This window comes from Phyllostomus discolor, chromosome 7 (genome assembly GCF_004126475.2).
Source record: "Phyllostomus discolor isolate MPI-MPIP mPhyDis1 chromosome 7, mPhyDis1.pri.v3, whole genome shotgun sequence".
Lineage (NCBI taxonomy): Eukaryota > Metazoa > Chordata > Mammalia > Chiroptera > Phyllostomidae > Phyllostomus > Phyllostomus discolor.
Genome location: NC_040909.2, coordinates 122,496,291 through 123,073,006, shown reverse-complemented (window position 1 = coordinate 123,073,006; position 576,716 = coordinate 122,496,291). Strand labels below are relative to the sequence as shown.

The following is a 576,716-nucleotide window of genomic DNA, read 5'->3' as shown; positions in this document are numbered from 1 at the left end:
ATGAAATTAAACTTTATTGTATACTTCCTACCCTCTTTCAACTCCAAAATCAATGGAGATTGTTTTTGGAATTTTGCATATTATTATGTACTTAAATTTTTTTTCTACCCCCAGATACAATGAATATATTTTTGGAACACTTTATCTGAAAAATAAATTTAGCTAATAAATCCTGGACCCCTGTTAGATTTTAGTGGGTATGAAATGTCTCAATCAATAGTTCTAAAGAGTATTACTACCCTCTTTTGAAAACTGATCATTTCTTAGAGATGATTGCTCCCTCGGAGAGGTTGTGAACCACTGATATGGCGAAAATCTGGTTTCTTGGCTCCTCTGGCAAGGGCATTGCCCAGACCCGGCTGGGCTGGCATTTCCTGATGCCCAGTATTAGATTGTCTACGCACCCCCAGGCTGCACAAACGTAGGGGTAGTGAAGAAAGTCTAGTTTACACTTAATTACATTAAAACAAATATGTATGCATCTAGTTGATATTTAAATTTTGTTTTCAAAAACTAAGGGAAAAATGAGTTACGGCCTCAAAAAAAAAAAAAAAAAAAAAAAAAAAAAAAAAAACAGGCTCCTTTGGCAGTGACTTTGGTGCTCTTTTTCAAACCGTGCTGGGGCGAGGGGAATGACGTCCGTGCGGATGATAGAGTGGAGGGGAACATCTGTCCCCCTCCTGCCACCAGAGCTGGTTAATGGATTGTAGGTTTGTTCCAGAATCCCCTTCTCTGCCTGGTGTTGGGAGAGAATGGGCTCAAGGGGGAGCTTGTGTGAGATTTGGGAGGTGGAAAGAAAGCAGTCGCCATTGCTCAAGGTTGAGCCTCAGACCTGGTGATGGGCAGCCGCCGGGGTGCCCCACAGGCGCTGGCCGCTGCACCTCCGCTCTCAGCCTAGCTCGTTTCCCTGACTGATGATGCCGCTGACAAATGGTGGCCTCTGCCGAGGGCATCAGGTAATTGGTTTCAGACCCCCGAAGGCCGCAGTTGCACAGCAGGAACTGCTGCCCCAGAGGCTGCCGTTTCCGGAGACATCTCCATCTTCCTCTTGCGCTGGCCCCGCGTCAGGGGCCAGATGTGTTTGGTTTCTTGGATTTCCCTGCAAGCTCCAAAGAGCGGTTCAGGTAGAATGGTTGATGACCACTTCTCTGGCTCTCCGACACCTCCTTCCAGGCCTTGGTGGAGGCTTTGGGTTCCTGACGGAATTCCAGCTGGTAGAGGGTTTAAAGTCAAAACAGAGAATATAAACATAAAGTGGGTAAGATTAATAACCTGCAGAAGTGACCCACTGCGAGAGATGATTTGTTAACGCGCTGCTCAGTGAGTTCGCCGTCTAGCTCTGTGTCCAGATTGTTTCTTGAGCTAAGAACAAAAAGGACATCTACTTATTTTGTGAATATTTATTATAACTCAGACACTGTATACTCACTCTTTCTAACCATTTTAGTAGTAACCTCTCAGTAAAGTGATCAACAAGTCTAGAGATAAAAGCTGACATTGCACATGATTAAGGAACTTGCTTAAGGTCGAAACAGCTGGTAGGTGCTGAGAGTCAGGTCTGTCTGATTTCCTCCTGCTTTCCAGTTGCTCTGCAACACTGGTGTTGCAGTGATGATTCATACAGAGCGCTGGCAACTCTGAGAGAGGCAAGCCAGGGTTAATGAAATTAAACAAAAAAACAAAAATCTGGGTTCTTTCTGATTATTTGGAGCTGCCGATAGTATTTCACCTTAAACGTTCCTCCGTAAAGCCTTCTGGTTATCTGTATTATGTTACTATTGTTTAAGGTTTAGTATTTTGAATTAAGGTTGCTGATATTTGCAACCGAAAGCACCTGAACCAACATGTTGAATAAGAGATTCTCAATCCGAAGGATGTTGTGATTAATTAATATTCTCCACCGAGATAATTTACTGGCCTTTCACGTTGCCTGAGTTACAAATGTCCATGCCCGCTCCATTGCCTTTAATTTGATCACCAAGCAAATTTCTCTTCGAGAATTTATTTTCTCAGATACTTTGGGACCGGAGGCAATTGCATTTTATAATGTTGGAGACAGGGAAACTTTCTCTTTACCCACTTAGTTCTCCTGGCTGGTGGAATAATTCAAATGATATGCAACAGATCAACAGGAGAAAATCAAGTTTTGACGAAGGCATCAGGGGAATACATATAATCATACAAACTGGAAAGACAGTGAGGCAAAATAAGGTATGTATGTCATTCTGGACTAAGGCAGGGAAGATGGGCAATTCGCAGGCGGGGGAGAAAGAGCAAACCATGTAGTAAACAAATTCTTCTTTCAGGGCCACCCAGGAACACTGGGACACGGAGGGGAGGCTAACCGCAGACTTCTGCTTGGATCCTGTCCGACACACTCATTCATATACGTTAAGGTAAATGCCGAGGTGACTGCTAAGCTTCCTTTGGGAAGCAGGTTTTTCTATCAGAATTCTTTAGACATGTGAGGGGGAGGTTAGAAGCTCTTTTAGAGTTTGTAGGGCTTTGTTTTCACCTCAAAATAATCTGCATATCAGGGTGGCACACTCTGGGGACATTTGCCCTGGGCCCCATAAAAATATCCTTGTTATGTAATCACTCATTAATAGAAAAAATCCAAGCTACTAAAATAAACCATGATTCACAAATCCATAGTGACTTGAAGTGTTTTTTTCCTTTTAGACATGAATCGTGTATCTGTATGTGTGTGCGTGGGTGGGGCAGTGAAAATAATGCGGAAAAAATCGTTATGCAAATGGGACATCCATTAAGGGAAACAGAAAATTACTCCATTGTACTTCTAGGTTACCAGTGAATTTAATAATTAACTCGAACTTTAATTTCCAGAAAGAACGAGGTGAAGGAGAACAAAAGAAATGAGTTAGACTCAGATCAGTCGAGTCACAGGTCAGGAGCAGATGAACGGGCTGCCCCTGGCTGAAGCCAGCCTGCAGCCCTAGGTGGCGGGGGGAGGATAGACTCCTCTGGTTCTCAATCACATTCTAAACTCTGTCCCCAAAGATAAATCCTTAATGATATCCACTCACTCCCGTCTCTACCTGAAACCCAGCAATCTTCAATGCCAGCAATCTGTTTGAAAGACAAAAGGTATGAGGATGATTTTCTCATTGTTTTTAATTTAGTTTTTTTTTAATGCATGTAGGCCCATTTAACCACACCAGTAAACTCATGTATGACATTTAAGTAGAAAACACCAAAGAAACTTCTAGTTCCCGAAACGGAGGGGCAGCAGGGTGAGGAGGGAAAAAGAAAAATGCATTTTTGTTGATCACATCAAACTTTGGTTTTCTTGAAGTTTATTTAAGATAAATTTCTCAGTAATGAAATTTTAAATATATATATAAAATGCATATATATTTGTGTATAAATATATATACACTTTAAAAAGTATTTATCACATTTCTTCTCCAAGGCTCACCTACTCTCATGGATCCTCACTGACCTACCTTCCCATGTAAGCACAACATACATGAGAACTTACTGGTATAAGGAAACATCAGGGGGATGAAAAAGGGAAGATTCCCTAAAAGTGTCTCCAGGGCATACTTTTGAACAGAAATCTACATTGAAATACTAGTTGAAAATGAATATTGTAAATCTCGTCTCGGCTAGACAACAACTGTGTGGAATGCAAGCCGGCCTCCAGAACCCTCTCTCCTTCTCCTGAAAGCCCTTCCTGCTCAGTGGAGATTGTGCCACCAGGTTCCCGCCTCTTCTTTGCTTCCTTCCCTCCCAGTGCTGATGAGGACTCTGGGATCTGCAGAAGCTATTCCTCCCCAAGTCACTTACTTCATACTGAGGGGCCCTGAAAGGTTAAAGCAAGTTAATGATTCAAAAGGGAGTTACTCACTGTCAGTGTGATTTTAGGCATTATCATGTGTAACGGAGGAGATATTTTTAGCAATAATTTTGAAAATGTTGTGCTTCATTAACCACACTTACTACTCATTGCATAAGCACAGAACCAGGAAATAATACGATTTACTGAACAAAAAGTGCAATGTAGGGGCACAAAAAAATAACTTTCCTCTCACCTTCTCAGTTCTTCCTCTGGTTGGGTTAATAATCAAATCAACATGAGACAAATTGTTAGGAGAAAATGCCCACAATGTGCTAGGGATATACATTCAAGGGAACCATAAGTACGAGACCCAAAGATGCATTGGACAGTTGAAGTTTATATGCCATTTTGAACAAAGGAAAAGGGGGCAGGGGTCCTTTTCAGAGGGAAAGGAGGCAATTCACAGGTGGATGGCAAAGAGCACACATGTGATAAACAGTCTTGCAGGGCCACCCAGCAGCAGTGGGACGCAGAGGGAAGTCTACAAACAGGCTGTGCTAGGTTTCCCCCGGTCTGCCACATTTAGTGTATATTACCACGATGAGGTCATGTCACTTTTCTTTAAGCAGGTTATTTTATTCTGAATTTCTTTAGGCAGGTAAGGGGTAGGGTCAAATCTTCCTTCTGAGTCTTTTGTTTCTTAATTACCAGCTTTAACCTCAATACCCCCAAAGGCACATGTTGGTATGGACAAACAAGGGTCCTCCTCAGCACCATCAGTGGCCACACAGAGACTCCTAAATGTACAAATCCCTCAGAGTGGGTATTTTTATCTATTTTGTGTTCTGAGGTATTGGGATAACCTAGAACAGTTCTTGGAACGTAGCACGCCCTTAGTAAATGTTTGTTAAAAGACTGAATAAATAGATGAATTTATTCTGTTTTCTTTATTTCTTGTGTATGAAAACGTAGACCAAGGAAAGGATCCCTTTACACTTCAAAACATTCTCTTTGTTCAGGATTTATGAAGCAAAGGGCATTATGTGGAGATGTCTCAGGGATGACACCGTGGAAACGGGCACTGACATTGCTGCTTTGCCCGGGGATGGGTCGGTGAGAAGGGCCACAGTCACAGCACCCCGTACCCCACCTTTGCATTCTCTCTTTAGCCCTGACACCCAAGGTCCGTGCCTCTTCCCACATGACCCTCGATAATGCTAACAGATTGGAAGGTTTCCAGCAGTGACTGGCTAATGTAATTCAGCTAATTTAGATGGGTTGAACTATATTTATGAAGTCATAATCCTTTAACCAATCTAAACATTTAGACAAGCTATTGACAGGTGCAAATTCTGGACCTGCTCTGAATATCATACATAGAGGCTGGACAGTTTGCACATGGGCTACATTTAACATCAAATGATGGACACAGAAGTAAAAGAATGAATACCATGGTGTGCTCATCACCGAAGAAACCACAGATCAGTATAAACTCTCATGCTTAGGGAATAAATACAAATAAATTTTTATTTTTCAGAAAGAAAGGGAGGAAGAAAAGAGGAAAAAACGTAATTATGGGATAAAGATATATTTATATACTTGTGTTTTCAAGACCAGTGTTACTATTCAGAAGAATTCTACTTATAACATGAACTTTATGTTTTTCATATATCAGGGGCATCCATTCACTATTTCTAGGCCAAATGTCTTCATCTTTCAGGTTGTCAGCATCTGCATTTTCACGCAACTCTTGACCTACTGCGTCTGTGCATTTCTCCTGAATATGAAATGAGATGCTCATTTATTCACTCTGGTAGATTATCCTAAACCTTAATCCAATAAGCCTGCTAAATATACAGGCAAGAACACCATGGCTCCCTAACAAATGGTGAAATGAATTCAGCCATACCGGACCTGGCAGCCAGTCAGAATCAGTGACCTGCAGACACAAATCAGTTGCTGCAAGACAGGGGAAGAGAGTTGTTAAGAAGGACAGGCCAAGAAGACTCTGTAAGGACACTGCTGAGGCCAGGGAGGATTTGGCAGTCCACGGCAAATCAAACTCAATATTTGGAAATGACCACAGCCTTAAGCACACTAGTTCATCACCCTGATCAACTTTCTTCCTTACTCTTGCACTGATAAATGTGCAGGAGACAAACAGAGCAACCTGAAGCAGTTGTGTCTATCCAAAGGATAGGTATGCTTTGTAGTTGGAGACCCAGTGGAGAGCCTGCAACCACTGTAGCCCCTTTGTATGCATTGGTCCCTACCCACAGGAATAAGTCACTGTATGTATAAAAGGTATTAGGAAGGTGGAGGAGAAAATTGGGAAGGAAAAGCAAAAGCTGTTGGCAGAAAGAACAATAACTATATTACTTGAAAATATTCAATAATGGAAATCCACCTTCTCCAAACAAGTATTCATTCATTCAACAAGTGTTTGAGCTCGGAGTGTATGCCAAACACAGAGGCTATTGCTGATGAAAATGATGAACAGGGCAGTGCCTTTCCTTAAGGGACATACAATCTAGGGCAGATTTATGATGAAATGGCATTAGGTTTTTATTTGTGGCGGCTTAATGATACAATATATATATTCATATATATATATATATATATATTCATGTAAATAGTCTGCTTGCCTTAAGTTAAGGGAATGGAGAATATTTTAAGGATAATTTTCCACAGATAATGTTAGTGTTGGTGTTTAGCTAGATATTGAGAAGGGTGACGGAGGGGACTTAGTCACTGAGATTAATAAAATGGGAAGCACGAGTCCGTTTGCTTCCGCAGGAAGTTATGGCTTTCCCTTCTCCGGGGCAGCATAGCATTCTGCTCCACCAAGGGGACTAACATACTTCCCTCCCCCCTCCAGTTTCGGATTGTTGGGGGTGCAGGGGGATGTGCTAGACCATAGAGAACAAGGGCATATAAAGCCATCTAAGGCCCATGAAAGCTTGGGAAGTGGATTTGTCATTTATCAAAAAGTACCTGTTCTGCCCTGGCTGGTGTGGCTCAGTGAATTGAGTGCCAGCCTCCGAACCAAAGGGTCACTGGTTCAATCCCCAGTCAGGACACATGCCTGGGCTGTGGGTCAGGTCCCCTGGAGGACGCATGTGAGAGGCAGCCACACACTGATGTTTCTTTCTCTCTCTTTCTCCCTTCCTTCCCCTCTCTCTAAAAATAAATAAATAAATATGTCTTTAAAAAAAAAAGAGTTAAAAAAGCACCTATTCTGTCCCAAGCCCAAGCAAATATAATCCCAGGGGAGCAAAGAGGCTGTCTCTTTCCTACCTGGTGATGTACTCACCCATTCATCTGTGTGTTTCTCTCACCCGAGGGGAGCACACAGCCATGCCTCTCTAGCAGCTATGGGGCCACAGCGGATAGTGTGGGCTCTGAAAGAACTAAGCTCTGTCTCTCGTCCACCCGGTAACACACTTCCCCCGTGCACCCCTGCATTCTCTCTCCGCGGTCACGTGGCCATAGCAGCCACTCAGCTGACAGCCGTGTGGACTCTGCCACTGGAACAGCTGGGAACCAGCTAAGCTACCTGGATGAAAACAGAGACCACTTAGCAGCTGACTATGGGCTCCAGAAAACTAAGCTTTAATAGGAAGCAAAAACTCTGGACACTGGCTTTTGCCTTGACCTGCTGAAGCCACAGTTGGACTCTGTCCCATGGTGGGACAGAGGCAGATGGGGCATTGGAAGGCCAGGGGGCAGCTTCTGTTTCCACGTGACTGAACCACACGGCACCCCTGTCTCCCATGTGTGCGCCCTTGGCATGCTTTCCTTGTGACCCCGTGGAAGAGCCTACTTCCCACTGACAACAACAGCAGAACACGTTACTCCAGTAACAGCTCTGGGGCTTGGATGTGTCATGGGGCAGCTTCCATTGGAATATTGGGTCCTTTTTAAAGACTGTCATATTTTATGAAATATAGTTCATAAACTTCAAATTCTCCTCTACTTCTTTGGTATCCCAGAGTCTTGAGAATGTACTATTCTGGTATATGATTTCAGGCAGCTTGCAGATACTTTGTTAATATCTTCTGTGTAGACTAATCAGTTGTTATATGTCTATAAAAATGCACCCACCCCCTTGCTTTAGGACAGCAGTCTACATTACTAAGCAGAATACTTTACAATCCAGCCTAAAAGATTTGAGTTTATATCTTGGGATCAAAGTCTGGCGTTACCCCCAAGGACCATAAGAAGTTTTTAGTCAATGTACTTAGAAGTGATTCCTCCAAAAATATTCTGTGTCCCAAAGAACTTTCTCCTTTTACCCCTAAACACCACAAACAAATTTATTCCATTAATTTCAGAATAGCCCTACTGGCCCCCAACCAATCATTGATGATTTATAAACATTGAGATCCCTTCTCAAAGGATCTTAATTTATAAACAAGACAAATAAAAAATATCGAAATAGAGTTCTCAGTTTTTCTTTTTGATAGAAATGTAAAATACCAGAGCATCTGCTTCAAAAAAAAAAAAAAATGGGTATCTGGCAACTCTGCACTAACTTAGAATAACAAATAAGTCTCTTCTCACCTGACAACTGGCTGTGTCAGCCCTGGCCGCCTGGAGGCGGTGCTCAGGTTGTTACGTGCAGGTAAAAGGGCTGGATTCCTGATAAGGGAAGTGGTCGGGGCCCAGCAGTCGCAGCTACAGTTCTGCTAGTATTGAATATTTACTGACCCAGAGCCCCACTCTGCCGTTTACTGGCTGAGTAAACTTTGGCAACACAGTCTCTGGAAATCTATTTTCTCATCTCTAGGGTGAGGAGATAACTAAATCCATGGTTTCCTAATCCTGTCCCAGGGCTAGAGGAGGCCGGATTCTCCCAGGGACAGGGGCTGAAATCCAGGTTCCCTGGGCTTGCCCAGCATTTTCCTAATCAGAATCCCTTCAGGGCCTGAAAACTTTCTTTTTTTTTTTTTAAGATTTTATTTATTTATTTTTAGAGAGGGAAGGGAGAGGGAGGGAGAGAGAGAGAGAAACATCAATGTGCGGTTGCTGGGGGTTATGGCCTGCAACCCAGGCATGTACCCTGGCTGGGAATCGAACCTGGGGCACTTTGGTTCCCAGCCTGCACTCAATCCACTGAGCTACACCAGCCAGGGCTTGAAAACTTTCTTTTTTAACACACACATCAATGTGCCACCAGGTCTGATGACCACTAGGTGAGATGAGCTGTGAAGTGTTTTCAGCTCTAAAATTATTTCCCAGTTAGAGTCTAGAAAAAATAGCCAAAGCATGATTGCATCTAGTAGGTGGTCATACGAAATATCCCTGGTGGGGGAGTTTCTATAAAACTGCAAAGAACCCAGCAAGACGTGAATAAGAGTGAAGACCGAGTCGACTGTCCCTGCCTCATCCTTGGTGATGGTGGAAGAATGGTTTCCAGCCCGACTTCCCAACAGCCCCTGCCTGTCCTGTGTCACCTCTTCCGCGGGCCTCCCCCATCCACCCATGGGGTCAGAATATGCCTCTGGTGTGTTGGTGGCCACTCAGCACACCCCTTCCTTTATGCTGGAAGCCAAAAGAGGGGAAAGACCTGAAAGTCATTGTCTTTCTACCCAGAAGGAATAACAGTAGAAGGGAACATCAGGTAGATGTCAAGGTAAGAGATTCACCTTGCTTACCTCACTTTAAGATTTAGCAATTGAACAAAACATTTTTTTAAAAAAATATTTTTTTGGTAAGATGTAGTGGTGGAGACTAAAGAGGGTACGGAAAATGCTGAGGGGAGCAGTCCTGTCCCATTTAATAAAGGCAGTAGGGATTCTGACAGAGTCTCCATTAGCAATGCCTCTTTAAGATAACTTAATTTCCTGATTAAACATGCATTTCTAAATCATATTGACATTTTAAGAGAGAAACAAATAATGGTGCCAATTCTCTCGGGCACAGGGGAAAACAATTATTTTTCTCTCTGCCACTACCACCTGGCTTATTTCACTTGTCCCCATCTCAGTGCCAGAAAGGACTACCTAGCTCAGAAGCTGCGTGAATCTAGACACAGCACCCCGACTAGCTTGTAACCTCGAGGTGAAAACCGACCTTCGTCAGTGAGAGGATTTCCTGGGTTGACTTGGGCAGCACACACCTGTGTGAGGTCGAGTGCATTGCGTGTGTCCTGACTAAGGTGGTTAGGTGGATGCTGGGATACTGAGGTGCTGAGGGGCAACAGAGCACGGGAGGACCACGTTTTCTTGGACTAAACCAGGACCTGGCACACTGTGACCCAAATATGTCCCACTGTCTGTTTTTGTACATTTGTATTGGAGCACAGCCATGCTCCTTCATTTCCATGGTGTCTATGGCTGTTCTCATGCCACAGTGACAGACGGAAATGGTAGCGACAGACACTGGGTGGCCCACAATGCCAAAATATTTACCAGCTACTCCTTTACAGAAAACGTTTGCCCACCACTGGAAGACAGATTCCCTAATCTGGTCAATACCTCGGGCAGAAAAGGAGAACGTGGCGAATGCAGCAGCCTGCAGACTGATGAACGCTCTGCAAACAGGGGGGACAAAAGACTCCCCAGGTAACGCAGGACAGGGTCATGGGCACAGGTGGGCTCCCCAAAGCTCCACCTCCACTCAGAGCCCCGAAGATCTGAAAAGCTCCTTCTCTGCTCGTAATAGCAGGAAACAAGCAGGTCTTCTGCTTTAAACAAAAAAACTTTAATTTATTTATAACTCAGTGGAAGTTTGGTTCCCTCCCTCCCCACTGGGTTTGCTTTATAAGAAGGGATTATATAGGAGAATCTTGGGCCATCAGCAAGTCAGAACTTTGTTTTCCATTTCCCAAGTCATCTCCTTTTAGACACAATGTCATTGGAAAAAAAGCATCTGGGGTAGACTCAGTGAGAAATTAAGAAAATTCACTTTATAGGAGGATTTGATATCAAAAACTTATTTATTTTAAAAATTGATTTTAGCCCCTAATTTTTCCACAGCTTCAATTAGTACCGCCTTCCTTCATTAAAAATGAATTTTGAAATGTGCTTGTATATATTAGAAAATTGAATATAGAGAATGAATTTATTGTTCTCATTCAAACACAAAAACTAAAGGCTTATACTATTCTAAGGGGGTAGAACTGTGCTTTCAAAGTCCAGCCATGTGGCTTCTTATGGAAATATAATGAGTTAAAGATGAAATTCCACTTGTAGTTTGCATACATCTTGTAAAGATTCTGCCCAGTAAAATGGTAATTGGAGACTTTTTTACAATAAATATTACAATTTTTAATCCTAATATTGTAAACTATGAAATGTCTTCCATTTCCCTAACATATGTTTTTCGTCCTGTTTCTCGGTCCAAGAGACAGAAAATAAAATAAACACCTTAACGAACGCAATACCAATTCTCTTGAGACTGAGCCTATCTTGTGGACATAACATGGACCAGAGATTTTGAAGCCTCTCCCTAGAGAGCAAAAAGCCTGCCTCACTTCTCCACCCAATGTGGTCTGCAGAAGTATTCAGTCTGGTTTGCTGCGAAATTGCTACAGGCCCCCAATAAGTTGCAACGTGCAATTATGAGTGTATTTGTGTGAGTGTGAGTTAATTGTCCCCTTCAGAGCTGACGGTAAAAGACGCCAAGATGGCAGTGAAGTTAGGGTGGGGTTGTTTTAGACACTGGGAGGCTGATCATGAAAAGATGGCTCTCCGTTGGTCTTTTTTGTTAATTGCAAAAACATGAGGAGCAACTCCTGTTAAAGCCTCATACTGGAAAGAAAATATTTTGAGTATTTCTCCCTAGTGATTACAGACATATTAGGAGGAGAAAGGAGACCTGGGTGGGGGAAGGCTTTCAGGCATTGGGTGTTTAAGTGGTTACTTGTCTCCAACTTGTCTGGTCAGTGTATGGATTTATCCAATGGCCATTTATTTTTGTCCATGCAAACATCCTGGCTGTCATACTTTCCGATGAGGGGGCTTCTGCAGAGATCTGGATAAACTCATCCCAGCTGCTCTACCATCTGACAACCTGATGGTCATGGGGGACCTCAATGCACGTGTTGGCCGCGGTGCCAAAATGTGGAAGACAATGATCGAACCACAGAGGATTAGTCTCTTCCTGCATGGTAAGCAGGCCAAGCAGAAACTTGAATCACAGACAACAGCTTCAATTATAGAAGTTAGGAGAAAAAAATCCTGGTGAGGCCACAAGTCAAAAGTAGTGGTGTCTCACCCATTCTGCCCTGGTCTCACCACAGCATGACAAGGAGTTAACGATCTGAATAGGTGTAAGACCGTGACTCAATATGCTTCACATCATACTAGCATGAGCGTGGGTGTTGTGTAGTACCCATGATACCGATATTTGAGTAAACTGAACTCATAGATAATAGTGATACCTAAAAGGAATTTTTAAGAATAACTGAGCAACCATCATAGAATAGAAGACTCCTTTTGATGAACTCAGCATATCATTTTATGCCATTTTTGCTTATACTGAACTTTAAACTGTACTGTGGTATTTTCTATTCTACAACATTGCTTTGAATGGTTTCCCAAGTCTGAATTATTGTAATTCTGGTCATCCTGGGAAATCCCCTTCTCTTTACCCATGATATATATATATATATATATATATATATATATATATATATGCTGAAATCTTGATGACTTTAAAAGCTCAGCTCAAGTATCACTCTTTAAAACTTGCCCTTTCCATAATCACTTGAAATTATCTTTTTCCTCAGAAGCCTGTAGCATATTTTTATAGATGCCAGGGACTTAAAATACTTATTTTTATTATAGATAACTGTGTGTAGGTTCTAATTGGCCTTAAAGACATTTGCCTTGTTTACCACAGAGAATTTAAGATGTTCGTTTTTGTCTCCAACAGCAAAGGTCTTTGATATAGTAAGTTCTCAATGAACAGTTGTTGAATCAAAGATCTATTAGCTTGGTTCTGAAACTGACCTAGTCATTGTGATATGCTTTCCAGATTTCCCAAGGACTACCTTTTCTGACCTAAATTTGATTTCATAGTTTTTAGATATTTTGAGGACAAGTGGCCAGAGTATCAGTATAGCATAAATCAAGGATTTTTAGTTTTGATTTGTCAAGGAAAATAGTGGCTGAAAGTTGGTGGTAAATTCACTTTATGTCACTTTGCAAACATTGGCTTTCTAGAATACAATGAATAAACTCATAATTTCTGTAAGGAAACAAATCTTTTTACGATGTGAAATGACCATTTAACGATACCCTTTTCCTAATTTGCTAGTTCTCAGGAAAGATCATGTCTACCAATTAAAACTCAAGTGTTCAATACTCTGAAGTGATAACGTAGTCAAGTATGGTAGGAAATTGCATCATAACAGAGGAAAAATCAGAGCCTGAAATAAGTTTCTGACAAAGCAATGGTAGTAAATGTAAGAAAAAATGGTACTATGTGAAATGAAATAAGGAGTTCTAGCCCGAGTGAGAGGTTAATAAACCCTTCTCCAAGTTTCTTCCTCACCAATAATAAATCCCTCCATGGAAGTTTCTGTATGAATTCATTTATAAAAGGCCATGAAAAGTGTTTAGCTCAAACTGGATATATGTTTTATGTGAAAATGATGCAGACTCACAAAAATATGTTGGAACTAAGCTATCTTTGGGGCAGGTCAAAGTCAGAGAGTTAAAAAACTGGAACTTAATTTTCAAATCATTCACTCCACTTGCTTTTTCTTTTGTGCATGGCTGGGATAAAAAGAGAAGACTTATGTGTTTTCTAAAGTTTTATATGAGCTTCTTTTTTTCCAAGGTGGACACAGCTTGGAGAGTTGCTAAAATAAGCAACGCACACTATGTGACGAGGTGGTGGCATGCTTTTTTTTCTAGGTGCCACCAGTTCAAAGCATCACTTCACTTTCACTCCTGAATACTCTGGGATCTTGATTCCATTAAACTCCGAATATTGAATTTTGCTCCGTGAGGCCAATAATCAGGCTAGGAAAAACATGACATGGTTACCTTTGGAAAAATTCAGTGCTACAAGACAAATTTTTCACTGGACTATTAAATTTTTTTTTTCTTCTTAAGTGAAAAATGCAAAGGGCTGGGGAAGCACGGGTTATTCTCCAGGGAGGGGAGCAGCCATCCCCGTAGAGGCCTCATCCTCAAACACAGCACCCCACACCACATCTTGCTCCCATTACGGCTTTCTTCAATGTATGCTGACAGCTCAAGTTCAGGGGTCGCTTTGTTTCCCTTGTAGTTGATGTTAGTTCAACGTTAGACTCTAAAGGTGGAGCAAATGCAGAAATTAGTGCTCAGGAATCGGAGAAGGACTTTGGCAGCCAAAAATAACATGTGTTTTACACTTGGGGCGAGTATATAAATTAAAAATGGAAAAAGTGGGCAAAAGTGAGATAATTGGCTAATATAAATATCTGTCAAACCTGACTTTCTCACAGAGATTCCGAGCTGAGAAACAAATAAAATTGCTCACCGCCACAATTCTCCAACTCTGTGTCTGTCCGAAAACCTCAGGCTCCTTTTATGAATTTTGGCTCCAGGAATCTGGCATGTGAGTGGGAAGGAGTTAAGGACTAAGGTTTTCTTAACTATTTTACTCCAAAAATTTGTGTCTAAGAAGGGTGAAGAAAACAGAATCTTCGCTTATTTGGAAATAATTGAAGGCAGTTGATGAGAGCCTAGAAATCATGAGAATGTTATCTTTCCATATTTTGAGGACTCACAATTGAATCCGCTACTTGGATTTAATGAATACTGTCTACAACAGTAAATAATGATAAGTTTGTGATAAGTTGAAGAGTTTAAGTTCACTCTAAGGGAGACCGAGATAATTGCATGTGGCAAGCAGAGGTGAGATAAATCACAGCATACTTCTCTATTCAGGCGCTGAAACAGGTCAAAAGACTATGTCAGATCACCTGATCTCCATCAGCGTGCTTGGAAAGCTTTCATGCTGACTTCTAAGGTGTTGCAGGGCAGCCTGTTTGAACTGTACTTCACTGAGATTGCATAATATAATGTTCACAGGATTAAAGGCTAAACTTCCTTTCTAATTAGTCATAGAGCATGTGCATTGGGTTCAGGAAAAGTATTTCCTCCTCAGAATGATAAGATGCTTTTTATTTTCTTAAAGGAGATGTTTCTTTTAGATGATGTGAGTGAGACTTGAGAACCTTCCTGGACTCCTGAACGACAAAGAGATGACCAAACCGCCATACATAAAAAGGGAGTAGAAATTTGATGACAAAGGCTACCATTTTGAGAGGGAAAGATTGTTGAATGGAGAAGAGGCCAACGGATATGGTAGTGAGTGGGCTCCGTAAAAAAGAAATTCCCGAGAGCGCTGGCCAAGGCCCAATTAACAGGGCTAATGGAACATTTTAACTCTTCGTAGCAACTGGGTTGCAGCATGCTCCTGAAGGAAATCCTGTGTGAGTGCAGAGCTGATTGAAGAGGCCGGCAGGGAGACTTATGATAAGTCTGAGTTAGAGAGCTCAGCAGGTGCAGGCAATAGGCACTCTGGGTCACATTAGTCCCCAAGATCTCTTTCAAATCCTGGGAGCAGTATTATTTTTCATATTGCATATGGGATAGTAGTTTTAAGCAGATTTTACATAAAGCTAAGAAACCAGGGTGACCTCAGTTGACACCTGAGTTATTTGAAGTGGGTTTACTTCGAGTCTTCTTTCATAAATGTCATAGGACCACCCATGATGGATACAGAGCACATGACACTTGACCACTGTGGAATTCATGCTCAAGTAGCATAAGAGCTCATCAAAATAAGTGAGGCCAGTACCATCATCAGAGAACCCACCCAAATCATCTTCACAAAATTGGCAATTAACCACAGTTTTGGCACTAAGCTAGTACATTAAATTCTGTATAGATTCTATGTATTTCACCTTATTCCCAAGAAAATGCTTCCCTAAATGTTTTTTAATGATAAATGGCAAACAACCTTTTTTTAAAAGATTTTATTTATTTATTTTTAGAGAGGGAAGGGAGGGAGATAGAGAGAGAGAGAGAGAAACATCAATGTGCAGTTGCTGGGGGTTATGGCCTGCAACCCAGGCATGTACCCTGGCGGGGAATTGAACCTTCAACACTTTGGTTTGCAGCCCGCGCTCGATCCACTGAGCTATGCCAGCCAGGGCTTCCCTAAATGTTTTCATATTACTTTAAAATTATTGAAATGTCCTAAAAACCTTGGTTCTATAAGAAAATCAGTAAATAAAGTAAAATCACACAGCAAAATGTGTGCGCCGTTTCAGGAAACCCTCAGGTACGTCTTTGCCTCCCTGGGAGAGGAGAGATTCCCACAACAGTGTGCCCGTGTATCCGCCACGGAGCCTCGTGAGAACATTTCCCAGTTGACAGGATCCAGAACGACCTATCGTCCTTCAAGTTCCCTCTGTGAAAAGACTTTTCAAGGAGTTCTAGGAAATATCTAATCCTGACAATGCCATCGTTCATGAGTTTACAGACTATTAGGGTGTTCCCTTATGAGAAATTTGGCAAAAATTTAGGCCGATTTAAACCAGCCAAAGAGCAGTATAAAACAGTCAGAAAGTGATCACATCAGGGACTTAAAAGTATAAGAGACACTTCCTGAAATTAATTCCTAATTTGTTTTTAATCTATTCATCCTCCGTTCATATCCAATAGCCACCAATAAGGCAAAGAATATCTTTACCCTAATAAAAACGAGCATATTTTACATCTCTCAGAATATCATGGTTAGCAGGTGAAATTATTATTTTTTTACAGCGTGCGTGCTAATTGAACTTCAGCTTGAATGGAAGCACTGCACTGAGTACTCTACTTGAGAGCAGAATTTGTTTAAGAAATTATGACTGACAGCTACAGAGACTAAAATTCTTCTGCGGGTGAAAGCCCTGAAAATGATTCCGTCTTTCAACCCCAGGATGGACAGGTTTTTGGCACATTTCAACTGTTTGAAATCCTTACTAGTAGATGTGGGTCTACTTTTTAGGGACTCTTATTGAGAATGTGGCTGATTTAAAATATAACCATAACTCTGTTATTTTTTAATTTAGACATATGGCTTAGTATTCACTTTAGCCACGAGTTATGTGTAACAATGCATTTTTAAAATCCCCCAAATATTTGTGTAACTAAGAAAGTCAGAAAACATCTACAGGTAAAAAGCTCCTTGATATTTTGTCTTAATTAGGATATAATGATGAATTAATCTGATTTAATTCACTTTAAATCATACATTTTTAAAAATATTTTATTTATTTTTAGAGAGAGGGGAAGGGAGGGAGAAAGAGAGGGAAACATCAATATGTGGTTGCCTCTCGCTCAACACCCCCACTGGGACCTGGCCCCCAACCCAGGCATGTGTCCTGACTGGGAACCAAACCAGTGACCTTTTGGTCTGCAGGCAGGTGCTCAATCCACTGAGCAACACCAGCCAGGACTACATCATACATTTTTTAATTATACATATCTACCACGTTCTAGCATATGTTTTAAAATCTCTATTATCTTCTTTTACTTTGGAGGCAAAATATATTTTAATAGATACATAATCATTACAAACAGTGTATGTTCTTCATGAACGTGTTAAATTCTGAAAAGTTTCAAGGTTAACACTGCACTTGATATAGAAGTTACAGAATTGCTAAAGCCATTTTTATCTTAATACATTGAATATTACACCACAACAGCAAAAAAATAAAGGCTTTGCATGAAGAAACGGCATTGCTTTTGTACCTGAATAGTATTGTGACACTTTGTAGCATACTTTACCATTTTATTTAGTAATTACTTTTAAGTTTATTACACGCTTAAGTTGCTGTGATCAATTGTTTACTAAAAAGGTTGCAATGAAAACTCAATCCACGATAACAGTTTTTGATGATTGTAGTAACAAGAAATAATTTAAAAATTAAAAGTACATCAATAAAATACTTCAGGAATTAGATTAAACTTTTCTCTAAGGATATTGGAATGGGAATAGGAGTTCAAAAAAAAAAACAATGTAATATATCTGACTGTTAAAAAACAGCTCTGTACTGTGACATTTGAAAAAGCATTATCAGTAGATATCAAAGGACCATGGTATTTAGATTTTATTGGGTATCTGTTAAGATGTGATGTAGCCGTGTTATTTAAGGATGTTAATCTTATAATATAGTGGAAACTGCAACTTTTATAACTATTTCAACAGAAGATGAACACTTTTAGATGACAATTTTAAACTGTGCAAGAAGAGCTCTGTTTAATACATAGAATTATTCTCTTGTCTAGTAGGCGGAGCTGAATTCCCCTTGCCCCCACTGAGGGTGGGCTAGACTTAGTCTTGCTTCAAAAGAATAAAGTATAGAAAGGGAACCATACATTTACCTTGGAGAAGCCTGGCCAGCACTGTCTTAACCATGTGACGAACATGGCTAGTGATGTCACACAGATACCAGGTACCTACGATTGGATATGATGAGAAGGGCATCTCATGCTGCGAGAGTCTCTCCAAAACCCATACGTGGAGACTAATCATGAGAAAATATTAAAAATCAGAGTTTTCCAGGATACCTGGACAATACTTCTTAATACTATCAAGGCCATGAAAAAAAGCAAAGACTGAGAGTCCGTCACAGATCAGAGGAGTCCGAGGAGAAAGGGTCGTTAAATGTAAAGTGGAAGCCCGGATGGGCTTCTTGCGTGCGCACACAGAGACATTAGTGGAAAAACAGGTGAAATTGGAATAAAGTCTGGGGTTTAGTTATTTAAAATGTGTAAGAAAGTCAAAGGAATTAAAAATTCTTTGGAGGGCACAAAGTAAAAAAAATAAAGACAATTGAATCATAAAAAATTGTACAGGTATGCAAGTGGATATGAGGTGTTTTGTTTTTTTATTCAAATGCTTTTACTACCCTTGATCTTAGCCAAAAGGCCGAGAAGCGATCCCATGTTGTTTTTAATAGATACACCTTAGAAATAGGTTATCCTGAGTAACTGTAGTTTTTAATAATTAAAGAAAGAAAGTAAATGGATGGGAGTAGAAGTGAGCCATCAAAATAGGAGTCTAATAGAAAGTCACTGACCCAAAGTGCCCAGGAAAAAGTAGCGCTTACAAGTCCAAGTGATGGGCTGGAATGACCAAACAAATCATTGCTCAGACACCTGGCCATCAGCAGCGTGTAGATGAGGAGTAGAACTCCAGTTTTGTGGGTCGTGACAATGGACCATGTGAGAAAAGATTGCCGTCCAAGAGCCACCGGAGTGCTAGAGGCTCATACATCAGGACACAAAGCCAAAATCCAGCTGATTGAACTGAGGTTCAAGGTTCGGACCAAGACAACAGAAAGGAAATAAAGTGAGTCTCATTGGATTTGGCTAAGGAAGCGCTTGGGTGGTGTTTTCCGAAGCGGATGTTATTGTGAATAGTATTGCTTCAGTCAAGTTGCTCACCCTTATAGTGTCCTGGTTCTGCCATTTATGAACTGGAGATAAAAATAATCCCTACTCCACAGAGTGGCTGTGCGTGTTCAGCGAATCATTATCTGTAGAACAATGCCTGGTACCTAGTGAAGTGTGATGGAAGTGTTTGTAACAGAAAAATAGATATCGCCACGTCTGAAGAAGTGCCTTCCTTTCACAGTGTTGATGCATTCCACTCAAATAAATTAATTGTCTCATTTGGCAGGAACAACATAATCACATGCCAAAGCTTGAGTTGACCTACATGGCTTTTTCTTTAAAAACTCCAGAATATATCTCATTTGTGTGAGTTGACAAGCATTAAAAAGTGAAAAGGTTTTCTTTTTCTTGTCTTGCATGGCAACACTCCTTGACCTACATGCCCCGGGTAAGCACAGTGTAAATAAAGATTGCCACAGAGAATGGGAAGTTTCCAGAAGAGGGAGGTGTGAGTCATTTGCAGTTTATCAAGATACGAGCACCTAGGGTTTTACATAAAGACGAAACCACTGATTAACATAATAGAGTAGCTTGGTTTTTCATTTATTTATTTTTTTCACCATGGCACAATTCACAATGACTTCCATCTGTAAAAATATATTGAATACTATGCGACACTGTGCAAAATACAAATGCTATTTTCTTCTGAAACTCAGTAGGGTCCCTTCATTTGTTTTATTTCCCAAAATTGCATTAAAACAATTATTTCTCTTCTCTATGTCAAATGGAAATCTGTATCAGCTCAGAAAACATTACAGTTTATTAAGTGATCTGTTGTTCCATAGTTGAAGGCTTAGAGAGATTTCATATATTAAAATGCCTCTAGCCTTTACTGTGCATTGCGTGTTGAAACATGTAAAACCTATCTCCTGAGCTATTCATAGAACATTCGGACAGTTTCAAATGCTGTTGAATGGTGGGGGAGAGCTTGAATTTACTAATGTCATTGGAGGAAACCTCATGAAATAAAGCATTATTCCAAACATATTATTTTTTGCCTCTTTTTTTATTACAGTATCATGTAATGTGGATGCATATACCACTACTTGTTAGAATATTCACATCTGCACAAACCCATAGCTATAAACATTGGGGACTGAGGATGTTTTTGCCAAGTTGCCCTAAGAAAGCCTACCTTGGACAGGAATAAAAAGGATACATCATAGGAGCTGCCGAAGAGAAATATGTCTAAACTTCAGGGAAGCACTTGTTTTGCTTGCTAGAGTACATGGAGTTATTTTTCAATTATTGCAATAATAAAGTTCTGAGCCTTAGATTAAATGATTAAATGATGGCTCTCATTTTGCTGTTAGGGGAGTGAAAAAGAGAAAGGAAACTTTGATGCAAAGTTGTATTTGGATTGTTTGTTATGATCAAATAGCACTAGTGCTTATTCAGTAAATTGTTCTATTACTCATCACTTAATTTGTAATAATTACTGAATTGATTACTGAGTGACTCATCATAAAATCAACAGTTTAATATAATTAGCTTTTTCTTTTCACCAAAAATGCTGCCATGAATTTAAAGAATACAACATCACAACACATGAAACATGTAACAAAATTCCTGTATACCCAGCCAGATGGTAAATATGTACCAGGCTGGGCCCTATGAAACTGCCTTATTTGCAGGTCAGAACTGGTCGAGTACCAACACCTACAGTTGCTTCAATCTGCTCTTTACAGGTTTTAAACAGCAATGATCAGCTTTGCTTTCCAAATGATTTAAAATATGTAGTTATATACTCGAAAGGAAAACCTTAAATTTTCATGAATAAAATAGAATGATTTATCAATAGAATAAAATAAAGATACAATCTGACATGACTTATCTAAAACAAGCCCATTACCCACATGAAAGGGTGGTTATACTGTACACTGAAACACTAGATTGTTCTCTCCTTTTTATTATAATGGACCTATCCTCAACTAAAAAATTCTGGTCAGTATATGGTTCTGCAAAGAGGAAAAGAAGATATAAAAGATCCAAAAAAGCAAGAAATATACAAAATCAAGAATATACAAAATAGAACTGATAAGGTTTTTTTTTTTTTTTTTTTTTTGCTCTATGGTAACATATCTTATTTTGGTCATGGAAACCTATTTCCTTGTAAAACTTATGTACTTCGGCTAAGGTTATAGAGTATATGCCTTAAGAGTAAAACCTCTCCTGCAAGGAAGGTATGGGAGTAAAGGCGAGGCTGTATAAAGTGTCTGGAGCATTAAGCATTGGTCACTGGCGTGGGGAGGAAGGACATTGAATCCTGCAATGAACTGTGGACAACGATGCTGAGAAAATGGCTGGGTGGGGATCATAGATGATCTTGACCTACTTTAAGATTTTTCTCAGGCCAGCCCTGGTTATGCATCTGACAGGCTCTTGCTTGAAAAACATGCATAGTCTGAGCTGTGGCTGAGGCGTGCTCCATGGGGAAGTAAGAAGTAGACAGAAAAGCCTGAGGTGTAGTTATGAGGAATGAGCTGATTATTCTTAACCAAAGGCTGTGAAATCTGTTTCTACAGTTTCTCTGCCCTAGGGATTGAACGGGCCATGATGTATCCTTTCATTACCTAGCTGAGTTGCATTTCAAACATGTAGCAGTGGTAGGGCTGAAGTGGTTGATTCATTGACCACGTCTTAGAGTTATTTGATATGGGATGTAAAAAAGAAACTTTAGGTGTTGTAAAAGCAACAGGAATTATACAGGGTGGGGCAAATGTAGGTTTACAGTTGTTTGTATGAAAACAATGCAATATTGATAAATAATAATACAAGAGTAAACTCTGTTTCATACTCCCAACTGGAAACCTACATTTGCTCCACCCTGTAAAAGAAAGCTAAGCATGGCTACCATGTCTAAACAGACATGCTGCAAAACAGTTTTTCAAAACTATGTTTTAAAATTAAACTCTGACTCTTACTAATAAGGAGGCCAATGTTGTAGTGATCGTCCTGTGTGTTTGGTGATTTAAAATTTGATGTGGGAGCCGGGCTGCCTTACCCTCAAGACTCAGATCTTTCCCTTTATGTCTTGGGCAAGTTAGTCACCCTCTCTGAACCTGTTTTCTTGTCTTAAAAATAAGGCTAGTGATACTGACATCCTAGGGTTGTAGTGAAAATTGGTTGAATATAAAGTGCTTGAAACCTGGACAGGGCTCAGCACATTGTGGCTGTGACTTTTACTACAGAATTAGAGAAACATGAAGGGAATATATGATGTAAGCTCTTGCCTTAATACAATTTTATGTATAATATACAATGTAGGAGGTTGTTTCAACATCTTTGGAGATCAGGAGTCCATGACCAGGAGTTAGAATCCAATTTCTCTGAGGTCAGTAAAGTCTTTCATGTGTCAACTAATGTGCTTACTAAAACCTAAACATTCTGCCTTGGCTGGTGTGGCTCAGTGGATTGAGTGCCAGCCTGCGAACCAATGGGTCACTGGTTCGATTCCCAGTCAGGGCACAAGCCTGGGATGTGGGCCAGGTCTCTACTGGTGAGAGGGTGAGAGGCAACTGCACATTGATGTTCCTCTCCACCTCTTTCTTCCTCTCTTCCTTTCTCCCTAAAAGTAAGTAAAAGGGATTAAAAAAAAAACACACCTAAACATTCCTTCATGTTTTGTCTTTGCTGGGGTGGGGGTTGGGAGCAAGAAACTGATTATCTTCAATCTAATATATTTAAGCATTGTTATCATTTTTCTCCTTTCTCTTAAAGTAAGTTATCTTGATTTTATAAATGTTCATATAGCTCCCATTTCTTTTTGTTTTGTCAGTAGTTTTACAAAGCCTGTGCTTATGAACCAAATTGTAATAATGTTCTTCTGTCAAGCAAAAGCCTATAGGTTTTGCCCACCACTCCCTGAAGTTTACTAAAGTTGACGGAATATATTCCAGTGGCACTTATAATAACGTTCTGCTTTCAATACAATGCAAATAGTAAACATGTATACTTATTCCATTTCTCCTGTTCAGAAGAAGGAACCTTCACAAAACCATAAACTGATAAATCAAGCTTCTATCAGGGATAAAATATTTTTGTTGGCAGGAAGAATTGTGAAAATAATGAAGCAGAGAGTACAAGAGCAGAACAAAAAAAAATGGAAACCAAAATCAGAATTAATGAAAATCTTTAAGATTTATCTCATTGAACCACAATGCTATAATCCTCCATCAGAAACTGAGCTAAGTAAACCCTTCAGACTACCGACTCCTGATTCAGCAACACTGAAACATTTATCGATGGCTCTTCTTGGCTTTGCTTCTCCTGTCCCTGCCACAGGGATCCCATTAATGGAAATTGCGCATCAGTTTTCTTGACTTTGTTGCTACAGATTTATTCCTATGTCAGCAGGTAAGGATGGCAAATTCTCTGGAATCCAAAACAGCATTAAGAAAATATCATTTCCTGTTCCACACAATCTAATAGAATTAGTACATTGTGTTTGGAAATTCAATGCCGAAGAAATAAGGGAGTAACATCTCTTCGGTCAAATGAGAGGAATCCTGATTGAGCTGGTATGTCTGCTGCTTTGGGCTCACCTGAGGGAGGCAAGTGTGCCCGGAGAGAAAATTTTCTTGTAAAATGTGGAGAAATAGTACCTGATTCTTCTCCTTGCCCTTCCGATGGCATTAGGCAACACATTGAGCTGAAGGATAGGCAGAAGAGGGTATTATTTTCAACTTTGGCACAACATACTTTTCACTCATCACTACCACTGTTTCCCCATTCCAGAACCCTGTGAGGACAGAGTAAGTCTTCAGTTGTCAACCCTAGGATATCCTCCTTCCTCCATTCTTAGGTCTAACCTCTTCAGTTCTTAAGCTCTTGCTGGGCAAGGCAACATTCATGACAATAGAATGAAACAGTCAGAGAGGAAGTACCTTGAACCTGACCCAAATATAGAAGTGTCGTTCTAGAATAAAGTAAACTTTGGAAAAAAGAACATGGGACATGAAGGAAAAACACATTACACTATTAAATACTTAAATACAAATAAGATTTTAGATTTATTTATAACACAGTTTTTAAAGAGTAATACACTGAGCCCTGGCTGGCGTAGCTCAGTGGATTAAGCACGGGCTGCAAACCAAAGTGTTGCAGGTTCGATTCCCAGTCAGGGCACATGCCTGGGTTGCAGGCCACGGCCCCCAGCAACCGCACATTCATGTTTCTCTCTCTCTCTCTATCTCCCTCCCTTCCCTCTCTAAAAATAAATAAATAAATCTTAAAAAAAAAGATGATTTCAGGAAGAGCCATTCCTTTAAAAAAAAGTAATACACTGCTACTATTTATTGACTATATATCAAATAACATATCTGCTTTGCCTATATTCACTAATTTAATCACAATACTTTATGAAACAGACACAATTATTATTGCCCTTAATTTTTTTTTTTTTTTTTGCTACCTACACTGAGTCAAAGAGAGGAAACTAATTCGCCCAAGTTCCCTGCTAGGAAATGGTGAGCTAGAAGCCGGGGGAGTCTGAATCCCGAGCCTGGACTCTTACCCACGGACACCTGTGCAGTAAGGCGTGCGATGTTCAGAGGTGGGGAGGGATATTCAGACGTGCGTGGGTTTGCCGCTCTAGTCAGGCAGGTGGTAGGTGTTGGTAAATGATACAAAAGACGACAGGCCCGCAGTCGCTGTGTTATTGAAGAGCATCATGTTAGTGTCAGAAATGTGAAGAGAAGTTCTAGTCTTAGAGAGCTCGGAGTATCGGAATGGCTACTACATGTGAGTCTCAGATGCAGACAACACACAGGTCTGATGACCCGAACTGGATGATGACATGGAGGCAGGGATTCAGAACTAAAGGGGGGGGCTTCGTTCTAAGTTAAGATCAAGGCTAGACTTCCAGTGAGAGTGACCTGAGGCTAAGTTCGATGCAGCTAGAATGGGGGTGTTTTTAACCCCACCCCGTGCCGCATAAACATTGGCCCAGCGACGGGCAGAGGGAAGGGTCCGTTTAAGCCTTCAGACGGGGGTTGAACAGCCCGATCTGTGGGCTGAGCCTGGCGGGGTTCGCAGTGCTGGCCTCGTCATCTCAGGATGGGCAAGTTATCACAGCCAGGGCCAGAACCTAAGCCCGGATTAGAGGAAAGCCAAAACTAGATCCCAGGCTGCTTTGAGGTTTATTATCTTGTTTTCCCCACAAGCAAAGTCTCACTGGCATGGCCCGGACCTGCATGTGAATCACTGAGATAGAATGACTCAGGATCCTCTGTTTGACATTGATGGCTGGTTCAAACAACACGCCCACACGTGGGAGCCGGGATGTTTCAGCTCTTCCACTTGATGCGGAGGCACCTGTCATGTTGGAGCTGTGCTTGATTTCCTAGACTTTATTGGCTTTTTTCTGATGGATTCTTTACGTCTCTATCGCGCCCATTCAATCCTTTGCCCTTTTAAAGCTCAGGTCACCACAATCAGTGGCGGGTTTTAGCTCTTGGGAGCTGACAAACATCCCTCGAACGCTCAGGGATGCCTTTGCTGTCAGTCACAGCATGGCTTCCATTTTTTCCCAAGCGACACAGAGTTGGAAAAATGCTTCATGACTTGCTGCATTTCTTCTTGCATATGCGTTTGCAGGGAACAGATGTATTAGAAATAGCGTGTCAGAGTGAGCGTCTAAGAAAACATTTGGTGCCATAAAAAATGATTCTACTTATCTGGAGATCGTGGGTTCAGTGGTAAGGCAAATAAAATTTCCTCATCCCTAACCGATACCCTGGTATAAAATCATAAAAGCACTTTGTGCTGAAACCAGTTCAGCATCGAGCACATTACCGAAGCAGAAGAGATAACACTAAAATTCTGCAGGGTTGTGGAAAATGGTATTTGGCATAGTAAAAAGATAATAAAACCTATTATTATTATTATTATTACAACAACTACTGACCATTGGGGGGAAGTCACGGTGGTTACTAGAAGTCTAAAGAGAGCGGTGTGCATTATGTACATCGAAGTTTCAGTGTTACCTTTCTGACCGTGAAGGGTGGTATATGGACATTTCCATGAATTGTCATAGGAAGTTTTGACAATTTTTTTTCCCTGTGGTATCACAATGAGAGTAGTCACTCAGGGGCAAGGGATGGCAGAAGTCACGCCTGCCCTGATAGGGTTATATGGTGGATAAGAGAAAACTGGCACCGGTCAGACCAGCACTGCAGTCTCCTCTCTGGTCTTTGGAATCTGATGACCTCTTATCTTCTCCAGACTTTCTGTGGGGAAAAAATAGCTGATTGAGGACTATCCCTTTATCTGAAAAACAAACACAATGAAAAGCGATAACAGGAATGCCTAAAGTTAAGAACCACAGGTGAAAACTTCCCAGTGGAATCTCTGACACAGTGCATACACCCAACAAGTGGTTCTCGGATGACTTTACCTGTGTGGGCGGCAGTTCTGTGCAGTATTCAAGAGCAGGAGGCTTGGAACCAAGCAGGCAGGTGTCGATTCTATTTTTTGCTCCACCCCTTGCTGTGTGCCTCTGGGCAGGTTACACAATTGCTTTAAGCCTAAATCACCACACACTAAAAGTGGAGTTAGTAATACCTATCTGAGCTGTGAGAGAATAAAAATGAGGACATTTCTGGAAAGCGCTTAGCATACCACCTAGGCTATGACAGGCACTCATTAAACGGTACCTACTTTATTGTTTTTCTCATTTAAGAAGGATTCTTTTTTGTAGCATTGTACAGCAGTCCTGATGTATCACCGTGAGAGAACACTTGTGGGGACATGTCCTAGGTTGGACACCACCAGAAATTCGTAGCGGTAGATAATGCAGGGTTTTTGTGTGCTTTTCAAAGCCACATACATGTTGTGAGCACAAGTCATGCCCTGGTTTCCAAAACTAGTTCCATAGAATTCCCGCTGGGTGATTCTGGACATCTCTGTCAATCGTTACGTGCCTTTGATTCTTCATATGTGAAATGGGGTAACACGGGTAACCCTCCAGATTAACGGAAAGCATCACACGAGATTAACTTTGAAAATTGCTTAGTGCAGGGCCTGACACACAGCTGTGTGAGTTGCTATAATTATTGACCGACATGACTTCATTCTTGGAAGCTGCTTTCTTGGAGAAGCTTTCAAAAGGTGTAATTGTTAGAGTTTTTAAAAAGATGGCTAAAAATAGAGTGTATTTTTTCCCAAACTGCTACTCTCATAAAGTATGTTACATGTTTTTTTAGATCATCGCATTTTAAACTTACATCTCTTTATCCTTTCTTCTGTGGCATGCCATTTTGCTTTTAACTCTCAGCAGCCTTAAACTGAAACTCAGTCTATGTGAAGTTTACCCTCTAATCAAAATGCCAGTTCTCTTAAAAAATTCTTTGTATTTGAGGTTTAGAATCACAAAAGACGGGAACCCTTTCTTCCTTTAGATAGTAAAGGAGCATGCTACAGAAATATATTTTAAAGGCAATATTGAGTTTTAAATTATTAACAATTCAAAGATTTTTTTTTTCAAAAGCCGAAACCACCAAAGCCTCAGGCCAATGTAGACACGGTAAAATGCAGCCAGCCAAGCTGGCCAGTGGTATTCCTGTGGATGAGTTAGAGGAGGAATCTCCCCCAAGCGATGGTAGCTCTCAGAAGGGGGCCTGCCCTTCACAATTGAAGCTCTTTGAAGCTGCATTTCCTTCAAGCAATGAGAAGTCTTTGTGGTGATGGGAAACATACATTTATAATTATAGAAGAACATAGTGTACACTAGGCATGGTAGAAAAGAATGCAAGGGTTTGAAGGGAAGTCTTGAAATACTCACAGCCTCACTCACGCAGTGTCTTTCCTGAAACGCTGGTTATTTCAACTTGTACCTGATTGAAACGGCCGGGAGGCAGTGTTCCTGCCTGACCTCTTCCCTTCCCAGCACACTGGCTCTGACTCAGCCGTGCGAAGATGGCACTATCGTGTTCTTTGGGGAAATAAAATTCCCAGAATAAGATGTGTAAAATCATGAAATGATTTCAAAATGACATATATTCACTCGTGCAGCGTCTGAGAAAATGAGCAAAATGGAATTATGCCTGTAATAGTAATTCCTTTAAGCAAAGTTTAAGCTGATTAGCCTGTCCTAACCTAAATCATTACTTTTTACTATAAACGTGGAAATCAACCCCAATATCCCCAATTTATTCATTCAAATATTCTAGGATATGGATTAAGAGATTCTCATGTTTGACTGATGGGAGGAAAACAAGGCAAAATGAGCAGAAGTATCAGAAGAAATGATACTAGTAAATCTATTAATGCATCATATATTGTATTACCATATATTGTAATACTATATATTGTATTTTGTAGTCTCAGCAGAGAACATACAAAAAAGATAAACTAAACAACCAGTAAAGTCCACAATGAACTTGAAACATAAAAGGCATTAAAAAAAAAAAGAATCCCACAACTCACCCCACAGTGGGAAGATAAAAATAAGAAAATAAATAGCCCCAGAAAATCCTCAAAGAATTTTCTATTAGATAGTATGTTGTAGGTAAACCTCTGGAGACTTAAGATATTTCTAGCATTTGTCTCTAAGCTAATAGTCAACCCCAATCTAATCAACAATGATGACAACAAAACCCTACAATTTCATCCTAATAGTTGGTCATAGCTACACAATATGGTCTAATAAAAGCATGGGCTTTGGAGTCAATTAGACCTGAGGTGTGCATTCTGGGTTATTACTCATTAGCTGCATGAATTTTAGCAACTAACCTTTCTGAGCTTTGTTGAACTCTTTTGTACATAACGAACATAAGAGCTACCACAAAGTATGTAAGTTAAAATATAACGATCCAGATAACAAGCCTAGCTCAAGTACTGGAATAGAGTTGATACTTCGATGTTAGTTTTTTCTTTCTCTCTTGAGCAATATTTTTCTTGAAATTTGAATATGCTCTGAAGATAAAAGAGATTTCTTTTAGTATGAGAGCCAGCCTAGGTCATTTGAAAGGCCGTTTTATTAACCATCTGCCTCTTTATCTCTTCCTTCTTGTGGGCATGTGCATTCATGTGTGTGTAAATGTGTGTGCACGTGTGTGTGTCTGGGTCCAGCCACCTGTCTCTGTATGTCTTCTTGCTGGCCATCAGCAAGCTAAGTTGGGGCAAAGCAGAGTCTGTTTTATGCATAAATTGTTCTAAAGTCAGTAGGTGACATTATTTAATTCTGGCTTAATAGCCTATATAAGCTATGAAAGGTAAAACTCAAAGATAATGAAGAAAGTGATTCATTGAATTGACATTATTATAATCATATACTTCAATTTCATTATGAGGAAGTAGATGGCACATTTGACTAGAAATCTTGACTAGATTCTCTTCTTGACAACACTGCTGATTTATCATATGACTCTAACAGGGGTGTGTCAATTGCTTATCTTCAAAATGGAAATCACAGAATAGTTGCTCTCTCCCCCACAGCATTTCCATGCATAAATTATAATTATATTAAAAGTAAGTTGGGCATCCCTGATACCAATTCACAATAACATTTTGAGCATCTCAAATGTACTATTAAAATTAGAAGACAAAAATTAGTGTTGATATAAAGCCAGAAGTTGTATGTTGGTGAGGGGGAATGTATAAAATCAACATTTGGGGAGAATGCTATGCTTTGATTTAATCACTCCTAAGCTTGGTGCCAGGGACCAATTAAAATAAGTAGCAATGTCACATGGTGTTTAAAATAGTTGACAGCAAAAGTAGACATCAAAATATATCATAAAGGTAGCAGATTATTTTCCAGGTTATTACCAAGACTGGTACAAACAACACAGAGCAGGAATGGCTCACATTAGAAATGATGATTTCTCAGCTGGATTCCACCTGTGGCGATACAAGGATAGCCAGTACCTGATTACCTATATATGACACACACAGGATTAGTTATCCTTTGGGGAGAGTTAATCATAAGATAGTTATAGGGATCATGGATGGGAACTCTCTAGGGATGAGTATCAGTCCTAAAGAAGGTCCAAGAGAACAGATTTGACTGGAAACTCTATGAGGGAGAAAGATAGTAATTCTTCTTTACATCTTAGTGCCCAGCATAATGCCTGACTTATCATAGGATATCAGTGAATTCTTGTTGAATGAATAAACAGCATTAAACAGAAGGTAACTTTGAGATGCTTAGTATGAAGAGCTTGGTGTTCCTACATAAATTACAATACACACAAATCAGAGGATATTAATTACTAAGGCTTCTCTCTAACATAGTTACCCCAATTCCTATAACCAGACGAGATGACACATCGAAGTATGATTAACCAACTTTAAACACCACCTCCCTCTCTCTCTGTTCCACGTTTCTCAACACCATCCTATTGCAGTCTAACATTACTTGACTTGAGTTGTATGTAGCACTCGTCCTGAAGGACTTGGTTTAACTGGCAGCTACTCCTCCCCTCAGCCAGAGGGAGAACACACAGGCTTAAACTATACCTGGATATTGCATCACTGAAGAAAGTGAAACTGACTTGGAGCATGCTCTTCTATAGCTTTCTCAGAAAGGTTAGTCAGTGACAATGTCTGTCACTGGTTTGGCATCTACTGTATGCCCCATGATCTCCTGAGAGCTGCCTGTAAGTGTCATGTTCAACCCTAAAATAACTCTACAAGTTGGGTAATATTTTTGAGGTTAGGTAATGTGCCTATAGTCGGTCAGTTCCTAAAAGGCAGGAATGGAGCCCAACCAAAGTCTTTCTGACACTCGATCGAGTCAATATTTGAAATCACCTGTTTTTCCTTTGACAATCTGTCACAGGCAGGCCTCTTGGGACAATTAAATCCTGTTTGCCCCAACACATCACAGCTTTTCTCTTACACCTAGCACCCTCTTGAACTATCTGTTCCCTAATTTTTATTTTGCTCAGGACACCTTCATTATAATAAGAGCAATCCTATTGAACTAATTCAACAGAAATAAGAATTACACTGAAAGTGTGTAAACTCTGCTCTGTCACTGCTTGAAGTACTGCTCACTCTCCCACCCATATTTCACACACTCAGTAGTCAAGTGTGGTGTGGTCAGGGCTACTACTGTCGGCCTCAGGGACCATCAGGAACAAGAGCACACACAGCACCAGGACTCTTTCCTCCACTCTCAGCTCCCCTCTTCTGTGGATAGCTGACTTCATTTTCAGACTGGCTTCCTCCACACTGCACAGAGCATGGCCCTGGACGAGGCCTGCCTTTCTTCCATTAGGTTCGGTTGAAAGCATGGCATAACCCTAGCCATCTCTGCTTGAACCTGCGTCTGGGGCTATCGCTGTGGCCTAGGTAGCAATGCTCATCAAACTACGTGGAGTTTGGGGAGAGAAACAGTTTCTTAAGAGAAAGAGGGGGCTAGGCAGGCAAATAATAGATCTCATTATAGTCTCATCAGGAAGTCTGTTTGTGTGATAAAAAAAAATGTATAGATACTTCCAATGAAAGGAAAAGGAAATGGATAAGAAATATTTCATTCTAAGGTCAAATTAGAAAGATCCAAGATGGATCTTTGTTATTACCTTCTGTGGGTGCTTCATTAAGAGGAAACAGCTGGAATATACTTCCTGGGGTATTCCCCTAACTTTCTTAGCAGAGTACTATGTGTTCTGCTCCTACTTAAACCAGGAAGAAGAGAAAAAAGAGGAAAGGAAAGGGAAGGAAAGGGAAGGAAAGGAAAGGAAAGGAAAGGAAGGGAAGGGAAGGGAAGGGAAGGGAAGGGAAGGGAAGGGAAGGGAAGAGAGAAGAGAAGAGAAGAGAAGAGAAGAGAAGAGAAGAGAAGAGAAGAGAAGAGAAGAGAAGAGAAAACTTAGAGAGGGTTATAGAAGGAAAAAACGACAAAGATGGTTAAAAAGACAATTCCATTGTCTTATAAATCCACTGAAATTTGGCAGAAAGTAAAAAAAAGAAAGAAAGATATGAATGTATACAGATGGGGGATTTTAATCTACACCTGCTCTGTTGATTAGATATTATGTAATATTTTATGTTTTTAAGATTGAATTCCATGTTATTTGATAGCATTATGGGTTTTTCCAGGGAGTCAGTAAAAAGTGTTAAATTGGATTACTTACGTACATCCCTTGCATCCTCTTTGTTCTAGCTCATCAGTTGGCAAGCAGTTGCAAAAGCCCAGCCAGGAACCCGAGTTCTGAACAGGAGTTGTCCTTACAGTCTATATTTACTGTGCTTATTCTTAAGGATACAAATTAAGAAGTGTCACTTTGAGAAAAATGATGTTTTCCAAAACTCCAAAGTTATCTGAACCTATATGAACCTAAAAAAGTCTTGGGTTGGGCTTATGGTTTGAGGTTTGAATTAAAGCTTAGGTTATTCTTATTTTATCTGCGCTAGTTTTCCATCAGTAATTATACTGTTTCTATATCTCTGTCTTTCAAAGGAGGATATTATCATGGGTTTGGATACAGTAAGAATAAACTAACCAAGTTTTCTGCCCATATGTCAAAATGAACCTGGGCTAAACATGTCTGCAGGTTCAAAACCCTTTAACTATGTGTATATTTGGCTTACTTTCACTGGTTTCCACTTCTTAGTTTTAGCAGGCCGTATTTATATACCAGAAATATAACAGTAAGTAAGATACCGGGATCCCTCAAACCTCAATATTACACAAATAGGTAATCATAGGATAAGGTCACTGAAGCATACATTTCAAAAAAAATATCTTCTGGGTTCTTTCTTGATGAATGAACCCAACATGTCCATTAAGATCTGTTATACTCACAGTGCTCTCTAATCCCTGTGTGAGATTTTCAGTAAAGGAAGAAATTTATAAGACTACGTTTTGGATTAATTACTGCATTCTCACCTCTACCTTTCTCCCACATTCACTAGCTCAAGACTCAATAACTAACCCTAAGACAGCCAATCAATCTATAGGCTAGCTATATGTCTAGGAAGTGTACCACTGTGGAATAAGATAGTCACTGGGTCCTTCTGGGAACTTAAGTGGGACAACGTGGAAATAATAAAGAAGTTAGCATGGAAGCCAAAGCTTCCAGTAATGCTCTGAGTCACATCAAGACCATGGTAGTCCTTTGATAGATTAATAAAATAATGGTCAACATTACTGACCATTTCCAACAGAGCAGCTATTTTTCTAGCATTACCTCCTTTCATTAAATTTAAATTTAAGTTAGTTATAAATATTTTTATTTTATCCTTCACTTCATGAAACTGAAAATGTAATGAGATGAAATATATCACCCAGGTCTGAGCAGTCAGGTTTCACAGGGCTTGCATTCAAATCTAGACCTACATCTCTTCATAACCCATGAACTTCATCATCATGCTGTATGGTAAGCTGAAACAATGAAGAAGCAGAAGTTAAGAAATAACATTCAGTGAAGGAAAAAATGTGTACTAGTTGGTACTGAGGGGAAAATGAAGCTACAGGGTGGAAAGTTTTGTCAACTTAATAGTGGGGTTTTCTCATTATTGATGTATTTATGTTTATCTCTATTCCACATGAATGGAAAACTGAATGATTGATAAGGTAACACCCATAAACTTCTAGAGTCATTTTCATCAAAAAGACAGAGATAATCTTACCACAGAATTTCACTGGCAGAATAGAGAAATAGTGCAAATCAGCACAACAAAATAAATATATCAACGAGATTAAAATCCACTTAAAAATGACAACTGCTGAACCATGGCAAGTAGAAGCCACTAAACATTTTGATACATGTTTCTACCAAGTTCTAGCCAAACCACGGAATTGTCCTATAAAGTTACAGGCATCAAACAGGAGCTGAGGGGAGGAGGGACTGGTCCTGGAATGCAGGAGAGAATCGAAACAGGTGTAGGTTTCAAAAGGAGCCCAGTAAGCATTGTGGTTCCTTCGCACTGTAAAAGGATCATTTTCCACCTGCTTTAAGAGCTATTGGGTTTTATTTCCTTTCAGGTAGCCTACTTTTGCTTTGCTCCCTGGCCATTCTGGTTTTCTTACCATTTTTGAGCAGCATTCTCCGCCATGCCTTCCTTTCCTTTGTCCTGAAGTTGCAGACCATACTTCCTATAACAGACAGAATGAAGGAAATGCCTGATCTTAGTATAATGATCCTCACAACATTATCTTTTTTGAGAAACAGGGAACTGTATGGAATAATTCAACATGGCACTGCAAAGGCTAACACGTATAGTCTTGGAAGTAGTTGCTTAGCACAAATAAAGTTCAAGTCTGACTTTATTTGTAATACAAGTCAGTAAGTTAGATAGAACACAATCTGAAATTGAGAAAATTCAATCAGGGTAAAATTTCTCTCCTATTATCCTTAAAGGAAGAGAATTCTGTGCAAATGACAGTAAATCTGGATAAGAAGAAGAGAGTCATAGTAATAATGTTTAATTGTTAGAGAGAATTATGTAAAGGACTAAGATTGTACACAAGTAAACATCAAAGATGATTACTTTCTCTTTCAAGCAAATGATAAAGATATTTCTTTTTTATTTATGGTAACTTTATATTAGTAAGTTGAATTTTATTTAATTATTCTCTAATTTAGATGTTACTGAATTCAGTTAACATTTACCTTTCTTAGTCCAAAATAATAAAGATTTACCACACAAAAGCATTTAATTATCAAAAAAATAATGGAATCATTCTTTTATTGCTTACAAAATATACTATGATTACTTAGAGAACTTTATTTATTTTGGTTTTATACCTGAGAGAGACAAAATCTCAAAATCAGTATCTTAAGGGAATCTATAATCCTATGTTTGTGATAGCATTATTCACAATAGCCAAAATATGGAAACAACCTAAGTGTCTGTCAAAAAAAACCCCCAAATAGATAAAAATGTGGGATATATATATAGGAGCTGGCAAAGTAGGTTTACAGTTGTGAGTATGTAGATGTTTATTTTATTGTTATTATTATTTTATTTTTCTTATAGTATTTATTGCATTTTCCATATGAACAACTATAAACCTACTTTTGCCCATTGCTGTGTGTGGGTACACACACACATGCTAGAATACTGTTCAGCCATAAAAAAGGAGAGCTTGCTGTTTGTGACAATATAGGATGAACTTGAAGGGCATTATGCTAAGTGGAATAAGCCAGACAGAGAAGACAAATATTGTGTGATATCATTTATATGTGAAACCTCAAATAAAGTTGAACTCAGACAAAGAGTAGAATGGTAGTTTTCAGGGATTGGAGGTGAGGGGACCTGGGGAAATATTGGTCAAAGAATACATTTATTTATAAGATGAGTAAGTTCTGAGGATCTATTGTACAACACAGTGACTGTAGTTAATAATGCCATATTGTACACTTAAAATTTGTTGAAGGAGAAGATATTGTTTTAATCAAAACAAACAGACAAATAAAAAAGTAAGTTTGTGAGGCAATCGATGTGATAGGATCTGCATTTCCAAGGTCCATTAGTGGGACCGTGTGCATGGGAGTAGAGACATGCGTGTGTCCCACTTTAAGTGGGTGAGTCCTGCCCACTCTCTGCTCTGCCTCGGGCCTACCGTGGGCGATTGTGAAGACCTCGGAGGCCTCCTGTGGGGGAAGATGCGGGAGCCACAGCACTTGGAGGCGAGCCACCTGCTGATGAGCAAGAGGCATTTGGACTTCACGTGAACAATGCATTAGCTTCAATAGTACTGGTTTTGTTGGAAGAGTAGCTAGCTCTACCCTAATCAATATCTGAAACATCTTTTACTTGACATCAGAGTTGGCCTGATTCAGGATTGAAAGTGAACATTCACAATAAATTTCCCCTCAAGTCAGCGAACACCCTGCCAGCAGAATTCCTGCAACAGTGGCGTTTCTTGACACTGTGGTCCCCATCTCCCACTTCTCCGAAGTTAGCAACCACACAGCATGTCCTACATGTTCCACACAACACAAAAGGTAAAATGTTGTGCTGTTAAAATGTCAAAGAAAAACCTGTTTACATTTTCTCTCTTTACTAATAGCAGGTCATCATGTGTAGAAGAATCTGAAATTCATGGGACCTTGTTAACATATTTTCTTTACCTTTGATTCTTTAACTTTTTGTTTTCCATAACTTTACTTTGATCCTCTTACTCTAGTAAACTTATAGTGAAATTGAGAAAAAAATAGATTTACTACTGATACGAAGAACACGTCAAATTATCAGTCCATTAATGACGTCAAAGCGTATAATTAGGAAGACAGTTATCTGAATTGTACTTTCTCTCCACATGTTATTTCCACAAAGACGATAATGAGAAAATTCTGATTCTTGACTGGAAGGTACATACATCCTGTGAAATGAGTACCCTTGAATAGCCTACAATGGGAAGAGAAACTTCTGGATTAGATGACATATATTAGAAATGTCATACATTTGTAGCTTCTGCCAATTCACTCTTGAATGCAGCATCAACATAGGTGAAATCCATTTGATTAGACAAAGCTCATTCCCTCGTCTCCTGTCAAAAGATAAACTGAGGCATATACAATATATGAGTACGTTTGAGCAAAACTCTGTTCGAATTTGACAGGATCCAAGCTAGAAGATAGAAAGGAGCTGCATGGAGCGTACAAAATTCAACTATTTTAACTATAAGGCAGTGGGAACAAGGACATTACACTGGGCAAAGAAGCAGGTTATCGTGAAGTACCTTTCCTGTAGGGGTGGCAGGGATTCGGGACAGCCTACCTCACTAGTGCTGAGCAGGCAACTCCTGGCTGACTGGCTTACGATCCCATTTGTGGAAGAGTCAAATCTATAATTAAGTCTCAGTTTGGTGACATGGGACTTAGCATAAGCGACAGCCTTTTTGGGGGGGCCCAGTGTCCTGTTTTTCACACTTCCTTTTTCCTTTTCTTCCTGGCCACCCATGTTCTTTTCTTTATTCTCAGTGAAATCCCTTCCTTACTGCTCGCTTCTGATGAACCAAAGCCCTAAGACAACGATTGCCCAAGGCTGCTACCCCCTGGCCCATGTTCAAAACCAATCACCTCACTTTTCTTCCCCTTTCCAAATGGTTCTTCCCATAAAAACTTGCATTATCACAGAGCCGAAGAGTAAGAGGAGGAAAACTATTTGATATGGGAGAAAGTTAAAACAGTGTAATGGTTCAGAGTCTAGATTTCCTCTTAGTAGCTGGATGACATTTAGGTCAGTCTGGGGCCCCCATAAAATTTAGTCATCTATAAAATACAGATAAATCACAGGGAAAACACTTACTTTAGTGACAATACATGGTAACTCTCAATAAATGGTAGCTGTTGTTATCATTTCCAGGAAGCTTTGCTATACAGAAGGCCCTTCTCAAAGCCCAAGTGGAACCGTTCTTGGTTAATTATGCATGCCTGCAGTGGCATGGAGATGTGGTATGATACGGTGAAATAAGGAGTCTTACTAATTACAACTGGAAAAATTTTACTAGGCAAGAAAATGGGAAGAAGGGGATTGGTCATAGAAGTGATAACTTAAATCATGTTTCAAACCTCCTCTTCTGTTAGTGGACAAAGAACTTTGTGAGGATTGTGTTTATATTATTGCCTCTCAAATGTATTTACAATGTGATTAGGAGAACTGGTCAATCTTCCTGGGATACGCCCTGCTTCTTCCTCAAGCAGGTTAACATTTAGCTTAAAGTCACTTCCTTTACAGGCCTCCTGTGACCTCTTAAAGCCAGGTTAGCTGCCCCTCCCATCTCCTGCCACGGAGTCCTCCACTCTATGAAGTTCTAGTGCAAAGTACACATTATTATAATTGTTCTTAGCTTCACACTCTGGACTGTAAGGTCCTTGAGAACAGGTGTTTTGTTCAAAAATTGTATTCTTCATGCCTAGTGCAGTTCTTAAGCCATAGGAGACACTGAAAATATTATTGAATAAATGTACAAATAAATTAAAATCCACAGTGTGAGAGATTGAGAAAGACAGGCCACTGGGAGAGAAATGTACAGGAGAAAATAAAAAGTAAAAGTAAACTTAAAGTATATTGTCCCCGGGACTGGATGACAAGGGAACATCATCCTTGCCATTGAATGTCAGAAGGCTGCCAGCTCATTGCCTTGTACTTAGTAAATTATCAAATGGTAGCTGACTGCTTCTGATAGGGTTTGAGGACATAAGGGAAGAGAAACAAAGTTCCTGACCTCACAGAGCTAAAACACAGTGGCTGCATGATGCAGAGGAATGTAGGGGCTCACAGAACTGAAGTGTTTGGTGGAGACTTCAGGAGTGGTTAGGTCAAGAAGTTCAAATATTGTCTTCAGACAACTTTCTCTCCTCCTCCTCTTCTTCTTCTTCTTCTTCTTCTTCTTCTTCTTCTTCTTCTTCTTCTTCTTCTTCTTCTTCTTCTTCTTCTTCTTCTTCTTCTTCTTCCCTCTCTCTCTCTCTCTCTCTCTCCCCCCGCCCCCGCTTTGCTTTTTATTTTGTTGACCTTCTATTTCTAGATTTTTACTCATGGAAATATGACAACCACCAGTAGCTGCACATCCTCCTTCAGATTATCGTCTCACATATCCTGGGAGAATAAGAAAGCCCTGCATTCTTAATAGTACCAATAAAGCCACAGAATCAAGTTGCATTCATCTGGCTCATAAATGACCATTCCTTAACAAGTCATTGTGGCCGGAGAGACAAACCGCTCTGCTGGGTATCTTGAGTCATTTGTCCACCTCTGGAATCTAGGGCAAGGCCGAAGCTATCAGTGCACATGGCCTAAAAATGGGGGGTTGTGTCAACGACAAAATGAGGGAGGAATTAATGCTAGAACACGGCAGACATCAGACAGGTAAAACCACATATTCATTACACACACACACACAGAAGATGTGAGTGGATCTTACTTAGACAATATCTCTTCCACAGGTCTATCTCCCATAACAAACTTATTATTAATACTTTGGTATTATTCCTGTGCACATGTCCTTATATTATAACATGCATTCATGTCCATGAACATAAACACGTGGCAACACACACATTTTCAGACATTAGAATGTAACAATGAAACCAAAAACATAAAAATAACCACATAAAGAGATACTGGTTTGATGCCATGAATATCATTATCCTTTTTGGTAGAATCTATACTAGCCGAAGTGCTTTAAACTGTGATTGTTCACTAATTGCATTATCATCGCTTATTAAATGGCCTGCAGCTCTCACCATCAAGGGGGTTATGGGCATGGCTGTCCTCTGCACGGCTGTGAGCATCCACTTCACCAGGACACTGCATTTCTTGTTAACTCTAAAAGGCCTTAAAGACCATATGGTTTATCCTCTTATTCCATAAATAGGGAATTAATTCCGAAGGCTCAGTACCATGCAGAAGTTAAAGATTCAACAAGCCAGTTTCCTTACATAAGAGTCCAAATGGCGTTTCTCAAATAGAAAGGAAATTCTGCATCAAACCATGTCCCTCCTTATTTTATGCATGTGAACAGTGAGAGTGAAGGAGAAAAGAAAGAACCAGGTGGCCCCTTTTTGGCTAATTCGAAAGTCCCCTATTATAAAGAACTTAAAATGCTATAGCCCACACACATGCACACACACAAATTATATTTTAATTGTCTTAAAGTGTGAGATGGCTTTATTTCCTAGTTTCATTATGAGTTAGAAAAGACTGTAGTCGTTCTAGGATTTTACCGAGTAGCAGTTTATGGAGAAGATTGACCACATTGGGAAGCAAGAGCCAATAACTGATTTTGCCCTTGCAAACTCTTGAAGAAATGTGACCTGATTTTCTTATGTTCCTACCTCTGCTTTAAATACCAAAAGAAACGAATGAAAAGTTAAAATGCAGCATTTGGTTTATTTGTTTCAAGCCCTAATCAGAATATTTTATGTGACTAATTCAAGTAAGGCTCTACACAGAGCTATCATTGTCCCTGTGTTCTTAGCCGTGTGAGGGGAGACGTGGTGGTAATTTACATTCATTTGCATTTATTCCAACCAAAATGGGAAAATATAGGGAAAAGGTAAACATCATTGCCATACTGCATCGCTGAAAACAATAATAGAAGAAGTGCCAGTAAAATACATTAAAAAAAACAGATATATATTTTATTGCATTATTAATTTATACATATGAAAGTTTTGCTATTTAACAAAGCTATTGCCTTACCAGTAATATTTTGCTGCTCAAAGTTTTAGTAATACATTTTCTTTTTCTCCTGAACTAACTTTTGAGCCTAAGGAACTTTCAGCAAAAATATCAGACAGATATCTCCTAAGGAAAATAACTCTAAAAATAGAATTAAATCTTAGATCTGTTTTATTTCTTGTGAATGCCTCTAATTCTTGAATCCCTGGATTACACTCCATCCCACTTATATTCCTTCCTATTTCTGGAAGTTGTTTTACATTCATAATTGACATAGAGGACAAGTGGAAATTGATATGATAGATATTTTTATTTGGGGGTTACTTTGCCCTTGCTCAGGGATGAGCCCTTTTGCTTTGTGATGTAGTTTTAAGAGATCTTTGTTCTTCAGTCATTTTTCTTTGACTTTGCCCAGAATATCAAAAGAAAAAAATCCCTGTGGGCATGTTATATTTCACTCTAATTACAGAATTCTTCAGCAGTAGCCAGTGCTCTAAAACTTTTAGCTTACTGGGATGGATGCTTTGGGGCTAGTGACAGCTGTAACGCTGGGTAGGACTTTGAAGTGTTTCAAAATTCCTCCCCACAAGATAAGCCTGGAGCAGAATTTCAGCCAAGAGTCTGTAATTGCCTGAAAGTGTGATGTTTTCCATTTGTTTCTTCAAAGTTTCTTCTCTTTTATCCACAGAGGCAGTACTTTCTATTTCCAAAACTCACCACAATGTTTTCCTACCATAAAGAGATATTCAAGAGTCTACCTCAGAGAAGGTTAATATGTTATGACCGGAGATAAGCCAGCCAATCACTAGCTGATTACTTATCAGGTGTATTTATAGTGCTTTCAGAGAAATATGATTGCCACATGTTAGCCATCCCTAGACAAGACAAACCCAACAAAATAATTAGGAAACGATACAAGTTCAATGTGTTCTTAAAAGGCAAATCAGAAGACACAAAACTAAAGGATATAATTATAGTTATGTTGAAAACATCAGCTAAGCCCTGACCAGTGTGGCTCAGTTGGTTGGGCATCATCACACAAATCAAAAGTTTGCTGGTTTGAGTCCTGGTCAGGGCACATGCCTGAGTTGCAGGTTCGGTCCCGGTCAGGGCTGAGACACGCAGGCACAGAAACAGATAGATATTTTTCTCACATTGATGTTTCTTTCCCTCTTTTTATCTCTCCTTCCCTACCTCTATAATTTCTATAAAGTTTTTTTTTAAAAGAAGAAAAAGTCAGCTGAAAGTCAGCTGACCATAATAATGACTTTTAAAAAGAGTTCTACGGAGGTATATTTTTCATGTCATCACCATCAAGTTTAGAACATTTTTATCCCCTCAAGAAGATTCCTCATGACCACTCACAGTTAATTCCCATTCCCACCTCCAGGCAGCCAGCCACTAATCTTTCTGTGTCTAGTAACTTGCTTTTTCCAGACATGTCGTATAAATGGAATCATACAATATGTGGTTCCTCGTGTCTGGCTTCTTTCACTTAATCATGCTTTTGAGATTCACTCACAAAACAGCATCTCCCATTATTTGTTCCTTTTATTGATAAACAGTATTCCATTGTATGGAGTGATTTTTAATGGCAATGATTTTACAACTATGTTTTTCAGTGCTTTAAAATCTACAACGGTTGGTGGATAAATTAATCCTTGTTTCCCCTACAATCAGCTAACACAAGCGATCCTCTGACTAAAAAGGGCTTGAGAACCATTGACCATAGGAGATGCTACACAGTTCATTCATGAACTAATTCAACAAATATTTGTTGAACTCCTGTTATGCAACAGATACTGTGCTTTGCAATGAGAAGATGGTAGGGAATAAGGGAGATGTAGTCTCTGTGCTTATGACTGTCCATTATGGTCTTTTAGAGGAGATGGACTTTAAAGAAATAACTAAGCAAATATGTTTTGGTTAAAATTGAGATAAGTGCTATTATACAAAAGTACAGGCTGCTGTAAGAATGAGGAATGAAAGCATTTAGCCTTGTCGGAGACTCAGGAAAGATTTCCCTGTAGAAGCTCTATGTAAATTGAGATCTGGAGGACAAAATATTTGGAAAGGTTTACTGAAAATAAGAGAGGTTTCTGCTCAAAGAACAGATTCAGGGAGGATGACGCGTTCAGGGAGCTGAAAGGACGCCAAGGTGGCGGAAGTGTGGCACTGGAGGTCACAGGGTGAGCAGGATGCAGGAGGGGGCTCAGGAAGCACCCGAGGCCACCTGGACGGAGCTGCACAGCCACCGTAAGGATTTTATTGGGAGGGCAAAGGATGCCATTGAACTGTTTGAGGCATGAGAATAAATCTGATTGCATTTGTGTTTCCCCAAATTGTGACTCTGCCTGTCATAAAAAGAACAGATATTTGGGCAACCACAATATTGTAACAGTTTGGTAGAATGAGCTCACTACCAAGGGGTTTTGCCTGTAATTTGTTCCTTTATAATTAATGTAACCCTAGAACTGTGCTGCCATATAATAGGAGGGCTTCTAGGTATTTTTCCAAAAGCCTTGAAATCAGGATCTTAAAGGGACACCTGCATGTCAATGTTCATTGTGGCACTGTTCACAATAGCCAAGGTTTGAAAACAATCCCACTGCTCATCAGCGTATGAATACATTAAAAAATGTGTCATATGTGTACGATGAAATATTATTCAACCTTCAAAAAGGAAATCCTGCCCTATGTGAATCTGAAGGACATTACTCCAAGTGGATGAATCTGGAGGACATTATCCCAACTGAAATAAGCCAATCACAAAAGGATAAATATTGCACAATCCCACTCATGTGAGACAGCTGCAACAGTCCCACTCACAGAAGCAGAACATATAATGGAGGTTTCCAAGGACAGGGAGAGGGGGAGATGGGAAATTGTTGTTCATGGCTATAAAATTTCAGTCGTATAAGCTAGAGTAGACCTAGAGATCTGCTGTACAACATTGTGATTATATCAATACATCATGATGCTGTGTTGTACACGTAAAGTTTTGTTCAGAGGGTAGATCTAATGCTAAATGCTCTTACCACAATAAAAAAGGGATTGTTGAACAAATGATCATAGGCAGCATTTCTTAATTCAGGGACGACAGCCTTACTTGTTATAAATTAGGAGGGATTCTTGATTACGTCACTAATAAAGTTATTTTCAATCATATGCTTGCTAAAAGGTTTTACTGAGTCAGGTAGAAGTGAAGGCTACAATGCCAAAAACAGTGAATAACCCCGAGACTGGGCAGAGAATACGTCTTTCTTCTGTACTGAGTCACAGCGAGAGGAATGGCGAGGATTCTAAGGTGAATTCATGGGAGAGCTACCTCACACAGAACAATACTAACACTTCAGTGAGATAATGCTTCAATCCCAAGTGCAAAGCCATTCGAAACACAAAGGAAAATAAACCGACAAAACAGACCGTTGCTACTTGAGGAGGGATACACAGAGAATCCAATAGAGGTTCCTTATGTCAGAATGATTCTGGGCTCCTGACGGTTGCTGCTGGTGAAACTGTGTGGAGGCATGTTATTACATCGTGGCTGCTCAACACCTGCTGAGTGATGTCTTCCCTCATCAACGCTGAAATTGGTTCTTTCATCTCCAGACTCTGCAAAATGTAAAAACATTTCCCTCTGCTCTGGCCTATCTGGTTGCTAGGAAGAGATTCCAAACCCCACCGCTGACATGTTTACCAGGAACACCAGTAGGCTGTCCTCTCAAAACGGAGAACTAACATCTTGAGATGGCAAATCTGTGATGACCTTTGTTACTAGTGCCAGTTTTCTTTTTCTTTTTTTTTTTTTATTTTAGTCATGGAGAAGTCTCTACTTTTTAAATGTCCATGAACTATTTTAGAATTTGTTATATGAAAAATTCTTGGCTACCTACTTGTCTCCATTCATCAAAAACTTGGAATGAGTTTATACTAAGCATGAAATGTCTCTTTGGAATTTTACTAATGGATTAATGATGCTAATAAACATTGGGGCAAACCAAGAAAAAAATGGTGGGATATTTATTAGACTCCCTCCTAAGAACCTGTTAAAAATAAATGGAATCGTTTCATGATTGAATGTGCTTGTTTACATTTCAAACCTGATTAACTTAAATTTAATCTTTGTTTTCTTTCATTAGCTGCCGTGTAAGCCCTCTGTCATTACTTTAATTGGATGCATTAATAAGATTTTAAGACACTTCTGCACAGAACTATATGCAAATTCAGGTGAATGAACCCAAATCTGGTTAGGTAGAAGCCCCATTTCTAATGTATTAACCGAAAGCCAGTGACATTGTTTTTTAGTCTTTTACACATATTTTTAATGTGTGTATGTGAGTATGACCAGAATCGATAAGAAATCTTAATTTATTTGAGTTCCCCTTTGAATCTCTCGAATGTACAGAACTTCCCAGAAGAGACTAGAGATCCTTATCTGCATTTCGATGAAATAAAACACTATGGGGCCGAGAATAAAGACAAAAAATTAAGCATGGCTTTGCTCCTATAGGAAAGAAAGAGGCTGCAGACAGGGCCATAACATAAATTCTTTTTTAAGTAGATATGCTTTTCTTATTTATTGAATATAAAAGAGAACTGGAAATTCATTTTGGAATTGGCTGTCTCGATAGAACTGGATGAGTACTTAGAAGGTCTTGAATTGTAAACCATGGTTAGCCCATTGAGATCTGGAGGAGCAATGAATCCTTTGGCTCAGAACTTAAGATAGGCACGGAAACTTTGCACAGCTAAATCTGCTGTGCGAGTTACACGATATCTGACCAGTTGCTTTACTGACCAGAATTCTTTACAAGAATTCTAAAAATACATAGAAATATTAGAGGTGGACAGCATTTCAGTATTCAGTGTTTTGAGGTTTTTCTTGAGCCTTAATGTTTCTAACTTTTATTTCATTCGTGATAATGTTATATGCATCAATGTAATTTTCTTTCATTTGGGAATTACACATTTTTCTTATGCATTTGGGTAACCGAACTTGAACACATAAACTAAGATTGATAAATATGAAATTGGTAGCATATATCAGCATGAATTACAAGGTTCTTTCTTAAGAAATATTGTATAATAAATGACACCTATTAAAATGGTCTAATTAGCTTTAGGTATTTAACCAGCATTAACATAGAGAGTCAAAACTTAGCCTACCTATACTGCATATTAGCTTAATGACTTGGGAGTAATCCCCTTTCCCAGATGGCTTCACAAGGAAGAGAAGAAACCAAGCAGTTTTAGAACCAGGTAACTAACTGGTTCAAATTATTTGTAAACAGCCTCTCTCCTTTGAACAAAAGGGATACGCTTGGCCGAACTGAACTGAAGCTCTCATCGCCAAGCCCACAATAGAACCATTTTCTTAGAAGAATAATCCTATATTGTGGAGGGAGTGATGAGTAAGGCAACAAGCTGGATAGCGATCAAAACCAAACTGATATTTGCTCTAGCTAATTTGAATGGCTGGGCTTTGGGGCAGCTGGGATGGAGTGTTCTGTTTGTTTGTTTGATTGTTTGTTTTAAGAACACAGACCTTTGTGTGAATTTTTAAGCACGGTGCTAGATTGTGAACAAATGCGTTCTTCTGCACACCCTTTCTGATGAGGACAGCTTTTCAAGGAGGTCTTTGCTTCTGTTATTCCTTCCTGTTTGAAGGGTTCCTGGAATCCACAATGCATGCAATCGGAGAAATTGTCTGAAAATTGAGTGCCACATTTCATGTCTTCCTTGGCAATAGACAGTGTTTCCAAGTTATTACTGGAGTAAAATCAGAGCCCTGTTTTCTTTGAAACTAATTGTATGTTCTGTAAGTTCATTTTGTTTCTCATTATCATTACATTAATTGCAAATTCTATAGTAGTCAGTAGTGGCTATTGTATGTCAAGTATTTAACTCACACTTGAACTTGGCTCTCACCTATCACGATACCCTTGTGAAGCATATATTATTACCCACATTTTAGAGATAAGAAAACTCAAACTTGTAGAAGTTAAGAACTTTTCCAAGTTAAACAGCTAGTAAGTGAGGAGGCAGGAACTGACTCACGTTTGCCTGACTGCTATGTTCCATGCTCTTAATTATTACGCTACAGAAGAAAAAAGCATTTTCACGATCCTCAGTTTTATGAATGAAAAGTTGGTTGCTACAAATGATGAGGATTCTGGATGCAGTGAGGGCCAGTGATGTGATGGCTGAATGCAGAAGGCCACACTATGGGGCTGAAGCTGTTCTCCCTCCAATGCATCCACAGGCTGCATTGTAACCAACAATCACGTTTATCTTCCTCAGAATGGAACATCAAGATATGATGTATCTCAAACATCATAAAAGCCAGAAAAAATAACAAAATATATTGCTAAATAATTGCTTGACATGCATCTATGATCATTTTTTTTTCTATACTGGCTGCACTTTTTGATTGCTTCTTTATTGGACAAAGATTTTATGTTTCTAGTGAATCAAAGTGCATTTTTTCTTTCTTTTAGTTTAGAAGATTTTGTTTCAGCTTCACTGCTTGATATCGCTAATGTCAAATACCTTTTGGAACATATGTTACATTTTTGAAATAACTATCATTTTTTCACATATAAGCCATCATATTTGTAATAATTTTCCACCGACTACCTTCTGGCTCTAGTGAATTATTTTCATTTGGAACGATTTATCCTGTGTTATCAAATATTCGAACAGAGCCCTAAAATGCATATTTTACATGGAATTTTCTGACTGCTAAATCTTAGCAATGAATTCAGGTTTTTAAGAAACACTCTGTGCATAAATAAAATTTGTCTGTTGGTCTACAAAAGGAAAATGAAGACGTCATATTTTTATTTAGTTTTCATTTTAATTTTTAATTTGGCATTTATAGTTCTATTGCTTTTTGTGTTTGATACTAACAATTTTTAAAAGAAAAATTTATATTACTTTGTGTCAGTATATAATTCACAAGGCTCACATTGCCATTTTATACATTTATACTGTTCTCATTTTGATACCAACGTGTAAACATAGACAGAATATGGAGGGGCAAAATATTGTTGTTTAAGTTGGTGTATGGTCAGTGTAGTTACCCACAGGCTAGGGCGCAGCGACAGGAGACCAAAGTGACACCCTGTAAAGTGTGGGGGCGAGAGTGGGGGTCCTATTTGCCAGTGTCTAAGGACAGTATTAGTTTGCCAGACCTACTTAAAAAATAATATTCTTAACAAACCAAAGAAAACATTGAAAGCTTCTCCCTGATATTAGGAAGTGGGTAAGCATATTTTTTATCATCTTTTCTATTCAGCATTGGACGGTGGACATTCAAGTGGGCAGCCCCCTCGATTCCATTTCCCCATTGTTTTCCAGGTCCTTCTCCATGTTTTTCCAAGGCTCCTAATGGGACATATTGACTATGTCTTTGTCTAACCATCCTACAAAAGCTTGCATTAGAAGAAAGACATTCTCAACTCAAACACAAAAATTAAAATATAAATATCTTCAAAATTACTCATCTGATTGCCATTATTGTAATGTATGCCTTTTCCATGGGGACTAAATTCTTCGGTTGTTTTTATTTATTTTTATCTGAATCATCTCCTCTTTTTCTATGTTCCTGTTAAATTTTAGTGATCAAATGCCCCACTAAGTCCCCAAATAATTCCATAGACAAAACAAATTTAAGGATTATATTTTCTATTTTAAAATTGCCTTTAAGGTAATAATGTTTAATTATTATTATTCTATGTGGTCCAGCCACTGAAGTTTCTTTCCATCTCTCTCTTCTTGGCTTTAATAAAGGATGAAGAATACATCCATGATAAATGAAATAGCTTCATTTCCTGCAGTACTAATTATTTGCCACTGCATAACAAATTGCCCAAATGTGTAGTAGCTAAACACTACAAACATTTTTTTTTTAACTACAACCATACATTAGCTCATAGTGTCTGTGGGTCAGCAATACAGAAGCAGCTTTGCTGGGTGGGTTTCATGAGATTTCAGTCCGGGTGTCGGCCTGAGTTGCTATCACTTATAGACGTCACTAGAACTAAAGGATCTGCTGCCAGGACCACTCACACGACAGTTGGCAGGAGGCCTCTGTTCCTCACAGCTGCTGTTTGGAGGCCTCTCTTCAACACGTGGTAGCTGGGGTGCCCCAAAGCAACTCAGACCAGAAATAGAGCAGAATGGAAAGCGAGCAGAAAAAGCAGTGCCTTTTATGACCCAGCCTTCAACGTTGATGTGTCATCACTGCTGCTGTGTTCTATTGGTCACACAGGTGTAGAGCGGGGTGACACAAGAAGGTAAATAGCAGGCTGGCTACGGCATCTGATCAAGGGAACTCCTTTCGTTTTCCATGTTAAGTGCTCATTTTGTCTTGGACACAGTTGGTGAAATCCAAAATAGATGACTCCAAAATGTATGTTATAATTTGCATCATAGTCAGCCATTTTCATGAATTTTTAACAGTGATTTTCCAATTGGCAAAATAGGACAATACTTACACTTAAATGTGTCCAAGTGTATCTAGACAATTAAAAATTTTTTTGACATGAAAGGGTTCAATACTAGATTCCACATAATTTTTTCACACTAACATGAAAAAATAAATGAATGAATGTTTTACCTACTTTTGGAATACATGAAATCTGTAGTGGATGGTATACAAAATTTTGTCACTTTGCAGTGCAAATGAAACAGAAAATCCAGACTTGTATTTCTTTTCATTTAAAAACTTTTTGTTGTTTATTTTTAGATGGACTTTTTACGTTTTTTATTGTTGTTCGATTATAATTGTCCCCATTTCCCCACATTATTGTCCCCTTCTGTACCCACCCTGCACGTCATACAGTCAATCCTTCCTCCATTGTCTTTCCACAGGTCCTATATACATGTTACTTGGTTTGACCCTTCTCCTTCTTTTCCCTGTTACCCCCCTCCTCCCGCCTCTGGTCACTGTCAGTTTGTTCTTTATTTCAATGTCTCGGGTTCTATTTTGCTCACTTGTTTGTTTTGTTGATCAGGTTCCTCTTATAGGCGAGATCATATGGAGTTTGTATTTCACAGCCTGGCTTATTTCACTTAGCATAATGCTCTCCAGTTCTGTCCACGCTGTTGTGAAGGATAGGGGCTTCTTCTTACTTTCTGTTGTGTAATATTCCATCGTGTAAATGTACCACAGTTTTTTGATCCACTCATTTACTGATGGGCACTTGGCTATTGTAAATAATGCTGCTATGAGCATTGGGGTGCACAGGTTCTTTTGAATTGGTGTTTCAGGACTTTTAGACTGGTTTTGAGTGAGTTAATTCAACTTGAACCTATACCCCAGGTACTGATTCAGCCATAATTAAGTGCTGATCACATGGGTGTGCTGTTTTGTGAGGCAGTAAACCGGTTTCCTGAGTGGATAAACAGGAGGTTGAAAGTCTGTGAGATTAACCTATCAAGGAACTGCAGTTTTCTTGTAGAAGAAAAGCAGACCTACCTGTTTTTGCTATTAGAACAATAGTGACAATTCCTAAAAAGTGAATGAAAAGGTCCTTTTCAAAATTGGCTATGGGGGCACAGGGCATTGCTAAATGTAGAAAAGTATGTCATATGTCCATAGCCACTATGTTAAGTACCTTCTGTAAAATTCAACAACAAATATATTTGTCTATTTATCAAATACTTTCTACCTGTAAAGCATCTTTGTACAGGCACTTGAACTCATAAGGGTTAGAGCTGTAATGAGCTACAAATTTCCTGTGGTCTACCACCCGTTCCCCTCCCACTCATACTAAGGATTTTATAGATGAGCAAAACAGGACTCCAAGAGGTTAAATACTTGTCCAAAGCTGCATATCTACTAAAGGAGAATGATTAAAATTCAGATGCTATTGGCTTAGAATTGACTGTGAGAGATTTAAACCCTGAATAGTTCAATTTATTCATCAGTAAACCTAGAAAACAATCCCTACTACATTCATAAACTCTATAGATATGAGGCCGGTAGTGGGGGATACACTGTCCTCAAAGAGTTTTTTGTCTTTGGAGGAGATAAAGTCAAGTGCTCTGGGAGCACAGATCTCAAATCCAGGTTTCATAGGCAGTCATGAACGAGCCTTGTATAACAACGAGATGGAGAAGAGGAGGGCGGTGGTCTAGGTGCAGAGGTCTGGAGACTACAGGGAGCTTGGCAGGACGAGGAAGGGCAACATGCAATGAGACTGGAATGCGGGTGGCAAGCTGGGGAGCTGTAAGGAATAAGGCCTAGCCTATGACAAATAAGCTTCCTAAATGATAAATGCTATCACTAATTTTAATATTGTTATTAAATGTTAAAACTACCATTGGAAATGCAAATTCCCAGCTGGAAAAGTGTTCTGAAGAGAATAGGGCTGGAGCAATAAGTAGAAAGGGTTGTGACAGAGTGGTAAGAGAAAGAGAACACAGCAAGTAAATATTTATTTAGAGTAAGGAATAGAATAATTCAGAGAAAGAGAGAAGGGAAAAATTATACACAACTATCTAGTTATTGACAGTGTGCTAAATATACTTTTATAGTTTAAATTGCCATTTGTTTCTGGGCTTTTTATAAATATCACTGGTTAAAAGAGAATAAGGTACATGTAGAAGCAATATGTATATAATTGATCATCACATGTAACATATCTGAGAAAGATTCTTTTTGGTTCCACAAGTCATGTAAGAGATACACATAGTTAGAGATTTTAACAAAATTTAAATTTGGAAAACGTTTTAAAAAATTTACCAATTAAGATTATTTGTAATAGTCTTCTTTTTTTCTTTTGTCTGTAACTAATTAAATAGTTTTGGTAACCCCCATGCAACTTTCAATAAGTCTAGGAGGTGTTAGTCCTCATGCTGGATGGAAAGGCCGTTACCAGCAGTATTTTTAACATAGCACATATGGAGGGGGATACATGAAAGGGGAAAATAAAGGAAGGTCAAGAAAAAGACAATGAACATCTCAGCACACATCAGTCTTCATTAGTGGAAACGAATGAATAAACAAGAAACACGCACATGCCCAAGAGACCACGTGTAGGTAATATGTGATATCTAGGATGGAACATTACTGCTATCTTCAGAAACACTTGGGGTGTTTTTGTTTGTTCACTTATTTTCCCCCATTATTGTATATTAATGTTCTGTATATAGAGAAAGTTCCTTAATTTAATCTATACTTTAGCCCTGAGTATAAATTAAATTAGGGAAGTTATTACTATCAGCGCCCTCATTTTTCAGACAAAGCACTTGAGGCCTGGAGACTCATGTGAGAGGTAGTACGACTCCTGATGAAATTTCTTAGGGTTCCTCTAGCTCCTAAATCCTTCTTTCTCTTTTACCTCCTTGAATTATATTAGTGAGGAAAGACCTGTTTTGTAGTTGAGAAACTGAAGTTTGGAGTAATGAGGTGAGCTGTTCAAGATCCCCCAAGGCATTTGGTAAGGCAAGAGCTAGGAAGGGGGTCATCTAATCTTAGTCCAGTTTATGCCATAGTATTTGGATGTTGAGTGTTAAAATCCAATGAGTTCCTGTAGTACTTTCTTTTTAAAAAATTTTATTGTTGTTCATGTACAGTTGTCAGACAGCTGTACTACTTCCAACAGGGTAGCATAATATATCAATGATTCATTTCTCTCAGAAGTCTCAGTAAATTAAGAAAAACATTTTCATACAAATCAAAGGAAGAGAAATAATGTTCAATACCACAGCCGAGATACTGAAGGAGTTCTTATAGGCTATTTTCCATTATTATGTATTCATGTACTTATGTGGTGTTTTCCATTACAGTGTATTAACCATTTATGTATGCTCTGTAGCTTGAAGCATGAGTGGAAGATTTATAGAAAATTTAGCTTTACCACATATAGCTTTTATAATTAGTAATCTAGAGAGAGTGCTTATAATCTTTTGGTGATTAAACACAAGAACTTTGGAGTCTGAACAGTCTAAGGTTAAATCCTGGTCTGTCTCCTAGGAGTTTCCAACCCTGTAGCTGTATCTCAGTTTGCTCGTTTACAAAATGGGTATATAATGATATTTATGTCAAGACTGCATTGAATACTAAATAAGGTTGACTAGTAAGTACTCACTAGGTATTAGCCAATACCATTTACAAAGTGTTCCAACAAAAGTGTGGTTGGACTACCTGGTTTTCAGTGGGTTTTGATGATGAAAGTTCTTTTCTGGACATATCTTGACAACTTATTTCAGGATCTTCCCTTCTATGTATTCTCTTCTGCAAGCCAGAGGGGGTAGGATCGAGGGTGGGAGGTGGGAGTGCTGGGGTAGGGGGAGAGTGGTGGAGGGAAAATGGAGACAACTGTACCTAAGCAACAACAAAGAATGTGAGAAAAACAACAACAAATGCAGGAGAACATGAGGACACACCCAGGGAGCCAGCACAGGAGTTCAAAAGAAAGGAAGGATCTCCGGTTGTCAGAGGGATGTTGGAGTGAACTGAAATGTCTAATGGAAAAAAAAATAATAAAAGTATTACTTAAAAATTGAAACAATCTATATACAAATATCCCTTTCTCCCTTTAGAACCACAGGTATTTTTGGATTTACAAAGATACTTAAAAGATTTACAGAGAAACTTAAAGAATACACACCGTTATTCTTCTATTCACAAACAAGCAGCCTGTGATGTTCAGAGTGTAAGGACTTGCCTGCAGTCACATAGCGAGTGGCAGAGCTGGGACAAGACCTGGTGGTTCTTGGCTCCTTGTTCTTTGTTCCTGCTCACCCATCCCATGTTGTCCCTGTGTAACAAGTCCAGCTTATTGATTTCTCCAGTTTATCTTTTGTTTTCAACAAAATGCAATAGAGCAGGACCAACCCTTTTTCTTTCTGTGGTGGATAGAGTTAAAAAGTAACAACGTTTAGGATTATCATTTTTTTAAAATTTTGTCTAGCTAGCCATTCCCAGGTTACCTTTAAAGATGTCAGAAAGCTAACGTATATATCGATAGTATATCAATATACTTGCCTAGGGGACATTGGGCTATTTAGTTCATTCTAATTATAGCCAAATTTATTTCTACTAAATTTATTTCCAGCCAAATTTATTTCACTTTATTTCTGCCAAACAGGCTTTTGATATGGAGAGACTTATTGCTCATCTTCTTCTGTTTTTCATCTAGAAGATAAATACACTCTGAGATTAGAAGAGACTTCTTACACATGAAAAAGGTTTCTAAGTTGATGGGTTTTTACTTGTCTTAACGTGCACAGGGCTTTAGCCCTGACCCATTTAGTGTGTTCCAACTATATTTTATTTAACTTTATTTTTACATCTTTCTTTGGACAACTGTCCTGTGTCTCCATTTGTTTCTCTACTAATTTGTGTTAATGGCATATTGTTTAACCAGAAGATTAAGTGGCAGTGTGTATTGCTCAATAAATTTGCCAGAAACTGGATAGGCCCACTTGCCTCCCTGTTCACGGAAAGCATGAGTGTTTTACAGTTTATTCTGGGAAAACCTACGAACCCATACAAAGGAACCACTGCTGCCTTGGACTTGGGGCACCACAAAGGATTATTTAATTAGAGCTTTCATTCAGTTGTAACTGAAAACACTTTTGGGTAAGCATACGCACACTTGCAAATGAATAGTTGGGTGGTAGTCTCTTAATAATCCCTTTTTGATCAGTTCTGTGTGTGCCTCATTTTTTAATTTCTGTCTTTAACATTTTGTTTTATTAATAAAGTCTAATTATAACTCAGCCCCACGCTAACAGAGATCTTTCAGAGAATCCCTTTTCTCCCCAAGGGTCTCGACCCACTGTGTTTCTGCTGTCTTCTGTACTCATTTCCTGTTTAATGTACGTCCGTAGCTGCTTCTTCATATCTCTCCACCTTTCCTTCAATGATGTGGACTACAGGTAATTAAGTATTACCTCTGCCTCTCCAATATTCAGTTATAACTAACGTGAACTCATGTGAAGACAATCACAGCCACAGACACCCACTTCTATCTCTACCCCTATACCCCTACCCAGTATAAATTAGCATGAGGGCCTGCCTAAAAGTATTATTCACCTCCTCCACAAACCAAGCATTTGTTTTGTATATAGAACCATGAATGCAAAGATAAACATACTATGGTCCATCTAGCATAGGAGATACGTAGCTTACCAAGGATGGAGATAAAGACAGAGGAATCTAGAAGACCAGAGACATTCATGTCACCCGTTGCAAATGTAGTTGATTTGCATGCGTCACCTATGTCTTTGCTAAATGTCATTCCTACTCAATGCTAAGACTCCAGTGGGTGAAATGTGAAGAGTTATTCCTGTTGTAATCTCTGGCCAAAATGCTAACACATACTAGATTGCTAAACATTTCTACATTTGTTCTGGAGAAATCATATTATTAGAAATGCCAGTAGATTTGCCAAGAATTTTGCAAATGATACTTACTCTTTGTTGCATAAAGTGATCTCTGATCAATATGAAAGAAGGGAAATATTTTAATAACTATTAAAACAACTGTCCACACAGCTTCCCATTTGGTAAGACAGGGAATTACAGTAATAATAAGAGTGATGCATTGTCTCATTTTCTTATTTAACTTTTGTTTATTTTCTTAGCAAATAGGAGTTTGTATGTTCCAGGGAAGGTAATCTAAGGTAGGGGCTTTTCAAACTGTTTCTGAAGGCTGAGTAGAACAAAAAAGTTAAACAATAAATAAGTAAAGTCAACTAAGTATAAGGTGTTTCGTGAAATTGATCATTGCTTTTTACATTTTAAGTTTTCCATGAGAATTTGAATTATTGTTTCTGAATCCAGTTCCTTTTTTCTCTTTATTTGAAGTATTTTTATTATCTTAACCAGTAAGAATGCATTTTCCCAAGAGACATTGACAATCATGCCAGGAACTGAAGGGTTGTAACTATTAGGCATAAATCGAACTAAATCTAATCTTACAATGACCAGGAGCATTTTGAAAAAGAGGACAATGCTGCTACAATTCTTCACATGTTCATTCACTGCCCCTTTTTCCCCACTAGTATATAATTTATTTTAAGAACTACATTTACTGTAATTCTTAGATCCGAAATCCCAATTCCAGACCATTTTAGCAGGTTTAGACTAACCAAAGACTAAGGTATTTAAGGATGTATTTTTTAGAAAGGAGTCTTCCTAACAAAGTTTTTTCTTTCCCTTCATTTCCTCCAATTTACTTCTTGCCAAAGCAAGGCGACCATCTTTTAGAAATATGGAGCTTGGGAGATCAGGCAATAGACTCTTATAATTTCTGTTAGCCCTTCCCTTTCATATGCATGGCCTAACCAGACTTCTTGTCAAGGATCCAATGACCACAAAAAGATTTTTTATATCACATCTTATTGCAAGATTATTTACATCTTATATTTTTCAACATCTTTCAGCACAGTGAGTTTTAAAAGATGTCATAGTTTACTGGAAGTGATGAGAAACAAAAAAAATGAAATATGGATTCAATCTTCTCAGTTGCTCTGAGTCATTTTCATACTGAAAGAGAAATTAGCAAATGGCTTCTGAATTGCTTCTAATTCTTCAAACATTGATGAGCATTTGTGATTAATCTTGTACATTTTATCTAGCATGAACAGGAATTTGAAAATAAATTTGAGTTTTGCTTATTAAATGACTGCAAAAAAAAATCCTTTTTGAATGTGCTAGTAATCAGGACATTTATTGATGACTTAGTAGCCAATGTTAACCCAACTTGATCCAGTTTAGGCATAAGGATACATCGGCTCATCTGATCAAAATGCAGGCAGGGCCTATTTAGGTCCAACAGACAATCAGATCCACAGACAAAGACTCCTCCCAATTTCAGACGATGTTTTTAAGTAGGGCAGGAAATGTTTGATATCGTGATTATGGTGTTAATTTTCCAGGTGAATACATATTTCAAAACAGATCAAAGTATACAGTTTAAATATATGCAGCTCAATACACTTTACCTGTATCTCCATGATTTGTAAAAAATAAAAAGGAAGGATGAAAGGGAGGAGGGAGGGAGGGAGGAAGGAAGGGGGAAGGAAGGAAGGAAGAAGGAAGGAAGGAAGGAAGGAAGGGAGGGAGGGAGGGAGGGAGGGAGGGAGGGAGGAGGAAGGGGACATTCCAAACTTATATTCCCCAATTCTGTACTCCGAAGGGACTGAGACTTGCATCCTTTGGCCAAAATTCCAAGTGCTCTACCTGAGGCAGCTTCAGTAGGGAGGTGACACCTTTGAGAATGTGGCTTTTCCAACCCCATCTACACAGGTAGAAAAACTGCCCCCCCACAAAAAAGAACTGTTTTTATAACCAGAAAAAATAATATATGTGCCCTATGTTTCAATCTGTGATTTTTATAGGCAAAATATCCTAGTGAATGTCAAGTGAGCAGCGTTAAACAAAAGTTTTGCTTAGAGGAAGTTGAGCAAAAGTTATAGCCTTACTTTTTAAACATCAAAGCATTCAAAACCTAAGGTCAGGATTTTTTAAATATTAGGGAGGTTGTTCAGAGAAAAGCTGTCATTTTTTTCCGGGCAAGTTGTAGGAAGGGACATGGTTGGAGAGGAGGGAAAGACCATTAATTATGAAAATATTTTCTTCTCTAGATTCAGATTTAAAGATTACTTAACTGTTACTTCTTAAGGGTCACAATAACCTAAGTAAATATTGCTACTTACACAATAGACAAGCTTTGCAAAGTAGCAGAATGCATAGATAAATAATGTTCCCATCTTTCCCTGATTTGATAAATAATAGTAAAATACAGTGAACATTAATTTGGTGGGGAGTAAGCATTTAATTAGTGCAATAGCCTTTGGTTTCTTTCCATTGTCTTTTCCTTGAGAGAGCTCTGAGTCATTAGCTGGTAAAGGCAAAGGAAGAAAGAGAAAAATAAGAACTAGTGTTTTTTGATCTATTATGAGACAGACACAATAAGAGTTTATATGTCATCTTCTCTAATACTGACAACAGTCTTTTTATCCCCACTTATAAACAGAAACTGAGGCTCAGAGAAATCAGTCCATTTACCCATATTTAATCAACACAGTAAATGCTAAATCTTTCCAACTTTAAAGCCCATGTTCTTTATCTTAGACCAAAGTGCTTACCACTCACAATCAGGCTGAATAAGGAAAAGAAAGAAGCATTTAGGATCCTTCTTTAATTCTACAGTTGGGTGTGAGAAAACCAGCCCAGGAAGTCCTACTTTTCTGTACTAACTGTGTTGTTTGTCCCCGCCCTCTCCCTTTCCCTTTTTCTTTGGCTTCTCCAGTTACCCTGAGATTCAGTAGGTAGCCATCAAGTTATGGGAGGTGAAACTCTTTCACATTCCTTCTCGCTGAACTCCAGGATCACTGATTGTGAACATTTTTGGGGACAAGGATAAAACCATCTACTAAAATTCCAATACTGTAACATGAAGGGAATGAATATTTTAAGTGAGTTTCTTCTAGCTCTACTACTATCATTGAGCCTTTTATGGTTATTATTACATGCCCTCTCCAGAACCCTTGAGATATAACTATCATTATTCCAATTTCATGTAAAAAACACAAGGCCTGGAGAACTGATATGCACATGAGTGGGTGGATTCAAATCCATATCCAACACCAACGCTCAGGCTTGTTCCATCTCCTAAAGAGAGAGCACGCGTTCTACATACGAAAGACTGTGTTGTCCGGGATTTGGATGTGTCACCTACTCCAGAAGACTCAATTGAGCACATCCACAGTGAGGTCCTCCTTTAAGCTAGTCACTGGGCTAGGTCCTTGGATTAGAAAAGATAAAGGCATTCCTTACTGTTCAGGAGCTCATCATCTTTTGCAGGAGACATATTGAGAATAATCTGAAAATACCAAGCAGCAACATAGTCTTCCAATAAGACAGGGATAAAGAAATTCACAGCCAGTGTCTAATTTTGACAAACAAGAATGCCTATGTATACATCAACTTGCTACTTCTGCTTCGATTTTTAAACCCCTAGTAAATAAACCTGCTTTCTAATGATGAGGGCCCACGTTTCGTAAAAATCTTTGTACTCTTCATTTCAAAGTAAACAATTCCCTGTAAATTTCTTATAAGGTATTTTGAGACTTTCTATGATTTAAATCTTTTTCTAACTGTTTCATCACTTTAGAGAATCCTCTGGTTCTAAAACACTAAGTTTCTCTAGTATTATATTAACTTACATATTTTCCTATAATTTTGAACAAAAGCTAAGTCTTAAATGAAAACATAAAAATATATGGATCTCAAACAAACAATTTAACCAGAAATGTCTGCTGTTAGACTTGTGAGAAATCTGGTTAGGACCTTATAAGAATTGAATACTTAGTTTCAGCATGGAAACAATTTTTCATTAATGTCAACTAGCAAAAATATTTTTTATCTTCCAGTCTCAATATGAAAATCAGCTACAGTCTTGCATCACTTAACGATGGGGATACATTCTGAGAACTTCATCATTAGGTAATTTTGTCATTGTGCAAACATCATAGAGTGCACTTGAACCTAGATGGCATAGCCTATTACACACCTGGGATGGACGTATAGCTTATGGCTCCTGTGCTACAAGCCTGCGTAGCATGTTACTGTACAAAACAGCAGGAGATTATTAAATCAAGCACATGAGAAAATGATTCCAGCAAGAGACAGAGTAAACAAGAGATGTGTGAGTCGGCTGCCAGCATTACTCGGCATTCTGCTTTGCAACAAACTTTTTCTCATAAGCAGAAAAAGTGCACTCTAAAACAATGATTAGAAGTATAGTGCAGTAAATACATAAGTCAGTCACCATCATTTATTATCAAATATTACTGTATTTCACCATGTATAATGCACACTTTTTGGCCAAAATTTTTTGAGGGAAAAATAAGGATGTGCATTCTACATAGGTATAATGATTACATGCCATGGGTGTAATAATCCCATGTATAATGTGCACAAACACATGGATGTGCATTACACACTGGAGCACGTTATGCATGGCAAAATATGGTAGGTACTCTCCATAATTGTACGTGCTACACTTTGATATGTCTCACAGTGCAGTCAGTAGGTCTGTCTATACCAGCATCACCACAAACAAGTAAAGAGTGTGTTGTGCTACAACATTAGGAGAGCTGTGATGTGACTAGGCAATGAGTTTTCAGCTTCCTTATAATCTTATGGGACCACTGTCATATACAGTGTTGTCCTTGACCTAACCATCATCATTATGCGGCACATGACTGAACAGGCAAAGCTAAGATGGCTTTAGATGATCCCCACGTAGTATAGAAGATGTCCTTGACACTCAAAATACCTCCTTGGCAGTTTAATTTCACAATGAGAGAGTTACTCTTAAAGCTCAAAGTTTCCTAGCCCCTATTAACATGAAGATATACCAGCGAAAAATAGTATTTTGAACTTTACCAGTTTGGTGTTTGCTGTGAATACATGTCTACCTTTTGCTGCTACAGTCGCTGCGGTAGGCGTGCAGTGAGCAGGAATACCCGCGTGGGCTCACAGAACTAAAATGTTCTGACAGCACTGTTCGTAATGACACCAAGGGAAGACTGTTCAAATAATTACTAGCAGAATAGTATAGTGATTTTCAGCCTCTTTCATCACATGGCGCACACAAACTAATTACTAAAATTCTGTGGCACACCAACAACTATATTATACTTTTTGCTGACCTGACAGAAAAATAGGTGTAACTTTGATTTATTCATACTGGGCAGGTATTGTTGTGTTGGCTGTTGGCATTTTTTTTTTATTTGACAATCTAAGGGAAAAGAGGTCAGTGCCTCTGATGGAATAGTAAGGTTTTGCGTGTTTAAAACATTTTTTTCGGGAGTGAGGGGAGGGAATTTCAGGGGAGAATGGGAAGGGTTTACAGGAACAAATATAAAGGATACATGGACAAAAACTAGGGGGGTGGGTGGAAATGGGAGGGAGGTGGGGAGGGGTGGGTGGTGGGCTGGAATGGGATTAAAGTGCAGAAAACTGTACTTGAACAATGATTAAAATAAAAATAAATAAATAAAATAAAATAAATTTGTTTGGCTTTAAGCCACTCAAAAAAAGTTGCGGGGGGTGGGGGGTGGTGGGGGCAGGCACACCAGTTGAAAATCGCTGGAATAGTGGATAGAAAATTGTGGTTTATTCCACAATGGAAATTACATGAACTGTAATTATGACAACCATATGGATGAATCTTATGAATCTAATGAAAGAAGCTAGACAAAAAAAAGAGGATATATAGCAATTTCTTGGTATCAGCAGGGGGTTGATTCAAAGACCTGGAGATACCAAAATCCACAGCTGCTCAAGCCTCTTAGAAAAAATGGCATAGTATTTGTATGTAACCTATACACATCCTCCTGTATATTTTGAATTATCTCTAGATCACTTTTATCTCCTAATACAATGCAAATGCTATGTAAATAGTGGTTATAGGGTACTGTTTAGGGAATAATGAGAAGGAAAAATAGTCTGTACACATTCAGATACAATCTCCATAAGCCTAACTATATAGTACATGTCAGCAACAACAAAATTTTTTCAAACATCTTCAATCTGAGGTTGGTTGAATCTACAGATATAGAGCCTGCAGATAGTTAGGGTTTCATATACATAAAGTTCAGAGTTCAAAGCAATCTTTGAGGTTAGAAGTCAGGAGAGTGGTTACTCGTTGTGCAGGTGGCATAATGAACGGAAGGGAATCTAGTTGCTTGTTCACTTAATATAATTTTTTATATGTCACTAAAGAGCCTCACAAGTATTTTTAATGAATAAATTTTATTCCAACTTCCAAGTTTGCTTTACTTCATTTAGCTAACCTCTGCTGTTGGGTATTGAAATTATGCTCAATACAAAAATCGACACAGGTATGTTTTGTACACCTGTGGGTAAATTTTCAGAAGTAGAATTACTGACCAAGAGTTGTGTGCATCTTAAGGTATTGGATTTGTACCATTAAATCAATCAGGATCATTTTTATTATTCTTCAGGTTTTCCAGAGGGATTCATTTTGCTTTAAAAGAATACCATCCATCATAAGTAAAATTGCAAGTGCTTCTCTATGATAAATGGAAATAAGTTAACAAAAACATTTTTAAAGATATATACCATGGCATCGAAACATATTATAAAGCAAGAGTCCTTAAACAGAAAATAGACAATAGTTCTCCTGGGCGAATTCATAAACGATTAAACCACTGCATTCAGCGTGTGAACCTTAACACCAGTTGGTACCAACTAATACACAGTCTATAGCATCACGTTTCAGGAGGCTGTGCTCAGTTCTGTCTTGTCAACAGTTTTATTAATGATTTTGTGAGGAGCATTGGCATGTGTGTTTGCATTTGTTCACGTGTTTGGTTGACATAGTTTTGGAAGAAACACCTAAAATTTTGGAAGATCAAATTCTAAAGAGACTCAATAGCTGAAAATGATGGATAAAACCTAACATCACAGTCAACTGTAATAAATTTGCAAATTATGAAGAATCAAAATATGTTAGCCTATATAAAAATTGATAAGTGGTTTTATTTAACAAAAAGGTGCATAAGAGGTCATTATGATATAAACTTATTATGGTTTGAGATTTTATTACTAGATGTATATTTTCTGGAATGAAGGAGGTGATATAGCAAATCTACTCTATGCACCTAATGCCAAGGACATTGGAAGACCAGAATTTATTCAGAGACAAGTGATTGTCTTAGCATGAATCCCTAGAGACATGTCAGTGTGAGGGAAAAAGAGAAGTGAGATAGGGGAACAGGGGAAGCTTACCGTACTGTCCAGGGCCTCTTAAGAAGCATAGTTGTTCAGTCATATGAGATTTCTTTAGAGAGATACATAGAATAATCAGTAGGGGAGGAAGAGGTGAATTTATCTGTGGGATCCTCCCCTATTTTTCACCTGTTCTGGGTTAAAAGTAGTCTACAAAACCATCAAGTGTCTTGCATTTCCAGCTGGAATTTAGCAAGCCCTGTGGATAGCCATTGAGGAAGCCAGTGACCCTATAGATCTGGTTATTTTGACCTTGGACTCTGAAGCCTCTGGGATCCTGCAGCAATGGAAGATACAATGAGACCCTGGTTGAAGCCCAGGCCTTGGGAGAGAAGGGGACTGGAAAGCTTAGACAGTAAGACAATGGGAATAATGATGGGGTTCTCCATACAGCACATGTCTAAGACCCCAGAAACTGGCGATTCTATGTAAAAATGTGAAAGCACATAAACAGTTTCAGTAGTATTCATTCCTGGTTATAATTTACTGGTTGAGCCACTCAGAGGCACTTTCACCACATTATTATATCCCTATCCCACATAAGAACTAGATGCTCTCACTCCGTGCTGAGAGGGAAGCTGCAAGAACATTCTAAAGGAAGATAGTGACTAATGTCAAGCTCCTAAAAAGACGAGAAAGATTAGAGCCCCTAACCACAGCCCCTCACTGCTGTCGCTGGACCTGAGACTCTAGTATCTATTGTCACCCTCTATTATTTCACTTCCCAAATGTCCTCACATTTACCCACTATTTTGGTTGCTCTAAATACCTTTCATGTGGAGTGGCACACGCCTTCACCTTTCAGGGGCTTCCAATGGCCCATTCACAGTTATCATTGGGCATGTGACAAGAGTTCCTCTAGCGAATATTCTGGGTTCCAGACACACATTTTTTCTGCCCTCATTGTCTAGCAGCAAACCTATTTCTTCATGATGATCATAACTGATTATCCTAGTCAATACAGAATCTCCCCTCTTTGTCTACTGGTTCATTGGTATGAGGTGTAAAAAGACACCAGGTAATAATTTCAACTTCCACAGCACTGTGTCCCCTCGTGAAAGTATCCACCACGGGAACTGGACTCATATACACCAATTATACATGTGGCCACCGAGAGTGATGGTGATAGGGGTTAATTAGCTCCTATTTTCACCACTTGGTTACTAGACCCATATACTTTGTTTTTTGGGACATCGCACCACAAAAAACTGTGATCAGTTGCTAGTTGTTCATGACATCCCGAGGCCAAGATAGACAGGGATCAGCTTCTTCCCAGCTCCTGCCTGTCATTGGTCAAATTGGATCATAAAATATTCATTTCTCGCACTTTGAGGCCCCTCTGGGAATTATGGAGAGACCCAAGTCTCCATGGGTCCAGCAGGATTGGTTCTGAGATATGTAATGAAGATAACAGCAGATAACAGCAGAAGAAAACAGCAGAATTAGTATATGCTGCATGAGGGACTTGGGAGGTACTAAGATTACTAAACTACTAAAACTCAAAGGACAGACTATTTCACATATTTAAGGTGTTGAATCAGAAGTTTGACAGGTATTTGCTGAAGAATTTTAGAGAAGAATTTCAAAAGGACCTTGAAACTTCTGAGGCTGATGCTAAGGACAGTAAAATTCTATTTATTAGGTAACTTTTCAATGGTTTCAAACAACCCAGAAGACCTAAACGATGCACGGAATATCTGGACTAAGTCCACAACCAGTTAAATTTGTTCCTGTTAAATGAGATTGGACATCTGATTTTTTTTTCCTCCTGGGATGTAGAATAAATCAGAATTTGAATGGGACCATAGGTTGAAAAGTGACAAATGAGGACAGGTAACCACAGTACTAGTACCCGAAATGTACTAGGGACACTCTGTTTGGAAGTAACCAGCTCCTGTAACCTTCATGACATAACCCTAAAGCACCACTGGAAAATAAATTTATGTTTGGTTTGCTTTGCTTCTATGTGATAATAAATACTGCAATATGTATTTTTAAAAAACCTCTTTTTACCACATTTACTTAAAATGAAATGATTTTTTGGAAAAAACTAATTCAACTTAGCAATAACATATTTATTTATAGAGCACTTACTTTGAATGAGACCCTGTTGTCATTTGTAGAGAAAAAGATAGAAAGACACTTCAGGTGTACAATAAATATTTGTTAATTGATTGTGTGTTTACTTATGGCAAGGTCTACCCAAATGTAATATCCTTTTTTAAATAAAGAGTAACTTACAAAGCAAAAAAAGAGTATTTTCTGTCTTTATATGGTCTTAAAAGTGCTCTAAAGTGGTAAGATCTAAAACCAAAGGTATTTACCATAGTTTTGTATCTAATTCTATATAATTCATCACACCAGAACTTAGTGGCTTAACAGAGCAAACGTCATCTTATCTCTTGGTTTCTGTGGCTCAGGATTAGGGCAAGTTTCTCAACTGGGCAGTTCTTGCTGGAAGTTTCTTATGTGGTTACAGTAAGACATTGGCTGGAGCTAGAACAGCAGGGGGTGGGGTGGAGTATCTAGGAATTGTCTGGGCATCTCTCTTCTTTCATATAATTTCAGGGCTTTTCTACATAGACTCTGCGTGTGCTAGTCTCGGCTTCCTTACAGTGTGGAGGCCTGAGGTTAGTTCCATTGCTTACTTTGCTGTTGACGCCTTCTGTGATGACTTAGTTTTAGGAATCACAGAGTGTCATCAGCCATAATCTGTTGGCCAATAGTCACAAAAGCCCACTCAGTTTCAAGAACAGAGGGTTGATTCTACCTCCTGATGGGAGGAGTGTCAAAGTCACATTGTAAGAAAGGAGCATGGCTTGGGAGATACTGTTACAGCCATCTTTGAAAAAATGCAGCCTAATATAACCATGTGCAAAATATGAAAACTGAAAATTGTCTGCTAAATCATAGGGGTAATAATGTATCCATGAAAGGATGTTTACATATTGCACTTCATAGAAAAACACTAATACCCCTTTAAAGATTGCAATGGTGCTTTTAAAATGTGACAATACCCCTGCATATTCGCTATGCTTATATAATTCTAGATGTTAGGGGTTAAAATATTAAGGAATAACTAAAACCTGGTACTATTTTCCTTCTCCTTTCTAACTAGAGTTCCTCCTGGAGAAAATGGAATTTAATCCTATGTGTTGTCCATGGCCAGTGAATCTGAAAAGCAAAGATGAACGCTTAGCAACCTTTCATATTATGCAGTCAGAGAAATGACGAGTGCCTCCAAAATAGTGTCCTAGTATACACAAAAAATAAATTATTTGTGAACAAAGAGTCTTCATGGTCCTGCATCAGAAGGCTTTCAGGATTCCTCATGGCTGCTGCATTATGAATGCACCAAAGCAATCTCAGAGATTCCCCTGGGGATAATTATTTATTTTTAAAAAGGTAGAAGGGGGGAAGAGGAGGATGAGGAAGAGGAAGAACTGTTCAAAACTGAACGTTGTTTGGGAAGGAGGACGTCAGCAAATATGCTTGGGTCTACCTGGGCGGATTCAATTAATGGATAGCATCAGTATCTTGGTTTTAATGTGTCTTCTTTCTTTGTACCATGTCCAGCACTCAAAAAGCGCTCTCTTTCAGTTTCCCCAATTTGCCTGCCACGTTGGTCTTTTAGCTGTTGTGGACTTTTACGTACACAAAAGAAAAAAAAAAGGGATTTCCATTTCATTACATGAAATTGCTTTTGTGTTCACATAATAACAGGTTTTTGGTGATGGGAAGTTTTGTCTTCTTTTTCATCTGTGGCCCAAGGGCAGAGTCTGCAGTTGGAGATCTTATCAGTTTTTCCCTTAGGATCAAAATACATAAACAAACATATTACTTTATAAGATGTAAACGAGCCACAAAAAATTTGGACAACTTGACAGACTCATTTTAGACTGCCTATTTCTGTGAGAAGGACAGTGTTGCTATGTGCTAATTAATATTTTCTGAAGAATATTTTTTAAAGCGTAAGTTGTTATTTGGGGGCCATTTCTACCTATCGTGTGGTGAGAATCTTTAGTGCATCCTTATTTCAAAATTCGACTTTTGTTTCACTTCAGTAGAGTAAATCTCAGCCTTGGTATAGACCAGCAAGTAAAAAACTAGTTCTGAATGTGGATTTCTAAAATAAGCCACTGAGAATCCCAAATGTCAGACTGGTAGAATTATGGCCCTGTAATATAGCCATAGTGTTGAGGAACCATTCGTAAGGCATTTTCAATCTGCATACCTCTTTAAAAAATTAGTAGGAAAAATGACCCCGCTTTTAATGCATTTTCCCGATACTGATGTATTTGACTTAACAGTGTCTGGATCGAAATTAAGATTAGTCTCTAAAGATCCTTTTGATGAAGGAAAACCATAATGATTTTATTAGTTTCTTACAGGAACCAGGAAAGGGAATTTTACAAGCATGAAGAGATTCTTAATGAGAGCAGGTAATGGAGGAAAAAAAGAAAGAATGAAAGGAAGAGGTAAAATCAAGATCCTTTCCCATTGCATTGTTTAGCTTCCCTCACCCCAGAAAGAAGCCGGGCTGTTTGCTCACTTGGTTAATCTCATTTTTCCATTATCAATCCGCAGGGTGCGTTTTCCATTGGTTTTCCACTGGAGGTGCAAAATGGGCTCTAGAGTAATGTGAGTGAGACCACACAAAAGGGACTATTCTCTCACCACAGCCTGTGTGTCACTCCCATTAATGCCAGCAGGGATTATGTGCGTGCATGTAGGAAAATGTCTATTTATGACTGGAGTGGATGCATTACTCTCCACTCCCACCATTTCATTTCTTGAAACTGGAATGAGTTTGTACAGAGTGTATTTGTGTTGTTTGTATTTGTTTCAAAAAGGCATTCTTTTAGAATGGGTTACTAATGTTGTACACCTAATTATGTTGTCACTTTTTCCCTCCATACTAAAGTAATACAGCTAGCTTTCGGTATTTATTCTTCCTTTGCAATGCCCTATCACCTAAACTCAAAAAAAAAAAAAAGAAAGAAAAAACAAAACAAGCAAAGCAACTGTTCAACGCCTAGTTAATTTACATTATTTTTTTAAAGCAAGCAATATTGTTGGGTGATGTTAAGCTCAGCAGATTGTAAATGGAACCCAAAGTACCTTGTTAAGAGAAGAGGTAAGAAGGGGGTAATGGTGATAGAAAGAGACTTGACCGGGGTGGTGAGCACATAATACAATATGCAGATGATGTGTTTTAGAATTGTACACCTGAAAGCTCTACAAATTTATTAACCAATGTCACCCAAGTAAATTCAATTATAAATACATACATACATACATACATACGTATGTGCATACATATTCATACTTCACTTAAACACTTCTTGTCACTGGTAGTTTTTCCAACATTATCTGGGTATAAGTGATATGGCCAGTGCACTTGTGCCTCGGAAATTGCTGTGACCTATATTGTTGGGCTTCTAATTAATGCTTGTTCTTAGGGTGAATAACAATTCTGTCTCATTCTTCCAAAGCCCAGTTTCTCTTGGCATAAGACACGGCAAGTTTTCTGCTCACACAGAAGCTGCAGGTTTGTAAGCCTGCTGCGAAGATCTCTAATTTTCCTTTGAGCAAAGAGGGGTGGTGTGATGAACATAATGCTAAACCTGTCGGACCCCTTGTGTGCTTTAGTTTCTATTACTGCACCAGTCGATAAGGCTAAAACTTTGCAGACAAGGGTCGTTTATTTTAAAGCTGCTTGCAAAACATCAGGAGACTTTTCACAGTGTTAGCCACCATTTTAAGAGAAAATGAGTGGCAGAGGGTCAGGGGGAAATATTTACTTTGAAAGGTCAATGGAATATTTGAAGAGAGTAACAGGTTTGGCTTCTAGGGTCATACTAATGTGCCCAGTTGTCTATTTGATCCTAAGTAAGCTGCAGAAACAGGAGATCACAGAGTTGTTGTAGGTTCGGTCCCCAGGAGGGACTATGCCTCAACATGGCTTGAACAAAAGAAGGGTTGTGTCTTCTGTGTAAATTATGGTGTGTTGCTAAGGCAGGTCGTAGCTTGCTGTTCTGGATCCTCAGTCTGGGCAGCTGTAGCAGAGAGCAGGGCCATCAGATTCTCCCCTGTAATTCCATATAGGCGAAATTGGTCCCGGGATCTGTCGTTTACCTGTTACTGCCATAAATAATACTGATTCAACCGATGTGACAGCTTCAGGGAAATGTAGAACCTGGTGGCTGTTGGGAGCTATCACCAGTCTTTGAGTCACGCACACATCTCAACATGCTCAGTGTTCTTAAAATTGAAGTACAACCCCTAAATATTTAGTTAATGACAGTCACGGCTCTTGAATGACATCATGGTAAATGAACATTGGCATCTATCAAATTCACTTTTTTAATAGAAGAATCTATTTCCTTGAAAGTGATTGTGTTTTTGCAAGAACATTTATGTCATAAAAATAAGAGGGTGGGAAGTGGGAAAGCGTTGTGCTTTTCCAGTGGAAATTTTACTCTGCTTATAGCAGGCATAATTCTCACAGATGGATGGCTTAGTTTTTCCTTTTACACATCACACATAATGAATTGAGTGGTCACAAACTTAATAAAGATGAAAATAAACAATATGTTGTATTTTCTATTTTAATATTAATTTAGTTATGTGTTTAATTGTACCAGATCCAAAATCCTTTTTTTTCTTGCATTATGCAATTTAAAAGTCAACTATTTAATTGGGAGCTAAATAATTTTTCAGCCTTTATCCTATGAATAAAGTAAGCTAAAACCAAAAGATGATTTATTTCACAGATTTCGTTTTTAATATTAAAACTATATTTTCTTGGAGGAATTTTCATTGCTATTTCTATGTTTGGTACTGACTGATTCTTTTGGAAAGCTCAGGAAGAAATTTAAGATTGTTTTCAGATACAAATCTTGCTTGTGCTTACCATGACTCTTGAAAGAAAAAAAATTCTTTGCAAACTGGTATTTCTGCCCAAATTTTATATATTATAGAGCTTCAAAAATAAGGGCAGAATTGATTTACCAGATTAATTTCCCTTTTTTTGGTTAGTAAAATCAAACTTTGCCAAGTCAAATTTGCATTAATTAGCATAATTAATTATGGTTAGTTTGGAGTATTTGGTTTTATATAAAACAAAAAAACTTCACTGACCTCAAGCTAATTCAGGTGAACAAAGGTAATTATGCAGGGTTGAATGGAGTGATTAAAATGTTTCATTTTCACTTCCTATGGATAACTCTTAAAGGTGTTTTAAGATGATAATGTTTTAGGTATCGTACTCCTCAAATGCATTTTAGGTTTTGTAATAACAGTTATTGTCATCCTATAACAGAAAACATCATCAGCTAGCCTGGCTCTGGTATAATCATAATGTAAAGTATATTTGACATTTAATAAAGGTAAATTGTGTCTAATGCTAAAGCAACCTATAATTAATAGTAACTTGGCTTGAGATAACCAGAACACATCAAAGCCTTGTGTTTCTTATTGACTAATGTATGTGCTCTGGGCAATCCCTTCTTCCCCCACTCCCATCAGTTGGTATCTTTTAAGTTTAATAATGTAAGATGGCCATGGAAAGGTTAATTTTTTAAGTAAAATGTCAGCTTGTTATTAAACTTGATTATTCTTATGGCTTTTTTAACATGTGAGAGAAGAGAGGGAACTGTGTGTGTGTGACAGTTTCGCACGCTGCACTTGCAAGATCAACCAGGGCACAGATGCCTTTATTATCAGAGATGAATGAAACACACATTTCTGCTTGAAGAAAAATTTTGCATTGGAAAATGAAAATTATCTCCATGCTGCATGTGACATTCCTCATGCCAAACAGAAGAAAAAAAAATAGATACAGTTAAGATATTAAGAAAAAATATATTATTACTCCTGAACATTCTTTCCTGTTAAATTGCAAGGATTGAGTGATTCATTAGCCTGAATTGTCAGTGTTTGTTTTTAAAACACTTTAGAATGGTTTGCATTAAGACAGGTATTGAAAGCTTCAAAAAGTAGAAGAAAATTATATCCCCCTCATAGGAAACCATAAAATTTTTTTTTAATCATTTGCCTGCTTTGAAATGCTTTATAAAGGAAAGTGGAGAACCAGGCAAGAATTTATTACAGCAGTCTCTTTAAAAATGGAAGTCAAGCTGAAACTGCTCATTTTATTGTTATTCTGGTTGTAGTTGCTGTCGTTGCTTTGGGAGTGTGCCGCCTTACTGTAACTTGGTCCATCCTAGAATTGCATTTGCTGAAAGTCCTTGTTACCTTTCAGAGCAATTATTTGAGGAGTTATGCTGCAAGCGGGTTTTGGGAGGAGTTTCTTCGCTGGTATACGTTTCCATTTTTAGAAACTGTGTGTGTAAGGGTTTGCTTAATTAAAGTTGCACAAGAAGTGCACACAGACCCCCAGTCCTTCCGTGCCGCCCTAAAAATCTTTTGCTTCAATTCTGTTAAGTAATTCATCTATTAAATGTTCTTACTAGGACACAAAAATCTTTTCCTTAATTTCTTCATGTTCCATCTCTTACTTTTAATTTTTTATTTTGTATGATATCTTTTTAAGCTTTATTTTGTTTTTAATAACACTCCTGGTAGACAAAACAAATATAATATGCCATGCATGTTAAAATCATCTAGATAATCTCTATTGGAGTCATCACATTTGATCACAGACCTATTTCATGCTTTTTCTCAAATGCTATTTTCTTCCAGATGATAATCCCCACGCATGTCTTAATAACACCTCACTACTTACTAAGAACTTCAAAAAGCATTGAGAGCAAGGCTTCATTTTCTGTGCATCATCACAGGGCAAGGGATTATTGTAATCTCCACTTTATAGACAAACCATTTGAGGTTTAAGTCACTTGGCCAATGCCCGGGAGTAAGTTAGACATAAAGCCAGGGTGAAAGGCACAGTTTTTGATTTTGATCTGAGATGAACTTCTCTTGTCTTTCAACACATGGGTTTCTTTTCCAGTTTTCTATCATGAAAGAACTAGGATGTTTGTTGCAACTTCTATCAGTAAAAAGCAGAACTGAACTCACAGTGTTGTATCATTTCCTGACCCACTTTTAATTCTCCTGTAGCCACTGATTTAATTAAAATCTCCTCTTCCAGCTTGTACTTCAGTTTTCTTATTAATCAAAAAAAAAAAAAAAAAAAAAGAAGAAGAAGAAGAAAAAGAAGACGCAGCTTAAGTTAGACTTTTGCAAGGGCCAAATATACCACTGCCAACAATTCTATCAGGGAAAGAAGTGCTGAGTATATCTTTTCTTCTTGTTTAATTAAATGTATGGATAATAATGCCTGCATTACCATCTTCCCTAAAATGTACCCATGTGTAGTTTAGAATGTGCTTAAGATTTTTCTCTGAGTTATGGCTTTAAGATTTCTAGACTAATAACGTTAAGCACACCTTCAAGATCTCAGGATCACTATCTGAAATCCAACTCTACTATACTAGCAACACTTACTTGTATTTTTGAGATGTTTTGTATTGTTGATCAAGTGCGGTTGTCTCCATTGTCCTTTCAGCACTGCCCCGACCCCTGTCATCCACACCTCTCGGCCTTGATCCTACCCCACTTCGGCCGTGTCCTTGTGTCCTTCGAAATATTTACTTTTAAATCCTAACTTTGCCATATTAAAGTAATGGAATGTATAAACCTATGATGTAAAATGGGATTTTTTTTTATAATGGGGAAAAATTCATGTAATCGAAAAAACTGAAGAGGTAGTTTAAGCTTTTCACTAAAAAAAATATAATAGCTCTGAAACTTTATAGGAAAATAGTCTGGGATTTCTCATGTCAGTTACAATAGTTTCCAAATCATGAAATGGTTTCTTAGATGACAAGTTAATAAAAAATGGTAAAGTTAAGCTATTTCTGAAAAAAAATACAAGTGCTTTGTTTTTAATACAACTTGAAAATTAAGATTAGAATTTTAAAACCATAAATACTAGCTTTTTCTACATGAGACTGAGGATGGTACACAGTTGACCTAAAGATTCCCATTTGTAATTCTAATTGCTTGCAACCTTCTGAATAATTTTCCTTTCAGTCTAAAACTTTCCATCGTTAATCTCGGGCCAGTAAGAACTTTTTGTAGCTTAAAAAATATTTAAGGAAGAAATTAATAGAACTATTTTGGTGATCTTTAAAGGGGAATTGACATATCCTCTTACATGTAAAATATTATCTGAATAATTTAAAAATACATCCTCAAAATGTCAAACTTCCCTGAAGTCTTTTATTCAACACAGAATTATTGCTCTTTGAAACTTGAAACATGTAACAAGTTCATCTAGGTGCTAGAAACATTTTTAATGCGTAAGTTAGGTAGTATTTCTATGAATCTCTAATCTGTTTATTTTAGAAACAGACACTTAAACGCTGTACATTTCGTAATTCCATAGAACCATAACAGAGGATGTTACAAATCTCGGAGACTGCATTGTGCAAAGGTAACGTGGCTGGAGAAAACTGTAATTGTATTTCACCAATTTGATTTTCTCTGATTAAAAAGAAAAAATTTAAGTGGAAACAGTAAACATTAAAGGCAATTTTACATTGCCAGCTTTATGCAAATAATATGAAAATCAGAATTGAAAGATAATCTTTAGTAATTCAGGCACATATTGTATTTTCCTTAATATTATTGTAGGACAGCTAAATGAGAGACAGAAGGTAATAGTTACTGATATATTTGGGATTCAAATAAATCACCTAGTTGCCATATTCATATTCACATTTTATGCAAAACTAGTTTGAAACAATGCATATCCTATTTAAATAAGGTTCAATCAAGCACCTTGATCGCTACATAGAAATAAAGCAGAAAAAATAATCAGTAATTAATCTGCAAGTTCCAAGAGGGAATACCTTTCAGAAGAAAACCACAGACGCACCTGATTCTAAAAATGTCAGGCAATTTTCATAAGTGCGAGTGCCATTTGTTAGCAGGTGGAGGTACAGATTTCTACCCGCACCTGCCTGTCAATAGCTTCATTATGAAACTGATAATTTAATTAAATATTTAAAACAAAACTATTAGAATAATTGCTCACTTATGCTTGTAACCACCATTTTAATCACTACAAAATATAGCATACTTTAGTGATTTTTGTTCTCTCAGTTCTTCGGCATTTTAAAAAATTAGTGACTTTTCTAATATGTTTCAGGGAACTGCTAAAACTAATGGTCAAATGGAAGTCACATATACTTCTTTAAGTAGAAAAAGACACTTCACACAAATGTGTGTTACAGAGCCATGTAACAGTATTCATCACCATGGGATTATAAAAAAATAGTTCAATTTTTATAAAGTGTTTTCCCCGTCTATTTAGTATACATGACAACAATTTAAGATCTCCACCTGAAGATGTACAAAGGCAGAAAAAAAGACTGCCTTCATTATTATTGTAGAACTATTAAAAACATTAAGTGAGGTATCTACTTTCTGATTTATTTAGTACACATTTATTTGAAATGTTTTCTGAACAGGAGGGTATTTTAAAATATACTCTTTCCTCCCTAAAAGTTCCTTTTGTATTTAATCTTTCAACTCTAATGCCCTTTTTTTTTTTGAAATCTCTCATCCATGTTCACCCTAACCCCAAAACACACCTTGACAGCTTTGCTCGCTCACTTCAACATTCCCCTGGGTTGTTCTAGCAGAGTCTACCTTTACCTCATCTGAGTAACCTCCCCAGAGTTTTCACCTATCTCTTATGTGAAATACTTCCCCTCATCATCCTTTTGTGTTGCTTCTAGTTCTTCTCAATTTAGTGTTTTGGAAACTTTTATAAAGGCTCTGTAAGTACTAAATATAGTTAGTAGCTGCCTATTGCTCATGGAGGCCAAGGGTAAACTTTTCACTTCAAATCTTTATAGAGCATTTATTATAAGGATTTCAATGTATAAACCTCTTTGCCCTGGCCAGTGTGGCTCAGTTGGTTGGAGCATCATCCTGTAACCAAAGGGTTGCAGGTTCAATTCCTGGTCAGGGCATACACCTAGGTTGCAGTTCCGTCCCTGGTCCCGGGGCACACAGAAGGAAACCAATCAATGCTTCTTTCTGGCATTGATGTTTCTCTTTCTTTCTCCCTCTGTCTCTAAAAAACAATTGAAAAATAAAATGATAAAAAATAAGGGTATAAACCTCTTTGCAATTTACATCCATGCTCCTGATCACAAACCTATTATATGCGTAGAACCCTCGCCATGCCTGTTGGATGAAGAAATGAAGATGCACATGCTGAGTGTTGTGTGAGAACTATAGTTCTGTAGCCCTTGCACTTCCTAAGCATTGCGTTTGATACTCTTCATGCAGAATCACTTGCATTCCTCACAATAACCAGACTTTGCAGTTTTTCTTGAGCCTTCTCTTTCTTTCCCCTCTCACATCTGATTCCTTGGCAACTGCTGTCCATTCTACTTTCAAAACATATCCAGAATATGACTGTTTCTTACCACTTCCAGTGCCACCACTTGGTTCAAGCCACTGTACTCACACCTGCACTATTGCAGTCACTCTCTAAGGGATCTCCCTGCTTATTTATAGTTCCTCCGCTGCAGCCCATGCTAACACAGCCGCACGGTCTTGTCAAAACACAGGTCCGATCATATCTCTCCTTTTCTCACTGCCCTCCATTGGCTGTAATTTCACTCAAAAACCACAATTATTTCTCTGACTCAGTAGATGTGACCTCGTCATCCATTTACTTCACTGGCCTTGTCCAGTGCTCCATCTGTCTCCTCACTGTCCCTGCTTCTCATCTTCTCTCTTTCTTAGAGATCTTCCCTCAGATGCCAACTCATCAGTCATGCCTGATCTGGGCTCCCCACCTAAAATGCAGCCATTCCCCCGCCTTGCCCCCCCAGATTCCTCTTGTCAACTCTTAATGTTTTAGTTTTTTTTCCACCACAGCACTTAACACTACCTAACATACTATATATTTTGCTATACATTTTAACATATATTAATCATGTTCAAGATCTGCCTATGCTAATAGAATATAAACGACATAAGGGCAAGGCTCAAACTAATGTTTCTCTTTATAGACAAGAATAGTGTGTGGCACATGCAAAACATTCAATACATATTTGTTGAATGAAGGAATAAACACTTGCATAAAATTAACATTATTATCTACATTTTAGTAATAAGTAAGGATGCTGTCTAGAGTGATCAAAAAATCTGTCTGAGGCCACACAAACAGGCTTTTCTTACTTCAGAGTGGTGTTCTTCACCGCTATGCTAGTCAGCCCGTCAAACTAGAATGCCAGTTCCTGGGACTGGTGCTTCTCCTCCCCTACCCCATGCCATCTCCTACGTGACATGTCCCTGTAAGACATAAGGCCAGGCAACTGGAAAAGAGGAAGGCAGTATTCTGGTGTGCTGAACAGAATGTCTTGCCGAGAGCAAGCATGTAATGCGTATTTGCAGGCATGAGATAACCTGACGGATTAAGAATTATTCTACGGGTATTTGCAACTTATTTGAAATGAAAGAGGTATGGTGTTTATCAGCAAATGACTCTGTTTCTTATGAGGCGGGTGACGTAGGGGAAGTTTCCCTGTGCCTCGCGTTCCCATTTCTGAGGTGCAGCGGTAGGGAGTAGGGGAGGTTTGGTGTGGTGCTTGAAGCCGTGTCTAGCACATCCGAAGCCCTCAGTGAGGTCCTTTCTGCTGCTAGCATGATTGTGGTTGTTGCTCTTATTTTAGGTGGAATGACATACGGACTCCCTTCTGTGGGCTCAGCATCTCTGGGTGACCTCACTTCTGCCCAACTGTCAAGTTCATTGTTTTCTCCTCTCTCCCTGCATGCCTAGCTCCAGCCACCAGGCTTTCTTGCTCTTTCCTGAACAGGTCATTTCGGCTCAAGGCCCATCACCTGGCTGTTCCTCCAGGAGAAAAAGATACCCTTACCACCTTTTCTTCCTTGGAGTCTCAGCCACTCTCACCTGCTTTGTGCAGGTTCTATGAATGACCCACACTAACAAAGGTCACATCTCCCCTACCAGTCACGCCCTATCATTTTCCTTTCCTGATTTTTCTTTCCATATTTGGAGCTACTTAATCCTCTTTTTTTGTTGTTGTTTTTGCCTGTCTGACCACAGGGATAGTAACACAAGAGGACAATAACTTTATTTCTCTTCTTTACCACATCCCCTTCGTACCTAAAGCAGTGCCTAGAACAGGTATGGTAGGTGCTCGGTAAGTATCTGTGGAATAAATACATGAGTGACTAAGTAAATAAGTAAGCAAATAGATAACCAAACAAATAAACAGGATGCCTGGTTCAGATTAGGACTCTCAAATGTAGTGCTGCATAAAAACGCTTCTCACAAAGGATAGTCTAAGCAGCAGCAGGGAGGGCCTTAAAGGAAGAGACGACCTTTGGACAAAGACAGGCTGACCTGACTTCAGGGACACATACTTTATCAGACTCTTTAGATGCAGCCCTACTATTTCCTTGGAGCATTAACGTGTGGTATTCAAAAACGGCCCGCCTGCCGCACATTTTAAGGTTTGGTTTCCATCTGTCTTGAAGGGTATTATTTTGGTACATGGACCCCTTTCATAGGGCTCTTTTCTCTAATATAGCCAGCATATCATTTGACCCCCTAATTACTGAAGAGAATCTGAATCCCCAGGCTTTTGAAGTACCTACAGGTAATGTGAATTATTAGAAGCATATGTCATAAAAACTGAAGACATTTTTCAAATCACTTAAATTATAATAATTAATTTAATATGCTTCATATGTCTAAACTATATTTAGTTTCAAGCCATATGCTTTCTTACATGAAACGGAGTTCCAGATTTTTCGATTGCTTTTAAAATACGGTACCCAAACGGGAATCTGTCCAGCACATTAAGAGTTAACATTCTTACACTAGAGAAACGTGCCTTAGTGTCTGTAATAAGTATTAAGAAAATTTTTTGAAACTTTTTTTTTAAAGAGCAACTTTGAATAACATCGTATTCAAAGACAAGAATAACACAAGAATAGCACCTTCAGTACAAGGTGGGGCAAAAGTAGCCTCACAGTTGTGAGTACACGAAACAGAGTTTATTCTTGTGTCGATGGATATTTTACTGCACCCAGCAGTCTGCGCTTGCCGTTCACAGCCTGAGCAGCCAACTCCGCTGAGAATATTGATGTCACCGCCTAAGATATATGTCGCTGTCACAGGCTCTTAGCTCTATGCTGCAACATCATTTATTTCTTCCCAAACATTGTTTTTCAAAATATTTTGAATTTAAGGTTTTTGGTCCTCAAATCTTTCTAGTTTCTCTTCATTCTTCAGAGGCGGGTTCGATGTTTTCCAGTTTATCATTGCCTCTGTTTCACATTTCGCTTGGTTTACTTTTCGACTGTTACCATCACAAGGCCACGTGAACAGTTAAATCATGCCACTGTGGCTTCAGTGATGAATCAAATACAAGGGAAGGTTTGCTGAGAATTTACACAGTGGCAAATACAAGATTTTATGACATAAATACAACTCGAAGTGGAAATATTCATCAACCAGCACTGATTTCTCTTCTTAGACTTGAAATGCTTTTTTCTTGTAAGAGACTGTTTAACTTGTGGCTTATCTGGCAAATGTTAAGAAGTAGATTCGTTTTAATTTGCTCTCCCTCCTTCTTTCAACAATTATTGGGTAACTGAGCTGCTGGTGGGGTGAAATGAAGAAAGACGGCTACCTTGTGCAATGGCGAGTCATGATTACAGGTTTCAGTAATTGTTGAAATCCCCATGTAAGTTCTTTGCCTTTCATAGGCTTCTATGAACAGAAACAATGGCATCATTTTAGGAAACAATTTTTGATAAAAATGGGTTTTTTTCTACCCTGATTCAGGGTTTTCAGTGATTCTCCAGTTTACTTAGAGATAAGGCCTCTTTGTTTCAATTTGCATACTTTGGATTACTTCACTGATGTAACAACCTGTTCCACTGTCTATTGTCACAGAGTTGTGTGAAGAATCACCGGCTATTAATCCAGGGAGACTCTGGCAACCAGAACATATTGCCACCTACATAGCTAAATCTTGGAAGGTTCTCATTCCAAATACACGTGAACAATTATTAGTTTTTATATGTATACAAACAAGTAGTCTTGCTCCATGTGTAAATCCCAGGGAATCTAGTTGACAACATATGATATTCCCTATTCGATGTTTGTAAACTCAAATGAGCTGCAGGAAGAGTGAGTTCCAGGCCAGTGCGTAACGTTGGTAACCAGCTGCCTGGGCTGGGCTGGCTATCCGCTTCTGGACTTGTTGTAGCTAATGTCCACAGGAACATGAGAAGAAACACAAATAATTTTTCTTTTTGCAAAGACAACTTCATTACAGGCCAGCTGTAACTTTAATGATCAACAGCTGTAAGTATGTCTTGGCCAAAAGCTGAGAATTAAAGCAAAATGGAGATTTAGGAAATAGATGAATTGACAGGGGTTGGAAAGATGAATTATTGCTTCAAGCAATAGATGATTTAAAGTAGGATGTTCTGGTAAAATGTTTGCAGGAAGAAGTTCCTAGTATTTAAAAAACTACCAGGAACCAGTACTTCAGCATTAAGAGTTGACCCTTGGTCCTTAATGTTTTATTCACATTTCTAAGTCTTATGTGGTACCTTTTTACAATGCTATGCTAAGCTAGTTAGAAACTAACAATGTGTGAGCATAGATTTTTATTGTTATGTATCTTCATTTTGGGGGAAAAGTACACTACTTATTATCTTTAATTATTAAATTATTCTCTGAAAAATAATTTCTGGTTCACTTTATTCTGAAAGTTTTATTTACTAATTAATTACCCATTTTTTTCTGCCCAGAAAACCTAGTTAGAACTATAGCTTTGAAAGCTCTGATTATTTTCAAATAAAAGCCAAATGAATAATTTTATGGTACCCCTTAGGATAGTGAAGAAACATGCTTCAGCAAATTTTGAATATTACTAAATACTTTTATGACAGATTTAAATTTTTGTTGGTCATTTTTTCCACTGTACTAATGACTTAATTAAAGAAATTGGGTGCAGAATATTAAGTGATTAGAGCATTGTTTCCAAGAATTAATTTCAACTCTCAAATGACTCTATTTTGGATTTTAAAAATGGGATCTACTTGCAGGGTCTAAAATTCGTTGGATTTTTAAAAAGTTAACTGTCTATATGAACTTCCAATATGAAAATTTGTACAGTCTAAATTGTTGCTAGTCAATAAATATTGACGAGCTATTTTATGTATAACTTATTTAGGTTTGTACAATAAACAGATTATGTGGCATAATTTCAAATAGCTCTTTGGAAACAATTCTTTAAATAATAGCTTTAGGTATAGAGCGCTAATGTTTGGGGGGAGTCAGAAGTAAGATGAAGGATAGCAAGGAAGAAGTCTTTGCCGATCAACTCACTGTCCATCTTTATTCTCAGAACAGCCACGTGATACTTTATATGTATATTTTTCTTGTAAAACCGCAATTCATTCCTTTCCCTGAGACTTGCAGCTCTGGAAACTGAAGTTACATGAAAGCTGCAGCATCTGCTTGAACTTCTATCGTTTCTCTGCCGGTCTTCTGGCCTTTCTGCCGACTGCGGAAATGCCACGCTGCCTGCTGGCACTGCGGTGGTACCTTTCCACGGCACAGAGCAAACCCAGAATCCACTGGACTTCCAGCGCAGTACTGGGAGCAGACGGCAGGACTTAGTACATTGATAGTGCCAATTACAGCCTTCTACAGAGCCACTGCCTCCCCAAAATATCCTTCTCCTCTTCTTCATCAAAAATCGCTTTCTTTTATTGAAAACTTTGTTCTCATCCCTTATTTTTGCTAACAGAATTTTACAGTAAAATACGTGAAAGGAGGTACATTGGACCTACATGACCCTACGTTAAAAGCATACCCATTTACCTCCCCCCACTCTTTCTTGCCTCTGTAACGAGGCACATAATGTCTCCCTTGTTCTTGCTATTTAACAAAAAAGTTTAGAAACATGTAGCAAAATATCCTGGTAAAGCTTCTGGCAAATGCACACAGTCAATCAGCCCGGCCCTCGCTGAAGTTTTAATTTGCATGCTGGGTCTCCGGGAACATTCGCGAATCTTCTAAGAAAGCATTCCAGTGCCTGCCTGTGTAAGAGTCCATATGGCAAATGCCTCTGAGATCACAGGACTTTTCCTCTTTAAGGCCAAACATATCCCCTTCGTGTTTGGAGTTCTCAGTAGGAGCCTCACAGAGATTCTGGATGGTGTGGGGAGAATAAAGGCAAAGTGGAGTCGAGCGAATGAAGGGAAGTATGTTGGGAGACAAAACCTCTCCGCGCTCATTAAGCGGCGCTCACATAATGCACGACTTGGAACGAGGCACGCTTCTCGCTTGCTCTTTGCTCCAGGAAATGAGAACGGAGACGGCATATATCAGATGATGGAGTTGATTAGGTTAGCAGTTCAATTAAAATTTTTAAGTGATCTCTCTGATACATACTGATTTTACATTTATTTTACTCAGGGGACACCTGCCATGAATGTTATTTAAAATGAAAGAGCTAGAGGTTTTAAGAGCATTTGATTTTTTTTTTTCCAAATGGGGTACTTCTAAATGCGGTGAGTGTGCAAACAAAACGTTTAAGTGTGTGCTCACCCAGCCGATCCCTGAATGTAAAAGGCAGTCAGTCATGCCTCTGGAAAAAAATCAGTCACCACTGTCACTTGGGCCTCTGAAATGCAAAATTACAGCGTTGAAATCCCATTTAGGACCTTGTGCTAACGATGAAGGAATGTAAAGGGAATAAATGAAAGGGAAGACATTTTTAAGTGAATCTTTTCCCCTGGAGACTTTGGTGGTATCCATTCATTCCACAAACCTTCACCCACTGCTTTCTCTGAGCTCGGCACTCGCTGGTTGGGTGCTGGGGTGGGGGGGAGAGAATTACACCATGATTCATCCCTTTAAGAAACCCACAGTCTAGTGCAGGAAACTGGCATGACATAGATGATTGTAAAACCATGAGAGAAGTGCATGTCACATGGCTATGGGTTAAATTCCACTCCCCCACCACCACCACTAACCTGATGGGGCCAAGGGTCTTAGAAAATATAATCACCAAACTGAGTTTTAAGCCCTGGAGTTAGCCAAATAAAATGGTCTGAGGTTGGGATGGCCAAGAAGAGAGAGCATGAGCAGTTTGAAGCTAGGTAAGAAAGCCTGGAATCTCTTAATTGCTAAGGTGTGAGGAGTGGAACCGTGAAGGGTGAGGTTTAAGAGGTGAGCAGGCACTAAGCAAGGATGTAGGCTCTTGAAAGCCTATTAACAAGCTTGGATTATTTTTTGTAGGTCTGGGTATCCCAGACTTCATCATTTTTGTCATGGCTCTGTATCTCCTTAAGTACATTAAATTTACCCTTTACCCTATGTTTACATCAATAGATTTATTTTTTTAAACCTTTATGTATGTTGATCTCAGAATTGTGGGTATCAAGGGGAGTGACTTGGATGTGCATTAGATGACAGCAGTGATGAAGACTGGAGGTTGGGCAGAACTGGGTGACACCAGCATCGGAGAGAGGTGAACCAGCTCTCACCGTGGTGACTGGGACCCAGGACAGTGCTGAACCACACATCTGACCTGCGTCTGGCAGAAAGAGGAACCTCTCCACAAGCCACAGGGACCATTATTTTCAGGGTGAAACTAGGTTCCAGTAAGGTCAAAGGAAAAAGAGTCCTCTGCCAGCATTTGGGATGATACCATAGAAACTGTTGAAAATAAACTAAGGGTTTCAGAAGCAAAGAAGCCAGGGAGGGTGGCCTACAGTGATGGGTTCCAGGTGAAGTATATTTTTGACAAGGGCAGCATGAGGGGGCTAGAGAGGATGGGAGTCTTCTCGGGGAGGTGGGGTTGGTGGTTTCCATGGGAGCCCTGAAAAGTCTCTGAACTCAAGTGGTTGAGTTTTTGTGCAGTTGTTTCCAGGCCAGAACTGATTGGGCCATTGGAAGCGCAGGCTGGAATCAGAGTAGATAGATACATGATGGCAGCTTTGGGTTGCCCTTCATCAACCCTTTCCTACAAGGCCACCTAATTCTGTTAGCAAGTCTGCCATACTGACTTGGCTTCTTCCTTGTTGTGTGATGATGTGCCTCCGTTTTCTGAGTAGGAAAAAGGGTGTGTTCATGTTGCCTTCACAGAATTGAGGCAATTGTCCGACGAGTAAATGCACATGCCATACTTCTCAGAGTAAGTGCCCCCCATTTTAGCTAGTGGTGTTTTGAACCTGAATCCCCTAGAATGGAAGGTTTCCTTTCATTCTCACTATTGCTTAAAAAGGTTTAATGGAGTAGCTTTATAGAGAAATCCTTAGGACATATATTATTCTTGGGTCATATACAAAATGCTTCAAACATTCCAGTAACACTCTATTTTTTTTAAACGCAGGCACATAATTTGATCGTTGAAAGATCAAAAGGGATAGGATAAGCCATCTTCATGACATGTAATTCAGTCTGAGACACCAGATAGGGTGTTTTACAGCTGATTCACACACACACACCTGCTTGGTGAGAGCTCCTATGTGGTATGTCAGCCCCTTTTACTGCTGCACCATGGCTACCATTGCAGCCCTAGAGAAATAATCATGTTTTTGGCTTGCATGGCTTCCTATGCAAAGTCCCACCCAATATCTGCTCTCATATTACCTATATATATGAAAGGAATGTTTTCCACCACTCAGAAATACAGTAAATCCCTCAAATATTTTTCCATTATTCAACTCCTAAGGACTTTGTAATGGGAACAAACTCTTGAAAAGGGAATGGATATTGCAGATGGGCAGACAAAACAAAAATGCGCGATGGCTGATCCAAAGGTTAATGTTAGCGGGGTTATGAAACCAAAAATAGAAGGATGGATTCTCCAAGTTTCTCTGCCCTCACACCCTATGCTTCCTTACCTCTCTCAAGTTTCTCTGATGTCCTTATTCCCGTTATAAAATCACCAGGGCAAATGCTAGAGGGCATTTTTTGAGAACCTCAGGAACCAATGCTATCAGCTCCCTCAGTGATCACCATGCTCTTACAGCCCCAACGATCAAGTCCAAAGAGAGACACAGGCACTGGCGGACCTAGTTTGCTGAACTCATTTGCGTTTCAGAAGATGTCACAGAATGACCTGGGTTTTCAGAAGTTATTGCTTCTTTGCAAATTCTTACTATTCTCTGAGCTGGTTTCTGAAAAAAATAGTACAACCAACTGTCTTTGTTTTTATCCCTTTCTTTTCAAATTTCCAATAGCAAATGCTTTTCTGCCAGGACAAAAGGTGACCAGATCAATTAATTAATATTGAAATAACTGTGACTGAATAGTTTATTTACCCTGGGGTATGTATACAGTGTTGTTTAAAACAAAAGAATGAATCATTAATAATACCCTTTAGAGAAATTTGATTGAGAGGCAAATTTCACCCATTTTTACTTTTCATTTTTTCCTGTCTATCCATGACATCTATTCAATTGCCAAGAGTTTGTTACCACATGGTTTGTCGCCCGAATAATCCTAAAGACAGTATTAGGTCTATGTTTTCCTTCTCATGTACTACTTGATTTATGCGAAAGTCATGTTAATATTTATTGACAGTGTGCCCTGGCTGGCATAGCTCAGTGGATTGAGCGCGGGTTGTGAACCAAAGCATCGCAGGTTCGATTCCCAGCCAGGGTACATGCCTAGGTTGCAGACCATGACCCCCAGTAACCTCACATTGATGTTTCTCTCTCTTTCCCCCTCCCTTCCCTCTCTAAAAATAAATAAATAAAATCTTTAAAAAAGTATTTATTGACAGTAACTTTAGTTGAGTTCTGACAACCCACTACCATTGGACCAGCCTGAAAGTTATATTAATATTTAAAAGCATTATTTTTTCTCACAATTATCCTCTTTCCCAAACATCATCACCTCTTTCTGCATGATTGCAATGGTCTCCTAACTGTGTTCTTAGCCTCCTTGACTTAATTTTCAAAACAGTGGCCAGAGTGACCCCAGCATAACACAAATCCTAATCAAGCCATCCCTGCACTCAACACATTCCAAAGGCCGCCATCTTGCTCAGAGTAATATCTTCAAGTCCATGCAGGACTTGTGAGAAGTCCTCATGCCCTGGCCCCTCGTTAGGTCTCTGGCTCCGTCTTCTGTTTCCCTCCCACCTTGTGCTCAGCAACAGCCACACTGGCCTCCTTGCTGTTTTTCCTGCAGCTCCCCACTTCCGAGCCATTGTATTGGCTGTTTCTTCTGTGGGGAGCAGCGCTGTCCACCAGAACTGCCTGCAGTGGCAGAAATGCCCCATGTCTGCGTGGTGTGTATTTGGGGAACACAGGTTTAGAGCCCTTGTCCCTTAGAGAGCTGTGCTATTTTCCTCTGTTGGGGTCTTCAGTGTCACCACACCTAAAAGGCCAGCAGCCCCATTTTCAACATTTTCTATTCCTGTCCTGATTTATTGTTTCTCCTTAGCATTTATCACTACCTGTTATACTCTCTGTATTGATTATCTGTTTAGTGCCTGTTTGCCTCACAAAGGCAGGGGATTCTTTTTATTGTTCATTTTGTTGTTTTCCTCATTCACTATTGATTGAATTCCTAGGATCTAGAGTGGTATCTGGCACAGGGTATACTGCCCAAAATATTTACTAAATAAACAAATGACTATTAATTAATATTTTATAAAACAGCCCCTGTGACATTTGTGTTGATAGCGGTACTTGGTGAGGGGTGTTGAAGGAAATGGTAGAATAATTAAATTCTAATAATAATCCTAAAATTCCCTACTCTTCTTAGTTTTGAAATACTTGAGCTCAAGGAGGAACTATTGCTATTCCAAGCACGAGACATTCCTCATGCTGTAAGTGACCATGCAGGTCTGCACCATGCTAGTCGGTAAATTTTGTTCTAGCTTGAAATGCCCTCTTTCCCCATTTTTTTTTTATTTGTCCAGTAAAACAAAATGAAACAAAAACAAAAAAACAACTGTCAGGTTAGGGCAAAACAAATTTTATTAGTAAGCACAAAGAAATATTCAGACACAAGACATTATTCCATGGCCACTTACTGTCTTAAAATATCACTCCTTTGGCTGCTGCCCCCTGGGAGTTCGTCACCCAGCAATGCTATGTACCCTTATGCTGGACAGTGCAAGGAGACAAAAGTCTAATAGACGAAAGCATCATTCTCTTACAAAAATGCATAGGATTTTACTCTATTCAATAAAGCTCTGAATAGCTTCTAAAAAGCCTGAAATAATATATAAGTAAATTATTCAAAATAAATATTTTGGCCATCACAGTCTCAGCCCTCGGGTGGTGGTGCTAAGAGGAATGGACAAGTACCAGCAACAAACTACAAATTTCACCCGAGGCTACAAGTCATCCTACCAAAGTAACATTAGGGGGCGCAGCTTAAATTTAATTTTGTTTACCTGAATACAGTATGCATTTACCTGGATATTGGGTACAGTACCTTTTTTTGGTCGGCCTTGGGAGGAGGTGCTCACAAGTGTACTGAATGTGCCCATGATTCTAATAGGATGCGAGGGCAACCGTATGTCTGCACTTGAGCCACTCCCATCCCGCCCCGCCCCCACCCAGGCAAAAATAAAGAGTCTGACTCACATCATCAAGCTATTTCATCATGATTACCTGCAGGTTAAACACTACCCTCCGAGACAGATGGTCAATTGCCAGTCTAATAGAAGGAATTGTTAGCCTTCCTCTCATCCACTGAATATGCTTTTCATACTCCCCGTGCCCGCAAATTGCTACAGGTTCAAATAGTGCTCTGTGCATCACGGGGAAACTGAATAATTGAGGCTGTCAGACGGCCTCTTTTTTCCCATCCTCCTTCTTTGTTTAGGAAAATTGTTCTACTTTCATATCATTAACATTCAGGAACACAGCACCTGGGAATAACATGATGGAATCTTACAACTTCATCAAATTTAAAAGCATAGCGATGTGTAAGGTAAAGAATCAGCAATAAATGTAGAGTTCTCAAGGTGAATAATGTCTAGTTTTACCACTGGACATACTCTGGCACGGACCAGAATTCTTTTTTGTTAGTCAACGACAACACCAAAAACTCCCCTTTGACTTCTTGTTTGTTTAAACTGGGCATTGTCCACCACAGTTCTATCTCAGGGTTCTTCTGTGTTGTAACTTACCTTCAGGAAGTTTGTACTTATAAAGAATGGAGGATGCTTGTACATACAGTGTCATTTATTTCCCATATTGAAGCTTAACTATTCTCAAATTAGATGGGCAGGTGTGAGGATGTGGAATGAGCATAGAAAAAGAAAACTAAGTTCAAGTTCAGCTAGGCCACTTACTGACTACGTCCTCTTTCGAAGGTTTGATTTTGCTTCTTCATCTTCCTCCCTAAGGTAGTTAATTTACGAATTAAATATAAGGCAGATCATCTACATGATGCACTATGGATGTTAATAACTTATTAATAGCATTCTTATCATCATTATCATTATTAAATTGTGCAAGCAAATGTAGTGGTCTGAAACATGTCTTCCCAAATGGGGCACCCTGGCGTGCACTTTATTTTGACCTGAAAACAATGAAAACCCAACAAACTCAGGAAGAGTTCTGTTTTGTTGTTGTTATTGTTATTGTTTTTACCTTCCTCTTTACTTGCCAAAAGGAATTTATATAGGGAAACCTGCTTCAGGTAGGGAACCTTAGAAAATCACGTTAGCATATTTGAACTAAGGGTGGCCAGGGAAGGATCCAAGGAAGTCTCTTCGTTAGATTCCCCCTCTGTGGTCTAATGCTTCAGGGTGGCCCTGCAAAAATTTGTTGATCCTGTGTTTTCTCTTTCTCATCTACCTGGGAAGGGTCTACTTTCCCTTGGAAATCCTCTACCTCTGCTTCCCTTTGTGTGCTCCAGAATGGCATGTAGGTCTCAACTGGCCAGTATGTGCTTGGGTCTCCTGTTCTTACGGGAGCCTATATAATATACACACACATATTATATCATACACACCTATGTATGTAATAAATTTGGTCATTTTCTCCTGTTACTCTGTCTCAGGTTAATTGATTAGTTAAGCTAGAAAAATTTAGAAGAGTAGAAAGAAAATTATTATTTTCTTCACCCACCAGTATAATTACAACTACAAAAGTTTAGAAGAATGAATTCATGGTGAGGAAAAAGAAGATCCACATCAAAGTGTAAATAGTGTTTATGTTAATGTGATGGAGCAGAGGTTTTTTTTAGTATCCCATATCTTTCCGAATTTTAAAAATAAATTTAATTTTACTTTTAATGCAAACAGTTATTTTGGTTTCATGCTAAAAATCCCTTCTATTCTTATAAATATGCTCTACTAGGGAAAGATAATCTAAACCATATATTGATTTATATAAAATATGAAAGCACTTTTTAAACATTTCATATTACAGAAACATGCACCTTAATTTGCAGATAATGCCCCCCTTAGTGCTTTTTTAAGACCCTTGTGAATCTGAAAGAAAACTCTTTTCAACTTATTGATTAACATTTTATAAGAATTATTTGATAACAATATGTTCTGAAATTTTTACAAACTTTTCTTACACTGAAATGGCAAGTTTGTTTTTACCAATACTGAAGAAATCTCTATCTTGAAAACCACGAGATTCGAATGTAGACTCTGGGCAAATTATTCTTCCCATTCTAGTTTCTGCTTCATAGCAACAACTCCCTTTGTATCGAAACTGTGTGGAATCACACACCTGAACAAACTTCAGCCAGGGTTTAAAATCACATCATGTTTCTCTGTTTAGGAATCAGGAGTAATCATTTTTTTTTAAGTGGGAAACTGTCTACAGTGCATATTTGTATTCGTAAATGCATGCTATCTCATGAAAACTTTCTCCTAGATTTATTTTGGCTTTTTTTTTTTTTTTGTCATTTTCTCCTACTCACTTCTCCACCCAAATGATTTTCTCTATTTAACCTGTTTTATTTTGTTTGTTGGATTGTTTCCCTTGTGTAAAGATGTTACAGAGTGTCTTTCAGTTTGAAAGAAAAAGACAAAGAAGGAAATGGCAGAAGAGAGAAAGGCAGGAAAGGGAGAAAGAGAATAAAAAGAAGGAAGCGGTCTTGGACACTCTTCCTAGTTCTTTCTGTTTGTGCTCACCTCAGCCTTCAGTGCTGGCCAGCACACAGTCACACGCACACACTAGAAAGCCTGAGTGCAAAGATTCAGGGAAAATTTGCCAGGAGGTTAGAAAACATGACTACCTTCTTTTAGCCACACACAAAAAAACACAAACAGCCCTTCTTCAAAGGTACATCTTCCCCATTCCACCGTGAACATGAGGTAGCAGTCACCTCTTAAAAGATCCCTCCCCCTTGAAGCATCATTCCTTTCTCTGTGGCTTTCAGCAAAGGACGGCTTGTTTTGCCAGTTTTTCAACCTTTGCAACAGGCTAAGACACTACATAGACCATTCCCCAGAAAGTGGCAGGTTTCTCATTAAACACGCAGAAGGGGTTGTAGTTTTTGTTCATCACTCCATTTATCATATTCTTCCTTGGGAGAGAAATCCAAATGTCCCTAGTCACACTGAGTCTTCTACGAAGTGGAAAGAGCGTTGCTAATATCCTCCCCAAAACACTCTGAGTTCATTCGCAACATGACAGAAGAGCCCAGAGTTACACTTTATCTGTCATTAATCCTACCACAACATGTAGCAGTGATGAAGGTGGTTACTTACCAGCGCTCTCACTGACGGATACACAGAAAGGAGCAGGAAGGAATGTTGGCAGCGTCCGTGACAAACGACCACTGCCACTGGGAATAAAGACCCAGCTATTCTGCCTATGGGGGAACCTCTGGCCCCGGGTCAGCCCACAGCCCACGGGGCAGAGGGAATTTTCCTGGTTTATGATCTACGGTACTTGGCATCTGTCCTGGCGCTGGAGACTGCATCTATTTTGGGGATCAGTTGTGTGTTCCCAGATTGCCATTTCCCTCTGCCTTTCACTCTGTTAAATATTCTACAGTATATTATCACTTCATTTTACTTCAGTTATTTCCTCTGACAGTGGTGCGGGGCAGTCTGGACTGAGAGTCACTTCCTCTCTCAAACTCAATCTGTCTAAATGTCAAAAAGGAAAAAAAAAAAAGTAGAACTTCTTAAAATCCCAGCAATCTGTCTGGCATTTCTGAAGAAATATTTGATAGGTGTGGTGTTTCTGAGGCTCTGTTTGCTGGAGGCAGGGGCAAGGCAGAGGGTACTTAGGGTTGAAAATACTGTTACATTCATGTTTAGCTTTTTCTGAGAAGTGATATTTAGTTCTTAAAAGCTCCAGTATAAAGAACTCCTACTACTAAATATAAAACAACAACAACAACAACAATTTAATTTAAAAAGTGGGCAGAGGACCTGAATAGACATTTCTCTAAAGAGGACATACAGATGGCCAACAGACATATGAAAATATGCTCCAGATTACTAATTGTCAGAGGAATGCAAATTAAAACTGACATGAGGTATCACCTCACACCCATCAGAATGGTTATCATCAATACATCCGCAAATGACAAGTGTTGGCGAAATGTGGATACAAGTGAACCCTTGTGCACTGTTGGTGAGAATGCAGATTAGTGCAGCCAGTGTGGAAAACAAGGGTGGTGGTTCATCAAAACTAAAAATGGACCTGCCTTATGACCTAGTGATTCTACTTCTGGGATTTATGTGAAGAAACCCAGTGCAGTAATTTGAAAGAATATATGCATTCCTATGTTCATCACAGTGTTATTTACAATGGTGAAGACATAGAAGCAATCCAAGTGTCCATCAATAGACAACTGGCTAAAGAAGCGGTACCTATAGAGAATGGAATATTACTTGACCATCAAAACAGAATAAAATCTTACTATTTGTGACAGTATGAATAGACCTAGAGAGTATTATGCTCAGTGAAATAAGTCAACCAGAGAAAGGCACATGCCATATGATTTCACTGATATGTGAAATCTAAAGAGGAAAATAGATGAACAGGCAAAATTGAAACAGACTCATAGACACAGAGAGTGAACTGGTAGCCGCCGTAGGGGAGGGTAGTTGGAGGACTAGTGAAAGACACAAAGGGATTAAGCAATACAATTCGGTAGCTATAGAAGGGTTCCCAGCACATGAGTAAAGCCTAGGGAATATAGCTAATAACATTGTGATAACTGTGGATGGTGCCAGGGGGGTACTGGAAATATTGAGAATACTATGTAAAGTATATGATTTTTCTAACCACTAAGCCATACGCCTGAAACAAATACAAAATAAAATTGAAGAAAGCAAGCCCCAGTCACAAAAGTAGAGGCTGTGTTGACATAAAGATTTATTTGTGTGTGTGTGTGTGTGTGTGTGTGTGTGTTATGGTGGGGGAATAGAACTTCCCCAAGTTTTAATCATAGATCTGAGATATCTGGTGATGAATTTGGGCCAATGACTTCATCAACAATTTGATAATTCTTACAAAGCTGAGATTTTTAAATTATTTCTCCTCCCTCCCACCTCCTCTCTCGGTTTCTTTCTTCCCCTCCCCTGCCCTTTTCCCTCTATTTCCAGGCTGAAGGGTGTCAACTCTAGCAACATAAAAGGACACATCTCAGAAAAAAAACCTTATTAAGGGTTTTTCTACTGGCCTTTGGGGCAAATGTTGGCATTGACTACTTTCAGGCTATTTTAGACCCTTCTAATTAAAGGCTATCGGGGATTAAATCAGAGATGACTTCACTGGGCCAACAGAATCCAGTGATAACACAGGACTGTGGTGGCCTATCTGGGATTTACCAAAAAGGGCTTCTGTTGAGTAACCTTCGGGAATGCTGCCGGACTGGGAGGCAGCAGCGGATCTCCTGGTAACGCTGAATAACTCCTGCCACACAGAAACAGGATGTGTCTGTTGCACCACAGATTTCATAATTTTTAGAAGTCAGGGTAGCCTTTCATTCCTTTAGTTGTTTTAGAAAAAAAGGGGGAGGTAAGTCAGTGTACTCTGAAAGGAAGTACAGTGTGAAGGGGAGAAGCGGGGGAGAGAAATAATGTTGGTTGGCAGCCCAAGAAAAGTGTCAGGCACAAAGCGAGGTGTTTCATGTACAACAAACTCATTTATTTTCGGGTCATCTATGGGAGATTTTTTTCCCCTCCATTTTGAAAATGGAGAAATTGGGGTTCAGCCAAAAACAACAATTTGCCTAATATTACAACACTAATAAACAGCAGAGCCAGGGTGTTTTTCTCTTTGATACCAAAGACCTAGTATTTTCCATAATTCTAAAGTGGGACCTCAAGTTTGTCTTGACCAGGCTTTTTTTCTTTTCTTTCTCTCTCTCTGCCCTCCCCTACCCCCCTCCCCTCCATTCTCCTCCTTTTCCTTCTTCTTCTTCTTCTTCTTTTTCTTCTTCTTCTTCTTCTTCTTCTTCTTCTTCTTCTTCTTCTTCTTCTTCTCCTTCTTCTCTTCCTCCTCCTCCTCCTCCTGCTCCTTCAGACTTGCCTGCTTTCTAACACTTGTAGCAGATTGTCAGCCTTCAAAGTAACTGACCTCTTATCAGGCTAGTGTGCGCATAAGACAAAAGGAAATTTTACGCTGGGTTACGAATATCATCACTAATTTCATTTTCTATATTCTAAGGACAAAGGCATGTTGTCAAAACATATTGGCACTCTAATAAATATTTTCAATTCATTTGTAATTTGAAAAAAATATTGTGAAATATTTAAAAATGTTAAGCTACTTTTCATTGAAGGACACGACCCTCACTGTAGTTGTTTATTTCTAAGCATTAAAGAAGGAAGATGCTGTATGAAATTCTCAGCCAAAGTGATATATTATGTTTCAGAAGATCGCAACTCTAGTTCTGAAACATCAGCTTCTTTCTTCCATATTTGCTTTTAATCTGTGGCCATAAAAATACTCAGGATCACCCGAGTTCAATTCATGGCAAGTGGGAACCTGATTTTTAATGCTATTCAAATGTCTTTTAAAAATTAATGAAATCTCCCCGCAGATAGGATTTCATATTTTTCAAGTTAGCAGAGTTTTGATGAAGAACCTAGGGTCTCTTCCCATCCAAAGTGGGGTTATTTTCCAGAGGAACTGCCAGTAATTCAGTTATCTTCTTGGAAGAAACAGGGCTGTCTGAGACACTGATCCCCCCGCTTCCTTATGAGTTATTCCCTGACTAGACAGGAACAAGTCTTTTCCATTAGACTCACATGGCAGAGGCTGGATCTTTGAGCTGGATCTTTGGCTCTTCCATTGTGCGTTTCCTCTGTTGGCATGTCTATACTCTGGATGGGTCTTTTTCCAGGAGCATTCTCTGTCTACATGTCCACGAGTCCATATCTTACATTAGCAACTGCAGAGGCAATGATCAAGGGGAGATCTCACCCTCGTATACCATACACTGTCTGACAAAACAAACAAACAAAAAAACTAACTTTTGCCCTGGCTGGCGTAGCTCAGTGGATTGAGCACAGGCTGCGAACCAAAGTGTCACAGGTTCGATTCCCAGTCAGGGCACAGGCCTGGGTTGCAGGCCACGGCCCCCAGCAACCACACATTGATGTTTCTCTCTCTCTCTCTCCTTCTCCTTCCCTTCCCTCTCTAAAAATAAATAAATAAAATCTTAAAAAAATAACTTTTATATCAGAGATATGAGAGACACTAATATCAGAGGTTTTAATATCAGAGATATGTTGGCTATAACATAAAGGATGAAGTAAGAGCAACAGCAATTTTACCCCATATTACTTTTTTTTTTCCCATTTTGATTAAAAGTGGTCTGTTTGATAACTCTTGAGAGCTAACTTTTTTTTAATCCTCACTAGAGGACAATTTTTTATTGCTCTGAGAGAGGAAGGGAAGCAGAGCGGGAGACCAATGTGAGAGAAAAACGTTGTTCGGTTCCCTTCTCATGCATGCCCCTACCGGGGATTGAACCCACAGCCTGGATATGTGCCCGGACCAGCAATCAGGCTTGTGATGTTCTGGTGTATGGGGCACTTTAACTAATTGAGCCACACTGGCCAGGGCTGAAGGATAACTTCAGATTCGAACTAAATTCATTGCACGCCTAAACATTTTTGTTTTATTATTGTTCAGGTACAGTTGTATCTATTTTCCTGCAACCACTTTCTCCCACCCCAACCACCCCCAACCTGCCATTCTCAGTCCTACCCCTCCTGTGGCTTTGTCCATGGGTCCTTTATACATGGTCCTTGATGACCCTTCCCCTTCTTTTCCCTGTTATGCCCCCACATCTGGTTACTGTCAGTTTGTTCTTAATTTCAATGTCTCTGGCTATATTTTGCTTGCTTGTTTGTTTTGTTGATTAGGTTCCAGTTAAAGGTGAGATCATATGGTATTTGTCTTTCACCTCCTGGCTTATTTCCCTTAGCATAATGCTGTCCAGTTCTGTCCATGCTGGCGCAAAGGGAGGAGCTCCTTCTTTCTTTCTGCTGCATAGCATTTCATTGTGTAAATGTACCATAGTTTATTGATCCATTCATTTACTGATGGGCACCTAGGTTGCTTCCAGCACTTGCCTATTGTAAATTGTGCTGCTGTGAGCACTGGGGTGCAAAGGTTCTTTTGAATTGGTGTTTCAGGATTCTTAGGGTATAATCCCAGCAGTGTATTTTTATTAAGAGAAAAAAGTACATTAAGGAACATACAGCCCTAGGACTTCTGACAAAATACTTTCAGAAAGCAAATGATAGCTATAGACTATAATCACTGTCATACAGTAAGATTCTACCAACAGAAAAAGAAAAGTGACTATAGAATGTGGAATTCTCCCTGGCAACATGATGTGATATATTTTGGATAATCTTGGAAGCAGGCCTGAGTTATAGTCATGGAAACTCATTGCATATACACACACTCATATGCTTTCAGCTACCACAGACACATACATAATGACCATATAGGTATGCATGTATTTTATCAACACAATGTACTATTGTTAAAGCAAATCTATTTAGGAACCAAATAATGAGTTTATTTATGAAATACACATTCTCTAAAGACACATGGCTGTGTGTCAGATGTTAAGTTGGAATGATGTTCTCCTAAAGTCACTAGGAGGGACAATAAAGCTGTTTTATCAAACCGTCATCAAAGAGGCTTTCTTCTTCACCTATGTGCCACTCAGCCACACAGTAGTAAAGAATTCCTGGCTTTCAATTGTGTCTTAGGAGTCTGAACACAAACCAGAGGTATAGGAGCATACCAGCATACCCATTTTAAACCTTTGTTTTTTCAATTTGCATGTTGAAGTGAGAGGAATGCATGAAAAGAAATTTATTATGTTGCTAATAATAATAAATTTCTAATAAATCTGAGAGATATCATTCCAGTGGTATTTATATCTTAATTCCACCAATTCCTCAAAATTCTCTAGAAAAGCCACGCCACATTTATTAAATAGCCTCTAGAAAGAAAAAGAAAAATATCAAGATTTTCTCCCAGAATCATAGAAGAGGGTGTTTTTTCTTCTTCTTTTTTTTTTTCCAGAGAAGAACCTTGAAGTATCTGCCAAGAATGTGAAATCCCTGTTATATCTGGAGTTCAAGTGTCTTGATGAGTCTTGTGTAGGAGAAGAATTTGAAGCAGAGAGTGAAGGATTTTTTTAAAAATAGAGTATGTATTCCAAAGGAGCTAGACCAAGAAACTGAACAGTCACCGTGATCTTCAGAAAACTTAGTGTTCCACCTAGAGATTGTAATTCACCTCAGATGTCCCTGAAACCTGGATTAAACCATTCATAATTGAAATCAAACTGAGTTCCACTCACCTCGTCTATTTGCCAGTATCTACTAGCTGCCGCAAACTGTGATGTGTGCTATGGATATGGGAACACAGTCTCTTCCTAAAAAGTTCATACCCCAAGGGAAAGGATACCAATGAAACAAAACATCATGATTGGGAGAGATGCTGGGAAATTGCAAAGTGGGGTTTGAAGGACAAGGTCAAGGAACACTTCCTGACTAGCATGACATAGCCGTTGAGTGTTCTAGAATGAATGTAGAAGGGAAAGGTGTCCAAACCCAACCAGATGGGAAGATCATACAGCTTCAAGCTATTTTTGCACACTAAGGTGTGGGCTACCTGCTGGGGGAAAAGCAAAAGTTGACCCTGTGCAATAGAGATCCAATCTGTTCCTTCCCTACTCCAGTCATTGGGTTTTACCCTCAAAGCTCCCAGGGTCTATGGAAGAATTTTAAATAAGAGAGTGGCACAGTGAGATCTCCTTTCTTCCTCGTGATTAGAGACAGGATGCTGTGTGTACTGGGGGTAAGACTTTGTAAGATGGCAGTAATTCTTCATAAGGGGAGCATACTTATCTTCATGTCCAGAAGGCCTTCACCGAAGAGGTGGAGACTCACACATGGTTATTGTGTTGAGAGCATTTATTCTCAGGCAGAAAAAAATATTTTTGCTCCGGAATTATTCATAATGGCTGTGGAGGGATCACATTTATAATGTTTCAGCATAGACTGTGGTTCAGCCTGATCCATCATTTACCTTTGACTTTTTTTTGGCAACAAAGATCAGTTCTGGTTCCTTGAGTCTTGTGTGACTCAGAACAAACATTTCACATCTCACGATACCTGAGTAAATTCAACAGTCGAAATGATTTTTCAGGAAAAATAAACTTTTAATTTAAGTTTCTTCTGTAATTGCGTTTATCATTTCTTTAGCAGAGCGAACATGACTGATCTTTATCTATTTCTTTTCCTGTTTTGGGAAGTAAAGGTGGGACATCTCATGCTCCAAACAGTTTCAGGCAAAGGTGTTTCCACTTTTGGCTGTCTGCCTGCTGTGCCTTTAAGAGAGCGTTTCTTTCTTTCTCAACCGCCGGTCCAAGCAGCATTAGTTGCTAATATAAATTAATACTCTAAAACGTTCCCATATATACTTATTTTCTGAACCTGAAACGTGGGCTGTGCTGGTTCTTAGAATGGCAGCCTCAATATAATTATTTGTCAAAATAAACCAAGGTGTGTTTAATGCACCAGCAAACTCAATATCATCTTAAATTTGTAAATTCATTCACAAGGTTAGAATGAACCACTAACCTTTCCAAGTGCCCCATTAATAAGAATATCAGTTCTGGCTGGTGTGGCTCAGTGGACCAAGTGCTGGCCGGCAAACCAAAGAGTCGCCAGATCAATTCCCAGTCAGGGCACATGCCTGGGTTGTGAGCCAGGGGGTGCGTGAGAGGCAACCACACTTGTTGTTTCTCTCTCTCTCTTTCTCTGCCCCTTCCCCTCTGTCTAAAAATAAACGGATAAAATCTTAAAAAAATAAGAATATCACTTTTTTAGTTACATTTCAGTCCCAGAAAATATATTTTCTTAATTTTTAAGAAAACCTCATAAGGACTTTCCGGACCAAGTCAGAACTCTTTGAAAGAACATTTAAAAAAGTAATCGAGGAGATGTGATTAAGTTTAAAGGTAGAAGGTACCTTCCAGAAGTGAGATATTTTCAGCAATCATACTTTTTAATTAGTTTTACCAGTCATCTTAATTTGCATCAGAATATAAAACATTGATATATTTGCTTAATGCACCAAATGTATTTCTGATTCCTGTTATTTTTTCCCTGTGACTCTCTTGTATGTCTGTGCTACAGCCCTCATGCTGCTCCAGGCTGCCCTCGCTTCCATAGTTATTGTCTCTTCTCTTTTTCAACCAGTAAGTAGTGCCCAGATAGTATTACAAATACCTAGAATTTATAAGACTCTACTCTGGAAATTTGGCACATATTACACAAGGTCTGTACAGAAAGTATCCAGCTACATAATATGAAAAATAGAGACATTTGTTAAAGAAGATACAAAATACAAAAACATTGTACATAGGAAAATGAGGCCTCAGTCCCCTTCAAAGGAGGCACCTTGGGACCTCACACAGTTCTGCCAGTCTCTAACAGTCTCCAACAGCTGCCTTGTTGTAGTTTCCTGAATCTCATCAATGGTCTGAAATCTCTTCCCTTTCAAAGGTGATTTTAGTTTTGAGAAAAGCCAGAAGTCACAGGGCACCAAATCTGGGCTATGCAGGGGTTGCCTCACCTGGGTAATTTGATGTTTCACCGAAAAACTCTGCATAAGATGTGTTGCATGACTGGGCATGTTGTGATGAAGCTGCCAATCACCACTTGCCCATAGCTGCGGCCTTCTGAATCACTGGAGTAGTTTCCTGGGAAGAATGTTCAAGCTTAATGTAAAATTTAATGCAGATTCATTGATCTACTTGCTCAGTCATTTTTAATGTGAGAGCCACACAGTACACATGCTCACTCACTGGCATCTACCACCCCCACTGATGAGTACAGTGAAGTCATCATTGTTCACTCATGTGCATTCCTGTCCATTCTCCTTGGCTGCCACATTATACTGGTATCACACAAACCATTCTCATATTAACAATGGTTGGACTTTTTCTGGACAGACCTCCTATCAATCCTCAGATTGACCCTACAAGATGGTTGCTTCATCTCCCTTTTTTACAAAGAAAATAAAATTCAGAAAATTTTAACAACTTTTCCACATAAAACAGACAGGCTCACCTGATTCCAAATTTGATGCACTGTTGGCTCCATCCCTCAATCTCCCAAAGCATGATTTGTTATACTACATCATTTTGGTGATTGAGGTATCTTCTTAATTTATCACATCATATCTGAACTCCTCTGCTTAATTTTGTAAAACCTTTCCTACTTTATTTCAGTAAGTCAGGGTACACTATTTGCCAAACACCATTCAGGGTACTAAGGATGAAAAGAAGTAAAATGTGTCTAGCTACACATGCAAGTTTATTTGCTATCAGCCCATAACCTCTTCCCATCTGTTTTAGTCAAATTAGTATCCTTGTTCTTTGCTCATGTCATGTTCTCTTTCACTCTCACATATTTATTTTCCATACCCTATAGTGAATTTCTTTTTGTTATTTTTTAAGATTTTATTTGTTTATTTTTAGAAAGAGGGGACAGGAGGGAGAAACAGAGAGAGAGAAACATCACTGTGTGGTTGCCTCTGGCACGCCTCCTACTGGGGGCCTGGCCCACAACCCAGGCATGTGCCCTGACTGGGAATCAAACCGGCGACCCTTTGGTTCACAGCCCATGCTCAGCCAGGTTGATTTCTTTTTGTATATCCAAATTATATTCTACTTTAAATCTCACTTCTTTGATGAATCCTGCCCAATTCTCAGTAAAATAGATAGGACCTCCAGGTTTTAGCTCTTAGTATCTTGTTTTCTATCTGCTCTTTTGATTCTATTAGCAAGAACTGTAAGATATGGTGAAACATAGGAACCAGGGCACTCCTTTTTCTGAAGTTCTCAAATAACACCGAGTCTGCAGTAATTGCTGAGTTAATCATGCTGTCTACAAATTAGCAGTAGGGAGAGAAGGCAAAAAGAAGTTGTTGGAATCTGACTCACCGCTAGAATTACAGGAACTTTCTCTCCACATTGCTGAGTAGAGAGTCTTGTCCAGTATCATGAATCACAGAATATCACCAAATTAATTATTCCTCAATATGAGAAAATAAAACTTTTAAAATATTAAAATGTATTATAAATCATAAGATTAGGCATCATGAAATATGGGCCATGTTCCTAGCTGTGACATTTCCAGATTTTTGTACAAGCCAGTAAACACTGTCTTTGCCTAAGAATAAAAATAATTATGTAGAGCTATTGAAGCTGATACATGTAGGGCCAAGAATTAAATTTCTTCAGATTTAAGTTACTTTTCTTAAAAAAAAAGAAAGAACAGCAAAAAAAGACAACTCTTGGATTCTTGGAACCCTCACTATAATACTGTTTGGTGTTTTTTTTAAGATTTTATTCATATTTAGAGAGAGGAGAACGGCAGGAGAAAGAGGGGAGAAAAATCAATATGTGGTTGCCTCTTGTGCGCCCCCTACTGGGGACCTGACCCACAACCCAGGCATGTGCCCTGACTGGGAATCGAACCAGCGACTCTTTGATTTGTAGTCCGGCACTCAATCCACTGGGCCGTAATACTGTTTTGAATCTGGCAAATTTCTCTGTGAAGTCCACTAAGAAGATGGCTTCCGAAAAGAAGCATGTTGCAATAGGCTTCAAGTTAAATAAGCAATAAGTGAGTGCCCACCATGGCAAAGCCACATGCCAAGCTTGAGGGCATAAACTTGAATAAGAGCCTCACTAAAACAGTCCTCTAAGAGTTATAGTCTCAGAGTCTCCTGTTGACAGTAGATATTTTGTGATGAGTTGGGCAGGGTTAGAAAGTGTTGGTGGTATTTGGACAAATGCCTGAAGGGAAGAGTCACCACAATTATTTCCCCAAACAAGGTCTGATGCAGAGGATTTGAAAAGGTTTAGGAATATTAAAATTTTGTGAAACAACTAATAGTAAAATTGTAAGACAAGCAAGGTACGCTATAGATAGGATTAATTTCCTATTCTCTTTCTTAAAACATGTTGAAATTCTGATGCTTTTAAAGTGAAAGTTTACTCCTTCATGTACACTGCCATGGGCAAAAAAAAAAAAAAAAAAAAAACAAGTTTCCAGATAGGTCAGGAGCACGGTTTTCAGATTTTCGGATAATGTTATCAACTGAAATCTCAGTTCTAAGTACAGAATCAAAAATCATTCCAATATCCTGCCTGGGTTATCTTTCATGGAATAAGAGAGACAGCAATCGCATAATTAAGCCTCGGGTCAGAGTTACGTCATATTCACCACCAGGAATTTCTTGGTAGGGTATGAGAAGACTGACAAGATAGGCCCGTCCTCTTCTGGCAGAAGAGTTCTTGATGTACCCATGAGGTTTCCCATGGTAAAGGCTGGTACTTTTCATTGCCAGTAAAGTCACACAAGCCCTGGCTGTGTACCTCACATGGCTAGAGAGTCATTCTGATAGGCAGGCCAAGGTTGCGGGTTTGATCCCTGGTCAGGGCACATACAAGAAGCAACCAACCAATGAATGTGTAAGTGGAACAACAAACCAATCTCTCTCTCTCTTTCTCTCAATGGCATTAAATCAATCGATCAATCACACAAGATGTCCATCCCTTGTTTCTTATACACAGTCCATTAAACACAGGAGGTTTTCTTCTGGTTCTATATTGTAAGGAGAAATGATTCTAGATGGTCAGGAGAAATGAATAGAATTGCCTCTAAAGGGGACCAGAAATAAGGCTTTCTGTGATTGTTTCACCATTTTTTTTTCTGGAAGGAGAGATTATACCTTTTCATGTGGCTGCAAAGCAGGTATTATGCTTGAGAAGAAGTTTCAGCCCTTTCAACACATACCCTTTCTCTCCCAGGGACTCTTCTTCTCTCTCCTGTTAATGCTGAAATACGGAAGTTAACAGGCTCAGAGATTCCACTGTTTTCCTGTTTCTATTTCCAGTCATAGCTCTCAGGGCTACTTTGTCACCAAGGCCCACAGAATTGAATGTGATTGCCACAGAAGGTACCGTGAGTAGCAGATGAATTCCTTATGCTGAAAACAGAAAAATGTGTGGGTGCTTTAGGAATGAGACAGTAGACAATGGTGGACTTTTCAACAACATATTACAAAGGGATGGCTAAGCTGATGGATAATCGAACGATTGACATAATGTTTGAAAATAATAAAGCTGCATTTTTCAACTTATTATGGCTTTCATGCATTTTCCTTTTAGACCGCTGCTTATAATGCTTACAAAAAAATTTATACATACAATCTATTTTGACGTGTTTTGTCAGCAAAAATCTGTAAAGCAATATAAACTCAGATAGTCTATTTACCTTGTAGTTTTCTTCCAGAAAATAAAAGCCTTTGGGTCAAGGCTTAATGGATGATTCTTACAAACAAAAGGAGCCCTCCAACACACGGCAACTCAGTCCAAAGTGAAACGGAGATGTCATTTGAGATTTGGATGTTCTGTGAGATAATGAGTTGAGAAAAAATTGGGGGGAATTTGGACAATTACCTATCATAGTGCACCCTGTATTGTATTCCACAGCATATAGCTGGGGTACTTTGTTTCACCTCCCTGCCATAACCAATATTTTTAAAACTTGAAGAGCATATTCAGTGGGGTTGTTTTCTTGTGCAGTGGTTAGGTTAGAGATGCAGCTTGTAAAATCAATAATTACATATAGAAAACTTACCAGGTAAAAGTTCTTAATTTACCCATGAAGTATAATAAAGTGTGTATCATTTATAAACAACCTTGTACAATATATGTACATATGTGACATGTATAGTGAAGCACAGTATTTCATAATGGATGCATTTTTTATATTTTGGCAGTATACACATAAAATTTGCCCTTTGATCCATTTTTAAATGTAGAGTTCAGAGACGTTAGTACATTCACATTGTTGTGCAACCATCATCTTCATCCATCGCCAGGATTTTTTTCATCTTCCCAAACTGAAACTACGAGGGTGGACCCTCCCAAAAAGGAATTATCTTCAGGAGGTGGGCCCCTTGTTGTACAGGCTTCCCCCACTGGGTGAATGTTCTAAAGACCCATTTATATTCGTGCACTGGCTGGTGTTATTCTGAAAGGCTGCATTCTGTTTCAGTAATTTTTTTGAAGACTCTTTCATTGTGTTTGCCCATTTCATGATGGGTGATTTACGAGCTCACCTGCCCACACCATGCTGAGCGTTTGGCCGTTTTTGACCAAAAACGGCATGATGCGGGTACCCCACCCTCCCTATTCACCTCATCTCACCCCCAGCAACATTTTTTCATCCCTCACAGTTGAAAAAAGCTCTCAAAGGGAAGCGTTTTGTCGATGTGGAAGAGGTGAAACAAAAAACAGCAGAAGCACTAAAAGATGTCAAAACTGACTAGTTCAAAAACTGTTCTGAGCAGTGGGAAAATGTTTCAATAGGTGTATTGTGTTAAGTGGAGAGTACTTTGAAGGTGACTGAAGTTTAAACATATGAGAAAAAATACACATTTTTTGATAAATAAATTCCATTTGGGGGGGTTCCCCCATCACATGTTTGTACTCTTCTCACAAGAATTCTCCCCCACAACTCCTGGCAACCGCTGTTCTCCTTTCTTTCTCTGTGAATTCAGTTAGTTCAGGTGCCTCTTCTAAATGGAATCATATAGTGCATCTGTGACTAGCTTATTCTACTCAGCATAATATGTTTGAGACTCAACCACATTATAGTATATGTCAGAATTTCCTTCCTTTTTAGGGCTGAATAATATTCCATCGTCTGTACAGACCTTATTCTGTTTATCCATTTTTTCTGTCAGTAGATCCTTGGGTTTCTTCTATCTTTTAGCTAGTGTTAATCACTCTGTTATGAACCTGGTTTTACAAATATCTCTTTGAATCCCTGTTTCCAATTCTCTTGGGTATATACCCAGAAGTGAAATTGCTGGATCATGTGGTCATTCTATTTTTAGCTAGTGAGAAACCACCCTTCTGTCTACCATAGCAGCTGCACCATTTTCCCCACCAGCATTGCATAAGACTCCCAATTTCTCCACATCTTCATCCACATGTGCTATTTTCTGTTTTTTAAAAAATATGTAATATCTATCCTAATGGGTGTGAATTGATATCTCATTGTGGTGTGGATGGTTAGTGATACTGAGAATGTTTTCATGTGCTAATGGACCACTTGTATTTCTTCTTTGGAAAAATAGCTATTTCAGTCTTTTGCCCATTGTTTTAATCAAGTTGTTTGTTTCTGTGTCATTGAATTTTAATAAAATGGATGCATTTTTAAATTGCATTATATACTTTTTAATCAGTCGAATGAATAATGTGATTCCATTATAATGTTTTCTGAGGAAATTTGATTTAGGACAACTTGAAAGGTAATGATTTAGTGTAAAACAGCCAATGCTTTGACAATATACTGGATCTTGTCAGTAATGAAGAATATACAGTGGAGAAAAAGATATTTAAATAGAAGAGGACACAAGCAGAAACCAGTGGGTTGTTTATTTAGGTAGATTTTGCCACAATCACTGTGGTAGTTTTGGTAAGTTACAGATTTAGGAAACACGTGACTCATTTTTCCATTCCTGATGGTTGCATTACAAAAGGTATTGCGTGCACCGCCTACCAGCAGTGAGCACCCAAACATAACAGGTCAGCGTGGTGACAGTGCTTCAAAGTCGTCAGGCAGGGCTGACTTCTCGGTTGCTAGGCTGTGCAGAAACAGTCTCAGGCTGTCTTTACAAAGCAGGTCACTGTGACCTCCAGTGTTCTGGCTCCGCCCCCGAAATCCTTCCTCTGGCTATGGAAGTTCCGCCAAACCCTCTTCACAGTAAAACCTACAACAGATTAGTCTGCCGCCAGTGCTGGGGCCCCCGGTGCTGCTGTGGTTTCCTAGCTGTGTCCTACTCACCTGTGTCAGGTCCCAGCTTGTCTGTTCACATTTTCTCCTGCCCACCCTGCCTCTGCTCTCCCTGTTTCAGCACCCCCTAGAGCAGTGCTTGCGAACCCTGCCATCATCCATCCTGAGCACGTGTCGCAAGTCACGGGGACCTGTTGCAGCAGGCACTGTGGGAACTGGGCTTTCTTCCAGAAACTGGTTGTAAGGGCTCTTCTTATTGTTTAAGATTAAACGAAGCCAGGACGGTGCTGGTAAGATTGTTTAGAAAGCTGGATGTGGTGCCTCTGCAGCAGGTCTAGGTTCTGCCATCATTAGAAGGATTGGAGGGACTCGCCTTTCAAGTCTGGGCGGATGTGCCTTAGCAGGAATGCCCCGGGGATTTCTACTTTAAACACATGCAGGGCAAATCCCATTTTGAAAACTCCAAGAGGTTGTTTGTTTTGCCAACACTAGGACGGTTCTTCTCTGATGCACAGACAGATATTTTTAACCACAGGGAAGTCATACAAGTTGTTTTATACTTCTCTCTATCTTAGAGTTGAAACACTCTTCATCATGTATTCCTTTCTTTATTCAACCAGCAGTTCTTGAGCACTCAGTATGTACCTGACATTGAGGTGGGAATTGGAAGCAAGGCATCACGGTGGAGTAGATTTTACACTTTGGAGAGATTCATGCTTACACAACACCCCAGTTCTGTCACTCACTAATGGAACCCAGGGCGAGTGTCCTAAACCCATTTGTCCTCATTTTCCTCTTTTGTAAAATGTTAAAACTGATAGTACTTTATAATACAGCAGCATAACACAGGAAGGATTACCTGATGTAGATGTTTATAATCTGCTGAGCACAATACCTAGTACAGAGTAGACATTCAACGAATGTTTGAAATTATATTATTGCTATTACTCTTGAATTGAGAATTAGGATATAAGGTTTCCACCCTCCACTAGTGCATGAGCTACTATGGAGATAAGCACGTAATCAATTAAAAGGCAGTATACATACAATATAAGGAAGATAATGAGATGCAAGCTCTAAAGGAAAAAGGGTGCTAATTAATCTGCCCAGAAGCAGAGAGTATCTTGTGGATAGCATCTAAAGAAGATTTTATTTGGAATAAAATTTGACAAACAAAAAAGATTTTGCTAAATCATTTAATGTTGTACATTTGTTTTGTATTTAGTGTTTTTTTTTAATTTGTCCCTTCAGTGTGTAATATTCTTTCTCCCTTCCAGTCCAAAGTACAAATTTTATCTGTCCTCCAATCCTTTAAGGCCCTGCTCAAATGTCAAATCTTCCCCGATTCCTTTCCTGGTGAGTGAATAAATTAAATATTACTTGAAAGTATACTTGTATGCTGGGGCCTGAGAATAATTTTTTATATAGAAATTTATTTTGGCAAGGGAATTGCTGTAATGGAATAGAACCTGTATTAACATGACTGCCATCAATCATTCTCTGAGATGAGTATGATAAACATTTCCATTTTTGATCCAATTAAAGCTAGTGGAGCTAGAAAAAAACCATATGGGCTCCCTTTCTTTTCGTAAGTGGTATAAATTTTCATGGCATAACTACCCAGCTGATTCAAAGACAATAATACGCTGGTACAGTTTGGATACAATCTGCTGATGTAACATAAGGGTCTTAGAACAATAAACAATACACATAATAAAGGGAACTTATGGCATCGGGGTAGTAAGATCCATCAGTACATTTAATAAAATGAAAGAAAACTACATCCCAGCAAACTAGGGGCCTATTGTCGGGGTTTTTTGCTAAATAGCTCCAGCTAGATAATAGTCAGTGACAATGAAAATACTCAGTAAACTTTATTGTGTACGTAATAATTACCTATTATAGGCAAGGCAAGTTATACCGACAGGAATTCCAGAAAAGTAAAATCCAGGAGGCAGCACACACCATACGCTCACATTTCTCTCTCCCACGAAGTGTCTGCCCAAGACCTAGTACTGAGAATCCAAATGTCAGCTAAAACAGGGACAGGATCATCATTCCGAGAAGCAATGATGAACGTGCACCATAAGGCTGCGAGCAAGAAGTCCTGAGATCTGGTGTATCTCATGTTCAACAGCAAAGAAGAATGGACAGTGGGCCATTGGGATTAAAGTAAGCATAAAATGCAGGATTGATATTTTTGCATTAAAGTTAACAATAAATGGATGATAAGTTGGATTTTATAGAAGTCACAGACTATTTGACATATAAATGGGGCCCATTGTCTTTTGTTTGGCCCATCTAATGTTTAAAATAATGTGTCATGAAAAGATTTCACCTGGAAATCTAGATTATTTTTCTATTGGAACCGAGAGGTACTCCACATGTAGATATTTATATGACCTTGTCCTTGCCTCCTTTGTCTTCCCTCCACAAGTCTTCAGGTTACTGGTCACCTTATTTGTACTCTTCTCCTGACCATCCATTCAAAAACTGCACCCTGCAAGCTCCCTATCCCCTTCTCTGTTTTGTTTTCTATACGGCGCTTTTGAGCTTTAGTATGGAATCTAATTTACTTATTTATGAAAGCCAATTGGGAGGATATGGATTTTCTTAGTTTTGTTCATTGTCTAAAATGTGAATATATTATCTACTCAATAGATATATATTATATAAATTTGGCAACACTGGGCCTATATTTCTGTGTTTGATAACTGGCCCAGTCTAAACAGATCCCTTCATTGGATGAGTCCCACATTCTCCAACTCACTGTCAGTCCCCAATCCTCACACCTTAGCCCTCTCTTTCTCAGCACTTAGTTGAAAAACCGCAGTCTCATTGTAACCACACAGAAATCTTACAAGAATAAATGAACATAAAAATAAATTTTAAAATACAATATATAACACCCTGTGTTTTATACTTTTATATACATCAATGCTTATTTTAGAAAAGGAAAATTTGAGGTTCTGGTAGGTAAAGTCAGTTGCCTGAAAAAGGAGGCTTGACATTTACACCATGATTAATCTGATCTCAGTGCTGTGTCCCAAACACCTGTGGGGTGTTTAGGCTGGGTCATAGAATTTACTAAGACCTAGCATGTGTACTTTTATCTGTCAGAGGTTTTAGATTGAAACCTCTTTATAAAATGAAGGTTTTATTCACCCTAGATCTAAAACCAAAGCGAAAACCAAAAGCAAAACCAAAACCCAAAAATACCTGCTCTAAGAAAGAAAAAAATTCCAGAGATTACTCAGATATCCCTTAGCAAAACCATATATAAAGTTCAAGGTGAAGGGGGAACAAAGAAACCAGCTTTGTCCAATGGGGGCATGTGCAGTCAACGGGGACACCTGCGGATTCTTCTGCTGGCACACTACAACTCCTCCGAGCAGCCCCAGCTCGACGCGGCGCAGTGGCAGAGGTACTTATCTTGTCTCGCCTTGGAAAGAGACTACAGGTGGGTGAGTTGACTGCCAGCCATGATCTACCTGATACACAGAGAAGATGTCAAATGTTGTATCTTTGTTAACTCTTCATACGTTATGAGACTCTGGGCACATTGCCTGTTTGTTTGCTGGTTGACATACGGTTGGCTGTCGGAAGGTAGCAGTTTCTCTATGGGGCTCATGGGCTGTGAGGAAAGAGGGGACATAACACACTTCCTGTGGCCCCTGACAATAAATTCAGAGTCCATCCTCCTCATCCCCACAGCTCCACAGTGGTGCTTTCACTTACGGCTCACGCTTGCTTTTCAAAATCCAACTCCAGGTCGCACAGGCCTGATCTTCCAGAGGAGAGCACTGAGCCATCTCTCCTTCATTCAAGTATGGCCTTGGGAATCATGAACCAAAAACCAAACAAGGACTATGCACACCCCCAACATTATTTTGTGGTGGCGTGACTGTCATTAAAAAGCTCAGCTTAAGTACAGGCAAATATAATAAGTTGATATTCAGATAAAACGGCCACCCCTCAGAGATGCCCAGTGTTCTTCCTCTTCATTTTCTTCCTCAAAATGGCCTGGGGTCAGAACTGTTCTTCCCCATCATCTTATTGCTTGACGTTGGACGTCACAATCTCATCCCACTTGCTCCTTCAACTCTTATAGGAGAGAAATAGTCAGATCTCTGCATCCCTTTTTGTGGGGATGATGTTTCCATGAAACAAAATAAAGCAATCGCTTGGCTGGTAACTCATAACGACCTTTTTTTGATTGTTGTTTTTTGTTTGGTGGTTTGATTTGGTGGTTGGGAAGGAGTCGTTTCATTTTTTAAACTCTTTTTTTATCACATTATTTTCTAATGTCTCTTCAGTTCCGTGGTAGGCTATATGTTTCTGGCTTAAAGACTTAACCCACGTCTGGTAAGGGAGACAGAATTTGGAGGAAGCCCCTTTGTTATTAAGCAGTTCAGGTCCTGGCATGAAATACCCCCGGCCTAAGCCAGAGGAAGCCTGGCATGACGGAGCCTGCGCTGCCTGCTGGCGCTAGGAAGGGTGTCCACGCTCTGGCGTTGTGTGCGAACAGGAGGCACACTTCAGATGTTACTAAGATGTGAAGACACTATAAAATGGAGCTTTAGAAAACTCGCACTTCTTTCCGAGGCTATTCAAGTCTGTACAGGACCTGTATAATCCCAACTCTCCTGATTTTACTGTGAAAAATAATAAGGGGGGGGTGGTGGGCAGGTAGTTTACTGTGATAATCAAATGATTAACTACTTGGTTGGACGGCATAAAAAACTGTAAAGTTGAGATCAAATGTAAAAAGCCCTGATCTCCTGCGAGTATTAAACTGTGACACAAGCAATTCAGAGGCCAAGTGACAAAGAAGCAAGTTAGCATCCACAGAACATAAGACACATTTCAAGGCGATTTCCATGGTTCATGGTACAGAATGTTCATTAAGTTCATTAATTGCTGAAGGAGTGAATTGGTTTCGATATACCCCTTTTTTCTCCTGGTGAAGCGAAAATGATGGCTTTCCAACAGAAATATTTTTATATGCAGTCTAAGTAGGTTTCCTCATGAAAATTCTAAGTTCTGTAGCGTCTGTGCCCACACTGTGTTTGAAGAGTGCCGCCGCGTTTGGAACTGGTGTTTCGCCCCTCTCTCAGCTGCCCTGCGTCCTGAGATCATGAGGCTCACCGCTCTTCGGAAAGGAAAAGTAAATATTGGGTTGCTCTAACTGAGGTCATAGTTTCTCCATGTCTAGACACCATGAGAAACCGGTGCCTTCTGGACCTGCTGAGCTTTCCATGGATTTATAAATGTATGAATTGCTTTGTATTTGGTTGCATGAAACGTACTGCACTTCCAGACAAGTTCCAAAACGGAATTTTAGATCTTTCCAATTAAGTCTCTGCTCAAGCTATTTTTCTACCCAGAGCAAATGATTCTACCTAACGAATGAGTAGACGATATGATAGCCATTTTTTGTATTTTCAAACTCACCAGACAACTGGATTTTACTGTGTAAACTAGCTATATTTTTAGTTCACTGGTGCTGTATCATTCTTCAATCACTTTGAGGAGTTTAAATGAAAAGGGGAGAGAAGAGGAAAAATCTACTAAAAACAATTGCTCATTGCAGGAAAAAATGAATAAAATTATTTTTTCTTTAAAAATATATTTTCTCCTTATAATAGACCATTTTACTTTGGTTTTCTTATTACTTTTTACAATGTCACAATATATAAGAAAAATGAAGTATGAGAAAAGACACTCATACACATGTGTTTTTAAAGATAGTCCAGGGAAATAAATCTTTATGAATAGGCCTGGGCAATTCTACAAACTGTATGATTTTCAAATTCTATATAATTACTTACTTTCTTAAATTCACCCAATAATCATGAATGCAGATCCGTACATATACTTCTGCACACAAAAAATAATTTATCGCTTGTTATGCCACATCCAGATAAAATGTAGGCTCTGCCTGTATGCCTGATGGAGAAAAATATGCCTTCTGAAAAATATCCTGTGGGCCTTTGTGAATATTTCAGGACACAATATGTTATTTTTTCACCCTTTTTCCTTTTCTGAGCACAGACCGTGCCACAATATCTAAGTCTTTAATTGATTCACATTATGCTATTTAGAGAAACACCAATAATATATTCTTTGCATTGTAATTCCTGGTCATATTTTAGTTATTTATGTTTTTAAATTGAAAATAAGATATTAGGAGCCCATAGTAAAACAACAAAACATCTACACCTTATAGTTGCTATCCAACATTTTTTAAGTTACATTGATTTGTCTAGAGCTAGTTCTCTGTAGGAATATGTTGCCAATGATTGATTCTGCTTTGTTGGTTTTGCTTCGAGGGAGGAGCAAAAACTAACTCCATGCCATCAGCATCATCATCAGAATAGTAGTCATATCAAATTTTGGTATTGTTATTAATCCAACAGAAATACAGTAGAGTATTATGCTTGCCTAATAGTTTCGGGTGAGCCAAGTGCTAATAGTGAAAATATTTTAAGTTTGCTTTCTTCTTGATGTGTGTGGCAATTTTTGCTTTCTTGAAAGAACGAGGGAGTGTGTTAAGAGTCCATGTGCTGTTTGACTCAGTCTTTTCACATTTATTCTTTTCTGTCTCAAAGTCGATTCCACTTTCTCTTCTTGTCCCTCTTCTACTTGCCCTGTAGTTGTCACCTTATAAAGTCTTCCTCATTCCTCAATTTCTGTAAATAACCTGAGGGTGTCCTGTAACACTTTATACAAATTCTATTACAGTAGTGGCCATGTTTTATTATAGTGAGTTATTTCTGTATCTTTTTCCTTCCCTGTGTGTTTTCTAAAAGCAGAAATCTTAAGTGCCTTGCCTAGCTGGTCAATAAATTTGAATTAACTAACCAATGAGTATCTATTTAATAAATGTCTTTAACTAGTTAGTGTTTTAAAAGATAATTAGTTTGACTCCATAAGTTATACAAAAATAAATTACAGTTGGAAAAAAGAGTTGAATTGAAAATAAAACAACAATGTAATGAAATATCAGTAAAAGGATCAGGGAAAAATGTGTTTTTCATAGCAGTTGAATTTGCTCCTAAGAAATTAGCATTTTTTGTTGATTAGCTGCATGAGGTAAGAAGTAAAATGCTAAAAGCAATATTGAGCAATAGCACTTACTTACTGAGTTTTAAGAAATCAAGTTCATGGGAATGGAGGGAGCATACCTCAACATAATAAAAGCCATATACGTGAAACCTACAGCCAACATTATACTCAACAAACAAAACCAAAAACTTTCCCCCTTAAGATAAGGAACAAAATAAGGGTGTCTGCTCTCTCCACTCTTATTCAACATAGTACTGGAAGTTCCAGCCACAGAGATCAGACAAGAAAATATGTAGTTCCAAGACGGGTCTAGGACAAGATGTATATATGTGTATACCCATATATACATATATATGGATTACATCGTATCTGTGTTCACACTGGTCAGTCTAAGAAACATGTTTAGTGGTTCTGTGGAATATGGTAATGCTTTAAAATATTGAAGCATAAGATAAATACCAATAATATTAACAGATTAAATTGTAAGACATTTAAAATTTTATATCATAGAAAAAACATATAAAATAAGAATAAATCAAGAAAATGTTTGAAAGACAGGGTTAATTCATCTGTAATAGCTCATAAAAATAAAAAAGATCAAGATACTAAAATGGTAAAAATGATGAAGACAGAGTTGATAATTAGTAAACAAACATATGGGAAAATGCTCAGACTCACTGGTTATTATAAGAATGTAAATTGAAAAAAAATAACAAGTTACCCTTTTATTTATTAAATTAATAAAAATTTAAAGCGACATTGTAACCTCATGCGATTATGTTTGCAAGTAATATCCATTCATTCTCAGCTATCTGCAGTTTAAATTGAGAGACTCAAGGAAAAGCACTAGTATATGTTTCAAAAAACATAAATACACTTATATTTTTTAAGATAGTATTTATGGAATTTAGTCCAAGGAAATAATCTAAAGGCAATATGTGTCATATAGATAAAGTTGTACAAAACAGAGGAAATTAAAATGTTAACTTTAATGGCAATAATATTTTAAATGCTTTTAAAATGTTTTGTTTATGTTATTCTAATTTTGCATTTGAATTTAAAAAAGAATCAGCTCTTCTTAAAACAAGATTTTTTAAACAAGATTTTTATTTTCTTCTGTCAAAAATAATCAAGATCATGATTTGTTTATATCATGCAAATTTTGCTAAAAATACACTGAACAAATACTATATCAATTAAAATGTAGCTTTTAATAATGCTTTGGCTTTAGAATCGTCATGGTGTTGAAAAGACATGAATTGCAATTTTCTCAATTTAATTCACATGTACTTTCTTTTAAATGAAACAAGATTGGTTTTACACTATAGTACTCAGATATTTTAGATTTTCAATAATATTAAAGTTGGACAAGCTTTTTATAATCTTTTTTTAGAATCAAAGACTAACACATAGTCACTGTAGTAAATTTAGAAAAGAGAAATGCATGAAGAAAAATATAAAAATCCTTAGGCTCTCACCACTTAAAGATAACCATTATTAATATTTGACCTATATTAATTGTATATCCATAAATAGAAATGGAATCTTAACATGCAAAAATGATTTATAAATCTTTTCTGCCTTTATACATGATGAATTTGTGCATTTCAGTCAATATTTTACAGCATCACAATTTTTAATCCCTGTGTTTCATCTAATCCTGCCTTATTTAATTCAATATTAAGTGGTATATTATATCTGTTCTTCTAAAAGAAGGACCAAAAGGGAAAAAGTCATACAAACACCTCATAAAGAAAGAGAAATAATAATACTTAAAATGTTTTAATAAAGAATATTTCCGTCCACCTGATTCCCTATAAGTCTGCTTTATGAAGCAGATGTGAAATGTTTTTTTTAATAGTGATTTTTACCATAGCTCAAAAGTCAATATTCTGCCATCAGACGTGAGCTTACAAATGAAGAATAGGAAAGGAACTTAACTAGGAAGCATTGGGATCAGGGAATTGAATTTGCATCTAATTCACTAAGCATACATGTTTACATGACCTTTAGAAAAAGGAATTAAACCAGTTTTTCACTAGCATTGGGCAATCTGTATTAAAGAGGAGATGAAATCAAGAATCTAAAATACTGCTACAAGACAACCACACTAACAGAAAATTACTCTGATTAAAATATATTTCACTACTAAATTCATAGTGATAGTGATATGGCATGTTGATCCTAGTAAGAAACTAGAGGTGCGAGTTTTAGTAATAGTTGAGATGTTAAATGAACCACAGCTTATTTAAGCACCAAACAATCTTACCTCTCTTCCCAAATTTAAATGCAGTATTTTGAAATCTCATTTCAAAGCACCAACATTTCTTTAGGCAATTCCCAAATCAGTTCCACATCTATGATTAATAATAATGTCCGGTACAAAATTGATATAAAATCAGGAAACATGGGTTAGGGGCCACCTCCATCATTGAATGTCTATATGATCATAAGCTAGTTATGTAATTAAGATTTCTAGGACTTACTTTTATCACCTGTAAATAAAAACATTGGATTATATAAGGGTTATATAATCTTTAAGATTCTATCTAGCTCTAATGATATTATTTTTTAGTTCATATACCCATCCTTTTTGGAACAATATCAAAATGGCATTTCTATATTGCAAGGGACCTGCTGCATACTGCAGCTTCAAGGCTGGAATAAAATAGCTAAATCTCATCCCATCCGCAGGCTTCCATACCAACCCCAAAGAACATATGATTAAGTATTTACTGAATGAAGGATGAATGTATGAGTAAACTACTATAAATACATATGTAGGGCAAGAAGAGAATTGGATTAGCATCACAATACAGTATTATCTATTGCCAGGGTTGTGTAAAGCTGGAATACAGTTCTCTTTTCTTTACTATACATTTAACCTCCAGCTTGTGTATGCACAACATTCTAACTTTTAAGGAAAGACAGCAAGAAGAGGAAGTATTGGAGTCCAAACATATGAAATTGGAATAAATATTTCAGGTTTAAAAAATTATCCTTGTAGTTGTCTTTTTAAAAATATCATTTGAATGTCCTTCAGCCATACATATAACTAAATATTTATTTTCTTTGACAATAGGAAGAAGAGCTAAGAGCTATAGTGAGTGCAGAGAGAGATCTCCCTAATTTGGGGGAGGTTTCAGAAAAGAAAACAACGTAAAAGCCTTGGAGAATTAATAAGAAACAATGAAAAGAATTATGTAGAGCCTGACTGAGCAGAGATAGAGGAGAAGAGCAGTATTCACCCAGCACTACCTGCAGGTTTTATGATGTTTTTGCTACACGGGAGTTAGTTCAGCGCACTGAAGTAAGAGTCAATATTAGGCAAGGCTTAGCTAAGGAAGTGGAATACCTTATGGAACACAAACCAAATATAAACATATTTTTTATAATTAAGGGTTCATGTACATACTCATGAAAAGAGTAGACTGAGAAAGAGTAGACTCTTTTTTGGATCCAAGGAAATATTTCAGTGAAGGCAGGAAGTTCAGTAGAATTTTCCTTTAGTATTTTTTTAAAGTAAGCAAGAGAAGCCAATTTTGACTAGATTTTCAACAAACATTTTAACAATTATTTATTAACTACCAAGTATGTGCAGGTACTACTCCAGGCCTTTGGGATACCCTGAGTCCTGCTCTCATGATGCTCCCATCCTAAGACGGAGTAAGGAAGAGAGATGCAATAAACAGATAAGTAGTACCACAGGTTGGATGACAGAAAGTATGCAGAGAAAATTAAAGCAGGATGAGGAAGAGAGTGACTGGGGTAGGCATTATTTTATATACAAATTGAGGAAAATCATTTCTGATAAGGGGGCATTTGAACAGAGACCTGAATGAAATGAGAGAGGAAAAAAATACGAATCTCCTGGGGAAGAGTGTTTAAAAAAAGAGTAATAAAAATAAGTGCAAAGACCCTGGGGCAGGAACACTTGGAACATTCAAGGATGAGCAAGGAGATCACTGTGGAGTAGGTAAAATGTACCAACGGGGTCAATTAAAAAGATAAGTTCAGAAAGAGCAGCGAGCGGATGGCATTGAGCATGTAAGTCAAGCAAAGAATTTAAATTTTGCTTGGAGTGAGATAAAAAAAAAAGGTATTATAGGACTTTGACTAGCAAAGTACTATTTGTAGCTTCTATTTCAAAGAATGTATCTGATTGCTGTAGCAAGATGACACTGTAAAGGGACAAGAGGCTAATTGGTTCACCTGGGAAATAGCGTGAACTACAGTGACGAGACTGAAATTGAAAGCAGTGGTTGGAATACTCATGCTGTTTGAAGGGGAAAACCAGGATTTGCTGATGGGTTTGGATGTATGACATGGGGGAAAAGAAAAAGGCCAATATTAAACCTATGATTACTTCTAATGTAAGCAAGTGATGCAGAGGGAAAGATCTTCAACTCTTTTGGTCCCTGAAGTGTTTCAAACACATAGAACAGGGTATGAAAAATAGTGTGTGCTACAGAAATGTGTGTCATTGAATAATGTGTGGCCAAAGATAGCTGGAAAAATGGATTTGCCATTTAATGCGATGGAGAACACCACGGTGGGAGCAAGTGGGTACTAGAATCAAGGACTTTGATTTTTGTACATGTTAAGTAGAGATCTCAATAAAACATCCAAGTTAAACATAGAAGAATTAGTTGGACACACTAGTGAGATGTTCAGAGGATGAATAGAGCTATGGAAATTAATCTGAGAGTTCTTGTAACTTGAGTCTATATTACTGGATGACATCACTTAGTGGCTCATTGTAGATATAGGAGAAAATACCCCAATGAGTTAAACACTGAGATACTCCAACATTTAGTGGTTGAAAATATAAGAAAAATTCAGCAAAGAAGCCCAGATGGAGTGCCCATGAGACAAAGGTCAATAAAGTTGAAAACGCTGGAATTCAAGTGAAGAAAATATTTCAAGATGGAAGCACCAATTAACTGTGTCAACCATTGCTGAGAGATTAATTAGGGTGAAGACTGAGAAACTGTGAAGTTATTATCATTAGTGACCCTGTGAAAAACTATTTAAGTTAGGACAAAAGTTTTATGGGGTAAATTTAATAAAACGTGATGGGAAAGGAAGAGAAGTGACAGTGAGTTTAGAGAATTCTTTCAAGGAGTTTTACTTTGAGAAAACAGAACCCTACAGAGAAATGAAGAACTAGGGGAGCATTTTTACAGGACACTTACTATATCATTTTTATATATGTGTTGTAGCAAAGAAGGAAAAGGCAATGAGGCATTAGATGTAGGATAATTTCGGAAACAAAATCCTTATCATAGTGGATGAGGTTCAAGGCAAAAGAAGAAGAACTGGCCATAGAAGCACAGGGAATTGAGAAGGGAAACAAATATATGGAATGGATAGATATATTAGATTTTTTTCCCCTTGGACAATTAAGTGGACTCTTGAAATAATTCTTGATGAAAGAAGAATTCATCAGGTAATAATAAAAAGTAGGGAGACGTTACAGGGAATTTGAAGAGAGAGGAGGCATGAAATAGCCATGTGAATGGAAGAGTGATTCGGTTAGAGAAATGGATTACTGGGGTCGCAGGTAACACTCGGAAGCTCTTAAACAACGTGGTAAAGCTCAATAATTCTACAACCTATAGTCATACGTTTAAAGTGAGAATAATCAGTATAATTGCGTTTCCCCAGCCATGTTCTGCAGCTTGGTGCAAGAACTGAGTAAGAGCACAGTTAAGTTTCATCATGTTTGAGGTTTTCTCCCAAATGTTTTGACAGAATAAGAGAAAGTCAAGGAGTTGAGGATATAACAAGAAAGTCATTGTAATATTAGACCAGGAGATTTGGTCCCTATAAGAAGAAATGTGAGGTCATAGGAAAGGAATGAATAACCTTAAAAAAAATCATAGAATCAGTGGATCAGAAAGTTCATGTAAGGTTGTTAGAATCAAGGTACCATAGATTGAACTAAAATTTCAAAAGGGTGTTGGTCAGAGAGCCATGTACTTGAAATGGAGGTGATGGGGTTCAGCTTCATAATTACCGTGCAAATTGACCTGGAATGAAGAATAAGAACATTAAAGGCTCTGAAAAGTCTGGTAGTGAAAACATAACCAGATTGACACTGAAATAATAATGACACAAGTCAAAGTGTACAGACATTAGGATGGGTGGTGAAATAAACAAGTAAAAAGGTACAAAAAGTGATTTAATGGCAGGACACTGATAGGGCTTACTCACTGAAGGAAGAACTAGATAGCCAAGACGTGAGAAGGGCAAGGTTTGGACAACAGGCATCCGTGGACCTTCTGCCTGAGATGTTGCCATCAGATGTCTCAGCTTCCACCACCTTCCATTTCTGGTTATCTCTGTGAAATATGAAAATACTAGAGACTGACCAGTTTGGTTAAGGAGTCTGAACCTTAGATCAATAACAATGTACTCAGCCTTCTCCTTGGTCAAAGATGTGAGCATCTGGTATCAAAAGAGACATAGGCATAGATGTTAGGGCAACATATGAAATAGCCACTCAAAAGGATATCAGCCATTCAAAGACTAACTACACTTTTAACTTTACAAAAACAAACAAATATGCAGCCCTGGCTGGTGTGGCTCAGTGGATTGAGTGCTGGCCAGCAAAGCAAAGGGTCCCCGGTTCAATTCCCAGTCAGGGCACATGTCTGGGTTGTGGTTCAGGTCCCTAGTAGGAGGATATACAAGAGGCAACCACACATTGATGTTTCTCTCCCTCTCTTTCTCCTTCCCTTCCCCTCTCTCACAAAATAAACAAATACGATCTTAAAAAAAGACAAACACTGATTGAGCACTCATTGTATTTTTGGTCCTAGCAGCAAATGAAGTGGGAAGATGTGGAACTGGCCTCTCACTCCACAAGTAATCTTGGAGGGAAGAGAATACCAATGGCAACAATTGCTGGCATAGGCGATATAGACATGGATAGATAAGAGACAGAGATCTGTTACCATCACTTGTTGCTCTTGGTTATTTTTTAATAATTTTAATATATACTTATTATAAAAATTATAGATATTTATGGATTAATAAGTGAAAAATCATTATCTACCACCTCCAGTTCTTCAACATCAAACTCACCTTATCACTTCACCCTGCCAATTCCTTCATCATTATTATTTTATAGAACTAAAAATGTTTACCTATTCAAATGTATCTCTCTCTTGTTATGTAGCTTTTGTTGACAATTAACATGGTCTTTAATACTTCGATATCGTACAAATATTCTCTAATGTACTTTCAATCTTTCAGCTTTATTTTGCCATTGTTGTCATTATTGGTGTACTGTTTAAATACTTAATGTATTTTTTGTGTGTGCTATAGGGTAGGGACTAACCTTTTTTTGTAAAAACATCCTGTTGCCCCAACAAAGTTGTAGCTCATCTTTTCACCATTAACTTGAATATATCTGTATCACTGTGTTGGACAGCAGCTCTTTTTACCTGGCTAACATCATGTCCAACCATCTTCTAGCAATATCTCCCCCTTTTGGGGGAAGTACTGTCAATCCTTTCTTCCATGGCGTTCTCATGCAGCTGGTGATAATATTTAATCTGCTGAAGCAAGAGGGATGGCCACATCACCTACTCCAGGCCAGTCTGTTTGTGTCTGTGGAACTTTAATCACAAGAGCCGACACACGTGACAGAGGATAGCCAGTGGAACCAATGATCTGTATTTTGCCAAAGTCCATAACCATTCTTTTCCTTTTCTCACCTGATCTCTCAGTGGCATGTGACATAGTTGACCATTCTCTCCTTAAATCCTTTTCTGTTGTCTTTCCCATCACTGCAACTGTCTAAATTGCCACCTGTCTCAGTGGCAACTGTTTCTCAGTCTCCTATGCTCGTTTCCCAGCCTAGGTCATCCCTCTATGTTTTACCCAGGGCTCTGAACTTAGCAATTATCCCTAATCTATCTCCTCTTTCTGAAATTATTTTACTAATGCAATTTTTCAGGGATTTATTGTTTGCTCTCATTAGACAATAACATCTCAAAAGGCAAGATTTTGTCTGTCTTGTCCAGTGCTCTATCCACATTACCCAATATAGCGTTCAGCACATGGCACTTGATCAATAAATGATTGTTGAATACCTGGAAAACAATATTGATTGCTTAAAAACTATATTTTAAAGTATACATTTTTCTACATAAATTTTTTGCATGTCTTCTGAGTGCCAGCTATTGTGTTAGACAGTGGGACTCTAAAATCACTTGGGATAACATCTCTATTCTTGAAGAACTTATGGTCTAGTCAGTGGTTACTAAAGAGAAAAGGAGAGAGAGAGAGAAAGAGAGAGAGAGAGAGAGACAGAGAGAGAGAGAGAGAGAGGTCTTGGATATTTTGGACATTATGGAAAAACCTCAGAATAAGATGGGAAAAAGATAGGTGAGAAACTTTTCAGTTAAATATGTACAAGTTAGCCCCTGAGATTAATGAAAAAAGCAATAAACCTTAAGTCTTTTTTACGCCAAGGAAAAAGGTAACATCTGAGAGAAAGGCATCATCTGGAAACATAGCCGTAGGTAGAAGCCTCCATTGCCGAGTTCAATGACTGTAATCTCACATGACCCCATTTTGGCAGCCATTAGCTAGAACGCTCCAAATGATCTAACTGGGAGGGAGAAAAACCATTTCCAAAAACACCCAAATCACGTAACACTTCATTACTCAAAGATAACATCTTCAGTCATATTCTGAGTAGTAAATCAATGAAGTTATAGCAACGGGCTTGCAATATATTCAGGAACTACAGTAGAATCTGTCTTAAGTTTCGTTACGGACTTCAACATTTAATATATGACAATATTTATATATAGAAGTTTGGACTCCCGGTCCTAATAAGTCATTTTAGGGGTGGTGAGGAGAGAATGCAAACTATTCAGCACACAGATGCTGGCAAAGAGCTTGACTAGGTCCTTCTACCACTCAGCTTTAGGTCTCTTTTTCAGGTCCAGGCCGGTTCCTCTTTTCATTCTTACCTTCTCTTCAATCCAAGTGTCTCCAGCAACTCAGCCAACTTCCCTTTAATTTCTAAAACAGTTCTCATTGTATGCCAAGTCGTATGCCAATGGAGTATTATTTCAGAATGTGAAAATTTAAAGTTATCTGGAAGACTGTGCAAAAAGAGCCAAAGATAATTTTGGAAGATTTTTTTTAAGAAGAAAGAAGGGAAATTTGCTTCCTAGAAAACAAAAACTTACTAAATATTATAATACAAATTGTGTAAAATTGGCTTTTGGAGTAGATAAATGGAACCAAAGAATAGACTGGAAAACACAAAATATAACCCATAGATGTAAGAATTTGCATATGATTTTATGTTAGACTTCCCTGCTTGCTAGCAACAGCCACGAACAATAATTAGTTCAGAGATTTTTGTGAGCGCGTCACAGAATAGAGGGTATTTTAAATGAAGAGGTCCTAAGGAACACAGGCATAAGGGAAGAAGCTCCAAAAGTTTCAGTATTAAAACAAAGCAAAACCAACAACAAACACCTAGTGGGTTATGTCTAGGTGGTGCCAATATAGGTCACTGGTGACCACAATAAGGTCAGCAAAGTGGTGAAAAAAAAATACCAGGTTGGTATTTGTTAAAGAGAAAATGGAAGGGGAGAAAAAGAGAGAGAATTAATGTAGATAACTATCTGGAAGACTTCTGCCTGTGAAGAGTTACAGAAAGTTAGATGGTAGCCAAAAAAGACATTCGATTAAGGCAGTTTATTATTTTTGTTTTAAGATATATAATATTAAGAGGTAGTGAGCCAAATCATAAAGAGAAATTGGTAATTGTGGAAAGAAAGTGTACCATTGTTGGAACAAATTCTTCCAGGAGGCAAGATGGAAGTCAAGATTTTTAATGATACAAAGGATATCTATTTTATAAGAAGAATGTAGAATTTGATGCAAAAGGATGGTGAAACCAATAGTGGAAATATATGTTGTTCTATTTTCTCCTGTGAAATATGCAATGAAGTCATCACCTAAAAAAAACATCAAGGATGGAAGATTAGAGATTTTAAAAGAAAAGGGGAGGACAAAATGGTCATCACAGATGGGAAACGTGAAACCAAGGAAAATAAGTGCAATATGATCTCTGGACAGTGTAGTAGTGTGTAAGGTAGTGTTGCTTTAACTGAATCTTGGTTGTGCATGGAAAATACCCTGTTCGCTACCTCCCTGTTAAGTAGAGCTTGATCATTATTTTGTATCTTATAATCTTCAAGTCCTCATGTGCCCACTCAGTATAGATAGGTGATTCCCCTGCACACAATATTTAACTTCTCTGGCACAGAAATAAGAACATCGGCAGTTAGATTTTGTCCCCAAATAGTTAGGTTTGGATGTTTTCCAGACAAGATGAGAGCAGAGTATTTAAAGGGAATCAAGGTTGTTTGTGATGAGATGCTATATGCTGAGTCACAGAATTTAGACTTAGTGAAGTGGAAAACGAGGACACGAGGAGAATGGCACCAAGTAAAAAGTAGTACAGGCCACTGATTGGAGGCATCAGTCAGGTTCAAGACTTGCTGTAGGAGGAAGCAAGGTTCAAAGCATAATAATGAAAGCCAAAGGGTAGGATGTCTGACCCAGAGATTCTGGATGTGCTACAAGTTTTGGTGTTGTTAGGAAAAGGGCAGGGCAACTTGAGTGGGTGGCTGAGGTCATTGAAACCAAAAGGTCACTAATTAAAGAGGACAGAGAGATGGGTGTGTCAGGAACTATGAGCGTTCAAATCACCAATTATAGTAATAGTGGCAGTAGTGCTGAGGGAATCAGTGAGTGAGATCTAATGAAACTAATCAATGAAGGAGGATGACACAAGAGGGCTAAATGGTGACACACCTCAAAACGTTTCCAAGGAAGGAGAATTGGGGAATGAAATGGAGGAAAGAGGACACTAATGCATGCAAGGTCTTGAGGGATGGAAGATATGGGACAATAATCAAGCTCCACTTAACAGGGAAGCGGAGAAAAGAGCATTTTCAATGCACAACTAAGTGCCAGTTAATGCAACAGGGTGAAGAGGGTATTCATAAAATAAGTAGATTTAAGTGGTTTGTTGTTGATGGACCATGAGTTCCAGAGAGTCAGGTGGAAGAGCTCTGGACAGAAAGAGAGAGAGAGAGTCCAGTCACTGGCCTTCAGAGAAGGATGAGGATGAGTCGTTCACACCTGGGCATGGTTTAGAGGATGAGATGAATAGCATCGGACTAAAGCACTGCACAGTGATCATCTCAGGGTAGCCTTCCACCCTAGAGATGGAGAATTGAAGGAGAGTGGAGCATGTTGAGACATTTTTCTTTCATTCTTCACTAGAAATTTAATTTTGGAGCTTTAGATTCATGTTGAATGAATTCGCTGTCAACAGCCCTTACTAATCAGTTTAAAATTATTTGTATTGTAAAAATATTCATGGTTGTGGTTAAAGAGTTCAGATAGTGTGGAAGATTGCAAGTTGAAATGTAAATGCCACCCTTTCATTCTAATACCTATAGGTATATTCCCTTAAAGCAACTATTCTTAACAATTTCTTATGTGTAATTGCAGAAATATTAAATCCAGTAGCACAAATACAATAATAGTATGCATATTACCCTATACTTATTTTTTCTCCTTTAATTTAATAAGATTGGAGACAATATTCTCTAAGACTCTGCATACATCTACATACCTTATTTATTTAAAAGGCTGCATAGTACTCCACTACGAGATATATCCTGCATAAGGATACATTTAGTATTACCGTATGGGTCACCATTATTCCTGAAGAATTAGAAGTATCAAGACTGATCCTGATTAAGAATGCTAATCAAGTATCTTAGCAAAAGTCAATAAGGAATCAACTCAGAGCCAAAAAATGAGTGATGAGACCTTCAGTAGGCATCTGACCTGGGTCAGTGGTTTGTCACTGCCACATATGAAACCAGCAGTGGGTCAAAGCCTTGACTGGGACAGTGGTGCTGCCACTCTGAAGTGTTAACAGCTCTTGTGCTGATGTTCACAAAACCAGTTTTTATTGAATTAACTGAGAATGGGAATATGATGCTTTTGTGAACTGTGATTATTCATTGATCTCCTAATGCCCTAGGAAACAGTATACTATTATCCTCTCCCTGTGAATAATTCCATTCTTCTTATTCAGCTAAATGTATTTATTTTGTTTACATATTCATTGCACTGAAAAACACCAACAAAAATAGTTATTTCACATTGAAAGGCTCAGCATCTGACACATTTAAGAACCAACGCTTCTACAAACTACTGTTTACAGAGATAACTCCTCAGTGTATAGAATATGTGCACTCCTGATCATTTTACTTTAAAAGTGAAATTTGTTTTCCCGTCGAATTGGTCACAAAATGGAAAATATGTTGCCTCACAAAATCCATAAAGTCACTGAACTTTTAAAAGGCATTTTTGAGAGAAGTTTTAAGTTCACAACAAAATTACAAGGAAGGTACAGCAATTTTCCATGAGCCCCCTGACCCACTCCTCCCATAGCCTCCTCCATTACCGACATCTGTTACAGTTGATGGACCCACATTGACACATCATAGTCACCCAAAGCCCATAGTTTTCATTAGGGTTCACTCTTTATGTTTTATGGGTTGGAACAAGTATATAATGACATTCATCCATCCTTATACTGTCATACAGAGTATTTATTTTCATTGCCATAAAAATATTTTGTGCTCCATCTATTCTTCCCTTCCCCCCTCAACCCCAGGCAATACTGATTTTTCTTTTTTACTGCCTCCGTAGTTTTGTCTTTTCTGGAGTGTCATATATTTGGAATTATAAGTATGTAGCCTTTTCAAATTGGCTTCTTCCACTTGAGAATATACATTTAAGCTTCCTCCATATGTTTTTATGGCTTAATAGCTCATTTCTTTGTAGGGATAAATAGTATTCTATTGTCTGGATGTACCATAGTTTGTTTATCCACTGACCTAGTGGAGAATATCTTGGTTGCTTCCAAGTTTTGTCAGTTAGGAATAAACCTGCTATAAACATACATGTGCAGGTTTATTTGTGGCTAAAAGTTTCAACTCTGAAAAAATACCAAGGCACATGACTGCTGGATCATTTGGTAAGCGTATGTTTAGTTACGTAGGAAACTGCCAAACTGTCTTCCAAAGCCACTATACTATTTTGCGTTCCCCACCAGCAATGAATGAGAGTTCCTGCTGCTCCACGTCCTCACCAACTTTGATGAATTTTTATAAAAGTATTAACAGCAATTAATTTTTCATAGTGGTAGAAACTATTTTGCTTAGTCTCATAGCAGAGCAGCTATTTCCCAGCTGTAAGATATCCCACCATTTTCCCTTTGTGTTTTCTTGGATCTTTTTATCATTTCATAAGAATTATTTTTAGTTAGAAATCTTCAGAGTCCTTATTTAGTTTCTATGGCTTAGCTTCTCTCCTTCTTATAATAGGATATACTTTCTTGATTTTGACTTATTGATATTTAATCTTTAAGATTTTTTAATGTCTCCATTGAAGTCTACCCACATTCTCTCCATGAAAATGAAAATGTTCCATCTATGGGCAATTCTCAATGTGAAGGATGAAATTCCGTCCTAGCCAATCAGCACTTTGAGGCCCCCTAGCAATATTGAATGGGATGGGGATAGTTATCCAGTTGGTTCAATAACGAGCTCATCTTAGACCTTTTGTGACATCTCCTGAGAAGGCACCTTTTTTTCTTTTCTTTTGATTTAGGGCAGTGAAGATGTTGGCTTGAAATTGCAGGTGCCATTTTGCCACCACAAGAAAACTGATGTGGGTGCCAATGTGGATTAAGAGAAATCTAGGAGATAGAGGGAAAGAGACCAGGTTATGATGATGTCATTTCATTCTTTGAACTGCATCTGCCTTCATCCATTTGGGCAGCTATAAAAAATTACCACAGATTGGGAAGCTTATAAATGATAAATTTAATATTGCATGCTCTGGGGGCTGGAAGTCTAAGATCAGGGGGCCAGCAGGGCCTGGAGAGGGCCCTCTTCCGGCTGGCAGGGCCTGGTGGGGTCTCTTTTCTAAGAGCACTAATGTCATTCATGAGGACTATACCCTCATGACTCAAGTACCTCCCAAAGGTCCTGCCTCCTAGTATTACATGGGGCATTAGGATTTTGGCATACGAATTTGGGGAAGATGGAACATTGAATCCTTCAGAACTCTTCCTGAGTATAAATTCCTTTTTTATCATCACCACCGCCACCACCATTATTTGTCTTAATCCACTCTGAGAAGGGCTTTCTGTCCCTTGTGACTTAGGCATTCATAACTGATGAAAAGAACAGGTGGGAAAATTCAGTCTTCCTCAGCACATACCTGTACTGGTGTTTGGAAAGTCTTCATGGTGAGGCTAGGTTTCCAGGCTTCCCTGGCCACACGATGTGTTCGGGGCTCTGTTATTGGTACAACAGGAATTTGCTGAAGAGTGAAGAACTGGGAAGTGAGGCAGAAACGTGTGTGCCTACAGGGAGACCAGGCTCTGTGTAATCCGTGTGATGGATGACAAAGGCTTGAACGAAGTGTTCACAGCAGAGATGGGGGAAGCGTATGGACTTGAAATATTTTGCAGAAAAAGGTATAGGCCATAAATCCTAGGCTTCTTCAGCTCCAACATGCTACCATTTATTTGACCAAGAGGCACAATTGCTACTTTAATCCCGTAGGCTTCTTTGATATTTTGAAGGTTTTTTTTTTTTCCCAATTCAGTTTTTACCAGCTCTGGACATAGCACTGTAATATCATGAATCACTTGCTTTTCCTTCCCATTACCATCCCCTGCTCCTTCCTCACCCTTCCTTACTCCGAGGGAACAAGATGTAGAAAACAGTAGTCAATGAGATTTGCATTCATTCTCCTATTGATCAACAATATTATTTCATTGCTGCCATAGATTTTTTATTCAACAATGTTTTTTAAAAGATAAGTTAATCCAGCCCTGGCTGGAGTAGCTCAGTGGATTGAGCTCAGGCTGCGAACCAAAGCATCACAGGTTCGATTCCCAGTCAGGGCACATGCCTGGGTTGCAGGCCATGGCTCCCAGCAACCTCACATTGATGTTTCTCTCTCTCTCTCTCCCTTCCCTCTCTAAAAATAAATAAATAAAATCTTTAAAAAAAAGATAAGTTAATCCAGCTGCCTGGATACATGAAGAGAGACATAAAAGTTATTGCTTTGGGTGCTCCTTCGGGCAACCCTCTTTCCTTTTTTTTTACTGCCTCCCTATCTGTCAGGAAGGGGAGAACTATCTTTGCTGTTCACTGATCTCTTGCACTGTCATACACAACTGACCAAGAAATAATATTTTTCTAGGTAATGTGCTTTCATGTTTGATTTGATGGAATTTCATGGAGTCCTGACATGGTTCTGAAGTTGTCTTTGAAGACCTTGTGGCTTTTGTATTTACAGAACTTTGCCTTACAAATATGCATTCTTTCACCCCACCCCCTGCCTCAAAATCGGCGATAGCATTTGTCACTTTACTCCTCCTAAACCTAAATGGGCCAACAGAGTGAAAGTGAGTGTGGGAATATGCTCGACAGATTTGCCTCACTTTACAAAAGATGTGTTCCTAAAAGTTCATTGGTTTTAAAATACATCCCATTCTATTTTTGAAACTCTGGGAAGTAGACTATTTAAGGGATATATTCAAGGGACCTCAGCAGCTAATCTTTCTTTGTGGGTGAATCTGTATTCTTTTGTAATGCACATACTCATGACTGAATTGATCTACTTTATTATCTAAAAGATTAGTATTTGACTCTCACAAATGGCCTGTGTATGTCATTACTTTTGAATGACCAATTATTAGAATGACAAGATTCTCTTTCTCAATCAGGCAACCAAACTTAGTACCAAGATATAATAATTAATTCCCAAGAAAGGACCACTTCATCTATATTTATGTTCTTTCTAAAAGAATATCTCCACACCAAATTATCGATGGTGGAGAAAATGTCAATAATATTAACATTGATCACAAGAATAAATAAATAATTAGTGTATTTTTATATGAATATTGTCCAGTGAAACTACTTGTTTTTTACTCTTGTGGTTCTCTTTATTCAAGCCCTTACTAACCCCCTCAACAAACAAAAATATTTTTAATTTTTTAAAATTCCATGTGTTCTCTATGTGAGAGCAGGAATCCAGAGTCCTGACAACATGTCCGTGTACATACACCCCAATCAAGGCATCCCGTCACTATTTAGCTAACAAATATCTTGAATGGAAAGAAAACAGGCATGTAGAAAAATGGTACAGGAATATGTTTGTCTTATCAAAGTCTGTGGGGTACCCCATAGTGAGCAGGTACCAGGGAAGGGCTGCCTGTGGTCCACAGCAGAGAACTTCTTCTTGACCATGACCACAAGACCCCCTCAAAGTAAAGGGTGAAGAGTGGTCTCCACGAACCAGGGGAATTGTGTGAGTGAGGGAGCATGGTGTGAGGTGATAATTTTGGAATTACTTAGGTACAGAAGAACGTGTTAAATAACATGGGTCTCCCCAGAAAAGTAAATGAAGAGCTAGAGAAGCACCTACGTGAGTGTGCTGCTACCAAAACAAAAATCCCCAAGGCCTCCGAGGCAGGAGAGTGGCAGCGAGGGTCCTGAAGGCCTCAGATAAAACTGCAGAACACTGAAGGGTTGATAATTTAAAAGAACTTTTCTGAATAACATTTTCCTTCAAGACTCAAATTTCAGGGTCTTGGAGTACAATTCACATAACAAAGACAAATTGAAGGGATAACAAAATCATTGCAGTGATGCATATTTAATAGTCTACTAATAATGAATCTTATACTTATAAAATCGTAACTGAGCCCCGTGTGGCTCAGGCGGTTAGAACATCGTCCCATAAACTAAAAGTTCACGGTTTAGGTTCCAGAGGAGGCAACTGATTGACATTTCTTTATTTCTCTCTCACTTCCTCTCTCTCTGAAATCAATAAATACATAGTCAGGTGAGGGTTTGAACAGTCATCATGTGTTCCTAATACAGATAGTGTGGATTATCTTTCTACTGAGAAGGCACTGACGAGGTTTCCAGTGTCCTCACGCAGTGGCCCCTCTACCGTCCGAGGTGTCACCAGCTTCCTCCCTGGTGCCCCAGCAGCCCAGGGAACATGTCCTTCCCCTGCACTGAGCCTTTCCTGCCCCCCCCCCCCAGTTCCAAGTTGACCTCATCACACTACAAGTCTTATGGAAATTTCACACTTCATAAATTGAAATTTCAAACAGAAACAAGCATATGTTTTTTAAAAAGTTGTTTTAGACTATGTACAATGTCCCATCCCTGCTAAGATAAGGAATGCAATCCAACAATGCCAGATATGTATAAAGTGCTTCTGTTAACCTTTGAGTAAAATATTTTACTCCACATAAGGCAGTGCAGTTGTGAAAACTTTGTTTTCTCGTATTCTTTGACAATATTTTTTAAGACCTTAAATAGTCATTAAATATATATTTATTAGCAGGCACTGTTAATACAGTCAATGGACACTAAAGTGCAAAGATTAGTAGAACATCATTTTTGCTTCAAGGAGCTCTGGTCTAGTAGGAAAATAAGAAAGCAAGACAAGCGAAGATCAACAACATAGACAATACAATGGAATAAATGTTATGATGGCTTTTAGCAGAGGGCATAGACGGTCCTCAAAAGGAGCTGCTCCTAGCCCTTTTTTGTGGAAATTACTTTTAGGCTTAGAAAAACTATAATGTATATCATTGCACATTGAACAGCAACAATGTTCAACTATCAATTTATTTCAAGTTGAGGCCAAAAAAAGTAAAACAGAAAAGAAAGTGGAGGGGTCAATTTAACAGGTGAATCTATTAGAAAATTTTCCCTCGGTATTCTTATTCTTGCCAGTCCCTTCAATACTCAGGTGGGATAATTTGTAGAGATTGTGACACTCCGTGACTTGTAAGGTGGACTAAGCAGTATCTGCAGTTGTTTCTAAAGGATCACATTGAGATAAGAAGTTAGTGAATGATGAACTTGGGCAGGAATAAAGGTCTTACCTTCATGTTTAATGGAGGAGAAAAGTTATAACATGGGGCAAAATAGAGACTAGATATTATCATCGGCACATTCATGCTTTTAGTTTTGCACTGTGCCTCATTGAACAGCTGCCGAAAATGACTTGTAATTTCACGCACAGAATGAAGCATCTTGCCAATGGGATGAAAATGGTGTGGTTTGGGATTAGATGTATTTAAATGGATCCAATGTTTGAAAATGCCGGGGAAATAACAGATTATGGGATAATGATAGACATGGAGTGAATCACCTTTACTTTGCAAATATAGTAATATGAGAATATTGGTTTAGTTGGTTTATACACACACAACAAACAAAGGAAGATGATTTTCACATATTGGTCTTCATAACCTAAACATTCAGTAAATTAAATCCAATTAAATATAGAATATGTATGAAATATTCACCCTGGAATGGGGACAAAAGTCTCTTAGTTGCTGACCAGTAGTATAAACTTGAGTGATATTCAGAACTTTCCTATTAGGAAAACTCTAGGGAAACTGTTTTTAGCCATCCTAGAAAAACAGCATGCTTGTAAACCAAGTTGTTGTTCTTCACTCTTCCATTCATTCCATCACAGGGCAGGACGTGATGTAATACATTTTGTAATTGATTTTTTCCCTTTTATCTTCATCTTTACTACTTACAGTATCTGAATACTTAATTATTCTTCTCTAGTGTAAACTACCTTTCATGGCAGCAGAATGAGCCCGTGATAGCAGCTTTGCACATGGTTTGACTTGTTCTAGAATAACCCACTTGATTTGTCAGAGCTGGGTTACTCTGATCCTTGCAGAATCAACCCTCGGATTTACAGGCTGAATAAAAGAGATGCTGTTCCCTCAGTGGGAAGGCTCCCCTGACGGATATCTGCAGCTTGGCACCCCTCCCCGAGGAATGCTGTAATGTTAACTCACACTTCCCTCAGAGGGAAAGCAATTCAAAGGTAAACAATCAGCTACCTCTCCCAGACATCTGACACATTATGTACAAAGTACCCTCAGTCCTGCGGGCTATTTTGTCAACCTGGATCTTTAAAGCGTATAGCACAACGATTTAAAAGAGCCACCCCGACAAGGGCATGGACATGCCTGAGCCTTCTCTTGGCTACATTTCAAAGAAACCGCACTGGCCATCTGAGCAGCTCTGCTTTACATTCGACAGAAAAGACACATCTTCTGAACAAGGAGGGGGAAATCTACCAGACTAGAAAACATGGCCAGCATGGTTGTGTAGCATCGCACATGCAAGCAGTAATGAGCCTCATCCCCATGATGTGCGAGGGTGGTGTGTTTTCTGGGTTTGTTTTTCCTTAACCTGGTTTTTGATTCTGTAGGAACACAGTCTGGTTGTAATCTATTTGGAAGCATATGGTGATATGACATCAAGCAATTTATCCTTTGGATGATTTGATAAAGATCTGTTCTCAATAGGGTGATAAATCTATTTTCTTTCTTTCTAAAATGTCTTATTGTTGTTCAGTTACAGTTGTCCCCATATTCCCCTCATCACTCTCCCCTGCCCTACCCACCCCCTCCTCCCACAGTCAGTCCTCCCCCCTCCGCTGTTGTCCTTGTCCCTGGGTCCTTTATGCATGTTCCTTGATGACCCTTCCTCTTCTTTCCTCATTATCCCCTCCCTCTGCCCCTCTGGTCACTGCCAGTTTGCTCTTTATTTCCATGTCTCTGGTTCTATTTTGCTTGCTTGTTTTGTTGATTAGGTTCCACTTATACCTATTTTCTTACATTGAAACAGTTTTGTATTTTAAGATTGTCCTTAGTTGTGACAAATGCATCGAGAGGTCTTTTTTTTTAACTGGTTTGTGCCGATTTACACAACTCACAAGAAACTGGTTAAAGGTCTAGAAGATGGCCTCTTCGATATTTTAAAAAATTTGCAGTGAATTTCACCATGTAATTGTGAAAAAATACTGTATTTTCAATTTAAGTCTATTTTTTTCCACATGGGCATAAATGATCTCTCATAGGTTTTAACCTATGAAAAAAAATTTTGGAGTAAATTTTGCTTGCATAAAAAGAGGCCCATGAACTGCACAACTTTCTGAAATTCGTCTCTAGCTCTTCAACAAAGGAGGTCCCAACAGCCTTCAGCAAATGCCACAGAGCATGGGATGACCTCCGTTCAGGTCCTCTTGTATGTGTCCTACTTAGACCTCATTCCGTGCTGTTGGCCTGTGTTACAGCAACTTCTCCTTACTCCAGGGCCTTCAGTATCCATGTTGGTTGTAACACATGCACTTGCTTTATGAAAAAAAGCCTTCAGTAGTTAATATCCATGGAAATCTTAGACACCGGCAGCGTTCTGCAAAGCATTTCGAAAATAAGCCATTTGGTGAGTGCTTGCTTGTCTTTCTCCCTGTGAGACCACAGATCCTTTCCCCCGCTGTTGGATGGTGATCTCTGAAGCAGAGGCCATGGAATAGATGCACCACACAACTCTGGCCCCCAAAATTACTTTTTATTTAATGGCTACATTAAAACAAGCCCTTCCATAGGCCCAGTCTCCCCGCTTCAAGCCCACAATACTAGCAGAAAGACCAACATTAAAACTCATAATAACACTACTCCATCGATTCAGAGAAGTACATTGGAAAACATGTAGATTTTTAAGGTCCAAATTGCGGTTCCTTGCTTACTGTCTATGGTGTCTTGGACAAAGCATGCTTCAGATTTCTGAGCTCCTACTTAATGGGGATTGTGATAGTGCAGGCCAGAGTCCCTGGCACATTAGGCGATTTTGAAATTCACAGCATTTGTGGTAGTGACTTGAGAAGCAGAAAACAGGTAGTAAGGTTAACATAAACTCTAACTACCCAGGAGTAAAAAAGGACATGGAAACCCTGCCTAGGTTTGCTGCATAGCTAGGGGGCCTCCCATGAAAGCACACATTCTAGATAAGTACCGTCACCTGGGGTGTTGGTGCTCAAATTCCTAAGGTTGGGTTGGAAGTAGCTGTAATTCCTGACATGCATGACTGCCTTCAGCCACTGCAGTTCAGACAGCACATCTCATCTGTTCCACTTCCCTCTGCAGCTGGGTGGGCTCTGCTACGCTATGTCTAGAAAAGAACTAGAGAAGTGGGTCCAGTTCATCTTTTCTACACCTTCATACAAGCATCCCTTGGCGTGCCTCTCTACCTTTTTCATACCCCCCTCTTTAGCATTTCCTCTTCAAATACTGTTTGGTTTTGTGAGTCTTCGTTTATAGATTAAAAATATGTTAGTTGCAACAGGAGGATTATTAACTACATTTCATTAGTTCTTCACCTCATTGCCAACTTCTCCACTATTTCCTATGATGGTTCTTTCTTCACAACTTCTTTCTCCACTTTTAATTTCCACATTTAAACTTCTGTTGAATCGCTTTCTGTGTCAGTTGCTAAGGCATACAGAACAAAATCAGAGCGGTTCCCTGCTCTCAAGGAGTTTGCTTTAAATATAACATCATATGGTTGAACTCTATTTATTGTTATAATGTATATGTTTATTCAATAACATATTGATTTACTGCCAGAAGTCAGTCTCTCACTTTACCACTGGTAAAAGAAATTATTGTTTTCTAGCGTGGATTTACAATAGAGTATGGGCAGGGTGGGAGGGGGTGAAAAATTATGATACAAATAAATATATAATTGTAAATTTTGATGAACTGGTATAAAGAAGGAACAAAAAGCTAGTTTTAATATGTTAAAAAATAAATTTTAACCGAGAATTTTATATCCAGAAAAACTGTCTTTCAAAAAAGACATATCTGAAATAGACGTTTTCAGATAAAGTAAATTGAGACCATTTGTTCCTAGCCGACCCACCTAACAAGAAAGACTGAAGGAAGTTCATGCTGAAAGCAAGGGACCACAAACAGCAACTGAAATACATACACACATACCCATACACACGCACACACACTCAGAAAGAATGGCAAATGGAACTACGTAATTATAAAGACAAGATAAATATTTCTCCATTCTTTTATTAACTGATCGTAATATTGTAAAATTATATCTTAACTGTAATGTGGTTCTATAACATATAGAAATATGATACGCAGGACAGTAATAGCACAGAAGCAGGGCTGTATTGAAGAAGATCATTAGCAACGGAGGATAATTCAACTCCACAGGACCAAATTAGGAGAACCACAAATCATAAATAAGAGGATACTATAAAAATTCTACAAATTTGTCTTTGTCTTCCTTCCTTCTCTGAGCTTTTAAAAAAGACATAAAAGTGTACAAAGTAATCATTACAATCATGTATCACTAGATTTGTCATATGTATGATAGTAATAGAAAATGGAGTGAGAGAAAACTAGAATAAGAGTTCTCTGTCTTACTGGAATTAAGTTAGTGTAAGTCTGAAGTAGATTCTGATAAGTTGTACATTGTAAAGCCTACAACAGCTACTATGGAAATACGTTTTAAAAATAGTAAAGAATTGTTAAAGGAATTTAAATAGCGAAGTGTAAAATAATCAGATTTATTACAACCCACCTGGTAATAGTCACCATTTTATGTAATCTCAGAATCATAGCATTATACTTACCTTGCCCCTCCCCATTTGTGTTACTGTTGTAGATTATAATTCCCAGCTGTGAACCCCACAATTCATTCATATTATTTTTCTTTAAATAATTACTTTTAATAATTAGAAATTAAATGAGAACAAATATTTTTGCCATCTTTACTATTCCATTTTCCGTTCCCTTTTATACTTACATGTTTTCATCTAATATTTTTTCCTTCTTTTAGAATTTCCTTTACCACTTTTGTAGTTCAGACACATCAGCATTAAATTATTGTAGGTTTTAAACCTAAAAGAAAGTATTTCCACTTTATTTTGGTATGTGTACTTGTATTATCATTCAGTCTGAAGTACTTTGTAAAATCAATGTCTCTTTTAACACATGGGTCTTTTGGAACTGTGTTATTTAATTTCCAAATAGTGGAGATTTTTCTTAGATATTTTCATAAATATTTTATTGATTTTGATTTCAATAATATTTTGCCATGTAAAATATGCACTTTTTGGCCCAATTTTTTGAGGGAAAAATAAGGATGCATGTTATACATGGGTATAAATTATCACACACCATGGGTATAATAATTCTGTGTATAAAATGTGGGTGGACATTATACACGGCAACTGTGGTAATTTCATTCCCTTGTGATCAGAGAACATTCTTTGTATGATATTTTTCTCTTCCAATTTATTGAGAATTTTTTATTACCCGTCATATGATTTATCTTGATGACCATATGCTGTATCCTTAATATAATTTGTTTTCTGAAGCTGTTATGGGTTAGTGTAGTATAAATATTAATTAGATCAAGATGGCTGGTGCTGTTTATATCATCCATGAACTTTTCATTTAGATGGTCACTTGGTAAGAGGGGCAAGTTAAAATTTGTTACTCTGATCTGGGGACTAATTCTTTATTTAAGTTTTTCAATTTTTGTTTTTGTGTTTAAACTTTGTATTTAAACATATTCATATTTTCTTTATTTCTTTAACAATGCTTTTTCTTAAAATATATATTTCTAAATATTAAAATAGCTCCACTAGCATTCTAATGCTTAATGATTTTTTCCACCCATATACTATCAAGTTATCTGTTTTGTTTTATTTAACTACATCCCAAGTAGTTAATTCTGCTTTCTAAGTCTACTTTGATTATCTTTGCCTTAAAAAGTAACAAGTATTACAGGAACAAGTATAAAGGACACATGGACAAAAACTAGGGGTGGATGAAATAAGAGGGAGGTGGGGAGGGCTGGGTGGGTGGGCTGGGATGGGAGTAAAACATAGAAAATTGTACTTGAACAATGATTAAAATAAAATTTAAAAAACTAACAATTATACTGCATTAACATGGAGTAAAATTATTGACTTAGTTAGGTTTTCAGCCAACTTTCATTACTAGTGTTCTGTTGCTCCTCTGTGTTCCATTACTGTTTCTCCTTTATGCCTCATTCGAGATGATTTCAGTATGTTTTGAAACTTTCAAATTGATGAACAGGAAGTTTATCAATTTCCTGTTTAGCTCTATCACTGCTTCTTTTTAGTGGTTTCTCCAGGGATAATAATATAGATCCTTTTTAAATTTTTTGATTACTGTGGAAATTTCATATTAGTTTATATTAATTATAGGTGTACAGCATAATGACTGGACTTTTATATGATGACAAAGTGATAAGTCTAGTACCTCCTTGGCACCATACTTAGATATTATAATATTATTGGCTATTTACCCTCAGCTGTACTTACGTCCCTGGGACTATTCTGTAGCTACCAATTTGTATTGGGTTGGCCAAAAGGTTTTTTTGGTTTTATCCATAAGATGGCTCTAGTAGCATTTAGTTGTATTTAACCTCCTTCGAAATAACTTTGTTAGATTATATTGAGATAGCTGTCATATCAGCGTGCATTTAAAAAAAGCTTATCAAAATTGGTGAACTTTTTGTGGCCAGTGTAATATTGAAGATGGAAAAATATGCAACATTTTGGCACATTATGCTTTATTATTTCAAGAGAGGTAAAAATACAACTCAAAGGTAACAAAGCTTTGTGCAGTGTATGGAAGAGGTGCTGTGAATAATTGAACATGGCAAAAGTGGTTTGCAGTTTCTTGCTACTATTAACATTTTGGCCAAATAATTCTTTGCTGTGGGGCTGTCTTATACATTAGAAGGTGTTTAACAGCACCCCTGGCCTCTACCCACTATGAGCCAATAGCAGGAGATAGCCAACATACTCAAAATATCCAAATCAATAAACCTATTGGCAAAAATGAAAAATGTGTCTTTTCTTTTCATAATAAAAATAAACATATTTTTTAGCCAATGCAATAGTTCTTAACCCCATTCATTCCCCCTTTTACCCAGTCTCCTGACCCCACTCCCATCTGACAACCATTACCACTGTCAGTTTATTCTCGTCATCTATATATCTGTTTCTGTTTTGTTGGTTCGTTTGTTGTTTAGATTCCACATATAAATGGAATGTGCCCATTGATAGACGATTGGGTAAAGAAGATGTGGTGCGTGTATAGAACGGAATATTACTCAGCAATAAAAATAATGGATTCTTACCATTTGCAACAACATGGAAGTACCTGGAGGCTATTATGCTGAATGAAATAAGTCAGCGAGAGCCAAATACATATTCTTTTTCTTTTTCTTTTTATTGTATTCTTTCCATTACTATTTATCCCCCTTATATCCTCTTCTACCTTCTCCCACCCCTCCCCCACAAAATCACCACACTGTGGTCCCTGTCCACAAGTTCTTTTTCTGTTTTTCTAGATCACTCCACAAACTTTTCATAGTCCAGCTACAATAAATATTGTACCACCCCACGCAAAATATAAGAAATTTATTCCCTCCACTTTAAAATTTTTATTCTATGGTTGTCATGTGTAATTACTTTAATATATTACCCCAACATATAAATTTTGCTTTATATAATTGCATTAAATTTAAATAAATTGAGGGTGAACATGTTCTTTTATATTTACACAGATATTTGCCGCAACCAAAGATCTTGTTCTTCTCTGAAGATCAAGTGTTTTCTTTTATTAAATTTTTCTTCAGGCTAAAGATCTTTTATCATCTCTTCTGTCAATCTGCTATAGAAAACTTACTTTGTTTTCTATCATTTCAAAACGTGTTTATTTGTGCCTTTGCCTTTGCCTTAACTATTGAGGAATATTTTTCAAAGCTATAAATTTCTGGGTTGATGGATTTATTTTTTCTTTCAACACTTTACGAATGCTCCTCCTCCCTCCCCACCCAACCTCTTTGTTTTCTGACTTACATAGTTTCAGATGAGAAGTCTTTTGCCATTTGAATCATTTTCTCTCTGAATATATTTGGATCTCGCCTGGATGCTTTCAAAAATTTCTTTTTCCTTAGTTTTCATCAAGTTGAGCAAGATGTGCCTAAGGAGGCGTCTTCTTAATAATCTTGGTCGGGATATGCCACATTTCTTGATATATTTGCGTATTTATGTCTACCACCAACTTCTGATACTGTTTCACTTGGCTCTTGAGGTTCTGTTTAATTGTTTTTTAATTTTTTCTCCATTTATTTTAAGTTACATAACTTCTCTCAGCCTTCATCAAGTTCACTGATTCTTTCCTCTGCCATTTCCATTCTCTTATTAAGTCCATCCTATGACTTTTTAATTTAAGATGGAGTATATTTTGTGTCTAAAATTTTAATTTGGCTCTTTTTCATATTTTTTTATTTCTTTACACAGAGTTCCTCACATTTCATTCATTATAAACATTTTCATCATATGATTGATATTTTGGTTAGACACTTCAAAATCCTACATGATAATTCCAACATCTGATTTATCTCGTTCATGGCCTCTGCTGCTTGCCTCTTGGCTTTCAACGTGCTTCGTATATTCTTGGTTCAGCAATTTTGGATTGTTTCCCAGGCAATGCGAATGTCATGTTGCTAGACTCAGAATTTGTGTCTTGTCCTATTGCTCTGAAGAGGGTTGACATTTCTGTTTTAGCAGACACTTCCCTTGCTTACGCTTAAAATGCAAACTTTCACTCTTCCACTGATGCAGCTCATACCTGTTACTTCTGTTGTCCTAATTTGAGGTGTTTGAAGAGTCTGCCTTACACAGGTATGTCTCCAGGTATAGCCAGACTTGGGCAACATTGGAAAACACTAACTGGGCCAACTTTCTGGTGATCTCTCCTTCCCAGAATTCCATCTTTACATTTCTGGTGCTATGACAAAACTGGGATTTTTCCAGTTTCCCAGACTAGTAATACAGACAGACTTTTCTCTCGGATCTGAAAGCCACACTTCACACACCGAGGCTGCACTACACCTGCAGGCCAAAGAAACGGTACATTGAATTCCCCCGTACCAGTCCCTTCTTCCGAATTTGTACTCCTCTCTACAATATGTAATGTATTTTCCCCTTGATGTCTTATAAAATTTTCTCTTATCACTGGGTTTCAGAAATTTAATTATGGTATTTCAGCATGATTTTGTTTATATTTATCTTGGTTGAGATCACTGAGTTTCTTGAATCTATAGATTTACATTTTAATCAAATCTTGAAAAATTCCAGCCATTTATTTTTTTAATTTTTTTTCTGCCTGTCCTATTTATGGAGTCTAAGAATACCTGTTAGATGACTGTATGTCATCTCACAGAGAACTGATACTCAGTTCCTTTTCTCAAATGTTTTCGTTTCTGTGTTTCATTTTGGATAGTTTCCATTCTTCTATCAAATTATAAATCATTTTTTTCTACAGGGTGTAATCTGATATTAATCCTACCCAATAAATTACTAGTTTGAACTGTTGTAATTTTATTCTTTGACATTCCATTTGCTTCTTTGTATGTCCTCCATTCCTCTATTTACTGTTTTTCCTTTAATTACTATTGTACAATAAGATTACAATAGCTATTTAGTATTTTGTCTACTAATTCTTTGCTATTATTTTTATGTTTCTAATGACTGCTTTTTTGTTACTTAATTATGGGCTATATTTTCCTGTTTCTTTGAATGGCTGGTAATGTTTTGTGGGTTACTGAGAACTGTGAATTTTTAATGTTATCTTTTTAATGTTATCTTTAATGTTGCCTTTCTTTAACAGTTGTTGGCTTTGTTCTGGTAGACAATTAAATAGTCACAGATTAAGGTTATCTTTGGAAGCTAATTTTTAAACTTTGTCTGTGTGGGTCTTAAGTAACCTTTACTCTTGGGACAGTTTAGTATCATAACAAGATCCAGCCCTTCTATAGTTCCTATTACATTTTCCAGCTGGCCATTGAGAAATGCCCGTTCTGATTGGTGGGAAACTAACTGACTGATTCTCCATCCTGCGTGAGCTCTCAGGACAATTCAACTCACGATACACTAGTCATTTCGTTGCACAATCTCATAGATTTCTGCCATACATTTATGCATGTTTGTGTTCAAGAGTCTTACAGAAATTGTTTTCATCACTCCCTCCTCTCCAGAACTGTGACACACTACTTGCTTCCCACCAACTTAGATTTGCTGATTTCTCAATTTCCAGACTTCTCAATTCAGCAAGACTTTTACTTTCTACCTAGGATCCTGCCTTCCTGCTCCACAGCCCTTTTCTCTCAGGGCTCAAACATCCAGTTTTGAAACAAAACTGCCTGTGTGTTTTAAAGTCTAAACATAGCTGTTTTATATATTTTGTCCAAATTTCCAGTTTTACAAAATGGGAGGTTACATATGAAATATGGGAGGATACTCCATTATCCCTACAGAGATTTATTTTTATTTTTAATTTTATTTTAATCATTGTTCAAGTATATTTTTCTGTCCTTTACTCCCATTCCAACCCACCCACCCATCCCTCCCCACCTCCCTCCCATTTCCACCCCCCCTAGTTTTTGTCCATGTGTCCTTTATATTTGTTCCTGTAAATGCTTCTCATTCTCCCCTATAGAGATTTTTAAGTAATGTTTACTACAGATGACAAGAGGTAAAACATGATGACCTGAAGAGAGAAATGAAGTTTGTTATGACTCTACTATGTGCCAAAACTCATATTTATCACATCTCATTCAATTAATATTACATCTCATTCAAATTACAAAGCCAGAAGATGATTGCTCTAATATATTTACTGATTGATTTACTTGTATCTTCTATTTATAAGATCATTATCAAAGAGGACAAACTTTAGGGATCTTCATGTTGGGCTAGGAAGTACATTTTACATCCATATGGTGCTAGAAGAAGAAACTTTAGGATTTCAATCACCATACATAATAAATAAGATAAGTGACCTCAATAAATATCATTGATTACCTGGTAATGACTGAAATAAATAAATAATTAATTTTATTTCCCCTTAGTAGCTTATTGTAGCTCCAGATGCTGGGCATAATTTGATCAAGAAAAATCTAATTCTGTGTGTGTGTGTGTGTGTGTGTGTGTGTGTTTTATTTGTTCCATTGCCATTTAGCCCCCTTATGCCCACTCCCCCAAGCAATCACTACACTTTTGTCCATATCCATGAGTCCTTTTTCTTTTTTGCTCAGTCCTTCCAATCCCCTATCCTTCCCCCCGACCCCCACCAGCTGTCATCCTGCTCTCCATCTATGGAGAATCTAAGCTACTGTTTATTCTTTCCAGTGTATTATTTATTTCAGATATTGCATTCTTTATTTGTGACTGGTCCTTTTTATGGTTTCTCTGTTTTTTTTTCATGCTATTGAGTAGGTTAATAATCATTACTGTAAACTCTCTATTTAATAAATTGCCTGCTTCCATTTCATCTAGTTCTTCTTCTGGAGATCTCTTGTTCTCTCATTTGGGATCTGTTTCTTGTCTTCCCTTTTGGGCTGCTTCTTTGTATGTTCTGCCTTATCTCTTAAAATAAACAATAGTTAAACTGATCCGTTGTTGAATAATCGAGCTGTAATCAGCAGCCAGGCTTAAGCGTCACAGGATGGGGCAGAGTAATTCCTTTGGGCAGGGCCATTGCCTCCCCTCCGGCTGATGCCACTTGGAGAGGAGTCCTCTGCTTGAGAAAGATGGCTCCTGCGATATGGGGAATGACTCAGCACAGGGATCCTGGCAGCTGTTCCTTCAGTTCTCTCCCCAGAGCCACCAATCCCAGAGTCCTCTCATGCATCTCTAGTCCACTGTGCTCTCACTCTGCCAGGGTAAGTGGCTGCAAATGAAATTTTGTGTTTGGCCCTTTAAGAGGCCCTCTGAATCTCCTGCTCTCTCTCCCTAGAAGACAGAAACTCCACTGCTTTTCACAGCCTTTTTTTTTTTTTGGTTCCTTTCCCAGCTCTTGTGCTGTAGGTTGGGGAACCCAGCTTGGGGTTTAGTCCCCACACTTCTCAGACACCTGGCCACAGAAATATCTCTCCTTCAGCTGCTGCCTGTGGGAGCTCAGCCAGCCCTCCCATGCCTCCTCCACACTCCCTGCCAGCCCCGTTGTGGTGAATGGCTTCTTCCATCTGCCCATGGCTATAAGGCTTGTCTCCAGCTAGTGTTCAGTTGATTACTCAGGATGATTTCTCTACCATTCTGTTGTAATTCCACATTGGTCCTGGGTAGAAGTTAGTGTAGCTTCCACTTACTCCTCTGCCATCTTGGGTCTGCCGAACCAATCTGCCCTGAAAAGGACTTATTTAGCATTAATATTGATGCATGCAGTAAAATGAACATACACCACTGTGGGGCTCAGCAAGATCAAAAATCAAATTGCTATCTCATATCCAAATAGAGAACCCAGCTCCAACATGTACCACCCCCCACCAAAAAACAAACAAACAAACAAACAAAACCCAACACACAAACACTTTTATTACAGGACTTTAAGAGCCTTAACAAGTTTTGTAAAATACGTGTGAACAAATGTAAACAGTGTCAATCACACCTACAAATACAAGGCTGCAGAAAGTAGGTTTACAGTTGTGAGTACACAAAACACAGAGTTTAGTCTTGTATTATTATTTATTAACTATGGTATCATTTTCCATATTAACAACTGTAAACCCACTTTTGCCCCACCCTGTATAAAGGTAATACTAAATAACATACTATAGTGCTTTTATTTCTTTAAAAGGATCATATTGTAAATTTATTATATAATCATATGCCTACATTGAATTAAAAGCGTGACTTTAGAGTGTTACTAAAATATTTTGTTTGATCTTTATATTTCACATGAACTTTGAAATTATTACCAGACACTTTTATTTTTTTAAGATCAGCTCATGTCAGGGATTGGCAAACAAGGGCTCATAGGCTAAATATGTGTCGCTTCCTATCTTTGTAGATAAAATCTTAGTGGACCGTTGCCATTCCCGTTTATTTATGTATGTTTGGATGCTTTCTTGCTACAGCAGCAGAGAATGGTCGTAGCAGAAGCTGTGTGGCCTAAAAGCCTGAAATATTTATTGTGTGTCCTTTAATAGGAAAAAATGATCAAGCCAAGCCTTATATGTTTGTGGAGGTAGAAGAAAGAAATTAGGGAATGGGGAGGAAATGGTGGGGAATGAGAAGTCCAAATTGTTGTTTTGGTCCCCATTCAAAGAGATGGAACAGGAGTATGAAGAGAATTACGTCCACATGGTTACTATACATTTTACTCTTTGATCCTGTGCCTCACTTAAAAGTATAAATTTAAAGATAATTTTTAACATCTGGGAGAGAACCTAGAGATCATTTAGACTTTTAATAAACCCCCCGTCCTGCTGAATTCTACTTTACTCATGTGAAATAAGAGTACATTAATTTTTTAATAGCTTAATATAAGGCCAAGATGAAATGTATATTGTTTATGAAAATGCTTCTTGAACTCCAGTGCCTACCACTGTTGGGTACTCAATATGTGTTTGCTGCATGCATTCTAGTTGTCCAAACCTCCTCGCTGTAGTGAAAAGGAAACTAAGGCAGAGAGAAAATAGAGGGATTGGGCAAGATCTCACTAATTATTCTGTGGTGTTTGCGTAAATCAGTTCACACTTTGTATTTCCTGTTTTAACACAATTTCACTCCATTCCTTAGATCTGTTTTTTTCTAGTTCCCTCTCCCCATTGCCAAACCTTGGGATGAAAAAAAAAACAGTGTGCTCAACCCTCTTTAGCCTCCCATCCAGCTCACAGGAATAAAGGTATCCTCATAAATATCTGGCTTGAAACACTGTCATTGTAAATTTTGGTTTGGTTTTTAATTTTTCCCCTTTTATATATCTTTTCATCATATTTGAATTTTATGTTATATTTACTTTTTTGCTGACATGTTCTATAAAGCCCATATCTGATATAATAACACAATTAAGATTTGAAGCTTCCACAAAGTTACAGTGGGTTTTAGCTGAAAAAAAATATATAGATAGATACACACACATACATACACATATATATTCATATATATAATCTTCTAGGTCTGTAAATGTAAAGGTGTATATTGAAGATAGATGCTTACGTACTATTGGATTGGCCAAAAAGTTCGTTGTTTTTTTTGAAAGACAGCTCTAGTTGTGTTTAGTTGTTTTTAACTTCACTCAAAACAATTTTGTTGGATTGTATCATGATACCTGTCCTATCAGCGTACATTTAAAAAATTCTCATCAAAATTGGTGAACTTTTGTGTAGCCATTTTAACATTGAAGTTGGAAGTAAAAACACCACATTTTTGGCGTATTATGCTTCATTATTTCAAGAAAGGTAAAAATGCAACTGAAATGCAGAAGAAGATTTGTGAAGTGTATGGAGAAGGTGCTGTGATTGCTCGAACATGTCAAAAATGGTTTGCCAAGTTTCATGCTGGGGATTTCTTGGACGATGCTCCATGGTCAGGTAGACCAGTTGAAGTTGATAGTGGTAAAATATAGACATTAATTTAGAATAATCAACATTCTACCACACAGGACATAACAGACATAGTCAAAATATCCAAATCAATGAAGTTATTGGCGAAAATGAAAAATATTTCTTTTATTTTATGGAAAAAACCTAAATGGACTTTTTGGCCAACCCAATACTTTGCCATTCTTGAAGTGCCTGTAGATTGGTCCCACCCAAAAGTCAGCATCAAATCTAAGTATGACTTTCCTTAACATATGAAAGGCATAAGATTACTTTGTGTTAAACTATGAAATGTATTTCCAGGTACACTTTTAATCATCAGAAGCCAACAATTAGAACCAAATAAATGTGATTAAAACACAAGCTAAGCCCTTTACCACCCACACCAAGGGCACATAAAACACTCCCCCTGGTGAAAATGATGTTTTAGTGTTGTATCCTCAGTACCTATGCTGCCTATTATGCCTGGGTCTCATGGTAGACACTCAACTGCTTAGCAATAAATATTTTTCTTCCTTGAATGATTCCCTCATTTCAGTCCCCTATGGGGGAAAATATTATTAGTGAACAAAGGACTTGAAAAATTACATCTTTCAAGCAAACCCTTTAAAATCTTTATGAAGTTCCAAAACATTTTAAAGCATTTTAATTTGTTTTGTTCTTTCTGTACTTGATGCCAAAGGCGTGATGTTGCCTGCCTCTGCTTGCTTCCAGGTGGAGGCAACCTGCCTCTGTCTAGTGGAGGGTGTCAGGGGGGCTGAGGCACAGCACAAGAGGGAGGTGTCACTTCCGAACCAGGCTCTGCTCTCACTTGTCACCAACCTCTTGGCACGGCATCTGTCTTTGCTGTGGTGGCAATAATGAGAGAGAGGGATGACCTGCTAGTCTGTGGGAGGGTGGAGCCTTCTAGACCCGAAGAAGCTGCCGTGTTCTCCACGTCAGCCCAGTTCTGTCTGCATCACTGTTTTTCAGAACCTTCTCTCTTTCTATTGGTGTCACATATCAACACTCATCAAACAATGGAGGCCTGATGGTCACTCACATATCACTGAAATTTCTATTCTTGGCCTTAGTTTATAAATATTTACCTATGTAAAATAGTCAGCAGTGAACTATGTGCCAACTAGGGGTCTGCGTATGTAGAATAATAATGAAAAGAAAATGTGTGATAAAGAGGAAGTACCAGTATTTGGCAGGGCATGTGTAGTTTTATTTTTTTATAGTTTTTATCTTCTGAAATTTAGGGTAAAAATAAAGGTCACAAATAGAATATAGCATGTGGCCATGGTTAAGGAAATTTTAAAATGTAAGTAGGGGCAAATGCTAATACAGCATCCATAAAATGAGATTTGTAAGCAAGATTTACTCTTTCTAAAGAAAAGTAAGTTGATGTACTTTTCTTAATTTAGAAGTATTTACTACAAAAATCTTCATTATAATGAATTTATTTTTGAATGAATAGTATATATTTTTAATTTTTTTAAAAAAGGAAATATGACAAATATTGGGATTTTGGAAAAATGTCAGCCATTGGGCAAAGTCTACCAGCCAAATTTTAGTTTTGCATATCATTTTATAGTCCATGTGAACCAGTGTGCATCTGCTGGTCAGTAACAAGTATAAAATGCACACATATCATATACTTCTTTCATAAGTACTTCAATGTGAATTTAAATCTGAACCATTTTGATGAGAAGAAACTTTTTTATATGGCACTCCTCAGGGTACTGAAATGTCGGCTATATTTTTCAAAATTCTATTGACGATGGATATTCCCTACCTTTCTCTACTGACACCCAAATGTCTCTACACTGTCCTCATTTATTTTGCTTTGTCAAATACCAGGGGAGGAAAGTAAATGAGTGTGCTTGTTAAGGCCATCTCGCAGGTGTGGTTGGCATTCCCCGGCACGGATTGTCTAGGAGATGGCGTGCCCAGGTCCTAAGGCTCAAAGTAATTATACCCAATGTAAGTTGGGTATTCTTTGCCAGTTTTTAAAACTGTCTTTCCAAAGAAGGATTTGAATCTACATACATATAAACTATTTCAAGGGCAGAAGTACAAGTGAAATCATTTCTTCAACTTTCATACACAAAGGGCAAGTCAGGAAATATTGCACAAAAGAGAAAAATATGTTAGAGTTAATAATAGTGTTTCTGGGTAAGACGATGTACTTTGTTTACACCAAAAAGAGGGTGGGCAGCAGAGTAATTACTGAACATTTGTGTTTTTCTTGTATTGTGTTATCCCTTTCATTATAGCCTAAGGAAAAATGTCACTGTATTGAAACTGTGCATTCAACTACGTCTTTTGTATGAAAATTAATTAATTTCGCTAGGTGATAATGTTTCTTAGTGTTGAATAAAACATTTCTCAAACTCAGCCCTGGCTGGCGTAGCTCAGTGGATTGAGCACGGGCTGCGAACCAAAGTGTCGCAGGTTCCATTCCCAGTCAGGGCACATGCCTGGGTTGCAGGCCATGGCCCCCAGCAACCGCACATTGATGTTTCTCTCTCTCTCTTTCTCCCTCCCTTCCCTCTCTAAAAATAAATAAATAAAATTAAAAAAAAACATTTCTCAAACTCCAGTTGTAAGGTTGAAACACAAAACATTATGAGTAGCACAGCAATAATATGTCTTCAATTAAAGTATATGAAGTTGGACAGTACAGAAACATGTTACTGTACACAGTAAGGCATGGAAACGGATTTATTTGAAATTAGTATTACTTCGATAGCACTAAATTTCTTGCAAAGGACATGGTGACCTCAAGAGTTTCAGTTTAGCCCAACGAAGACTTAATGAAAATTCTTTGAACTTTCCTTTGTATTCAGCTGTTTTCCAAGTATTTAATTTTAGATATATGGGGGATATTCCTGAAGTCAATGAAGAACAGTGGCAGTGCAGCTTCGAAAGTGCAATAACCGAGGGGTGTTCCCTTCTCTAGGTCCCTACGGTGTGTGTTTGTTACATTTATTATGCCATTAATATGACCAAATTATCGCTCTAATTAGATGCAGATGTGACTAACAATTATGGATATAGTTTCTCTTCCTTTTAGATCTCGTTTTAACATGTTCCCAAATAAAACACCCTCCCACCCTCTGCTAAAAAAGGCTGTATCTTTCTTCCTTAGGAAATTCCTACCTAAATGTTATAACACTGTTAAGATTCCCAGTGCCAATAGGAGTAAAAGGAAAGACACCCCTGGAATCATGAATCTGAATCTTCTCTTTAAGGCCACAAAACACTCCCCGCTTTCTTTGCTCAAACCCTTGAAAGATTTACGGGCAGTTATCATGCTCCCAGATAGTTGTTGCTCAGCCAGGCTGTACAGGCCCTTTTCATCTTTTTTCATGCACTAAGTCAAACCCTTCTTTCCAATGTTCTCTGAACTCTTCACAATACCTCTATATATTTTAAAATACTTCTACATATGCTCGTGTTGACAGTATATCAATTGTTTCTTTATTTTAAAAGAGTTTTTTATGGAGCCAGAGCAACACACTGGAGTTTTAAAATAGAGTTTATTTCAGAGAGGACATGGAAATAATAGCATGATTATTACGAATCATCACTTGCCCACGTGACAAGGGGTATTTAGGAAGTCTCGATTTCACTTGCTTTTCTACCTGTGTGGGCTATAGAAATAAATAATTGAATGTTGCATTTATTTTTAATATTCTTTTCTCCCCCTCCAAATGGGAGGGTGGGTTCTATGATATTTAATAATACCTTCCAAATGTCCTCTGGGCACGTGTATTTTTCACCCAATTTTACAGATAAAAGTCTAATTCCTAAATGATACTTTTACATCCACTTATCTTTGCCTCTTCACATTGTATGCAAATTTGATAATGTCATGGTTTTGCAAAGGAATGGAATCAGCACCACACTGTGCCTTGATCCGTCAAGATAATTTGAAATTCTGTATCTTGCTTTGCCCAGGGAAGGGGAATTTTTATTTCACTCTACCTTATATTTTATGAAATGGAATAAGGCAAGTGTCTCCCTACTTTCTGGCTCTTCTTTCCCAATGAATTTCAAGGGTTTTTTTTTCCAAGTAGTTTGTAGGTAACAAACCATCTCCAGTACCATTTCAAAATACAGAGTACAGAGCTGTTGGTCCAGTTTCCATGGCTGTTTGTTAATCATCCCGGTAATTTGGTGCGGAGAGAGATGAGCGAGGATAACAAGGAGACAGGAGAGGAATCTCTCACATGCACACAATGTCAGTGAGTGGGAGGCTGGGACTTTCCTATTTCTCTAAGGACTCATTTTGTGGGTATAAAAGCCAGTGGCTCCACAAGCCCTATGCCTGAAGATATGTAATTATTATTATCATCATTACCTCTCTCTGTTTCCCCAGAAAGAAGGCTGAACCAAAGAGCTTCAACAGCTTGACAAAAATCCCTGTTGATGAAAAACAGTTGCCGCAAATCTCTGTAATAGGCACAAACGTGTCAGAGACCTCATCTTACTAACTCACTATTATTCAAAGTAGTTTCATAGTATCAGAATTGGATGAGGGCCGCATTGTTAACAAAAGGAGTTAAAATCAAAGAAAAAAGCTCAGTGGGCAAAATGGGACTGAACGGTCGGAGGAAAGTAAACGGTCTGAAAGGAGCCAATCAGAAACGCCAAGGAGGGAGATGTGGCTGCTGCGTGTGCGCGTCCCTTCGTGGGTGGTGTTGGGAGGAGTTACATGAGGACAGTGCCCATCAAACTCCTACGTGCGGGTTTTGGTGCAGTAATATAGGACATTCGATTGACTGTATAAAATTTGCAGTTTTTATTGAAATGTTTTGGTTATAAAACATAGTCAAAATTTTATTTTTCCATGGCTAATATTTTTAAAAGGCTCTAAAATAGTTTATGGAGTAAAATTCCACTCTTCATTGAGTTGCGCAAACGAACAAAAGTTAGTTGAGTGTCAGGCTAATTACCTAGATGATCCTCTCGGTAGTCAGCTTTACGTTTTCATATAAACGCACAGAAATTTAATTATGGAGCTGTATTTCCTCTGACTTGATAGTATTTTTGTTGTGGCGATTGTTTTTGATAAGCAGGAAACAGCCCACACATGTATTTCAGGACAGGATATTTGATGTAATTCTTTTCTTTCTCTCTTCTTAACCTTGGTTTCCCCTCCCTCCCTTCCTCCTTTCCTCCCTTCCTTTCTTCTTCCCTCCCTTCTTCCTCCTCCCCTCCCTCTCTCCTTCTTAGGGTAGAAAAGCATTATTTCCTAAACCACTACAAACTTTTAAAAATATTTGCTGCACAATGTACCAAAACATGAAATGGACACACATGAAAGTTCCAAATGTGGGTTTAAAGTGGAGAAGGGGAGTCTTACCCAAATTGTCTCTTATCCTATGTTTGGTTTTTCCCCGTAAAAATAATAGATCACTATACATGGGAAATCACAATCTATTTTGTAATTTTAACTGCACATTAAGGAACAAATAAGAGCATGTAGGGGTTAACTTTCAAACTAAACAAAAATATATAAGGCAATATGGAAACTCCGATAGCAGAGTATAACTTTTTCAACACTACATGGCTGAATGTGTAATCTATGACTTTGCTAGAGTTGAAAAAATTAAATTGTTCTGAAAAGAACATGGATCCAATAAACCTTCTTTCCTTACAATTTTTCCATGGCTAATATTAAATTAATTCTTTTATTTATTTATTTTTAATTGTTATTCTATTACAGTTATCCCAGCCTTTTCCCTTTTGCCCTCTTCCACCCAGGCCCCCAGGCTCCAGGCAGTCCGCACACCATTGTCCATGTCCGTGGGTCATTTATACATGCTCTTTGACTCGTCCCTTCCTCTTGTTTCCACCTATACTCCCTTCTTTCTTCTCCTCTGGCCACTGTCTTTCTGTCCTATGTTTCTATCTCTGATCCTATTTTGCTCATTAATTTTGTTCATTAGATTCCTCTTCTAAGTAAGGTCATATAGCACTTGTCTCTCACCGATCGGCTTATTTCACTCAGCACAATATTCTCCAGTTCCATGCATGCTGACATAAAATGTGGGAGTTCCTTCTTTCTTTCTGCTTCATAGTATTCCACTGTATAAATGTACCACAATATTTTTTATCAATTCATCTACTGATGGGTACTTGGCCTGTTTCTAGGACTTGGCTATTGTAAATAAAGCTGCTATGAACATAGGGATGCACAAGTCCTTTTGAACTGGTGATTCAGGATGTTTAGGGTATAATCCCAGCAGTGGAATGCTGGGTCAAAATGTAGTTTCACTTTTAATTTTTTGAGGAAATTCTATACTGTTTCCCACAGTGGCTGTACCACTCTGCATTCCTACCAACAGTGCACTGGAGTTCCCTTTTTCCTATATCCTCACAAGCTCTTGTTGTTTGTTGATATATTAATGATGGCCATTCTGACAGGTGTGAGGTGGTATTTCACTGTGGTTTGTTTTAATTTGTTTCTTTCTGATGGCTAGTAATGTTGAACATCTTTTCATATGTCTATAGGTCATCTGTATGACCTCCTTGGAGAAGTGTTTATTTGCAGATGGCATGATAGTGCATGTAGAAAACCCTATAGTCTCCATCAAAAAACTACTCAACCTAACAAGTGAATTTGGCAAACTAGCAGGATACAAGTCAATATTCAGAAATTGATGGCATTTTTGTTCACCAACAATGAACTATCTAAAAGAGAACCTAGGGAAAAAATGTCATTTACTATAACAACAAGAACAATAAAGTACCTGGGAATAAATTTAACCAAAGAGGTAAAAGACCTATACTCAGAAAACTATAGAACACTAAAGAATGAAATTGAGGAGGATACAAATAAATGGAAGCATGTACCCTGTTCATGGATTGGAAGAATTAACATCATTAATATGTCCATACTAACCAAAACAATCTATAGATTCAATGCAATTCCTATTAAAATACCAAAGGTATATTTCACAGATCTAGAACAAATACTCCAAAAATTTATAGGGTACCAAAAAAGACCCCAAATAGCCTCAGCAATATTAAGAAAGAAAAAGTTGAAGGGATCACAATACCTGATATAAAACTATACTACAAAGCCACTGTAATCAAAACAGCATGGTACTGGCATAAGAACGAACACATAGATTAATGGAACAGAATAGAGAGCCCAGAAATAAACCCACATCTCTATGGTCAATTAATATTTGACAAAGGGGGCATGAGCATACCATGGAGTAAGAGTAGCCTCTTCAACAATGGTGTTGGGAGAACTAGACTGGTAAATGCAAAAAAAAAAAAAATGAAACTAGACTACCAAATTATATCATAAGCCAGAATAAACTCTAAATGGATAAAAGACTTAAATAAATAAAGACTAAATGGATAAATGACTTAATTCTTAATTCTACATGTTCTTCTCCCTGAAAATAGACTCTTTAGTGTCCCTGTCTTCCCAAAGCCAAAGCACTGAAATGGAAATTGCTACTGAAATGGAAATAAACACCAACCATCTTTCTGAATTGGGGAAAGATTTGCACCTTGTGGGTGGGCAAATATTCAGTGGCTTTGATTTCCTGCTTGGTCGCTATTGCAGAGTGAGCTTCTCTCTCCAAGTCTTTTCTTCTGTACCCAGGGCCATGGCTGAAGGTCAGTGTGGGTCTTGCTGAGCCATGGACCAGAGAAGTATTCTCCTCTATTCTCCCAGCCTCTCTCAAGTCCCCTAGGCCATGCCTCTAAGAACTCCTCATTGCCCTTTCCACTGGGGTTGTAGGAACTCTTCTCCGTGCTCTCGAGGTGACAGGGAAGAATTCCAACAACACTTCAGAGAAGCTGGGCAGCTGAGCGATGGGCCTTCCGGTTTTCTTCTCAGCCTTTCTCTCTAACAGTCACAGTAATCAGAGGGGCTAGCCTTCTCTGAGCATGTAGAGGCCGGACACTTGGCAACACATCAGTGCTAATTAGAACCGATTCGAATACGACAGGAGTTGGGAGAACTCTTATCCTTAAACTTTCCATCCTTGGGATTTGGTCTCCCACACTCACAGGGACAAATTGGATCCGATACCCTTCCACATTGAAAGGTAATAGGTATATGCGTGAGGAAGAAACTTCGCTCTACACACTCAAAGTCCTTACGACGAGTCTAATAATCAAATAGACGTGAAACCAATTAGCAAGAGAAAATAACTGAATATAATACATACATGCGTGTATGGGAACATTGTCCCATGAGACGGACAGAGACCCCACATGCATGAGAGGTTCGGAGACAGAAAAGGACAGTGAGGTCTCTAGGATATTCTGAGCTAGGGAGGAGGTAAGGCGCCTTGGGGCTTTGATAGGTAATTGCAGGACAGCACATGCGCAGTAATTAGTACTTTGGCTTGCCATATAGACAGGTAAAAAGTCATTTCTGGTGATAACTCCTATTGTCATCTGAAACCCTAATTTAAATTCTTCTAGATAGTTAAAGGGGGGAGCAGAAGTTTCTCTGGAACCCACAGGGTCCCAGTTGCCTTTACCTTAAAATAATCCACATACCACAGAGCACATCCTGGGGAGGCTTGTCCTGAACCCCTACAGGTCATAATATGATAACGCTGTCAAATACAGTAAGCATCAATTTTACTTGTAAGATTCCCTCTTTACTAAGGTTTATAAGAAACCAGGGTATGTAAATCCCTCTCAAAAAATAGTGTATCCATTATCCAAGGAATCAAGTTCTATTTACATTCAATGTGACTCTGCAGCTACCTGATAATAGATGAAAATGGTTTTAAAAGAATATCAGTAAAAAAAATAGTTGAGTTTTTAGCTCATCTTAATTCTACATGCAGTACCTAAGCTCTAAATCTCTAATGAAAATGTTGCTTTCATTTTGTTTTTCCTCCTTCACAAGAAAATAATTTTTTTAGGAAAATAATTTTAACACTTCCCCCCCCGCCAAAGATTCCCAAATGCAAGCCATATCTTCAAGTGTGCATCTGCACACAACTCACAATCAAATAGTATACAAGTAAAAACCAAAAACAGAGAAGGGGATTGTCCTGATTTTTATGGGTGTGTCGTGGTGTGTATGTTCTTAACTGTAGGGGTTTCTCTTGGCGAGCTGTTTTTTGGTCTCAGAAAAGTCAATTTCATAAAATCAGGCTGGCAAAACATCCTTTAATTCCTGTGTGTCTCTCGAAAAGATACCTCATAAATCCTTAACAATTGGCACTCCCTTTCTTAGGAATACAATTCATAAGTCTCTAATCAGCAAGTTTTATTAAAAGGCTTACCTAAAGAAAGCAGTCATAAAAATTCCAGTCTATTCTCATTTAGCTGTTTTGAATGGAAATACTAAGGTTGCTTAGCTTTGTTCTGTGCGGGTCGGGAGCAAGCCTCCCCTGGGTGTGCCACCCTGGCATGCAGATTATTTCAAGCTGAAAGCAATTACAGCCCAACAACCTGGAGAAGAGCTTTTTATTACCCCCTTCCCTGCCTAAAGAGATTCAGATAGGAAAACCTGCTTCAGAAAGGGAACCTTAGCATTTCACCTTAGCATAGTTGAATCAAGTGTGGCAGCAAGCAAAACTCTTGTTGTTAGCTTCCCCTCTGTGTCCCAGCGTTTCAGGGTGGCCCTGCACAGCTTTATTTACCACGTTTGCTTTTTCTCCTCCACCTGTGAGTTGCCCACTTTCCCCTTCAAATCTCAGACCCCCCGCCTCCCTCTGCTCAGTCCAGAACGACACATACCCCTCATTTTGGCTCATTCTCTTTGGAATTGTGATGCTATGCGAATTCCCCTGTGCATGCATTAAGACGATTTTCTCCTGTTGATCTGTTGTATCTCATTTGAGTCATTCTCCCAGCCGGAAGAACTAAGGGAGAGGGGGGAAGTTTCCCTGCCTGTCAGAGTGCCTTGCAAGTATCTGAGTATTATTAAATGTCAACTACCAGCGGTCTCTAGGTTACCTGCCCAACATTCTTTTTGGCTCAATTTGCTGTTTGAACTTAGTCCAGAAAGCACTGAAACATCCTTATAGTATAAGATCGAATTTGAGAAAAATACATCATAAAATTAATTATTTGGGGTAGATATTAGACTGTTGCCGAGTTTATAGGATTTACTTATTCATATATGAAGTATTTATTAGGTACCAGGCACTTTGCAAGGCTTTAGGTATAAAAAATCATAAGACAGTTGTATGGAAGATAATTACAACAGAATCTGATTGATACTATAACAGAAGTTTATCTAATGAGCTATGAGGATGTAAGGAGAGACCTCAGTCCAGGACAGTGAGAAATATTTTCACACATGTGTCACACTGAGGTGGAAGAGGGTATGCAGGAATAAACAGTAATGGAAAAAATACAATACGATAAAATAAAATTTTTAAAAGATTTTATTTATTTATTTTTAGGGAGGGGAGGGGGAGAGAGAGAGAGAGACAGACAGACAGACAGACAGATCAATGTGCAGTTGCTGGGGTTTATGGCCTGCAACCCAGGAATGTACCCTGGCTGGGAATCGAACCTGGGACACTTTGGTTCCCAGCCCGTGCTCAATCCACTGAGCTACGCCAGACAGGGCTGATAAAATAAATTTAAAAAAATAAATCAAATGGAACCTTTCCACAAAAAGTGAGCCTCAAATGGAAAGGTACAGCGTTCTGAAACAGAACAGTTAATGGGAAATCATTCCATTCGGCTAAAACACAGGGCAGGTGTGTAGGAGTTTGGGGAGTTGGGACCAAAAGGTTACAATAAAGCCTCGAGTTCAGGATTCAAATTGTCAGCATGTGTTACTAAGCCTTAATGCTAAAATACAAACCATTTTAAATACTAAATGTTACTTCCGATGGCAGCTCCAAACTGGACCTCTCTTTGGTTTATGCTCACGCACCTCTGGGGACATGACAAAGACAAGCAGAGGGACTAAGGGGACCTCCGAGGCCAGAGTGAGTGAGCAAAGGGGCATCTTTACTTTCCCAGGCTCACTGCAGATTTTCAGTGCCGGAGTCTCACTTGCTACCTTCTCAGTATTTCTTTTCACCGCAAGCACACATTCTTTCTCCATCCTGAGAGATTCTTTGTTGTTTTGAAATTCATGTGCAGGGGACAATATTTACCATGTTAAATGTCCTCAGATTGGCACTGCATTTGATTTTATGACTAACCTTCTCTTCTGTCACCTGCCATTTGCCAATGAATTTCTGCTCATGAGTAAAGCCCGAGACAAAGACTTGGCAGCTCCTCCCCGCAGCAGCACCCTGTCCTAAATAAAACAAGTGATGGTTCCCCATATGTTTTATGAAGCAGCACGCAAGCTGTCTAATTACAGGATGTCTTAGTAGAAGAATCTGAAACTTAAGATTCAGAGAAAATGCCTTCCTTTTCTGAAATAAAGCAATTATCTAGAAATCGCGTGGTCTTCCCACACTCACAGCTTCCTTGTCCATCACAGGTAGGTAAAGGAAAGGAGGGAAGCCGGTATGTGAGAAATCAGTTCACAGCCAGTGGGCAAGGCAGCATGTCAACTCTTGGGCATTTCAAGTAAGTTTGAGTTCAGCCCAACATTTTCCTCCTCAATTTTCACTCCAAGGGCAAGCTGTAAACTGAGTGTCAGTACCTTAATTCTGGATAATGCTGTAAGCATTTTATCCATAGGTTGTAGACAAAGCTATATTAGTGTTTGATCACTTGGTGGAGTTGACATGGTCATAAGGGCATTCAAGTCAGCGATAGTTTAAAATATTAGCTTTGGGGATAGCAGAGCTGGAAGACCCAAGTTCTCCGTGACAAGGCACAGAGGAGTATAAGTGGTGGGCAAGCCAGAGACAGTTTGCTCTGTTCTACAGGTCGGTCCTTTCATATTTCCCATGGTCCTTCAGCCTGGAAACGGGAAGCCTGACTATCAGGGGAATAAACTTGCAAATTAAAATAGAAGGTACCTCACCAGCTATTTTGCTACACAGAGATTATTTTTTGAATTAGTCTTTAAAGACTTTTAATTAGATAAACAGCAAAACTAAGAGAGTTTGGTTGGATTTTACCCGTGTTGTGGTACAAAAGCACTCATGCAGAATTGCTAATTTCCTTGACAGTAGTACAGAGGAAAATTGTAATAGTACTCTTTTTTATGCTTTCTGCCCAATTATTCAATACTGAGATCATTTAAAGATTTGTGATGACTCATGCCATTTAGCTCGCTCTTTCTTTAAAGCATATATATTTATACCACATAATTATCCATTTATTTCACAAATATGTACTTAGTATATGTTATACTGTGTACCATGCATACAGTAGATATTGGGGAATATAAAGGTAAATCCACATAGACATTGTCCCCACCCTTCTATAGCTTATAAACAAGTGGTTAATTATTTTACCTAATCAAATACTTTCTCCTTGGGTCTACAAAGAAGGGCTTCAGGGTGAAAAGAGTGTATGTAGGGAAGGGGAGAAAATAGGAATAAAAGTCCCAGTATAATGGTGTATTTATAAAATTATTAAACATTAAATAATGATAAAATAGACCTATAGAATAATAATAGTGATTAAAAACTAAGTATTAAACTGTTAGTAAAACAATGATGTTAATTCTTCCTATCCGTGAATGTGGTATGCACTTCCACTTATTTGTGTCTTTTTCAATTTCTTTAGTGTCTTACAATTTTTCAAGCACAGATCTTGTACATCCTTGGTTAGATTCATCCCTAGGTGTTTTGTTGTTTTTGAAGTGTGAATGGGATTATTTTCTTAATTTCTCTTTCTGATAGTTCATTATTGACATATAAAAATGCAACTGATTTCTGGATATTAATTTTGCATCTTGCTACTTTACTGAATTAACATAAATTAAAATGTTCATATTACCCAAAGCAATCTATAGATTCAATGTAAATCCTATCAAGCTACCAATGATGTGTTTCACAGAACTAGAAAAAATATTTCAAAAATGTATGTGGAACCACAAAAGGCCCCACAGAGCAACTGCTATCTTGAGAAAGAAGGACAAAGTTGGAGGAGTCGCTCTACCTAATATCAAAGTATACTATAAAATCATAGTAATCAAAACAGCATGGTACTGGCATAAAAACAGACACATAGATCAACGGAACAGAATTGGCAGCCCAGAAATAAACCCACACCTTTATATTCAATTAATATTCAACAGAGGAAGCAAGCACATACAATGGGCTAATGATAGTTTTTTCAATAAATGGTGTTAGGAAAACTGGACAGATACATGTAGAAAAATTAAACTATACCACTTTCTTATGCCACACACAAGAATAAATTCAAAATGGATTAAATGATGAAATGTTAGACCCAGACCTATAAACATCTTAGAAGAAAACATAGGCAGTAAAATCTCAGATGTTGCTCATAGCAATACTTTATGTGATGTATCTCCTCAGGCAAGGAAACAAAAGAAAAATAAACAAATGGGATTACATCAAACTGAAAAGGTTTTGCACAGCAAAGGAAACCATCAACAAAATAAAAAGACAACCCATTGACTGGGAGAACATATTTGTTGACATACCTGATAAAGGATTAATACCCAAAATTTATAAAAAACTTATAAAATTTAACACTAAACATGAAAACAATCCAATCAAAAAATGGGCAAAGGACCTGAATTGGCACTTCTCCAAAGAGGACATACAAATGGCAAATAGCCATATGAAAAGATGCTCAGTGTCACTAACCATCAGAGAAATGCAAATTAAAACTACATTGAGATATTACCTTACACTGGTCAGAATAGCTATCATCAATAAATCAATAAACAACAAGTGTTGTTGAGGATGTGGAGAAAAGGGAAAGCTTTTGCACTTTTGGTGGGAATGTAGATTGGTACAGCCACTGTGGAAAGCAATAAGAAGATACACTGAAAAATTAAGAATGGAACTGCCTTATGACCCAGCAATTCTACTTTTGGGAATATATCCGAAGAAACCTGAAACACTAAGTTGAAAGAACAAGTGCCCCTATGTTCATTGAAGTATTATTTACAATCTCCAAGATATGGAAGCAGCCCAAGTGTCCATCAGTAGATGAGTGTATAAAACAACAATAGGACACATACACAGTGGAATGCTACTTGGCAATAAAAAAGAAAATTTTACTCTTTGCAACAGCATGGATAGACCTGGAGAACATTATGCTAAGTGAAAAAAGCAGTCAGAAGAAGACAAATACCATATCATTTCACTCATGTGTGGAATCTAATGAACAATAAGCAAAATAGAGAGCAGGCTGACAGTTCTGGGGGCGGGGTTAGGGAGTGGAAGGATTGAACAAAAAGGAAAAAGGACTCATGGACATGGACAACAGTGTGGTGATTGCAGGGGGTGGGGAGTATAAAGGGGGGTGAATGGTAATAGAAACAATACAATGAAAAAATAAATTTAAAAAACTATGAGTAAAACCAAAAAAAAATGTCCAAAAGACATAAACACAATTCCTACATGACTATGAAACTACTGAGGTTTATATGGTAATGAGCATCTAAACACTGATTGCTAATTTAATTAAAATGTTATTATAAGTATAATAAGAAGAATGGGAAGAAAGATGAGGTCTGGTATAAGTGATCTAAATCCTCCACTATCAAAAAGGAAGTTAAAAATATCAAAATTTATAAATCAAGAAATAATAAGTATATTACTTTAAAATATGTACCTAAATTGCAGAACAGAACATCTGAAGAGTTAAATGCTTTATTGTGTCTTTGGGACAGAACTGTATAAAGAGAAGGCAGGGGATATTACTTTCATGCATAAATCTTTGGAAACAAATTGATTTTTTAAACATGCTTAATATTGCTTTGATTAAACTTAAATTATATTAAAATTATTCAGTTTTCCAGAGCCCTGTCTCATGTACTTTTTCTTTAAAGCATAATTGAGTCTGTAAACTTATTAGTGTCGAGCAGATGTGTAGAATAGAGTTTACGGACTCTTCGCGCAATATTTCAAGTGTTGCTTCCCATCGTCTATGTCCCGTGCTTATCATTCAGTCATTTACGGTAAAACTGGGAGCAAGGCCATAAGAATTCAACGGCGTCGTATTTGTCAGGTGGTCGACAATTGTAAATCAGTGTTTAAGAAGGCAAGTTGACAAGCAGAAGATCATAAATATTGGAGGTAACCTAACTATGTGTGTGCCCTAATACTAGAGGAGAGACATGGTATGGAAAATGGAGCAGTCACTATTTCTCCGTCTCTTTTTGTGTAAATTGCAAATCACCTCGCATTTGCTAGGGAAATATTTTTGGTACATAAGCAGCAGCTTCACTGTCTCTCATTATAACTTTGGTGATAACTGATGGTAATGAATAAATATTCACAATTCTAGAAAAATGCATATATGTATATATATATATATATATATATATAAAAGCAGATTTGAATGCTATCCTACATTCAAATTCGTTTCCTATTTAATCAAACCCATAAGATTGCTTCCTACTTCAAGAGCTGTTCAGATGATGCTATAGGAAACAAAAGAAACTTGGGTATAGAAAAAAAAGTTATACCCAGGTACAGATATTTACCTGTATCATTTATTGAATAAAATATTAAACAAAAGATGAAGCAGTTTAATTTCATAATGAAGGCTTGTTGCTCAGGCTTTGAAACCCAACAGATCTAAATTCAAGTCCTGATTCCACTTGGAGCAATTAATTTATTTAGCCTCAGTTTCCATATCTGAAAATGGGAATAAAATCATAACATTACAGTTTTGTGAGAATTACATAAAGGGATACCTATAAATCATGTCAACCAAATAATACCCCATCTATAAATATTGGGTTTTCCCATAATTATTAATGCTACATCACACTATTGCATAGTGCAGTTTTCATAATAATGGTAACTGCCACTCTGAGCATCCATTTGTGCTCAGTGTTTTACATGAAGTTACTAATCCTCAGGAAACCCTACAGGATTTTCACCCTTTTGACCGAGAGAGAACAGAGTTCCACAGAGGAAAGAATGAACTTGCTCCGGATTATGCAATGTGTGGCAAAGGTAGAATATAAATCCAGAAATGTTTGACTCCAAATCCCAGGTACTCTGCATTACTATATTACCCCAGATGTCTCATTTTTATCAGGACATCAGGATTATTAACTAAGAGTACTGCATTCAGAACAGGTAGAAGTCCCGTGGAAATGAGAACAAGCTTCTAACTATGTTTAATATCAGTAACATTAAAGCAACAGTGCTTTCTTACAGGAGCAATTTAAAATCTCTGCCCATTCAAATTAATTAAAGCAGCACCTGTCTACTTAAAAAAGAAAAATCAGAGCCAGTAACAATGAACTATATAGGAATTACTTACTTGAGCATTAAGATAAAATTTAAAGTCTATTAATATGAGTTTTTAGTAGTGTAATATATTACACAGGTATGCAGGGCTTCTGACAGCAAAGTAATTTACATATATTATTTTAATAATCCTCATAATTTTCCTGCTGGGAAAGTAAGTAGCAATTATTGCTGAGATTTTTCAGATAGTGAAACAAAAGCAAAGGGAAGAAAAATCTTTTCTATGTATCTCTCAATAGATCTCAAATTTTATTTTTAACTTTGGGAGCATTTGCTGTATTTAAGTGTGATTATTATAAAATATGTCTTTATCTTAAGTGGAAAAATAGTAATAACTAATTTTAGAGAAGGACTCTGAGTTATAATAAAAGTTGAGAAGAAGTAAATCAATTTGTGTGTGTTTTTCTGCAATTACAGAAGATATCCAGTGGTACTCTAGCAAGTATTTGAATGAAAGTGAAAACTACTCTTACCAAATAAGTCATTTTTTTTGGCATCAACATTTTAATTGACTTGACATGCAAGTGATAGAGAACCACTACATAAAAAAACAATTATCAAAAAAAAAAACCAATTAGCCGTCAGATTCCTCATCTGCCTCATATATAAGATGCAAGAATATTTCCTCAGGGTGTTTGATTGTGACTCCCAGATCACAGCTCTGAAATAAAAACACAAACTATAGGGGGCAAAAAGTCAGCATGGAACTACCGCTTGTTTTATTCAAAAACTCATCATATGGTTTTTATGAGTTTTCAAACAAACCGGGGAGAGGAAAACAAAATGGAAGCAAGAATATCTGATATCCCTCGTGAGTCAGTTTCTGTTTGCCGGATTGTGCCAAGTCGTGTTTTATTGCATCTGTGATTAACAAATGGCAGTTGAAGAGCACTAATTGGTTGCAGAAGTCTCCTATCAATAGTTTATTTAACAATAAGATTTAAATTAGTTGTCTCCGAAGAGTGAATGTTGTTTCAATTTGAAAGAACAGTTGCACTTTCTGTTAATTTTGCTTTTGGTGAGGTATGTAAAATTTTAATTTGATGGGAGAAAGGCTGTAATTACTTACTGGTGCATTGCATATAACAGAAAATATAAGAAGTAGTGAAACTTTGCACAAAAGACAAATACACAAGTATGCCCAATTTGTTCACACAAATGTTTGATGTGCACCCACTATGCATCAGGCACTTTATTGAACAGTGCCTGACAAACTGAATGCTAGGCAAAGACAGACTTAGTTCCAACATGCATTACAATCTAGAGGAGGAAACAGATATGCATCAAATAGTTACACAAATAAATGTAAAATTAGAAATGAGGTAAATGCGATAAAGACGTGTTACATGATTATATAACAGATGATGTGAGAATTTAGGGAAGTTGGAACCACTTAAAAATGATAACTATATTTTCATCTGAAAGATAAGTAGGAATTGGCAGGCAATAGGAGGAAAAGCATTTTGAGAAAAGAGAGGACTATGGACGAGGGCCCTTCGGGAGTACCTCAGTATATATAAGACACTGAATGAAGTTCAATGTGCCCAAAGACAAGGCAGGAGGGAAAGGTTGTATGGTACAATTGTGTTACATATAATTCATGTCGAAAACTATAGTGGAAAATTCTCTTTCCAGCCACAATGGAGTAACAGGGACTAGATTTACCTCGTGCCTTAAACAATGATAAAAGGAATGAAAACATATCAAACAGTGATTTTTCAGACTTTGGTTGATAGGCAAGGTGTGTAGGGATCATGACAGGCAGAGAAACAAACTAGGCCTGTTCTCAGCTCCTGGGTGCACTGCCCGGAGCTTTCTCAGCCGCAATCCAGGGCGGGAGCCTGCAGGGTCTCTGAGGCCCAGAGATGGAGTGAGGAAGCTGGAGAGGGCACGGTATCGAAGAAGAATACAGAGAGCTAACTTGTGAGTCTACAGAAATCCGAAGAAACTACTGAAGGCCTGGAAAGAACTAGCAGAGGGGACCAGGCTGAGCCGTAACGAAAGATCACATGGAACCAGGAATATCATTTACATCATGAAAGGACAATGAAGCACTTACATATAAATTTAAAGGAATATATATTCAAAATCTCTATGTTTGTAAACTACAAGAAAAATAAACAATGATGCATGAAATGTTCTAAAGATCTGCCTGAGTGGAGAGAGATATCTGTTTTGTGGATCAGAAGACTCAATAGCATTAAGATGCCAACTTAATCTATTTTTTTCAACACCATCCCAATGAAAATACCAGAAGAGTTTTATATATTTTTTAAAAAAATTATTGACAAGATGATTTGAAAATTTATATTAAAAGATAAGGAATTACAATAGCCCTAAAAATTCTAAAAAGTAAGGTACATTTGAAGAACTTACACTCTTTGATTACAAGACTTACTCTAAGTCTACCACAAGGCAGTGTGATATAGGTGAAATGATAAGGGACTGGAACAGAACAGAGGGCCCAGAAATTGACCCAGAAAAATATAGTCCAAATGAAAATTTATGAAAGTTCAAAGGCAATTATGCAAAAAAGATAGTCTTTTAAAAAATGTATGAGCCAAAGGGGGGGTGGTAATTGAGGGTGGGAAGTGGGTGTGGGTAGGGCGGGGGAAAGGGGTGGTGGGAAAATGGAGACAACTGTGTTAGAACATCACTAAAAAAGTTAAAAACATAGTTCTGGAGTCACTGGACATCCATTTTTAGGAAAAATAACCATATGTTTTATACACTATACAAATATTAACTAAAATGTATCATAAACATAAATCTAAAACATAAAACTTTTTAGATACAATACCAGAAATACATCTATAAAAGAAAGCATGACCCACGGATCAAAGAAAAAATCAAAGAGGAAATGAGAAAGCATTTTGGACTTAGTAAAATGAAAAAGAAAATATGACATTAAAATTCATAGAATGGTGTACTTGAGTAGAAATTTACAGCACTAAATGTCTATAATAGAAAAGAAAAAATGTTTCTTATCAGTGACCTAATATTCTACCTTAGGAAACTATGTAAATAAGTAAATAAGAAAAAATTAAAATGAACAGAAATGGGAAAGTAAGCACTAAAGCAAAAGAAAGTAAGACCAGAAAACTTAGAAACAGAAAACATAAAATGATTTTTAAAATCATTGAAACCAAAAGCTATTCTTTGGGAAGATTAATAAAATGGATAAGCTTCTAGCCAGACTGATAAAACCAAGAGAATATACAATTACCTACATCAGGAAGGAGATGTTATTATAACTATTAGATACGTAAAAAGGAAAATAAAAGAATGTAATGAATAGTGTTATGCCAATAAATTAGACATCTTAGATGAAATGAACAAAGTGCTCAGAAGACCCAGTCTCTGAACACGAAATAAGTTGAATTTCTTGTCCAAAACCTTTTCACCAAGAAAACTCCTGGTCCAGATGGCTTGCTAGATAAAATCTACCAACTATTTAAGGAATAAACAATGCCAATTCTACACAAATTCTTGCCAACTTTGAAGAATAAGGAATAGGGAATATTTCCAAATGCATTCTGGGAGTCAGCATTATGCTATCAAAACCAAAAATATGAAAAGAAAAGAAAACCACAGACCAATATTCCTCATGAACATAGATGCAAAAATAGTAAGAATAATATATCAGTGGTTATTTTTCCCCTCAAGAATGCAAAGTTGGTTTAACATTCAAAAATTCGTATTATGCCATATTAACAGACTAAAAAGAGAAAAACTTACATGACTATTTCAGTAAATGCAGAAGAAAACATTTGACAAAATTTAGCTCCCATCCATAATAAACATCATAAGCAAATTAGGAATAAAAGGGAATTCCTCGACCTGAGAAAGATTGTCATCAGAAATCCGACAGCTAACTTCATACTAAACTGTGGAAGACTACATGCTTTCCCCAAAGATCAGGAACACCAGAGGATACCCAGTCTTACTTCTGTTCAACATTGTATCAGAAATATTACCCAGCGAGCTGAGACATGTAGAAAAAAGTAAAATTATCTTTATTCTAAGAGGACACAATTAATTATCTGTGTAGAAAATCCTAAGGAATATCACAGACACACACAAAGCTGCTAGAACTAGTAAGTTTAGCTACTTTGCAAGACACAAGATTGATATCCAAGATCAAGTGTATCGCTAGTCTTCTTACCAGTAAAACAGTTGCTGTAAGTAGCAATTAAATCAGAATATTAGAATTCATCTCATTTCAGGCCATGTTTCACATATACTATGTCTCATATACCATGTTTCATATACCCATTGTGTATCATTGTTAGGTTAGATGATTTTATTTTACACTCCCATGCTTTCCTTATTTTATAACTGGAAGCTTGTAGATTCTTAAGGTGATTTGAATACTGCCCTTAGACCTGGATAAGAGAGACTTCTGCCCAGGACCCCACCTCCAGTTGTACCTCTTGCACCAGTGCAGGGCAAAGAGGACACACCCTCCAGGAGCCCTTGCTCCTGCTTCTACACCACACTCTGGGTCCTCACCATCTCAGAACTCCCTGCCCCAGATGGTCAGTGAGTGAGCTTCTTCCCTGGGTCTACTTTTCTAAGGGTGGACCATGACTTGGTATCAATACCCCAAGGCCAATGGGTTAGTCCCGGACTGCGGTTTGCTCTGGGCTGTTCAGATGCTGGATGTATAGTCTGGAGTGTTCCACAGGCACAGAAAGCACAGGGCCTATCAGGGTGTGAGAGGAGGCCAAGGGTGAGGAGAGTGGATGAGAAGAAAGCCGGTGACCCTAATACTTTAGGGTTGGGGTCCAGCTGTTCATGTTGGGCTGTGGATCTCCAAGGCTTTCAAGATTCTACATTCAAACCTGGGCTTCTGTATACTGAGGAGTGTATTTGTCAAGGAATGTGAACAGAATGTATATTGTTTTAACCATTTCTAAACGTAAAACTTTTAAATGTTTATATTCATGGCAAGTGGACCACCATTTATAGTCTTGTCCTAGACTCTGCAAATATCTAAAGCAGCCTGTATTTAAACAGTAGAGCTTTAATTGAGTAACTACTATGTGCCCAACACTCCACTAGTTCTTAGTGAGCTCTACTCTTCTGACTTTTCTGGACTAATACTTTAGATTTCTCACCTGCACCATAATCTCAGTTTAAATAATTCATTGCATCATAGTCAAGCAGTTCATTCTTTATCTCTTTTCATCAATGACTACTGTTTTTCTAGTTCATCTTTCTAAATTTGTGTATCATTACAGTTATTGATAGAACATACACTTATTTATTCTTCTGTACATAGTTTTCCATTTGGTTTCTCAACAGGTGCCATTCTTCACAGGACAGTTGTATTTTTTCTCATTTCCATTCTGCCTTTAAACAAGCAGTTTCCTTAAGATTAAAAGAATATAGATTTTATTATAAGGAATGAAGTATACTTCAGAATTTTAAAATAAGTACAGGCTGATCACATTCTCTAAAATATTTACACCTGTTGTGCTGATTAATTGTCGGACTTCCGGAAAATCAATTGTAATTTATTTTGTTTATTAAAAATGGCTTCACCAGGAATAAAAACATTTTAACACATTGAATTCATAATGAGCCTGTTCTGTCACACAGTATAGGTGTTAACTTCTCAGAAAAGCACTTACTAATAACTCCTCAGGGGTTCACTTCAAATGTCATTTTTTCCTTTGTTATTCTTTGTCTCGTACGTGATACTTTTGCCTCACTTTGGATTTCTCTGGCATTGACAGCTGAAGAAAACCACCCCAATTAAAAGTTTGGCTTTTGAGGTGGAGTATCCTATCTCTGGTAATTCACTGAGGCTTTTCATTGAAAAATATAAATATTTTGAAATGAGGCACTTTGTTTCTGTGTTTTCTGGGGTTTGCTTTAATTTGTGTTTGTATATATCATGGTAAGAGCAAATAATCTGGCTTTATGAGTTTGTATTAATGTCTTCATATACGCCAAAATGCCGCTGCAGCCCTCATATCATTTGATCTTCTGAAATTCCGCTAGTATGTAGGGTGTGTATGGCAGGTAGAGTGGCAGAGACCAAATCGTGCTGATTTTCCTTACAAGCCGAGACTTGAATGTGGCACAGGGCTTCTTAGTGATTTCAAATTTGCCATTTAGGTTCAATTATTTCTTCATTTATGTTTACTTTGTGGCTGAAGAGTGTGGGGGAAAAAAAACAAACCAAAACAAAACACATACTTTTAAGAATTTTGTGCCATCAAGTGCAGAAAGAACACTGTTGTCTTAGACAATATCATCCTCCTGATCATCATTAGCATATTCAGTTCATAAATTATTTGTAAAAGAAAGCTATTTCCTAGAAAAGAATCAGATAGGGATCAATATCATAGGGGAGGAATGGGAAGGAAGAAAAAAATCAGTCAACCTGAGGTCTGTAGGATCTACAGTTTGCAACACATTCAGCCACCAGTTTTTTGGGAGCAAGGAGCAGTCTAGTTTTAAGGATCAGAAAGCCAGAAGATTGTTGTTTTTTTTTTTACCCGTGAAAATCTGTATTGTTCCACCTGGTGAGGGTCTATTTTTACTTCAACAGGCCAGCGTTTACTTGCAGGAGGGAAAGAGCAGCTTCATGCTTCCATATGTGCTGGGCTGTGCCCGGGCACAGCCCAGTTGACTGGCAAAGGAGAACGTGTCCACCACCCCAGCCCCACTGTGCACCCGCTGGCAGCACTCAAGACCCTTTGCCAAAGCCCTGGCAGTTTTAAGACTATTTCCTGGCAGCCATTGGCTTTGAGAGGCCATATGACTCTGCTTCTGTCCGTCTGGATTTTGTTCGGAGTTCCTTCAGGGCTTGCTTCTGAGCAGCAGCAGGAGCCCTCGCATTCAGTGAGGCCATGTTAGCCAGGAACTTTGGATCCCCGAGCTGCCCCAGGCTCCTGCCAGCAGCTCGCTTCTGGGCTTCAAAGAGGGGCTCGGCTGGAGTACCCAGGATGCTTTGCAGCGGCTGCCACAGCCCCTCTTGTGAAGCACCATGGTAGCCAACAGAGAGGATTCTGTGTTACGTACAGTATGACCCTGGAGGTGCCAGCCAGCTGCTGTGACTCAGCTAAAAAACAGGGAACTCGCTGTAAGAGAGAGGGCGAAAAGGGAAGAGATTAGTGAGGGGGAGGGAAGAGAGGAAAAGCAGCAGGAGTTTATGATGCCCAGAGTGTGTCAAAGGGCTCAAAACATATTTCTGAAAGAGCTTTCTTGATGGGCCAAAGGAAGCCCATCTCTGTGAGCCTGAAATCGGCTTGGGCTACATCATGTTTAATGGCCTTCCTCGCTAATGAAAACAAGCAGCCGAAGGATTAGGGAAAACCAGAAAAGAAAGGTCTCTCCTCTTACTGACTCCCAGGTGCCCTGAGGAAATATGTACTAATTGGCCTTCCAGAATTTTGTTTGCGATCAAACATGTTGATGTAAAGAAACAGAATCACTTAGTGTGTGATTTGTTGTTTTTTTTTTCTTTTGGCTTTTTCCTGTGATATCTGTCTAACAGGAGGGGTTTTTGTCTGAATACATGTGGGACTGACAATCTCAGGAGCGACTCCCAATCCACATTGTCAAGAAAGTAACCCAAGGTGGGGGAATTTATTTATGAAATACTCTATTATGCCGTTCTCCTTGGCTGTGGACAGTTTTTGAAGGGAAAAAAAATCAATACTCAGCTAAAAGTAGATCATAAACAAGCAATCACAATCTTACTTTGCGAAGCCTTTGCTAGGATATATTGCTCTGTTCAAAGATAGAAATTTATAGACAAATATGAAAACAATGAAAAAAGCACGCTGGCTCGTAACAAAGATGGGCTTGGAAAGAGAGTAACGAGAAGATTTGGTTAAATCAATATTTTAAAAATAGACACCAAGGTTCTCTCCCCTTAACATCCCATGTAAAAACGGTGTCTCTGAGATGAGGCCATGGTGTGTCTGCTGAGACAGAGAAGAAAATCCAGTGCATGGCTTTTATCCACCAGACCTGAAGGAGTGAGTGAGAAAGAAGCTTATGGTTAAGATCACTAGAATGATCAAGTTTGCTCAAGCAAACCTGAGCAAAGGAGAGCACAGCCCATGGGCTCAGACCTGGGTGTGTCCGATGCTGGCAGCGGTTCTAAGGTGATAAAACCTTGAGCAAGTGGCGACAGCGATCCTCTGGGAAATAAATAAATAAATAAATAAGCGCAGTCTCCAGAATTTCCCCAATGATTTTTTTTTCTGGTTGTTTTAACTGCCACGAAAACATGTCAAGCCGATCAGCACAGGGAAGAAAAGCTCAGCCTCAGAAGCTCAAACCAGGGCTAAGGCTTGGCTTTGCTATTTTGCTTTTTGTTTTGCCTGTCAGGGCTGCTGGAAAAATAAGCAGAGAGGTTTCATTAAAAGAAGAGTCCGCTTCCTCTGAGATCCAATTCGCACATAAGCTTACTCACACTGGACCCTCAAAAGAAACTAAATGGGATTTCTCAGACACGTTATTTTTTTTTTACTGTGGAGTACATATTTTTGATAAGGGGCAAATGCACAGAGAAGGGAAAGAGAAGTGCATGTTTTTTTTTTTTTCTCACAGGGACTCTCTTTGGAAATTCTGCTTCCACTTTAGAAGGAACTAGCATCTTAATAGGCATTCTGGTGCGTGCTTAAAACAAACAGAATAAGAGAGGCCAAGTTAGAGGTAAGGAGGGAGGCCTCATGGTCTGCTTAATCCTAAAAAGTTGTGAATAGCTTCAACAGGAAAAAAAAGATATGAAAAGGATGATAGGATCAGAATATGGAAAAGATAATATTGGAATATCAGGAGCACAGGCAGTAGAATTAGGAATTCCTCTTCCGCAAAGAGTACAAGAAAGCCTCAGGAGACATCCGCTCAAATGCCAACCATCTTGCCACTGAAATAAGAAAGCTGAGAGAAGAAACAAAAATGAGGATGAGAGCTGAATGATTTAGCTCAAAAACTGGATTCATTGCAGCCCAAATTAGACGGGCAGGATTAATTGGCTGGATTTCACTACTCAGTCCTATGGTTTGTGTGACTCATTAGTTCCAAGGCCCATTTGACCTGGTTCTGGATATCCTGTGTGTGGTTTCCTAAGCAACTGCCACTCATAGTAGTTCGCTTGGAAATTTTTGGACCTTGCACTGGGTTGAATGGTGGTCCCTCAAAAGATACCTCCGTCTACCTACCACCCGTGAACATGACCTTTGCAGATGTAACTGTGAAAGACAGTGAGAAGTGATCATCCTGGGTTCAGATGGGCCCTATATCTAATGGCCAGTGCCCCTATGAGAGAGGGAAAGGGGAGCAGACACGCAGAGGGGAAGGCCATAGAAAGACCGGAGCAGAAATTAGACTTAGGCAACTGTAGGCCGAGGGATGCCAAGGACTGCCAGCAGCTCTCCAAAGCCAGGAGAGAGGTAGAAACGGATTCTCCTCAGAGCCTGCAGAAGGAACCGAGCCTGCCTACACCAGGATGTGAGACTTCTGGCCACCCGAGCTGTGAGAGAATCCATTTCTCTCATTTCAAGGCACCCAGTTTGTGGTGAATTGTCGTGGCAGCCCTAAGAAACGAAGGCAGACTCTCGTCAAAGTCAGCATGGCAGTACTGACGGTGCTGAAGTTCAGAAAGAGCAAACAAGCAAAGTTGATTTACTTTAGCTGAACTATAGTGCATACATATGTGAATTTCTCCAGAAATTGTAAGGAGATTGGACAATAAACTCAAGTCATGCGTCCATTGAGACTTACTGAGTGCCAAGCACCACGCCAGGAGGTCAGTCCACACAGCAGCCCCCCTGTCTCAGGAAGGTGACATAGTCCAGCTGCACACACCACTTTTTCCGAGGTCCACAAAGTTTCCTGGGGGGTGGAAATGCAGCCTTGGGTGATAGTAGCAAGTTGGGTATTACAAGTTCTGTTTTTCAATATCCACAACCCAAGGGTAGGTGTCTTTTCCTTGTGCTTCTATCCTGAGAACCCTGCATGGTGCCTAGAGTATTGTGGGGAGTACTTTCATTGGATAAGCAAGTGAATGGGTGCATTTGTTGCCCAGAAGGCAAGCTCTCAGGTACAATATCAACAGTGGATAGTGAACCGCAGGTGGGATTTGTCAGCACCACAAAAGGCAGAGGAGGTTTTGCGGTGTCTTGATTGCTGCACTCAGCGCTGGTTTTGAGTTTGGGGCTTCCCAATTGCTCTGCTAACACTTGACCCTCACTCAGTGAGTTGCGTCCTATTGACAAACGAACACCTGCTCCAAGGTGCCACGCCGTTTCCAGTGCTCAGTTTGGAAAAGACCCGCGAGCAGGATGCGGGAGGTGCCGCTAGAGGCTCTGTGTCTGGGAAGTCTGTTCTTTTCACAGCCAGCACTGCTGTGGGTTTTGCCTGCTGGCTTCCATGAATTGGCTGTAACATTTCTTAATTTAGACACCAGCAGTATGGAGGCTTATTATATATATATCTATATTTTCTGTCTGCGGAGAGCAGTGTTTTCCATTGCACAGATACCGACTGCCAGCAACTAGTATGCACACAGAGCAACACACAGCCCACACAAGCATCACTCTGTGGCATGGAGTTGGGTGCTGGGAGCTCAAGATCTTTCCCGTGATCAATACCGTTCCTTTGTTTGTTCTTTGTTTATTAATATGATTTGGAACCAGGGTGTTTAAGGAATAAGAACTACTCTCATTCCACAGTAGGGGAGGTAAACTTCTTCTGGGTGTTTCCAGTGTGTGAGGAGCCATCCTTCAGCAGAATCTCCAGTCTGTTGATAGTATAGCAAATAAGGTAGCTGGTTGTATAGATATGCTGTGTGCCAGGCATTGTGCTAAGGACTGTGTGAACACTGAATAGCTATAGTAAAATGGTAAAATCAGCAACAGGATCAATCTCATCTTCACAGATGGGAGACCAGAAACAGAAAGAGGCTAAGTTATCATCATTTTAGCTTATCTGCAGTTTCAGTTACCTGAGGTCAACTGCGGTCCAAAAATAGTAAGTGAAAAAGTCTAGAAATAAACAATTTATAAGTTTCAAATCGTGCACTGTTCCAAACAGCATGATGAAATCTCAAGCCGGCCTGCTTCATCCCACTTGGGATATGAATCATCCCTTTGTCCAGTGTATTCGTGCTGTCTGCTGTCCCCACCCATTAGTCACTTAGTACCATCTGCGTTATCAGGTCGCTGTTGCGGTATCACAGTGCTTATGTTCAAGAAAGTCTCATTTTAGTTAATAATGATCCCAAAGTGCAGGAGCAGTGATGCTGCCGTAAAGTGCTTCATTACAGTGAAAAGTGGATGAATGTATAAGAAAAAACATAGTGTGTATACACACACACACACACACACACACACACATATATATATAGTATATAATAATCCCTGGTTACAGTCATCCACTGGGGACCTTTAAGCATATCCCCTGCAGACAAGGGGGGACTACTGTACTTCCTAAATTCATCAGATGGCTCAGGTCAGTCGCCCTGGGAGCAGATCCAGAAGTAGTCACTCATTTGGGGGAAGACTGGAGCCTCCGCTAAAGCCCACCTTACTCTGATCCCACAGGGAGACGGAAGCACAACGTACACCACAGGTTTGCTCCCCACTTGAAGCAAAAGGAGGGAGGTCTTTTGTCCCAGACTCACAGTCAGTCTTTAGTTTCTGGAAAGATCTTTGCATTTTTCCAAGGGCAATTCTCTGAAGCATGGGACAGTTGTGACCTCGGTTAACAGCCAATACCCATAGCAGGTGAAGTTAAGTGCAAAGGCACTTGGCAGGGCGGTCACAGCCTCCACTCCCAGTGAACACTCGGAGGAACTTGGCTTCAAGTCCTGCCTGACTCTAAAGCCCAAGCTCTTAATACTGTGCTCTATTGTAAACACACAATTTCTTAACATGGTTAAAAGTGTCACGTTTTTACCAGTCTCTAGATTCCAAGGAGTATACGATCCTTTGTTGTCACTCCCAGAGAAGGAGTCGACAAAATCTCAAACACATTCCCTCACAGTTCAAATAAGTTGGTCTCAGAGCTCCTCCAGGGGCTGCAGAATCCAGTGCCCACTCCTGGCCCTGATACCGCTTGCCTCCGCTCCAGTTTACTCACAGCTTGTGCCTCCCACTTGCCTTTGGCCTCCAAGTTCATGATGAAGAACAGAGCCTGGGCAATGGCTGCATTTGGACATGTGTATCCTTGTTCCTCGCAACCAGCAATAAACAAGAAAGAGTAAGAAGAGAGAAAAACTTGTTAACACCATGCTGTATCTAAACAAGCAATCCCAGATGGCATCCTCTATGCCTTCTGCCTCTGATAAGAAAAGATTGAGCAGGGAAAATAAGCAGCAGCTGACAAGCCATACCCCGCATGAAGACCAACAGGAAGAACAGACACCAGCTCCGTGTTCTGCCCTCAGTCATGGCTCAGCACCCAGCCCAGGGGCCTGCCTGCCTGCAGACACCTTTGGCTGTGCACTCTCTTATGGACGCGGCAAATCATGGAGCGTTACAGACCAAAGGGTTTCTCTTTCCAGTTCAATACTTAGTTTTCTGATGAAGACCAAGGCATGAAGCGGTAAGGTGATTTACTGAAGGACATTTTGCTCTTAAAAAGACAGAAGAAATGAAAATCACGAGCTCCTGATGCTTGCTCACTGTTGTTCCCAGAGCCCAATTTTAAACATGTGAATGTGCATTATTCTAATATATCATATGCATATATTGTTATATTAGAATATCCATATTTTAATGGACATGTTCTTCTATGGTTCTGAGACCATGAGAACAAATTCGATCTGAGTCTCTGGTATTAGACTACCTACAGCTGAGTCCTGGCTCAATCACTTCATAGCCGCATGTCCTTGTTCAAAGACACACACATCTGTGAAGCTGTGTTCCCTACACTTCAGTTTTCTCGCCGTCAAACTGAAGACCATAACTGTATCATGGAGGCTCAGGAAGCATTAAACAAGAAAGTCCCTTCTCAGAGCCTAACACGATACCTAACGCACAACAGACATTCCAGGAAGTCCACACACGCTAGCATTTGTCTGTCGACTTGGATAAAAATAACTAAGTACCTTTTCTGTGCCAGGTACTGTGATAACTCTGGATAATCAATGGCTCTGGAGATACAAATATCAATGCAATATGGCATCCTTCCTTAAAAATCTCAGTTCAGCCCTGGCTGGCATAGCTCAGTGGATTGAGGGCGGGCTGCGAACCCAAGTGTCACAGGTTTGATTTCCAGTCAGGGCACATGCCTGGGTTGTGGGCCAGGGCCCCCAGCAACCGCACATTGTTGTTAAAAAAAGAGAAAGAAAAAAAAATCTCAGTTCAGTTGTTTTAAAATGCCATCTTGGAATTATGCATATCTTAAATATTAATATGGACATTGTTGATGTCAAGTGCAATAGGGTATGAGTTTTAACACACCACTTTCTAAACCCACGTCAGCAACAGTGTTCACTAGTGAGATGACGGTGGGGTGAGTCAGTGGATGTGTTATAAAATGATGTGGGAGGAGTACCCCAAAGGTGCCACTGGGCAACCTATTTGTTATATCCAGTCTGATCAGGCATCTAGGCTAGCTCCTATTTTCACGATTTCATCAATGTAAAGTGCTCAGAGACAATGCTGAAAGGATGAAAGAATTCTAATGAAAACCCTAGGACCAAAGGTCAAAGGCAGTAGTGTGGCTTTTCATGTGAATGAGAAACCCAACTAGATTCGACTTTTTCCCCTTCCCTACAGTTTCAGACGATGGTTAAATGTTCCATCTCAACTAAGAGGCATTGAGATTAGACAAAGGAAGGATTTCTGATAGAAATTCCAGAAAGCAAAGGTTAAGAACTCATAGATGACACAAATGTGTCCTTTGAAAAGGTAAAAATGTGCAACTCTTTAAAAAGAGCTTAGGATAATGGCATGGAAATGAGTCAGAATGTATGCAAATGAAATTCACTTGAAATATATGTCTTTACAAATTAAGTGATAAATTGCTTTGTCAAATGCTTTTTGTGTGTGATTTACCACCCATACACCCCCCTATTGAAATTCCAGTTTAAGATGCTTTTCTTAACCTTGAATGAATTTTCAGGAGTTCCTGGGAAGGTGAGAGGTGAGGCATTCTTCCAAACGTGAGAAGGGGTGACAGAATTGTTAGATCGTATGAAGGGAAAAGGGATAACGAGGGTGGTACAGTGCACGCAGAGGTAAAGCAATATAATATCATGAGAATCTTAGTAAATCAGACTGAGAAAAATGAAGCACTTATATGCTGTAATGAGCTTAATGATATGAGATGCTTCCTAAGATCAGGGATCTCTCCCTACCCTATCCTTAGTAATTAACATAGCATTTAGAACATTGTCCATTCACAGAATGCTTACTGAATGAATAAGTGCACATTTTCGTGAAATCCAAATGCACACCTTTATTGTAAGTCGTGTTTAGATAAGAGCCTTAACTCTTTCAAGTACTAAAGGATGACGGTGCATTTTGTTTGAGATGCTGTTTGCTTAAAACCTTTAAAGTAAAACTTACATCACCTGATCTTTTCTAGAAAGAGCTACAGGGCCTAGAACAGCAGTGGATTAGAGAAACAAGGATGCAGCCAAAGTGGCGAGAACTAAGGGTAGTTAAGACAGCTCCTGCGGAGAAATAAATCAGGGAAGTCAGAGTTGAAAGTTGAGCTGCCTGGGTAGAGCAGGAGGTAGAAGAGGGGAAAGGAGAGATAAGTGGTGATGGGAGGAGCCTGGACTTCCAGGGGCACACAATACAATATACAGATGATGTGTTATAGAATTGTACACCTGAAACCTGTATAATTTTATTAATCAGTGTCACCCCAATAAAAAGCATCTTGTAAAAAAAAAGTTAAGCTGCCCAAGTCTGGGAAAACACAAGATCCCCAGGCTGAAAGGGAGCAGAGAATGAAAAAAGCAGACCCCAGAGTCAAAGAGAGATGTGGCACCAAAATCACATTAAATTGTATACATTAAATATGTGCAGCCTTTTGTATGTGAGTTATACCTCAGTCAAGCTATTTTAAAAAGCGAATGGGCTATACAGTGAATGAAAGCCAGGTACCCAGTCAAGAAAATGGGTGAGGACTTGTAGCTCCCAAAATAGAACAACCGTGAACCCAGCAGAAACCTGACTCAGACAGGAAGCCGTTTCTGATATTCCTGCTGCAGCAGGTATGAATGGTGACGAAAGGAGGGAACAATACAGGGCCCAAGGCCTCCAAGTCTGCTGAAACAAGGCAACTCCCTTCTCTGGGTTGCTTCTGACCCAGCACACGGAAAGTTATTGTGGAACCACAGTCAGCAGAGCCTACCCTGCTCCTTGTAAATTGGCACACATTTTCTTAAACTACCTGTAAATTCCCAGAACATTGATCACGCCTCGCCACTCACCTGAAATGAGAGTGATGAAGGCAGAGCTTCCCAGTGCCTCTCCTCTCCCTCCCCATTTACCTCTTTCTCTGTACAAGGAACTTTGGAATAAATGAAATGTATTTTCTTCTGCATAATCTCTCTCTGTTTGCTTAATCAGTGATCATACATCTTTGATATTGGTCACCAAACTTCCAGAGGTCTCAGCGTACTATGAGTTCATAATGTCAGTCACAAGAACTACTTACTAACATGTTTTCTCACCTCTGTTGAGCCAGTTGGCTAAAATAATTTCCAAAACAGCGGGAGGAGGGTCGTATACAAAGTGCTCAGCAGATATTTCCGAGACTGTGAAGCAAGAAGACACTCTCCAGACGGCCAAACCAATTGCTTGTCCCATGTAAGGGCTCACGTCCTTTTACAAAATGGCATTATCGCAATTCAGAGGGGCTCACAAAGAGTTTCCCCTCGAATTTCTCTGGAAAAATGGCAATTCGTTTTACCTTATTCCATATGGTGGTAGGAAGGGCTTGTGACCCCAGGAAATTTGACTTCTTGGAGCTTATCATCGTTGACACCCTTTGTAAGAACATGTTTCTGTATGCAAATCTGTAACATACTGGGAGACCTTGTCCCAGACAAACACAGATCTCCCACTCTGAATCACGTCTTCTCTGTGTTATTAAACGCAAATTTGCATGTGTCATTTTCATGTCACTCATTATTCCAGATACTCCCTTTGAGTAGATTTCATTTGTCAGCAGTCTTCTGAAAATGTGCCACCCAGAAATAGGCTCCACCAGGCCTGCCCTGCTCCACACAGGGAATGTCATGCATGTTCCTTCTGTCATTGATGCAACAAGTGGTTGCACTCATTACTCTGGCTGTGTGGTACACTCCTAACTCACTGAGTTGCTGATTAAGCCAAATCTTGAGGTATTTTTTAAAGATGTATGCTTCTGGGCAGCTGCATCTGCTCTAGTTCATTGACTTAAAGAAATATTCAATGCATAAATACCCCAAAAAGGTAATATATTGAATTGCTAGTAGCTTAGCTATTAGATGACATTGAAGCAGGAATAAAATAGAGGAAAATTATTTTTACAGTTAAAGCAAATTGTTGGAAAATATAAGTCTATACTAATATTTAGTTTCAAGTTCATTAAAGAAATTACCTGGTTCACAGGTCTTAATTGTTACATCTGTAGGGACCCTGACTTTTAATTTATATTTGACCTCATTTAGATAATTATTTTTAAAAAAATCACTACTTTTAGCCCTGGCTGGTGTGGCTCAGTTGATTGAGTGCAGGCCTGCAAACCAAAGGGTCACTGGTTCAATTCCCAGTCAGGGCACATGCCTGGGTTTCAGGCCAGGTCCCCAGGAGGGGGCACACAAGAGACAATGACACATTGATGTTTATCTCCCTCTTTTTCTCCCTCCCCTCCCCTCTCTCTAAAAATAAATGAATAAAAACTTCTTAAAAATCACTATTTTTAACTAGTAATGTAATATCCTTCAGACCACAAAATATCTTTACCAGTTATATTAGCATTTGCTGAATGGTTTCAATAGTTTTTAAGCACCACTGAGAATATAAGTCATTAGAAATTTGGTTGTTAGCCTTGAGGGCCATATAAAGTTTGAGTCAAATTAGTATAAGGCGAGTGGTTTAAACAAGATTTGGAATTTTCTAATATGCTTTGCTTAAAATCAGATTGCTTGCTTTGCTTTAAAAAATAAATTTTCTTATCTTGAACTTAGAAGCACATTTCTTGACAGAGGATGACCAGGAAAGCAATACCTTGGACTGTTATTTTATCCAATATTACTTTTCCTATTTTAGCTCGAAAAAACAGTTGAGGAATCAAGATGTGGTCTACTTTAATATTCATAGGTTAGATGAAATGTATTGTGAAATAAAGCTTGAGTAAAAATAACAAGTTCTTAGCGCTGCAATTCGTTGAGAGAAAACTACAGAGCCACCCTGAACACGTGGAGGAGGGTTGGTATTTCCCCTTCCCACATCTCACAGGTGAGTATGTGGGTCCAGAGGATTAGAAAAGAGACACACGGAGAAGAGAGCACAGGACAAATTCTCACAATGGAACATGACAACCCTCTATGTATGTTTCTTAATACCTCCACAGTGAGGGTTGTTTGCAAAAGAATTCCTTGGGTTAAGCGGGCTAGCAGAGATTTGGAAAACCCAGATGTCTCTCTGTCTACTGGCAATAGCGTGATACTATTCACCTCCATTCCCTGAAGGGGAATATCTGTACGTTTCAGCTAGAAGCCATCAGTCCCTTTAAACGCTGTCTGTGAGTCAGGTGTAGAGGGCCAAGGGGATGGACCCTCAGGTGAGCACTCCTACAGTGGCTATGAGAAATATTTTAGAGTGAAATCATGGTGGAGGCACGTGTTAATAAATACATTTGCATCCTCGTGTGTGTGTGAGCCAGTACACTCATATCTACGCATGCAGATAATTATACATCTCTAGGTTTGATTTGACAAAATGGGTCCATTGTGTGAGGACAAGCCGAAGGAAGTCTGCCTGACAGTTACAAGTATCAGGGAAGGCCTCCTGCTACATAATGAATCACTGTTGTTGAACGAAATAGCACAAAACAGCTATTATTTCCTAGATGAAGGTGAGGTTCTTCTGGCTCTTTCAGTGATTGTAAATAAACCTTTTGCAATGGCCTGGAACCTGATCAGCCAACAGGAGAAAGAACAGTTGTGAAGCGGTTTGACCACAGCCCGAGCTGAGGTGGGAAAATATTCTCCCTGAAAGTCATCTTCGTCACACCTTCCGCATTGACAGGTCTTGGAACCAAAGTGTCACGCCGCCCCTCTTCCCTTCTTTTCTTCTTATAAATGGAACAGAAGTGTTGTCCTCTTACGGGGAAAAGTTCTCTGAAGTGTTCAAGTTTTCCTTTCATTCGATTGCAAGTAACAGTTTCATCTGGTGCCAGCCGGCAGAAGCAGTGCGATCCCAGGCTCCAACAGGAAAAGGTGGAGGGCCAGGAGGTACGGAGCCTCGGGGACAGAGGAGTGCTGCAATCAATGTGGAAACAGCCGCCCTGGATGCACAGGCAAGGTATGTGCAGAACGCAGCTGAGCCCAGCCACACAGCCACGCTTGCTCGGGCGGAGTCCTTTGTAGGAAAAGACAGAGATGCTGGCTGTCCCTGGCTCGGGATTTGCATGGAAGAGTTTAAATGTCCACATAAACCTCCTTTTATTTGTGGATCAAAATATCTGGAATATATGGGGAGAAAGCAGGCAGGAACAGAATGCCCAGGCTGGTCTCTGCCATTTAAAAAAAAAAAAAGGCAATGTAGGCCAACATTGGCTAGAAAAATAACCCTATCCTCTAAAATGTTAAAATTTTAATGTCTTTTCAACTCCAAAGTCTACTTCTGAATGCTGCAGGTCACTGCAAGGCTCAGAACCCCACAAAAACATGCACATTCTGCTGACACCCCTCCGGCCGGCATGCACTGTCTTCTAGACCTGCACTGTCTTGTACTGTAGCCGACAGCCACCTGTAGCTCTTTAAACTCATTCAGAGTAAACACGTTAAAAATTCAGTTCCTCCGCCACCACGACCACATTCAAGTGCTCCATAACTACATGTGTCTCTCACATTGGAAAACCCAGGACGTTTCCATCAAGGCAGAAAATTCTATCAGAGAACACTGCCCTGGAGTATTCGCAAGATTCGTGAATTTGTCACCCGTTTCTTGGGTAGGTATAAAAGGAGCAACCTCAGCATGCAACCACCGGAAATGGTGTTCTATTATTATTATTAGGTGGGAAACTTCGTGCCCCGTGAAATGAAAACTCATTTAAAAAAAATACTCCATTCTCTATCCCCCTCTGAGAACACAGTGATGCCCGTGAAAGGTTCTGAGAAGCCCCATAATAAAACACCTTGCCTGTCAATGCCTGACCCAACTACTTCCAAAATAACTTGACCACTTAACCTCTACTTATGAGACATCCATTAACTTTCCACCGAATTCCAGTTCCATCAAGGAATTTTACCAGAGATGGAGCTCAGTCCAAGCCTCTATATCACTTGTCCACCTATAATCACAGTAGACAGTTAGGAGAGTTTCACACTAGAGTAAATGAACCAGGGTCTGCCCGGTCAGAATTTATGCTTCATCATTTTAGGGATGTCGAGTTGGCAGGTATAAATAAGGAAGCTCAGCAGTGAGCATGAAGTATGGTATTTCTTACGTGTCTTTCCTAACAACACTGAACAGATACACAGTGTTCTTTTTAAAATGATTGCCGATTATCTGCCCAAAATCAAGACTATCAAATAATCTATCCTGGCTTTAGCTCCTATAATCCTATGACATGGAGTTTGCTTATTTCATAAAATTTGCTGAGCCACACTTGTCAAGTGGGATTCATGCCTGGAGTTCTCTGCATACAGGAGCGCCAGTATTCTTAATCTACTCAGCTGACAGAGACTTAAAATTTCTTAAGAAAGAGAGAAATATAGTTTCTAAGCAAGCCACGTGTTCTCAGATTACTGACCCAGCACCGGTGGGCTTGGGGGGCAAAAACGGTGTTGCTGAAGAGACACTGGGAGTTCCTGCCGCAGAAACCCCTGGCTTTGTTTGCTCCAGGGAGCCGAACCAGAACCTTTCTTCCTCCCCGAGTTTCTTTCTTTTTCTTCCAACTTCTCTTCTTCTCTCCTTGCTTCCTTTCTTTTCTTCTTCCGTTGAGTTAGGCTGTTGTTATTCATGGCAGCCTCCGTGAAGAGTATGTCCATGAAAATGTACAGCTGTCCAGTATCTCCTCTCTGAAAAACACCAGCCAGCTCCCCTTAGAATCTCACACCTTGGAATGTATGCTGTGCAATCTGAATAGAGAATTATAAAGTGAAAAGAACTCTACAGAGATTTCTGTTGTTGTTGTTGTTGGTCTTTCTCATCCCTCTGTGGTGTCTCCTCACCTGAGAGATTTGTTCTTCTGAAGGATGATCGGCTATGATGAGTGTTAGTGCTAACGAGATGAAAAGAGAGGAAAGAAAAAAGTCTTCACTGATTATGCTAATACCACCAACATGAGGATTCTCATTTAGAATGGTGCTCTTCAAGCCTCAGACTAAAGGCTTACTCGAGATGTCAGCAGTATTCCGACTAATAATATATTTGAGCACTTTAACTTCAAGATATAACATGGATTATGACTTCAAAAGTAACTGGTATGTTATATGTGGAAGGCACAGAACAAAATAAACGAACAAGCAAAACTGAAACAGACCATAGACACAGAGAACAGACTGATGGTTGCCGGAGGGGAGGGAGTTAGGGGGCTGGGTGAAAAAGGTGAAGGGATTAAGAAGTACAAATTGGTAGTTACAGAATAGACACAGGGATGTAAAGTAAAGCATAGGGAGTATAGTCCATGATATTGTAATAACTATGTATGGTGCCGGTGGGTACTGGAAATATCAGGGAGAATACTTTGTAAAGTATGTGATTGTCTGAACACTGTGCTGTACACCTGAAACTAATGTGGAATACTAGTGAATACAAAGTGTAATTGAAAAGTAAAATTAAAAAAAAAGAAAAGTAAGTAGTACACAATAAAAAAAAACTAAATGAGAAGGTTTATGCTCATTGGCAAAATATGTCCAGTATTTATCTTTGCAATAAAAGTTGTGAGATTAAAAGGGTAATAAATTGTCTATAAGAAATTTTTATAATACAGATTACTCGTACATTACCTATTGCTGTCAATCAGCCACAGCCTAAGAAATGTTTGAAAATATCCAGTATCTCCCAGTGAAAAGGAATCGGTTTATAAATAAAATCTCAGCAAAAATATTGTTCTAGACAATATTGTGATAAGGTCATTTCCTATGTGTTTTAAAAAAATACTGGACACATCTAAGTATTACTGACAATATATTTCTTCCAGTCATGTTAGTGCCTTAATCTGTGGCACTAATTCAATAGAGATCCCCTTCCGTGATTTGCGCATTTTGTATTTTGGCAATATAAATTGTGCTGCAGAATAACTGACTCACAAATCTCGCTCATCCTTGAAGACATGACCTGGATAGCTCTGTAATAAAAGTAAGCATAACAAAACGGTTTTGCTGAGAAAAAACCCCATGAGCCAGCACACATAAAAGAAAGCTAAAAAAGTGAATATGGTGTTGGTGGTAATACACAATTATATGAGTGTCCTCTTGATGGATTTTTTCCTAGGTTCTCACACATGAAGGGGAGTTGAAGCATTGTCTTTTGTTCTCTTAGTAACTAGAGGCAGAATGAGTTTGCTGATTTCCTTAATTAACTAATTCCAAGATTGCCTCGAATTACCCCATCTCATTGCTCCCGCCGATTGCACCAGCTTTTGTTGGTTTTGGTGACTCTAGGCATAGTTTTTCACAATGCGAATCCCTGGAGGAGCGCTCTTGTGAAAGCAGGTTTCCTACCATCCTGATGTACCTAGATTTGTAGGCTTTATTGCCCCACTCTCATCCCTGCTGTCCATGAATCCTACCTTTCCCTGCCTTGCTCTGTGTTTTCTCAAGCCAAAAGCACACTTTACTGAACAGAGGTTTCAGTATTTCTCCTACACGCATCCCTGTTTCTGTCCATTCCTTGGGAATCACAGATCCCCACTTCAGTGATCCATCCCGTCAAAGCTTTGTTCAGATCACCGAGCCTCCCCTCACCCTTTCACAGTCATCACTCCACCTCCACCTCTCACTTGCTTCCCGGGGTACATGTGAGAAAAACTCGAATGTGTCCACCTGCAGCTAATGATTAGTGGAATGCAGCATGTCTGTGTGCCTGCGATATTAGCCAAAATGGAATAAAAGTAAAAGAAAACACGTATCTTCTAGGTCTTGCTCATTTCTCACCTATGGGCCGTTTCCACCGGCAAGACTCTCAGGACAATATTCCTCTGTCAATTCCAGATTAGGATTTAACATTTAGGACAGCTAATTCCTAAGACATCCCTGATGATTTACTGCTTCCAAAGAAGTTATTTTTATTGTCCACCGGCTAGGTGTTTTTGTTTTATGTCATGGACATGATTACATTTGCTTTCTTCATGTATTATTGTGGTGGTTTGTCTTTCCCCAGATAGATTAGAAAGGTATCATCTTTGTCTCCAGCTTCTGGAGAAGTACCTGGTACGTAGTAGACTCTTCTGTTAAACAAATATTAGTTTTCATTTAGTTTTTCTGAGTAGAGGTGTGTGCGGATGGGTGTGCTCATGTGAAAGGATGATACGGAATTCAGGTGTACAATCACTTATTTTGAGCACATCCACGTGCACACACACACGCGTCTCCTTTATATCCATTTTTAACCAGAATGTAGGAAAATATGGCAAAAACAATGGGATGTTTCAACATTATGTGTGTATGGAAATCAGACTGATTTCAAGCTACCGGAAGTCCCTAAGACACAGCATACTTTGTCTCCATTAAATTTTCCTCTATCATGATATTTATTTTGTACCTTATCTGCTTAGAAATCATCATTGACTCCTCATGGCCCACATACACAGATATAGATACTTTAGCCTCCTTTTAGGCTTCTGGGGTATCCAACATTTTGATGTCTCTGGGCCACTCTGGAAGAAGAAGAGTTGTCTTGGGCCACACATTAAACACACAAACACTAATGAAAGCTGATGAGGGAAAAAAAAGGTTTTAAGTAAATTTACAATTTTGTGTTGGACCACATTCATAGCCATCCTGGGCCTCATGTGGCCCTCGGACCACAGGTGGTACCTTTCCTCTTGATTCCCCATTATTCTGTCACTCACTGATGAGTTTCCTGACTTTGTTTACTCACAGTTCCAACTCTGCCCCTAGGCTCCTGGAGTAGCACCACCTGGAATAATTTTTTCCATCTTTGTATGTCCAAATGCTACCTATTCTGCATGGATTAGATCAAATGCCCTCACTGCCTTCTGGAAGATTTCTTGACCACCCAATTTAAAATTAGCTACTCTTCTCTCAACGTCTAGATCACCTGCATGTTCTCCAAATCCCCATAGTATGTGTGTTTCTGGCTTGTTGGCCTTACGGAACTGGCCTTTATTGCATATCTACAATAACCAAGCACAGTCGAGGTGTCAAGGGCATGCTTGTCTAGTCAACTCTGTCAGGGCGGTTTAAGAGAGAAGTGGCAAGTGTTGGTTGGATATACTCTAAAAGGATGTTTTTAACTTAAGGTTCTATGTGACCAAGAGAACAATTGAGGAGAAAGTAAACCATATTACTAGACTCTGTGCAGGGTTACCATTGATCCAATTTATAAGTAACATGAATCTCTGTTTACCATCTGTTAACATTCCTGTAGACACATACAAAATGCTCAGTAAATTGTGAATAATATGCGAGTTCAATGTAATTATAATATAACTCCTGGTGAAGTGTTTATTCAGAAGTCACTGGGAGAGGATTACCTCTCCAATTCTTCCATCACCCTGACTTTTTATTACCAACTTCAAATACCTACGTGTGTACCTCGTAGGGTTGGGCACTGTCCCAGACATTTCTTTGCTTCGGGGGCAACACCAGATTTTCCAAAATGCCCACTCTAATATTCTCCATCTCTTTCTCAATTTTTGAACTTGGAGTGTTTCCATTCTGCTAACTACTCCAATTTCCTTAAGCAATTGCTGTAGGAGTAAGAGGTGGGAAGCTAGTCAATTACGTCTGAATCTCAAGGCCTTTTGGCTTCCTGGCACTCCCAGCCCTGGTCTTACCGACTGTCCCCACACCAGATTAACATGTTGAAATAACCGAGTTCCCCAGCATACAGGTTTCCAATGTTTCTATGAAAGGGGAGCTGCGTTAGCTTTTCAGAGAGTGCCCGCATCCCAGCTCTAGTTCGGGATCCCTGTGTTCCGTGTGACGCCCTTGGATACTGTCCTGGTCCTCAGCCCAGGCTCCAGAGTCCAGCAAGTGTTGACAGGAAAGTGACAGGGGTTTGAAAGGATCGCAGGCAAGCCTCACCAGGGGGAAACAGGAGACAGTCGCACTAAAGGCCATCGGTGTGAAGCAGGGCGAGCTGAACAAACAACCTCACACTCTTGATTTCCACACCAGAGGAAGGAAAGCTGACCAGGAATAATGAGAGAGGGGAAACCATCAACCTCTGGTAACTTCTAAAGTGAGGGAAGGCAGAAAAGGATGAGATGAAAACAAAAAACACACATTCACCTAGTGCTTGTTTAACACTAGGATACCATGTTTAATGCCTGGATAAATGCTCACGCATCCAAGCATTTATCCCCAAACCCACAGGAAGTTTTTGTTTCCCCATAAGCCTAACAAAGTACCCTGTTGTGGACAGTGCTAACGCCTGGTACCCTACAGCAAAACCGGTGCTCCAGAAACACTTGCCGCGAACTGCCTCTTCCGCCTTACGTCTTTATTGTGCCTACTGAAGGATGACGTTTAATGAGTGACCTTTGCCCAGTTTGTTCAGTTCTGGGAGGACTGTTCATTCTAGCTCACATTTCAATTGTTGTATATTAACTAGTCTCATGTGAAGGGTGACTTCATACATTATTCATCCAGCCGTATTGTAGGAAACTGGAAGCGCATCTCTGCGGTCTTCCTATCCCCTCATCACTGACCCTTAAGGAATAGGAATTAAATGGACAGTTGTTGGTTACAATTATAACCAGAGCCTAATTCCTTAGAATTCTCCCTATTCTGGAGTGTTTTACACTTGGCTGTTTTATTTTGGGCTGGTCCGTGTGCTCCGCGCGCCAGCAGCACAAAAGATGCCATACTGACACAGTGTTTCTTTGAACAGCTCTTTCATCCACCCTCTTTGTGGTCACCTCATGGCAACTCATCAGACTGAATGGTTATTTATGAATCTTAAGGCTGCTTTCAACTTGGTCCAACCAGTAGAGCTGTATTAAGATGAAACTTGTTTTAGTGCCAGTGGATTAGTTTTATCCTATATCTTAATGAATGATCTTTTATCATTTATGTCTTGGAAGTGTGCTGAAAGGGAGGGAGGGAAGAAAAGAGGGAGAAGGGTAGGAAAAGGAAAAAAAGAGAGAAGGAAAGAAAGAGAAGGGTGGGAAGAAGGAAGAAAGAGCAAGAGAGAAACTTTGCGATAAAATAGTCCCAACATATTTCATAATCAAATCTGATCAGAATATGCAAGAAGGCTTATGTGAAGAAATAAGGGGAAACTTAAAGTTCTTTGAAACTCAGTCAGTTAATTCTTTAGACTGTTTGACCAACTTAGCTCAAGTATGTTTACCCTTTAGAGTAACCAGTTTGGTCATTGGTATTCAATCTACTGGTGCATGACTGGATCATTGTAAAAGATTTCTCTGGATTTTGTTATTGATGTCAACCTGGAAATTAATAGTTAACAGAATTATGTCACGATTGCTATGAATTAACTTGTATCCTGTAGGACCTGAATAACGAAGTTCTGTCTCTGGAAGGAAAAAACCATTCTCATCCTTGCGTATTTAACTATTTTTAGCATTTGGTGTTTAAAGAGTTTTCTTTGGCATCTCATAGTACCTTTTAAAATAATGACTCTACCAAATATTTTCAAGCACAATACAGGTTGTAGAAAACAACTGTAAGACCTGTCTTTTTTTTTGTATGTTTCACACTCTAAATAGCCAGTGTATAGAAGTTTCCCTAATCACTTTCTAAGAACTTTGTTTCCCTTCTTTCTTGGGATTATTTGACTTTTTATTCTCCTCTTCCTACATCATTGAAGGGAAACATAACATAATTTTCAGAATGGTTAAGGATGGAAGTTAAATTCCTCTGTCTCTTAATGTTTCAGCAAACGTGAGAGGGTCTGGAATAAAGAGTTAGACAAATATTAACCATTCGTATTGCATGAATAATTCTTAGCACAATTATTAAAATGATATTCAAATTATCCTTTTTTACTTAAGGTTTAAATCAAAGGCCACTTCTTCCATGAAGCCTTCCTAACTTACTGGTTGCTTCCTATGTTTTTTTTTATTCCACCATCATGACATCCCATAGTACTTTTTGTTAAAGGCCATATATGCCAGCCCTTAACTTTTGTCTGATGTATATTTTCCCTGATTTCGTTTTTATGTCTAAGACTTCCTCCTCAGTGACAGTGAAAGAGTCTCTAGGGAAACACCTATAGATGATATTTGACTGTAAAGCTGTAGAAATGATTTCTTTCATAAAGATACCTCAAGTTTGACATCCCAGTGACAGCCCTCACCTCCGAAGCAGCCACTGGGCTGTGGTATCTTTGCACTGGGAAGAAGTTGCCAAGGCTGCGAAATATGTAGGCACCTGCCCTGAGAATCTTCAGCCCAATGGATTCTTTGGAATATTCCCTAAGATGACAAATCTTTGACTTTTGAAGACGGATTTGAGTTTTGGAAATGGCCAGGAGTCATTTGGAGCCTGGACTTAAGAATTGTTCCATGATTAAGAAGGGCATTCGCTTCTAGTGAGGAACAGAGTGAGACTCTAAAATATGGGCACTGATTTTTGTGTGTATTATTTATAAACCAGCTGTGATGGCAACAGTGGGGGGGGGCATTAGTGACACATGTTTTAAATAGCGACACTTCATTATTCTAAGGGTATTTCTTCCAAAGGTGACTAATTTATAGGAGATGGTTCTAGTTTTGAATATAATAACTGGGCATTTTATTCTTAAAAATTGGCCTTACTGTTTCATACACATACATCCCATTCTTCTGTATTTGTATCGAGCTCAGGGCTAGGTCATAGGTTGTAAACAAAAATGCTATACACTCTGGAGCCAGATTGCTTGGGCTTGACATGTGACTTCGCTGCTTTTCTGCTGAGTGACCTTGGGTGGGTACCCTAACTTGTCTGTGTCTCCATTTTCTTTCCTCTAAGATGGGATGGGTTTCTCTGAAGATTAAAAAATTGAACATATGTGATATGCTTAGAGGTGTTCCTGGTATATGGTATTCACTATAGTATTAGTTACTCAACTAGAATTAACTAATTAGTATTAGCTCTTTTTATATTTATTGCTTGTTTGAAATTATACTCATCATTTTAACTCAAAATTGAAATCGTATGTTTAAGGGCCACATGCTACATACATGATCTTTTTTAACTTAAGTCCTGGAAGTCATTCAAATAATGCTGCCCCCGTGATGCTGTTACTTACTACCTGTGCCACTGAGTCTGTCCTAGCATTCTAAAGCAGGTCACCAGCAGTGTGAAGACACCATGAGTCAGATAGGCATCACATCGCACTGGGTGATGTCTGGTCTTGGCATAAAGTAGCACACTGTGCAGAGCAGTAGCCAGAAGGGAACTCAGAAAGAGGCAAGATAAAATATCTGGATTCTGGATAAAAGTGTCATACATGTCAAACAGCTTTAAAATGTCCGGCTGCCTCTTTAATATTCCTCCCAGCATTCTGCTGTTTAAGGCCGCAGCCATTAGTTACCCTGCAAAGTGGACATACTCATCTACCCTTTAGCTTGTCCCAAGAATCACAAGAAAATTAGAAGCTGAGAGAGAGAGAGAGAGAGACAGAGAGAGAGAGACAGAGAGAGACAGAGAGAGAGAGAGAGGATCTCAGCTCTCTGGTGCTGAGGAAAAAGTTCTTGTCCTCATGGATTATGAAGCACCAAGGACAAGCTAACCCACTTTCTCATTTTAATGGCCTCGGATATCTGACCATGTGAGTAGGAAGACCCTCTGACTCTCCAGAGATGGGGCAGCTGCCCTTACTTCCCGCCATCTGGAAGTGGGTGGCCTTGAACTGACGGCCCATTAGTGTTGCAAACATGTATTGTGTTGAGTCCATCATCCTGTTTAACTTGGCATCACCTACAACCACTCCAACATTTTGTGAATGACATTACTGCCAAAGAGGTATGTTTCTGACTCAGTTACACTTCACCCGTATTCTCCCTAAGCGCCCTCCTGATGGTCGGACCGATGACACACCCTGCCACCAATCTTTTTATTTTTTTTTTAAAGACTGTCTAAGTTTTCTTTCTGTCGAGGAGATTGAAAGCCATGAGACTCTATACAAAAACTTTTTAGGATCTGCAGTGGCATTTTCAGTGGGAAATTGGCAAGGGCTTATGTGTGAAAGAAGACAAAGAAAGCCAGTGAGCAGCCGAAGCCCCACGACTGAGCGTCTGTTTGTCCACATGTCGGAGAGGAAATGTGCAAATCTTCCTTCAACTCCTAATAGAGTACGTCTGCATGAAACTCATGAGTTCTGGTGCCTTTCAAGGATTTAAACAGGGGGATGAGAAAATGAAAACACCTAAAGCATCAAGGCAAGCGCGCCTGGAAACATTATTCCTTTATCGACAGTGCAGAGTCGCACGCTTCCTCTACTGCCTGCAGCAGAACATGGAAGAAATGACATAGGTTTTGTCCACACGGTGCCAAGCATCTGGGTTAAATTCAGTCTTGATGTTTTGATCTCATAGAGACAGAAAGTTTTTTTTAACACCATCTTCAAAGCTGACATAATCTATGTCAGCGAGGATAGTGCACTCACCAGCTCGCAGAGATTTTACCAGATCATAAAATTTTCACCGGCATTTCTCAAATTGGCTACTGTTTTATCAACATTTTAAAAGCAAAGTTAATTAATCGCTTCCTTGGAAATGAAGCTGTTAAGTGGTTCTTGTAGGGATGTCTATTTTATACGCAAGATCTCTAATAATCTTGATTAGAAGAATCCATCTTTGACAAGGGTTAAATAACCAGACAGTAATTCTGGAGTGATTAGTTTAGCCTAGTTTTCAGTTTTCGGCTCTGCTTTGGATTTCTTGACATGCCACAAAAAATACCAAGAGACTCAAAGAGGTAAGGACATATGGTAGAAAGAATAAGACTTTGGATTCTGATAAACCTGTATCTGAATCTTAGCTCTGCCATGTGACATTGCACAAGTTATTGCATTCTCTGAGCCATAGTTTTTCCATCTGCCAAAGAGGGTTATCATGAGACTACACGACAAGTCACCATTGTTATATGACTATTAGATCATGTGATAGATGCTCAAGAACACAGAGTAGTCATTATTCTTTTATTATTATTGTTATTAAAATGCCAGTATCATGAGTAAAAAGAAGAAAAATGCAAATATTCTTTTCAAGAAGATTTTATTTATTAAAATTTTTAAATATTTCCTATTTATTTGATTTTTAGACAGTGGGGAAGGGAGGGAGAAAGAGAGGGAGAGAAACATCAATGTGTGTTTGCCTCTTGTGCCTCCCCACCCCCCAATGGGGACCTGGCCTGAAACCCAGGCATGTGCTCAGATTTGGGAATCAAACATTTGGTTTGCAGGCTGGCGCTCAATTCACTGAGCCACACCAGCCAGGGCTATTTATTTATTTTTAGAGAGAAGAGAAGAAAAGGAGAAAGAGAGGGAGAGAAACATCAATGTGTAGTTGCCTCTCACATGCCCCCTACTGGGGACCTGGCCCACAACCCAGGCATGTGCCCTGACTGGGAATCGAACTGGCGATCATTTGGCTTACAGTCTGGTGTTCAATCTATTGAGCCACACCAGCCAGGACAAATGTAAATATTCTTAAATCCTTTGATCTAGTGGTAAAGATTGGCTCAAGAGATGTAGAAAGATATAGAGGAAAGAGCACTGGACTAAGGACAAATTTTTTGTCAATTCTTTCAGAAACTGACAAGTCAGTTTCCTTATTTGGGCTCCATGGTATTTATCTTTAATTATGAATAAGTCAGATCTTTTGCCTAAGATTCCTTTAAGCTCGGTTATTGATGTTTCAATGGTTTCAATATAGCTAGAACTGAAACAGATATGTGAATATAATTCCTCTTACATCCCATTTTTGGAATTTGATTGTGCTTAATTAATACTAATTACTGAAACAGAAGTAAAGATGAATTGTGTAAGTCTTTTTTGATATGAATCACCACTACGCCTATATTTTACAATGTATTATGCTGGTATTTCCATTCAGATACTTTTGTACTGGTGGCATTACTTTAAAATTCTTTACTATGACTTCCTGTCTTCACAGTGGCTTTTACAGCCTGATTTTAGTTCACAGTGTCACTCGTATCATGTATGGAAAAGTCAGCACCTCCAGTCTTCTCCAGATCTGACTTGGTCGTTTGAAAAGATTGAAGAATGAGGCCCTGGCCAGGAGGCTTAGTTGGTTGGAGCATCATTCTGTACACCAGAAGGTTGTGGGTTCAATTCCTGGTCAGGGACATACTTAAGTTGTGGGTTCAATCCCCGTTTGAGGCAACTGATTGATATTTCTCTCCCCATCTCTCCCTGCCTCTCTCTCTCCCATCCACTTACCCCCATTCTCTTCCTGTCTCTCTAAAATCAATAAACATATCCTCAAATGAGGATTTAAAAAAAAAAAAGAATGAGGAACAAGGTCACAACACCTTCTGAAGTTTATGCAGATGTGTCTGCTCCATGGAATTTGATTCTTTTTCTCCACGTGCATGTGTGTTTCTAATGCTTTGCCTCATGTGTGTTCGCAGAGGGCAGACATGGTTCGCTCTCATCATTTTTCAGCAGGGGAGGGCACGTCCGGTGGGCATCTGCTCTGTTACTAACGGCAGGTGATTCATTCCGTCTGAGTGGCAGCGCTTAGTGCCAGTTGCGTGTATTTCCTCTCAACTCCTTCCATGGCGTCTGTCGCCAGGTCATTGATTCTTGTGTTTTGGTGCCTGTATGTTGGGATTTCTCTAACCCTCCAGTGAATTAGGGGTGTTTTCATTCTATGTTTAGAAATGTTCAAACATGTTTTTTCTGACTGATACTGTAATGATGCCCAGAAGACAGATAACACTTTTGACTTTTTTATTCCAACACTTTGTTTTCACCTATCACTGAAGATACCACATTTCTTCCTTAGCTTCATCATTTTAAAACACATGTAAGATACCAGGTTGAGTGACATGAAACATGCCACAGAAATATGTCTAATGTTAACTGACCCTATTTTTATGGGTTGGTTTTATATGAGTGAATAAAAGTGAATTTTCTGGGTGCTGATTCAGCATCAGCCATTTCTATGGATCAAGGAGAGAAGCTGTGCTGATGAAACCAAAGACACAGTAACAATGACATATAATGAAGATGAAATTGCATGTGAAGTTGAGAGGACTCCCTTCAAGAGTATCAGAAATGATTCTTGAATATCCTTACATAAAGAATATCAGTCTATGTCATCAATCCCTGAATAAGACATTTTAACAAGCGATTATTGAAAAGTGGAAGGAACATAAAGAATAATACCAGACACAATTTAGAAGAATTCTGTAGCTGGGAAGAGAAGGCAGTCTCTGACCCTAAGGGAAGCCATGCGAGAAGGAGGGTCCTCTCAGTGGACCAGAACCAGAGATGCTCAGCACACTGCAGAGTGACAAATGGGTAAGAGCTAGAAAAATGTGTGGTTTCCACATTTCCCTTCCAAATGTTACTGTCACTTTTTTCCCATCATTAGGAGTCTTTAAGTTATTATAACCATTCGACTCCTGTCTACGTGAGTCAGAAGAGTACATCTAGAATATGGCATCATTTCACTGTATATTTTAATTCAGATTCTTTATCATTAGTTGTCTTTTTCTCCTGCCTAAAGTAGATAAAAGCATCTAATACTTTCATGTGCTTTATAACAAATATTCTACTTTCTAATACCATATCTTTTCCCTATGCTTTTATGTTGGTTTTCTCTGGGCTAACAACATAAACTATAAGTATTAGAGTAGGCTAAGCTACTGAGACCCTTAAGCCTCCAAGAATCAGTAAAGCAACAGAGTGGAAATTTGCTTTTTTTATCTTGTGAAACGGGCCTGGCAGTGGTTTTAAGTCATGGGCGTCTCTGCTCCATGCAGTCATTCAGGGCAACAGGCTAAGCTAAGACTAATGCTGCCATTTTCAAAGTGTGACTTCCATGAAAGACTTGTTCTTCTCCTTGACAGTTTTCAGGAGGCAGAGAAGCAGCATGTTTTTCCAATGCTTTGTCCTATCACTTCTGCTCACATCCCATTAGAAGACCTCATCCATCTGGTCACTTCTGCCTTGAAGGAAGGCTGAGAAATATGGTCCCGTTCTGTGCCCAAGAAGAAGGGGAAGGCATATTTTAGTTCTCTAACTATCAGCACTTACTGATATCGGTATTTACAGCATGTTATTCTCACTCCGCACTTCTCTTTTGTAGCATGAATAACTATTATTCTCAGTCTTTCTTCACTTTTACATAAATTCTATTATTTTCCATTGTGGTCTATCCTAGCTACTCAGATGTCATTCAATTTGTATGGATAAGAACTGAGGAAAATTCAACACAGAAAAGAATAGGATGCTAACCTTGAGGTGGTTCTCTGGTTTAATTGAATATTTTGTTTGCCATAAATAAATGGAATTAAAATAACAACATCTGAATTGAATTTTAGCCATAAAATTTATGTGAGAAAAAGTTTAATATGGTTCCAATAATAATAATTACTAAATCTTTAAAAAATATTTTCATTGTTGTTCAATTACAGTTGTCCCCATTTTTCCCCTATTAACCCCCCTGTCCCTGCCCTACCCACCCCCCACATTCAGTCCTCCCCTCAACCCCATTGTCTTTGTCCAGGGGTCCTTTATAATTGTTCCTTGACTTGACCCTTCCCCTTCTTTCTCCCATTGTCTTCCTCCCCCCTCCCCTCTAATCACTGTCAGTTTGTTCTTTATTTCCATGTCTCTGAGAAATATAGGGGTTATCCAATGGTGTTTAAATTTTAACTTTAATTCTGTAAATACATTTCAAATTCAGTAACACGATTACATAAACGTCTTATATTTAATCTATTTGTTATGCTGTTGTCACAGCCTCTCACGTTACGTAAGGGTCTTGATGATGACACGCAGAAAATGCGATCCAGAGTCAAGCACATGGAACCTGCCCAGTGTGTACTGAGTGCTCACTGAACCTTGGCCATTTTTACTATTTCATAATCAGGCAGTTCTTTTCTTATTTGTGTATCCTAATATTTGTCACCTTTATAAATGCTCACCAAATATCTTAATCGAAAGTGCTGTAGCAGGAGGGAAGTGAGGTTTAAATCAAGAAGTAAGTACCTGCCTTTTTTTGGGGGGAACAGACATCTCAGAGATTTACTTATCTCACATTTTAAATAAAAAAGAATGCCTTTTGCACGTGTCTGTCATGGATCCTTTGAAACCAGATGGGATTTTGCTTGTGAAGGATTCTAAAACCCCAAACCTAGTAACTCTTTGACTTAAATAAAATTAGTTATTTGACACTGACCCTTGAGGTCCTTAGAATAAATACAGGGTCAGGCAAAGTTAGGTTTAGAGTTGTGCATACACAAAACACAGAGCGTATACTTGTATTATTATTTATTAATGATTGTATTATCTTCCATACGGACAGCTGTAAACCTACGTTTGCCACAACCTGTATATTTCTAATTTTGTTTGAACACAAATTTGAATCGCATGTTTCCTAAGTAAAAAAGAAAACTGCTGTTTTAAAAAGCATGTTCAGCTATGGCAAGCATGATGTACCTATACCACATTAGCTAGTAAGTATTTTTTTGGGGGGGGAGACAGGGTGTAACAAGACTAAAGACGAGAGGAGAAAGGGATTAACCCAGTGTGCCTCTCTTGCATTCCAGGTGCAATTACACTGATATTCTTGCTCAGGGATGGTGAGGAGGAGCCTCCAGGGGCACTGAAAGCCCTGGGTCCTGAGTAGGCACTGTCGCCTGTGGTTGGCAGGTTAGGACGATGAGTCAGTCAGTCGGAAGGGCCAGGAGGGCTGAAGGAAAGGGAGAGAAGCCCTAGTCAAGGCATCAGGTGGCTGGTTGTCACCTGCAGAAACTCTCACTAACCCTGAAGGAATTACCCAGAATAATCAGTTACTTACTGCCTACTGCTGTTTGTAAATTATAGCTATAGAGGTACCTTTAGATTTAGGGGTTCAGTTTCCTCTAAAGAAATCTCTTGCAAATCTAAAGGGCCATGTGGTCATCCTGAAGCTTTAAATGTGTTCATACTTCCCAAATTTAGAGAAAATTTTACAAATAATATAGAAGAAGCCATATGCCTATTAAGATACAAACTTTCATGTCATTTGTCATAGGTGAGTTTTGCAATATCACATGCATGTTCTTAACTTCTCCACCGTATCTGACAGAGCATGGTCTGTTGAATCAAACCTCAGTTCCGCAGCTGGAATGATAGCTGGCTACTCAAAAAGGTAAGATTGGACACTCACCAATGATGCTGCAAAGACACTGAGAGGATCATCTGGCATCGCCAATTTCTTCTTTAGTAATAGGTGCATGCCAATCAGAGCTAGTTGGCAGAGAGGGCTTTGTCACTGTGGCATTTACTGTACACACATTGGGGAGAAAAGAAAACTTAAAATAAATGTATAATAGCATGTAATAGGTTAATTAAACACTTACCAGGTAAATTGATTGCTCTCTTTTATAATTTTGATTCTCAGGTCTGTTTCATTTCTACATTAGCACAATAATTAAGTTTATGTCACTAGCGATTTGTTGCGAAAAGCTGGATTTCCAATGAGTCTACCTAAATTCATGGTGTAATTGCAGCGCTGTTCCTCAAGCATTGGTAAATGACTTTACTTTCATATATTCTACTTTGCTTCAAGTTAGTCACTTAGTTTAGAAGAACTTCAGGGTTGCCAAAATTCAGGTCCCCATATTCTGCTCTTGAAAACTATTTACTCATGATTAGTAGCCCTAAAGTCAAAATATAATATACAGAGCTTCTTGCTTATGAGATAGCTACACATCTCGTTGAAATCGTTCTACTACTGACTCCACTGGCCCACAAAGATATGAGAGCAGCTGGTAAGAATGGAAATGGCTGGAAGGAATTGTACCAAGCACAGAGAGAGAAAAAAATTCGTAGCAAAAGGACACTTACAAGAACTTACCACCTTCATGCTCGAGTTGTTTTTTCCAACTCAGTGAGATCTCCGAAAAAGTCGTGATGTACTTTGACCACGTCCTGCCTGTTCCAGTGCTTTGCCTGTCACTCCACACGCTTCTCCCTGCATTCAAACTACACCATCTCTTGCCTCGTCACCTTCCTGGTTTCTCCAGGTGAATTATCTTTGGACATGGCATTCCTTTTCTTAAAAGGCCTTGTTCTTCGGACTTCCTGGTCACTTCATTTAGGTCTTTATTCTGATGTCTCACCTTGAAAGGTCCTGCCTTTCAAGGACCTCTGTCTAAATAACCCCCTCTAGTCCCTATCACTCCCTTCTTTATTTTTCTTGACACTCCTTACCTTTATCTGATGTTAACTTTTATTTTTATTTATTTGTTTATCATTTAATTCTCCACTAAATCTTAGCTCCATACAGGGAAGGGATTTGTCACATTTTTCACTCTCTTCATTATCCAGAGAAGTTCCTAGAATATAGGAGATGCTCAGTACGTATTGAATTAATGAATGAACTAAGGAATGAATGGCACTTTGAAGCCATGAAGTTCAAGCCCTGGATCACCTTATTTATTTTCTGATCTTTAAGAGAGGACAAAACCTTTTCTGCTTCTAAAATAAGGGGAGAATTAAGTGAACTTCTGTTTGTAGAAAGACTAATAAGCCATAAAGCTCATTAACTTTATTACCCACATACAAATTAGTGAATTTCACTGCTCAGACACTGTTGTATGATGCAAAATTAGCTGAACCTGAGTTCAAGGTCAGACTTCTAATGGGGGCTTTGCCATTTAGGATAGTGTGTGCCTTTGCACAACTGTACAATGCCTTGTGCCTCGTTTTCCTTTTCTGCTGTGTAATAATGAGGTGACATAATGTATATGCATATACTTCATAATCTATAATGTGATACAGAAATATACCAGAGCATCACTTCTCTGTATAGAACAGAACCCCTCCCCTCATTGCTCTTATCCCTGGTCTCCCGTGCTCATATGTACACACAGGGACAAAGGCAAGTAGCTTATTCTGTTGCTCTATTGATGCTTTCCTAGAGGTAGAAAGGAAACCGTTACATGGATGAAAATATGTAACCCACGAATAAGTTAAATAATCAGTTAAGTAATGTGCCACTGAGGTTGTAGCAATTGTCAATACAATGCCAAATCTTTGCTTCTACATTTGTTCTCAGCTAAGTTCTCAGGCTAACCAGTTCCCTGGAATGCTTCAGCTGCACAGAGTTTGTGAAGATCCTCGGCCACTTTGGTTTAAGTGAAGCCGTGCACGAATGTAACCTACTTCAGATGGTTTGCTCGTGTTCGAAGCACTGCACCGGTCAGAGGAGGAGGCTTCAGCCTTGGGCCTGTTCTCAGAGACTCTGCTGCATTGCGTTACCTTTGATGAAAAGCTCAGAAGACTGGAAAGGGAAAATCTGCTTTGATTTCAGCATTTACTTTGAATAGTTCTTTCTTCTTAGGAACAATGTTGTTTTGCCTAAAATGGCTGATAAATGCTAATGTTTATTGAGCATCAGTTCTGTGCCAGGAACACCAATGCTCCGAAGGAGATTTTATTATCCCATTCTACAGAAGAAGAAACTGAGACAGGGACTCAGGAAGTGAGGAAAGTTCTTCCATGGACAGCTGGTGAACGGAGCAAAGCTGGGGGCAAAGGGGACCATGCCTATTTGGCTCCCAGACTTACACTCCTAAACACTGAGCTGGAATCAGGAGATGCCAAAGCCTGAGAGGAGTTTGGAAACAAATAAGGGAATCATTTCACGTGTCCTATAACAATTTTTGAGAGCGCTTAAATTGCAGCCTATCAACTGCATCCATTGACACTGAAAAAACAACTCCTTCTTTTTCCATTCAGTTTCTTTGTACATCGTTACTTACTCTACTCTCTGAAATTTGTTTACCCAAATGCCATTGACTTTATATAATGAAAATATGTCCCCTTGGAATAATTGAATCAGACAGGGATCATTTTGAAGTATCAACAGAGTGCCTAGCATTGGCCTGGGTTTGGGGCGATATATTTCCTAATAGTTAATTAGAATTATCTGTACTTGAAATTAGCATTGTGGTTCAAATATGAGCTTTGGAATCAAACTTGCCCATCCCCAAGCCCTTGATCTCTGATTCTGAGCAGCTGTAGAAAGTCTGTGATACTCAGTTCCTTCTTTGGTTAAATGAGGACAAGGGTCTCGAGACTATCATGCTTAGGCAAAATAAATCAAGCAGACAAAAATCAATAACGATATGATTTCACTTGTATGTGGGATATAAAACTGAAAGCAACAAATGGACAATCAAAACGAAAAATATAAAAACTCACAGACACAAACAACAAAGAGCGGCAGGGGAGGTAGAAAACGGTAAATGGGGTCAAATATATGGTGAGAAAAGACTCGTACACTTAAAACCCACATAATTTTATTAACCAATGTTACCCCACACATTTAATAAAGTGTAAGAAATCAAATTAGATTACTGTCTCCTAAATATATCACATATAATTTTTAAATGACTTAAAAATAATAAAAATTAAATTAAAATTATAAAACAAAATGAACATGATGCTGCTCCTATATCACAGGTTTGTTTTGAGAGGTAAATAAGATAATTCATCTTGGATGTGAAGATTGGTTGAAATAAAGTATGTAAATATACTACGAACTATGTATATATAATTCAAAACCTTGGAAATAGCAGTCACTTGGTAAATGTCAACTACATTAATGTTTTATGAAATTGAAATGTCTTTTGAAGAATCAGGACTATTAGAAATATTTTCAAGTATAAATCAGTATATATGGTCTGTCCAGTTAGTATCCAGCCATGCAATATTAAAAAACAGAGATATTTATTGAAGAAGATACAAGATACAAGAAGCAGTATACATAACGACAATGATGCCTCAGTCACCTATAAAGTAGGCACCATGGGACCTCACACAGTTCTCCCAGTTGCAATCAGCTGCCCTGTTGTATTTTTCTGAATCTCGTCAATGGTCTGAAATCTCTTCCCTTTCAATCAAAGTTGATTTTACTTCTGGAAAAAAACAGAAGTCGTAGGGCACCAATATGGGCTGCAGAGGGGCTGAGTCACCTGGGTAGCTTGATGTTTGGCCAGAAAACTCTGCACAAGATGTGATGCATGAGCTGGCCCGTTGTCATGGTGAAGTTGCCAATCACCAGCTGCCTGTAGCTGTGGCCTTCTGAATCATTGGAATAGCTTTGTCATCTGAATATGTCCCACAGAGGAAAGTTCAAACTTAACACAAACTCTGATGCAGATTTGTTGCTCTACTTCCTCAGTCATTTTGAATGTGACGGCCACACAGTACACAAGCTCACTAATGGCCTCTACTGCCCTCACTGACTAGTGCAGTGACGTCATTGCTGTTTACGCATGCTCATTCCAGTCCACGCTCCTTGGCTTCTAGGTTACAATGATGTCCCACAAACCATTCTTGTTATATTAAAGTGGCTGGACTTTTTCCAGACAGACCTTGTATGTTCAAATACATACTATTCTATCTTGAACTCACTTCATCCTTCTTGCCACCCTAGGTAGTAAATCATGAGAAGTAGTTCAGTTTGCTTATTGGAAACCTCTTTAACTCCTCCTCATGACAGATTAGAACAGGTTACACAGGTATTTTATAGAAGTATTCAAATGATAAAGACAAATACCGATCCGTTTCCCTGCCAAAACCATACTGCAGCTTCATGTAGGGACTGGGGGAAGGTGTGCTAGTCAGGAGATGGGGCAGCTCTGCGGGGGTGACTCAGAAGGCCTGCATCACCGTGTACATACAGGTTGCGTTTCAGAAGCAAATCTTCCCTTTGATGATCATTTATTTGTGTAGCGCGTTTCCTTTCATAGGCTTTCAAGGAGGAGTTTCTGAAACAGGGATGGCGTGATTTGCCTCTGGTGGAAATGGGTGCCGGCTCTGTGTCAGGAGCCACTGCCTTCAGTGTCTGTCACTGCCCGACTGGAAGGTCTCAGCTGAGTCACAGAAGTGGAGAATTGCACGGGTATTGGCTTGGCCAAAAAAGTTCATTTAGTTTTGGGGTTTTTTTTTTTTGTATGATGGCTCTTGTAGTGCTAATTTGTCTTTAACTTCATTCAAAACAATCTTGTTAGTTTGTAATGTGACAGCTGTCATATCTGAGCCTTTAAAAGAAGCTTTTCAGAATTGGTGGATTTTTGTGCAGCCATTTTCATATTGAAGATAGAAGAAAATATGCAACATTTTGGTGTATTATGCTATATTATTTCAAGACAAGTAAAAATGTAACTAGATTGCAAAAATATTTGTGCAGTGAATAGAAAAGGTGCTGTGACTTATCGAATGTGTCAAAAAGTAGTTTGCAAAAAAGTTTCTTGGTACTATTGACATTTTGGCCAAATAATTCTTTGCCATGGGGCTGTCTTATACCTGTAAGATGTTAAGCAGCACCTCGGGCCTCTACAGACCAGAAGGCGATAGCAGGAGATAGCTGACATTCCCTCATGTTTTCAAACACTATTTGAGGTTGCTAGGTCAATATTTTATTCAGTGGCCGGCCTCTAAGGAGATTACTGCCTTTTCATATTCAGGAAGGAAAATTAATCTCTGTAGCCTGTAATCAACCAACAACTCCTTCTGGCATTTTTCCATTACTCTCAAAAACAAAATTGCTGCTCCAGATTAACTGACCTCCATCTCGCAGACATATCAACATGTTATACTGCTGTTCTCACACTCAAGGTGCCATCTCCCTCTATTTATTTTTCAAACATTGAGCCACCTGCTTCAAATCTCTCTTTTTCCATTCTCCGAACTCAACCAATCCTAACTGGCCCTAGTACTCAACTGGAATTTGTCGTTTTTCACCTGGTTTTATCAGATTTTTATATGTTTTTATGTATCTTTTCTCACCTGCTAACAGTAAGCAAACTTTCCTACAACTTCTTCATACCATTTACGTTGCCGAATTTCAGTCTTATAAGTATTTATTAATTATGAAACGTTCATGTAAAATAGTTGAGAAGCAGTAAATGAGTAAGGAAGGAATTCCCCTTTTCATGGCCACTTGTGCTAATACCCAGGCACTTGATTAACATCTCCACTCCAGCATTCCATCTTTTGAAAAGTGAAATTGTACTTAGCTAGGTTTTTTGTTAGTAAGTTTATGCAAATAACTTTATCATCATCTTTTAGTTTTTTATTGATTTAATATTTTGTAATATCAGCAATTAACTTAATTTACCAAATCAGACAATCTTAGGTTGTTACACAGACAGGGTAACAAGAAGATCAAAAGCTGATGGGACCCATTGAGTTAATACTGTATTTAAATTCATCGTTCATGGATTGATAATTTTGTAACCAAAGCAAAAATGTATGCTTACTCTATTCAGCTAGCATATCACTTCGTCCCAGACTGACTATGTTCTCATAAAGAAAAAAACCAGTATTAGAATCTTGATAAACCTGTTTTTACACATCCACAGCAGATTCATGAAAAACCTTCAACCAATGGCCATCTTATCAAGCTTTGAACTGCCAGGAACCACTTTAATTATGTTGAGGTTTTCAAAAGTGACCATTCGATTTTAATATTCTGGGTTGGTTTGGTAAATGCTAAGAACCCTGTTTACAGTTTGGTCATGGTGCTTGCAGATCACTTCATAGAACAGATCATTGAAAGATGGGTTACATTTACACACGTGAGTCTACCCTTACTCTTACCTTTATAGTGGGAAATGTAGTCTTTGGGGGATTTCCTGAGATCAAATATTTTGATGTGTTCAAGCCAAGCATTTTAATGACATGAGAGGTTTTGACACACTCTCAGTCAGTGAACAATGGTTGAGTCTAGACAGATCTTGAGGAAACTGTAGGAGAGCCAGCATATTTCAGTCATTGGAAGGGTTGTTGACATAGCTCCAACCCTCTACAAAGACACAAAAACTTTTTCAAGGACCCCCTTATGCAAACCACTATTACCTGGATCCAAAACCTTGAACTGCCACCCACAGAACCAAAGAAGTTTGGGAAAAAAGTCAGATATTTTTAGTATGCCTCCACACTTCTGAAAATCCCCCTTGAATAGCATTCATTGCAATTTGTGTTATTACTTATTGTATTGTCCGTCCTTCATGCTAGGCTGCAAGCTCTGTGAAGAAATAGTTGTGTTTATTTTGCTCTTTATGCTACCCCTTGCATCTCCGAGGCATCTGGCACAGGACAAGTCCTTAGTAAATATTTGTAGAAGACAGGACGTAGGAAGGGTGAGAAGAACATAGTGATGTGTTGAGTTAGCTAGGCCTGTTTTAGGCAAAGGTGGTGATGTCTGGTTCAGTGGTTGGACCCACTGTCCCACTGTTTGCCCCTTTTCCAGACTTCTTCTCCCATCTCTCAGTGCTGCCCTCCCATGCCCCCTTGGGACTGCAGATAATGGGACCTGCCCCGTCCTTACAAACAGAGTAGGTCATTTTATTGACTAAGGTTTTTCAGTAGTCTTTATTTTTAATCCTTAACCCAGAAGCTTTACTTGTTAACGAAGGTGTGGAACAGAGAAAGCAAAGCACAGGTTTCCCTGCACCAGATAATAATCCATTTTCTTACTATGAACCCAGCTATACCATGTAGGCAAAACTTCTAAATTTATTCACTCAATCAGTGTGTCATTTGTTTAAGCAATATTTATTTAGCCAGTATCTATTGAACATCTGTTATGTGCTAGGCTTAGGGCTAATCAATGTAATTATAACTTAAGGAAGAAAATAACCAACTTATCAGGAAGTGACTGACTTTGGGGGGAATCCTCTTTTGTCTTTCTGAAACAGCTTTCAACAGGTGAGAGTATAAAGGAGATCAATATTCGTCCCCAGTCACTGACTGAAAAGATATGAGCAAATTACAGGCCATTTAAAACCTTCAGGGAAATAAAGAATTGCTTAAGAAAGGGAGCCAGTTTTCTTGCCAGCTTTTGGAAATCGCTGTGTCTTTTCACTGAATCATCCGGTGGAGCTCACTGAGCACCGCGGGACACTGCTGGGCCCCGGGACATGCAGATGAAATACCGTCTCCTCCCTGAAGAAGGTCACAGTCTAGAGACAGACAAGAACAGGCAAATTAACACTTATAATACGTGACATAAGTACAGGGGAGAAGTCAGCAGATGGTACTATGGCAACCCAAAGGAGCGGCACACAACTAAGCCTGAGGCGGCAGGTAAGACTCCCAGAGAAGATGACAGTGGGTGAATGGGAACAAGCCAGAGGAGAGGGTGTGGAGCGGATGGGCTTTTGAAACAAAGGAAACAGCAAATGCAAAGGCTCAGAGGTGAAAGGGAAGAAAACTCTTGTGGGAATCAGTGCAGTCAGGGCTTATACTGTGGGAAGGAAAGCAGCCAAAATGATATTATCTCCAGCAGCAGATAATGAAGGACCTATGTGGGGAGCCACCAGAGGTATGAGAAAGTTTATGATATAATGAAAGCGGCCTTTTAGGAAGTTGCTTCTGGTAAGGTGGATTTGAAAAAAAGAAAATTGTGGTGTGTAAGGAGGAGATTATTTTTATTTATTTATTTGTGTGCTTTTATGATGTATACCCCACGTTGCTCTTTAAAAGATGTTAGACTCTTAAAAAGGCATACAGAACAAACGGCATAACAAATTATGAAGCAGTGCTAGGTGTAAGGCAAAGGAAAAATAAAGGCAGGGGCACAAAACGGAACCTAAAATAAGACTGAACACAAAAAAGTATTTCTAATGCACTTATAATCAACATCTAAGGTAGGCAAACTTGGCTCTGAGCTTCCTGTGAGCCAAGGATTTGTTGTATCTATAAGGTAAACAAGTTGATCAAGATTGTCCTGGTACAAAGATTTGAATGAATATCTTCTACAGAGTCTTATAAAAAGGAGGTCAGAAACGATGTGAAAAGGAGGTCAGGAGCAATCTTACCCTTTGTTAGAACATGAAGTCCATGAGTGTAGGGACTTCTTCACTGCCCTATCTTCAATGACTTGAAGAATGACAAACATATGGGAAGGGCTCAATACCTTATTTCCTGAATAAAGTGATGCATGGATGGATAGAGATAGGTAAGCGGTTATAAACTAGAGGATTCTTCCTCCAAAAGTAGAATAAAAACTGTATAAAAATAGGCCAGCAGAGAAGAGGCTCATGATACCCCCAATCATTTAGTCTATAAGAAAGATCAAAGTCTTAACCACAATCATTTCCTGAAAAGAAAACAGTAAAGCCAAACTTTCTGATTATTCTGAAGCTTATCAAATTCTGCCACCTTGAGAAGAAAGGGGAGAGAATCTAAATAACTCGCAGGCTACTTTAATGAGCAGCATTTTCATGAGCATCCTTAAAATGAACCAAGTAAGGATGTTTATGGCGGCACTTCTAATAATGCTCTAAATTTAGGACAAAAATATTATATCAAAAAGCAACTTAATATGTATGAATGATAGGCTATGTGCTCAGCCTTCTATCAGTCTGACATAATCTAAGAATAGCTCTTAGGAGATCTCCATGGGTTTCTTTTTTTAAAACTTCATGACTTTCTCTAGAAATGTTATTTCTCCCAGAAATATTATTTCTCCCAACTCACTGCTGTCCAGCTTTTGACAAGTATTGGGTAGCAGTGAATTTAGAATTATGCCCTCTGACAAGTACCTGCAAGACAGGCACTTGGGTTGTCCAGCTCAGGTTCAAGCCCTAAGCTAGACTGTGGGCAAGGTTGATAACCTCTGAGAATATTGTAAAGCTTACCTAGGACAGTCAGTTGGATATCAGGAAACTCCTTTTCTATCCAGAAATAAGTGAAAGGACTAATATCAGATGAAGTCAATATATGGCTGAGAATATACTCACATATGTGTTCCAACACAAAAATCTATAATACATCGTATGACATGACCAGAACCATTCATCTTAAATTTTTAGAAGATGGTGTGTTCAATCACTCTCGTAGGCTCTCAAAATATATTACCAAAGGACTCCTGTAACTTCCCTGTTTACCTTTGACACTGAGGTAGCTCTATGAGATGACTTGCTCAATGAATCTATTAGTAACAGAAAGTTAAAAGTTTAAAAATATTGCTAAAAATGATCGCTTTTATTTTAAAATATTGACCGATAATCTCTGTTTAGGTCAAATGTTATTCAACAGAAGCAGCTTTGTGTTAAAGCCAACTTAGGTCATGATAATGAAACTATATCATATGCTTAAAAAAGAACGCTCACCTTTCATTGCTATAGAAAATGTATCAATATTTTGTATTTGATGAGAATTGAATACAAAATTGAAATAGAAGAAATGCATGCGAGGATGGGAGTCTAGAGGTTTGGGTCTCATTACCTTCATGGAAAGTCTGCCTCTCATAGAGGGTCCATTCACAGAGAGAGAGGATATAGAATGAGAAGATTCTGAGGGTCAGTGATAAGTTTTAGAGATGTCGAGTTCTGGGAGTCATCAAAATGGAAATGTCTAGTAACAAATTGGATATATAAATTTTGCCTTTTAAAGAGAAGCCTGAGTTGGAAATGGAAAATTTAGGAGTTATTTAGATTTAAATCTATATCAATGAACTTAGAGGGAAATCTAGTTGTTAAATATGGAAGACAGTTTTGCTATGTAAAAGAGTAACAGGACTTCTTTTCAACTACTTTGTAGTTCAGCTCTAAAGTGATACCACCAACAGTAGCAATTATTCAAGGGCACTTTGAAGATCATTGCACAACCACCCTCAACTCTTGATACTGCGACAGGCAAAATTTAAGGTAACATTCTCAAACTCTGGTTGCGTTATCTATAATAATAAAGTAGAACAAATCAAAGGAGGGAAATACATTTATGAGGATGAGTAATCAGTGAAATAAAATTTATTGGTTAAAGGAAGCCTTGGTCATGTGAAGACTGAGTTAACAACAGGTTTAAGCAATAGATTGATACATCATGGCATGTTTCTTTTATTCTTCATATTTTGGAAAGGCTGATAATCTACTCAGTATAAATTGATTTGGGAATTTTGACAGTCAGAGTTAAACCCAGAGAAACCACGAAGTTACTGGAGTTTGGTTTTCACATCCCCTTCACCAGCCCTTGCAGCTTTCCCTCACCCAAGTACTCAGTGATCTTGTTGCTGGTCTGTATGTCTCCAGTTCCAAAACAAAATCATCCAATAACCTCATTCATATCAGTGGATTCATGTATACATTTATATATTCACCAAATAGTTATTGAGTATTTGCTGTCTCTATGCTAGGCATTATCCTGTGTCTCAGAAAATGGTAGTCAACAGATAGATGAATAAATATGTACATATAAATAGATTGATCTAAGATGGAAAGGTAGGTAGGTAAGTATGTATGTAGATAGGTAAAAAAGAAAGAGAGAGAAAGAGAAAGAAAAAGAGAACAAGAGAGAAAGAAAAAAAGAAGAAAGAAGAAATGTGATATATTAAACAGGGATTTTTAGAAGCTGAGTATGAGGATACTGTTTTAAATAGATACAATGTTCATAAGTGGGGATGTTTGAAACTATGAAATGATAGAAATGACATGAAGAAGCCACACACACACACACACACACACACACACACACACACACACCAGAAAGAAATATCTGGACAGAGAAAACAGCGAGTGTGTGGCAGACTGTATTTTCTGATGGCCAGAAAGATGGCCAAGGCAATAAACCCATCCAAAATGTTCTGCTTACAATGTGCCATTGACACTCCTTCCTTGAAACTGCACCAAAGTTTGTGACAGTCTCAACCAGAAAAGTCTGGGGGAAGTGATGCCAAGTGACTTTCAGGACCAGGTCATGAAATTGCTATGCAATTCCTTCCTGTACTCTTGGGATGCTTGCTTTTATTACCCAGTTTCCATGCTGTGAGCAAGCCCAGGCCAAATGGATAAAAGCAGGCATTCTACCCAAGAGCCACAAATGAGTCCCCAGCCAATAGCCAGCATCAGCCACCAGACATGTACACAGCGATGCCTCCGAGTGATACCAGAGTCACCCCCCACCTTTGGGTCTTTCCAGCTGAAAATCCAGATAAAGTGGAGCATATACAAGCAGTCTCTACTTTACCCTCTACAAATCTGATCTGCAGAGCCCATGAGCATAATAAAATGGTTGTCTTGAACCATTTATTCATTCACCAAATGTTTATTGAATATTTGCTCTCTGTCTGCTAGGCATTGTCCTGTGTCTCAGAATATGGTAGTTGACAGATAGATGAATAAATATGTAGATATAAATAGATTGATCTAAGATAGAAAGTAGTAGTTTATAATGCAGCAGTAGGTAACTTGATCTAAGTGCTAAAGCCATTAGGTGGAAATGAGCATTGAATATTCAATGAACACTTGACTGAGTTCCCATGACTGAGTGTGGGGATGGGGACAGAGAACATGGAAGGACAGATTACATAGGGCCTTTCAAGCCACAAGGAGTTTAAACCTTTTTTAAGTGGGGCCCCATCATCCTATATGAAAATGACCTAAAGGTCTAGAGTAGAAAGCACTTTGACCTTGGGGCAAAATGATGTGGGTTCAAGTGAGCCTTTCATCATTTATTACACCTGTTTCCTTGGAAAACATCTGATCATCTCTTGAAGCCTAAGTCTCCTCTTCAGGAATGAAAATGACATCTACAACTGCTACACAGGTTTGTTGCAAGGCTCAAAGGATCTAGTATGTGTGCAAAATCACTCAGGAAAGTAAAAACAAAGCATTTCAGACTTTCAAAATTTTGAAATAATATTATAATAAGATTTTGAAATAATATTCAAATTTTAGGCAGAGAAATTAAGTGCATCAAATTTTCTTTTCAAAAATGCACTGTCCACAAACTGACTATACCACGCCTACATGGGACTATTAGCCAACCTGAAACACAGAGTCCATACTTGGCTTCAGGCTGGTTATCAAATAAATGTGGCGGCATATGTGGTAGATGAACGGAAGACAACACCTGCACATTCTGTCAGGAAAGGCGGTGGTGGTTATTTACATAGAGAGAAGGAAGACAACTCGCGAGTATTTGGAACACTTTTCCTTTGAAAGATACCCCAAGGTGTATGAAAGCCAGCAAATACTTCATTACGGGGCTAGAGTTTCTACCCAAAGCCCTCATGTGGAATTTCGGTGGTCTGGGTTGGATGATTAGAATTCCTTTTGTTTGGACAGAGAAGCTGATGCAGACTGGAACTGAACACAGCTGAACAGCACTCTGTCCCCAAAACCAGCACCCAGGAAGTTTGAGTAGCCATGCAGGCCGTGATGGACTGAGAAACAGATGCATGTGTAGTTGGATTCCTGCCAGAGGGAGCAGCACTGAGCCTAGACCACCTCTCCGGTGTCAAGGCAAATGCTATCAAAGAGAAATTGCAGTGTTCAGAGACCACCTCATAGGCGAGCAGCTTAGGATTCCTTACCACTCTCCCTAGGTTTAGCAATAACAGAGCTGTACTGGAGTGTCCAACCTTTTGGTGTTTCTGCACCACACTGGAAGGAGAATGTATTTAACATTGGGCCGCATGTTAAATACATTGTGACATGCAATCACAAAAAAAATCTCATAGTGTCTTAAGTAAACTTATGATTTTGTGTTGGGCCACATTCACAGCCATCCTGAGCTGCGTGCAACCCGTGGGCAGCAGGTTGGACACCCCTGCATCAGTAATAATGATTTTAGTAATAATAACATCTATTCCATGCTCATTGCTTTACATGCATTCACACATTTAATGTTCACAATGATCCACAGGTATTTTAATAATCACTGATAATATTATTATCAGCATTTTACAGGTGAGGAAAAATGAGGCTTAAAGTGGTTAAGTATTATCCAAGCCAGTTCAGCTAGTGTGTATTGAAGTTGAGATTTGAACTCTGGGTTTGTTCTGACACCAGACTCGTGGTTTAATAGCTAGGATATACTTTGTTCCTCATCTCCAAAGGGAAACCACACTCACTACACTCTGGGCACAGAAAAAGCTCCTCCCCTTCGGGACTGTGGGTCGGTCCAACTGGCCACCTCTTCCATGGGCTTGGGGTAAAAATGACTGAAACGTGACCTCTCCCTGTTGGGAACCAAGGGAGGAGAGAAGGTGGACAATGAGAAGCAACCTTTACCGATGTTTTTCAAAGACTAGTAAGTTCAAGTTATTAAATTTATCCCCATGAAACTACGTTCCATCATCACTGGTATAATTGACACAATCTTTGAAATTTGAAAGGCATAATCTACTTTTGGAGAAAAATAAGTTATATCAGCATTCTTTTATCTCTATATTTATTCAAGCCAGAAACACTACAGGCAGTTTTCTATGAGACATGATTTCATACCTTACTTTAAAATATCCTTCCCTATTCTGCACCCAGTGCCTGAAATCCTATCATTAGCTGCTCATTCCTTGGGGTTGAGCATTGTCCACATAATGTCAGACATTCAGATGATGGAAATTTTTATTTTTCTTCTGGAAGTCTCACTTTGAAGACACAGGCTTTATGAGTCACCTAATTCATTATTTGTGATAATAATGGACATTCTGACGAGAGCGTGTTCCAACGCGGAGCCGGGTGCAGAGATCAGATAAAAGGCAAGCAGACAGACTGGCACAAAAGAGCTTTCAAACCCCATTTAATGATCAGTTTCTAAATATTTTACAGCTTTAGGCAATGCCAGGTTGGACAGAAAAGAAGTCATTCCCAAGACGCTCTAGTGGAGATCTCTGTCCTTTAGCTGTGTATGTGTTCATATGAATGAGCTCTTGTTTGCCCTCAAATAATACCAACTGATTATATTTTAAGTAGGAGTCAATTTATCTTCTTTCCTTTCTTCCCTACTTCCTCCTTCCTCTCTTTGTAACGGTTGAGCAATTGCTCTGTGGAACACTTTATTCTTTGGGGACTTATGACATGATAAATAAACTCCCGATGTTCCCTAGTCACTTTCCTTTGTCAACTTCCTCTCTATCTGGTGTCCCGCAGGCCACAGCCCTAGGTCCTCTTCATTCCCACTCTCCACTTACTCTGTAGCTGCTTCCATCCACTTCCACGTCTTTATTTACCACCTATAAGGCAGAAACTCCACATTTATATTTCCAGCCTGCTCTGCTCTTTGGAACTTCAGACCTGTATAAATGACAGCCTCCTTGAAATATCTACTTGCATATTTCAAACATAACATGTTTAAAACCAACTTCTTGATCTTCAACATTCCTTTCCCCCAAAGGCTCTTCCTTGAATGTCAACCTTCTCAATAAATGACATCTCCTTTCCCCAAGATATTCGTGCCAGAGGTCTGCCCTAAAGCTTCCTTTTTCTGGGCCCTTACAATCCTCAGTTCCTTTTGTTTCTACACATGAAATATATTTGTAATTCACCTGCTTAAATCCATCTTTATAGGCTGTCTCTCCTAGTCCCAATACATCATCTGTTTCCTGGATTATAGATTCCTAATCGGTCTACCCAATTCAGTGACCAGTTCCTTATAATCAATTCCCTAATACGGGGGTGTCAAACTCATTTTCACCGGGGTCCACATCAGCCACAAGATTGCCTTCAAAGGTCCGAATGTAATTTTAAGACTGTATAAATATAACTACTCCTTAATAGTTAAGCAAGAGCTTGGCGCTGCCGCTGGGTAGAAACAAGGTGCCCAGCCAGATAAAACAGGGTGGAGGGCTGGATTCTGTCCGAGGGCCTTGTGTTCGCCACCTGTGCCCTAATGCAACCCTTTTCATTAGATTTAAAAGGAAATGAATGAAAAGTCTATAGAAAAAATTAAAGTATAGAAGGTAACACATGACCTGCCAGGGGTCTTCTCAGTGGAGTTTCCTCACCTTGAAGAGACAAAGGGAAGGTTTTCTTTCTGGGCTTTTCTGAGTCGGGATGTGGCACGTGGACCTATGGGCAGCCCTTTAGCACATGTGAAGGAAGCAGACGTGACTAAAAACTCCGACAGACTTGAGAAATCAAAAGGCTTTGGATCCATGACAAACACAGTGAGCCCTGATGAAGCCCAGAGCTTGATACTCTGATGAAACTCCTTCTATCTCTAGAATTTTATGTGACATGATACATACATACCCTATTGTTTAAACCAGTTTGAGAGAGGGGTTTTGATGCCCTAGCTGAAAGCATCTTACATGATAGGTAGAAATTAGAACAAGAAATCAGTTTAGACCTGTTGGATTAATCTAAATGAGAGACCACAGGAGAGAGAAAAAATGGATTCTGTGTTTAAGAGATTAACTCAATGGGACCAAGACACAGAGGAAGAAACTAGCATGGGGAAAACACGAACAGGAGTCAGTGAGAGGGAAAACGTGATAACAATCACAGCCTAGGTATACATGAAACACTATAGGAACTCAAAGGAGAGAGTTCATTTCTCAAAAGTAAGTATTGGGAAATGCTTTTCTCAAAAGTAGGTATTGGGAAATGTTTTATGAAATAGAGACATATGAGATAGAAATGAACAGAAAAATAGTGTTGACAGGCACCAAGGTAAAGTAATAATTACAAGCATAAAAATTTACAAAGCTAACATTCTAAGTCAGAGACAGTAAAGAAGAAATATAATGCATTTATAGGAATAAAGGATGTTTGGAAAAGTACCCTGAAGTATGAGTTTGGAAGTTCAATGCACCATCCATTGTGAAAGAGAGCCCCAAAATTTTAGTGTAATGTGGGGGCAATTATATCTACTAAGGGTATATTACTTTTGCTCTGAAAAAATGTTTTTAATACTTTTCCAAAAAAACATTCTCTTATAAAGCTGCTACTTCTGGATTTTATTCCAAATTTGATGGTCTGTTGAAGCAGAATTAATTAAGAGTAAACTAATTTTTTAAGTTAGTTTTAATTTTTTAATTTTTAAGTTATTTTAGTAATTTCTTAATAAAGCCTCATTCTTTTCTTGATAGATAAGACACATTTAAAATAATATTTTAATAATCTCCAAGTGCAAGATGACAATAAATACTATTAATTTCCCCTTACTATTGTTAATTTTGTGAAAAATTATAATGCAGAAAGTTAAGATCTCACATAAAAAAAGATTGATAGGCCGAAATCATGAAAATTCTTGTGACACCACTCTAAATCTTTAAATTATTTAAACTCAAATAATGAAGGTCGCATATTAGAGATATCAATGAAATTTTACACTTACAAGGTTAATAGCAGTGTGTGCGATGCACATTGCACCACGTGAGATTGTATTTGTTTATGTTTGACCCACAAATTGGACATTTCATATAGTTTAACCCGATAGACTATGGATTAGATCCTTGTTTTTTAACAAGTATATTGCAGTCTTAAGATATATTTGTGAATTTATTCTGGTTTGCAGTAAATAATTTTCCTTTTAAGAGACTTACCAGTTCTGGTGGTTAAGCTTGACTTCTACCCAAGGGGAGGCTGCCGTATAACTGGATAATTTGGAATGTGCCAGACTATAGTGTTTCAGTCCTTTATGCATTGTATTAGCTTTCCATTGATGTGTAACAGCTTACCATAAACTTAGTGCCTCAAAACAATGCCCATTAATTAGCTCACATTTTTGTAGGTCAGAAATATGGCATTGTGTAGCTGGATCCTCTGCTCAGAGTATCACAGGACTGCTATCAGGTAGCCATCAAGCTGAGTTCTTTTCTGTGGGCTTGGGGGGGAAACATGCTTCCACGCTCATTTTTGTTGGCAGAATTTAGTTCCCTGAGGGTGTAGGACTGAGATTCCTGCCTCCTTACTGGCTGTCAGGGAGACCACTCTCAGCTTTTACAGAACTTCCACCAGGAGCAGTTGAGCAGGTGTACTTGAAAGCATAGCATATATTTCTCTGTCTCTGTCTCTGCCTGGCTCTGCCTTTGTTGGTACTGAGAGTCCTGATGATTGAGTAGGATTTCTCAGCTTCTGCATTATTCGCATTTTGAGCCATATAATTTTTGTTGTGTGTATGGCGGCAGGGGGCGGGGACAGGGACTGTCCTATGCAATGTGGGTTACTGAGCAGCACGTCAGACCTCTTCCCACCAGATGCCCCCTTATTCAGTTGCGACAACTGAAACTCTCTCCTACCACTGTCACATGTTCCTGAGAGACATACTGTCCTCACCGAGAGCCACAGCCTCAGGGCAAGCCAGTATCCCTACGGGTGCTAAACAAAGAGAGTTATGTGAACTTAAAAAAGTTTCTCTCAGCTGAGGCAGCTTTAAGTTTTTCACCAGAAACTACAGGGTTAGCCTTGGCAAGGAAACAACAATCCTCTAGTTACCTTCACCAGAATAGTTCTCTTCCCCGGACAAGGTCTGCTGATGCTTTTTGCCTTTCTGATCACAGTGTCTATCTCCCAATCCATCTCATTGATTACATTTCTGCTTACTAAATTAAAATTTCTCTTCCCTCTCTGGGATTACTTCATGATCACCTTGAGTGAAGCATTAAATGTCTCCTACTTGGCTAATGACACCCTAAGAGACCCCTACTTGGTTTACTTTGGTCGGCTTCCACTGAGCACAATCAGTCCTTGTACATGGATCTCGTTTAATTCAAAGGTCAAACACTTTCAACTTCTTATAACACAAGGACAGGACAGATATCTCGTATCTCATATTTAGCATCCATTTTTTTCTGTCTCTTTTCTATGACTTCTAACTATAATTTAATGCATTTTTCTGTTTTCCCTGTTAAACAGAGAGCTCTCTGGAAGCAAGTAGTTTGCATATTTTATTCCATCCTGAATGTGTGTAGACCTACATAGTGCCTGCCTTGTAGTAGTAGTGCTCAACAAATATTTATGGAATGAAAAAAATGTGTGTATGTAACCATTCACATATACAGGTATACATCCACACACATAAAGTACTCTAGAGTCTCTAAATCTATGTTGTCACAAAATATTCCAGTGTCACCTTTAAACAAAGTAAGACGCCTGAAAGTGTACACTTAGTATGTGTTGCTGTTGTTTGTCTTCCCTGAGGCAAAGGACATCTAATGGCGGCTTTTATAGTTAGCAGCATGGGTGATGGACGATGCACTAGTGATTCTAATGCCTGGATTCACAGCAATGGGTTATTCTGAAGACTGCGTGAAATCAGGGAGCGCAGCAATGTCTTAGTATTTCTCTCCCATATCTAGCAAGGAATGATCTTTTACTTTCCTAATGAAAATATAATAACATTTAGAAGTACATGTTTTTATTAAGTAACACAAATAGTTGGAGTGCCTCATTTGTAAAAGCCATTTAAGTGTAATTGCTATCGCAGCTGAAGTGTTACAACAAACTCGGTTATTGTGATTCACAAGTACTGTAAGTGAAAGTCAGAGCATAAGCCTATAGAATTGAAGTCCAAACTCTCAGGGTATCTCTACTCCCCTTTCAAAAGTCAAACAATTCTTCCTCCAAAAGGCAGCACATGCGGTGCCACCTGTGATCTTAAGTCAAGATTCTTCTCTCTACACCTCGGGAACCCACCTATAAAATAATGGTCGCATTATCTACTGAACAAGACTGCTGTGCCTCGCACCCTGCAAGTGATGAACAACTCAGCTTTTGCTCTCTGTAGGCAATCACCTCTAGTAAGAAACACCCCTTTTAATGTGCCATAAAGAAAGTAAAAAAGAGGGATTGCCACTTAGATGATGAGCCAATGCTATCTCATTATATAAACTGTAAGGTACATCCTGGTTTCTGAAATGTTAAAGTATGAGAAAAGTGTGTTTTATAATGAAAGATCTATGATATGATTTAGGAAAGAGATGACTCATGCAATCATTTTTCAGCAAACTTTTCCTGAGCACTTACTGCCAATGGCCATGATAGAAGTTAGATTTACCTTCTTTTAGACTGCACAGTTTAACAAAACATTGAAATAAAAGCAAGAAGTTTAATATGTTACTAAGTCTTAGTGTCGCAGGTTCGATTCCCAGTCAGGGCACAGGCCTGGGTTGCAGGCCACGGCCCCCCAGCAACCACACATTGATGTTTCTCTCTCTTTCTCTTTCTGCCTCCCTTCCCTCTCTACAAATAAATAAATAAAATCTTTTAAAAAAAGATACTGACTTGAGTAAACTTTAAAAAAATATGTTACTAAGTCTTAATGAAATATTTTTTGAAGATTTCACTTATTTTCACTTTCTGTGAACAAATATCTGATCTAGGCTTTGGCTTGGACGCTCAGGACAGAAAGACGGTAAAGACGGCGGCCTGGTGCTGAAGGCATCTGCAGTCTGGGGGGAAGGTGGACCAGAGAGCCAATCATTGTGACACAATGGCCTCAGCGCCCTGGCAGGGTAACGCGGGGGAAGGAGCCAGTACCATCACGTCCGGATATATGGTGACCAAACTGGAAGGCCATCCCCCCATTTCACAAGGGGAAGATAAAAAAGGAAAAACAAAAAATACAAAGCAATGGTTTTTGACCAACTAGAATTAATAAAATGTTGGGATGATGATCAATTAGTTAGGAATCATTCCCAGTATTTAATTTATCAACCACATTATGAAAGCTATGTGTAATACTATATAAGTGTAGCTATACTGTTTTTATAACACTCATATCCACGCATTAATTTTTTTCCCCGTACCCCTCCTAGCATGCTGACTTCATCCGTGTCTTCATCCTCACTAGCGCTGCTTGACTTGTCAAGCTATTTTTTGGAGCATGCTGTCGTCATTCTGTCTCAATTGTTAGAGGAATGGTACTTGTTTAATGTAGGTATTGTCACTGAAAATTTTATCCAAAGGTTCAAGTGCCAATGTAAATCAACACGATAATTGTGTTTTTTTTTTTAATTTATCCTCTACAAATACATTGGTGATCATAGTATAGCCATTTTCTGTGGTTATAATTTGAAGTGATTGTTAAAAGCCTTATATTCAATAATGGCTTTTCAGATATGATATCATACTGAAAAAACATAATTTTTTATAGACTATGTAAATGTACTTGCTAGCTTCTATTAACCATATTCATCAGGGACATCTTAGAGTATCAATAGCAGTCATTTCTGTATAATATGACTTTTCCCAAACAAATTGTTATTCAAAAGACAAGTGAAATAAATTCCCATAATACAAGAGAATTAAGGTACCACTTCTTTTTTCAAAGATGTTTTCGAGAGGGAAGCTCATTTTACACTCAGTCATGTATAATTATGCTGAGAGAGTTAAGGAAAGTTCTATCTCTGTAGAAAATAAGACCAAGTCAGAGCTTGAAGGATTAGTCAGATGTTCCCAAGGACAGAATAGAAGAGAGGAAGAAACAAGACTATGTGATGCAGAGGAAGAATGCAGACTCAAAAACATAGTATTTTCAGGAAAGAATAGTTTCGTTCAGCCGGAGCACAAAGTCAGGTGTGGATGTGAAATGTAAAAGGAGAGAAGCGTGTTGGGGTCAGATCACACAGAGTTAATGAATTTGGATTTTATCTTGCAGGCAGTAGAAAACCATCCAAGGTTTTGAAATAGACAAATGATAATATTAGGGGTTTTTTAAAGCTCCATAAAATAGCTAAACACCAGGGACCTGCATTAAAAGAAATATAATATAATAGGTGTAATGCAAGCTAGCCCTATGCAAAATGAGTTTTTTGACCCACATTTGTTATCTGCACCTATCACTTTTGTTTCTGTATCCATTCCCCTGTCTATAGTATATTTATTTCATTCCATACTACCTACCCCGTATCCTCATGCACTCCTCCTAATCCTCTTTTATCATAAACTTCTTTGGGAGAAAAACAGGAAAATTGTTATGGACATTCTTATTTAATTAACCCAGCAGCAACCATAAATTAGGTCATATTATTAGCATTTTTACAGACACCAGAAGTTTGCCTACAGTGGTGCGGTAGGTTTTAGAGCTAGAATTTCAGAAGCAGGTCTATGGGAGCACACACCCCTGCTCTTAAACCTGACATAGTATACGGGTCTAAAAACTGTGCTGAGTTTGGCGTGCAGTATCAAGGAGTTTCCAGTCCAACCGGCGAGGACAGACTAACAGATAGGGAACACAGAGGGGAAACATCAGGGGTGTGAATAATTTAGTGGTGGGGCTGTTTAGAAAATAAAGATCTTTTTGGAAGACCAGAGTCATGAAAGAAGGACCCGAAAGCTGCCTAGAAAAGAGATAGTCGATGAGCAGGGAGACGGCAAGCCTGGTCATGGGAAGTGCAAGAACAGACACAGGGAGGTAGAGTGTTCAGGATCATAAAGGATGACTAAACCAGGGAGAGGTTCCAGCTTTAGGAAGCGAGATCGGATATAGGTAAAGGTTTTGTATATGAAAGACTCTGATGTCAAGTAGAGATTACGCAGGAGGGTTAGTCCTTGTAACTTAGGATAAGCTGCAGGTTTTGATATGATGAAAAAGATAAATATCACAAGACCCATCTGGCAGCCATACACAGGATGGATTATGTTTGCAAAGGGACAGGAGAGAAGCCGACTAACAGGCTTTTGCGGTAATCCAGGTGTGGAATGACAGTGGCCTCGATTTCTTTTCCCCCTTGTGTGACACTCATGGCATTGCCATGTCCAGGAAGCCTGTTGGAAAGTGATGGAAAAACATGGTCTGGCCAACTTGGAGATGACCAGTTTAACTGGACAGAGGCCACGGGCCAGTGAGTCATCGGAGACATTTTAAACAATGCATTGAGACAGTCTTGCTTTGTTTTCAGCTACAGTGTACCTGGAAGGTAGGGTAAAGTGATCATCAAAAACTGTGCTGAATAATTCTATGATGCCATAGACTGGCCATCCAGCCCATAAAACTACAGTCTGTGACCCACCCAGCAAATGGAATTATATGTTGAGAAAAAAGTCATCTACTGTTGCATATTAACGTCAGTAGGTTTTACTAATTCAAAAACGGGAGAATTTATCAAGATTTAGAGAAAACAACAGTTTCTGTGGTCCCTCTAAATTATAGCGAAAACTCCCTCAATTTACTGTCATGGGGCATGTCTTTAATTTAGGAAAATGGAAGGAAAGAGTTTCATGTCATCAAGCACCGCAAATGTGTTGGGATTCACATTGTTTCTCTATTTGCTCTGTGAGAATGTGTCTGCCTGCGTGCTCTGTGTACTGATGCGGACAGTGTAGTAAAGGCTTCCGCCAGAGAGCTACGGCTTCCTATTTGTATTCCACAGGACAGACAAACTCTACTTCAGGAGCCTTCCTGGACAAGCACCTGAATTTATTTAGATGCTCCTGGCATTTCAGTGAAGCCAGTGCCTCTCTCTGCTTTATCCCTTTAGATCTTGTAGGAGGGGCAGAGTTTACACTCGCCTAAAATAATTCACTGAGGAGCAAGATGAGTCCTAGGCCATGGTGTAGTGAGGGGTGCCTCCTGGACCGTCATCTCACCAGACAGGAAATGTGCACTCTGCTCTTAGGGGCTGTGCATTCTCCGAGAAACGAGGCTAAGCTGTGTGTCATCTCTGAGGGTAGCGATGGGGAGACCTGGGGCAGGAAGTGGGGACTTTGAGTCCTGTAACCATTAATTCCATTAGGCAGGCGCCGTCCACCAGAAACATAGTGGGAGCTGAAACGTGAGCTGCATATATAATATAATATATAATATAATTATACATTTTCTCATACCCACATTTAAGAAGTACACATAAACAGGCAGAAAACATCTTAATGACATCGTTAATAAAATCTAATATATTCAAATTACCATTTCAACAAGTAATTGATAAGGATGTGATTTATGTACATTTTGTGTTCTATTTTGTAAGAAATCTGGTATCTCTTTTACATCTCCACCAGATTTTAATTGGGAGTAGCCACAGTTGAATCGCATAATAACTACAGGTGACTAGGGGCTACCTTAGTACACTCTCACTTTTCATAACCTGCCTAAACCAGAAACAGTATTTTCATTCAGAAATAAGGATTAGCTTGTCACTGAGATAAGCTCATCAAGTTGAATAAGGACGAGAGAAAGGGGCGAAGAAAACTCAATTTTACAATCTCTTTAACCTAGTACTTAAGTTTATTCTGATAATTCTAATAAGCTTTTTTTAAGGCACACTGATATGACAGCTGTCACATTACAATCTAACAAAATTGTTTTGAATGAAGTTAAAGACAAATTAGCACTACCAGAGCCTTCGTACAAAAAAAACCCCCAAAACTAAATGAACTTTTTGGCCAAGCCAATACCCGTGCAGTTCTCCACTTCTGTGACTCAGCTGAGACCTTCCAGTAGGGCAGTGACAGACACTGAAGGCAGTGGCTCCTGACACAGAGCCGGCACCCATTTCCACCAGAGGCAAATCACGCCATCCCTGTTTCAGAAACTCCTCCTTGAAAGCCTATGAAAGGAAACGCGCTACACAAATAAATGATCATCAAAGGGAAGATTTGCTTCTGAAACACAACCTGTATGTACACGGTGATGCAGGCCTTCTGAGTCATGCCCACAGAGCTGCCCCATCTCCTGACTAGCACACCTTCCCCCAGTCCCTACGTGAAGCTGCAGTATGGTTTTGGCAGGGAAACGGATCAGTATTTGTCTTTATCATTTGAATACTTCTATAAAATACCTGTGTAACCTGTTCTAATCTGTCATGAGGAGGAGTTAAAGAGGTTTCCAATAAGCAAACTGAACTACTTCTCATGATTTACTACCTAGGGTGGCGAGGAAGATGAAGTGAGTTCAAGATAGAATAGTATGTATTTGAACATACAAGGTCTGTCTGGAAAAAGTCCAGCCACTATTAATATCACAAGAATGGTTTGTGGGACATCATTGTAACCTAGAAGCCAAGGAGCGTGGACTGGAATGAGCATGCGTGAACAGCGATGACGTCACTGCACTAGTCAGTGAGGGCAGTAGAGGCCATTAGTGAGCTCGTGTACTGTGTGGCCGTCACATTCAAAATGACTGAGCAAGTAGAGCAACAAATCTGCATCAGAGGTTGTGTTAAGCTTGAACTTTCCTGTGTGGGAAATATTCAGATGATAAAGCTATTCCAGTGATTCAGAAGGCCACAGCTACAGGCAACTGGTGATTGGCAACTTCATCATGACAGCGGGCCAGCTCATGCATCACATCTCGTGCAGAGTTTTCCGGCCAAACATCAAGTTACCCAGGTGACTCAGCCCCTCTGCAGCCCATATTGGTGCCCTACGACTTCTGTTTTTTTCCAGAAGTAAAATCAACTTTGACTGAAAGGGAAGAGATTTCAGACCATTGACGAGATTCAGAAAAATACAACAGGGCAGCTGATTGCAACTGGGAGAACTGTGTGAGGTCCCATGGTGCCTACTTTATAGGTGACTGAGGCATCGTTGTCCTGTGTACAATGTTTTTCTATCTTATATCTTCTTCAATAAATATCTCTATTTTTTCATATTACATGGCTGGATACCTTCTGGACAGACCTCATATATCAACAGAATAAAAAAATAAACTCAAACCAGTGGACCAGTAGTATTGGTACTTCACTCAAGTTCATGAATTAGATATTAAGTCTCTGTAGAAATTTGTATGACTGTAAGCCTTGCAATCTGCTACCTTGCATTTGCTAGCATTTTGTAGTACGACAAAGTATCAGTCTTTCATGCCAACGCTTTAGAAATATCTTTTATTATTGTCTTGAAAATTTACTAGTGCCCAATTTTCACAAGCAGAATTGGCTTTATAGTGTATGAGTGTTGTGAATACACTGCTTTTTGTTAAAAATGTATGTGTGGCTGTATGATTTATAATTCCAGTTTCTTTCAAGGCATAACCTACTCTTCATCTCAGAAACACAACAAAAACAAAACCAATTGTTTCTAAATATAATCAAGGGCCATGCCCCCAAATTCTAAGTGCTTCAAACTTCTGTGCAAGATATATAAATGGAAAATACAACATGAAAAGTGAGATATTTTTTCCATAAAACTCCCTAAACTCCAACCTTCCTATTTTGGTGTTTACCTATGTTAGAGCACACTTGCAAATATAGACCATTAGCGACCAAAGAGATACATTTAGCTTGATTTATGTTTACCTCATTTAAATTTAGATCTGAAATGAGTCAGGTTCAACAATTTTTAAATAAAAAGTGTCCATGATTTCAGAAAGTGTGAAAGTTCTGTATAATACTTGAGAAATGCTATTTACTTTAAAAAAGGGCTGATCACATTACCTCTGTTCTCTTTTCATAGGAAAAATAAATGAGGTAGCCTACTCTTCCTTCAGAATAAGAATTTTGTTACTTTAGAGTCACATGTGTGCTTATTATCAGAGAAAAAGAGCTAAATTCTAACCATTTAAAATAAAGATGAAGAAATACATAGACAAATCAATTCATATCATGTCACTGTTCTCCACCACACTAAATTTTTATTTTATAATTGTAATAGATTATATTTATGCATACATGGGCATATACTATAGAAAATACACTATTTCTGAAACACTAATATTTGATACTTCAGCAAAGCAAGGAAGAAAATCAGATTATTGGGGGGGCATGTTCTTAAAGCAATTTCTCTTAATATATTTAGGTTAGAACTAAGTGTATCTTTCCCAAGAGACTTTTTAGATCTGAACAGACGATTTCTTTCATCTGCACAGTTGAAAATAGCTAAGACATTTTTGCAATAATAAATTTCTTCTTTGTAGGTGTCCACCAGTAATGAACAAGTAAGACTATCTTAGCATTTGTTTAAAAATTCCACTTTCTCTTAAGCATATCAGTTGTGTTATTGAATCTGGAATGAAGGTTACTAAAATCGTCACATTAAATCCTTTGTGGAAACAAGAATAAAGATAAAACACAAGTGACCATGTCCTTGGCTCTTCTAAACTATATTGATAACTCCCTTAAAAACTGAGTTTAATACATGATGGGAAGTACAACTGTTCATCTAATCAACATTTCTTGAGGGCTTCTGTTCACACCTGTGTACCTTCATTCATCCTACAACTGTATGGTGAGTACCTGCTGTGTAGGAGGTATCAGTCACCGTGTTGGACATGTAGAATACATCAGTCAAGAAGCCTTGGATGACCTCTGCCTTCAGGGAGCTTACAGTCTAATGTGGGGAGAGTCACATCAATTAGATAAATGTCCCTTTGATGAATGTTACAAAAGATAATGGCAAAGATTGTGAAAGATAAGGAAACATTGCAACAAGGGTTAATAACAGGTCTGCCTGATCTGAAAGGCAAAGACAAAAGATTCTTATGAGGAAGTGACATGTAAGCTAAAAAGAAAAGAATGGGTAAGAGTTAATGTTAGAATCTTACCTTTTGCAACACCAAGAATGGACCTGGAGATTATTATGCTAAGTGAATAAGCCAGTCAGAGAAAGACAAATACCATATGATCTCATTTATATGTGGAATCTAATGAACAAAATAAACTGATGAACAAAATAGTAACAGAGGCATGGGTACATGGAACAGACTGGCACCTGTGAGAGGGGAAAGGGGTTGGGGACTAGATGAAAGATGGTGAAGAGATTAACCAAGGAACATTTACATAAACGTATAACCCACAGACACAGACGAATAGTGTGATGATGACCAGAGGGAAGTAGGATTTGGGGCAGGTGGGGGTGGACAAGGGGGGCGGGGAAATGGCGACAAAAAGAGACTTTGCTTAGGGCAGTGGGCACACGATGCAGTGTGCAGATGAGGTTTTATTGAGTTGTACATTTGAAAACCACTGTCACCCAATTAAAAAAAAGGAGAAGAGAAAAAGAGGGAAGAGTTACAGCCTTTTAGACAAGAACCAGTAATGGGCTGACAGTTCTGAATTCTGAGATTGTTGGAGCATTAGAAGAACAGAAAGAGCAGAGTGAGAGACGTCATAAGATGAGGTCTTTAAGAGCTAGTCAGAAGGTTCGTAGTAAAGGGTTTTAGGGGTCATGACATGAACATTGTATTTCATCCCAAGTACAATGGAAAGTGAAACAGACTTCTTGAAGAGGAGTTTCTGACAAAATCAACCTCCGGATGGAGAGTGGAGAACAGTTTAAAAGGAGGGAAGAGTAGAAAGAGATTATTATGAGGTTGGGGTGGTAGTGAAAGCAATAGCTTAGACTAGAGACAAGGCTATGAAGGTTGAAAGATGTGGTCCTGACCAGTGGGCTCAGTGGGATGGGCACTGTACTGCAAAGCGTAAGGTCACCAGTTCAATCCCAGGTCACTGCACATGCCTGGTTTGCAGGCCAGGTCCCCACTTGGGGGTGTGCAAGAAGCAAGCAGTCGATGTTTCTCAGGCATGTTGATGTTTCTCTCCCTCTCTCCTTCCCTCCCTCTCCTCTCTCTCTAAAAATAAATAAATACAATCTTTTTTAAAAAGATTGAAAGTTGTGGATAGATTCTAGATAAGTAGAATGTAGGCTTAGTAGAATCTGGCTATAAGTTTACACATGAAGATAGACATAGACTCCTAGATTTCTGGCTTAGGCAATGGGATGGATGGTGGATTTTTGAGGAAGCTGGAAGAGGAAGACAAATTCGGGGAAAGCCTGATGAACTCACTTGAGCGTGTTGCTTGTAAGGTGCCTGTGAGAGACTCAATTGTTGATGACAAGTAAGCATTTGAAAACATGATCTGGGGCTCAGAAAAGAGGTCTGAGCTGGAGATATAAATTTCAGATTTGCTCCCACGGATGATAATTGAAGCCACGTGAGTATATGAGATTGCCCAAGGAGAATGTGTATAAAGGGAGCCGAAAAGGTTCCAGGACAGAGCTCTGAGACACTCGACTGCCTAAGGGTCAGAAGATGGAGAGATGCAAGAAGAGACTGAGGAAGAGTAGGCTGAGTCACAGAGAGAAAACCAGGACAGGACCCCACAGGAAACAGAGCTTGGAGGAGAAAATTGATCCACAGTGTTGAATTCTGCTGAAAGGTCAATTCAGGTAGGTGCTGTATACAAGAAATTGTGCTGAGTGCTCTGAGGACCACAAAGATGACACGGCATGGACCATACCCTCAAAGAACTAATAAACCAGTAGGGGAAATGGGCATAAACAGAATAGAATAAATAAGCACTTGTTAGGTTAAATGTAGACACTTGGAGAATAAGGAAAAAATTATGTTACTGTCTAAGTGATTTTCTGAAACTAGCTCTAAAAAGTTTAGACAAAATTCATCTTTGAAACATTTTCAAGGTGTTGACTTTATCGATGGCATTAAGAAAAAGGCCATCCTACTTTATGCATGTGTTGTTTGGCTGGTACAGAGCAACCACGTATGACAAGGAAGAAGTGAATACTTTTTTGTTCAGGAATCTGAGAGTTTTTTTACCCTGGCCCAAAAACTCAGCTACATATTAGCTTATTCAGGGAAGAGTTTCAGGATCTGTTTCTTTTGGAGCTGGCTTTGTCCCATGGCTGGCCACTTCAGAGAGATCCAGGAATTTGGCCTTAACGAAGATTGAACCTTAAGGCAAAGGAAGATATTGTTCTTTCCTCTTCGGGGTGACAAAATGTCCCATCTGTTGAAATGCTCAGTAATAGCTGGGACAAATGTCATAGACACTTAGTGTTTCAGAACTGAAGATGACTTAGACACACAATAATTCAGCTATTACTTCAATTATAATTAATTATTTTAAAGTTGTTTCCAAATGTTTGTACATTTGATATGTATATTTCTTATGTCACTATTTGAACATGTCTTACAGTTCAAAAATGTAAGTTTTCCGAGGAAACAAATGAAAAAGTTCTTTTGAGTAGAGTATACGTTAATGATTTCACATAAATGATCTCTCTCATGGATGTAACTTTTTTTGTTTTCACATTTGTTTCAGCAAAATGTCTGGTAATTAAACATCTTTTTTGTTTATTTGTTTTTGATGTTTTAGGAATACCTTTACTGTGTGAATGAGATGTTTTTGTCATTTTCTTTTAAATACATTTTAATATCACACTAGATAATGCCTTATGCTTAAAGGCAATAATTACACTTCATTAAAATGATTTAGTTGAGAATAGTCACTAATGAACCAGAATTTCCCTTTATTTTAATGATAAATTGATGGAGCTTTATAGACGCAATTAAAATTCCCAAATTAATTCAAATACCTTGAGAGAAGCTTTGTCTTAGACAAACTTTAAATTTACCTTAAAATGGAGGTAGTAGGCAAAAGAGCTGTGGACAACCGTGCTGGTAATAAGATTTTCTTCTTGTCCACAGTCTGTCTTCCTTTTCACCCAATTATTATTGTTATTATTGGAAAATATTTAAAGTTTTGAAGGAAACATAAAAATACTGGTTTTCTTGGTCATGGTGAATTACTTTACATAAACTGTACACATTTCAACCAAATTGGACAAGCCTTTATATTTATAGATATATGTTCCTGAGTCAAGTTGTAGTTTTGTATATTTTGATGAGAGTTCTCATGTTCGGTGACTTTTAATTAAGGCTCTTTGACATGAATAAACCAGGAGTTACAGTTTATTTTCTTCCTAATATATTCTAGGAGAGTATCATTTTTGTTTCTCTGGGAAATTTCTTATTGACACTTCAGAGTATATGCCTTGAGAGTTTATATTTATCAGCTTGCTCAGTGCTTTTAAATGTAATCCCAAGCAATTCTGTCATCAGAAATAAGCCGTATTCTTAACAACTCACTTTGGGTTAAATTCACGTGTCAGAGATTCAACACTTGTGGCTTCCTTTTGGCTCCACTGGTTTTGACTCAATGGACATAAGCGCTGAAGGAGCAAGGTGCCAGAGGCTTACCAAAGGATGCTAGAGTTGGGGGGATGGGGGAGGGGAAGGGGAGCAACCCAAAAGAGCACGTGTGGGATGAGCCAATTGTTTTGAGGTCTTTAACTGTGTGTGAGAAGAGAAGTGAGATTTGGGGTGATTTTTTTCAAACTTTTCTATATTTTACATGGTGCTTGAATCGTCTTCCCCAAAACATAATCAGTTAAAAATGTTATTTTCATTTTGGTGAAAAATGATGTCTTTGGTTGTTGGGAGGAGAGAGGAATTCCATTCTATAACAAACTTAAAGATTTCATTGTAAAAGACGCATTTGAGCAAGAAGCAGCATGTACTATTTTGTTCTTAGGCTTTTAAACTTTAAAAATGACCAATGTGCCCTGGCTGGCATAGCTCAGTGGACTGAGTGCGGGCTGTGAACCAAAGTGTCGCAGGTTCGATTCCCAGCCAGGGTACATGCCATAACCCCCAGCAACCACACATTGATGTTCTCTCTCTCTCTCTCTATCTTCCTCCCTTCCCTCTCTAAAAATAAATAAATAAAATCTTTAAAAAAAATGACCAATGTAAACCTGAGTTCTACTGCATGTGTGAGTCTTTAAATAAGACTGTATATTCATTTTACAGATTTTATTTTTCAGGTTTTTCATTTGAGAATGCTTACTGTCCTCTAAAAATTGGAATAAACTTTTGCAACATTCATTGGTATGTGCAGAGTATCATCTTCAAAACTGAACTTTTTCTCCCACACAGAACATCTTAGAACATTTTTAAATCACAATATTTCTAATTAATGAAATTAATTCCCGTCACTCTTGTAAAACTACTCCTGTATTTTTTCCCATCCTTGTTGCCTTTCTCTCCTCAGTGTTAATGTTAAGCACTGGTAGGGAAACACTTGGACGGAATGGGAAGAAATTCAGGTTAGACAACTTGGACTTAAGTCATGTCTCTGCCATTTACCAAGTGAATGACCTTGAGTATCAATTAACCTTTTATGTAATTGTCTCAGCTTCCTGATCTACAAAGCAGGAATAATAGTACTTGCCTTTAATGTTTCATTGCGTGGTTGTGAGGATCAAATTATAGGATATATGTACACTATAAAATAGTGTTCAAAACAAGGTGTTACTCTGATGATTAACATCAGTGTTAGTAGGTACAGGAAGGCTGCTCACAAAGATCGTGTGTTATCCTTTGGCTGTCTTTATCTCAAACCACACAAGATAAGGCATTGGGAGTTTTGGAAACTAAGGTTTTTTAGGAAGGGGTAGGCAGTCACAATTGTCTAGACAACAAGGCAACAGGAAGGTTGGAGAGAAATATGAAATATGTAAATGCACGCGCATGCGCATGTAGGTATGAGAAATGGAATTGCACACCAAACAACTCTGTGTATATTCCCTGTTCGCTGTGGAGATCGCAGAGGCAAGTTTTCTTTAGTTTATCCCCAAAGTCCCATGTGACATATTTTGTTTCTTTCTCTGTGTCTTAATTTATAAAACAGAGCTAATGTCTAACTACAGGATATCATGTGGGCATTGCTCTGTGGTATTAAAAGACTTAGTCTTGTAACTATTTCAACAGAGTCAACCCCACAAAGATCAGTTGACTAATCACTGTGTGTAAGACATTGAACTTGGCAGATACAGAAACCACTGATCAAATAAGATGTAATCCCTGGAAAAACATACATTCTGAAAAGTAGATGGTATAGATATACAAATAAATATAACTTAAAGAAAGGCAAGTGTATAATGGAGGTAAAAATATAGTGCCATAGGATTCCAAGAAGGGAAGGGGAATCAAATTTGAGTGAGTCAAAGTCAAAAAGCTTCATAGCAACGATTTCAATACTTTTCATCTCATGACACATATAAACAAATGACTAAAATTCTACAGCACACCAAAAAATTATGCTTTTTGCTGATCTGACCAAAAAAGGTATAATTTTGATTCATTCACATCAGACAGCTATTGCTGTGTTGGCTGTTGTCATTATTTTTATTTGATAATCTAAGGGGAAAGAGGTCAGGGCCCCTGACTAAATAGGTATTGCGGGTTTCAACAATTCTTGCGGCACACCCGTTGAAAGGCACTGCTGTCTAGGAAAGCAGTCAGAACATGAGACATTGATGCGAGTGGTTTGTTTTGGATGCCAGATAGGGTTATGATGGTGGCACTTGACATGGTCCTCAGAGGGTTCTGACAGGAGAAATAAAGGAAGAGTTCATCTGTATACTTGATTGCAATTCATGGTAAGCATGTCATTGGTGGAGTATTGTGCAAGGAGCTGAGATTATGATGGTGAACTAATCACACTTGAGCCATCGCTGGGGAGTAAGACCAGAGGGAGGCTAATACAAGGCGCCCATTCAGTTAGATGGGAGTTGCATGGAGAGAGAGGGTGTGCTCAGGTGTCCTAATAATCACATGCTGAAGACGACACAAAATGACCAGTTGAGAATGAAAAGGCATTTTGAACCTAGGGACAAAGTTTTCAGAAACAGGTGTTGAAAGTTTAACCTGACAATGGAGTTCAGAATGAATGGAGGTGATTTTAAATGCTCAGGCACATATTGAGGACTTTTTATGAATGTAAAACAGTTTATTGTATATCCTTTTCTTTAGTCCTCATAATAGCACTTAGATTTAGGTGTTATAATTCCAATCTCAAATATGAGAAAACTGAAGCTCAGAAAAGCTACTGAGTTAATAACCAGCAGGGCTAGGGTTTCAATGCTGGTCTTGACTCCAAAGTCAGTGATCTTGAACCCTGTCCTACGCCCAGAGAGAAAGAAGTGAGCAGAGAGAAGCAAATCATCGTCCTTGACCATCAGCACTGACCAGGGAGTATCATTCCATCCTGTTCACTCATTTTCACAGTGCAGACTTGGTGAGAAACTGGGCAATTCTGTTCATACATTATTCATTGACACTCCTTCCATAAATCTTGATTTGTTAAGCACAGTGCTAGGTGTTTAGACAGGAGATGAATAATACAGCATCTTTGTGTTCAAAGAGCTTAAAATTTAGATGAAGAGACATTCAAGTAAATAGGCTAGTTTATGGCTCTGAGGTTAATGCCATAGTAGCGGTGAAGGAGGGGATCTATAAGAATACATGGGAACAGCCCATCATCTGCCCTGGGGAGGGTCAGGGAAGGCACGCTGAAGGAGCAGCCTCCAGTAGGAAACGGGAGAAATAAGGAGGTGCTAGGGAAAAAGGAATGAAGGCGAATGAGACAGCTGTGGAGGCCAAGAAGTTCTGGGATATTGTCAGTCCTGTGAGTAGTTTGGTACAGCTTCCTCAAAGGGTTATCCTACTGGTGAGAGAGGTGAGCTCTAGGGAGATAATCAGGAGCAAGCTATGAAGAGCTGCTCACCTTTTTAGAAAAATGACACCTATGCATTATGAATGGGAGTGTCAATTTAGCCAAGCCTTTAAACACTATACCACAAATGCTTTAAAATATTCCTACCTTCAATTTCATATCTGTGCCACCTTTGTGAAATTCCATTAGAGGAAACACTTTGAAAAATATAGGGATAGATTTTTGCACAAGGTTACCTATTGAAGTTTTATTTATGATGCCAAATTTCATAAACAAACCAAATGCTTACTATGAGAAGGACAAGTCAGCCAATTACGGTGCTTCAATATGAATGTGAGATATACGTGTGATGGTGATATGGAATTGCTATATTCTTGAGAGTCAAAACCAAAACCAAGACCATGGCACTTTCCAGTCACCCTCAGACACGCAGAGGGCAGCAAAGTTTCGAGTCACCAGAGACGCACACTCTCAGAGGTCATGAGAGGTTGTGTTCCACCTTCTCGTTTCATCTCTCGTGCAGTGAATGAGTGTCCTTTATACTTAACACCACATTTTCACACGCCAGTGCTTTTTGATGATGATTTTTGCTGTTGAAAATGGCCCCCAAGAGTAGGGCTGAGGTGCTGTCTACCCTTAGTGCCAGAGGCTGTGGGATGCCTCATAGGGAAAATGCCTGGGTTCGATGAGATTTGTTCAGGCATGAATTAAGTGCTGTGGACTGTGAGTTCAATGGTAATGAGTAAACAACATGTATTAAACAAGGAATCTTTAAGCGGAAGCACTCATAAAACAAGGTCGCATATTGATAGGTTGATGAAAATGTTGTGCCCAGAGGTTCATAGGAATCTAACCCTGTATTTCCCCTAAGAACAATGCTTCAGTATTTGCTAATTCAATGTCAACAGCAATCGTATAGAACAGAGGTAGCTCAAATAATGACTGTATAGATACACATGTATTCACGTATGTGTATGTGTGTCTACACAGATACATATTACCCAAATATTAACTAGTTACATATATATATTTCATTATAAGACCATAATCTCCTAATCATTTTCATAATGTTCTGCATGCCATATATCCCAATTCAGAGCAAAACAAGATTGAAAACACTTAAATAGGGGATCCTCTTTGTTTTAATGGCATTAATTTTATAATGAAAACATAATGCAACTAAATAGTAGTTCATTTAGATTTTAGTTCACTTGAGCAAGGACAGATAAACGCTGTGTTTGCCTCTCTGCTTGGAGGAAGCCTGGGGCGAGAGTCAATACTCCCTTAACTTGCCCCGAGAAGAAGGCTGAGACACAGGTCACCTTGTAAGTCATCCTTTTTTATCCTCACGCTCTTCTGTAAATTATCTCAGCCTTTACTGACGTCACAAGGCTGAGCTGATGAATATCTCAACTACCTAATTGCTTGCATCTCTTGGACCAAGGCCACGCTGGAAGGGTGAATTATGGAAGGGATAATTTGGAATATTTTAAGATAACCCAGAGAAAAACCACGTTTGCTTCAGTGCACGCATACTGAAGGTGTCAGAGAGCTAGGCTAGAAAATGACATCAGCTGATGGGCATGCGGTCAGAAAAACACACGCACAGGTGGAGTTTCTGCTGGCTGCCCACAGAACCCGAGGTACTCCCCGTGGTAGCAGGGTTCATCAAAAGGGTCCTTCAAGGTTCTACGACATGAGCACAGGAAGTGGCAGGAGATTTCAATGAGTTCTTCTAACTATCTAGTTTGTACTCTTTGTTCCAATTTATCTGTACCGCAAACGTAACGATGGCGGTTATTTGTACGGTGAGGCCCAGGATGGTCTGCTTTGGATTAACAATGGGGAACCTTGACGATAAAACCACACAATTTCCGAGGAGCCTTCCCAGGAGTTTGTGCGCGGTCTAACTCAGAGGAATACAATAAACGGACTTCCCTTCTGTGGGAGAGCACCAGTCTGGGGAGGGAACTGGGGGCAGCCTGCTCCTGGGAGCAAGTTTCTAAGAGGGGATTCCCTCTGTCATTCCCACTCAAAGTATTAACATAATTCCTCAAGCACAGGCTCTCTAAGATACCTTGAGTTATTTATTAATATTTAAAGAGGTTATTTGGCATGAAGCATGGAGCATAATTCTTAAAAGGAGCTGACAGCAGAATACATTTGTTAACTAGAAAGACATGTCTAAACTTTGCCAAAAGAAATACTGTGTGCAACAAGCACTCTTGGAGGGGAGGGTTGTTTTTTCTCTGGACGTGTGTGTGTGTGTGTGTGTGTGTGTGTGTGTAAGAGACAGGAGGGAGGGGGGAGGAAGGCAAAAAGAGAGTGAAGAGAGAGAGAGGGAGAGAGAGATTTCTTGTTTCTCCTCAGTTTCCACTTACACACTCCACCCCTGTGTCTCGGACCCATTCCTGAACGAAATGCTAACGATGAAGACAAGAAAGGCTTGCAATAGCTGGGCAGATGTGTGCCCTCTCTGCTCCTGGAGCAATCTTTTCTTCTAGCTTAGCATTTAATAGAAGACCACCCCTGCTGTCCTCCCTCTAACTTGTTTATATTTTGTTCATTTTCTTCGTTTTAACGAGGTGATGAATAAATGCGATTTACAAGGAAAAGGGGACTGTCAAGGTTAGAGACTGGAGTCCTCTGTTCATTCATCCACTAGGCAACGTCCAAACAGGCAAAATGCAAATCCGTCTGTCAGTAGTCACAGAGCTGGCCTGGGGGAGAACCCAGTTAAGTGAAGGTAGTTAATTTTTCCTCCCTGCTGCTTCGTTTCTGGGCCTCTTCAGGAGGGGGGTTAGAGTGCTAGTTACTGATTTGTTTCTTTCCCCAAACCACTAATACACTAGACCGTGTTTCTCCTACAAGGTTAACACCATGGTTTTCAGCATTGCAGTGTGCACTTGAAAGGGTAGCCATAGCTAATCAATACAAATCAATATCGTATATTTTTGTTTCTCCGAAGAGGCTCTGAAAGCTATCAGAGCTATGAAACGTAAATGCAGTTTAAAGGGTAGCGTCTAAAGACTCACGCGTGGGTGACGAAACCATAAAAAAGGAAATGGTTACTAGAAAAATCCGGTTGGTGGTCCCATCTGCAGGGAAGCAATGTCTGGGATCAGGCTTTCGGGTGGCCAGCCCCGCTCCCTGTCTTGGCCTGGGTGGTGAGCATAAAGTGGGTGCTCACTCTTCCATAATTCACTAAGTTCTGTGACAAAGTGAAGTAAAATTCAGGGCAGTTGCTGTCATTGGCGGGGAGGAGGGACTAGCGTGAGAGGTACTTGTCGGGTGCGGGGACCGCTCTGCTTCTTGCCCAGAGTACTGGGTGCGTGACTTTGTTCAGCTACTGAAGCTTCTCCCAGTTGATCACTTAATGCACTTAGTCTATGTGGAAATTACATTCTAGTCACAGTGTAAAAATTCAGAATCAAACTTCTCAAAAGACTTTAAAACATTTAGGAAAGTTTCACCCCCAACTCTGTTTTTACCTCCAGTAAATCTTAGTGATTAAAAAAAAATATCCTTCCAAGTTTCTTGAACTTTTCAGTGGAAAAATCTCACCCACTACTGCAGTACAAACTTTGCTCCGGTGTGGGGGAGAGTAGTGGGGGCAGACTTAAAAGGTGAATTTAGAGAAAAACAGTTTATCTAGGGAATGTCATAAGACTTCCCAAGGCTACGACTTTCTATAAATAAAAAACAACATTAACAACCCAAGGCAGCAGGTCAAAATAAATATATAGTAGCTTCTCAAACTTTGACCTTATACGTGTTAGGATAACCAAACAGCACTCAATGAAAGTATTTGGATTTGTTTTTCAGTTTGCTGATAGAATTTTTCTTTCTGCTAGGCTGTAAAGCCCTGTTAGAACTGAAGCCAACAGAGACATTTTGGTAGCTGAATTAATTTTTTTTTCATCTATTAAGGATGCTTCTCACTGAAAGTCAGAGTCCATTTGGGATGTAATCTAATCTTTTTAATAGCTGATAAACGGAAATGAATAGCTTCTTGGATGCAACAGAGGTGGAGCAGGTCTGAACAGCTGGCACTCTCTTTTTTTACATGTCCGTGCAAAGAGAACCAGCTCTCTAAAACACGGTATTGCGAGAGACTCCAGCAAGCAGATTAGAAACCACATTCTGGTTTGTTTTTCTCCCCCAAGCATTGTGCATGACGTTTTTTTGAAGATAGCTCTTTAGAAACATAGGAACGGCTTGGAAACCCCTAGCAAAAATAAAAAGAGACAGCATTAGAAGAATACTAAAGGTGAAGTTCACAGATGCAAAGACTGTCCAAATGATAACAATAAAGGGTGTGGGAAGACTTTCCCCGGCGTCACGAAAATGAATGTGGGCAGATTGCCTTTAATCATCACCTAAACTGGCAAAAACAAAAAAGAAAGGGCAAGGATTTCTGAGTGACAAGAAGAAGGTACTCTTTTTTTTTTTTTTTTTTTTTTTGAACCAGGATTACCATGTAGTTCCTCAAGAGAAGCCCGGGTGAAGGTAAAGGAAGTACAGTTTAGTGTAACATCCCTTAATTATTTGCAGATGCTCATGAAATCCCTAGTTGTCTCATCTGTTCAGCAGGGGGAAAAACTTAAATGGAAAAGCAAGGATTCTATCCCTCTGTCTGCTATCAATTAAATCATCAAAACAAAATTATCATTCAAATTACAATGTATCATTTCACTTTTAGAATGTATGGGGGACAGCCATCGATGAAACAGAAATCTGCAAACCATCACGGCAACAAAGCAACATTAAAGTTCAATGAGCAGTTTGTTCATGCATGTTTTAATCTAGTTAAAAAATGGAAACCATGCTCACGTGGTCAAAATAACACTTGCGTCAAAGGAGTCTTTGAGGTTCAATCCAATGAGACAGGCAAACAATTTTTGTGAAACCCCAAAATATTTTCAAGAAGATAAAGGGCTCCCTAGGGATCTGAATACGGTGGCATTAGAGGAATTTTAATGTGGAAAAGTATCTAGCAATAAGGCCAGCTTGTTAGAGGGAGAAAATATCCAGTATTCAACTTCTAAATGTGTTCTCTTCAAAGATTATGTAATTGAGAACTGTTTTTTATTTTCTATTAATACTTACATTCTATTGTTTCCTATCATGCATATGCTAAGCTTGCTTTGTATTAAGTTCCGTGTTATTGTGTCTTGCCATGTTAAAGTAATTATCTGTCTCTACAAAAGAGATTTATTACCTTCATGAATTTGACCATACACACATCTTAAATACATTAATGAACTGACAAACAAAGAGTACCCCATCATTCTAAGTAGCTGACAACATTTAAAAAGCAGTCGAGTTGCAGTGGCAAACGTTTTGAAGAGATGGGCTCTCCTGCAAAAGGGAAGGAGATTATTCTGTGAGCAGTCATTTCAGCAGGCATCCTCACTGATTCTGAGAGTTAATCAGAGATCAATGCTGATTGACATTGATTGACATGAGGACATTTTCCCAAAGTACTGTGTGGGTAGCGTACCTTCAGGTATTTTCTGCCAAAAGCCTGGTGATGCCAAGAAACAGTTCTCTGGGTTGGCTTAGTAATTTTATCCAAAACATACTGATTTAGTAATTTGAGACCAGGTGTGTGGATTTTATTAAAGATGAAAATAATTATTCATTTAAGCAAGTGTGGAAAGGATTGGCAAAGACAATAAATACTAGAGACCTTTAAGCAACAGGAATATTCTCTAAATAAAAACTAAAAAAAAACTGCATTTCTTTCAAAAAGTCAGTGTTGTCATATTTCTTTTCATCTGAAACATAAGAGTCAGCTAATACTTAGGGTGGCCAAGTCATCTTTCACTCCCCAAAAAGAGTGAAATAGGGTCCACTTCTCCTTGTTTATCTATATTGTTCTTCTGAATTTTTAGAACTAATTGCAAGGGGAAAATAAAGCTGAGAATTTGGGACTGAAGAATTATTTTGAGCTGATTTTACCATAAGTGAAATATAGGCAGATGTCCAGAGATTACATAGTTTATGACTATCTTAACGTTTTCTTCACAGAGCTAGTAAGAGCTATTATTCTTTTATGAAATTTTAGGCCAGCATAACAGATAGATATCTGGCATGTCACAGACTCAGGGGTGTCTTATTTCTGAGTTTGAGAATCATCATAGGAAGGAAGAACAGCATTCACTGCTAGGCCTCATGGATTACAAGTATTGAACAATTATTGAGATACGTGTGTTCTGCTAGGTTTTATAGCTGAGCAAGTCCCAAACATTCATTTTTACAGCTTGACTTTTTTTGCCTCATAAACAACACTCCTAAGGAAAAAGATTTGGGGACCTGATTCCAGAAAGCTTCTTAAGAATAATGTCACTAAAAGCAGTCATTACTCTAGCACACAAATGTCTTCACAGTTGGGTTTCCTGAGGATGGTCCAAGTGTCTTTAACCTGCCAGGTTATGTCTGAGAATTTTAAAAAATGTATTTTGTCTAAGTGGCAATATATCAGACCCACGTTTTGGAGATAAACTTTCCAGTAAACAAAATTGCTTGAGTCTCCCTATAGTATTCATCACACTTTTCCCTTGAGCCTCTTTACCCAATTTTAAAGTTTTCACTCCAATAAATTGTCCAGGCATTTCTGATGACCTATTAATGGGTTTATGTTGTTTGCTTTCCTTAAAATTTAAAACAAGATACTGAACCTTTAACTTGAAAAAAAAACATTTTCTGAATATTTAATTTAAAAGCATTATTTACCAAATGATATTGAAAATATTCCTTCGTCTTTTGATTAGTCCCTGACACGAGATGTTGGAAGGTAAATTTTTAGTGTGTTCTATGCATTAAAGTGTAAGTAAGTGCTGTTCGCAATTAAGCTACACTACAGTAGTTACTACATGCTCCATGTATGTTTGCTTTTGCCATTATCACATCATCAGCGTGACCACTGTGGTCATGACTAAAATGCTCCAATACTTGTTGCGTGCGATGCCCTGTGTTAAGCGCTTTGCGTGCATCATTTCATTTCTCTCTTTGCTGTTATTTCCAAGAAAATGTCTGAAGATCGGCACCTGATCAGAAATGACTTAATGTGAAGGTGGCTCTTGGTGGGAGGGTTTCGCCTACCGACGGTTGTCAACATGTTTAATGTGGCTATTTGAGTCAGTGGAGAAAAATCTTAATGGTTGTGTCTCTTTGTTCTTTCTAATGTCCAGTAGAAAAAGAAATGTTAGTGAATATTAGTGGGAGGAGGGATGAGAAGGCAGGAGAGTGAGGCAAGCTCATTTGGAGAAGGCAGAAGAATGGTTTCTATTTGGAATGGAGAGAATAGCATTATTTTCAAATAGGATATTTATTGTCATTAAAACTTTCTTCTTACATGCACAAGAATAAAATTTAGTGTAGATATTGTTTTAAAGGAATATTTAATAATTGTACTGTTCACAAGTATTTAACCGTACACAAAACTGAGTACTCTGTGGTCTGTTTTGGAATTGCCATATATTTTTCTTCCTAACTAAGAGTTATTTTTTTGGAAAGTAAATACATTGATGTCAGCAATAATTTCTTTAAAGTGTGCGCCTTTCAACTTTGATTCTATATTGTGTAACTTTCAAAGTAAGGCAGCACTTGATAAACGTTCAAATTTCATTTTATCTTTTATGTGATTTGATACTATTCCCTACTTCTAGGAATTCATTTTTGTTTTTGTTTTTTTATGTTCTTTCACAGATGAAATAATTTTTAGTTGAGTGAGCCTAATTTTATCCTTCTGCAAAATATAGAGCTTTTTCATCCCCCATTAAACTTTTTAAAACTGTTGATTTAATATTTCTTAGACAAGTCATTGACAAGTGGTAAGTTATAGATAAAATTTTATTACTGAGGATAGCTTTTCTGTTACTAAAATTTCCCGATATAAATCTCAGTACAAACAATTTTCTAAGAATCCCCTTTTCCTTCTTCCGTGTTTCATTCCTATTGACTGTCTGGTCTAATAATGATACTGCACAAAAATTCTGGAATAAAAAGTGCCATGTAAATTCAAATATGGTTTAATTAAACTCCCCCCCCCGCAAGGCGGGGAGGGCCGTTAATTACCCCCCTGTGGTGGAAGAGGGCCATGTCTAGAAGTCAGTTGTTTGTGGTCTGAGTGCAGGCGATCACTCTGGTCTCTCTCAGGCATTCGCCATGTCAACACTCCACGAAGAATGCTTTCCAAAAAGTCCAGCTTTGCCGGGGGCCTTTCAATATATAACTATTTTAATGCCCTTTGGAGAGAAAGTAGTATTGTTTACAACTTTCAAAGAACTCAGGGTAAATATAAACACTCTGTGAAGTGTCCTTGTCATGCACTAAACTCCACCTGAACAACTTAATGAGTGTGTCATTAAGATGTTTTTCCTTTGTAAATGTTAAAAGTGGGCCAGTCGTGCTTACTGGAATTCTGCAAAGCAGTTAGAATCTTTCAAAGAAAACATGCTGTCTACAGAGGAAAAAGAAAAGGAAAATAAAAGCTGTTTCTTTAAGATACAGAAGATCTTTGGGGGACAGTCCTTATCCTTTCCAAAAGAATGTGAGATTTACTGGCTATTTCACCTGAAAAATTAGAGGAACTAAGTCCTTACATTATAGGAGCAAAATTATATAATGTCTGTTTATAATGCAGGGGAAAAAACTACAGGCGAGTCAGAAAATAATGTAAACTCCTATTTAATAGAGGCTGGTTTGTTTATGTTTGTGACACACTTAATCATGCTGCTAAGAGCATCACCTATTTGTTAAAACAACTCAAAAAGCCCAGAAGTGCATTAATTTAGAGGGAAAATTGAACTTCACAGTTACTTAATAAGGGTCATTTTCCACATACCAAGCTATTTACCTTTAAGGTTTCTCACGGAGAGAATTTTTTAAACCAGCTGAATTTGCCTACATGCAAACAGCTTTGAGAACAACCTAGTTATTTTTACAACAGGGAAATTCGGCTTGGTTGTAGAGAAACAAGTGTAGCGTATTTCTTTCCTTCTTCTAAGCTTTCCACAGGTCATCCATCATGCGTTTTCCCTGGTATTTTGCCGAAGCGGGGAGTGAAATGTGCAGCTGTGGGTGTACCGATGGGAGGGCTTCTGTACCTGCACATTTTAATAAGCCATCTAAGCACAGCCAGCAGGAAATCCAAACTTTGTGTTTTTACCTCATCTGTGATTGTAGCTGACATCAGAGGGTTTGGGCTGAATGCATCATGTATTCCAAATAGGGCTCCTGCGTGTTAAAAATGAGACGACTGAGTTTAAATTAATACCATTGATACATTAATACATGAACACAGTTCATCTGTATTCTGGAAAGTGCCCTCAGTTGTAGTTTTCACGCTTTCTGTTTTACATCTCAGTCCCATTGAAGTAACTCTGTGGCTTTAACTCGTGTGCTTCCCATGTGCTTCTACAGCTTCTTCTCTTTCCCGACTATTTGGCATTTGTAATTATAAATCAGCGCACCGAGGCAGTCTCACTGGCAGAGAATGTCACAGGCATTTCCATATTTTCAGATGATAAGGAATTAGGATATTTATCTAAAGCTCATGCGCAAAACGTGCTCCCACGAAAACAAGACTTAAAAGCAACCAGTTTCTAATTAATTTCTTGACTCATTCTCTGCCACTGTTTCTGAAAGCGGTCCAATGCTTCAAGCTTATGCTGTAGTTTTCCACTAAAAATCTGATGACATATTTATATTTTGCCTGGAAGAGGCTGACGCACTTTTGAGAGTGCAGAGAGGATATTTTAAATGTGTTTAGTTTCAGTGAGGAGACAATCACGGAGCATCTGCTATACACAAGCACTGTCCTGGACCCAGTAGATCACAGGAGTGGCCAAGCCATGGTCCTTCACCTTAAAGAGCTTGCAATAGATAAACAGGAAGTGAACACAGGGAAAGAAACATCCAGAAACATTTGGGGAATACCAGAATACAGAGTGAAGATGCCACAGATCTGAGAAGGCTTTCTGGGAGAAAAGGCCCCTAAGATAAGTCTTGAAGTATCTGTGTATTTATTTAAGTCTGTGAGATGGGTCTGGCGGACCTACTCTACCCTATTAAGAAGCATGGGGTTTCTCCAGGGCTTGAGAGAGACATGCTTTCAGCAGCAGACATGGTTCGTTTCTCAGTGCATTCTAGAGTCAGTGCGAAGGGAGGCTGCCAGAAGAGGACAGATATGGAGGCAACAAGACGAGGGAGGAGATGGTTCCAAAGTGCAGTCTGCAGTTGAGAGCAAGGGCAGAATCTCAGGCTCCGCCTACAGTCTGCTGTATCTGAATCTGTTTTATCAAGATTGCTCGTTATTCAAGGGCCCACTGAAGTTCAAGAAGCACCGATGTAGACTGAATGGGACTAGGCCATGGGTTAGATTTGGAGAAGTATTGAGAAGGAGGAGCCTAGGCCTGAAGAGGTGAGAGGCATCACTGGGGGTCTTGTAGGTCTTCCATTAGAGGCTAACACACTAGTGAACCATAAGCATGAATGGAATCGATACCATTCGTATTCAAAGACTGCTCAAATGCATTGCTATAAAGCAAAAACAGAGTCAAGAACACGTGGCAAAGAAAAATACAGGCAATGCTATTTTTAAATTTTAGCAAGGCAGAAATGTAAGATAACTGGACAATTGAAAGAGACGTGTCCAATAACAACTCCACAATAGAGAAAAACCTCCTTCTTTCTCATTTGACATATCAATATGTCTGTAGAGCTGAGAAAAGGTCAGGCTGGAGATAAAGATGTGGAAGTCATCAATCTATTTTTGGTTGTTAAAATCATGATAGGAGCACATGGGGAGAATATGTTAACTTTGGAGAACAAAGGGATGCAGCATTCCTGAGAACAAGACTGGCTGAGAGAAAGAAACCAAGAAAGAGCAGTCAGAGACATGGGAGGGCATCCAGGAGCTGAGGGAAGGGAGTGTTTCGGGGGAGCGTGTTCAACAAATTCCAGTGCAGCGGGGTTCCAGAAGATTTATGTCCACTGGATTTGGCAACTGTTTTAGTTCGAAAGCTGGAATATTAATTTCTTAAGGAGACTCAAATTCACAGTCTTCTTCTAGCTAGCTCATGTTACTTTTATAAGTGAAATAGAAATCATTACTGAGTCGGAGTCAAAAATGCCGTCTCTATTGGTGGTTTCATCCATTATTTAATTTTCTCTCTGGCACTGCACATGATATCAGGATTCAGTGGGATCCCCTTAGATGAGCCCCTGAGGGATCCAGGTGCAATGCAGCACGGTAGCCCTAAAATCTCCTGGGGAGTAAGTTACACCCTAAAGGTTAACATCCTGGCAGATGAGCTGGCAGTACAGCATTTGTTGTAGGCAGTGTGGTCCGGAGTATGGAACTTACAATCAGGCAAATCCGTTGTCAAATCTGGTTTGTGTCTATTACAGACTGTGCTATTTTTTCTCTCTCATTTTACTCATCTGTAAAATGGAACTACAGATGCCTGTGGAGTCATTGGATTATTTAAACGAAATCATATATAGAGAGAGTGTATATGATATATATATGGGGGGAGGTCCTGCAATATGGCAGAGTCAATAATGCACACCTTTCCACTCCTGTGGGGTCACACTTACCTCGTACTATTACTGAAAGGTAAGTATAATTTTAAAAGCTATTTATCTCACCTTGAATATTTAGACAATTATAGTGTGGGTGATTATCAGGGAGGCAAGATAGCACTACAGAAAAATGACCAGTATTAAGAGTTTAGAAACCTGGATGGAAACCTATTTCATAATGAGTTAAGTAAACGACAGTCACTGGTCTCACATCTATGTCGTGCACCCACCATAGGTCAAGTTCTTCAGTAGGAAGGCAAAATGCAAATTACATGGGGGAAGGGACGTTGCTGGTTTAGTTTACTGCTATGCCTTCGCATATAGTTAGAACGCTCAAATATCTATATTTACCCAGGTCGTGAAAAAGGTGTTACTTTTTGTTGTAGATACAAATGATTATAGATCTCAATTTTCTTCATCTATAAAAAGACATCTAGGGTCCTTTTCTTCTCTAAGACTGTTATTTTACAGTCATGAAAAAAATAAAAGGGATAGAAAACTGTGTATATAAATCAGAGTAGGACAATTAAATTGTCCATGTGGTTCATATGAGTTTTTATGAGGCTGGTGGGACTGGGCTGCTGTTCATAGTCCATGTAGTGATAGAATTTTACTGGTCAACTGACTCACTGAACATTTAACAAACATTTTGTGTGCCTACTATGTGCGAAGCACTGAGATGTAGTGAACAAAATTGACACAGGCTTTGCCCTCACAGCATATACAGTTCATCACTTCTATTTCCCTGTACCCAGTGCCATTAAAAATCAGATGGCTGGCAGGGAGTTAGCCTGCCATTTATCACCAAGGCAGAGAAAGAATTAGACTTATCTACACTAGAGTTAGTCATATTCCACGGAACGTTACCAAAAGACAGTGGTTTGAAAAGGTGAATTCACACTAGAATAATTTCTCCCTAACAGCTGCAGCTGTCTGAGATAAACAAAATAGATTAAAACCTACCACTGCAGCATTAGCAAGCTGACCAAGTAGGGAGAAGGTATGCGAGCCAGCAGAGAAGGAAAAAGAGAAGTAAATAAAACCACACAGAGGTAGAATCGCAAGGGCGGTGAAAGCGTAGGGTGACATAAGTCACTCTGACAGCCTACTGGGATGGAGCCTGATCCAGAAGAATGTCTTTGCAGGCAGCAAGCTTAAATCCAACGGGCTGCTGGTGAATGTTCAGCTGTGTTTCCTAGTGTCTTGTGATAACACTATACACACATCTCAGGAAGGTGTTCATCACTACATAGATGTTTTTTCATAATTCATCAGCCTGCCTTTATTTTGTGGACAATATTTCATTATATGTTCAGAAATACCACCTCATCCCTAATTGCTACTAGTTGTGTTACTATGTATTTAGTTTTCTTGCACTGTGTTGACATTTAAAAGTGTTCTTTAAAACTTTTGTTTAGTTTCCCTATTTCTACATATTTTCCATGTTTGGAATCATAATTATTGAGTAGATTTCATTTAATTTTTATAGATTTACCCTTCAAAGATATTAACTGAAATTCTTTAACCCGAGGAATTAGTAATGCTACCCTCTTGTTTTTGATATACTGACGTGTCTGTATTTTACATTTACATTTAATAAGTTCAAGTTTTTTAATCATTTAGTATGAAAATACACCGGTTTGGCAGATGTTTATATACAAATATAAAGTCACATTTTTATAAAACATTAGCACTTTTGCAGTGTCACTCAAAATGTTTTTATATTTATGGTTAAAATTGATGTAGTATAAGTGCCTATCTGTAGGTGCAGCTGCTAATTAATGTTTCCTTAGACTAAGACTAATGCATAAATGTGTGCATATTGACAAGTATTTGGCATAGGCAAATCTATGTAAATAAATCTATTTAACCATATGTTGAACAATCAATACATATCACCTCCTAAATGCCTAAAATGAATACCCAAAATGCCCTGTAAACTGCTTACAAAGTATTTTAAGGATGTTAAAACACTGGTTCTTTATTCTGGGATCATTAAACTTTAGGACCAGATAGATTCCCATCTTTTACAAGACCATATATCCATAATGTTTTCATAGAACTTCCACTAAGTCATTATAAAATCTGAAAAGTTTAGAAATAAATTCCTTGCAGAAATTTTTGAAAGGGTTATTTTGTATTTCTAATTGAATTCTTTGAGCATACAAAGTGTAAATGACAACAATGAACATCATTTGCTAATCAAGTTTTATTCTTTGACTTGAAAACAAACTTGTCTCCTGATTTGACAACAATTTATTTAACTTTAGAAGTAAAATAAAGGAAAACCATTTTTAAAGGTCCTCACATCACTTAGAAGGAACCATGTGAAATTCAGATTTCATCAGAGATTCATCCCATATGCTAGTGTTTTCCATGATTTCTATTTTAGAGAGTTCCTAATGGCCAAAGCAAGAAAAAATCTCTATAAACTAGTTAATATTATTAAAGCTTTTAACTAGTAATGATCAGAATGCTAAAAATAAAAACAGTTGTTTGTTCTCCCATTAATATTTCTGTTTTATGGTTTTAGAACATGGACAAGGAAGGGTTGTATTCCTTGCTGGAGAGAATGTTGTAACGTTAGTTGGCAACAAAAAGTAAGCAGAAGTACTCAACTTTTTCCCACTATTCTATCAAGGAGCCGGATCTCCAAGCTAGAAAGGTTAGAACAGACACAGTTAAGAGGGCATTGCATTCCAGAATAGATGAGGAGATAACAGAAGGAAAGGAGCGCTTCCAACGAGTTCAAGTCTCCTTCTGAGTAACAACATCCCATGATGCTGAAGGGACTTGCAGAGCGATGACGAAACCGGTTGCAGTCATCTTTAAGAAATCATGGACAACAGGAGAGGTGCCAACAGACTGGAGATGTGAAAATATCCCAATTCTCTCAAAGGGGTAAAAGCAGATTGCATCAACTATGTGCGAGCAAACTTGTCAGCCCCCAGTCAAACTCAAGATTATGTTATCACGTAATTGGCTTGTATGTCAATGGGAAAAAATGCAGTAATTACTGGAAATCTTCATGGGGAACCTAACAAAATGTTGACAAACTAACCTCATTTTTATTTTCATTGCAAATCATTATTAACTAAAATGATGGTCTAAAAAATAACATGAACACAAAGCAGTATGATATTTCAGGTGATAAAAATATTTACTTGTGCAGGATAGACAAAGATTTATATTCCAAGAACCATGTGAAAAGGACTTTTAATTTTTATTTCATTTTTTGTTTTATGATTTTTTTAATCCTTACCCCAGGGTATATTTATTGATTTGAGAGAGAAAGAGAGAGAGAAACATCAACATGAGAGAGAAACATCTATCCGCTGCCTCCTGTAAGCACCCTGATTGTGGTTCGAACTCACAACCTAGGTATGTACTCTGAACAGGAACCAAACCTTCAACCTTTTGGTGCATGGGGCACTGCTCCACTTGACTGAGCCACCTGGCCGGGGTGAGGATTTGTGGTTTTTAAATGCAACATGCACAGTATTAGCCAGTTGTGTGACAACATGCTAAAATGATGACATTGTGGGGTCTATTAATTTCAGCTGAAGGAGGAAACTATTACCATTGCACCTACAACTAATCAGAACTCATCTTGACAATTCTTGTTTCCAGTTTTTGGGCCCCAAACATTTGGAGGATATTATTAAATTGGAACCTGAGCAAAGAAGAGGGACCAGGCTGATGAAGGGCGTTTCAGTCACAGTGGCAAGCCACTGAGAGACTTAAAAAGATTGAAAGAGTGGATGGAAGGAGAAGTGCAGGGCAGAGAATATGTTTTGAGCAGATCCAAAGTCTTTGTAGCCGGGAACAATTGGTGGATGTTGCAGAAAACCAGGGAAGAGGTTTCTTTCAATTAGAACAACAGAAAAATGAATCCACCTATGTTATGAAGCAATCACTTTCCTGTCTCTGGGAAGACACTGAACTGAACAAAAGGATTTTTCTACTTGCTTGGGCAGTTCGTGGAGTTTTTAGATTCCTTTCAATTCTATGATTATTTGATTCTAAGTATTTCTATAAACCACTTAGTGTTTTGGGGGTATCAAAGAAAATAGGTAAAAGAAAGACACGTATCTTGAACAGTTTCTGCTTAGAAAAAGTTGTCGACTACCATAACTTTCATTGCTTTGAAGAAGTACATGCAGATGACATCATACAACATATCCTTTATCTGAGCTTCCCTCTTTGGTATAGATACTACATTTATGTCATGTAAGTGATGAATATATACATTATGTTACAGATTATATAAAAATATATATATATTGCCATCTTATAGATTTCTTGTTATAAGAGAAACATGTTTAAATTGTACACTTACACAAGCTCAGCATCATTTTCTCATTCCTGATTTAGTTAAATAATGATGGCAAGACTCAGAAGTGAGCAACTGGTTGATGATACTCAGTCTTGTGTGCTAAAAATGTATGATCAAAAAGGAAAGGTTCGCAACCAAACAAGATGAACAAATCCATTACTCCTGACAGGATGGAAATAATTTGATAATAAGAAAAATATAACCAATTTACCCTCAGCTTCCATAAGTTGCTCGAATTAGCCTATGCAGAAAGGGATGTCTTCACAGGTGGCACACCTACAAAATTTTTGAACTCTGTCTCTGGAAATTTGCATGTCAGTAAAGATGAAATCTTTGAGATATACATTCAAATTAGTGAACCACATGCAAAATAACGAAACAGTCTCCAAAATAAAGTGCTCCCTTGAAAAATGCTAGTGCCTCAGTGCATAGAGAATGGGGACTTTTAAGATACGAAGAAAAATTAAATTAGCGGCTAGAAAGATGTGCAAGCTTTCCTTCAAAATTAAAGAGAAGGGGGTTCTATTGTGTACAACAAGTCTTGCTCACTCCAGCATAAGTATTTAATAAACTTGACTACGCATTGATAACATCAAGGAATATTTTTGAACATATGCAAAATATCACTGAGTTAGCTAACATGACTTTACATATTCATTATATAAATTTCAATGCTTGCTAAAGTTGTGGAGATGTAATTGAATTATCATAATGCAGTGCTTATAGGAGGGTCACACTGTAGGCAGAAGTTATTATATATATAGTCAAATTTTAAAAAATAATGTAATCTAGCAAACCTCGTGTATAATACATTGCATTGTAACGAGGACTCAGATATGTCAAAAGGCAAACCATGACCGACCAATGAATTTCCCTTTGAGCAACATTGTTTTAGATATCACTTGTTTTAGATAATACTCCTGAATCCTGTGTCCTACATTATAAAGGATTTCACATGTGTCAAAAATGAGAAGAGTAACTAAAGATACAAAAACAAATATCCTAAGGTCTAAAGACTTAGAAAATAGTATAATAACAGAAGAGCAAATTAGTTTTAGAAAACATAGCATTGCTCAAAAGAATGCTAAATGAAATAAAACATAAAGTAATGCATTCACATTTTAGTAAAGCATTACTTTCCCTACCAAAATGACATGTGCTGAATTAAAACACCAAGAACAATTATATAGAAGAAAAAGAGCCAAAATACAATACATGCTCAGTGACTATATATTTTGTTATATAAAGATATTGAAAGGATTACAAGAATATTTTTCTCAGCTTCTTAAAGATTGGAGTAGGGCATCCATATTAATGGAGTTTGCAGATGGATGCCAACATTATATTAAATTGTCAACGCTAAGAAATATGTTAAAATCTGAGTACTGCTAAAGAACTGGAAATGGTTACAGAAATAATGGTATAAATTAAAGAAGTATAAAATGAACTTACCATGGAAAATAATTGAAAATATACTATTCTGTGGTGAACCTGAAAGACATTGAAGAATTGTCATCGAGTGTTGGTCCCCTTCCTTGGGTCATGGCCTTGGTTAAGGTTGCTGAGGGTCTGTCTACAGAGGGTCAGGGAAGATTCTCAGGGGGAAAATGTGTACCCTACCCTTCTGAATAAACACAGATGGCACAACAGAAAGTGGTATATTTTAGATCTCTCCCCTCTGCCCACCCCTACCCCAGTAAAAAGGGAGTAGTCAGGAGGACATACAGGGTGCTGAGGAGTCTTTCTCTGGCCCAGAGCGACAGAACTGGTGACCAGTATTTTCAGATCAAAGTGGCAAAAATGTCTTCCTGGAGAGAGCTGTCTGTCATCTCCAATCCACGTTAGCGACCTGGGATTCACCGGACCCAGGGGCCCATGAAACAGTTTATTGCAATGGCCCTTGTTATACACTCATGTTGCTAAGGCAAACTGGTGGAACTGTGTTAGTAACCTTTTTAGTTTGGCCAGTGAAACAATAATGATGGCCAGCTTATAGCTTCGTGGAGAGAAAATTGAGAAGCAGGGCAACAGATGATAGAAATTGATGGTTAAGTACGTGGTTAACAATGAAAAATACCAAGATCCAAAAAGAAAGCAGCGTTTTTCTCTTTTCTTCCTGGGATTCAAATAAGGAAATTTGGGGCAATTTTATTTTTTTTCTGAGTGAGAGCCAAGAACAACTAAAATAATGAAGAAGCTTCAAGGATACATGGAGGAGAAAAAAATGTATCATTTAAGCTGCAGAAAGAGGAACCTGCAAACAGATAAGTGTGGCAGGCCAGTCAAGCAGCCAGTAAGAATAAAACGAAAAATGTAGCTTGAGTGTATATGGGACTATTTCCATAAGATGAACATCTAAACATCTAAGCTTGTACCCAGGTATGTTTAATGATGACCAAGGCATTCCTTTCCTCCTCAGATGGAGTTTAATGAGGTCAGACACTAACCCAGTCCCAGAATTTCAGAAAAGAACCACATAATCAGCTGGTATTTCTCTCGTAACTAAGATTCCTGTTTTATGTACACGAAAGGGAGAGAGCATTTCAACCTGATAATTTTCGGCCCTGAAGTTGCACTTCATGTGCGCACTGCCGGCTTATAAACCCTCTCCGTGCCGTGCACGCTGTAATCAGCGCCGCGCTGCTCAACACCCTTTTCCTAGAACAATAAAAACCCTCCATACCTTTTCAACGCGTCACGTTTTCACTGCATTACAGAATTTAAAACAGCTTTGAAGATGAACAAGACTGTACACAATGCTTAAGTGTTACTATTATTATGACGATGATGATACGGTCTAGAAGATGCACAAGGGCATTTTGGGATGAATGTATTATGAGTCAGAAAGTTGTGACTGAAGACAGCTGTTTGATTGCTACTTGAGAGAGTGGAGTTGAACAAGCCTGAATATGGATGATCTCATTTGGCTTTATAAAACTAAACAGAGCACAGGCAGTTAATTGGATAATATATCTCCAAGGAAAAGAAAAGTTAGTGTAATTCATCTCTCTGCTGTAGTATATATCACGCTCTTGGTTATAAACTCCAGATAGGATTTCTGTTTCTAAAAGGTCAGATCATCTTTAGCCTGCTGACCTCACGCTTTGTCCACCGCATGTAAGCTTGCCTGTTACTATTACTTTTTTTTTTAAATTTTAGTTATATGTATTTATCACTTTCTTATTTTCATTTTCTTTCACTCCATTATGAGTCTTGTGTTATTGGTATTTTCCTTTACTATTTTCTCCTCCCATGGAAATGAAGAAAAATTACTTAGAACATTGACTTGCATTTATGAGCTCCCTTGCTACTGTGAAGGATGGAGAAAAGATATGAATTAGAAATCTGTAACCTGTTGAGTGTTTCAAGGTGCAAAGAAATGTGAAGTTAAACAATTATGTAAGATTCAGTAACAAGAAACGTCAAGGGTATCGTGTAGTTAGTTACCAAATGAGTCGAATAGACCAAAATGACTGCAGATTTAGGCATGGAATCTCTCACAATGTGTTAATTGGACTATGAAGGTTGCAACAAAGAAATAGGACTTTCCCAAAGCCCTGTGGATGGGCAGAAAGGAGCAGGGATGACAACTCAGACTGGAGGAATGCTGTGAGAAATGGCGCAGAGGTAGAAGAGAGGTGTGTTTTCTGCAATGATACGGCTGGAATAAAGGCCCCATGGGGAGTGTCTGGGAAAAGGGCTGGGAAGGTCGCTGGGGACAGACTCTGGTGGTTGTGGGCTCTCCATTAAGAAGATGAGGCTCCATTTCTTTATTTGGGTGTCGTAAATATCACGTGGAGCATCTGACTTGTTCACTGATCTGCAGATAGATTGATTTATAGACAATGTCCTAAACTTTGTGTTAACAAAGACTACAAAGGAGCCCTGGGAAGAATTTCCAAGATCCAGCTGGAAAGAGTGCGATATGGGCACGAATGTAACGGTGATAGGGGTGCAGAATGCGTGCTCTAGATATTTTCTGTCTGTGAGCGGATCAGTATGGAGTCACGGAAGGTTTTGATAGAGAAGAATGCCTGGACTAACGAGTATGAAATACTTAATAAATGGATATATGTGAATTAGAGAAGGAAGACAATGGAGACAAGCTATCGAGCATGAAATAGAAATCTTAATAAGGGGAAATAGCTATAAGGAAGAACAAACGATGGAAATAAATGACATGACAAAGGGAAAACATCGTTAAGACCCGATGACTGGGTGTGCATATGGAATGTGGTAGAGAATGAAACAAAGATGGAAACACAGTTGTGAGCTTGAGCAATGGAGGGACTTTGTCCTTAAAAATGTATTTTTTCATCGAGTACACTTATCCTTCTCATAGAATCTGGGTCTGTGGAATCTGGGTTATTGAGCAAATGGATAATCCATCTTGAATGAGCACTACTCCAAATTGGAATAGAAGGAATATGAGGAACATTTGGGCTTGGCAGACTTGAGAAAAGAGAACTATATCCAAGATACCATTAAGTGATTCATTGTAACTGTTGATAGTATTTGACTGGTGATTTTTTGAAAATCAGAAATGCATTTTCAGTGACTTGTATTGCGTGACTGGAGACTGAATGCATCGTGCTTTCTTGACCAAACGTGTTCCAAAGGGTTGAGTATGTAAGTCCCTAGGAGGCAGAGACTACACACACACACACACACACACACACACACACATACACGAAATAACAAACAATATGGAATGGAAGTTCTGTGGAGATCTCCAATTTAACATTTTCATTGAAAAGGAAAGTATTCATTTCATTTTTGTCTGGACTATATGAAAATGAAGATCTTTCATTATCAGATCACATAGTTCTTAGAAATACGTATATAGGCTTTTTAATCAGTGAGTTTTCTTACTAGGTCATGACACTTTGGGTAGTACTTCTTCTAAGTTAGGTACCAAAATATAACTCTGGAAAGACTGTCAATGAAGAATTGGTCAAAAACATACTCATCAAGAAGAACAGTGAAACTAACCTTCCTTGCTCACAACTATTGACTGTAGCATTTATGCAGCATTATCTCAAGTAGAAGAAACTCTAGGGTAGCAAAGGCCAAAATTCCTAGCCATATAATATTGTTTTCCTTATAGAAATAATTATCAAAGGTTTAGTCACAAGTTCCCATGGTACGTTCGAGTTTATTTCATTTGTAAGAATGTGTTTTAGCAACAGTTTTAAGGAAAGCTACATTTGTGAACTCACATTTGATAACTTTTTAAAGATGCCTGCTGCATGGTGAGGGTGGAGTTGTACTATCTGATACCTAGTGTAAATGTCAAATCCTCAAAGAGATAACCTACTTCTCCAAATGCTTTACACATCTAAGAATGGCTTGAACTCGCATGACATAATCTAACCTAGAAATTGATGGAGAAAATATCATAGCACAGAAACTAAATTTGGGTCTGTTACTTTTTTTTTTTTTTAACTAGAAAGCTGTGTGAGCTCGAGAAACGCACTGATTTTCTCTGTTGTTGCTTTTTATTTCCTTGGTTGTGAAGTGAAGAGATTAAACTAGATGCTGTCCCAGAGAACTAAATTTTATGAGGTTTTATTGTGGAATCTGTGTAGGTAGGTGATTGAGTAGGCTAAAGAGTAACCCATGAATATTGATTTTGAACCTATCAACAGCACAAGAAAGTCTGGAACTACTGGCTGACTGCTCTCTCTGTGCTGCTACATTACGTTCTTCCACCGACTAATAAATACATAGGGAAACCATCACAGGGGAATAATAAATGTCAGCTTGATTATAGAGCCTCAGCAACTCTGAAAGATCAAGGTTAGCTTCCTCAGAAGGTATGAAATTATATAGCTCTGCCCATTTCCTCCAAGTGTCTTCAAAATAGTCTTGGTTCCCATGGGCACTTCCATGCCAAGGTGCAAAAGATATAATCAGTGTTTGCTTTATATCTGTAGATGACTTTGGCAATACATATCAGAATGTATACAAATCAGATGACTGTATTCCAATAATCTCCCTTCAAAGCATTTGACCTAAGGTGATAACCACACAGGCGTGAAGAGCTACACACTAAACACGACCATTCACAACTGTGAAATGGTTCACAGTGTGAAAAATTGGGAACAATCTATACAAAATTAGTACTTTAAATAGTCGTTAAAATTATGATGCAAGTGGAATGGAAAATGTGGACAACATCTTATCAATTGTAAATAGGAGATTAAAGACCAGCATGCCTAATAAACCACTTATAAAGAACTGTGCAATTGTGTGAGTGCATGCACATATAAGTCTAAATGCATTGGTAGGTGGATTTTAATTCTTTATTGGAACTTTCATGTGCCACTTGAATTTTTAAAAAATCAATATATATCAATATTTCAAAAAAGTAAAATGGACAAAGAATAATTTTGGCTCCTTATCAGCTGTAAATTAATATAGAGTAATACCTCAGACCTGGCTATGCCAGTGGTGAGCCTTTTTTCTGGATCATGGCTAAGTTGTGAAATATTAAAATTTGGAATGACCCTTTTTTAAGAAATATCTTTGGAAGCAAGAATTACAATGTCTGCCACTGTGCTTAAGTATTTGTTATATCATAATAAGTGAAGGATTTCTCATTTTTCTGACTTAAAAATCCTGAAGTTATACAACAGTAATGTATTACGCTCTATGTTAATGTTGCTAGCTTTGAACAGATTTTGTTAAGATTTTTAAAGCTAGTATATTTTATCTGTTCTTAAATGTCCCTGTGGAATACTTTTTTGCCTGTTCAACATTTGAATCCACTCTTTACTTTATGAAACTCTGTAGGAAGTAAGAAAAAAAAAAAGCCTCCCCTTGTAGAAGCTAATCATGTAAGACACTTGCTTTCCCAGCACCTTCTGAGCTAAAGCACAGCCCCCACCATCAGACACTCCTGCACCAGACTTAACTATGGGACTGTAACTGCAAAAGGGAAATGAAGAGGGACCCTCTCTTTTCTCTGTAGCTGAAACAGTGATAAAGGCTGCATGGTTGAGTTTGCGGGAGCAAGAGAGCCAATTGTGCAGATGTTGCACCTCAAGCTCAGTGGTGGCGGCAGTCATTTCTTGACCAGTCTAGTTCTAAGCATAGTTTGAGGTGTTATTTCTGAAAGCTAAGCTTCAAGTTGGTTTTCCAGATCCCCCAGTGACTGTTTGAGCTGCTGGGAACATTCATGATATATGTATTTTCTTCTTAATCACCCAGTCAGATTGTAGCTGAGGACTCTGCCTGGTACACTCATAGTCCTCCTCTCCCTGTCACCGAATGTACACCCATACTTACATCTTTGCCTTTTCTCTGATCCTGGGGAGGATGGGCGCCCTCCTCTATTCAAGGAAGAGAATATACTATAGATGCCACCTGTCACCATCTTAAGGACTTGGCTTCTTGAACTATGTCCTTTCTTATCTGCTTTATCAATCTCCTACTTTTCATGGGATCCTTCCCTTCCACACACAGACGTGGTCATGCGTGTGCCATCTTTAAAAGGTATTTTGCCCTCTCCTGTACTTTCCAGTAACCAAGCCTTTGGTGCCTTAGTTGCCAGACATCCTAAAAGGATTGTCTGTGTGCATTGCTTCTACTTCCTCCCTTCTGACTCACTCTCCAACTCTCTTCCTTGTGGTTTTGGTTCTCATCCTTTCACTGGAACATCCTGTGCCAAGGTCTTCAGCAATCTAATGTCGTATGCAACTCAGCTTATGTAAATCAACCTCTCTTAGCTTTCCCTCTTTCTTGACATACTTTCCCCACTCTTGGATTGTTGACACCCTGCCCTGGTTTTCTTTCTTTCACATGGATTCTTTCTTCCCAGTCTCCTTTGCTGGTTAAGAAGAAATCTGTGCCTGAGATTGACCTCTGTTGTCTCAGTCCTAGGTGCTTGTCTTCCCCATAATTTTTTTTCAGAAATAATGTGATCTATTTTCATATCTTGAAATGTCAAGTGTACTGAAATGTAAAGGTAAAAGGTTTAGTAAACCTTTACTAAAAGTGACTTTCTATGAAATCTCCTATCCCCTGTGTGGATTTGAATTCCTTGGTCATCTTTATGTGGAGGCTTTCAAATACCAAAAGATTATTGACATGTTATGGTAAACATTTTGTCTACTTGGTGTCTTACTTCCTTCAGTAAGTTTTGCAGGATGTTGTAAAAAAAATCCCAAAACTTCTAGTAAGACAATAATAGTAATTTATGAAGTCAAAGATATATGTAATTTAAGGTTATTAAATAAAACTGCTTATTTAAGCAAATAAAAAATATCCCATAGCCTGAGAAAGCATTAGGTATCTCAGAAATACCAGTCATTGGAACTTGTCTTTTGGATATGTTCACTGAATTTGCAAATCATCTCTAGTATCTTCATGCCCTTGCTATCTGAGGGTGAATTGGATGTCAAATACTGTTAAAAATTGCACAGATCCAAGTCTGGCAAGTAAGATGCATCATCAGTCTGTGGAACACCATTTTGGTTGAAAAACATGAAAATCTATTTGTTTGAACTGCTTGCAATTGGCTAGAAATGCAGTTACAATTTTGTATTAAATTCCATAATAGTGCAGTATAATGTTTGATACCAAGTGACACTGGTTTAAGAACAGAAAGAAAACTGGAGACAGGGTGGGGGGGATTCCAGCTGACTCGGGGTCCAGTGTTATTCGGGCATCCCAGCAGGGATGCAGAACCCAGGACCTATTTCCCCATGCCTGAGCTTCATTTCCTCTGCATCTGTTCAGACTTTCTGCTGTGACGAGACAGTTGGAAGAACTCTAGGTTCCCATCTTTTCTAGACCAAGTGCCACGAAATAAAAGATCCTGATTTTCTTTCCAGTTGACCTTGAGGTTCCCTTGGCTCTGACTGTGTCAGGTTCCTGAACGTGATGCTCTGATAAGCAAAGCCAGAGTCAGATGCTTGCTTTTCTTGCAGTAAGTCATTTTTATGGAGTAAGAATGGAGGAAAACCAATGGGCTATTGCTAGGGAAGAGAGAATAGATGTGTTGGTATAGCTACAAAATAGCAAGTGTTCATCATAACTGAACACACACACACACACATTGTAATTGCCAGGTTTAGTGTCAAGAGGAAATCATAGGTTTGAGTCCCAGTTCTGCCACTGAAATGAAAACACAGTATAGTGGGACATTAGACCCTTGGTCCAGCAAGTTCCCTACCTAACTACATGTTTGATTTTGGCTGTAGCATTGCATTTGTCTCAGTTTCCTTATACAGCAAGTGGGGCTAATAGTGTTTCCTACCTCATGGAGTGTGTGTTCAGATTAAATGAGTCCATATGTATGTGAAGTAGCTAGAACAGAGCCTAGTATACAGCAAGCCTTGTATAAGTGTTCATCAGTAGTATTACTCAGGTAGGTTCTTGAGAACTGCCTCCATTACTTTATTCGTAAAATTTGACAAGGGATCTACACTGTAATAGAAAGTCAATGTACCACAACTCTATGCTTTCATAAGCATGTGGATGATTCTTATTCTCCAATAGTCTTTTCTAAGGGGTCCTTGAAACAAGAGGCCTGGAACCCATCACAGGGGCTAAATTTTGCCATGACCTTATTTGAAATTATATAACTTTTCTCTGATGATATCCTGAATGATAAAACAAACCCACTGCCAGAAATAGGGTTAAGAAATTTGTAACTGTTAGAATAGCTCATCATTATAGATTAATCTTGTTAAAGCAGAAGGGCCCTCAGCCCTTACCTCTGCCCTGTCAATAGAGTGTCATGCTGGATATGTGAGAAGTCATTGAGCAAAATTTCAAATTGTGTCTAATGACATTATAAGTCCCAGCAGAGTTTCTCACTCGGCAGCACATACTGAGTAGTTAGGGCAGATGATAGAGTTACTGAGTGTAACCAACAGGGGGGCCATTTTTAGAACATAGTCCATGTATTAATTTATACAAGTGGATCACATGTACCCCACAGGACCAATTGTTTTGAAATGACTACATTTTGATTTCTACTTTTTGCGGTCTAAAGATGCAATTGGCTTTATTCACCTAATATGAGATCAAGATATGAAGTAGCATGTCTCTTTCAATAAAATAAGATTTGTGTTGGGACACTGTTAGATATTAACCTATGCCAACTGGGAACTTCTGGCATAATTAAAGGAGTAGTTGCATTCTTCAAGTGTCTTTGTGTTTGAGAGAGATAGTAGAAGATATGTTTTAATTATGTTTCCTTGTGTGAAGGGCCTCAATGTACAAGTGAATATATGTGTATGGATATATATGTATTCATTCCATGATACATACATAGGTGGATACTAGTTCAAGGATCTTTCCTGGGACTTTAAAAAAAGAAATTAAAAATATTAAGAACAAGGCCCTGGCTGGCGTAGCTCAGTGGATTGAGCACGGGCTGGGAACCAAAGTGTCCCAGGTTCGATTCCCAGCCAGGGTACATTCCTGGGTTGCAGGCCATAACCCCCAGCAACCGCACATTGATGTTTCTCTCTCTCTCTCTCTCTCTCTCACTCTCTCCCTTCCCTCTCTAAAAAAATAAATAAATAAGATCTTTAAAAAAATTATCTGTTTAAAAAAATATTAAGAACAGATTAGATGGTACTGTCTAAAACTGAGTTTAAGACTGCAAATAATAGGGGGAAGGTTAACTGAATTATCATTCAATAAGAAGATGATCACAATGATCAGGGAGTGGTCATCTGTAGTCATGCGCATGACCCTCATCTAAAAACGTCAGATGTCCTTGGGAGGAATGAATAATATGGTGAGAAGTCTCAGATAGCATTAATATTCTCAATCTCTTCCTAATTTCTTGGGGCTCAAGAAATTCCCTTTATTCCCGGGAGTCTTACTTTGTTTATCTTACTGACTTAATTAGCTTTGAACTATGAGTGCCCATGTCTTTCTTCCCAGACAGAGTTATCTCTAGATTCTAGACTAGAGCAAATTGGCACAACTGCCCAGGGGTCTGCTCTGCTGGGGAAACCCAGCAGCTGGGGCCGCTACAGTGGGTTTGTGGATGCTGGCTACGGAGGAGAGGGATGAGAGTTAATACAGTAGAATACAATGATTAAACATTGGGCGTGGTTTGTAGAGCATCCCGTACCACCAAATTTTGCCCGCCCCATGAGAAGGCAGCAACCCCAGTGCTCCTCACACTGCAAACCACTGGACATGACCTTGCCCTCTATATCCAAATTGCCTTATTCTCAACATTAGTTCATGCTTCCATTTTTCACCCAACTCACATTTATCAAGGTCTGTTTTTGTATCTTCACATCTGTAATAGATCACTCAATATTTGTCATAGTCAAAGGATTGCTGTCTCTCCTACTTTAGTGAATATGCAAATCACCTGGTGTGCTTACTTAGACTGCATTCTCAGGCCCCACCTCCAGAGATGCACCTTAGGTACAGGAGGCCCACAAGTTTAAGAAGCACTTAATTAGAACATAGAACTTTCGAGGTGGGAGCTTGCCACTCACTTTACCACTGGGGTCCCCAACACATAACCATGTCTGGCACATAATAGTTACTCAACACATATTTGTTTAACTATGGAATTACTTTATAAAGATGATGTTAGACCCTATGGTACAAGGATGATTTTTTTTCACAAGTCCTCCTGTATTAATCCAAGTCTAGGCAGACAACATGAGGAATACTCAAAGAAGAATTTGAGTCTCTTCATTTAATGAAGGATCATTGACACAGTTATGGGAAGGGATAAGGGAGGCAAAAAGAGATTCTGGAACATCCAGGACTTAGCAACAGCTGGCATTAGCTGCCCCTACACCTAAAATTACAAAGGATAAGTGGTGCGGTGAGGGTCTTACTACTAGAACCCTATGAGAGGGTGCCCCTAGCAGAGAGACAGCCAGGGGAATATGTACTCTGGCTGTCTCTCTTCCCATTCTCCCAGGTGATGGTGTCATTCATTGGTCAAACCCTCCAGCAACCAGATGGCAGGGGCACCCAGGTAATGCAGTGAACCTCCTCTCGTGGCACAAGGCACAAAGAGAAGACAGAGATTAGCTTCCTTCCCAAAGCTGGCAGTCTACCATCTTTTGATTGGTGGATGATTACTGGTGAACAAAGTTTAAAGTCAAGATAGTAACTAATACTTATCACTTGATCATTTGGCCATGTCTTTGCACCACTTAAATGGTCTAGGTGCATGAAGGATAAATCAATTCTGTGAACACCAAGATGGAATGTTAATTAAGTGGAAGTTTCCATTTACCAGGTGATCACACACTCACAGACCTATGCACATGCCCATGCACTCGCTCATATCCGAATTTTGACGGGAGTCATATCATATTGTGCAGTGGGATCACTGTGAGAATCTGGACAGTTGGAGCTATACCATTAATTAAATATCAAGTAAGTTGTTTGATAGTTTTAAAATATCTGCAAAAATTAATGGCTCTCAGCAGATTGACTTACACTAAAATGATTCACTATTTTAATGTTAAAATATAGATGGAAAAACACTATTAATGTTTAAAGAGATAATTATGTCTACCTCACTTTCATGACTTTCCTACCTCACACTTCTGGCTTCTAAAACGACAAATAACCCCTTTCCATCTGAAAATTCTCAGCTTTCTACTTCATTTTTTTATAACTCCATAATTTAATGCCTGGCCTTGAGTTAAAGATCATTTAGTTCACTATTTTTAGAGCAACATGGAATTATGAACCCAAACTTAATGATAATGAGGACAATATTCAGAGGAGGACAAACGTCTCCTTTGATATTTTGCCAAAAATATGCTGCTGAGATGAAGACCACCCACAAGCTTCAATTGGCACATGATGCATCAGCCCATATGTATTAAAAAAAAGAAGACCAGAAAGGAAGGAAGAAAAGGCCACATGGAGCATTTGCAACTTGGGCTCAATAATGTATTTCTAAGTGAGATGTAAAGAGATTTTTCTAATCTCCAAATTCAATTTAATGGACGTTATTGAGTACCTATGACTAGATGGTCTTCTGCCCTCAAGGATCTTGCAGTTTAGCGTGAGACGGAGGTAAGTCAACAGACAACATTATCCAAGTCCCTATGATGCATTGCTAGCTACCAAGAGAGAGAAACAAAGCCCCTAGAGGCTCACTTCCTGTCTTGCTGATACTGATTTGGCATTTGGGGAAGGCTTCATGCGAAAGGCAGAATCTGAGTCTGACGTTAGAAGACAGGGTACTGAGCATGGAGAGTTGGCGTGAAAGGTACGTCAAGGCCTTTCACGTGGGAGGCAGCGTGGTGTACGAAACAAGACACTCTGAAGGGTCCAATGGGCCTAGGGAATGGCTCGATTGGTGGGCGTGGAGAGTGGCCTGTGTGGAAGAGCTGAGTGAAGAATGAGGCCAGGGAAGTGTTTTGAATTAGGCTACTGGAGAACTTGAAGGCCCTAAGCACTTAGCTGTTATTCTTTCAGCAGTTGGAAGTCATGGATTTTTGTCATGGGGGGGGGTAGAAAATGCAGAAGGGGAATGATCTGATCTGGTAGCTCAGTATAGTAATGGACTGAGGGAGGGAGAAGAGGGAGTTCATGCTCAACGGATGTCAGGAGAAAGACAATGACTTTTGGCTTTGAGAAGGAGCATTGTGGGTGGACAGAAAGGAAGGAAGAGGTAAAAACTCCTTTAGAAAAGAACGAGGGGAGGGCTAGGTACCTGACTGGATGCGGGGCGAGTGGGAGGGGGCATTGCCAAAGTTGGAGAGTGTCTGGGGTTGCAGGTCTGGATGACTCACCGGGTCAACAGAGATAGGGCCTGTCTATTTCCTTCCTCCTCCGTTTCGTGTTGTCTCTGTGGCCTCCTCTTCCTAAACTCTGATATTAGACTCACATTCAGATTCACACGTTTGACTTCTAGTGAAACAGTTCAGTTTGCAATTTAGGCAAAATCACGTGTTGGGCTTGGTGATACACAAACGAGAGTTGATTGAGTGAAGTTCGGTGAGTGCATGAGATGAGAGAATACAGCAGGAGAAGAGAACGTTGGAAAACACCTATTTTTCAGGGGCTGATAGTGGGTCTGGGTGAATTAATGTATGAATGCTCTCTCCTCCTAAGAGAAGGGAAGTGAATCTAGTCATTTCCCATAGTGTGGTTTGAACACACAGCACTGAGTAATCCTATTTAATTCTACTTTCAACCCAATAGACCTATACGGTTGGACATTCATAAAATCTATTGAAAAAGCGAGAGTTATTATCTGGGGCTCCCTAGGCAGGGGTTTTTGCATGTGTGTGCATGCATGTGTATATGTGAGCGCCTGTGTGTGCCTACACCTCGGAAATTTGTTTCCTCTTTTAATTAAATAAAGCCCATGTTTGTTGGCTTTTAGGGTGGGCTGCAAGGCCCATCTGTTTAGCTAGGCAGTTGCCTGATATTGCAGGGGGGAGGCTTGGCAAGTGTAAATGTGAATTTGAATACCAGATACAGGCTATTTAAAGATGAATTTATCTTGAATAAATTCACCCAGAGGTGTACAGCAATAGGTCGTTTAGGAAATGATCATAATTTTTGAGCAGAGCCTCTCTCTCTCTTTTTTTTTAAGGGTTGAGCGGTGTGTGGTAGCGAGAAGACTGCAGTCAGAGAAGTTCACACTTGATAGCGTTCTGTTTCTTCAGGTCTCACCCCGAAGGAGGGCACACTGCTTCCATAATTGCTTTTATAATATGCTGGAAGGCAAAATGGTCACCCACTGCATATGATACAGTGCTAACTTGAGAGCAAATCAGACATAAATATTTTCTTGATACTATGTGTTAAAGCAGTCGGCATGGAGGACCAAGGCTTGTCAATCTTTGAGGTTTCTGAAAGGAATGGCAATTTATGACGTGTGAGGGTAAACAGTTGGATTACATTTCTGAAATACGTGTTCCATCAGGTAAAATCGTTGTGACTACAGGCCCCGGAACTGTAAGTAAGTTATGTGGTAGAAGGTTGAAAATGTAAAACAAGTATGCTTGCGCTTAACTACTAATCCCTCTTTGTATTCTGCTGAATAAACTACAAGAGAGTGGGGGGGGGTATTTAAATAATAAAACAGAAAAATGTACTATGTCATTTTAATAAATAATCAGCATTATATAGCTCAAGGAACTGTTTCTTCAGTGGTTTAACCATGAGAGAATATTTCAGAAATCAAAGCATTACAAGAGATTATAAAGAAGTTGTTTTAGTGGGAAGTTATTTTTTTTTGTTTGCTTTTAAAAAATGTCTCTTAATTTTTCCTTTATTTTCTGAAGTATCCTATGAAAGCACAGGCTGTTGTTTTAACATCCAGACTCCATTGTTCAGAAACACTTTGCAAATACAAGCAAAAGAAGAGAATGGTTTTAAGAGCTTTGCATATGTTTGACAGCAGAAGATAATAAATGTAAATAAATCTTTACTATTTCCCCTAATTCGGTTTGTGCCATGCACATGTCAAGACTATAAACACAAATCAACAAACATTTGAAAGAAAACAATATACACAACTTATTTTATATATTAAAAACAACTGTCAAACAATTATGACCTCATGTATTAGTTGGTTGTTTTGAAATATTCCTACTAGAATTAAAAAATGCTATGAAGGCCTTTGAGCTTATACATATTGTGTCAATCAAGAGCATATGTAATATAGCTAAAGCATGAGGTAAAATTTACTTCATCAATTATTTCATAAATAAATAATTTGCTTGAAAAAGTTTACCAAAATATTTGTGCCTTTAGTAAGTTCTCTACAGATCTTCTGTGGCTCATGTGAATGAATTGATACAGGCAGCATTTTGATCTGCTGAACTCGAAATATAAAAAGGAGCATGAAGAGAGTCTTCATTTCTCAGGCAAACTTCAGGAAAATTGGGTCCGTGAAACTTCATTCATTAAATTTTTAAGTGACCATGAATATGTTGGCTTCAGTACCTGGAATGTAACTTTATCCTTTCAATTGAAGGACATAATTCACCCTCAGACCTTTGGCTTTAACATTTTATATAATGTATAATTTTGGGTACACTTAATGGTCAAATTTTGTATTATTACAGGTGGAAAAACACCAGCCATCTCAAGGGTTTTGTGCTTGCAAAAGCATGTAATTTAATTTTTTGAACCAATTTAATCAATGATTGTTTCATGTGAGTAAATTTACACTCTTGATGATTGCCTTACATGTGAGAGTGACGAAGAGGAAGATCACTTCCCCTTTTAAAATGCCCTTTAAACTGTAGGAAGCAGAAATAGATTAGGAGACTAATCCCTGTGATACATTGTACTATTTAGCTTTGCTGCTAAGATCATATAGCCTGAGATTTTATCAGTTAGATACCAGCTTCAGCAGTTTTAGGTGGTATTAACCCTTTAACTACAAACTGTTTAACTATTCAGATTCATATTTCAAAATTTATTTGATCTAATATTTTTAGTTAGTCATGGCTCAAGAATGTTTTACTCAGATTCTTTTTTTTCCCCTGAATAAAAATGCTTCTCACTGTGCCGTGCATATTTCCATAAAAGTCGGTAAGCTAATTTATGGCTTAAAAAAAGAAAATAAAGGTCTATATTTAATATATGAATACTTTTTACAGTGGAAATTGGCGGTGGACAGTATTAAATGACTCTAGTGTGAAAATATGCAGGTGGTCATTAGTAGCTGACTATGAGATTTACTGAAGATTTTGATATTAATTTTCCCTGCAAGCAGCACTATATATAAATCTCACTCTGTTCTCAAAATAATTTAAATTGATGGTAACATATGAATAACTCCATGCATATAAGGTTCATTGTCTTCTCACTCCTTTAGGGAATATATTGTTTGTCTCATTGTGAAACTGTATTTTGACTACTCTTTTACCTGATTAGCTTCTCTATTGCAAAAGAATTATTGCTTTTCTACTAACAGTGTATGAGACACGATACCAAAATTCTGGAATAAAAGTGCTACGAAAAGGAATCACATATCTCCCTGATTAGGTATATTAAGAAGAAATGAAGATCTCACAGAAAAATCAGTAAGATTCTACAGAGCACATGTTTAAGTTAAACATTTTTTTGATTGGTTTTTTCACTTCCGATAATAATGTTTCAAAATATACTCTTAGCTTTTTTTTTTCCCTTAAACGACGCAAGAATTATTTAGTGAAAAAGTATTCTGGAGGAAATTACTTCATCTTTGGCTTACAGATTCATGATTGTACCTCTCTAAAATTCTAATTTTAATCATTTTGTAGTTTGGAGAAGGAGGATGTTTCTTCTTTTAGCACAAAATTAGTTTAAATTGATTTTCAGTAGAGGAAAAACATGCCACTTAAAGTCACCCAACTGAAGAAAATGAAGTCCAAACTCCCAAGAAATGTTTACTTAGTTTTTAACGCCTACTATACTTTGAATCTTGTCATGGTATTCTTTAATGCGTTGTTGGTTTTTAGAAGTTAAAAAGGAAAATAAAAAAAAACGCACCCTGCCCAATTCAGAAACTTATTTTGAGGAAATTTCATTTAACAATGAAACTATTTGGTGGTGTGCAGTAGTAACGAGTATGTCAAGCTTAATTCAGTAGTCCTTATCTTTTGCTACTACAATTCCAAAGAGCTGCAGGTACTAATCTTGTAGCATTTAAATAGTGTTCCCATCTTACCTATTTTATAGTACCACTATCAAACACCCGTGGAGCTTGCTAGCTTCTCCCTAGCCCACAAAACCATAGCAACTTCGGTCCGCACTTCAACTCAGGATAGAGTTCAAGTTCTCCTCAAGCCCACTTGCCATCAAATGCATGGGCAACAGCCCACCGACTAGGTGTCCTAAGACTTCACGTCCTAGTAAAAGGGCGGGGGAGGGGACACGGGCGGACACACACATACACACACACACACACAAATCCTGCCTCGTTTAATTGGGAGGGAGAAGGGAAAGAAACACCCCAAAAGGTAAAAGCACTTTTAGAGTTCTTTTGACTGTTCCTGAGAGCATCTCCAAGTGTTTCAAGGCCATCGATTTGGCCACCACATACTGGCGCTTCACCTGCTCCCCCTCCCCCCCAAGGTAGGTCCTTATCTTTATCTCCTTATTCTAAAGCTTTCGGATTTTTCCTGGGTTTCCAGCCCGCACGTTCACACGTGGGGGTGGGGGAGGAGGAGGAGGGGGCAGAGGCGGGGCGGTAAGGTAGCTGGGTCCCTGCACCGCGCAGCTCTCATTTGCGGCGCTCCGACTCGGGCGAAGTTCTCGTGCAGCCGGCGGGCCGCGGCCAGGGCCGGTCCCGGCGGGCGGCGGCGGCGGCTGGTGCTCGGAGCCGGGCGGGGCGGCGGCGGCGGCGGCGGCGGCGGAGGCGGCGGCAGCGCGGGGACGCGCGCTGTCTCTTTAAGGGAGCTCGGTCTGGGGTGGCGCTTTCCTCCGCGAAGGCTCCTTTGATATTAATAGTGTTGGTGTCTTGAAACTGACGTAATGCGCGGAGACTGAGGTCCTGACAAGCGATAACATTTCTGATAAAGACCCGATCTCACTGCAATCTCAAGCGTCCTCTTTTTTGGTGCTGCTCGTTTCTCCGGACCCCGCGTCCTCTCGATCGCTCTCTCGCCTTTCCATTTTTTTTTTTTAACAAAAAACACCCCCCCTCCCCTCTCCCACCCGGCACCGGGCACATCCTTGTTCTATTTCCTTTCTCTTTCTCTTGCTCTCCCTCTCTCTCTCTCTTTTTTTTAATAAAGGGGGGGAGGAGAAGGGGGGGAGGCAGGAAAGACCTTTCTCCCCCCCCCAAATAATCCAAGATCAACTCTGCAAACAACAGAAGACGGTTCATGGCTCTGGCTGCCGCGCCACCATCTTTCGGGCTGCGGAGGGTGTTCTTGACGATTAATCAACAGGTAAGGAGGGGAGGCCCCGGCGGCCTCGGGGCCGGGGCGCGGAGGGTACGGCGGGGGGGCTCGGGAGCCGCTCGGCCCAGTCGGGGCACCGCGCTGCGAGTGCTGCGCCCAAACGTGTGTGCGCAAAATGTGGGCGATCGCGAGCGGGGAGCCCTGGGAATTAAAAGTGACTTTCTTTGGGGGGGAAAAAAAAAAGCAGAGGGAGAGTGTGCAGAAAGCCATGCGAAGGCTTCTCGGGTTTCACATGCATTTTCTTTCTTCCTTTTTTTGCGCGTGTGATTTCTTTCTTTCTTTCTCCTCTTCTGCTCTGCCCCCCCCCCCCCCCCCAACCCCCTCTTGGTGGGTCTAAGGCATCTGAGCCTTAGAAAGGAGAGACTTCAAACTGCAGTAGCCCCTGGAGTCAGGAGGGTCAAGTTCAGCCGCCGGGGAGGAGGAAAAACAAATCCCCATTTGCCAAAAAAAGAAGTTTCAGGCCGGTGCCCCCTCCCCCTCGCAGCCTCGCTCCCCCCCTCTGTCTCTTTCTGGCTGATTTTAATTCTCTCCTACCGGGCGCGGCGGAGGAGCTGGAGGTGGCTGGACCCGAGGGGCCGCCGCCGCCAACACCGCCGCCGCTGCAAGTTTTCTGGGGCTCCTGACAAGCGGGGAGCAGACTAGGCACCAGCATGCACAGTAGTAAGTTGGGCGAACTTGGGAGGGTCAGGAGGGTCTCAGAGAGGGGCCTTTCGTGGGGTCCCCGAAGTAGGAAAACAGCAGAGGACCGGTGTTGGCTTTGAAGAGTTTGCAAAACCAGGCTTCAAACTTTTTTCCCTTGAAGGCCCAACTGAGCTTGAGAAAGAGGGTAGTCGCATCCCCTGATGCACCCGCCTGTGCACAGCTCAGGGCGGCTTGGCCGAGGGGTCTGTGCCCGGTCCGTGCCATGTGGCAGGGCCTTGCAGCCAGGGCGCTTCCGTGGGGGCTGAGGAAGGGGCAGACTTCCTCTGCGGTGCGGATGATGCGCCATGTGTCTCGGGTCAGTGGACACTGGTCGGTGATTAAATGCCTGACAGCGTTGGGAAATCCAGTCTTATGGACGCTTCGCTTCTGTCTAGTTCCTGTTTGGGTTCTAGAGAAACGCATCTTTGAAAGGCCAACGCAAACACCGGCTGCCCCCTCAAGTAACTCCAGGATTACAAGACCCCATGAATAATTTGAGGGTGAGGCAGGGGTGGGAACTGTTTGAAGTGCAAAGATGTTTTTGTGGCTGGGAAAGGGTTTTTTTTGTTGTTGTTAGTACCTGTGTGAGATGGTGGTGTTTCCCCCAGGGCAGTCAGTCACCGTTTTATGGCCCTGAGACTCTAAAGCAATTTAAGTTAGAGGGCGAGAAAGACTGGTGGGTTTCAGGGAGAATCTTGGACTTCCTAAGTTTTAGGTCTTGCTTCATTTCCTCACATCTTTTTAGGCCTCATAATTGATAACTATGAAAGTTTTTTAAGTAAGAGCGATGGATCTTAATGATGAACCACAATTATGATAGAATATTCATCCTTAACCTATTTTGGAAAATCACGGCTAGACTTTTCAGTGAGGTAAGTGAAGTGAGAAACTTAGCAAAGTTAAATCGCAGAGAAGTTAGGCCGATTCATTGCACATTTATAGAGTCACTGAACTTTTGTAAACGCACCAGGTGAACAGGAAAGGGTCTGAGAGGAATAATAAGTACAAAAGGAAAACACAGATCGGGCCGGAGACAAAATTACGAAGAAGTGATAACTCTAGGCCCGGTTGTTGCCTAACATTTGATTGCTCAAAGCAAAAATAAAATAGGAACCTTCCAAAAAGTCTTCAGAGTCCTTCAGCAGTTTAAGGTAGAAACCTATGGATCTTGCTGGCTTCATGTTACTTTCCTGCTGGTTTTGGGAGAAGTTGATCATTTAGAAAACGCTGCCAGAGTTAAAAATGCAAGGGGCAGCGAGGGAAAGTAATGCGTGCGCGCAGCCAGTGCTTGACGTGGACAAAATGAGAATGAAAGTTTCTGAACTCACTGTTGTGAAGTTTCTTACATGCTGCTCGTTTGCCTAGAGCACTTTCTCAGATATTCCACCAGTTAATGTGAAAAAGCCAACCAGCTTGAAAATGGTGTGGGCTTTTTTTTCTTTCCCCAAGTATGCCAGGGTTGTGAATAAATACAGGGTTTGTATGGGAAGATGAAGTGTTTCCTGTAAGTTGTGATGCTGACCGGACATTCTGGAAATGATACCAACATTTTGAGGATTTTTTTTTTTACCTTTAAGTGAAAGTTTATTAATGACATGCTTAATCTTAACGAGTCAAAAATATTGTTGTTAGAGCTTTTCTCTCCTCAGTTTTAAACTTTCCTTTTTTTTTTTTTAAGTTGTACCCCGGGATAAAACACCTCTAGGTTTTAGTTGAATAGATAAGGCCACTGATGTGCTCAAGTTTGAGGATTATTTCTGGGTATTAATAATGTGAATAGAAAACTCCTGAGGGGAAACAGTTTACTGCCAACATTCTGACTTGATTTCTCTAAATGTGAGGCATCCCGAAGCTTCTTTAATACTCTGTTGGCAAAGTATTGTGTCCCATCGGTGAGCTGATATGTGCGGCTTCCCGATATATCTGTCGTACGTTGGGGTATGTGTGTGTGGAATACTTTTTCACACGTAATAATGGCCAAGTCCGACACTCTCCAAGTAAATATTGGAACATAACAAGTTCCTTACAAAACTGTCACTCCTTTGCATTCTAGACGCTGCAAGGGTCTCTGCTGTTTAGATGATGTGCTTTGTGTCTTCAAGGTAACATTAAACGTAAAGAGAAACGTGTCCTAGTAGCTGTGCATTCGGAGCTGATTATAGAGCTCAGCATTTTGACGATAATATTTTAAATGACTTTATACAGTTCTTGCTTAAAAACCACTTAGAATCTATATTAGTGTGCTAATCATGGGTGAGTTGCATATGCCCCTACCATATTTTCAGTATTATTTTTACTTTTCTTTTAAGTCATATTACTTCTGAGTTTACTCTGATTTCCACAATGTAGGTCTCTGGACTACCCGTAAGGAAATCTTCATTCATCAGGGAAACCTTCAAAACGGAAATGAATGCAGCTGTGAAAAAGCTGCTTTTAAGATTCTAGTTTGTCAGTGATGTTTCTATTATATTATTGTTGTTATTATTTGTCTGTGTGTGTGTGTGGAGAGAGACAGAGAAATAGTGACCGCAATGTGTACTTAATGATCTGCATATTTCTATTAAGAATGCCAAAAAGTGTTAAGTTTTAATAACCTCCTGTCTTACCTTCTTTGTTGAAGTAAATAAACATTAGTGAAAGTTTTAAAAGAACTTATAGCAAATTATTTTTGAGCTAGAACTATATTTCTAATTGGAAATGAGTACAAATAGTTGGGTTAGTGGCCTTTAAATGTTTTCCATATTCAGATATGTAAAAATTAGTATTTTTTTACTTAAATATCCCTTTGATAGCAAACAATAATGCAACAATACTATGCTATTGTGTGTAAAAGAAAATGAACTTTAAAAAAGTTATGGGCAGGTGTTTATCATTGATTTAAAGGGAAAAGGACTATTTTTGAAATAAGCGATGCACTTAAAATGACTGGTGCACGTTAAAACTTATTCTTATTAAGATATTCTCTGGTGTGTAAAATGAGGCCATTCATTCAACAGTCTGACAACTTTCCACTTGGTATTTGCCTTTGCTTAATTTAGTTTCCGCAGGACAGCTCGTGTGGTAGTCTGCATCTGTTTTTGGCAGGCATAGAAAACTATAAACTCAGACGGTTTTGCCCCAAATAGTGCAGCTCACAAGTTACAATCAATTTGATAAAAACAGTGAAGTTTTATGGACTTGCTTTCTATCGGTCATCCTTGGTGAAGCTTTCAGGTAACACATTTCTTTCTCTCTCCCTTTTGCTGGTTATAACTACTAATACCACTGATTACTTCTGAGTCTTGTTTACTCACTTCTCTTATTGTTTATTGAAATTTGAGCAGATTTACGGCAGCATAGCTAGACTTGGTTTTACTTTATCTATATGATAACTACATTCCTCTTTTGATATGATCATACAGAAAGAACAGAATTTTTGTTACTATGATAGTCGTGATTTATGGAATCCTAGGAGCCCCTTAGATAAAATATGAAGGGACTCTTATAATCTTTGCCAAGCAGAAATTTAATCTAATTCTCTGAGGGTACTTGTAATTCTGATGTATAGAGGAGTCTAATGTGCTTTGCAATCATTTACATTGAAAAAAATAAGCAGAATTTTTATAATTATTCAAATTATTTACCTCTTCAAACCTTTAACCAGTGGATTAAATATGCTAAAATGCCAAGTGTTGTTTTATACTGCTGTTCAGTAGCAAACGAGGCTGCAGAGGGAATAACCACTTTAAAAAGTTTGACCTGGTGTAGAAATTGGTCTTAAGCCATTTGTTTATTTGTGTAGGGTATTTGATTAATTACATAGGGCCCTTGTAATATCTTGAATGTTGGTATCCTGGTCACCTTTAGGGTTGTCATATCACCCTGTGGCTCTCTGATCCCTGGGAACTGACTTTGTTGGTCTTTGGCTTGGTTCTCTGATGGTTTATAATCATGTAGAACTTGATTTAGGTTAGAAAAGAGATCTTGTATAGGCGTAAGGAAACCTCCCCACTAGATTTGCGGAAGGACCTATGGACGAAAATTATTCCAGTTACTAAGAGTTAGATGAAGAAGCCTGACGGATCACAGCAGCTCTGTGGGCTATTGTCGCAGCAATGTCTACTTTTTTTGTGATCCCACTTTCTTTTTTTTCCTCAAGAGCACAGATCCAAGTAGCAAAAAACAAAGATGAAATTATTTCTGTATTTCAAATTTGAAGCATCCTTGGAAATCATTTTCTGATTCAGCGTCATGACCTGAAATACAAATGACATCTGAACGTTTCAAAGAAGATGCTAAGGCTACATTTTTTTTCGTCCCTCAGTATGTTTCATTAAAAATAAGAAAGAAAACTTTTAATTTTTAAATATTTTCTAGCTCTTTAAAAGCCTGCAGTAAATGCTTTACAAGTGGCTAGACACCTTCCCTGGTGGTTTAGTTTATACAAGCAGGAAACTTTCTCTCCTACTCTTTCTCTCTCTTTCTTGTTTTCTTTAAACCAACTGACGTAATGCCAAACTTTGCTTTAAAAGAACAGACAGAAGTAATTGGTAGCTTTTAACTTTTAATAATGTTCTGGATTGGTTTTAGTGGCCAAAATGCCATTTAAAAAAAAAGTTCAAGTAAGAACGGGCTTGTGGCCTGAGGAAGAAAGGCTCTGTTGATGTAGTTATTTTTATTCTTGTTTTTCAATCTGTTATTAAAAATCTTTCCTGCTGAACACTGCTGGATCTCTCCAATTGCTCTCTGTGATGGCTGGTGCATTTCAGGTTACCGTAACTTACACAGTTTTGGGGTTTGGGGGAGAAGTGGGTATTTGCCTTGCGTTCTTTTTTTTTTTTCTTATTTGGAAAAAAACAGTTGTTTTTGTTTCAACTGAGATGAATTAATTAAGATTATCAATGGCAACAGGTCAATGAATATGTTTATCTAAAAAATGCTACACCTGTTGACAACAGCCTGAAATGTGGGAGTTTAATTGTAATATTAATCATTTTTATATACAGAGGGAGGAAAATAGATGAAACTTTACAAAAAACTGCATTTTTAGAGGGAAAGTGTTAATTTTAAAGGGTCAGGGTGCTTCTGCTGGCGGTTCTTTTTTCTCCCAATTTTACATGATAGGTTTCAACCCTATTAATTACACAGCATTTTTGTTTCCTTTTTTTTTCTTTTTTAAATAGTCATTTTCTCTCTTTCTGATCTTGCACAGGCAAACAGAACTTTCTCGAATTAAGAGACATCTCGGTGATGTTGATTGACATCAGGGCAACTTCCGAATCTGGCAAGCGGGAAAATCTTTCAGGAGGGCAAAAAGATTTGTGCCAGTATTTCCTTCCACAGGCAAAGGCATTCCATCCCGAGATGGGGCCCTCGCCCCATTAGGTGGGCCAGAACTGAGAAACATTTCTGATGTGGATTGTTCATAAGGTTTAAAGCTTGTGGTTGCTTGTCTGGGACGACTTTGCTTTTAACCCCAAATTTGTTCTGAGAATTTTTTTTCCAAACTGAGTACATTTTAGAAATAATACTAAAAATTAGGTATCACATGGATACCTTCAAATGTCTTTTAGGATGTGTATAATGATCATGAAAGCGTTCCCCATATTTAGGGAAGTTGAGGTGTTCTTTGAGCAGAAATCTGATTTACCTTATGCATTGCTCAGTTTTCCTTGTGAGACCTGTAGGCTGTTGTTCAAATCAGAGACATTCTTTCTTTGCTGGTTACTTCTTCCCTTAAGGATTTGTCAGGAAAAAACTTTAGGAACTTATATTAATCTGTAAGTGGTTCTCATCAGCCTAGTGAGAGTGTCCGCAAGTAAGTCTTGGTTATTTTATTTTATTTTTTCCCAAAGTTTTCAAGCCTAAATTTTAAGTTAGGGGTTTCCCTGTCCATACATGTTTATTTAATGAATGTTGGCTTATTCACAACTGAGGGAACAGTGATAAAGTTTAGCAAGAAGAAAAGAAAAGGGAGAAGCAGGTATACAGAACTGCCTTCCTTTAATATCAGCAGCTTGTTTACTGTTCAGTGGTGGGGAGGGGTTGGAGAGGCTTTGTGGAAGATGATACAAAAAAAAATCATCAATTGCGCATATGATCCCCTCCCCTTAAGGTTTACTTAAACAATATGTTTCAGTTTTGCCTCAAACCATTCAGCGCCACTTCTGCTCCAAGAATCCACCACTGTCTTGGTTCCTGAGCAATTAAGGATGACACTTTGTTATATAATGAACTGCAGTATTGTTTGAACAAAGGTAACATATTTTGCTTTGTGTAATTTTGGGGTAGTTGGTAGTAGAATACCTACAATATGAGAGGAAATCTAGCACTGTAAGTGTCTGGAAATGTTTGAAGTATTCACAGTAGCTGTTCTATGTTTAAATCATTGCTGCTTTGTGTGCATGCTATTAGAAGTATGTTTCCTATATATGATGTATGTGGACTGATTGTACGTAGATACCCTTGATGGTGGGGTCTCACATCTGAGCATTGACTCGATGCTTTAAACGTGAATCTTTTAAAGAGCTACATGACCTACTTTATGAAGGCTAGAAGTGTGAAATGAGTGTGGGGTTTAACCGTAATGAAGCCACCATTATCACAATACTTATTATGTCCCTTGAATTTACTAAGAAATTTAAGAAATGACAAAAAACTATAAGTCAAAATGCTACCTTTCAGTGTATTCTAAGAAATGCTTCTGAAGATAATGTTTTCAAAGTCCCATTTTTTGTTGAAAGCAGTTAAGCGACAGTGCTGTTTCTGAACATACCTTTTTATGGGACAGCACTTTATAATTTACAATTCTATCATCTCAAAACGTTACGTAGAAATAATATGGAACATGTAACAACTCTGTACTATGACCATAGCGTTCTTCCCTAGGGTGATGGATTCTGTGCGTCACCCAAATGTGATGCTGTTTGCTGGGCTTGTAATACTGGTTTTGAGGGTTCATGTATGTCCTATTTCATCAGGCAACACAATGCAACAACTTTGGTATCTAGGTAATTGACCCAGTCAAAATAGGCTCTGGAAAATGTTCCAGATACTTTTAAGTAAGTCAGAAGTTAACTTATACATTCAATTTATTTAACACTTCAATAAACAAATGACTCATTGTCAGCTCTTTAAGCCTTCTATAGTAGATAGTGTCAGAAGGAAGTTTTTAGGTGTCTATAGTTTATTTTGTTTCTTTTTTTCCTTTATTTGGAGGGGACATGGTTCTTTTATTTGCATTTATAATTGCTTCATCTGTTAATTACTTTTTAATTCATGATAGTGCATAGTATAGTAGTATAAAGAATAATAAGCATATTCATATTATCTAATGTATATGTCTCAAGCCTTAAAAAAGCATTAATATTATCTTAAATTGAGTATTATAACAACCAGGAATGAACCCTGTATAGGATGATAGGTAAAACACAAGTGATATTTAGACATTAAATATATTTTAGTTGTAGAAGAGAGAGATAAAAGAGATTTTGCTTTAGAGCTTTTTTTACTTATAGAATCTGGACAGAATTTATGAAACTTACAATCAACATTTATAATATAACATGCTTCTTGATTAGATTCTACAGTGTAGCTTTCCGTGAATACTTGTGAATCACTATTTCACTTTCTCTTTATAGAAGCATCTATTATGTCTGAGATCAGATACATCTATAAATAGTGTGAAGATACACAGTAGAGGTTTGTTGGTGGAATCTAAATTTCTCTATTACATGAAACGCTTCATGTGCGAAGGGATCAAGCATTACTAGTCCAGTTTTAGCTCCTGTTTTCTCCGAGCTGTGCCCAGTGCAGCCTGTGGCTGTGTGGCTTCATGTGAACTTAGTGTGTACATGGATGTGCACATATTTGTAGTCTCACACATGTAAAATGTTTTTGCATGAAGGCACTGAATGGAATTTTAACATACACATTTTTTGAAATGACTTCAGTCTTTGTAATACACGTTCTAATTACTTAATGCATCCCCACGCTGATTTGGGGGTTAACTTCATGATACTTTTGGTTCTGAAATGAGAACAAGATTGGCAAAACAAAAACCAGCTTCTACTTGTGGCTTTTCTGTGATGTCATTACCCTCACATCATCCTTAGCTCTGAAAGATGCAGAATAAATACATCAGCCTGTTTTTCTCTCCATACTACGAAGCAGCTCAAATGTATAAAAATTTCTGAAAGAGATTTTGGCATTTGTTTCTGCTTTATTTTTTTGAAGCCATGAAGTATTTTTGAAAGAGAATCTAGCTCACTCCAATTTTTAAAAGTACTGTTCAACTGATGGAAGTTAAGATTGGTCACATACATGTTAATTGGAATCAAGGCCCATATTATTAAATCTTCTCAAATATTAGCCTAATCGTTGAATGATCCATAATTCTCTGTTAATTATTTTTAGATATACCTTTATGATTTTTAAAAATTGTGTATTGTTTGTATTTGGTGGCTGAATTTTTATGTTAATAAAACAATTTAAATTATAAATGGGAAGATCACAGGTGATTATGTTTAATACTGTCTTCAAGTTATTCTTTTTAAAGATTACTGCAAATGTTGCTTCTTAATTAAACAAAGTTAAGTTGTAGAAAATAACCTAGGTACAAGTGGCCAGAGCAATGAGACGTCCAAGTAATAAGTAATGTAAAACATTATTTTCTGTAATTTATAAGCAGATAGTAAAAGATGTTTCTCCTTTACATGAAGAATGAATTTGCAGGACATTCATTGTGTATAAGATTTGGTCATTTACTATAAGAAAGTCACTGTCATCTAAATCTCTATTACAACGAACAGTTTATTTTACTCTCTGTCTCATCACTGTTTATTTTACCTTTAAATGCCCCGTCCTTAGGACAATTTATGTCGGGGAAAGAGTGCCCTAGTTGTTTACTTTTTACTTTTTCTTTGTACTTGATAAGTTTTCCGTAAGAAAGCTGCCACTCATCAAATGTAAGGCCGGCAGTAAAAATCGTAGTGCGCGCATTGTGTATGTAAATACGGGTTCATGATCTTGCACGTTCACTTCGTCAGGCATTTAACTCTTTGCTGTTACGCTGTGTGCACACCTGTCGTGTACTTCTTACTCTCAGGATACTTCAGCTTATCATTGTTAGCACTTAATTGTGTGTGTCTGCTCGGGACACTCCCTGAATAATTGGATGTATCATTGGTAATAATGATCATTTAAAAATGAGACCAATAACGCTTGGAATTGAAGAATACGACGTTAGTTGTGAGTGTAAGCAGGTTTTCCTCCTCTTTGTTTTTCCCATTTTCGATTGCTATTGAGGGAGAGACTTAAATAATATACAATCCATTGTAACCTAAGGAACAGTTGCTGTATATAGCTTCATGTCTTTGCATATTTTTGACACAGAAAACTTCTGACCTCTTTGCCTGTGGTCCTTGGGAATTTTAGATAAACCCCATTGGGGTCACACTCATCAGTTCCGGCTCCGCGTGACAAAAAGCATTCTCTAGCTTCTGTGGCGCTACTGTGCTGTTTCCCTTCAGGAGTGGACGTCCTGTAAGTTAATTTGGCATTTGAAAACACAACCAGAATTTTTCCTTTTTGAAAATCTTCTGGCTGGTTTTCAGAGTAAGCAGAGCTCACAGGCTGCGTGATGCCGTTCATCTCAGGATGCTAAGGGAAATTATGCTGAGACCAAGCATGCTTCCTCAGGATTCTTCTGCCATGCTTTATTACCATTTTTTCTTTTTCTTTTTTTTTCTCCTCTTTGGGTTCTAATATTTTAGTTTTTTTGGAGAAATAAGTATTTTTCTTTTTAAAGGAAAAATGTGCCAGCTGTGGAATTTTTACCTACATTTCTTTATTATATGATTTGGAGGGGGCAGTATATGAAGAGGAGAAAGCTCCAATACTGTAAAATAATATTTCATTTATTGTTTGTTGCAAGCAGGCCTTTGCCATTCCATTTGTATGAGGAAATACATCAAATGGAATTAGAGAAAGTTGTGGTATAATTTCGAAACAATTGTGAGCACCAACTGTGACATATTTCTGGCAAAAAGATTAAGGCAATTTTAGTTACTCAGTGCTTCTCCCAAACTCTGTAGTCTCCGTTTATAAATATATATTTGACAAGTTGATCACAGATGATGCTTGCAATGAATGTGTCTTGATTCAGGGAAGAGGGTACTTATATTATTCTCACCGTCAATAGGCTTTATTTTCGATTTGCAAGAAATGGAATGCCAGCCATCATGTTATCAAGCCTTTGAAGATATGACTGAAGAGTTTTATTGTTTATGGTAGCTTATGTTCAATAACATCAAGCACAGGCAGATTAACATATTTGTATGTTGAGCCCTAGCAAAGTTCAATAAGTGATTGTATTTCCATCAAGATTTAGAGAGTAATGTACTACAATAGTAGTCCTCTGCTCAGGGTGATTCTGAAGTTTGGAATTTGTAGCTGATTTGGGGGAGCTACGGCATATATATAATACCAAGGTAGAAGTATTCAGGGTGATCACCTTTTATAAAAGTTAGTTCTGCCTTTCACATCTAGGAAAATATAGCAGTGAATGTTTGCATTTTGTATGTTTTGTCTCCAAGCAGAGGAAACTGACAGTTTTATGTTTTAAGTGCCGAAAGTTGTTCTTGGCTAAGCAGTTCCTGAGTTAATCACTGGGATGTTAACTTGAATTTTTGTCTTTAAAAAGTTTTCAATTTTTAAAACGAAATAAGCTCCCATTATTTCCAAATTGACATTCTGCATTCCGGATTGGTTTTTAGAGACGTGTTTTCCAAATTCTCTTGTGTTACTTGAAGTCCATTGAAATATTTAGGGTTTTTTTTTAAGGTTTTCAGAAAAGAGAGGAAATACTTCATCTTTTTTACGGTTTTCTTATTATAGAATCCTTGTTATTTCCCATACGATGCAAATTAATTTTGCATTATTTTGTATTTTTTCCTTTTGTGTTATCTTTTTAGAACCTCATTTTGAAAAATCAAATTCAGGGATCAGTGATTTGAGCTCAGCTTCCATCCCTTTTTATGATAAGATATTTTGGTTGTTTCTGAGGATTCAACTATGGAGAAATCCTTATCATGTTATTTGCATGCTTTTATTTTTACCTTAAAAAAGAGTGGTGTTTGACAATCCTATATTTAGTTTTTTGAAATAATCACAAAAATTCTGAATGCGATAAAATAACATGACATTTAGTTATTTCTCATTTGTGTCTTAGGCAATTTGTGCCTACAAATGTGATTGCAGGAAAAGGATAAAAAATATTTTAACCAGCTTGAAATCAGTTTGAGGTATTCCTTTGGAATTTTCCAAAAGTAGTAAGAAAATCTTAAATACTGTCAATACACAGGGTTAAAATTAAACCTATGCCATCACTGAAGATGTTAACCTGACATGTTTTAGTGGAAAGATGTTTTAGTAGAAAGAAAATTTTTCTTTGGTTTTGCCTGCATTTTATTTTTTGCAAATGACTTTGCTTAAAATGACTGGCGTCCTTAAATTACAGTTGTGTGTAAAGCAAATAAGGCTGCTACTATAGAGAAGTAACAGCTCTGCACATTCGTCTCAAGACTACTTACAAATATTTTCCTTTGGAGTAAATGCATCAGGCCCTAAAGAAAAAGGTATCAGTGGCAAATGTAGTATCCCTAACAAATCACCCAGGCTACTCACTGAAAGTGGAGTTGACTCTGAGAGAGCCTGTTGCTTGCACGGTGGAGTGTATTTAACAGTATTTTGGTGTCTCCACTGGTAGAAATGTGGACATTTCAACCGACCGCCTCCTTGTTTGGTCCTTGTGATGTCAGGGGAATGTTTTGCCAAAAGTTTGGTCCAGTGTAATCAAAACCGTGTTGTTGCAAGTCGGCTAATGTGATGATTTGAAATCATGTTTATTGTGTTATTTTGAAAGGATAATTTAAAAAATTTCCCTATTTGAAATATAATGGAAGAGCTGGGCCAGTTTTTTTTTTTTTTCAGATTTAATTCAAAGCGTTTAGAGATAGATAAGGAATAAAGAACAATTCCCCAGATCATTTCTTCTTTTCCTAATGTGGGAGAAAAGGGGGTTTATTTACGTAAACAATATTGTGGTAATAATTGGTCCCCTTTATTTTGACAACAGATGATCATGTGAAAATATCAGCAAAATGTCTGAGCCCAGTAATATGTGCTCTTTATTTCATTAGGTTACATCATTAAAACCATGGACAAAGGAAATATACAGGAGAGTAAAAATGTGAACACCTCTCTGAGGTCAGGTGGAGAGTGGACTACGTGGCCTGTGAGAGAGTTTTCTTAGTTTTGTGCTTGTGCTGGAAAAGCTAGCCCCCAGCTGTGGTGCTGATGGGCACAGAGTTCATCTTATGTGTGCAAATGTGTGCTATCCTGCTTCCCACATACATGAGGAAATGTGGATCTAGACTGGAGAGCCTTTTTGTTGTTGTTGTTGTTGTTGTTGTTGTGGAAAAATAGACCCTGGCCAATAAAACACTTATCTCCATGGCTGAAACTTGCCTTGAATGGTCAGTCGGAAATCTGCTGTTCAAGTGTAAATTCTGTTTCATTGTTTCTCTTTCATTTGGGTATTATTCAGGGTGACCCTAAGGATCATTCTTTATTTAGAAAGATAGAAGGGTCATGAGAGTTACTATCCACTCTAGTGGAATCATCTTGTTTTACAAAGGAGAAAACAGAAGATTAAGTTAAGTGAATTTCTCATGATCGTACAGCCACTTAGATAAAGGACTGAACTTGAACCTGTGTCTGGTCACCATCCTCATTTATACATGAGATACTAGACAATTTTGGTGTTTGTTGAGGAAGTCTGCCTAATGTTTGAGATTCATTAATCTGTATTTTTCCTTTTGCATATAGATGTGAGAACAAAATTAGAATGTCTTTTGTTAGTAAGCAGCAGGGAATTGATCATATAATATGTTGGTATAGTCATATTATTTCCCTGTTAATACCTCACAGAGAATGGGGAATCAAGTTTAGTTTAGACCTTATCCTGGAAGGTTAAAAAGTTTCTGCAGACAATCTAGGCCTAGTGTTTCCTTCAAACACTTGAGTGATAGATGTGTCTTTGGACTCACTTACATAAAATCCAGTTGGTACTGAAAATTGCTTATAAAGTGGTTATTAATAAGAAGTTCATTTGCATTATTCTTCTCTCTTTAGGTTAAAATAACTCCAACATTATTGTATTTTGAGACCAATTTAAAAAATGGTCCATTTGAATTAAGGACTTTTTGTCTTCCAAGAAACTGGGCTTTTTTTTTTTTTCATTCATAATAGCCATTAGTCCCTTGGTTGGTTGAAAACTATAAAGAGTATCTGTGAGATTAGGCCTAAAATGTGCAGTTAGTTACCAAAACACGGTTGAGAAATTATTTGTTGTATTCTATGTAAATTCCTCAGCATTTATAGAAACAGATTAACAAAATAGTAATAAAGGAACCTCATTTATTTAATGCCTTTCTTCTTAATCCTGTCTTTTGAGTGATACAGTTTAATCCAAGTGTAGTGAAAATTAAAATTTAATGCGTTTATTTATTTTTAGAATTTCTTTAATGTTCCATTTTTATCCATGAGCTTGCTACTCAAGATGGATGCAGTTACCATTTCTTTATTGATTAAGTGAAGCTGATTTTAATCATTTATTTGTTGCATTGGAAAAACAGGAAAATTTTTTCTCCTTAGACACCTGAGGTATTTCATTTAGATTTCTTTTTTTTTTTTTACTTATCTTTCAGTGCTAATAGTTATGCTGCATAATTAAAGGGTTAATGTATCTTTCCCCATCAGTGAAATGTATAGTTTACAACCCTGGGTGCCACTGTTATTTCCTCGTTTGTTTCGAAGAATTGCAGTAATTCCATGCAGAAAGATGTTGTACCTAAGTCATCCTGCAAACTCTTGTCAAGTGGGCGCCTGGAGTGACTGTGGCCAGCCCGAGGAGGTGCGTCAGACACGAGGAATGGGCCTGTTTGGTCTGGAGTCTGGCTAGGACCCATTTCATGTTGAGTTGCAAGGTGCCTTGTATGTGTTTTCAGCTGTTTGTACTTCAGTCGGAGGGCAGGCTTGATTTAATTTGGTCATGTTGTTTCATTAATGATTCTTTAGGTGAAAACCCCTTATAAATGGCTGTGGATAGTTTCTCCTTTAAAATGAACAGTTTGCTTGTGGCAAATGATCATATTCAGTCAGTCAGAGATAATCAGTGAAATCAGAGAGCAGTGGAATGATTATCCACATTAAAAAGCAGTTCTTCTAACATGGGTTAAAGAATCGTTTTAACCATTACGCTGGTCATCCCACATAAAATCTCTTTCTTGGTGTAGTGAGTGTCCTGTACAGGGAGAGGCTGAAAACCTCTGTTATTCTTACTACATGACTACCTAGGGTTTTTTTTCCAACACTTCTTCTGGCTTTTATCTTTTTATATAGTCTATTTTTAATGCTATTAATTATAGTTTAAAATCCAATGTATACCTGATAGAACCATAGGAAATGCTAGAAATGCCTAGTTTGCCCTAGTTTTCCTTTATATTATTTAAAATTTATTTTTCTAATAAATTACTGGATTCTCCAATATATGGACTATTTCTTTTTCTTTTTTTACTTCAGGGGATCGGAACCTTGCTGTGTCTTTTTGGCACTGCAGACCAAAATAAGTTCAAAGTGGCTCTTATTCTGGGCTTTGCTGATCAGAATGTACTTTCTTGCTGACTTTTAAAAGAGGTTAAATCCAGAAAAGGTTTAAAAAAGATGAGTTTTTTTGTATTTCATTTTTTCTTGCCATTGCGTAAGGAAGTTGCTTTGCTGATAAGTCAGCATGCATTTAATTTTATTCCCCCTTCATCACAACTGCACTATTACATTGACTCACTCTTGGTAAGCCTCCTCTCACGTATTCTGTCTTACATTTTGCTGTCTGTTCTATGCTTGTTCTCGTGGCACATGTTTGTGAGCAAAGACTATCCTGGATGTTCTATAGAGGGTAGTTAAGTGGCGTTTATCTTCTGACCATTTGGATTATAATCCAATTGCAGTTATTTTTGGAGCATTCTTGGAGTCTAGGAAAAATCCAGTTGCGATTCTGTAGCTGGTATATGGCTACTGAAGCTGGCTGACAGGTGAGGGTTTAAGCACTGGGGTGATGTTAAGTAATGATTGGGCAAATATTCAACCTGTCTCCTTTGACAATGTAGAAAAATGCAAGGTAAAACAGACAAAAGGCTACTTTTTATTTATTTCCAGATGGATTTCATCTTGTTCTTGGCATGGCACGAAGTCAAAATGTTGCTCTTTGAGATTTATTAATTAGAATGTTCTTGAGCCAGATATGGAATGTGGTCTATTTTTTTTTTTCAGAATAAAGATAAACCTACTCGGATATAAAAATAAACCCAGAGTGGGGAAAGTATGGAAAGCCTGAATCTGGTGCTCCTTCCATGTACACCTTCGTGTCCCGGCTTGGTGAACTCCGCCCAGCCGCCTCTGTTTGTCCACGGTGCTGCAGGGAGCACAGCGGTGGCCTCGTGGTGGGGTGGCCAAGCCCAGTGGCTGTTCCATCTGGCTGCATCTCTTCAATAGACTGGGTGCTGCCAGCTGTTTCCCCGAGCGTCCCTCCTGGCTTGGTGTCTAGGGCCCTGCCATACTTGTTCTCGTCTGTCCTTGACTTTCCTCTTCATCTCTGTGCTTTTCCTTGAGGATTATAAGCCTTCAGCTTTGGGTCATAGTGAAATAACTCCAGTGCAGTCACCTCTAAATTAACTTGGCTTCTGAGTTCCAGTGTCCGTGCTCTTCCAATGCCACTGCCATTGGGACTCAAATACTTGGTCCCAGAGCATTCCGCAGCCAGCCTTGGGTTCACGTTCTCCCCTCTGAGAAGGACGTGACATCCAGCCCTGCCTGTAGGAATTCTGCCTGTTCCTCAGGCGTCTGCTTTGTGTTTCTTCTCTTTGAAGCCTTCCCATTTCCCTTCATTTAGATTTAAACGCCCCTGCCCTGGGCTCCCATGGCAAGCTTGAGGAGAGAAAGAACATAACCCAACTCATTTTTGTTCTCTTTACAATGCCTTGGATACAGTGGTTTCTCAAAAGTATTGCATTAAATGGAACATGGGGAAAGAACACTTTGTCCAGAAGAGTGTAAGACTTTTGAGATGTTGAGAAAATTATGAAATTGGGTTGTCAGATTTCAGAGAAGAAAAAGATTACCTGATATTGCCTAATCAATACACATTTCTTGGAGTTTGCCCTAATGTATTTTTCCTAAAGTGTGACACTGCTGGCTGTGACTTAACACGTTGTGTTTTGCAGCGTGCTTTCAAATTGTCTTTCATTGATTTAATATCACTAAATCAAGTATGACGGTGCCAGGGAAACTGAGGCAAAGGCAGGCCCCCCCCCAATACATTTGCAAACTATAGAAGAACGAAAACCCCAGCACCTTGTTGTGCTTTACCGATACTGTATCTGAGGTACTATGAAGTAATCAAAGATGCAAAGTGATAAATGATGTGCTCTTGAAACATGAAGGATGACATTGCTAGGCTGCAAGGTCGTGGGTTGGAAATGTGTGGTTTTAACGGCCACATGTTGAATATTTGTCAGCCCAAATGTGTTGTGATGTTCGAGGGCAGTGGCTTCTGTATTGGCTTTGTGATGGAAGTTACCTGTAAGTGATCTAATGCTCCAGTGCTAAAGGAACAGGGGTGATGTGTATCTTCAGAAGATCTAACAAGGATATTGATGGATAGGGTGTGTCAGGAGCTCAGCGGAGCCATGACTAACGCTGCTTTGGGATGCCCAGGTTTAAGGCAGTGAAAGTGAATCCCTCTTTGCTCTATTTAATACCCAGACTCCTGGCGAGGTGGCCAATAAAGTGGTAGCTGAATAATAGCTGCTGAGACATTTCTCATGTTGGAACAAGAATGCCACAGACATCTTTGACTGTTTCATTTTTAATAATCACCTTTAATTTCATCTTAAAGGTGAAGGGAAAAAATTGAAGTTTGTTTTTTAAAGACCATATCCTTGGCCTTCTCTCTGTAGTTTTTTTTCTTTTAAACTAAAAAAAAAAACCTTTCCTTAATCTGAGAATTGAGAAATTCTTTATTTAATATGTGAATCTGTTAGGCACTTAAATATTATTTTAAACAGCTCTGGAAAATTATTATTGTGCATTTCCAAATCTGAATGGATATGGAACCATGAAGAATAAATCAAGGAGAAGACCTATTTAATGAATTTCTTTACTTCTAGGACAGTTCATTACTTATAGGCCTCACATTTACCTATTTCTTCTTTAATAATAAAACATTCCAAAGCTTTCTAGAAACCTTAGCTACTTGCATTTTTAAACATGCTTTTCTGATGTCCCCTAATGTCTATCAGAAATGTTGAAAATCTCTGAAAGGAGACTGTTGGATGTTTAAAAGTAGTATCTGTCTGAATTTTACAAACTATTTAATTGACAGTAGAAAGAGTTTCATTGTACAGTACAGTCTGGTTAATCAGTAAGGGTTTTTAAGTCCTCTGTACTTTTCCACAACTGAAGGAAGGGGCGCATACTTTTGGTTGAAAGTGAGTAGGCGAAGTTTAGTCCTGCTGTTCTGATACTGTTGGTGGCTTAGAAATCCCTTTATTGCAGCTTCATAATCCCTGACATGACTCTCCGGCTCTCATGTCTGTTAAATGCAGAAGTAGAGGAAGGAAATGTATGTTTTGGCTCCATGAAAATGTTCCTTATCAGACTGTATGTAGGGGGAGTGGACGCTCTTGAAGACGCCTCTATGTGCCAGCTGGACAGCACGTGCACCGGGCCAGTTTCCTGTCTGCTAAAGCTGCGAGGTGCCCTTTAATGATGGGAAGGAGCACATTTATTAATGTGTCAGTCGTAGTGTTTTCACTTGTGAAAATCAGGGAGCAGAGGGCATGCAAACTTTGCCCAAAGGCTGCACACAGTTTGCATGGAAATGAGCGGCGCAGAGCAACAACACGCTGATTTGGCCTGTGCAGAGCCAGCGCTGATCACTAATAAAAGTCGGGAGCCGCCACAGGCCACGGGTGAGCTTAGGCGGACCGAGGAAAAGGCTGCTTGCTTCTCAAAGGGCTGAGCCTTCCACGAGGGGCTACCTTCAAAGGATGATCATGGCTCCTAGTGTTTTGAGCTCTCTGGGGAGAGTATCGTCTCCACGTGGACGGGACCTGCAGTCATCACAGTTCTCAGGGAAGTTTTAAGACATTGCCTAGGCTCCGACAGGTAGCGGGAGCAGAGTCGGGACTGGAAGCCAGGCAGTCGGGTTGGGAAGCTGTCCTCCTCCCCTCTCATCAGGTGTGAGCAGCGTTTGGAGCTGCTGGGTTTGCCAGATTTTTCAAAAACTGGGTGACTTCTATATTAGCCCCGTTCCAGGCTTTCTTCTTAGGCCCGAATCTACCTTTGTTCATTGTCAGTGATAAAACCGTCACCTTTTTATAGAAGGCATTTAGAACTCTGGCTTTAGTCATGATTCACATTCTACTTGTGTTTTTTCCATCGTGATTCAAGCTGCAATCTCCTGGTTAAAAAAAAAAAAAAGTCCTATTAGTCTAAGTAACTGCCTCTTCTTGGCTCCATTACAGTAAAAAGTCTGTGATCAGCAATCTCCAAGGGGAAGTTGTTGAATGACATGGAGATGTGGTACTGTCCCTTTAATCCTCAGGACTTTGTGTTTCTTAAATTGTGTGCCCTTTTGGGTGACTCCTTCTGCTCCAAGTGGGGTCTTCACAAGTGTGGCATCCTGACTTAGCTTCTGTGCGTAACCAAAACACAAAGAGGAAGGGTTGGTTTGGGTCAGACATAAAACAAGCCAACCCCCCAAAATACATGAATAAATAAAACCCCAAAACTTTTGTCATTTAAGTATTAGCTTTTCTGTCTCTGTTGGATTAATGAAAAAAGTAACTTATGTTTATGAATAAGCATAAAGATCCAGCATATTTTGGTGGTTCGTACAGTCACAGAACTAAAAGCTAAGAGTAAAAGTTTTTTTTTTCTTTGATTTTTCTTTTAAGGAGAAATAAAGACTCAGAACCGCAGATGAGTAGCAAAAATAGGATTCCGTTTTTCACTCCTCGCCAAGAAGCTGCAGAGTGAGCTGGTTGTCTTGGAAGAAGGCTGCTTGCTGTCTGTGGCCCTGCCTTTGAAGCTGCAGGCGGCGGGAGCTTTGTGTGTGTCGGTGGTGTTCGCTTGCGCATGAACCCCAGGCCTGCTGCAGCCACCACGCGCGCCCCACACCCGGGCTGTGGGGTGGGCGTGTTGTCGCAGGAAGTCCTGCGGAAGCAGTGGTGTGCGCGCTGGCTCTCCCTCGTACCTCGGCGGGCTGGCTGGTGCGCGCCGCCGGGCTCCCAGCCCCGCTCCCAGCTCTCCTCCGAGCCCATCTCTCTGTGGAAGCCCTGCCCGCGGGGTCAGCCGCGTGCAGCCGGCCTGGTGCTCGCCTTTCCCTCCGCCTGCATCTCCTGCCTCCCTGCCCTTCTCCCCACTTCCCAACTTGGTTTCCTGTGTCCTCTATCAGCTCTTCTTCTTCTTGTCTTCTCCCTTGCTTCCTCTTTTTCTGCTGCCTTTCTTTGATTTGATGCTCAAATTTCATTTCCTCCTGCTGATCCCAACATGGGTTTATCGACACTTAATCCTCTCGATTCTTAACATTTGCCTACCTGTGTGTTGTGTGCAACATGTGGGCACAGTCACTAGGGGAGGTACCCGGAGGTCTAGGTTTTCTTTACAGTAATTAAAAATGTATTACTGCTCTTTCAATCAGTCACATACTTTTTGAGAGTTTTCATGGAGCTGCTTAAACCAATATTTCTGATATTTGGAAGTGTATTTATTTATTTATGCAAACATAGATGGGAGGGTTGTGTCTCCTGCATTCTCAGACAGAAAGGTATGAATAAAATAAATATAAGAAAGTCAAATGCACTAAATCACAATTAGAGTTGTAATGTAGTAGTCTTGATCAGCACAGCAAGGTTTTCTGGAGTGGCTGGAGCTCCTGGGAATTGAGGCCTTTATATTTTTTCTTAAATTACAAATTTTGAGATGTTGCCCTGCATGGATCCCTATCAAGTTTTATCCCCCTACATCATCGAGTTTATTTTTAAGTTAATTCTTTATGAAGCCATGCTTTTTCCATCCTCTGTACTCATTTCTTTTTCTGGAAGCTCCTATTATTAAGGCCATATTATGGTACGTCACTATTTTTAGTAGAGCTGCTCTTAAAGTCCCTAGTACAAAACATGTGTAGCAAGGAATGAACTTTATTGAGTCGTATAATATACGTCCAGTTGCTTCATTTTTTTTTTGCCTGGAAGAATTCATTCTGACTGATGGAAAGAAAATAATTGATATTCAAGCTGGATGTGAAGGGGCACTTTAACTTTTACATCATGGGGTTTATGTATTGTTGCCTTAGTTAATTTTAAAATTAAAAAGAAGAGGGACACCCAGGCCCTTCTTTTAAACTTATAACAGATTAGGGCCCTGGCTGGCGTAGCTCAGTGGATTGAGCTCGGGCTGGGAACCAAAGTGTCCCAGGTTCGATTCCCAGCCAGGGTACATGCCTGGGTTGCAGGCCATAACCCCCAGCAACCGCACATTGATGTTTCTCTCTCTATCTCCCTCCCTTCCCTCTCTAAAAATAAATAAATAAAAATATTAAAAAAATAAATAAATAAACTTATAACAGATTATCCTCCAGCATTGCTATTGATAGGGAGAATTAAAAAAAAAGCTTTTCTGAAGTAGCCGAGGCTTTGTTGATTTCATAAGATAGTATTAAAACTGGAGATGCTTTATGGAAAAAAGTTAAATACATGAAATGACTTAATATAGTAAATTTTTAAAGTACTATGTTGAAAAGAAAATAATAATCTTATGATTGAAAACAAAAACAATACTAAGCCAATTAGTAAGTACCGGTTCAGTCCTCAAACTTAACTAAATATTTACCCTGTGAAACCAAAGGTACTCAAGTCAGCACTGGGAGCCCTGGTTCTAACATACAAACAAAGACCGAGTCCACCGTATATATTTTTCTTCTTGTTAGAGCAGCTGTTCCTGGAGCTGAGGAGGCCTTAGTACTTTGGTGATCATCAGTGTGCATCATCATATTTTTCAGCCTTTTTAAAATGCATTTTTCAATTATTTGAGCACTTTGGCCTTTTCCCAAGCTTATTTGTTTTCCAGATATGTGCAGTACAAAATAAAGTAAAGAAGTTCCATCCATCCCATTGCCTTCTGGGACCTGTGACGGTCTGAAGCAGGCTAGCGTCCAGCTGTGTTTAGAGGATCAGTAGGTCATACCTGTGTTTTCCTATCTGTGGTGTGGCTTTGTTGGATGAAAATCAGAATTAGAGTCAGTCTCTACTTTCTGTAGTTTACAGTTTCCCCAGTGTTCCTGTAGTACTACCTGGGAACAGGCTGCAGGGAGGGGAGAATCCATGTAAATTATAGACGTAAAGCAGGTTTAGTGAATGCCAAAGGGCTGTGAGAATACTTATGATTACAATAATAATTATAATCGTTGTGTTGTTTTCAATCTTTTTAATTTTTGCATGTCATTAACTATGGAGTGTTCACTTAGACTGTTTAAAATGGTGTTTCTAAGGCCTTGTTTTATTTTTTAATTAAAAACTGAATATTTAGGATATAAACAGAATGGAATTACAGGAAAGAGTAGCATCAATTCTTCCAAAAGCCTAGCTGGTATCATTTCCTTGGAAGAATATATGCCTTAATTCATCAGATCTCTCGTTTGGATTTCTGTTTGTAGAAACTTTGGAGTTCGAGGCCACTCTGAATGTAAAAGTTACTGAAAGATGTGTTTGTGTTTTTTCCCATCGTGCCTTAATTTTATGGCACATGCCATGGACCATTAAAGACCCATGCCATCACTTGTATTTTAAATTTATTTATATCAGTACTTAATTTTAAGACATGAATTTTTTTTAATATGTACCTTTTTGAAAGGCAAAGATTTCCGGTCACAGCTTACTTTTTGTATTTATTTCATGAAATTTCTTCCTCCTCTCCCAAATGACCCTTACAGAATTTTCCTTCGGAGTTAATCATTGTGTTATTTGTCAAGAGGCTGTGGTAACTGGGTCAGAATACATCAGGCCTTTTCCTTAGTGGTATCTCACAGATAATATTTAGTTATTCTCTCTGGGCATTTCAGAATTCGTCTTTTTTTTCATATGTGGGATATGTGCCACATGATTAGAAGCGCTCTGTGAATAAAAATGATTTGTTACTTCTGAGGTCACCCAGTTTTTCCCCAGGAGAATACTAAATAGTCACGTGATTTCCTAACCTCTCCAGGCTGTGCTGTGTGGTGCCGTGATTCCAAGGCATCACTGGCGACCACATGTCCTAAATTCTCAGGTTCGGTGTGTGTGAATTATTTTTTTTCCTTCCCAGGAAGTACGCATGCTTTTAACAGCAGAGATAAAAATATTTACTTACAAAATGTATCTGTTAAAAAATAGCAAAATGATTAAAATTAATGAAGTTTTAAGTTTAGAAGCTCAAATTGTTATCTTAAAGGTGACACGTGAGATGTCATTTAATAATTTCTAGGAGAAATTACAGGGAACCATTGGAATTATTTTTGATTTGATAGAAAAGAAGTACTCTTGAGAGTACTACTACTAAGTTTTTGTTTGCAAATGCTCCTGTCGAATTATAGTTGGAATAAAAAATTCACAAGCTCTGGAACTAAGGGCTCACAGTGTATTGATGAGAAAACTAGAATTTCTCTTTTTGCTATGGAAGTATTCAAATAATGGAGGAAGTCCCAGAAATCAGTTCCAAAATGAGACTTTCAGAGGGTCTGAACGATATGATTCTTTGAAAATTCCTTTATGATGTAGACACAGTTCCTTATTTATTTTGTGTTCTGCAATAAATGAGTCAGTAGGTTTATATCTGTATTTATATTTGTATTTATGGTTTATACATATAGTATGTGATATAATAAGTATACCTACTTAAAATTATAATCCTTGACTTTGGAAATCGAGTAAACCGAAAATGGAGCTTTTCCCTCTCCCCATCACAGTTGTGTTCCAATACAGACTTTCAGTAACTGGAAGTCATTTCCATATTCTGGTAATTTGATAACCCATTTTGAAATGCATTTGTGAGCTCATTGTAATTCCACGTGTCTCTAATGAAAGGCATGTGAAGGTGTGGACTGAGGGAGTGAGCTGTGGTTGGTCTCTACAGAGACCCTGCTGCCCCTTCTGGGCAATCCTTAACCCAGAGCCTCCTCCTCCAGTATTTGCTATAACGGAGTTTTCCAAAATTTGAATGATGTCACTTTGGAAAGCCGTGCCAAGAAACAATGTGGCAGTTTCTAAATTTTGTGAAGCTAAAATCCCTGGTTGCAAGAAAGAGTACATGCCACAGATGAGTAGTTAGTAATGACTTCAGTTTAGCAGGAAAAGAGCAATTCCCATATGCTGATTCTAGTCTCATAACAAAGAATGTTATAGAAAGATTGCACAGTATTTAACAAGCTGTGAGTTAATGTGACAGTGTCAGTGGATCTGGTTCCAGAAGGAGAATCACTTTACCATATTTCTTCAAAAATATTTTTAAGTTAGACAGAAAACTTGCTGCAAATGAATCCAGACTGTTCCCCACTGCACCCGCCCCCCCCGCCAAGTTAAGCAGTACTATTGAGTCAAGTTAAATAGTTAAATTGCCCAAGACTGCCCAAGTCTAAGTACCTGGATGAATAAATAAGTCTCATTGTCGGTCTCTGAAGCTCAGAGGGTTACCTACTAATTAAGGGAGAGCAGGAATAAATGAAAGAGTTACCCCTGGAACCTCAAGTATTCGGTGCATCAGTGTATCTTTCAATGGGAGCCAACCCCAATTTGAACAGAGACTACCTCCTTCACCATTTATGGGCACCTTAGGAGTCAAGAAGATGAAGTAAAGTTGGATTGCCTTCAAATCTTTGGAACATGTATTGTGGGCAGTCTTTGATACGGTAACTTTATTATCCACAATTCATTTCCATGGCCTTTCCCGGGATCTTGGTCTCTTATGTAAATTCATATTGGCACTATGATTCCTTACTGCTGTGAATTCTAACAAACTGGTGGTTTTAATTTTGAATGGTAGGCTTGATGGCTTTAAAGCTTGGAAATGGATGTTCATTTTGTTACTGTGAAGAGTGTTAAAGGCAGGGGTGGGGAGGAGCTGCGGAGTGCAGAGAGGGTCTGTTTTCTTTAGTGATTTAGAAAAACAGGCCGTGGCTGGTGTAGCTCAGTGGATTGAGCACAGGCCTATGAACCAAAGCATCACCAGTTTGATTCCCGGTCAGGGCACATGCCTGGGTTGCAAGCCATATCCCCAGTATGGGGTGTGCTAGAGGCAACCATACATTGATGTTTCACTCCCTCTCTTCCTCCCTCCCTCCCTTCCCCATCTCTCTAAAAATAAATAAATAAAATTAAAAAAAAGAAAAACATGTATATTCTCTGTCATGAAAAAACAGGACCTTTTTCAAATTCGGAGAATATTGTTTTATCATTCCAATAATGAGCCTATCTCCAGTTAACATACATGATTGGATTTAGGAGAGAGTACACATAAAATTCACAATTCATCATGAAGAATTTTTACAAAATGCCTTTTATAAAGAAGAAGTTTTTCTCTGAAAGCAATAAGATTGATAATTAAATGAGATGCAAATATGATTATATTTAAATCATATTTTCCCATCTTTGCTTATGACATTCCTTGGTAACAGACTGTGGAACTGAAGAGTTCTGAGTATTTTCACTTTCAGAAGTTAAGGGCCCCTAGTTTGTCAAAAGACACAAAACTTTTGTATCCAGTGCTTTTCTCATGAAATGACATAGACATCAGACTTCCCACTGCCACTATTAGATTTACACCGTACTTTCAGTATACACACCGTTTAAGAGAAACATTAATTTAAAGCAAGAATTTCAGTGGCTTAAAAAAGTGAAATATAATCAAATTCACTTTTTATTTACCCTAAAATATTTTGCTGCCTTCTTTTTGAAAAGCATGCGATATTATGAGTTCATTTATTCAAGAAGTAAGTACCTCTGCCCCAATCAATGCTGGCAGCTTGATGCTGTTCTCCATTCCAGGTAGCGAGAGCGCTCACGCTGGGTGCTGCTGCTCAGGCTCCTAGTCAGCCCGGGAGGGTGGGGAGTAAACCGGCCATTGCAGACAGTACTGCCTTTTATAGTCTACTCCAACGTCTATTGCACTGTGTATTTAATTTGCAGCCTCTTCTCCATTCCTTCTAAAAAAATAAGTTTGTAAAGTAGACAGGTGATACTTTTTATTGTGGGAGCTAAGACAATACAGATCATTTCAAAAAAGAGGATAAAAACCTGATCACAACCGTCCTTGCTGTTGGTTGATGTGTTTCTGCCGCCCTTTGAGTGTGCGCGTAACTGTAAGTATGTGTGTGCATGTCTGTCTTTATTTATTCTGCCCAACCGAGAAAAAAAGAAAAAAAGAGGCAGTTTTGCCAGGAGCTGCTTTTGGAAGTACAAGGAGATCTCTGCCCACGACTTTTTGCAAGGCCTATTATCTCAAACTTGAGAACGGTGCCAGATTTTTTGGCTAAAAATGCAGTTGGTCTGTGCCTAAAGGTGCCTTCCTGGCCTTAACCAGTGGTCAGCTCGTTCTTGTCTTTGTGTTCTTATGGTCAGGTTCTCCGCCACGGAGTCTTAGGGTAATTGCTTTGAATGGGCACAGAGAGCGCTGATTTTTGCCTAAAAATGACCTGATTTTGGAGTGCCCCTACTTGAAAAACAAATACCATCTGGAAGGAGAAGAATTGGGAGACTTGAGCAGTTGCCAGGAGGTAGTTCTTCAAGATGGAATCTTAGATGAACATTGAGCACCTCAATCTGAGGTCCGCCAGGTCTTCCTCTGCAGAGATCTGGCCTGAAATAAAGAGGAGTGTTGTGTTGAGGTCTTCCTGGCCATTGCTTTATTTTACGTTATTTGTTTCATTATTGTAATATTTGAGAAAACTTAATACCATGGACCTTGATTCCAATTAAAATATACGTGACCAGTCTTCACTTCCGTTAGTTGAATGGTAGTTTTTTAAATTAAAGTGAGCTAGATTATTTCTGTTTCTCTCTCTCTATCTTTTTGTTTGGATTGTGACTTTGTAAACAACATTTTCAGCTACAGTTTACGTTCAGTATTACTCTGTATATTAGATTCAGGTGTACAACATAGTGTTTAGACAAACATGCTTTACAAAGTGACCTCCCTGATGTTTCAATTACCTACCTGGCCCCATACATAGATTTTGTGATATTATTAACTATATTCTCTATGCTGTAATTTACATTCCTGGGACTAATCTGTAACTACCCATTTGTATTTCTTAATCCCATCACCCTTTTTTGGCCATTATTTTAACAACTGGTTTACATGGATCCAAATATATTAGTTGGATTATTACTGAGTTTGCCACCATGTTCTGAGTGAACTCCCAGTGGGACAAGAAAGATCTGGAATCACCTTGGCAGGCTTGCTTGTACGTTACTTTGGAAAACTTCATGAAAGGCTGCAGGTCTGAAAACTGAAGTGTTGGAATGGATTAGGATCCACAGGGCTAAGATAAAACACCAAGTATGGGCAGGCACTTCAGACACAAACAAATGGGTGTCAAGTAGCTAAGTTAGTCTGTTGATTAACTCTATTTTTGTCTTTTCAGTAAGCTTCACTAACTGCTAAGTTTCAATAACAACTTCAATAAGTACGCTCCATAAATATTTGCTAAACAACACCTACTTATATATAGGCACTTTACTTGGTCATGAGACTGTCAACATGCATGACCACAGGAGAACATTATCCAGGCAGGGATATAAATACTGAAGCAGAAAAATAAAACATTAATGGATATAACTCCAATTTAAACGAATGAAGATACAGTCACACACACATGCCTAAATAATCCCGTATCATTAATGTTTCACAAATGTATCTCAGTGACCTCATACTTTCATCTGGGCTATTTCTGGGGTTTAAACAAAAATTCTTCTTCATTTATGACCTGAGTTGAAACATACTTGATTTTGTGGGAGATACGACATCTCTTCATGTTCGACCTTTCCTCGGTGTCCACTTCGCGTCTCCTCTAGCTTAGTTTTCCTGATTTCTTCTATTAGGAACTTCCGGTGGGCTCCTGTTCCTACAAGTGCTCCAGCCTCAGCAACGGGGATCCGAGGTTCTAACTCACACCCTTTGGAACACATATTCTAATAACCCAGATAGTTATTGATGGATATAGGTATGTATTCTGCTGGTTACTAACATCTGTAAACTTCAGGTGCACAGTTTTATAATACCGTACCTGTACACTCTGTTGTGTGCTCACCACCAAACATCTAGTTCCCTTTCACTGCATTTGTTTGACCCCCTTTACACCACCCACCTTCCCCTGCCCTCAGGGTTTCCACTGTCCCCTGACATGTTTATACTGGAGAGCAACCCTTTGTTTTTCCTACTCCTTTTTGCTACAGTGCTGTTTTCTTCTTTCTTAAACGTTTTTTTTTTATTTTTTATTTTTTATTTCCCTCTCAGGATCGTCTCCAGTATCGTCTCCTTAAGAGTTTCCAATGCTGTTGACCACATTATTCTATTATAAGGGAGAGAATTAGTGGGGATGATAATACTCCTTAAAAATAACAGCAGACATTGAGGACTTACTCTTTGCCTTTGAGGGCATTTGCACTAATGATTTAGTGCAAATACTGTTTGCGCTAATGATTTTGGTGTGAAATCCTATCTCTTCCTGTATTGTTACTGAGATATTTACTGGGATTCTTATTTCTTTGACAGAAGGAGCTAGTTTCTTAGAAAGCAAAATTTCTCTTAAAATTTCTTTATTTAAAGATTTTATTTATTTTTAGAGAGGGAAGGGAGGGAGAAAGAGAGAGAGAAACATCAATGTGTGGTTGCTGGGGGCTGTGGCCTGCAACCCAGGCATGTGCCTTGACTGGGAATCGAACCTGCGATGCTTTGTTTCACAGCCCGCACTCAATCCACAGAGCCACGCCAGCCAAGGCGTAAACTTTCTTAATTTGGTATTCAGCCACATTGTTTTAAACATATATGCTCAATAAACATATACTATATGAATGAATTAATTGATTAGAAATTTTATTGTGAAGTGCCTTTGCCCATAAGTAGAATGTATATACGATATCCGATGTTTCTTTGGCACTTTATTTTCCAACCCGATGAACAAGGGTGGATTTTTAAGCCATTAGTACTCCATATACATGGAATAGTGAACAGTAATTTTGTTGAGAACTAAATGTGTCAACTTCTGCTTCATAGACAGATTAAGCTTTTGGGAAGAGATAAATTTTAAATAAAGATATATTCACATGTACATTGGCATATTGGTCTATAAATGAACATATTAATTTATAATATAATGATTAATTTCCAGGATTATATTGTATTGCTTATAATAGGAATCCATAGACTGTCGGCACTATCTTATTAGACAGTAAAAAAAATTCATCAAAATCGTAGACCTTTCTGTAGGGTGAAATGTTATTGTATTATATGTATGCTTGAACCTACAAAACAAAAATGAAATGCCACATGAAACAATTGTGAGAAATAATATTTTCTGTTTTCTCTGTTAACGTTTGTGTGCTGCTTGTTCGCTTTTTTTTAGCAGCCACATGATAAGAGAAGCCAAAGTCTTCAGAATTTATTAACCAGCTGGAAAGTTTAAAACAGATAGGATTTTACCTATTAACTTACCTTTTTTATGCGAGACGAGAAACAGCCATTAGTATTTGATTTGTGAGGTGGAATATTTCGTGACATAGATTGAGGACAGCTGATTCAGATGCAGGCAGAATCTGCCACACTTCATTCAAACACAGCTTTTATTCAGCCTTATAGAAATACTCAGGATTTTAGATGTGTCAGCTGTCTGAAACAGTCACAGTATTGTTTTGTTTTTTTTTGTACTGTTTTCCATTGATTCCATCCAGTCTTCTAAGGTTAACAGATTACTTTATCTCCTTTTTTAGTTCCCGTTTTCTCATTCGTAAAAATAGGGCTCATAGATTCCTTGCTGGCTTTGGTGAGGACTAAATGAGGGAAGAGTTACGTGAGCCACGAAGCAAATGGCTGGTGCCCAAGAGGTACCAACAACGGCATATTAATTCTCGTGACTTAGTTTGTCTCTGTGGTCTAATTGATGTAGCGTCTCCTAATGAGACATTTAATAACTGCAGATATGCGTCTGTGCTTTGCCGCCTTCCAGCACCAGCATGGCCAGCAGCAGAATCAAAGAGAGAGCTCTCCTCTCCTGTTTCCTTGTCTCTACTGTCTTTCCCTTCGGGGGGTATCTGTTGCTTTTTGTTCTTGTTTTTGCCTCCGATCTCGATCTCTTTTTAATCCTTTTACCCTTTCAAATCTCTTTTGTCCAGAACTCTTTACTTTCTTCTCTCATTTCTCTTCTTCCTCCTACCACCTCGTTGCCTACTTAGGCACATCCGGGCTCTGTGTGGCCTGAGTAATCAAGACAGCATTCCGCTCCATTGGAGAGCTTGGTTTGCCCAGCAAAAAAAACAGCAGCTGAAAGATTTCTTCTCAACTTATGACTCCATGGTCCCTGCAGAGCAACTGCTGTGTCCCTGAACAACATCACACACACACACGCATCATGCACACACACTCTCACTAACTTTTTAGCAGAAAAATGCACAGAATATATGTCTGTAGCTCAAGGAGTTATTACAAAAGAAATACTCTTGTGTGGCTATCTCTCATGTCAGAGAAACATCGCAGGTATCCTACAAGCTCCCTAGGGTCCCTTCCTATTCTTCGCTCCCTTCCTTCTCCCAGGAATGAATCACTTTCTTGACTTTCTTGACTGTTCACACTTGAGAATAGTTTTGCTGGTTTTTGAAGTTTACGTGCATTAAAATTCAACATTCGTGTATATAAAAATATGCATTCTTTCCTGTCTTACACGCGCAACATCCCATTTGTGAAATTTATTCATGTTGTTGTACATGGTTTATTTTTATCGCACTATAATCTGTTGTATGACTGTGCATTCTATTCTGCAGACATACACCGCAGCTTTTTAATCTGTTCTACCACTGATGTTCATTCGGGTTGTTCCCAGTTTTGACAATTCAAAGAATGATGCTGTGAGCATTCTGGAGAAGTGTGTGTTTGCACTTTTAATTGAACTTCTGGAATCATGTCATTCTAGATTTTTTAAGTTGTAGGAGTCTGATCCTGATGTTTCAGATCTTTCTGTGTTCTTTTATGCCCCACAGTATTCCTTTAAAAGGCAGCTTTTATTTATTTTCATATATTATGCTGTCAGTATTGAATATTTTGAATTTTGGAATGTTAGAGAATGCGTAGTGGAAATTTTGTAAATAAAATTTATATAGGAATGCATATTATAGTAAATACACTTAATATATATTAAATACCATGATATTCATACATAATTATACAGATATATGAAATTATAAAATTTATTTTACTGCTTTTAGTAACATTATTATAGAATTATTACTGTATAGAGTATGCTTAATTTTTAAAAGAAACTTCCTCTATGTGATTCAATCCACAGATATTTTCCATGTGTAAAGATATATAGACATATGTAGAAACCAAATTAAACCAAGAGAGTTGTGGTTCACAGTTTTAAAAAAATACATTTAAAATTTCTTATTTCTCACTGCTTATACATATGGTTCTATGACTAGACATCTAGAGTTATGATATCTGATTCTATTTTCAGCCTAAAAAAGACAAAATTAATGTTTTGGGTCCCTATATGTCCTGGTTTATTATTAATTATGTGGATAGATAACTTCAGCATTATTCTAGCTTTTATTCTCATGAGCCTTTTTTATGTGAAGAGATTTAGGCCTTCCTTGAAGAGATAAGCAATATGGGGAAATTTTCAAATGTGCTAACATCCATTTATCCAGTAAAAACTTTTGTGAGTGTCTGCTCTTTGATAGGCTAGTGTCAGTGGAAAGGGCCATGTAAATATCACTCCATTTTTTAAAAACTTCTCTACCTTTGCCCCAGTGTGCTACTCTATTTCCCTGTAATAATCATGGTCACAGAATTCTAGCCTCTCATGTGCGGCATTTGGGAAAAGCTTGAGAATTGTTAATGTATAGGTATTTAAGTATTATTTTATATAATTTTTTAACATAATCACATGTGAAAGAGTATATATTAATTTTTGAACAAAGGACAATATTAATAATAGTATTTTCTGGCGGAGGACTTCACAGTTCAGTAAGGTAGTCTAAGACACAAACACATGATTAATTACATTGTGTTGTGACAGGTAACCTTAAAAGGAGATGTGGAGAAATTGCCATAGATAATAATGGGAAAGACTCACTTTTGCTTGAGGGGATCATAGAGATCTTTTCAGAAGCAAATCCAGACTTGGGTAATTTGATAAACTTAGTGACGGGCTAGGTGTTAATGAGGCAAACGCAAAAGTTAAGATACCTCGTAAGTAGTCCAAGAGAATATTGGGGAGATTGTATAGCCACTTGACAGAGCTATAGAACCAGTCAAGTGAATGTGATGACAATCTTTGTCAAATGGTGTCTGGTGGATTGTGTTCTCTTGTAAGTTTCTTAAAGTGCTGTCACTTTCACATCTATGAATACATTGTGTAATGTTGCTCATAAAAATGGGGAGAGTTTGTGAGAAATGTAATGGGAAACCATGTGGCCACACGTGGCTTTAGACTCCTTCAGACCCAACTCTTCAGGCGCTAGGTCTGTGAGCCAGGTGAGTGCTTTACCGTTGCTAAATCTTGGTTGCTTCATGTGTGACACGTGGGTAATAAAAGTATGTTACTCAAAGAATTGTCAATAAGAAGGAGAATCAAATGAAATAATGCACTCTTGGCATAGTGCCTAAATCATAGTAAGAGTGACAATATTTTTGTTATTAACAAGGAATTCAGGTTATGATATACATCAACGTGCAAGATTGTGAGCCTAAAAAAGGTCTAGTTCTGACTTTGGATTTCTTTCAACATTTAATTAGATTTTGAGGGACTGTTGGTAAAACAGCTGAATCTAGAAATGTGTGTGTGTGTGTGTGTGTGTGTGTGTGTATTTCCCCTTAGTCTGTTATGATAAGTGTCCACAAGAAGATTGATGGTAAAAAGAAATTACTGATTGGGGTGCAGGTGGTGAAAATCTTTTCAAAGGTATGTGTGGCTGCGTGTGTGTGTGTTTACACAGATTCTTAAGTTTGTATTGCACGCCAATGCAAAGCCTGATGAAATTACCTGTATACAGTATCTAGTGAGCAAGCTAATTTCCAACCTCATTCCACAGCCCCACGTGAATGAATCAATTTGCCATTCTTCCCTGCTAAGGGGAAGAATGAAGTAGGAACTTTGGAGGTTCCGGGGGTAACCTGGGTGTGTAGTAACCTTCTCAGACCTGGACCTCATCATCATGCCTAGCTTTCTGTTTAGAATTAACTTAACATTAATGTTCTGTTTCAGATTTACTTCACCTTCTCTCTAGCCTATTTTTATTTTTAAATTTATTTTTAATCTTTTGTTTTAATCTTTGGGGGTTGGGGGTACAATAACAATAAAACAAAATCCAAGAGCCCATAAAACTAGACTGTGGGATTTGCAAGGGTGAGATGGGGAAGCCACTCTCTGTACACGTTATTTCTCTTCTGCATCGCTCAGAAATATGAGCCAGACTGATGCTAAGCTACTGCAAAAGACTGCAGTCGCAGACTCGGTCCGCAATAGACAGCGTGTTTCCTGACTGTGACCTGGGCATTGGTTTTCTGTCCTCTATTATGGGTGCAGATGAATCTGGAGGTGGAGACTGAGTGGAGTGGGGAGGAAGGGAATTTATTAATAACAGAGGGGAGCCCACTCTCTAGGTATCTGCAGGCATTTGGGAACTACTGACTATAACTATGTGAACTGTAGGCCCTTCAGTGCTATCGTGGGTCATTCTCCAACCTCTTTCCACATGCTCTCTTTTGTTAAACTCGTTGCCATATTTTGGTTCCTGACAATATTAATCAAATAAAATTCCAGTTATAACAGAATAGGACAAACTTAGTGTACAAGATGGTAGTGTTTTAATTGATCAACTGGAGAAACGGTAACTAAAAAAAAAGGCTTCTTTTGCAATGAACTCTGTACAACATTGGGCATGTACCCATACATAAACATGTACTCATATATGTTTATGCATGTGTAATTTGGATTTCTGAGATCATTTTTACCTAGATGTTGATTTCCTGCCTTTTTTTGCTCATGGGTCTATCACAGCTGTAATCCTCTGCTACTATACATTCCTTGAAAATACTGATTCTAAATCTTTTATGATAATGGATCCTGATCTTTTAATGTTGATAAACATGTTGGGAGGGGGGAAAAACTTTACAGTGGTCCACTTCAGATCAAAACATCTTTGTTTTCTTGCCAAGGTAATGAAGAAATGCTGTTTCCCTTAACAATATTACATATGCTTTGAAATCAGTAATTTTCTCCCTTAAGCATTTCTTTGTAGAACAGCATCTCCAGCTGTGTTCAGGGGAACATTAGTTTTGTGGGTAAGTGAAATTATGTGACATAAAGCAGGATGACACTGGGAAATCCAATACAATTCAACAGACTCCCCACTCTATACAGCCTAGGACTTTTCAGAGCTCTAGTCACTGACATACATTGCAGATCTCTGAAAAGAGGACGCAAACTGTCCAGTGTCTACTGGACTTAATGTGACTGTAGAATTGCCATCCAGTTCGTTTTTTGGAGCTCATATCATGGGAAGAATGTAGAGAAGATACTTGAATTTCTTGTGACCTGTGCTAAAACAGTTACATAGTCAAATCTGCAATAGAGCCTAGCTGGATGTCCTGAAATAATGGTTTATGCAGAAAAAGCACTTTTAAGGCTAAAGATTTCTAAGCCTATTACCTACCCAACTTATTAAGGGGATTCTCCACGTACTTTCTTTTTTTAAAAATATGTCTATAAAACTTTTCTCATCCTAAGAATCAGGAAAAAGTGGATTAATTTATTCTACTCTCAGAACCTGCTTTCCAGTTTTAAAATGCTTTCCATTTAAAAAAATGATCAATTTTCTTAGGAAATTTCAATGTGCTTAACACAGGAGAAAAATGGTTCCAACTTGTGTGTGTTTAATTTGATTTTATCAGCAGGGAAAATGATGCTAAGTTGGTTACATTAAGCATTTAGCACTAACTAGGGTGATATCTAAACCAGATTTCATGTCATTAGTGTGTATTCATTACACAGTGTGGAAGATATCCATCAGTACTGTTTATTAATTTAAATGGACTTTTAAAAATACATAGAGAACAGAGATCCCTGGTCTCCTGGAACTTACATGGCAACATTTTAGCTAATTTCTTGCCATTCATTACCCCGTGTGCATTTGCTGATTCCTTATGCAACTTGTGCCTCACCTGTTGGACCCTCCGGTGGCTCCGTCTTTGGACTGTTGAGGCTTAGATGGGTGTGGCCTTTTCAGCTGCTTCTTAGGGAGGAGCACAGTGGTGTGTGAGTTGCTTATTGCTTTCGTGAGCAAAAACCATTGCAAATGATGACACAGACTTTCTTTCCTTCACTTTAGTTATTTAACATACATATGTATCTATATCTAACACATATGTTACATATAATGCGATATATTATGTTAAATATCACATTGTTAAATATTATTTTAACATGTACATATGTGTGTTTAAAGATATATATGTATTATCAGTATAAGCACTTAATATACCCTCACAACATTGTTTTAATCTTGTGTTTAGTTGCATTCTGAAAAAAATTAACACAGAAAATCAGTATATTAAAATTAAACCACCTTTTAATATACAAAGATATTTTTCAGCAAATGCTGGAAAGTCAGAGATGTCTCCACATAGTACTGCACTTACTTTTTTTATTATGAATGGAAATTGAGTTTACATATAAATACAATGTCGATCACATCATAACCATCAGTATAGTCAACACATTTATACTTTTTCATGACCTATTTTTTTTAACTGAAGTTTTATGTTTGGCTCTTGGCCCACGCAGCAGTTGACACATTCTTAACAGAGAGGGAAGGATGGGGTTGAGCCTGGCCAGTGTGCACACGCAGCGTTGGTGTGGCCTGTTTGAATCAACAGTTGTCATTTTAGATTATTTTAATTGATTGTTTTTGAGAGAGAAGCAAAAGGAAAGATGGCATGTGAGTGGGGAAACGAATGGCAACATTTCTTTATGTGCTTAGTGGCATTGTAATTTTATTCAAATTGGACCTTTTAATACATTTGCCTCTCACCTGTTATGAAAAGGAAAAGAATGCCTCTTTCCTTTGATAATCGGTGAAGTGCGCTGTTCTTATTTTAGTTATCCCCTTTAGTGAAATTGGCACATGCTTCATTTTTTTCCAGATATGTCCAGTTGGACTTCTATCATAAAATCGTTCAAGGCCAAAGAAAAGTTCTGCAGTTTTCCTATACAGGTAAAATTGTTAAGGAAATTCTTCCTCTAAGATTTTATGGATATATGGAGACTGATTTTGACAAATATGACGTGATTACCAGACTGTCTCCTTTTACCTAGACTAGTACACTTGAAATGAGATATTTGAAATATAGAGAGCATAGCATGATAAAACAAGAGCCTAATAAACTGTGTTTGGGCCAGCATCAGAACTCTTTGAAATGGGATATCTAAATAGTGTGCATTTTATCTCAGGGAGGCTTGAGTGAGTTCTAGTGTCCAGATGACTATTAATGGGCTTTGTGCTCTGGAGCATATGTTAATAGAAGGGATCATTTTGGATTAATTTGATGTGAATTAATAAGAGATTTATTTTGATGGGAGTTGTTTGAAGGTGATGACATTTTAATCTCAACAGGATTTAAGATGTCCAAAAATTCCTTTAGAGATTCAGGAACAATCAATTCAGAGGGCAAATGCAATAGACGTGGATAGCAGAGAACAGGATCAGACATTGGGTTTATGAAGTTTGAAGCCGTTTACAAGAAAAGCCATCTACCGTTGAAGCATTGCCCTAGAATCTGAAGAAATGGAAAACATTTAAACTCCCTCAGCAATTCTTGAGTTTGTGAATTGGATAAACAATGTTCTCTTGCATTTTATAGTTCACTTAAGCAATCTGATTTTGATCTGTATATATGGAGTAGACAGCATTCAAATCTTTTTTTTCCTAAACCAATGAGCAAACACATATGTTCTTGAAAAACTGAACTTTATATGTTGTTCATATGGAAGCTATCTAGCTTGGTATAGGCCCCCGTAGCTGACCTTCCTTTTATTTTGCTATCACTTGTTTAATTCTTTAAATTCTTTGTGGGAGACTTTTGATCAAAAGAAACAATTTGCTCATCTTTTTTTTTCTTTTAATTTTTTTTAAATAAAAGCTTCATGAAATGTGTAACTAATAACTCAGTGCTCCTAGACGGCTGAGATAAACAGGCATGGAAAAATCATATATAAAAGAGAAGACTATCCTGTCTTTCCTTTGTGTGTTAAGCTTTGATTCCAAACAGTTGATAGTTTTATTATATGGAAAAACAATAAGAAAATGTCATGTGCTATTATGCACTATGATGATAAGAACGGCTACTTACAACAAAAATCGTGCTCTGCAGGATTTGAGACTGAGGTTATATTACATCATCTTGCTCCTCACTTTTTAGTCTCGTTCAGGATATATGTGTTTGAACTGATATTTGGAAAGATACAAGTTTTATCTCCTTTGAGAAAGGGGTTCCTTGTAACCTCTTCCTTGCTTTTTAAAAATACCCTTCTCTCTTAAAGTAATCATGACTGATAAAATTATAGTCATGTTGCTCGATATGTTTGGTACATCGCTGATGCTGGATATACATTTTTTGAATGAATGAATGAATGAATGCTGGAGGAAATAAATAACAGAGAGAATGGCAGATAGCAGTGGGATTTCTGACATCTTTTGTTGTTGATGGTTTAATATTTAAAGTCTATCAAGGATACTGGATATAGGTTTTCAAAGGTAAAATGTGAGAAAGATTTTCTAATGTTCCTTAGCCATTAATTAGAATCATTATTGAATCTTGGAGGCAGGGTGCAACATAGAAATAATTTACCGTAATTCCCTCATTACAGGGCTTAAAAACAGAGGCTCAGCTGAGTGAAAAGGTGCGGTCACATCAGCAGGTGATGTGAATCAGGTTCAGAAACGGGACCCATAACTGCTGGACCATTTTTTTGCTCCTTAAATTTTGATTTTTTACTTTGTTTAGGGCCAAGATGCCACTAAGAACACAGCTCTTACCTTCAGTGAGTTCTCCTTTAATGGAAATAAATACTAATAATCTCAGCTTTCTTTTTAAGTTACCATGACAATTTCTTTGGCTGAGTAATTCACTTGATTATCTATTGCACGATTTTTTGGAGCAAGTGTATTTCACAAATGTATGTGTGTATATATATTTATATGAAATAAAAGTAAGTTCAGTAATGTTTAATTAATAATATCGTCATAATATTGGGAAACCCAGATTCCTTTTCTGTGAAGGTGCCATTTTGAGAACATTAGTCACAGTCTTCTACAGAAAAAGGATTTTTTAATATATTTAAACATTTTAATCAGTACAATAAAGTAGTCACCAGAATTATATTTTAAGCTCTAATGCTGATTATTTCCACTATATAAACCTGTCTAAATGATGCTATAACATAGGACCCAGAAATAGTATGGATCATGTTTTTTTAAAATAATAAACTATTTTCTTAAAATGCAAAGAAGGGGAAGGGTTGTCAAAGACCCATGGACCCATGGACCCATGGTAGGATTGATGGGGGAGGGGGAGGTGGCTGGGGCTGGGGAGAGTGATGCGGGGAAAATGGAGACCACTGTATTTGAACATCAATAAAAAAAGAAAGAAAAAGAAATATAAGAAATATCAGCAGAGTTAAAAATGCAAAGAAAGATTTTAGATTTAAGTGTTCATTTAGAAGGAAATAAAAGTAGGGGTTTAGATTTTTGCAAGTGGAATGTGTTACATATCAGTAATGAAAATCGACATGAATAGAGCATTTTTAGGAAGATAAATATATTTTTAACCTGCCTAACTGTCTTGGCACAGTATGCATCGAGCTTCTGTGTGCCTCTGAAGGAGCATCCGTGTGTCTGTGTAGATGGATGGTGATATGAATAGGAGAATGCTCACTGATGTGCGCCCCCACCCCAGCCCCCGGGTGAGATTTTTAGCTCACCGTTAAATAGAGGACTGAACTGAGCAGTTTTGAGCCTTGCAGCTCTCATTTAGATTTTTTAACTCCTCTTTATACAATGCACATTGAGCCCCATTGTCTAAATTTTTAAATTTTTAAAAATATTTTATTTATTTATTTTTAGAGAGGGGAAGAGAGGAAGAAAGAGAGGGAGGGAAACATCACTGTGTGGTTGCCTTTTGCCTGCTCCCAACCAGGGACCTGGTCTGCAACCCGGGCATGTGCCCTGTCTGGGAATCGAACTGGCAACCTTTTGGTTCTCAGGCCGGCACTCAGTCCACTGAGCCACACCAGCCAGGGCCCACTGTCTAAATGTTTATGGTGGACCTACTCTAACTGGCATTTTGAACTTTTTTTAACAGTCACTATAGTAGAATAAAAACATTTAAAATGGGCTTGCCAAAATTGATAACCAAGTCTCAGTGATGTGATCAAATATATATATATTTGCTTATATAAATTTATATATTCATATTTATGGGACATCTGATTAATTATATTAGGACCATTAATACAGTAGCTCCCTCAATAATTTTATTCAGATAATATAAAACGATGCTATAATGGTGGTTTCAAGCTGGTCCAGTTGTGACTTCATAATTTTATTTTAGTGAGGGGAATAGAGGACTACTATGAATAGCTAGAAGGCTACCACGTGTCATACATGGTGTTTAATGTTTCTGTGAGTCGTGGTAAGGCTTACAGAATCCCTGATGGCACTGAACTAGTTCTTTTCCCAGCCACACGGTGTATAGGCTGGGACTGAGATTCTGCAAGGGACTGGCTGAGGATACCGCTTGTCTTCAGCTACAACTGTGCAGTCTCAGCTCGCGCACTTTGTATCTTTTCTAGAAGCATGTCCCCTCCAGGTTTACTAATTAAGACCTTTTATTTCTCCCCTAATGTAGGTAAGTATTATGATGCTTAGGGTTGAGAGGGTTTTAGAGGTTCAGTAATTTCACCAGCATCACAGGCTGTTGTGAAAACGACTTCCATTTTCTTTTATACCGTGTTCCTCCTTCTCCTGCTGCTGCATTAAAACCCAGGGTCTGGAGAAGACCTTGCTCAAGGTTTGCTCATGCTTTTTATCAGATGTCTTTGAAGCAGCCTGCTGTGATGGCAGCGTAGAATGTGTTTTAGGTGTGATACATTGAAGTGTGTTTACATCATTTAGGAAGGAAAATATTTTTTTTGTTTTGTTTTGCAGATGTGCAGATCAGCTTTCAAAATGTCTTCTGTGTCTTCTGAGCATCTTCTAAGACAATTGCATTAGCCTCCTGCTAGTTGACTAATAGGATTAATACTTGTAAAAAGCGTTCTAAAGCCACATGCCTTATGAAGTCAATGCTGGGTATGATTTTACAAGTATGTGATCTCTTTTTTCAAGCGAAAACGTTAACTGGAAAAGTTCTTGGCACACAGTAAAACATCGTGCAATCTGTTATTTGTCTTAAAGATAATGACTCGAGGGTGGCTCTAGTCTTACGGTATCTAACTTATGATTTGTTAGGGGAGTTTCTTCCACTTAGAAGTAGTGCAAATGTGATTATATTTACATAATATGTCATTCTGAAAAATTATGGTGATATAATTCCAGTAAAAAAATATTTTTTTTCTATAACTACTTCAAAGTGTAGTCAACTAAATTAACCACAATATATTTTTTTTAAACGCAACTAAAAAGAACAGACCCCTTCCCCCCCGCAACAAAAAATAAAACCCAAACGACCTTTCTGATACTTCTTTGAAGTTTTAGCCGTTTAACATTCTTCGCGATATATATTATTAAGAGCTCTATTCAACATAAGGAACCAGTGAGTCATGTGAGCTCTAAAGGTCTGTTCTGGGGTAGATGAAGGAACTGAAATTTGAAAGGACGATAATTTAATTAAGTCATATTTTCCCTCATTCACTGTAGATGCTGGTTGAGGAGTGTTTAAAAACTATGACCCGTACTTTTCTTCATAACAATAAATGAGCAAAATCCATTTTTGTTGTTCTGAAAAATAAGTTAATTTTTAATATTCTATTATATCTATTCATTTGTAAGTATTTTGCCTTTGTTCCCTTGCTATGTAAAATATTGCTGCTTTTTCTAATGACCTTGACGTTAATAAATGGGCATAAACCAGTTTCTCTTAATCTGGTGGAAGGAGAAGCTTAATGAATTAGAATACTTCATTCTCGTTTCTTTGTGAATCCTACCTTTCGTTTCGATTTTTATCTTTTTCGTGTAACTTGATTTATTTCATTTTGGGCCACCTTTGCTAGATTTTGTTTACATTAGGGAGAATATATTAAACTTTAAAAGATATGGTGTGTCATTTGCCCACGGAAGGATTAAATCGCAGTATTACTGAGGACATTGTGTGCAGTGGAAAAATCAAACAGGAAGCTCCGGAGGGAAGGCAGGTGGTACTTCTCATGGTTTCAGATGCAGGGACGGCTGGTACTCGGTACACGAGAATGTTGTCTTGTGTGAGCCTGGTTAAAACGATATATATTTTCTTGCCAAACTTTGTATTTTCTATGATAACTGATGGCTTAAGCTTCCCTTTGATTTCCTTTTGTGTCCTTTCCATTTTAGTTCTGCTTTTGTTGACCACCAGCACAGTCTCCCCTCAGTCTTCCATGTGTTGGTACAAGTTCCCATCTTCTGCCACAAGAATAGATAGCTCCTGAAATGTCAGCATCAAGAAATAAGACACTGCAATGCAAACATTCAAAAGTAAATTAGTTATCCAGTGTCCCAGCTCAGGGACTAACCATAGTGCGACACCCAGGCAGAGATCACAGGCCCTCCCCTCCCCGACCCCTCAAAGGCCAGGCAAGGTTTGCCCTGTCTCCGGATCTTCCTGCCTAATCAAACCAGGGCCTTTCATCTATCAGTGTTTTGTTGTTGTGGCTGCTGCTGTCGCAAGAAGGAGATTCTATGGCTATTGGATGAGTCACACTATTTGTGCATAAGAGGAGCAATGTACGAAGTCACATAATTTGCACATTATTCAATAGGTGAATTTTTACCTTACCAACGACTTCTTGTACATTCTCTGGGGTCAATGATTCATAGGATAAACATTTTGCTTGACCAGCTTTACAGAAGCGAAGGCACACCCATATATCCCAAGCTAGCATGGTTGTTCAGCACTCGTGAGAAATTATAGATGAAAACTCGAGACATGTTATTAATTTGGGTTTTCTCAGGACATTTTGGATAATCACAGTGTAACTAACTCTGTTAAATCTGTCCTGTGGCAGAGTCAGCTAGCAAAGAAGGCTTGTCTCATTAGGCTGTCACAGGTGGGTTTTTCCAAGAGACGTTTGGGATGACAGCCACACACAGCACTCACTGTTTTTCAGCAGGCGGATGAAGGAACACAGGCCTGGAACCTCAGGCCTCAACCAGCCTTTGTTGCTGCCCTCTTACTGACACAACACAAATTGTTCCTTATCCCCTCCCTACCCTTAGAGTTCTGATTCATTGGACTCCGGCAGAGGAATTTGTCACAGGGTTCTTATTTTGACCCTGCTCACGGATGCCACTAACTTGAAAGGCACTGCTGAGCTAGCGGCTTGCATGTGAGTGTGAACCATAGGAAATTCTAATGTTTTACCATTTTGAGCTAGGAAGTGACAATGTCTTCTGGTTAATTTAAAATGTTATGTTAGTCAGCTTCCGGTGTGCTCCTGGTGGTGGAACTGGTGCCGTTTCCGTAAGGCTGTGCATGGGAACCTGGGGCTGAGGGTGGTCCCGCATTGTGCTGGAGAGAGTTCTAGTAAGACTCAGTCTGGCCGCCATGGGGCATGCCTGGTCCTCCTGCTAACTTTCAGACACACTCCTGGATGGGGCTTAACTGCATTCCCTTCTGATGTCCTCGCACCTGACTTTCTGTGTGTAATTGGGCAGCTCAGCTTTGCAGGAGATGATGCTGCGTCGGTGGCAGAATCTTACATTCTCATAAGCCCCTTTGTGGCTGTCTGAGAAAGCAAAAGATGTGTATTTCTATTAAACATTTATAGTCACAACCCTAAAAAAAAAAGAAATTTAACAGTAGAGCAGAGAGGAAACATTTGTTTTCCTCTATTCCTTGAAGTAATGGGGCAGTTTTCACTTTGTAGCATGCTATTTCTATTTTTTGACTGTGTTGATATTTTGGTAGAAACTATATTTATATCTCAGTTGCACAGTGTGTAACAATATTGAGTTCCAATTTATGTTGTTTATATACACATACATATCCTATAAATAAACATGTAATATATATTTCATAAACATAAACATGTATATATAGTCTATAAATATAATATGTATATATAGTCTATAAACATAATATGTATACACAGTCTACATAATACATAGCATGTATAAATATGTAAGCATATGTGTATATATATCACTATAAGAAATTGAGCAAAAATTTGTAATTGGCAGGCAAGAATAACTAATAGGGGGGATAAAGCTAGCAATAATAATTAATCCTTTAGTATTCATAAGACCATTTTAAAATAAGTGGGCCATTTTATGTTCAAAATATTCTAAATGTAAATTGTTGGCTTTAGTCCCAATTTCTTGCCGTTTTTAAAGCTGACGTTGTTCCCCAGAGGAAGTTTTTTATTTTGCACCTTAAAAAGTCTTGACTAGAATACGTAAAATGTCCTAGACTAGATGACATGTCTGTACCCTTTAAATAACCCTGTGTCTTCCTCTTCCTTATACTTTTACAGATATGGTCCGGAAAAAGAACCCCCCTCTGAGAAACGTTGCTAGTGAAGGCGAGGGCCAGACCCTGGAGCCTGTAGGTCCAGAAAGCAAGGTATCTGGAAAGAGCAAGGAATTTTCTGCAGATCAGATGTCAGAAAACACGGATCAGAGCGATGCTGCAGAACTAAACAACAAGGAGGAACATAGCTTGCATGTCCAGGATCCATCTTCCAGCAGTAAGAAGGACTTAAAAAGCGCAGTCCTGAGTGAGAAGCCTGGCTTCAATTATGAGAGCCCCAGTAAGGGAGGCAACCTTCCCTCCTACCCACATGATGAGGTGACAGATAGAAATATGTTGGCTTTCTCATCTCCAGCTGCTGGGGGAGTCTGTGAGCCCTTGAAGTCTCCTCAAAGAGCAGAGGCAGATGACCCTCAAGATATGGCCTGCACCCCATCAGGGGACTCACTGGAGACAAAGGAAGATCATAAGATGTCACCAAAGGCTACCGAGGAAACAGGGCAAGCGCAGAGTGGTCAAGCCAATTGTCAAGGCTCGAGCCCAGTTTCAGTGGCCTCAAAAAACCCACAAGTGCCTTCAGATGGGGGTGTAAGACTGAATAAATCCAAAACCGACTTACTGGTAAATGACAACCCAGACCCGGCACCTCTGTCACCAGAGCTTCAGGACTTCAAATGCAATATCTGTGGATACGGTTACTATGGCAATGACCCCACAGATCTGATTAAGCACTTCCGCAAGTATCACTTAGGACTGCATAACCGCACCAGGCAGGATGCTGAGTTGGACAGCAAAATCTTAGCCCTTCATAACATGGTGCAGTTCAGCCATTCCAAAGACTTCCAGAAGGTCAACCGCTCCGTGCTTTCTGGTGTACTGCAGGACATCAATTCTTCAAGGCCTGTTTTACTAAATGGGACCTATGATGTACAGGTTTGTGCTCTGTATTGTGGTCTCTTTGTACACAAAAAGCTGTTAGTAATGAAATGTGAGCTTTTACATGCATGTTAAAATCGAGCTCCCAATACCAAAGGGGTAGCTTGCTAGACCCAGCAGAAAAGATGAACACATTTCATTAGCTGCTTCATGCAAATGTGCATCCAGCACTGTCTTTAGACTCTCATCATGGAAATTAATCCCAGTATTTCTGCTATGTTGGGAAAAGCCTTCTCATGGAATTAGCTAGGCTTCAGGTTTCTAGACATACTTCATGGTAGTTTGATTTTTTTCTCAGTCTTCCAAAAATGCCACTGATCTTTGTGGTTCTTCATGACAGTAATTCCTGCTTTGTTCTAGTATTAGATTATGAGCCTTTTGCTATAGTCTTTCCTTCTGTGAGGGTCTTTCTTATGACTTGGATTAGGATTTGATTTGCTACTCAGCCCAGTGTCAAATTGGACTAGATTTAGGTCATATTGACAGAAGCAGAGGTGGATTCCTGAAAAAGCAACATAATTGCAAATGAAAATTTGGAAATAAAATATTACATTGATCAAAAAGAAGTCCAAGGGATTGTAAGTCCTAGGGACACCGGAATGACCTCGGGATGGTCCAATAAATCATTCCTTTCTGCACTTTAAGGGAACTAGTAATTTATGGAAGCATTTAGTAGTAATTTAGATTTCTACTTTTATTAAACATGGCGTTCCTCTTTGATTTCCTCTTCTGCCTTTAGATTATGGCGTATATGAAATGAAAAAAATTACCATTTCAAATAGAATGAACTTCAGAACTGAGTCTAAAGAAATGTATTAATTTTATTTTGGCAATTTTAAGCATAGTCAAAACTCATGGTAAGCTTGAGAAAAGTGGATTAGTTTCTGTGAATAGTGTGTAGATTTTTATTGTGTTATTAGGCCAGGAAGTTTCAAAACATTTGATTTAATATTAACCTTCTCTAGAAGCGAGTAGAAGAAGTATCGAAGAACTAATGAAATCACATCACACTCAATTGACCTCTTAAATTTCTTAAAATATCAGTCATTTTTATCAACTCAGTAGCTATGGTGCATTTGACATAGACCTGTCTGTTGGCCTGGTGCCAACTCAGAAAGATAAGCAAAGGGGTTATAAATAAGAGGTAGTGAACATATTTGTAATCCCTGTAAGAAGAATCAGAAGAGAAATTTCCAAATCCTTATTTTAAAAATGTCAGAATGGCAACCTCACCATTTTCAGGGAGACATAAAGAACTCTTGAAAGAGCCGATTCCATCTTTGTAAAGCTCCCTTAAAAATTCCACCTTACTTTGCGAATTTCCACAAATAGAATTATTTCTGGGGAGCAGCAAATTAAGTCGACGTAGTTATTATGCATGAAAGCTCCACGCTTTGAACTGCCGTCTCATTAGGATCATTCCACTGCCTCATGTCAGGTACACTCTGCTGTCAGACTGTGATTGGAAAGCAAATACGTGTTTTAGATAAAAGGGTTAGAAGGGAATAATGTCAGCATGTGAAATGGCGTTTCATAATTAGCAAGTAATGCGATGTTAATACCTGGATTTCCGGCTGGAGTTTCAGGTGGTTCACTCGGGGGACGACTTCTGAGGGAGGCTGAGCCGAGCTGTCAGGAAGCCTCTAAAGCGAAGATTACTAAGGCCTATAGTCTGGAAGAGTTCAGATTTTTAAACATACTTCCATTTCCCCCAAACAGTTATTTGTTAGGTTCTCGGTTATTTATAGAAAAGTTTATGTTTGGGTAGAGCGAGCTGGACACTTTTCCTGGGCAGGGATCTTGGAAATAAAACAGATGTGCGAGCTCTCTGAGTTGGAACTAATGGAAGTGGAAATAAAGCAGCTGATCCTCGACCGGGCTGTCCCCGAAGTCCTCGCAGCAGCACTCGGGGAAGAGGACACGAACGTGGCAGCGAAGAGCACAAAGGGAGATAATCTTGTTAAGATGCTGTTTTTTCCGCCAAAGAGACATAATATGGCTAAACATAGAAAGATATAGCAGTCTGTGGGAAAAGTGGGCAATCCTTTTGAAAAAATGGGACTTAGAAACAAGTCTACAGAGAGTTAACTTGCATCAGTTTAGGGAGAGAACACTAAATGTGCTTGTAGGCCAAATGCTAATCTCGAATCCTTTGCCCGTGCACCAGATGTTGATGCAAAAGCTCGTCTGAAGATAAGTAACTTACTAGTATTTTTATGCTGAAATAAATACTGAACAGCTTCCCTAGATGCATAAACAGAACGAGAGCACATGTGAAGTCCCCCCTTTTCCCCCCACATGTCTGTGTGGCTGCAATGCTGCTGGAGACAGGCATCTTTCCTTGGCACTTGAATTGTGCGGAGGCTAAAAGCTGTGGGAGAGAAAACGCTGACTGTAGAACTTCTTTAATGCAGGTTTGTCAGGAATTTATGGTGAGTTGATGGCATGTGTGTGTTCGGATAAAAAGATGTTGATCAATATGAGTATTACAGACAATAATCATTCTATGCTAGGAACTATTTCTATCTATCTGTAATTTAAGCTACTTGATGTGATAGATGAGCAATTCATTCAACTTTTTCGATTAAATTGGCTTTTTTTTAACGTTCAGGACAGTTGGTGGTTAGTGATAGATTTATGACATTTCAGGCAAAGAAAAAAGGAACCAGGGCCCAAGCCCAGGACTTAGGGTCTCCGGCTTTGATCTGTGTTTTGGTTTGACGTGGAGGGTTTTCAGTAATTCGACTGCAGCGCAGACGTGAGTTATACTGTTGGGAAAAAGAACTAATTTAAACACATTTTAAGATTTTCAGTTCCAAGTTCAGATTCTTTGACATATATTTGGGGGACTAATTGAAGTCGAGTCATACTTGTACTGACACCAGCCACTTCTGCATACATTTTTATTGCAAATAATGAAGTCAAAGAATTACAAGTTTGTGAAAATAGTGTCACATACCAGTGTTGCTTTGCACTGAACTCTAGATAGAGGCCCAGCTGGATAATGGGATTCACTTTAAAGGGCCCCCATAAAACCAGGGTAGTCTTTTCTTAAGCCTGTTGAAATCAAATCCTCTCAGAGCACCTTGAGGTGGGTGCCCTGCCCTGAAATCAGAAGAGATGTGGATTTTTTTACCGAGAAAAACGAGAAAAGATATAATGTCTAAGAGACAGAAGGCAAATATGTTTACTAGCTTAGAGCTCATGGACTTGACCTGGATGTCAGTGTCTCAATTTCTAAATTTTTCCTGACTGTTTTATCAGTTATGATGCTTCAATGTTTAAAAATAATGGATGTGGCATGATTGGGAAGCCCTTCATGTAATTTTTACTACCTATGTTCAGCCTTTGAGGCTCACACAGGGACTAATAATAGGACAAGAGATTGAGTTCAAAAAGTAATTACAGCTTCTTTCTTTTTAATCTGTTTTATTATGCTTATATTTAAACCACCGCTGAATGGAGAGGCCTGCGTTGTTAAACAGCGAGGGGGCTGTTTCATTAGGGCTTAAAGTGCTGTGCTTTAGGGGGGGTGTGTCATCTTTATGGGGGACTCTTAGCCCTGAGACCAGGTTATAAAAGCTGGAGTCCTGTCAAGTTGTGCTTCCCACGGGAAAGTGTTTTTGTTACCCCAAGTTTATAAATGCTTACGATGTGCATGTTGCCTTTTCATACGACTGAACCCTTTCTGTTATTCTGCCTTATTTGGGACTGCAAAGAGATAGCTGTCAGATTCCAGCTATTACATTCATTTTGGCCCTTGATGAAATACTTAAGGTTCACAGAGGAACGTCATGACTGACAGGTGACTGTCCTGTGTCTGATCTAGGGGCCCTCACTGTGTCTCTGTTCTGCAAATATTTTTATCAGAGTTGCACAGTATGTCGTGTTAGAAGCAGGAAGAACAGATTCCAGAGATAGGAAGTCATCCTTTGTATTTGTATTTTTAACATACTTCACTCTGAGCTTTATGGGTCCTTCACATGTAGCCAGTGTGTTCATTGGAACAGGGGGATCACAGTTTGGTCTGGGGGAAAAAAAAATCAGAGAACATTAATCTCATTTTGGTCTATTTTGACTTTTCTTGAATTTTATTTCCAAATATTTATTTTTTTTGCTATGCAGTCTCCTTTGATCTGGAGGAGAAGGGAAGTTGTAGATCTTAGCAGGTTCTGTTTCTTTGTTTTTCCTCAGTCGAGGACAATTGAACTTCAGAACAACTGGTGAATGAGGCTTTAATCACTTCAGACTGTCTATCAAGTACCAAATGTTTGGTGTATGACCCATACTCATATTCAGGGCTGCGTCTCTTTAACAAGTAGTAAAGTGTGCAAAATAAACCACATGCTCACCCTAATGCTATAAAACAAAGCAAAGTCCTGGCATTTACGGGGTTACTATCATTGTGGAGATGGCCGAGCTAGATAATGTTAGCCACCCAGGTGGAGCAGGGTACTTAGACCACCTTCACCTGTCCTTTTACCTGCGTGATGGTGAAATCTCTACTTGCCTTTTATACTGTGGGGTCACTAGGATGCATGTCAATTGCTTTTTCATCTTTGGTTTACTTGCTCTCATTGAAAGAACATGTATCGCTTTCTTAAATGTAGTATTTCTCTCTAGGCAGAATGTTTAGAAGAAGAAATTGTTATCAGTGCATCCAATCAAATTTAATGTTATTTAACTCTTAACAAAGATTTTATTCTCTAATGGCCCGTTCTGCTAACCGTATCAAATCAACAGATTATTCAGTGCTGTGTGTTTTTTGGGTCATTGTAATTGCAGTGCACACGCAGCTAGCTGATGGATACCCAGAAACATTAAGTACAGTGTTAAGCCAAGAAAAGTTTGGAGAAAAAGCGTAATTCCCTCTCATTTTTCAATTTTCTTCAGAGCATCAATTCTTCATCCTATGATTTTAAAGTGTAAGGTTAAGTGTTACACATTTTTAGAATATCAGACCTTTGTTTAATTTTAATTGGAAGTCAAATGTAAAATTAATTTTTGTATTATTTTCATTTGATCTATACTTCTTTCATCTACTAGCTTACATACATAATCAAAATTGCACGTATCTTCAGCTTTTTTTTCCTTTAATTTTGGATTCACTTCTAATAATCTCCAGCATTTATTCAAGGTTTCATATGGGCATATGTAGCTCTGAGCTCTTCACATGTATTCATAAGTCATCTTCATAAAAAAAAAAAAACTCTTGAAATTGACACTGCCATTATGTCCATTTTAAAAAAAACAAGGAATGGGCATAGAGGAATTAAAGTGACCTGCCCAAGATCCCAGAGTTGCAGAAGTGGGATAGATAGGATATAAACCAGGGTAGATAGGCGATAGAACCCTGTCTGTACTACTGATATACTGACTCCCAATTGCATGGAAGGGAGGAGATACAAGCTTATATATACACCAGGGCTGTGATGTACACACTGTGTGAATCACATTGAATTTGGGGACATAAGTGATGTACTATAATGCTGCCTTTTTGAACTTGCTAGGTTTATAATTGAAATCTTTGAAAAGAAAATTAATGTTCCTGATTTGCCTTTTTTAAATTATCATGATTCATCATCATTGCTACTTTTGCTCCAGAAGCTAGTTTTGATTAGAGTAAGGGCCAAATGTTGATCCAATCAGTCAAGGGCAGTGTGATGTCTTACTTATCCCCCGATTCAGATGTATGTATTTGATTTAGTTTATATTTCTCTCATTTGGAGGACTTAGAGGAATTTATGATTTAATAGGTGGTTTTAGAGTTACATTCTTCTCTTTCAGTTACTAGACACAACCTTGGTTGGATTTTCTATCAAGATTAAATGATAAGCAGATGCACCCAGCTCCAAGGCTGCTGTTCTCTAAGACAGTGTAATTAAAATTTAACTTTCACTTATGAGTGAGTTACAGGAATGGGTGTGGAGGCAGCAAAAAAAATCTGAATACTTTAGCGTGTCTAACTGGAGTGTATCGCATACCCCAACCTTGCTTGGAGCTGTGGGATTTCTCTGGATGCTGAGTATAAGGAAGTATGGACTACGGAGAATTCAGAGAGAGTTTGCTTGCTTAGCTACTACTATTCTCCCTGAATATTTAGATGACCTGTTAATGTGGAGTCAAAGAACACCTGAATTCTTTCATGAGTCTAGTACATATTTGGAATCTTACAATCAACAATGGTTTGTTCAAAGACCTGTTTTTCCAGCTGATAGGTAGCTGCACCTTGCAATTCCATGGACACCTCAAAGTCAGCATGTGTAAAACTAAAGTTCTTAGTTCCTTCCCTGGAACAATGTTTTTAAACCATTGTTTGTTCTCTTTTTCCACTTTCAAGTCAGTCTCGCTGGAAATGTCAGTTACCGTGGATTTCTCTCTGTTAGGTATCAGCTCTCCCCAAGACATTAATTCGTTTGTCTCAGTCTTCCCTTCTTTATTCTTTTACTGCCACTGCCCTTCAGGTTTACTTAGTAGATTCTTAGTGGTTTTTTTCTTTTTTTTGTTCCCTTTTGTTCTCTTCTGAATTCACCCTGCCTGCCTCCTCCTTCTCCCTTTTTCATTCAGTTCTATTTCTCCCTCCTTTTATATCTCTTCTTTCTTCCCTCTTTCTTCTTTTCCTCTTTCTCTTCCTTTACTTTTCAAAGATTCTATTTCTAAATCAATATTCCTACATTTCATAGGAAATGTAGATCTAATTTGTATAAAAACTTCTCATTCTAATTAAACCTATGTAATTAAATATAGGCTTTCTGAAAAGACATTCTTTTTCCAAATTCTCTCCCACCCCCCGTCTCCCTGCTCACTTCCTGAAAGCAGCTTCCACCGTTTCAGCCCTCACTTCTGCTTTATTCATTTCATTCCCTGCACCTGAAAAGCCATTCTGTGATTCATTTCAAATGCCAACTCATTTGGCCACAGCTGGGTGGGCACCTCCTTCCAGAAGCCTTTGTTGACCTGTCCCTGTAGATGAGCTTCCTCTACGTTGTCATGGGACTCAGTACTTCCCTCAGCAGAAGTACATGTTCCACTGTTGGTGTCATCGATTGATTCAGGGGCTTTCTGCACTAAGTCACCGACATCTGGAGTGTTGGACTGTGTCACTTCAGTGTGTAACCCCCGTGCTTGGCATAGTAGAGGTGCAACAAAGCACCCTTTCTGGAGGAAAGATGCTCCACAGTGATTTAACTCTGTTTTCCCCATTAAGACACTCTTTAGAGCATACCTGCAATTTTTATTTATCTCCATTATGAGCTGGCTATGATAGTGTGTCAGTGCATGGACAGTGCACAGCTTTATAATCCACTTGCCCTGTACTTTGTGTTTTGTTTTGCAATTTTCTACCCAAAAGATTATCTTCCAGATTATTGAATGACTTTAAGATTTATTGGTATTCTATCAGCCCAAATACCAAATAACCATAGGGAATTGGTTCAGTATAACGCTGAGTCAAATGAGAAACCAGGTTGGGGCTTGACTGTGTATTACTGTATTCCAAAAAAGCTGATGGCAAAAAGATGTGTAATTAAGAATAGGCAGTATTTTACCTTTAAACTTTCCCCTTAGACCAATTCAAGTTTTGGTTCCTCCCCCCCCCCCCCCCGCAAAAAAAAAATGTTGGCTCTTATAAAACCAAATGAGAAGGGTGTTTATTCCAGTTATTCCAGTGACACAAGGAAAAGGCTGTGATGGCATGAGACTAATGATTGACATCTAATTAGACTTGCCATTGAACTTTTTCACGTCTCCATCCAGGTATATCATTAAGGCATATTATATGTGCCAGTGTTTTTTGAAATCCAGTACTACGCAGAGACCTTCCCTATGTGATGAGCGCATTCACTCTGACTAGTTATTTTCCGTCCAGATCGGCCCTTAAGATTTCTTCACATTGTTTGTACCTTGGGTATTTGAACAGTAGTTTTTTTTTTTAACACCATAGCTTTTTATTGTTCAGGTTTTTACTTTTTTTTGACTATCAGCCCATAACCTCAAGCTTTCCTAAATGAGTACCCTCCTAATTGTCTCTGTTGCTATCAATTATGGTACTTGAAAATGAACCACATCTGAGAAAGAGTTTGTGTTTAGTTAAACAACTCTTTTTGTTCCGTTGAACAAAAGTACATGTGCTAAAGTGTCATTTTAAGAGTTCTGAGGCTTTAAAAAAGTCTTTTCCTGTGACATATTCTTTTAGATATTATTCTTACTACTTTGTTCCATATTATTAGGAGGAAGGACGTAAGTTGAGGTTAAATATAAACCATTTATATTTTTAACTTCTACACTGAAACATTTTTGTGGAAAGACATATGTATATGAATTATAAATGAAAGCCACAGAACATACCGCATGGAAGGAATAGTGTTTCAAAGCCTAAGGTTAAAATAGAACAAACACCATCATGTCTTCAATCAGTAAAAAACAATTCAAAATCTGTCCTTTTTCGTGTCTTACCAGATAGGTATGTTGAGTATTTCTCTATAACTCTAATTCACAAGCAAATGGCTTTATAGTCATTTGTTTGTGGCTAAAAGGTAGACTTTTGTTCTGTTTTTTTTGAAGCAGCCCTTATGCGTCAGGTTGAGTCAGTAATAATGGGACCGTGAATGACTATGGCTTCCTTATCCCAGGTAACTCAGGGGCCATAGTGAGAAATTTCTCTGCGTGCTCACATTTCCCACAATGAGTTCATTCATTCATCTGGAATGTATCGAGCCCCGCTTGCTTCCAAAGATACAGAAAATACCATTCCTTCAGTCCAGAAAGGAGTATAAACAGAAGTATGAGCTTAGTAACACAGGATATAACTTTCTCATTCACAGCTAAGAATACAAGGAGTGCCAAGCTCATGACTCTTGTTACTGATTGGCTTCACCACTCCCCGCCTGTTCCGTCTTTTCATCCCACTGGCAGGATAAATTCAATTAGTTTATGTTATTCATTAATAATCCTGTTTATGTGACTAGAGCTGTAGAGTATGCTGTCTACTAAGGGATTCACTAGTCACACGTGGCCATTTAAATTTCAGTTAATTGAAACTAAATTAATAAAAATTTCATAAAACTACTTAAATTTAAAGATCAGTTCCTTAGTTGCATTGGCACTATTTCAGGTACTCAATAGCCATCTGTGGCTGGTGGCTCCCCTGGACACGGTAAACGGCAGAACATTTCTGCCGCTTTGGGAAGTTCTGTCGGACAGCGTGGCCCCAGAGTTTGCAAATCCCTTTCACATTCGTTTCCTCACCTGACCCTCACAATAACCCTGATAATAATTGGCAAGGCCTACAATGTCAATTATATCCATGAAGATGAGGATACCGAGGTGCCAGGAGATTCAAGAATGTATCTTTCCATAGAATTTAACTTACAGTACTTCCTTTGGGAGCAAATAGATGCCAGTAAAGGTAAATGTGCATGAATAAGGACTTTATCTATGATTTTTGACATTGAAATATGAGTAATTTAAAGGTGGAGATATGGCACAGCTTGTTTAGGGTTGTAATCTGATATTTATCACAGACAGAGCACACATTAAACACTCAGTAGTTACTTAGCTACTGACTGTATGAATGAATGGTTGCAGTGTTTGTTCCAAACAGAATTTATAGTTAAACAGAAATTTTAAAATGTGGCTAAGGGACTACTGAATTGATGGGTTATAATTTAAGTTCTGGTTAGCAAAAGAAAGAAGATGGAAACTTACCATCTTTCCTCTGCTTGAGATCCTTTTTTTAGTATAGTCATAGCTAGGGAACAATAAGGTGTTTTTTTTTTAACTTCTTGCTATGTTTAACCATTGGAAAAGTTTGAGATATTTTTTTAAAGATTTTATTTATTTATTTTTGAGAAGGGAAAGGAGGGAGAAAATGCAGGAGAGAAATATTGATGTAAGAGAGAAACCTTGATTGGTTGTCTCTCATACATGCCTAACCTGGGACTGAACCGCAGCTCTGGCGTGTGCCCTGACCAGGAATCGAACCCGCAGTCTTTCCCTTTGAGGAATGATGCCCAACTGACTGAGCCACAGCAGTCAGTGCTGAGATAATTCTTTGTGCAGGCATCATTTCCTGGCAATAACATTCACTAAACTCTTACAGTGTGCATTTATCTTGCATAGCTGTTCTTGATGTGTATTTGTGTTTAACCTAGAAAAGACTGCTTTTTTAAAAAAGATTTTATTTATTTATATTTTTAGAGAGGGAAGGGAGGGAGAGGAAGAGGGAGAGGGAGAGAGAGAGAGAGAGAGAGAAAGAGAGAAACATCAATGTGCAGTTGCTAGGGGTCATGGCCTACAACCTAGGCATGTACCCTAACTGGGAATTGAACCTGCAACACTTTGGTTTGCAGCCTGCGCTCAATCCACTGAGCTACACCAGCCAGGGCAGAACTGCTTTAAATCAGTATTTGTGAATTATGACAACAAAACAAAGATGGTCAACAGTCTTGGTACGGTCTCCTAAAATTGTAAACTATGTGTTATTTTAGAAGGGCATTTAAATGATGTACATCAGTTATATTTCACCATGACCTAAGCATACAGCTCCTACAGAGAAAGTGTAAAAATTGCTATCAGATAGCATTTGGATCTATTTTTCAAAGAAAAAAGAAATAGAACACTGAGTAATTATGTTTTCTAAAGTCAGCTTTATATGTGAAGTGTGTAATTCTAATACTATAATAGCTTTTAATAATGTAAATAGTAATGTGATTTACTAGTATCCGAAGGGAAATCAGTAACCCATAGAAGTGTCAGTACTGTTTTCCTGCCATCAGAGGAGATCCTTTCGTTTTTATTCACTTCACTTGGTGCTTTGGAAAGAAGTGTCAGTAGTATGAAGGCACTCTTCAGCATCAAATATATAACCATTAAAAACATCCTAAATAATGGAGTTGGCTGATTTTCCCTAGGTGAAAACACGCCTTTTAGACATATAGATACCACCAACTTAAAAGATTTAATGTACTGTATTTTTTGGACCATAAGACACACCTAGGTTTTAGAGGAGGAAAACAGGAAAACATTTTCTAAGTAAAAAATGTGGTTTAAAAAAAAAGAAAAGGGAGCGTCTTATAGTCCGAAAAATACGGCAACTATCATTAGTAGCTTAGGTTATCCTAAACCAAAATGCCTAACTGGCAGGTTTTTGTTTCTTTTTTTAGCTAAATGGCCAAATGGCCTTTCTTTTGTGGGCTTTACATCTGATAGCCATTCTTAGCCTGAATTTTCTGATTCTGAAAGTTTCTGTCTGACAAATATGGCACAGGATGTTGTGATGCTTAGTAATAACTTCTATTTCACTTCAAAATCATGTTTTGGAATTTCTTAACACCATTTGTGCTCTCTGTTCGTCCTTTGTGTGTGTGGACGTGGAACATGAGTCTTGAAAATTGCAAAACAAAGACACAGTGATGATGTGTCCTGGTTTTTCAGGAGTCCCTGTTCTCCAAGCAGAAGGGGACGGCATTTCATACTCGGCAGCTTGGCAGCTCTGAAGCAGTGTGGTAGCTGAAACGAGCAAATTTCATACCTGGATTTCGTACACTCGCTTTCTGGGGCTTACATTACAGGGGAAGGGGATACTTCCGAATTTGCCTCTTTTGCTTCCAGTCGAAGCCCAGGGACAAAGTACCTGCATTGATGGCATCTCTTTTACATCCTTTGTTTTTGAAAACAAGGTTTCTCCTCACCCCCAGTGAATTGAGGGGCAGATGGAGGCATTTTGCAGTGTAGTCATAAGCACTCCCTTTTGGTGGAAACTTTAGTTGCTTGAGTCACCCAAGTGCTGGGTTGGGGTGATGGATAGACTGTCTCCTCCTGTGGTCTGGCTCTGACGTCTCTCACACCGCGGCTTGTCAGGTGCCCCCTGGACGGGTGCCCCATTCTTCCCCTTCTGGTTAGATGAGGCCCTGCTGTTGACAGACTGAAATCTGTGTGCCTGTGGTGGCGATGCAGACATTCGTCAAAAGCGAAACATCGTCACCCTTCGCTTGAGGGCTGTGGGAGACCTTCATAAGTGACTATCTTGACGGACAGAGGAAATGTTGAGCTGTCTTGTGTGTTTGTGCCCATTTCCTGGAACTTGAATACCGAACATAAAGTCACAGGTTGCCCCGACTGAGGAGCTAGTGTGCAGAGAGGTTAAGTCATGGGATCCAGGTCACAGCTCGCTCTCTTTGAGGGAAAGGGTGGACTTCAGTCTCAGTCATGGACAGTGGAGGCACACACGTATTTCTTGATGTGTGAAAGGGAATATCGTTTGCATATTAAGTAGAGCCTTTTAAATGATGTTGAGATGCCGGAGACTTTTCTCATGGACTGATTTGGATATGAGCAGTGATCACACATGTCATTTTTGAGCAGCTGTTGAAGAAGGCAGCGCATGATTATGCTACGTGCTTAATCTATGACATCTGGTTGCTGGAAAAACAAAAAAAAAATTTCTCTGATAGTTGGAAGACATAGTTTCTCTCTCCTCGGAGCATTACAGTCAGAGACTCGATATTAAGCCAGGCGTGCTGGCTGCTCAGCAGCGGCGCTTTGTTAAGCTGCGCGTGAGGCGCCAACTGGGGAGGGAGTCAGGGCTGCATAGTATGTGCCCTTCGAAGGCCTCCAATGCCTTGATAACGATGCAGTCTTGTGATTTCTGGTAGAACCCCGAGCTGCGGTGTTTTTTCATGGTAGAATAATTTGTATTTTGGCCTTTGGACATCCCATGACCCACTCTCCGGAGGGACCGGGCCTTTGCTCTGAGACGGAGCCTCGCTCTAATAACTGATGCGTTTTCTCCTTTCCATTTTTCCTATGTTGGGAAACATTTTAAACCTTTACATCGGCCCTCCTTCACCGAGACTTCAGGTCCACCGCCTTCATTTCATTTTTAATCTTACGGTTCGTGCACAGGCTTTAACTGTGAGCCATTTTGTGTGGTCATGTCTGCATCGTTATTCTACCTCCAAAATAAACTTCATCTTTGCCTGCAGTCTCATTTCTGTAGAAGCTGAACAGAGGATTTCCTTGGAGAAGTTCTGCATTGAGGAATCTCTGAGCAACCGCCTCTGGGTCTGACAGCCGTCCTTAGCTTTGTCAGAAGAAATCCCACGTGGCTTGGATGCTTCTGCAAGTGCTGGATTAGAAAGAGGCAGCAGTACAATCTACTCCTGTTGAAAAATTGTTTCCTTAGCTTTTTTCTTTCTAAAAAGCATATGTTATTAAATCCTCCCAATTACTTACAGCCCTTTTATTACTTACCTTCTTCTGATATCATGGCCAAAATGTTTAGCATAAGGAGCCTCTCATTGAGTAGCTATTGAATAATGAAGAGCGAATTTACTTGGCTCTGATTATTCAAGTGATTTCCTAATAAGCAGAAGTACTATTGTATTTTTCGATGTGGAATAGTTGCCAGTGTCTCGTCCTCCCTCCTGCGGAGAGCATTGAGCATTAATGAAACTTAAAGTAACATCCATCTCTTCTGTACCAGGTCACTTCAGGTGGAACCTTCATCGGCATTGGACGGAAGACACCAGATTGCCAAGGAAACACCAAGTACTTCCGCTGTAAATTCTGCAATTTCACTTACATGGGCAACTCATCAACTGAACTAGAACAACATTTTCTTCAGACTCACCCGAACAAAATAAAAGCCCCTCTCCCCTCCTCTGAGGGTGCAAAGCCTTCAGAGAAAAACTCTAACAAATCCATCCCTGCACTCCGATCCAGCGATTCTGGAGACCTGGGCAAGTGGCAGGACAAGATCACGGTCAAGGCAGGCGACGACACTCCGGTCGGCTACTCAGTGCCCATCAAGCCCCTTGACTCCTCCAGACAAAATGGTACAGAGGCCACCAGTTACTACTGGTGTAAATTTTGTAGTTTCAGCTGTGAGTCATCTAGCTCACTTAAACTGCTAGAACATTATGGCAAGCAGCACGCAGGAGCGCAGTCCGGCAGCCTTAATCCAGAATTGAACGACAAGCTTTCCCGGGGCTCTGTCATTAATCAGAATGACCTGGCCAAAGGCGCGGAAGGCGAGCCGATGACCAAGGCAGAGAAGGGCTCCAGCGGAGCGAAAAAGAAAGACTTCTCCAGCAAGGGAGCGGAGGATAATGTGGTGACAAGCTACAATTGTCAGTTCTGCGACTTTAGATATTCCAAAAGCCATGGCCCTGATGTCATTGTTGTGGGGCCACTTCTCCGTCATTATCAACAGCTCCATAACATTCACAAGTGTACCATTAAGCACTGTCCATTCTGTCCCAGAGGCCTTTGCAGCCCAGAAAAGCACCTTGGAGAAATCACTTACCCGTTCGCTTGTAGGAAAAGTAATTGTTCCCACTGTGCGCTCTTGCTTTTGCACTTGTCTCCTGGGGCGGCCGGAAGCTCGAGGGTCAAACACCAGTGCCACCAGTGCCCCTTCTCCACCCCCGACGTGGATGTGCTCCTCTTTCATTACGAGAGCGTGCATGAGTCCCAGGCATCGGACGTCAAACAGGAAGCCAACCACCTGCAAGGATCCTCGGATGGGCAGCCGGCAGTCAAAGAAAGCAAAGAACACTCATGTACCAAATGTGATTTCATCACCCAGGTGGAAGAAGAGATTTCCCGACACTACAGGTAAGCCATGGGGTGGGGAGGGCACATCAAGAGATTGATAGGCCCTGGCTGGCTAGCTCAGGTGGTTAGAGTGTCGTCCTGATACACCCAGATTGTGGGTTCAGTCCCCAGTCATGGCACATACAAGAATCAGCCAATGGATGCATAAATAAGCAGAACAACAAATCAATGACTCTCTCTCTCTCTCTCTCTGTATATATATATCTTTCTCTAAAATCAATCAATAAATTTTAAAAAATTGATAGAAACAAAGGCTGATCCAAAAGTGGCTGGGAATGATTGTGGTGACTTGGGAAATTACAAGACAAGATCGAGTAAAAGATCATTTGTAATACTGCAGATTATATGTTTATAGAGGTGATAACCACAGATTTTAACTGGATGACTTGTTTGAGACCATTTACTCTTCTGTTTCTTACCCTGTCTTATACCATTCACTGAGTATATTTTAAAGTCTGCAGTGATGCTGATAACACCAATGAGTTTACTGATAGACGATGATCCATTTATTTGTCCTTGCTCAGTTTGGCTCCATAGTCCATAATTTTGATGGAGCCATGCCTGACTGAAAAGTATCACTGTAATCTCTTCAGTTCTTTATTTCCACTGGGAGATAGTCCATTTGAGAACATGTTGCTCATTCTTTTTAATGAGATTGGCCATCCTTTGAGCTTTAAAACATTGAGCAACGACCTTGTTTTGCATGCACATAGTAATCTGAACGTGAGAATTCTGTAATAGGGATGACTTGGACTTCTGGACTCTTGTTCCTCTGAGCAGGTAACGCTGCTTCAGTTACTTCAGATTTGTAAACAGAGAGAATGTCAGGGTTTCCTTCTACTTGCACTCTGTTCTCTTTGTAAAGGTTAATTTCCCCAGTTAATCTTTATGTTTTCTAGAGATGAGTTTAGGATACATATCTTTATTTCATTTATGTATTCATCCCTTAATTAATTAATTCCCAAAAACATACATTATGCCCACTGCTAAAGGAGAAAAAATAAGACAAACATGGTGCCTTCATGGAGCTTACAGTTTAGTAGGAGATCTTACCAGATTCGGAGAGTGTAGAGCAGCATAACAATGAAGCAGAGGCTACTGTGTTTGAATATAATGACAACATAGCCCGATTTGGTAGATTAGGAAATGCCTCCCTGGGGAAGGAGCATTTCAATTGAGACCTGGTTATAAGTAGGAGTTACTACTTCACCAAAATCCTGGTAGTACAGTGTGTTCAGATAGGACTTAGCATGTATTGAATGCTTTTCTGTTATTATTCCTCCAAGTATCAAAATAAAGAGCTTTATTTATGATTTTTAAGTGCTTTTCCCTACTTAAAAAATTTTCACACCCCAAGATTTTAAACAGTTCTCCCATTGTTTTTAAAAGTCGTGTGTTTGTACTCATGTGTGTATGTTTTCTCAGTCACAGTCAGCAACAAAGCAGTTCGGGCCCAACAATGGGCTAATAATGCTAAATGCTAATTCGAAGGGCATCCTAATGTTGTTCACAGTGAATCTAAATGCTCGGAAAACACTTCCCTAAGATTGACACTGTTTAATTTATAAGGTCAGCCCTAGGAAAAGACACAGTCCTGCAATCAAATATGTTCACACTTGGCAGTGAGTGTTTCTGGCTCCTCTCATGTTAGCTGCATGTTAATTTACTTCTGAGGCTAGCAGGCATTAGCTCTCTCCCAAGCTTTACTAGTGTGCGTATTGTGCACGCACATTTATTAGGGGATGTGAAAAGTTTCACACATGCATGCATGCTCCTCAGAAGTGAAAATCAGAGAACCCATCCTTTTTACGGAGGAGGAGGAGGCCTTCTTCGATCAGGAGGACATCGGCCACAGTGCGCACGCACAACACTACGATGCATCTAGAGAGCAGGTCACCTAGAGGAGTCCTTTCTTCTCAAGGAAGCTGAGGCCATTGCTTGAAAACCTGTCTGAAAAAAATAGGATACTTTTGTGAAACAAAAACAATCCCAAGAAATACAACCATGAATAACATGTGACTGAATAATCTGAGAGTTTTACTCAATATTAAGGAAAGCAAATTTCGGAGCGAAGAGACTAGTCTTGTCTTGTTTCCTGCTTCTGTGCAAGGATGGCTGATAGGTTCTCACAGATATCTTTAAGTGAAAGCCCCGTGAGACGGGACTTCACCCTAGTTTGATTAAGCTGAGATCTCCGTGGTAGTTACAGTGGAATCTTTGGCTGCTCTTGGAATTCTTCTGAGGACATACTTTCTAAACAAACTGACGTTTGTGCATTTTAAGTTTAAGTCAACTTCTCACTATTTTATTAGATAAAACATGGAACAGCACTTGTCCCTAGGGCATTAAAATGATTCTTAAAACCTGATGGAGTTTGTGTGATTCTAGATTCTTTAAGTTGCTGGGCAGTTTATCTATGATCTTTTAATGAGTTCATGGAGAACTATTTGAAAGTTAGACAATTTCAGCAGTCCCAGCCAACGAGGGATGCAGGGATGTGAGAGGAAGTAGTCACAAGGATGTTGAAAACTTGATCATTTCCCCAAATACTTCATTTTGAAGGTAGTATAAAGGGGCAAGTTTACTCTATCACAATGACATCTTTTTAGTTAAATTTATGTTTATTCATATTATTTATGTTGGGAAGCTTTCACTATCGTTCTGTTTTACCGTGGAATATTCTAGGCTTTTGAATGTTTATATACAAGACTCACAGTGCAGTAAAAAGGTAGTATGAGCTGAGAAATGCACACTATGTGAAATCAGGTAGCTATAAAGTAACTGCGGCTGAGAAGCAGGGGAGTTGATTTAGAGCTGCGAGTGGAAAAACCTCAGTGTGGATTTTGTGGGCCTTTTCCCCAAGAACCGAGTTTCACCTGGGGTGAACTGCACATGGCCAGTCAGTAACTGGAACTTGGTCAGCTTTCTTGGTGCTTTGTATTTACTTGTGATACCCCAGCTCACACCATGACTGAGTTGTTATATTCCCCTCATGAATCTGCATCTCAGACTCCATTCCTTTCTTTTAGTATTTAATTAAACACTGTACTTATTCTCTAACTAGCTACTATTCATGTCATCAAAATTTTCAGTGTTATAACTTCTGCTTCTGGTGTAAGAGGCCTATCTCCTTATGAAACAACTGTACTAGATAAAACATACTTTTTAATGCTTTGCTACACTTCCACGAATTAAGGAATGTTTCTGAAGCCTTTCTCTTCTCCCTCCACCAAGAGTAAAGGACACCCAGACTGGAGAGAATGAAGGAGATGCGGGAGGGGAGGTCGCCTTGAGGGCAAATGCCCGTATGGATGCTGCCTTTGGTCAGCAGTGGCCCCCTGGAGTCGCTGGCGGAGACACTGTGCAGAACTGAATTTTACTTTTACCTTCAAGGTGGCTGCAGCGATTCCACATCAGTGCCTTCCTTTGACTCCTATCAGCAGTAAACACAAATTTGTATAGAGCAGCTTACTTCAATTTTTACTCCACACTATCCATGGCCAGGCCTAAGATAAACCTTGTAGGAGCTCCCTATTATACAGATTCTCTGTGTGGACAGGGATAGAAACCACGATATCTGAAATTAGTGTAAAATGCAAATAATAGCTTTAGATACTCAGCAACTTTACATGCAGTAGTTTTCAGTCATACGATAATAATGAATGTTTAAAATGAAAATTAAACTTACAGATTGATGAAGTTATATGAGACTATAAGTGAATATTTATAAAGAAGCAACTATTAGTTTTGAATTGAACACAGAGTTGTTGAAACTGAAGACCTATGGTTAGGTTAAATAACAGATTAGCAAATGATTGAGAGCACCTAAGTTAGTTAGAGGCTAAATTGGAAGACACTAGCCAGAATATTTAGGAGACAGGAAGGGCCCTAGAGCCCTAGAATAAACGAATGAAGTGAATGGAAGATAAGCAACGGGTATTTGAGGAGATAATGGCAGAAGGTTCTCAAGATGTATATACACAGATACTAGAATGCAGAGCTTATACTAAACAGGACACAGCTGACCCGAGAACAACTGTGTGGGTTCACATGTACACAGATTTTATTCAATTGGCCACAGTTCAGTTGCCAGTGCAGTTCAAACCCGAGTTGTTCAGGGTCCCTGCCTTGACTGAGAGTCCTCGTCTGTGGAGGGGTGACCGTGGTTGCATATGGATTTTAACTGTGAGGGAGGTCAGCAGCCCACGTCTCCTGCGCTTCAGGGGTCAGCTGTCTATACAAACAAATCCGGTCACAGACATGGTGTAATAAATGTTAAAATGCCAAGGCAGAGAGGTACTTCAGAGCAACTAGAGAAAAACAACATACCTACTCGGAAAAGAGTTAGGTTAAATAGAAGACTCTTTTTTTAAAGCACAAAACTGGAAACCAGAAGAGGGAGGAATACTACTCAAAGTTTGAAGAAGGGGGAAAAAAAAAACAGACAACCGAGTATTGTCTAACTGTCAAACTATCTTCTAAGAATACGCACAAAGACATTTTCATATAAGCAAAGGCCAGAGAAATTGGATAAATCTAAATAATGATAGCCTGCCTAACGTATGCAGTAAAGAGGGATCGACTGAGATATTGGGCAAAACTCATATGTAAGTTTGCAGAGGAAATACTCAGAATTAAGCTGTCCTAAGGCTGTGCTTGAGTGGTCCAGAGTTAGTGAGTTAGGACTTTGTTACACATCAGGATAATCAGTGAGGGAATAAGAAATGTGTCCATGACTTCCAAAGCTACAGAGGAGAAAAATAGAATAACAGAATAAAGAACAACCATAATGTTCAATCTACTTTTTTAAAAAAAGCAAAAATGGGGAAAAACATGGGATTTCAAAAGTAAAATCATAAAAGTCTTGATATTAAAAATCATAACAAATTTCTGGGGATTAAATTTTCCTCTCAAAAGATATTGGTATACTTGAACAATAATAAAATTTAAAAATGGAAAAAACAAAGATACTATTAGACTGCACTGGCCGGTGGCTCAGTTGGTTGGAGTGCCATCCTGTACACCAAAAAGTTGGGGGTTTGGTCCCAGTCCAGGCACATACCTAGGTTGTGGGTTTGATCCTTGATCAGGGCACATACTGGAGGCCACCAGTAGATGTTTCTCTCTCACAGAGATGTTTCTCTCTCTCTCTCCAAAAAGGATATTAGTAGACTTACTAAAAAATAAAACTCAACTAAAGTCTGTTTACAGGGTACATACTCGAAACATAAGGCTATGAAGTTTGAAAGAAAAAATAGACTGAGTTATTAGAACAAATATTTTTAAAGAGCTGAGTTACTAGAGCAAATATAAACCAATGGAAAACTGAGGTACCTTTATTAATGTCATACAGTTTAGACTGTAAGACAGGAAGCATGAGGGAAGAGTCATTACATAATGGTAAGATATTTAGTTCTTCAAATAAATATAAATATAAATAAATGTATACATAGAGCAGAAATCGATACACAGCTACAGTAAAAGTATGACTAACCATATCCCAGTGGTAAATTTTTAAAAACCTTTCTTATTAAAACTTGAACAGAAATTTTTCAAAATATAAAAACTTGAAGAACAAATTAACAATCTTGATTTAATAAATATTAATTCTGCCCTCAACAATTAGAGAATAAACATGCTTTTTGTACAGGTACAAAACACTTAGAAAAACTGACACATATGAAGCAAAAAAAATCAGATTTCACAAAAACAAATCAGAGAATATATCCTTTGGCATAGTGTATTTAAGTTAGACCTCAATAACAAAAATATAAAAGAAGATGAACTTACAGAAGGCAGACACTAACTCAAGAAGAAACGGGCCCCTTAATTAACCTCAGAAAGCATAGGTATTAAGGAAAAAACATTACAAGAGGTATAAATGCTCATTATATATTTATGGAGTGAATCTGGCAAATCGTGGCAATATGAGCTGCTCATATTGCGAACTTTTCATGAGAAATTTGTGAAATTATTTGTAGATTTTTCATATAGTAGACTATTTTACAGTAGCGTGTTTGAGTAAATGATGGCTGAGTACAAGATGAATGAGTCACATCAGCATCATTTTCGCTGAATAAAGGCAAATTGAGGAAGACTGTTTATAGCCAGATACCATTTTACAACATTTAAGAAAGTTTGAACACTAACAAAACAAAACTGCATATATATATATATTCATATGTATATTCCTATCTATGCCATAATATTCATTTTTCATTTTATACATATATTGAACTGTGTCATAAATATTTTATCTCTCTGTATACACACACACCCATATCCACAGGGTGGGGCAAAAATAGGTTTACAGTTTTGAGTACACGAAACAGTGTCTTCTTCTTATTATTATTTATTGTTGTATTATTTCTACACAAACAACTAGAACGCTACTGGTGCCCCACCCTGTATGTGCGTACACATACACTAGATACTTCTACACATAGCAAGAGTGACTTACTGATTTATTATCATATTGTATGATTCTATGATTATGTTCCAGGTTTTAGTTTTTTGTAAACCTAGATATAAATATATAATACATATTTATATATAAACAAAATGTTAGGTATGTATGATTAACATTATATGATACATTTTTAAAATGAAAATAAGGAATCAGTTCTCATCAACACACATGTCCAATAAATGGTGAGTAAATGCTCAACCTCCCCTATTATTAAGGTGCGGGTAGAAGAATGGAAAGGGGGGTCAGTGGTGATGGGAGGAGACTAGACTTTGGGTGGTGAACACATGGTACAGTGTGCAGATGATGTGTTACAGAATTACAATTGAAACCAATACAGTTAACCCACGTAACCCCAATAAATTCAGTAAAAGGATTTTTTAAAAGAACTACCAACAATTATCAATATAATCATTGTCTACCAAGTTGTTCTCCAGAATGTGAAAAAATATGTATGTGTATTTTGGTAGTATATGTGATGACAAGCATCTGTCCATTTGGAGATTTATGAATGCATTTAAAACATTTAGAACAGTGAATCTTTTAGACATAAAATGGATCACTCAGGCTGAAGGAAGTCACATTGGGTAGAGTGGCTGTAAATGAATGTAGCTACTGCTCAATCTCTGTTTTGCAAGAGCCAGTGAAAGCACATGGACTGTGTGCTGTGCTAACTCTGAAGAACAGATTTTCTGGTGAGCCCTCAGTGCTGAGCCCATCGGTGACAGCCAACCCCACAGAGCGCGTGCACGGAGTTTCTAGAGGAGCGAGGGCCGTGATGGACACATTTGGATCTGTGTGTATTACGGGGCATGCTCTTTTAAACTACCTAAATAAGTCAGCTGCCCATGATACCTGGAAATGGACGTAATAGCACAGGTTCGAAGTTTCTACTGTGAGACAGAACATTATCCAGGGTATTGAACTCCATCAAGAAAAGAAAAACAACTCACAATATCACTACCTTTATTTGTATACATTATTTATTAGAAATTCAGATTTAATTTCTAATAAATCTGAAGTAAGTACAAGAGCAATTCTCAAGTTTTGGAATAAGGCAAATTTTAGCCATGCTTTTCATTTCATGTCAGTTTATGTAAATGGTGTCCCCGTCTCTTGCCTTCTTCCTATTGTATAGGAAAGCTTCTCTTTCTCTTGTGAACATTTCCTAGGGATATCTTCTTTTCAACAAGGAGTCATGAGGTGAAAGTTTTCAGATACGAGAGTTGTATTTTTTTTCTAGGGTTTGAAGGTGAAGTGAGCCTACAACTCCCTTTAAAAAGACTAGTTACTCAAAATGAGTAAATACCAATCAGATTATTTCAGCTTAAAAAATAAACAGTGAGTGGACTGAATGGACTTTTATTCAGAAATTCAGTTTTTTCTAGATTTGAGTTGGAGGACTGCTTCTCTGTACTCCACTGAGTCTGAGTATTATAGTTCCCAGCTTCTAAGAGTTGATTGATCTGGTTCTTCACCTGTAATTCTTTTTTTCTTCCTTTCTTTTTTCTTTTTTTTTTTCGGCCCCTGAAGTACTCCCTTCACCATCCTACAGTGGCAGTAGTACCAAGTACCACATGTGTGGACCTTTATAACAACGAAGCATATATTACAGAAGTGATTATCTTGAGTAGATGTCAGATCTACTGAACACTACCTAAATTAAATCACCTCCATGTACTCTTCTGTGACAGTTTATCTATAGGTATCTGATGCCATAATTACCAAGAAATATCTTTCAAAGTCTAATTGATTGATCATTATGATTTATTCAATTACTTTGATGTCCATTTAGTCATTGAGGAAGAAAAACTGTGCTTGAAACTGTTGGAAGTGAGATACAGTGATTTGGTACAGGAGCGTTCTGGAAGCGATGGCATAAATCTCTGGAAGTTATCATTTAACAGAGAAAAAGCGTTGCTCAGAGTTGACTCCACATGTACTGTGAGCTGCTTTACTATGAAAATGGAAATAAAGATACAAAGTAAAAGGGTGGCAGCTTTTAGCGGACTTTTTTTTTTTTAATTTAAAGAACCTCAGCCCTTTATGAATTAGGAAAATACTTTTAATCTCTGCTAGTGAATGAAATGCTACTACCGGGATGTGCATGGATCTGAAATAAGTGCTTTTTATAGCACATGAAAATTCTCTCCCGTAGGGTACGGAATGAAATATCTCTTCTCACTTGAATTAAGCACAGTTCAACTTTTTTTTTTTTTTTAGGTTGCTTGATGTAGTTTTCTCTGGATGCAAAGGGTGATTTAGCTCTTTTAAGTTTCTTTGATTCATGCCCTCATTGTCTAAAATACTGCAGGGGATGTACTGAGATTTTACACGTGAATGTCCCAGATATTTCATGGAACACACTTACATTAAAATAGTTTGTGTTTATTGCCTGAAATTCAACTTGAACGGGGTGTCCTGGGTTTTACCTGGCCACCCTGTGCTGCAGAGACCTGTAGAATGACACCACTTTTCCTCTAATGACATGAGCAAAGTGTTTGCTGTTGCGTTGGCAGGAGGGTATAAAATTTAAATTAATGCAAAGCATGTATTTTTAGGGTCTTTTAAATTAGTTTGGCGTAATGTATCTAGGAGTTCTAGGAGTTTGTAAATTATGAAGAGGTTATTCAGAGGACCACTCAAAATATACCATTTGCAAAATATCTATGTACTGCTTGCTTTTTTCCGCCACCTAATGGCTCTCCATTAAATTCAGCACCTTGACTCCCCTAGAGCTGTGGTGGTTTGTGGAGGTCAGAGACAGTCTCCCCAAAATCTGCTTCTGTGGTATGTGGACTATTTTGAGCTAAGGGCATCTTCAGCTTCAGGCTCAAGAGAAACCTCTGCCTCTCCCTTGACTACCAGCAGGAACTTGAACTAGGGGCCTTGCCCACAAGTGGAGGTTATTAGAGAGGACCTCTTTGACTTGTTCGCATGGCAGGGCAAACTCCTCTTCACTAAGCATAGGCTTTTCTTATCATTCTACAGGGACCCCTTGCAGCCCCCAAGGCTCCTTACGTCATCCCTAGCTCAGAATGTCCTAGGCATTCATGTTCTCTTTCTGTCCCTGAACCTCTTCTACATGTGGGGTTTCTGACTCCCTCATGGATGCAGGGTTCCTATTACATATGTGTTAAGTTTGGTGGTTTTCTCTTCCTCTGGTCTCCTTTGTAATCAGACCAGCCAAAAGAACCTTGAAGGTAGAGAAAAGTGTCTCCTCCCCCACAGGTTTACTCCTTTGGCTACTAAACAGATATTTACTGACCGAGTGGATGTTCTGGGTGGGATTGGGTGGGAGCTTTGACCTTGATCTTACGGCAGTTACAACGGCAAAGTACAACATACACAGGATTTTAATACAGGGTGATGTGGGAAAAGTCCTCAGAGGAATACAGTTTCAGAGGAGCACAGAGGACTGACTGCAAGGTTTACTTTTGAGCTGAGCCATTCGGGAAGGCTTAATGGATGAGAAATAGAAGGAAAAGTCCCTGAGCCTTTCTGCGGTTTTCATATTGATGCTAATAAAATGAAATGTATTTAATAGGTTAGAGGAGGGACCAAACTAATCCAGTTTCACAATGACTAAACTTATTCTTGAGTAATACTTGTTATACTAGGGATCGAAATCATCCCCTTTTATTCTTTGGGGACATGGCATTATATTGAAGGTCTTCTCAGTTGTTATTGAGGGAATGACATACGTCGTAGAATATGCCCACATCTCTCAGGAGTTAATTCCTGAATAAGCTAGTGGCACTGCACCAGGTACCAAACAGCATGCGCGAAACACTAACCCTGAACAAGAGTTAAGGTACTGTGTCATGACCTCCACAATTTCTTATGTGAGTTTCTGTGCTTCATGCTCTTGTTCTGTGAAGCAGGGATGAAAATGCGCACTTTGTGTGGTTGTTGGGGATAATATATATAAACTGCCTGCCACTAAAGAATATTGAAAGATGATCCCCAAACAACGAAATAAAAAAGATGAATTACTGTTTGGGATTACGCTTGCCAGTGTCATGTTTGTAGTTTTAACATTAGTGTTGACCCTTAGACATGGGTAATATTATATGTGCTTTCTGAGAAAATGATGTTGCCCATCATTAAGAATTCATTGGGGGATGTTGTACCCCGTGCTAAGTGTATATACTGAGAGTTCATTCCAAACTAACTAATACCCATCTTGAAGTTATTTCTGACTGTGGCTTCACGATTCTTGCTATTCAAGGTGTAGTGTAGGGACCCACACCATCAGCCTTGTCTGTGAACTTGTAAGAAACACCCAATATTGGGTCCCACCCCAGACTTCCAGAATCAGAACCTGAATTTTAACAAGATTCCCAGGTGATCCCTGTGCATGTTATAATTTGAGAAATATTGCTCTAGGTGTTAGCATCGATTATTAAAAAGTTTATATTGCTCCAAGCTTATAAAGTGATGTTGTCTTTTAACTGTAGTTTCTGTCATGTATGTAAGCCTGATATTATAGGGAGAAAGAAGTCCTTCAGGTCTTTAGAATACTAAGTTGCAAATTGCTTTTCTGCTTCCTCTAGTGGTGTTCAAAGGCCTGAAGATTGAGCATTGTAGCAGTTTACTCTTAATCATCACAGCTTATCCTCTTCATCAACAGCAGTTACACCCAGATTCTTAAGATACTGAATAAGAAAGGTAGTGAGGGTACTTCCTGCATTTATTAAAATCGTAGGGCCTGGAGGATGTCTTCTTATGAGTGTGTTCACTGAGTTGTTAGAACCATGATCTGTCTACTAAGGTAGATGCTGGTCTCTGCATTGTGGTCACCTGAGGACCTTATTACAAATTCAGATTCTGCCTTGGCTGGTGTGGCTCAGTGGATCTGAGTGCTGGCCTGAGAAGCAAAGGGTCACTGGTTCAATTCCCAGTGACCACTCAAGACACATGCCTGGGTTGCAGGCCAGGTCCCCAGTAGGGGGTGCTCGAGAGGCAACTACAAGATGTTTCTTTCCCTCTGTTTCTCCCTCCCTTTTCCTCTTATCTAAAAATAAAAAATTAAAAAGTCTTTTAAAAAAAGAAAGAAAAGATCAGATTCCGTGGTTATGTGCAGCAGATTCTGATTCAGTAGGGCAACAGAGAGGCCTTGGAATAGGTACTGTTAAGAAACAACTTAAGTTGTAGGGTTGCACACATCCGTTCTGCAGAACATTACTGTAGTCAGTTCTTTTCTATCAGTGAGAAGCCCCTTCCCATCGCCTCATGTTTGCATTTTTCATTCTTCACCTTTCGTGTCTTGGTTCTCCGTATTGTCAGCAATTTTACTTATTTTTATATAAAGTTAAACATCGAGGCAGCAGAGGGTAGAAAAAGAGAATTAATCTGGGAGGTGAAGCCCTGTATTCATGACTTGATACACACTCGAAGGGCAAGTCACAGTTTCTCCACTTACACTCAGCGGAATGGGAGGTCACACGCTCTTGTGTGAGTGCTTTGGACTCTTCAGAAGAAAAGGCCTGTGAGTTGAGCTTAATTTAATAGCCTTCCCATTAAAAATGTGTTGTCCCTGTCAACATAAAACTCGGTTCTTACTGAAAACTTACCTCCGCAATTTTTTGTTTCCTTCTCGAGTTATGCCCACTCCCCACCGTTCTCTGCATTCGGACAGTTCTCCGGGGCATCGGGGAAGGTTTGCCTGGGTCGCTTAGACCAAGAGCTCCGCTGTGGGGCAGAGCAGGGCGGAGCAGCTCTTGTTGAGGCCTGTCAGGAGTCAGGGAGATGCACGTTGGGACAGGAACTTGAAACTAGAAAACCCAGAAGCCCCAGACACAATGTCTCAGCATGTGATACTTCGTGATGAATTTATTGTCTGGGCAGGGGCCCTGGGAACTTGTATATTTAGGAGGAAGTGCCTGTCCAGTAATGGGTAAGGGTTGGCTACTTTTATTTTTATTGTTTGGTGGAGGGATGGGATGGCTCAGGACCTTTCTAGGTTGCACCATAAGTAGATATTGAAGGCACATGATCTTAGTTACTTAAATATATTACTAGATATATTGGCTCTAAACCACCCTAATGAACACACTCAAGAGACATGCCTACCTCCCCAGACTTTAATAAACGTGTGATGTCCTTTCGATCTGTATTATTTAGGATCTTAAGATTCTGGGTGTGACTACCATTAATGAGGAGAGAGTAAAGCTTGAAAATTAAGCAGTAAACTGCTAAACTGCTCCATCTTTCAGGCCAAGGACTATGTGACTTTTATACACCAACGCGTACCCAGTACCTGGCAAAGTAATCTTGCGATGATTAATTACAGTTGCATACATGAATATGTATTTAGCTGTGGCTTTCAGTAGTAGCTCTTAAAACTCATTTTGTTACGTTAAGTTAGTAACTGCTAACATATTGTATCAGAGGAGTGGCCAGTGTTCCACACGTGTTTTAGAGAGCCACACAAGGCTTCCAGGTAAAGAAAGGATGCCTCATTGCAAGTCTTCGCGTACCTGTCAGGAATGCCTTTTAGGATACTGTGCTTTTGTTCCCTTTCTTTTATCAAACACTTGTCCTATTTTAAGTTACTGTTCTGTCTTTAGCAGCAGAAGATGCTGTAAAACTTATCAATAAGATCTTGTTCTCTGCCTTTTAGAAGAACACACACACACACATAAACACAGATTCACACACGCACACTCCTTTAATGAGTTTATCTGTACGGCACCTGTCACACTTCTTGACACCCAACACTCAGTCTGTCGAATGTTCAGATGTTTTTACAGATTGAATTTGTTTAGAAAAATCTTGAGCTTCCAATACATCTTATTTAGTAGGTTATATATGCCATTGACTAAATGGATTTAGGTTTTAGGATAGAAAAGAATGTTGTAACCAGGTAGGTAGGGTTTATTTTAATACATAAAAGCTGTACAAAGCACTTCAGTGTCAGAAATAGGTATATATTTATAGTGAAAGAATCTCCATTTAGTTTAAATGAACAGAGAGTGAAAAGTCCGTTGATGAAAACAGCTATAACAAAATATGAACACCTGCTTAAATGATGTAGAATCAGTGACTACCCAGTCACAGTGAAATGAACAGAGCAGGCCATCTGATTGTAAAAATAAACCCACCAGTTTTCAGTGTGATTTGGCTGGCGTGTGTGCACATACGTGTGTGTGTACCTGCTATTGCTCATGTGACAAAGGGGAGTGTCACACTCTTTATACAGAACTGAAAATGGCAGCTAATTACCTTCCCATTTCTGGAGGTGGAGAATATTGTATTCCGTTCTACCTATTGCATCACATGAGATAAAATTCAGGTGCTTAAAGGGAATTCTTTTTAAAAAGCCACTCCGAATGCTCGATTTCCCATGACTGGTCTCTCTTTCTCCAGGAGAGCACACAGCTGCTACAAATGCCGTCAATGCAGTTTCACAGCTGCCGACACTCAGTCACTACTGGACCACTTCAACACTGTTCACTGCCAGGAGCAGGACATCACTACAGCCAATGGCGAAGAGGACGCCCAGGCCGCGTCCACCATCAAGGAGGAGCCCAAAATCGACGTGAAGGTCTACAGTCTGCTCAATCCAGACTCTAAAATGGGAGAGCCGGTTTCCGAGAGTGTGGTGAAGAGGGAGAAGCTGGACGATAAGGACGGGCTGAAAGAAAAAGTTTGGGCTGAGAGCCCGAGCGATGACCTTCGCAACATGACTTGGAAAGGGCCGGACATCCTGCGGGGCAGTCCATCCTTCACCCAAGCAAGCCTGGGGCTCCTGACGCACGTGGCCGGCAGCCAGGAGCAGTCGAAGGCGCTGAGGGACAGCCCCAACGTCGAGGCCGCCCACCTGGCGCGCCCCATCTATAGCTTGGCTGTGGAGACCAAGGCGTTCCTGCAGGGGGTGCCAGGCGGCGGAGAGAAGCCCGGGGCCATCACCCCGCAGTACCCTGCATCTGCAGAGAGCAAGTCCAAGGACGAGTCCCAGTCCCTGTTACGGGTAGGAAGGTTTAATTTTTAAATAATTCCTATATCTTGAAGGGGAAACGGTGGGGGGTGGGGGACGACACAGGTTCTCTAGATTGAGTATCTTGTCTCACCAAGGGTAAGAAAATGATCTGTAGCAGTTGGGGGATTTATACTTATCCGGCCGGAGTGGCAGAAGGTCACTCACTTGCGTTTGTGTCCTGCACACATACTTGACACAGTGGCGGGCAGTCACCTGTTTGTCACTGCTCTGAGCTCAGATTGAATGTTGCTTAAACATTCCTGGGGATTATGGGGAACAACGAGGCCACATTTGGAGAAGAAAGGTTCATAATCTCTGAAGGATGCACACCTGTTACATTAAATAACGAAATGACTTTTACATTCTAAGGTGGTGTGACACTGTGTATGGTGAACAGAAAACTCAGCAGGGACTTAAATCACTAAGAATGCAAAGCCCTTGGTGAAATGTTAATACGGAAATGTAGTGCTTTTTAAAACTCACAGGATAATTATGTACCAATGACAATGCTCGTTGTTGTTTAGTTGCCAAGAAGAGGGAAAAACGAGTACATCTAAGTGTGAATGGTGTGAGAACATTTGGGAAGGGAACTGTGTATTTTATGTATGTATGGGCTCCGTATGGTAGAAAGACATAGTCCCACGTGGGAAAACCAAACCAAACTTTTGCATAAGATCCCTGGTTACTCTCTTCATGCAGACTCAGCCATTGTCAAAAATTTTTAGGTTTTGAAAATTCACAAGTTCCCAATAAGTCAAGCTTGCTTTTTGCCTCAAGGCATCGCTGTTTCAGCATTTCCCTCTGCCTCTGAGACAGAGTTTGGGGCTTCTGCGTGATCTCGAAGCATTGTTCCTGCACCTCAAGTCGGATCAGAAACCAGCTAACCATAACAAAAGAGCCCGTTAGGAAATGCAGTTCAGGTAGCCTGGTTCTTGGACCTGCAGCTTGGAGACCACTAGCCCTCTCTGGATGTATGCTGGAGAGAAACCCGTTTTTTCCAATGTCTGCTTGGCTCCTCTGCTCTCATTTCCTGCCGATTCTCTGCAGCCTGTCTGTGCTTCTCAGGTATTCTCTCGTGGAGCTGGGATGTCTCCCTTGGAGGTGCATAGTTAGTTGTAAAAGCTGCTGCCTTTCCTGTCTGCAGTCATGCCCTGGAGCTGCCAGCAGGGCTTGAACACAGAGGAGACGATGCCCCCTGTACACTGAGAGACAGAGAGTTCGGCAGGGAAAGAGCCAGTTTATTGTAAGGAGCCTCGAAAAGAAGAAAAATAGTTCCTGTACCCTTCAAGAGGGGTTCAGTTCAGGAGCTTCTTTTAGATAAAGGTGTAGGGGGCTGCTGCTGGTTATTTTCTAGCGTGGCAGGGCTCTTCTGGCCTCAAGTGGTTCTGATGTTTGCCGGTTATAAGGCAGGAAAGACAAGTCCTGGGTTTTTAAATGTCATGTTGCATTTTGAGAGCATGGCGCTTCACATCTGTCACTAGAGCTCCCCATCCTTGCTCTTCCCACTCAACATTGTTTTCACCCGTGACATTTTCACTGGATACCAGATTGTTGGACTCTTTTAGACTGTTTCTGGAATATTTCCTTTTCTGCCACTATTTGCATACACTAAGAATACACTTATTCATAATTTCTAATTATGAATAATTGATTAATCAGTGAAGTCTAAAACCTGAGCATGATAGTTACATTTTTTTAAGCAAGCAGGGGATGATAATACTTTTTTTAAAATTTGTTTTTCTCAGTTCCTCCACTTCCTTAGTTCCCTGACTTCAAGTTTCTGTTGCATCATTGTAACTGTTTTTTTTTTTTCAGTTCCTCCACATTAGCTGCTGAGGTAGGAACTCCTCGGTGGGAGACCTCACCATGTTCTACAATGCAATGAGTAGGCAGATTCCTAACTGGAAGATGTGTGATCCTGAAAGGCCCTCATCTACTAAATTAGGAGAGCTGACAAAACCAAATGCCCATATATGATAAAGATGTATTTTAAAGAGTCTTGGATCACTTTTCTGTGACCGAGTCTTTCAATTTTACATGTTCTTCGTCTTCGAATAGTGCTTTTGAACATCACCAATTTTATTGGCTATTTGGAATAGGAAGTAGAGTTAATTGAATTTATTGTGAAATATTTAGTGTATTAACCAAACTGAAAAAACTTAATGTACACATACCTCAGCTTTATGTAAACTCTTTAGAACACCTCTAAGAGAGTTAAAAAGCAGAGCCCATTCTGATTGTGAAGTTGACAGGAATTTCACTCTGGTGGTAGAAACTGGCATTGCTAAGTTATCAGAGCAAATCCATGCTTCTCAGTTCATTCCTCTGCCGTCAGCTGGGGAGAACCCAGCAGAACATCACCACCATACTTATATTTACTAAAGGGAGAAACAGTATGCTTTACTTTGTAAGGGGAGAAGTCAGTGAGGGTGTCCTGTGAAAATTTATAAATATGCAATTGAAATATGCAAAAACTAGTGTGCACATTTTGAATGAATATACAGTGATCTGTGTGAATATAGGCCTGTAGAATGTGATATTTATATTTGAGTTTAAATGGTAGAATGGAACTTGAAATTAACTTGCGTTTGGCAAGATATTGAGAAATAGTAAGCAATTTAGGAAATGGAAAGTAGGTTTTAAAAGTGATTTTTTTTAACCTAAATAGTGCATATAATACAGCATTACTAGAACAGATATATTTGTGAATTCATTTGTACCTCCAGTTTCTAAAAAGTAAAAACTTGACTGTCATCTTTGACTACTCTAGAGGGTACATCATGAGTTATTATAAAAAGTCTGTGCAGCAGAAAATATTAATGTAAAGTATTTCAGCACTGTGCTGGTGAACAATGGACACTTTTAAAGAGATGGCTGGATGCAGTCAGGGTCATGCCACAAAGCACGTAATTAGGTTGCTTTTAGAACATCGATGTTTCTGATACATGGTTTTAACTGGTTTTAGTTATGCAATTTTGCTGTTCTCAGAGTGAGGAAGGAAATACAAGAATCAGACACAAAAGCTAAAGTTTCAAAATATTCTCAGTTTTTTCATTTCTTTTTTTTTGGTATAGGTCAGTGTTTGGCTTAATTTTGTGTGCAATAGCAGATCATTTATGTATGTTTTAATCTAGTGAATGTCATATTTTTTGTAAATAGTATGGAATTGGTCTCATTATAAAAGTGTGAAATTGCATGTGTGGCTTGCGTTGAGTGTTGTGCTGTGAGTGGCGGGGGCGTGTGAGCATCAGCTTCATCTTGTGAATTGCTTCATGAAAAACTAGATTTTTGTTGTGTATCCATCACACAGTGTCTCTACAAAATCGTTTTGTTTCTTTTGAGAGCAGGAAGAACCGTTAATGCTGGAAATAATCCGTGTTTCAATGAAAACTTTAATTGCTACTCTTAAAACATCTAGAGTAGATCTTAGAAAACAGGAAGGCTCCTGGAAGTATTTTCAAAATGCAGTGTTTTCACTTAAACTCAAAATTTGTATCTGTAAAGAGGTTAACATATGTAATACTGCCTGTGTTAAAAACAAAAGTTAGTTGGCTTTATATATTCAAGTAGATGTTTCTTTCCCATTTTAAGCCAACAGTGCAGTAAACAGAACTCAGTACACTTGTGTGTCCTTTTCGGATCAGTTTCTTCCATTGTGTATATTTACACAAAGGTATTTATTTAGTTAGTGGGTTGACTCTTAATTTAGATATAACTGTATTCATCTTATTTCCTGGATAAGAAATTCTAAGCTTCATTCTTTGCGATTGACTTTTATGACATAGAAAAACTTTTGTGTTCTAACCGATAACCACACTAACAGAAACAAAACATGTCATATTTCACAAAGACTTTGTTAGTACCAAATGCATTTTTATTTGTTAACGAAACATAAAAGTACAATTACGATTAGTTGGTCAATATGTAGTTTCTGTGGTTAACAGCAAACCAACATCCAGGTAAATGTCTCCACATCACTCGGCGGAACAGAACGTCGTAGGTGATTCACAGGGTCTCATTCTTCCCCAGGTGCAAACACCAGCAGGTATCAGTCCACTCCCTGCATGCATCCAGGGGGAAAATAAGTCTTTTGGAGACTGATTTTACTTCCCAGTGTAAGTTTATTCAGGGAAGTTTGTCTGTTTTAAGATGCACATTTTGCACCACTTGGTTTTGGCAGAGGTGTTCAGCCATGGGCTGTGGGCACTGAGTTCCGAGTTCTGGGCGTTGAGTTCCAAGCTGTCACAGGAAGGGCCTCCAAGAGTGTCCGTTTGTCTCTCTCAGAGAGGATCCTGTGCCCGCCGTGCTCGCAGCCATGCTGTGCAGCTCGCTTAATTAATGCTTGTCAGGCCATTCGAGATCGCCCGATGAGGGTTTCCAGATAAGGGCAAAGTAGTATGATTATTGTTCATTTGGTAAATGTGATACCAAGACAGTGCAACGTCGATATTATTTCCCCTTTTCTTCACCGGTGTTAAATTTATAGTTTAAAGATTGTTGATACCGGACAGCCTTTTGAGATGCAAAAATGTTCTTTTGGGGACAGTCCATTGGCAGCCAAACAGACGTTCAAACAAGCAGCAGCGTTGAATGCCTTTACAACCACTGATGGGGGTGGGGGGGGATTGCAGGAGCTTGTTTTAAACTAAAAATGGTCTCAAGTGAAAAGTCTGGTACTGCTTCAAGTTTAAAGAAAATGAAAGCAGGCCTTAGTTACTGTGTAGGTAGTATTGACTTATTACCATGGTCATGTACATAAGCATTTCCTTGGATTTGCTATTTTTTTAAGATTTTATTTATTTATTTTTTAGAGAGGGAAGGGAGGGAGGGAGGGAGAGAGAGAGAGAGAGAAACATCAATGTGTGGTTGCTGGGGCTTACAGCCTGCAACCCAGGCATGTACCCTGACTGGGAATCAAACCTGCGACACTTTGGTTCGCAGCCTGCGCTCAATCCACTGAGCTACGCCAGCCAGGGCACTGCTTAAGTTTTTTATGTATGTAAGCAGTAGAGAACTTCCGGTACTCGGAAAAACCAGAAGTGTACCTCTCCCTAGCCACTGCTCTTGAAACAGTAGCCTTTAGGCCATGTTGATGAATTTTTGTTTTAGGTAGCCATTGATATTTGATTTGCCTAAATGTAAAATGTTAACCATTAACTATACCCAGAGTTTAAGAATCCTTATACATCTCTGGGTTTCTGCACTGTGTATTCAATAGATGCATTTCTGTTGTCACCTCTTAGAAAGGGGTATGATTGAGTTTTGAATATATTACAGATTTACTTCAAAAATATAATTCGCTCATTGAATTAGTTATATGTCCGAATGAACATGATCACTTTAGTTGTTTTTACTAAATAACATGTAGCTTAGCTGGTTCTCTTTTTATTGGTTATTCATGTTTTTAGATTGGCCTACCACTTTTGACAGTAGATCACAACTAAAACCAATTTGACACACATATATTGGGTCTCCAAGGTTTGCCCAGTAGGATTTCCTATGATTCTAATTTCTTTTTTATAAGTCAGCCCCATTGGCCCAAGTGTTTTTTAAAAGCGTTTCTTTTTCATTGTTGTAATCGAGGCTCTCTGTGAAGTCTGGCGTGGTTCCGCTGCCCCAGGTTTCTAAGGCAGGGGAAGCAGATGTGTCTTGGCGTGGATTGGGCTGTGAGTTTGTAGTCACCGTGAAATGGTATCCTGCAGCACACTATCTGTTAATTATTTCCTGTACCACTATCTTGTGCTTGGCTTCCTTTTTTTCGCAGACTTCATGAGTCAGGAGATACCAGGGCCCCAAAAGGAAGCCATTGTTGAGCGTTCTTAGATGTTGGAAGGGAAGAGTTGTGTAGAAGATGGTCCAGGCTTCTGCAGTGCAGATGCAGCCTGATGCCAAAGTGTGTCAGCTGCGAGCCTCACAGCCTTTATGTCAGGCTCCTGTTTCTGGCAAAGCCCTGTCGGACGGGTGGATTTAATAGAGCTGTTGATCACCTAAAATGCCAGGGACATTTTTTGCCTTGGAGTTTTGTGTATTTTGGTACTTGTTCCCACCAAAAAAGTAAATACTGTTTTCATTGTATTCTTGTATCCTCCCTTCCCTTTCACTCTGTTAAGAGAGTTTTAATTAAGTATTTACGGAAAAGAACCCTGATGACCAGAATGGTCTGTCTACCAGTTAACTCCAGGTAGCTTGTGGACACTGCTGTATCTAGTAGGGCTATTAGTTCAGGAGATGCAAAGAGTTTCAATGAAGTTTTAAGAACTTGCTTCATTTTGGCAAAGGGACGTTCTCATTTTAGAGGTGTTTATAATTAGCTATAATTTACAAATAAAATAGAACTGGGAATATGGCTCTATTTTGGGGAAAATCCACAATAATTTATGTGTTATGGCATTGATTTTTTTTTTCATTTTCAGTGATTAAGAGTAAAGCAAAGGAATCTTTGTTTTTGTAAGTACAGGACATGTATGATGGGATAAATTGATTATTTGGTATGATTATGTATGTCAGACTGATCAAATGGCTTTCACATAATTTTACACATTAACTTGCCTCTTATAAAAGATGGTTTCTCAATTTTACAAGATTTAATTTGGGCATATTAGTTATGAAAGGGATGAACCACTTCATACCCTGGATATTTGCTGTTCTGTAATATTATCAACCAGAAAAAGCTAAGGATATACTGATAGATTTTAAAAGGCAAACTATACTTACAACTCTCCTACCATTTAAAAAAGATAAGTAGTGATTATTAGTCAAAATTTTATGAGAATTTGGATACAAATAGAAGTATAAGAGTTTGAATACAAATTAAAATAGATTTTTGATAACAATCATTTGTTTGAAGAAAGCGATAAGATCCGTGACAGTGTGATTTACTGAATTGCATTTGCTCATAGTGTTTTTTGTTTACAATTCGGTATTTAAGACTTATACTAAATAATGAAAATCTCTTGGCCAACCCATAGCCCGTAGGGTAACCTGTTCTCAAGGAATTAACTTTTTGAGTTTACCTGGTAATATACTGGGCAGCATAAGAATACCTTGTAGCTGTCCAATTTAAATTCTCCATGAGGAAGACAAAACCTGGTGAAACTCCTTTAGAACAATTGCATTCAAATGCATGAAAACATTCAAAAATAAAGTATTTGGTTAAAAAAATGGGTATTTATAATTGATTGCCAATTAATGTGGCATTTCAGCTTCTAGGATTAAATGTCTACTTCGTTTTCATTACCTAATTATGGACTTAACTCCTTTCATCCTTACCAAAACCCTTTGAGGTTGAAGCTGTTATTATCTGTCTCTCTTATGTAGAGGGGGAAACTGAGGCAGAGAGCCGAGGTAACATTCCTGGGGTCACGCAGTGCACAGTGGTGCAAGGGGGGCGGTTCTGATGCTGCCGGTGGGGCTCTGGCACCCCTGCTCTGAATGGGCACGGGCTTCTCTGACTCCATGTGATTTGTTCGTTATTGCATGGGTGCCCTTCTGCAGTTGCAGAATAGTTTATTGTATCTCGCCATGTACTTTCTTTGTGTTTTATGTACAAAACAGAAAAACCGCCTTTTGAAAATTAGGAAAGTGACACGTGCTTACTGAAGAAGAGGTAGATAACGTAGAACAATGAAAAAAATGAAAACCAATCGTAAATTCTAACCCACAAATATTTTTCTATTCATATTTTGGTGTCTAATTTATTCTAAATGTGTGCAAATGTATTATTTTACTTAAGCATAGGACCATGTGCTTCAGTCTTTTATAATCATTCTCATGTACAGTATATTGTGGATGCATGTTGCTATCAGCAGATGCAACTCACGGGGTTTGGTTTAATGCCTCCACCATGAGATGTCTTTATCACAACACCGCTTACAAATGCCCTGTTGATGAACCTTTAGGTGACTTCCAATTTCTAGTTGTAGAGACAACCTGGATGGACCTCCCTGTATTACTTTGATTTTTTTTATCATTTTCTTAGGAAAATTTTGTACAATTTCAGTTATCTTAATGAGGAAACTCATGACTGATAGCAAATAGTGTTCGGTGTTCCCAGTCACTGCCAGGGTCATTTTTAAGATAGAAACAAATCAGCTCATAAGTAATGCTGAAAGGATAATGTCCTAGGATATTTAATTAAGGATGAACGGTTAAACTCTAAATTGATTTATTTAATGATGAATGCAGATAATGAAAGAAAAAGCAAATGATCATTTTAAGAGCTATTTTTTTCACTTAAATGGAATGTGACAAATGTCCAACAGTCAGGCATATAGTGATATGCTTACCTTATAATGCATGCGCAGCAACGTCTGTTTCGTAGAGACACTTATATTCAAGCAGGGCCCATTTTCCTCAGGAGACCAGAGTCATGTGTCTTAAGAGAAAGCAATCAATTTGGCTAGGCTTACCTTTTTTAGGGGAAAGATTTCTTTTTTTTCTTATTTCCATTTGGCCTCTGGGGACAATGTTCTTGCTAACCTTCACAGACTCCCAAACCAGTTTTAAAGACTTTAAAGACTTTGCCTTCATTAGGTATATGTTGGATCTGGTGGGTAATGGTGTGGACTTTGTGGAGCCATAAGAGAAAATAACTTTTTTTTTTTAAATATGGAATTTAAGGATCTTTACTTTTATTTGATGCTGAAATATTTATATTGATTCTATTAAAAAAGTACTTTCCTTTTCAAGGATTTTCTGAATGTCAGGATATTCTTTATTATTAATAAAGTATTAAAAGGACTGAGAAAGAATACTTTTCCAGTCAACATTGGATTTCTGCTTGTTATAAGCTGGAAGTATATAGTCTCAGGCCATTCTTAACCAATTGATAACATTTATGAAAACCTTTTATGATGTCATTTACATATGCAAGTTTTAAGTCAGGCTTTTATATATGGGAATCTAGAAATTTCCAAATATTATATTTGAGAAAGCTATTAATTTTACTTAAAAATAATTATTTTTATTTTTTAAAGGTTTCTCCCATAGTTTGCCCTGTTTTAAAAGAAAAAGAAACTCCGTATGGAACTTTTAAAATTTCTTTCCCAGTACATACATTAAAAAATGAAAAAGCTCTTATTTATTAATACTTAAAACTTTTTAGAAGCCTATGTGTTTTGCAAAGTATGGCACAATGGGAGCAATGCTGGCCATAGTTTAGGAGATACAAGTGTTTCATTTATCTAGTTCTTTTTAATGTCAGGAGTTTACAACTTAATATGTGCTGGCTGATTCAGGAATAGCCACCTACTTCGCCTGCATTAGGTGGCCGCTGCGAAGAGACCTGGAGCCTTTTAACATGTGGATTATGTGTAAAATCATAAAATTTAATTTGCTATTTTCCTATCAATAAAGTTTTCCTCCTCTGAAAAAAAAATCAAGTAAAATGTGAATTGTCGGGGTGAGCACTCTGTGCTCTGCAGATGAACCAGCCAGTGAAAATGCCATCCGAAACGTGATGCTGTTTTTACATCTAAGTATGTAAAGTATAGGATGGTTTTTAAAATAAAAACTCAGAGCTTGCCTCACATTTCATGTATGATTTAAACATCACTGAAGACTCCAAAATATATCCTCATTATTCTTGAGCAGTACGCCCAGTCCTCTGTGGTTACGGTCGGGTTTGGAGGTGGGTGTGTTCCACCTTTGGTTCGGCTGCCTCTGGTTCAGGCGTGACCGGATTTTATTTTCTGGGAAAATATATATTTAATGTTTTCTTTTACTCTTCCCTTGTGAAGTATTGGAAAGAAGTACTGGGTTGGAGGAAAGGAGTTTTTTGTTCTAGACTCATTTTGTGACTAACTAGCCCTGTGACCAAGGGTGAGTCACTCAATCCTTATACACTATTTCCTTCTTCAGAAAAGCATGGAGAGAGAAGTGTCCCAGTGCTCACATCTCTTTAAACTGAAAACCCCAGGACCAAGTATGTTTTCTATAAAGCCTTAAACATTTAGATCTGTGAATTGGTACCTGAGGCAAGTGGAAGGCAAAAAGCTTATACTTTAGACTTAGTGGTGCTAGTGTCCAAAAAGATACCATATATTTGGTATGTAAGTCCTTAAATCAGATTTCCCGCTCATGGCTGAGAATCTATTATAAACAACCGTCACAATACTGTCTGAAGTCTTTGGTAATTATATTCTTTGAGTGAATCTTGTACAAGAAAGTTCATTCTTTGAAAGTAACTTTGTTTCAAAGAATCGTGCTATTTAAGGGGCTGCCAGTAAGGGAAGTATGCACAATGGGACATAAAATAAGGCTGGTGGGAAAGACACGCTTACAGCCGGTTTCCTCAGTTCCTTAGCATTGTGCGGCGGGGATGTCTGTTTTGTCCACAATCAGATGTTCAAATCAGAATTTTGGATGCAGAAACTAATTTTAGTAGGTGTGGTGCAAATTTCTTATGAGTCCATGAATAGACTCTAATCCCAGCTGTTTCATTACAATTATAAAAATAAAATAGGCTGTGAATCATTCCAACTCTATTTTATGGATGTGAATAATTCACTTTCGTCCCACTGCATCTTAAAACCATAAACCTATCCTGGATTCTTTATGCTCCTTCGGAGTCCATATTTTATTGTTCATATACAAGTTACTTGACGTATGAGTGCTGATGATGAAAATGGTCATGTTTCCACCCAGGTCTGGTGGCTTTCAGGAAAGAGGGTGTCCTCCTGGGCCAGGTGGGGATGAAATGGAGAAAGAAGTTGGGAAAAGTCTACACAAAGAGAACAGAGTGTCAAATTTCTTGGCATTTTCTGTCCCCTTAAAATATCTATGTTTATTTAAGACATTTTAGAAAATTAAAATAAGCAAAAGAATAAATAAAATGACTACCCAACATGAGGGTATCCCTTCCTAGACATATATATACATACACACAGAGACATGCACATACAAACATGGATTGGTATGTTTATTATTAAATAGCCTTCAATTTCACTTTATAGTAAATTGTAAGCATTTTCTCAGTCGTGTATGCTCCGCTATATCACATTTATTGGCTTCATAGTATTTCATTGCATGTTGTAGTGGTTGTACTAGAAAAGATGTCTATTGATTCCTTGGTGTTAGGCATTTAAGTCACTTCCAATGTTTGCTACTATAAATAGTGCCACATTGAATGTCCTTGGAGCTAAATAACTGTATCTTGCTTGCAATTTTAAATTGTGTGAATTGATTTCCTTATAATCAGGTTTCCCCATGGGATGACACAGTAGTGGAGTTCATTGGTGAGTGTAGGTCACTTTACCAGGTTACGTGCATTACTCTTGGGAAACAAGAAAAACGATCACTTGTGGACTTCCATTGGTTAGAATTGCTTCACGGTGCAAAAGCTAAGAAATAGCAGCCCTGACATTTTCTTTAAACATTATTGTAGGGGGAAAAGGGAATATGATGGTTTGAATAGGGTACATTTCTGAAGCACCAATGAAAAATCAGTCAGGGATCTGTTGCACTTTGAATGTCAAGGTGACTAGGGAAGCTTTTAACTATAAAAATGAGATTGAGTTTTTAAGTAGCATAATGTACTGAAATGAGTTTTATGAGATATTTAATGTACTGAGATGAACCTTACAAGGTAAATATACATTTAATATATACAGGGATTTGGCTGACTCCTAAAAGTTAATGTTTTGGTGATCACATAGAGCTGATGCCAAAAGCTAGTCAGTGAAGCATTTGGCACACAAACTCTGTTTTAAAATACGTGAGTTTATTTTCATTTACTCAAGGTCATTTGCATAAGTTATAAGATAGGAATGAAAATCAGTTAAAAGGAAGTGTAGAAAACCATTCTAAATTCCATTTTTTCTAAGTATCTTCACGATTTGCAACGTCCTTCCATAGGACTAGAGACTAGTCATATTTATTATAGTTCACAAAAGTTCAACAACCCTTTTAAAGAACCAATATACACTAGACCAAACTAAGCTACACTCAGACTTAAAAGAAATAGAAAATCAAAGTAAAATATAACTTCATAGAATCATTCTCTGATATTACCAGTCGGTAACTTTTCTTGTTGCCGAATAAATAATAATTTATCACCTAATTTGTTTCAGGAACATGAATGCCCCTATAGAGGGTATGGATGTGAGTAAGTCCATGTCCTTGTTCTCCAGTAATACACGATCATGTACAGGTGGTCAACCAGATACGCAGATGGTTGTAATACAAAAAAGGGCAAGCTACGTAGACAGAATGATGTGAGGTTAACTTCTGGCATTTTTTAGGATAGATATAGATAATACAAAGGGCTTGATTGAAGGGTATGTGCAGTGTAGTTAGTACAGCTAAGATTCGACATATGCGTTGAGAATTTCCTTAAAGGCATTTGTGAAAATGTTTGTTTCAGAAGGATATAGGGAACCATCCCAGGACTAGGAGCAACACCTTTAAATAAGGTTAGTGTTGCATTTTATATAGGATGGCTTGCAAGGGGGTCGGTAGGTGGACAGAGTGGGGTTAATGAATATGTTAATCCCTGACCCTGTAAGTGATAAAGTCTACACCTAGATAATGAAAATGAGAAATGATTTCAGTAGATGTGCTGGATGTAGAATCTTCAGGAGTTAGCAGAGTTTACTTGTGCGTGTGCCCCTGAGGAGGCAGGTTGTGGTGGATGAGGCTTTGAGTTTGGATGATGAAAAGCAGACTAGTAACAGCTAACACTTGATAATCACCAACTGTGGGCCAGGCTCTGCTCTTTATTCATGGTAACTCATTTATCTTTGCAAATAACCCCATGGCACAGATGCTATCTTTAGCTCCATTTTCCAGAGGAAATACAGCCTCAGAGATGTTCAGTAAGTCACTTGCCCAAAGTCACCCAGCCTAGCTAGAGACTAGGCCAAGCTAGGTCCATGTGAACTGGCCTCAGAGTCCACGTTCTTTCCTATATTGCTTTTTGGTGAGTGGGAGGGCCAGTAGCAGAGCTCTAGAATGAACTTTTTTGTGCATGTCAAATAATGAAACTAGTCTAGTACCTACAAAGTATACAGGGCATTCACACGAAAATACCTAACCGATAGTGGGATATGGCATCTCCCATCTGGAAGACAGGCATCGGGATGACTTTTAAATTAACTGACATTCATTTACTGGTTGAGTTACAGTGAAAGTCTAGTCTGCATGAGGTATTCTATGAGCAATACCAACATGGACGAGCTGTGGACACTGATACTTTAAGTCGTTTGCAAACCAGGAAGGGGGAAACGACTGTAGTATAAGAAAAGGAATGTTGAGTGCCCTGAAGTGGGATAAACAAAAGGTAGTATTTTATTTTACGTGTTTAATTATTTTTGGAGGAGGACATGACTCGTCCTTAATTTAGCCATTGCATATCAGTCCTTGAAAAGGCTTGGGGTTAGATAACTGACAATGGAAGGGGCAGGAGATTCCTGGGTTACAAACAAACAAAAAAGAACTTGGGGGTTTGGAAAGATGGGGGAATGAAGTACACAAGTCTAAAGGGATCCTCCCTAGAAGGGGAGCTTCGTTACTCCAGCTCAGAAAAATCGTATAGTGGGTGAGCCCTCTCTAGAGTGAAACTTGCTGTTTGGACACTTAGGACATCGACTTTCAGTGTCCTCTCTGCATGGGAGAATCTTTCTATGGAGAGGATTCAGATACTCACGGGAATGCGCGTGCCTGGAGGGTCGTCTTATTTACACACGAAGCCCAAAGGCAAGAGCAGATTTTACAGAAGAGTTGTTTATTTAAATCAGTCTGAAGTAAGAATTTAATAATTTCTTTAATTAGTGTAAATAAGCTCTAGAAAGTTATTTTAATTGTACCTATGCTTTATATAAATATGTGTGTGGTATATATGTAAATTACTTTTATTCTGATATAAATTTTTAAAAAGTCTACATAGGGCCATTACATAATATAATCAAATGAAATATAAGTGAAAAATATTCTCGAATACCCACTTAAAATATATTCCATATGTACTATATTAATTTAATTGATTCGTTACATATAAGAATTATAGTATAAGAAGTATACTAATTTAATTGATTCATTACATATAAGAACTATCGTATTCTAGTTTTATGTATTGGTGTTCTGATGTAACCAATCATTTCTCTTAAGTTTATCCATTGGCTCATATTCATGTCCTAGTCAATGCCCTTTTCTTGTCATTGAGAAGAAAGAGAAATCCTTGCCTGCAATATGTCACCTGTTGTTTAATGGCTAAAACTGTTACATATCCTAATACTGTATCACATGAAGTCATTTAAAAAGCCTTGCTTTCCTTTTTGTTTAGAATTCCGACAGCCCCTGGGATATTGGTAGGGGGTTAATGGAAGTCTTGATTAAAATCTTCCAAGCTTCAAGGCTTTCAGTTCTTGTAAACAGTTTGGATCTGAGAGATAGGCTTAAGTCTTGTTACTAGTCTATTTACTTATTCAATGTTTAGGGGAAAAATTGTAAGATTTTTTTCTTTGGTTTTGTTGTAATAAGTACAAGTTAAAATGCATTGAAAAAATCAATCATAGAGCACTGTGTGATGATCACAGAATTTATGGCAGTTCTTCCAAAAATTCTGTGTGGACACAGCATAATCATTTAAAAGTCAGTAAACTCTTCCGTGTACTGATTTCCATGATTTGAAATCAGCCTCTTAAGTTTTATATCTCAACTGCTTTTAAGTGGTTCTTTCTAAACTTGCAAGACCACGACCTCTAATCATGATGTAATCAGTCTCAGTTGATTCACAATAGCTAACCATAGGTGGATAAAACCTCTGAAGTAGGTAACAGTCATAACGCAGTTCAGGTTTACATTTGGACTAACAAGCATAGATTCGTTAACTATCTATCTTCGTAGATATCTATTTTTGTAGGCCCAGCAAGCCCTACCATTCTAAGAGTAGACACAATGACTACACAATATTCAGGTTTCAGTCCAAAATCTTAGTTTTGTTTTTAACCAACCAGATACGTTTCAAAAATGGTGGTTTAGGTTTGTGTAGCATTGGATTGGCTCCCCTGTGGTTTCCAGTCCTTACGGATTTGATGCATGAATTTTACCTGCAGAGTTGGGGTCTTTGTTTTTTTTTTTCCTGAGCCTGAAATTGAGATCCATTGAAGTACCTGTGTGTGTGTGTGTGTGTGTGTGTGTGTGTGTGTGTGAGAGAGAGAGAGAGAGAGAAAGAGAGAGAGAGAAATAGAGAGTTTTTTTTTTTTCTCTGAAAGCAAGGGATATTTATAAAAGTTTGGGATACCAAACTTTTTTTAGAGCAAAGATACGAGAGGAACAGCAGACACCAGCTCTTATAATTGATGTATTAGTGAATATTTCTCCCTTAATAAATTGTAATCTCCTGAGAGAGAAGGACTGTGCCACTTTCTATATTTCCGTTTTTCATCAGTCCCACCATACTGTGCATCTCTTAAGAGGTCTAGAACCAACATATGTTGCATTGAATAGAATTCTTTAAGCACTTTTGTAAAATTTTGAAAATTACATTTTAATTTCTGTATGAAGCCACAATACTACTTGTATAATTTTTCTGTTGTTAATTAAGTTTATAATTACAAACCCATTGGCATTTGAATATTCCTTTTAGGACTGAAAAATTGGGTAAGTTATTTTTTACATGCAATTTTTTTCAGTGACCATTAGAGTGGAATATTATTTGGTGAGTTGCCTACTCTGGAAAAAATAGATTATTCCAGAAATAGATTATTGGAATAGATTATTCCAATTTTGGGTTCACAAAAAAATAAAAAAAACATATTTGAGCTTTACTGGACCATTTTAATTTCATCTGTTTTCTCTGTTATCTGATGAAGCAGAGATTCCTCAGGTTGACAGAATTTTTTGATACAAGAGTCTAGTGAAGCAATCTGCCAGTGTGTTTCTAGGCTTAAAAGAACTCCACTAAAACCTAACAGGTTTACCTTTTTTTTAAAAAAAAGTCATAAAGCCTAGTTCATTTTCTTGATGTAAATTCTTTCATAAAATCATACTGAACTCTAGATTGCATTTCGGTTGACGTAAACAGCTCTCTGCACAGCTAAGTTCATGGTTTACAGAGCATGATGCTGAACAAGGTCAAGTCTGAAACGTGGGAGGAAGAAAGTTTCGCCTGACTTCTGTACTGCTCCCTGCTAAAGGGAAACCTTTTAGAATATTGGGGACAGGATTCAAGGTAAGAGGGAAATGTACAGTGGAACCATTTTTCCTAATAATTTTATGATCGAGTCAGAGAATCCAAGGCATACAGCCTAGAGAGTGTGATGTGGAGAAAGGTATTCGTAGACATTATCTATCCGTTGAGCTTTGGCATCAGACTTCCTACAGACAAACCCGGGAAGGAGAGCTGGAAAGCTTTTGGGAACGCAGAAATGCATATGTTGTTCTACAAAGCCAGCCCCATCCTCTAGATCTCCTTGCCTGGAAGAGATGGAGAAAACTGTGGGTTGTGTCTGTGGAATTAAAATCTATAAAGGCAGGGAGCCTTGTTCTTCCAGTGGAGTTCTTGTCTTCTTAGTCTTGACTTTGAATTGGGTCTGTGCTCTAGGATGTCCCTCTGGTACCAGATTCACTGGCTTTTCAAGACTGGAATCCACGCAGAGAGCAAGGATTCATGACGAAATAAAGTGAGCAGAGTCTTGCTGTGTTCTTGTTTTACCCAACCCGTTATTTCTGCCCAGGTGGGTCAGAGAAACATAGTTCCTTCGGTCATCTAAACGTGATGTAGTAAAAGTGATTTTCAGGAAATGAAACTTCACTTTGTTACTTTTTTTCCTTTAAAGGCTGATCTGATTAGCTCTAACATATTTGTTCATCTTTTTACGCAGTAATTGAACTATGCCTATGGAAGTCATATGGATTTAAATAGTACTTGGCTTGCCATCTGCGGTATCACGGAAAGCGAGATGCTAAATCAGAGTGGCAGGAAAGTCTATTTCAGTAGAAGCTATTTCGATCTGAAATACTGTAGGCAATCTTACAGAGTATTTTAATTGAATTTATATTGATACATGTTAGTAAAAGAAGTATGGTTCAGCTTATATAATCATTAAATGTATGTGTTTAGAGTTGGGGGGCTATGTGAAATTTCGATTCCATTAATTATAGACTTTTTTCCCTAAAATAGTCATTTGTGGGAAAACCTTTCTGATGCCTTTTTTGGAGCAATGGTACATTTTATATCTCACGTCAGAAATTAAAATATAAGGCATTATCTTCTCAGATAAATAAATTAATAATTAAAAACAATTTATTTTTTAATGCAGTATGAATTTGTTTAATATTCTTATGGTAAAACTGCATTTTGAAAACCCGATTTAACTTTGGGGAAATTAGGAAGGTAAGGAAAAATATCAATTTTTATAAATAATAAAATGCAGATCTGTAATGCTTAAAAGTCTATAATTAATTATGCCATATTTATTTTTCCAGTTAAAATGTGGGGAATGTATAATCATTCAGGCATTCAGAATGGTACGACATGTAGCTTGAATCATATAAATATATGTGCATACATATGTACACATTGTATATATTATATGTGTATAAAACTCTAATGTTTATATCATGTTTATTTTTGTTTTTCAAATTAATTGGTCAATTTCATTTCACGTGGCTTTGGAGTCAGGTAATACAAGTGTCAGTGACACACAGTTTCTGCCTCCTGGGAGGAAGGAAGTTCTCTTAGGTGTCCAGAATCATGGCAAGTATCTTCACAAGCATCATCTCAGTTGATCTTCTGGACAACAGTATGGTGCTGAACATTTGTAACTCCATTTAGTGAAGGCATTAAGGCATAGAGAAATTGAGCAGTATGCCCCCCAAATACCATAAGTAGTGTCATTCAGTTTAAAGATTATGCAGCAAGTGCCCATCATGCAGTGGGCTCTGTGCTAAGTGCTAAGAAGTACAAGGTGAGGATGACTAAGTTCTTGCTCTGGAACAGAGTCTATGAGGTGACAGAAACCTATGGGGATGCTTTGTAATGCAAAGCAGACAGTGCAGCGGCAGACAAGCGGTGCTGAGTGCAGGCCTGGGAGGTCCCCAAAGACTCACTGGAGAAGATGATGCCTAGGATGTCTTCTGGTTTGACACATAAAGATGGAATGAGAGGTCCAGGCCAAAAAAAACACACAGCATGAGCAAATACAGGAGTTCTGAAGCAGTATACAAGCAATGCACCAAGAGCTGGCCTACTGTGTGATCCAGTAGTAACTAGTCACATGTGGTTGTGGAACCCTTGAAATGCCTCTGGTCTGAGTTGAAATGTACCGTAGGTACAAAGTACACACTTCGGTTTCTAAGGCTCAGTATAAACAAAATATGTTAAGAAGGTTAAACTAGCACATTAACAATTTCATATTTATTACATTTTGAAATAACAGTATTTTGGACATAATGAGTTAAATCAAATATATGTAATAATTTTACTTAGATCCAGTGAATTTAACTCACTAACAGATAGATGGGTGTTTTGGAAATTAGAATGTATGCTTATTATTGCTGATGTTCAGATGGTTTTGTTGGTGCATTTGAGCTGTTAAAATGACAGATTTTTGGTCTGTCATTGGCCTGATTAAAAAACTAGTTGGGCACCTCATCAGTTTATTTCCATAGGAAAACACGAGAGAAGACCTGAAATCATACACACAGTCCATGATTTTTTAGACCTAGTTTGTTTGTTTTTTTTAATTTGGAAATTTTGCAAGCAATTTCTTTCAGGTAGGTTTTCAATTTTGAAATATTTAAGACTACTCTTTTCTAGTCTAAAACAATTGTCATTTTGAACTTAGATGTCTTCTAAACTTTTTTTTTGCACAAGTATATATTTTCAAGATATGGAACCTTTAACAAATTAAAAATTTGTTACCATACTTAGAGAGTATTTTGTTTGGTATATCAACCTCCCACACATACACCTGACTATTACTGAAATGCACTGTACTAGGTCACTTTTCTTTGCTAAGGAGCTCTTGGGGATCTAACTGAGAAATCTAGAACAGGCTGTAACCCTAGGATCTTGCAGTGTGTTGGCAGAAGACAAGCCAGCACTTCAGATTCTCCTGAGAGACTGTCCTTCCTTAGATCAGATGATGCAGCTTGGTGCTGAATGATCCCCATTCAGCGGACCTGCTGGGTTCCACAACGAGCTCTGTGCTCCAGACACAGCAAGTTTTTCTCAAAAGCAGGTATTATATTTACTTTTGTAACGTTTACTCTTCAAAAGACTACAGTGAGCACGGCTCTTAAAATTGATATATGACAAACCGCCCCAGAATTACTGATGAGTTACTCACATAGCAGAAACAAGCACTGTCCTGTCTTTGTAACTGAGAAAAACGCATAGGTTGCTGTGAATATTTTTTAATGCTGATGATGGCACACAGCACATTCTCAGTAGATGCTTTTCCCATTATTCCCTCTTTCTTTCTCATCCCCACACTTCCTTTCACTCCCTCCCCCTTGAACTATTGCATTAAGTGATTCTCTAACGACCCAGAAGCTCCCTTTGCAAAGGCAATGATTTGTAAGTCTACGTATGAGAGGAATTAAACCATGGACTCTTAGAACTTGAAGGTCATGGTATCCAACTTTCTAATCCCTAATACCTCATGAATGATGAAAGGAGTGGTTCGACTCTGCTCCGCAGCTGTTCTGCAGGAGCAGCAAGAAGTACAGGGCCTGATACAGCGAGGACAGAGCTGGAAGCCAAGATGCCATGAGAAGTACAAGGTGACATGCTTTGGGAATCTGTAAGATTTTGTTATAAAGCCATAGGGATTTTTTTAAAGACACAGTACAGTATTTATTCCAAATTCCATATCTTGTATTTGCCGTAAATATGTTTCTGAATATGTGGGAAGGTTTGGTTTTGGTATTGAGAGTAGCTATAAAGTGGGTTTTTTTTTAATACTCTTAACTGAGCAACTTGTTTCTGTTCCGCCACGGTTACAGGTCGTGTTGTCAAAGATATCACGTTTGCAGATCCTTCTAGGCTGGATTCCTGGAAGTGGGATTTCTGTGTCAAGGGATATGCACCTGAAAATGTACGCAGGGAATGCCAGATTACTCTCCTATTTCTAATATCAGCAGGGATTAGGGAGATAATTGTGTCTGTTCAGAATTTTGTTACAAAAGTCGGCAACGAAGGTTGAAATGAAGAATCAACATGTGGAAAAAATATGTCTGCAACAAAGACTTCTTGGACCGCGTTCCCCGCGCTCGTGTTGATGTGTTGCTCCCTTGATGGCGTTTACTGGAGCCACTTATTTTCATCACATGGTGAATCTTTAATTCTTCTATCTCTCTGTCCTTTGAACAAGTATTTCCTGGAGATCCTTGGTGCGCATGACTTTCCTTTCAATGGTGTGAACTTCTACATTTGTTGAGAAATACTCGGAAAAAAAATTTTCTCAGATGAGTAAGATATGCAGGATCTTACTCTGATATTTAGGGCAAATATCAGAGACATAGATACAGCCAACATACTATGTTAATGGAGTGATTATTACATGGACTGCATCAAATATTAAAGCAGTGGGCTTGCCTTAGTTACTCCATTTTTTCCCCATCCATTTTCCTTCTTATTTCTTTCCTTTCATAGAACAATTTGATGAAGTTTTGGATCCTAAATGTGCTTGTTTATTGAAAAAAGAAGATTTCTAACTAAACCTGGGCAAACTAAAAGTGTGTGGTCAGCTCAGATTTTATTACAACTTCTGTAGCTGTCTCACATTTTTATAGATAGAGGGTTGCATTGCCATTACTTGGAGAAGAGTCACCAAGTGTTTTTGAAGAATGAGTGGCAAAAGCGATGACATTCTGTTTCTTCTCACTGTTTTCCGATTTCTGGAGTACTGCCATTCTCCACCACATTTCCTCTGGCCTTATGACTGCCAGCTGGCTATTTAAAAAAAGAAAAAGTAAAAATGCAAAAAAAAAAACCCCAATAAAAAACAACAACAACCCAGAAATCATGACTTAGGGAACCTGGATGCAGCCCTTGCCTTAGAGCAATGTAGCCTGGAGCTCACTGGCCAGGTTCTCTCTGCGGCTTCATACTGTGGAGACCTGGATCGTTGTTGTTTTCTATGCTGCCAACTGGCCTCGAGCAGTAGCACAGCAGCTCTTCCCTTTGCTGCGGGCTTGGAGGAGCTGGAGTGCAGCTGCTTTCCATAATTCTGACCACCCTGCTTTTGGGCATTCTCGTTGGTGACTTTGTGTTGTTTGTTTTTAACGAAGCCAGCCTGTGTGTAGATGGGTTGCACGCAGTGTTTCTGATCATCCACGGAGACTTTAAAGGGGCTGTGTGACATGGAGACAGAAGGACACGCAGACACACACATGCACACTTACCTGCACACATACCTGCATACCGGTGATAGCATGGTTAGGGGCACATGCCCACAATCCAGTGTGTTTTGAAGTAGCATTTGGCCATGCTCTTGCCAACATCTGTGTCATCATACAGGTAGAAGACCACGAAGACCACAGTACAAGATTAGGTAGGCAGTGTTGTTTGGATGTGAACTTAGAAATGTCTTCAGCCCTTGAAGTGTCAGCGAAATGTTTTTGGTTCTTTTAATTCGGTCTGATAAAAATTATTGCCCTTTGCTGAGATCAGAATTAGGGAGCATGATGCATCTCATTTGTTGGTGGTGTTATTTTTACCGCACCAAATATGCGTGTACACGTTAGATGGCATTGTGAATTCCTTTAGTTGTCGGGGCACACAGTAAACCTAGGATGAAATTACGTTGTTTTTTGCTTATAGGGTCATTTCCTCAGCTAGTGCACCTTAGAAAGGCAACTTCCACAGTTTCTGCCAAATTTCAGAAGCCAAGATGATCAAGTAGGGTTTTTTTCTTTTCATTTTGTTTTAAAATTTGGTTGTTCTGTAGTCCTTTGGGGAACTCACTCTTATATGTATGAAAGCACAGGCTCATGAAATGGAAAATAAAATCAAAACGGGAAACTCCAGTACGTTTTGTAACAAACAAAACAAAAGAAAAGCATTGTTGTTTTTTCCCAATGCAGTTAAAAAGAGGCCACTAATATTACCGTTACCGCATTAGTGTCTCTGCCTCATGAGCCGTCCTTCATCTCCATCCACCACGTTCGACAGGTGGGCGTGCTGTCGGCCTTTAGCAACAGACTGAGTAATTGGGATTTTGAAAGGATTCTTTGAGGTCTCTCGTAGGCCAGCCTGCAGAAGGATGGTGCTACAGAACCACTTGTGAGAACGTTCCAGACTTAAAACAAAGCAAAGCCCCTGGGGCTGTCAGTGCTGCTCCCAGCAAAGAGTTCACACGGTCTAGTGTCCTGTAACTACCTTCTCTGTCAGCAAGAGTCTTTGCTTCACACCTGAGGGTTGTCATGTCGGAAATCAGAATGAAGGCCCAAGGTCTCCAGCGTGGATGTCAACAGCGAGTGAAGGTGAGGATCTTTTTAAAATGCCAAGGCAGGGTAGGAGTTCCACACGCACCCAGTGACCTCATACTCACGTGACAGTAACTTGTTAAAAGTGATTTTCCCTACGTACTTCCACTCTCTGTCTTCTGGAAACCTGGATGTTGGCTAGAAACTTCTGTTTATATAGTATAGAGCTAGAGTGTAAAGAAATGTTTGTCTTTTATTTGACCCTCTTCTCAACGTTCAAGTAGGCTTGTGTCGTTATTTAGAAACCTATGAAAGTACCATCAGTGGAGTTAATGTTCGCCACTGTGCCTTGGGTGTGGCCAGAGAAATATCCTTCCTCAAAAGGACAGAACCATCAAAGCAATCATGGATTGTGAGCCTTGGCTGTCGCCAAGCCTGTCCCTCTCATCCAAGTCTGCTTCAGGGGTGGACAGAAATGGACAGCAGTCGTGGCGTACAAACGTGGCGAGGGGCTGGTCGAACGCGGCATTTTGGCACCCAGAGCTGGAAAGGAGTAATTGATGGGCCATACGGTATGTGTAATGGGCTCTGTCAGCTGCTTAAACACACACCAGTTATTTTCAAGCTTTCCAAACCCATCTGTCACCATATTGTCCAATCACATGAAGGAAATTGTCATTTCTTGCTGTATAAACTGATGGAGTCCGGTGGATTTTTGCTTCAAGCTTTTGTGTAAATAGACTTGTGTTATTAGGCTCTATTGTTTATTTGTTTTTATTGTTGTTTCCCTTACCAGTGTGTTGCACAATTTTTGCATATTTGACAAAGATACAAGAACAGGTATAGTTAAATGACCAAATCATAAACAATGAAGCATGAAAAACATTCAATATAGGATTAAAACATTCCTTGTGAAAATTATAGCATATCACCTTTCCCACGTGTATACAACAGGTCCTCAAATAATGTCATTTCATTCATCTTGTTTCCTTTTAGTGTTGGTGATACTCTGTCGGAACCTATCTCTCGTTTACCTGGTAGCCTGTGGGACACTGGTTCTGTTAGACCTCATTTCACTTAAAGTCACAGAACCTATGGGTGACCTGAAGTGAAGACTTCCTGTAGTTGAGTCAGGGAAAGCATCGTACGTCTCTATTGTAAATTCAAGTTAATATAGCTCATAGTATCTTATTTAATCACTGACGTTTTTCTCTCCTGTTCGTCACCATGGAAAGCGTAAGTTCGCATAAATTTCTGGGCCTCTCAGCAGTGTTCACAGGCCCAGTTTGTGAATGGTGGTGACGGGAGTGAGGCGTGAGCACTGTTTTCTGCAAGAAAGAGCTGGGCGATGTTGAGGATGCTTCCAAGTCTCTGGAGAATTCTGTGGAGCATTAGCGGGTGTGCAACTGAATAGGAAAGTATATCTTTCAGTTTTTTTTTTTTCCAGGGGTGGTAAAAGCAGGAGATTTCTTGGTAACTGTTTCACTGCTTCCCCAGTGTGTTTCACCTCTGGCAATGTTAAATAGACCCCAGATCGCATCGGTTTCCCCTAGGAAATGTGCATTCCAGAAATACCCATTATCATTGCAAGAGTTATCCTAACACCTAAGACCTCAGCTGGAGGGTGAGCGAGCCTTAGGACAGTCAGGGGACTTGGAGTGAGCACGCTGAAGACAGGGCGGCCGGTGAGCACAAGTGAAGAACAATGCAGTCACCTCCCATCGACTATTGAAACTGTTAAAATAAACGGGTATGGGCACTTTGAAGTCTTAGATTTCCCATGTAAATTACTGAACAAAGAGTGCATCATTCTTTTAAAATGTCTTTGATTTTCTGTCTTTCTTATTTGCATAAGAGGAAATGAAACAGTACAAAGTTTTTATTCCAACCCTCCCCTTCTCTCTAAACCACCGGTTTAGTGATTAGCAGAGGACACTTCATGTTGTGTTTTGAGTGCAGTGCTCTGGCTGCCATTCACTCAACCTTGACGTAAATCTGAAATAAGTACTTTGTGAGGGGTAAGCCCTTTGTGCGGGGTGTGTGAGAAATCCTGCCGGACCAGGCTGGTTACAGAAACCAGTGTCAGGTTGCCTTTCCTGCGTGTTGAATAAGAAAGTGCAGACACCTGAAAACTAGAGGGAAAATCTTCCATTAGCACATCATCACCCTCCACTCCCAAAAGCCTCACTGTCTCCTTTGAAAGGGCTCCCAGTTCTGTTCAGTGATAAGTATTTGTCGGGTGGGTTATAGCTGCTTGTTTAGAAATTATCCGAGTCATTGCTCATAGGTACAGTATGTCAGTACAGTAGACAGCAGGAACATTCACACCATCCACATTCTGGGCCGTGCTTGTCGAGGCTGGTTGCTTTCCATTTCATCTATTTGATCATGCTCTTTGCCTTAGGTGATCGGCAACCTTTAATGTAAATCCTAGCCAATCTAATAAATCTAATGAAAAGAGAGAGGAAATACACGCACCCACACGTGCACGCAGGCGGGCGCACCCCCCCCCCCCCCCCCCCCAGGAGCTGCAGGAATCCCTTGACTGTTCATGCCTGTATTGTCCTAGAGGGTGGATGAATTATATACCTCCGCCCTACCTTTGAAACGTGACTCCTTTTCTCCTTGCATTTTTTTAAGCCAGTACATTCAGTTTTTTGTTTTTTGGTTTTTTTTTGGAAATTGAGGAAGTATATTTCCTTATCGGTGCTCTGCCTTGTACTTGAAACTTGAAAAAATTAAAAATATGTTTTAGTCCTGAATACAGTCTATTTCCAGTGAGCCTGAAAGTTGTTTTAAATAAATCATGTGCTTAAAATCCCGCCCCATTTTTTTGCCATCATATAAACTGCAGTGATTAAACATTATTTCGGCAGTCACACTGACCGACAGATTTGAGTTTTAGTACTTTTTTGGAGACAGAGAAGAGGGGATAATTCTTCATAAGTCTAGTTACAGATTTGTACGAAGTACCAAAACTAAAAAGTGTTTTTTTGAAATAAACTTTTTTAAGAGAATAATCAAAATATACTAACAAATGACTAAAGTAAACAACTATTTTGTTTTTTTATCCATCAGAAGAATTAGAATAAAGGGAATGTTGAGAGGTCGAAAATACAGGGAGTCGTCTCCCTAGCTTGCATAAATACTGTTAAATGGCTCTGCTACATTAGGGTTTTTATTTTTAATACGGTTGAGTTACTTTTTAAAAAATCCTACTGTAAAGAGCATGAAGTATACCTGCTTGAAAAAAAAGTACTTTCTCATACTTACCTTCTTGGAGGTAAGTACTTACCTTTATTATTGTATTACTTTGTATCAAATAATATTGTATCAAGGCTTGGGTCCAATCTAGTTTCCGAGAGGCCCTGAAGTTTTGCCTGGAGTTGGTAAAAGTAAACTTTATAACCTAACGGGCAGTTTGCACCAGTGTCCACATTATTTTCCCCACTCACGGTTGCCAGCATTTCTTTTCACTTTTCTCACAGTGCATATAATTTTGCATTGGGGGCTTCCCTGAAATGAATTCAGCACCAGTTCCCTGGAATGCTCAAAATAGTTCAAGGCACAAAGTAGCCCAGATCTTTAAACGGCCCCTTTACACCTTAGCAACACGGTTGTTATGATTTCATGAAAACAGTCTTTGTTTCTTTTCACTTCTAACTTCGGGCTTTAGTCAGCAAAAGATTCCTCTGTCTCATGAATGTTCTTGAGGACTCAACATTTTTCTTCGTGGATTGCTCTTTGGTCAGGCTTGATGTCGATTGCCAGTTTTAGTGCTTGTCCTTTTCTGATCCATTGTGTAGTTTGGGAAAGTAGACTTTTTAGATTTTTGAATGCTCACAGTACCCCTCTTTTTATCTCTGGGAAATGGTTTGAGCCTTAACGTTGACTTTACTTTTATTCTAGTCTAAAAAAAATTAATAGACGGCAGCATGAAAGTAGGTGGATTATGCAAAGAGTTATCTTTAAATTCTCTTAAAATGAGTAACTCATTTTTGTGCTTCGGGTGTCTCAGTTTCCTAGCACGTCCCAGACCATCAAGATGAAAGCTCACACACAATTCATACATTTATGACTTGAGTCACTGGATATAAGCATCAAATATCACTAAAGGAATTATAGAAAAAGATTAGAGGACCAACTCATTCATCTCTGACTCTCATTAAAATCAACAATTTAGTGATTCATTTCTATCCTAAAGATACACACATGGGAGGGAAAGTGCATTTAAAATGCAACTGTAAGATTCTACAGGAGGTGGGATTTTTCTTCCAATAGCTGGAAATTTGATGTCAAATTCTATTTTATTTTATTTGTAAACTCTGCATTGCCCTAAAACTAATGGCCTCAGAGATGTTGAAGCCATATCCATTCTCACACTCGATGAACCTGTCGGTGCCTACAAAGAAACTAAGAGCCAGGCTGAAGATCGGATGCTGGGTGTCAGTAGTGAACTAGATGTAAATACCCCTGTTCTTACGGTAGTTACTTCATTTTTGTGTATGTGAACATTCCAGGCTAATAAACGTAAAATACTCGTGGTGTGTGAGACCTAGGGATAACTCAAATGAGCTCCCACCTACTTAGTTCTTAGTATAGCCCTGACATGGACACTTTATGAATGTAGTGTAATCCAAGTAATAATGCCATACAAAGATGAATACCTAGATTTAAAATGTTAAAAGCTTGTTTTAGAAGGCCAATGAATAACATACTCTCACTTTTGTATCAGTATTTCAAGTGCTTCTCAGTAACACACTGATACGCCGACACCAGCCATGGATGATAATGAATAGGCATTTTTATTCATATTAATATACTGGATAGAATAAATGACAAAAAAATCTTCATATGACTTTAAAGTGAATTTTGCCAGACATAAGTACTAATACACTTTGAAATGCAGAAGCATTAACATTAAAGAGTATAAGGCAACAGACTTTATCTTGAGATTTTTATAGTGTTTAGTATATTTTAAAACTTGGGTATATTTTAAATAAAGCTCAAGCTCCTTTAAGGGCAGCTGAAGACCACAGATATTCTGGCAGGAACTTTATCCTTGCAAATGAAATCTTTAAGTAGTCTCTGTAAAAGCAATTGGTCTTGTGTTTTCCTTCCCTGTCCTTTGTCTTTAAAAAAACATACTACATTAGCATCCCAAAGATTACTTATCATTTCTAGTTATAGCCGTTGTCTTATTAGCACCGTGCTTTCATATATTTAGCAGGTTTGATTCTAGATAATTTGATAACCCCAGAAGCACATGCCTTGTCATAAAGCTATGCTACAGAAATATAATTGTAATTACGGATTTGAAAAATTTTAATTATATAGAACAGCACTGTGTAGATGACGACAAAGAGCAGTGATTAAGTGTAGGCCAATAACGGGAGAATATGAATCCACAAAGTGAATCTTGGGCCAGCAGGAGTGTTTTCTCAGACTTAATTGCTACAGTGCTTTGACGCCCTGAGGACCACTGCGAAGCCGGGAGGAACAAGGTTCCTGGACCCAGATTTCTCCTGGGTTTCTGTGTGAGGCTGGGAGCGGGGTGCCCGACTGGCTCAGCTCTGGTCCTGGGTCCCATGTGGAAGAGGCAGAACAGGTATATTTCAACCTTGACCTGCCATTGTTTTCTTCCTTGTTTTCAGACTTCGGTTTATTTATAATAGAAAAATTCAAGAATTCTAACTGAACATCAATGGGAGATTTTATCTCTATTTCCTCAGTCTTTCCCGGTGTTAACAGTAAATGACAACTGTCTGTCTTAATACCCGTTCAGTGACCTTGCCCTAAGGTGGCTTACCGTCAGGTGTCTGTTTATCCCTGGTCACAGGGCATCATTTCAGAGCATTCAGAAAGTGCACGCATAAAACACTTAGCCTTTCCTTTGTGTCGGTTAGAAGAGCAAAACCACCTCTTTCTGTTTTGTGGATTGAATTTAGGACTGCCCTCCTAATTAGGAATCTGCTTACTTGAGTCCCAGCGTTAGCTTTCTCTTAAGAAAACATCACCTCTTAATTGCACCATGATTACTAATGTTATCCTAGGATTTAGAAGTAGAGCTTTGGAGAGTCTTAGTGTCACTGAGAAACAAAAATTCTTAGATGTGTATTATTCTCCCCAACTATGTGCTGAAAGGCAGACTACAGCTATAAGGCTTGAAATGTGCTGCATTATTGGGGTGGGGAGGAGTAATAGCATTTGCCATTCAAGGGTCACGTTTGCTCATGTTCTTAGATCTGGCGTAGGCTTTTACCTTTCAGGGCTGCGGGGGAAGGAGGAAGTTGTGGTGTGGTCATTAGCCACCATCCTGTACATTTGGGGAATACCAGCTTAAGTAAACAACAGATTCTAGCACCGCCCCTGTCTTTGCATGTGCTGGTACATGATTCCCTGGTACATGATTCGCTAGGACCAGAGATGCCAGGACTAATAACATACGGCAGGTGGGCATACTCAGCATCATAAAAATTAGGAAATGCCACTAGACGTGCTTGCATTTCTGGAGATCCTAGAGAGAGCTCCCAAGTTAATGAGGTTACCCGATTTGCTGAGGAGATGTTTGTATGTAAAGGACCAGAAGATATTAGGGTTGTTTAACAATGGGGCGTGCTTCCTGGCTTGAGGAACACGCGGTCTGTTTTGTAAAGAAGAACGCAGGCCCGTGGATTGGTACGGGAATGGCAGCTGCCATCCTTTTCGACAGATAGGGTAACAGTGCACCGTACGAATATCAAAAGGACACAGGATAAGTGAAGGAGATTGATTTTTCAATGAGAGGATCATGATTATTGAGATCCGTACAGTTGACTCGGGGATTTGTCCTACTGACCCATATGGAGGTTTGTAGGGGTGGTAATGGCCAATTTAAAGTACCTATTTATGTCAGTACAAAAAAGTTAGGAATTTAGAATATTATGGTTTTTCTGAAAGCAACCATTCAGAAAAAATTTATACCCTGCAACAAGTTTTTCTGTTATAAAAAAACATTTTGTCCATCTGTAGATTTTTAAAAGGCCTCATTATCCTAAAGACAAATTCACAATTTTTTTAAGAAAGTGATCATTGCCAACATGAACCTTGATACCTAAAGGTTATGTACTGGGTGTTTCATCTTAGAAAGGTTCATCTTTTACCATCTCTCCTTGAGGTCAGCGCATGGAGTGGTTGGAATCTATTGAAAGTATACTTACTCTTTCGAGCTCTGTGATAGGTTTAGCAGCATTTTAGCAAAGGTGTCTTCGGTGTGCTGGCTACTGCTTTGCATATGTGGAAATAGACGGGTCTGAGCCCCGCCCACCTGACTGTGCGCTGATTCACGCGATTCCGTGTCCTGACCCTGTCCCCACATTGGTCTTCAGAGAACGTGTCAGCTGTTGGAGAGGGCACAAATGTCAAAGTAATGTTTCATTGACCTTATACATTCCTATATTTGGAACATGGGACCTGGTACTGAAGACTCTTAATGGAAATTCTACTTGGTATTTTACTGACAGTTGTAACAGCAAAGTTAGCAGAGAGGGGACAGGAAACCCCAAAGTGAAGGGTAATGTTTAACTGAATTGTTAGTTCAGAATCACCCGTTCAGGAGAATCTTACCTGTGAAGAAAACCCAGGGATTGTTAGGTGCCTGTTGTACTGTGTTTGCTCCTGACAGTTAGTAGCGTCTAGGGTTTGGGTGTTTGGGGAATGAGACTCTGGAGATATTTTGGGAAGAGATAGGGAGGTATCTGTAACCACCAAGTGGAGGAAGAATACCTCAGTGTTCGAGGCAGAACCATTTACTCTCGCCCCTTTGCCCTGTTCCGCCCCTGCTCGTTATCCAACTGGTCTCGGGCTCCCTGTTCCTTCCTTTGTCCCTTCCTCACCTCCCCCTGGGCCTCCTGCCGCCTCTTCACACTGTCACACCTCTCAGAGGGCCTCCTCTGAACCTCTGCCATCTGGAGCACCGGCCCCTTATCTCGGAGCTCCATTGACTGGCCTCCTCTGCCAATCTCTTTGGAAGACTTATCTCTTCTCTCTGGCCTCCGCTCTGTTCCTTTATTTCTGCTTCTCTTATTACACTGATAAATCTCCCGTTTAACCAGACGGTGAGGGGTGCGCTGTTCAGCTGATGCGAATCTCTCATTGGAGGCGGGCGCTCCAGTCCTCAGTGGCCAGACTGTGTGGCTGCTTGTGCTCATAATCATGGCAGAGGCGTTGCGGTTTGAAATCTGCAGATGAAGTGCTGTTCAGTCTGGTCACCTTAAATCAATCATTTTAGTTTGCTCGTTGTGTGGTCCTGATTTTGCAGTAACATTGGTCCTAGGAAAGGAGTGGTCATTTAATTCACAGCTGTGAAATGCCCTCCCATATAGGTGCCTTGAGTTGGAAGTGGAGCCCAGGTGGGGCTAGGACATCGGACTGTTCTGTCATTGTGTGTGTGGGGTTTTTTTTTAACTTTAAATTTTTTTTTACAGCAAAATGCAGGGTTTTTAAAAAATTTATAGTTGTCCCATTTTTTCTCCCTTTGCCCTCTTCCTCCCAGCCTACCCCCTGTTCCCACAGTCAATCCCTACACCATTGTCCATGTCTGTGGGTCATTCATACATGTTCTTTGACTAGTCCCTCCCCCTTCCTTCCACCATTAATCCCCCATGCCCTCTCCCCTGGCCACTCTGGTCAGTGTGCTCCACAGTTCCATGCCTGTAGTTCTATTTTGCTCCTTAATTTATTTTGTTCATTAGATTTCTCTTATAAATGCGATCACCTGGTGTATTTGTCTTTCACCAACTGGCCTATTTCACTTAGCATAATACTCTCCAGTTCCATTTATGCTGTCCCAAAGGGTGGGAGGGATCACAATACTTGATATTAAACTATACCACAAGGTCACTGTAATCAAAACAGTCTGGTACTGGCACAAGAACGGACATATAGACCAATGGAACAGAACAGAGAGCCGAGAAATAAACCCCCCTGTCTCTATGGTCAATTAAGATTTGACGAAGGGGGCATGAACACACAGTGTTCTGTCATTTTAAAAAGCTCCCCTTGAAGACAGGCGAGACCGCACCTTTAATCTACTCTGAGAGCCTGAGAGGAAGAAAAAAAAGATTCTCCTATCATTTATTAATGCCTAGGAATGCTGAGCCAGTTTGACAGATTTTCCTTCGTTTGTTTGCTTTTGAAGAACTAGCTTAGTGAATGAGAAATAGCATCCAAACACTCTCATGGAAATAAATAAATAACTTTCTCATGGAAAGTTACTAACATACTGCTGAACATTCCAAACAAACAATATTAGAATTGTGTCTTTAAAATTAAAAACGATTTCCTAAATGAAGTATACAAATAAATTTTGAGGATTTTAGGGATAACACTAAGGTGCTTCATAAGGTCTATAAATTTAGAAATTGAAAATAAGATTTTAAAGGAGTGATTGATTATATGGGGAGATTATGAACCCCAGCTATTCCTCACTTATAATATATACTATATAACAGATTGCTAGCTTCCACATTTCAGCTCTTATTTGTTGAAGGAGTTAATTCCAACTCCTTCATGCTTGTATGCTGCTATGAAAATGAGGACAAGCAGTCAGTTTCTGAGTATCAGAAATGCCTGCCATCACAGTATTGTAACCTAGAAAAATAAATGGAGTTGAAAATTAAGCATATGTATACTGATAGGGATAGTGGTATTTACACTGCCCTCAATAGATCATTTGTTTGTTTGTTTATTGCTATTTGGTTGTAAAAATTACCTTTATAGTAAAGAGGAAAGTAGAATATGGCAAAATAACATACACTATCACAAACTATAAGCAGCATCAATGGTTCTCTCTTCTAGAAAGGCTTTAAACAGCATGCCAGCCTAAATTTCATCTTACTGTATTAGTAAAAGTAATGAAGGAAGGAATGTGACCTACTTGTTAAGAATTGACATATACATCTATTTAGAGTGAGTGAGGAATATGGAGGTTTGAACAGTTTTTAAAGCATTTTCCAAAGGAGCAGACATACATCTGAACGTTGCAACAGCAATTGAAATATACAAAGTCCCTGCCCCTTATAAAATTTGCATAGCAATTATCTTTTTAAAAGACAATTGTTTTTCGAAAGGCTACTTACTCAACTATACTGATATAATAGACAATATATAATCTTGTCATTATTTAAAAATAATGTTTAGTGTAAAATTGCAGTTTTCCCACTAACATTAGGAAACATGATTCGAGTTCGTTTTGCAGTAGATGCAACACCAGGGTAACCTTCTTATTCTCCGTAGCACCTTGTTTCCCTGCTGGGTGGCGGTGCAGTTTCACAGCATTCTAAGGTTGACCCCTGTGCCAGGTCAGATTTAATCAGCCCTTTCTTGGGTGGACCTTCCACTCTGGGTATTGCCAGGATTCAAGTTTGAAGGTGGGAGTGCTTTGAAGAAAGACAGAAAGTCCTGACCAATAATGTATCTGCAGTTACTTGTGTAAAAGGTAGCACTTGCATGTTATAAGAACAAATGGGAACACTTATTATAAAAACCCAACTATCACCAAAATTAAATGGAGAGTCTTCATGGTATAGCTCAATTATGGTGCAGTTTGTTGACTATCTTTATCTAACTTACTGCAAAAGCTATTGTTCTGTGGTTTTGAATTAAAACCACCAATTGATTTCCATACCCAAAAGAGGGAGGTATTAATATAAACCAGTGGCACCTGCTGTTGAAAAATTATGTTTAAAATTCTTAGTTCAATACCCATTTTATTTTATTTTAAACTTAGGAGAATGAATCTTTGCGAGAGGTAGCAGGATTATTTTCATTTCAGGCGAACATATAAAATGGTGGTAGCAGACAGCAGATCAGACTGTACCTTTGTTCTTTAAAGAGAGATGAAGTTCCACCTCCAACAGATTTCAGCGTTTCCAGATTATAAAGCACATGGTGTAACTTCATACGCCAGTGCGGCTGTCGGACCGATTCTTCAGTTTTTTTGGAAAGGTCTTGTAGCACACAATCTCCAAATCCTTTCCGGGGTGGGGGGTGGCGGTTGGCGGGGAGAAGCATATCCTGTTAGATTTGGTGACATAAAGGTCAAAAGATAAACTGTAAGTGAAACCGATGTTTATTTTTTTGACAGTGTTAAATTAGCAGCCCCCTCAGACCCCTCCTGGAGAAGTACAACCTGAGTAATTGAACATGTCACTAGGGAGTATGCTTGGTTAAGCTGATTCCTATTATGTTGACTTGTCAGGAGCCAATAATTAAAGCTGAAGAGCGATGCTCATTAGTGTCTGCAAGATGATTCAAAGAAGAAGAGAGAGATCCTTGAGGCACACCTGCAGAAGGCAGGCATTGCGCGCGGAGGTGAGAGCAGACGGACTGGCTTGCTTTTCTGCTGTGTTAGCAACCCAGCCGTAAAAGGGATGCACTAGATTAAGTGTTGCCAATGTGTTCTCCCCGACTCAGATTTTAAAATGCATTTTACTTCTGCCTTTGAACATAATTCTGTCCCATGTAATCATATTCTGCTCAATTATGTTTTTAATGCTGTATAAGATGTTTCAGAAAATAGAGGCAACTCTATTCAAAAGCACTTTGGAAAAATGTTATACTAGTAATCATTTCATTCACCTTACTGGAAGCATCATAATGATCAGAATCTGCTCTGCTTCTTTGAACTCTCAGTAGCCTGCACGCAAAACATGTGAGTTATCCAGGTTTGATGATAAAGGCCTTAGTAGCCTGCATTTGTCACGTTTACTTTGCAAAAGTGGAAATGGAAAATGTTGATGTAGGTTAACCTGAACAAAAGCACCTGTAATACACAAGCAGTGGTTCTGGAGAAACCTAGAAGAAACAAACTACGCAGTAAGTATAGGATTTAAATTTGTCACAGCCTGAGCAAAGCTGAGGGATTTATTTATTTTTTTTTAACAACCCCATACTTTTTAGCACTGAAATGGCATGGGAACTGGAATCACAAAGCTGGGGAAAGCTCTGGTTTTTCTCCTTTTGCAATTTGCCTTAGGTAAGCTCAGTTCTAAAAATCCATCATGGAATTATGCACTCTTCAAATATCCTAATTAAGACAGAATAATTTTCGAACATATATATTCTTTTCTCGATCATCTGGTTTTGAAAAAAGTGTTTTGCAGTGGTGGACTGGCCTTTTCAGTGCCAGGGTTGGGAGTGTGAAATCCATCCTTCATACTTCAGCTGGAGGGACATGTGTGTGTTTTACAAGATTTCAGAGGTAAGGTTGGAGTCATCAGCTGGGCGTGGGGGCCCTCCGTGTGCCTGTCAGGATTTAGCCTTGAAGGAGGCTCTTCCTGAACCTGAACTTCTTAGAGCTTGTTTCACTGATACACCATGTTCGTGTGAAGCTGTCTGTGTTTCTCTTCCCCAGTGGACCCGAGTCTCTCAAGGGCAAGGCCTGATTCTTGGTAATGTTTTCATGCACAGTGGTTAGAGCTCTGTAAAGGTTGGTTAAACTTAACTTAGGCAAGGTGCAGAAGAGAACTTCAGGGACAGTTACAGATTTCCAAGAATACCAAGGGCTTTAGAAATCAACTAGAACAACCTCCTACCCAGTGCCAAGAATTCCTTACATGATGAGTTTTAACAGCTCCTTTCCAGGCTTGGTAGAAGATTTCTCGTATCATAGAGATCGCTGCTTTGCAAAGCAGCAGCTGTTTCTAGGTTGCAGAACACCAATTTATGCTAATAACAAACAATCAGCAGTTCAAAGGGCTGTGCTTCACGTGAATTTTTATCTGGTGATGGAGGTGCTAATTAGTGTTACCTCTGTTTTAGAGATAAAGATGCTGAACTTCAGAGAGGTTGAGTGACTTCCCCAAAGTCCCACAGCTAATTAGTGGTTGGGCTGGCATGGGAATCCACATGTGTCTAACTTAAGAGCTGGAATGCCTGGCTGCTAAGCCCACAGCTGCCTCCTTTTATTGTTACAAAGCTATTTTTGATCCCCTTCCTTCCCAAAGCCCATGTTAGAGGCTTTTAAAACGGTTCACAACTCATTTGTTACCATGAGAAATATATCTATGTCTATATCTCTATATATATTTGTTATCATTTGCTACTATGATATATGTATATAAAAATGTATCTAAATATATATATTTATAAAGCAAAGATGGACTTGGCAACATTTGTCATCCATCCAGGCTTGAAAGGCCAGCCTTGCCCACTGAATTGTTCTTTGTAACAGTGACATGAAAAGCGCTGTCAAAAGCAAGTGGCTTCCTTGAGTTTGTCTAGTAAAGCTCTGATTTGCATTCAGTACTTCGTGTATCTGAAAGCTTACTCTGAAGGGCCTTTTTAACAAGGTGTCATAGTAGAAGGGCTGGACATTGACTGGGATTCCTAAGTCTGTGTTCAAGAACTAGCTGGGAAGATGTGGATGAGCCACACAACTCCAGGAGCACAGTCGTTAGTGGTGGTGGGTGCGGGTGAGGGCGAGGATGGGGAAACTCTTTGCTCCTGAATCTTCTAGGGTTGGTATTGGAGCAAAATGGGCTATGCATGGGCTATGCATGAAAACATTCTTTTTTTTTTTTACCAATTTATGTGTTGAAAGTTTTTACTTTTCCTTAGGAGAATTTGTGGTATCAATGCTTTCATCTTACACAGTGTATTTTCCTAAGGCCTCTCGTATTGGACACATACTCAGTATTGACTCTCTTGACAATGCTATGACACTGAATACATACTCACGTGCATGGGGGTTGGCTGTGTTTGAATTTAAGAGGATCTCTTGTAAGCCTTGAGCATTATTTCCTTACAGGTTCCTGATTGGCACGAGGTGGGGGTGTCTGTTTAATGAGCCATTTTCATATTTAAATGAACGTATTGATTAACACTAGAACAAGCTCAGCTTCTGCCTTAACTCGTCAATTTCAAAAAGTTCTCTTTGCGACAGAGTGAGATAAACCAGGGATACACCCTGCCCAGTGTGTGTCTCCTGTGTTCCTTTAAAACATGGTGAAGTGCCATTGAACCAATCTTTACAGTACTGTTAATCAGGGTAATCAGTATTAATACACTACTTTACCAGCTCAGTGCCACTTGTCAGTAATAAGACAGGGGGAATTGTGCATCTTCTTCACAAAGGCGTTCATACGTTAGGGGGAGGAACGGGGACCGTGATTTTAATTGTTAGCAATCAGAAGTCCATGTGATTAAGACTGGCATTCTGAACAAGACACATCAGAGATTATGCTGAGAATGATCTTCATCCCTTCCTGACTCCTTTTATGAATCTGAATAGAGATTTATTTGCCAATACCTGAAACTTTAATTATGGACCCACTGGAGGGTAAGTGACTGTTAGGAAGATAAAGGAGTCTAATGTTACAGTTAAGGATTTGGATTTTCAGATAGGATTCCAGCCGGCCTCTTTTCCTCTACGTCTTGGTTTGCAGGTTTCTGAAATATCATCTCCGCTTCCTCAGTCCTCCAAATTAATCTCTTTGATTTGGTTTCTAAAATGCCCACTTGAAGACCTTCCTTAGGTTTTGGGTTATTATGAGTATTTTTGTTGTTGTTGCTGTTGTTAAAATAGAAGCGATCCTTTGAGTAGACACATTGTTCATTTATTTCTAGTGTCCACACCCCAGCCCAGTTTCATTCTGAGGTTTTTGGTTAACTGTTCGAAGCAGAGAACAAGGCGCAGAAAGCTAATTCAGGAACGTGCAATGTAGCAGGAGCGGTGGAGAGATAGCTCATACAAAGGCTGCTGCTCTGCAGGGATGCCTCTACTGTGGGAGAGTAGTCCCGGGGACAGAGGGTCTCTTTAGGAGGGAACACGGAGAGAAGAGAGGCCCAAGAAAGAAGAGCTGATACTCTTCAAGCTGAACATCATGATTGCTCCTACCTGGACCACTTCACAGTGTGGGATGCTGTTCACGACCACAGGACCGCATCACTTGCTTAAGATCCCAGAGCTAGAGAGAGGAAGGAATTCACACCCAAGTCACCCTACAGCACAGCCCATGAGCTTTAACTCCAATGCTTCTCTGGCCCAGCTAAAGACAGCAGCGACTCCTCGAATGAAATCAGTTTCACCTAGAGGATAAAAAGAAAGGGAGAGAGGCAGAGAGAGAATGGAATCTCCTTGTCCCTTTCCCTCCCTGACTTAAAAACTAAAAGAGCTGATGCTTAGAAAGTCATTTTAACAAAGTATGGGTAATAAAAACCTCTTTTAAATGTTTGCTGTTTGATATGGCATTTTAATGATTTTATCAGACAAGAATTATATGATTTGATATATTTCCTAATAGAATTAAAAAGTAATATTAAGTAAACTTCCCGTAACTTGGACACTAGATTAAAAACCTAATTCCTAGGAAATTGCAGTGTCAGTGATAAACTTCAAATGCAGTTGACAGTTGTACTGGGAGTTTTATTATTTCGACATTTGAACTGGGCCTTTGTGAGGAAGGTTAATGTGGGAATTGGATTTTTTTTCTCAGCATTATTTAATAACTGCTCCTTGTCTGTGCTTGTGGGCATCGGACCTTCTTTTCACCAACCTGCACCTAGAACGAACCTCTGCTTTGTGCTGAAAAGTTAGCAAATTTCAGTCCGAGTGGACGATCTTAATTCATCTCACAGTGTTGGATAGTTAGGCAGACACACTGCTTCCCCAAGTCTGTGGTGCCTGTTTGTATTCAATGATTAAAGCTGTAGATAATTTGTGAATGAATCAAAATTGGTGAGATGAGCTGCATTACATGCATTTCACTCAAATAACTTTATATTCGTTTTCACATCATTGAATCTGTTCTTGAAATAAAACAGTGGAGCCATTTGTCCTGAAACTTTGATTAATGGGTTTATAAAGTATAATTAAAGTACACTATGAGGTTGACTGATGAGAAATGATTAGGTGCATTGGATTGTGTCCATCAATCTGAACTGAATCTGCTTCTAAAATATGCATAATGAAATGACTACCCAGTTTTAATATAATTATTTTAGCAAGTATAGAATATTATATAGATCTCTTTAGTTATTTCTGTTTTGGCTTTCATTTCAAATAGTTTCAAGAGTAAGAAAAGAGCTCCGACTGGTATAGCTCAGTAGATTGAATGTGGGCTATGAACCAAAGGGTTGCCAGTTCGATTCCCAGTCAGGGCGCATGCCTGGGTTGCAGGTCAGGCCCCCAGTGCAGGCCACGTGAGAGGCAACCACACACTGATGTTTCTTTCCCTCTCTTTCTCCCTCCCCCTCTCTCTAAAAATAAATAAAAGAAAATATTTTTTAAAAAAAAGAGTAAGAAAAGAGTTAAGCAGTTGACACCATTGAATGTTCGTGTATTTAATGACTCTTTGCTCTTTAAGATTATTAAATAGTGGCTACCAGTAATGTCCAAATCTCTTAGGTAGGGTAATGAGGGATCTGAATTACCTAAATGGAAATTAGAGATGCATTTAAGAAAACAGTGTTAACCATTGAACTTGAACTCACTGACCTCTAGTCCAAGCAGTACTGAATTAGAGGAAGGAAAGGTCTTAATTCATGAGGTTTAATCACACCAGTTACCACACCGACTCCGGCAGAAGAAACTCTAACGTGGACCCACAGGGAGCAGCATCATGTGTTTCTTTGTTGCATCGTATTGGATCACCATGGCCTCATTTCTCCCTGTGCTTGGCTGCACATGGTAGGAGTTTCCGACAGAGTGAGGGTCACAGCACAAGCATCGGGAGGAGGTATTCTCTCAAACAGAGCCTGCACAGCCATGTTGGAGACTGCGTGCAACAGCTGTCAGGGGTAGTGATTCGATAAAGAGGATTTTGTTTGAAGGATTGTCCAAATGCAATTGTTCACTAAAACATAAAACTGAGTTCTCTCAAGCCCTTTCGATACGATGTATCATTATCTGCCTTTTTAAGTGACTCCGTTTAATAAGAGGAACATGAATGAACAGATGGAAACAAACGTTATTTCTTATTCTTTTCCTCCTCCTCCTCTCTCTACCCTCTTCTCCAATTAGATCCAGTCGCTTGTATATTCTATGGTCCATTCAGTGCAGTGATTCACAAAAGGCAAAACGAAAAGCCCCACAGAAGTTACACTTGCCTGGAGAATGAAGTAATCACATTTATAAAGTGATGCATTTTAACCAACACAGATGTTAAGCCTTGGGGGACTTCAGTGCCTCTCTCAATGGCCAGAATTGTTGTGCTGAAGTTCCTGTTGGCATAAATAACTTCGGGTCCGTCTAAATATTGTCCATGAAATGGATTTTCTGAGGGTTGCTGGATGCCTATTAATTTTATTGAGTGAAATGGCACAGTACACATTTTAGTAAAATATTTTCAGGTATAATTAGAAGAAACGTGTTCCCACAATGAGATGTTAAGAAAAGCACCAACTGACATCTCTAGCATTCAGGGCCTTCCTGCCCCTTCCACCTGCACATGAGCCGGCATCATATGGGTCCTGGGGGCCAGGCGGGGAAATACTCCGTATATTAACTCATTAAGTCCTCACAGCGACCCCGTGGGATAGGTACTCCCGTGTTAGTGGTGAAGGAAATGAGGTCTGGAGAAGGTAAGTGCTGCCGGCCGTGGGCTGGAATCTGAATCTGAGATCTGGTACCAGATCTTTCCTCTTAAGCATGAGTCTCTTCTGCTTCCTTCCCTTTGTTCTGCCCACCAGTACGACACTCTTCGGGGATTTGGCATTAGTTCCCCTTTGGCCTGAAATTTCCTTCAAATCCTCTGATATCTTAGGATGTTATTTCATGGGTAAGAGACATTTTTTGTTCATTGTGCCTTGCGGAATTGTAAGTAATGATTTGAAAAACAAACCGTGTCTTAACTGTGTAGGCTGTTGCATTTCTGTGTTTTATTGTCAAGGGCATTGTCAGTACTATGTTAAACAAACACGAGCATCTAGAACATATAGTTAGAGCCGTTTCAGGGCAATCATTCCTTAAATTTGTTTTGTCAGAGCAAAACCTAAGGATTTTATAAATATCTGAATGATCTGCCAACTGATGAGAGGGCCATGTTAAAATCCAGACTAAATAAAAAAGCCTGTTAGTTGTTTTGAAGTGAAGTAGTGTTTCATTTTTGGTTCATTTTAATTTGACCTTCTCTTAGTGCATCAAAAAAGAACAGACTTTGGCTTTGAACAAATCCCTGAAATGAATCTAGAATGAAGAGAAAAATAGGAACGTCATTTTTCAATTTGATAAAAAGTTAGGCTCAAAGTTTAAGTCTTGATTTTGGTAAGAATGTGCGGGTGTGTGTGCTTGCTTACTTGTGTAGACGAAAATTGAAGACCTAGTTGTTTACGCAAAACGAACACGTGGTTCTCGCAGAAGAAAAATCACAGATGGCTAAAAACTAAATTTTAAGAGGTCTTAGGGAAGCTAATGACTTGGCAATCTTAAGTCATTCCTAATCTTGGAAGAAACAAAATATACAAAAGCTGTACATTAGAGGTGGCTGTACATACCCCAACAACAAAAGTAACAAAACCCACATGAACCAAAGCTTAGTTTAACCTTGTATCACCTTGGTGCGGCGCGCTGAGATCTGTGACACTGTGTCTTGGCTGTGTGGCCCTGCCTGGTTCTGCCTTATAATGGCAATGGAGGTAACAGCAGCAGTGCCCGCAGTTTATTTTCCTCTGTGCTTCAGGTGGTTTGAAAATATCCTGTCTTTTATTTTCTTCCCCTTCTCCTTTGGGCTTCCACATCCCTTAGGGCACCAAGCTGCTTCAAGAACTGCCATAATGACTCGATGACAATTGTTTGTGTCAAGTTTGAGGAGAGTGTGGATTCTCAGCTTTTGCAAGTATAAAACAAATACATGAGCTTTGTTCCCAGATTTTTTTCAATAAATTGGAAGGGGAAAGCTAGAGCTGGGCTTTTCCTCTTGGAACTCGGATCGTGTTTGGGTAGGTCGTATTGTGGGACTTGGATTTGGTTAATTATAGCATCGCACAGCTCTCTTGGAATAATAGTAGTTAGTGTTTATATAGCCTGTTTCATCTTCAAAGCATTTCACAAGTACTAATTAATTCTCACACTGCGCCTGTAAGGTGGGTAAGCCTCATCATCCCATTTTACAGATGTGGAAATGGATGCAAGCAAGCCAGGAATCTTGCCTTAGGCCACAGAGGGAAGCCAGAGTCTAAAACCAGGATGTGGACTGGGGAGTGGCTGGCACCCAAATCCTCTTCCTTAGTCCTGAATGAGGCCTCTTCCCTCTTTTGGTCTTTTCATCTTTTTTTTTTTTTAAGTCCTGGAAGGGACTCTGTGTGATGTTTTCCCTCTTCGTCTCCTCTTAGAGAGTAGTTTTTCTAACACTGCCCCAGAAATAAATAAATCATCTTAGTACAACAGCTTTAAAGACCTAATATGTCTAATCAGGATATAAATATTTCGGAAAGTCAGGAAATGAATTAGGTCTGGGTGCAAGCAAGGATTCCAAATTACGTTTTGCCTAATAAATATTGCATTCTAAATAGTAAAAGTAATGATAGTGATTAGTTAACAGTACCAAATAAAACGTGCATTTAACATGAACCTGGCCCGGGCATTTTTGTGTCATACTGACTGATGCCTACATAGTCCATTCTTTGGGGGGAGGTGGGGAGAAGAAGGCACTCATTTGAATTGTAAATTGCCAGCATCGTAAATTGTAAATTGCAGTCATCTTACTGTGCTGAGATGTGACACATCACGAATGGAATATTGGCTGGGCTTCCATATCTCCTGTGTCTTCTGGTTGCTGCTTTCGTCACCATTAATCTCTTTTGCTGGAGCTGCTTGGAGAATCATCCCGTACCTGGAAAGGATGCTAAGTTATATTGTGGGCATTTGCAGGGCTCTGCGTGGCTTCGCTGAGCTCTGACTTTTCAGTGTGGATACAAGAGATTCTGGCACTGTTAATGCCTGACAGCGTACTTAATAAGTACGGGGTTACAGTCCAGAATTTGGGCGCAGATGCAGATATGTCAAGTCCATCTTAAAGTGGAATGTGGCCCTTGAAAGAAAATCCACATCAGAATCGTAAAATGTGCCAAGGCTGAGTAGATTCTTAGTCCCGTCTCATTTTACAAATGAGGAACCTGAAATTGAATGCTGCTAACAAACATTGGTTTTTGAGTATGAGGCAGCCTATATAATTGTCAGAGCTAAAGAATGTCGTGTTCTCAAGTGGAATGCTTGACCTTTGTACTGATTTAATTTTTCTAATTATTGACCTTTCATCTAAAAACACACATAAGCCCTGGCCAGGTGCTCAGATGGTTGGAGTGTCATCCAGTGCACCAAAAGGTTTTGGGTTCAGTCCCTGGTAAGGGCATATACCTAGGTTGTGGGGTTGATCCCAAGTTGGTTGGGGTGCTTAGGGAGGCAGCCAGTTAATGTTTCTCTGTCTCTCCCCCGCCACTCCCCCCCACCCCGTCACTCCATCCCTCCCTTCTCCCTCCTTTTCTTTCTCTCTAAGATCATTAAACATATCCTCTGGTGAATTTAAAAACATAAATACAAAATAAAAACACAAATTCTGAATATAATTTTGGAAGCGTGTGTACACATACAGTTTACTTTTTTAGGTGGGTAATACGCTGCCTTGGCATAACCAATAAAAACTGGTCACACTAACATAAAGATTAGTTACAGCTTTTTTGATTTTTGTAGTTCATAGTGAAGCATTATTGGGAATTGGATAGAAGGTGAAGTTGAACATTTTGCACTACGATGATAAAGAAAGATGGATATTAAGAAAGTCTAGTCGAAACCCTCTTAACTGGTATCTGTTTGGCCAGAGCTCCCTGGACCCCCTGCTGCCCGATGTCCGCAGCATCTCTGAGAGCCTGCAAGCAGTGGGCTGTATTCTCTAACGTAACCTGTGCACACTTCTGTTACTGCGAGTTGGCTAGTGTGGGTACCGAGCCACGGGGGATCCCCAACCTGTTACGGCATTTGATTTTGCTATTATTATATACTATAACATAGTATATTTACATAAGTAAATTAAATATTGTATAAAGTTATGATATCTAAGAATGAAAAGTTCTCCGATGACTGAAAATAAGTCTTAAGAAAGAGCTAATAAATATACATCACTTGAAGTATCACATTAAATGTAGGTGAGACCATTGTAAAAGATTGGGGAAAAGATCATAGTCTAAAATTTGGAAATTTTAGAGGATCCAGTAGGTTTGTGGATGAATGGCAACTTGGTATCTAGTTCAAGGACTGGTAAAAAATACTTCAGGTGTTTTAAGATATGATAAATGATTATACTGAATAATTTAATAACCAGTTAAAATTAAAAATGATACTGTGTATGGCATTTTTATATGATTCCCCACTTCAACTGACTTTTCAATTAACTGACAACTGGGCAGTCAGCTGGTGAGGTGACTTCTACAGGAGGCAGGAGATCGAACAAGTACTACTCACAGTTTTCTTTTTTCTTTTGCACGCCCTGCACATAAAACCATCAGTCATCAATTGGTTGTTTTGAGTTCACTTAGCTTCATGTTATTAGTTTTCAGTTTTTTTCTTTTTATGTTTAATGATTTTAAATTTTGTATTAAATTTATTGAGGTGAAACTGGGTATTACAATTATGTAGCTTTCAAGTGTACAGTTTTAAAATATATCATTTGGGTATTGCATTGTGTTTACCACCCAAAGTCTCCTTCTGATTTTTTAATATCCCTTAATATTTATCAATGTTTTACTGTAATTTCTTACAAATTATATACTTTCCCATTAATATCCTACTCTGACTCTCACTTTTGTGGACTTCAGAATATTGTGTTTTGATATTTTTTACAGAAACTGAAAGATGTTAGTAATTCTTCCGTGATGGAGTCTCTAAACCGAGAGAAATACAACCAGATTACAAATTCTAAATTCTGAGGCATGAAGGAAGATTGGCTGTTTTAGGACCAGAACAAAAACCCTCCAGTTAAAAGGGGGCATGTGGAATTTAAAGATTTCTCTTGCCAGACTGTACCCAACCCTGATTCAACAGAAAAATAACCCATGTTAACTTCGAAGAGTCTGAGAAGCATGATGCCTAGGAGCAGGCTTGCAGAGCTAGGTGAGGGATTGTTGAGATGGCGTGAATTGTCCAATAAAACGAGAAACTGGGAGTGGATGGGTTTGGACACAAGGATTTAGGAGTGGTGGCAAAAAGTTGAATAACGCAAGCTGAAGCGACTGAATTAGAGTCCAGATACACTTTTTATCTTTAACTTGGAAATTAGAAGGAGATCGATTCCAAACTCTCCTTGTAACTGTGTTGGTACTTTACCAGTGAACTTACCATGCTGTGTTGCTGACCTGTCTTTGCTGATGGATCCTCCTGCGTTCAAGTGGGGAAGAGTTATTTGTTTCTTTATCCCTATATTTCCAGTGTCTGAGACAGCATAGGCCCTCAGTAAATATTAGTTGAGTGCAGTAATAAGTCAGGAAGTAGAGGATTGGTTTTGCAGGTTTCCTTTCAGGCCAACTCAGTGAACCTGATGCGGTGTTCTTAGGTACCTGGAATTTAATGCGTGTGCGTTTGTATTTTCTTTTCCTTGTAGTTTCTTTGGATGCAGATACTCATGTGAGTGAATAACTTACTTCTTTCATGTTGTGTTGGCAAGGTTGGCTGAGAAAACAAAAGCTTACATATAGAAGGACTGGGTTCAAACTATACATCTGTTACCTCTTGTTAAATAACTCAGTGGCCGTGAAGAGGTTACGCATATTTTTCTAAACCTCAAATTAATCATCTGTACAAGAGGAGCTATCCCTGCCTTTCAGTATTTTTTGGATATTTGCAAATAGAAATGATTAAGTTAGAATATTACATGGTATCTGGCACATAGTAGGTTCTCAGTAAATGTTTTCTGATTCTAAATATTGCTCACAGAATAATTAATGCAGCTCAGAAGAAATATTGGGAAGCTCACTTTTTTCTTTTCTCAAATTGTGGAGAATTTGACACTCAACACTCAAATATTACTTCCTCTGGGTCATTCCTCTCTCTCTCTCTCTCTGTCTCTCTCTGTCTCTCTCTCTCTCTCTCTCTCACACACACACACATACACACACACAGCAGAGAATGATCTAAAATACTGAAAAGTACAAAATAGCTACTGTTGCAATTCATGAAATTTCCCAAATTTACTGGCAAGAGAGTCTCTAAACTGTGTCAGTCACACATCTTGTTCACAGAACAAACAAAATAATACTTAACTACGTAATAATATACAGTATTAAATCCCCCTGGGAAAAGAGTTGGTTTTAAATACTTTGAAAAGAAACTTTCAAGTTAGTGATTTACACAGTTAATTATAAACAACAAGGCTTGTAATTAAGTGTTGCCATTTTGGGTAGAATTGGTTTCACCCATCACTAATCTGTCTATCCTTGTCTTTGGCCTTTGAGAGATTACGGGAAAATGCACACGATGAAAAGTTTAACTTGTCAAGTATAAATTTAGATGCAAAGTCCGGAATATCAAACACCGCAAGTGATAATTATCACCACCTGGAAATAATTTGTACCACTGAGTTAAGTAAAGAATTCTCCCTTTCTGCTGATGGGAGTTTTTAACCTCCGGATCACTGAAGCACTCCCTGCCGTTTACAGTGATGTGCCTTGTGGTTCGTTCCCAGTAGTCAGCATAGCACCGAGCAATTAGTAGAACACTGGTGGATAAGTGTTAGCTTTGTAAAGTGTGACTGAGATCAAACCAGGAGCACGTGAGAAGCGAGGGTGGTGATCCGTCCAGCTTTTCAGCTGCTCGAAGACCATTCATCTCGGTTACCTCGGTTACCTCATCCTCCAGGTTTCCACAACCCCCGGACCTTCTGTTTAAACAAATGATTGATAAGTTAAAATGTAAGACGATGAAATTTTCTGGATTATATCTTAATATCTTACATACATATTTTCTCCTATGTTCAAAGCTTAGGAGGTGTCTATTTAATAAAAGTTAATTTGCAGTTCCCAAACACAGAGATCAGAGGATACATTTTTATAATAGATAAAATATGTGTTTTAAATACGTTTTACATAGTTGAACAACTTAGGCTTAGTTAAGGGTTTTGTGGTGGTAGTCATTTGAATTTATGACTCTCTCAGCTTTATTGAGTTTTTGTGATTGTTAATGTATTTTCTTGCTAGCCCTCTCTCTGTAGGGAAGAGTCGACTTGAATGTTTCAACTGCCTGTGTTTAACAAAATGTTCTCAAACATTTACATGTATTACTTCTAAAAACACATTCTACTTAACACAACGTAGTAAACAAAATGAATCAGAACTATGAATATTTTTTCTTGGATACGTTTTATAAAAAGAAAAACTAAACTTGTTTAAAAGATTTACATGAGTGGAAGAACATAGATATTTCAAGTTAGCTTCCAGGTTGATTTGAAATTATATGTTTTTTTCTCTTTATGTTATAATAAGACTTTTTAGAGGAGCCATGTCATGGAAAATTTAGCAACCTGTGTTTAATAGGTTGGTTAAATACAGGGAGAGAAGAGAGTATGTGTGCGCTCCGTCTGTTGCCCTGTAGCAGCATTTTATTCATGATCTACAGTGTGATGGACAGACTTTTGCTGACGTGTCAAAACAAATGGACTTTTTCCCCAAAGGCCGTTTATAACTTTATTTTAATAGAGTGTAAAGACAATGACCTCTCAATGTAAAATTCTGACCTTCAAATTTGTGTTACATTTTAATGTGGTGAAAACATTAAAACACACCATTTGTCACCAATGAAAGGGAAAGAAACCTCAGCTCCATTTAGATAGCAATCACTGGACTCCAGAACTTCTCACCACAATGCAGGGTCTCGTTGTGCAAACCATCTGTTTGGATTATGTTAGTGACCAGATTGGCAAGGTAGCCTATTGAATTTATGCTATTTCCTTAATTAAAATAAGGAAATAAAACACGAATGCACACAAAAACGTATTGATAAAACTGAGGAGTTATTTAAAACTATATGTGACATTTTCTACTGCTGTGAAATGTTTATTTGTATGGTAACCTAAGATCATTTTTTAAAAATATGCCTTTCAAGGTTAGGGTTAGTCCCTGGGTGAAGTCCTGATAGGTATCCGTGCGATTTCAGTAACAGGAACCTCAGGGCTCTCCTTTGGTTGGCTCCATAATGTCATGTTTTGAGTAAGAGTCATCTAATTGTATTCTTTAACATTCAGTTTTAGGAAATTCTATTGCGATGTGAAATGGTAGAGCTCTTGACTGTGTTTGTGTAATAGTGGGCAATGTAATCATCACGTGTAAAATGAGATGTGAAACTTTGGAGTTGGAAATATCACTCAGATTGCAATGCTTTGCAGTTTCTGATAACATTAAGATTTAAGGTGAACTGAAGAACTAACTTTATTTGATTTCTAAAGCAGGTGAATCAAAAGTCTTGGTTGTGATGTGTGAACAACTTTTTATTCTAAATATTATTTTTTAAACTTTTATTCACCTTCTAAAACCTAAAACATTCATTTTATGGGAGGTAGTAGGGAACATTCATAGTGTATTTGTAACTCTAAGAGAAGTGTTACTAGTTTACCTAAATAATGATTACAGTGAGTAATTGAGAAAGAAATGAATGAATAATACAGTTATTGCTCCGTGTTTTTCTCCTGCTTTCAGACTCAGTGTGAGTCAGTTAGCATGTGATACATCTCTAACACTTTCTGAAATCCCTGTTGTTGATTGGCTTAACAAATCTTGATGTTTAAAAAGGTAAAAAGGGCAAGAAGGGGAATGAGTTTGGGGGCATTATCTTTTTTCCTTTGCCTCATAAAAAGCAGGTATGGAAAATGTTTTCATCTTTAGCAGTGTTTTCTGTATGTCATGGACTGAATGTCTGTGTCCCTCTGAAAGTCCTGTGTTGAAGCTCTCCCCTCACTGTGGTGGGACTTAGAGACAGGCCTTTTGGGAGCTGCTGGGAGTTAGATATGGTCCTGAGGGTGGGGCCTGGTCTGGTGGGATTAATGCCCTTTTTAGAAGAGACGTCAGGGCACTTGCCCTCTCTCTAGTATGTGCATGGAAAGGGGAGGCTGGGAGCACACAGCAGGAAGGCAGCTGCCCACAAGCCAGGAAGAGAGCCCTCCCCAGAAGTGCACTCTCCTGGAACTTGGATTTTGGACTTCCCAGCTTCCAGAATGGTGACACATTACATTTCTGTCATTTAAGCCCATGGTAATTTTCTTGGCACCCTGAACAAACTAAGATACCATGTTTAGAGGGAATTTAAAAATGAAAATGACTTTTAAATTGACAAGAGAAAATACTCAATGAATCGAACTATACTGAAGTAGTTCTGAAAATCCTGTCTTCAGACTGTAGAACCTTCCTCTGTTCTCTGATGCTAGTTTCCAGAAGTCAAATATCCAGCATATTATTACTGTGTATTTAAATTACACTCCAATTTCATTTCCCTCTCCTTCCTAGGCCTCATAGGCTTGTTTTAGAAGTACTGGACCAATTGTAGCTATTTAATAAAAAAATTATGGTGCAGATATGTATTATCCAGGGTCTGAATATCTGATCTATGGATTATTTTGTATACTTGGTGACGCTTCCAAAATCTTTCCCTCAGAATTTCTCAACCTATTCAGTGTCAGCAACCTTTATACTCTTTTTCTTCATCTTTCACAAACATGTAATACCTTGGGTTTCATCATTCCTTACAATGACACCCTCCTAAGACCAAGAACGCAGACACCCCTGTCTTTGACCACATCCTGCTCTTTCGTTCACCTCACCTGTGTCCTCAGTCTTTCTGAAATGACTCCCAGCCTGCACGTCACTGGATGTCTTCAGGCTTTGTCCTCTGCTGGGCTTCTGTGTGTGCTCGGCGGTCCCTTCACTGGTCTCTGATATTTCTTACAAATGAGGGGCTCTGTATTTTCCTACATGCTTAGTTATACTTTTCCTACATGCTTAGTTGTCTATCCTAAACTTTCTTATTCTTTGCACATAGTCTTTTGTATTTCACCAAGAATGCTGCTTCAGCTTCCTATCACCCCTGTTGGGAAAAATGGCATTTCGCCTTTTATCGTAATCTGCCTTCTTTAATCCCTTTCGTGTGTCCTCTGCTGAGTTTTTCATCAGTCTTTCTATCTACCGATCTAGTTACACCTACCTAAAAATATATTATCTCCTATCTTATTAACCTTCACCTCTGAAAAATTTTTTGTTGTTTTTTGCCTTCCATTGTTAGCCTCTCTCATTTTGGGAGATGTCAGGCGATGAAATATTCCTGAAAGTCCAATCTCACGGCGAATGGACTCAGCGCGGTCTGGATAGTCAGCAAGTGATAGGAGTTGGCTAGTCAGCCAGGTGGCCCTGCTTGGAGGTAGGCACCTCTGGGTACAAGACTAGTTTGAGTGGTAAATTAAGTTCAGAACTAGGCAGTCCAGTGTCTTCAAAAAGACTTCCAAGTATTTCAGGCTACATGATTTTTTCTTTTCTTTCTTTGGCAAGTATATCATACCTTTTAATAGATAATTTTTATAAATTCATAAAATTCGTAAACCAGAAGTTCTTTAGGTTCCTATTTGTTTTGATATGAAAATTAATTACATATTCTTTAGGGCCAATGGTTGCCTAATAAATAGGTTATGTTTCAATGTAATTATTACCTTTATCTTATTATTACTTCAGTGTAATGATTCCCTTTACTTTGTGATCACTTTATGTTCTCACATTGATGTTCAGTTTACCCGAGTTTGATAGGCATGGCTCACTCCGGCTCTCTTAGTGACTCTAGAAGAACCACACAGATAATTCGTTTCCTCCTGTCTATAGAATGATCTTTCTATACCAATTCCCAGGTTTATTTTTCATGCCCAATTTTTCCCAAGCGAATTGCTCATTCTGCCACAGCTGAATTTTTGTCTGGCATTCCTCTGATCTCTGCTAAAATATCCAGTACAGTGTTAAACACGGAGTGAACACACTATGACACATGCCGTGATCTTGAGAGGATATTTTCTATTCATTAAATTCTCCAGGTTAGGAGGAAAATAGAATGACGTAAGCAACCTCAACTCTTTATTCTCTTTACCCCTTTTCCTCAGATTAAAATGCTCATTCATGTATCTGTGCTGATTCATCTAATTTTTCAAAGAGCTCCTAAACACAAAATCTTTGTATTTGCCTGTCAGTTGCTGTTAGATGTCCAATTTTGTGTGCTCTGTGTGCTGGACCTGTTGAGGAACTGTGCTTTTTTTTCTACATGCCGCTTTACCAGATGCTGAAAACTAGGATTATCAAGTGTTGCACTCTTATTTTCTTTTGTCCTGGTGAATATCATGGATGTTCACAAAAGCAAATGCACCAAAGACTTTCTGTAATGTAACACGGAGTTCAGGCTGTGGGAACACTGTGTGGATGATTCCCCTCTCACACCCACGAATGGGCCGCACTCTTTCATGCAGTGTCTTATGAGGCTAAGTGCTCACTATGGACTAGTTCATTGTACTCAATTTCCTGTTACCATGACATATGCAGTAGGCTTACAGTTCTGCAAAAAAGATTAGTGTGGCACTTTCTGTCACCTGAATTGCCCAGCTTAGAAGTTATTATAAACTTGAATAGTTAGGTTTTAGTTTTACTTTCCCCAAAAAAGGCCTATCTGTCTTTTTTTGTTGCCTACTTGGGTTATTAATTTACTTTTTCCTGCAGTCTAAAAACAGAGAGAAATGACTAAGAAAAAGAATAATGTAAAAGTAGGAATTTGGGGGTATACCATCACAGTAATTAATAAATGCTCTGATATTTTCCAGTTCCACCTATCCATTGAAATCTCAGAACGAAAAACGAAATCATCCTTATTTCCTGGTGGAGGACTAGAAGGGCTCTAACTTGGGGTGCCCTAGTCAGTTTCCGGCACTTGAGATGGGTAACAGTGCCCATGTGATTTTTATATGGAGGGGAATATATCTTAACTCAGCTCCAAGAAAGTAATGTCAGCTGAAATAAAATACATAATGGCTTCTTTTTATTAATGCTCAATTATCTTGAGTGTTTGGGCAGGTAAATATCTCCTCATCTATTAACTGTGCTTTTCTTTTTTAAGTTGACTTTTCTTCTCAGGACCATTTTTAAGCAAAGGTATAATTAACTAGCGAAAGGACCTTTACCTCAATTTCGTTTTTATTATAACCCGCCCATTATTGCATTAGAAACAAAGTGAAGAAGTGAGTGGAATTATAACTTCTTTTATTCTCTTTGTTCCAAGCCTTACACTGAATTTTTCTTCCTTTTTTTTAAAAAAATGTTTTATTTATTTATTTTTAGAGAGGTAATGGAGGGAAAGAGAGAGAGAGAAAGAAAGAGAGAGAGAGAGAGAGAGAGAGAGAAACATCAGTGTGTGGTTGCTGGGGGTCATGGCCTGCAACCCAGGCATGTACTCTGACTGGGAATCGAACCTGCGACACTTTGGTTCGCAGCTGGCGCTCAATCCACTGAGCTACACCAGCCAGGGCCTTTTTTTTTTTTTTTTTAAACATCAGAACTCAACATAAAAGTTGTGGGACAATTGAATGCACTAGTGGCTAGGTTGTCAGAAAAAGGGTGATCCTTAAATATTTGTTTTTCTGATTTCAGCAGTAAACAAAGCCTCACACACATCTGGAGGTACATTATTTCACCTTCTACCTTAAATATAATTTTGCCTATCTGAAAAAGAGTTGGTGTTGTACTTACCTACATGAGGTCATTCTGATGCAGAGCATACATTTCCTTGGCAGATTAGAGAATAAAGGTTTAAGTGTCTGCTAAAAATTGGGAAGGATGCTGAAGTCAGAATGAAAAAAAAATGGCTAAGGGTCGAAATCTCTGTTTATATCTCTTAATAATGAACACCTTCTCAGTATACTCTTGAACCCACGAATAATGAACGTTCGAATTTACTGTGAAACCCGATATCCCCCAGAATGCTTGGATGCAAAGTGCACAGTCTTCTTATATCCCCAAAGGGCGAGGGGCCCTTGGAGAAAAACACATAAAATACATACTTTGTAGCATATATGGGTAGCTGAAAAAATTGTATAAGGAAGCCTCACGCCAGTATCTCTCTCCCATTAATTCGACCATGCAGATTCTCTACTAAAAATTCCTTGGTAGAAGACCAAATTTGAGTTATTGTTCAAAATTGGACTACTGGGCAGTGTTTCAAGGGTCAGTTTTGCAATTAATCCTTATGTGACTAGTTAATTTATTGCTACTAGAAACAAATAGTCTGGTTCCTTGCCACATAATTTAAGGCAGGGCAATCTGGGGATTCCTTTTCTAATGTACTAGAACTAATGTTTTGTCTTTAGCACATAGTTTATTGCCTTTTCCTAAGTGAGGCATGAATTTGTGATTTTAATTGTGATTTTATTATTTTTTAATTTCTAGTACTTAGGCATATTCTCATTTCTCTCCTCTCTCTCTCTTTCCCTCTCCCATAATTAACTCTATTAACCAATTTCTAACCTTTTTATCTGTGTCCAAATTATGGAAATAGTGGATTGTTGGGAAATAGAACAAAAAAAAAACAGATTTAGGATGTTGAAAGATAACATAGTGCTTTTTCCTTTGACTTACTCATTCAAATATCTTCAAGTTATAGAAAAATAGACCCAAATGGGGTTTATTTTTAATATTGCCAGTGTAAGCTAAATGACTCAGACACTTCTTGAGTATTTTTCCATATTTCCATTTCAGCCGGATTTGTTTGCTGTCCAGAGGGCACAGCGGAGTCTTTGCAAATGGTTGCCTGCCTTACATTGTTTCTCGGCGTGTACTCTCCAAGCGGCACCCTTGCCCTTGGAGGTGAAAGTTGCTTAACAGACAGTTGTCACTGTGTTGTTTTTAAAGTTATATCTTAGATTTCCACTACTGTGAGTGCCTCTAAACCTCAGTACCTTTAGGTTCTCCCGGTCTCTGCTCTCCAATACGGCATTGTGCCATGTTGGGCATTTTCTGTCATCTGTGCTGCTTAAATGTGGTTGTCACTGGTCGGTCCCATTTGGTGATCACAGACTTGCAATGTGGCTAGTGCTATTGAAGGACAGGATTTTTAATTATATTTGATTTCCATTCTTTTAAGTTTAAATAGCCACAAATGGCTATTAGCTCCTATACTGGAGAACAGGGCTCTAGAAAATTAATCTTTATTACCACTGTTTCTATTTTGTGTCTGTGCTGTTGAACTAATTCAGTACTTTGAGCTCAAATTGAAACACTATGGTAGGTTTCTGCAATCTCACCTCGGTTAGTCTCAGACTAATACACGTACGACAGCCTTTCGTCATCTTTGAGAAACGAAGTGCCCGGTGCTGCCTGGTGAGCTGGAGTGCACCTGTGACATTCGTGTCAGGGTGAAGTTCAGAAATTCAGAGCTTTTTCTTCCATTCAATCGTTTACTCTCTTCCTGTCTCCTCTGAGATCTTGCTTTACCAATTGTCTCCCTCTACTGTACCTTCATTTTCACAGTGGGACTTGGCTTACCGCTCACTCACCCACTCACACGAAACCCCTCATCTTCTAGTGATAGCTTAGTAAGACCATGTGATTCAAAGCAGACTATAAGCTCCATGAGGTCTGAGACTGTTGGGTATGTTCTGATCCTAGCACAGTGCCTGGAGCATTGTAAGAGTTCAGTTTATTTTGTGAATGAACAAATGTTATCTCCCCACCCCCAGGACCCTCTAGCCCAGGGTAGTAAAGAGACATGGCCTTAGGGTCAACTACAAGACAGTGTAACTTTTCTGAATTTTAATTTTCATACAGAAAACAAAGAATATTTTCTATTTTAAAAGTTCAACTATAAATAACAATCTTTAAAAATGAACTAATATATGATAATAAACTGCGCTGTGCTAAAGAAAAATTATAAAACATAGCAAATAGTGGTTGTCCCATATTTGTGAATAGACAAATGACTTTCACAGACATTGCTGTTGGTATTCATTCATGAAATTCAAATGAAGTAAGCCACCACTGTTCACAGTGCCCAACTCCCATAATCTCTCCTATGCATATTTATAGACATAATAAATCATTGATTTTTAAAAATCATATTGAATTAAGTCATTTTATTCTTGATCAATGTGAAATTGATATATGACATAACAGATACATTATACATAAGAAAATCCATAGCACATGTTTTCTGCATCAGAATTTGACAGTAAGTGTGGAGACAACATAAAATGTATAGTTGGTACTGTTACAACATTTTTTCTACATTCAGAAGCTCTGGTTCTACCCACTTTCACACCATTGAGTTGTTAACAAAAAAGAAAATTACATTTTTTTTAAAATTCAACACATTCAGAGCGAATGGTGATTAGCATTCATTATCCCTATTAACTCCCCAGAAATATTCCTATTGTTTTTTCTGTTATCCATTCCACTATCACGACCACCTTTTCTTTTTTTAAAAGATTTTATTTATTTATTTTTTTTAGAGAGGGAAGGGAGGGAGAAAGAGAGAGAGAGAGAGAAACATCAATGTGCGGTTGCTGGGGGTCATGGTCTACAACCCAGGCATGTGCCCAGACTGGGAATCGAACCTGCGACACTTTGGTTCGCAGCCCGAGCTCAGTCCACTGAGCTACGCCAGCCAGGGCTCGACCACCTTTTTTAAGAGAGGAAGGTATCTTCTCTGCTGGTTTAAGTGGGCTGTGCCTACCAGCATAATCCTCACAGCAGGGTGGGGAACGAACCCTGGGCGAGCCTGTTGGAGTGGAGGTTCCGCTTTCCTGGCTCCTATCCTAGTGCTATAGGTGAGTCTTTCCTGTGTCTGAGTCCAGAGTCGATTGTAAACATACTTAAATTCAATTTGCAGGGCACTGAGTTAATGACGTTTCTTTCTCATGCAGAATTTCGATATTTTATGGAAAAGTTTTACCATGCACAGCCAGCCCCATGTATACACAAAAATACCTAACTAGAGATTGCTGTTAATACCCAGTTTCTGGTAAATAGAAAGATTTAGTGCTCAGAGAAAATGTTTCAGATGCTTTCAAAAAAGATTTGAATGTGTTTTTATTTTTAAAAGGTGAATTTCTTTATATATTGGCAAAAAACAACCTTCGAAGGACAGAGTTGTTTGAACTTATGACTTGATTAGTAGCCATACGAAAATCTTTATGCAAGTCGGAGAAATCCCAAATTTTGGAATGGCTTCTAACCACTATTGTAGGATTACCTAAAAAAGCTATAAGCCACTTTGATCACTGGTCTGAGCCAGTAAACCTTTGTTGACTGACGTTAAGGTAGTTATTGGGTGCTAGTTAATTTAATTGCATTTGTATACTATGAGTTTTTTTTTTCACGTAAGCAACATTTCAATGCCATTTTTATATTGTGTTGGAAATTCCCACTGCTTATGTACTACATATTTTTGTTTGAGAGAGAAGTTGATAGTAATACAAACAGCATGTGCCTTTTCTAATTTTATGAGGAAAATGCATCCAAAGCCAATGTTAGGACTGTGAGAACTTGGTGGTATGAAATAGCTCAGTAGTCTATGGGCACAGGCCAGTTACTGCTGAAGAATAGACAGTGAAATGACCCGCTGAAAGGCAAATCCTCTCTTAAAGTGCATATTAAGTATCTATTTGGGCAGGTAAAATAATTTCTTACCTACTTAATTGATTTTTTAATAACCTCATCATGGTAATGGTTTAATGAATACAATTATGGATAGCTTTTTAAGACGCATAGATAAAAGGAATTTTCCAGATGCAATGCTTTTGTTTATGAACATATTGTAATGTAGAGGTGCATTATTTTTTTTAAATAATTTATTTTCCAGTTATAGGTGACATACAGTAATATATTAGTTTTAGATGCACAACGTAGTGATTAGACATTTATATGCCTTACAAAATGATCACTCCAGTAAGTCTAGTACCATCAGACACTACACGTGGTAATTACAATATTATTGACTTTCTGTGACTGTTTTGATTACTGGCAATTCGTATTCTTTAGAAAGAAGATGGAAGATTCTGTTCTGTGCTTGAGTTTGGCAGTTACCTTAACCAGTGCACAACTGATCCGAGCAACGTCCCTGATGATTCTGAACTTCCTCATTTACCAAGCAAAACATACCTGGAGACGTAGCCCCCAGCAGAGAACATTATGCTGATACTCCTCAGTAGCCTTTTTGGGAGGGGGTTGGTGTTGCCACTTATGAAAACCCTGGTCTCTAGAGAAACATCTGAACATTCAGAATAAAATTCTAGGGACACAACAGTGGTATTTCACACTGGAGTTTTTGTAGAGTTTGGGACAACTTTCCATGTGGTTTGCCTGGGCCGTTTGGAGGGAACTGATACCTAGAAACTACATGTGCATTAAAAATCACTTTAGAAAAGAAAGGCATAGTCATCACACACCAACAATCTTAGCATGATGCATAGCCTAGAAAGGCTACGGCACCCTCCTGGACACCAGAGAGAATAGGTCAAACACTGTTTTTTTGTTTTTGGGGGGCTTTTTGTATGCTTCCTTCAACTCATCAAAGCACTTAAACATATAAACTTCCTGCTTTTCCCTGTCATTTACCCTGTCATTTCCCTGTCATTCCCTGGCTTTTGTATTTCTGCGCGGAGTAAAGCTTAGTTAGCAGTGTGTTTGGGGCTATGTTGGGATGCCTCTGAGTACAGCCTTCCCCTTCTCCCTCCACTGAAGGCCTCATCTTAGAAAATCAAGACAGAATCAGAGGAGATTTGGGTGATTACCATCCCCTCGAAGTGCCTGAGAAACAGTAGCTTAGGTACCTGTTGATAAAAATAATAGAAATTTTTAAATAAACAGTGAGGTAACATGTGGTAAGGAATCATCCATCAGAATCCCAGGCATGCCAAAGAAAGCTCAAAACATAGAAACTTTTTTTTTTTGTGAGCAGAATCTCTGCTATCTAGATTTATTACAAAGAAGATTAAAAAACGTAATTAAACAAAACAAAAAAAAGTTTACTAACCTTTGCTCAGAACACACTAAGTGGCCTAGGATCAGTTTACCATTTTAACAAATATTAAAAATATATCTAATTTTGCATTCATATAATATAGTAGCAAAGAATTCACAAGCTCCCATTTATTATTTTTATGAGTAAGTCTATCAAATTTCCCAAATATTATATATTTCATTACTTTTTTCAGGGTTTTTATTTATGGCTATTATTGAACCAAGTAAAATAAAAATTTTTTTCTCAAAACCCTTATTCAAGGTCTTGTGACACTAATGTTTTATCTTCCACTGTATTTTTTTATGCCATGGAACAACCAGACAGTTCTCTTTGAAAATTGCTTACTTGCTTTTATTTCCCCCCGGTAAACAAAGACATACTTTATAACTTGCTTTTACAATTGAACTTTTCTGCCACTATTGATTGCTTGCATAAGGTCTTAATCACTATAGTTTTGATAGATGGGTGATCAGTTTATTAATATCCTATATTATGTAGAAATTTACCATTGATCTAAAGATCACTTCTTGACTAATGATTTCTGGAAGGTGTATCTGCTTAGGTATCTCGTGGAGCCTTCAAACTTGAAAAAGGTCAAAACAGCATACTTGGACAAACAGAGAGGGAACACATTTGAAAGATTATTTCTAAGTCACTAATAGGAGAGGCAAGAAGATGGCAAAGCTGCTGTGAAGGAAAATCAGAGGAGCATTATATAGTTATATGGTTCTCCAGGAATGACTTCGAGACCAAACTGGGCATACCATTCAGTAGGACCATGGGGCCTTAACCTTTGGGGTTATCATTTCTTTTGGTCTCAAGTTAACATGTAACTTCACACAATATCTGAGCCTTTTAATTACTAGTAAATAGTAAAGTCAAACTAAGGTTTGTTCCCTAGATAATGAAATAGCCCTTTTGTGAACCTTTAAGTAATCTCCCAGCATATAATTAAAATAATATTCTACCTACCTTTTATTTTACCTTATTTACAAATTTTGAATAATTTTTCATAACAGTTCTAATGCACTGACAATTTTAGATGTCAGCTTAAAAGTGTGCACGTTAAAATTAGGTTTTCAGTTTTGTATGGCTACTAAATACGCTATGCTTACCATCTCGTTCATCTGTCCAGCATGTTAAGTGGCTCGACCAAGAGCCAAGGATCTGTGCAGCTGATTATATGAAGAAGAGCTAGAAGAGAGATGACGTGAGATGAGCCGGGATAATGCCCAAAGCTCTTCTCGTTCCCTACACTTTGCAAGCTCCCTAGTCAATTTCTCAAGGTCTCCTAGGACTGTACATTCACAGAGACTTCCTGGAATTCAAACTTCAGGAAAATCGTCTTGAAGCTGCTGACAGATTTAAAAACTACATAGAATTAACGATGTCCATCACAAGCAGGACATGTATCAAGGCTCCTTTTAAAAGATGTTTCTTGTGTCTTCTGTGGATGAATTAGCAAAACAACCCTGATTATATTGACAGTCAAGAGGTGTGTATGCAAATCAGTGTCTGGGATCTAGATGTGTGTTTTCCCTCTTTGCTGAGTTGAATATCTCAGATGGAATCAAATAGGAACGAGAAATGCCATGAATTGCAGCCAAAATACAGTTAGGAGCTTTATTAAGAAGTGTATTTTGAAAAGCACCTTGTAGTTTATTGTATTTAATATTTCAGAGCATTGGAAAAACATCATATCCATTATAATTTATGCTTTTTTCTTTTGAACATCATTCCTTAATCTATGTTTTTTCAAATTATAGAATTCTAATAATAACCATCATTTGTTTTGTTTAGTTTTTAATTCTCTTTATTATCATAAGTGCTATCTGTACAATGCTTAGCAAAGCCTTCTAAATTTAAAGTTATAATACAGAAAACATTTCAATGTATGCTAGATTCCATGGCCTAAATATTTAGTATTTTTTGTTGGCTTTACATCTACTGTATATTCAGATATATTAGAAAGAACAAAATGCCCATATTTTTAATTGCAACTCCTCATTTTCTTTTTGAACTAATGATCATCTATTGGAATAGACTCGGAGTCACTAAGTAAATTATCTTGAAAGAGAATCTTTTTATTAGATTTTAGTTTATTCCAACCCCTTAATTGGAACATGATGTCTAAAGGCAACATATTTTAAATTTACATTGTGGATTTCAAAGTTAATTAAAAATTTAAGTTCAAAGGATTACACTAATGAGCATTTACGAGGGTAAATCCTCCCTAAGAATATTGTTAAGTAGTTACATTCATGTGAACGATGTGTTTCTTCATAGTTTTGCACAATATGTGACTTTATGACCAAAATTTCGTTTAGTTTTCATGACACATTAGGTTTCTTGGTTTTTCTGTGTCAAGTTCACTGCCCGTGAAAATACTACTTTTAAGTTAACAACAGCCCTCCCCTCCAAAAAAAAGCAAGCACGAGAAAGTTGAAAATTATTGCTGTAAAAATAATGCATCAGAGAAATGGTGATAGAATTGTAATCATGTGATTTTGGTGGCCACGGGGAAGGACGTACACTGAAGCGGCCTTTGCCCTTTAGAAAAGCATCACGCAGAGACGCCCCAGGTGCGTGATCTGGACGACCAAAGCAGGTCGGTGGTGTTCCTGACTCTCATGTCTGTACACACAGTACACTTGAATAGGGATAGTCGTTTGATTTGTATCTGTTGATGTTATGCAGAAATAAGTTTAAATTTCTGTTTGCCTTGAAGTTAGCTGAAATTCTATAGGGATAAAATATCACTCTTCCAATCTCTTAATTTTCAGTGTTTTCCGATGGTCACAGCTGTTCCATATTGAGTTTCTTTAACTTAAGAGATAAATTTAGCCACTGTCCCTAACAGCTTTCCTCACTTAGATTAGCACCTACAAGAGTGGATTTAGGTTTTCTGGGGGGTGTCAAGGCTTTACTAAATTTGGAGGGCCTCATTTAAGAGAAATAATTTGTAATCATGATACACAATTAAGCTAAAGATGAATATTTGTAAAGAATCAGAAAAGAAATCATAGCACATCACACAATTTTCAGAGTTGACAAATACCATAACTATCATGAAAATCGAGAAAAGTAACATATTAGTGCTAGTGACCTTCCTGACCGCCTCTGTGGTCCCTTTCTCTCCCAGTTTTGTCTATATGCTCTTTGAGCATCTCATCATGTGACAAGAATGTTGTAGCATTTTCTACAGAGAGAATAGTTTTTGTTGCTTTTCTAGCTTTACAACTCACTGGTATGGGAAGTAATTTGAGGATTCCCATTTAACATGATAACACCTCCACTAAGTTTTCTTCACATACGAACCATAAGATTTGTGTGTATTTTCCGCCGTGTGGCTTCTGGCTGTGTACATTCTAAACTTCGTTCTTCCTCTACTGCCAGAGCTCTTCCAGTGTGGGGCAGCTTCCCTGTCCTCACTCCTGGCGGTCAGCACAGTAGGCGGTAACAAGTCTGGAAGCTTTTCCTGTACCAGAGTGGCTAGCCGAATACTTCTGTTGGATGCAGTCTTATTATGCCAGTTTGAAGTCATACTAAGTTGTCAAGTAATAATCACAATGAACTCACACGTGGTTCTGAAACAAACCCTGTCCACCAGGACTGGAGTGCCAAATGGTTGACCACCAAGGAGGCCACTCTGTGTCGTGCTCCAGAGCACGGAGTCTGGAGTCAGACTGACTCGGGTTTGACACTGAGGAAGGGTTGTCAGGTCTTTGATGTCTTGAGCTCCCCAAAAGTGGCCTAGAAATCAGAATTTGGAGCTTTAAACTTTTATATAAAATACCAGACATATTGTAATGTTTTATTTTCCATGCAGAAAGATATATTTAACGTATCATAATGTTAATTCACGTTATTTACCTGACTTTTTTCTCTCTGTGTTTACAGCTCATAGGGAAAATAATACAATAATTAATAAATATTACAAGCATTAACTCTTGTGTACTCACAACTGTAAACCTACTTTTGCCATACCCCCGTATATTGAATTATAGAAGTTTCTTCTCACATCTGTTTTTATGGTTTTAGTGTTGTCATGCTAATCAGTTTTTCAGAATCCCTGTGACATCCTGTGGCATCTTTATCTTACTTTAATAGTAACTATTGTATTAAAAATTACATAAGAAAGAGGTCCCCAAGGTAAGATCCTTGATATGCTTTCCTCATGTGGTTATAAGAAGAACTGGCCTGGCCAGTGTGGCTCAGTGGATTGAGTGCCAGCCTGGGAATCAAAGGGTCACTGGTTCAACTCCCAGTCAGGGCACATGCCTGGGTTGCGGGCCAGGTCCCCAGTGGGGAGTGCGCGAGAGGAAACCACACATTGATGTTTCTCTCCCTGACTTTCTCCCTGCCTTCTCCTCTTAATAAACAAACAAACAAATTAATACAATCTAAAAAATATCTTCCAAGGAAGGTGTATATTTATGCAAAGCTTTTTAAAAGTGAAGAGTTAAATTATTTGAATAAGAAAGTAATTATAGGATATCTTTTAAATGATAACTCAGTGAGTATACACAAGCAATACCATCTTGAGTAGATTTCATGTTTTAAGACGATTTGTAAGAGGTATTGAAGCAGAAAAATGGCCCTTTTTTGACAAACTAGGTGATGGTTCTAGATTCAGAAGAACAACCATATTTTGGTTTGAAAGCAAAAAATGTCTCTGATTATCTTCCTGCATTGCCAATGAACATATCAAAGATTAGAGAAAAAGATATTTTTCCTACTTCCCTTTTCCTGCAAAAATAAGAATGAAATAGGATTCTATTAATTTTTTAGGCATTCTTTGAAACATTTAGAGAGTGTTTTAGTTCAGTGATGGAGTGTCATATAGTCAAAAGAACACTGGTCTGGGATTAAGAATAACTCTTTTAGGCTGAGCCTCAAATGATCTTGTTCATATCATTTAACTTTGATGAGCTTCAGCATCCTGCATTATAAAATGGGATTAGTTATAAATGCTTTGCCTAATTCTAAATTTCTTGGCAGAATCAAACCATAGAATATATGTAAAAATGATAAGCAAATACACCATCCTTGTGATTGTTATTTTGAGACAATAACGAGATACTAAGTGATGATTAAGCTTTGAAATGCTGTTTTACATATTTTTATTATTGCTAATATTATTTATTGTTAGATTATACAAACAGCAACATTATTGACGGGTGGACCAAGCAATTCTTGGTTGTGCGGTGCTGTCCTTTGTATTGTAGGGTGTTTTCAGCTCCCCTGGCTTCGGTCCACTAGAGCCAGTTAACCCCTTCTGTCCCCCACAGTGGCTCCAGGCTTTGCCAAATATCCTTGTTTGCAAAGTTATTTCACATTGACAACCACTGGATGACTGTAAAGTGGAAGATTTTAGATCAGGTGGTTATTGCCTAGGCAATCAAAACATAAAAAGTGATTATAACAGGCAACCATTTAAAGAGTGAATACTTTAAGCATGTCATGCAACATATAGAACATGTAATCACTAATTTCCTGAAGTAGAGCCCTTTCTTTAAGTCAAGCCTTCTGAACGTAGTCTTACCTTCTCTTTTTTCTCTAACCAGTCTTCTTAATGTGTCTTTTATAATTTTTGGTTTGCAGTTTTTAACAGTTGAATAAAAATGGAAAGGCAGTTATGAAATAATTTCAGGAAAAAAGTTGAATAGGGGAGAAAAATAACTTCTCCTCTACCCTTTCCAGCTTTTGGTTGAGACTTCCCCACCCGCCATGTAATAAAGGCAGATTAACAGCAGAAAAACAAACAGAAGTTTAATGACATGTATATGAAGTCTGTCCAGAAGGTATCCAGCTATGTAATATGAAAAATAAAGACATTTATTGAAGAGCATACAAGATACAAGGAACATTGTACATAGGACAATGGCGCCTCAGTCCCCTTCAAAGTAGGCACTTTGGGACCTCACACAATTCTCCCAATCACCATCAGCTGCCTCGTCATATTTTCCTGAATGTCACCCATGGTCTGACATCTCTTCCCTTTCAAAGGTGATTTGAGTTTTGGGAAAAGCCAGACATCACAAGTTGTCAAATCAGGGTTGTAGGGGGGATGAGTCATATAGGTAATTTGATATTTTGCAAAAAACTCTGCACAAGACAGGATGCATGAGTTGGTAGGCTGTTGTGATGAAGCTGCCATTCACCAGTTGCCCATAGCTGCAGGCTTCTGAATCACATGAATAGTTTGTGGGGAGGAGTGTTCAAGCGTAATGCAAAATCTGATGCAAATTCCTTGCTGCACTTGCTCAGTCATTTTGAATGTGATGACCACACAGTATGCACAGTCACTCAGGGGCATCTACTGCCCTCATTGACTAGTACAGTGCAGTTGCCATTGTTCACACATGCACACTCCAGTCTACTCTCCTTTGCTGCCAGGGTATATCAGTGTTGCACAAACTGTTCTTGTTATATTAACAACAGCTTAACATTTTCCGGACAGATTTCAAACCTCCTGTTTACATGGGAGATTCTAAGGAAAACTGAGTAACTCCTCCAAGTGACCCAAACCACCACCTCAAATACCATTATAATCTAAAGACAAAAGGGGCCATTGGTGGGGTCAGGAGTCCATTATGGGGTGTTGCTAAGAAAACAACGGTAAACAAGAGTAAGGTTGTTACGCAGATTTAAGTCCTTGCCTTCTCTATTGATACGAGTTTCTAGAGATTTATAGTCTTCCTTCCCTTCCTGGTATAGAGAGGAAAACACCCTTACAAATAAAGATTTCCTTTATAAATGTAAATATCTGTTACAAAAGAATAACCTCTACTCAGTTTTCAGAGCTTCTCCTTGTGTTTGTTGTTTCTGAAAAATAACCAACTCCAAATAATCAATGTTCCAGATCTTTGGGGCAGTATATTTCGCTCCCCTTCAAAGTGCTCAGCATTTTATAGCGTTTATCTTTTACAGATATCATCTGTGTCCAGACTGCCGATATTCACTTTGTGGCAACTTGTTTTTTTCTGAGTCTCTCCGAATATTTCGACTTACTTTTCATACAAAAGTTATTTTTTGTTGTTGTTCTTGGCATTCGTTGTTTGACGTTTGATGAAAAGGTTACTGAATTTCTTCAATTTCTCAGGAAGATTGACTAGAAGTCTGGATAAAATATAAAATGTAGAGGCAAATATAAAAATATACTTAAGATCCAGTTATAATATTTTAGACTCATTTATTCATTTGAACAAACGAAGCTCAAAGAATTTCATTACTTACAGCAAAATTCATTTATTCTATAATCTTATTTTTTAAATACCTCGTGTAAAATAGATGGGACAACCGTAACTGAACAACAGTAAAAAATGCCTACTGTCATAATTTTCTTGAAAAATTTTTTTTTTTAAAGATTTTATTTATTTTTAGAGAGGGAAGGGGGGGGGAGAGAGAGAGAGAAGAGGGAGAGAAACATCAATGTGCGGTTGCTGGGGGTTCTGGCCTGCAACCCAGGAATGTACGTACCCTGGCTGGGAATCAAACCTGGGACACTTTGGTTCCCAGCCCGAGCTCAATCCACTGAGCTACGCCAGCCAGGGAAAATTTCTTTTAACATTATACTTATTGGTGTATGTGTTTCCCATTATTTTATATACAAGTTTCTTAATTACTTAGTGAATGTGTGCATACATTCAGAGAATGATAGTATTTGTGGCAACTTTTAGTAATACACTCTTGTATGCTAGGGTAAATGACACATTTTTTAAAATAGTATGCTTGCCGAATTTATTTGTCTTACACAGTAGGGCAAGAGTTTGGAACGTTTACAGGGAATCAGATAAAATTGAGTTAAAAAGATAATGGTCTCAAAACCCAAATTTATTTTTATTCTGCCATGGATTTTACTAACAAGTAATGAGTGGTACTTGACAGGGAACCTCTAATGTGTGTTCAGCTGAAGTTGCATTCAGTATTTTACATGGTAACTCGGAACAGCCTGGGCACAGGTGTGTATACTGGATTTTGCCAAATATAATATGCTCTTGTGTATAATGCACCCCCATGTTTTTGGCCCAAACTTTCAGGGGAAAAAATCTTTCATTTTAATTTTTTTAAATTCAATTTATTTATTTGTCTATATTTAGAAACAAAACTGATTATCATATTCCAGGGTATTATTTTGCATATAGATATTGTTATTGCCTTCTGGAGTTGTACTTTTAATGTATAGGCATAAATAAAAAAAATTGAAAACATTTATATAGATACCAAATTAGTACTACCCATGTATAATGCTCCTCTTTATTTTTCCCTCAAAAAGTTGGGCAAAAAAGTATGCATCATAATACTGTATTATCTTTTATCACTAAGGGGAGAAAAGAAACTTTCCTCTACCCTTCAAGGTTGTTTCAGTTGATCTGATAAATCTACATGAGGCACAGAAAATAGCCATATTTCATTATATACATACATGAGGAACCCTCCACACAGGAAAGAGTCAGAGACTCCACATTGAAGAGAGATGCAAAGACCAAAGGGGAAAATGAGGGACATGTGACATGAGAAGCGTGGGGGTGCTAAGGCAACCAGGGGACTCAGAGGGGAGGAAGGTCACTGCAGGACGATAGGAAGAGAACATGTCTAGTAAGTATTAGTTTAACCTGATCTTGTGTCCACAATATTACAGAATAGATATTTCCTCATTTCCTCTGCTTATGTGGAAGAACAGTCCTCTTTGACATTTACTTATTGATCAAAACTAGTTCTTTATTCAAGGAAGATTTTAGAACATCTTCCAATTACATATCGTGTGACCTTATATGCTATAAATATGAAATACTTAAAGCTTATTAAAAGACTAACTCACTATATCCTGTTCAGGTCAGTTACATTAAAAAAGATATTGATTTGTCTGTTTCTAGTAATGCTACATGGCATTGATTTAATTTATACTTCATGGCAAAATGCATAGGTTAGTGTGTTAAATTCTTTCCATGTAAAATGGTGAGTGAATTCTAACTCTTTCACTATAGTTGTTAATATCACTGCTTTAAGTTCCTGAATCTTAATGACTCTCAAAGAAGAATTTACGCATGAGAAAATCAGATCTCCTTAGCCTCGTGAGGTGTCTGACACAGGAGTGACACCATCAAGATCTTAGTGATATTTAGAAACATCCAGACGTAAAGAGAGTTTGGTTAGTGAAGACATGTCTTTGTGTTGTAGCCTGACTTTCTCCAGTGGACTCTGTGGCCCTAAAAGTTACTTCACTTTTATGATTCCCCAACCAAGTTTCTTTTTATACCACATTGACTACCTCGAGTATATACTCGCTCACCTCTGGAGGCTCCTCCTCGCCTTACACTTGAATAGTTTTTGTCCTGAAGGAAACACACTTAAAGAAACCATCAGACTGTATCCTGTTTGTCTTACATTGGAATTGACAAGATGCTTTAAAGAGCTTGTGATGGTAGCAGTTTTGAACAGGAGAATGTTAAGGAAACCACAATCATTCCCGATCATATTTTGAGAAGTAATTTAGCCTATTGAACACTTTTAGTATGTCTTACATTTATTGGAAAGGCTCAAATGGAATTTATTTGGAATTGTGGTATGTACTATTTAACTGCAAGATTAAAATATAATTTTTATGAACAAAAGATAGCAATAGTGTGGTAAATATAAATAGTTGTATAAGATAATGATAATACACTAATTTAAGCACATTTTTAAAATAAGTAAGGGAAATAAATTATTAAAAATATTAATAGGTTGGGAGTAGGCCATGCGATAAGAGAGAAGGGAGGGGGCATTTCATTTTAAATATATGCTCTTAACTAATAAACAAATTTTAAAATTGCAATGATCTTACTTCTTGAAGTGATCAAGATAACATTTTCACTCTGATTTTGTGTTCAATTTTTACATCAAAATAACATTTTTGCTTTTGGTTTATATGCAACATGTTCAACTCCTTGTTTTGAGGTCCTTCAGACATTGATCGGTCCATCCAGTTTATTTCTTCATAGCTTTCCTTTTCTACCAGTCTCTAGGGTAAGCAGGAGATGAGTGGCAGTTGGGAACTAAATGAGATGGCAGCTCTGAAGGGAAGGTATCAAAGTGAGAGCCTAGCATTTATGCAGACATCCTGGGGCTTGGATAACTGGAGGGAGACCAAGGCAAATGCCTGGCCAGTGGGGAACCTGAAGGCAGGCCCTCCCTGGGTCAGACTGCGGAGTCTCCTATCAGGCTGTGGAGTGGTACGTGAGAGAGCCATTAGCACAGAAATGATTAGAGAAATCAGGCATGGACAAGTAGACGTTAGGATTTAGAGTTCCGAACTCAGCTAACAGGGTCCCAAAGGCAGAAACGATGCTTCTGAAAGGGAAGGGAGGTGCATTCTGGGAAGAGCAAGGGGGCTCCTGCCTTAGCAGGATTGACTTGTCTCAGAAAGCGGGTCACAGTGGGCATGAGGGAAAGGTTTGGGGCGATGAAAGCGTTCTGAAACCAGATTGTGGTGTCTAACTGTATAAATGCCCCAAAACTCCAGTGTGGAAGAAAGAGGCTAGGCCTATGAAGATCATCTTTTCCGGAAAAGAATACAAATCGTAGAGGTTTTGTATAAGAGAGTGTGGATAAAAGTGTTTACATTAGATTTACGACTGCAATATGGGCATCTTAAAAACGAGGACCATGTCCTACTCTTTTTGGGGTGTCATTCCTATTCCCCATAACAATATTTGGGATAAAGTAGTTAGGTAGTTTTTGAAATAAAACAATAATGAAAATTATTGTGTATTTGAGCTGTTTCTGATACGTCAGACCAATCTTACTAGAATATATATTTAAGATATATTTTTGTAGGCATATGTACAAGGGGGGACCCCCAAAAAGCAGAAATTTATTTATAAAAATTTGTGTATTTATTCTTACATGTTTAAACTTCAGTCACCCTCAAAGTACTCTCCATTTGATGCAATACACCTATCAAGACATTTTTTCCACTGCTCAAAACAGTTTTTGAGTTTGTCAATTTTGATGCCTTTGGTAGTGCTTCTGCCATTTTTTTTTGTTTCACCTCTTGTACCTTGCCAAAACATTTCCCTTTGAGGACTTTTTTCATCTTGGAAAACGAAAACAAAGTCACTTGAGGTGAAACCAGATGAATAGGGAGGGTGTGCCATTTTTGGCCAAAAGCTGCTGAACACTCAGTGCGGTGTGGGCAGGGGTGTTCATAAATCACCCATCATGCAATGGGCAAATGCATGGAAAGTCTTCAAAAAAAAATTTACTGAAGCCGAGCGCAGCCTCTCAGAACAACACCAGCTAGTGGACTAACCCCTACAATGGGTTGCAGAACATTCACCTAGCAGGGGGCAACCTGTACTATATACAGTGTGCCTGCCCTCCAGAAGATAATTCCAGGTTTTCAGGGTCCCCACTCATACAATAACCTTACTTTATCATGCACATATGAATGGAATTTAACATATGCACACAAAACTCAAGGAAGCTAAATTTTGCCCCAAATCTAAGACTATGGTGAATAATGACAGATAAATGAAATTTTGTGGGTGCAGATAGAAAATGTAGTATTATCTTACCAAAAATATGATGGTGATTCATTGATCTTTTTCACTCATAAAAATAGTTTCTTTAGCTCAGGAAAAAAAAAGTGCTGCATCTGTCTTTCAAGTCTATATTGGAGAGGAGATGATGCCGCTATTCCCGGAAACAGTCTCCTGGGAGCGATGACTTGCTTCCCTTCATGATGGGGTCATTTTTTAAAATTTTCATTTATATGGAATTCATGAAGAAACATGGCCCAAATTTCAATTTATAGTCTGCAAATTTCCACTTTTAAAAACAGACCAGTTCCTGAGGAATGCAGATATTTTTTAAAAGGCAACTAAAACCTCAAAAATTCTCTCCTTTTTATCTTCTTACGCTTAAAAAAGTACACGAACATACTGTTTTTAAATTTAGGCTTTAAAAAAATGTCCTCATGCTGAGTTCTTGTTGGCCGAGCTTTTAGCTTTGAGAGAATTTTTATAGCTTTTATAAATCTCTAAAAATAGAAATTTTAAGTGGAAATCCTTACACACCCTCCGTGAGTGCCACACATCTTACCACCTTTGGAGAAAGGAGGTAACTCTTAATTATTTAAAGATGGCAGCAATGACTTGATGTCATAGTTTTCCTAAGGACAAAACTTTTCTTAACTGTAAGTTCGACACATTAAATTTTATATGTGATATAATAGGTAAAAAGTTTTAAATGCCATTGTCCTCCACCAAGTGTCATTTGTAAGTAGAAGCCTTTGTCATCATCTTTTTTGATGTAACTTATAATTTAACTTAAGTGAATATATCTTGTGATTTAACTGCTAAGTGTGGTTTAGACTCTAGAAGTTGATTTGTTGCTGTAGAATTTATCACGGTGAGTGTCTTTGGAAGTATTATAAATAAATGTCTTTGTATTCTCCTTTTTATCATGTAAACCTAAGGGTCCCTTGATCTTCAGGGAAACCCGGGGTACGTTTGCTCTTTGGGATCCCAACTCCACTGTGGCAATTTCCGTCCACTAAACCCAAAAGTCTCAGTTCCAAAGTGACAGTGTGGTACTTTACTGCAACCAGGGGTCAGTTTTAGATGGGAGAACAGAAAGGGAAATAGTGAATGTTTGAAGCTTGGGTACAGATTAAATGCAATACTAGAAAGAGAGCCATGAAGCAGGTACCCAGCAGGGCAGTATTAGTCATTTTTGCATGGACCTAAACAAAATTGAAGACATTCTCCTAAACAAAGTCCAGTCAAATCCATGCATGCTATTTTGGTTATCTCCTGAGGATAAAATTTCTAAGAGGAAATATATATATGTGTGTATATGTGTATGTATATATATGTATATATAAACATAATCTGATAGGACAGATTTTAGTAATGTAGAAAATTTATGGATATCTAATAAATTCATTTCAGCAGATAATTCGCATTGAGAGAGACAAACGCTCTTGTTTTTCCATGTACATATTTGTGGCATTTTTCTTCAACCAGAAAGACAGCCATTTCAGATTTGACAGAAGGTACGCTTTTTAAACTCTAGACATGGATACTGTCTGGTGCAAGTGCCCCAAAAGAAACACCAAACTGTTTGATGAAGGGCAAGTTTAAAGGGGAAAAAAAAGAAAAAGTAAAACAAACTACTCCGAGACTAATATTTAGTCCTTGAAATAGATGTATGAATTAGTGATGGGATATTGCTTGATTACATCCTTAAAATCCTTTACATTTATTGCTTCAATTGAATGAGGCTTCCTGACATCTGTATCTGGAACTAATTCTGATAACCTTGACATGCAGAATGGAGATAAAGGATAGATAGCTTTCCTCAAAATGCTTCAATATGGCAAGAGGAATTATCTAATATTGATAAATAAAGCAATGTGACATCTGTGTTGAATTCTGAATCGACTTGTTGAGTTGTGTAAGAGGTAAAAGAAGGGATTTTCTTGCAAGCTGTTTAATGCATTTGGGAACAGCCAAGGTCAAAGGAATAGCAGGACTCAATGCAAAAAAAATTTCTCTCTTAACGAAAATGTCTTTCAATAAGAAATTGGCAATTGAGGAATTATGTCATTGTCAGAAGTTTAACATTCTTTTTAGGGCCTAAGAAACAAAGTCCCAGAGAACTGAGTTGTATTAATAGCTGGTTTAAAATGTATGCTTAGGAAGAACACAGTGATGATTTTGAATAAAGCCTGAATTAGGAACAGATCACCTGAGAGTGAGTGATCATTCGTGAATGAGTTCAGTGTTTGCAACTGCACAGTTTTAAGGATTCTTAAAAGGTTCCATTTTAGCCACTGAAAAATGCATCATGAAGGATAAATCTATTACAAGCCAAGCATATATTTATAAAGCTATATAGATCCAACAAATTGAGGGAAAGCAAGAGGTACAATTGTTTTAGACTTAGAGATATGTATGAGAAAACGTGACTGAACTGAGCTTTGAAGGGTGGACAAGACACAGATAAGTGGGCTGGATTGAGTACAGTGTGGATTTAGAGGTTTGGCTTTCGGAAAACAATATCCCTTCCCTTAGATGTTGTCATACATGGAAAAAAATGACCCCGAAACATTTATTACAAATCCTTAACACACTAGGATTTTAATTCAGTGTAAGGAGTCATTGAGTGAATTTTGTGATGTGAAGAATATTTTATCATTCGATATTTTTGTTTAGTTCAAGAGAAAGCCAGGCAAAGCCCCAAATGCTGCATAGACATAAATTCATAATTCAAAAGTTGTTTGTTTGTTTACAAATGAACAGAGACTAGTCTTTCCAGGGTGCAGCAGAAGATGCATTGAACATAAACAGTCCCAGGAAAGTAGATCAGAAGTTGGAGAGCATTTGAACTCCCTTCCAAATTGCTCTGGCCTCAGAGTTTTGCCTCGGTAAGCTAGAATTCTAGAAAGGTCTAGGTTCAGAAACCACAGCGGAGTAACAAGAAAGGCTTTTCTAGCTTCTGTTTCTTATGCCATTCAACAAGATTTAGAGGGAAATGCAGCCAAATTTAATGGTCGTTACCTGATGAAAAACAGACATCCTTTGGATTAGCCAAAGCAGTACTGAGAAGGACTAAATGCAATTAGAAGTCTCCACTGAGGCCAAGGTGGTTGAAGAGTCACAGAAAAACAACTGGATACAAAATATGGCCTCGCTGTGTCAGATAACCTATGCATTTCAAAATAGCATTATGGGAAAAACAATAGAAATTTACTGCCACATGAAGAACATATGAGATTCATCAGCTGAGGACAGTATTGAGTCAGCAGATATGGAGAACTTTGATTTGCCAGCTCTATGAAGAATGGAGGAATTCTTTAAGCTGTGTATATGCATGCTCTTAATATTTTACCGTGTTTAATCCTGAATATATTAAGGATTAATACATAATAGAGATTGTGCCATCTATATTCATTCCCTCATATTTTTGATGATTTTTTTGTCTCTGAAATGACAAATTCTTTGTATAGCTTTGTAGTAAACTCAGGTTTCTCTGATATGGAACCATGCAGACATTTCCGCATGAAATAGAGTAATGGGCATCATTGTTTTAATAAGTATGCTAAGCCACCATTACTATTCAAGAGAAATAATGTTTGCTTTTTTTATGTCAAGCAGGCAAGTATTAGCACATTTTTGCCCTTAAACAGAGTACTAAAATGATTGGGATAAAAAGTTGCTTCTGAAAAGCTAGACAAGCTCTTCTCTGCACACCAAGAGCAGAGTGACAGTACAATTTAGTAACTTAAGCAGTGCATTAGAATTCACGGCTATGCAGAGCCTTCACCCTCGGGCCAGACCTATAGTAGTTGTAAGAAGATGATTTATGTGTTGTAATAAATGTTACTTCTCAATCTGTTTGCTTGTTCAACGGTTGAGGTCCCCAAAGAAAAGGTCTATCTCAAATTAGGACTGGCATGTATTATCTGTCAACTTTATATAGTACTGTAAAAGTCATTCAGCTGACAGTAATATTAGCAGAATGGTTTATAGGTTTCGTACTGTGTGAAGCTTTGTCTGGGTGAAGAGAGGCGATGGGTCTGTGGGGCTCTGTGGTCCAGGATAAAGTTGCGTGTAGATGAGTCGTTTCAATGCTTCTCTGTAAATGAACATCTGGCTCACATATTGATTCCATGTGTGAAATGAGATCAGCCCATATAATGACCAGAATCAATCAGACTTTAGCTGAGGAGTAACATACACTGGTCTTGATTTGTTAGACAACCAGAATTGGCAGCACCTTGCATAATTTGGCACCAATTGACAAAGATTAGGCTGTTTGGGGGCCTGGGTGGTTATTAATTTGAAACCCCCCTTAAATATTTTGCAGAGTAAAATCAGCTGTAACTTATTTGTCCCAACCCCCTCCTTTTCATACTAGATCTAATTGTTTTAGACAAACAAGTGAGCTTGTGGCCTGTTCACTTTACACAGGAAGACATGAATTCTTTGATCCATACAATATTCTCTAGCTCAACCTTGGAGCTATTTACCGAGGAGATTTATTTGCAGACAGACAGTAGAACCGTTCTTTGTGAACAGAAATGAGGACGGCTTCCACGGGTTTTCAGCTTGTGTTCCTACCACTTACTGCAAGAGAGATAAAACTGAACCATCTTTATTTTTTAACCTGAATCGTTCTCTTTCTTTCTTTTTTAATGTTTTAGCAAACTGAATCGGGCTATCAGTCTTTCTGTTTTCTCCTCACACTTTACAATTATTAGAGCAGAGGTCGAACCCGGAGGATGACCAAATACCATTTCATTTTTGTCCTTGGTGTAATCCCGAGCAAAAAAAAAAAAAAATGGTGAGATTTAAAACAGGACTGATGGTGATTGTAAACATTTTACAGATATGTGTCTCTCCTTAATTTCTGGGTAGAAACGGATCCACCTGTATTGTACTGAGTAGATCTTTGAGAATATAGTTATAATTGTCAAAACGTAGTTTTAAAAATTGATTATTGCTGCCAAACAGTTTTAAATATATAAACTCATTTATTTTGAGTTTAGGTAATCTTATTTAGGTAAGTATCTAAATCAATATTTAATTTTTCCTTCAATTAAACAAGACTTATTTGAACAAAGGCTCTCTAAATGCTTTAGATATAATGGGCCAGACAATGTAATAGTAGCAATAACAAGACAATTCCATAAATATGTCTTTTTATAAAGGTATAATACATGAACCTCCATTAAGACTATTTGATTTCTACTTAGGATAGAGAAATTTCATTTATGAAATCAGCTCCAGAGATAATTCTCAATTCTTAATTATGTCTTAACAATGAATTACTATATTCTCTTTTGTCATCTCAGAACTTAATTTGGTGGGCCTCTTGATAACCAGTATATGGAAAGTCATCTCCTCCCTTTAATATTCTTTTTCCATACAATTTGTAAATTATAATGAAAAATGTGTTTCTTTAGGGAAAGCCTTTCAGGCTTTTCTGACTTTATTTCCTGGTCACTTAGGTCATTAACATCATTTATGACATTTTTTTCCCTTTGTATTTCCTTTTGAATAATTTACCAATAACTTGTAATTTACTCCCCTCCACGCACATACAAGTTTCCAAATTAAGGCATTTAATTTGGGGAGGGAAGCATTTTCAAACACTTCAACACACTTTTTTTTTGTTGTTGTCGTTGTTAATCAGGACCCTTTTAAGTCTAAATAGGCATTCAGGCTGTAATTCCTACTTTGTCAAAATCTCTCAAATTACCTCCATAAGGCTTAGGACCTAACTCTGGTAGTAAACAAAAGGGCCTAAGTTCATGCCAAATGCTTTGTAGGACTACTTTGCAAGAATAATGTCCACAGACATTAGAACCAAATGCATACTTCTGGCAAGTAGTTAGATTGTTATTTGTAAAATAAGCAAATAGACAGATAGATAAAAGATTGGGAGAAAATTTTAAGGTAGAATGTTTGTATATATAGGTAGAAATGGGCAGACCCAAAGACTCTATAATTTTAGACCATTCAACAGCACAACCCCGTGTACCACTTATGTAGAAGACACACTGTCAGGACATCACAATGACGTTTGAGGAATGGCAAAGTGTGTGGTTGTTTCACACATTAAAACAATTTCAGCACACATGTGCCTTTTCCTGTCTGTTATGACTAGCCTCAGGTAAGAATTCTTGCATATTAAAAATATTACCACCGTGTTTCAAAGTCAGGCCAAGTCCTGTTATAGGAATGTGTGATAATTTACCATTCTGTCTGCACTATAAGTGAAACCATGTTAACAGCAACCAAGCTTAAATGTGGTTTTTGTTATATTTCAGACACGGTGTGGACAGCTTTATATTTCATAAGATACTTCTTTATTTTTTTGTGTGTGCATTGGTTAGTTTGACATAATTTTTTATTGAAATCATCCATAAATGCTAATTGATAATAACAGTAACCTTCAGAAGATTCTACAGAGACCCTGAAAAGGACAGTTTTTATTCCACTTTTATTTACAGAGGCTGGTTAGGTATGGCAAACATGTTTTTGCCAGAGTAACAGATAACGTGGCTTTCTACCTGGATATCACCGTGTGTATCTTGTACCTCACAAAAATGCCGTCTGAAGTCTCCCACGTGGCTACTGTTACTTGAAAAAGAACCATTCTGCAGTGGTTTTACAGTCGGAGGTTTTCCTACATCTGAATAAGTTCTCACTTTTACTTCATTTTCATTTTATCTCAGATGTAATTTTAATATATATTAACCTAGCTAGTTACAGAATGAATTCCTGAGACTGGTGTTCATGCATTTCAAAAGCACTAATCTTTGGGGGATTTCAGAAATAAATGTGCCTAACAGATAATAATTTCATGGAAAATGACTCAGTGTTAATCAGTATCACTCATACCCACATGGCCTGACCTATGCTAAGAAAATTATTTCCCTTAACAAGATTATTGAAGCTACCCATTCTGCCACCTCAACAAACACACAGAAAGCTAGATGTGTTTAAACGTGGGGAGAGGGCCACTTCTCGGTTGGGTGCATTGGGTGTGGTTTGTGAGAGCAGTGAATAACAGTAAAAACGGTAAGTTCTAATGGTGGAGGGGGTCTTGAATACTCTGAAATAATCTGAACTTTAGTTTTTGGTCAGTAAAGTTATAAACCCTTGTTCCACCTATGTGTCATTCAGTAGCTGATAAAAAAAATGTTTTTTAAAGAATTATGGACAGTGCTGGTTCTTATAGTAGTCCTGAAAACACGCCCGAGTCCCTCAATCCATTGTGCCTAGCTCTTGTTCCCTTTGTTGTAGGATATGTTAGACCTTATAACCCACAAGCCAGACCAGAAACAGACTAAATATATATATATATTTTTTTTAAATGGTCAAGGTAAGACCTAATAATTTAATGAAATAGGAATGTGGTCATGGATTTGGCCCACGTGATCTGGTGACTTATTGGTAGTGAGAAGGGTTTGAGTGGTGATGAAAAGGATGCAAGGAAGTTATCTCGCCTGAGATAAAGACACAAGATTACAGGCTCCATTCATAGAGCCTGGCTGAGTGTCTCAGCTGGTTGGAACATTGCTGGGTACACCAAACGTTTGGGGGTTTGATTCTCAGTCAGGGCACACACCTAGGTTGCGGTTTTGATCCCCAGTTGGGCTGCACGTGGGAGGCTACCAGTTGATGTTTCTCTCTCACATCAACTTTATTTCTCTCTCTCTCTCTCTCTCTCTCTCATCCTCTCTCTCTAAAAATCAGTAAACATATCTTTTTTTAAAAAAGTATGTAGACTACTGGGAAAATTTTATGAAACACTCAGGTATTTTACCCAGAGCCTCTTGGAAAAGTATGTAAATTATTGCCTATAATAATAAGGATGCATAATTTTCATCCACTGTCATGATACTACCAAATGAGGGAAAACATGGTTTTCATGGCAGTAATAAGTTGGTAGTACAAATTTATAGCATTACCATATTAAGGGATGTTCATTCTTTTCTATCAACACAGAAAACAATCCAAAGTCAATCAAGATGATAAAATGCATATTGTGTGTAAGTTTGCATATTTTTAAATAAGTGTGTTTCACCTCTTTCCAAGTTATTTTTAACCTCTTCATTTTGTCAGCATGGATTATAATTTTTCTAGAACTGAGGGAACTTCTAGGAACCTGGCCCAGTCATCTGATTTTTAAAATGAAACTTAATTTTGCTATATATTTTAGTTTGGTGCTTTATGCTCTCAGCTGCCTTATTTCAGCATATTTAAATTTATTTCAATGTGATTTATTAGTTATTTTAAAATAGTGCTGAAGAGGTTTTTCTTAAAATGTAAAAAATAAATCAATAGAGCATTACACAAACCCGTGAATAGATTTAAACTTCTTTGTACTCTTGTGTCTACTTCTCTTTTTTCAAAATCTGATGGCAGTTTTTGGCAGCTAGTTCTGAACTGAGTTGAATTAAATTGAATTGAATTGCCTAATAATTCACCTGCATTTGTGTGGTATTTTAAGTGTCATTCTTAGAATACTTTACACACAAAGAGGAACACCATCAGGTTGGGTTTTAGCTTTAAGTTGTAAATCAAGGAAGCCAGATTATTCCTGGGTGTTTCTATGGAAGATTTATAAAAATAAATTACATGTTTAAAAAATCCACACTATGACTAATGATGCATATATATTTTACAAATGAAATGGTACATAAATTAGACACCGTTTCTAACATCTGCACACATGCACCTCTATGTGTGTTTATAAATATTCTGAGCACCATGGATTGACCTGCAGCTTTTAACAGTTTCAGTGTTGTTTCTTGCTGGCTATCGTTGGCTCTTTAGCATTGAAGCAAGGCACAAAGCACATGCTTATTGAGCACCTACTATGGGCCAAATGTAGCGTGATGTTTCCAGATATTGTTATCTCAGCTCCGAATTTCGGTGTTCCCACAGATACTGTAGAAGCTGTGGTATCAGAGGGCCTTTGGGCACTTTGGCAACTAAAGCCTGTAACTGTCCATGTTTCTGTATTTGTGGCTCCTCTTTTCACAGCCCTCATGTTTTGCCTGGACCCTGCATCAAACAGATAAGGGAAAAGGAGTTGATCGTTGGAGGTAATAAGCCTTTCATTATTCTAGTGTTTGAAGTTAAGGCTTATCCCTACCCAGGCCTCCAAAGTGTTTTCATCTCCTTTAAGCTGCTGGATTCTATTCCCTGTTGACTTTTCTCCATTTTTGATCACCCTGCTCCAGAAAGCTAAGACCATAGCTCAGTGGAGAGTGGCATGACTTAACTGATCTTACTCTGACTTTGTGACTGTATTTTCTTCTGTCAAGAAAAAAGGGAGGGGGGAGCTCACATTTGCAGCATATCCTAAGGACGTGCCTTTATTTTTCCAGAGTGATTCCATTCTTAGCCCCCTTTTCATCCATACGGGAGAATCTGTCTCCCACGTAGTTAAGTAAGTGTTGGCTCTACAACACCAAGCAGGGAGCCTTGAAAACCATTGCTTGAATCACTGAGAAATTTAACCAGCGGAACGACAAAGCCAGATCTGCACTTCAGGAAGCCATTCTGCTGGGAGTGAGGGAGGTGGGCTGGAACAGGCTGTGTCCCGGTGTGCAGACACAAGACCGGGTGGAAATCAACTGAAGACCTGAAATAAGGCAATGGAGTAGATTTAGACAAAATTGAAGATGTTAAATTACCTGTAGCTGATAAAGATTAGACACATCATATGGGGAAAAGGGACCCTGAGTTCCTCGTCTGGCCCTGCCTGACAATAGGAAAGGTTGTACCATTTACAAAGACAGAGAAATAAGAAGTAATGGGGATGGGTGGAAATCACATTGGTGATAATTATACCGTGTGTTTGTTTTTAGTGCATTCTTTGAATTTCACTTGTTTGGGTCCCAGGTTTAAAATTGTGGGCAGGTGAGAGTGTGGCTCCAGGAGATACTCTTTGTGTAGGTAATGCCGATTGGGAAATTAGTGTTACTTACAGTAAGAATTAGTTGAAACCAAGGGCGTAGACAAGATTTCTCAGGATTCAAACCTCCCACTGTAGTTTGTGGATACCCAGGTTACGGCAATTATACTGTCTCACTTTTTTATGTGAATGCTTATGTCCCCTTCGCTGGTATATCCCTTGAGACCAATACCAAGCACATCTTCCGTTCAGCGTTTCTAAGCATCTCTACCTGGATGCTGAAACAGTCGTGGGACAAGGGCAGGCATTCAGCTATTCAGTAAATGAAAAAGGAAACAAATACATGAGTGCACTGAAAAGTGCAGAGTGAGGAGAAAGCGGCTCTAAGGAAAATATGGTTTGGGTTTGTAGGACTGTGTTTGAAGAGTCGTCTCGCGACTTTGATGGCAACCAGAAGAGACCAGTGAGTATTGCCAAAGCCGGGGGAAGGCGAGAGCAACAGAATGAGGAGTTACCAGTCAGAAGGCTCATTTAGCCTCCGCTTCCATGAGAAAGAACAATGAAAGAGAAATTGCCTTATAACAAGGTCTAAGCATACATATGGAGTATGCTTGAAATTTGGGATTCTCAGTCACTGTGGAGAACACACCAGCCATGGCTGGACTGGCTTGGCATTAAAACCAAGTTCTTCATGTAGTTATAGTCAGTTCAGCTGAATGACTCACAGCCTATTCTGTGCTTTTCGACACATCAAATGTTAAAGTGCCAACGATGCTTTTTAAAAAATCCTGTTCCTGGGTCTTCAGAAATTATTTGAATGCACAATTGTTCAGGGTGAAGATGCTTGCCAAATTCAGGGAGGATGTACTAAAACATTCTAAGCATTTAGTGAGTTGCTTTTGTAATAATGGATGTGTGGATCACTGAGACACATCTAATTAGACAAAATCCTACCCTGACTGTTTTGTAATGACAAAAGGATGACATTGACCTTGTTTAAGTAACTTAGGAAATAAAGCCAGCATTTTCCCAGAGCACTTTGTATGATGACCCAGTATCACAAATAACTTCTCATTATATCCTAGCTTCCTGTATTCCACCCATTTGTTCGAAAATATCGTTATACTAGCTAACCAGTTATAGCGCTCAAATACAGCAGATACATGAATGTATCTTAATCTGTGCCTATTAAAATTATTTTTAACCTACAAGTACAGTAAAGCAGCATTTCTTCTGCCCCTGGGATAATGTGGAAATGCTAAAGACAGACCGATCCTATTCCTAAAGAAAAACATGTTTCAGGAGATACCCCAAATTGATAGTTTTTATTAGGGCTTCTTCCTACATTCTCATTTAAGGTTTTTGTTGTTTAGAAGTAAAGCCTGACCTGTAATATATCTCAGTTAGAATATCTTAATTAGATTTTAAGAAACTAGAAAATTTTGCCTTGAACAGCTAAAAGTGAGTGTCCTTTTGAGGGTAGCATGTACCCCTCCCCCCCAAAAAAAAGAGGAAGAAAAAGGGAACCTGGTGTTAACACACAAGAAAGATACTGGTCCTGGTCCATCTTATTTTTGTGTGTCATTATGAAAACAGCTAAAATATAGCTTTGTTTTCCAAAGAAGCAGGACGTATTGACTTATAGTACCTTCCTATCATTAGCATAGCACCTTACACTTCCCGAGACTTTTTAAGATTATTGTTATAATATTAAAACAGTTTATAAAGAAGCAAGAAGAATGTTATTGTAGATTTGAATAAATTTGAGTCTTTCCTCATTTATCAACATAATTTCAGAGTTTAGGAAACAATAATAAAGTCTGTTGTCTCTGAATCTACATAATCATTGTACCGAAGTAGTTCATTCAGTTTTAAGTTTATTTTTTCTATTAAATAAAAATGGGGCTAATAATAGTTATATCACAAGTTCTGACTGAGGAATAAGAATATTATTAAGTACCCAAAATATTATGTGATTTCTGAGAACTTTCATCTTGTTTTACTTCCTTTTTCAGAAGACTCAAAATTTAATACTGCAAGACGTATGTTAAAGAGTGGATAACCATTTCCTGTTTAGTGAATCTAGTCTTGAAGTCTCCCTCCCCTCCCAGGTAGTAACTGTTCATGATAGAAACAGGTTGACTTTTTTCCAACTTCAGTAAAACCAGGATTAGCTCATTTCTGTCTGGGGTTACTCATGTTTTCTGTTAGTGACAAGAAGCATGTTGGCTTGCATCACGGCGCCGTCAACCCTAGCATATCCTCAAGTACCTGGCAGGGAGGGACTTCCCTTCAGTGTTTCCAGCAAGGGGTGATCCTCTTTCCTTTGTGTGGCACCAGCCTCAGGCTTCAAATACGTTCAGTTCCACACCTGCAGGATTCAAATAAGTATTTATGATTTCTGTTCTATTGGGTTATGCTTTTCGGGCTCATCAAGGAGTATAGGAAGAAATTTTCTAAGTTCTGAGGTTATTCTCCAAGCTTAAAGCTGACCAGTACTGCTGCCTTGCTAGTGTTGTGACCTTCCTCACCTCTCTCCTATGCTGCTCTTCTTTGGTGCCTCCCGTCTGCTGAGGAATTAGAAACTAGAAAGTCGGAGACAAACATCTGATCAAGGACAGGGTCGGTTTTATTATTAATATAAGTATGATCTTCATGAGTTTCACGTGAAGCTCTATATTACCTTTGGACATTTATCTGAATTTTGGAGAAAGGAATTCATTTTTATACTTCATTTTGAACTCCAAGATAATTCCTTCAAGAGAATAGGGCTCAAGAGCCAATAGAAGTTTCAATCTAAGGATCTGTTATCTTCTCAAACAGTAGTCTTCACTTTCAAAGAGCAAAGAAACATCAGTAAAGCACATTCACTTACTAGTTTTCTTAATAATCTACTAACCTTTGCCTGTAGTTCCTAAACACTTGTTTCAGAGTATCTTAGTATAACATAGGCTTGGGGTGGACACGTGTAGGGTCATAAATTCTTAATTCTGCCATTAGATATTTAACAAACTCATTTGTAATCTCTGATAATTGTTCTAGGAAGACAATGGGGACACAGTGAATAAAAAGATCTCGGTTTGATGGAGCTTTTATATGCTGAACATTACCAATAATATAAGTTCTTTTCTTTGAGTGCCTTTGTTCCTGCTCAGATCAAAATCATAAAATTAAGAGAATAAGACAAAACAATAGTAAATGTTCTTTTCTCCTCTCTTTTCTATACGTTAAGAGCATTTGTATCTCTCTTAATATGCACTAGGAAAACTCATTTATTGTTAATAAAAGTTTATAAATCTTCCAATTCCTAGATTTTTTGTAGACAACATGCAACTCTTAAACATCTCCATATTTTTGATAGGGTTTTGTATAGGGAATACACTCCTTTATTGATTGTGCTCCTCCAGGCTCCTAGTTCCTTGACAGCTTTAAAAATACTTACTTTTTGGTGCTTCTGACATTTATCAACACTCCAAAAATATCAATTCAATTTTCATTCAAGTGATATTTTGATATCACAAGAAGGTACCTTGTTGGTATATGCCCACAATCAAAACCTCAGCTCACTTACGATGCGTGCCCTTTACAAAGGCTCATGCATGTAACACAGCTTTAACCCCTGTAATGTTTGTGTTGTGTATAATGCCAACAGTTGAGCGAGGTGGTCTGCCCCTTATTGAAACTGAACACTATGAAGTAGGAGAACTGTTGCTGAAGCCACCTGGTTACTCCCAGAGCAGACCTGGTAGACCGGCCGCCTGCCCTTTGTGCCCTTTCCCCACCTCCTTCTGTGTGGTTTCCTCTGTTTTTCAGAAGAATTGGGACCTGGGGATGTTGGAACCCACCCTCTCTCGACTTGATGGGAGCTGCCAATAGGATAAGTAGGGAGAGCGAGAATGGATGTCTTCTGCAACACAAATAAGAACTGAATTACACAACTGTGTTCACTCAAAGATACTCTATGAGCACAGTGGAGATATTTGATCCCATGATTTTTACCTTCATTTTTTAATGTTATCTCATCAGTTTTGTTCCCTTGCTTTGCACGCAGACGAAAACACTACTTGAAACAAAAGGTCTTTTCAGGGTTGAAATTTGGTGATTTTGATTTTTTAAAGTGTATTTTATTGGTTATGGTATTACAATTGTCCCAATTTTCCCCCTTTTGCCCCCTCCACCTGGTTCCCCCCTTCACTCTAGCAATAAGCCCCTTATTCATGTCCATGGGTTGTGCATTTAAGTTCATTGGCTTCTCCATCATCTCTACTGTTCTTAACATCCCCTGTCTGTTCTGTGCCTACCAGTTATTCTTCTAAATCCCTGTACCTTTCCCCCCACTCTCCCCCATCCTCCTCCCAGCTGGTAACTCTCCAAATGCTCTCCCTATCTATGATTTTATTCCTTTTCTAGTTGTTTGCTTAGTTTGTTTTTATTGTTTTTTTTTAGATTCAGTAATTGTTAGTTATGAGTTTGTTGTCATTTTAATGTTCAGTTTTGATATTCTTCTTTCTCCAAGTTAGTTCCTTTAACATTTCATATAATGAGGATTTGGTGACGATGAACTCTTTTAACTTTACCTTATCTGGGATGTATTCATCTGCCCTTCGATTCTAAATGATAGCTTTGCTGGAAAGAGTATCTAAGTTGTAGGTTTTTGCTTTTCATCACTTCAAATACTTCTTGCCACTCTGCTCTAGCCTGCAAAGTTTCTTTTGAGAAATCAGCTGATAGTCCTATGGGAACTCCTTTGTAGGTAACTCTCGCCCTTTCTCTTGATGCTTTGAAGATTCTCTCCTTATTTTTAATCTTGGGTAATTTCATTATGATGTGTCTTGGTGTGTTCCTCTTTGGTCCAATTTCTTTGGGACTCTCTGTGCTTCCTGAACTTGTATGTCTGTTTCCTCTGCCAGATGGGAGAAATTTTCTTTCATTATTTTTTTCAAGTAACATTTGGTGACTTTTAACACCAGAACTTTGAGCAGCACAATTTGGGGTGGGAAGGATATATGACAGAAAGATACATTTTTATACACACGTAAAATATATATTAAAAAGCTTGATCTAAAGTTGAGATACAAATTTAGGAAACTGCTGTTATTACAAATATTTATTGAGACTTCACTGTATGTATGTACTACTGGTCACTTTAAAGTTTTCAGGATTCAGTTGGTTTGCTGCTGTTGCTCTTGTTGTTTTCAGTCATGAGGCTGTCATTGTCCATCTTCACCTTCCCTGATGTTCTTCATAGGAATTGAAATGACCAGCAAGATTGCTGACAGCAAAGTTTAATTCAGTAGCTCCTCCCCAGCTATTAAGTAGTAAATGATAGCCATTATATTTCAGAATAAAAAAAAAAATGAAGTGCTTGCATCATTTTAAGTAGACAGACTTGTCATAGGATATTAATCACATTTAAAGTCTTTACCTTCATTTTGCCTGGAATGATTTATTTGTCTGTCTTCTAATATTGATATTACTAGAGCAAAGTAGTTACCCATTTACAAGGGGAAGAAAGCTTATCAAAATGTAGGCTGCGGTTTTTTATATTTCACAATTTCTTACTGTGTTAAAAGACTTTAGTATTGATTGCCATAATACAAAGACTAGAAAGGGCTCTATATTTTGCAATCTATTGGTTGGAAAGATCCTGGACTTTGGAGCCTAAACAGGTGAGTTCAAGTCATGGTTCTGCCAGTTAGCATCTGAGTCTTATTAAAGCTTCTTAGACTTTGTAAGTTGCTATTTTATTTACCACTTAGTAGAAATAGCATATGGGCCACGAGAAGCAGTGGGAAGAGTTGATAGGGTGGCATTGTTGGGAGGGACTCTTAAGACATCAGATTATGGATTTTTCTACAAAGTGGCAATTAGAAATAGTCACCTAAGAAAGGACTAAGGGACTCCACATAGTCCCTTTTTGAAGATATCTAGTTATTTAGGAACCCCCATACCCAGTTCAGTGAACAGTCTGGACTATCTAAAGAGTTTTGTGTGAACCTTGCGATTAGGCCAGCATAATTCATGACTTGGGTTTCACCTGGTGCTCTGGTTTTCCTATAGCTTTTCATACACATCATTGCATGTTACGCAGGTGACAGCAAAATACTTTGAGTATCTGGGAGGGTCAGCCAGTCCTATTTTGCATGAGCAGTCACCCTCTTATACAGAGAAGTAGTTTCTGTTCTTCAACCAGAAAACATTCCAATTTCAAATTCTTTCGAAATAGGAAATAAGGTCCCATTGAATAAATGGTAGATTGAGACCTATATTTTTTCTTCTCTGGTTTCCGCCATAATTTGGCTTTTTATGTCCCCTGCCATAAGATCTATTAGACAAATGGTACAGCTTGCATCATGGAAATAAATAACAGCAGGTTTCTTTGGGAGCAGTGGAACAGCAGAATAAAACAGTACTTACAGTTTTTTGAAAGTTGTGTCAGAGTGTCATGGCAATACAGAGTGGCATCATGTTGTCATAGCAACCAGAATTAGAAACCGGATTTAAAGAGGATGAAGAGATACTCTTTGGTGTTGTGATTCCTTTAACTTCAAAGATTTCATTCCCCATCGACTCCTGTTTATTTCACTGCGCTTCCTTTTTGTACAGTGTGGAAGGGGGCGCCTGGCTAGAGGCCATAGTAGGAATCCATACTCCTTCCCCAGTGAGGAAGTGCAGCATAAAGGCTTCAAGTCATCACATTCTCTTTGAGCCAGGTAGAATTCAGGGTCTGGACCACGGAATCACATACACGGCTGTGTGAAGCCATCCCAGCCCAGAGCAGGAGAAGTTCCACTCCAAGGGGGATGAAAAGGTATTGCATTTTTCTTAATGATTATTCATGGTTTGTCTTTCAAGCAAAAACATCCCAACCTTCCTCTGAACGAAAAGCAATATTGAGCTCTGGGAGCTGATTCATCAACTTTTATCACGCTTTGGGGAAGACTGTTCCTTTTCTGTAATTAGAATGATTTAGGTCATTATAGTTGCTCAAGAGGTTAAACTTTGACCCTCGAGGTGAAAAACTAATTTCAATGCTAAACCATTACCATGATTCCACAGTGGGGACCAAAAAAAAAAAGCCTTTACGAGGCCGCTGAAATATTCGTTCCTGGAGTGCATCCCGTGACAGGTTCTACAGATCGTAGCGACTAGCAACTGAAAGAAAATACATTTGTTCACTGTAAAAGTTTGTTAAAACTCAGTTGTTTTAAGTATGCCTTGTCTTAACTCTGACCCTCTTGGCTTAAGCAATTTGCTTTCATTCCCTTTGTTGCTCCACGGCCTCCTCGCGACTTGCTATTTAACAAACTCCAGTAATGCAAGTTGCTGCAAGTTTTACACATTCATAGTGGCCAGGTAGTATAATACTATTTTTAATGAATGTCTGTTTTTTATTCTTTACCATGCTTTCTTTGGAAAGACGCCCATGAAACAAAGTATTAAGAAAACACACTGCTGCCCTGGAATGTGTGTATTAGCTGCAGATTATTTCCTATTAGCAGATTAGCTGTAAGGCTATTGGCTCAGGAAGGTCTTTGAGAGTATTTTGTTTTGTAACTGATTCAAGCCATGGGAGAGAATTGCCACCATGATTGGAAAGAAGAATTAGCTACTGTTGCCATGGACACTGGAGTTCACAGTCCCATTGTTGAATCTAGTGCTTCAGAATGAGATGCCCCAGCATGGGTTCAAGCTTTGTTAATGAAATGATCGAATATAGTTTTTCACAGCTGTGACAGAATCTTGTGAAAGATATGTGAAATACGAGCTTCCATTATGAATCAGGGTTTTCCCCTAAAATAAAATAATCCTATGCTTATAGCACGCTATGAAAACTAATCCATCATTCATTTAAATCTTTATTTTCATAATACATACCCATTTCTAGCATGTCTTGAAGTATTATATTTTGTTGAAATACAGAAAAATAAAATAAAATTTCTGATGTTCAAATTGTTCGATCTGTACCAGTATGCCTTCTAACAGGATAAAATGATGTTAGCATTATATGAGGTGTATCTTTCAAAAAATCTTTATAGAAGAGTGCATATCAAAGCCACCCATGTGTCTTAGAGGTGAGCTGTAGATCGTGATGTGATCTATGTGCAGTACATTTTCATTTTTCAAGAGGGAACAGATTTGTGCAAGTTAAGGACTAGTGGTTTATTACCGCGCTGTGGGTGGAAACCTGTGAGGTTCAAAGGGAAAGTGACAAAATGCTATCAGTCCCAGACTGCTGCTAATAGCCCAGTCAACAGATATTTAAGTGCAGGCTAGAAGCCAACCATAATGTTCTGTACTTCAAAGAGCGCTTGTGGTCTTAACCAGGCTTTCTTTTTTTAAATATCTTACCCTTCCTATCCATCAAAAAACCTTTTGTTCCACTTTTTCCCCTTACAATACTGTTTTGTTCATTTACTTTTCAGAGAGACCTAGATTCAAATCATGTTTCTGACACTTACTGATCATGTGACTTTGGGTCAATTAATTATTTTGTTTCAGTTTCCTCATTTATAAACTAGAATGGCAATAGCATATTCCAATAGAATTCTGTTGATTGAATTAAATAAAAATGATAACTGTACTGATGCATGGTGCTTGGTACTCAATAAATACAGTTGCTATATAGTCAAAGAACTTTAGTGGCTCTTATTTCTCAAACTTTGTTTTAGGGATTCAGATTACTACTGTAAATTTCTCTGTGTCTCCAGCTGACTCATGAAAAATGGATCTAGTTATTGTCCCGGACATCTCCCAAATTTACTTCATGAACATTCTTTCCTCTGAGTCTTTGCTTATTAACCAAGTGTGCAATCAAGGGCACCTTCCTTTCTGCCTAGGATCAGTATTTTCTTTAAGATCCACGGTCTCTGAAGTATTTGCTAACTAATCTAACCATGCTCCTAATATTTTCTCATCTTAGTAGTTTTTCTCAACTTTTTAAATAGATACCCTGGAAGCCAAGTGACCATCAGGTACTTCAGGGTGTATTTTATTTATGATAGAAAACACCAGTAAAAGTTACTATATCCCAAAGATATATCCACTTCCCACACATTTTTTCATGTTAAAAATTTGTCTTCGGCTTCATTCTTAACTACTAACCCTGGAATAGGTTTGGTCATCTTGTCATCCTGATGATTATCCTTACGCAGTGATTCTGGTGACCTCATTGTTACTGGCCAGGCAACATCCTCAGGCCGTCCCCTTGTCCTTTCTGTTCGCACCTGATGGGAGGAGAGACTTTCGCTGGGAAGCCAAAGCTGAGCCTGTAGCAAACCTAAACTACTTCAGAATAATCAAATGTAATGATTCAATACACTGCTATGCTGTTCCTATTCCCTTTCCAGCGTAATATCTTAGACTCTAAATCCCATGTAAACAAGTGTGAATAACTCCCTTATGTTAGAGTTCCTCGCTGGTAACTTCAGCTACCTGTGACATTCTGAAAGAGAAAGTGACAAAGGTCTCATCAAAGGGAAGAGTGAGTACCGCAGCTGGCGGGAAGGAAATTGGAACCATCTTTGGAAAAGCCTGCGGTACAGAGGAAGCTGGGATGTGCGCTTTGTTTATCTCTCACTTAGCACTTCAGGAGGGGGGAAGAGACTTGTTACCCTAAACTGACATCCTGAGTAAAATACTGGAGGGTTTTTTTCTGAAAAAACCAGAATTTCAACCCTGTGCTCCTGAACTGTTGTTGTGTCTGTGTGCTGTGTGTTTAGATAATGTTAGAATTAGATTGCCGTACATACAAAAGGGTCCTGTCCATATCCTTATTCAAAGAACTGGAGTCTCTCCTGCATTTAATCTGGATAGATGAGCAATTGCTTTCCAGTTTACGAAATAATAAACCAGCCTCCACGATTCTGGGTGGGGGAGAAACATTTTTCTAATCTTTGATATTAACTTAAAGATTTTTAAGAAGATGATTAGTTTCGAATTCCATGAGATTAATTCTGTGACCTGGGACAATGGGATCACTTGGACAGATTGACCTGTGCCTGTTGGCAACTGTAACCACAGACGGACACACAGAGTAACAGGAGAAAGGTAGTCATGTGACTCAGGAAGGACGCACAGTAAAAGACTAAAATATACTATTGTACTAAATTTGCAGCTTTTTCTAAGGGAACTATGCATTTATACCTGGAACTCCAAATTGTTATTCATTAGCTGTATTAGGATAAAAGTTCTTTTGCATGCACAAACATGTATTAACATGCATGTGTATGTATGTATTAGGTTTTTTATGGATTTTAAAATTTCAATTATAATTGAAAAATTTTTTAATAAATATAATGGCATAATTAGCTATATACCTTTTTATCCCCTTGTAATAAAGATAATTTAAAGTATTCTCGCCTTAAGGAAAAGTTGTGATGCAAAGAGTTATTTTAGAGACTTACTACTTATTATGATTTCTGGACTTTATGAGGATTGAGACGTTTAAGAATTCCCTGTAAAACACGGTCTTGCCCCACTAAAAGCCCCTTGTTTTGGTGAGATAAAAACTTTATTTGACAGGACTTTTGTCTGCACCTTGTCCTGATATCTGTACCAAATACAATGCACAACAAAATGGACTGGAATATGGAGAAAACCATCAGCCAAATGCCACTCACATTATTCCATTCTTGTTTTCTTATACACTTACATTTAGATTAAAAAAAGAAAAAGAAAGGAAATTGGAGGATCCGTAACTTTTCTTTCCCCCGCAGCAGAGGATGGAAGGACACAAAGCAGGCACAGAAGGCTCATATAAAAAATTAATTTTAAGATGGATCAAGAAACTAATATATGAGTACTGCCGGAGACATAAAAGAATAGTAAAATATGTGATACACTTGTTCTTCAAATGTTCTTAAAAATACAACTTGAATGTGTTCTGGAAACTTGCACTTTTAGAGGAGCTTTTCTGAAAAGCTGAACTCATGCTAATAGGATTCTCATCAAGTGTATTTCTGATGTCAGTGACTGTCCTCTTCAGGAAGTCCCAGGCACATTTCTTCTGCCTGCCTAAAGCCACACTGTACTTTGAAATTAGAACGTAATGTGCCCTCAGAGCATCATAATTCATGATCTCTAATATGAATAAAGGAAAACAAAATGTGAGCTCTTTAATTAATGTTTAAAAATTCAACTCTTGATTAGTAAAACCAAGAAACATGGAATTGTTGCACTGAATTCTGTCTGACAATGGTATGCTGTAAAACTTTTTAATTGGAAAAGATTGAATGATGCAGGGAGAATTCTGCATCTTTTCTAAAAAGTGGAGGTGATACAGGGGTGGGGGGCAGAGCTCTAATTTATTTTTTCCTTAATGGCTTGTTGCTTTTTAAGCCAAGGATTCAACCAGAGTTTTAGTTTGGGTTTTGGGTGACAGGATAGGACAGGCAATGTGGCCACACAAAAAGGAAATAAAATATGCTCCCACATGCTGTGATGGGAAATGCTAACATTTTATTAGTATCTCATCTCTTCCTAAATGAAAAAGTATGTGCCGTGTAATTCATGGGAGAGGGGGTATGCCTCTGAGTTTAGACAGAACAAGGGCGAGATACGGAGGATACCAAGGCCAGACTAAGCCATATAGATTGTTGTTCAGTGGACAGAGGGTCTCCATCACTATGATGGGTGAGTGTAAAAAATCGTTAGAATTATGCTTACAAAGGACAGGCTATTGTCACTCTTTCTTAAAAATCAGTAGTTGCAGTGACCTACCAAAGAGTGTATGTAGTTTAATTTTTGATTTTTAGGTATTGAAACATACATGACCTAACCTCTTTATTACGAGCCTCAGCTACTTATGAGCTGATTTATTTTAATTCTGAATTATCTCATGTTTACCTCATTATTATATATTTTGTTTTCTGCCTTTGGGTATGAATTCTCCAAAGTCACCTTGAATAAAAAGAAATCATGTAGCCTGTGAAAGATGTGAGAGGAACGCTTTTAAAAATGACCATTTTGCTAGTTGGTTGTCTCATTTACACTAAAACTCAGACGTATTGACTAGTCACCAGGATCCTCCCACAACACATATACAAAGATAGTAAAAAAGAAAAAAAAAAGAGGCAAAAATTTTTAAAGTTTTGAGAAAAAAAGGCTCTAAGTGAATTCCTTTAGCTCTGTGCCTCTTCCTAGACTATAGTTGCTGGCTGCATTCTGACTTTTAGATGTGGTTTGGGTTCTCTGCTCACACTTCTGTTCTTTATTATTATTCAGACGTGGTCCTTTCATTTGAGACAAGTAATGCACACTTAGTGCTTTCTGGAATGACATTATTGGTCTGCTTGTTTACTTTATGCATTCCCCCGGGAGGGACGCTCTGTAAACACACAGCAGTGGCTTTGTTCCCTGCTTGCCGCACCTCTGGCACCTGCAGTGGTGCCTAGTGCACAGGTGGTACCCAGTAGGCACTTCTTGAATGCACGAATTGCAAAGACTTCATTACCCTCTCAGGGCCAAGGAGGACAATGTTTTCTAGTCTTCCTTCAAATGTGTCATGGATAATTCCTTCTTTTTTTTCCCCACTGCTCATCAAATGCTTCTTTCCTTCTCTCTTGGTTTCTTGTCTGTAGTCTTCCACTGGTCTTTCTGTTATCCCTTGTCCGTCCAGCCATTTCTGCCAGGGTAATCTGCCCAAATGGAGCTCTCAAACATCTAATGACCTGTGCTGTAACTTGGGTTGTCATTGAGCAATTTCTTCCATCTGTGCCTTGCTCCCTCAATGCCACAGTACACTGTAGCAGGGATTGTGGCAAAGGTCTTTACCATTTCTTCAAAGAGGAGCTATGTATAGTGTTTATCATATAAGTTGACAATCTATAGCAAATGCATTTCTGTACAGAAAGCATGGGGTCAACTAAAAAGCTAAAGGAGCACATTAGTTTCTTCTTGCTGTGTAACTGATTACAAATTTAGCAGCTTCAGATCTCACACATGTGTTCATGCACAACTTCTGTTGACCCGGAGCCCAGGCGCAGCATGGCTTGGGTAGTGATTCTGCATAGGGTCTCACTGGGCCCAAATTGAGGTATCATCCAGGGCTGTGGTTATCTCCTGGGCTCAGAGTCCTCTTCCGAGCTCACTGGTTGTTGGCCACATTCATTTCCTTGCAGCTGTAGGACTGAGGTCTCCATTATTTTTTCTTCTTCTTGGCTAGGGACCACTCAACTTCTAGGGGCAGTGCCTTGCCTTGTAGCCTCTATAGATGTGTGTTTCCTTCTAGGCCAGGTGGGGCACATCCCTCTGACTTCCTCTTCTGAGACCAGCCTGAGAAAACATTGTTTTTATGGGACTTACAGGTGATTGGGGCAGGCCTCCCTCGATAATCTCCCTGTCATAAAAAAGTCAACTGATTTGAGACTTTACATACATTTGCAGTATCTCTTCATAGCAACACCAAGATCAGTGAGTGATCAGGGAAGGTGCATGTACACCAGGGGCCAGGAATCTGGAAGGGCCAGCTTCAGATTCTGCTACTCCGAGGTGTTGCAGATTCCATAGTCAGCAAAGGAAATGTGGTCTGGAGATGATCCCTCAGGAGAACTGGTTCTTCAAGATTGATGGTGTGTGGATTTTTCATTCAACCAGAATTTCTGGGAGTTCCTGGAATGCATCAGCACTATTCTGTGGAGTTTTGCATGCTGTGTCAGTGAGATAAAATTGGATTCTAATCTAGCATCCTCCCTAAAATGACAAATTTTGAAGACAGTATTGTAGAAGATATTTCCAAGGAGAAGCAATACATTTGTGAAGCGTTTTAGTTGAAGCTGAGTAGTTGAAGTATTCTCAAGAAGAATATTTTTATGATATGTTACAAAGTGAGTAACAACTTCCAAACAGGAAACAACACTCTAAAAACCTGAAAGGGAAAGGACAAGGACTTAGGAAAACTAACTCCTAGTCCCTATTTCCTCCTCGAGGGACAATATTTGAGATGTCTTTAACATCTTGGAACTCTGTATAGTTCTTCTATCATGGGAACATTGTTTTAGAATTGCTTATTTAAGGTGAGTGTTACAAGAATAAAATTGGTGACTCTATATGAAATATTTTTTTTAATTTTTAAAAAATTTTTCTCCTAGTTTGCATTCAATATTGTTCTTCATTCGTTTCAGGTGTATAGAATAATGATCAACAATCACGTACTTTACAGAGTGTCCCCCTGATTTTTCCAGTGCCCCCTGGCACCATACATAGTTATTACAGTATTATTGACTATATTCCCTTTGCTGTACTTTACATCCCTGTGACTATTCTGTAACTACCAATTTGTACTTCTTAATCCCTTCACCTTTCTCATCCAGCCCCCAACTCCCTCCCCTCCGGCAACCACCAGTCTGTTCTCTGTGTCTGTGGGTCTGTTTCAGTTTTGTTCATTTATTTTGTTCTTTGGATTCCACATGTAAGTGAGATCTTACAGTATTTGTATTTTTCTGACTAACTTACTACACTGAGCATAATACCCTCTAGGTCCATCCTTGCTGTCACAAATGGTAAGATTTTTCTTATTTTTTTATGGCCAATTAGTGTTCCATTGCATAGATGTACCACAACATTTTTATCTACTTGTCTATTGATGGGCACTTGGGTTGCTTCCATATCCTGACTAATCTAATTTTTATTGAATTTTTCAATATTGAATATTAGATATTTTCAGTGAATATAGGGTAGTCACATTACCGTGTACACCTCTATTGTCTGCTGGAATCTTACTTTAGGCCTAAGCGAGTGACAGTATGACATTATTCGTAGTGTTAAAAATTGGAGAATGCTTAGACTTTCTAGCTGGGAAATGGTCTGCCTTGTTTTGAGGTTTGTTGGTCTTGTTTTATTTTGATAAAAAACCCACTAATTCTAGAATATTTGACTTTCGATGACCTCATCCCATTCTATAACAAGAATACATTTTTAATTTTTTCCAGATTTATAGTATTACAGTGACTAAAAGAGGAAAATATATTTTACAAAGCAACTATGAGCCTAGCACACTTCACATTAAAGACTTTTTGGAATGGACAAATACCCTTTCTTGTTCTCAGTGGGTTGCTGTCTAGAAGAAATTCAGTTCGTGTCCCTTATACCTTTCAAGCCATCCCTTGTTTTAGACAGTACTGTGAGTGACACATACTGTCATTTCTTTGCTCTGTCAAGTTATCTATATGAAATGTGCAAGCTGATGTGTATCTGTACCTCTAGAAGGTTCAAACATTTTTTAAAAGCTATACGTAGTGCCTTTTCACTTCTGCCTACACTGTGTATCTTCAAAGGTTTGGGAATCAGACACACCAAACTTTGCATACTGACGCTGCTAATTACTAGCTGTGCGAGTTTAGGCAAGTTACTTAATCTCTCTGGGTTTAGATCTCCTATCTGAAATGGAGATAATTCTTGCTTATCATGGAATCCTTAGAATTGAACAAAAAGGCGTAAGTGCCCAACATGCTGTCTAAGACATTCCGATCACCAGTACTTGCTGTTTCCCTTCTTCCTCTGCTTTATAGTGGTGATCACTTACGTACTGTGTCTGTTTTGATAGTAATCTCCTTACTCACCAGCAGACAGTTACTGAGTGTTCTGTGCTGGGATCTGTGTCAGGTGTTGAAACTCCGAGGAATAAGACATTGTCCCTGCCCTGAAGAGGACAAGGCCAGCTTAAGTAAAAGAACAATGAGTATAACATACATATAAAGTTCAAGAGTGTTAAACAGTCTACATGTGAAAATGCCAAATTAGAACTGCTTATTACAAAAAAAAATAAAAAATAAACAGCAAGTCGTGTAACAAGTTATATTGATCACATGGAAATAATTACATTAATCTCTCCGGGTTTTGCTGTGGCTGCTTATCCCAGTTGCTGTGAAGGTGGAGTTCTTTTATCCAAAATGCCCACAGGATATGGATCCTGGCTATTGAAGTTATATTTTTATTTCCCTTGCTGCTGGAACCCTGTTGATGGTCAACTGAAGCTGTTTTCATCGTGTCTCAAGATTTGATCTTTGATGAAAGGAGCCAGAAAGAATTCAAAGGAGTTACCTTGCCTTAGGGACTTCCTCTTACTATTAAAGTGTGTATCCCAACTCTTTTGGAGTTTTGAAAAATACAAAAAGGCCCATGTTTACTCTTTTGGCTTGAATGTTCAGAGGTAGGCTCTCCTAGTAATGAGATTTCTGCAGGAGAAGATGTAACCATTACTTGTAATTTAATGCATAGTTTTTGCATTAAGTATTTTAGATATTCTGAGTAATGGAAGTAAGGAAACTGCTTTTTAAGGTACAAAAAGTAGTCCATTTATTAGCATAAGATTTTGCAAAGTCAGAATTGACCCGCAAGTTCAGTTATGATTCAGGGGAATCAATTTTCCTATTGATTCCTACCCAGAAGCTAGGTTTCAGTTTAGGCATAATCAAAATGTGGCAAGCTGGGATTGTAAATATGTGAACCTACATATGCATATTTACCCTCATTTGAAACCATGTGTGTGTGTGTTTTTCATTCTGTTGAATGGTTAGTTGTTGGTCAAAGCTGTTATTCAAACAGCAAATCTAATGACCTGATGATGTGAGGAATGGCCCAGTAAAATGTATCAGTTTGGAGTCCAGACTAAGCCCCTTATTTACATTCAATCTTTATGTGAAGGATTCTTTACCTCCTTTGCACTGCTTAGCATTTTATGACACAAACGAAAAGCGCTGTACTTTTCTGCCATGTATAGTGTTCTGTTTATTCGTATCACTGTACCGTCTTCCCAATCACACTGAAATTCTGCAAGGACTGTCTTTCATCTCTCTAGTCCTCACAGTGCCTTCTGCAGCACCTTTTCTGAAGTGGTTCTCAGTGGAATTTTCTTAATTTGAAGCCTTAAGCCAAAAGTTGGATATTTGAGCTATCCTGAGATTTTAGAAAAACTCAGAAGGGTCCCCCCAAAAAAGGCGAAAAAAGAGATTACTTTCTCAGCAGATATATGGATCCAGGTTTCCACTGAGTCCCTGAAAGCAGTTCTAAACATAGTCAATTTCTGTTCTTCAAATAGTTACCCTCTTTATTCGTGATGAGCAGGCAGGGGCTTCTTTAAACGGCGAAAATAGTTGCTCAGAGTTTGGAATGAATAGAGTTCTCATAATAGTTTTTATGCCCTAGTTTTTTGATGATCTGGTACAGTTAGATGAGGATCTCTAGTGTTTGAATTATGAAACATTACCACTTCGAGCACATTCTAAACCCTCTGATTTTTAAGGACAGGGAAGGAATAGAATTACTCGGTATTGGAATCGTGAGACAATTGGTTGGTGAGGTCGGTTAAGATCAAAGGACTGTTGGGGGTAAAATGGGGCTTGCTAAGCAGCATGGTGAGCTCCATTTGCTAGCACCACAAAAGCCTTGAGATGAGTTGAAACTTAAATTGCATACAGTGGCTGAATCATACTCAGCTAGGTCATATTGTGCTTCTTAGTTCCATTACTTCTTAGTGGCAACCAGCCTTTTGAAGGGCTATTTATAAATGGGAACTTTCTGATTTAAAACTGGGCAAAAACTCATGTATATATGCATTTTACTTACCAACGTTACCTTCTCCTGAGTCTGTCCCATCCCTTGTGACTTGGAAAAAGGGATGAGCGCTTAGAAAAATAGCAGCGGCGTATTTACAGGAAAGAAAAAGCAGATAACACACTGCAAATGATAAATCTAACCTAATACTTTCTCTTTGTGATGCTAAAAACCAGCGTAGCATTCACTATTTTACTTTACTTTAAAATATTTTAAAATATTTCATAGTGAATCTTTTTTCAAACGAACATTAATACTTCTGTCATCTTATTTTAATGGCTGACATGCACCTACATGTAGTGTTCATAATTGATTGAAATCATTAGCTTGAAAAAAATTACAGGACAGCAAGTCCTGTTAACTCATTATGCTAGACTGGCGCTTGAGAAGGGGTTCATCACAATCAAGTATTATCATTTACAGAGAAGCCTTTCATAGAAGCCTTCTGTTTTAAAAACTTGTTAGTGAAAGGGGTTAAAAAACAATTTATACATACATACATATATACACATATATATATATATATAGTTTTGTTCTAAGAATAATACATGCATCCTTTACATGCATTCATCCTCTAATGTGAGTTGACACATTTTGTTTGTCAACCTTGTGTTGTGTTCCGGATAGATTCCTGCACGAGGGTAGCATTAGCTGAAATTAGGTAGCAAAGGGAAAGCAATGAAACAAAAGGGAAAATGTAAAGTCGATCTTTCTCCAGACAAAAACTCAGCATAACTGAGAAGGCATCAGGTTCCCCACGCCTGAAACATGGCTCCTTCGTATTGAAATTAGCCAGGCTCTCAGAGTATAATCTACAAACGGACATTTTTTAATAAAGTCTAGAAGAGGATATAGACACTCTGACAGCCTTTTTAATATTGAGCTCTTAACGTCTAAACTTCTTCATAGTAATAGCTACCCCTTATTGAGTGCTTCCTTTATGGTAGGCACTCTAAGTGTTTTGTATAGTATTTCATTTAATCTTTCTCTTAAAAGCTATGGATTAAGCAGAGCAGCCCAGGGAATTTTCCACATCACAGGCTAGTAAATGGAATCAGGATTGGTGCCCACGGTGGTGTATCTGACTTCCAAGGCCATCTTCAGTCTGAACAAAGGAAAATCCCTCAACACCTTTAAACTGCATCACCTACATGAAGCAAATGCTACGCAATCTGAGTCTGTAGACGTGACCACAGCTCTGTCTTTATGACCCCTGCTCCCATCCACCTCTCCAGTGTTTGTAGCTTCCGCCTTATCAGAGAGAAAAACCACCGCTCTCTCTGGGCACTGACACCTTCCCTAGTCCTTGCTGCATGCGACACTGAGGGCTTTCTGATGCTGTGATCAGATGTTTTTGGGGTGAATCTTCTAAGAAATATATTGGAGCTTATGTCACGCTTCCATTGTTCATTTTCTGGCCTCAATTATTTGTTAAAAGCAAAATCTGTGACGAGTTTACTGCTTGTTAATCTAAGAGTTTTCTTGGCTACCCATTTATTCTGTTGACATAGACACATACATATATACATATATATTTATATATACTTACATATGTCAATATCCTAGCTGCCAGTAATATGTAATGTCATCAAATAGATTCATTCAAAATCTAGAGAAATACATAAAGAAAGGTATACTTAGGTATAACATTTTACCAAAGATCAAATTCTTTAATTGACAGAGCATTAGCTTTAGTTTCCCTGTGTTTTTATACTGATCATGTCCATTCTTTGAATTAGATCGTAAACATTTCAGTAGGAAAGGGAGGTTTATTTCTTGATTTTATTTTTTATTTTTTCACCGTGCACATCACCGCATATTGCTCTTACAAGTCAGCTCCAGGTCAGATACTATGTCCTCTGCGAGCCCTTTCTGATGCAAAGGGGTCTTTAACTCACCTAATGTTCTCTCACCGGAATTACAGGGAAAGCGGTCCGGTAGGTCCATCTGCACTGGACTGCAAGTTGGATAAGGGCAAGGTCAACACGAGAGCTGGATTAGTATTTGTTGAACTGATGAGTATTTATTATTTTAAATAATAAATCTGTTAACTGTGTAAAGCTTCATACTTTTTAGAAAATGCCTTCCTAAGTCACTTGAAAAGATAAACTCAAGTCAGGACATTGTGCCTGACTTATTTTCTCCCCCCAAACAACAGTGCCTTGTACATCATAGATGTTCAAAAACTGTTTCTTAAAAGATCGCTTGGTGACACTTTGAAAGCAGAATTTTGTAACACATCCTTTGTGCTCTTGTTGGGTATGTAACGGCTCCACCCTCAAGGATATGGAAAGCTGGTAATATGTCTAGTCTTTATGATTCCATTTACATTGCATTTAAAACATGTTTTCCTGAAAAATGAAGATATGGCACCAAAAACGAGTTAATAAAATTTTAAAAAGGAAGAAATATAGGTGACCAATAAGCATGTTAAGTGAGTTTTAAGTTGTATTTTACTGCCGCATTGCATTGGTATGCGCTAATGCGCACTTTGATTATACAAATTGGTATCTTTGGGGAGGCCCATTGGGCAATGGATAGCAGCATTTTAAATCAGCACAGCTTGCTAGAAATCCAGCAAGTTCAGTTCTGGTAATTTAGTTAAAACAAATAACATGTGGATGCTCATCACATAGTGTTTGAATTAGAGGAAGGGACGGAGAAAGGGAGGGAGGGAGGGAGGTTGGAAACAATCAGAACATGGGCTGGCATGGGCTTTGCTACACATACCATTTATACCATGGCAGAGATAACACACGGAAAAAGACACTGTAGATGGTTCTTTGCTTATTGACATGAGATGATGTTAAATGGAGAAAAATGTAGATTGAAAGAGCAGTCTGTGCAGTAAGATATTTTGAGGACTTGCTATACGATACACAGGTAGAAACAAGAAGCCAAGTGGAACTGACTGCTACCTGACTCGTACCTCAAGGAGCTGACAGTGGTTATTTTATCCTCACAAGGTGAGGCTTGGTCCCAAAATTGTGGACCTCAGCAGGAGAAGCACCACTGTCTCTACAACACTGAATCATGTTGGAGGTTGGAAATTCACCTCCATGGCAGAGCTCCTGATTGCTTCTGTTAGACTTTCTGATCAGTTGTGACGACACCCTGAGATAATAGTGGAGAAAGGCTTACACCACCTTTCCCTAGAAGCTGAAGATGCAGGAGCAGTGCTAGACACCTGTGGGCCCCAGGGAGATGTGGGGGATCGCTACCGGTCCAGCGGTGATGATGCATGTGCCATTTGAACATTACAACATGATATCGGTACCCACTGGTATGTCTCTATTTCATGCTCAGAAAATAGATTTCTTAGTGCTCTTGTCACCTTCTTTCTATAACACTTGCATATTGTAAATTTAATAATCTTCCAGGTATTATGCTTTCTTACACTTTAATCACTGTTTTTCCTTATTTCATGTCTTGAAACATAAATGGCACGCTGGTATTTCTGGGTCCCATTTCTCTCATAATCCATGCAAGTGATTTTTCACATTCTGAACATTTATGATGGGGTATGGATGCTAGGGAAACTGTTCTAACCTCAATTTATTATTGTGTTTCTGTACAAGAAACTATAAAATTTAAGGTTACTTTAAGATGTGATTTTTGATAATGGCTGTAATTATTCCTGTGATTTTGAAAATGGAGACATGCAAGAATTGTTTCATTTGCAATATTAGCTAGAGAAAAAGTAAGCATGTAAGTGTGGCAAGTAGTTTTTGAACTTCACATTGAGGGCATTTTCAGAAATAGAAGGTAATGTTCTTTTTCCCTTGTTAAGACTTTGGATGGAAATCAAGGGCATCGTCGTATCAGCTGCGGCTCCAGTATTTCCATGGCTTGCTCTCTCGCTTGATCATGTTGGTCCTTTTGACGCTCAGACATTTAAGAAAATTCATAATTTTGTGCAAATATTGAAGACCTAGAATTGCAAAGTCTGTATAAACCCAGAGCTGCTGCTTGCTGGTTAGGCAGAAGTGAAATTTCTGCCTAGCTCTTCCTTTCCTTTTTCATTAGAATTACTTGTTTGTTACAATATGATGTTCTTCAAAAATAGATGCTCTGATGCAAAAGAGGAACCACAGGCTATATGTTGAATAGAAGGTTGATTAGTTGGCCAAACTTAATAGTGGGAGCCTGCCCTGCTTCCTAGGGAAATAATTCCTCCTCTGAAATTTTATTGTGCTAATTACTAGTCCCATTTTGAGTTCCATGTTGCCATCAATTGTTTTGTAGTCGCTTTATGAATCGGGTTCAACAGTTTATGCATATTTCCTTGGACTTAAACAATTAAAAATATTTTTTCTGAACATGATTTTGTAGGAAAGCATACTTTATAATTGAAAAGGTACAATTTTGTGTCATTTTATTTTGGGGGGTTTTTTTGCATTTTTAAAAAACTCTCCTTGCTTCAACTTTACTGAACTGTGAGCTAGAGTATATCATGAATGGTAAATATGGAAAAGGGGGTTTATGTAAAACCCCTTCCACATAGGAGTGAGGTAAGTGACTACTTTTGAAAAGTGATGGACAGTCCAAAGCATTGAATGTAGTATCAGCAATGTGCTTTATTTATAAGGAACATTCTTGCTATTAAATAATAATTATTGATATAGTACTGATAAAACATATGATTGTTGCTAAATATTTAAGCTGGGAACAAGAGAATCTTGGAAGAATATTTGTTTTTTTTTTTTAAATTGCACCTTCGCTGTATTACCATGTTCTGAACCTTATCAGACTTTGTTTAGTGTGCAGTTATCATAGTTTCCAAGAAGGATTTCAGATTGCTACCAACTAACTGCAAAGAGAAAGTGATTAGACTTCACACGGAAGGAAAATGTGAAGGTAGTCAGGAAGTGTGCGTATGTGCATTTTCTTTAAAATGAACAGAAACAGAAAACTTGTGAGATTATTTGCCGTCATCCCTAGAAGTTATTCAAATGCATGCTAACTTTATAACCAGTATATAACTTAATTTGCTTTATAGCAAAAAAGTTCATAAAATAATGCTTTTGTTATGGCACTTTCAAATGCCATTTATGCATTTTTTATGAACCTGATTTTTCACTTAATCCTCTTAGAGTTTTAAAAGGTTCTGCACTAAAATGTTACTATCTTTGTTTTTCTATATTTTAGTTTAGGAAGAAAGCAAGTTCATTCTACACTTAATTTTAATTTCCTTTAGAATCTGCAAAGCCTTATCTTTTTCTTTTCTTTTTTTTTATCATTTCTTAGTGACAAAGAAGCCTGCACCGTGGTGGCTGCTACTTTTATAACCTAAGAATGCAGAATTTCTATCTCTAGTCTTTTAAGTGGAGTACTAAATCTACATGCATGGCTTTTAAAATACTCCCCTTTTCTCATTCTTTTTACTTCTTTAAATTTTCTTTACTTGCAGTTGAAAATTTGCCTTGTATTTCCATCTGTAAATTACAGAAATACTTTAAATCTCAATATTTTGATAAGTGAAATTTACATGCTGATTTCGTTTGCAGTACCGTTCTGCATTACATTATTATTCACCTTTGCTCCCTAATGAACCACTTCTAATTAAAGATACTTTTCATAGCTCTGAGAGGACAGTAAGGAACTCCTCTCTTCTCGCAGAAAATGGAACCAGAGAGTTGAATGTGTGGTATGAGAAGTACGCAAGTCAGCTCTATACTAGTTATCAGTCGCTATCGAGAGCCTTTACAGAGTGCTATGAATTTTCCTGTTCTATAAATTCCTCCCTTCGTCCTTTTTTGCCATCCATCCACACCAGAGCATGTTGCCATGGTGCAGTGGATTTACTTGCGGTCCTAAACAGAGTCAAGAAACAGCCCTTGCACGGCCCATTCTATTGTATGATTACTCAGTGATGGAAATAAGCTGTCGATCCTCCAAAGATCCTTGTGAGTTACTGCTGAGAAGGTTGAGTAATTTAAAATTTTTCAACATTTTTTTCTGTTTTTGAAGGGAGGTTATATTTATTTCCCCAAGGCTGCAACAATTTTTTATAAGTTATTTTAATAAGATCTTGTAATAGTAAACCCTTGGCAATCTATAGTGAACAATTTTCAGTAAATATTACTCCACACGACCAAATCATGAAAATAATTTAAAATTGTTTATTTGGAAGCTAACCCTATAATGATTCTCAATTTTCTGCTTTGTGCACGGATGTCACAAAATGCACCTTCCCTTTCATACTGTGGTTACAAAATTTATAGAACAGTATATTTCATCTAAACCTGGCATCTTCCTTTATTGCTTGGATTCGCCACTCATAATGCGAATGGTTTTGAAATTCCCACAGCAAAAACTCATGCTTCCTTGTCTCTCTCAGAAAGACTTATTTCTAGTGCTGACAGGGGAAGCAGCTCCTCGGGGTATGAAGTCCGAATGCACTGCTTACTCCAGACCACTCCTGTAGATAATTCATGCAACTGACATGAATCACACGTAACACCTACTGCCCCTTTGTGCCGGAAATGCCACAGTTTTTGTAGTTGTTGCTGTACAGATAGAAGAATAGGCCCTGAAGTCATCAAGCAGTAATTAATATACTTCAGGAATGAGCTGTCGTATTCGGTAGATGCTAATTAAGAAGGATAGATGGCAGTGATTGAAAAAAGCGTAAACCATTCGGTCAACGCAAGTGAAAGGTCAGGTATTATCTTGGATGCTTTAATCAAGGGTGCTCTGCTTTTTCTTCCTCTCTGTTCTAAATAACCGAAGAAACATGGAAGGAAAGGTCTGCAGGCACTAACTCGGGGGGAAATGATGGATAGTGCGTGCCCTCCAGAAAGGAGGATGTAGTAGATATGGGTCAAAATTTGATTGACCTGACCCCCAATGACGTTGCACTGTGCTCTGCAAAAAAGGCAAAACAAACAAACAAACAAAAACACACAACAAAACACTGGTGCTTTCTGACCATGTCACAGGTCAGCCACATCTTTGTGAGGTGTTTGCATGACTCACAGGAGCAGAGAAGTATGTCGTAGAGAGAACCGCTGCGAAGACTCTAGGCCCAGGAATAAGCCGAAAAGTTAGAAACTGACTAAAGGTCAATTTTTATCTAGTGGGATGCATAATATCTGTGAAATCTAACATGCAAAATGAAAGGAACTTTCCCAAAATGCGGAGTAATAAAATCTAATTCATTTTCACGTCTTTGGGATAGAAAGTAGGAGCCAGAGACATGTTAGTTATCAACTTTAATTCGGCAGTTCCCTTTACTCCTTTGGTTGCATTTGTTTATAGCATCTTTCTCAAATGGTATGTAATGCTACCATTGTATTTCATAGAAAGATTCCTTCATTTCAGTGGCTAATGTTAAAAGAGCTTAAATGGCTGGCCTTTAGTAAAACTACATTGACCAGACAAAACAAAGGCAGTAATTTCCATACAACCAAACTAATGTCTTATTATAGTGCTTGTTATTCTGTCCATGTTGTATACCTAACATTCATAGGTAAGGCTACCCTTAGACAACCGTTCCATGGAATTATATGCCAACATGTGTAATTAGATTCTTAACATGTAAAAGCAGGCATTAAAATGTTTAAATAAATGCAACATAAGAATAAGTAAATAGACTTCAATATTTTCAAATTTGAGTGGCGATCAGATCTTGCGTAGAATTACTTGCATAGAATTAATTGTTGCATGATATTATTTCTCATTTCCACATCTTAGTCAACTCTGGAAAGGACATTGAATTTAAATCAAGTCTGATTTAAGATTGCTGATCCATAGAACGTTCCGCTCTATGAGAAGAAACCCTGATAATGTTGCTAGAAAAAGAAAAAGGAGAATATATAAATAGGTCCTGAGAAAGTTCTTGAAGTTCGAATTCCTTGTGGCTAGGGAAGCAGAGTGTAGAAACACTGTCCTTTAAAATCCTGCCCTTGTTACCTAGTCATAGAGAGAGTTAAGCTATCAGCGACCAAAGCATATACAAGGCTGGACATGCAAATACTCTATCTGGTTTCAGTAATAGCCTTTCATGAAAATGAGAGATTTCTATTTCCAGAAGCTTTCAAAGGAACTGGAATAAGGCTGTAGCCAGTGGGTAGCATTGATGTGGTGTAGTGGTTTATTTTTTTTTTAAACCTGAGTATAACCCATTGATGTTCTTTGGAAAAGAGGTGATAATGTGATTGTGGCTGTATTCATTTGGACAGCATGGGCATAGCTAGAAACATTTTTTTTTCTCAAATAGCCAGTTTACCGAAGACACCACCAGGCACTGCCTTCTTAGCACCAGTTAATGATGTTCTAGTTAAATTGTGACTTGCACAATATCTGTTCCTGCTATTGCTGCCAAGCATATTGCAGATCAAGGAGCCTGTTATGCAACTGTGACTAGAATCTTGGGCCACGTCTCACTGTTTCATCTTGTCCCTTGGGAGTTTTGTTTGGTTCTGTGTGTGTGTGTGTATGTGTGTGTGTGGTGTGTGCGCTCAAATATGATGACTTTTAAGCAGACCAATAATAGACTATGTATCTCCCTTTTACAGCGTGTATCATGAGTCGTACAAGTTCTAATTGCTCCCAGTGTGTGTGTGTGTGTGAGCTTTGGGGGGGAAATACCAGTATACACACACTTTACCTGTGCTTTTTGAGATGGGGGCCCCGCAAGGGGGCCGCTGTGTCCCGCTCTTCAGGTTTTTTGTCCTGTCTTCAGGTTCTTTGTACTCTTGAGACGTCTGGACTTCTTTCCCAAGTCATTTCTGTTTAGCTTTGGCAAGGGTTTTTTTTTTATTGTTCATTGGAGAATATCTCTAATATGAAAATTCTTCATAAGTCAGACACAGTAACCACACAGTTAATCTGTGGCTCACGAAAGGCTGGAAACACTGCCTACTTTTTCCACCCTCCCCTTTTAATCAATTTTATCGCTACTTCCACTTTATTCTGGGAGTCAACACTCATGCAGAAGTACTGTGGCTTATTCATATGTGCAAGGGAAATTATTTTCATTCCTAAAGCATTTCTCCCCCCTCCAATCCTGGATTACATTAAGCAAATATCCCATTTGTGTAAATAAATGTTTAATTAAGCAGAATCGGTAACAATGTCAGAAACAATAAAACGGATGATTTGTCAAGAAATAAACTGCAGGGTATCTGATCCTTTGAAGATAATTGTAAGTTGACTATTTAGAAACATGAACTGAAAAAATATATGTATACGGATCTTGAGTTACAGTCACATAAATTGCTCTGGCATTAGTCGTTTGGAAATTAAAACTCAGAAACAAAAACAGTGCGCTGGTTTGTCACTTCTCATCAGCGAAGTGTTTTAAAACAAGCAGTAGTGCTGATTCGTCGTGGGGAGTTTTCTACAGGCAAGAAAGCTCTCGAAATTGTCAGCCCCGGAGGAGGACGGCTCATTCATTCTTGTTTACGCCGCATGGCGGGACTGCGCCTGGATCGCACCTCTGCCGCAGCAAGGCTACGGAGATTTTCCTTTAACCGAGGAAGAACTTCAGTTATGATCAGCCTGGAGGAAAAATGATTTCACCCCTTGCCTGGGTAGCAGAGAGGTTTAGATGCGCTCCACACGCGCGGGGTTATTTACAGAGCGAGCTAAAAGTAGTGATAAGAAATTTTATGTTCAAGTCTGGTTTCCTGCCCTGTTGAAGTCGGTCTCATTTCCCTGAGTGACCTTGGAGCTTGCCAGCTATCACATTCCATTCTATCCCCCTTCCTGTCTGTTAACATCATTTTCAACGCTGTGCTTCTCCTAGCTTATCCCTCCCCCACCCGCCCTTTTTTTAATACCACTTACTTTCTATCTTGGCTCTCATACACATATATCAGATCAAAACAAAAGTCCAGAATAAATGGGCTTTGTGTATAAAAGGCAAATTAGGAATATTGAAGTGTTTTTTTTTTTTTTGCAAAAGGTCTAATTCCTTTCTTTTAAGAGTTCCTCCCTTCACACCTCTGTACCGCTGATTTCCTAGCAAGACAGCTTTTCTGGAGCAGTTTTTGTCGCAGGACAGGCTGCGCCATGGGGGCCCTGTTTGCCAACTGGCCCACCGCACTCCAGAGCTGCTTTCTTAAAGATGGGATGGGGGGGAGAAAGACGGTACCACTTTATGTGAGGGAATTAAGTAACATTGAATGTAAGTTTTTGTTTTCATAACTTACCCAAATTTTAAATAAATCGGTTCTGGTCATTTCCTTTATGTAAATGACGTTTGGGAGAAATAAGAACTTGGTATGGGAATATCATTCAAAATTTCTTTAAGGAAATTCAAAACTAGCATCCAATACAGGTCTACGATGAGACCTTACTAACCATTACCGTATACGATTACAGTGAGAAAATTGTTTTTATTCCATCCCGAGGAAGGTCTATTAAAGGAGTGCATCATTTCAGAGCAGTTCTCTAGAGACGGACTTTTTTATGGTAAAATGAAGCCATGTAACATAATGCAAATCATACTACCATTACAAAAAGGATTAAAGTTGGAAGAAATCTGTCAAAATATTGTGAGCATTGAGGAATCAAACTTTATGACTTTATTTTTAGAATCTGCAAAGATGTTCCACTGCAGAAATGCCTGCGGGCATTGGTGGGATGGGAGGGGAAAGAACCACACTCCTGAAAGGCCTGTCAATGCAGCCCGCCCCCGCGCCTCTCCCCCACCCATCCCCCCTGGCATCACACTACCGGCTCTCTGTCGCCCCCTAGATCCAAGCCAGCCTCTGTCTAAAAGGGTTCTGGGGCTTCCAGTGCTTCCTAGGACATACGGCCTTTGGAACATGAATTGTTTCTTCTGTTGAAACTAGGTGGTGCTTCATTAGAACCCTTCCTGACTTTGAAGAGTTTACATTAAGGTTTCAGAAAAATTCTGAAGCTCTAAACATTGAGCGAAAGGAAATAAAGCACTGGCCTACATTACCTTTGTTCAGCAGTCCCCTTCTCTGAGTATATTGTGACGGTTTGTGATATTCCAGAATTATGTTGGCGCTGTAACCTTTCAGTCAAACCACTGACACCTTTTTCTTTAACAAATGGAATAGAATCAGCACTGTTGTCTGCTGTTTCTGTTTGCTCGAGGCACACAGGTCTGAATCAATCCAGTTTTCAAAAATGTAAGGAGTCAAGCAGAAGTCATTTAGCCACCCCTTTTCCCTCTGTTCCCCATCGATGGCAGAAACCAGATTATAATTTATAAATTAAACCTAAAACATTGAGGAGGTAACGTAGAGAGAGTTTATGGCTTCAGCATGTTGAGAGATCTGGGTTGAACGCACAAGAGCACTTGAAGATGGTGATGGCCTGCGTTATGAGAGCCCATCTCATGACCTGGAGTCACAAGCGGTGAATCTCCACCCCTGACTGCGGTAAACACCTCAATTATTTTTCCACTTTTAAGATACATGTTTAATTTTTCAACATCACTATACTAGGTATCCAAGACTCCAATTAATTTTCTAAATTATTGCTTTTTATAATGACTGTAATGGGTGTAAGCCTTTCTAATCTAAGATGAAATGAGCCCTGCTGAAGTAGATTTTGTAAATGAGAGCCCGCCGCTTCTCTGTCGTATTCAGTTCTTATGCGTGCAGTAAAAGATCATACCTTTGCATGGAAATTAGGTCTGCTCTAGAGTAACGTTGCAATAGCTCATTTTATTCCCAGATGTTCAAACTTCGTAACGTTACTCAGGATGGTTTATGTATCTTTTCTATTTCATGTATACATGTATTTAATGTGTATATAACGATATATTTTATATGTACTTATGTACGTATAAAATAAATATACATTTTATATGTATTTTATATATGTAGATATAAAACATAAGTTTTATCCATAATTATAAAGCATGTTTATATTAGGCCAGTGGATGTGTATAAGGGAATTCAACAGAGACCCTTTATTTTTGGTACAAATTTAAGGTTTGAGAACTTCAAGGACTTAGAACTCAAAGCTCTACCCTAGTTTCCTTGTGTTTCAGAATCGCTCTTCACCAGCGAAATAAACGCTTTCTTTTGATGGTTTCTTTTGGCCAAGGCAGAGAAAGCCAAATGCATTATAAACTTTATATTGAAAAATTTTAATAATGTATTTAAGCGCACATTTTTGATTCTGAGACTATGTTGAATTGATTCCCAAAAGCATTTAGAATTTTTCTTAAACCCTGGAGAAACGCCTTTTGAAATATTATCCTGATTTACCAACAAAACAGAGTAATTATAATAGGACACATTGTAAAGATTTTTAATTTTCCATTTGTGATCTTATGTTCTTTGGTGGTTTTAGTCTTTAAAACCCCAACTCTAAAGTGAAATTGAAAAGTTCTTAAGAAAAGCAATCTGTTGTTCCAGAGTCTAGGGTGGGAGAGAATAATTACACATAGCTTTTTGATAAACAGTCTAAATTATGCTTCAAAGGACAGATGTGGCTTTAATAATCTGAAACATTTGCATTTTCAGATTAAACTTTGCTTGATTGCATCGTACTTGATATGTATACTTAAATCTATATGTTAAATGTTATACTTTGATATAGCACATCTTGTTTGACTTTGTTCTTATGATCTGACAAGCTTCATTATATAATAAACTAGTTTAAATAAATCTTAAAGACATAAAAGTGTTCCTGACAGTAAGGAAAAATTTAAAGCACACAAATGATATATCGGTTAGATGTTCCAGAGAGAGTCAAAGTTTTTTCATTCAAATCTCTGAACATGTGTTTTGAATAAAGCTGTAAGGCATTTTCCAGTAACCAGTGTTGTATTACAAAAATGAGTAAAGTAAAACAAAAGGAAAACATGTTTCAACATTTTATTCAGTATTGTCACATATTGTTGCACATTTCCTGCTGGAAGTAAATGTGACATTTGTAATGCTAATTTCTCAAAGCTAACCTTTTATATCATATAAAATATCACCGAAAATACTGTGCTCTTGTCAGACAAGCACAAATAATGAGCTACTCTATCAGAGTTCAGATAGATTCCTAATAGTTTGTGTGCCATTATATTACAGCTCTGATAGAAAACCATCATTAGAAGTTTTGAATTTTCCTACTAACCTCTGCCCAGGAATAACCAATGATGTGCCAGTTACGGAACACTTGACCCAGCATCCTAGTGTTTCGTACAGAGCCAAAGCCAGGAAATAATATCACGATAGTTAAATTGATTGCCAAGGTGGACAAAGCATTTGGATGATATGGTGATGTCATGCAAAAAAAAAAAAAAAAGGTGGGGAGGGGGTTATTTAAAGGTAGGACATTCCATGCTCTATTGTTAGGCTTTTACTGTTTTGTTAATTGAAAATTAGTGACTTAGCCAACATCTGAAGTACAAAAAAAATATATCAGGACATCTATTTGGTTATTTTGCTCTCCACAATAAACAGCTGTGAGGCACTAACCATGTAAGAGTAAGAAGCGAAGTAGGAGCATGTGCAAGCAATTTCAGTATTTAAGATGCCAAATGGGGCAGAGAGGCACTTAAAATCAATCTATAAACTAATTTATAGAAAGATGGATATAATTTATTTCATTGTTATATGTATTATGTTATATATTTTATTAAAATATTAGCTTTGGAACAGAGTCTAAAACATGCACTTTGTAAGCAATCATTAATACTACATTTCTGCTTAAGGGACTCTACTTTGCAATATGGAAAACTGAAATTTAATGTTTGAGTTGGGGAATATTCTTTTTCTTACAGTGTTTTATTAAGATGTTTTAAAATTTTAAATTGTTTTAAAATTAAATGGTTTTGAATCATTGATAGCCTTAAATCGATGAAAGACTTGAAATAACCTGCTCTTTTAGCAAAACAGTTAGTTCTTCTAATGAGGGCTTCCATGTTGGCCAGCCCCGGGGATGGATATTTGATTCCATACACTGAGTGTGGTCACCAGCTGGCCAGGCTCCCTGCATCACTCCATGAGGTCCCAAAATCTGACCTCGAAGGTTAGGAGTATTTACGTGAATTCCGTCACTGTTGTGTCTAGGAATTGAGACAGCCAGAATTTATGAGGAGGGTGGCGAAAGACATTGCTTTTCATTTCACTCCTCCTCTGAAGATAAAATAGTTAAATTTCTAAGAAAAGAATATTTCTTTTACTCCACTTTCAAATTGGTTCTACCAAATTTAATTTCAAATCCAACCGTTGTTTTCAGGAGCTTGTCTTCAGTCTGCGTGAGGGAAACCGTGGTTGTTGCCTAGGTTTCTACCAAGGCTTTGAGACAGGTGGCTCCTGTGATTCACCCCCCGCCGAGATAGACCTGTGAATGGTGCTACATGAACGTATCTCGGCAGGCACGCCAAAGTGCCAGTATCATAAGCACTTTTAATCAGATGGTGTTTTGCTTTCACAAAGTTGGTTTATAGAAATCTCACAGCAATAGGAAGAAGAGCAGGTGTTATGCCCTCATTTTATGGACCCTAAGTTGAGGTTCAAAGCAGTTAACCATGTTGTGGTGACATATGAAGACTCCTACATGTAGTCAAATTTTGGTGCAGTTGTGAGGTTAAAATATGACTTTTGGGGAGTGTTCTCTCTGGCTTCATCATGCTGTGTCCCCAGTGCCACTACATTGACTGTTGTCCAGGAAGGTCATTGAATGAATGAACAAACCCTAGAAGCTAGATTGCCCGGCTTTTGTTTCTCACTGTCGACACCATGTGGGATCTACAGGATATGGGTTCTAGCAATTAGGGGACCCCAAAAGTGTGCTGCTTTTCCAGGGCACATGCCTCTGATGGATTTCTGGAGGTGATAAAAATAACTTTTTTTGTAAAATTTTGTTTGTGAATCTAGAATTTAAAAAACAATTTAACATTTATTGTGTACTCAACTTTGTGCCAGATACTCTTCTAAGTATCTTACATGCGTTAATTCCCTTAATGTGAACAGCCCTTCCAGGTGAATCCCCTTGTCCTCTCTCTCTCATAGATGAGATGGCCACTGCGTGGGGAGGTGAATAGTGTGTCGAAGGTCACAATGCAGTAACAGTAGTGCCAACCCCCAGCTTTTGCCCCTTGCATTACACTGCCCCTTGCCACACTATAAATTCCCAGTCTATTATTATACTTTAAGCCATCAAATCAAAGGGGTCATTACTGGTCACAATGACTTTTCTTCACCAGCAGCTCCTAGATTGTCTGCAAAAATCTCTTGGCCGTGCTCTGTAGGCACTGGACTTGTTCAGGAACTGTCTTGCTCCTTGGGGGGTCAGTTGTGGGCATTGTGGAGACTTTGGGAGTGAGATTTTATTTCTTCAGAATACCCTCAATATGAATTTCATTCATTTCCGACTGTTTGTTTTGCTCTTTGGGCACAGGAAAGATACCCATGAAGTGTAGAATAGTAGTTACCTCTTGGGAAGAAGGAAGATATTGGAAACAGGTAAACAGGAGGCTTTCATGCCATTGGTTGTTAGTTTGGTTTATTTGTTTGCGCTTGAGTTGTTTGTTTGCTTTTAAGTCTAGAATTTGTGACATTGTGCTTCCATTATGTTATTGTTATATTTGTATGTTCAAAGTGATTCCTAATTAAAGAAAAATATTTTAAGAACACAAAATAGATCTGGACCTATAGATAATTAATACACATTTTGTGACTCTGGAACTAATGGGTTCAAGAATAAAATATATTCAGGTAGCTTTTAATCATAGGCTGAATTCATAGAATAAAATCACGTTCTATTTTCTACTCTTATAACTGAGGTTTATAAAAATCAGTTATTCAATATGGTTATGAGAAGGAAAACCTCAAAACCATTTTTAACTCAAAAGACCTTTATAAGCCAACTAGATTGAAAACACTTGAGGCACAGAAATACTAATTGACCTGAGAGATGCCACAGAGTTCGTAATTGGTGCAGGTGTTCATTAGTTCGAGAAGCCTTTCTGGAATGCCTACCGTGGGGAAGGAAGCTTACAGGTTGCCGGGGACACATGGACAAATGTGTCCACAAGGGATCCATGGCCTTTAGAGGCAAGGCATCTGGGTAAACAAATAATTATAATACAAACTATTAATTGCCTTAACAAAAGATATAATTGATGGTCTATTATCTGTCCATCTATCTTTCTAACTCTGTCATCTGTCTATCCTCAGTACATATAAAGCATTTAGAACAATGCTTGGGTACATAGAGAGTTCTTAGTAAGTATTACTTGTACGATATGTTGCTATCTGTAATTCCCAGACATTTTTTATTGTATTCTATTTTATAATAAGCAGAGAGAAATCTCCTAGGACTAATTGTTCAACCTTGTCACTCCGAGATGTCTTTGAAACTGTGAAACCTTCCTTGAAGCCCTCAGGCAAAACTAACTAACCCCTATGCTATTGCAGGGCCTTGTAAATATTTCCATAGCTATACTTAATGGCCACGTTTTATTGACAAATTATCTTACTTGGCGTCAACACATTCATCTATGTCAGGCACTGTCTCTAATACGTGTTTACCCAGGGCTTAGGGTGCAGGGTGGGGCAAAAGTGGGTTTACAGTCGTGAGCAAGCAAAACACTGAGTTTGTTCTTGTGTTATTACGTATTAATTATTGTATTATTTTCCACCTGAACAACTGTAAACCTACTTTTGTCCCACCCTGTGTAATAGGTGATCCATAAGTGGTTGGTGGTGGTTTGAATGGATGCAACCTACAAAGGCTTTAAAATGGGGTTGGAGCCCTGGCTGGCGTAGCTCAGTGGACTGAGCGCGGACTGCGAACCAAAGTGTCGCAGGTTCGATTCCCAGCCAGGGTACATGCCTGGGTTGCAGGCCATAACCCCCAGCAACCGCACATTGATGTGTGTGTGTCTCTCTCTCCCCCTCCCTCCCTCCCTCCCTTTCCTCTCTAAAAATAAATAAATAAAATCTTTAAAAAAAATGGGGTTGGAAAGCTGAAGTTTCTAGACCACATGAGCGGCTCCTTCTGTGATTCTGCCACCAACTTGGCACGTTTGCTGTTTAGCAGTAAAGTTCTTTTCTAAAATAATGTTCTTGCCCTATTAAATAGAATTCCTAATGCATTTATTATATAAAAATAAAAGAAAAATAAGTATACTGTAGAAGTTTCATAAGCCCTAGGTATATATAGAAAACACAACTGATATTTGGTTTTTACTCCTGAGAAACTTGAAGTTAAGGTTCAAATATCAACCTTACCCAAGTGGTAGGCATCTCACTGCACTTTCAATAAGATAATTATGTTTTGAATTTGCTATGGTGTTTGTGTGTGGGGTGTGTGATTTTACCTTCTAGATAAACTAAATTAGTACTATTTCAGAAAAGGTAAATTATTTTTTAATCTGCAACCTAATCATAAATTAAACTGCTCAGGTGATTGTATTTAAAATGGGTTATTGGCAGTTTATTCATTTATCAAATACTTATTTAACACCTACTATGTTTTAGGCTGATAGATATATCAGTAAGCAAAAGAGACAGAGGTCCCTCCCTACTCAATATCTTTCTGATAATTTTTAAAAATATTTTATTTATTTATTTTTAGAGAGGGAAGGGAGGGAAACAGAGAGAGAGAGAAACATCAATGTGCGGTTGCTGGGGGTCATGGCATGCACCCCAGGCATGTACCCTGACTGGGAATCAAACCTGCGACACTTTGGTTCACAGCCCTCACTCAATGAACTGAGCTACACCAGCCAGGGCTCTTTCTGATAATTTTTAATCTAATTGTTAATAGGTAGCTAATGCCCTTGACAAGAACTCACTGGTATGTTATAGACTCACACATTACATATTACATAAGAATTACATAGTTTTATATCACATATGTATCATATAAAAAGTCTATATATGATGGCCCACCTTTTTGCACAATTTTCACTTCCTCAGCTGGTCTGCAGAAAAGATGTGGGTATCCGTTTATAATGCAGTATGCTGACAGAATTCTAACCTCAGAGATCGGCGGATAACTTCCGAGGTCTGAATCTGATTACATTCTGCATATGGGAGATGGAGTAGTGTGTAGGGAGTTCACAGTGGAACTCCATTAAAATCAGTGAGAAGTCTGCACACCTAAACACCTGTTCCCAATTCAGAAATTCAGGCAGGCAGTCCCACTTAAAAGATCACTAAGCCAGTAGTCTAATAGTCTTTGGGGATCACCTGACTTTGTCATTCTCTAAACCCATTAGTATAGGTAAGAAAATGACACAGTTCTCTCTGCCTGATGTGATTCAGGGGGAATAGATCCTGTTTGAAGAGTAGCTCGAAACCTAGGTAAGTGGGGAGCTTTCTTAGAAATATCACCTACTGGAACTTTGGGAGATGTAAGCGGTCCTCAAGTATGAATTGTTTAAAAAAGAAAAGGCCACTTTTCAAATTTCCAAAGCCTGTGTACAAAATTCATTTCTAAGCCATGACTCAATGTAATTAATGAGTACATACTTAATTTTGACCAATAACATCACAGTGAACTGAAATCCATTGGGAAGAAGGAAACTTACAAATTAATGAATGCTTTCACTCTCAGTGACTTTTAAGGCTTTTATTTTAGGTTTTCATGGAATATATCTAACTCTTCCCAGAGTGTTTTAAGTTCTTTTCCCTTTTCAGAATTCATCTGTGCTGGTATTTTACCTTACATTGCTCTATTGTCATTGTTGTTTACCATGAAGAAAAAAACAGTAAACATGGTGACATGTAAGCATGGTGACATGTAAGGAAAAAGTTTTCAGGATCTTAACCTATTAACTATTTGCCTATTTACTATAAATTATAAGTTAATTTTACCAATTCTTTGGGTAACCCCAAACTTGGACTTATTTTTGGACAATTAGCTTAAATTAATGTACATACTGGAAAAGTAGAAACCTCCATTAACTATTTTGCATTTTTTAAAAAACTAGCTTATCAATTAATTTAATGGTTTTAGCTTTTATTGTATTTTAAAACTTTATTTAAACATACTTTTTAAAATACTTTTTAATGGGGAATAGTTTTTGGTTCTCCATAAAGGAGTTTAATTGAAAATAAAATTATGGATGTCTATCAATTAGCCAATAGTATGCTCTTTCAAAACAACTTCTCTGACAGTGAAGTTCTATATTTTTATTTTTCCCTGGAGCTGGATATCAAACCAGGTGCTGCCCCAGTAAATGCTGAGTCATTAAATAATTACTCATGTTCTCGGTCATATCTGATTGATTTTCTACAAGTGGATTGTTCAAATCTTAATTGAAGTACTGGAACATCATTTAGTAGAATCACAGCCTGCTGGGAATCAAGGGGCCTTTGATGTGATGCATCCAACCCTGTGTGTTCCCAGGCAGGACCCACTAAGTGCGCTCGGTGATACACGGCAGCTGGCCCTGGGAGCGGATTTGTGCCCGTTTGGTTCACTTCAAATGGTTATTAATAATATAACGCTGTGTTATGGAGACTACTCTGATGACAGCTCCTTTAAATTAGACTACTCACTAAAGAAAAATGTAGATTCAAATCGTCCAAACACCGTTTCATTTACAAAGCAGGGTTTTCTGAGCAACTCAGTAGTGCTTCTATTTTGGGAACACTATAAACAGCCCCAGAACACAACCTCCTGTTAGCTACCAAATCATACCCCCGGGAAGCTCATCTCTGACTGCCTTCCTTCCATTTCCTCCCATCCAGACATTGAACATCAGGGCTGAAAAGGAACTTAAAAATCATGTGACCCCGTGGAGTGCCAATTTTTTTTTTTAATTTAACGCCTCCCCCCTTTTCTGTTGTCTCCTTGTTGCTGCTTAGTCATCAGGACCTAGCAGACTTCCTAAAGGGACTGCAGTTTTTACTTCTCTAATTCACAGCCCATACTTCCCACAAATGTATGTACCTAATGCACCAGCAGGATTACATCATACCCTGCCCCAAACCCTTAACCGTTCTCCTTGCTCGAAGTAATTAAAACCGACTCTTTTACTGAGCCCTTTGGCACTCTTCTCCGACCTCCCATGGGTGCCAATCCCTCATCTTTCCAGCTCTGGCCATCACTAAATTCTTCTGTTGAGCGACCTAGAACACCGCTCACCACTCCCATCTTCATGAATGTGGAATGTGGGCCAGCCTCAGTGGTATTTTAGTTTTATGGGGTTTTTTTTTAAACTTTAAAGTAAAGCTACCTATATTTTAATCAGTCCAAATTAACCTAAATTCTTTGCCTTTTAAAGTAAAGTTACTGTACCCTATCTAATCAGTCAAAATTAACCACTTCCTCTTCTCTGCATCAGTGCTGTTTTGGGTTCACACTGTACTTTCTCTCTGTGGCTCTTTCAGGATAATAGTGTTTTATGCATTTCTCTTTTCTCCACACCAAGTGAATCGTGCATTTTCTCCCCCACTAGAATGAAAGCAAGAATTTGTGTCTCATTTATTCCAGGCTCTGTCCCCAGCTTAAAGGGGAGAGCTCATGGACCCTCAGTAAACTCTTGTTAAATGAGCAAGTTTGCTCATTTCTACTAGATGCTGGATTGCACTGGTTTGAATAGAACTCTTCTTGAAAATATATATTTGTATGTGCTTTATGATTAATATTTTTGTACTTTATGATTAGGATTTTGGTAAGCCCTTCTCTTAGCAAATTTCTTAGTGAATTAAAACCCAAACGATCTAAAATAGTGGAGATTTTATTACATCAAAGAAAGAAGAAATGTGCCCATGCAGTATGGGAGTCATGTATTTTTCGATTATTTCTCTGATTGGGTTGTACCTAAATATACTGAGAAACACTCAAATACTCTGGACAATTTTCCAATGTATACATCTTAAAATGACCTTTGCCAAGGTGATTAGTTTGAACAAGATGTTAAATTCACTTCCTTGCTAAAGTATTTTGTTTCCGTTTCTTAATCCCCAACTGTCATTAATATGTTTCCTGTAAAATACTGTGTAGGAAATGCATCTTAAAAGTTAACAATATCTTATAGGTTAGTTAAATATTTAGAATACAATTCAAGTTCCAGATCTGAGCAAGAATTTAGGAACACAGAGCAATATCAAATCTAAATCATCAAGAAAGGGGCTAAAATTCTGCCCTGGCTGGTGTGATTCAGTGGATTGAGCTCTAACCTGTGAACCAAAGGATCACCGGTTCAATTCCCAGTCAGGACACATGCCTGGGTTGCAGGCCAGGTCCCCAGTGGGGATCTCATGAGAGGCAACCACACATGGATGTTTCTCTCCTTCTCTTTCTCCCTCCCTGCCCCTCTCTCCAAAAATAAATAAATAAATAAATAAATTTTTTTTAAAGAAAGGGGCTAAAATTCTAAAGTAAAGGGTGGGGGCAGGGGAGACCTGAGAAGTTAAATCATAATTCAAGGTTATCTAGACTAAAATAGATGTATACGGAGATTCATCATAGGTTGCCTAATTATTATTTAAAAAATGCAAGTACTTGTAAAAATGCAATATCCATGCAGTGTAAACTGTGAAAGGAAGCATTTTCCTTGTTCAAAAAGAAACTGTATGGCATAGGACAAAAGAATTCTAGCTTTGGAGAAAAAAATAAAAGACCGAGATTTGAAGCTTACTAAGCATATTCTCTAGTCTTTCAAATCTGTTTCAAACTCTAGAAAATTAGTTTAGTTTCACTTATTTAAATTTACCAGTAAAGCCTTAGGGGTCACCCAGGATCCCCCAAACCGCCTTCATGGCATGAGCCACATGGAGCCCCCAAAATTCTATCAGCCCTTCCGCCAGCACCTTCACTTGAACTTCATTATGAGACTGAGCACCCATGCAAGGTTTAAAAATTTGGCTTCACCGATATAAAAAGTTTAAAAACCATAGAAATAATGTAGGAAAGCCAGAAGTTAGCATATATTCGTAAATGCAGCTTTGATTATTGGGCCATATATGCCTAATCTGTGAGAGACACGAACCACCTATTACTAAAGAGGAACCTCACAGGTCACCTGGACAAATGTCTCACAGAGGAGCCGGTCTCATGTGAAATCAGGCCTGGCTGCAGGCATTGCTTACTACAGCCTGAGATTTCATAGCCACATTTCTTTTCCCTTTGTTGCTCTGTGTGCCTAATAACTTACGTTTTTGTAAGAGCATTGAGAACAACCATGAAGAGTATTATGTGCTTTAAAGTACGAGAAGAGTAATGTGGAAATACCAACAGACCCTTTTCATTGTTCAGGCTGGGAGCAGAGTCTCAAGCCCCATGTAAACACAAAGAACGTGGAGGAAATGATGGTGTTTAATTTGATCAAGATATTATAAGTGTTCTTAAAAAGAAAAACAAAATTCACATACTATCTGGAAGCCTAAAGTTTATAGAGACCTCACTTATATCCCCCCCAACAATCTAATGGATTATTGTGAGAAGTTTCGGGAATGGGAATTTCTCTTTAAAGTATACAGAGTTTTAAGGTGAAATGTTTGTGTTATTATGATTTACATTTCATGCCTTCATTGAGAAAGAAGGAATTCTTAATGTCCTTACATTCTGTTATATAGAATTCTGCTTTGAAAATATTCTCTTTTTCAGCATGATCCTGTGAATTTTATGAAAATGACAAAGTGGAATTTAATTCAGCAAGTTTTCAACCCATAAAGTTAATTAGTGAGGAGTGCTACAGGATTTACAAATAATTCAACCCATCAGAATACAGTAATAATAATATCACTGTTGACTACAGAAGATTGAAATTAATCAAGCATCGGTATCTGGGGCTCTGAGAAAAATATTAAGTAATAGAGCACTCTGTCATTGCAGTAGCGTGAATGCTGATGAAAGAACTGGTGGTTAGAATTCTCTTGTGGAATTAAATATGTCAAAACAACTTATACACAGTGGAGCTTACTTTGCATAAAAGCCAAAAAAACTTGAAAAACTCAGAAGACAATCATAGCATGGAAGTACAGTAGTAAAAGTGGAATAATTTAAAACATTACTAGAAAACTTACTGGAATTTGCTTAGGCCAGCCAATTTGAATGGTTGTATCCAGGGTGATATTCAAAATATTGAATAGCCAGCATGGCAGGCCCTGAGCAGCCCAGCAGACATGCAGCGTGGTGTAGCTCAGTCCAGCATGTGCACACACTCAAAATTGTGGGGGTGGAAGGTTTAAAAGTAGGTAAGTGGACCCCAATGTCTTGTAGACTCCAGGATACCTTCATATAACTCCAGGCCTAAGGATAAAGCCCAAGCATTTATTTACTTTTTAGTAGTAACCAAGGTGATACTAATAAATAAAAGTCTGGAAACCCCTGGATTCCATACCCTAGTTCAGTTTAACTCCAGTTGAATGGCCCCATGAATACATTCCCTTGCAAATAAAGAATTCTCTCATCCCGGGCTTCAGGTGTGTTCATGTGGGTAGGGCCAAATGCGTAAATCACAGGAAAATGAATCCCAGTGCAAACTGCAAACCATAGTATTATCTAGTCAAATTCATCCAAATCCATTGCCTGTTTATAGTTTGGGTTGTTTAGAAATTGGCAGGCAGTCTTTTATAATTGTAACTGCAGTAGGTACATGACTCCTAGCAGGTGTTTTGAAAAGCGTGCTCATGTTAATGTCTCTGGTAGTTATTGTGGATGGAATTGATGCCACTTTCCCAGGAGGCCAAGCCAACAGCGTGGGTCACATTTTGAACCAGCTTTCCACGTTATCGAAGATGCACAATGAAGGATGGGCAGGCGGGGGTAGGGCAGGTTCACGGTGATGTGTACACACACCCACACTCACAGAGACACACACGCAAATACAGGTGTTTCTGTTAGTGAAACTGGGAAGTCAGTCTGAATCGGTGGAGGGAGTATTTATTTGGTTGATTTTGTTTTTGTGTTTTGCCGATTCACAGTGAACTGACGTGACTGTACCCATCGTTTAGGTTCGGGAATTGCAGGTGAAGGACATACAAAGTTATACGATTGCTGATACTACTTTCCAAACACCCACTGAGCTTTTTTTGGTTTCATTTTGTTTTATGTTAGCCTAGGTTTATTAAAAATGTATTTCCGTACTGATCTGTCTAGAGCGTTATTAATGGTGATGCGACATTTTATATGTCAGGCTCTTGAAATGATTTAGGTAAAAGAGGCATTAGTTTCCTCAGTTTCAACTAAAATGATAAATTCTTATGTTACATCTGTGTTCAAGGAAATGCCACGAATATTATTTCATTCATATAAATACTTGTCAGGTGACTGCTTAATTTTACAGGCATCTGAGCCTCATCCAAGCATGCCAAGGCCATGGTCTCTGGAAGTCCCTTTGTATTTCAGTCTGTGGCATCAAACAAGGCTTTTTCCCTCTCCACAAAAAAAAAAAAAAACACAAAACAGCAGTTTGAATGTTATCACATCAAAGGGAAAAAGATGCCATTGTCTGTAAACTGTCTTAGAACCATCTGCATAAATCAATTACGGGGCAGAATTAATTCGTGGTACCATTTCTATAAAACGGAGGACCCTTCCCCCATTTCCTTCTCAGAAATGTAAATATATACTGTATAATATATATTTTTTTTTGTTTGGTGAAAAGATACCAGTAAAGTGATAACATCTGGCTGGAGCAAAACGCTGCCAGCTAAGGAATGGTTTCCTCTCTGCGGGTCTGACCAGAGTCTGATGTTGTGCAGATGTTCAGCCAGGCCTGACTGTAAAAGTTATAAACATTGTCATAACATTGTTCGACTTCTCTAGTATTTCCTGTCTTCTGCTTAGCACTTTATTACTAAGTCTGGCCGGCCGCCAAGTGAAATGCAGGGAGTTAGGGCCTCTGGCTTGAAATTTAAAACAAGTCCAGAATTCATTGGGTTTAATTTGATATGCGAACTCTGATAACTCACACTTGTTAAAATAAAGCCGCTTACCATTCAAGTTAGATTTACACAGCTTTGAGAGAACATGGGAGACGAAGAGGAAAACACATTTCTCAAAACTTTAATATTGGCTTTTTAGCTCTTGGTTTGAGAGCCGGGGGTGGGGGAGGGAGAGGGGTCCTGCGCGGGGAACAGCTGATTCAGAGGCTGGACAGCTTACAGCAAACTTGTGTTCATTTCCTGTATTAGATGCAGTTCCCTGGGCACAGAATGGGCCTTTCTTTCAACACTTCTGAGCACGTTCTTTCTCTTGGCTCATTTTCAGATTAGAAAGGCCACATGAGGCTCGTTGCCTATACATCATAACAAAACGGTGAGGTGAAAACAAACGAACGATACACCAGCAGGCTGGTTTTCTGCACGGGGCATCTTGAGCCAGGGTGGTGCGGGAACGTCACCGAAGCACCAGCGTGGAGACACGTTAGCCCGATTTTCCCTGTAATGTATACATGATTGATTGGCAATTTTTGGACCACAGGCTGTGGTTAGGATTACATCAATCAGGAAGCAGTACCTCTGGAGGGACTTCCTTTAAATGATCTAGTGTTTACGGGCGAAAGTGGTTGCATTTTTTGCTGTCTGTTTCTTTCACGTGTCCATCAGTTCCATTCGTGTTTGACATGTGGGATCAGTGCCTGAGATGGGTCCCTTTTTCCTCCTTTTATCCCCTTTCATCATTTCAAGTATCATTTAAAATGCAAGATGGTACACCCACCACAGTGCCTGGTACATAGAAGGCACCAATGGAAAAAGAATGAATTTCGAATGGAGGAGCAAAGAGTGGGGAACAGGAATACATTGAAATGTGCGTGCAACCGAAATTGGATTTTATGCTATTCAGAAGTTCTTGGGATGACTTTGTGAATTAACAGCCAGCCCAAGAAGATCGTCACTGACCTAAATAGAGCACTGCACATGTAACTATATCAATTAACATCAATGTAGCTTTTAACTTCCTTGTGTGATTATACTACATTGTATAGTCCTTGTAAATAGGATTTAAACACGTGAAAGAGGGTGGGCCAGAGGAGGAATTTGCTGGCTGCTGATGGCCATCGGTTGTCGACTTATACCCACCACATTTTTATATCCTTCTGGGGCAAGAGGAAAAGCTTCATCTGGAATGTGCCATCAGAAGTCTGATGGCGATCTGGTTTTGTGGGTTTTCGTATGGTTTTGAACACATATAACTAGTAGGGTTTCCCAAAGGGATGCATTACGGATCTATGAAATTTTTGTAAGGTGCGAACACTAGAAAACTGTCCCGAGGCTCCGCTGTTAATTTGTTTTTATTGAGGGGGAGGCAAGACTGGGGCACATGTGTGTGCGACCACTTTTCACTGCCCTGTTGTCCCGTGTGTCGTTGGTGCTCAGGGCTGCGTAGGTGACACGGGAGTTAGAGTTCCTAACTCCAGAGGGGAGAGAAGTTCCCGACACAGATCTCCCAGGCCACAGGATTCTAAACTTACAGCACCACAGGTAGAAAAGAGCCAGGTGTGTGCTGTTTCTTCAAGTTCAGGGTTAACAGTTGCTTTTAAAAGAGGCAAAGATTGTCCCTTCAGGGATCATTTCTAGAGTTTGTTGCTAAGAGAGGCAGAGCATTGGCTGATGATTTGGCGTTAGGGGTCTTCACAAAGTCGTTGGCGCTTCATTGTATTACCTAGTTTTTGGAAATGGAATGTCAGGCATTTGGAAGTCAAATCGCATGAAGAATGAAAAGCATGTTCAAAGCATTGAAGATGGCCGGTGAGGCCTGGGCCACGCAGAGCAGGTCCGGCGGACACGGCAGGGCTCTGAATACTGGCCGTCGAATCGCGTTGGGTGTGGAGTTCCGTCTCGGGCTCCCCATCCCGGTCAGAGCACATGTTTCCCAGGCTCTGTATGTAGGTGGGTGCGCAAAACAGATTTCAGCAACAACTCAACAGATTTATGATCAGATTTTTGTTAGAAAACTTTGAAATTGCACTCCTCAGATTTCTCCACTGTACACAGCCCAGGAGCTCTCTCTGTCCCCGGCATGCTTGTGTCTAATTCATCACATTGCTATTTCTCTGGGTTTTGTTTTGCTGTTTTTTTTTTTCCACACAAGAGATTTCTTCACTTTTTTCCCCTTCCAATTGTTGTGGTGTGCAATCTCTCTAAATTGCATATGACTTTGGCATCTTCCAGTGAAGGCAGCATGCATTTTAAAGTGTTATGTGTGAAGCTCAAAGTATTTCCTGTTATTTGGGAATGCTGCTTGGACCATTCGCTTTCTTCCAACAGCCTGATGGGAATCCAGCATTAATTAGGCATGCCTTTATTGGAATGATTGAGTTAAACAGCTCGTTGGTACTTACCAATCTACCTCTTAAGTAGGCAGATAAGAAAACCTCACTGAAACTTGACGCTCTTCCTCTCCGGTAGATTGTTACCAAACGAAGAGGTAGCCAAGGACACAGGCGAGAAATCGTGAACTCTCTGTGTGGGACTAATGGGTCACTAGCTGGCTGCCGGATTAGTCAGAAAGAGCCTTCTGCTGTCAGAATCAGCATTCCTCAGACAGTTGCAGAAGCGCTGAAGCCTTGGATTTGTTTGCAATGAGAGATTTGCTGTGGATTTTTAACAAGACTGCAGTGTGTGTGCCATGCTTAGTAAATATTGGCCTTCGGGGTATTTTTCAGTCGTGCTGAACGAACTGTTGGTTTCCCCGAACTGCAACGCTGCAGAGCATCCATTTTCCTGATTCTGTTGCCATTCCGATTGCATCATCGGTCTTGCAGTGCAAAAAAGCAAAATGAAATTGAACAATCATCTTTAGAGACCTGGAAAAGTGATCTGGGGGGGAAAAGAAAGATACCTGTGGTTATATTAAACGAATGGGCCTAGAAAGAATGCATGGAAGTACTGAATAGTTGAATTGTTTAAAGAAATTGAAACATTTTGATTTCTTTAGAATGGAGAAATTTAATAATATCTTAAGTATTATGAATAATGGAATCAAATACAATTACCTTCTCTGATATTGTAAGTTGAACGTACCTTTTAAATTTTACTAAAATTTATCTTATAACAAGTAAATTTATCAGAAATAACCACAGTAGAATGTACGTGGTGAGGCTTCTGGGGGGGAAAAAGTGACCCTGTCACCAAATGTTTTCTTTTTTTTTTTTAATGCATTCCCATCCTGTTTTTCCTAGAGCACGTGAGTCTGTATTGCCCGATGTGTTCTACTCAAGGATTACTTGACATTTTAAAATTACTATTAAAATTCACTTTCAAATGCTGAGCAACAGAGTTCCTATACTTGGTTTCTAAGGAGGAATTTTAGCAGTGAGCACAATTATGTCAGGGGCAAATTAGCCTGGGGTATCCAAGTGTTACCGCTGTTTAACGGTGAGGAGGTCCACAAAAAGTCGTCTAGTGAATTAGTGTGCTTTTACACGCCCTACGTTCTTCCAGAAAATGGCCAACCTTCATGTAGTGAACACTTAAAGTGTAGGACCTAAACCCTCAACATCGTGACGAAGTTGGGGGTGAAGAGAGGTGTTTAAGGTCTTTGTTCTGCCGCCGATGGAGAGACACCTATTTGAGCCTGGATGTGAGGGGCTTTCTCTGGCCTTGTGCGTGGCAGAAGGGCCGGGAAGAGGGTAGTTCTCCATATGTTGTCCATTTGGCTGTCAGCGCTCGTTCTGACAGGAGAGAACAGGGTCTGGAGTGACTGCTAGTCTGTCTTAAAGTATGGTAATGAGGCTAATTAGGAGAGATGAGAGCTGAGCTAGATTTGTGAAGGCAATTATCCGTATAGCTTTTGTGCCACGCTTTATCTTTATCAGATTCCTCTTCTCTAATTTTGTCATTTCTCAGACATCACAAGAATAATGAAAACGTCTAAAGCAATATGAGCAGTGGGGTTGGGAGAAAAGAATAAAATACACTAATGAAATTCGGTGAACCTGCTTTCTGTTTGGACAGATCTTGAAATAAAGACGGGGAGCATGGCAAAAGGTGGTTCTTCCTGGTATTGTTGTTGTTTAGTTTACAGGAATGAAAATTAATTGCGCTTTATTATAACGAGTCTGTGCTATATGTCTTCTTGGGTAAGTGAAGAGTACTTTGCTTTGTTCTTATATGTTAATCATTGTGCCTCTTCAGTAATTTAGTGTACTTGAAAGGGAGAGACATCAGAGGCTTACAAAGCAAGCATAAAATGTATTCTCTTTTATGTGATTTAGAAAGTCAAGACATTTTAGTCTAGTTTTTCGAAGGCTTAATACATTTGAACTTTGACAACAATCATGAAAGTAAACAAATGGACTCAGCTTTATACAGGGCTTTCATAGTAGGTGATGCTGAACCTAAGTTTTGTTCTTAAGGATTTAATTATAAAAGTTAGCAGTTAAAACTACTTGTATTTTTTGTAAACCTGGTGCATCATTTTTGAATCGTGCTAGTGATGTTTCTTCTGAGATATATGAACTGTGACATTCTAAGAACATCACATTGTTTTAAAGTATAATTGTAATTGTAACCACACCCCTAAAAGAACTTGGAGTTGTGTATGACTACAATAAAGACAGAAAGGGTCGGTGTAATCCATTAGGAAACCAAACTGAGTTTGAGTGGTAACTGGTTGTGCTCACATTTTATATCTACACATAACTTTTCAATCATTTCAGCATATTTTATTGTAATTTTTATTAATTCTGCCTTTCATACAAAAGTTTATTAGCCTATCTGCTTAAGGGCATAAATGAGTTATTCATTTTTAAAATTTTTTTTTGGTTTGTAGAATTAATTTTAAAATCATATAAACTGAGACCAACACATAGGTGGAAAATCAGTTCAAATTGCTAAACAATTTTCCTACATGCAAAATTCCATTACCTTCAAGTAATAATTCAGTAGCAAATTGGGGAAACTGCGTGTTGTCTCACGTTGTGGTAATCATGAGACTAAGATACTTGGGTGCAAGTGTGGGACAAAGGGGTGGGAAGAACTTGTAGCAGAAGCCAGAACATCATAGTCCAGCCGGAGCGAAAAGACCAAGGTACTCCAACTTAAACTGGTCTACGAATCACTAGGGAGCCTTGTTAAAAGTACAGATCTGGGGACCTCGTAACAAGTGATTCTGATCCAGTGAGTCCTCAGTGGAACAAGACAAACCCCACATTTTTGAACAAGTGCTCCCGGATGAGTCTGATGCCTGCTGTGTGTGGACCCCACCTTGAGAAACGCCATTCTAGATCAAGAGAGCTTCCATCCCAAATACCAGAATGTCAGAGCCAGGCTCAGTGCTAAGAGCAGAAAAGTGCCCTGAACTGGTGACCTCAGAAGCCACAGTCTGTTAGGCCAAACTACATGAAATGGCCACCATCTTCATGTCCATCATCTATAAATTAGTTCTAGCAGCTGGGGATTCTAGAATGGCCCTGGACAGAGAACGCAGACCGGGGCTGACCTTGGGAGGCTGCACGCACATTAGGGTCTGAAAAACATGAGTGATCAGAAACCACGCTGCGCGTGAGGAACCAAGAATTTCAGAGGAGAAAAAAAAAACAGGAAGCGAAATTGATGCAAGATTCTTGCTCCTAACTGAAGCAGCCTTCTGCCTCGGGCTGGGGTCACTTTCCCGGTTGTTTTTGAAACAGGAACCAATCTCAGTACAGCCAGACTGGGTCCTGCAGGTGGAAGCAGGTAATTGGAAGCAGCTGGTGCAGGTGAACAGCGTGAGATTGGGGGGGAAAGCAGCCATTTTGGGATCTGAGAGGAAACAAAGCCTTTTCTTGGGTGGGGGAAGCAAAGAGTAATAAACATACACTTGTAACTTACACAGGGCACATTGCTTTTTATGTAACTGATGTTTCTCAAATAGCTTGGAAATGCTTGCCTGAGGGTTTGAAGCATTCTCACTCTGCACATCCTCACGTTTTGTATGAGCTCTATAAAGAAACACTTTGCAAAGTCAAAGCAAGCTGCCACCCATATACCTACACCCGACCTATCGCAAAATCCAAAAGGTGTACCATCCAGATTGTTATTTTACAGTACTTATATTCAAAATCAGAATTGAACACTAATCAGTATTCGGAAAGAAAAGAATTATGCACAAAAGAATTGTATTTACTTCATGGGAAAACCATCATGATAAATAGATGCATCATATCTTTTTCCATCTTTTTGTAAATGTAGCCATGAGTAAAATTACGGTTAATGACATGTTGCACTTTATATTAAAACCCTCATGTATTAATATTCATAGGTAACTTTTTAAAAAATTTGTAGTGGTAATTCAACAATAATGTATTATTTTTAGTAACTTGGGGGGGAGGGGTTAATTCCATCTGTCCTTACTGACATTTTTGCCTTTTGTTCAAGCAGTATTTTGAAGAAAAATATCTTTCAGTTAAATTTGTGGTCTTGTTTTCTTAAGTTTATCAAACAAGCCATTTAAGTCTTCTAATTCTTTACTTAATTCTAATTCAGTAATTCTTTACTGAACTAAGTTTTCCTGAGCAATTAGAAGTCAATAGTTTCCTGCCTCCTAGAATTCACAATCTGATACAGTAACAAACACTTGATTTCTTTAGCAGCTTGTTTTGTTGCTTCCTTAAGTGAGGGAGCAATTTAGTTCCAACATCCCTGGACCAACTTAAAGAGAAATATGATTTCAGATGCATAATGAGAGTAGGGGGAAATAGTTCATTGAGACTCACTACCGGGAGGTTTGGTGAGTGCCGCAGAAAAGGATAAGTAGAAAGAGAATAAAATGTTTATTTAGCAGGCTTTGGCAGCATGGAGGAGTAAAGCCAGTCACCTGGAGCTCCCTTAGAAGACGTGCTAGAAATGAAATTTTAGAGAGTTCTTGGAAAAGAAAACAGAAGAAGTGGTTTGAGCTGGACCTAAAAAGATGGGTAGGAAGGACTCAAATCGGTTGATGGCATTCTGCACTCGTTTATGTATTCAACCAAAATTCGTGGAGCACCTGCTCTATTGAAGGTGCTGGGTTGGACACCAGACATGGTGGTAAGAAAGCACAGTCTCCGTCAGAGAAAATAAACACTAGTGCGTACAGAGTCCAAGGGGATGGCACGTGCTCCCATGTGAGTACAGCCGAGGGGGCGGGATGGAGGGGGATGTTGGGAGGTAAGCTGACCGAGTGGGGAAGGGAGGAAGAATGCCAGGTCCTGTGTTCTCTATGGGATGGGGAGCTTTCACCATTTGCGGAGATGGAAGAGCTGCAGTTTAGATCCTTTTCAAAGGCACTGTAGATCCGTATTTCAGAAAGGTAACAAAATTCCAAGTTAACATATTTATTTACAGATATACTAGGTATGGAGATACATTTTAGACAGTCACCCAAATGGTGGTGTCAGCCCACTAGGAGGTGGGACATTGCTGTATTTGATAGAGGAAAGAACTGAGGTCAGAACCTGGGGCAGGAGTTAACATTTATTGAGTACTTTCATTATCTGAGCACTAAATTGACTCCTTTAGCACTTGTATCAAAGTGAGTGTAAGCAACTTGCCCAGGGTCACACAGTGAGCGGGTTTCAGAGCTGGGATTTGAACCCTGGCAGATGGGTGCCGGTACCTCCAGACTTCAGAGGCTGCTCCAGCAGTAAAGGATGAGGACAGTTCCTATCAGAGGATGTGAAAATTATCAGGACAACATTAAATTATCTTGGGAGCCAAGAGGACCGTGTAAATGGCAAGGCTCAGAGGACTCAGGGTGCAGAGGCCAGTGCCCTGAAAAGGGCCGGCACCACCACCTCCACTGTGTCTCACAAAGAGAGGAAAATGAGCCCAGCAATACTGGATTTTACAAGGGTCCATAAAACCTATTGTAGAAAAAAAGCAGGGTTTTCATTTGTGATCCCCGGTTTATAAATGTTGACAGCTCATTTACGTTTTCCCGTTGTACTACGTTGTATGATTCACCTCTCAGCCCCCAAACAAACAAACAGAAACACACACAACCTGCTGCCTAAATGGAGCCCTGGGTTCACTGGGAAGATAGGATAAAACCTTGGAGATCCTTCCATACACTAGCGAAGCCCCCTAGTTCTCGCCAGGAACAAAATTAGAAATTTTTCCAATACAGACTTCACTACAGTTTTAGGTGAAGCTTTAATTAAACTTGCTTTTTCTCCCACCTTTTGCAAGCAAATAAAGAAAATCAGGTGTATTATTTTCCCTCAGAAAATCAGCAGGTGAAAACACGTATGGCTGCCCGCGCTGCCATCCACTCGGGGAGTCTGACTTTGTGTAATGCCGGCGTTTGAAGTCGGCCCTCCAAGTGTTTCCAGTAGCCACACGCGCTGCACCGTGCAGGCTGCACCGTAATGAACTTCACTACCGTTGTTGACTCAATTTTTATTCACAAGGTTAAAATGTTAGTGACCCTGTGGGTCCATTCTTAGGCTTTGTGAACCTCTGCATTTATGAAGTTTAATCATAATAAAAAGTCATGTAGTGGTACTAGTACTTTAAAGGAGTAATATCGAACACTTGTGGAGAAGAGCCATAGGCCACCATCACACAGAAAACATGCGCATGTACAGATACACATGCATGTACACACACGTGTGCATGCACACTCACACTTATGGGCACACTTAGTTGGAGACCTAGTTGGGTAGAATGAAGCCTGATTCACCAAAGAAGAGGGATAATGAGCCCATTTTTCATTATTTTCCCAGTGGATTTTAAAATAGTTACCTCATAAAATAAATAGTTTAAGTTTCCACATTACTTTTGCCTTTAATCTGCGCCTGTGATGCAAATAAATGAGTGGAGATTTTTATACTCCCAAAGGTTTCTTCAAGGCAAATATATTAAAAACGAGCATTCGAGGTAAGTGTAACTTCTTACTAAAGCAGCAGCTTATAAGAATGCTCTGGTTAATAGAGAAAAAATGGTTTCTTAAGATGAATCTACAAGTAGATTTTTATATTTATCATTCAGGTGTATGCTACGCTATCTGATCTTGTCTTCACAATGATGTTTCTGGAACTGGGACCTAATTTCAGTGGAAGACTTTAACACTGAACCAGGCTTCCTGAGCACAGAGAAATATGCATTTGGAATGTGGGTTCTGTGGAAAAGTTGAACCCAAACTTCTTTTGATGTGAACCCCAGCGGGGAGAGGAAGGTGTTAGACAGCAAGTCGAAGCTTTTATAAAATTAAAAACCCATGCGCTAAAATTAGAAATAGTTTCATTGTCCTTGTTCACCGGCGACTGAGGGAACCCAGCTATCTCGCTAATAACAGAAATAGTCTACCTTGCCGAAGCTCTGATTACAGCCTCTGAACTTTGCAGTGAGTTTACAGCTGAAAACATCTGAGCGATTCTGCCTTTTGAAAACCATGTGAAGTTAGAAAGGCGGCCTAATTAAAACAAATCTTGAATAAACCACTTCATGGAGATAGAAGTTTGATGGTTGGATATATCAAAAATTGTTACCAGATGTGGTGCAGAGGCCTTAACAGTTTAAAGATCGTGAAGGGTTTTTTTTTTAACAAAGCAAAAATATTCTAATTGAAGTTGTCAGCAGGAGTGAGACTAATATGCCTGTATTTGATTAAATAATAGTTTATTTAACATTCAGTGTGGCCAAAAATTGGCCAAGACGAAGTCAGGAAACATTTTAGCCAGAAGTCTTAGAAAGACAAACACAGTAAACTGACAGCACTATCTAGGTAACACTCAGGCACCGTGGTTTGATAATGTCAATTTTTATTCTATTATTGCCCATTAATCTTCATGTCATGCCGAACATAACCTGCAGCAGGGCCTTAGAATCTGTTCTTTAACGTATTCTGGATTTTTCCAAAAAGGAACAAAGAGAGCGATACCAACTTAGTCTAAGACTTAGCAAGCCTCACGTCTTTTTCTATTACAAAAATGTAAACATCTCTACTATTAGGAGTTAATGTGTTTTAATATTGACCAACTCCCGCTAGGGTACGAGGGTTTTAGCTGTGTAAACTAGAGGCGTGTGAGACTCCATGGTGCTGTCAGGGCTTAGAGGCACCTTTTCTTGATTACATGATAGGAGCATGTAACTACTTCCTTCCCCTACGGTGGACAGCTGCGCGCTGCTGTCGGGTGAAACGTGCGCATGCCCTCCTGTAGAAGGACCTGCAGGAGGAGGCTCACTCCAGCCAGACACCCCTTCCTCCTGACTCCAGCCTCTCTCTCCTATTGCCGTCTTCTGCTTCGCAGACACACACCCAGTGCTGCACCAATGAACACTTGATTTCTCCCAGAATAAAAAAAAAAGTTTTGGCTTTTATTGGACATAAAACTTGAAGAAGTTGTCCACGTAGAATCCGGAGGAGTTAGATGCATTAAAAGAGAAATGGACTTTCCACATGGTGGTCAAGGCCGGAGCTATCATTTGCTCTCTCCGTCGTGCACAGAGGTCTGGATTTTTAAAGCAAATGGCAGCTTACCCCGTGGCAATTATGAGAAGACAACTACACGGGAGGGTCATTAATCACTGAAACATTCAAATAAAACTAAATGTTTCTTTTTAGATCTAAAGTGCAGCCCATAACACGATTGAAATAACACTAATGGGAGAAGGGGATGGAAAGACAGAAAACAGCTGTGGCCCGCTCTGCGCGGGTGCCCTGGGCTCTAATCACGGGGCGACGCTGTGCATGGCCAGGGACGGCGTTCTTCCCCACCGCGCCGTCTTCTCCCGTCCTGAGCGCGCTCAGTGTAAAGGAAGTTTCGGCTGGATGTGCTTACATGTCATAACACTGCATTTCTGGACATTCAGCAGAAGGGGCCGGCGGCTGGAAGGGTTAGTTTTACAGCTGCTGCCGAGTCGTGTTTAAAACGTGCTTGTTAGCTGCAAAGTGCTAATAATAATGTAAACAGGGTACAAAATGTCCCCCGTGGCTAATGAGGGAGAACTAGGCTCTTTAAATATAACAGGTTTTGTTATTAAAATAAATTTCAGCTTTACTGGCGATTTACTTTAAAAACAAACTTTGTCAAGACCTGAAGAACATGACATAGTTCACCAAGTTTGTCCTCAGCGGTAGGACAGAAAAATAACCTTCAGGCCGACTGGGAACTAATTGACTCCGCCAGATCTTCACCCTCTTTGTCTTTGCCATTGAGCAAGCTCAGGTTCTGTCCATTTTGATGCTCTTTCAAATCCCTTGATTGTGTACCATGATTTTTGCTTTCACATCATTTCACGTGTCCTGACTTTTCTTGTTAGCATCACTGAAAATGGTAGCACAGAGATCATACCCCTCCTTTTCTTAAAAAAAAGGGGGGGGGAGGATGATCACAGAGAATAATAACTTGTCCCAGTCAAAAACTAATGCCAGACCACACCAGGATAGAATGCGGGTCTCCCAACTCCCAGTTTCTTGCTCTTGTCACCATGGTGTGCCAGGACAGGAAAGCCACAACGCCACTGTCCTGAAAGACCCACTGCCTGTGTCCCATGCCCCATGGGTGAAGAGACCCAGTTCTAGCCTATAGCAAATGCATGATCGAAGCCAGTGAGGAACGCACCATCTCCACTCCAGCTCAGGCGCTTTGCTGACTGTCTGAGCTTAGCAAAAGAGGCACATCCAGTGCTATCTCCAGACGCACTGGGGACCAGTTGACTCCCTTCCTTCAAGTAACAAAAGACAAGCCTCAAAAGAGCGATGGTCATTTTACTAACTACTCAACATAATGTGTTGAAAGAGCGAAATCAACATTAGTTCATCCTATCCTTTCATATTTTAGAAAGATATGTATCATGTTAGGTTGGATCAGTCACTGGTCATTGTATACATATTTGGCTCATGTTTTAAGAAGTGCTTAAGATGATCTTGGAGTATTTGTTTTATTGTTGAGTACAGTTTTTCTTGGAGTCACCAGTGTGTAATGCCTGGAAGTTAAGTAGTCTGAAAATGATAAATGAACAAAAAGAAAGAAAGAAACAAACAAGGAGGAGGGAAGGAAGAGAGGAAAAGGAAGGCAGGAAGGAGAGGAGGAAATGTGGGGCTCAAAGCCCATGAAGTTACTCCAGATCATCCAGAAAAAGAATGTACTGCTCTGGAAATACTAAAGCTAGAAGAGACTCTAAAAATCAGGTGTTATTTACACTCTCTTCCCTCCCTTTTATTTAAATACATAGACAGGGCCCAAGGAAACTAATTTATTAAAGGCCTGTCAGGGGACTGACCCAGCGCAAGACTGTCCAACTGCGGATCGTCAGGACCCTTCGGGCTGATGAAGCACTTGCTCTTCTTCACGGTGAAGCAGAACCTAGACAGTAGTTGTATTAGAGTGCATGCTTCTCATTCTTTATATGGATGCTCTGGTAACTGGGGAGCTTTGAGGCCAGAGGTTACATCTTCTACAGCCATGTGTCCTTACCATCCAGCATGGCGCTGGGCACGGGGCAGGCACTCGGTGAATGGTATTAACTGTTAATGAGTGAGTAAATGACAGGTACATATCGCCAGTTATCACATTTAGTGAGTCCTGACCTTGGTGCTTACACAGTCCTGTGTATGTAAGCGAGATGCGTGTGAGATGTCTTGGTGCTAGACTTGTGTGCTTTTAGCAGTAAGTGAGCCTTGAATCGTTTCAAATTTTATAGATTTTTGAACCTCTTCTAAATGGTATTGGCTTGTTTTCATTTAGATGTAGATAAAATATGCCAGATTTCAGTATTTTAGCCTGAATACTTTTATGAAACACACAACACTCACTTGCTAAAGTTTAAGATGCTTTCAGTTTGTAGGGGAAAATGGAATCCAGAGCTTTTCCTTGCCTTAGAAAGAATATTGAACATAATTTCATGCTCTCTTTGGCTCCGAATTACAACCCAGACAAACCAGAGACATGCTCAGTGATAAAGAATTCAAACAAAAAAGTATACGGGCTCCTGCAGGATGCAAAGAGGGCCAAAGTTGGAATGGATAGAGCTAATCTAATATTTACAGTGTAAACATGATCTAGGCCTAGACGGAGATTGAGTAAAGGTATTTATTTATTTTTTTACCAATCCATTTAGGTACCCTATGTAAAAGAAGGTAATGTTCTTTTTATATATTTTGTTCATGTAGTCATCCTGCCTCTCTGGAAGATAAGGATGATACTTTTGTAACAGTTACCTTTCTGACACCTGTACCAGTGGGAACAGTTATTATCCCATCAGCACTTTTTGACATTTGGCACAGGATAGTGAGTATATGCATTCAGAGAAAAATCTGATGTTACCTTCGCTGTCATTGTAGCAACGGAAAAGCCTTGCTGGTGTTTTGAGTACAGAGCAGCCTTCAGGAGAGTTCTCATGTGAGCTGGCCACAGGACTTTTATTGTGAACCTCACAGACATATCCTGTGTGTGCATTGTGAACTAAGGAAATGGTGTTGATGGAATCTCAAAGAGTTGACTATGGCACCTGTCGTGGGGGGTATCCTTCCTTTTTTGCACCAGTGAGCTTCTGCCAAGTTCTTCTAAACAGACTCTTCAGCAGTATCGTGGCTGTTATACGACTGCTTCATAGTGTGACTTTTGTAAAAAAGAAAGAACAGCATGTATCGATTTTGTTGAAACAGTTATACAAGAAGCATAGATAATGATGAACTCTTTCAAGGACATGTAGACCAAAGAAAAAACTAGATGGATGACTCAGAGATGATGTTCTACTTACTAAAAAGACTTCTAGATCAATCACATGCAGAAGATTGTGTGTGTTTGTGTATGTGTGTGTGTGTGTGTTTATAGAAGAAAAACATGTTGATTTTATTTTTTAAGGTATCTCATTTTTAATGCCTTACTTCTGATAATAGTCCTTAATCGAGAATCCACACCTCCTTCCCCCACCCCCGCCCCCTTGTATTTCCTCTGGTTTGGATAATGCCAGTTTCGCCCCAGATTCAGAGCTCAAGTGTGTGTCTTAGACCCTTGTTCCTCAAACTGGGAGCTTGTTAGCAATGCTAAGTCTCAGATCACAGACCTAGACAAAAACTATGCATTTTGACAAGATGACCAGATAATTTGTCATTCGCATTGAAGAAACTGCTGCAGACCTAATCAGCCCATCCAGCATTCCATCCACCTGGATGTAATGGGACAAGGGCGTGACCCAAGTCTGACCAACAAGGCCAGACTCTCAGCAAAGTAGATTCAGGATAACCCCCTCTCAGGTGTTGAGTCAACCATTCTGCCCTCCAAGGAGGAGGTCTCTGTGAGTGAGACTGGTCAGCCCAGAGGAAATGTCTCCCAAATAGGGAGAGAAATTGTGCTCTCGTGATATCATGGGAATCCTGATTAAACTGTCCCTCAAGTCAGAGCTTTTCTGGTTTTTCAGTTGCATGAGTCAGAAGATTTATCTTCATACTAATCTAGTTTGCGTTGTGTTTTCTGCCACAAGCAACTGAAAGAAACCCGAGGATGCAGTGATGAGTAATGAGTAAGAGCTTATTCAAGTCCCACCACCTATTTTCAGGGGCTCCTGAGCTTAGCTTAGCTGTGTGTGTGTGTGTGTGTGTGTGTGTGTGTGTGAGTGAGAGAGAGAGAGAGAGAGAGAGAGAGAGAGATTGAGAGATTCGCACTTCTCGTTTGTTGTAGCATTTAGAAACATAGGCATCATAAAATCTCAGGATTGAGACATGTCTCCTTTCTTGTGTCATTCTCTTAATTGCTTCATGTATATTTACTTTACCTCCCTTCAAAATTATAAACACTTCAAAGGCACTGAACTTTTCTTACATGAGGTGATAATTTAAAGTAATAAGACGTTTATAAATAAACATACCAGAACTTATACCAAGTGAATGCAGACTTTCAAAACCACCACCTGAGGAAGCTGCCAATTCACTCAGGTTTTGCTGACTTTGGAGAGAACATTGTTGTAAGTCTTTAGAATAATGATCGGCACTGGTTTTTGAGCCATGAGATCACACCCATGTTCTGCTAGTTACATCTGACTTTTACTAAAAGTGACACTACCCGGACACACGTACAAGCCGGTCAGAGCCCTTCCTGACTGGCCTTCAGTTCTGAGTCCTCTCAGGGGCTTTGCTCCAGGTGGCCCAAGTCCACACTGAGCGTTCCCTGGGAACTACCACTGTCCAGCGATGAACAGTAGCGTCTGGCTTCAGGGAGGGTCTCTTGAATTCAGCTGCTGCACTGCAGCCAGCTCTGGTTCTGCTTCTGATCAATGCCCCTGCCATCCTGGTTGCTTGTAAGTGTTAATATCCCCCTCGGGTACCGCCAAGGTGGTTCTGCCATCTCATTCATCAGCAGCGGACAATAAATGTTGCCTTTTTCCAGAAATGGGATGGGCTGTCCAGAAATGTAGATCTTCTGTCACTGTGAAAACCAGTCTAATGGATATTATGAATATATACCTCTGAGAAACTTTGGAAGTAGATGCCTGAGTTTAAACTCAAGGGCCTTGTTTTCTTTGTAGAATAGGAAGTGATTAGCCGTTGTATTGAAATATAGCAGATGAGTAATCTGTATACTCAGTAAGGGAATAAGAGTTTCTCTGGCCCTTCAGTGTGCTGTGGTATCTTGAATCTTTTTATTTTGTTGGGAATCAGAGTTTTCGTTTCTGTTCCTAAAAGAAGAGAGGAGAGTGTATCAAACAGTGAATTCCTAAAGGAGAAAACCTGTCTTTTATTGATTAAATATCAGACATTTAGGTTGTAAGGTTTTTCCTTTCCTGTCTGCTACTTCTGCAAGCCAACAAGATTTCACCAGGTAATAAACATTCAAAGAAATACCGGGGGTGGAGAAGGTTGTGTGTGTTGGTTGCTAAGGAAAACCTAAATCAACTTAGAGTGAAGCTAAAGGAAAGCAGTGTTTATGGTTTGGACCAAGATGAATTTTAATTGAGTTCTAATGGAAAATTATCCTGATATGCCAATTAAAAATTATATGTTTATCTAATAATAGAAGCATGTCCAATCATTTAAACTATGAACTGAAAAATATATTTTCAAAATAATATTTATTTTATGATTCTTAACTAAGTGATAAAGGTAATTTTTTTACTTAACAAAGATATTGTCTGTGTTACAGTAGTTTGGTGTAGTGATTTTGGTAGACTATTAAAGCAAAACCTCTCTGTTAATATTCAGTTTTATTACAATAGCAGATTACATAGTGAAAAAAATAGTTCGACTTCCAGAAACCCCTTTTTTGTAAGTGACTATTGTTCTCAGAATTTGTTTTGAAATATGAATCACAGCATGATAACAGAAGACCAAATATTTTAATAATTTTATTATATCTCAGTCTGCCACTACTATATTCCCCATCACTGATTTGTCTGAAGTCTTCCCTTAAATGAAAATAAGCCATTTAGAACCACCTATGTAAAATATTATCTGTATGTGTGCAGACCCACAAAAGTCAGTGGGAATACATGTTTCCTGGGTTAGTCACCAGGCTATATGTGGACGCTCTGCATGTTTAATTATTAACAGCCATGGAAGGCTTAGCGTTATACAATAATCATTTTTCAATAATCCTAAATCTACTCAAGTTGAAAAGATTCTGAAATCAGGAGCAGTAAACAGCTGCCCTGAGCAAAACAGACACTGCTTTCTTTTCAAGTTGAAAAGAAGAAAGGTAACAATTATCCCTGAGACACTGGAAACAGAGTTGTCTGACTCCCCCCACCCCCTCCCCCACCACCCCCCAAATGCCTTCACCTCTTGTGAAAAAAGAACAGTGTGCTCAGGACGTGCTAGACAGCAGCCAGCCTGTCAGAAGCAGCTATCAGATAAACAGATAATTCCTGTATCAAAAGTGTAATTGAAATTAAGAATAGTTCTTGTGCACCTCCCGTACTGTGCTATAATTTATTACTTGTCTGATGTACTTGCTTGAATTTTAAAGCAAGATGCCATGTGGAGCCAATGTAGAAAAATGACACTTAAACATAACTATCTCTACAAGATTAAACTTGATTCAGAACTGAATAGGGGTAGAAGTAGTAACTGTTAGGCATTCACTCCTCCTTCTTCTCACTTTATCTTGAATCTTGTTGGTTTTATTATGAAAAGAATTCTGAGTAAAACCAGTATTTCAGTTAAATCTAACTATTTAGTTGATACATCAAATATAATTGATCTAGCGGTATTTTTAGCATAGATTGAAAAAATTTTTGCCCTGAAATTTAGAACATTTCCCTGAAATTGCCCAGCGTAATCCTGATTTATATTTAGTTTTTAAAAAGTAAAAACCTGGAGAGAGCCTTAGTAACCAGAGTTTAAGCCTGCTGAAATTTGCAGTGAGCACATAAGGGCAGTCACTCGATGGTGCATGTTGGAAGATTGGAACAGTCAAAGGAATCGTTTCTCCATGTTTAATAATCATACCTCTTTTTATTAATGAACTCAATTCATGGTGATATTTTCAGATTCTTTCTACATCGTTTCTGTAACTGGTCACAAGTGTTCGTAATGCTTCAGTGTCCTCTGAGATTCCAAATAACTCCCTCAGATAGGAACTCACATTATTTTTCCATTTCTTATCCCTCCCATCCCCCACTGTTACCAAAGAAAACTCAGGCTTTAGTAAAATCAATCTATTTTCATGCTTAAAAAAATGTCAAGTTCAAGAAAGAATAGCACAGCTGTTCAGGATGTCATATCTTATAAAATAAATCTATTAGGAAGGTCAGATCCTGGAAGGGGTCAAGTTAATGATGTAAGTGGAATAATTTGGTCATTTTCTGAAATTCGTAAACCTACAAACATAAAAGCCCTGCATTAGATGGACTAATTAGCTAAATCTCTACTAATGGTGATTTTCTTTTCTTTTTTTTAAGTTAAGACTTTTAAGGCACACTTTACTTTTTTTCTTTCTTTCTTTTTTCTTTCTTTTTTTCTTTTTTTTGTAAATGTGAATTGCTTTGAATTTTAGTCTGGTACCCATCAGGTCTATTCTGTTAATTTTTGAATTATTGCCTTCATTTGGAATGGTTTAAAGAAAGATGGTTATTTCCATCTTTATTTTGTCAAAGAGAAAAACTCCGTGTGTGTATATAATTAATGAAGAAAAATCTTGGAAAATAGGTAGAAAAAGAAGGATGAGAAGTCCGATCTGGCCACTTAACTCCTCCTTCAGGTTACACAAATTTTGTGGGCATGTAATATCTGCAAATGTTTTGTAATCATACATAAATTATTTACTCTTCATGAAATGCTACCTGCTGGTTTCTTAATTTGGATTTATTGATTCTGTCATTACACTTTCTACATTGCCTTTTCAGTGTGTTATATCTTCTAGTTAAATATAATCCTTTACCTTGGAAAAGAAATATACCTTGCTTCTTAAAGCAGATACTTTAAAATACAGGATTATCAGCCCCTGGATTTTTTAAATTATTAACCTGGAGGACCTGGAAGCCACTTTTTTTAAAGGAGATGTGCGTGTGTGTGCACATCACGGATTTTAAAGGCATGTTTGTGTGCATGTGAGTGTGTTTATATATAAATATATAAATAGAGGATGTCCAATTACAAATGCTTGCTTCTGGATATAAATTATAGCCGGCACCCGAAATTAATTCTTGTGCAAAGCTGTCCAGGTCTTGAGTAATATACTCATTAAGTATCCATTGTCCTGTCTGTGGTGTGGTGTGTGACCTGTGTGATCGTGCTACATAAAACGAAGACAACTCCCTGTCCCTCTGATGAGTCACATGCATGAGGGGACTTGACCGACAAAGCATTGCTTTGTGTCCAAAACGTCTGATGGCCACTGGTTCCTTCCCCAAAGTTTCACTCTGTTGTCGGGATAAGAAATATGTTTCTTTGATAAACTCGTGAATCTCATGAAAGTGAATAGTTTGCCACCAAACTGGTTTAGGTGATGAAATATGTAAGGTCTTTTGGAGCACAGTCAAAAAGTAAAGGAGAGAGAAATCAAGAGAGAGAAGAGAAGAAAGTGATATTCCTATTTTTATATGCATAATTGGTATGATGGAGTTTCTTTAAGATGGTCACCTATGTGTGAGAGTTCTAGGATCGTTATTTATACTTATTGTTACAAGGTATTTTGTATAAGTGAATACATATATGCATAAATATGTAGCTGCAGATGATATATATGTGTATATACATGTCAAATGCTTATTCATTTATTCAATATCTTCTAAAATCTAATATCTATTGATACTCAATATCTGCTGCAATTAAGAACAAATGAATTTAATGTCACTGAATGCCTGATCCATATCAAGCATGGCATTTAGTATCCGCCCGTACATAATTATGTTTAGATTTAATTGAGTGTGTATGTGAATTGAGACAACTCTAACATAGTAATAAAAATGAATCACAAGGTATTGATGTCTTATTTTCCACCCATTAAAACCAATAATTATTAGGCTGCCATATAAGATACTCTTCTAGGTACTCGTATTGCTCCATTTCTTTTTCACAGTCTTTTGTACGTGTAGTTGATTATATTTATTCTCAGCACTCCAGGAAACTCATGGAATTGCTTCTTTTTAATCTAACAGTGTCATGGGTATTTTAACCCCCCCCCAACTTATAAAATATAATACTGCTTTAATGAAACTAAAAGCAACTAGTGACATCTCACTAATGTGTTAGTGGTGAAATATTTCGAATGATTCATTGTGTATGTATATGTATACATGTATACACAGATACACAACATATGTCCCTTCTGCCAGCTTTGCAAATTGCTCAGAAGCTCAGGCAAACAAAGCTTATTATCCCTTTCTCCTCCTGTCATATAGAGTCTAAATATGGTACAGAATGTATTAATTTTCTTTTACATTTCCCCAAAGTGAAACTGTTTTCAATCCGAGTCCTGTCTTCTGGGACGCTTCTGCCATTTATGCTCATGAATAAAGTTGCACTGACAGTAAATATCCTCCAATCACAGTATGTATGTGCATGTACACACACGTATTTTAACAGAACGTCTGTTCATTGAAATGAGCAGAATCTTCTCTTGTGAGGTCAGTGCAAGTAATGTGCTATTTTTTAAATGCCTACTATGTGCAATGCACGGGCAATACAAAGTTTAAAAGAAAAATAGGCCCTTCCTACAGCAGCCTCTGGTTCTCTGGGAGTGACTTGCATATGTAAATAACTGGAATCCAGCCCTTTATCCCGTGTCCCTAAATGCTGAGAAAGCAGAGCTAATTGGTGATTTAACAGTAAATGAAAAGCTAAGGCAGAATTGGCATTCTGATGTTCCAAAAGCTAAGCTCACACACTTATGAGAAAGTACCTCTTATGAAAAAGAGTAGTTTTGATATATTTGGTGTAAATTTGTAAATGTGGAATAGCACAGGAAATTAAATCATTGCAGAGGGAGTGGTCTCTTGCTTCTTTTCTGCGTTTTGAGTTTCGGCTTCTTTATGACTCTTTTTTAAAAAGTATTTTTATTTTAATAGCTTGAAAATTGATGGTGTTTTCTTTTTTAATTCATGTTACATCACAATAGGGAGAAATGTTACTTCTTTTAGTCAAATCACTTAAAAAGTGATTTGGGGTAATTTCTTGTTTTAATTTACTTGCATCTTCTGCAGAACTTGTGAACAGTTTAATAACATTGGTCTAGACAAAAAGAAAACAATAAAGCCAATAGAAAAAGAATAGGAACATGAAGCAGGAGAAATAAATGCCAGGAAGTTAGTTGCTATGTTACGTTCTCAGAGCCCCTGTTAGGAAATAAAACTCTGCTCATCGGGAATTTTGTATCCCAGGACGTGCTGCCAGGCCTTGGTAGTGGTTTCCTGATTTTTGTGTTACACCGTACAGAATGTCAAGGAGCACGATGATTTTTAACTGTTCCTTTTGGTAGGAATGACTGAGGGGTCGTCTCAAGAGTGATTGATGCATTGAGGGAGTTCTTGCTTTGGTATGTGATATCGTGTGATTAACAAACTCCAGATCACACAGAAAAGTGGGCTCGAGTAAGGCTATTAAATGCAGTTCCCTACCCAAGAGGATGTCCTGCCTTGCGCTGATATGGTAGGACTGGAGGGGAATGTGTGTGTGTGTGTGTGTGTGTGTGTGCATATAAAAGCAAAGACAAGCACTGCTTTCTTCTTGAGCAGCTGCAGTCAGTCCCACTAATGGATGTGCAAAAGCAGAAACTGGCCACACAAGGTATGTGTTCGTTTTTACAGATGGTACTGCAGACAAGTTGGTAATGGAAAAGGAAGTCGTGTACGTGAGCTATTTGAAGGTGGGGGTGGACGGCAGGGGCACAGCCTTGCACAGGGCTTTCCTGTGTAGTCGGCTGTGTGAGTTATTGAAGAAGCAGTGTTCCCATGAAAGTGTTCAGTTATTACCAAATTACATCATGATTGTTAAGGAAATTTGTCAGTCCAAGTTGTCTTTTAGAAATAACGTTATTAAAACTTTAAACAGCAGCTGAGATTTTCCCGTCTGCACAGCACCTCTCTGATGAAATTATCTGCTCGTGTTTGGTTTTCCCTGCAGCACTCACCGGCTTCTTCTTTAAAGACACAGCCTCCATTTGAACAATGACATACATGCTAGACACTTATTTTAACTGTTGGAAAAGTGTATTTACATACCTATGATTTTATGTGTCCTAAGGAAATAACAAAGATAAATAAAAATGAGGTGCCATTTTAAAAGATATTTTGTAGATTGAAAAATTAAATGACCTTCGAGTTTGTTTCTCTTAGGGGTTTTTTTCCTCCCTCCTGTGTATTTAGACGTCATAGAGGGTGATAACGCTATGGGAAGTATTCCCAACACAGTTTTGTCAAGTATTTAGGGCAAATTGTATGTTTGGTATCAGGGTCTCTTGTTGGCACCTTTGCAGTTTCTTAACATGATTTTTAACTGCTTTGAACTTTAGTATATTTAATTCCATATTTCCTTAAGCTTTTTGTTGTTTTTGTTTAAGTGGGAATAAGCAGCCGTCATTGTCCTTTGGCTGAGCAGACGACAGGCGATGCTTATGGCGGTGCCAGTCTGCACTGCACCCTCTCAGCTTGTGGAAAGTATTTAGAGTCAAGACTCTTTTGGTCTTTGTGCTTCTGTGATGAAATGGAAATACATCCAATGTGAGAAGTGTCAAAGTCAATTCCTTAGGTAGATGAAGAATGTAGATTTATACACACACACACACACACACACACATATATATATATATATATAGTAGTGGAGGGAAATGTTTTAGGGAAAATATAAATATATTCACGTTATCCCAATCTGAGGATGTTGGTAAAATACCTCCTCCTTGAGAATTGGCAGTATTTTTGTCTTGAAGGATGATGTCACACGTTGCCAAAGGCCTGTGTCAGGGAACATGCGCACATGGAATGTCAGCCTGGTACATCGTTACCTCAACACATGTGTTTGCAGAACTCGCCGCACCCCAGCGCCATGCTTCCTGCCCCACGCCTGGCCAGGCGAATGCAAAAGCAGAGATCGCAGCTCCCGGCCACCCTGCCACGCGACTGGCATTCGTGGGGCTCAGTCCGTGGTGTCACAAATTTCTGCTTCTCAGCAGAGGTTCAGTTCACATACACTTTTTTTCTTCCTGAAGACAGCCAGATCAAAACACGTGCCCCACATCGCCGCCCTCCCTCCCCGTGGCCTTTCCATCCACCAGACACTGTGTTCCTCTGGCTATGACTGTATCTGCCGACCTCAGAACAGATCACCGCCGTATCTGATCAAGGATGAGTCATTTCTTTCTGGTACCTCAAAAACTTGCATAATTTGGATCAGCTGTTATGGGGTGGTTTGAAAAGATAAGGGTCCTTTATAGCCAAGTTATGGTGAAACATGTCTGGTAAACTTTCCCAAACCTCCTTTTTAGTAATCAGGCCCGAAACCTGGTTAGGCACTGTGGCTGTGGAGCCAGCGAGACCTGAGCTTATATTTTAGCCCTACTGTGTAGAGATCGCAGATGTTTCAGAGCCTCTGTTTTTTCATTTGTAAGGTGGAAGGAATAATAATAATAATAATAATAATAATACCTGTCTCAGGATCATTTTGAAGATATCAGATAAGGAAACTAAGCTTATAGTATATAATTCTGCATATAATAAGTACTTGATAAATATTCAGTGATTGTTGGTGATTATAAAGGAGGGACAAAAAGTAGTCAAACAAGAAAATTGTACCAGACAATCGATTTAAAAATGGTTTTCAGAATACAGTCCTGTGTTTTTGCCTAGACTTAGAAACTGGGATGTGCCCTGGCTGGTATGGCTCCATGCATTGAGCACCGGCCTGCGAACCAATGGGTCACAGGTTCAGTTCCCACTCAAGGCACATGCCTGGATTGTGGGCCAGGTCCTCAGTAGGGGGCGCACAACAGGCAACCACACATTGATGTTTCTGTCCCTCTCTTTCTCTCTCCCTTCACCTCTCTCTAAAAATAAATAAATAAAATCTTTAAAGGAAAAGAAACTGGGATTTTTTTTGATACTACGTAAGTCACAGAATCATTTTCAGTCCTTTATCTCATCAACAGAAGTGGGATAGTAATCATACCTAATAATTAACTTTAAATCTGCGCTGGGAAGGGTTGCTAGGTGAGGGGTTCTTATCTTTGGGAGCCAGGGGCACGCAGATCCACCCACACAAAATCTTCATTCACCTTTTGTGAAGGACATTCTTTTGAATAGCCTGAAATTCTTTGAAAAATATTTTACTGAATTTTTTCCTGAAAGAGCATCATAAATTTTATCAAAAGATGTTTTGACTTCCAAGAATGTTAGGAACCATTGAGAAATCATCATTGTGTATGTAAATGCCTTGAGGATGGAAACATTTCATAGATCAGATATTAGCTGTTAGCTAATATGAAAAGAATTACTGATTATTATTTGGTATTTTCTGTTTCTTTCAAAATAACCATCACCATTATTACCTATTGTAAAGGCAATCCTTTATTAAAAAAAAAGTATTTGCCTCTTTAATTAAGTGTTTGGAAGCTAATCCCTTTGGACTTCAGGCTGTTTTTCAGAGCAAGTCTCTAGATTTTTATTTTTCATACTGGGATGAATCCCCATGATAAATGTTTACTAAATGCATTGTTTAAATAAAATGTGCAATACATTTATTTGAACAGAATCAGCTCCTGGATTCCTATGCTGAAGCTTACTTGAGAGGAACTAAAACTGTTTAACTATGCTTCCAGAAAGCTCTTTTCTTTCCTTCTCAGTGTCAGACTTTGGCTCTGGCATAAAAGAATGTCCCTGTAGAGCAACCGTCCAGCCATTGTTGTAGCTGAAGGTGAAAACGGATCCTCAGTGGCAGAAAATGAAACAGTGAGGGACTTGCGTGGTTCCGTGGACCATAATGACTTTCACATGGAATGAGAAAAGACAGTGCAGACACAAGTTTCAGCCATCGTTTTGGCTGTCCAATTATATCTCACTGTAAAGGCAGAAACTTATTACAGAAACAGTGTGGGTTAGAACTCCAAAGATCTGGGTTTTTCTAGCCCTGGTCTGTTATGGAATTTGGGTATAGACCTTGTATGTTTGGTTTGCTTGTTACCAAGTATAGGGGGTAAGTCAACGGAATGGAGATGTGACTCTTGAGACCTGTAATGGGTTCTTTGTCTTTGTGATAAATGAGTTAGTTCTTCCCATTTGAAGACTCCACGTGAAGCATTTAAAGGATGGGAAATACCTTGCTAAATATTGATTTACTGGGGTCCCACTCTGAGAGCCACCAATTGCATCTCAGAAAGAAATGGAGCTAATAATGTGTATAGCGTGCCAGCATTTCCTGATGGATTGGAAAACTCTTGTGTGGCGATACATCTCAGGCATCTTGTGTGGTGATGCATCAGTGCAGTAAGTCCCAGGCACGTTTGTACCTAGGTACAATGTATGATTACTAGAGCGTGTATTGCCTCATGTCCTGGAACAGATGTTGTTCCATTGCTCCTAGCCAGGGATGTCAGGTTTGTTTACACTGGTCTCCATTATCACTGCTGATGTGTTGAGGAAGTGAATTTAATAATCAGGGTAAACAGGTTTTGTTTCCAAACTCTGAGATAGGTGATTATAAGATGAGCGCTTGGCTGAACCTTGTAGAGTCTCTTCAGTCGTCTGGCAAGAAATCTGAGGGCACAGAGGGCTGTGTTAAGGCAGGCGGAGGCTTGCTGCACAGCCTACTTCCACTGATTCTTCACGATTTCATTTAGAACAAAGCCAGCCACGATATTGGTAATAATGATGGCTCTCTGCGGCAGAGCTCTTCACCCCCTCTTGCTGAAATATTGGCCAGCCTGGGCTTCTGATAGAGTTCTGGCTATTAATTTAAAGGTGTGCATTGCAAGCCACCATGTATTTCTTACGTGTGTTTAGTGCTGCTTTCTATATATTCTTTAAGGTCTACTGATGTGAAGTCTATATTAGGGAAACTGGGAGGGGGGATAGGGCCTCCTGTGTTTCTTAGTGGTGAATAATAGTGATAACAACTAAAATAACATTCATCATTTATTCAACAGTTTTTGGATGGATACCACATACATGATAGTAATGAACACATTATCTGACTCATATCGAGTCTTTTGGTAGTAAACAGGTCAGTGCTGTCGGTAGGACGTGAGTACTGATGGGACTAAGCAAGTGCCAACTTGTTTCCAAAATAATTAGACTGTTACTTCTATTTCTAGAGGAACACAGAGAATGAGCCCTTCGATTGTTAGGTAAAACGTTCAGCTTTTAAGTGAGATGTATGCACGGGAGCTATTTCAGTTTCTTCAGAAAAGTTTCCGTATAATTTACGTGAACTAAACTGTCCGTCTTCGTGCACCATCTCAGTTTGTGTCATGTCAATTTCACACTTATGGTGTTTTTCGCTGATTCCACTGGAAACGCTGAAAGAACAGACCTCGTCTGCCATGTGCATGGCTGTGACCTCAGCTTCCAGCACCGTGATGGGCACGTGGTGGACGTTCAGTGACTGTTCCCAGAACTAGACTGACTTACAGTCACCACTGAAATGTTATGACGGCAAAATGATTCCTGAGGGTTCTATCACAGCCATCTGTGTGTTGCTGTAACGTGGAGTTCACAAAGGACTCTTGATATAACCCAATAAACACAAAAGTTATCTAAAGAGTTAAAATATTTGATATACATCCAGGTTAACGGCACATTTATCAAATTTCAGACTAATCCGATTTAAAATGGCTAAGATATAAAACCATTTAAAAATGTGAGTAAATAATCTGCCTGGCAAGGCTTATTATGTGATTACATGGTTTCAGTATGGTTCTTACTCATAGAAAATTATTTTAAAGGGTCATTTCTGCACCAATTCCTTCACCAATGGAGACGTTTAGTATCTTGGAGATGAACATTCATGTCTCTGGATGCTAAGCCACTTGAATGAATAATTCAATCAAATTTGCTGTTTTATTAATCAAATGAAATTAGCTCTTTGTTAATAATGAAATTTGAAAACCTTAAAATGTTTGTTTCCGACTGATCTTCAAATAATAAAATAAGCAATAAAAAAACAACTGAACCAATTTAAAACATTAAAAATTTTTCTTTTTCTGCTGAAGTCACGTCTGGGATTACCTGTACATGTACCCAGGCTCAACCTAGAGTGACATGAGAATGAATACACAAGAAGGACTAATCTAAGTCCCTGATAAGAAAACCTTAAATCAGAACCTTTGAGAAGAAGCTAACACAATGATGATACCGTACAGTGGTTAGCGGTGTACCTGACACCTAAAGACTTTCTTTTTAAGCTAGTAATTTCATGGTTATAGTTCTTGGTGCAGTCCACAGCAGGGAAAAAGAATTATGTTCAACTTAAAGTGTATTTATGTTAAAAGATGGATGCGTCTATTATTTTGTATTTCAAATCCTGGCATGGACAATCATCCAAGTTCATTACCTAAATTGCTGTTGTAAAAGTCAGTGTTGTCGTTATAATACATTTGAAAGGTAGAAAGGAAACAAGTGATCCGAAGAAGTCTCAGGATGTCACTGAAAAGCACTTGCAAAAAAAATCTTTTTTAAAAAAGTTGGGGGGAAAAAAAGCACTTGCTAAGCCAGTCACTTGCTGGCCTCCGAATATTTTGCCATTCATTGCCCCCCAACCGCCCCACTCTCCTTCCTTTCCACACAGGAAATCACCAGCCAGCAGAAATATTGTGGAGGCAACACAAAGGTGACTGAGACATTACTAGGCAAACTATTAGAACTTCTAGTTAAAAAAAAAAGAAGAAAAGAAACATTTCCTTAAATTGTTGATTCTGGAATTTTCTCTATAGAAGTTTTCCGTTGAGGCAACTTCCTTCGACTCTGGTTTTCAGCTGACCTTCCTTCACTCTCACCTTGTTCGCCCCCACTTAGAAGGAGAAGGTACAGGCAGAGAAGGCCAGAGGCAGAGGTTGCTGCCTTCCTGGTGCTCGGCACCTGTAAGCATGCAGCTTCCCTCCGCCTCGGAGGAGAGGAAGAGTCAGAACCATGCTAAGCATGCCTGTCAGGGGTGCCGTAGCTTCTTATCCTGTCCTCTGCTCTCCCGGGAGTGTTTCTGCCCATATGATGTGATTCACCTCCCACACATGGTGGTGGATGTACCAAATACTAGTAACTCTTGAAAACAGCTCGCAGGAAAAGGGAAGCCAGCGTGATCGTAGTCAAACATGCACGTACGCAGATAGAACCATCAGCAGTGTGTGGCTGTGAGCATGTTCGTAAAGGAGAGCCGGAGCGCCGTCTTACTGACCTTGTACCCTCAGGACCTAGCAGGTACCTGGCGGCCGCTGTTTCTCAAAAACCAGTGTGGGGTGTAGTATTGGAAAACTAATTCTCTTGATTTTATTTTCTTTTTGTATCATACTTTTTTCCATCACCATCAATCCCCCCCCATATCCTCTGCCACCTCCACCCACCTCCCGCCCCACCCCCGCTGTCACCAGGTTGTCTGTGTCCATGAGTTACTTGTCTTTTTTTCTTTTTTCTTTCTTTTGCTCAATTCCTCTTGATTTTATTTTCTACCTCATTAGCCATCTCTGCCCAAGTGGAGATAAATTTGTCGATCCAAAGGAGAGCCATTTAAAAAGGCTGGTTTTAAAAAAAAACAAACTTATTTTTTTTCCCCGAAACAGGAGTAACTGCTAATGATAAAAATAATACCTGGAGAGGTTAGCGCCAACATTGTTCGGGTTTAGCTGTCCAAAACAGAGCACTGTCCTAGGTGCTCATTATTTAGAATATTTGATGACAGCAAGGAGACATGATTTCTGTCCTTTACAAAACATAGTGTGAAGGAGAAGGACGACGAAATATTTTAAAACTCCGTCAGGCATGGTAAACTGTGACCGAAATAAGGTCCTCAGTGCTTCAACAAGGCCAAGCTTGTTTTGAGAAAGTGGGGCAGGGGAAGCTTCTCGTCTGCCTTCCTCTGGCACCAGACTGCGTCTCTGCACTTGACTGAGCTAAGGATGTGGATAACTTCAAAAGAACTGCCGTCGTGTGTGCAGCCAGGTCGCGTTCGACACAGCATGGCCAGGTCAGGGCCCTCCTCTCGGTCGTCATTTAGAGAGCTGTGGCACGGGTCTGTGACGCTGGGGTCTCAGCCAAGGACAGTCTTCACTTCTCCTACCTTCTCTGCAGCTCGCAGGTCCCACCAAAGTGATACATCGGTGTAGATGGGAGGTAACTGAACTGGTGAAATACTTCTTCTCACCTACCTCCCACTCTCTACCCTCGCACAAGCACACCCCTATTGAATTCTAGGTGTGAACACCTAGATATTTCGCTCTGACTCAACTTTCCATTCTCGTATTTGATAAGATTAACACAAATGAAATGCATTCGATAATATCCAACTGTATGTTTTACGCATATCTAAAATGTTTAATAAGTACATTAAGAAGATCAAACCAAACGAACAAAATAGTTTTCTCTTACAAAAGAGATACAGTTGAACCCCCTTGACAAACGGCTTAACTTTACTAAGCATTTACTACATGCCTGGCACTGTTTTAAGTGCATCCATTAGCCCATGTTGATCCAGCATCTCACACTGTAAAGATGGAGAAATTTAAACACTGAGAGATTAACTTGCCCAAAGTTGCACCCGGCCAAAGGCAGAAACATGTTTTGAATACAAGTAGTCTGATTCCTCAATCTGATTATTAACCTCCATGCCACACTGACTCTGAGAAGGTGAATCCAGAGTACTCCTGGTATATTTAGAGTAAGATATGGTTTACCTAAAATATACCAGTCTTGATTGGTGCATAAGTGCTCCTTAAAGCAACCTGTGCCCGTGGAAACCAGGGCTGTAATTTCAGGATTTTCCCTCTAACTAATGAAGGACATTTTCTTTGCAAGAGAATTAAGCACAAAATTGGGCAAGGATTGAAATGCTCTCTGAAACCAGGATCACACCCACTTTGGCAAGCTGTGTCAAGCACCGAGGGCAGAAGGAAAGAAAGGCAGGCTGGAGTGAATGGTTGGTTACACATTCAGATCGGAGCCTCTGCCATCTCTGTGGGTTCGTTTCCAAATGGACATCTACATCGCCTTTATGTGAATCAAGTTGGTGTTTATTTGCCAAACGTGTTATTTAGATCTAGGAAAAAGACAGCATGGCCCCGGGGAAATTTCACAATTATAACCTAACTAGGCTCCCCAGCTTACTTTGGATAAAGGGGGCCCCGGAGTGTTTGATAAACACAACCTCTAATCGTTCACTGATTTTCAGGAAGCAGCAGTCTCTACTCTTACAGTAGGGACTCGTGGACTGACACCCGGTGTTTGCCGTTGCTCTTACTGAGGTTTAGAAACTCACAACGCATCCCGGTCCCAACTTCTTGGCGGGTGGTGGGGGGCGGTGTGGAGGTGGGGGGAGCCAGAGATTATCTTCGAGAAAAATCTAGCTTTTATTACATCACCTAAAGTAGCACAACCTGCTACACTAATGAAATCGTGTTCTTGGTTGAAAAGGGCAATTGTTAGCCCGACTTTGTGCTCACTAAAAACATTCCCCAATCTTGTTAAATTATTGCTCTCATTTCAGATTTTTATGGCTGTGCAGCTTACCAGCCCTCATTTCTTTACGTTTCATTCATTTTCCTTGTATTGATGATTAATGGAGGATGTCGAATGTTAGAGTGAGCAGGCATCAGCAATTGCAAGATCATAATTAGTTTAGCTGACGAGGGCCTCTGATAGCACTTGCATCTGGATGGAAAAATTACCCTATAGGGAACTGGCTGCTCACCAGGTCTTTTTAGTGATACATTGTGAAACACCCGATGAATCAAATGCCCTTTCAATGCCAAGAAAGTGTTCCAGTCTTGAAGCCAAAATTATGTCTGCAGAAAGCTTTCCATTTGAAATGTATCAGAGTACAATTATAACCATTGTATTTTCTTGGCAGAGATACCACTCCTCTACAGTATGGACTCGAGTTAAATAAATGGCCTAAATTTTATGAATCCCTGAAATTTTGACTTACAGTGCTCTTAATTTTAAATTTATAATAAAATTGGGTTGCAGCGAGACTTTTTTGCCTCTCCTTATCTAGCATGCATATTTTATCATTAAAGGCTCTGCTTCCCAGAGAAAGGAGAGCCGAATTGTAATTCAGGCTGTCTCTTTTTGCAGCAAGAGAATTCCATTTCCTGCCTGTTACTTAGTGTTTGCGCCTACAAAGACAGCCTGACTTTTGTTTCACTCAGAAGTTTAATGGAATCATTACTTGATACCAACAATGGAACAATCAATACTAATGATCTCCTTTTAAATATCCTTAGATTATTTTTTTGAATCTGGCGATTACAAAATTCAAGCCGCTAACATCAGTTTGTGTTTGGAAATGCTTGTGATTTCCAAGTCTGAGTCAAATAAAATCACTCAGTAGTCCTTGATGGGGGGGGGGGGGCTATGTCATCTGGCTTAAGCAGGTACCTCATAAGGCTTCTCATCTGTGATCCTGTACGCCTTGTTGCCTGAAGTTTCTGCTGGTTCTCTCGGCTTTGGGAAATAGAGGGTGTACATGAATGACATAGAAAAAGACACAAGTCGGGTATAATCTTAAATGGTTTACGTGGTGCATTTATTCCAAACTTGACCAGATTTTAAAGCTCAGGTGGCCTGCGCCCCTCCTTTTCCAAAGTGTATGAAACATGTTGCCATGTGCTGTCTTTTGCCTTTTGTTTTGACACTTTTAAAAGGTATATTTTAAGGTTCTGCATCTAGGAGCCATCATTAATGGCACAAAACCCAAAGTTCAAAAAGTTAAAGCTGTTTCTGTGAAAAGCCTTTGGTGTTGCCCACACCTCATCCATCACTGTAGGGTTAATTATAATGAAAATCAGTGGTGCCTATTAAACACAATTGAACCTGACCTCATTATGGGCAGTGTGGTTTTATACTGTCATTGTTGCTAGTCTGAAGACAAAACTCCTGGGTTGATTTGGTCTAACTCCAGTGATCACGTGACTCACCTCTGACCTTGTATTTTTTTCCCCCCCGTTTCAGAGGCGTAGAGGCTCGGGTGTTTTCTGTGCCAATTGCTTGACCACAAAGACCTCTCTCTGGCGAAAGAATGCAAATGGCGGATATGTATGCAACGCGTGTGGCCTCTACCAGAAGCTTCACTCGGTAAGGACTTGTTCCACTGCGTCGGGAAAAGCTCCGTGAAGCAGCCGGGTCTGCCGTGTGCGGAGGACCGCTCCCGGCCTTGCAGTGCCTGCCCCCGCAGTTGAACGCAGTCGCTTTGAGTGCGAGTGTGATTTATGGTGAAATGGCCTTAGACGGTAGGGGGAGATACATGTGAGACCATTAGTGATGCATTACGCTCCTTTTGGTATAAAAGAGGAAAATGATTGATTTCTGGGACTTTCACATAACAATTGAATGGTTATCAGAATCTGGCGAACTTAGTGTAGATAGAAGACAGCCTTCTTAAAATGTTCAAAAATGCATAAATTATTTTGTTTTATTTTTGAAGAGGACTCTCCCATGGCCAGTGTAAACTACAGAGCAGGGAGAGAATGTTTATTTTCCAGTTTACCTTTGAATTTGCAAGTGTGGTCTGGCTGCTTCATGGGGGGGGAGGGTTGGGCCCATTGAGAAGAGGGTTCTGAACTGGGACCTGAAAATGTGAGCCAACTCGCTGCAGCCCATGCGATGCTGTTTAGTGCTGTATCCAAGGGTCTGAGTAGCACCCAAAGGAGCAGAGTAAGGGGCGAGGTGCTCCTGTGTTTTAAGAGCTCTAGCTGGCTTCTTTCTGTGCTTGCTGGAGTACTTCCAATAACTTCTGCCCAAATCTTAGTTAGAACCCTGTAATAAATTTTACACTTACAAATTCTCCCACCTGTACATGCGTTTGACTTCCTGACGAATTTTTTTTTTCTTTTAGTTTGGAAAAGTTATCTGCTGACAAGAGCTGCCTTTAAAAATGGGAAGACTCTTATTTAGTAAACAGAAGCCTGTTTCCCTCTGGCTTTTTCAACTTGTTTGGCATTTTACCTTAGCTTTTAGCACAGCCAATGAATAGCTTTACAGCTACAGGGAATATAATTTTAGACAAAATGTGCTCATAAGTGGACCATTGGAAGCACTCTTTAAAAAATGCATGCTGCCAACAATACTAATTAGTGCTAAACTGTTAAAATCTTAGTTATTAGCATGTAGCTAGGAAAAATATTTTTCCCACCACCACGCTACCTTACTTTCTTTTAACCTTCACCATTTAAACACAGCAATAAGCTTCCACTTAATGAGTACTGACATTAATGATTTTAATTGAACTCTGGCCAATCATGGGCTAGGAATTAATTAAGCTACTGCCTTCCAGCTTATGATAATTTAACAACTGTGATATAAACTAAACTCTTCTTTTCACAATTATTTTAGCATTTATCTCTCCAGAAACGAGATGTTTTCAGTTTTGTTTTTCTAAATCATGAATTTAAATACATAAAGGTTATGCTCACATTTCATGCCAGAAAGTTATGAAAGTTTTAAAAAGGTATTACTGCTGATTTCAGGGTTCTTTATAAGATAAATTAAACACTGCACATTTTTGCAATACAAATTTGAGCTCTTTATGTACCTGAATATTCCAAGCAGAAATAAGTGAACATGGCATATCCAAATGGCTGTCTTATTTTCATTGTTAAACTAACACTTGAATTGTCGATAACAAGTGTGTTACCTTTCTTTCCTTCAAAATACCTTCACAACACCAGAAACATTCCATAAAGGATTTATATTTGTTTAATTTAATATATAAAAGGTACTCTTGTATTAAGCTGCATCTTTTCTTGGAGTAACTCAAATCACACATTGTATAGATACATATTTTATGTGGCTATTAGTTCCTGATTTCAGTAAGCCTTTAGAAAAATCAAATTTAGCTTATTAAAGGTTCCTCTAAATTTTAATCTGTAAATATGCATTCATTTATTCAACTTATTCTTTCAATTTTATAAATCAATGTTACAGCTCTTGCTGTAAGTTTTTATTATAGTCTTATCTATGGATTCTAGTCATAAAATGTAAACACCTGTTGAACATATATATACAAGTACCAAGCATATAATGCTTAAGCCAATAAAGTTGTTAGGCTGGGTGAAAGTCAGCATTCAATTTAAATATAAAGTAAGAATGACAGATCAGATATTTGGACCAAGGCTGCAAATCAATGTAGATTTTTCAACCTAAAACAAATGCTTTGCCAGTCAACAAGTGCCAGCTCCCCTACCGAATATAAAATATTATTAAAGGGAAAGAAATAAAAGTGAGAGGTTAAAAAAAAAACTCCCACTGATATGACTTTGTTTACCTACTACCTTTCTTCATGATTCTGTCAGTTTGATTTTTCTGTGCTCTGATAGTTTATATTGTATGTTCACACTTGCTGTTATTGAGAAGAATGTATGTATTAGTCAGCTCAGGCTACCATAACAAAATACCATAGACAGGTGGCTTAAACAACAGAAGTACATGTCCCACGCTTCTGGAGGCTGGGAGTCAGTCAGATCGGAGGGCCGGCGTCATTGGGGCCTGGGAGAGCTCTCCTGCTCCCAGAACCCGGCTTGCAGAAAGCTGACTTGTCCCTGTGTCCTCCTTCCACCTTATTTCACTCCCAAAGACCCTAGTCTTTCCAGATATAGTCACCTCAGGGATTAGAGAGTCAACCTATGAAATTGGGGGAAGACACAAAATTCAGTCAGTGGCAAAGCTTCATTTTTCCAGTTTTTTACCAAAACCGATCTCCCCTGTCATGATGTTGACATCCTAGTGCATGACTCAGATGTTGAGAAATATCTCAGAAAAATCACATTTCTTCAAGGAACTTTCTACACAGTTTTATCACTAAGTGATGCAATTCCAAAATCCACGGAGTTTGGAAAGCTGTTTTTAAGTAGATTAAAGTGTTCGGTCCTCCCTGCAAAGATGGGCATGATTTAATCAGGCTAACACAAGGGCACTTTGGTTTCCTCCTCTGGTCCTGCTCAGGGCAAAAGGAGGAGATTTAGTAAATCTATAACATAAAGCCTATCCTTGCTTTGAACTGAAGCATGGTTTCTATTTGTGAGGAACTGTTAATGCATTTTAATGTATTTTTAATGTTTTCCTTTTATGTATTGTGTGTGCATTCTCTGCAGACTCCCAGGCCTTTAAACATCATTAAACAAAACAACGGTGAGCAGATTATTAGGAGAAGAACAAGAAAGCGCCTTAACCCAGAGGCACTTCAGGCTGAGCAGCTCAACAAACAGCAGAGGGGCGGCAGTGAGGAGCAAGTCAATGGCAGCCCCTTAGAGAGGAGGTCAGAAGATCATTTAACGGAAAGTCACCAGAGAGAAATTCCGCTCCCCAGCCTGAGTAAATACGAAGCCCAGGGGTCATTGACTAAAAGCCATTCTGCTCAGCAGCCAGTCCTGGTCAGCCAACCTCTGGATATTCACAAAAGGATGCAACCTTTGCACATTCAGATAAAAAGTCCTCAGGAAAGTACTGGAGACCCAGGAAATAGTTCATCTGTATCTGAAGGGAAAGGAAGTTCCGAGAGAGGCAGTCCCATTGAAAAGTACATGAGACCTGCAAAGCACCCCAATTATTCGCCACCAGGCAGCCCTATTGAAAAGTACCAGTACCCCCTTTTTGGACTCCCCTTTGTACATAATGACTTCCAGAGTGAAGCTGATTGGCTGCGGTTCTGGAGTAAATATAAGCTCTCCGTTCCTGGGAATCCGCACTACTTGAGTCATGTGCCTGGCCTACCAAATCCTTGCCAAAACTATGTGCCTTATCCCACCTTCAATCTGCCTCCTCATTTTTCAGCTGTCGGATCAGACAATGACATTCCTCTCGATTTGGCGATCAAGCATTCCAGACCTGGGCCAACTGCAAACGGTGCCTCCAAGGAAAAAACGAAGGCGCCCTCAAATGTAAAAAATGAAGGTCCCTTGAATGTAGTAAAAACAGAGAAAGTTGATAGAAGTACTCAAGATGAACTTTCAACAAAATGTGTGCACTGTGGCATTGTCTTTCTGGATGAAGTGATGTATGCATTGCATATGAGTTGCCATGGTGACAGTGGACCTTTCCAGTGCAGCATATGCCAGCATCTTTGCACGGACAAATACGACTTTACAACTCATATCCAGAGAGGCCTGCATAGGAACAATGCACAAGCGGAAAAAAATGGGAAACCTAAAGAGTAAAAAACCTTAGCACTTAGCACAATTAAATAGAAATAGGTTTTCTTGATGGGAATTCAATAGCTTGTAATGTCTTATGAAGACCTATTAAAAAAAATACTTCATAGAGCCTGCCTTATCCAACACGAAATTCCCTTCTCTTATTATTCTTTCTTTTGATGAGTAGGTTACCGAGATTAAAAAGTGAGACAAATGGTCAGTGAGAAAAAAAAAATGAAAGATGGTAAATAATCACGTTCCGAAACCTAGTAAGTCAAACCGTCTTGGTGAACGTGTATGGCAGATACCATCCATAAGAAGTATCACCAGACTATAATTCTTATATTTGTAAAGGACGAGATCAAAGCTGTCCAGAATTTGAAAGGGTTTACATACCATGAGTCTAAAGCAGTATTGGGCTGGCCATTGGCCCGTTTGCTCAGAAACCCATAAATTGTTGCCTAAATTTAAGAAATACCATAAGACCCTAGGCAGAGGAGGAGAAGGCTAATCTCCAGGGCAGTGAAAGGAAGACGGCGCCCTCTTACATCAGCCTCCTCTCGTTGACCGTGTTCCCGGTTGAGACCTAGACACGCGAGCTGGGGTTGCCCCTGGGGCGAGAGCAGCGAGAAGTGTGACCAACGGCGGCGCAGCGGTTTGGGCCAGCCCTGCCTGTACATACACACGCACACCCTCTCTGATATTTTTGTCCTTAGATGTTCGGATACTCCTTTCGAAAGTAGTTCTTTTGTTTGCATTTTAGGTTCATTTTGTCCAAATATATATGCATTTTTAAAACCAGTGTCCTCAGTGCTTATGTAGTAATTTTATTTTAGCCAGATATTTCTTTCTTGTCTGTGACGAACCAGTGTGGATTTGTTTTTGAAGCCTCCTCGTGGTCACTAATCTCACTTGGCACATTGTAACTAAAGGGATCCCCTCAGTTCCAGACTAGACGGATACAAAAGTGCAGACCATGGGCTTAATTGGTTTAGAACACATGGTATTTCTCCACCAGGTAACCTGCTGTATTTATTTATTTTCTTTTGGTTACATATAATTTCCAAACTTTGTGGTCAGGCAGCGTCTAAGGTTACGTTCCCACAGACTGGCGGTGTGTGTACCAATCAGTCCCTTCATTAGGTTTATACAGGTTTAGTTAAGTAGCATTAAATAGGATTCTTAGAAGTATGTCTTCGTAGTACTTTTAATACTTAAGGCTTTGTAAAACTATCCATGAAGGGAAAGCTCCTCAGCATAACTGCTCAGGGAAATAGGGCTAAATAACTGAACATTAAATAATTGGTTAAAGGTGCTGTTAGTCGAGCCTCAATGCTTGCTACAAGGATGTATGTACAAGGACTGACTTTAATAATTTGCATTATATTGTCCCAACCAGTAGTTTATTTTTTGCCACGGAGATGTAGAAGATATTACAAGCTACTGGATGCACTGTCAGATTAACTTATTTCATTAAAGAAGTTGGGAGAACAAATAGGAAAAAAAAACTTATTTTTCTAGTAAATATTAATGTATTACATTTCAAATAATGGTGCCTGACATATTGAATAATTATTTTCTACAGTGTACGTATGCAACAAAGATATTCCATCATGCATTAGAGTCAGTTCTGGCTCTGCCTAGCTGTTTACATTTGCAAATGTAGCAAACAAGGTAATGAAGCAACTATTTCTATTGCGGTAGATATCTTTTTGTGTGTGTGTATGTGTGTGTGTGCATTACAATTGTAAACGGTAACATGAAACAAATGAAAGTTCTTGATATAAATGGTATGGAAAACAAGAAGGAATTGAAAATATTTTTATGCCTACTTAGGAAAAAAAGGGTAGCACTATTCATTCCAAGTACTTTTTTTTTTTTATTTTTAAGCTCTTAACTCACATTGTTATGCTTAAAATGATAAACATATATTCTCTTTTTATTGCTTTGTCTATGTTTCAGATGAAACATTTCGGAAATTATTTTGATGAGTGCTGCTGGAGTCTGCAGCGCTGATGTTTTTATTGCATTCTGTAGTCGCATTTGCACTCCATTTTTTACATTAATTTGCAGTTGCTTTGTATTGTTTTGTTTTGTTTGGGGTTTTGTTTCTTTTTCACAGTGCCAGGTCTCCGGTTCTTAAAAGTGAACGGCAGGTAGAGTTCAACCAGTTCGTGACTGTTGTAGTGAATGAACTTAAACATGTCTTTCTGGTGTCGTGTTGTCATTTCCATTCTGCATTTTTTTTGTTTTCATGTAAAAAAAAAGAGACAGACAGACAGAAAGAAAGAAATCAGGACTAAGCCTTCTGCTTCAGTTTCATTTTTTTAAAGGGCTCTATTCCGATCTCACCTGTTGCGTAGCTCTAATATTCACAGAGACTGAAATAAAGAGATGGAACGAGGAGCTTCGACACTCAAATGATGTGACGTAATTTATCTTTCTTAAGAATGTAATGACTGCATCTCAGACGGACAGGCAGACTTGAGAGGTGGCAAGTAAAGATTAAAAAAAGAGAGAGAGAGAGAGAGATTTCCCAGACAATAACAGTATTTAGTTTTCTTAGTAAAAAAGGCTGGTAACAAAGTACATGCTGGCAGTCCTCAAGCAACATTGGATGTGGAATGCTTACGTCAGCAAAATACCTGAGGTGTGGTTCAGGTGGGCAATATTACACGTGGGACTTCTGGGGTGAAATGACTCCATCAGCAGTTTCTTCAGCATGTCCAACACAGATAGGTTGCTCGCTGTTGGCAGGCATGCCTTTTTCTTTTCATGGGTTTTTTTTTTTCCTCAGTCAGACCTGGTAGTGATGTTTAGCCTTGGAAAATACATATCACTGTTCTTGGAATATTTATGGCTAATCTACTTTCAGTAGAATGTTCTTGGATAGCATTGCCGTGCTAGATCTTACTCCTTTATTATTATTTTATTTTCATTTTCACTTTTGTTGTTATATTTTGAGGGAGAAGAGGTTGGGCTTTTCTAAAAAGATGAAAATACAACACTAAAATACCCCTTATTTTTTGACTTCCCAGAGCCTTTGTTCCATCTTTCAAAATATATTACAGAAATGATTATTTTTACTTTAGCTGGTTTTGAGACGTCATTTTGTCTTAAATCGTGACTTTTAAATGAGCTGTTTAGGTACTTCATTTTTTTTTTTTTTTTGAAGACTTTCAAGATGGTTTAGGAATTTCCCCTCTTGGAAGAGGCTTCCCCCTGTGGTGAAAACTGTATGCCAGCTGAACCTATATGCCATTTAAAAACTCTAAGCCCTTTGCAAGTAATTGTCTATGCTCTGAATCACCTTCGGATCAAGCTCTAGGCCAAGACCAGCTCATATAGTCTCGTTCTCCCTTTTCTCACTCTCTCTCCGTTCCTCTCTCACCTGTATACCCATGACTCTGTTGGGAACAGAAGAATCCTCAAGAGCCAGCCTACCTCGCAAGGCTGTGGACTGAGAGACACTACACGACTCGAAGCAACGAGAAAAGGATGGAGCTCTAAACATTCACTCGTTCACTCTGTAGTACAGGAGGGAGAGCGTATATGCCCTTCTTTCCACATGACACGCTGAGATGTTCTTTTTTAAAAAACCCGTTTTGAAGACAGTGACATTTTGTTCTAAACTCTTCTGTTTTAGTAAAGGTAGATTTTAGAAAACAAGCATGGGGATTCTTTTCTGAGATATTAATGAGAAGAAGAAAAAGGTGATTATCTTTAACAGCTCTTTGTGGAAGCCTGTGGTAGCACATTATAATTGCACGTGTGCACATAATCTCTTATGATCCAATGCAAATGCAGCTCCAAAAAAATATTAAATGTATATATATTTTTAAATGCCTGAGGGTATACGTTGCTCTTAAGAAATTGAAGAGTACCGATACTGCTATTGAAATAATGATTAGCCTCCCGCTATGTGGCTGCAAAACATCACAAGGTGACCTGTTTTGAGACCTCTGAACTGCCTGCCCGTTGAGTTAGTGAACGTGAGCGCAGCTCTGGAGGGGGAATGTCTGCCATTCATTGGTGGAAGCATGGAGCAAAGAAGCTGGTGTTCAGCCTCGGGGCTGTGCGCCAGCCTTTTGCCTAACGTTTACACGAGCTCACAGCTTCCTGTCTTCGGGTGGAGGGCCACGGCAGAACACGCAAGACATCTTTGGTGAGCAAGTAGTTACAAGCTTGCCCTCCTAGATCACAGGAGGAAACCGGAGGAACCGAAATGCATCCTGAATAGGAATCTTAGCTATGCTAACCAAAGGTAGGTACTGTTAGGTGGGATTCTATCAGCAGGCAACTGTCCATGAGAGGAGAATAGAAAGACATGCATCAAGACTCTGAAGGGCTGTGTTATTTTCCCAAAGAAAGACTTGGCCAAGGGCAGAAGGCATAGCTGCTTTGAAGAGCACTTCCTTTTGGTTTCCCAGTTACTGTTCCGTAGACAGTGGACTCACGTGTTCCTGGTAGTGGTGCGGCTGTTGAGAAAGCACCCACGGTGGCTCGCAGTAATTAGGACCTCTGGAAGATGCTAGGGCAGAGTTGTGTCAAGTCAGGGATGAAGAAAATGTGAAATTCGACATTGACTCCCACGCGGAAAACTGGACAATGTGTGCTCGTGTGTCGTTCTCTCGAAGGGAGAGGTAGAGCTGTAAGCTTCACTCCGTCCCGCACCAGGGAAGAGCAAAGTCCCTTTTCGTGGAAATAACGTGTATCCTTCATCCGAGGAAATGGTCCCTCAAGATCCCCAAGTCCCAAAACTGTATTCTGATTTCCCCCCTGGTTGTCTTTTCATTATATGACCTGCAGCAAATCACTTTTTTCTTTTTGTGCCTCAGGTTCCTCACCTGTAAAATGGAAAAAAATATATATTAATAATAATAATATTAATAATAATAATAATGGTTATGTAGTACTTGTTTGTAAAGCACTTTGAGATCCTTGGTTGAAAGGCACCGTGGCAGTGCCAAGTATTATTATATGGCCAAGGGGCTTATTTAAACTCTCAGTTCCCGAGGGCCAGGAACGGTTGGGGTCATTTGTGTTAGGGGTGAGCTGTAAATACCGTATCTAGACAGCCTATAGTGTTGGCTATGAAGACGCAAACTATCCCAAGGCTGATAAAACCATCGTTTTTTAATGGCTACCAATAAGGCAAATATCACAATCAATGCCAAATTCCTTAGGGTGGACAGTTTGACAATATGGATCATTTGGGGGGTGGGATGGGAATGGGAAACATCTCAAAATGCCAATGTAAAATTAACTTTACAGCAATATTCACCAGCAGAAAATGTCTTTCATATGGAATGATTTCATGTTGCTAAGAAAAAGTTCAATTTGTAGTCCTGATTTGAATATTAGAATGTTGGCTATAATAGTTCTGTTCTTACAACACATGGAATTTTTTTTTTGTTTTATTTAATTTTGTTTTCATAGTGCATGTTCATTTCTACTCACAAACATGTTCTTGGTGTATTTCTTATGCAAACAATCTTCAGGCAGCAAAGATGTCTGTTACATCTAAACTTGAATAATAAAGTTTTACCACCAGTTACACACGATGGTGTTGGTATGGTTTATATGGATTCACTTTCATCTGTGTGGCAATAGGAAGTTCACACCATTGTAACCTATAGACAGGCTCTGGTGAATTGAGGTGGTGAAATCAAATCACCGTTAAAAAATATGACTAAGGTTGAAAAGCCTGGATTCTCTCATTTTGTTTTGTTTTGCTAATTTTTTTAACCAATTCAATCCCTTATTGATAGATTTTGTGTAAAAAAATATACTAGTTTCTTTAGGAAGATCAACAATAAAAATTGTGTTCATTTCAAAAACACTTACTGAGTATCCAGTATTGAGTGTTGAGTATCGGTCAGTGATTGTTACAATAAGTAAAAACTCCAGGTATTGAAGTTTAACCTTGATACCATTCAATAGCCCATGTGAATATGATGTGAAGATCCTGATAAGTCGTTTCAACATGTTTATATTAACATATTGCATGCCTTGTGTGTTTGGTTAAGATGAAATTAATCAGCAGTGTTTCCTGAAGGATGATTCTGGAAAGAAGGAAGAGGCAGTAGAACCCGTGTAGGAAAGAACCTGAGAAGACTCACCCAAGTGTTTTTAACCAACAGGAAAAACACAAAAAGCACAGGGCATAACACATATAAATGACCCATTGCTTTAGAATACTCATTTATAAAATTTCAAATTAATTAGTATCTACCCTCGCACCATCTTCATTTCTCACTTTTTGTAAACCTAAATTAACAGATCCTGTCTTTATTTTTGTCTGACTCTTTCTCTTCTCCCTTGTTTTGGAAACAACCGCGTTGAGGCTTTGAAGGGCTTTCGTCATGGTAACACGCTTGTTTAGAAGCTGGAGGCAACGATCTGTAGAGGAGAGCCTGGTAACAATGTGGTACTTTTTTTCTTACATAGAATCTGGGATTCTTGTATCAGGGACCACTTTTCAGATAAAGCTGAATATAGTTTATTCTCACCCAGGACCATCAGAATCCTATGTAGGGAGAAATAGGTCACCAGCTATTTACTGCTGTCGGAGGGGAGAGAAGGGTGGGGTCAGGACAGCCAGCCTCCAGCACCGTTTGGTGTCCCATCTCGCAGGGCAGAGCAGCACTCAGCAACTCTGTTGCACACAGTGGGGGAGTCGCCTGCGGGAGTGGGGGGAAGCCCGCTGGATGGGGACTTGGGGAGCTGGAGGTCTGTATAAAGGTAGCCTTACCTTGGCCCTCGGAACATTGCCAAGCTTCCAGAGCTTCAGTTTTCGAGGAGGACTGGACAAAGGGAATGTTACATAGAATCTAATTTTTAATGTCAGTGTCTGCCTTTAAAAGAAATACTGCAAGCCAAACAAAACACTTGTTCGGAGTAAACTTCACCCGTAGATTGGCAGAGTGTGACCCCTGGAGCTTGAACAATAGCGAACTCTGGTAACTGCGGGGAGGAAACTGGGCGGAGGGCTGAGGTTAGCTGCAGTCCCTCTGGGTTTTGTCTCGGATCCCAGGCTTCTCCAGCTCTGCCAGAAAGTCCTAACACACTGGGGCGGCAGCACCTGCCTTATTCTTCCAGAGCCAAATCTGCTTCAGACAAAAAACATTTGCACAGAGGAGAAATAAGCCCAATTTTTTGAACACAGTTCCAATTACTTTGTCCGGTTGCTCTCCCTCTTTGTAGCCCCAAGTACAACTTTTCTTCTTTTACCATGCTGGTATGAACAAAAAACTACCGAAAACAATGAAAAGTTGCAAAAGTTAAATGTTCAGCCATATCCAAGATGTTATTATATCCCTCTCCATGTTATATTTTAGAGTCAAACCAACAAAAGTAAACCATACCACTAAATGGAAAGGAGGGGTTTTCATGTTGTAGTTGATGGCTTTTAACAAAGAACTTTTAAAAATAGAAAAGTAATTTTATAATAAAACATTTTGCTAGTTTTATAATACTCTTTAATATACTCAGGATGTCAGTAATCTGAAAGTCACCTTTGATAAATGTTGCAGTGTTTGTATAGAATATATCTTATAAGGTAATGACCCGTTCTTTCAACTTCCAGCTCAGTAACAACAGCAAACGATGAACCAACACTAAATTTTCTCTTTAGGTTAGCTGTCAAGACTTGGATAGCAAGGGCTATTAAAGAGAAAATATAATAGAAACATTTTAACTGTTTCCATAAATAGAAGATACATTTCCACGTTAAATCTGCATCAGCATTAACCTGTAAGCAATTTCCCAGGAATATTTATGAACAGAAGACCCGCAAATACATCACAGACTCATTCTCAGAACATGTGCCACCTCTTATGTGAAACTGGTGTCTCCCCTCCTTGTGTTCACACATTAGTCCATTTTTTAATGTACTGTGCAACCAGTGGTATGTTCTGCAAGCCCAAATTTCCTCACACGCTTTCTTTACACGCAGCATGTATTATTCCCCAAGGAATTAATGTATCATACCAAGCTCAACTTGGTATGACCATGATGGTTGATTTCTATCATTTTATTTCTTACAATTGCCTTGATGATTTTCTCTAGCGAAACTATTATTGCCATGCATTTGTTCTTAGGGATGACACACAGGACAAGCCCAGGCATCGTGTGTTTATTCAATAAATATCAGTTGATATTGATATCAATGGATAGGGCCTTTACTATGTACCAGGCACTATCACTGGCATTTGGACTATCTCAATGAAAGAAAGCAGGCTCAAACTCCTGTTTATGTAGAAGGGAGATAGACAGTAAACATACGTATAAGATAAGTAAGTATGTGAATAACATTTCATGTTAGAAGAGGATAGATTCTGTAGAGAAAAATAAGGGGAGGAGGGTAGATATCATATTCTGTATAGTCTTCATTGAAGCCCAGACTTTAAAGGAGGGACTGGCAGAGTAAACAGCTGGTGCAAAGGCCCTGTGGTGGGAGAATTAGGTGGTAAGTTCATGAAACCAAGGAGGCCAGTGTGGCTGGGTAGGGTAAACCTTGGGGGAGAGTATTTAGAAATTTACTCAGATGCCAAAATGGAGGTGGGAGGAAATCAGATCAGTCAGGACACTGTAGGCCCTCCTCAGGGTTGTGTCTTACTCTGTCGGAAGTGGGGACATATGACAGTGTTTTGAGTAGAGGAGTGTTGCGTGACTTATGTTTTAATGGAACCATTCTCCTCTGTTTGAAACAAATCACAGGAGGTAAGAATACAAGGGGAGAAGCCAGGAGCCCAGGTTGGAAGCTCATTTACTAATCTCTGCAAGAGATGTGAGGAGTAAAGGAGCAGTTAAAATTCCAGAGACCGTTTTGAAAATACAGCAAACAAGGCCTGGATGTAGGGTGAGGGAGAAACTGAAGAGTCAAAAATTATTCCAAGACTTTTGGTCCGAGCAACTGGAAGAATAGATTAAACAGGTCATTTTTGGAGTGGGAAAGCAATGGAGTTCAATTTTGGACAAGCTACGTTTAAGATCCAACTAAAAAGGTCAAGTAGACTCTTAGATCTGAGCTTGGAGTTGGAAGTTAGATAGCCTTGGCATGTAGACAGGATTTAAAGTCATGGTAGTGGCTGAGATAATCGAGGGAGTGTGGAATTGGAGAAGGAAATATGCCCAATATCTGAAGTCATGGAAATGAGGAGACACAAGTAACAGAACCCAAGGATGGAGGGCCTGTGAGACAGAAGGGAAACCCAGAGAGTAGGGCATCATGAAAAAACAAGGGAAAATAAAACAAGGAGGGAGTGATTGATCTAGAACATGCTGCTAATAGGTCAAGCAGGATAAATACAGAAGATTGATCATTAGCTTTAATAAATGAAGGTCACCCACAGAGTGGGCTCTATCATTTGTGGGGCCCGGAGCAAATTGCGTATTCAGGCCCCCTTGTCCAAAAATTAAGAATTTCAGGATGAGGATACCAGCGTTCTGGTCAACAGTGCCTTGCCAAGAGCAGTTGGATTGGTGAGGTGGGTGTGGAAGCTTGTTGAAGAGAGGCTAGGAAGAGAGGCTTGGAGAACTAAGAACAGAAACCATCTGAGGAACTTGGGTCTGAAGGAGATCAGAGTGAAGGCTTGATAACTGGCACGAGATGTTGAGTCAACAGAGCCTGTGTTTGTTCTGTTCAGGCTTAGAAGGGGAGAAATAACACGTTCCTTCGCTACAGAGGGTGGTTCAGTAGGGAAGGCCTTACTCATTCATCTTACGAGAGAGAGGAGACAATAGCGGTGGTGCTGTTCTTTAGGGGGTGGGTGGGTGAGAGGAAAGAGGATCTTATGCCCAAGTGGAGAGGGTGACTTTAAAAAAGAAATGAATAGTTCACATTCATAGTCATAGTTGGCAAAGCAGACTGTGCAGACATAGAGCTTGGTACATGTGTGGATGTGATAGCTGAGTCCCCGAAAACTCTATTTTCTTGATAAAAAAAAAAAAACAATGTTTTTGAGGCACTCCTGTTTTGCTTATTACTCCATTTAGAAGTCCAAGGCACTCTGTGGGAAACATGTCTCAATGCCATTTGGGTATCAGGATGAAGTCAGAAAACTCACTTGACTGAAGCCGGCATTTGCATCTCCCTTTAAAAACTGCTGTTGTAAAAATCTGCGCCCACATACTCATTCTGTTCAGTTGGTTCAAAAATATTATTTCTTATTTTCCTGAATTTTAACAAATATTGTTTAAACCACAGCATGCACCTTGTCTCACACAAATAGGGACACCACAGGGAGAACAAGAGTACTTCGTTTCCTGCGATAGGATCTTACAAATTCCTGGAGATGCACCCAGTCACATGCAGGATTTTACCAAGGTTTCCTTGGGGTTGGTTTTCTTCAGTGAATACGTTCCAGTTTGTTGAGTGTTGGTTCTGGACTCGGAACCATGCAAGAGCAGTAAAAGACAAACGAGTTAAAACTGGGGGCAACCTTGATTGATCCACAGATGTACAGTTAAGTTACAAGGTTGCTTAGTTATAAACATTTTCTCACTTCAGAATATTTTCTGAACCTTTAGTTGCTGCCTTTCCTTTCATTACTCATTTTAGCACCCTTAACAAAAAAATTCTTTCCATTATCTTAATAAAGTTGTATTAAAATATTAGGAGAAACTTGCCTGGGTATTTCCACTATGACTTTTAAAAATGAGATAATTGTTCATGGGAAAGGCTTTGGTTATTTGTTAATAGTGCAACTTCTAAGTAACTTCTTATCTAATAGGGGTAAGTTCTAAGAAAGCACTTAGAAAGGATAGCTTGCCTTAGATATAAAATAAAATAAAATAAAATAAAATAAAGACCTGAAATCCAAAATGAAGTGAACTTCAGTAACCCACAGATGCTTTAGAGAATGAAATTTGTTCAGTTTTTCCTACAATGTATTGTTCTTTAACTTGTATTCCAGCAAGTAGCCAGTGATATCAATGAGGTCTTGTTTTTTTTCCTATGTATTTATTTATTTGATTATAATTTCTTGGGCTTTGTTTTGTTTTGGCCACAGCAGCTGTCTTGCTCTGGAATCCAGCAATCACACACATGCAAGTCGCCTCACTGGCAACGACAGTTGTGTACTGTCATTGAAAAACACAATTGAAGTGCATTGCCAAGTACACTTACATTACTGACAGATGATGGCAATTAGGGCTTCAGTATTCTCAAAAGCAGTGGAAAAACTTTTTTCTGAATTGGTGCCAGTTTGTCCTGATTTCCTGGACAGTCTCGTCCTGAAAGCCTTCCCTTAAGCTTTCCTGGATGTCTTGGGTTGTGGTTGTCCACAGCAGGAGAATGGGGAAACCGTTCCCACTCGATGCCTTTCAAATACTATTACCTTACTGGCATCCAACTGTCCGAAAGGAGATAGATTGCCATTTCTTTTTGAAGACATGGGATTCTTACTGTTTAATGCTAGTATTTCTATTTTTATGGTATAAAGAGGTAAAAAAATATTTTACCTTTTTAAATTTTTAAATTTTTATTTTTTAATTGTTGTTCAAGTACAGTGGTTTCCACTTTCCTGCCACCACTTCCCCTGGTCCCACCCACCCCCACCTCCCACCCTCAATCCTCCGTCCTTTGGCTTTGTCCACGGGTCCTTTGTATAAGACTTGGGATTCTTGATGGTCCCCAGTTTTCTTTGCTACTTGAAACATTGTTTCAGGAAACTAAAGTTTGGTAAAAACAAAACTTCCAGGAGCCTTTTCTTTGACTCAAATCAAAAGACTTAACACCTTAACATACTCTTAGTAGACATATTTTCATTTCAATTAGTTAAGTTTAAAGACAGACACATCATTTTAACAAGGCACATTCCAGAATGTCTCTTTCCCAGACTACAAGCACTCAAGTATTGAAGCCACTAAAACTTCCTCCTTTTAACCTTCCTGCCCTCAACCACTTTAACTTCAAAACCAAACTCTAAAATGTTGTGTAATTAACAAGAATTGTTCTCTTCAAGACAAACGCCAATATGCAGCTCTGTTGATGGTTAACTCAGTTATAGAATGTTCTTTTATGTAGAAATAGATGTTTAGTATTTCTTAAAGGCACAAACACCCAGAGAAAAAGAGCACTGTTTGTTGGCACATGCCATTGTCATGGTCATTTTAACATGGTCATTTTAACCAAGGAAATATAAATCAACATTTTAAAAGGATTAATACTCTGCACTGTGTTTAACTTTTTTATGGCCTAAAAAAAAAGACATGAGAGATAACAACTAAAACTAAATCACAACCTGAAAAGTTGTTTTGACATGCTGACTTCTATTTAGGGGGCAATTTGTATGAAAACCTCAGAAAACATTTATAAACAGTTCCCATCATTTCAAAAACTTGAGATGCTACTATTGAATATTTAGACTCTAATCAGCCACTAAAGAAATTTTTATTTTCCTTTTTTAAAACTATTTTCCCCTAAAGTCATGTTTATTAATATAAATAAATACACAGTAATACACTGCATTTAAGCAAGTCAGTTTACACATAATCTGCCATTTACCACTTACCAAACATGCAAAGTTGATAAAAGCAGACAACCAGTACAATCTGCAGTCTTCCTGTAAACTAAAAAGCCAAGGCTGGCTGGCTCCTTGGGGCTCCTATACAGATTCTCTCATGCAAAGAATTGAACCCCACACCTGTTATTGGGGTTCTCTTTCCCATGATGACTGAATCAACTTAGCCTTCCCCACAAACTTTCTAAAAATGGGTTCCTGACGTATGGTGTTCTGTCCCAATGGGTTTGGTGGTCAATAAAATAACTAAATCCATGTTTATTTTTAGATTTTCAAAACCTCTCTCAAATGTTACAAACAAAAAATATAATCCTCACAAAGACAGTGAGCACATGCAAAAATTTTCATGAATTCATTCTAGAGAGAACCAGCAATATGACAAAGCTGGTTCAAAACAGGATCTGAAACACTGAAAAAAAATGCTGAAATAAGATTGCTAAATTAGATACAGCATGGTTCATGTCCTGCTTGGCAATAGTGATCATCATCGCTTGAGGTTATCTTCATTACTGGATAGAAACCATTTGCATCTCCTTTGGACAAAAAGTCATTGAGACTGATCAATTTTCTATAAGGTAACTTTATAGAGACATAAAATAATAATGAATAGTTACATTCTTCTGGAGAGTATAATGATAATAAACCTTAAGATAATAAACCTTTCAGGTCATTCTTAGTATGAGCTTAGAGGATCAACTAGTTACTTTTGTCCTTTTCCAAATTTAGTTATTCTTGACAAAAATATAGCAGAATTTTTAAAAATTAAAATATTTGCAGCTTTCCATAGTATGTAGTTTGTGAAAATGAAAGTTACATCTCCCTGTGAGTTGTGCTATGAACTGCAATTATATAAAACAACATAAATGTACCTTTTTTACAGAAAACAATGTATTTCTTTTCCAGACTTACAATTAAAACCAAATTCACCACAATTTAAATACAAATTTACTCAAGAAAGATCCCTGCTTATACCTTTATGATCAGTTATAAGAAATCTCATAAGAAAATACAAAGATTAAAACTAAGATATTGAAAGTAAATTTGTGGGGAAACAAATAGGTATTTTTTTATGTTTTGAAGTGAGTGATGTCTCATAAGATTGTCACAGAAGACTCCAAAATTCAAGGAAGACTTTCTGTTCTTGCTCAATATTTTATGAATCACTGTAACTTCCTTCTTTTTCAAAGCATCAAGGAGTGTACCAAAAATTCCCCTTTGTGCCAGAGGATGTTCTTGATATTTCTCTTAGGAAATTACAACAAGATAATTCTCCCACCCACTGCTATTTATACTTATCTCTGCTATTCTAACCATGATTTCCTTAATAAGGGACTGATGGTACAGATGCTAATTACAGGCAATTTCTTCTCCAACGACTTGCCTTTGGTCTATTTCAGAATACATTTTTATATCTACCAGAAGAGGGCAGGGAAGGGAAGTGGAGGTAAAAATACATTTGAATATTTTGTTGCATAAGATCAGAAAAGACAGAGCACAATTTTCTTTTTTGTTCTTTGTTCCCACCATTACATTCAGTAATTGTGGGCATTCGATAAATATTTTTGATTAAATGGAATCATTTGGTAATAGTTCTGAAAATGTCTACTGGGGTAAGAGATTTTAACAAAAAAAAAAAGAGAGAAATACTTGGGAAATTTGGGGAGATAAGTCTCTAGAATTGCTTTCCTTTTTTTCAATGTAATATCTTTGGAAATTCTTTTACACATAATGGTCACTGAATAAATACCTGCTGATTTCTTCAGCAAGGGTCAAGGACTGGGTGTATGTAAGCAAGAACTGGAATGTTTGGGACAGTCTATATCATTGAACTGCACACATAAGAAACGGCCAAATCCAGGTTTGTTCTTGACTTACTCATTTGTGGGCCTTACAGGTTAGCTACATCAGAGTCAGTAAAAGTTTTCTAATGTGCCTCTACCAACTTCTCTTTTTAAGTCAGTGAGGGTACTTTTTTAAACAGAAGTCCCCCTGTACGTTTCTCTGCAATCTGAAGGTGGGGAGCACCTTGTGGGCTTAAGTACGCATTCTCGACAACCTTCCGCTTTTATTCAATTGGGAAAATTTACCATTATTAAATTTTTTAACTTAATAATTTCCTATTCCTTTCTTTCAAAATGTATTTAGTTGTGTTGAAAAAAGATTTATTGACCACGTGGCTTGTGATAGCTGTATATATTCTCCTATAATGCACTATGGGGGTAGATCACACCAACGTAATAAAAACCTGGGACCCAGCCTAGCTGTCTCCCTTTGGTTCACTCCCTTTTTGTGTTCTTTTTTACCTGCTGAGCAGTTTTCCTGTCTGTCACCTATGCTCTGCATCTCTGCCTCAGTTTAAGTCATCTGTTGTCTGGGTCATGGCTATCCATGGCCTTCTCCCTGAATATAGCTGCCAGGTAAACTCCATAAAAGGCAACGCTGACCTTGTCATTCACCCACATTAAGACCTGCTTCCTCCTTAGTTGACAGAATAAAGCACAAGGTGTTTCATGTTGTCACGTCTTCCATGTGTGGCTCCCACTGATCTCAATGGCTCATCCCATCTGATACCCTGATAAAAACTACACCGGTTCTAGTGGCACGAACACATCAAGGACTACTCAAGGCTACACCATGACTTGTAATGTTGCCTCTGGCTGCGGGGCTCTTCCCACATTTATTTGCCTACCTTCCTCATGGCTGAACTGTCAAGACTCACACCGGAAATGATCTCTACCGTAACTTCCCTGAACAGAGTGCCGAAAACTCCCCTCCTCTGGGCTTCTGGGTGCAGGCCTGCCTTTTCACTCACATCACAGGGACAGGTTGCCTCCTTACAAGAGAGCTGCACTTGAAATGTGGCCTGTATGATTGAACAACTGATTATTTCATTTTATTTTATTAAAATTAAATGACCAAGTGTCACAGGTTCAATTCCCAGTCAGGGCACATGCCTGGGTTGCAGACCAACGGCCCCCAGCAACCCCACATCGATGTTTCTCTCTTTCTCCCTCCCTTCCTTCTCTAAAAATAAATAAATAAAATCTTAAAATAAAATAACCATACATGGTTGGGGCTATTCTATAGGGCTGTGTAGCTCCAGAGTCTTCCTGAAAGGGGTTTCTTAACTATGTGGTCAACCACACAGAAAATAACACCAGCAGCTTTATATCCTTTCTTGACCTTTGTTTCTATGGTAAAAAGCTCAGTAATTAATGATAAGCATTTTATATTTATGTATATTAATGTTATAAGCATCAAAAGGGGGTCATTTTTTAAAAAAACATCATTTTTACTAATTTCTCAAATAATTTACTTTGACAAATATACTGAAGCCACTTTATATTATAATAATCAGCCCCTGCCTCTGTAGTCAGCTGGAACATGCTTTGCTTCACAGGCCTTTTTAACCCCTGTGAAAAACTGATTACACTTCATTTGATCTCAGGTTTATAGTATCAGAGTGTTCATGTATTTCTGGACATTATTGGTGGTTTCATAAAACAAGGAGAGAGCAAAAGCTGTGAATAATTTTCAAACTTCAACCTTAATTTCAATATTTTTAAATTTAACTGACAAGGTAATTATCCCAGAAATTGTCCTAACTAAATGATTTGTGAAACTATGATTGTCCCATTAAAATGACAGAGTACTCAATCAGGAGAGAAAAATGGTTCTCTGAGGTTTGGCCCTATTAAACAGGTTCTTTATATTATTAGCCACTTCTCCTTTTGAATGTGTGCAGCTGTGTGTTTCTGGGTGCGTGAGAAAACAGTGTCACCGCCGGAAGATGGCTAATGTTAATGGAGAGCAGCGAAGCAGAGGGCGGAGGGCAGGCTCTGCGGCCGGCTCCTGGGGGCAGATTGCCTGATTAAGGTCCCACAGAGCTCCGCCACGCCGGTGGTGTGATGGAAAGAGTTCAGTTGCCCACTCTCTACCCTACTTCGCTTATCTATAAAGGGAGATGCTCGTTTGATCTGTCACGCTGATCTGGAACGTGCCACAGGAAAACCCCACACATGTGAATTGCATAAAACAACAGGGGATTTTTTTTTTTTTTTTGCTAACACTATATGCTCATCTCCGATCAGCTGGGGGCTCTGTTTCACATCAACTCAAGGAACCAGGTAGACACAGCAGTCACTCGCTGGAACTTTGCCAGTCACCATGCAGTCACCAGAGGGGAAAGAGCTCGGAAAGGTTGTCTCCAGCCAGTGCACTCACCTAGAAATGACCCACACCACTTCCCCTCATAAATCATTGGCCAGATGTGGCTCCGAGGCCTTACCCTGTGCACAAGGCGGAGACTGCACTACCCAGTGACAAGGCACTAATTATTACCATAATAATTATACCTATCATATATACTAAAGTGTTCTGTTACACAAATTACTCAGAACAGGACCTGAAGTAGGTTATTATTTTTAACTAAGTGAAGAGCAAACGCATGAAGTGTGAAATTAGATGATTCCAATTTCACGTGAAACTAAATGATTTTAGGACTCCAGATCTGCTCAAATCAACTAATCCGAGTGGGGGGAAGTGATGGTGAGATAATCCAGAGGGCTATTACTTTCCTTTGTCAGGTGCATCCTAATTTAGTAGGATACTTTGGCTATAAGTCCTTCATGCCAGACAATGGTCATTTTTGGATTCTTTTGTACATTCAACAGGTACACCCAGGCCCTGCGCTGGGTGCTACAGGTGCAGCAGTAAACAAAACAGACACGGACCCTGCCTTCCTCGGAGATCTGATGTTAAATTTAACACAGGCAGACAGGCACTCAGGAGTGTAGTGAATGCTAGTTAGAATTTCTACATAGGTGACAGAATTGATGAGAAGTGTTGGTAATTTGACAAGTCCATTCATTCATTCATTCATTCGTTCATTTACTTATTTAATGGAGCTGCCCAACGTCCAGAGATAACATGGACTTGGACACTGAGCAGTGCAAGGGAACATCCTGAATATTCAAGATTGCACGAGGCTTCCGGAGCCTGAAACAGGAAGGAGGAAATCTCTATAGTGATGGACTGTGACTTTCTCAATTCCTGGCTCTTCAGGAAGCGTATACAGAATGAATATACTAGACAAAGGGATGATTCAGTCCAGGGCAGGACAGAGCAAGAAAACACAAGATTTCATCATGCTCCTCAGAACGATGCACAATGTAAAACTTGTAAGTTGTTTATTTCTGGAATTCTCCATATAATACTTTCAGAGTGCAGTTGATCATGGGGAACTGAAACTGAGGAAAGCAAACTGTGTATAAGGTGGAGGTGAGGGCTACTGTATTAGCAGTATTCCATAGCCTTTTTTTTTATTATCAATGCCCTAAAAGGTAATTTTGAATGTTCTTTTTTCTAATTCCCACTACATCATGACATTTTAACACTGCAGTTATTTATCTGATTTTTCCTGGGACCTTCCAAGGGCCACAACCATCATGATAGCTATGGGTTTTTCATCCCCAATAATCAATGTCTGAGACCTTGAGGACAGTATTGTCACTTCTCACCCCAACAGGGAGATGCAGGTGGGATCCATACATTTAAGGTAAAGTGTAGAGGATGAGTACCTCAGGGGTGTGACTGAATTCATTAGACGTTTTCTAAAAAGGCCAAAACTGCAGAATAAAAATAGCTCAGAACTATGAAATGAATAAGACCCTTGTGGGACTATATGCACATATCTAGCCATACATACATTCTACTGATGCTCTTTAAGTGTCTTTTTAGATGCTGTTAGGTGAAGCAGTCAAGACAATGCCCCCAAGACTTTGAAGGCAGTCTCAAGGTCGTTTTGGTTAACAGACATGGAGAGCACACGACATCCTCCTGTTCGCACAGCATTGTTCAGTCTTCTCCCAATTTCAGCCCCCCCAACCCCCACAACACAACAGTGGGCCCTCACTCACCTTATCAGCAACTACTCAATGGGCGCTTTGTGTGTAAAAATGGAGACATTTCAGTTTTCCCTTCTTCACAAAATAATGCAATGAACATCTGTCTGTGTAAAACCTTGCTACATCCATTTTGATGTTAACAAAGGCTTTAATATAATTCCAGTTAAAATTACCACGTGAAAAATGGTAACTATCTTATTTAACAGAATTAATCATTACATGGGTAGTCTTTGTGAAATTCCATACTTTTCAGCAAATCAAATAGGCTTATATAATGGTGGAGGTGCTCAAAAGGCACTTCCAATTATAATGTAAATAAGTTTTAGGGATATAATGTATGACATGGTGACTGTAGTTAACAATAATGTACATTTGAAAGTTCTTAAGTGAATAGAACTTAAACATTTCGTCATAAAAAAAATTTTGTAACTGTGTGGTGATGGACATCAACTAAACTTATTCTGGTAACCATTCTGTAGTATATCCACATATCAAATTCTTATCTTGTACACCTAAAACTAATACAACATTATATGCAAATTATGGCTCAATTTAAAGAAAAGAAAAAATACAAGTTTTGTTTTTTTCCTTATTTGTTAAAAGTCATTCCTATTTTTACATAACAGAAAAAAATTATTTTGCTTGGAGACCAGGAAAGTGGTCAAAAAATATCTCCTTATCTTCAATTCTATGATAAATGTTCAGTCTGGTGCCATGGATTGGTGGCAATGAACTATAAATTATGTCTGGATGTAAAAACACCTGCCACTTCCCCATGTGCAAAAAGACTTTCTGCAGGAAGACAGGCATTGGAATATCTTACACTGATACAAAAGACTTTCTGTTTAAAAATGGTAGAATTCTTAGAAAACTGCAGGTGTAGAAAGATCACAACATGCAACATCTCTGAGAAGCTGGGCACGAGAAAATCTGTTGCTTAAAAACAGGAGGGACAAAAGTGGGGCTGGGAGGAGATCTAGAGGACAATTAACCACTTGTTCCACCTTCCCTAATAGTTTAACCCATTGCAAAAAAGTCACAAAGAGCCTACTGTTGGCAAAGCATCAGTTTTATCACCTAAAGAACAAACTTCAGTCTTCATCCCATGTGGAAGACAAATGGCTTAGGCCTGAAAGGAGATGATGCTCTCAGCTTCCCCTTGAATTAAAGTCACCTGCACAATAAATGAGAGATGCCTGACATGCCTGACCAGCCAGAAGAGGCAATACTAAAACAGAGATGGAGGAGACCTGGGTATTGATGAAAAAAAGGCCTTGCCTGGTTTGGGTAGCACAGTGGTTCTCAAAGAACCACAATACCAACCTTACTTGGGAACTTGTTAGAAATGCAAATTCTTGGACCCTTTCCCCAGCTAGTGAATCAGAAATCTTGGGAATGAGGCCCAACAATCTGTTTTATCACATTTTCCAAATGATTCTGGTGCCCCTCAAGGTTTGAGAGATGCTGCTGTACGTAGGGAAAAGGGAAATACAAGACACCGTGGTCCCGGGAACAGAAAGCCAGTCCCGCTTCCTGTGTCTGGGAAAAAGTTACTCCCACCTGGAACTTGTTTCATTGGATATAAGGTTCTCTCCCATTAGATAAAACTCTCTTTACTTGATGGAGGACAGTGTGAAGGAACTCACTTCTTCAGAGGCCAAAGGGGAAGGCTGAGAAGAGGAAAGTTCCTCTAACTGGGAAGGAATTGACTGTTCATCTGTATCGAAGGTAAACTCAGGCACCTGCCCATCAATAGAATGGGGATGATTAAAGGGGACCCACCACTATGTGGATTTGTCTTTCCCTCCTGGCCTCTTTGACCAGGGTTCTGAAAGATGCATGATCATTTTTGGTTGATATGTGTGTAATATGTTCAAAAACTAAATCAAACAGGGCTGTCTGTCATAGTCTCTTCTGAAGCTGCTGAGATATCTAAAAACCAGTTGAAAATTGCAAAGTCTTCAAAGTTTAGTATAAAGATATTTCCTTTGCCAGTATCAAAAAAAGAGGAGGGAGAAAGAAAGAAAGAAAGAAAGAAAGAAAGAAAGAAAGAAAGAAGGAAGGAAGGAAGGAAGGAAGGAAGGAAGGAAGGAAGGAAGGAAGGAAGGAAAGAAAGAAAGAAAAAAAAAGAGGAAAAGGTTAAAAGGCATATTTATTCTAAATACATAGAAAGAAACCAGGAGGCAGGAATTGGAAAAGACAATAGCCTAGATAAATAAATACATACATGAAATTTTAATGACAAGCATTTAAGCCTATGTTTGCAAAGCACTTCTCCATCAAATATGTAATTATTAGTGTCCTAATAAAATGAATAAGAGTTCGTGCTGTGGTAAAATAGGAGTTACTAAGAAACAGTTAAGAAAAAAATAGAACTATGAATGTAAAATTAACCCCAAAGGTTATTCTTTTTCTTTAAAAACAATGTTGTTATTCCATTAGCTGATAACAGGAATACCACTGTATATGTGTATAGGCGTGTATGTGTGTACAGTATGCTCAAATTAAGTTTGAAAAACACTAAGTTAGGTTAAACAGCTTCCTTTTCTGAAGAACTCTTCAGAGGCTTCGGATATGCTAATATGCACTTTAAGTTTCCGAGGTACAACACACAGCGTTTCTCAAAACTTGTTTCACTATGAAATTGTTATTGTTCTACACATCTGCCATCCCTGAGCAGAACCAATTTGGGAAACGGTGACTCATTTTTGCTGAGCCTTAGTAGATGTTTATGTCTTTTCAGACTAGCTGATATGACAGGGAAATGGCACCATCCCCTGATCGCTTGAATCCCCAACTGAATAATATAGTTACTCACTAAATAATGGAGAATTAAATATAAATTCTACACAACTTGTCCATCTGTTATCACATCTGGATTTTTCAGCTTTACTTATAGCCTCCCTTCTTTGCTTTTTGGTCTATGGAACTGACTTCACATTCCACTTCCACAAATAGTTATTAAACACTTACAGTAGGTCCCGAAGTTCAAGTGGAAGTAAATGTAGGTGGAAGAAATAGAATAATAGAGCCCATTTCTCAGGAGTTACAACATGGGTAAGCCATGGCTAGATGCAGAACCAATGCTGAAAAGCACTTTACAGATTATATCATGCAGAAAAAATATTTTCTTTGAAACTTTTTTATTTACTCTTGAAGTAGGATAGCATTTTTTTAATATAAACTTTTTTTCTCCTTTTTTTCTCGCCTTATCCCCTTTAAGCAGATACTGAACTCATTGCCTTAAGGAAGGAAAGCAATATGTCAGAGAGTAAAAAAAGAGAAGAGTTTTCGGAGCTTACGGTTTTCAAATGTGCCAATCTATTAAGATTTTACTTCATGCCTTTGAAGCAAGCAAAAGAATTTTTTCTGCCCTTGGATGGAAGTGAGATGAGGCAGAGACACTGAGAGGCAGAACACAGAGAACCCGGAGGGAGAAATCCTGCGCTTGGGAGCCCAGTGAAGTGGGCAGCACTAAGTCCTCAGAAAGGGCTCGGTGCGGTGGGGTGGGGTGGGAGGTCTGGGGACGTGGGAGGTCTGGGGACTCGGCCGACCGTTTGAACAGCTTCCCAGTCATTGTCATACTCTAGCAGGGCAGGTGGGCCGCTCTACCAGATCCTAGAAGCTGGAGACTTCTCCCAGTCACATGTCCCCAAACTTAGAAGCCTAAGGAAAACAGAAACCCCCAAATAACTGTTTCTATTTTTCCAGTGAAATGGGAGTCCATATGAGATTGTCAGACCCTCCAAAGAAGTATTTTGTCTGAATCTGTAGACTGAAATATATAACTATTCCATAAGACAAGAACTGCCTAGTACCAAAACAATTTAATTCTATTGAATAGGTAAGATTTAATGACTAAAATAGTATGCTATATTCCCCTATAGTCTATAAAAAGAGATTTTAAAAATCAAATTTTAAGAAAGTCAGGGAAGAATCTTTTTGCCATATACTTTTGTGACATTTTAGGTGCAATCGATCATTTTCTCTGCCGTTTTTAGGATGTTAAAGGTGAGAAAAATTCCATTTTCAAAAGAAGCCAAGCAAGTCAACACAGAAAGCTCGCACTGTGAAAGAGCAGGCTGGATGGGCCCCGAGATCAGAGCTCTTTCTTTAACCCTTTCTCTACAATGCAGATTCTAAGAACCCAGAATATTATGGGTTTGATGAGTAAGAAATAAATAAAAAATGTATCGAAATCAAAATAAGATCACCAGGCTTTCCAAGTAATGGTAGTCCTATTCCAAATAAGTAAGATATCTGGCATAAGAGAAGGTAGAAGAAGAAATATATGAGCTTGTTATCAGAGGTTATAAATCATAATTTCCTCAGTTAAATGCCTACTGAGCTGTGTCAAGTTCATGTCATTCCTTTAAAGAGCTTTGAATGGGATCCACCTCCATCCCCAGCTTTAATTTCCAACCCCATTGGGTTCCGCTACCCAGAAGATTCTCTACAGGGGGAAAAGGGCAAACAGGGGAGAGAATCAGCAACTCTTCCAGATGTTGATAGTGTTGATTGGGAAACAGCAATTTTCATTCTTTTCAACAGTGTTCTCAAATCTGCATATGAAAATCAATGGAGAAGATTAACAACAAAAACAAAGCACTCCTGGTATTGCTTGCACAAGGTGTTGCCATGTGACTACATCAACAGAATAAAAATCCATGGCACAGATTGCCAGTTGGCTCCCAATATTCACCCTCCCTCTTTGCGTGCACAACAATGGCCCACATGGAGCCAGGCGCTGTCCCAGATACCAGGGATATGCAAGCGAACAAAGCAGATGACCAATGAGATGGTGTGGAAATATTTTATGGGACCCCCTGGGAAATTTTTAAACTTTGCAAGTGAGACCTTCTTCCTCTCTTTATTTTTTCTGCTATCTGAAACATGAAGGCAGTATCTGAAACTTAAGCAATCGACGTGAGACTGCATGGAAGCTACAGGAGGCAGAGTAAAAGCAAAGAAGAGGTGTTAGCATTGCTGCTGAATGGAGTCCTCACTCAAGAACCACAAGAGAGGAGAGAAGTGGGCAGGATGAGTCAGACCATAAACAGCTTTAAACACCTCTTCACAAGCTAAGGATTTATCCTGAGGTTAACGAGAGAGCTGATGACTGGATTCATGACCTAGAAAGATAACTCCAGAGGCAAAGTAGAGCATCTGGTGGGTAGAGAAATGAGAGAAGGCAGAACAAAGTCGGTTTGGAGACACTCGCATGACAGGCACGCTATGCTGCTCTCCTAAATGAGGGACGTGTATTGAGGGCAGAGAGATTTTCAAGGTTGAATTGTCCCAGCTGGGGTGAATAAGGGTTTTTGGTAGGGGAAGGTATTTCAATTGATTTTTTAAGTTTCTGGCTTTACCTGGAAGAACAGAGAGCAGAGAGTGAAAGAAGGAAGAGGAGGAGGAAAACATGGGCGTGGACCTACGGCTTGCCTCGGCCAGCCTGGGTCCCGGAGAAAAGAGCCGGCAAAGCCATCACGTCTGGGCTTTGACAGACGTGCTGCGCCCCACTGGGATGTGGGTGTGGCGCCCTCTGTCCTCGGGAGACCCTGTTCTCTTTTTTCAATAATAGTATTTATTTTTTCAATTGAAAAAGATTCCCCTTTTCAATCTTTATGCATTTGCTTAATATTTAACAATATAGGAATTTAATAAATGTGTAACTTTTTTATCTCTCTCCTAGAAACCCACTTTTCTCTCTGGAGGTGACCTCCATGACACTTTTGTAAATGGATTGACGTGTATGTAATACACGTGTAAATGTAAACAGATCATTTTAATCATATTGTGACATCTCTCTCTGCATTTGCCTTTTCTGCTTAATAACATGCTTTGGAGATAGTCAAATATTAAAATATGCAGCTCTTCCTTATTCACATAAATCTTCCACAGTATTTTATTTTGGGGATTTATCATAATTTAACTATTACTCTATTGAGAGACATGTAGTTTGATTCGGGTTTTTCTGCTAATAAACAATAGATGATGAGCACTTGCCACACCCTTACACACACCTGCAAATATTTCCCTAGATTAGAATCCTAGAAGTAGAATTTTTGGGTCAAGGAGTAAGCACATTTTAAATTTTCATAAATACTGCCAAGCTGCTCTCCAGAAAGTCTACTTCAATTTATATTCTCATCAACAGTGCATAAGAATCAGATGTTTTTTTTTTTTTTTACTTTAACATTTTCTCTTTATCCCTTTGCCCAAAGGCTCAGCTTTTTGCTTTTCAGTTATCTAGAATCATGCGTTTTGGGAGGTATGTGTGTGTGTGCTTGAAAAATGGTTGGATGGGACAGAGTGGGAAGATTTGAAACAATCCTCATTTTTCTTTGCCTGGAATTTTTTGGTTCAGGACAATATTTCTCCTCACCTTCACTAAAAATTGTATTATTCATCATTGCCTCATTACAAAATCCTTTGCTATTGTTAGGGTCATTATGTCCTTAACCCAATACATGCTCATATTTTATATCTCTTCAAGAGCATTTGGAGATTTTCATATAGAGTGTGTGGCTATCACCGTACAGTTGAGAAGAGTATTCCTCTTCTATGTCACAAGGTTATGATGTTTGAGGCATACATTCATAGAGTTCCAGTCAAGCTGAGCCTGTTTTAATGTCCCACAAATAGAGGATATATTGAGCTCAGTCATTGAGAATCTCTGCTGATATGCAGAGATCCTATAACAAAGTTCTATCCCGTTCCAAACATGAGGGTGGAATTGGAATTCTACTAAACCAGTTTTCAATTGTCACACATTCATCGTTCCAGTTTATTAGCCATAGACTTCCCAATTTCTAACCTGGATTACCTCCGTTCCTCAAAACAATCCCTCATAACCAGTGTTTCCCCAACCACTTTATTCCCCCTGGCTGAGTGGTTTTAGGACTGTCTGTCAAGACTGGATTTGACGAGGAACAACAGTGAATTAACCTGAGTTTCAAATCCTGCACTGCTTCCTTCATCGCGTGTGACTGAGGTTTTTATCATGGGTAACTGTGCTTTAATTTGGGCTAAAAAATATATCATGCTCTTTGAGCTGTATTTATTTAGCCAAGTAGTTTTATGCTGCATTGGAAAACCAAGAGGAACCGTATCATCCCACCGTAGAAGTGCGATCGGAGTTACGGCGAACAGCTTTTCTGCGGAGCCCTGCCCAGCCTTCCTCGCCTCGCTCTTCCCTGTGCTCCGTGGATTTGTCAGAGCCCGACACTACAGATGGTTTGGAGATTATGTCTCACCACTGACTGATCTATCCAGGCTGTTCCCACTTTTTTCAATGGTTAACTGAGACCAGTGTGAGGGTCTCATTTATCAGTCTTTTCTCGGTGAAGGGTAATTTTTCCTCTATTTTCAAAATAGTTTCTATTCATTTGGTTGTCAAGTGGTCCTCCCCGACTATGGGCAAATGGGTTATTTATTGCCCAGCTAACTTTCTCTCTGCTCAGGAAATCACTGGGAAGGTAGGTTGGGAGCGGAGTCGCATCATCCTTGGGATCGTTAGAGGCAGCCTAATATTTTGTGGCTGTCAGGCTTTAGGCTTCTAGCGTGGTAGAGGGGTCATCATTCGGGGGAAACATAATGATCCCGGAATGCTGGCTGACAGGGTCTTGATCTGAGCTTTTATTATGTTCAATTTATCAGGCCCTGGAAGGAACTGACCATGGGACTCTTTCAAAACATCTGAAAATCTGTGGATAAAAGCACAGAGACAGGCTTTTCCTATTTCCATTAATTTCATAATCAATGGTGTCAATTTGTCACTATTAATAATGTTTCCACAACCGCTTTCCCCAGGCTTTCCTGAACTTAAAAGCCGCTAGATAAACTCCTCCTCCTCCTCCTTTTTTTTTTTTTCTGATCTTAGTTTCTCTCATTCTGTTGACTACACTCAAAATTTTTTTCTTTTTTCCTTGTTAGACATCACAGTATAATTTACAATACCCAGTTTAATGTGAAATTTTTGAAAGCTGACAGCTTGAATTACAAATGTCTGTTTTTAACTTTTTACATTTTACCCTTGTGGTTAAGTTTTAGCTTTTTGGATTTTCTCACAAAAGTGATATGTAAGCTTGTTTTTCAGTTGATTGAGAAATCCTTTTTTAACGATCCCCCAAGTCTCTCCGATCCTGTTTGCGTGATCTCTCTTGTACCTTAATAAAGTAAGACAAAAAGAATAAACACTGTTTCATGTTTTTGTATCTGAATAAAAATATGATTTGTTAAAACTTTTGAACCTTAAAGACGGCTACATATGGATTAGTGTATGGTAACGGTTAGGTGTTGTTTGGCGTCGCCATGCCAGGGTTGGAATACTGCATCTGCTCTGTAACTTGGGGCAAATGACTTCACCACTCTGAGCTCCTGTTTCCTTCTGCTTAAATAGTACCATTGATACTAATCTTTTGGAGTTATTTTAAGAATTAAGAGACAGACTGCTTGCAGATTATTTAGTATAGTGCCTGACATAACAGGAGCCTGGCATAGGTTATCTATAATGATGGGAAATAATATGACTATAATACTAATGATGTATAAAATATAATTCCAAAGGCTAAGGAAAACTGTGGGTGACTTGATATAAATCTATTACTATTATTGGATATATAAGGAGCACATGCTTTCTTGAAAGCAGGTCAGTTGCATCAGATTTATATAAGGAAAGACATGTCGCACACACCCCAGCCTTAACGCGCAGGGCGATTAGCTTTTTCCTCAATGTGAATGGTGTGTATTTGTTGGAATTATGGTGTTATATAGTGCTGTTTTATCAAATATTGAGTGTGTTTACTTTATTGTATTCTAAAACTTCATAGATTTTCTCTATTTAATTAGTAGATATTTACAAAAGATTGAAGGCAACTAGACGTTGAACTTTCTCCTACACCGAATCCAACTCATGGTCTCCTACCCCTCCCAGGCTGGACCTTTGTCAGAGTGTCCTGTCTCACTGTGTGACATCACTACTGACCCAGCTGTACAAATCAGAAGTGATCCGATGGTGGCTCCAAGAGAGCCTCAGAAGTGACTTCACTTCCCAGGAATGTTCTTCATCCCTCCCCAAAGCATACATTTGTACAAGCACACCACCTAATTTCGAATGGTGCTCTGGGTAGGCAAAATATTTCAAGAGAAGTTCTTTTCCATTCATATTTTCAACTTTCTAAAAATACATACATTTTTTATTTATTTTATTTTTAGAGAGGGAAGGGAGGGAGGGAGGGAGACAGAGAGAGAGAGAGAGAGAGAGAGAGAGAGAGAGAGAGAGACATCAATGTGCGGTTGCTGGGGGTTATGGCCTGCAACCCAGGAATGTACCCTGGCTGGGAATCGAACCTGGGACACTTTGGTTCCCAGCTCGCGCTCAATCCACTGAGCTACGCCAGCTAGGGCTAAAATACATACATATTTTTAAAGAACTTCTGGAGCCACCACTGCTAAGATCGATACCTCCTTTCCTATCATTTTAAACCTTTGAAGCAGCTTTTTATTACTTCTCATCACCTCCTCTCTGCCGTCAGCACCCTATGGAGAAATCCTGCCAGCTTCACTGGGCCTTCTAAGTAGTCCTCCCGCATCTTCAGCCCTTTTCCAACCCATTTTTCATGTACAACCAGTTTCTTTAAAAAAATGTCAGTCTTATCATATCTTCCCCCAATTCTCCCCACCTACCCCTTATGGTCAAAATGCTTTCTTTGCCCTCTTACACTTCTTAAAATACAGGCTAAACCCTTAGCCTAGCCTTCAGTGCCAGAGATGGTGCGACCCCTAATTACCTCCTTTACCTCATCCTCCTAGCCTGCCTTTTCATCCTCCGGACCTTCTTTCTTCCACAAATATTCCATAATCTCCTCTATTACAAGACTTTGCATATGCTGTTCTCTCATTTTCAAATGCTTTTCCTGGCACCACACACAATTTTTCATTTAACTATCTCCTAATCTTTTTTGAAATCTCAGTCCAGGCATCAATTTCTCAGAGGCAACGGTTCCTAGGTGTCTTTCATCCTATTGTTTATCTTTGTGACACCATGCTTCCAGCATTTGAAGCAGTGGTCACATTTGTAATTGTACATTAGCTTTTTGATTATTTATTTAAAGCCTTTCTCTGACATTAGCCTATCATCTCTATGAGAGCAAAGCCAATATATATTTGTTTATGATTATATTCTTTGCAGGTAGTAAAATGCCTGGCACAGAGTAAGTGTGTCATAAATAAATGATTTATTAATTGAGTGTCTTCTCACCAAATGCTGTGTGATGGACACCCCAGTAGTGCAGAGCTGCTTTCTTTGCATGCACACCCTAATATTTTTCCCTTCTTTGCCATTATTCATGCTGGTTTGGGGTTTTTTGTTTGTTTTGTTGTTTTATTTTGTTTCATTATTTCTGCCTTTAGTTCTCTCTTCACCTAGCTTGACTGACTACTTTTTTTCAAAGAAAAAATTTTTAAAGATTTTATTTATTTATATGGGGGGGGGAGGGAAAAAGAAAAAGAGGGAGAAAAACATCACTGTGTGGTTGTCCCTCATGTGTCCCCACCTGGGGACCTGGCCCACAATCCAGACATGTACCCTGACTGGGGATTGAATCGGTGACCCTTTGGTTCACAGGCCCACGTTCAATCCACTGAGCCACACCAGCCAGGGCCTACTTTTAAGCTATCAAGTTCATAGTCATCTCTTTCTGGAGGACTTGTCTGACTCTCCTAGACTGAGTAGTTAGCCTATCTGTATATTCTTTAACAAGCAATAAATATTTCTGTTGTACCAAATATATGTTTGGTGGATGAGCTTAAAAAATCTTGGTTCATCTTTGACTCCATGTAGAATTCACCAGCAAATCCGGTAAGATTTGTCTTCATAGCATCTCCAGATTCCAAAGGCGACCCTACCTTACTATTTCCGACCCTCCAGTCCCCGTCACCATCTAATCTTCCGTCTTGCATGTGTTACTGTGAAAGCTTCCTACCTGACCTCTATCTGTGGTTCTATCATTACCACACTACCATCTGTTCTCAACCCAAGAACTACAGTAATCATTCCAAAACTTAACCTACACCAACACTATGCTCAGCATCTTCTGAAAACTTCTATCTCATTCAGAATAAATCTGAACTCTTTACTGAGGTAGCAGCCTGAGATAAGTCCCCCAATGACTCTTGTCTCCTGTTATGTATGTCCTATGGAGTTTCCTTCCACACTGACCTATGTAACCAACAGGACATTGTACAGGTGACAGTGTGTGACTTCTGAGAACTGCTCAGGAAAGACACAGCGGTTCCTGCTTCGCACTCTCTTAGATCACACACTCTCCCTGTGGGAAAGACAGCTGCCTTATTGCAAGCACACTCAAGCCTCCCTACAGAGAGGTCTGAGTGGTGAGAACTGGGGCTCCCTGACCACGGCCAGCAGTGCTCCCAGGGCACGTGAGTGAGCCCTCCCGCAAGCGGCTCCTCCCCGTTCAGTCAGGGCTTCAGACAATTGTAGCCCCCTCAGACATCAGACTGCAGCTTCCTGAGACAGCCTGAGCACCCAGCTAAGCAACTCCTGGACTTCTGACCTGCAGAATCTTTGTGAGATAATAAAGATTTGTGGTGTTAAGCTGCTAAACATTGGGATACTGCTTTTAAGCAGCAATAGATGACTAATACAGTTACCATCACGAAAAGGACCCCTTTGCTGTGACCCCCTGTTCCTTCACTGGCTTAGCCTCTTGCTAGTCTCCCCTTTTGCTCGTCCCACTCCAACCACGTCACCTTTTCTTCAAACCCGGAGTGCTTCGGCCGGGGGCGGGTCATCGCCCTTGCTGGCTCCCTGCCCATTTTGGGTCTTGGTTCAAATGTGATGCTTTGATGCTTTCCTTGACCATCCCAAAACTCCATGCCCACTTTGCTGTTTTGTTTTCCTCTAGAGTTTGTCAACATTTGACATACGGTATATTTTGCTTTTTTATTGTCATCTCTGTCTCTCTCTTTCTCTCCCTCTCCCTCGGTGATAAAGTAAGCTGTGAGGGCAGAAGTTTTTGTGGGTATTTTTTGTTTGTTTGTTTTATCTGTTGCTTTTGTTGTTCATTGCTATTTCTTTAGCACTTAGAACAGTGATTGGCAAATACTCTGTGGCCAATAGATACTTATCAAATAAATTAAGTCTTAATTTTTATTGTTTGTTAATTAAGTCTTCTGAGCTTTTATTGTTTTCCCATTTTCCACCACTTGATTGTAAACCCTTTCAGTCAGGCACCATATCTTATTCATCTTATACTTCTGTCATCTGTTTGAAGACATATGGAATAACAGATCTACTTACTAAAGTAAAAAAAGGGATCTGAGTTATTTTTGGAGTTTACACCACAGAGGGTATTTTAAGAAGTTAAATATGAGCTTAAAAATGTATGGATTTAAAAATACTCTGAATGAGTCAGTGATCTTGTGAAATTAACAAAGATCACTTAAAATTAAATGGCACAAAAATTTGAATTTTTAAAGGAGCAAGACCAATTCATGGTGTAGTTTTAAAACTAATTCCATTTGAATTGGATAATACATTAGACATAAAAATTGATTTCATTTTATTTTATGACACTTGGGGTTTTTTCTTCACTGAGCAGTTTGTATGTACCAGTTTGCAAATGAAAGCTGCTCTTGTTAACTGGCAAACTAGAACTCATTAGAAAATATGAAACTCTTTTAATCCTCACCTGCATTTATTGATTTGAGAGAAAGAGAAAGAGAAACATCAATGTGAGAGAGAAACAAGAATGTGAGAGAGAAACATTGATCGGTTGCCTCCCATACGTGCCCCTACCAGGGATTGAACCCCCAACCCAGGTGTGTGCGCCCTGACTTGGGATTGAACCCAAAGCATTTTGGTGTATGGGGCGATGCTTCAACCAACTTAGCCACCCAGCCAGGGCAGAAGGTATAAATTTTTTGACAAATATTTTCAACTCAGAAAAAAATTAGCAATTTTATAATCATTTCCCCCATACTCTAATTTTTGCATTTAAATCATTTGATAGAAAAGAAGCTGAGTTACATATGTTCAATGTTTCTTATCTGGTTTATAGTCATTGATAATTATAAATTTTACAGGGGGAAGATTAATCAATAAGAACCAGATCTACCAATCCGCTGTCACCTTCTAACGGTGACTTGTAAAAGAGAAGAATTCTATTGTTTCTTGGAGAAAAGCTCTATCAGGGTTGAACAAGTCCTGGTTAATTAGAGAGCTCAGTTGACTTATCCAAAGTAAAATATGTGATTAGAGGCAGAAACATGGCCACCATTCAGCTGCCTAAATTCCTGGTTAATTGTTTTGTTCACTAGCCTATTCTGCTTCCTAAAGTGTTAGGGGATGTTGTATAACAGGGGAATCTGTTGTCTGGGAGTAGAGCGTGCCATTATGGGAAACAAGCCCCTCCCCCAATGGGAAGTCAAATGGAATTGGGGGAGAAAGAGAGTGATGTAAGGAGAAAAATTATACATAAGCTTGAGCTGAATTCTGCAATAGTAAAATGCAAAGTTCATAAGTTGCTGTCATTAATACTCAAAGATGACTTGAGGCTAGAAGCAGGAGATAGAGGAGAGTCAGTGGGGGAGGTTATTTTATCTAGCCCAAGAGATGTGCATTGCTATGGTCTATGCCTCAGAGATGTTGGGGAGGATGGTGGGAAGGGTACAGCACCATCTAAACATTTGTTTTATTATTATATTAGGAAAGACATTCTTATGAGAATTCAAAGAAAATTATACAGGAAATAGTGAAAATCAATATGATATTTTTAAATATTTTTTAAAGATTTTATTTTATTATTTTTAGACAAAGGGGAACAGAAGGAGAAACAGAAGGAAAGAAACATCAATGTGTGGTTGCCTCTCACACAACCCCCACTGGGGACCGGGCCTACACCCCAGGCATGTACTCTGACTGGGAATCAAACCAGCAACCCTTTGGTTCGCAGGCTGGTGTTCAATCTACTGAGCCACACCAGCCAGGGCTCAATATGATATTTTTAAGGAAGCAGAATAGTTGATTGTTTAGTAAGTTTATTCTCTCTGGCTTTTGTAGTCAGAGTATTCCAACATGGTTAGAGTATAATGTTAGCTGTGTATTGTCATACACGACCTTTATTTTGCTGAGATAAGTTCTTTCAATACCCAATTTGTTGAGAGTTTTTTATCTTGAAAGGATGTTGAATTTTGTGAAGTGCTTTACTACATGTGAAACCATCATGATTTTTGTCTTTCATTCTATGAATGTGGTGTATCATAGTTATTGATTTGTGGATGCTGAAATACCCTTGCATTTCAGGGACAAATTCCACTTGATCATGGGCTAGAGCTGCTGGTACACACAGCAGTTAGGACCACCTTCGGGCACTGGCTGGGGCCAGTTTCAGACACACATAGTGGCCTAGCAGCAAGGGCCAGGGCCAGCCACAAGGGGCAGGGCCAGATGTGATGACATGAGTGGCTGCGAGGGCTCTGGCTGTCAGGGTGCAGTCCTGTGGCTACAGGGTTTCCGTGTGCACGGTGGTGGAGTCTGACCACAGGGCTGTGGCTTGAGGTGGCAGGTGCACAGCTGGAGGTGCTAGCTGCAGGTGAGTGTAGTGGTTTATAGGCCAGGAGACAGGGAAGGAGTCTGGGCCAACCACCTACTCTAGGAGCCTTGGCCTTTGGGTACACTCTTAGGGCTGCGGAGTCTCACCACAGAAGCACACGCATAAACACGCACACATGCACACACACTGTTGTAGAGGCTCATGTCAGGGGTTGGGCAAGCAGTGGTGCTGCAAGGGCACATGTGGAGTCTTAGCCCTGAGCATGCTCACGATGACAGGGGTCAGCCATGTAGGTCAAGGCTGGTGTCTTGCACTTGTGCAGCAGCAGAATTCGGGTTATGGCTGCAGTGTGGATCCCACACTGGGATTGGGGGCGGAGAAGGGAGCTGGGAAAGACGCAGGCAGATGGCATCTGTGAACGTGATAACCTGTGGGGCAGAAACGCGTGAATTCTGCACGCAGCCCTTGGCAGCTGTGCTGACCATTGTGTCATCAGCGGTGAAAGCCGCTGGGGTCCTGTGCTGAGCAGGTGAGTGAGGGAGGTGCGTTCTCTCCTTCAGTGAGGCTGACCATGGTAACCCCTGCCCACTTACCTTGTTCCCAGCTGTCTGTATGTGTCTCAGCTTTGCTGGTCTCTGGGTGGGGTGCAACTGAAGCAGGTCCTCTGTCCAAGGCCTGAAAAGCTTCAGAAGGCTTCAGTCACTGGCTGCTATGGGAAAATCCTTCCTAGCTGGGAGGTTCCCTCCTGACCCTGAGCAGTGCTGGCCTGGAGGCACGAGGCAGGTGAAAAGAAGCTGTTCTTCCTTCCCTCTTTGTGCGGTTCCCCTCAGGTTGTGTGTTCCACTGTGCTGTGAAATTCTGCAGTGGACTCCTGAGCTCTCCCAGGGCAGTTTTCATTCTTGGCTAGCTGTCTGGTTTTTGAGCTTTGTAGGGGGAATGGAGGCTGGAGTTTCCTTCACCGTGATCTCGGTGTATCGTCCTGTCCCATACTTACACTGGAAAATGATTTATGGTTTATTGGAAATCCAAATTTAACTAGTGCTGTGGATTGTTATTTGTTAGACCTCAGGATCCTACCTTTCTGTGAACAAGAAAATGCTTTGTTCAATATGCCAGCATGGATTTAATGAATCATGAGGTGGGAAGTCTTCCATCCTAAACAGGTGGAATAAAGGCTTGATAGTTATAACATTTGTAGTAAACAGAATGGTGACTTCAACTATAGTGGAGTTCTAAGCCAACTACTTAATATCCAAAATGAAGTTTTTATAATTTACAAATAAGACCTTTTTTTCTGGATTTAATGGGTTATCATTCATTTGGCACTTCCCTACTGACCCGACTGGGGTGTTGGGGTGACAGAGGTGTTGGCTTCATTAGGGTCGTTGCATCTGTTAGAGCTCAGGTGTGAATTTGCCTTGCAAGCAATTTCATCAAAGTAGGTATTTTCAACATTGGTGTGCAGGTCGCCAATGGAAGTTTAAAGTAGCCCCTGCTGCAATGCCACACGCTGTGTGTTCTCCTTAGCGTTACTTTGAGTGAGCTGAAATTCCTTTAATTTCAACATGAGGCTAGACCAGTTACTGCCTTTCAGTGCATTGAAGAAATCTTCTGAGAAGTCTCTGTACTAGCCATTTCGTTTTATTTTTTCTGATAGAAAATCATTCTCCCTTCCAATAGTGGAACATAGTACGTGTTTCTGAACTGAAACTTGTCCGCTCGTCAGTCAGATCTCTGGGAGCAGTGAAAGCATTTGCAGTTATTTAGCACCTGCACCTCGACGTTTCATCTTCAGAAATCTTATTTTCATTTAAGAGTGGAGCGTATGACCAAGAACAACAGTTTACAGTGTTCACTTGATTGAACAAAAACATCCACAGCATTTGAGTGGTTCCATCGGAAGCAGCCAGTTCAGACTGATGCGGCGTGGAGAGGATGTGGGCTCACAGAAGAATGAATGTGACGGATATGATTTGGCGCTGGGAAGGCCTTATGAATGCCATCAATTTGAGATTTTTAAAAGCATCTAACTGTGTTTACACAGCTGGATATTCCATTTCAACTTGGTCTTTTTTTTTTCCTTCATGTTTCCAGGTTATTTACAAATACATTTCCCTCTGCTTTTTTTCCTTTATGCATTTTATTTTCCAAGTTTGGATTTTAAAAGCTCAGATAGCAACATAATATTGTGAAATACTTTCTGGGAGTCTTGTTTGTTGTTATATTATCAGCATTAGGAGAAAAAGAGGCATCTGGAAAGTAAACAGTTTTAGAGATAATCTTCCAGCGTTATCTGATTCAAGAAAATAAGAATTAATTTCATACACATTTCCATGTGGATGATTAGTTTTTTGTATCTTGGATTAGTGTCGACAATATCCAAATGTCAGCAATATTTTGAAATAGCAACTCTAATATTTCTGTATTTCCTCTTCGTATATCCTTGATTAGTGCCAGAATTCTTTTAACTTAATCTAAAGGCATGGCGATGCAAGGCATGGAAAATGTGACGTGAATTTTAAAGATCTCCGTCCTTGTCCCAGGCCCGACTGCTGGCTGTTTGATTTAGAGAAGTTATTTAACCTCTCCATGCCCCAGATTTCTCTCTTGTGAAATGGAGTGTTATTTTTCAACTGCCTTCTTCATTTAGTATCAGGAGGCCTAATGAGATAATGTGCCAGAATCGTTACCCTGAATCATCTTTTTTGGGAGAATGTAAGCTCACAGACACGAAAGCCATACAAGCTGGATAAAGGCCCCCCTGCTCCACGTAGTTACTTGTAGAGTGAGACCCTCCAGGAACTGTTCTTGGCTGCAAAATTCACAGGGCATGCATGTAGCCAGGATCGGCAAGGCCAGTCTCTCAGAAATCCACAAAGGGAAGGTGGTCAGGTAGAGAGGCAGAAAAACGATTAGAAGTTCACAAAGACCTGTATTAAAATATATTACCAGCTATAGAAATGTATGGTTTGCTCACTCATGAATTTATTAGAACGATGACTGATACATAGTAGTTCAATAAATATTTTTGGATGAATGAATCACTATGAATGTATCTCTCTGATAAGCTAGAAATCTTCCTATAATGGAGCCTTTTTGGCCTTAAAAAAATTATGCTCAAGAGGAATCGTAGCAAGGAATAGCGGTCAAATGCTGTATTTGTTTTACAGCAGGTTTTTTTTTTTTTTGCTGTAATTGTGTTCTTATAATTAATTACTTGGTATTTGTCTTTTCTGGTATATTTCATATGTACCTATGGATTGAGGTGGTTTCTAGATATCGCTGCTTTACCCGAATCCTTAGGAGACATTCCCACTCTTTTGGAGCACGAAACTCTACTTTTAACCAACAAACCCCTCAGCAGGCAGGCAAACAGAATGCCTTGCAGCTGAAGCTGGATCTTCCCCTTCGGCTGAGAATAAATCTGCCTGAAAAGGTGACTGTGGACAGAGCTGGAAAGACCGTCTTCCTTCTGGCCCCCCGGGGGGACGTGTATTCCTTGGCACAAAGGGGAAAATTTAACCGTCTCGTTCTTCCAAATGAGAGGACTGCATTTTCCCCATGTACTACTGGTTCCCAAAACGATCTGTTTTGGCTGGAGGCCCACTGCGGTCCCCGCTTCCTGCAATGTACTTTTACTAGAATTCCCATGGCATCTGCTGCTCTCACTTAAAAAAAAAAATGAAAAAAATAAAAAAATAAAAAATAAAGGTCGTCTCTCTTTCTGCAGAAAATTCAGTTAATAAACGTGTAAACTTTCCTTTGCTTAAACCCATGTGTCTGGCTGATGACCACATCGCCTTTTCCAGATGACAGAGCAATTGCAGTGACTTCACAGCCTCCCATGCATCTGTGCACCCCTAGGGCCCATCTCCATGCGCTGTCATGGACTGGAGCTCCACTCTCCTACGCCAATTTTGCAAGTTCACATTTTCCTTGAGATTTGTATATGGCATGTCTGGCAACCAGTAAAGGACAGAATGACAAATTATGGGTCAAACACTTCTGTTTCTGGCATTACAGAGAACCGGCTATTTGGAGAACGCCCTCTCCGTATCGAACATTTAAAAAAATGCTGGATTAAACCTTAAATCTTATTAAAAGCCTGGCTGAACTTAGCAGGAAAGTAAAGGAAATAATCAGAGGCCAGAAATGTTTAAGTCCAGATGTGTGAGCAAGTGCCGGATTTGACGTTTGCCTGAACAGCTCTCATTACTGATAGTCTGGGGCGGGTTGTAATAGGCACATTTTCGCAGAGGTCGGGAGACAAGGCTGAGGGCCCACTCGGAGTGGGAGATAGCAAGACGAATCATGAATAAAATGTAGACACCAGAGAATGACATTTTTAAGGAGCAGAAAATCTTACATGGCAGAAGGCCTGAGCATACTTGTCTGTGCCAATCTTGACTCTCGGTAGGAGCAGAGGGGTGGGGAGGGGGAAGCTAATTTTTTGAAGATTCTTAATTAGAAGTTTGCATTCACACCGATTTGCAGCTGGAATTTACACTGTTTGTGTGACCCTGCCCTCCTCCCTGCAAAAGCTGAAAATTATCTTGAAGTGATCCTAGGTTGACAGTGAACAGTTAACAATAGGTACGTACTGGGTGTTGACAATCAGAACTATTGACCATAACATAGGATGTCCACCCGATAATGCCAGGTATTGTGCAAGGAATGGAGGGTCCCAGGGGAGGTGTGGGGGCAGTAAGTGGGGGTGGCACTCCGGAGCTCAAGTCAGTAGCTCTTTGTCAGCTGGCATTGCCATATTTCACTATTTTCATAATCGATGTGGAGATATCAGCCCTAGCCCGGGTAAGTCGCTCAGCTGTTCCGAGTCTTACCTTCTCCTCTCCGGCCTGCCTACCTCACAGTGTTAAAGTAATGTCTGTGAAAATGCTCTGTGGAAAAGCACACGGCAGTCAATGGGGGTAGGGTTTGCACCCTGTCTTGCCTCAGAGTACCAGCTAGTGCTTTATGATCTGAAATAATTCAGTTCCTCCAAGTGCCTCAGGTGGAGGAGGTTCCCTATGCCTTTTCTCATTTGAATTCGTACCGGATGGATAGTGCTTGCTGTTAAAGGAAATGTGGTGGAAGACGGTCAGTAAACAAGTATGCTTTGGGGAGAAATTTCACAAAAGCATGACTCTCTCCCTGGAACAAAGCCCTCATAAGAACTGAGGAATGGGGATGAGTGTTGGCTGTGTTAATCAGGAAGGTGACTAGTGTAATGGTGACTAGTATAATGGTCTGGGTGCGGGGTGGGGGGAGTTGTCTTGCCGAAGCGGTGCTAGTGCCTCTGGAGCAGCTGTGAGGGCCAAAGGGAGAGAGCTGCTGGAAAGGGTGAATTGGGAGGGTGGGCAGAAGCTGGCACCTCATCTCTAAGGAAGTAAAAGGATCAAAGGGGAGAGTGTAAAGCCCACTAAAGGGAGAGATATTAAGGAAAGGTTAAACATTAAACCAAGGAACAAAAGACCCCAAACTTCCCCACTGGCCCTGTACTGAACTCTAGCTCTGATATTAAGCCATTAAAGCAAACCTCTCCTTTAAACTGCTAATCCTTTGTTTTCTTTTGTTGCTGGGAAGTAGAGTCTGGGTCATAAATGGGGGTCATCCAGGGTGAAGAATTAGGTGACTGCGTGGGTCAAGCAAAGGAAGGCCTCCGTTGGTGCAAAACATTGAATACACGGTAAACGATGACATAGGTCACCCAGTGAACCAGCCCTCACCCCAGTGCAAGCTCGACTGCACCATCATTTCCAAAGGGGGTGTCCGGAAGACGCTGTGAAGGCAGGCATGTGTGTAGGAAGGGAACAGTGCCAGGGGCTTGTCTTTAAAAACAATTTCAGTAACAAAGACTAAGCTCCTATTTAGACTTTATGTTATAGCTTTTTTAAAAAAGGTAAATCATTCTAAATATACAGGGTCTGGCAGAAGTAAGGCCTGCTTGAATGTGGTTGGTTGGGTGATAATATGGGTGTCACAATTTATAGCTTTAATTTGGACATTTCACCTAAAATGTCATATGGTGTGCTTGAGTGTGATATTGTTACGTTATAGAATGACATGCTTATGATTTTGTAAGAAAAGATTTCGTAATAAAACAGGGGCGTTATTTGTGCCAGGCCCTGTATATTTATTTACTCATACTTGACCTAAGACTGAGAAGCTCATTGGTCCATGTTAAAGAATGTTGAGAAGAGGCCTGGTGGAAATCATGAAGGAGTTTGAGAGATGTTCTGCTCTCTTTCCCTGTCACTTCTCTGTGTCACCACTGGTCAGAGAAGCTGGAAAGGCCACGAGGGACACCTTTTATGTCCCTGCCTGAAGTATGGTGATTTGTCTCCACCAGTCTATTTTCACACACTGGCATTCTTTTCTTTCCATACTTTTCAGAGGATATTTGTTTTTTGGAACTTCTATAATCTCACCTCTATTCCCCAGGTTCTGCAAACCTACTACTAGGACCATGCATGCTCCTACCAAAAATAAAAAAAGATCATGAGATGTAAGCTGAGGTCGTATTGGGTGACCAACTGGCCTTCCCCTGGGTTGTGTAATGCATAGGGGGTGCACTCGGGAGGCCTTAGTACTTGGAATTGACTTTGAGCTGCGCTGTTTATGAGCCAGGTAATCCTGGGGCCAACCACACGACCACGCCGAGTCTTAATTCTCTCTAGGTATAAAGTAAGGGTTTGGGGCTTTAACAGTTGACTCAATGATCTCCTTTCCCCTAAACATCCTGAGGCTAAATTATCCATATGGGGATAAGGAATTTTTATTTTTACCCTTAAACTCCAGGATAGGCAGATAGCATGTGTTTGCCATAGCCTCTTTTCGGCTTCTCTTGGGTGAGCCAACTGAGATTCCCAGTGGTATTTCATCCTATCCGATTTCTCAAAAATTGTAATTAAATGTTACTTTAGATCACACTAGTCTAAACCCCCCAAGCCTCCTGTACTGCTCCTTCAGAACGAACACATTTTCAATTACTTGCCTGGCGTCTGCCCCTTTTGCTAGGTTAGAAGCTCAGTGAAGGTAGGAACCACGTGTGTGCTGTCTAATTTACTCAGTATGCACTGGATTAAAAAAATGAACGGATGAATAATTTTATAAATGAAGGGGATGAAAATCTAAAGTCCAGTAAGAGTTAATAGATTTAATTTTAAAAAAATAAAATAAATTGTCAACATTGATTGCTTTTATTATTTACAGACCATTAGAAGTAACTATCATGTTCAGCTAGCAGGGCTGGGATTCTGGCTATTTTAATGAAAATCTAAAGAGATAAGGGAGTATTTATGTCAGTGTTTTTGACTTTCTGCCTGACAATTACTGATCTCTGTGGATCTCCAGTGTCACTTAAAGTTCAGAACACAGTCTACAGCTGACTACCCCCCTGCTACCTAAAGGCTAACTTGGTGGCATCTTTTGCGTCTTATTGCCCCTGGTACAATTTTACACAGTCCCAGTCTGAGCACTAGCTGCTATAGTGATTCCAAGTTAATTTGCCTTCATGACCTATTTACGTCAGCTGAGGTCATTAACTCTCCCTTGTGGCATGGTTTCGGTTGGTAATATGATATTCATCTGACATATGAACTATTTAAGAAAGTGTGTTAACTAATTTTCCAAGCTCTGTTATTATTTTCAAATTGCTATGTTGTTATCAAGGAATTATTGATCCTTCGCTATTCTACCAGGTACGATCATAAAACATCTGTCTGTCCTTCTGTTCACTCATGCACAGAGCATCTTTTAAGCAGCTACTGTGTACCAGACACCATCGGAACAGTCATGATTATTGTGTAGCTCCTGCCCTCGAGCAGTCCTTGCCCCACTGTGGGAAGTGTGGTTGCACAGTCATCCGATCATTACAATACAGTTGATGAACGTTAGCCAAGGGGAAGCCTAGAGTACTCTGAGCACATGGGAGGAATCTGAGACAAGTTTGGGGGAGGGGACACTAAAGGCTGCTCAAAGGAAGTAGAATCTGAAGAGCAAGCTAGTTTTGTCTGTTTATCTTCTAATCTGTGCTCTAAGAGTTTAGATTGCCAAGCAGCTCATTAAGGTATGTTCTTAAGTAATTACTTTCCTAAAAGCAATCTGGTATTAGTTGTTGAAACCATGTATTAATGGGCCAGCCATTAGTTCCTGAATGATGGAGAAGTAGAGAAGGAGGGATTTAAGCTGAGCTTTATTGGAGAAATGGTGTGCGTGTGTGTATTACAAGGTGACAGCCAAAAGCATAGAGGCGTGATTTCTTAAAGAAAGTGTGTTTGGAGAGGCGTATTTATGAAAGTGCTTGAAGATAAAGTTTTAAAGAGCAACCTGGGCTAGTGTTTTCAAAGCTTTGATGATCAGACTTAGGAGTTTCAACTTTATGCAGAGGCATTTGGACTTATTTTTGAGTAATGAAGTATTATATTTCCCATCTCATCCATGCTACAATGCAAGACCCTTTATATGCATATGAGGCCCTTCACGATTTGCCCAGCTTTCCTTTACTGGGCTACTTATAGTGCCATCAGCACATCATTTGGCTTCATGATTACAAACCTTCACGTGCTCACAGGTGGTTTCTACCTTGTATATTAAGGAATTCTTATTCAAATTCTTGTTTTGTGGCACCCTTGTGAATATCTCTTTGCTCGTGCCCTCTCTTCTGACATCCCATAAAACTAATCATTTTATTTTCATTATTTATCATCTTTAGACAGTATTATTAGTATGATTATGTTTATTAATTTGCACATATATGATCTTTAACAGAATATAGGAGATAGCAGGCCAAGGACCCTCTCCTCTTCCTCCTTCTTCTCTTCTTCCTTCTGTCCTTCTCCCCTTCCTCTTCTCCTCCCTCTTCTTTTCCCTCCACTTCTCTCCTGCCCCTCCTCTGCTTTTCTTTCTTCTCCTTCTGTTTTGACTCTTTGAATATATCTCAGTGCCTGAATTATTGTACTAAACTTTATGTTTTTCACCTGCATTAATCTGAACTCTATGTAACTGTGGGAAGATTTGCAACACCTCTTTGAATCTAATTTTCCTCATTTGTAAAACAAAGATAGTAAGTATGTTACTGAGCAAGGACTTGCTGCCTAAGGCACATAGAAGCCAAGACTATGCCATTGGCTTTTGAGAAAAGAAAAGGTGCCCTGGCTGGCGTAGCTCAGTGGATTGAGTGTGGGCTGCGAACCAAAGTGTCGCAGGTTCGATTCCCAGCCAGGGCACATGCCTGGGTTGCAGGCCATGACCTCCAGCAACTGCACATTGATGTTTCTCTCTCTCTCTATCTCCCTCCCTTCTCTCTCTAGGAATGAATAAATAAAATCTTAAAAAAAAAAAGAGGAAGTTTAAAAAAAGTTAAAAAAAAGAAAAGAAAAGAAAAGGCTTTATTGCAAAGTTGGCTGGCAAGGAGAGAGGAGGCAAGACTCAAGTCTGTGTGCCCTACCCAGGGTCAGGGCAAGTTTTGGGGGAAACAGGTTGGAATGCAGAGGTGCTGGCAGGGCAGGTTCTGAGTGGACAGCCTTGGAACTTGGCCCCAAGGTAAAGCAAGGGGCTTCAACACTGGATCTTCCTGGGCAATGGGCCCTTCAGCTTCCAGTGTTCAGGTACTGGTCGTGTCCCAGGCCTTCGGTTCCATGGCAGGTGAGCCAAGACTTGGTTCCGGTGCAACCTGAGATCAGAATTGTCTCCTCTCACATACTTCGATTGAAAGACTTGGGCTTTCGGTCTGTGGTCTCTGAAAAGCAGCTCAGTATCTCAATAGAAATGAGTTAGAACCAGTTTGAGCTAGTTCAGCCGTTACAAGTGCTTCATCCCTTTCTTGGATATTACATGAGATTGAACATGTAGACTGCTTAGGTGACTACCTAGCCTAAGTCCTATGGCCCAAGATAACTTAAGTCTTTTACATATATTTCTCAATGAACCTCATAGGAGACCCAAATATTATGTACTGCATATTGTAATATCCCCTTCCTGAATTTTTCAAAGCTCACAGACATGTCATAGATGCTCTCTCTGCAAACCACCCAAGTGAGAGGAAAAACTAAGAGGGGGTATTAAACTATCTTCAGCGGGGTGTGTCAGTTGTGTGCATGCACGTGCATCCAGATGTATTTGTACCTTCACCACGTGTTTAGTCATTATCTGATCATGTGATAAGGTGCTAGAGGAACCCAGAGGAGGGAAACCATTGTTATAACAGAAGTGACTGGGGGAGGCTGGATGGAGTAGCTGAGACTTAGCCCAGGGCAGAGTCTGACTGGGCATTCAGGCAAGTGGAAGGTGTTACAGGAACAAGAAACAGAATGGGCTGTGTTCAAGAGCAGAGCAAAAGTATCATCAGAGGCAGAAGGGACAGTGTGTGATGGGGGTTTGGGAAATCAGAGAGCCAAATTAATTCAACACTGCTGTTTAAACTGAATTGTCTCCAGTAGCACTCAGAGGGAATGTGGTAATGAGTAATCACAACAGAGATTGGAGACCACGAGATTAGAACTACCAGATTTTCCTGGTTAGTCAGTGTTTGGAGTTTAAAGCAGATGCAGAAGTCTATGGTCTCCTGCTTGCTCAAATTCCACGAACCTTGAGAACGCTGAGATCTCGAGGCCCAAACTTTAAAAATTAATCATAAACACCCTATGCCAGGATGTGAGCGGGCTGGGCTTTCCATTTACAAGTGACTCAGCAAACATCAAAGCAGCATAAGGTTTGCATTGTATCCAATTATTTTTCTTTAAAGACAGAATGCTTTATTCATGGACTTAGAATTGCCAGGAAAAAAGTACAGGCTGCAGCAAATAATTTCTTTTTAATATAATTATGTCTCAAATGTTTCATGGAGTATACTTACATCAAAACTTTATCTGTTGTTTACCTGAAATTCAAATTTTACTGGGCATCCTTTATTTTTTATTTGCTCGATCCAGCAGCCTTACATGTACTATGTGCCTGTTTTACAGAAAAAGAGAAAAGTTTGTGGAATTCAATAAAACAATTCACGTGTCCAGTGAGGTTTCTTATTTGTAATGAATTTTCAGTAACATCTTTTAGCCCCCACTATATTACCAAGCCAGATTCTTAATCACCAATCACTTACTGACTGAAGGAGGGAAAGTTCACAATGGACTCTAAGGTGTTTTGATGAAAACGTCCAAAATATTTTCCATAATGCCTTTGTTTGTTTGATAATTGTCAAATGTCTTCATTTGCATAACCTCTTCATTTGCATAATATTTTAACAAAAACAAAGAGATAGGCATAAAAGTCTAGTTTTAAATAATCTATTTCCTGACATTCTTGCCTATTAATCAAAGCTACTATCTTCAAGCAGAATTAAATCATGTGAAAAGAATAGACAACTACACTAAAGTATCTGTGTCCAAAAGGAGTTTTTAAAAAAGCATGTTTTGTCTTAAAGATAGTTTTGATGTATTATTCAAATGTTTTACTTAGATAAATAAAAGACATTAACATGGAATTCTTCAGATTAATACATTTCTTGGGAAAACACTCCAAATTGAAGCATTAGATTTGACTAGGGAGTAATTCAATGTGTTCCTGTAATTTCTTATTGTTGGAAGGCTAAACAATTTTTCCAGGAAGCAGTTTGGAGGAAATGCAGTTTTTCTCTGTGTCCTACACAGAGGCTCACCAAATAAGTTTCAAAAACGACTGTGCAACATTTTGAAAATGGGGCACGATGAGAATTTCAATCATCTATCCTTGGTTGAGAAGATACTTACAACTAGATAGATGCCTTTGTTTTCTGTGCTTATAAATTATATTTTGGGATGTAAAATAGTTATAAGAATTACAAAATCAAAACTCATTTTTTTAATAAATTTCCTACACGGGGTGGATAAAAGTTGTTTTAAATATTCACTTTTTTTGGTCATTGGTTAACTTACCAGCCACCATTAACTAAAAGATAAATCATAAGTAAGGATAGGAAATAATAGCAATAGTAATAAGAAGATAAATAACATAAATGATACAACAGTTAATAAATAACAATCCAAGAATAAAGCGTGTTCTTGGACACATACAACTGTAAACCTACCTTTGTCCACCCCTATATGTTGGAAGGAATTAAATTCTATTTTTTAAACTTATGACAAGCCTGTGTATAACTAAGGGGGACATCTGTTATTTGTGTGACAGAATGGCCGGAAAGATGCCCATTTATCTCTAGGCAGTAGGGCAAGAAACAATGGAAGTCTCAATATTTTCATTAAAAAAAAATATGCCGGGGCAAGACTATCCTTTGGAAATGTGTTTCAGAAGCTCACAGTAGTTCTTCCATAATTGAAAAAAAGTTAATTGTGTAATTGGATGATTGTCTTTCACCATTATGAGAACATTCTTATGATTTGGAGAGACGGTGATGTCAGGACATAATTAGATAGTAGCTATCAACTGAGAGAGGCTGGCATATAGGAGTCACTGAAAAAATAGTTCTAAAAGTAATGAATTCATGATTATGCTGATGTTTCTAATATTGTAGAAAAACATATAAAAAGATTCCTACAATTTGTAACCTCTTATCCATAAAAGGATTGAACAATTTGATCAACCACTTAGAACGGAGAGGTGAGACTTAACCAGGGAAATGACTGAAGAAAAATATGCGATTGTAGGGTGTTTGTTTCTCTGAATGGGGTTGGTTTTCTCTGAATACAAGTTGAAAGTAAAACTTAAATTGTTCAGGATGATGGAAGGGATATTTTAGAAAATAGGGAAAAAGAAGAATAATGAGAAAATGGTAGTGTAGAGGAAGAAAAACATCTCATGTAAAATTTTTGTTGTTTCTATTGCATGCATCAAATTATTTTCTGCACTTCCTTAGGACGATTACTGGACAATATTTTTATTTTTCTTTGATGTGTTATGGAGTTGGATCAACCCTAGGGATTGGCCAAAGTGCTAAATGCAGGTAAGAATTAATAGAAGGTAAGAATTTGGCAAGAAGTGATACCCAGCGTCCACGGAGGTCTTATACTCTGAATAACAGGCGATTTCTTTAATCATTTTCTTGTTCAGAATTTGCCAATGACTGTCCATAATCCACAGTAGTGATTTTTCAAATTAGGTTGAAAAGCGGAGATGCTGTATCAATCATCTGAGACATTTTTTCAAAACACATATGGCAACCATGTGTATCTAAAAGGTTCCCATGTGATTCTCCTTTTGTTCTCCTTAGAGCCTTGTCCATTTGGGAATGACTGACCTACCAGACAAAATCAATGCTAGCATAATATAGAAGGCTGTCAAGATGCGGCCCCTGCTTTTCTGTTCCACATTTTCTTGCCGTTCCTGCTTCAAACTTCATACTGCAGAAATAGGAAGCAGCGTACACATTTTTGTGCTCAGCCCTACCCTTTCTTTGCATTTGCACATGCTGTTTTCTCCTCTTGGAATATCCGTAAATATCAGCTCCTTGTTCCTGTAACACTTTGTACTTAACTAGTTGTGCATACTACTGTCATGTCTATTTTTGTCTAAGCCATGAGAGCTTTTAGGGCTGAGACTATGTCTTCCTATTTCTATAATATTGGGGGCCATCATAAGGCCAAACACATACCAGGTTTTTAATAAATGTTAATTAATATTGAATGAAGAAAGTGAAAAATAGGGCTTGGTGTTGATTGGGTGGTGGCCAGGACAGATATATCGAGTCTCTACTGCCCGTTTTATTTCCAAGAAAGCATCAGAGATAAACCCTCAAAGTGTATTCATGAACAGATGAGATAAATTATCTAATGCAACTTCTGCTTTTATTTGTTTTATTTGTTTTATTTTCATAGCACAAGGCCTAATAGATTGAATCATGCTTTGTTCTCTTTTAAAAAAGAGAACAAAAATGCTATTAAAAATGCTATTAAAAAATGGTAACCACTTATAAATCTGAAATGATAGAGATATTAAGCCACCTTAGAGGAGACTTTGCTTGGAGATGTTGAGAATCCACAATACGTTTTGCCATAAAAGAAAACAAACAAATTGATATGTAAATGGAGAAGGATGTAGAGTCAAGAGAAGGAAAAAAGTTTAGTGGAATATTATATTTGCATACTGTTGTGAATGATCCAGTAGGAAAGAAAAAAACAATATGGGAAAAATTAAAACAACTTAAAAAATACCTAAACTAAAAATAACCCCCCAAAATCTGAAGCTATTTCTAAATTAAAATAATTTCAAAGCAAAAAAGAGAAAGAAAATAATGAAAGAAAGAAAGAAAAAAGGAGAGAAAAGAAAAGAAAAGCAAGGAAAAAGACAGACCCCTAGCTGGTGTGGCTCAGTGGATTGAGCAATGGCCTGCTAACTGAAAGATTCAATTCCCAGTCAGGGTGCATGCCTGGTGTATGGGCCAGCTCCCCAGTTAGGGGCATATGAGAGGCAACCAATCAATGTCTCTCTCTCTTTTTCTCTCTCCCTTCCCCTCTCTCTAAAATAAATAAATAAAATCTGCAGAACAAAAGGAAGAAAGGAAGGAAGGAAGGAAGGAAGAAAGGAAGGAAGGAAGGAAGGGAGGGAGGGAGGGAGGGAGGGAGGATATGGGAAGGAGAAGGGAGAATTTGGGAATGAAAAAGTGTGGGAATGAAAAAGTAAGTCAATGTAGGGGGTCTCTCGGGAGATCCAGAGTGAGGCGCCTAGATTGATGGCCAGGCCTAAGGAGAGAATATGCTAGTTCCAGGCATATCATGAGCTGGAAATGAAGACCCTGCTTGTTCCATCCATATTGACTTTGTAGACAGATCTTAAGAAAACTGAAAGAGCCCTAAGATGTCCCAAGGTTATGCTGTTGCTGGAAGGGCCCAAGTTATATTCAGCCCTGGGACTAGAGGCCCTGCTGTCTGCATCCTAAAAACCACACAATGAGAACTACTGTTACAGGGTGTCGGTGTGTTGCTCAGTCACCACTTGCTTTTTCAGTAGAAAGGAATTTTACTGGACTTTGGTTTTGGTTATGAATTGTGCTCAGGTGACATGAGATCTTTCAGCAGAGGCAGAAACCATACTAGACTACTTCAGTGACGTATTTGGGTGGGATGTGCCTGGATGTTGCCAAGAAAATTTGGATTACGGCAGCTCCTGTGTTCAGCGATAATGCCATGCAGCCGGCCACATTGCCGACAGCACTAATGTAAGGGACTCTGATGGATAGACTGAATTATTTGCTTTTCTCTCTACTGAGAGTAACCAGGACTTAGCACGCCCTCCAGGTGACTATTCAATGCATCACAGGAAAGATAAGAATAGGAAGAACCAAAATATATCTAGGATAGTATCTTAGGTCTTTTCATTGCAATAATATGTAAATGAGACCTAATTTTGTATCCAAAGTTGATGAAGCAATATATAAAGGTTATAGTCATAAATATTTCACAGCTGTTCCCTGTGAAGTATTGCTATTGCTAACAATATCTACAACATATTGTTAGCATAAGCAGCTAGTTACATATTAACAAAAGGAAGGGGGCAAGGGGAGCCGGGGGGTTAACGAGGAAAGGACGGTTTCACTGTCACTCCAGGCATCAAAGTAGGCAAGAAAGAAACCTTATAGCGACCCCCGGGAGTCTGCCCCACTACAGGGGTGGAGGGAGTGGGGGAAGGATGTAGGTAGGGGGCAGGAAAAAACACACAGAGGAAGCCTTTTCACTATGTACATGAACAAAAGCAGCCCCAATGGCGATCGTAAAAGGGAGGAGACAAACCTGGGAAAATCTGAGGAAAGATCGATAGGATAAGGATGCAAGCTTGGGAAAAACCAGGAAGGAGCTTGGATACTTTGGAAGAAAGCCTCCTCTCTCCCAAGCCCAAGGAAATGTAGGGAAACTTAACAAAGGGCCCAGATTCTCTTTAACGGGAGGATGGGCCGATGCCACAGTTCTGCTCCTGGCTGGGATACCATGGAGCCTTGCTGGTGGAAGTGCAGATAGGAAATGAGTCACAGGGACATTAAGTAACTTTCCCAAGGTCAACCTCGGGTACCAGGGTGATGCAGCTGTGGGCCCCACTGACCCTCCTGGGCCTGGTGGGCCCAAGTACGGGCCTGCTGCCCCAGAAGCTAGACTTCTTCCACAGCAAGGTGGAGCTGAACCAGCTGGTCATGGATGCGCCATTGGGCATGTCTGGGGGCAGAGCAGCAACATGGACCAGATTCTGCTGCTGGAGCCGCTGGGGAAGTACCTTATCAGCGCAGTAGCCTTTTCAATAACGCTCTAAGAAATCTTGCCACTACCACTTAACATCCTCCTACTTGTGTCCCTGAAACATCGTTCCTGAGACACGGTGGAAGAACTCACTTCCAGACCAGTCTTCCTCTGGTAACAGTATAAACAGATTGTAAAGTTAAAATCTTACACATTCAGCCTATTAGTAGGATATACAGCACATTTTAATTTCATCTGAATACTTTATGGGTATAGTGGAATTTATGAAACGTACACAATATTCTCTATTGTTCAAGCTGGAAAAAGTGCAAATTTATCGTAAGTTTGTAAATAAGAAAGAGTCGAAAGCCATTTAAGCAATTACACTTTTTCTTTCCACTGTCTTGATTTATAATCTCGGTAGACATGATGCCTTGAATAGTCTGTCGACTAAATGATGGTTATACATAACTTTGAATTATGTTTATAAATCTACATTCTTTATTTATGGTATCTATGCATGTCTTCAGAATGGGACGATAAATCTTTTGCCGTGCTTATTTTTAATTATGAAGTTTATTTCTCTAATATGATGAAGAGGCTGTAAAACCATGAGACTGTATGGAGCTAAACTGTTGCAACAATGGTTACTCTTCTTGTTATGCTCATCAGCTGGGGAAGAGATCATTGGACGTGGAATCTGAAACGAGCCCTGGGCCCGGTCCAGTTTATAAGTACTTGTGCAAATTTTGGCAGGCCGCTTCTGCTAGGTTTCAGTTTCCTCCTACGTAAAATGAAAGGGTTGAACCAGAGACTCTCTAAGGTCTGAGTATGCGATGTATCCATTTTCTCCTGTTGTACGCATTACTGCTAACTGGCTAATGTCCACTGAGGGTAAGTGCTTTGCTAGACTCAACAAATATTATTTTGATATATTAGATTTCTAGGAAGAACAATAGACTCCCATTAAATAAACAAATCATTAAGTGGAGACCGGTGCACTGAACAGAGGCTTAATCTCTTCGCTGAACACTGTCAGATGTTCACAGGTTCTAGAAAAACTAACTGGCCCAGCAAATATTTTTATGTAAATCCAAGGCTTCATTAATTTGCTTTCTGTGTTGCAATCTCGGCAAACTCCAGAGGTATAGAATTCAATTCAGGAATTAATGGATAAAGCCATTCTATTGGAGGAAGACAAAAAGGCAAAACAAAACTTTAAGGCTGAATTCTCCTGCCTGCCTTCCAGATGTTTACTTGAGTAGGGAGACTCTGATAGCAAAGGAATATGAAGTAAGTTTGTCCCATGACATGCCTAGTAATTATTTTTTTTCTTATCATTTCATCTCAGCTCCTCTTCCCAATCAAGTTGATTTAAAATGAATCTTAGGTATTTTTAAAAAGTGAGTTTATGAAGCTATTGAACAGTTTGAAATGTTTTTATTGTCCATCAACACAGTGGCACCACCTCCATTCGATATTTCTTCTACCATGAAGGAACATAATCACTCTTTCAAAAACCATTATTTACTTTATTGAAGAAGCCCAAGGCATTTACGAATAAAAAATAATCTTGGATCTTAGTCAAATCACACAAGGAAGTTAAACTTGGGGATAAGGGTCTTCATTGTGTTTGTTTATTTTTTTCTTTTTTAAAACAGTGAATTGTGCCTTTCATTATAAAGGAATGCATACTATTGTGGCTTCATTTATAATGTTAATTAGTTATCCATATATGTGTATGTAGGCCCACACCAAATGTTATTTGATGTACAGAATCAGAGCTGGTTGGAAATTTCAGATGAAAAGCTTAAGGCCACCCAACTTGAACTAGTAATTACTTTAGCAAATAGCTGGATGCTTTTGTTTAGGAAATGTGCATTTGAGAACATGCATTTCAGTACATTTAAAAAACAATTCTTTGATGCCTACTCCTTACAAAAACAAACGCAAACTTTGGTGTGAACTTGTGAATTTGACTCTCATACAAACACTTCATGTATTGAAAAAGATAGCCTATACCTTAGCAAGATGATTCGTTACACCACATCCCTGATTTCATCTTTATGGAAAATCTAGCCTTCTGCTTAGTTGAAGTGGCAAGGGATGAATTCATCTGCAGCTTTAGCTATATCCACCTCTTCAAAAACAGTAGTGAGTTAATCTTGTCAGTGGGGGCAATTTCCTTTCACTTTTGTAAGTTCTTCTGGCTAGCCTAATAATCAAACAGACATGAGACAAATTAGCAGGAGAAAAACAAATTCAAGTTTAAAAACATTTAACATCTGGTATACTCTAAGGAACTGGCCAAAATTTTGGTAGCCATCACCTAAAAACCACCTTCAGCGAAAGACAAAAGAAGATGTTGAGGGTGGGGAGTCCGGGAGGTTATCAGGAAAAGCACAGTAAACAGGGGAAAGGTTGTTACACAGATATAAGTCCTTGCCTTCTCTGCTGATAAGAGTTTCTAGAGATAAGGTCACCCCTCTCTTCCTGGTACTGGAAGGAAACAACCTCATATGTGGAGATTTCCCTTACAAACATAAATGTTCTTCACAAAGGGTAATTTCTACTTGGTTTTCTTAAAATAAACCAGCCTAAAATAATTGTTTTGCCAAAGGGACGCATTTTTGGTGACAGATTCTACTCTCCTACAACCCCTGTACTTTTTCTACTCATTTCTTTATTTTTCCTTATCATTAGCTTAGAGATTTTATACCTTGGCATTTCAATAACTTTGCTATTATTTTTAAAAAAGTACTTATTCTTTTCTCACACCTCCTCACAAAACTCATTGTGCGTAACACCAAATTAACAGTGCAGATACCGTTAAGAATGTGAGTATTACTGAGAACATCTGAGTAGTGAGGTTGCTGTAGGTAGTTCACTTATTATTAATAAGAAAGAGAGCAAAGGGAATTAGCCATTGAGTTTAATAAACCGGGGAGCATAAGCCTATTTGCCTTTCCAGGAAGCAACAGCTTCACATCCCAGGGGATCACAGCATTGCTCTGCCAAGGGGATTGACACTCCTCCCATCCCCGCTCTGGTATCAGACTACTGGGGGGCAGAAGAGGAGGTGCAACCTAACCTAGTTAGACTCAGTCTAACCTAGTTAAACTGAGGTTGTCAGTCTAGCTAGGGGTGGACTTATAAAAAAAAACAATGAAACCTTGGGAAGTTGATTGGTTATTTTGAAAAAGCTCCTGATTATAACCCTAGGAAAACAAAGGATCAATGTCTCTCTCTCTCTCTCTCTCTCTCTCTCTCTCTCTCTCTCTCTCTCTGTCTCTCTCTCTCTCTCTCTCTCCCTCCCCCCTCTCTCAATTGGTGACCCACACTTGCCCTGTCCATTTGTGTGTTCTCTCTGTTACCTGGGAACGCACACAACCATATGGGTCTGGTAGCCATGCAGGCCTGCAGCAGACCATGCAGGCTCTAAAGAACTAAGCTTTAATATGAGGCAGAATTTCTGGACACTGGATTTAGCTGAAGACACAGGTGGCCTTTTTCCATGGCGGACAGACGGAGATGGAACACTGGAAACCCAGGTTCAGATTTCCCCCTGAATAAACTGTGCCACATCACAACCTCCCATGCATGAGACCTTGAAATGCTTCCCTCGAAATTCCATGGAAGAGCTTGACTCCTACCAGCAACATTACTAGAGGGCACGTGGAATCTTTTAAAAAACAAAAGTCAATGGAGTAAATTTGGAGACCTAATTTGGCTGTATTAAGCTGTTCATAAATCAAGCTGCATCCCATCCAGCCAACTGTTCTGAGGAGCTCTACAACTGGAAGGTTTGTCTAGGAAGGTGTGGCAAGTGAACCATTAGCAAAAGAAAAGGAAGGGTTATTTGGGGTCTGGATGTCTTTTCACTGGGGAAAGAAGGGCAAGGGCTTTTGTCATGCAGATTGCCTCTTCTTTCTGTGGGGAAAGGCAAGGGCCCACCTGAGAGATCACCTTCCTGGTGCTGGACCAGCAAAGTCCAGGATGGTTGATGATGTCTCTAGGAAAGGTTGACATTACAATTAGATCAGGTATTAAACCTAGGTTTGGTGTCATGGGCTTTCAGTAGGACTGCTGCTGCTTTCATCCTGTGGTTTTTCTCTTTCACAGTAGTGTGGACATAAGAAATGTCTAAATCTTTAGAGAATTTTTATAAGATTAGCAATATCCCAAATGCTCCAGAAAATGACAGTTTTGCAGTTCCTTTTATAAATGTGGATTTAAGGAGGGAATGTAAGAAAGATTAAATGAAAGTGGAACAAGGTAAGGTCCGGTTTGCATTACAAGATAGTTAACAAAATTATGTGCTCTCTCGAGGGTGGTTATGCTTATTTCAAAAATGAATTGCCACCCTGGCTGGCATAGCCCAGTGGATTGAGCTCGGTCTGCAAACCAAAGTGTTGCAGGTTCGATTCCCAGTCAGGGTGCATGCCTGGGTTGCAGGCCACAGTCCCCAGCAAACTGCACATTGATGTTTCTTTCTCTCTCTGTCTCCCTCCCTCCCTTCCCTCTCTAAAAATAAATAAAATAAAATCTTTAAAAAAAATGAGTTGCCTAGGTGAACAAGGACAATGGACAGAGCTTACTTGAGTAAAAAATAAATCTATTGCTAAAAACTTATATGTCTAGGGTGTGACTACCCACCAGACCTGCCCAGTTAAAAATCACCATGTGAATTTAGTTCCTATAGAACTACTTTAAAAAAAAACTACAGTACCATTATTAATTTGGAATCGCTACATTCAAATGGGTTTTTAGTACTGCTTGGTTATTTCCTATACTTCTTGGTGAGATACGTGTTATGCTCTATTTTATGGCCATTTTGTGCTTGTTATACTCTCCTTAAACACCTTAAGTAGTGCCTCTTTCTTGCCACTTTCAGGGGTAACACGATGTCCTATAGAAAACTCTTACATACGCTGACACCAAACTAGAGATTTGCTCACATTTGCATTGCTCATTTTCTCCTCCTTCCCTGGAAAACCAAAGAGCTTTCACTGTTTTAAAAAAGATTTTATTTATTTCTTTTTAGAGAGAGGGGAAGGGAGGGAAAGAGGGAGAGAAAACATCACTCTGTGGTTGCCTTCCACGTGTCTCCCACTGGGGACCTGGCCTGAAACGCAGGCATGTACCTTCGACTGGGAATCGAACCAGTGACCCTTTGGTTTGCAGGCTGGCGCTCAATCCACTGAGCCACACCAGCCAGGGCAACTTTCACTTCTTTTTAATGATAATTCCTCCTCTAGAGCTCTGGGTCCAATTCCTTCCCGCCCTTTCAGGATCTATACATTTTGATCTTCCCTTCTCTGGTCTGTATGTTCAGCCTCACTTTTGAAAGGATCTCTTTCTCATTTTTAAACATGTTCTAGTATCTTATATTTTAAAATAACAATAATTAACAACAAATCAACCTGACAGCACCTCTGACCTACCCCCTTGTTATACCCCTCTCCCTTTTACAGTCCAATCTTCTCAAAATAATTGTTTTTGCTTGTGCTCATCATTTTCTCAATTTTTACTCTAAATCTCACTCACTGTGATTTGATTTCCACTGCCATTTTTAACCCAGACACCTTCTGCTAAACACACAGATGAATTTGATAACAGTAGGAGGAGGAGGAATATGGTAGGAGAAGAAGTAGTGGTAGGGGGCAGAGGATGAGTTACAACACCGTGACAAGGAAATCCTAGGTAATGAGGAGCTGAACATTTTCAAGCGTTGTTTTATGGATGTTGTCCTAGTTATTGTTGCTACAGCAATGGTTAGGGATCATTTAAGCTGAAGATCCAAAAAATATGAGGACATGTGTCAGTGGTGGGTGCAATGTTTAAATATTTAATACTTTTAGTGTGAAAAATATTGAAGTGTGAAATAAGATATAGACTATAGTCAAAGCAAATTTTCCTAAGTAATATGTTCATATTTCTGGTTATGAGTCATAATTCATTAGGTTTCTATCTAGCTATCATTATTTTTTCTTATCTACTGTGGACAAAAAAAAGGGGGCTTTGTCATAAATCTAACCGAAAGTAACCTCACAGGGTGATCTGATCATAAATTCCTGGTTGGGCCAGTCATGGTGATTAGTCATGCTTCAGGCTGATAACTTCTTTAGCAAAAGGTTTTTAAGCCAGCCTTGGCCATTGTTCTTGTGCATCTGAGTTAGCACATTTTTGAATGCCAGAAGTAATCTTTTCCAGACCCCCTGAAGGCATAACCACCCTCCAGAGAGAGCATAGTCTCGTTAACTACCCCATAATCCAGCCTCCACTTCGCCTTCTTGCACGTCCATGTTATCTTCCTTCCTTCCTCTCTTTCCTTCTTAATTCCAGATGCATAAAAGAAACTGCAAACTGTGATTCTCCACAGCATGTGAGATCTTGCTTTCCAGCATTACCCTTAGTTTTGGCTCAAATAAATTCTCATACAAATTCTGTATAGTTCTGGATGTTTCTTACATTGGCACTATACAAAAACTGACAAAATTGATAGGAATACAGTATAATCAAAATATACCTATTTAACATGACAACAAGTCATCAAAATATGGCTTTATGTCATAGTATGATTAAAACAGACTCATTTCATCTGTAGAAGAATTGTTGTTCAAATAATTTTACTTGTTTACTACAGTGGATATTTGTTGTTAAACTGCCCATAGCTAAATGATAGGGGAGCTCAAGAGTTCAAGATTTTAGTTGTAGTTATAGTTGATAAGCTTAAGTGACTAATGCCCGTGGAAAGCCGTTATTCCAGACACTGGAATACCTGACCTACAACAAGTAATTCAACCTTTGAGCAAGTGATCGAGATGGTATGTGAGCCGTCGTGTTCCAGGGCAGGAATGTCACAGTGATGCAGGTGAAGAATTGTTGACCAGCAGGCAAAGAAATGCTAGGCAAACCTTCTCAGGACCGCAACTCTCAGCTGATTAAACTTTATTTCCTCACCCCTTACCTACCCTTTTCTTCTCCACATAAAAAGGCTGGCTTGAAGTGAGATGTTAAAAGACTTTTTATTTTAGGATACGCAACGTGTGGTCTTCTCAGATCACCCACATCTGAATAGAGCGCCCATAAAAATTCAATCCTTGCCTCTACCTATCAGTTCTGGAAGTGACAGGCAGCACAGATGCCAACTTTTCTATTTCAGTACCTTTTCTTTGCTGTCTGCATATTGTGTAAAAAATGAGTGTGCTTACAACACAGGAACTGGGAGCTAGAAATGGAGAGGAGTGTTAGGCTCTAAGCAGTGAGCATATGTGTCATCAAAAGAATTTATGAACATAATAGCTTTTATTTTTTAATTTATTTTCATAATAGGTTTTAAATACTCTTAAGATGAGAAGGAAAGTTGGAAATGCCAAAAATACGTTTCACTCAATTTTCTAAATGTATTTCTGGTTTATTCTTTTGCTCTATGTAGGGGGGAGAAATTTTCTTTACCCTTTATATTTTTGGGGGGTTGTCTGATAATTAAATCTACATGAGAGAGATAGTAAGAGAAAATAACCACAATTAATTATCTATGTATGTATACAGGAGAGGTTTGGGACAGAAGGTTAAAAGGAGGTATGTGAGACCTGTCCAGAAAGTATCCAGCCATGCACTATGAAAAATAGAAACATGTATTGAAGAAGATACGAGATAGAAGAGACATCATACATAGGACAATGGTACCTCAGTCCCCTTCAAAGTAGGCACCTTGGAACCTCACACAGTTCTCCCAGTCACCATCAGCAGCCCTCTTGTATTTTCCCGAATCTCATTGATGGTCTGAAATCTTCTCTCTTTCAAAGGTAATTTTAGTTTTGGGAAAAACCAGAAGTCACAGGGTGCCAAATCTGAGCTGTAGCTGCCCTGAGTCAACTGGCTGATTTGATGTTTCATAAAAAACTCTGCTCAAGAGGTGATGCATGAGTGGATGTATTGTCAAGAACAAGCTGCCAATCACCAGTTGCCCATAGCTGCAGGCTTCTGAATCATCTGACTAGTTTCTGTGGAGGCATGTTCAAGCTTAATGCAAAATTGGATGAAGATTTATAGCTCTAATCAGTCATTCTGAATGCCATGGCCACACAGTACACACGCTCACTCAATGCCATCTATCACCCCCACTGACTAGTACAGTGAAGTCGTCATTGTTCACACATATGCATTCCACTCCACTTTGCTTGGCTGCCAGGTTACATGGATGTTGCACAAACTTCTTATTAACAATGGCTGGACTTTGTCATATATGGTGTTCTGAGCTAAGGATGAGGTAAGGCACCTTGGGGTTTCTGAAGTTAGGAGGTCATTGCAGTGTGATAAGAAGAATTATCAGTAATTAGTAGTTTGCCCTGCCATGCAGATAGGTCAAGAAGATTACCTCTGGTTACCTCTGATTATGGGGAAGTTCCCTCATTTAAGTTCTTCTAAGTAGTTGAGGGGATGGGGAAGGCTAAAGTTCCTCCTGAGCCCACACACTCTCCCTTGCTTTAGCCTAAGACAATTCTCACACCACAGAGATGTATTTTGGGGTGGATCCTCTGAACCCCTACATCTCAAGTAAATGTTCCAACCCTTTTCCTATACATAATTTCATAAAAATTTTTGGGTGAATTTAATTTCATATGCTTATTTAGTTTGAATGTGGGGTTAGGTTGGGCATGGGTGGAAGGGGAAAGGCCAAGGAAACATGTATGTGTGAATTGACAGGGTCCATTGCGTGTGATACTACTTGTAAACTTTTAAGACAGAAATACCGTATATCAATGATAAGGAAAGTAAATTAGTTAAAACATAAAACCATGTTTGATTCTGTAAAAAAAAGATGCAGTTACCATGATATATATGAGGTTGATGCTAATAGGATGCTAATATAATATACAACACTGTTTAATGACAAACATTTTGTTTTCATAAGTAGAAAGAAAACACATGTAAAATAACGATAGCTCTGGCTGGGAAGTTTCGGTGGTTAGAGCATTGTCCGGATATGCCAAGGTTGAGAGTTTGATCCCAGCTGGGCACATGCAGGAATCAACAAATGAATGCATGAATAAGTGGAACAACAAATCTCTCTTTCTCTCATCCTTTCTCTCTCTTTTTCTTCTTTCTCCCTCCCTTTCTCTTTAACATTAATCAATAAATTAAAAAAACTATAATTATGATTAAAAAGTATAGCATAGAAAATACATATACTAGTAACAGAGTTGCTTACTGTCATTATCAAGAATCATGTACTATATATAATTTTATGTGCTATACTTTTTTAAAAAAATATTTTATTTATTTATTTTTAGAGAGGAAGGGAGGGAGGGAGGGAGAGAGAGAGAGAGAGAGAGAGAGAGAGAGAGAGAGAGAGAGAGAGAGAGAAAAACATCAATGTGCGGTTGCTGGGGGTTATGGCCTGCAACCCAGGAATGTACCCTGGCTGGGAATCGAACCTGGGACACTTTGGTTCCCAGCCCGCGCTCAATCTACTGAGCTACGCCAGCCAGGGCCATGTGCTATACTTTTATATGACTGGAAGTGTAGTAAGTTTATCTACACCAGCATCAACACCAACATGTGAGTGCTGTGTTGCAGTGTAATATTTTGATCGCCATGATGTTGCCAGTGATAGAAATTTTTCAGCTCCATTATAATATTATGGGACCACAGATGTGGGTGTCCTCTGTTGTTGATCAAAATGTTGTTATGCAGTACATGAGGTCTACATATACATACACATCACGATAATATAATTAATAAAAACAGGGATTTTAGGAGGAAAAATAAGAGAAAGTATAAGGAGGTGAATTTTCTTACTTTTATGGTATATTCAATATAGACACTATATGGATTTGAACTGTAGGAAAAGAAAGATAATTTACCTTCTGCCATTCTAGCTTCTTGGCAGAGACACTCAGTAATAAAAAGCGGATTAGACAGGAGGAAAATGGACAGAAGTGTAGTACCATGTTTACCTTCTGTGTACACGGAGATGTTCAGCAAAACTGAGTAATTCCCCCATTGATCAAAGTCATCACCTTAAATACCATCTCAGGCTAATGACAGAGGAAAGATGTTGTGGGTGTGTGTGTGTGTGTGTGTGTGGCGGGGCGGGGGTGGGGGGAGTGCGGGAGGGGGGTGTCTGTTAACAGAGGTCACCAGGAAAAGCACAGTAATGAGTAACAGGTTATGGCTGTGAAGAAGCAGATCTAGGTTGTTTGCTTCCTTGATAAGAGCTTCTAGAGATGTAGTCACCTTCCTCTTCCTAGTACTGGGAGCCCCTTCCTAGTACAGGGAGTGAGATAGCCTTACAAATGGAGATTTTCCTTATCAATGTAAATGTCTCTTATGAAAGGGTAACTTCTATTTGGTTTTCAGAGTTTCTTCTGCTATTTTAAAAAATATTAATCAGCTCAAAATAAATCTTGTGCCAAAATAAGATTTTGGGGCTGCAAATTCTACTCCCTTTCTGAACATGTAGTTTAAAAATAAATAACATAGCTCATGGTGTTTTTTTTTTAAATGACTTTATCTTTCTATCTGGAAGACTATGTTTTAAAGACATTAATAGCTCTTATAAAGAAGACATGTTTGTCTAGGTTTAAGCAATAAGAATTTTTCCACTCCTCAGCAACAGAAATTCTTCTAAAATATAAGAGAATGGGGGATATTGGGAGACCTCCATGTAAGTAACTTTTTAATTACAAATCAAGCCTGCAGGGGAAAAGTATCAAAAGAAAACTAAAAGCAGTCATCCACACACTGTGTTTATTTGTAAGGTCTTTTAACCTTGTTGTGGAGAAAAATCTTAAGATGAAGCCAGAGGTTGGACATGTAAATGTAACTGCCACAGCCTAGTGAGAGGACCCAAATGAGCTCTCCCAGAATTCCGTGAGAGAAATCCATTGCGCGTCCCAGGGTTCCTGCTGGGAAGACATTCTTTGCATTTTGTTAATTTGGGCTCTGTTATACGACGTTCCACTAATGAGTGGAATAAATGTATCTACATGGTAAAAACCAAACCAGGGGTTTTTGAATCTTTAATTATTTAGAATAGTGCATGAAAGGCTGCATGGCATCTTCATTAAAACCCACAATGTTGACAGATTTAATACCAGACTCTAAGTATTTCTTTCAGGATGAGTCTAGAAAAGCAGAGCGAGTGCACGTTTTACGTGGTTGGAGGTTTGTATTGCACACCAACGCACAGACTCAAGACAGCTCGGTGCTATAAGCTGCTTGTGTTAACCTCTGTTCACCTTTACCAGAATGAGAATTAAGGACATTAGGAAGCATTTAGTCTATAATTTGACCTAATTTTTTAAATCATTTATGAATAGAAAAAATTTAATTAAGTGAGTATTCTTGTAGGCCAGCCAATTTATCAACACTTTCAGAAGCATAAAATCTACTGTACTAATAACCCCAAGGCTAAAAGGCTTTTACATGAAAGAAAAAGGAATGGATATAAAGGAATTATTACAATTTTCCTTGTCAAAAATCCATTTATTGGATTGTGTAGAATAAAACTTAATGACTCCTTTACAGGTCTGGTAGCTAACAGCCAAAAAGTAGTACGTTCATTGAAATATGTGATTACTTATTACACTAATGCTCAAATACTTCACTTATATTTTAATATTTTCACTTCGTTTGCTTTAAATGTGGATGAAGTTACTCTGAGAAAAAAAGAATAAGGAACACAAATACATTTTATTCAGATAAAAATCAGTGTAAGTCACAGGGAATAAAAGGGATTCAGGTCGTATTGATTGAACTTGTAGGATATTGTTCCCTTGGGGAGAAGTGATTCTTTCTCAAATGTCCTTTCTAACCATTTGTATTCTCCATATCTGTGTTTGTGGGTAAACATGGATTCTTTAACATATATTCTTTGTATGACACCACTGAGTTTTGGGGGAAAAAAACTTCGTGTTTGCTTGAGAAACGTTCTTTGCTAATTTTATTCAGGCAGATTTGTCTTCGCACTGAAGAGGCTCAGAGTGAGCCTCTGCACTGTGTGCCACCTTGGCACGTGCAGTATTTTGAGTTGAAGGCAATCAAGGCCCGGAAGATTCAGGGAGCTATCACCAGAGATAACTCTATCTGAATGACGTATCTGTACGGCAGGACAAAAATCGAATTACCAAATGTCTTTTCTTCTTATTGTCTTGTGAATTACCCTCATCGTCTTTGAAGCCCCCTGCCCCTATTTCATTCCTTAGCTTAGGATGGCCTATAAGTCTCAATTGCTAGTCTTGCCCTTGGGTCTTATATTCTCATAGGGTCCCTGTACATATGTAATTAAATTTATTTTTTCCTGTTAATCTGTCTCATGTTAATTTGATTAATAGACCAGCCAGAGAATTTAGAAGGGTAGAGCAAAATTTTTCTGCCACATCAGAATCTCTGTCCAACTTTAAAGACTGACGTATTGCAATGGTTAATTTTCATATAATTGAATAATTGAAATATAAAACAATGTTTTCCAAGCCTTGCCAAGAAATTTGGTTAGCCTAAGAAAAAACGGGACTATATTTGAATAGTTCAATTCAAGTGTGTACAAACATTGATTTTTCATTTAACTTAAACATAGTTCTAATACTATTTAGAAAACACATGGAAAATAAAAACCACAATGAATCCAAAAATTTCCTTGGGAGTGCTAGTTTAAAAATATAAAAAAAAAACCCAGGGTAATAAATCAAAATCCCTGATTTTAAATTCACCACATGTATTTCCTATGACTTCATTATGAGACTGTATCAGTCAGGTCAGACTAGGTATTGGAAAAGTAGGGCTCCCGCAGACCAAATTGACTCACCGACACCAACTGTTTTTGTAAATAAATTTTATTGGAACATAGTCACACCTATTCCTTTACCTTCTTCCCCTGTGGCTACTTTTCCATTACAGTTGAGGAGCTGCGACAGAGACCTTGTGGGGAAGGGAAATATTTCTCATTTTTTCTTAATTCTTCCGGCTAGTCTAATAATAAGATCAACGTGAGATAGATGAACAGAAAATAACCAAGTTGAATTAGGTATTGGGTTAGCCAAAAGTGTGTTTGTTTTTTTCCATAAAATGGCTTTAGGAGCGCTTAGTTGTCTTTAACTTCATTTGAAACCGTTTTGTTAGATTGTCTTGTGACAGCTGTCCTTTCAGCACATGTTTAAAAGAAAAACATCAAAATTGGTGAATTTTTGTGTAGCCATTTTAATACTGAAGATAGAAGAAACTATTCACCATTTTTGGCATATTATGCTTTATTATTTCAATAAAAGTAAAAATACACCTGAAAAACAAAAAAGGATTTGTGCAGTGTATGGAAAAGGTGCTGTGACTGATTGAATGTGTCAAAGGTGGTTTGCAAAGTTTCGTGCTAAAGATTCCTTGCTGGACGATGGATGCCCCATGGTTGGGCAGACCAGTTGAAGTTAATAGTGCTCAAATCAAGGCATTAATTGAGAAAAATCAACGTTATACCACTCAGGAGACAGCTGACATACTAAAAATATCCAAACTAATAAAGTTATTGGTAAAAATGGAAAATGTGCCTTTTATTTTAGACAAAAACTGAATGGACATTTTGGTCACCCCAGTATGTACATAAGAGGGTTCCACAAGAATACGGGGCCCAAGGATGAATGGGACAACTGAGGTTTACAGGTCACCTTGAGATAAGGTGTCGCGGGAGTTGTATTGGTTTGGACTTCCAAGGGGAGGAAGGAAATTCATGTGGAGACGGAAAAGCAAATGTTTGGTGAACAAATATTTGCTGGGCCATCTTTCACAATGGGACACAGAGAAGGTTTTGATCAAATGGGCCTTGCCTGGTTTTTGCCTGTCTATTGTGCTTTCTTCAATATTAAATTATAGTTATCTTGATGGTAGTTACCTTCCTGGAGCCAGTCATCCATATAGACAAAGTCTTTTAGGTAATTCAGGAGAAGGTCAATTTTTTTTCCTGACTCATTTTGTAAAAATAATCAATATCCCCTAAAATACAGATTTTAGGAAGGCAAACTCTGCTCCCCCTCAACTTTATGGCCCCAAAAGCCTAGGATACTTATTATCTGGCCCTTTACAGGAAAATTTTGCCATCTCTGGATCTAGTTTGTGCTACAAGAATAAATAGTTCTCAAATTGCTACATCTAAGTGTAAGTACATATATTTCTCACTCACGTTCCGTGACTACAGTGGGTGGGCATGGGTGCTAAGGCAGGGTCCTAGGTGGGAAGCATGCTTCCAAGATCCAGGAAATTGCACAGGGGTTCTTAAATATATATTTTTTTCTTTTTTTACTTAGGGAGGAGGGAGGAGAGAGACAGAGCAGGGTTGTAGGGATAAAATATTTTTCTGGAAGTGACACATTAGTTCCACTTTATATCTGTAGCCAAAGCAAGACAGAGGACCATGTTTATCCTCAAAGGGAAAAAGAAAATAAAACCTTGCTTCCTATCCATAAGGGAAACTTGAATATTTGTGAATAGTCCTATAAATACCAGGGAGAAATTATCTATATATCCAAAAATCCAAAGGGTAGTTATCACAATAGTTATTGAGCCGTGACAATAATCTGGGTTGGAAAACTAAGTGTGAAGCATAAATTTAAAATAAAATTATATTACATGTAGCAGTCATAAAACAAACTTTAGTATTTACCTTCAAGCAAAGGATTCAAATGCATCTATGGTATATATTTTTAAAAGATAATATTACATATTAATAATGCACATCTGTAATAATTTTACAGGCTATACTGTAAATTATAATGAGGTGATTAAAGATATTGCATAAGATATTTAAGCCATGTTGTGGCTACTGCTATTTCATAACTGTTTAAAACTTTAATGAAGGCTGGAGTAGTTTTTTAGATCTAGGTAGTATACCATGGCTAATAAACTCAAAAAAAGTTAGTCAAGTTATTAATTCTGCTTACAAACGTACATTTTAATACCTTGCAATTTCCTAGTGTCATCAGCACAGTAAGTGTAGCCAGTAGTTATTATAATTTATAACATAAAAAATAATCCATCGATAATTTGTATGCATGATTCTGACGCTCAAAGGAAAAGCTGCTTGTCATTTAACATGTACGCTGGACGTACTCATCAATACATTGGTAGAATGAACATTGGTAATAGGACTATTTGTGCTCATTTTTTCATCTACTCAAAAGTCAACATTATGCTTTGAAAGGATACATGTCTATGGAGAGTAACTTCATAGAAAATGGTTTTTCTTCCATCCCATGATGACCGTCTCTTCAAACACACGCTGCTGTGCTTATTCTTTCTCATAGCTTGAGTGAACTTTTGAGATGGGTCTGTGACTCCTCTAGTAATTAAAGTCCTCTTGGCATTTTCAGCCATAAAGAAACTCTTATTTGATAATTATTGTTTTCACTCTAGTGTAAAACTAGAACTCTAAACTTAATAGGAAATTATTGTTTCCCTGGCTCAGATCTGCTTCAAGCTGGAACCTGCAGTGGGAAAGGGAGGGTTCCACTCCAGCTCTCCTTTCCTCTTCCGCCCTCTTACCACGAGGCTGTGTGTCCGCCCCGGGCCTAGAGGCTGGACAAGAGCAGGAAGGAGGCGTGAGAGAGAGCCAAGTCCTGCTGGAATCATGGTCTCATGAAACACTTTCATTGCTTCTGCAGACAGCTCCCACTGGGAATGTTCCCCTAAATTTCTTGTGATATGGATTATTCCTTTCTTCTGGCTGGCCCCCTTGCCCCATGCAAGAAGGGTCTACCCCTTTTGTTAGGATCACATCATCATCTCAGGAAGTCCATCTGGGAGGAATGTAAAATGATTCCAGCCTGGTGAGACATAGTCATTCATTCCTCGCTGCCAACACAGCTCAGCCTCTTATGATTCAATTTCTCTGGTGTGTTTCAGACAACAGTCACGTGTGCCCTCAACTTGAGGGAACACGTATCAATCACCCCACGGGTGTTCTTGACGCGCTTCTCAGAGGTGAGGGAGAAGAGCTCTCCCCTGTGGCAGCTTCTCTTCAATATCCCAGTCGGGCTTTTCATGCAGCTGTTGGGTGAGGGTCGCAAACTGATCTTTGGCTACTCCCTTTGTCGGTCCTGTTTTGGTGGTCTAACCAATTACTTTGAAAGGTGGGCTGACTTGCAACCTGTTATTTTATTCTAGGCATGACATACCCTCAAATAAGGTGGGGACAGAAAGTATGTGTCTATACTGTACCTTATTGTGTTTACCAGTTATAGTCCAGACATTAGATTAGACACAGGAATGTACTGGACAAGTTTTCTTCCTCTGTATAAATGATGGAGAACAGGGTGAAATTCAGAAAACATGATAAAACAGTTTTTTTAAAAAAAATGCAATTGTAATAAGTGTTACAAAAGAAAGTATGGGGAAGAATAAAAGTATTTTAATGGTGGATCTAGATTAAGGTGTCAAAAGTACTATCTTAAGAAAGTCACAAATATACTTATTTATTTATTTATTTTTAATTTTATTTTGAGAATAATTTAAATATTAAAGATTTGTAGGATTATCTTTCTTTTTTCTTTTTTCTTTTATTTTTTAAATTTAATTTTATTTTTAAATTTTTATTTATTTTTTATTTTAATCATTGTTTAAGTATACAAATACACTTATTTAAAGATGACCATGAGTTAACCTATAGCTAATGAGGATATGAATTGTTAGAAGATGCAGAATATTCCTGGCATATCAGAACAGGAAAGAATTTAGTATGTTTAGGAACAGGAAGAAGGCCATTAAGGCTGGAGTGTAATGAGTGAAAAGGAAAATAATAACAGATAAAAGAATAGTTATTTAACAATAGCTAATTTACCAAATGCTTCACTTGGACTCTATTTTAATCCTAGCAAGATGTATATCAAATATATTCTAATTTCAGACTAATTTTTCTAGATACGGTAACTAAAGCATAGAGAATTTTAATAATTTGTTTTAGGTAATGACAGAATCCGTATATTTTAACGAGATTCTTTGCATTTTTATAGTAAACATATCTAACTAGAATTTTATACATACTGGAGTATATAAAAGAAAATAATAAGAACTAACAAATAAAGAAGACATATTTCCTTCACTATTTCTCGAGCGAGTCGAGAAATATCAGGAAGCATCTATAATTTGTTACCCTCACTGGAGCAGTGACAGATGTGATGAGGATTTCTCTCTGGTTACTTTGGGAATGGTCTCTGTCGTTTTTGCCCCTCCTTCTGTGTGAATGCGCTATCTGTATTTTACGACTTTCCTCTGCATTAGTCTTCTAATCCCAGGACTGTGGGCATTCTAGTGTCTTAGTCTGGGTTCCCAGGAAGCAGAATCTGAGAGGAGGACTTTGCTTGTGCAGATCATTTGTTTGGGGTGGGGGTGGCACCATGCAGAAGCCGGAGCGAGAGCGTAGGGAGAGTTAGGCAGGGCAGGAGGAAAGATCAAGATGAGAGACTGGTATTAAGATCACTGCTGTGGGAAATGGGGCTTGATTTGGCCAGAATCTCCTGAGAAGCCACAGAATGCCTTCCAGAATTGCTGTCCTGTAGGACAAAGGCAAAAGCAGTGCCTTTCAAAGTGCCCAGAACATTTGTTATCAGTGCTGGACAAGTGCAGAAAGACAAATAAGCTTTAAGTATCTGTTATAGCAGTTTGACATTGCTGCAACATTTAAGTGTGGGATTTAACAGAAGTGAAAGTATTCATTCCCTGTGGGTGAACAGTGGAAGGAAGGAAGGGAGGGAGGGAGGGAAGAAAAGAGGGAAGAAGGGAGGGAGAGAGGAAGGGGGGGAGGGAGGGAGGGAGGAAAGGAGGGAAGAAGGAAGGGAGGGAGGGAGGGAGAGGTGACTGGTTTTCTATCAGAGATATGTTGAGAAACCTTGGGATGGAACTTTCATCCACTGGTTCCTTCTCCCCTTTGGTGGAGGGGTGATTGTCCCTGCACGTAAGCCTGCACTTGTTGGCTCCTGGCGCTTTTGAAAAGTCCAGGGTCAAGAAGAGCGACAAGCATGTACTGCAGGGGGGAAGCTTTCCGCTCTAGGTGAGAATGAGATACCATAGAAGTTCTAGGCTGAGGCCTTGAGATTCAGGTCATCAGTAGCTTTGGCTGCGCACAGCCTGAATTGCTTCCATGACACTGACTGAAGTGGCCACAACTCTCCCCCTTTTAAACACGTTAAACAATTAAACTATTGAACGCTTAAAAGGGTGCACCCCTTGCTTACAATATTTATCGTGTTTTAGTCATTTCTAATTTTACTTCCTAGACCTACTGTTTGCATCTGTTCTAAATCCAGTCCCTCTCGTTCTGTTAAAGTGGTGCATTTCAGGGCTGGAACTAGGGTGAAGCCAATGAAAGACCAAGGGTACAAAATGTAACTGGGCTCACTCTGGGACACTTGCACACCCCAAGAGTGAGTGCCCCCTAAAATCTGATGGCGAGATGCCTCCTTTATCTCACTCTAGCCCCAGCCTGATGGACACGGTGGATTGGCACTTAGTGCCAAGTTCAGTTTTGTTTGTTTGTTTTTTTGTCTATACCATCTTCTACTGACATGGTCAGTAAACCGTACTAGATATAAAAATCACAGCAGATGATAATTTAAGTGTTTCATTGTCATGAATTGTAGAAAGTAACAGTCTTCTGTAACTTGGTTTTTGAAGTTCACTAGGAATTGGACAATAATTAAAGAGAAAGACCAAAAGTACTTGTATTTCTGGACAACTGGGAGGATGTCTCAGGATTGAGTCTGGCTATATTTCTGTGATGTTACAATAAAATATTATTAGAAAATGGAGTTAGTAGATAGATTTAAGTGACTAAATGCTCTTGGCCCTTTTTTTCCAATTTTCCCTTCCCCACAAAAGCCCTCATAGGCTCTATTAGGAAACAATATGTGGAACTAATACTCTTTCCCAAATTAAAACTTGATATATAGTCTGTAGCCCAGTCTATATATATCCCACAAAGCCTGATATATAGTATTTTCTTATTATGTTTTAGTTATAAAATGTTCTTAAAATTTTGTTATAATTTCCTTTTTTATTAACTGGGTTATTTAAAAATATTATTTAACTTAAAAAGTTTAGTTTCTAAATTTATTAAGCTTTTATGTTTTTTAAATGTTTTAAATTTAACAAATTATTATCTTTTTTCTTTTACCTTTTGCCAATTTCTAACTTAATTGAGTTATGGCCAGAGAACATACTCTCTGTGATTTTCAGTCCTTTGATATTTATTGCTACCTGTCTTATGATCTAGCATATGGTCAATTTTAACAGTGTTCCAAAATTGTACACATTGCTAATTATATTGTTAGATTTTTCTTTATATTTATTGCCTTTTTGTCTGACTTTACTATCTTATTGGGAGAAGCATATTAAAATCACCTACCTAATTACAGGCCTGTCTATTTGTATAAATGTTGAAGTTATACTATTATTGCATGAACTATAAAATTATAATACCTTCCTGGTTAACTGGACTGTTTGTTATAACGAAGTGACTTTTGATTCTACCAGTGTTTCTCCATAAGCCATATCTTATCTGATACCATTACAGCTAATATTTTATTAGGATTTTCATGGCTCCTCTTTTTTTTAAAAAAGACTAGATTATGTGACTCAACTAAAACATGTGGTATATTTATCTTTAATATATTTTATTATAAATTAGGATTTAAATCAACCATTTAATTTTACTTAATATGCTTGACATTTCTTGGAACTACTTGCATATTGGTAGTGATGTCTTAACTAGTTCTCTGAAAATTTCAGCTTTCTCTTTAAATACTGTTCTGTATGATCCTCATTCTTTTATCCTGGATTTTGGTTAAACTTATGTTTGACTTTCTCACAGTCTTCACTCTTTCTTACTCTCTTCTGTATTTTCGATACTTTTGCCACTCTCTGCAGCACTCAGAGTATTTTTTTACTAACCTGTCTTTCAGTTCAGTAATTCTCTCCTTATTTGCATTGAGTTTCTTCTTAAAACATGTCCATTGGGTTACTTATTTATTTCAACACTTATTATTTTAGATTATGTATTTTGTTTTCAAATCCTCTATCTTACAACTTATAGCTTATAGTTTCATAGTTAGTCTCTCAGTTCTCCAAATATAAACACAGATTTATTGTACGATCTGCACTGAGTATCTCAAAACTCTAAATCTGTGCAGATTTGTTGCTGTTGTCTGTTATTTTCACTGATCCTTGCTCATCAGGTCTCTTCTCCTTGTGTGACTTGCCATCACTAGCTGTGTGCTGCACGATGTACTTAATTAAAATATTTTCAGAAATAAATTGAAGTCTAGAATGGAAATACTTTTCTCCAGAGAGGATTAGCATTTGTTTTTGCTAGGAGATTTGTGGTCACAATCTCCAGCACAACCTTAATCCATTTTCAAGGTTTAAAATTTCCCTGAATAGTTTAGGAGATTACAATCTGAGTATAAATCCACACAGGATATACTTCATCCTCACCTCAAGAGTGTTGTCCATTTAGCTGAGTTTCCTGTTCAGCCTCTCACCTGATACAAGCTGGGCTTCTATTTCTGTCTCCCCTTACTTGTGAATCTGACAAAACAAATGCCATGATTTCCCTGGATCAATAAATCCCATTAAGGAAAAAAGCAGATTCCAAACCACCTTTCTTTCTTAGTCCTCAGTGTTTTTCCCCTTGGTGCTTCATAACTCTTTATTGTCTTGCTGCCTCTTTGACACTTACAATACTATGTACATATGTATGTGTGTGTGTGTATATATGTGTGTGTGTGTATATATATATATATATATATATATTATATATATATATTACATGTAGCTCTTTGAATACCATAGATGAGGAATGCACTCATGGGCAACAACTTAAGGAAGAAAAAACGAAACGGGTTGTGTTTCAGGAAGTTTCTTTGATGCAATGAGCCTGCGCCAAGGCTGACATTCAGTTGGTTTGCCTGAGTTGTTGACAGGCAGCACCCACTCCCATTGGCTGCTGCTGTATTTTGGCATCATTCAGATGAGACATTATCCATATTGCACGCGCTGTTAAATGTGCTTAATATTTCCCTTTTTCTCTAACTGCTCAAAAACTCTATAGTCCTCATACTGTAAAGTTATTAATGCTGAGACATTAGGTATGAAAGGAAGAAAAAATTAAAATCTTGGTTATGACAATTTTCTTTCTGTTCCTAAGGGCACATCAAAGAGACGCCAGCGGCGCTGTAACCACAAACAATGCAATAATTGCTATGCTTAAGTCAGTTTCTCAGAAAGCTCTGTGGGGATTTTCACATAGCCTCTGGGATTCTGCAGCTTTCTCTACAAATTAGAAGTTAGCTTTTTACAAAGAGAGATTTGGACTTTTTAATGGCAACTTATTTCAACATACATATTTTAAGTCTTTCTTGATATTGTTGCAGTACTTATTCATTAACAGCAAATAATAGACCGAGCCCTGCCAGGAAACGGCTCCACCAGTCCTGGGAAAATAATTCTCAGCCTTATGTGTTCACATAAGTACCTGAAGGTTACTCACTGTTTCACTTTGTGAATAGTTCATTAAAAGAGAACATGACACACACAAAAATAAAATAGGAAAACCTAAGACAAATACGAATGTATGTTTAAGCATATTAAAGATTCTCACCTAAAAGGATGATGTAAAATGAGGATAATGATAAAGCTGTTTACTGGAAGAAAGATAGCATTTTACTGCAATTTTGACTGGTTTCACCTGTAGGAATTTGTGGCAGAAATGTATAAGATGTCACATATCAGAAAAGATGCCTTAATTTGGTAAATGGTGGTTGTAATAGTATGTAGTACAGGTTTTAGAATTCGATTTCAGAATCACTTGAATAGTAATTACAACAGCATACACATTTGATTCTCTTATGGGAAAAAAATACAAGGGCAGCTTGGGAATGTACATAATTTAAATGAAGATGAAGTGCCATGGATGGGTGTAGACTCTTTCTGGATTGTTATAATGTCACATGTTACCATAATAAACATGCGTACTCTCTATAATATACTCTTAACGAGAATAATTTATCTACTTGATTAATCTAATGCTTTCAATATGTAAGCTACATCAGTTATGGGAATAAATCATTTTTAAAGTTACTGTAGTTCTATCAGGTGACTCATTCAGGACTTGGTTGCTCTGGATTGTTAAATGGTTTGAAAGTCTCAGAAAAATTCTAAATGAATACTGTTTTGGTGTGTTTTTATTTTTGGACTGTTGAAAAATAATTTCTTGATAATTTCTGTAAGTAACAGTGTGATATACATCAATATTATTTCCCCCTTTGTGAATAACTAAAATGTAAGTAGATTAAGTTAATTGTTTAGGGTTCCATAGAAAGTTGCTAGCACAGTGTGCATCAGAATGTCCAAAATTAAAGAAGTTCTAGAGGGGAAAAACAGCAAATGAGGATTGCTGTGCATGTTACTAACAAACAAACACACACACAGATACACCTTCCCCAAGGAAGGTGTGTTCTGAGCACTCAAGTGTACAATTGGGGAACTATAATGGTTCAGTAGGTAGAAAACATTACTTATAACAGAACACAGAGTTACTATTATTATGAGAACATCTTATATCCAAACATCTAATTCATTAAGCCCTCTTCCGGGACTTAGTCTCAGGTGATTGACTGGCTTTTAAGACTCTAAAGTAAATGTTAACATTTTCATATCTTTTGATTATTTTTAATTACTCAATTCACAAATGTTACAATCTAGTATATATTATCTACTTCCAGCTCATGTATTCCCAGAAGGTTCTTTCTGCTTAGCTTCTCCTATATCGGTTATGGAGCTGCGAGTGTTGCATTTGGTAGTTGTGTATGGGACATTCAGATCTCAGAGCAATCATCTTTACCAAACTGGTAAATTCAGAAAAGTTCATGTGCCCAACTATTGTTTTTCTTTTATATGCTGGGATTTCTCTAAGATAGAAATATTATTAAATGTTTATCACACATAACATACCTATGACAATGTAAAAATCTAATCCATTGTTTTAAGAGTGAGCATTTTAGGATAGAATAAATTTAAAAGTAATCCCTAATACAGCTCCAAGGCATAAAACCAGAATGAATTGAACTGCTCAGTCTGATGTAAGTGGAAAATCTCACCTCCTCTCAAATCCTTTCCCAGGGGATGTTAGGGGAAAATTATGGATATTAAAAATGAAATCAACAGCAGTTCTTGTTTTAGATCCCAGCTCTTTGAAGATAAACCCCATCCAAAGTGAATACATTACTATTTTAATTTCAGACAAAATTTCTTTGTATTTTGGAATAAGCAAGTGAAAAGGAAAAATGATCCCACGGACACATATTTTGAGATTTCTTAAGAGGTCACACATCCATGACATAGCCTATTGAAAGTCTAGAAGGAATGTTTGTTATAGTCATAAATAGCAATCAGAGATAAGCCTTTACCTTAAAAATGCTGGAGCTAGGATGAATCATGTCTCAACTTATTTAATGTAATTTTTCCAGGCTGTGACAGTGGCAGGATGGTTTTACGCCCTTGGTTTTTTTTTTTTTTCTTGGTTGAAAGAATAACTCTAGATGAGTTACATTTGAAAAGTGTTTCCTACAGTGCATAAATCATGGGCATCTTGACAGTCCATATGTAACACCGTTTAACAGCCTCTGTAGCTGTAAAATCTAAGCATTTTCCTTAGGGCATAAAAGTGGAATTTCCACTTTAGCAGTTGCAGTGGTCAGAAAAAAGTCACCGCTTTCTACACTTTCTAAACCTGATGAATCTTTCCTTATTGGTGTAACTTAAGTACCAATGCCAGTTTCTAGAGCTAAGTGTTCCTTTAGGGTTTGTTTTTATTTGTATATTTTCCATGGGTCCTGCAGCCAGACAACAGAAATATTTTTGTGTTGAGCACATGCAGAGCAGAAAGGTACACAATTTTAGGGCAACATTCGCAAAGAAGAAAGCGTGAATGGCACTCCTGGAACTGATCATTGCAATCTCTGTGAATGCTGTGACCAAGGTCCAGGAACGTTTCGTACATTTCTCAGGCTGCCTGTCCCTTGGCTTCAGGGAAGGAAGCTTTGGTCTAAGGAAAGGGAGAAGCACCAGCAGTGTGCGGGAGCCAGCTCAAACTGGTTAGCAAGAAGACTGTGAAATACTCATTTTTCAAGTCTGTTGTTCATACTTGGTACTTTGAAATCAACCATGTTGGAAGTATATGTACCATGGCAATTGTCAAACACTGCAGACTGGGTTTTCTTTTGTTTGTTTGGCATAGGGAGAACTTCATTACCAGCATGCCACTGAACTAGAGAGTCCTCCTCTCCTCTCTGTCTCAGGCGCTGTGCTTCAGGCATCCCCTCCCCAGCGCTGCTTGCCCTCTGTGACTCCAGCTCTGGGTGGAGAACTTCCCAATGAGGTTCTATTTCCCATTTCCCACCGGGTATGCTGAATTGTTTCTAGCTTGCAGCAGGAGGCTCCCGCTCCCTTGTTACCCCATCTTTAGGAGTGTTGGGAGCATCCTGCTAAGGTCTGGATGGCATCACAGTCTCTTGTTTAGCTTTTCATCTTTTCAATTACCAATATATTCAATCCGAATTCATGCTTTCCTTCTTTAACTACCTAGAGGAGGTTCTGCTTTCTGACTGGCTTATGAATACCATTTCAACCCCCCTCTTCTTTCAATCCCTGCATGCACTCAGAGAGACAGTATGTTTTATTGAGTTATAGGCTATATTCTGGACGCCTGAGTTCTGGGCGAAGTTCTCCTAACAGTTATTTGGCCTTTAGGTCATTATGAGAGGGACATTTTTAAAGCTGGGTAGGCTGCTAATACCCTTTCAAGGTCAATCACTCTTGGACCTTGTAATAGAGGTTTTGTGACCTCCATATATTCATTTAATAAGATTTTTGTTGTTTAAACTGTGTACCAGTAACTATGTCAGTTCAATGACAGAAAGATGACTAAGAAAAGATCCCTATATCTTCTCTAGTTTTTCTTTTTATTAGACGTGGTGATTTTCTAATATCATTTATTTGTTAAAATATATTATACTTGCAGTTTTGTCTGACTCCATCATTAGTGAAGCAACCTTCTCTCTCTTATTTGCTGTAGTATTCCCTTATCCCAACCCAGTATGTAGTGAGTACCCAATGTGGGCATTGAATGAACTCTTTCATTCTTTAAGATTCTGCAGAAACATCACCTCCTCTTTAAGAGTTCTGACTGAAGAGAAATTAGAGAACGTTGGTTTTTTTCTACCATTGTTCTCTGGTATTGCTCTTACCATTATTTTTAAAGTTATTTGTTTAAAGAGATCACACTTAAATTGACTAAAAATTCTTGGAGAATATGCGCATCATTGAAATGAGGTTCAATATGATAATAGATGAATGAATGAGCAAACTCAGACTCACTCTGGTCTGATTATAGAGACAGGAATATTATGATTCCTGATGAACACTAGAGTTATAGTAAAACATAACCGAGAGGTACATATAGTAGAGCATTCACCTATCTAAGTGCAGACTGACAAGGCAAGTTGTGACAGTACTGATTCTTGTTAAAACATGACGGTCTAGAGCACAGTATATTGACAAAATGCCTCATCTCCCATAGGTGGGTTAGTTTCAGTTCTCCACCCTTTTTAGCTTTATCCTTCCCATGAGAGTTAAGCAGGCTATTTCAGGAGTACCTTCAGAAATGAATGTGTACTTGATCACCTATCCACTCATTTGACAAATACTAAGTGGTTAATATCAAGTACTTTCTCAAAAATTGTGATAAACAAATAAAACTCAACTTATACCTTGAAGGAGTTCAGTCTATTATAATCATAAGCACTGCACAGAAGATATTTCTGTGCTACTTGGTGACATGCCAAAGGGTCTGCTTGGCCTAGGGAAAAAATTCTCGAACAGGTTCATGATCAGTTCAACTCTTAAACAGAATTGTGATGCCCCATTCCCATATTTTTAGCAGCAGCATAGATATTGTGAGGCAAAAAAAAAAAGATATGGCATTGAATACTAAATATGGAAAAGTAGATAATAATGCACATTACATAGAACTTTACCAAAAAGATGTTAAGCCAGGAATGGCTTAGGTGGACTAGATTCTAAACCTTCTATTTTTCCTGCTTTACAGCAAAAATGGTCACTTCCATTTTCCAGAAGACCTACACAACCAAAATGTAGGAGGTTTAAACCAGCTCCCTGTATTAGTTAGCTAATGCTGCATAACAAACAATGCCAAATTATCAGTGGCACAAAACAATAAACCAAACATTTAGCCAAAGAATTTCATACCACCAGAACCTATGTTAGAGCTGGGGAGATGATACATTTCTATGACGAGACCAGAACACAGAAAGGGATGAATTGGGTAGGGGACATTAACATAATCAGTCTACCACACTCCTTGTAACTTGTCATTTGAGGAATGCACTGACAATGTCCTATAATAAACTTGTTTTGATGAAAATAAAGTTTGTGGTAAGAATCAGTGTCTTCCCTAAAGGTCGATCATCTTTTTTTTACTATTAAATAGAAAATCATTATATTTTAGTTAACTATTTAATTGAGAGCCTATTTTGGACCAGCTACTGCACTAAGGAGTTGGGATACAATGATGACTAAGACATTTTTATGCCTAGTGTAAACTCTTGGGAAAAGTCCACATTAGCTCATTCACCCATCATTGTGTCTTCAATGTAGTCTTGAAGGGTGAATGATGAGCTTAGACATGTTGTCAAAGAAGCTTCTAAGAAAATACTTTTAAAACATACCCAATGACTTTTGATAGGCCACAGTTGGAATCAACACCTCCCTTGCCCTTGGCATTTAGGAGTTCTGTGGCAAAAACCTAGCAGGGTCCTGAGGCTCTATGTATGATTCTTATGGCTTCCTTCTCTGGTGACTAATCAATAGTGTCTGACTCTACATGATATAAATTATTATGATAATGTCTGGACTTCATTTTAATATATTTTAAAAGGCTAGATGACATCAAATTCTTCAGTACTCCCCAAAGGAGTCATGTCAAGCACAGCATATACCCACCCCAGTCCAGCCAGTGTCTGCGATACCTTTACCAGTTAAGTTTATCAATCCTGTTGGAGAGTGGATTTCCATTGCTTGCTCTCACCGAGCTTTTTAACAGCATACTGTTGTTAACAGCATACTCTTGGGCAACATAAACAATAAAGGATAAACCAGCCCTCAACTTCACCTTTTAATGATGCATAGACTACTTTGGGCTAATTGTACCCTAAATCAATATTGCATAGTTCTGTGAGAACTAAAAAGAACCAAAAAGTAACATAAACATCATATTGATTTATATTGTCTTCCCTTTTCCCCACTCAAGGCATTCACGACAGTGGCAAGGTTCCAGAGCATCTCGTGCTGCTTTGACGACCCCTAAGTTAAGGAGGACAAAGTACGATGGGCTGCTTCGGAGACCAGTATTTTATATTCCTTTGGAGAAAAATACATAAACTCTGTAAAAAGCCTGTTTTAGCATGTGTTAATGGCTGCACATGTAAGAATGTCAGTACCAGCTTTAGTAGGATTTCTTTCTATTCCTGTTCTGCCACATGGAAATGTGAGATCTGAAATATTATTTCATTAGCCTGCCTGCATGCTTTTTTAGCTCTGTGCCCTAAATAGGCATTTGCTTAGTCTATAAGAATGAGTACATCTTCTCCGTGGGGGCAGAGGAATGTCATTAGGAATTTAGTATGCTGCAAACAAGCAGTGAGGTATTGTTTTGCAGGATTACTCCTTTGGTTATCCTGGAAATGGAAATTCTTCAAGGTGCACATGGACTTTACCCTTTTACTGACGGGAGTTTACTTAGCAGAGACAGAATGACTTTCACACTAGGCAGAGACAACAGCTTTATCCCCTTGGCAGCCCAATTGCATTTCATATTTCAAACCAAGTTTCAATTATGAGAGTTAATGAAGGAGAAAGATAATGAATATAGGATGGACACATAGAAGATGTAAACTTTCTCATTTGTCAAGAATCTTGCATTTGACATTGCTTTAAATATCCTTACTTATACAGTATTGTCAAAGTCTATTGATTGACTTGATAAATATGTTTTCCCCCCTACACACCATAAACTGGGTTTCTTAAACAGTGGGAATTTATTTTTCTCTCAGTTTTGGAGGCTAGAAGTGTAAGATCAAGGTTCTAACCAAGTTGGTTTCTGGTGAGGGCTCCCTTCCTGGCTTGTCGACTGCCCCCTTGTTACCTACATCCTGCATGGCCCTTCCTCCATGTGTGTACAGATGTGTGTGTTGGTGGGGGAGGGGGTATTGGAAGAGTGGCTATCCTTATAAGGACACTAATCTATTGTATCAGTGTCTCACCCTCATGACTTCATTGAACTTGTATTAGTTCCTTACTTTAAATATAGCACTGGGGGCTAGGGCTTCAACCTAGGAATTTGGGAGGGGGTGCAAATATTTAGTCCATAACAATGCGTATATGCACGACACCCTTCACAGTTAAAGGTGGAGTCAGGGTGGTTAGAAAAAGGGGGAAAGCAAGGAGATTGGGTTAGATCTGGATCTACCAGCACCTTCATGGTCTGCTCTGGAACTTCTCAGGATCCAATAACTTTACATTTGAGTCAATTCTGTGACTTGGTAAGAGGTTAGTAAAACTAAACACATTTTATGTATTAGCTTGTTAGACTGATTTACAGCTAGAAACGTAGGCATAAGGCATACAGGGACCAATATATTATTGAGACAGCAGATTTCTGGGTGTTTCTGCTCAGTCTTCTGGTTATTTCCATCTAGTCAAATGGAAAGATAGACTCTCAGAAAATCATTGATATCTCTAAATGTTATCTTATTTCTTCCCATCTCTCATTTTGTTTTGTCCCATCGTCCCTTTGCTGACATTATCCCCACCTAACGTTCGCCCTATTCTTCCTCCTCTTCCCCTCCTGACCACACCATTAAAACCCACTTCCATAAGGAAAGAGCTGGCCTTGGCTCACTGAACTTCACCTGCTGTTTATACCTTTCGTTCAGTGAAGCTGTCACAGTGTAATATCACTGGTCATTTGCACTTTAACCTTTTTGCTTGCTAATAAGAGTAAATAATTCCTTTATCAAGGCTTTATTTGCTTTGTCCAGAAGCTGAAGCCCGATTCCACCTCTACAGCTACAGTTGCCCTGTTTATAATCATTATTCTTGATTTTTTTATTATCAAGTTATTAACTTATAACTCTGTCTTTTTTCTATTAGCTTCCTTCTATTATATTTTCAGACAAAGGCAAAGTATGAATCAATCAATGACTAAATAAAGTATTGAATTTCTAAACTTTGTCCAATAAAATGCTTTTTGTCATTCTGTTGTATTTAGGCATCAATGAGCAGAGGAAAATATTTTATTTGGAAAGATGGTGTTTGAAATGATAGTCTAGGAAAGATGTGTCAGTCTGGGTCTGTATAAAACCAAACGCAACTCTTAAACTTGAAATTCACCCTTTAAAACAGGAGGCATTTACAAAGGTATGGACAGGTTTAGGGAAACCAATAAGGAATAGTGCGAGGACCTAAGGGGTAACAGTGGGGGACCATTATCAGGCTTGGATCTTAAGGAGTAGGGGGAGAAAGGACTCGGACCTGGAGAAAGTATGTGATGGAGGGAGGTGACAGAGGGATTGACTGTAATTCACCCAGTGGGGAGATAAGGGAACACTCTGACCTTCCTGAGTTCTCCAACCATCTATCTCCTGCCACTGGGCAAATGCAGTTGGACTAGAGAGAGTAAGGAATGGGTTAATGCAAGTCCATCTTGGTCAGCCTCCCATGGCAAAGATCCGGGTGAAGAATGGTAGAGGTGGTTCTCCAGGAGCAAATTAAGCTATCCAGCAAAGGTGAGAGGGTAGTTCTTTCTGCCAGTCACTATCGTCATTGCACTTGTGTTTTGGAATGAAATATAAACCAAAACCTATGACCTTTTGAAAGATAGTCTTGAGAGCTAATGGAGACAGAAGCCTTTGACCTGGATCTCATCCTTCTTGCAGTGGCTATGCATTTTCTCTGGCTCTTTAGTATCTGTTTTCCCGTCTCACTAGAACCTTGATTCCCTTTATTAAAATCACCTTTTTCCGGCAGGATATATTCTAATGGGGTTGTTGTAAGGTTCTTGATGTCTCTTGGCTGTGGAGTAGGGATCTGCCACGCACTAGACTAAGAGGGTTCTTTCTAAGCGTGAACTTTTAACAGAAAGGCAGGGATAGTGCAATGGTCAGAATTTCATCCTCTCCAAAGAGCAGCACCCTGAGCAGCCTTCCCTCCTCTGAGGCTAGCCCTGTGCCCAGGCCTGCTGAGTCATCCCTCCCGCTCCTGCTCCCGCCTGGGACTCCAGCTTCCCCCAGTTGCTTTTCAGAAAGATTTAACTTGTTTATGTGAGGCGGAGTCAGTTTCTGTCGATGTCTAATTGCTGCAGTACTCTAAAGGGAGTCCCTTGGGCGGGCCCTTCCATTGCCTGCCTTCCTTTGTCTCCAGTTTGTAATTACGTCTCTCCCTTTGCGTTCCTCAACCTCTGAGAACTCAGAAGCACATTGGATGGTGTCTGGAGTCCTTGGTGTTCATTTGGTTAACATTCGATCATGTATAGCTATGTGATTCTCTTTTCTGATAGACTGGATGGCCTTGCTTAATTCTTAAAAAGTCTGTCAGTTGTTGGGAGTGAGATATTTGACAACTCTGTATGGTTATATGTATTATGTACTGTTTATTTCTTTTTTTAATTTTATTTTAATCATTGTTCAAGTACAGTTTTCTCCCTTTTACTCCCAATCCAGCCCACATGTACTGTTTATTTCATAATGGCATTATTCACCCCCTTTCTGGTAGAGGATAATTTTAATAACCAGACTATTAAATATTAAGATCAGTTGCATAGAATGGTGGGCCATACTTTGAACTCAAGAACTGACTTCCTCAAAAATCATGGCAAGTATTTATAAAGCCTGTATTACTATGTACTGGGCATTCTGTTAAACGCTTCACTCACATTATTTGATTAATCCTTTTAAAGCCCTAGGAGGTGTAACTACTCTATATTGTAAATAAGAAAGTATAGGGCATAGAAAGTTTAAGCAACCTTATCAGGAACATTCAACTGATGTCAGGACAAACAATGATTTACCTAATGTTCTTCTTTACATACACTCACATGTTTTTATGCATGTACGTGTATTTTGAAGGCAAACTCTTTATCACTACCTTAATTGGTTAAGCAATACATTGTTATAAATGAAAGGCAGTCATAGAATGAATACCGGGAGAACAAATCATGTAAATAAATTCGAGTAGAGATGCTTGCCTTTAAGAACTTTAGACCAGAAGTGTGTTCTGTCTTTATTAGTAGGGAGATTAATTAAGTGTTAGAGAAGTGTCAAAAAGACAGTGTTATTGGCACCAGCTGATACGTTCTTGTTGAATTAATCAGGAAGTAACAGAACTGAAAGATAAATAACTGCCTCAACAAGTAAATGTATAATACTTAATGCCATGTTTGGATACTTGCTGTAATTGCTTTGGTGCTGGCGCATCCTGACCAGCTTTCCCCTGATTTGACACTGTTTCTGTCTCATGGCACTGAACCCTGCTGGCGTGTGAGCATTAGTGCTGTTGACACTGCTTGCTGTCACCGAACCATGTCACTTCTTTTTAGAAAATGTTTTAGTTTTTAATCTCTATTTTAATTGCAGGGAATCCCCTTAGAATTCAGGCAAAAATCCTTGCATCTCAGGGCTTGGGGCAAAGCGAGTTACAATCCTGGTGATAGTGATGATGACATTAATAATGACTGACTCCAGTTGTTAAGTACCACCTCTATGCCAAGGAAGTGCTTCAAGTATTCATAAATGTTCTTGTTTAACTATCACGACAAACTCAAGAGATCAACATCATTTTCGTTTTACAGTGAGAGCAAAACTGAGTCTCAGAGCACGGAAAGCTGTTTAAGGTTATGCCCTTCCTCTTGGCCCATGCGGTGATCCTCCCCTGCCCAAGGTTTTGATTTCTATGGTGTTAGCTAACTTCAGTCATCCACAGTCTGAAAATATTAAATTCCCCTTACCTTCGACACCATCTGCTTCTGACATCCAGCGAATGACATCATCACAGGTTGATCAGGATAAGGGAGATCCTGTCTCTGATGTAAGGTGAACGTGTCAGTAGTAGCCTAACTCTACGTCACAATGCCTACGTCACTCACCTCATTTCCTGTCATCGTGTAGGCACTGTAACACCTCGTATCATCACAGGAAGAAGGGTGAGTGCAGTACAGTATATTTTGGGAGAGAGACCACATTCACATACCTTTTCATATAGTACATTGCAAAAATGGTTTCATTTCATTATTAGTTATTGTCGTGAGTCTCTTACTGTGCCTAATTTATAAATTAAGCTTTATCATAGGTACATACATGTATGTGTAGGAAGAAACAGAGTGTACACAGGGTTTGGTACTAGCCGTGACTTCAGGCATCCGCTGGGGGTCATGGAATGTGTGCCCCTCAGGTTAGGAAGAATACTGTACCCTAATTTTGAACCACAGCTGAATTTTAAAGTGAACTCGGGTTGAGAATTTATATCCTACATAAGAGATTTAGAATTACTTTTTCACAGACAAAATCTCTTCCATAGATATTTTAAGAGTCTCGAGTCCCTAAAGATAGATTTAGATTTCGCTAAAAGTTTCTTTTTTCTCTCAAACTTTCTGCTGGTAAAAGATTTAGCTATTTTCTACCTCAGTACTTTACACCTTTTCTCCGTTTTGTCAATCTTATTTCATAAATGTATTCCAAACGAGAGGCTCATCTTTATTATCCAAATTTCCTGCCAGCTGATTTCAGAAAAGTGTCCTGTTTCATATGGAACGGATTTCCTTTGCATAATGAAACCCCACCAGAAGCATAGTTGGTCTATCTGCAGCCTGTCACATACAAAAGACTCATTATTGTTTATTTTTACTTTTCAGCATTTCCTCCAACTCCTTGTTCCTGTGAGTGTGAGGACGTGCAATTAAATGCTAGATCGGGCCTGCTGTTTAGGAGTTGCCAGGTCTGCAGCGACTGCATTAAACTTCCTGCACAGCTTCACCCAAGTGCCATCTGCTTCCTCCCACTGTCAGCCTTTAGCCTTTTTAACTCCGCGTTTCTGTGCCTCCTTGTAGCATTTATTCATCCCCCTCCTTTGCGATATTTTCCTTGCAATGCTGGAGCCCGCTTGCCGACCGACACGTGGGCAGGCAAAAAACAGCATCTACCCAGCAAACCTTTCTCTTTGGTGGGATAAACCGCTTGCGTTTTGTGCATTGGTTTATCGGCTGAAAATGAGCGTGTGTTGTCCTTTCCTTTGAAGCCTTTGGAGTTTGTGTCCCTCTCCACCCCCTCGGTTTGCACAGGAGGCTTTTGATCTTGAGCAGTTCCAAATGCATCTTCTGAATTTCTTGGCCGTCTCAGGGAACAAACACGGCTACTACAAAAGGTCTTGCACAGAGAGCATCCAGGAGGCACAGGACTCAGAAATACACCTTTTCAAAGGGAACGGGAAGTGACAAGAGCCGTGGCCCCTGGCAGGTAAATGGCTCTTTATACACCAAGTTGTGATAAAGGCAAACAAAAAGTCACAGTGCTGTTGATACACTAGCCTATCTGCGACAGCTTGCTCTGGCTTTTTTGACTGGCGGGCACTTTGTACACTTTTAATAGCATTTCAACACTCGCCCGTTCTTTAAACAACGTCACCTCTCTCGCTGGAATATAAATGCCCGCTGAAAATTTCCACATCTTTTATCCAGTCAGGCTCTCGGTGTAGTATTTCCTGATAACAGAAAGTTGCTTGGCAAATAGGAAGTTATCTGAATTGTTCAAGTAGCTCTCCTCTTTGAGATAAACCCTTATTCAGCAACTTGTTTTCCATTTGTAAAAACAAGCCAGATAAGCCTCCCTGGCTGAGGTTATCTCACCTCTTTCAGAGGATTCCAGACTAATCATGTGCCCTGGCGTAGCTTGCAGCCAAGCCTTACGTAACAGCAATTTTCTGCCTTGCAAATGAGGCATGGAAATTTAGGCAAATACGCTTGGAAACCTGCAGATTAAAACAGGAAAAGATAATATAACTAGTTTGTTGAACGAGATAAGATATGAGAATGAAGCCTCCAGGGATCCTGTTGTGGGAGATTGATGAGGAAGATTCTCAAAGGTAATGAGCCAAAAATTCAGGAGCTGCTCTGAGAAAGGAAGAGTTTTATTTTGTGGCTTCCTTACCCACGCACTTTTGCCTAGACCTGAGGAGGATCACACCCTTGGAATAATCTTACC

At 38.9% G+C, this 576,716-nt stretch overlaps 1 protein-coding gene and 3 long non-coding RNA genes across 9 annotated transcripts; 2 read left to right on the top strand and 2 right to left on the bottom strand.

The window, feature by feature from the left end:
- Positions 1-209,287: 209,287 nt before the first annotated feature.
- On the bottom strand, positions 209,288-225,332 carry LOC118501893. The gene is made up of 3 exons (XR_004904556.1): positions 225,322-225,332; positions 213,523-213,525; positions 209,288-209,444 (listed from the first exon to the last, which is right to left on the bottom strand). It is a non-coding gene; the product is annotated as an uncharacterized LOC118501893 (long non-coding RNA).
- Positions 225,333-262,004: 36,672 nt separating this feature from the next.
- Positions 262,005-498,739, top strand: TRPS1 (transcriptional repressor GATA binding 1). Of its 6 annotated transcripts, XM_036031369.1 has the most exons (8): positions 262,005-262,536; positions 290,460-290,581; positions 302,838-302,995; positions 306,356-307,284; positions 320,771-321,903; positions 335,741-336,344; positions 489,006-489,128; positions 492,143-498,739. In XM_036031369.1, exons 3-8 carry the CDS (start codon positions 302,959-302,961, stop codon positions 493,202-493,204), a joined length of 3,888 nt encoding a protein of 1,295 aa, XP_035887262.1. In that variant the 5' UTR covers positions 262,005-262,536; positions 290,460-290,581; positions 302,838-302,958; the 3' UTR covers positions 493,205-498,739. The 6 variants fall into 6 exon arrangements, with proteins under 6 accessions (XP_035887262.1, XP_028389865.1, XP_028389862.1 ...); XM_028534064.2 differs by lacking the exon at positions 290,460-290,581 and having other exon boundaries at positions 302,838-302,981; XM_028534061.2 differs by lacking the exon at positions 290,460-290,581.
- LOC118501769 lies at positions 390,400-391,495 on the bottom strand. Its single transcript, XR_004904424.1, has 2 exons — positions 391,369-391,495; positions 390,400-391,156 (listed from the first exon to the last, which is right to left on the bottom strand). It is a non-coding gene; the product is annotated as an uncharacterized LOC118501769 (long non-coding RNA).
- LOC118501768 lies at positions 438,633-454,192 on the top strand. Its single transcript, XR_004904423.1, has 3 exons — positions 438,633-441,256; positions 441,501-441,505; positions 454,180-454,192. It is a non-coding gene; the product is annotated as an uncharacterized LOC118501768 (long non-coding RNA).
- Positions 498,740-576,716: the final 77,977 nt, after the last annotated feature.

What these genes read in the sequence shown, in the direction of transcription:
- TRPS1 (XM_028534061.2), top strand. Translation starts at nt 302,959, where the DNA reads ATGCCTTATGAAGTCAATGCTGGGTATGATTTTACAA. An exon ending in ATGGGACCTATGATGTACAG is followed by an intron (nt 307,285 to 320,770) that starts GTTTGTGCTCTG and finishes CTTCTGTACCAG; the next exon opens with GTCACTTCAGGTGGAACCTT. An exon ending in GAGATTTCCCGACACTACAG is followed by an intron (nt 321,904 to 335,740) that starts GTAAGCCATGGG and finishes CTCTTTCTCCAG; the next exon opens with GAGAGCACACAGCTGCTACA.